The sequence below is a fragment of the Urocitellus parryii genome, chromosome 4 (assembly GCF_045843805.1).
Source record: "Urocitellus parryii isolate mUroPar1 chromosome 4, mUroPar1.hap1, whole genome shotgun sequence".
NCBI lineage: Eukaryota > Metazoa > Chordata > Mammalia > Rodentia > Sciuridae > Urocitellus > Urocitellus parryii.
The window spans coordinates 104,530,718-105,083,571 of NC_135534.1; the positions used below are offsets into that span (position 1 = coordinate 104,530,718).

Consider the following 552,854-nt stretch of genomic DNA (forward strand, 5'->3'; position numbering starts at 1 on the left):
TGACACAGAGTCTCACTAAGTTGCCTGGGGTCTTGCTAAATTTGTTGAGGCTGGCTTTGAACTTGTGATCCTCCTGCCTCACCTTCCCCAGTTGAGACTATAGGCATGTGCCACTGTGCCTGGCAAAATTTAAAGTGAAGCATTTTGATGACAATCAAAATCAACTAGATTGATTGTAAGTTCATGCGTATAGGGAACTAGAAATGGTGTTTTGAATCCTTGTTTTGTGCATGTCTGTGGTGAGTTAGTTGGTGAGCCTTAGAGGTTCTTCCCAGGCTAGTCCCTTTGGCCCCTCAGTAAGACTTTTTTTTTTTTTTTTAATATTCTTTTAGTTGTAGATGGACATGATACCTTTATTTTACTTATTTATTTTATGTGGTGCTGAGGGTTGTACCCAGTGCCTCACATGTGCCGGGCAATGCTCTGCCACTGAGCCACAACCCCAACCCCCTCAGTAAGACTTTTAAGGTGTGTGGAAAGGAAGAGAACCAATGCTTTTTCATCTGCAGTGAGGAAAAGGAAATTAAATATGAGAAATATATTCCAACTGTCTAGTTTGGGATCTATAGGAACAACTATCCAAGTTCTTTACTGTGGACTAAGTGGTGCAGGGACTAGTTTCAAGAGATAGGAGGAACCAGATACATCTCTAGAATGTCCTCATCATCTCCTCTTCACCTCATAATGTCTCTACTTTATGTTCTTGTTTTTCTATTGGAAGAATGACCAGAGCTGCTTTTGTCCCTCTTAACTTCTCTAAGATAGACTACATAGAGAGAAAGGAATATTTGCCCTCCATGTAAGTAAAACTAATTATATTAGTAGTGATTCTTCTGCCAGATAGTGAGTTTGCAGGGTCTACATATTGTGTCCCTTTTTTTCCATCTTCAGCAGACTCTTCAAAATAATTGCCACAGATATTATTATCACCATCTTGCAGATATGTAAACTGAATCCTGTCCTCCGGCAAAAAATGGATGATAGAAACTAGGTTTTTTAATTCTTGGTCAGGTACTCACTGATTTAATCAGAACACAAGGGAGCCAGTTTTTATGTTTTTTTCTTTTTTGGAGGGGCCAATGGGGTTGGGGGTTTCCATTACTTAACATTCTTATTTCTTTAGTTTATTTAAGGTCCATTCAATGGGTTGATTATTAATGATCACTGTTATTCATCTGATATTAACCACACTACTAAAAACTGATGATCAATAAACTGCCTTGGGTAATTCACGTTTCTATAAGTATTATATGACTTGTCCCCTCTGCCCTGGAAAAATTTTCCTTACCTCTAAATACAAGGCTCTCTTTTAATCCCTTTTTGGAGCCCCATCAAGTATATATATATATATTTTTTTATAGAGAGAGAGGAGAGAGAGAGAGAGAATTTTTTTTTAATATTTATTTTTTAGTTTTCGGGGGACAAAACATCTTTGTTTGTATGTGGTGCTGAGGATCTAACCCGGGCCAAACGCAAGCGAGGCGAGCGCACTACGGCTTGAGCCACATCCCCAGCCCCCATCAAGTATTTTGAACTACAACTCCCATCCTGCAACGGGAAACGGTCAGAACTCTGAGTGATCCGACAGGACCTTGAACCAATCCAGTCCCAGAGCTCTCAGTCAGGGACCTATTGGCTCTGGGTGGAGGCGGAACCTTCAGTTGCTAGGTTGGTCCCCTTCCGGAAGTGGTTGTTGGCCTCTGCAGGGCAACACCCCGGCGTCCCTGGAAGCGGGGAGCCGGGGTGGTGCTGGGCAAACCGCGCAGAGCCATCGCCCCAAGGCTCCCGGGGTGGGGGACAGGTGAGGACTCCTTCTGGGGAGAGGGTGGTGTGATCTGGTGGCGTGGCAGGAGAAGGAGGGTTGCGGGTGAATTGAGGCACTCTGGTGCATCAGCGAGCGCTAAGTGTAGAGTGTGGGCGGGAACTGAGGGAAGAATTGAAAAAGGAGCGGTTGGGCGAGTGTGCATCTGTTCAAAACCCCACCTCGCCCGCTGGCGAGTAGGCTGCAGGGGCCTGGCGGGTGAGTGAGCGGCGGCTGGTGGGGGAGTGAGGGCGCAGAGCGGCGTGAGAGCTCGTTGGGTCCCTCCTTCGCTCCTCGGGCCGGAGCCTGTGTGAGGCCCCGTCCTGTGAGCCTTGCCTGAATCCTCCTGTGAGATTCATCCCCCGCCCCGCCCCCGTATCCGAATCCCGGGCTAGCCCAACCTTATGCCATCTTTTGGCCCGCTGGGGAAGTTGGGAAGTTTTTCTTTTTTTCTTCACCGCACTGATTCAAGCATCTCCGTTTACATCTGGAACTGCTCTCTTCACTTAGCTTCCAGGACTCCCTTCCCGCTGGTTCTCTTGACTCAGCCCTTCGCAGGCTTCTCTTCTCTTCTACCACTCAGTCTCTGGGTGATTTCACCCAAAGTTTCAGTTACCATCCATTCAGCAAACCACTCTTAAGGTGAATCTCTTTCCTGAGCTTAGATCTGATTACTGATCATCTCTTTCCTGATGTCTGGGATCTGTTCCTCTGCTTATATTGTCTATCGTAGTGAAGGATTTCACCACACAGCCACGTCTACACTGGGAATTCATTCATCTAGTATGCAGTAGGACATGTCTATATTCTAGGCAGCATACCTACTATGGTCTATTGGACAAAGCCTAGAATCACTATATACTGACTGAAGTGATCTGGTTCCCTCCTTCCCCTCACTTATACATAGGTCACGTGCAGTTACCCTCTGGCCCTTCCTTCCCATTCTCACAGCCACTTAATTCATAAATATCTTGCCAGGACTTTCAGGCTAACTTCGTAGGCAATTTCTCTGTTTCTTTTCTTGCATTTCTCTAAACTATAAAACTCATCAATGTTTGTCTCCTTTGTGAAATCCTGTGATAATTCCTCATCATGTACAACATCCTTAATCCTTCCAACCTTTTATGATATAGTCCTTGCCTTCCGTTCTAGATCTCTCTCCTGCTACTCCTTCCACTCTCCCTTGCAATTTGATCATGTCAAAGCGGTTAAGGGCCCAGACTTTGGAATCAGATAAATACATGCATATTCTGTTGTGCCATTTACTAGCTGAAAAACTGGGCAAGTTTAAAAAAAAATTTTTTTAACCTTGCTTAGCCTCAATTTCCTTATTTGAAAAGCAGTGATAATAATTTCTATCTAGCTGAGAGGATGAGGTGAGATGATGTAAATAAAACACTTAGTACAGTTTTGGAACAAAGGGACTGTTAAGTAAATTTAAGCTTTTATTGTCATAATAAGTTTCTTGGCACTCTTTTTCCTGCTTCTTTGCTGTTGTGTGTGCTGTCCTTTCTGCTTTTAAGTTCCCTTACTCTTATCCTGGTGAGCTCCTATTTATCCTTCAGGAACCATCTCAGTAGCCAGATATCTGTAATGCTTTCCCACAACTTCCAGAGTAATATTAGTTACCCTTATCTTTGTGTCCTGTTGTATTTAACACATGATGTATTCATGTGTTTATATGTCTGGCTTCACATTAGGCCGAACTTGGGTTCAGGATCATGTTTAATCAGGTTTGTAGCTCTGGTATCTAGCATAATGCCTGGTGGATGTTCAATAAATGACTATTGAATTTCTGAATGACCTTATCTTCAATGATATTGGATCTGTCTTTTGGAACAGTGTAGAATAAGTCTTTAAATATGGAAGTAGTGGTAATAATAATAGTAACACTTGGCATTTGTTGAGATTTTACTATACTTTAAGCATTTTACATTTAACCACTTCTCACAACACTTTGAGATGCTTTTGTTATTTATTTATTTATTTATTGTGGTGCTGGAGATTGAACCTAGAGTCTCCCATTGGCTAAGCACATAAACTATCACTGAGCTACACTCCCAGCCCAGTATACTTTTATTTTTGGTTTGACATTTACTCTATGCCAGAAATGTGCTAGACACTTTTCAGATATTATCTTATTCCCTGCCAAATATCTTTTCGACATAGGTTATCATCACTGAATTATACAGATGAGATTACTGAGGTTTAGAAAGGATGAAGTACCTTGCCTAAAGTCATACAGCTGGCAAGTGAGAGAGCTGAGATTTGAGTCCAGGTTTTCTGTTCTCAGAGCTGGTTCTTTTACCACTATGCCATATGTCATTTAAAGTATGGAGAGGGATATTTAGCATTGGAAGGGATATTTAGCATGTGTAAGTGCTACCATGGACATTTTCGGTTCCCAAGATTCCTTGGTTCTGAGTTAGTGTGGTTTATAGCAGTAATTGAGCTCCTGCAGTTTATATAAGCTCATTTTAGGCTTGGTTGGAAAAATTAAGAGGAACAAGCATGGCCTTCACAAAAGAGGTGGAACACATGGAAAAGATAATGTTGAGTTAAATATGCCTGTGAACATGTGAAAACTGTGTCCCCAGTGCTGAGGTGCTTCTGGATTGGCAGGAGGTTGGTGATTTTGGAGGAGATGTGTGGATCACTCCTTTTCTGCTAGATTCTGGGATTGGCAGGAGATTGAAGAGTGCAGTTGAGTGACTCTCCCCAACAACTCTAAGGCTTGCAGTGGGGCTCAGGCCAGGTAGTGAGTAGATCTTATTACGTTTCATCTGATCTGTTGGTAACTGCAACACGAAGTACAGTTGAGGCTTCAGAAGCCATATCTGGAGTGCCATGATTGACTAGAATTTCGCTCATAGTCATAAGCCTGGAAGAAAATCTCAGGACATGACATTTATTTGCCATAGCAACTCTAATGGCTGCTTTCTTGGACTTCTCATTCTCTAGGTTACTAAGCTAGTCCAGGTTGTTACCATCTCCCACCTAGACCATATCATGGTTTTGTTCCTTATCTTCCCATAGCCATTCTGGTTTTTCTTCCTTCTAATCTGGTCACCATTCTAGTCCTTATTCTCAATGGTTGCCAGAGTGATTCCCCCTCCCCACCTCAATCCAAAACCTTTGCCTGGCTTCCATTTGTCTTAGGATAAAGGCCAAGTCCTCGGCATGTCCTGGCTTCTGCCCACCTCTTCAACGTCATCTCTAGCTATTCTCTTTCTTGGTAGGTGATGTATCTTACAGAAGGACCTTTGCACATGATGCTACTTCTGCTGTTAGAACACATTTCTTTGAGGAATCCCTACTCATTCTTCAGTTCTCAGCATAGGCACATCTGACCAGGTTCATTTCCTTCAGCACTTTTATCTCATTTGTATTATACATTTATCTGGGACTGCTGGATTGGTCACAGTCCACAGGGCTGTAGCTCAGGGAAGTGACAATTGAATCTGTTTTTTTTTTCCCCCATACTGGGGATTCAACTCAGGTTCTTTGCATATTTGGTAAGTGCTCTACCACTGAGTTACATCAAAAGCCCCTTTTAAAAATTTTATTTTGAGACAAGGTCTCACTAAGTTGCCTAGGCTGGCCTTGAACTCGAGATCCTCTTGCTTCAGCTTCCTGAGTAGCTGGGATTACAGGAATGTATTCCTGCATCTGGCAGAAATCTACATTTTTAGTGCCTATGAATAAGTAAATAAACTTGATAGGTGCTCAACAAACCTTTTTTGAATGGTAAATGCTCTGTAGAAGTCATTAATAAATATGATCTCCCTCTTCATACTCCTCTTCCCTGCAACTCTGTACCCCTTTGGCCCTGTCTTTGCCCACATCTTTCTGAAGCCAGGCAAGGCAAGAAAAGAAGGTGAAATATAGGCCATCCATATTTTGATTTTTTTTTCTGGCAGATTTGTTTGAAATTTGGATGTGCTTGAATTCAGATTTTCCATGTTCTTCCCAGACCTTAAATAGTTAAATGTAGATTATTATGTACATAGCCAGTTAGGGTTTTTTCTTTTCTTCTTCTTCTTTTTTTTTTTTTTTTCCCTTTTGGTACTGGGGATTGAACCCAGGGACACTTAACCTATTAGCTACATCCCCAACTCTTTTTATGTTTTATTTTGAGATAGGGTCTTGCTAAGTTGCTTAGCGCCTCACTAAGTTGCTGAGGCTGGCTTTGAACTTGTGATCCTCTTGCCTCAGCTTCCCGTGCTTTTGGAATTACAGGTATGCATCATCACACCTGGCTCAGTTAGGATTTGTGCCATGAAAACAGTTGTATGTGTCTCACGCTTTCTGGAGGTTGGAGTTATGTAGGAATAAGTAACATTTCTTAACTGCAAAATTTCTCAAATTATGTTAGTTAATACAGTGCCTTGTATGGAGCCATGCTTGATAAGTGCTTGTTCACCCTGATGTTCAGGCTACTATTGAGTCCTACCTATCTGTAGATCCTTTCCTTTTCTCTTTCCCTCTTCTCTCCAATTAAGAGTATTAAAGATCCAGGTAACTTCTTAAGTCACATAGCAGTGGGCCCCATCTGCCATTCTGGTTCCTGGTCCATTTCTGCTTTGCTGTTCGGAATTGGAAGAGTCAGGCCCCCCTTTTGTCTGATTGTGTAGAGGTGTGAGTACCCTACTGTGTATTCGGTATTACACCCGTGAGGAACAGATTTTCACTTCAGCTCAGGTCCTGCATACGTACTTCCTTTCGTTTGTCTTCCTTCTTGGGGGCAACATGATGGGAATGAGAGGGTCAGGCATGGAGTCTGGCTCCCTTAGCATCCTGTGGACTGATAAAGAGGCTAGTGTCTGTGAGTTCTAAGGCAGGACACCTCTGCTATTGTAGTCACAGAGGGTATGTAATGGTCTTTGATTGGTCTTTTGTCATTTGTCAGGGGCCCCACTACAGGAATCTGGGGTAGATTGAGAGTCACCAAGTCCAGCCATTTTCTTTTTTTAGTTGTCAATGGAACTTTATTTATTTATATATGGTGCCAAGAATCGAACCCAGTGCCTCACACATACTAGACAAGCGCTCTATCACTGAGCTACAACCCCAGCCCCTCCAGCCATTTTCTAAACACTTACTCCAGGCCTTTCTACTTAAAGGTGGCCATTTTTATGCTCACTGTTACAGGGGGAAAAGTGACAGTTTCTGAAGAAGTGGGCAACAGAACCTGCTGTGCCAGACTCCTGTTGGTCTATCACACCTGGTGTGGCTAACTCCTCCTAAGAGAGGCATGCAGCTTGTCTCTGCTTATCAGGCTTCGGCATGGAAGCTGTTCTAGGAGAAAGTTAGTGGGATCTGGGGATCCCGAGGTGGTGGTGGGACTAGTGTCGAGAAGAGAGGAGCAATTCTAGAACTGCACCAGCTTGTCAGTTGAAGAATTTGGCATTGTTCCATCGGTGAATGCTAGAAATCTTGGATTCAAGTTGGACTCCTGTGGTTGTCGGCTCACACTACTGTAACAATATCATAGACTGAGTGGTTTAAACAGTAGAAATCTATTTTCTCACAGTTCTGAAGACTGGAAGTCACAGATCAACATCTGTTTCTGGTAGCTGCCTTGTACATGGCTACCACCTTCTTGCTGTGTCTTCACTTGGTGGAGAGAGAAGTCTGCTCTCTCTTCCTCTTTTTTTTTTTTAATCTATTTTTTATTTTTAGTACATGGACTTAATAACTTTATTTTATTTATTTATTTATTTTTTATGTAGTGTAGAGGATTGAACCTAGTGCCTCACACCTGCTAGGCAAGTGCTCCACTGCTGAGCCACAACCCCAGCCCTAAGGATACTAATCCTGTTAGAGCAGGGCCCCACTCTTAAGACCTCATTTAACCCTAATCACTTCCTGAATTACTTTCTATCCCATAAAGTCACATTGCAGGCTAGTTTTTCAATGTTTGAATTTTGGAGGGACTCAATGTAGTCCATTGCAACTCCTTTCCATTCTGTCCTTCCAACAGCTTGGTCCTATTAAGCCTGATGTTGCTGTGTTCGTTGTGTCTGTCCCTTCTCCATTCTTAATGTTTCTGCCCTAGTTTAAGCTTTCATCATCTTTCACTTGGATAGTTGCCTCCTTAAGTGGTTTTCCTGATACCAGTTTCTCATTTCTTCAATCTAGCCTTGCCAGTCCTACTAGAGTTCTTGTCCTTAAAAGAAAAAAAAAAAAAAAAAAGGCCACTTCATGTCACTTTCTTTTCCCAAATCCTTAGTGTCTCTTCTACAGGGCAGAATCAAGGCCTTTTAGCATGGTCCACATGGTCCTTTTAGCTGGCTTTCCACTCTGGCCCTTGCCATGCATGCTGTTATCCCATATTCCAGAACACCTGCTGCGGCCCAGGGTGATCCCTGTCTAGAATGCCTTTTTTTATGCTTCACTGGGAATTTCTCCTTCTGCCTTCTGCTACCACTGAAGTTGTATCTCTTCCCTTCCTGGATTGTAAGCTCTCTGTAGGCATTGTTGGATGTAAATGTGTGACTGTGTAGTAGGGTATGTGGGTATATGGGTATCTGTTGAGATTTTTCTGTTTGGGGGTCTTATGCTGTAATTCTTTTTCCTCTTTGGGATGGTGGTTATGAAGTCAAATTCTTTAGAGAGTTAGGCTTGTGGATCTTTTGTGGTTTACTGAATGTTCAACAATCTTTGGGAGGTGCATCTTAGGGAATTTTCCTAGACACAGAACCCGTGAGGCTTGAGTTCTGAGCTGTTGGTCCCACCCTCTATTATCCCTGGTGCCTGCAGAGTTCTTAGCAGAGTTGGCGTGTAGGATCTGATCTGACCCAGATGCTTCATGACCCTCTTCTACCTTTCCCCTTCTAAGCTAAGTCACTGATTTTTCTCTCTGGTTGGGGGGTCTCTGGGATCTAGGTGTTTGAGCCCACATCAGTCATGGCGGGACGACCCATCCGTATAGGAGACCAGCTGGTTCTGGAGGAAGATTATGATGAGACCTATATTCCCAGTGAGCAAGGTAAGAGGCTTGAAGTATATTGTAGTAGTTCTCTGAGGGCAGGGATTATGTCTGATTTATTTTTGTTCTTGCACTGTAACATGTGGTACATGCTCAATGCTGCTTACATGCATAAGTGTTAGATCAAAGGTTGGCAAACTATAATCCATGGGCTTAACTTGGCCTTTTGCCTGTTTTTGTATAAAGTTTTATTGGAAAACAGCCATGCTTATTTGCTTCTCGGTGGCCTGCGGCTACCTTCATGCTATGGTAGCATTGTTGAATAGTTATGACAGAGACCATATGACCCACAAAGCCTATAGTATTTACTATTGGAACAGAAGAGATTTGCTGACCTGGGTTAGATCAATGATAACTTTTTTTTTTTTTTTGCTTTTGGTGCTGGCATTGGACCCATAATGATTAGTTTTATTTTTTTATTTTTTAAGAGAGAGTGAGGAGAGAGAGAGAGAGAGAGAGAGAGAGAGAGAGAGAGAATTTTAACATTTTATTTCTTAGTTTTCGGCAGACACAACATCTTTGTTGGTATGTGGTGCTGAGGATCGAACCCGGGCCGCGTGCATGCTAGACGGGCGCGCTACCGCTTGAGCCACATCCCCAGCCCCATGATTAGTTTTAAATGAAATTGTAGTAGGGGATATTATGAAATATACTATGTCCTGAAGCAAACCCAGTTTCTTTTCTTTTTTTTGTTTGTGGTACTGGGGATTAAACCCAGGGCCTTGCTCATGCTAGGCAGATGCTGTACCACCGAGTTTAATTCCTTGCTCCCCACCCCAGTTTTCTTAAAAACAAACTAAAGCTGTGTTTTTCTTTTTCATAATGATATTATTAATAACAATGATAACATTATTTTGTGCCATTGTGTGCCAGTCTATATTTTAAGAATTTGATATTTATTTTTCTTTTTTTTTAAATTTATTTTTAGTTGTAGTTGGACACAATGCCTTTATTTTATTCATTTATTTTTATGTGGTGCTGAGGATCGAACCCAGGGTCTTGCACGTGCGAGGCGAGCGCTCTACCACTGAGCCACAACCCCAGCCTGATATTTATTACCTTTTCAACCCTTGTCAATCCTCCATAAGCTAAGTACTATTATTGTTCCTATGTTATAGGTGAGGAAATCAAGGCACAGAAAGGGTAAGTAATTTTCCTGTAGTTACCCAATTCTACTAAGTGGTACAAAGGATCTACCCAGGTATTCTAAGTCTCAAACCTGTTCTTTGAAGCACTATTTTTTTTTTTGTGTGTGTGTGTGTGTGTGTATATGTGGTGCTAGGCATTAGAACCTAGGGCCATGTGCATGCAAGGCAAGCAGTCTACCAGTTGAGGTATATCCTCATCCCTGAGGCATTGTTATTTTTTGGAGTGAAAACTCCTTTTATGTTATGAAGAGTTATGGATCTGGATTCACAAATTTTGTTCACCAACTATGTGGTTAGTAGATGGGTTAGAGTGGAATGAGAACTCTTGCTCATGAGCCCACATTAAACCTTGGGCTTTTTTTAATAGTTTGTTGTATGTGTTTGTTTGATTGCCATAGAGAAGTTTTTTGTTTTATATTTTTTGGTACTGGGGATTGAACCCAGGACTTTGCTTATGCCAAGCACATGCTCTACCACTCAGCTATATCCTCAACCCAAAATTTTTTAATTTTTATGTTAAATGTATTATTAGTTCATTCTCATCTGGCCTCTGAATTAGTTATGTATCAAAGTTAGAAAAGCAAAGCCTTCCCCACTCCAAGGTGAAAATACTTTTCTCACGTTTTCTTCCTAAACCATTAATGGAATACTTCTCTTTTCTTCTCTGATTTGGATGTTGTACTGGGTGTATCTTTTCTTCCATTAGAATCCCTATTTATATGTCACTGCTGTACCCTTAATTATTGAGACTCCATCATAAATTCTAATTTCTAATTACTGGGGCCAAAATGCCTTTATTGGTCATTTTTCAAAGTTTTCTTTGCTATTTTGTCTGTTTTTATCCCCATGAACTTTAGAATCACCTTTCAAGTTCTAGGTAGAGCTGTGTATGGAGGAACTGTTAGTACTTGGGGAAAATTCTGTTAAATATTTGAATTAATTTAGGGATAACTTTCATCTTTATGAAGTAAAAATGTCAAAATGTCATATTTCTTTTTTTGTGTGCTCTTATGGAATGACTAAGTTTTCTTCATAGATGTCTTACTACTTGCTCAGGTTATTTCTTTTTTAAAAATATTTTTATTAGTTGTAGAGTGATGCACAATATCTTTATTAGTTTATTTTTTATGTGGTGCTAAGGATCAAACCAGTGCCTCACACATGCTAGGCAAGCGCTCTACCACTGAGCTACAGCCCCAGCCCCTATTTCTTAAGTGTAGATTGAGCATGCTTACTCTGGAAATCCAAAATCAAAATATTCCAAAATCTGAAACTTTTTGGAGTATTTCTGATTTTGGATTTTCAGATTAGGGATGCTCAACTAGTAAAGTCTATGCAATTATTCCAAAATCTGAAAAAAAAAATCTGAAATGTGAATCACTTCTAGATCTGAGCATTTTGAATAAGTGACACTCAACCTGACTGTTTTCTTTTTGGGTTGCTGTTGTAAATGAGGTCAAGGTTTTTCCAAGGATGTTTATGAATTCTTTTGTTCTGTCCGAGTTTAGATATTCTAATCACAAGTCATCATATTCTTTTCCTGGACTGTCTGAGTAGCTTCCTAATTAGCTCACTGTTTATACATTTGCCCTTGTCCAGTCTGTTCTACCTAGTAGCCAGAGTGATCTTATGATATGAAGCAGACCATTTCTAGTGGTCTCTGCTTTATTTGGGGGGATACCCGGGATTGAACACAGGAGTACTTAACCTCTGAGCCACATCCCCAGCCCTTTTTTATATTTTATTTAGAGACAGGGTCTTGCTGAGTTGCTTAGGGCCTTGCTGAATTACTGAGGCTGGCTTTGAACTTATAATTCTCCTGCCTTAGGCTCTCCAGTCGCTGGGATTATAGGCTGGTCTCTACTTTTAACTCTCTTCTGTATATTCAACATGACACCCTTGCTGCAGTTGTAGGACTGTACATCTGTTCATCTGGCCAGACTTTCTCTACCAGTTATATTGGCTTTCTGAAAGTCCTCTTGTGAGCTAAGCTGCATCTTGCCATAAGTCTTGTATCTGCTCTTCTACCTGACTGCTCTTTCCTTAGTACTTTACATGGCTGGTTTCTTTTGACTTCTTCAGGTTTCAATTTAGTGTCTCCATTGCTGAGAAGTTTTCCTTGGCCATCCTTGGTAAAGAAGTGCCCCTCCACCTTGACCTTCTCTTAGACATCATTTACTTCCTTCATGGCATTTATCAGAAACTTTAATTCTTTGTCTATTTGTGTACTTATTTGCTGATTTTCTCTTCAATTAGAATGTAAGCCCCATAAGAGCAGTGACTATTTTTCTCTTATTCATGGCATATAGTGACTGGCATGTGGGAGGCACTAAAAAAAAAAAAAATGATGAAAATCAATGAATAAATTAGTCCCTGGCCAACCAAGTTCTGACTGGTCTTTTGAAAAAAGTGGTTTTATTTCCTAGTCTGCAGATGTCACTCTCTAAATTCTCCACTGTGATGATTCATATTGGTGATACATCTCTGACCTGGGCTATTATCAACTAAAATATTGATGCCCCTTGTATATTTATTTCATCATTCCTTAGTCCTCCAGCGACATCTTCTATTGGTCATTTCATCTATTTTTTCCTTCCCCAGAAAGGTGAATCTACCCCTTTATTCAGTACATAAATTTCTCCTGTTCTCCAGATCTCTTGCAAAAGGATTCTAAGTGCTTGAAGCAAAAGTATTAGAGTTCAAAATATTTAGCAAAATTGAAAAAGAAATAATTCCCTTTATGGAAGAATGGGTCCAGTTGTTGGGAAGAAGGCCTCCCGAGCTTCATTCACTTTCTTAGTTTAGCTGTCTCCCTGCTCCTAGGCGGAATCATTCTTTGCCTTTTCTCTGCTCCTGTCATATCACTTGGTTCATACTCTTATTTGTGTGTTTGTAAGGTTCTTAGGGGCTTAGTTGTCTGTATTTGTTCAGAACATGTTTGTTGACTGAATGATGAGTGCTTTTGCACCAAGCTTTTGCAAATCTTGGGAAAGCTTATCTCCTTCTGGTGAGGTTGCCCTCATCCTGGATGGTTCCGGTTGTGGCTTTTGGGTTCTTTCTGAGCCTGCCACCATAATGAAGCCTTGGTTTCATTTTTTTTTTTCCACCTTTGTTAGACTTATCTTTAGATTATATTCTTGGAAATATGGAGATAACTTAATTTGATTCAGGTGTATCATTTATAAATTGTTTGAGATGTAAGGAAATAATTCTGTATGTTTATTATTTATATTTAGAGAAATAATAATTTCTCTTTGAAGAAGATTTTGAAAGTAAAGGCAAAATAGAAAACTGATTGATAATGATTTTTTCTTCTCTCCATCCACTACCCCACTTCTTGTCTCTTTTACCTTTCTGCCCTCCTGCCTCTTGCAGAAATTCTTGAATTTGCCAGAGAGATTGGTATTGATCCCATCAAGGAACCAGAACTGATGTGGCTGGCACGGGAGGGCATTGTGGCTCCACTGCCTGTGGAATGGAAACCATGGTAAGTAAGTGGGGGTGTGGGTCACAATTTAGCCTGTCAGAGGCAGAGGGATCTGGTACTGGAGGTCGGTTTTAATTGGCCATCTTTTCCAAACCTGCCCTCTATAGTTAGGGATAGCTCAGTGCCCTTTCTTTGCTAAGTTGCTTCATGTTTCAGATCTCAGTGTAGGCTGACTTGACAGTCTCTGTGATAGGCTTCAGTACTTATACCTAGCACCACAGTGCTGCTATCCTGGCTCAGGTCCTCTACACCAGCATCTGTTTTGTGTGGGCTAAGGAGGGGTTGTTGTTACTCCTTACAGACTGATAATTTTTTTTTTTTCTTTTTGGGTACTGGGGATTGAACCCAGTAAGCTACATCCTCAGCCCTTTTTTATTTTTTTAAATTTTGAGTCTGAGTCTTGCTGAGTTGCTTAGAACCTCATTAAGTTGCTGAGGCTGGTCTTGAACTTGGGATTTTTTTTGTCTCAGCCTCCTGAGTCTCTGGGATCATAGGTCTGTGCCCCTGTGCCTGGTGCCCACTGTTAATTGAACATGACAGTAGTATCTCCTTAGCATGTCCAGAATGGTTGCTGGTGCCAAAGAGTTTGTAGTGAGGCTGCCTAGACTGGCAAAGCATCTCTCTCTCTTGGCAATCCATGGCTCTGCCATCTCTGAATTTGTGTAACCTGTTAATGAATATTTCACATTTGTGGATTCACTGATCTTTTTAGAGCTCTTTGGATTATGAGGAGCACAGCTTATTCAGTTTATCTCAGGGAAACTGGCTTTGGTGAAGAAACAGTGGCTAAGGAGAGAAAGCTGCAGGGTACCATGTCACTGTTGCTCACTCTTTCTCCAGAGGACTGCACTACCACCACTCACAGTGACACTGTTTCCTGTGCTATATGTCTGCTCTGTCTTCTTTAGTTTCTTTTCCTTATTACATGCACAGAGCTCATAAGTTGTCTCCCTGAAGTGAGTGCCATAAGTTTACTTCCTACCTTAGAGTGGATTTTCCTATGATTGTCCCAAACTAGTGCTCAGATGTCTTAGGGGGCTCCCCTCTCAGCGGGTAAGGTGCAATTTGGGAGATAAGGTGTAATCATCTTGTTCTTACCCATATCATTTAATGCGTTGGCTATACTCCAAAATGGCAATTGTTGCATTACTCTTCTCGGCTGAAGGATTGTAATCCTTTTAGCTTTTCTTCACATGGCAGCCTTCTTGTTCTCTTGATCTTTTTAGCTGCCTCTCATTGGACTTTCTCCAGTTTTTCATGACATCTTTCTTTTAGGAAATCTGTCAGCACTTCACACAGTATTCCAAGTGCTGAGGACTCATGATTGTATTTATAGGATAACCTTATAGGATAGTGTTTTGTGTTGTTTCCAATACCCAGTCTGAGGGAAGGTAGGAAACTGTTACTGGTTAAGAGCCATCTGTGTGCCAGACTTTGGGCCACTTGCTTTCATGTACTTGCCAGGGTTGTCAGTTTTCATTGTGCTATAGGGGGAACATGAATTGTTTTTCATTTTTTAAAATAATTCATACATGTCATCTTCTCCCTTTCTCAAGGTCATGACTATTAACTGGTAATTCCTTCCAGACTTTTCAGTTCTCTCCACCCCCAGCTCCCCTTCCACACCTTCTAAAATCCACACACCCCACACATTTTTTTTTTAAACCTAAGTGTTATATACTCTGCTCTTCTATGTCAATTCATGTAGGTCTACTTTTTTTATTGGCTGTGTAGGTATTCTACTTTCCCAAGCCCTGTGGTGCTTGGGGTCGAACCCATGGCTTTGCATATGCTAGGCAAGCATTCTGTCACTGAGCTATATTCGCTACTCAGCTGTATCACGTTTTTTAAAAAGTCTTGATTTAGTTAATTACTTTAATATTGAAGGACATTTAGAGATTTTTTTAGAGTGACCATGTATAGGAGCATCTTTTTCTGAAATTTCTGATCTCTTCCATTGATCTATTTGTCTTGTTTTTACACAACTACTATTCTTTTTTTTTGGTGGGCCGGGAGGGGAGTACCAGGATTGAACTCAGAGGCACTTGACCACTGAGCCACGTCCTATTTTGTTTTTTATTTAGAGACAGGGTCTCACTGAGTTGTTTAGTGCCTCACTTTTGCTGAACTTTCCGATCTTCCTACCTTAGCCTCCGAGCCACTGGGATTACAGGCATGCGCCACCTTGCTCAGCACTATTCTATCTTGATTAGTATAGCTTTATAATAACTCTCAAAATCATTTAGGGTAAATCTTTCAACTTTGTTCTCCATTTTCAAAGTGATATTCTAGGTCCTTTGCATTTCCAAATGAATTTTAGAATCAGCTTGTCAGTTTCTTGGTAGGATTTTGATTGGGATTATGTATCAATCAGTTTGGGGACAACTGACATCTTGAGCAATATTGGATCTTTCAACCCATGAAATGGTCTGTTTTCCTTTATTTCGGTTTTCTTTAATATCTGTAAGAAATGTTTTGTAGATTTTTGTACATGTCTTGCCTATCTTATCAGATTTATGTCTGAGTTTATATTTTTGATGCTTCTATAAGTGGTATATTTTCAATTTCTGGTTGTTCATTGCTTTTTTATATGAATAAAATTGGTTTTTGTGTATTGATCTTGTGGTGTGCAACCTACTAAACTCAATTATGTCAAGTCTAGTCGCTTTTAGATTCCATAGGATTTTCCGAAGAGATGATCATGTCTTCTGGGAATAAAGACATTTTCCCTTCTTCCTTTCTTATCTGATTAGCCTTTATTTCTATTTTTTACCTTACTACACTGACTTGAGCCTTCTATATAATTAAATAGAAATGGTGACAGAGGACATCTTTGCCTTTTTCCTGCTCTTAAGGGGAAAGCATTCAGTCTTTCATCATTAAGTAGATGTTAGCTGTAGGCTTCTTGGAAATGCTCATTGTCAGGATGAGAAAGTTTCCCTCTATTCCTAGCATACTGAGAGCTTAAAACAGGAATGGATGAATGGTGGTAGATTTTATTAAATGATAAGATCACATAGTTTTCTTTTCTGTCTGTTCATATAGTCAATTATACTGATTTATTTTTGAATGTTTAAATAACCTTATATTCCTGGATAAACTCTACTTGGTCATGATATATTACTCTTTTTATATTTTATTGAATTTGACTTTGTAAAATTTCATTAGGTATTGTTCCATCTATGTCCATGGGGAAAATTAGTGTATAGTATCATTTTTTTCCTAATATCTGTCTTATTTTAGTATAGGTTAATACTGGGTTCTAAGAATGATTTATGAATTTCTTCCTCTTCAGTTTTCAGGACACATTTCAGTAGGATTGGTATTTTTTTCTTCTTTAATTTTTGGGAGAATTTACCAGTGAAATCATCTGGGCCTGTAGTTTTCTTTATGAGAAAATTTTAAACTAAAAATGCATATTCTTTAATAGATATAGGATTATTCAGTACATTTCTTCTTGAATGAGCTTTGGTATCTTGTGTCTTCCAAGGAATTTTTTTCTCTCATCTATTTGTTTTTTTGGTGGTACAGATCAGCCCAGGGCTTTGTGCATGCTAGGCAAGTACTCTCCTGCTGAGCTATTTCCCCAGCTCCCCTATCATTCTTGATACTGGTTATTTGTATACTTTATCTCTGATTACTCTGGATAGAGGTTTATATATCTTGTTGATTTCTCAAAGAACTAGCCTTTGGTTACATGAATTTCACAGTTTTTTTTTCTTCCTATTTCATTGATTTTTCATGGAATCTTTATTATTTCCTTTCTTTGATTTATTTTGGGTTTAATTTGCTCTTTTTCTAATTTCTTAGGGGTAACACACTGTTTTAATTGTCATGGTTATATGAGTTAATATTTTGTTAAGGCTAGTCTTTTCTATATGATCTTTAATTTTTTTTGGGGTGCTGGGAATTGAACCCCAGAGGTACTTTTTACCACTGAGCTACATCTCCAGCCTTTAATAATTTTTTTTTTTTTTAAGACAAGATCTCACTAAGTTGCTGTGGTCTTGCTAAGTTGCTCGAAGCTGCTTGGGAGGCTGAGGCAGGAAGATCGTGAGTTCAAAGCTACCCTTAGTAAGAGCGAGGTACTAAGCAACTCACTGAGACCCTGTTTCTAAATTAAATACGAAATAAGGCCAGGTGTGGTGATGCCTCCTGAGTTGCTGGGATTATAGGTATAATTATACTGCACACTGCTCCCATAATCTATTAATGTGGTGAACAACATTAGTATATTTTCTAATGTTAGAACATCTTGAAATTTCCAGAATAAATCCTAATAGGTCATAGAACGCCAGTTTTAGGTAGTGTTGGATTTAGTTTGCTAGTATTTTATTTATAATTTTTGCAGTTATGTTTATAACAGATTAACCATATATTTATTGTATTGACTCTTTCTGATTATCAAGGTGTTTTTGCCTTAAAACATGATTCAGGGAGAGTTTCCTGATTTTTCTTTATTGGAATAGTTTGTTTAGGATAGGCTTTTTTTTTTTTTTTTAATATTTGTTTTTAGTTGTAGATGGACACGACACCTTTATTTTATTTGTTTTTTTTTTTTTATGTGGTGCTCCGGATCTAACCCAGTGCCTTATGAATGCTAGGCAAACACTCTACTACTGAACTACAACCCAGGCCCCTAGGATAGGCTTATTTTTAAGTTTGTTTTTCTATTCTTTTTTGATATACACGACAGGGTGTATTTTGACATATTATACATACATGGAGTATAACTTATTCTAATTAGGATTCCATTCTTGTGGTTATATGTGAGTTTCATTGGTGATGTATTCATATGTGAACATAGGAAAGTAAAGTCAGATTCATTCTATTATCTTTTCTATTCCCATTCCCCCTTCCTTTCCCTTCATTTCCCTTTGTCTAATCCATTGAACTTCTACTCTTCCCCTCCTCCTCTTGTTGTGTGTTAGCATCCACATATCAAAGAGAACATTTGACCTTTGGTTTTTCAGGATTGGCTTGTTTCACTTAGCCTGATAGTCTCCAGATTCATGCATTTACCAGCAGAAATCATAAAGTCATTCTTTTTTATGGCTGAATAATATTTTTTTTTTTTTTTAGAGAGAGAGAGAGAATTTTTTAATATTTATTTTTTAGTTCTCGGCGGACACAACATCTTTGTTGGTATGTGGTGCTGAGGATCGAACCCGGGCCGCACGCATGCCAGGCGAGCGCGCTACTGCTTGAGCCACATCCCCAGCCCTGAATAATATTTTTTTTAACTTTTTTTTTTTTTAGTCTTAGATGCACACAATACCTTTATTTTATATTTATGTGGTGCTGAGGATCGAACCCAGTTCCTTCCACATGTGAGGCAAGCACTCTACCACTGAGCTACAACCCCACCCACTGAAGAATATTTTATTGTGTGTATATATCACACAATGTGATGATATATATATATATATTTTTTTTTTCACAAATTCTTTATCCATTCATTTGTTGAAGGGCACCTAGGTTGGTTCCATAGCTTAGCTATTGTGAATTGAGCTGCTATAATCATTGATGTGGCTGGGTCACTGTAGTATGCTGATTTTAGATCCTTTTGGTATATAACAAGGAGTGGGATCACTGGTCAAATGGTGGTTCTATTCCGAGTTTTCTGAGGAATCTCCATATTGCTTTCTAGAGCGGTTATACCAATTTGCAGTTCCACCAGCAATGTATGATTGTATCCTCCACCCCCCCACCCCCCGCAATAGGATAGGGTTATTTGTTTGAAGATTTGGTAAAACTCATTTTGGGCCTGTGTGTGTGTGTGTGTGTGTGTGTGTGTGTGTGTGTTTGTGTATGTATAAAGTTTGACAATTCAATATTTTAATGGCTATGGGCCGATTCTGGCTTTCTTGAGTCAATTTTGGTAACCTCTTTTTTATTCTGGGAAATTGTCTTTTTGGTGTAGGTTTTAAACTTTATATCATCAGTTCTTAATTTCCTGATATGGTTTTAGAATCTCTACTGACTCTGTAGTTACTTCCCCTTTCATTCCTGATTTTTGTCATCTCTTTTCTTCTTGAATTTTTTAGAAGTTTGCAAGTTGTATTAATTTTCTCAAAATCAGCTTTTTTGGGGGTTGAACCTTCATATTTTATACTCCATGTTTCTTAACTTCTCATTTTAAGAATTTCTTTATCTCCCATATTGCATTCTGGGTTTCCTTAGGTATATTTTATAATTCATTGTTTTTTTTTCTTTTGTACCAAATCTATTGTTTAACTTACTTTTTTTCTTTAGAATTCTTTTCTTTCATTATGAATTCCACCCCTTTTATCCTTGTCATAATTTTTTTTTTCAGTGCTGGGAATTAAACATAGGACCTTGTACATGCTAAGCACACACTCTACTACTAAGTTATGTCCCCAGCCCACTATAATAATTTTAAATGTTATTTTTAGTTTTCTTTTGATTGTCCTAGTTATATGATACACTGATTCTTCTTATTATTGTATCTTCTGATTTTCCCTCATGTTGAACTCTTTCCTCACATGGTTTGTAATTTTTATTGTGAATTTTGTGAATTTATTTCATATGGGAATTATTTTCTGTGAGAGTCTCCTTCCTCACTTTTGAGTGCCTTCACAATTGCTTCTCCCAGGGGTTTTTCAGTAGTTTAAGACTAAAGTTTTGTATTAATTTCCTGACTTGGCATGTTTTGGACTCTATGTTTATATGTCCTGAAGTTTCAATTTGTCATAAGATCTTCTCTGTCTGTCTAGATCCTGGAGTGAGCCCCATACTCATTTGCTACTTCCATGACCTACTGTTTTTTTTTTTTGTGGAGTTAGTGTTCTTAAGAGCCCCAGACACATGCAAGGGTCCCAGTTCTAATTACCAAATTAATCAAGACTTAAGGCCACATTTCTGTCCCTAAATTAACATTAAACTCCAATTTCCTGGGACCTATATCCAAATCAGATACCAATGTTGGCTTCTCAGTTCTATATTTATTACTTGGGCTTCTGGGTTTCTGTTTCTTGCACCTGAGAATTTTTCTTTCTGGTTGAGTTTGAAAAAAAAATTTTTGTTGTTGTATTATATATTAGTCCCATTTTTATCTTTGTTGGCAGGGAAATGTCATCTATTTCCTGCAGTTTAGCTAAGCATGTTGCTTGAAGTTTTGTATGTTTCTTTCAAAGAAATTTCTGGAGCTAGGGATGTAATTCATAGTAGAGTGCTTGTTTAGCATGTTCATATTATTAATTAAAATTTAGCAGTCCTTCCAATAACACATTTTAGTATTCATGTATAAATATTATCAATTAAAAAATTGCCAATCCAAAATCTGCCAGATAAATTAGTCTGTCATTCTTAAATTTGGCCTTTCATAAAGCTTTAGGGCATGGATGGACACATTGCATCCAAGTTTTTTTTGTATCTGTGTAACAATAATGGCCTTTACTACCATTTCCATTTGGATCATCATTTCCATCTGATGCTAGAACCATAACACTGTCTTATAGCATTCTAGGCTTTTTTTAAGCCTGTTTCTTGCCTATTACCAAGTTAAAAAAAAAAAAATCAGTTATGCAATGACCCTAACTCTCAGTGTCAATTTTCTGTTATTAGTCTGTTTCTATTACTATAATGAAATACCTGAGGCTGGGTGTCTCATACCAGCTCAGGGATCCCATGAAAACTAACTTAATGCCTTCTAAGGAAAGTTGCTCCAGTGATGTAACCCTCTTCCACTAGGCCCCATCTCTGAAAAGTTCAACCACCTCTCAGTATCACCACACTGGGGACCAAATTTCCAACTCTTGAACTTTCCAGGGACAATATACATCCAGACCATAGTACCCCTGATATTTCCCTGTCTATTTCTGGAAAATGTTCCCTTTTATTTGAATTAAAGATTCAACTTGTCAAATTCATAAGGAGCCTTATTGGGATTGTATTGGATTCATATATTAATTAGAGATAATTGGCATCTTTATAGATTTGAATCTTTTAGGGACAATTGTTTTTCCTTTTTCAGTAAAGCTTTGTAAAGATTTTACACGGTTTATACTCATTCCTGTGTATTTTATCTTTTAGATTGTTATTGGGGATGGGATTCTTTTTCCTGTTCGCTGTACTAATAGATTATTGTTAATTATTAATCTGTTTCAACATGGACAAGTCCAAAATAAACCATTCATTTTGATTTATTTTGGACTTGTCCATGTTGAAACAGATTCTCTTCCTTTATTTTCTTCTATTGGGTTCCCCGCTACCTTGGGTTATCACTTCTTGTGAGTTTAGAATCTTCTACAAAATCAGAGCTTTCACATTTTTCTTCTTCATACTCTTATTAAATATTAAACAAGGTCTACTCTATTCTTAGGTTTCATAATGTTTATATTTCTCCATCTAACTAAAACCAAGTTCATTTCTACTCCAGTCTAATATTAATTTCCTGGAACTACAGTGATTATATGTCTTCATCTAGAGAAATCCTTCAGTATTTCAGTCCATTGTTCTATATCTAAGTGAACTCCTTAATCTTAGCCAATGGTGCCCTTCGCCCTTCAATTTTGTGTTCATTCTTTTCCCTCCTATCTCCCTGCTTTCCTTCTTCTCTTCCTCCTGCCCCTTTTCTTCTTCTTCTTCTTCTTTTTTTCTTTTCTTTTTGTCCTAAGTAGCCTTGGCCCTGAGCAGGGACTAACTTCTGAATTCTGCTCATCCCCAGCCAGGACATCACAGGTGATATTTATTATTTCAACTTTGCCAATGGGCAGTCCATGTGGGACCATCCGTGTGATGAGCACTATCGGAACTTGGTGATCCAAGAGCGAGGGAAGCTGTCAACTTCTGGGGCCATTAAGAAGAAAGACAAGAAAAAGAAAAAGGAAAAGAAAGAAAAGAAGGACAAAGAGACCTCCCAAAGTCCCCTGGTGAGTCAGTGGGTGCCAGCTTCTAGAGAGGCCAGGGTTGAACTGAGGGGATAGGGGGAGCCTGTAGTTGTCTTCAGCCAAGAGGTGAAAAACAACAATAACAATACATTCTTGATGCTACATCTTCTAATTTTTTTTCAGCTTCTAGCAGTCATTACTATCTTTAAACAATTCTTTCCCTTTCCATGGGAACCTGGGTTACATAATGAGACTGATGAGAGTGCCTGCTCTGCCATATATTGTTGTCGTTTTCCGGTAGTCTAAGAGGTGATGGCATCTGCCGCTTTGGAAAGTGGGGATGGGGGACAATTGATAGAAGCCAGTGGGCCTAGACAAGTGAGTGCTTTCTCTTCATGCAGAGTCAAGCTTTTCTAGTGTGGGCTCATCATTTGTCTTCAAGTGGTGTGAGTTAAGTTATCAGAATACCAGTACCTTCAAGATTCAGAAGCAAAGCTTTGTGCTTTTTTGCATTTATGGCTTGCTTTTTTTCTTGGTGTCTTTGGTTAGTGGTGGGTAACAAATTTAATTGCAGTTTGATCACCGTGGTCTTGAGTAGCTTTTGTGCTGAGTTCAAAGTGCTCTTATCCATTGTTGTTTTATTTGTCTCTGCAGCGTGTCTGAACTTATGAGGCAGAAGTTATTACCCTTGTTTTATAGGGAGAGGAATGGAATTGGAGCTTTACAGGAGTGAGACCTGAGCCCTCCCTGTCTGCTATTGGTGCTGCCACTGGGCCTTCTTCCTTTACCCATGCCCGGAACCTGTGGGCACATTGAGGAAGGAAGGCTCATGGAAACTCAGTTCAGCCAAATGAGGAGAACCAAGAATATTTTTCCAACTTTCTCTGTGTTCCAGTTGTTTTGTCCTATTGTTTATAGTTTTTATTTTCTGCCAAAGTCTGGTGCTTACTTCTCCATGAAGATTTTCATCTTTTTTTTTTTTTTTTTTGTATGCATGCTAGGCAAGGACTCTACCACTGAGTCACACTCCCAGCCTTGTTTTCTTTCCTATGGTGTCAATTCTGGTGCTGTACAGTTGCTGATTAATTTAGCTTCTTTATCATGTTCAAGCTTTGTTGATTATCCCCTCTCCCACATATCACTCGTGGTTCTGAGAAACTAGATAACAAGTTCATTTCTCTAGATAGAAGAGGACAGTTAATTTCCAAATAGGTTGAATTTAAAAATCATATGTTTGAGAGGCAAAAAGTAGGTTTTTACTTTCGTGAAATTATTTGAAATGATAATTAGACATCCTGCAGGTGCTGACATGACTGAAGGTGGGACAGGGAATATAGTGTGGGTTCTGGGGAAGAGGCTTGGTGACAGACTGAGTCCTGGGTGTGTGTCTGAATTCCTGGAGCTCTCTGTTAAAAAGAGCTCCTACTGTGATTTCAGGAAATGAGGATGACTGGACAGCCATGAACCATCAGTCTGATTCTTAGGGCTCAGGACAGGCACCTCAAGCTTGTCTAGGGGACAGACTTGGTGGGCAACCCAGACTTAGGTGGCTTGGGCCCTCTGGATGTGTGCACTCTTAGCTGGGTGTGTTTGGTGCGAATGTTAGCAGAGAGTGGTTATTTTTCAGGGTTTTTTCTATGACTTTCTGAGTATCTCACTGGACTGAGTTTCCAGGGTTCAGGGCACTGGTTGTTTCTCCCCTTCTTTCCCACTTAGGCAATTTCTAGACGTCTTTGGCAGATTTTATAAAATTAACCAATCACAGAACTTGAGAGCTAGATTGCATCTTGGAGATAACCTGGCTGGTGATTTTCAGAGTTTTGTTAATAGTAAAGCCCTGTTTTCAAATCAGTTCTCTATAGAGGTTCAGCTTATCAAAAAAGAAGTGAAGCTGCTCTGGTTGAATTTGGGAATGTAGGTCTGGGTGATGCCTTTTCTTTGTCACATGCATACTTTATAGAGCCCTGCCTGTGCTGAGTCCCTCAGGTTCCATGGATTATGGTTTGCAGGAAGACATTGATTTAGTCCAGCCTGCTCTGTGTAAAGAAGAAAACTGGAGCCCAGAAAACAACATTTTCAGCCCAAAGGAGTTTTTAGTTTTTCTTCCCTCTTTTGATTTCTGCTTTACTTTAAATGGAGGGTGGTTTTGTGCTAAGTGCTTAGCAAGGGCTGAAGTAGCAAGTATAAATCAGAAGTGCTTTGTCTTAGTTTTCTCTGCATGTTTATATATCCATTTAGGAAATACAGCCTGATCAGGGACTTCTACCTTCTTCCTCCTTTCTTCGTGGCCCATCCCCTCTCCCAGCTCCTGGGCTTGCTGATTTGGACCTAGACCAAGAGATGCAGGCTAGAAGTGAGGGCTCCTTTAAGAAAGGGAAGAGCCCATACATGCTGGGTGACACCCCTCGGCCTCTCATGGGTGCCTTCCCCAGCAAACTGCAGCCACTCTCCAAAAATCAAGCTTCCCGAACCCACCAGATCTTTGCCGATGTGGAGAAAATCTTAGGCAGGGCTCCAGCGCAATGCAGGACAGAATTAGCTCATCAACAGGGTCTGGAGACACCCCAGAAGGCAACAGAGAAAATCTACCTGGGGTTTTCAGACCCTGAAATAGAAGAGCTGGAAATGAGGACCAGACAGCAGAAACCTGGTGCCCTGTGCCCTCAGAACACTGGACCCCTCTGGAATGGGCAGGATGTGTTAGAAAGCAGGAGCCAGACCCCTGTCCACTCTAAGCTTTCTGAAGCCATCAAGGACTCACAGCTAAAAGGGGAGCAGCACAGCCACAGCATAACCACACTGAGCTCCACTGGCCCTGCAGGGGACAAGGGTCAGAGCCCCATTCCCTTACTATCCCCTGAGGAAGAATCCTCCCTGTCCCAGTGTTCTTCTGACCATATGCTGCCTATGAGAAATAATAATCTCTTTTTATTAGATAACAGCCCAGCTAAAGACCTGAACTGGCAGGGAGTTCCTGGGGAAGGTGGGAGCCTGGGCACGGGGAGGCGAAAGAGAGAGTCCCCAGGACTGTGGATGGGACAAGTCTCCAAGCTTGTCAACAAGGATACCCCAGGGAGCTGCAAGGAAACAGAGACCAGTATTCCTGAGGCTCGAGGGTCCTCAGCCAAAACTCTACTGCAGGGACTCTTCATAATACCACCTGATACTGGGACATCAGAAGCAGCCCAGAACACCCTTATTGGGGCTCCTACCAGTGAGAAGAGATACCCTGCAGGGTCTCCAGAGCCCCCCAGTGAAGATAGGAAGGCGAGTGTATCTGGGGCTGATGTGGAGAGCATCAGTGGCTGCAGCAGCAACCTGGCCTTGCATCTTGGCTCTCAGATCCTGGGTGAGGTAAACAACTTCCCTTGGGACCTACAGAGCTCCCGTGGATCTGTGCCAGGTATGGGTCAGGGAGGCCCTGGGCTCAGAGATCAACACGCCTTCCCATACATGGTGCCCCAGTTGTCCCACATGCAGAGCTCTGCTGAAGAGCAGTCAGAGAGTGACGACTACTCTGAGGATCAGAGGTTCTACCAGCACATCCTTCAGATGGCCAAGATCTCTAGGCGACTAGAAGGCCTGGAGCTGCCTGAAAGCATGCAGGAAATGCCAAGCAAAGACATCGCCAGCATGGTCTGTTGCATGGCTGCTGAGTCTTCCAGGATGTCTAGTGAGGGTGAGCAAGAGGCCATCAGAACCATGGAGAGGGACTCAAGGTTTCTGGTTTGGGGGCCAGAGCTGCTGGAACATCCTCAGGAGTTAGCCCTTGGTCCAGCTGAGCAGGAGGCCCCTCAGCAAGCCCATTGCCAGCCAAACAGCAGCCCCTTCAGGCAAGGGCTAGTCGAGCTGAATCCCAGCAGAGGGTCTGCTGCAGAGCCAGGCAAGATGCAGCTTCTCAACCAGGTAGGCTTCTTAGAATGGCCTGAGGCCTGAGGCCTCTGTGAACTTATCAGGGAGGGAGCAGGTGGAGTCATCGCCTTACCGTATCCCTCAGGTCTGCTTTCCTGTCCCTCACTCTCCTTGGTAATTCTTGGTCCCTTAATTACCCAGATGGCTGTTTTTTGGCATCACATGCATTTCACTTTTATGCAATGTCTCATGCATGCTAGGTAAGTGCTCTATCACTGAGCCACAACCCCAGCCCTCACATTTCTTTAACCCTAACACTCCCTTGCAAAATAGGGCTGAGGGAATGTGTGACTTCCCTTCCCTGGATATAGCTGTAATTCTTGATTGTTCACATGCTGTGAAGGTGGTATGTTCTGGGGTGGGCAAGGTGGTACTGATCCTGACTCTGCACAGGATATAGGACCTCCTGTGATTTGGGAAGCCTTTCTTATCAGCTGATTCTAGAGAGGGATGCTCCCCAGTAGGCACCTCACCTCAGAGCTCTGAACTTGTGCCTTCTTGGCAGCATACAGAGCTGGAGAGTTAATATTCTCATGAAGAACTCAAGCCCATGATCTCCTACCATATGGTGAGCTGCTTCTGCTCCTTGTCTCCCAGAGTGCCCAGAATACTACTTGACTAACCTGAGTTAGGCTTGTGCAGATCCTGTTTATGACGTTACTTTCTTACCTAAGGAATTACCAAAGGGCTGGGCTTGCCCTCTCTTTCTGACCCTTTGTCCCTTTAAAGAGTCATCATATTTTTCATAAAGAGGTCCAATTGGATCAGAGACCGTGGGTATCAATCTGAATTTCCTTGGCTATTTTGCTGTGGCCCAGATGTGGCTTTACCCAGTTGTTCCCTTTGGTTCCTAATTGCTGGCATGCACTGGTTCTCTGTTAGCTCTAATAACTACTACAGCACTATAAATATCGGATAGGCTGCAGATTATCCTGAAAGTTTTAATTAGCCCGATGGCAATGAGTTTATCTGCTCTGAAGGACAATGCCATGCATGGCTCCATACTCCAGAGTTAATGGCTATCTATAGAAGATGATCAGCGAGGAGCCAGGAATGTATAATTTCCCTGCTAACCACTGATTTAGTAAAGGCCTGGGAGAACAAAGCCCTCAGCATGCCCGTCTCCCTCCCTCGAGCCCCCAGCACGTTAGCAAATTAACCATGTTAGGAGTCTGTAATTTTCCATAAATACAGTGTAGGAAGAATTTCACTTGCTGATATGCTGGAGCTGGTTGAGGGACTAATGGCAGGAGGAGCAGGTCCCGTTTGCTCATAATTCACTCAGAGAAGCTTTCCTGGGCCTCTTTTCTGCCAGAGTCAAAAGGTGGTACAAAATACTGTCTTAAAGATAACACTGGGTTCTAGTCCCATCTCTGCTCCTCTGTGGCCCTGTGACTTTGGGCAGGGTTCTTGGCCTCACCAATACCTGGTGCTCCAGCATTGTTGGCTAATTCTATGATGATCAGCTTCTTTTTTCTCTAACAAAGATCTTCTATAGCAGATCTTATGATGGGGGAGCTACAGAGGCTTAGGAGTGATTCTCACCTCATTTCGTGCTGAGTATCTGATAACCTTCCCTGTGCAGAAATAGGCCCTGCTAGGACCTGTACGGTAGCCTGGCCCCTGTGCTGAGGCTGTTGCCAAAAAGATGGTAGATCTGAACTTCCTCAGCCTGCCCGTCTCTGGGTTCTCTTTTTTCTTTCAGTCCCTGTGGGATTAGAAAGGAATGGAATTTCTGCTTTGTTTCATACACTTTAAGTTTGAGAAGTGACTCTTGAAGAGCTCTTCATAAATTGTATCCTGGTTTCTGCTTTTGCTAAGCCCAGTTGATCATATGTGAATCCCTGTAATAATAGCAATTCCCTAAAGTTCCTATAGCCCTAGACCACTCACAAAAGCCCCTTGTATTCATTATCTCATTCAAGCTGTTCAACAAATGTTCTCAGAGGCACAGCATGCACCCTCTTAATCTTGCAGATGCATAAGCTAGGAATCTGTGAGTAGCCATGGGGCTCACACATTCTTGCTCCAGCCTAGTTTACTTTCCTCAGTCCTTGTTGGCATGAACCTTCGTGAGAACAGGGAAAAGAAGGGACCTGGTTAGGCCACTGCTGCCTCTTGTCAAGGCTCCATCCAGCCACCTTCTTCATCAGTGGAGAGGGGAAAAAGTTCAACTTTTGTTGCTCATACTTAATATTTATTTTAATTAAAATAATACATGCCTATAGTAAAAGATCAAGTCAAATAGAATAAAAGATATAATGAAGTACAGCAGTTCTCCCATGTGCAGAGCCCCCTCTCAGAGGCAACCACTTTTTTCCTGTTGTCTACCTCCATCTTTGTCAATAATATGCTGAGATTGCTTTTTCTTAACTCATCAATTTCAAAGTTTATCTGTTGAGACTTCTCCTTCTGGTAGATGAGGGTTTTGTCTCTGTGCTCCCTTCCCACGTACTTCCTATACGGCTTCTGAAAGGAGAGAAGAACCCCATGCAGCATCTGCCAGATGTAAGAGGACTGTTTATGTGAGATGGCATTCGAGTTATGAGAATCAGGAAACCAGCCTGTGATTTCTCACACAGTTGGCACAATGGTAATTTCTGGATGTTGTGTTTCATTAGCAGCCTCCAAGCGGAGGCGGTTTAAATTTGAGCGGGCAGGATTTAGATGTTTTATTTTTGTATCTGTCTCCGACACTTGCAGAGCCACGTGGTTTCTTGGGTTTGTAATAAGATGTTTTCTGTTGCCCAGGCTCTGGGTTCTTCGTTAGCCCCAGTCCACATTCCTCTTGGGGGCCTGGCTCCTTTGCGAGGCCTCATGGATCCCCCGCCCTTTGCTCTTCGAGGACCTCAAAGCGCGAGCCTGGGGAGCTCAGCAGAGTCTGGTCAGCTTGGAGAACTCCCGCTGGTGAGTACTTTCCCTGGCTTGCAGAGTGTTTAGTTCCTGTGGAAGCTGTGGCCTGTCGATGGCCTGTCGTAATCTGGTAGGAAGATGAGTCATGCCTGTATGAAGCTGCACATGGCCTCTGGGACCATCAGTGCTAATTTCCCAATTCATGTAGCCAGTGCGGTAGGAGCTGGAAAGGGGAATCAGTAGTGTGAGTTAGATCAGCTTCTTGGATATGGTGGGACTTGATTTGGAGACATCTAAATAGACAGTGGGGTGGGCATTTCAGGGTCATTCTGAAGGTCTTCCTGGTGAGTTTCTTGATGTTCTTTCTCTATTTTGGAGCCTCCACAGGGTCTGAAGACTTCTGCATATACAAAGGGCCTCTTGGGCTCCATCCATGAGGACAGGAATGCTCTCAGCCTCTTGGGCTTAGGGGAGGAGACCAATGAGGAGGATGAAGAGGAAAGTGACAACCAGGTATGATCAAGCCCTGTCCCTGGCCTTGAAACCCTCTGTGCTATTCTCCCCCTTTCCCCCTTATTAGTGCTCTACCACTGAGCTACATTCCCAGGCTCTTTTTTTCAAAATTATGTTTTCAGGCAGTGTCTTGCTAAATTACTCAGGCTGGCCTCCAATTTGTGATTCTTCTGCCTTAGCCTCCGAAATGGTTGAGATCACAAGCCTGTGCTGCACACCTTGCTTGAAATCCTTTTTATTGTGGTAAACTATGTATGACATAAAATTTTGCCTTTTTAACCATTTTAAGATTACGATTCAGTGGTGTTAAATACCTTCACAATGTTGGGCAATCATTGATACAGTCTTTTCCAGAACTTGTTCATAATCCCAAATAGAAGCTCCATATCCATTAAACAATAACTCCAATTCCCCTCCCTGTAGCCCCTGGTAACCTCTAATCTTTTTTCTGTCTGAATTTGCCTGTTCTAGATATTTTGTGTAAGTGGAATTATAGAATATTTTTCCTTTCGTGTCTGGCATCTTTCACTTGGTTTGTTTTGAAGATTCATGTAGCATATATTAGAACTTCATTCCTTTTGAAGGCTGAATAATAATCTATCATATATTTATATCATGTTTTGTTTATCCACTCATCTGTTGATGAATACATGGGTTGTTTCCACATTTGGCTAATCTCTGAGCTATGGTTTTGTTTTTGACATGGGATGTCACTAAGTTGCCCAGGCTGGTCTTGGACTCTGGGCTTAAGTGATCCTCCTGATTCAGCCTCTTGAGTAGCTGGGACTATAGGCTTGTGTTGCCATGTCCAGGTAATTCTGTATTATTTTAAAAATAAATAAAAATGAATTTCCAGTCTACAGCTTTGTTTCTTGTCCAGCCTATAATCCTCTGATCTGATCTGGAAAGCACAACAACAAGGAGCTTCTTGGCCATTTGTGTGGTGCAGAGCTTTGCTTACATTGGATAAAGAGCTGCTTAGTGAGGCCTCCTTGGAGGTCCTGCTCTTGAGTCCCCTGAAGTCCTGCCTGGGCACTGTTTACCTGCTCAGCAGTATCCCACTTCTCTCTCTGTATTCCCTGTACTCTCAACTGACCAGTTACTTTAGACTTACCACCCATAATCATTTTTGTTTTCAGAGTATCCGAAGCTCCAGTGAGCTTCTTAAGAACCTGCACCTGGACCTTGGGACCCTGGGGGGAGACTTTGAGTATGAGGTAAGAGTCTAAAGCCCCTACCAGCAAATGCCTCAGCCCGGTGTGCCCCTTCTTCCTTCTGAAGCCCTTCTGTTTATGAGGTAAATGTTTGGAAAGAGAACCAGTTTTTTCACAGGCCTGTCCAGGGTTTCTGGGGTCTGGGGAGGGATGAGGGGAACAGGGAATCCATTCATTTACTCATGTACAAAACAACCATTTGTCGAATGTTCCTGCATGAGGTGCTTCACTAGCCACTATATGTCACATGCACATAAATGAGATATGTGTACTGTCCTCACAGATTGTGCAGTCTCATAGACTGTAAGGGGAAGAAATTACTTTCCTGCACATCAAAAAGCCTTGGTGGATGAGATGACATTTGAGCTGGGTTTTGAAGAGTAGCTGAGTTTTGGACGTGGAGGACATTAGGGAATAATCTAGGCAACTGAACAGCTTGAGCAAAGGTTCTAGGGCTGAAAAATACAGAGTGTGGATGGGAAGCGCACCCTCCCCAATTCTAATCCTTTTCTCTGCAGTCTGTCCCCTGCTGCCACGGAAATGTTCTTTATAAAGAACAAACAAATAGCAAAACTCCACTATGTTGTTGTAATACCTAAAAACCTCAGTGTAGATTTGTACTGGGAATATAATATTCCACACTATGTGTTCTTTGTCTAGTGTCTGATTTATTAATTTTAAAATAATTAGTATTTAAATACTCTCAAAGTATTTTTACAACCAATGAATTATGAAGTCCACAAGTTAGACTTGCCCAAACATTTAAATATGGGCTACAGACTCAGCTCAATCAGTTATAATTTTCACAAGTCTTGTATATTAGATTCTTTTAAATATCTTTTTTTTTTTTTAGAAAAAGGAAAAAAGAAGGTTTATTGTTTTGCTAGCAAAGAAGAAACACAGGCGGCCCCTGTCCTGAAGGCTGTGATTCTCTTAAATATCTTAAATCCCTTAAAATCAAACAAGCCACAGTCTATTAGAATGATCACAAAACCAATCAGTAAAACTATAGTCCTTCTAACAAAGATTTAAATTTCTTTCTCTGTTATCCCTTATTGTTTCTAAGTCTTCCCCTGACTTTGAGAGCCAGTGTACTGTCTCAAGCCAATGGAGGTTTCAGATGCTGGTGCAGGCCCCGATTTGGTGTCTAAGATCCAAGATGTGGGTGGACCTTTCAAGGTGACCCAATTCTACCTGTTGGCAGGACCCTTTTCCTCATTAGGTTTTGTCTTTTATCTCAGAAATTGCCCAGCTTTTTGATTCTGTATTATTGGATAGATTTTGATTGTGACTTTAATGAACTCTGTCAAATATGGTACCTCTGAGTGTCTTGTCTGATTCCTCAGCCTGATACACGTCTACTTTGAAATTGTTCTTTCCATCTGCTTGTTTCCTTGACATGGCAACTATGTGTTCTTCTTGTTCACCATTAAGACCTGTGCTGATTAATGGAATCCGAGGAGATGCTCAGTTTTTTGTGCAGGAGAATGACTGTGGATAGCAATAGAGGTTTTAAGAAGAATGTGCTTTTGGAGAAAAAGGATAGTTTCCTAGAGACTGAGCAAGTTGAGGGTGGAGAGTCTATCCTATTCCTATGTGTTCAGCACCTGGCCCACTGCCTGGAACATAGGAAGCACTTGGGTATATTTTGTTCAACATTTGAGAGAATGAATTCATGAATGAATGAATGAGCCACACTAGTCCAGGGCTGGGACAGATATTTTTTTCTTTCCTTGACTTTCCCAGGTTCTGAGTGGAAGAGATCATTGGTCCTTGCTATCAACTAGTAGAATGAAGATCTCAATGTGGACTGATCATGATTCATTTTGACTTGGACTACTTAACTTTTACTTCATAATAGATTACAAATGTCAGTCAAAAAAAGACATTTTCTTCTTGGACATATCCTGGATTTCTTAGAGCTTGCCTTCTGTTGAATATGTGCCTTTTGGGGGGAATGGGGAATTTTAAACATTTTTAATAACCTCTTTAATATAAATAGACACTGCAGTATAATAGGGGAAATGTGTGGAGTGGGCAGTGTTCGACATTCCTCCCATCCTTGCCTCTAACATGGCAACAGATTCAGGCCTTTTTGCCACATGGTGTGTGGGATTCCTATGTTCTAACCTCAGGCAGGAATTAGGGCTTTTTCTGTTGGGAAAATTAGCCATGAGGATAAATGGGGTTTTGGGACAGGCAGAGCTGTTTCTTCCTGGGCCTTGCCCTTTGTCCTTTGAAAATAACTCTTGTCTCAGTTATAGTTCTTGGCTCTTTGGAGCTGTCCACCTTTCCCTGCTCCTGGGCATCTCAGGCAGCTCTGATGGAACTTTCCTTTCTGTCTTAGTTCCCTATCTCACTGAGCAGTCACTTTGCTCATGATTCCATGAGAGGGCAGTAGGGTGGCAAGAATGCAGCTTTCTCTCTGTCTCCTTCTCCCTGTTCTTCTGCTTTCCAACTTAAGCCTATTTCTAGTCTATTACAGTCTCAAAAGGGAAAGGTTTGTGGAACCGGCACTGAGAACGGGTATGAGCAAGAGCAGGGAGGCAGACGGGTGGGTGAGCAGGCAGTATGTGGCCATGTGGCCATGTGGTGCTGATGAAAAGCCCATCAGCGGATCAAAGGAGCGGGAGGGAGCCTGGGCTTAGAAATAACAGGATGATGTCAGTGTGATTGGAAAGTGCTAACTATATCAGGGTGCTTTGCAAAGAATTCAATTGAGTGGGCATGAGACCTGGAAAATAAACTGGACTGATGGTTGGCTTGGCAGGGGTCTCCCCAGAACTGGGCCAATGCATGCATGTGGTGTGGAGCACCCCCCCTGCCTTATGATCTTGTGCTGTGTGGATCACAGGAGCCCCTGAATTTGTGCTCTGGGCAGGAAGAAGGGGACTGCAGCATTGGAGATCTCATGGCTTTGAGGGGGGTGTTAAATATTCATGGAATGGTTCTTATAGCACCCCCCCTCCTCTACATCCCATTCTTCATGCAGATGTCAAGATCTTGAAATGTGCTTTAAGATACTCAAGGAACTGGTGCTGTGGCAGGAGGAGACAAAGGAGTATGAGCACAGATGGGCTCAGGGCAAAGCTGTGTACTCTCAGAGCCCAGGGGAGGAAACTGCCCAGGTGCCTAGAGTTGGAGGGTTCAGGCTTTGGCCCTGGTGTCATGCCAAGGAGTAGGAATTTGATGAAAGGAAACATGGAGTCAGATGTGATACTCAACTCTCGTTCATCCATTTTTAGATAATCTGCAACTAATGTTTAATGTGTTGCTTTCCCCAATCTCAAGGTGCACCTCTGTCTTGTTGTAGTTATTCCACAAGGGTGCAGAGAATACAAGATCATTTATTTTAATATTTTAAAATTTAATCTTTAGATAGGCAGACTAAGATCAGCCCCGTCAAGTGAAAAAAATCTTCTTTTTTTTTTTCAGGGGTGGTGGTGCTCAGGATTAAACCCAGGGCCTCTTGCTTGCTAAGTACATACTGTACCACTGAGCAGTACCCCAAGCTGAGCATCTTCTTTTGAACAACTTAAGCTTGAGAGGTGGCTAGCCTGGGTAAAATATTCTTATATAGTCTGGCTGTATTCTCTAATAAAGATAAGGATGGGAATCTCTACCTGTACCTGATATCTGTATCTGATATCCCCTGATTGATTGATTGATTGATTTGGTGCTGACAATTGAACTCAAGGCCTTGTGTGTGCCTGGCAAGTGCTCTGTTACTGAGCTATGTCCCCAACTACCAGTTGAAAGGTTACTTATTTTTTCATCATTTGGACAGTTTATTAATAGTTAACATTTGTTAAGTGATTTTGCTTTTTATAAGCATTATAACAAATATAGTCTAATCCCTATATGACCTTGACAAATAAATGTAACATCTCTATTTGGCAGAGTCAGAAGAGAAGCCTAACTCCTTCATCTGTATAACATATTCATTCATAAAAACAAAAAATTTAAATCAATAGCCTTTCCTAAGCATTCATCATATACCAGAAGCTAGGTACTGAGGAAAATAAGGAGCTAATCTGGTGAAGGAAACAGAAGGAAATCAGCAATTATGATAGCTATTATGGCAGAAGATAGAGAAAACTCATGTCAGCTTCCCTAGGGAACAAGGAAGGCTTCCTGGAAGAGTTGATGACTGTGAGAACCAGTGTGAATTTGTCACACTGGGAGGGGTAAGAAAGAGAGGGTGGAGGAGAAGATAGAGAGAGTGAGTGGTAGGGAGGGAGAGAGGGAGAGAAAGAGAGAATGGTTGTATTAAAAATCTGCAGGGCAGGGTTGGGAATGTAATGCCCTAGGTCTGATCCTCAGGAGAAAAAAGATGCCCAGCAAAATAGAGACATAGTAAGATGTGTATCCATAGTCAGGATAGCTGTGTGGCTGGAGATGAATCACGAGAAGCAGGTGGGAAGGGCTGTGGGCCAAGGAAGGAGGTATGAACTCCATCTTGGAGGCCAGAGGCTGCTTCTGGTATCTGACACCTCCTCTAACTCCTAATCCAAGGTCTATTGCTAGGCAATCCTCTTGGGGCTAGGTTTCACTCCCAACTTTGAGCAGGAGAACCTTCCTTAATTGTGGACTGAGCCTGACTAGGGTGGATTGGCCCCACTTACTGAGCAAGTGGCTGACTCCTTGTCCATCCTAAGGCACTTTCTCCTTAGAGTCTGTGGAGCCCCACAGGCCAGTTATGGAGCTCCTCTGAGTGCTGGCTGCTGCTGGGGATATGTAGATAAGGCCTGGCCTTAGCTTGACGCTGTTCAGCTCAGAAACCATGGCAGATTTATTCCTTGTAAATTGGGGAGCTGGGAGGGGTGGTTCTGGGTGGTGCCTGCCTTCTCAACTTCACCCTCTGCTTTTCTTCTGGGGACAGGCTTGAGGCTTGTGACAGTGTCACCCTGGTGTCTAGCTTTTCTTTGCTTCGGGAAGTATAGGCTCATAACTAGGTCCACCTTAGGTATTTTGCTTTTCTCAGTGTGAACTCGGCTCCTTGAGGGCAGGCAGGTCTATGTCTTAGTCATATTTGGTTTCTCAAGACAGTGTTTGGCACATAGAGGGTGCTCAGTGAATGATCACGTGGATCTCTTCATATAAAATTAGTTAACATAAAGGAGATACTGACAATATGACAGGCACAGTTCTAAGTTCTTTAATGCACTTCATAAGTGCTAACTAATTTAATCTTTCTGGCAACCCTAGGAGAAAGGTACTTGTGTACTGCATCCTTGTGTTTTAGAGGAAACTGAAGCACAGTTTGCCTAAGAAGAACCACATCTGCAAGCTTGGAGCCATAATTTGAGCCTAGGCAATCTTTCTTGAAAGTTGTACTGTGAACTGCTCTATTTTTCTGCTTTCATTCATCATCCTTGGAGAGCATGCTTAGCTAGTCAGTAGGCTGCCAGACCTGATGCAATGGTCATATTTTTGAGCTTATCAGATATTTTACGAGACCATCAATAAAACTTGTACCTTTTGATTATCTACTTGAGTGAATTAGCTTTCTAGCACTGTATCAAAATACCGGAAATAATTAATTTATAAGAAAAAAAGTTTTTTTGGCTCACAGTTTTGGAGGGTTCAGTCCATGATCAGTTGGGTCTATTGTTTTGGGCCTGTGGTGAAGCAGCACATCATGGTGAGAGAGCATGTTGAAGCAAAACTGCTTATATCAAGAGCCAGACAATAAAGAGAGGAAGGGATCAGGGTATACTCCCCAAAGCCTACAGACTTCCCACTATGCCCCACCACCTAAAGGTTCTACCACATTCCAGTCGTTTACCCTGGGCACCAAGCCTCCACCAATGGGCCTTTGCAGGGACATCCCAGGTCCCAAATAGAAACTGTGGACTTTGCTCCTTTTATTTCACATGATTGTTTATTATTGTTTTAAATGAATCTTGGCTTCTAAGCCTGCAGTCGTAAGATTTGGCTAACCGGGGTGGAGAGAGACAGATTTATTACTGGAAAACATCCAGATCCAAGCACTGGTTGTCATGCTTTTTGTTTGAATCTTCAGGATAAGGGAGTCTTAAAACTCCCTGCTCAGGAGTTGTTTAGCCAGGCAGCCCAAGTATTAGCCCAGATGTATTCTGGGAGGAAAGCTTCTCAGCATGAGCCCAGGAAGGTCATTGGCTGTATTTCCAAGGTAGGGTTTTTTTTTTGTTTGTTTGTTTGTTTCTATTTTGGTCAAACCTAAAGAATTTAAGTTGTAGCAGCCATAGGTTTTCACTAGTCTTTAAAGTGAGGTTTGTGGTGAGAAAACAGGGTATGGCTGCTGTTGAGGTGTGCTGTTCTCCTTTCCAGAGACTCTGTCAAGGGGAGCTTAATAGATTGCCAGCTTCCAGATGCAGCCTCTTCCACCCACCCTGATTCATGCTGACCTGTACTTCCCCAAGCTGATGGGTTGTAACACGAGTCTCAGCGCAGGGACCTTTCTATCTAATGTGGGACTTCTAAATGGCAGCCTGCATGGGAACTCTCTCTGGGCTGGCTGACTTTCTCAGAACCATGCTGTGCTTCCTTCCCTGTCTGCGTCATGTTCTGAAAGCCCTCCCCTTCTCCTTTATCTTTCATAAACATTTCCCCTAATAAATCTCTTGCACATCTAATCCCATTTTGGCATCTGCTCCTGTGGGGACCAAATTTGACAACCCTGGATGGAGGATGCTGTCTGCAGGTTGCCGATGATCAGCTTTTATAGGGGAGGCTTTGGAGAGGGCAGGCCCCCTTCATATATATATATATATATATATATATATATATATATATATATATATTTTTCCCCCTGTTGCCTGTGAAAAATGAAGAATAGAAATTCTGGACTTTGTTCCCTTTTTCTCACATGATTGTCCATTATTATCTTAAATGAATCTTGGCTTCTAAGTCTGCAGTCTTAAGATTTGGATAACGGGGGTGGAGTGAGAACATGATAGATGATGATAGACTTGTATAGTCCACATAAGTTATTTCCAGGCTCATCAGTAGACGGGGCCCAGTTGAGTGTGTCCAAATCACCATAGAAATTCTGTTTCAGTAGACTGGGTATGGTGCCAGGAATCTATGTTTTAAAAAGTTGTTTAGGCCAGGCATAGTGGTGCATGCCTGTAATCCCAGCAGCTTGAGAGATAGAGGCAGGAGGATCACAAGTTCAAAGCCAGCTTCAGCAACTTAGCAAGGCCCTAAGCAACTGAGTGAAACCCTGTCTCTAGATAAAATACAAAATAGGGCTGGGGATGTGGCTCAGTGTTCGAGTGCCCCTGAGTTCAATCCCCAGTACCACCTCTGCTCCCCTGCCCTCTCCCCCCCAAAAAAAACCCAAGTTGTTTAGGTGTTGGATGGCCACTGGGATCAGAACTCAAGCTCTGGCTTGTAAAAGTCAAGGAATACCATCTCCATCTTGTAGCACATCTCTCAACTCCTTTTCCATATTTCTTATGTCTTTCTTTTTGACATGGTCTGTGCTCTCTAGGAGTCTCCAAGAACAAGTCATCCAGAGGAGAAGAAGGATGTTTCTCTTGATTCAGATGCTGCTGGCCCCCCTACTCCTGGCAAACTCTTCAGCCAAGGTGGAGATAGCAGTCTGAGCATTTCTGGTGGCAAAGAGCCACAGGAAAGAGGGGCGAGTCCTTGGTTTCCAGAAAAAGAAGAGAATAAGAAGAGTGATCCTGGGGCTTCCACAAATCTGATGACACCTGGGGTGGACCATGGAGGTGATGAGCCTGCCAAGTCCTCTGAAAAGGAGCCACTGGAGGACCCAGTTGATGCAGGAGAGGATTCCAGGAAGGAAGAGGCAACAAATGAGCCAAAGAAAGAGACTTCTTTCCCAAAAGAAAACAGATCAGATGCCAGTGAAGTAAGTCCCGTAGGCAGTTGCTGACTGCAGTCCTCGCTGTTCTCTCTAGCTCTGTGCAGCTTCCTATCCCCACATCTTTATTTCTGAGTCAGGAGCTTCATTTGCAGGCCCTGCTCTGGGCTGTCAACATCAGCCAGAACCCTTAATTGTGACAAATATGCCCAGACCCAGCAGGCAGTAAAATCCTGAATGAAACTGCAAATTTGGTGGCATTGGAAATCCAGAGCAGAAATGTGCTTTTCCATTGGCACCCTCTTGGTATATTCATGTTCTTCTTTTCTCTTGTTTACTCTTTCCCTTCCCTGCCTCCTGCTTCTAGTCTTGGTTTGCTGCATTAAGAGTTCCTTTGTGGGGTGGGGAGTGTGTGTGTGTGTGTGTGTGTGTGTGTGTAGGGAAGGCAAAGGTTCCATCAGTGGAAGTGTTCTGCCCCAACATATATATATATTGGATTATAAGAAGACCTTTCTCATTGGCTCTTTCTGAACCAATCCAAAAACATAGAAGTGATTGGTTTTGCAAACTAGGCCAGTGGCTAAAAGTAGGTTCAAGTGGGGCAAGCTTTTGGCGTTTTAGGTTTTCCAATCCTTCCTCCTGGTAGTTGATAAAGGAATCCATTTAAAGAGCGTTTGTCTACCTCCTTGAAAAGATACTCCAATCCTGTTTTATAGGATAGCATCAAATTTCTGTACTGCCAACTTTCTGTTTCCACTATACTTGACTCTGTTTCTACATGTGAATCCTTGATCCAGTGCAGGGCATGCTTGTCCATGCCCATCTGGATTGCAAGGAGGCTGATGTGTGTGTCTGGAGAGAATGGCAGGGTCCCTCAGGTTTCAAGAAGAGGTAGATGTTGGTTTGGGCTGAGTCCATTGTTGGCACTATGGCCTGACCAGAATTCCCTGGATAGTGACCCTGACTCTCAGTGCTTTTGGGGGGGTTTTCTATGGGTCTGTCTCCTCAGGAGTCGAAGATTAGTGAGCATGTGAAAGAACCAAACCTCTCTGATTCCGTGGCTTCTGACCCCAAGTCCTTCTTTGGCCTGGTGAGTTTGTGATGAGGGGTAGTAGTGTGGTGGGTAAGAGTATGGATTTTCATGTCCACAGGGGTAAGTAATTTGCCCAGCACCGCATGCTAATATGTAGGGGAAGTTGGGACTCAGATTTGGGTCTTGTTAGCTCCCATTTCTCAATCTGTAACTAAGACTATTCTACCTACAATATAGGTTTCCTGTGAGAAGAAAGTAAGGTAGAGAATGTAAATCATGTTTACATAACATTAAATAAGTGTTAGCTGTTATTATTCTTACTGTGTGTGGCTTGTCTACAAGATTGTGTGAGTTGCCTCCAGGCTCTAATAGGCATTTTATAGGAATCCAGGAGGTTAGACTGGTGTATTGTGTTTCTGGGCTCATGGAGCTGTGGCAAAGACCAGTCCTAGGCTCTGGCCAGGAGGGCTCCTGTGGTTTCATTTTTGAAGTTAGGGCTTTGTCCTGGAATGCCAGAATCCATGGTTCCTTTGTCCTAGACCGTCCACTCAGCCCGCTGAGTCTCTGTTCTGTGTGCCAGGTTGAATCTAATGGGAGCAGTGGGGGTGCTTTTTGGCCACACACTACCTCTACACACCACCTCCATCTGTTTGGAGGAGGCAGATCAAAGGGAGGGGATTAGTGGGAAAGAGTCAGGGATGGACAGTGATGATACGGGGCGGGGGGGGGCTGCAGAGGAATTAGGAGGCTGTGCACTTAGCTCTGGGCTTAAGAGGCAGATGGCAGCTGCATTATGTGGCATAGAATTCAAACTGAAAGGAAAATATCACCAAAAAAGATGAACCCCACAAGCCAGGAAGTGAAACAAAAAGTCACTGTTGGCAAAAACTGTCCATGAAGAATAGCCATGTCACCAAACTCATGAACCAAGGGGTCTGTCCCTTCCAAAGCAGGCACTGTGTTGGCAACATGTGCCCATCAGCATTTTTCTTTATGGCAGTGGAGGGAGGAAGCATAGACAGCAGGACCAGACCATGTCTGGGCATCCCGCCATTTATCAGGGCTGATGACAGAACTGTCCCCATTAGCATGCTGTTGGGTAGCAATCCTTCACTTAGCCCAGCAGGGATCATAGGCTCAGGGGTTCGGGTAAGGCCCTGTGGCAGCCAAAGGGCAGTGAGGAGCTGGCCCTGATGTGGGTACCTGCTGTCTGTCCCAAAGAGAAGCCTATGGAGAAGGCACCACTAATTAATCCCCATTGTCTAGAGGGGTGCCTGTTTGGGAAGGGGGAAGACATGAATTGGAAGGAGTTTATCAAGCCTCATTTATAAGCTAGTCACAGGTTTCTGGCATTTGTGGTGCCCTCGTTGAACACTGGAGAGGGAGAGACAGCTGGCAAATGACAGACATGCTTTGGACCATGTATCATGGAAAGACCTTGGGTTTTGGAGTTAGTCCCCAGGATCATCTGACCCCAACCTTCTTGCTTATCAGTCATGTGACCTTGGGCAAATTAAGTATGCTTCCCAACCTGCCTTTGCATCTGTGAAATGAGGACAGAGTTTTGGTCTCATAGGGTTTGTTTTTTTGTCCATAATTTTAGGAAAAAATTTAAGCTGGGCATGGTGGCACATGCCTGTAATCCCAGTGGCTCGGGAGGCTGAGGCAGGAGGATTGCGAGTTCATAGTCTCCGCAACTTGGCAAGGCCCTAAGCAACTCAGAAAGACCCTGTCATTAAATAAAATATTTTAAAAAGGGCTGGGGATGTGGCTCAGTGGTTAAATGCCACTAGGTTCAATCTTCCAAACAAATTTAAAAATATATATATATGGAAGAATTAAAGAATTTACAGTGAATACCCACATACATCTGCAGTGAACATTTTACCATATGCGCTTTATCATATATCTTTCTGTCTAGTCACATTTTTATTTTAAAGATTAAATTAGATGTCAAAATTTTAGCACAGTGCCTGGCACATAGCAGCCTTTTCTGAAAGGTTGGCATTAGGTTAGAATTGGGGTAGAGGAGGGGCCCCAATGAGTGCTGACTGGCATGATCACCTCCACTGTCTGTAGGACTTTGGTTTTCGCAGCCGGATCTCAGAGCGCCTGCTGGGTATTGATGTAATTTCCCCAGTTCTGGATGGAGCCTGTTGGGAGGTAAGTCTCTGTGGGTGGGTCTAGTTCTCTCTGGTGATCACTTTTTGAAATAACTTAAGAGCTGTCTCCTTCCCATCCTAGCATATGTCTCTGGAGGCTCTTTCCCTTTCCTTAAGGCATGGCCCTAACTGTGCCTTTGATGGGACTTATGACCATTCTTGCTCTGTAGTTGCTAGGAATTAAAGCATACCCGCTTCCCCCATGTATTACTCATTTATCTGTTCATTCAGTAACTGAGGGTTGACCACCTGCTCATGTGCAAAGCCCTGTGGAGATTGTGGATTTCAAAGCATTTCCTATCCTGGCCCATCCATATCTCTAGCCCACGCACCGCCTACCAGCTGGGTCTGCCACTTGTCCTTCCTGAAGCATACCCTCCACCTCCACTGTGGCTCTGCTGGCCCTTCTGTGTCCGCTTTTGCCCCAGCAAGCTCTTTCTTTGTCTTGGAGGCCCATCTCTGAGGCCACCTTCTCCAATTGGGATGGATTATTTCCTCTTTGCTCTCTTTAGAGCCTCTTGTTTTGTGGTTGTTTATGTCTTCCCTGCCAGAGGTATTCTCTGTGCCGGGCCATAACACCTGACCCAAGTAGGGTACAAAGATGAGTGAAACCCAGATCTGTCCTTAAGCAGCTTAAGTCAAGATCAGTTTTATTTATTTATTTATTTTCCTCCTTGGTGGGTTGTCTAGAAGAGGGATTCTGGCAGATGGTCTCTGCAAGTTTCAGGGAGCATTTGGTTTGAGTGAGATGGAGATTTGTTGGGTGAAACAAACAAGATGTTTAATAGGAACCTGGCCTGGGAGCCCTTAGTGAAATATGTTGGAGACCGATTAGTTTTTAGGCTGATTGCGTTTGAGCCCTTCGTATTCTGACTGATGCCTTCCTGGGCTACTGCCTAGCCACCTCCCTGCTAGGCTTTGTTACCCCATTTATAGTTCTAGAGGGATGTGAAGGCACAAATAGAGGCAGGTGGGATTAGTCAGGAAGGGTTTGGAGTAGGGGAATTGTGGGGCCTTTTTGGCAGTAGGTAAGCAGGAGAGCTACCAAGTCAGTAGGGTGTGCTAGGTTCTATGGTTCTGGCTTCAAAACCTGGCCAATATCAGAATTCTTTGAGAGCTTTAAAAAAGTTAATTTTTTGTGAGTCCTAACCTAAGACTTAATGAAGATGGCAGCCCTTTTGGGGTCATGCTACTGATATAAAGCAGCAGTCAGATTTGGCTTGAATTTGGTTCTCAGGGGACACTCGGTGGAGTGCAGCCAGCCCTGGCAGAGGAAGTCCGAATTTATACCTCATGACCAGCCTGGTAGGGTGTGGGCAATGATGGGCACTGAGCTTGGCTGACCAACTAGAGCCTTTAGTAGGGCTCAATCTCTAGTTCTCCCCCATCTTCAAGACATGGAGGGGTCAAAGAAGGAGATGGAGCTGAAGAAAGGAACAGCAGCCCCTTTGTGGGACAGACAGAAAACAAAACCTTGGAGCTGAGTTAAGGATGGGGACACAGTATCTCAAGCAGTCCCCTTTCTGAAGAAAGTTGGCATGGCTGGTTACCTCATTGGGTTCCTTCGTTTCTTTCTCTGTGGCAAAAATGTTTAGGGAGCAAGTAAAACTCTACTCAAAAGGCCCCTCGCCTAGGTTTTCCCCCGAGGTATCCCTATTTCTCTGGCAGTTTAACTAGTTCAGTTTCTTGCAGAAATGTAGAAGATGGAACAAGCAGGGGCTAGCGGCGAAGACTCGCTTGACAGCTAGCCCTGCAGTCTGCCTGCCTTTTCCCTTCTGACACTAGACTTATAGCCCCAGAGTCCTTTCTGAGGCAGGGTTCAACCCTCCAAATTTTATTATGATCACCTCACTCTGTTACTTGTCCTGTATATTTTAGTGTGTTAAATGGGGTTGGCTTTTGTGATTTTTGTTTTCTTGAAAAAGTGAGAGAGGGAAGTTTTCCATGAGCATGGTGTGGTTTGCAGGGGAACACATGTATTTTGAACACTGGAAGGAGAAGAGGTGGGGTGGGGAGGCTGCCTGCTCCTGTCGTTATCTGCAGGCTCTGCCCAGGCTGATGCAATGAGGAGTGGCAGCCCTGGCAGGGAGCCCTTCTGCTCCAGGCACTGAGAGGTATTCACAGGCTGCATTGCTATTTTTAATGTAATTTGGGGGAGCTGGGTTGTAGTTCAAGTCCTTTTCTTTCTCGCTTATCCAGATGGTAGAGTCAGCCACAGCCGCTGGGGCTCAGGCTGCCAGTAGAGAGGTGTTGGGGGTACTGGGCACAGGGCTGGGGACCCCACTGGGGAAGACGGAGTGAGCTGTCTCCTGCCCCACCTCTCCTGTTGACCCCTGTGTCCCAGAACAGACGGGGCTCCTGTTGGGGTGACAGAAGGACTGTAAATCCCAGAATGGGGACTGGCACTGGCAAAGCCTTTTCTTTTCTTTTCTTTTTTTTTTTTTTTTTTGCGTTTGGCTGGGGGAGAGGTGTGTGGGAAGAGGAGCTAGCATTTATGGCATGCCTTCTTTGGGCCAGGAGTTGGGCATTATGTACATGATCTCATTTAATCCACACCAGAAGCCCTGGGAGCTGTGGTTTACTATCCCATTTTACAATGGAAGAAGTGGGCTCCCCAGGCAGGAAACAAGGAAGGGCTAGAACAAAGGATAGACCCAGGCTGACTACACCACTGTCCACCTGTGGGAAATATTTTAAATTGTCAGGAATAGTGTCTATCTGTCTGTCTGTCTCTAACTAGCTTGCTAAATTTGTCCAGACACCCAAACTTTAAAATAAATTTTAGGGGTTATTTCTGAATGGTTGATATAATCCCTGACTGGAAAAGGAGCATCTTTATCTCCTGATCCATGTCCTTGGGCAAGCTGGAAGGGAACTGTGGAAGGAATGTTAATGCCTCCTTTCTTCTAGTATGATGATGATGCCCTTTTGGTCTGGGGTAAACCTGCTCTTATTCTACCGAGATCCCTGTTCTCCAGGAGTCTTCCTTTCTAATGAGCTTGCCTGCTGCCCTTATTTTTGCCCACTTAATTTCAGCATCCTTGTGTATCACTGGTGCTGCTACCTTGAGCTTTGGTGGTTGTGGGCTGTTTGTGGATACCTCTGTTGGTGGTGTAGGCTTCCAGCCATAGGAGGCAGGGTTTTCTTTCTTGTGTGGTCTTTTTCTACCCTTGGCTTCTGACTCTGCCATACTGGGCTTGTCTGCTTCCTCTTCCAGCTATAAGTCTAGGACTTAGCCAAAGCCAGGAAGCTTTACTGGACAGTAGACAGGCCTTCTGCTTCCAATCCTCCAGAGAGCCACCTCTCAGTGCTTTCTGTTATGTGTGGGAGTTAGCAGGAGGGGGAGACCCCTGCAATGCATACCCCACTAATAACACACTTTCCACTGCTTTTTTACTACAGGCCCAGAGGTTAGGAAGAGACGACTCAGATACCAGCCAGTGCAGCCAAGATGAACAGCAGAGCAAACAATCCAAAGGCTCCGAGAGGTATAGTATATGGGGGGCTGCTCTCAGGGACTGAGGCATGGCATGACTTCAGGATGGTGTGGACTTTGGCAGAATCCTAGCTGGTATGCCCTGCCTGAAGGCAGATGTGCACTGGCTAGATGGCCAGGCAAGGTGTGTGTGTGAATGAACCTATGATGCGGCCTCATGTAGATCCGTGAAGTGCTACTCTGCACAGAGCACTGTGGTGGAGCCAGGCTCTGTGCTCCACACTGGATTGGGCTGATTATGATGTGTGCCTGGTCTTGGGCTAGGGTTGAAGCAGCCTGTTGGAGGTCTGGGGGAGTCATGTTACAGGGTTAGTACTACAGCTCACATCTCTGAGCCAGAGCCCTGCCACATCAGAGATATCTGCAGCTGGCTCTGTGTGTGTGGATACACCTAGTGTGTATCTTACTGGGGCTCTTAGCCTCTTAGGCTGCTACTCTGAAGGGGATGGGGTGTGGTCATCCTCTTCTGGGACCTTGGCAAGCTCTCAGCATTCTTACATAGTGCCACAGTTTCATTCATTTTCTGTAATCTGACCACTGGAACCTATAGATTCAGAGCCTAGTGTCTCTTTTTCTCCCCATTTTCCACTCCGTTCTTCCTGGGCCCAGTGATGGTAAACTGTGGGAATGACACATATGCGAGTGTGTCCAGCTGTCACACCTGGACCAAACAATGCAGCCCAGGGCACTGGGAAGCCCTATGTAGTTTAGGTGAAAGGATAGCTCAGGAGAGGGTTTCTCCTTGCTGCACATCCAGCTGCTTGGCCCTGTAGCTCTCTGTGAATATGGGGGCAGGGGCTGGGATCTAGCACAAGGGACCCCCACTGCACTCCCAAATTCTTTTCCTGCTCTCCAAGTGGAGGGGCCTGACTGCTGCTCTGGCTGGCCTCACCAGGTTATCTCCTCCACTTCTGCATGGGGAGCAGCTCCAGAGTCCCCTTTACAACCAGGCCACTGAAGGAGGGCTTCCACAGATTCCCAAGGGACAATCTGAGTGGGAGGAAGTGGAGGAGCCTAGAAAGGACTCTGGAGCCAGCCCCACAACACTGGTGTCCGTCCTGAGGTAAGGATGAGAAAGAAGCACCCTGGGTGGTGGTGATCACTTTGTATGTGTGCTGGGGCTGAGAGAGATGGGGCAGGGTGAGCCTGGGGTGGGTTTGCAGCAGCAGCAGCAGCAGCAGCAGCAGCAGCACCTGGGGAATGGGGAATCTGTTACTTCCTAGTTCTTTTCTGTAACACATTGGAGTGTCCAGGCTGATTAGGAGAGCTTAAGAACTCTAGAATAAGGAGGTGCCGCTTCTGTTTACTTGCCTCCCTGCCAAGGACTGAGGCAGAGACTCTGCTGTTGCCCTGGCTGCTCCATTCTTGCCAGGGTAGCCCTGTCTCCTAGTCCCCTCCCCAACAGCACCCCTGCCCCTGCCAGGAGTCAGCCTAACTCTAGCCACCCAACTGGAGCTCTATTGTGTGCTAGGCCCAGGGAGAGGGGATGCAGGTCTCAGCCTGATCCTGAGCCTGGTGTACATTTGCTAGTGCTAGTGCCTCTGTCCTCCTGGCAAACTGGGAAGAAGCAGATTCCCCCATTCCCCAGAAAAATATGCTGGTCTTAGATTTCATTTGTTTGGAATGAGCCACCAGGGGACCTGAGCAGCAGCCATGTTTAATCAGCAACATCCATTGACTACTTGCTGTGTGCAGAGCTTCTCCTTGGGTGTTTAACTATCCTGTTTGTCATGTGAAACGGGAGTATCTGGCCTTCAATGCAAATGCTTCAGCAAGAGACCCAGAGGGGAAAGGGAGGTTGGAGAGACCCGAGGTAGGGAAACTACTGGGCTTGTCCCTCTTGTCCCTATTCACCTAAAAGGGGTGAAGATTGAACCTCTTGCCTTCCTCCTGGTTTAACACAGTTACTTCCTTCTTCCTATCAAGGGAGCAGCCCCCGAGCCCACCTGTGGTCCATGAGAGGGGCAAGGAGCAGCATTCCCAGGCTGAGGAGCCATGCCCTGGGCAAGAAAAGACTGAGGACCCTGAGGAAAAGGTGGTGGTCAGCCCCACCTCGACAGTCTCTCTAGAAGTGTAAGGGCCAGTTTTTTGTGTTTGTGTCTGTCCTCTGCTGTGTATGGATTGCTCGAATGCCCATTCCCTCTCTTGGGTGATGGGAGGAGATGCTCTGGCTTCAGCCCATGGAGTGAATATAGGAGGATATTGGAAGTGTCCTTGGTGCTGTGTGCAGCCTTGAGAGCCCTAGGCAGCCATCACTATCACTGATTCTTGCCTGGGGTTAGCTTAGGTCCTGGGGGCTCCTGGCCAGGACCCAGGGTATGGGGATGGGCAAGGGTATATCTTTGGCTCATTAGCAGAAACTGGTAGATTATATTTCCTTCTCTCCCAAGGACTGTTTTTCTTTTAAAAATATCTTATTATGATATTTATGTATAACGAAGTACACAAATCTGAATTGTACAGGTCAGTGATTGTTTTCATGTGTGTGCAACACATAATAGCCACTCAGATTGTCATAGAATATTTCCATCCCCGGAGAAAGTTTCCACCCTCAAATCTACCCTCAAAAGCTACAGTTGTGGCTTCCATCCTATAGATTCAGTTTTTCCCATTTTCTACTTTCATATAAATGGAATTATACAGTATATAGAAAATATTTTGTGTGCCTGAGTGTAAAGGTCATCATGCTTTTGCAATTCACCTGTTTTTATACCAAGTAGTTAAAAAATTTAGAAGCCACTTAGCTTTTCTCTCCCATCCTCACCTGTCCCTCTCATCTCCTATTCAGTTAAGGAAATGAAAGCTCAGAGAGGTGAAGGAATTTATCTAAGGTCCCATCACTAGTCTAGAGCTAGATCCTAGACTTCTGACTTTTGGTCTGCAGCCCCTGTGCCTCTTATGTATAGAAAGGCACTAGAATTTATGTTATTTCTCCTCTGTGATTGAGAGGTACAAAGAACTCAGGTCTGACTATTGAGCAGAGCCAGGTTCCTATCCTGATGACTCACAGGAGTGTCACTGAGAGCTGGCAGGGCACCTGAGCCCATAATCTCATGTCATCCCTATAATGTTGTAGAGGTTGTGTAGAGTAGGGGTAGTCACATTTTTCAGTTGGTGACAGGTCCTACAATGAAAGCTGTGACCTGAGGAATCACATGGCTTTCCTGTCTCCTTGGTGGCTGTGGACAGGCAGATCAGGGTGCTTTCTATGAAGGACAGAAGCCAAGTGTGGTTCAGAATGAGGAAGATCCGGGCAGAGGTCAGAGAGGCATCTTCCCAGGACCTTTGGAGGGAAGCTCCTCCCTGGACACCTTGTCTGGTTGATGCCCTAACTTGTGTTTCTTCTCCATCCCAGTGACACTGCCCCTGCTGGGGTCTCTAGATACTGTCCTTGACCCTGCAGGCTCAGGTCACACCAGCTCACAGGAAAGGCCTCTGTTCCTTTCCTGAGTCTCTTCAGACCCCACAACTTCCTTGTTATTAATCTTCACAGATGTGTTAGGAATCGATTGGTTTTCAAGGTATTGGGAGTAGCACTGTGCCTGACATCTGAATCAGAAGAGTTAGGAACAGGACAGGCTAGCAAGGGTGGAAGGGCAGGCTTGTGGCCAAGGGACTGGGTCTGGGAAGCGGATATCCTCCTTTTTGTCATGTTAGCACATTTCACAAAGATTTGCAGAGATAGTAAGTGAATCAAAACCACTGGGTATAATCCTAGCTATTCAGGAAGCTGAAGCAAGATTGTGAGTTCAAGCCCAGCCTGGACAGCATAGCAAGATCTCATCTCAAAAAGCCAATAAACAAACAAAAAAAGCCACTGGTCTAAATGTGACAGGAAACTAGATCTCCTTGCTTTCAGTCTGAGCTTTAGTGGTTTTATAATCATTTCAGAACGATCCTGGGACGTCAGTTCTCCCTCCCTCCATCCTCTTCTCCCTCCCTGCCTTCCTGCCTTGCTTTCTGTCACCTATCTCCTAGCTAGCTGGTGGCCAGCATGAAATGATTAGCTCCCACCGAGCCTTTCATTGGCCTCTTTCTGTTGGAAACTGGGTCTCATGTGGCTCATACCTGAGGGGTTGGCCTAGAAATCAGACCTGCCTCCTCTTTGGCATCTTCAACTTCCCAATTGTCTTCTAGATCTTTCAGGCATTGTTCTTTGCCTTGGACCTAAGCAAGGTGTTTAGAATATCAGGACTTTAAAACGAGGGAGGGAGAAGAAACCCACTGATATGTAACCGATGTGATTCTGCAATCTGTATTTGGGGTAAAAATGGGAGTTCATAATCCACTTGAATCTAATGTATGAAATATGATATGTCAAGAGCTTTGTAAAAAAAAGAAAAAAAAAAAAGGAACCCACTGAAAAACAGCCCCATTTGCCTGTGTGGCAGGTGTGCAAGCGGGCTCACTGGTGTGTGTAGCCTGGACACGTGCTGCCACGTGGTCTGATGCCCCATCTTCCCACAGCATCTGTCCCTTGGGCTGCACATATCTACGTAGCCCACAGGGGAGACAGACATTAAAAGGTACCATCTCAGGGAAAAAAGATGTTTTCAGCCAAGGTTGGAAATGAGTTGGAGGGTTGATGAGGCGGAGAGCTGCGGGGGGAGGCTCTTTTGGAGGGCAGCATCCTCAGAGGAGGTGGCAGCCATGACGCTTACATCTGCATCAGTCGGGCTGTGTCAGGGACTGAGAGGGAGTCAGAATTTGGAAGAAGGGAGAAAAAAGGAATTGGGAGGACAAAAAGATTTGAAGGCTTGGCTCAAGACTGTTCCTGGTCCAAGTTCTGATTTTAAGAAAGGGTGGAGAGATGGGTTTCATGGTTTTTCAGGATGTCTGTAGCCTGTTTTGTTCCCCTCTCTCTTTATTCTTGGGCTGTAGTGGGGTTCCTAAGTTCTATTTTTTTTTTTTTTTTTTACTGTCTGAGCTGTTCCCACCCTTGCCTTCCATTTGCTTTGCTGCTAAGCTCTCTTGGGGGAGAGTGGGTGTGGGGTCCTCAGCTGGGTGAACTGACTCCCCCATTTGATTCTTGCCCATTCCTCTTTGATTTGGTCTTATTCATGTGTTCCTGCTGAGGTTGACTGAGCCATTACGTCAGCTTGAGCACCAAGCAAGAAGAGTGGTGGCTGTGTGCTACAACCAGGTTCTATTGTCAGACATGGAGACCTGGGAGTACAAAAGTAAACTGGCCCTTAAGAAAATCACTCCAAGGACTGGGGCTATAGCTCAGTCAGTGGTAGAGCACTTGCCTCAAACGTGTGAGACACTGGGTTCGATCCTCAGCACCACATAAAAATAAATAAACAAATAAACAAATAAATAAAGATATTGGGTCCATCTACAATTAAAAAAAAAAAGAAAGAAAGTCACTCTGGGGGAGACATACTTTATTCTGCTTGTGCTTTCCCTGTTTAGAATGTTCTCACAGTTTCATTTTGGCTATTTCCTTGAAGAACTGGAAAATAAAGCAAAACAACCCTCCTCACTAACTCTATAGACATATTGTAAACCAATACCATTATTCCTCACCATACGTGCCACCCACCAATGCATCTGGGTTAGCTCTGAATTTTTTTCACTCATTTCAAAATACAGAACTTAATTCTAAGCAGATGAAAACATGTTACTATAGGGAAATATGGAAAATGGTATCTCTCTTACACTCTTGCTCCATTTTGGCTCAGAGAAATGTTTGCTGCCTGATTCCCTTGGTGGTGATGGAGGAAAGTTTCCTATTCCTGGACCTCAATGGACTGTCTGTCGTAGGTTTCAGGGCTGCTACTTTTCCCATGGGCTCATTTACATTGATCTCTGTTCAGTTTGGGAAGTAGACAACGGTCTCTAGGGACTGTTTCCAAATTTCTGGCATGAGACTCAGGTAGTAGGCAGAGCCCTGGTGGAGACAAGGAATAGGGCCTAAAGACCTTCTGGGAGAGAATCCACTAGGAACAGAGCTTCACTCTCTCCCTGATGTTGTCAGCTCTTGAGGCACACGTTTTGACCTTAGGCCACAATCTTCCAGGTATACTGACTGTGGGCTGCCTTTTTCCCTAGACCTTTGGACTTGTTTGACCACAGTGGGGCTTGTTCTACAGAATAGTCCCTTGTGTGACTGTGTGGGTATATGACTCCAGATCTTGGGTTGTGTATGTGATGTTCTGTTACCTATGGATCTAATGCCAAAAGGTGGGTAGATACACACCCTGTAGTGATACCCTGTTTTCCTCTTACAGGAGATATGCAGAGCCTCTGGCTCTCCCAAAAGAGCTTTCTGAGGCTGCACTAAAGGCCATGGAAGAGGCAGTGGCCCAAGAACTCAAAGAAGATCAGAGGTTACTGCTGGAATTGCAGCAAAAGAAGATGCAGCAGCTTCGGAAGAAGCTGTGGCAAGAGGAGGAGGAGGAGATTGTCCAGCTTCACCTGCAGAAGGAGAAAACCCTCAGGTCCCACTTCTCCCCTGAAGGGAGGGACACCTGCCTCCCATTTCTGACACCACTGGGAGGCCCACAGTCCCACCGAGGCTGTTCCTAGAAACTAGTAACTTTTACCAGTCACCTAGTAACTTTTGCTGCTATCTCATTGGTTAACCCCTAGTTACAAGGGAGTCAGTCTATTTATGTACTAGAATAAAATCAGGATTCTGTTAGTAAGGAAAAAAGGCCAAATGAATATCAAGAAGGTAATGAGCAGCCTGTCAGTCTGAGGGTGGGAAAGTGCTACAAAGTAATGTTAAGATATCTAAAAGTGTGGTAGAGAATTACTATTTTTGTATCATACATAGCAAGGAACTTATAAAACATTTATGCTTATTTTTTTTGGAGAAAATAAAACAAAACCCCATTTCTGTACCAGGAAGATCATTGCAAACTCTTTCATTAGCTCAACATAGGATCTGCTGACCCAGGGCTTGCCCTTTTACCACCCTTCTTGGGGCCCTGTCTGGGGAGCATCCCAAAGAACAGACCAACTCATAGCATCCTCTTTTTCCAAGGCCACTGAAAATTGGGGCCGGGGTCACCCAACCAGGGCATGACTCAGCTTACCTTAAGATGGAACACCTTAGAAAAGATCCTTGGGTGTCTCTCTGCCAGCCTACAAGGCTGTTCCCCTTTTACTGGCTACCATGGGCTTGGCTGTGCTTTCCATCTCCTGCCCTTCGACCCCAGAAGGTCAAGACCCTAGAGCACTTTCAGCTTTTGGTGAACACTAGCATGCCAGAAATATTTGATCAGGGCCTGGAACAGCAGTTACTCCATAAATGGCAGTACTTGCTTTTATTTTCAGTTGGAAATTAATACTAATTTGGACATTCTTGAGTAAGTGATTTGATTAAGTGATTTCTTTGTGGGTAGAGCTTTGTCTGGCTCTCTTTAAAATAGTTGGTCCTTAGAAAGCTGTTTATGTTTACACCAGAGCCTTTCTGTGGAGGTGGGGCATCCTCCATTTTGCTGGAAAACTTCTGGAAGTTTCTGGATAGAAATTTCTAGAAGCCACAGCTGAGTCCTTTAACCAACAATTGAATGATAAGGCAGTCAGGAAGACAGACAGGCTGACCTTAGTTTCCTCAGCTGTAAAATAAAGAGATAGGATTTAACCTCTAATGTTACTGCCAGCGCTAACATTCTTTGTAGTTCTGTGGATATTTGAGCCATGGAAAAAAAAAAAGAAAGGGTTTTTGGAGAATCTAGCAAGGAGGATTTTTACTTAACTCAAATTTCTTCTCATAATGGAAGAGAGTGGTGGTGTTGATGGTAGGAAACAATCTTAAATATTTTTTGACTTTGGAGTTTGCTTTTCAAAGAATTGTCTTCCACATCACATTGGTTATAGCCTTGAACTCCCTGAGTGTATAGCACACATCCCCTTGTGTGGGACCGTAAGAGGGGGTACACAAAAAGGATGCAATTTGTGTAAGCAGCTTATGTCTGCAGTGGTGACTGTCATTGGTATGTAGATGAGACATCTTTCATGGCTAATCAAATATTGCTTATAGTTGGGGCTGGATGAGACTGTCCAAGTCCAACACACATTTATTGAAAACCTACTTTATGTCAGTTACTATGTTCAGTGTTTGAGATACGTTATTATTATAGATGGACACAATACCTTCATTAATTTTTATGTGGTGCTTCACACATGCTAGGCAAGCGCTCTATCAATGAGCTACAACCCCAGCCCAAGATACAACAGATTTTTTTTTCCACTTTTAATAATACCCTATTTATTATTCCCAAAACACATGCAAATAATTTAACAGTATTTAAAAAAAATCATATTTTAGACACAATAGGAGTGTTTATGCTTGAAATAAAAAAAAAAAAAACAAATTAGAATCAGTTACTTATTTGAACAAGATACAACAGATTTTAAGAGAAGATTCTTATTCTGAAGAAGGTCCCAGACTACAAGGAAAACAGATTACTTAGGATGCAATATGATAACATGATGCAGAGTAGCATGGGATAAGAAAGGTTCACCATTTAATGTGTATGGAAAAGGCAAATCAGTAAACTTGGAGGGAATTGGGAAGATTTCCCAGAGAGCTGACTGGTGTTGAGCAGTAAATTTGGGCTTGACAGAAAACAACAGAATTCTAGGCAGAGGAACCAGCATGAGCAAAATCAAGAGACAAGGAAGAGTACAGTGTGGCTTAGAGATGGTGACACATCTGATGTGCCAAGAACAGTGTCTGTAGGGTGGGGAGTGGCAGAATGTGGATCCAGAGTCAGGCTAGGTGGCTGTAACCTTCCTTGAGTGAATGCCCTGCTGAGGTGAATCTAGGCAGAGGGAGCCTGCAGTCCACTTCTTGTGGTAAAGGGCATTTCAGGGAGGCAGCCTCCCAGAGGAGACTTTGTGTTTAAGATTGACATTGTTTCACAGACAGCCTGAGAGGCCCTTGGAGGTCAAGAAACAGGGGTTGTGAAAGGACCAGAAAAGACTTGTGTGGTCCCTCCCCTGAACCTGCCTTTTCTTCCTTCTCAGTTCCCTGAAGGAGCAGCTGCAGAAGGCCACTGAGGAGGAAGAGGCTCGGATGAGAGAGGAGGAAGGCCAGAGGCTGTCCCAGCTCAGAGCCTGGGTCCAATCCAGCACAGAAGCAGATGAGGAACAAATCAGGTGAGAGCACGCTGGGAGTTGCCCTGCCCTGTTGCAGTGACCTGGAACATGTAGGCCCACCCCCATCCCATTCTCTTTTCCCAGAGCTGAGCAAGAGGCTTCCCTGAAAAGGCGGAGAGAAGAATTAGAGTCCCTACAGAAAGCTGAGATGGCCAGTTTGGAACAGAAAAGCAAGTGGACATTGGACCAACTCAAGGAAGAGCTGGAGGCTTCAGAGAAGAGAGCTGAGGCCACCCTTAAGGCTGAGAAGGAGGTGGCTCTGCAGCAGCTGAAGGAGCAGCTAGAAGCGGAGAGGAGAGAAGTGAGCAAGTGCAGCGAGGGTCTCCTCCCTACATGTCTTTGCTGCCTGGAGAGGGACTGAGTGCAGAGAAAAAGAAAGGGCATGCTCTGGGTCGGTGTACAGGGTGGGGAGCCAGGCAGGCAGGTGGCCTGCACAGACAGGTTTGGGACGTAGTAATTGACTGGCTTTTTACTCTTTGTGGACCTGACTGGGCTCAGGGCAGATGCAGCCCTGATCTCCTCAGCTGAGTGGAGGATTCAGTAGTATCCAGAGGCCCCTCCAGGGTCATCTTGGCCCAGCAACTGCAGCTGGGTCTTATTAGTAGCAGGGAGTCATCAGAAGCACGAAGGGAAATGTCCTATAGGTTTGGGATGGTTTCACAACTGAAAGAACTTCAGCCAGAACAGAGGCCTTGAGACCAGGGCACCCTGTCCCTGTTCCTGAGGGGCAGCTACAAATGGCCTCTTCTCCCTGAGTTTCTCTCCTGTCTTAGAATGGGAGGCTGGTACCTTTGTCCCCACTCCCTTTCTCTCTAGCTCCATGTTCTGTTGCCAGATTAGACACTCATGAATGGCCAGTCCACTTAGAAATTTTCTTTTGTAAGGAGTGAACTTTAGTTGTTAGACACAGAAAACTGAAGCAAAGACTGGGGGGCTGTCATTGTAACGCAGATGCTCAAGAGAGTGTACCAACCCTCCAGCCCTCCCTGGTTTGGATCTTATTTACAGCATCTGTGTATCTATGGCCTGGCCCAGAGGCAGGACAGGAGCCTGAGCTGAAGCCTACTGTAGTGCCCCTCTACTCTCACCTCTAGGTTTCTGTCCATTTGCTACTTGCAGACTTTGGGGATGAGTTAATTCAGAGGAACGTTATACTCCTTGGCTCCTCATCTTGTGGGAGTAGGGTGGTCTTCCTGGCTGCACCCGTCCCATGGTCCTGGCCAGGGTCCTTGCCCTGCTTCCCTCATGGCTCTTTGCTGCTCCCCAGGCGATGGCAGGGCTAGAGAAGTCGCACAGTGCTGAACTGGAGCAACTTTGTTCCTCACTGGAGGCCAAGCACCGGGAGGTGAGTGTGGCTGGCCCAGACTGGCCCACGAGGGCAGAGCCTGGACATCCTAGGACCCTGCTTCATGTTGGGCAGCAGCAAAGCTCAACCCCATCTCTGGCCACTGGGGAGCAAGCCTCCCTCCACCTCTAGGCCCTTGAGATGCATGCTGGGGCCCTGGGAGTGAGACCCTACATGGTAGCTCTAACTGCCTCCCTGAGGGTCACACTTCGCTGTGTGTGTGGGTGACTCCTCAGGTGGTCTCTGGCCTCCAGAAGAAGATAGAGGAAGCTCATCAGAAAGAAGAGGCCCAGCTGCAGGAGAGTCTTGGGTGGGCAGAGCAGAGAGCTCACCAGAAGGCTCACCAGGTGGTGGAGTATGAGCAAGAGGTACTACTGCTCCCCGACTCCCTATGGTCTGTTCCATCATGTGGACCCTAATGTCTTCCATTTTGCTGTGAATGCTCAGCGGGGATGGCGCTTCTAGTTCTATTTCTGTGACTACGTTTCCTTAAGGCCAGGTCCTCCTCCATCCCCAGGACCCTGTACACCTGTGGGGAGATGGTGTTGGGGTGTGGCTGTCTGTGTGCCTTGGTGCCTTGTGTGTGGGTAGAGGATGTTGGGAGGCATGTGTAGGGCCCTGGGTGCTGTCCACCCTCAACTCTGTGTGCTGCCTCCCTGTTTTGTCCCCTGCAGCTCAGCAGCCTCATGCGAGAAAAGCGCCAGGAGATAGAAAGGGACCATGAAAGGAAGATGGACAAGATGAAGGAGGAGCATCGGCAAGTGATGGCAGAGGCCAGAGAGCGGTATGAAGCTGAGGTAGCTCGACCACACCGCCTGTTGCGCGCGTGCACCTGTGCACACATACTCTGTCACACACATATAGCTAGGGGTCCTTCCTAGCTGGCTTCAGGGCATGAGAGGGGACAAACTATGGTCAGGCATTGTGGAAGGCCTTCCTCCTTGGCACCTTCCAACAGTGAAGTCATTTGGTTTTTAATGAAGTATTAGAAACCTTCCCTAATGGGGGGTACTTCCTGTTAGATAGCTGTTCCTTTTTAAATTAAATGGTATAGTAGCTAACAGGTCTTGAGATGTACTACATACCAGGCCCTGCTCTAAGCTCTTGATGTATCTTAACCCACTTTAGTCCTCACAACAGCCTTGGGAGGTATGTCCTCCATTTTAAAGTCAAGGATACTGAGATATGAAGCGTTCAAGTCACTTTCCCAAGATTAAACTCAGCTAATAAGTAGAGGAGCAAGGATTCCAGTGACTCCAAATCCTTCAGTTTTAGTCACTGCAACAGCAGGCACCAAGGTTAATGAAATTTCAGGACATCAATAAGTAGACTGGGAAGAATCAAACAGTATTATATGTTATCTGCCCTCCTTCCTCTTTGACCTTCGGGTGGGAAAGTTCACTTAACCTGGTTTGGCTTGGCTTGCTTACCTTAGGGGTGAGTAATGCATGGGTGTGGGGGTGGTGACTTTAACCCACAGCTGGATCCCTATGGCTCCTGTTCTAGTAACTGGAACCCATATCCCAGATCTTCTGCAAAAACAGCAGCACTGTGATGAAATTGAGCTACATCCCAGGCCAGTTCTCACCTTGCTGAAGACTAGTGATAGTTGATCGGTGGCCTCTTTCCCCGTGAGGGAGAGCTGGACACCATACACGAGTGGGTGAAGCGGGCTGACAGGGGGCTCCTTCCTGATGCCTGGCAGCATCTGCTTCAGCTGCAGGGCAAAGTAGGCATCCTGATGCTCCCCTAGGAGTTGGCCATGGGGAGCTCTTACTGACCCAAGACTGCAGGGGTGAGGGAGTCTGATTTTGGGGGTATGGGAAGCCCCTGCAGGTTCCTACTGGTGGCCCCACCTCTTTATAGGAGAGGAAGCAGCGGGCTGACCTCCTGGGGTACCTGACTGGAGAGCTGGAGCGCCTGCGTAGAACCCACGAGCGAGAATTAGAGACCCTGAGGCAGGAGCAGGACCAGCAGCTGGAGGACCTGCGGCGTCGTCACCGAGAGCAGGTGAAGCCTGGGGGGTGAGCCCCACTAGGACACCTCTGTGCAGGGCAGGGAAGTCTTGGGGGCTGACATTGTGGCTGCAACAGGATGGAGCTCTGCAGCTTCAGGAGAGGAGGTCTCTCCCTGGCCCTCTAAGCTTAGGGGCATCTTTGTTTCTTTGACCAGGTACATGACCCAGGATTAGACAGGGAAGTCAGTCCCTATAAGCCTTTGGGGTTGCCCCCTGCACCCCAGTCTGGGAATCAGCAAGGTGTAGTACATGCACAGTAAACTGCGAGGGAATTAAGAGGAAGTAAGCCTGAGCCCAGCTCAGAGGTCAAGCTAATACCTTACCCTCTTTCTATGCTGACATTTTTCTCTTCACTACACTCTGGGCAGGAAAGGAAACTCCAAGATTTGGAGATGGAACTTGAAAGCAGAACAAAAGATATCAAGGCCAGATTGGCTCAGCTGAACATCCAGGTGAGAGAGTTGGGTGGAGAAGAGATGTGAGGTGTACTTGACCAGAGTCCACTCCTCCAGGATAGGGCAGGCCCCTGCCCCTCTGGCCTGGGGTCAGCAGTCAGCCCACAGGCCCATCTCTTCCCTTTTAGGAAGAAACCTTGCAGAAGGAGAAGCAGCAGCTGCTTGATGTGCAGAGGCAGGTGGCTCTGGAGAGAGAGGTTTGTCTGCCTCACTTGTTCCCCAAGGTTTCTGTTCACCTACTCTGCCCAGCACCCAGGGGTTCCAAACTAGGTTGGCCAATATTCCACAATATTCCACAAAAAGTGCCACTCTGTGGACTGTGGTGGGAGGCCCGGGAGCCTGCAGATCCCCTGACCCAGACACAATGGCTTCAGTGGCTCTGGCTTCCATTCCCTGTCTCATTCTTTTCTGGCTTCCCTGTCCTGACTTCTTCTTACTGTGTCTCTGGGTGCTTCTGTCTTTCCTTCCCACACTCAGGAAGTCACAGTCAACCATCAGCACCTGGAGGAGGTGAAGAAGGAGCATACCCACTTGGTGGAGTCCAAGCGACAGCTCCAAAGGGTTCTTGAAGAGCTGCAGGCCCGCAAGATAGAGCTGGAGTCCCAAGTGGATCTGCTGCAGATGCAGAGTCAGAAGCTGCAGAAGCGTGTCAGGTGTTGTGGGCTTTCGGCACCTAGTCACCCTTTCACCTTCCTCCCACCTGCCCTTGGACCTCTGCTGCTCTTGAGCCCCGTCTCATCATGGCCCAGTTAACAGGGAGAGGTGGAGGACCCAACTCAGAAGCAAGGCAGAAGGGTGTGGAGTTGCTGCTGCATTTTTTAGGGAGGCTATATTGAGGCTATGAAAAGCAGGGCATCCCTGCCTCCCCTGTTCATGCCTCAGCCCCACCCCAGGGACCTCGGTGGCAGTGAGAACCTGGATGTGGTCCTGACAGTGTGGCCTCCTTCACCCAGTGACCCTGCCTCACACCCCTATTTCCCACTTCCCTTCCCCACCACAGCAGCCTGGAGGCTGAAGCTCAGAGGAAGCAGGACATCTTGAAAGAGCTGGCAGTGGAGGAACGTAATGCTTCCCCACATTTTGAGCCAGATCTCCACATTGAGGACCTGAGGAAATCCCTTGGGACAGTGAGCTGGGGTTGGGGCCTGGGGGGGATAATTGGGGGTGGGTTCAGGGCATCAGTGGTGGGGGGGATCAAGAGGGGAGCCTGGCTGTACTGCAGACAGAACCCGGTTTCCTTTTCTTATCCCCAGCTTCCCACCATCTTCACCAAATGGTACCTAAAAGTGAAGAGTACCTGGCAACTGGCAGAGCCATTTCCTTGTCTAGGCCACTAGGAGGGGCTTCGGGGTGTCTTGACCATGCAGGGTGTCTGCTTTTGCTGCACTCACCAGGTTTTTTTCTGCCGTGTGTCCATAGAACCAGACCCAAGATGTGTCCTCTTCTCTGTCCCAGGGCAAGGAGACTAACTTGTCCTTGGAAGGGTAAGTTCCCACTGCCTGTCTTATTTCAAGGTGAGGGTATCACAGAGGGATGAGTGAGGGCTGTATCCCAGAACTGAAGTGACAGTGACCGCTAGTAGGAGAGGCCTAGAGATGGAAGATCCTCTTTACCAAGCCAAGAAACTGGCCCTGTAACCTTCAACAGGCATCTGCTGACCTCTGGTTGAGGATCAGACTGTCTGACATCTGGGGCCAGGCACAATTCCTTTCAGAATCGGGGTGGGGAGACTGTTAGTCCCATGTGCCGTATGCTATAGGTGCTTAAAACCGGTGTCCCTGCGTAGTGCCCAGCCCCAGCCCAGCAGTTCCTGTGTGCTCAGGGTGGGCATTTGCTTGGGGAGTGGCTGTGTGTCCTGAGCAGGGTTATTAAAGTCTTGCCTTTAACTTCTCTCCATTTCCTCTGCCCTGCTGGTCCTCCCAAAGTATCCGCCATTACCTCTCCGCCGAGGGGATAGCCCTCCGCAATGCCAAGGAGTTCCTGATGCGGCAGACACGCTCCATGCGGAGGCGGCAGACAGCCCTGAAAGCTGCCCAGCAGCATTGGTGCCACAAGCTGGCCAGAGTCCAGGAGGTGGCTGATGACCCTCCAGGCACTGAGGCTCTACAAAATATGCGCAAGAACCTGGAGGAGGTCAGAAGCCTGGAGGGGAACCTGCCAATTCTATGTGGTGCAGGCCTGGGGGGGCCAGTGGGACCCTTGCCTTTGGGCTCTCTTCAGTTGATAGTTCTGGGGACTCCATGAGAAAGGCCACATGGGCCCTGTGATTACTTACATTTTCATGTATACATCGTGTGCAAACAGCACTTTCTCTAATAGTAAAGTGTTTGATCCTCACGTTAACCATATAGTAGGCAAGATAGTACAGGTTGAAAAGTCCTCATTAGAAAGTCTGTTGAACCAGTGTAGTCACACAAATGTCCTAAAATCTGAAAAACTCCGCAAATCTGAAATACTTCTGGACTCAAGCATTCAAATAAAGGATACATACAGCTATCTTATTATTCCCATTGTCTAGATGAAGAGTATGACTGGGGTTTAAAAATTTTCAAATTCAGTGGTAAGCATTTCCATTCTGTCATACTAATGACTTCATTTAGAAATGAAAGTCTTTTGGACACACTAAGCATAAGATGAGTTACTTTTCTGGTCTGCTTCTCTGATGGTCTAATTTGCAATGAATAGGCAGAGATTTCATTGTTAGCAGTTGGTATCATAGATCTTTGTACTGGTTGAACGTACCTGCATCATGGGCTCTGCCCTGCCCTCTTGGACACCTCGGTTCCTAGAATTCTGATGGTGCTAGAACTCCTTATGGAGCTCAGGCCCTGTGGCCCCTGTGCCTGGCTTGGCTCAGCAGATGGTCTGGTACAAACAGAGGGCAGGCTTCCCAGGGTTATCTATCTGAAGGCTACCCTAAGGCTCTGTTATGTAACCCCTCTCAATGTCAGCAGTGGTGGTGATGATGATGATGATGATCATGATGATAGTTGGAGCAGTGATGGTAATAGCAGGAACCACTTAAGAATCTCCTCGGTGTGGGCATCATGTTGAGCATGTACCATCCTTTATCATTTAATTCTCACAATCCACTGAAAAATAGCATTTCATATTTTCAAATGAGCAGCCACACGAGAGCTATGTTCCAGACCACTCTGTCAGCAGATGGTAGAGCTGGGACTCCAGCATGTGTATGAGCATCATTTCTCTCTCCTTTCTCCCCTCTGCAGGAGACCAGGTACCTGGATGAAATGAAGTCAGCCATGAGGAAAGGCCACGGTCTGCTGAAGAAGAAAGAAGAGAAGCTGAATCAGCTGGAGTCCTCTCTTCGGGAAGAGGTGTCATCCTGTGGCCACATAACTTCCCTTTTCAGTTCCCAGGACAGGGCTGGGTTCTTTGGTTCTGGATTAAGGGTACTGGGCCTCTAGGGCTCAGTATGGGATGCTGGTTTCAGGCTTGTGGTTGGTGAAAATGGCAGTGAGTTGAACACATCTCAGGGGTGGGATGTCTGCTGAGTGTTCCCAAGTTACCCTGGAGCTTCTTGGGAAGGTGCAGGGAAAGGGGACTAACTTCTGCCCTTCCCTGCTATGTTGTGACTGCAGTGTGAGGGTGCACATGCATCGCAGGTGTCCCTACCCCCCACCCGCCCTGGTGTGTATCCCCTCATGCCTCAGATAGAGGTGTGGCAGCAGGGAAGCTCAAGGAGACTGTGGAGACAGTGCTGGGGAGGGCGTGGCATCTGTTACCTGTGTCTTAGGCAGCTGGGTTTTCTTAGCCTTCCTCCTACCCACTTGCCCAAGGGGCCTAATAATGTGCCTCTCCCAGGGGCCTTGGAGCTTTGGGTCCCAGAAGAGCAGACTCCCCGGACTCAGTCCATACTCATCACGTTGGAGGGGCAGTACTAATGGCTGGTTCTACCCATCAGGCCTCAGATGAAGACACTTTGAGAGGAACCCCCACCAAGAAGGCAGTGACCTTTGATCTCAGTGACACGGAAGACACAAGCAGTGAAAGCTCAGAATCCTTTCCCCTGCTTCACAGTGAGCCATGGCGGCAGCAGGGAGGTGAGCAGGAGAGAGGCCGTGGGAGGGGCGAATCCCAGAGTATTTGGAGATGGGGGATGTTGGGGACACAGTGCACTCCCCTTCCCTCAGCCCCACAGGGGTGTGTGTGAGCCCTTGTCTGAACTAGATACTTGGTAAGAGCTGGGTTGGTGGCATACTACGAGAGCTTTCTGAATGTTGTGGACTGTCCCTGTTAGCCTCTTCTCTTTCAGGGTCTCTTGGGAGGCTGTCTCTCCTCTCTGTTCTGGCCTGCAGGAGGGCACAGGGCCCTCTCTTCCTTCTCTCTAGGGGCTTGTACCCCTGCCCTGGGCCTGCTCTGTCTGGAACAAGGAAGCCCCAGTTATCCTCTGTCCCCTTTGTAGGGCCAAAGGGGCTATTGTCTGCAGGAGCAGGGAGGGTCAGCCAGCAGGTGCCATTGTCTGGGATGTTCCAGGGCTCTGAACCTGAGTCCCTCCCTACCATCTACCTCTTTCCTTTCAGTTCCCTCCACCTCGAGTACCATCTTCCCCAATAAGATCAATTACTTGAGCAGCTCCCTCCAGCGGATCAGCAGTGAGCTCAACAGTGTCCTCAACATTCTGGGCAGCCTCAGCACCCAGCCACCCCCTTCGCTCTCCAATTCTTGGCCATCTCAGTTCTTGCCGAGGTCTTCCAAGAGCACCCCGCTTCCCTCCTACCCCTTTATGAACAGGGTTCCATCCTCGTCTCCGGTTACACCCGTGTCCACTCAGTGGGCCTGGGACCCAGGGCTGGGCCCCCGGCTCCCCTCTGTGACTCAGACAGTGGACGACTTTCTTTTGGAGAAGTGGCGCAAGTATTTTCCCTGTAAGCCTCCCTGGGCTGCCCTTGGTTTTGGCTGTGCCTTCCTGCTTTCTTCCTCCTCCTCCATTTTATTCTACCCTCTTTGTCCTACTATTCCTTTCTTCTTCTTGCTTACCCCGTCCCTGCCCCCAATTTTGGTCCATGGCTCTGTCTCTGGATCCATGCTGAAGACCTTGCCGATGGCCCTGCAGCCGGTGGCTCTGTGGATCAGGATGGTTAACATGGAGCCTGGGCTGACTGGGGCCTTTATTATGTATTGTAGAGCTCAGCAGACCCTAGAAGGTCGTCATTGTCATTATCATAATGGCTCCCATCTTGTGCAGTACATATGAAGGCCAGGCACTTCATATCTGTCTATCTTTCCCCCTTTAATCCTTATAATAATTCTTGGCAGTAGTAATCATCCCCATTTTATAGATGAGTAAGCTGAGACTCAGGTTAAGTAATGGGCTCCAGGACACCCAGTAAGTGAGTAACAAATCAGGTTTTGACCTCATATCTCTATGACTCTAGGATTTTGCCTCTAATCCCTTAGCTGTGGCTTCCCTTTACCTGTGGCTTCCCCCTTACCTGTAGCCTCCCCTGGTCTCATAGCCCTGCAGGGAGTATGAGAGGCTATAAAAACAATCATTTGAAGGAAAATATGGGGGAAAAAATCTTCTTTCTGCCTTAACCCAAATTGAAATGTAAATTAAATTTTAGAAATAAATAGAACACTTCCCGTCTGTCACCTGTCTCTCATCTCTAGGCTCTGAAGCTCCCCCTGCTTTTGTGTGTGTGTTCTGGGGTGCTGCCTCATCTGTTTCCAGGGGGGCCAGAGGTTCTGGTGAGCAGCAAGGCATCCTGTGGGGCCTGGGTCTGGCTCCACTGGACCAGGGCCCCTGAGCTCTTCCCCTCCACTCCCTCAGCTGGCATCCCCCTGCTCAGCAACAGCCCTACCACCATGGAGAACCGCCTGGGCTATGTGTCTGCCAGGTAAGCCTCCCAGTGGGCTCTGTGGGGCAGTCAAGCAGCTGTCTCCGCTCCCTGGGCAGATGGGACCTCTGAGGGCAACAGACTCCTGGTCCTGATGGCCTAGGAGGTTAGACAGATCCCCACAGAGCTGCCACACCTTGCCTAGGACTGAGACGCCCTCCACAGTGGGGAAAATCAGATGAGGAAGCTGCCTGTGGTACCTGTGGTGGGACCCTGCACACTGCCCCGTAGGCTGGCCTTTCCACCCTGGAATCTGGCCTTTGTCTTTACCATTGAGCTCTTTGTCTACTTTCCACAGCTCCTTTCTTCTCTAAATCCTGCTAAGCAACATCTGGAATGAGAGGGACACCCCATTGGGGAGACAGACGGGCAATTCTTTAAACCTGTTATTAATTTCCCATTCATCTTCTTCCTTGCCAAGTGTGCCTCCCCCTCCCTGAGACCCCAATTGGAAGTCCCCCACCGTCTCTTTGGGCCAGCTTGGGAGCTGAGGCTAAGCAAGTATTGAGTTGATCGAGGGGAGCTCCTTATTGAAAGCATTTGTTGGAAACAGAGGTGGAAGCCCAGGAGTGGCAAGCAAGCACCTAGGAATGGGCAGAGGGTGGCTACCACCCTCCCTTTTGGGAACTCAGTTTGTCTTTCCAAAAGGGCAGCTTCAAGTTGCTAAAGAGATCTCTGAAAAGGCTATTTCTGGTACTGGTGAGAAGAAGAGCTATGGGTTGGCTTCTGGTTGGCTCTGTCATATGTCCCCTTTCATGCAACACCTTTGTTTGTACTCTTCCTCTTCTCACCCTCTCCTCCTTCCTCTTCCCAGTGAGCAGCTCCGCCTTCTGCAGCACAGCCATTCCCAAGTCCCCAAGGCAGACAGCACCAACTTTCAGAGCATGATTGATGCTAACCGCAAATGGCTAGAGCGTTTCAAGAATGAGTCCAAATCGTATCCTTTCAACTGGTCCCCAAACCACAGTGCCTTCCTGTTGTAGCAGTCAAGCTGGTCAGGCTCCGCTGGTGCTCTGGGGGCCAGAGGAGGATCCACTTCAGCCTCTGACTCTTTTTTGGCTCCATCTGGACATGCTCAGCTGCCCAGTTTTCCTTCACCTCATGGCCAGACATGTTTTTTCTTCGGTGCCCAAGCCTACAGCCACTTCCAGCATGATGTTGCAGCTGGGCCTGGATGATGACAACGTCCTGCACGTATACCACTACTGAGTGACCAGTCGGCATGGGGAGACTCCTCCCCCTCGGGACCCAGGCCCAGGGAGCCACCTGTACTTCCTGCTTCTGAGAAAGCATTTTCCTGTCTGCTCTGCTGCACCCCTTAGGACCTGAAAGAACCACAGGGCTGGGTGTGGGTGGAAAGGATGGTGTGACTCAAATAGTAAGCCATACTCTGTGACCGTGGCCCGTGTTTTGACCTGAAGTGTGTGAGCTTCTTTGAGCTCCTGCATCAACATGGCAGCACTGATGGGCATGGCTGCTGCTGGGCCTGCTCAGGGATGGAAGGCAGTTCTCTTCAGAGCCAAGGGGATCCTTCCAGAGCCACCCTGGTCCCTTGGACCTTCAGGGACCTGCTTAGAGGTTCCCAGCACACCTGTACTCTGGGACCTGGCTCCTGTGGCCTGCACCTATCTCCAGTACCTCAGCCTCGGAGAGGTCAAATCCTTTCTTTGTTCTTTTGTCTTTTTTTTTTTTGTTTTGTTTTGTTTTTAATGTCTCCTTTTTTGAACATTCTTTCCCTCCTAGTGACCATCTCAGGATTTGGTTCAGCTGTTTAGGCCCTGCCGGAGGCTGGACCTCAGAAGTTTTGCCTCTTTTCTCTCAGCCAGCACTGTGCTTTCCTCAGGGCTGTCTTCAGGAGCACCCTCCAATTCCCTGAAGCTCCTGGGAGCCCTCCAGCCAGCGTCTCAGGTCCCAAGCACACCACTTCTTCAGGAAGCCAAAAACCAAAACGAAAAACACCCGCAGGAAAAGACTGGGATGGCCTCTGGTCCTCATCTTGCTTTCTCTTTCTAGAGTACCTTCGGTGCATTCATGGACTCGGTTTCTACCTGTCTTTTCTACCTTGCCGCCCCCTGCCCCAATCCCACTGCTGCCTCTTCCCAGAGCTTAGTGTAAAGACTGGACCAGTGCCCAGCATTGTCAGGGGGGCCCTTATACCAGGTGGAGCTGCTGTTCTCAGGCATCTGTCCCATTGTTTAAACAAAGTGTCCCCATTTTTCATGTCTTGAAAGCTGTGGGGTTGCCCTTGCCAGAGAAACCAACACTCGCTGTCTCACCACTCATTTCTTTGCCATGGAATAAGACTGAGATCCAGTTGGCTTTTTTACCCCCTCACATATGTTTTAGGCATCAGCCTACCACATAGAAAATGTCCTATTTGTTATTTGGCTTATTCTGTGTGCTTTGGGAATAGCTCATGTGATACGACCAGCTCTGGTGACAATCCTGTGTTTTATGCATCAATTAAAATCTCTGCAGGTCCATTTTCTACAAGTCCCGTGTGTGAATGTGTTTTCTTTTTAGAGGCCTTTGCTTCCTTTCTCCTGAGAAGAAGGCAGGAAGGAAACACGAGTATTCATGGGACGCCTCCCTAGGCATATGATTAAGTCACCACAACAATGTACTGATGTAGATACTGTTGGCTCAGTTTTTATGGATGAGGGGAAACCAGGGCTCAAAGATGTTGGAAGTGCCTGGGGTCCCCAGTAAAGTGTAGAGCCCCAGAGTCCATCCCTGTTCCCCCAGAGCACCCTCTGCCCAGCTGCCAGTCCTTGGGAAGTGCTGATGTTCTCCACCTCTCCCATTGCCCCCTCCCTGTTCTGCCAGCTGGAGATCCATAATGCCATTTCCCAGAGGCCAGTGGGTTCCACTTTCATTCATTGAAAGATAAATCCCCACAAGGTGCTAAACTGGTAGTTAGGTGAGTCTTTTCTGTTCCATGGGTATGAGCAGCAACAAAACTGCTAGGAGAATCACCTGAGATGGCCCTGTTATACAGATTTGCACACAAACCAACGTAAAGATAAAACATATAGTAGACATTCCCGCCCTTTCTAGAAAGGAAGGAAAGACCAGAGGGAGAAGCAGGCAAGCTAACATTTGTTGAATGTCTTCTGTTGGCTAGGTGCTTTTCATATATTCTTGCTTGCAATCTTTACCTAATGAAGTTGGTATTCTTATTTTATAGATGAAGGAATTTAGGCACCGGAGAAATTAGCCCATACACCTAATGACCAGGACTTGAACCCAGGTCCACATGTCTCAGAAAGTTGAGTTCTGATGCCCCTGTTCCACTGTGTCAGCACCCTCTGTCTTCCTCCTGGGCCGCTTGGTCTAAAAACCTGGGTTCTAGGAAGGCGGTGGCTTCTAACTGAATGGGGGGCTTCCTGGGACAAGGTTTACAAAGGGACTCCAAAATCGTCTCATTCTTCCTCTTGTGGATTTTCAAATCTAGCTAGGAGACTAAAATCGTAGACCTGAAAAGAACTGTGTTAGTCTTTTAGGGCTGCTTTAAGAAAACCACAGGGTGTAGCTCAGTGGTAGTGTGCAAAAAGCCTCTCAAACGCCAGCACTCCTCTTCCTGATACCATGAACTGGATAATGGTTTTTTTTTTTTTTTTTTTTTTTTTGGTACCAGGGATTGAACTCAGGGGCACTTGACCACTAAGCCACATCCCCAGCCCTATTTTGTATTTTATTTAGAAACAGGATCTCACTGAGTTGCTTAGTGCCCGACTTTTGCTGAGGCTGGCTTGGAACTCTTGATCCTCCTGCCTCAACCTCCTGAGTAACTAGGATTACAGGCATGCGCCACTGCACTCGGCAAACTGAAGGCTGGAAGTCAAAGATAAGGCCCTGGGAAATTTGGTGTCTGGTGAGGACTGCTTTCTGGTTCATAGGTGTTACTTTCCTCACGTGGTAGGAAGGACACTAGTCCCATTTGTGAGGGCTTCATGGCCTGATCACCTCCCACAGGCCCCACCTCCTAATGCCATCATGGTAGGCACTGGGTTTCAACCTGTGCTTTGTGGAGAGTGGCATGAATGTCAAGTCCATAGCCGAAGCCTAGGAGATGCCTTGTTCCACTCCTCATGCTTTCTAGTAGAGCCGATGGCCTAGGGAGCCTGCGCGAGCTGCTCTGGTTTCAGTCAGTGTGTGGCAGAGGTGGGACCTGAGCCCAGGAGTCTTGACTTCTCAGCCTGGGGCTTCAGGAAAAAGCTATTTGTTTTAAAAGATATATTTTGATCAGTCCTTATGTTCACATGGCTCAATATTCAAATGTTGCAAAAGTCATTTGTCCATGAGCCATCTAGTGCTCCTCTTTGAAGGTAAAAAATATCACTAGTTCCTTCTAGAGATTTTATGCTAACACGGGAATAGAAGAAACCTCCTTATGGTGGGGAATAGGTCACTTCTCATACAGGGGGAGCTGATTTCCCAAAGCTCTGTTGTGAGGTGATGACTGTTCCCACACCCACACAATAACTGTGTAGGGCCTGGGGAAGTAACCCTGGCCTTAGGATGTCAGGGTTTGCTTTTGGCTCTTCCATCTGAACAAGTCCTCCGATCCCAAGTCTTCCCTGGACCATTCTCGGTTCCACATTCCAGGGACGAAGCAATGTAGCTGCCTCAGCTTCAACACCTCTGAGAGTGGGGAGCCAGAGGGGTGCAGGAAGGCTTCCTGGTTTCCCCAGCAGCGTTTTCAGGGTAGGTGGAAAATTGATGGTTGAGAGGTGGAGGACCTGTCACCAACTTGTCCTGATGAATTGGAAGTCCCCTGTTCTTGCTTTCCTTCCTAATCTCTCACACACTTGCCCTGCCTGCCTCCCCTCTGGAATTTGCAGTACATCACAGAATGCTGAGCTAAAAAAGGGAATGTGACTCAAACAAGGATTCACATTTTATTCTCTTGGTGACTTGATTTTTCACATCTGTAAAATGGGGCTAATAGTACCTGTCCTATCAAGTGACTGTGGGGATTCAGGTTCTCAGAAGAGTGCTCAACATGTAGCTGCTGCTCTCATGGCCCCTGCAGATAAGTCGGGCCCCGATTGAGGCCCTGGGACTTACAGTGCTCCCCATGCCTAATGGCAAAAGTCTCGGACACAGAGAATAAAACAGAAAGTAACAAGATTATTAGGGGATTGTGTCCCCCTTCATGGCCAGTTGGGTATGAGGACACAGACTCAGCCACTCTGTCTAGTGTCCAGACTCCCTATAGAACTACTGCTGGGGCAGCTGTGGGCACCTTGATCCAGGTTGGGCCGGGGCAAAGGTAGGAAGGGAGAATGGACTTTTTTGCTTACTATTTATGTTATCTTGGGATGAAAGTCTATCTCCGTCTCTGTGTTGTATCTCCAAAAAATCTGGGGTTTAATTCTGTCTGCCATTTACCAGTGAGGTTCCTTTGGGAAATGATTCCTCTTCAGGTCTCAGTTTGCTTATTTGTACAATGAAGCTGAAAATCCCTCACACTGAGATTATTAGTGTAAGGACCTGCATCAAGTGCACTGGAGGAGGTGCCCTGTAGACTGCAGCACACTGTAGAAATGTGAGTTGTTACCCAGCATCTACTTGAGTGCTTCCAAGGACAAGGCACTCATCACCCCAGAAGGTGCTGATTCTGCTGTTGGAGGGCTCTGAGCTGCTGCTAGGAGTCTTCTCTCGTTTCTCTCCTGGACTCACACAGCCCTGTTGCCCCATTGCTTCCTGGAGAAAGTTCCAGGTCCTGGAGCTACTTCAGCACTTGCTGGGCTGTAGCCAGGAGAGATCAGTAGGGACAGTGCCTGGGGATCCCCACTCTCAGGAACCTCCTCCCGGGGAGGGTGGAGCTGTGGGATGGGGGTTGAGTCACAGAATGGTGCTGCTGTCAGTATACCACCTCTGGGCTTTGACCAGTTAACCGTCCAGAGACTGGGCCTTGGCATCTTCATCTGAGGGTAGATTCCAGGCCCTCCTGGGAAGCTCACTGGACGGCCTGTCTCCCTTACCCTGGTGCCCGGCGAAGAGTGAAGCACACAGCAGTTGCTATAGGCAGCAGGCTTTCCTTCATCTAAGGCTGCAGCCCAATCTTCCCTGCCCCCCTGGCTCTTCGCTTCAGGCTCCCACTGCCTGCTGCCCTGGTGACCCTGCAATGCCCCAGCTCACACTGAAGCGCTGCTGGGCTCTGTAGGCTGCTCTCCCCAGGCTCCATGGCCAGGGGTTCTGAGATGAGGGGTCAGTTGTTGGAAGTCCACAAACATGGTGCTGATATCTGCTTGGCAGTGGCAATACTCCTGCTGCCAGCCAGACCCCAACCTTACCACCGATATCCACCCAGAGGGACTGCTGTCTTCCAGTCTCCATCTCCCTGAAGCGTCTCAGTCTGAGAGGTGCAGGGAAGAGGCTGTGGGAGTCGCATGTTATCCAAACACCTGGGGAGGAGAAGGCAAGAGCTTGAAGGTGGGTAGCCCTCAGGTGCCACAGTGTAATGCCCCCTCTGTGTGCTCCAGGAGGGAATGACAGCATACAGTGCCTGGTGAGCAGCTTGGGGTTGGCCTTTGTGCTGGGCATTGACTCTGAAGCAAGGTGGCCATGGCAGTGTGTGGTGGTGACTGTTCAAGTGCTGAGCCTGAATGCATAGATCAGAACCCTTCTGGAGACCACCAGACATCACCAAAGCACTGGTGGGGTCTGGGCAACCACAGACATATAAGGCCTGGCCTCGAATGGCTGGGTGGCCTCCACCTGCCAGGAAGTATGACTCTGCCATCTCTGTTCTATCTCCTTCTACCCATATTTCCCACAATCACCCTTCATCCCTCTATAGCTAATATGTGCTTAATAAGTCAGGCACTGTCATGGGTGTAACTGGGAAGAAATGGAACGGTTCTTTGCTTTTGGGAAGTTTGTCAGCTAAGAAGAGTGTTCACAGACCATGGTGGAGGATTGCCAGGTTGGGGAGGAATGAGACTTCCATGTGAGCCCTGAAAGAATGAGTGGGGGTCCAGAGTATTGTGAGTATAAGTCAGGGGGGATGCCCATGTTTGGGGAGACTTTGGGAGCAGAAGTGTCCAAAAGTGAAATGTGTGTCAGGAGGCATCTTGTTTTGTTTCCTGTTGCTATAACAAAACACCTGAGACCAGGTAATTTATAAAGAATAAATGTTTATTTGACTTGTGATTCTGGAGGGTTGGAAGTCCACAAACAAGGTGCTGACATCTGCTTGGCATCTGTCAAGGGCCTTCTTGCTGCATCACATGGCAGAGGGCATCACATGACGAGTCAGAGCAAGTGGGCTAGCGTGGCTCTCTGTTCTCTTATTTACTTTCCAAAGGGCCCACCTCCAAATACCACTAATGTATGACTTTGGGGTTTGTTTCCAAAATATGAACCTTTGGGGGATACATTCAAACCATGATGGAGGGTATGTGCGTGAAGGCAAGACAGCCCTTGCTGATTGCAGAAGAAATTTAAGATTTGGATGGAAACCTGGACCAGGTGACCTTGGAGGTCTCTTTGAGCCCCGAGAGGCTTTGATTCTGAGACAATGAAACCAAACATGGATCACCTCCAGGGTAACACACAGCTAGCAGCTGTTCCCTCTTCTGCCTGAAAGCTTTGCTGTCTCTGCCTGGGAGAAGACGTGGTCTCTAGAAGGAAGGACAAAGCCCTGACTCAATGCTCCAGCCCAGCCTGGCCCTTCGGGGCTTCTTCCTTAACAGACCACAGATTCCCTCCTCTTCCCTGAGCTTAAAAGTGACTATTCCCCATCCCTTTGACTGCGCTGGAACACAACATCTAGGGGACGGGAAGTGGCATGGGGGGAGATGCGGGGACCTGGGTTATCGGGGGAGGATTTCCATGGAGAGGCAAGTGCCCCTTCATCTTCTTCATAAATTAAGACATGCTCACTCTCCACTCAAATGTCGGTGGATTAATACATTAAATGCTGATTTATTGCTCACATAAAGTCCAGTTGGTATTGGTGGGGGCAGAAGGGCCTCTGCTCTGAACAGATGTACAGGCTGACAGAAGCTTTGCTGTCTTCAGTAAGTGGCTTTTTTTTTTTTTTTTTTTTTAGTACCAGGGATTGAACCCAGAAACCCAGAAGCACTTAACCACGCAGTCACATTCCCAGGCCTTTTTATATTTTATTTAGAGGCAGGATCTTTCTAAGTTGCTTAGTGCCTCACTAAATTGCTGAGGCTAGCTTACTTGCAGTCCTCCTGCCTCAGCCTTGCGAGCTGCTGGGATTACAGGCAAGCGGCCACCGCGCCTGCTTCAGTAAGTACGGCTTCTAAGCTCACTTTGGGTATTGACATCAGTCAGAGAGAGTGGAGGGAGACTGGGAAAATTTTCAGGATCCAGCCTGCAAGTAACACCTTTCATTTCTGCCACATCCCACTGGTCAGCACCGTCTGGTGGCCCCATCTAGTAATCATAGGGTGGGGAGAGGGGGTGGTCAGCCACTTCCCAGAAACACCGCGCACTATGAAGGGGAGCGTGAGGCTTTAGCAGACATCCTAGCCATCCTGGATGGCCTCCTACCCCAGACTTCCCTCCTTGGGCCTTTGCTAATTTGCACACCAGTGAGCCCTTGAGGGCAGGAAGAGACAGGGCCTTTTCATCTCCAGTGCTTAGCTCACGCCAGGCCATTGGAAGTGCTCAGGGGTGTTTTGTAAATGAACAAATGTTTGGATATCATTTTGCTTGTTAAAAATACAGAAGCGGTAAAAAACAGTTTGGCAATTCCTCAAAAAGTTAAAAATAGAATTACCATATGATTAAGCAAATCAAAATTCTGGGTATAAACCCCAAAGAATTAAAAGCAGGGACACAGATACATACACACCCCTGTTCACAGCAGCATTTTGTGCTTGTGAAAATGTGGAAACAAACCAAGTGTCCATCAACAGATGAATGGATAAAGAAAATGCGGTAAATACATACAATGAAATAGTATTCATCCTTAAATATTAGTTAAATTCCAATATATGCTAGAACATGGAGGAAGCTTGCAGACATTCTGCTGAGATAAACTATATGTAAAAGGACAAATGCTTTATGTCCACTTATATGTGCTCCCTAGTATAGGTAAATTCATAAATGGAAAGTAGGACAGTGGTTGCCAGGTGCTGGGGGAGTTGGTGGTGGTACAGGGTTATGGGATAGTAGAGAGTTGGGAGGGAGAGAGTTTCTGTTTGGGATGATGAAAAAGTTCTGGAAATGAATAGTGGGATGGGTGTACAAGGTAAGAGTACTTAATGCTGCTGAATTGTACATTTTTAAAATGTTTAAAGTGGTAAATTTTAGGGTATTTATCTTTTACCATGGTAAAAATGTAAATATCTGGGCTGTGTGACAACAAATTCTGATTCAGCTAAAATTGGTAAGATCTGGGCTTCTGTATTTTTTAACAAGCTCTGAATCTGAAATGCTGCGAAGTCTGAGGCCCAGTAGTTTAGCGCTGGCTTTGGCAGATGGGAAAGACAAGGGGCGGTCTTTTTATGGCCTTCTAGAAAGAAGGCTTTTTTTTTTTTTTTTTTTTAAATTTTATTACTGGGGATTGAACCTTCATCTTTGCACATGCTTAGGAAGTGATGTACCACTGAGCTATACTCCCGGCCCTCATGGCCCTCTAGAGGAGGGCTTCTTAAACTTCAATGTGCATAGGGGTCCCCATGGGACTGTTGCTAAAATGCAGCTTCTGAGTCAGTGGTCTAGGTTGAGGCCTGGGATTTTACATGTCTTGCAGACTCCTGGTGGTGCTCACACTACTGGTCCATGGATCACACTTTGAGGATTAAGTCTCTCAAGGTGGCCTTGTCTGTCGGGGACAAAAATTGAGATCTGAAAAACAGATGTTTAAGGTGATTGCTCCAGAAGGAGTTTGATGATGTTGATCTGGGGATGAGTGACAAGGAGCAAGGGTTTCATTTCTTGGTGAATTCACTTCTGAGTTTGGTTCAAACAGTCACCCTTTGGCTTAGTTAATATCAAGTTTAGGGATTATTAGCAAATAAAATGGCCTGGCTTTTTCCCAAGGCTGTCTGAATGCCAGACCTTGTACTTTATAGTAAGGGGCCCAGTTCAGTTGGATATAAGTTAAGCTGGCTCCTGTTTCTCTTTTCTCCACCCCTCTTAGTCCTTCTCTATCTCCAGACCTTCTCCAGCAGTGCCTCCAGAGTGGATCCCTCCCTTCTACCATGTCCCCTGAGTAAAGTACATCAGAGCTTCTTGTTGCATTCAGACCTGTGTATTTGCTCAGCTCCTTGAATCATTTACTAACAGTTTCGTATCACTGCTTACCTCCTGTAGGTCCTGCTTGCACCTCAGGGTCCAGGAGACTCTTCACCTGGCAACATCTTTGAGGCAGAACTGAAACTTAGACTTCGAATAGTGGAACATAAGGTAGTATGGCACAGTAGTCAAGGAAAGACTCACTTATGATTTAGGGCTTGTTCCATCTCTTCTTGCTCCTTTAACCTCAGATAAGTTACCTAACGTCTAAAAGCCCCGGCTTTCTCACATGTTAAATGGAAATCCCACCTTTCTCTCCAAATTTACAATGAGGTTACAAGAGGTAATGTGAGGAATGTGCTCTGCTCAACACCTGACATATAGTGTAGGGCTCCACAATGTATTTTCATGACAAAGTCCCCTTTGAAGCACTTAGGCTTGTCACTCCATCCTCTGTCCACTCTGGCCTCTGAGAAGTTGTTCATTGTGCTGACAGGAATTTTATCTGATTCCTGTTGGTTTCTTCAAACATGTCCAGCATGCGGGGGAGTGTTGAGGCTGGTTGGGGTGTGATGTACATTCTCAATCAACTTCGAGGCTGGACTCCTAGATTTGGTCATCGTGTTTGCAGTTCTGGAGAAGGCCTGCAGATGGCGCACACAGACCTGAGAGGCATCTGGTCCTAGTGATGAGATGAAGCTGAGCCGGCACCAGGCGCCTGAAATGTAGGGCCTTGGTTTTCAGGATGCTGTTAGCTGGTTTTCCAGGGAGGGTCCTGGGTGTGGGGTCTGATGTGGATATTTCCCCATAAGCCTAGGAATCAACACGGAATACAGGAACTCTGCTCCTCTTGCAGTGCTGACCTCTCTTACCTGGTAATATTTATTCATGCGTGGGACTCCCCTGCATCTGCACACGTGAGGTGCTCAGAGAATGTTTGTAGACTGGACTGTTTATAGGGTGCTTCTGTTAAAGGTCATGCATCCCAGGCAGGATTTCATGGTGGCCTGGGCTGGTAGATGTGACTCACCTGCCCAAATTCCTTTCTTACCCTCCAGCCTGTTAGCTTCCTTCCCAGTTCCTCTTTCAGTGACGGGGGTGGGCAGTAGGTCCCAGACTCACCTTCTTTCCAGGTTCCTGACCCAAAATTCAATCTCAACTTTGCTCAGCTCAGGAGCCCCTTTGTACTTCTTAGGTGCACTTGCTTTTTACCCAGGGGCTGGATACAGTGGAGGGGAGTTCCACTAGACCACGGATCGCATGTCCCTGAGCTTTTCCTAGTTTCCTGCTCAAGGCCTTTCCCTCTCGCTGCCTCTGCAAACCTGTGTGTCCACAGAGGCACAGCTCACAGGCCACTTTCCTGTGATGTCTTCTGGACCCTCTGGCTGGGAACAGTCCAGCGACACACCACAGGTCCCTGCTCCTCCCTGAGGATAACTTTCCTTTTACTTGACCATCTAGTCACTGACTCCAGGCCAGGGGAGGTGCCTGGTGTGCCTTCTGGCCTTTAGCTGAACTTCATTCCTACTCCCCTGGAGCCTGTTCTGTCCCTCTGACCTCCAAAGATATCTCTCCTTCTCTCTCTGGCCTCACTTTGCCCGAGACAGCCCAGAACTTCAGGTCATGCCTGATCCCCAAGGTACGCATGGCCTCTTCCTCTCTACTCCCGTCTTATAGGTAGCTCACACATAACTGCTTGCTGGTGGTTCACCTAGTTATGTCCCCTGGTGTCTCTGCATGCTCCCCCACCCCAGGCTCCCCAGAGCTCTCCCCAAGGCTGCCTTATTCCATGGGCTACAAGTTTCCCTCAATTTACACATAAGGATTGTGGTTCAGGGGTTAGGTACTTGCTCCAAGCTGGGTCTTCTTAGGGCCCAGCACAAGTCTGAGAACAATGGATGCACCTTGGCTGATTGAAGCCTTTTAAAAAGCTTCACTTGGTGAGCAGCAAAATCTTAGACCTGCCTGTTACAGGGGTCTTCCCATCCTCCCCTCTGGCCCTTGCCAGATGGGAAAAAAGCCACCACATAGAAACATAACCTTTATTGCACACGGCGCTGGGTCTTTTTTCATAGAAAAAGGTATTAACACATAAGCATCTGCAAATTGAAGCAACTCCTGGTTTTCTTGGAACAGTAAAATCGCATGCAGTGTCTCTGAGTTGGGATTTTGGTCTTTGTCAAAACCACCTAGATTGGGGCAGGGGTGAGTAGAAGGGAAAAAAAATTGCTGTCTTTGTGCCTCTGTCTCAAAAGAAGGTGAGAGAAATATATAGATATATAGCTTGTTGGTGTGTTCCTATGTCTCTATATATGTATATATCTCTCCACACGTATTTTGTGGGGTGGGGGATTTGACTTGTACGGTCAAATTCTTTGTGCCCTGGCTTCATGGAGAAGAAGAAAATAGTTTCATTTGTACAAAAAGAGTTCTATGTACAAGCGTTCATGACTTGGGGGGGCTTCTTTTTGTTGTCGGTTGTTTTTTGTCTGTCGGTTTAATATAAATAATGCAGGAAACAGCCAAGTTGGTGAGTGAGGGCTGGAGACGCAGAGGTTGGAGCATGGGGTGCTCTGCTGGCGGCGCCCCTACACCAGGGTGTAGGACTTGGAATAGGCCCCAGCCCCCTGCTTCTGTGACCGCCCTACCCCTGAGGTGCTCATCTCGAGGAGTGAGTCCCTGGAGCCCCCCATTTTGGTGTGTGGGCCCCCGGCCCGCGGAGGCTCGGTGCTGGGGGCCGGCGGGGCAGCGCTGGAGGCAGTGGGGGGCTCGGCAGGGGTGGTTCCAGGCGCTGGGGGGGCCGTGCCAGCTGGGGGGGCTGGCATGGCCAGAGTCCTCTGAGGTAAGGTGGCTGTGGTGGCAGCAGCAGGGGCCCCTGGGTGTGGGAGGCCCAAGGGCTTGCTGGCAGGGTCCAGGGTCAGGTGGCGAGCCTGCGTGTGATAGGTTCGAGCCAGGTTCCTGATGGAGGCCTCTCGGGGTGGGACCACAGGGCAAGGCTCACGCCCGTCAGCCTTTCGAAAGAAGGCCTCCGACTTGGCATACAAGGGCAGGTTGCAGTAGTCACCTGGAATCAGAGACAGAGGATGTGAGAGATGGGGTTCTTGGGGGACATGCTCATTCAAGCCCTGTCCCACCCCACCACGTGTGTAACCTCTCCAAGGCTCAGCTTCCTTATCTGTGAAATGGGGATGACCATCATTCCCTACAGGGTTACTCTGAAGAGTGAAGGAGATTCAGTACATGAACTGCTTCAAAACAGAGGCTGGCACATAGAGTAATGGCTCAATAAATTAATGTGCCCTGCCCGGTCATCACTGTAGGCTGGTCAGCTCCCAGTGAGGAGGACTCGTGGAGGAAAGGGATGTCACTCCTTGTCATTTCCCCCGTGAGCCTGACTCTGTCCTCTAAGGGAGTAAGACCTCCCCTCTTTCCCAAGGCAGGCTTCCAGATGTTTGAAGTCAGTGACGTGTCCCCACCCCTCTCCTGGTTCCTTCTTCTCTTGGTGGAATGTTCCTAATTTCTAAAACAACGTGCTCCCAGGACCTCTGCACGGGTCACGGTGCCCTGTGAGCACCTGCCTGTGAATGTGCTCTATCAATTGCTGGCTGTGCCCGGCCCTTTCCTTATGCTGTCTGGATTGGTTAATGGCGGCCTGAATTTTGCAAGTGAGGAAATTGCAATTCTAAGGGACTAAATACTCTACCGACATTTGCCCAGCCCAGAAGGAGTGGGGAATCTTTCAGGGCCACAAGTCTCCTAAGTCCTTGCACTTTTCCTGACTCTAGGCTCTTTTCTAGATGAACCTTGGCACAGCCAGGGTCAGGCAGACTCTACATTGCACATGGTGACGTCCGTGTCTGCTGCTGGACCACCCCTGGGAGTCTATACCCCACACACCATGTGGTCTGACCACTTGTGCTACACTGCCAGGCTCACTCTTTTGGATCTGGATTAACTTCAAACATTGAGACCGGACGCCACTGGGCAGCTGACCCCATAAAGGGTCTCTTTCCATATCAGTGAAGCTTTGATTCAGGGAATGATTAATGCTTAAAGAGACCCTCTATGTATCAGTCATGTACATAATTTCTAATGGCCATTATGACAAGGCAAAGTACATACTACCATTTGCATTTTTTTTAAATGAGAAAATTAGGGCCAGAGGTTAAATGACTTGCCCAAGGTCACAGAGATCTTAAGAGATTGTGCCAGGATGTGGGCTCTCAGCTTCCTGCTCCCAGGGTCTTGCTCTCTCCACAACCCTGCAATGCCAAGGAGCCATATTGGGCTAGCAGGATCCAGGTGACAGTGGGACAAGCGCTAACCAGGGTTCATGGTGCACACAGCAGGGGAGGTGATCTGAGCACTCACTCTTGTTGGCCCGGTGAGGGATGGGCACAGCCACATTTTTGCCCCGGTCAGCATCCTGGGGCTTGGGTGGGGAGGCGGTAAAGCGGCAGATGCCAGGCTCTGAGGGTGTGCTCATGGACGTCATGCTGTCTGCGTTCTCGTTAGTGCCTGTGGTCATCTGGTCAGAGGAGCTGTCGGAGATGAAGCACTCGGTGATCTCGAACTTGGCGTGCTGCAGCTGCTCCTCCAGCTTGGCGTGCTCGTAGGCCCGGGCCAGCTCCTCGTAGGTGGAGGAGGCACTCTCAGTGGACACCATGCTGTTCCGTCCTTTGTCTGGGGACAAGGGAAGTGTGCGGTGAAGAGGAGAGGAGCTGGTTAGGGAGAGAAGGGGTGAATGAAACCAGACGGGGCAACTTCCTTATCCTTAACCACGACAGGCACCTGAAAGCCAGGCCATGGAGACTGAGGGCCAAGCTAGGAGATTCTGCTCCTCTCCGTGAGGGTGGCAGAGGTGGCATAAGTGTAATCATTGGCTAATAAAGGCTGTAGGTGGACACAATACCCTTATTTTATTTTTATGTGGTGCTGAGGATTGAACCCATGCCTACCGCGTGCTAGGCGAGCGCTCTACCACTGAGCCCCAGCCCCGGCCCCTCATTCTTGAAAATCAGCAACTAGAACACTCAGCCTCTTCTCCAGCAAATATCCAGTGCACCATTTTCTCTAACAATATTTGGAGAGAGCAACATAAAATCCTTGACCCAATGTGTCTTTTTCCCAGCCACACAGGGAGTGAGTAGACAGCTGGGAGTGAAAGTGACTTGTGCTGCAGACCCCGCAAGCTGGTGGAATGGAGTTGGGAAGAACAGAAGGTGCAGACGAATGAGGGAGAACTGGAGGTCCATGGGCAGGGTGCAGGAAGGGCCAGAGGCATACCTGTGTCCTGGGACAGACTGGCGCTGTAGCTGTCACTCTCTGTGACAGTGACACCATGCTGGGAACCCACAGTGCGCCAGTCAGAGGTGAGGGTGCGGGCAGGTGTGGAGGCCTGGCACTTGGTCAAGGTCCACTGGCTGGAGTACCGGTTCCGGGTGCTGTGGGCTGACTTCACATTCTTCCTGGACACTGGATCTGCACAGAGGGAAGCAAGAGATAAGCAGTGTCCAGCTGAGGGCGCCTGGGCATGGGCAGCTGGCACTTAGTACAAAGGGCAGTGAGGAGCAAGGGCAGAGGCAGAAGCCATTACAGGAACTCCCTGGGAACACTGACCAGACCACCTTTCCTGACCCTATCTGGCTCTAGAAGAGAAGAGCAAGAGAAGAGTCAAGGCATCTGGGCAGCGGGCAACATCCTTCCCCCACCCCGTTTTTTCCTTCCACCTTGGAAAGAATGTGGTGCTCTCTCCTGCCGCCTCCTGCCTGTCCATTCCTTCCTGCCAGTCCTTGACACATTCCACCCTTGTGTCCAGAGTCACAGTGTTTGAGACAGAAGGCCCTTGAAGAGCAAGACTATCTGACCCTTGCTCCAAGTTTCTAGGTAAGGAATCTGAGGCCCCGAGAGAGGAGGTTAGTGAGGTGACATGCCCAAGATCACTGCTAGCAAGTCTGCAATCAAGGTCTCCAGACTCCAATTCCAGCACCCTTTCCGTTCTTCCATTTCATTTTCTTCTGCCTTTTTTTTTTAAAATTACCATTGCCCCTTGCTTTGCCCAAGAGCCCCTGTATGAGAAGAAGGCTCCCCCCGGGGGTACTGCATGCATACTGGTTCCTGGCCGGATGTCCGACATGTCGATGAGGGGTCCTGTGCTCTGGATGAGGGCTGGGTGGTGCAGCGAGACCCCCGTACAGAAGCTCTGTGGGTTGACAGCCTGGCTAAACTCAGCATCCGTCACGGGGATGGTGGCCTTATCGTCTCCTAGAGGAGGAAGGACAATCATGAGGAACTCTTCCCAAAATTTTCTCTGTCTTTTCCAAGGCTGGGTCCCCCAAATACGAGGAAACAAAGCCTCGAGAGGATGGACCGTGAGCTCCAGGGCTGCCGAGTTGTCGAAGGGGCCGCTGCTGCACCTCTGGGTGCTGTCATGAAGGCTGCTGGCTGTCCCCATGGTGGCTGGCCTGGAAAGCACACCTACAGTAGGACAGAAAGCTGTGGCACCTGTCACTTACCTAGCTGTTTGATGCCCTCCTTGTCCTCAATGAGCAGCTGGACCCTAGGGATGTCAATGTGTAGCCGTGGGCCCTGGGGCGGCCCTTTCACAGGGGTGTCAAAGCTTCGGTTGTTCTTGCTGTGGAAGAAGGAAAGGAGCCAAGAAAGATTGAGGGGAGGGTGCTTTGTAGGAAAGAGGGGTCTTAGAAGCCTATCTCTTTATAATTTGAGGTACTAGAGACTCATTTTTTCCAGACTGGGGTATTAAATGCTGGAAATATCCAATATTCAAAATATTGAACACCTGACATGGCATGGAAACTGCCCAGGCAGAACTGAGCGGGGTCCTAGAGATACACATTTACCAACCAACATGTGCAGAGGGAGGGTTCTGTGTCCCTTGCATGGGAAAAGGGGAGGGGAGGAGAGAGGAAGAGCTATATGATACCTACCTTATCAGCATTTCTGCCAAACTCTTTGCATCTGAAAGAGAGAGAGAGAGAGAGAGAGAGAGAGAGAGAGAGAGAGAGAGAGAGAGAGAGATATGTGAGAATGGGGTTTGAGTAGGATGACATTGGAAGAGGCATGGGGAATGAGGTGGGAGAATTCCCTAAAACAGGAATGATCTCCTAAGAAGCAGAGAGAGATAATTCAACCCCAAACATGCCAAGAGTTCCCAAGAGTTCCCAATTCCCAGTTCAGGATTTGACTCAGATCTGTTCCTTCTATCAGATATTTATCCATTAGGGAAGTCTTTCTTGAAGGACAGGAGTCAAAGTAAGTCCCCTATTGCTTTGTGAGCTAACTATAGTTAAACAAGACACTACGGCAGGCTAGAAACAGGCACCAGTGGAGGATCTATCCCCAGTTGTCTCCTGGGGAGAGGAGTGAGAGGAGGATGAAGTAGAGGTGACCAATGGGAATCCCTAGACGACTAAACTCTCATATAAACAAAGAGCCTTCACTTCTTCTAGGGCATCTGTCCCCAAAAAGTTCAAGCATGAATTTGGGAGTCCCTACTTTATCTCAGAGGGACTTTGAATACAACCTGGACTCTCAGGTTATGATATTGGAAGAGAGGCGAATCAGAGGGTTTACTTAATCTGTTAGATTCCTGACAACTGAAAATGATCTATCAGAGTGAATCCTGATAACATGAATGTATCCAACCTTCCAACCATCTATCCTCTATCCATCCATCCATCCATCCAACTATCCATACATTTACCGTCCACCTAGCCAAGCATTCATCCATCATCTACTTATTCACCCATCCATCTATCCATCCATTTACCCATTGATACAACTATCAGCCTATCCAACAATTTAATCACTCATCCAATCATTTACCTAACTATCTATGCATCCATCCAGCCATGCATTCAGCATACATACAACCATCCTTCCATTTACATACTCAGGCTTCTACCCAACTGTCTAAACCACCATCCAATCACCCATCCAATTATCCCATAATTCCAACTATTCTTTTATCCAACCATCCATCTATTCATTTACATTGCCATCCATCCATCCATCCATCCATCCATCCACCCATCCATTCTTCCTTCCTTCCTTCCACCCAATCTATTTAATCATTTATTCAAGGATCCTATGATCCATCCATCCAGCCATCTAACCACTCATCCTTCTAGTCATCTAGTCATCCATTCATCCATCCACCCAATTCCTGAACACTCTGGGAACATCAGTCATTTCCTCTTCTGTGCTACTGTTGTCCCCTGGTTTCTCACATGAGACTGAACTCTTTAAAGGCATGACCTGTCCCTTCTTCATTCATCTCTATATCCCAATATCTGGCAGTTATCAATGAGGCAGTGGACTCAATAAATGTTTCTCAAATGAGTAAGTGAACATTCATGACAAGCAATGAGTAGGTGCTAGACACAATATTAGGCCCTGATAAATTTGAGGTACTAGAGACTCATGTTTTCCAGACTGGAGTAATAAATGCTGGAAATACCCAATATTCAAAATATTGAACACCTGACATGTTATGGAAACTGCCCAGGCAGAACTGAGCGGGGTCCTAGAGATACACATTTACCAACCAACATGTAAATGTTTAAATATTTTAACAACTCCAATGACTTCACCAGTGTGTACCAATTTGTGCCCTGGTTGCTGCACTGCAGGCACAAAGTCCTGGGGTTATAGAGAATAAAGCAAAGAATAACTAAGGAGGCTTCAGAAGTTTTGAGTGTCAGTTCTTCCTTCAAGGAGACGCGGGCACTCTCTCTTGTCCAGATGGTGCTGTGAGCCACTGAAAGGTGGCCACTGTGGCCGAGCCAACACCCTCTCTGGAAAGCCCACAGGAAACTCCCCCACCTCGGAGCCGCTTCAGCCTCTTCTCCTTCCTCTTCTTGCGTACAATGAAGAGCAGGGCCACCCCCAGTGTGGCCAGGATGACTGGGCAGCCAATGGTGAACAGCTTCTTCACATCGTCCCCTTCACCTTGAGCGGACTTGATGGGTGGGATGGTGCCTGAATGGGAGTAAAGAAGAGAATCGGGCGTCCCTTATGAGCCAGGGGCTGTGCAGAGTCCCACGGATGGAAAAACCCTGTGACTTCTCTTGCTGTCCTTGATCTTGACCTCCACCTCTTGGCAGAGTTCCAATCCTCTCCTATGCTCCCCCCAATTCTGGTTCCATCAGGACAGCCCTGAGCAGCTGTGTAGTTTTTACACTGTCAGATATCAAGGGCTTCCTGGTACAGTTTTAGAATTATCCCGAAACCTCTCAGAGTTAGTTCCCTTCCCATTGGTATTTAGTGTTCAATCCTAGAGGGTGGATTGGTAGGCTGGGGGTGGGGGAAGATGTCAGGGCAGTGGGACCCTGGGTTTCTTGCCCGCATTCTCTCTCTGCCTGCCCCTTCCATGGGCAATATTCATGACATTTGGGGGCCTGTAGGGAGGCGATGATGAGCTCTACTGCCTATGTACCCCTCTGCCAAGCCCTGATCCTTGCTTCCTTTCCAAGCTTTGCTGAAGAATCATCGCCTTCATGAAGCCCATCTCCCACCATCACACTTTTTCTTTTCCTTTTTTTTTTTTTTTTTTTTTGGAGACAGGGTCTTTCTGTTGCTCAGGTTGACCCTGCACTCCTGGGCTCAAGAGATTCTCCCGTCTCAAGTCTCCCGAGTAGCTGGAACTACAGGTGCGCACCACTGGGCCTGACTTCCCATCTTCTTCCGATACTGCACTTATTCTGTTTCCCTGACACATGGGTAGAATTGTGGGACAGAGTTATGGGTAGATTTAGCTTGTAACAACGACCCCCTAAGATTCAGCCTTCTTTTACTGTGTATGTGTACATATGTGTGCAGGCATGTGAAGTATTCCTATGTGGTCGACACCAGTTAGGTCGTCACTGAAGATTCACATACTTGTCTCCATTTCCCAGACTTCCTTGCAGTTAGATTAGTAGCCAATGACTAGTTCTAACAACAAAATGTGAGTGGAAATGATGAGCACCATCTCCTGGCCAAGGCAGTTAAGAATTGAGAGTTCTTTTGTTTCTTTTTTGAGGCACCTTGAAGGTTCCATGTTCAAGATGGCATAGCTAAAAGGTTGTGGCCAACCAACCCTCACAGGCTTTAGGAGAGCAAGGGAAAAAATCTTGATTGGGTGAAGCCACCACACTTTTAGTGGTTGTTACCGCAGCAAGGCTCTCCCTTGCTGGCTAATATATCAATAAACACCAGTCTGCTCTCTCTCTGCCTGCTCCTTCACCTGCCAGCCCTTTTCTCTGACTGTATTCCTGCCTATTTTTCTACTTGTCCACCTCTGCCATTCTCCCAGCTCTCTTTGCTCAACCTTGGGGCTGCCCCCTCCGGCCCTTCCCGACTCACTGCCATCGTAGTCCAGGGTGGCAAACTGGGCTGTCTCGTTGCCGCAGCCAGCGCTGTTGCAAGCCCGCATGCGCAGCTCGTACCACGTGGCCTCCCGCAGTTCAGTCAGAAACACCTCTGTGGAGCTGTTGGCCCGGAGGCCCTGCCAGGCCCAGGTCCCTTTGGGCCGGTACTCCAGTACGATGGCCGTGATGGGGCAGCCCCCGTTGTTCCAGCCCTGCAGGTTAAGCCGAGCATGCGTGGAATTGATGTGGGTGAAGAGGTGTTGGTCTTTGCTGAAGGAGGGCTCTGAGGGGCCGGAGGGAGAGAGAGGTTAGAGAGCTGGAGAAGGGAGGGGGCGTTCATCCTGCCGGGGATAATTGCCCTGGGATGGTTGCGGCGGGATCAGTGTACGGAACAGGTGGGAATGGGGATACCCCAGGGAGCAAGAGGAGAGGGAGAGGAGGACAGAGAAGGGAAGGACCCAGAGAGGCCCCTCAGCAGTAAAGGATGAGTGATGGGGAGGAAGGAAGAGGACTGCCACCCTCTGTCACCCCCAATAGGGAAGTGAGACTCTTTTTTTCCTAGTGAAGATGATTTTGGCCTCAAGATGCTCTAGTGGTCGGAACGAGGCTGAGGTTCCACCCTTCAGTCCCCAGTGTTTGAAGGTTTGGAGGCTGGGTCCCTCCTTCCCCATGCCAGCCATCCTCCACCCCCCGTATCCTGGGCCCCTCCACTTGGCTCCGCTCCCCCACCCCAGGCCCTTCTCTCCATCCCCACGCTGGACTCCACCTCACCCCGCCCATGGGTCTTGGCCTCGATGATCTCGCTGATGCGCCCAGAGCCCACGCTGTTCTTGGCCGCCAGCTTCACCTTGTACCATGTGCCACACTTGAGGCTGTCCAGCTTAAAGGACCGCTCGCTGGAGCTGATGAACACGTCCTTCCACTCCTCGCTGTTGTCCACTGAGTACTGGAGCACGAAGCCTGCCGGGAGGGGTCTGGCTCAGGTGGGCGGGGCAGGGCAGCAGAGGCCCAGCCTGGACTCCCCAATGGGCACTGTAGGGGTGGGGCTCCAGGAGGTGGGGGCAGAGTGGGGCCTTTGGTCATTGGGAGGGGCATATGCAAATTAGACTCCAACCTGAGGGATCTTGGGTCCAGCCCCCGGGGTGCTTACTGCTCACTTTTCTTAGCTCTGATGTTAGGATCCCACAGGAAACCAAGTCGGGAGGCTTAAGAGGGAGCCTATTTATATCTTTGCTATTCCATGGTGTTGGGGGGGGCGGTTCCCTGGCCAGAAGTATCCCCATCACCTAGCAGCTGGTTGGAACTGTAAATTATCAGCCCCACTCCAGACCTATGGAATCAGAAACCGAATCTTTCTTTTTCTTTTTTTTTTTTTTTTAAAGAGAGAGTGAGAGAGGAGAGAGAGATAGAGAGAATTTTTTTTTAATATTTATTTTTTAGTTCTCGGCGGACACAACATCTTTGTTGGTATGTGGTGCTGAGGATCGAACCCGGGCCGCACGCATGCCAGGCGAGCGAGCTACCGCTTGAGCCACATCCCCAGCCCCCCGAATCTTTCTAAGATCCCTGGTTGTTCACGTGCCCATTCAAATTTCATGGATCCTGTAGGTTGATCTACTTGGACAGATTGGGAAAATAAGACCCAGAGAGGAAAACAGACCTCAGGTCCACCCAGTCTGGGAGTGCCAAGGGACTGTGAGGTTTCCCTGCACTTGAGTGCCTCCCTTGTGGTCTGAATGCCCCCAGATCATTTCCAGGGTGTTACAGGGACAAGTGGTCAGACTGAGTAAAGCCCTTCCCCTGCCCAGGGGCCCCAGGATTCCTCCCCCTCGTCCAGACCCCTTCTCACCTCGGATGGAGCTGCCCCCATTGTCACCTGGAATCCAGGTCAGAGTGATGGATGAAGCTGAGGTTTTGGAGACAGTGAGGCGGGGCTGGTCTGGGGGAACTGTGGGGGAAAGCCATCAGCCCTCAGCACAGAGATTGACCCCAGTGGTGGGTCGTGGGGGTCCCCATGGTAGGAAAGGGCTGGCTCTTCCAGGTTCTGGGTCCCTCCACTCTGTTCACTCCCTCTCCACCCCTCCTGCCTCCTTTCCATTCCCACCTGTGTTCCTCCAAAATCTGCCCTCTCCTACCTGAAGTTTGGCTTTTTCTGCCATCCACTAACCCTCTCTTCTAACATGGTGGAATTTCTATCCTTCTCCATCCTGTCCCCACCCAAGCCGCCTGCCTCTCAGGGCCTCACCTTGCACCAGAAGGTTGACGATGATGGTATCAAAGCCACCGGTGTTGGTGGCCGTGCAGGTGTAATAGCCGGAGTCCTCAGCCTTCACAGCACGTAGCAGCAGTGTGCCATTCGTGTGGATGAGCCGGTGCCCATCCATGGACACGGGGATGGCCGAGTCTTCACTGCCAGGGTGAGTGAGCAGAGGGGTTATGGCTAGCACCCCTCGTCCTGACCCCAGGTATGTGGGAGTGGAAGGAGGCTTGCTAGGGGCCTTGTACTCTTGGGGGTTTGCTCAGCATTTCCTGTGGGTATCCAGTAATCTTGGCCTCCTCAACCACATAGGCAAGGGAGGCCCTTGGCTCCAGACAGAGGGAGCCACAGAGGCCACCCAGGGAGCGCAGTGCCATGCACACTGCAGGGCCTCCACAGGGCCAGGAGGCAAGCAAATCATCTGGAAGCCAGGACACCCAGACTCTCCCTTCTCTGGGGTTACCCATCCCTTCAGGGGCCTGCCACTCACCTGTCCTTGGTCCACTTCACAGCAGGGGCTGGATCTCCCACTGAATTGCAAGGCAGCCGGACATCTCTCATCCAGGGTGTCGTCACGGTGCCCCCAAATGAGATGATCTTTGCTGGGGCTATAGGGAGGAGAGAGGATGAGGGCCACCCTATTTCTACCCTTTAATACTCCCCTGGGCCCTTTCTCGGGACTCCCTGGATTTGAAATTCAAGTCAAAGGAAATTTTGGCAACCCTTGGCTGCCCTGGTGGAGGTGGTTCTGATGGACGGACTGTGACAGGATGGGGCTATGAGCAGGCTGGAGGCCCAGGACAAGAACTGACGGGACCTGGGGGCTGACTGGTTTTGGAGGAGATGGGGGGAGGCGAGGACAAGTCCCAGGGCTCAGGCTGGGCTGACAAGGTGGAGACGGTGCCCTGGCAGTGACAAGGCACTGTGGAAGAGGGCCAGTGTGGTGAAGGGCAGCCAGAGTCCAGGGGAGTCTGCAGGTTCTGGAGCAGGAGACAGATGTCTGGACCAGAGGCTGATTTGGGAGTGATGGGCGGGGTGGGGCAACCCCCCTGGGGTCATGGACACCTAGGCACAGAGGAGAGAGCAAGGAACACCCTGAGGGGGCTGGGAGAACTGGGTGACACCACAGAAGGCACAGGCCAAAGAGCAGGATATGGGGGCGTTATCAGGCGCCACAGAGGTCACCAGGCCTGATTGGAGGGAACCAAGAGACCCCATGCCCCAGAGGGCCAGAGTGGCCGTGGACCAGGGGCCTCCTTGGCCGGGGGAAAGTGTGAAGTGGTTGGGACCAGGTGAGAGGTCGGGGTGCAGGGAGTGGAGGCTGGTCCCCCTGAGGGCAGTGCGGGATGGTGGCGGGTAGGAAAGGCCTGTGGAGCTGCTAAGAAGGAAGAGGGGGCTGCCTGGGGGCCAGAGGCAGTGGAGTAGGGCCTGCATTACCTTGGCTTTCCTGGGGCCAGAGAGATGCCTCAGAGGACAGGGGTTCATTCTCCAGAGACCTGGCTCCAGACTGGGTTCTGACACGAGCGGGGGCTGTGTGTGAGTGTGAGTTTGTTTATGAGGGCGAGTGTGTTTGAGGCGGGTAGGGGACCACAGTGCTGTCTTGCCTGCTTCCCTGGGGAGCTGTGAGGGGTGTGTGAATGTGTTCTTGGAAGTGCAGAGCCTGTAAGGATGCATTGCAGGGGGCAGGGGCCAGGCTTCTGCCAAGAGCTGGGTCCTTGGACCCCTACCTGTGGGCTAGTGCCAGCTGTCCCTGGAGGATCACAGGCTCTAGGCCCTTCCCTCCTGAAGGAGCTGAGTTCTAGAGAAGGGGTAGGAGGCACCCCTGGGAGGCCACATGGACTAGCACCCAGAAGGGTAGTCCAGCACTGTGTGGCTGTCTGGGCAGGCGGGTCACCTGTGTCTTAGACTCACAGTCACACAGGGGCATTACAGTGCCTGCTGGCCGGCAGGTGGGAGCCCTGGCCAGCCTCAGGACCTCAGCTGGATGCTTGCTGGCTCTGAGCCAATGGCAGGTAGGGCTGAAGCCTGCCTGAACCAGGGCAGCTGGGCCGAGGTACCACCCCATCCTTGTCCAGGCCCTGGGACCCCAGGGCTATGGGGCCAGGGAGTAAGTAGGGACTGGGGAGCAGACAGAGTAAGAGGAAGGGAGACCAGAGCCAAGCGGAGGACCTAGAGTCCTGGGCTCACTGGCCGACAGCTTTACCTACGTGGCAGCCTGACTTGGTCTTGGGCTCAGAAATGCCATTCCCCAGAAGCATGGGGGTGCATCTCCATGCCACACCCCTGCCCTGGGCAGGGATTCAGTGGGGCCCACCCCTAGAAGGCCTGACTTAGGCCTAGAACCTGAGCCGTGGTGGGAGCCCTCCGCCCGCGGTGTCCAGGCTGCAGCGTGGGCTCTACCCAGGCTCTCTGGGGAGCCTCGGCTGCTCTGTGGCAGCAACGCACCCTGCTGAGTCCCCTCTGGGGGAGCTGAGCATGGTGACAAAGGCTCAGTGTTGGATGAGGGTGAGGATGACTCCCCTTCTTTCTAGCAGGATTAAAATTCAACGGGAACATGCTGCACAGCTGGGAATGGGGCCCCGGCAGCCTGTTGTGTGGTTTTCCTGGAGTCAGGGGGCAGCAGAGACCCAGTCTTGGTGGAGGCAGGAGGGAGGCAAGTGGCCAGCTCCTTCCAGCCACAGGTAAGGCAGAGGGGAGACAGCCCCTAATTGGGGAGAACCGGAATTCTGGAAGGGAGCTTCTGGAAGCTTCTGCCCATCTGCCCCAGCCCCACGTTTCTCACCCTTGCCAGCAGGCTCGATGGTGACCTTCTCGCTGCTGTTTCCCCTGCCGGCGGAGGTGACAGCAGCCACCCACAGCAGGTACTGCTGCCCACGGTTCAGGTGGGCGATGCGGTAGAAGAGCTGCTCTGGGCTTGTCTCGTACTCACTGGGAGCCTGTGGGGCAGAGGTGAGGCAGTGCTAAGAGCAGAGCTCAGCCCGGGCCTCCAGCCTGCCATCTGCCTCAGTGCCCTGGAGGAGGGGATGGTGGCCAAAAGGGGCGGGGGCCAAGGCGGAATTCTGTCCAGCTTGCTCTTTCCCAGTTGTGGAGTGGCAGTGGATGGCTTTGGTGCCGTGGACGGGAGCTGGCAGGCCTGTCCTGTGGTGCTGCTGGGTCAGCCTCCGTTCCTGTCCCTGAGTGTCAGCTACGGCTTCAGGCCAGGGGAGGTGGGTGTTGAGGGTGAGATGGGGGTAGTCACAGGAGGAAGAATGGTGGACAGAGGGTCCCAGGAAAGCCCCGAGCAAGAGAGAGTCTCTGAGAAGAAGTGAAATAGTGCGTTTGCCTTATTAGGGTTGGAGAGGGCTCCCCCGGCTCAGTCAGCCCAGCCCTGCTGTCTAATTGCGCCCCTTGCTTCCTGGAGAAGGGGCGGGACAGGGAGCTATGGAGCTTTACTGGGCAGCACTTGATCAGCGATTATTAGTGGTATAGATCGCCATCTATATTTGTAGGTTACATAAATCTATAAATTTTTTTAACCAAATGACAGTTTTGACAAGTTGCCAACAAAACAATATCAGATCCCAGTGGTTTTACCAGTTGCTTTGATGAAAAGATTATGTTGCCTTGGAAACCAGAGGCTCAGATATTGAAATGAATTTGAGAAGGAGCTTTTGATAAGCGCTAGTTTGCAGACCTCCTGTCAGCCTCTTCCCTGCTACAGGCGGGATGGGGCTGACTTTCATTTTATTTTATTTTTTGGTCAGCCGCGGGGAAGGGAGAGGAGGACAGCACCAGGGCCCCTTTGAAATCAGGGCGGAAGTCCAAGGAGGGGGAGCCTCCCCCGGAACAGATGGGGGGGCCCTGAGGCCAGAGGGAGCTAGTCATTAGTTATCTCTGCAGTCATGGGACCTCGCACACACGCTCACACGCACATGGACATGTAGATGCCTGCACACACGTGCTGAGGACAGACTCAGACAGATGTGTGGTCACAGGGGGGCATTCTCCATGCCCCGAGCGAGGGATGAGGGGTCTAGTGACTTAAAACAGGAGAAAGCATCCTCTTGGGCCCTAGACCATCTGCAGGAAAATGTTAGGGAGAAGGTACAGGTGTTTTTCCCCACACAATGCTCCCTAGCACACCCCTCCTCCTGCCTCCCTCAAGAGACTCCAGCCTTTAATCCAAGACCTTGTGGAGACAGGTGCAGAGCCACCTGAGCCACAGTGGTTGGGAGGCCATTTTAAGCGACAGCACCCTTGGGTGCTGGTATATCCAGTGCACAGTTCCTGTCTGTGCTGAGGTCTGGGGTGGTGGCCTGGCTTCCTTCAGCACTTGTCTAGCTATTGACTGGACATATGACCCATCGTGCTGCCCACGCTCCCCAGGCTGTCCGTGTTCTTTTCTGCAAGCTAGGAAACAATACAGTACATCCCCTGCGTTGTAACTGTGAGGGACAATGAGGCAGAGGGTGTGCCAGGCCTCTGAGAACGGAGACGCATTCTCCTCTGGGTTTATTTTCAGTGAGGGTAGAGTGAGTGTATGTGCATGCGTGCATGTGTGGAGAAAAGCTGAGTACTTGCTTGTGTGTCAGTGTGTACTGAGTGTACCTTTCTGTCTACACAGGGAAGGAAAGTTTGGCTTCCCCTTGAAGATATTAGCATCCTTCCCAGATCCCAGGTGCCTTCCTTTTAATCTAGACTCTCTATGAATCTCTTGAAATCTCTCTCAAAAGCACTCAGTCATATCTCCAATTAAGTCCCAGTGGATCAAAGGTTTTTTTTTTTTTTTTAAAGACAAACTATGAAAGAAGAAACCATAGGCCAATATTTATCTGTCTTTCTAATCATTAAATAAAGGCAAAAATTATGAACAGAAATGAATAATAGATAAATTTAAATTCTGTAAAAAGAAATACTATGCTACATCAAAAGCAGAATCAAAAGTCAAGCAATAAATAGCAAGTACTTGCAATTTGTATGATAGAAAATTGTTATTCTCCTTAATATGTAAAGAACAAATTCAAACCAATAAGAAAAGCATGAGAAACCCAAATAGAAAAAAATGAACAAAGAATATGATTTGACAATTATCTAAAAAAGAGAAATGTAACTAATAAAAACAATTGAGATAACTAGTAACCAAGGAAAGGTAATTTCAAATAAGATACCTTTTAAAAGTAAAAATCCAACTGGCAAAAATGCAAACTGAACTAAACCAAAAGTAAACCCAAAATGAGCATAGATACACAGGACAATGGTGGTGGTCCATATCACCACAAGTACCTGTAATATTGGTGGAAACATAAAATGGGGAAGCTTTCTGAAGGACAATTTTTAAATATGTAAATAGAACCTTAAGAATATTTACTCTTGGGCTGGGGATGTGGCTCAAGCAGTAATGCGCTCGCCTGGCATGCACGGGGCGCTGGGTTCGATCCTCAGCACCATATAAAAATAAAATAAAGATATTGTGTCCACAGAAAACTGAAAAATAAATATTAAAAATTCTCTCTCTCTTCTCTCTCTATCTTAAAAAAAGAATATTTACTCTTTGTGACCCAGTAATTCTTATAGAGATTTACCCTAATATTAAAATATGGGAAGTATTTGTATAAAGGTATAAATCGGCCTGAACATACTTTATATACAGATATGAAAAACTGTACTCTATATGTGTAATAAGAATTGTAATGCTTAAAAAAATAAAGAATAAAATAAAATAAAATATGGGCATAAAGACTTTTGTGAAAAATGTTCACTGAAGCATGACTTACATGGTGAAAATTTGAAAAATACATTAAATGTAGACTAACAGGAGACTTATTAAATAGATTATGTATAAATGGCCATTCAAGATCATGTTTTGAAAGAATATTTGCTGATGTGGGAAGGTGCCTACATAAATTACATGAAGAAAGCAGATTATATAACATCATGTAAAATTTTATTTTCATTATGGAAGGAAAAAAGCAGACCCTAAGACAACTCATGATCCCTGTGTGGATCAAAGTCGAGAAGGTTCAGGGAGTGTGAGCACTTTCACTTTGACTTCATTCTTTCCCATAATTTACAGAATTTTCTAGACTCAAATCGTATTATTTTTATAATCAGAGAAAAACAATAATTGTATGAAAGTATTTGGTGAAATTTCTACCCAGACTGGCTGTCCCCGGTGCATCCCTGAGAGCCAGCTCCAGGCCCGGTTCTGTTCTGAGGACTCCAGGCACACACACTTCCACACCCCCATCATCGTGTGCAAGCGCTCGCGGTCTCAGGGGCATTTGCCATGCTCACACCCAGGGTTTTGCACTGTGGCCTGTGTGTGTGCGCCCTCACCCCTAGCACCTCCACCACGGCTGTCTTTCATAATTGACTTTGTGATGCAGTTGTCTGGAGGTTGGAATGTATCTGTGCCAAGTGATTATGTCCCATGTGATGGTCGGGCCCCTTCCCTTCCCTTCCCTTCCAGTCCCCCTATGTGGCTGAACCCGAGTTCTCATCATACTAGACCTTGTATGGCACTGGCTGATGGGAAATCTCTCCTGGACAGAGGAAGTCCCTACACGCTCAGGACACTAGGAGGACAGAGGTGGGGCCCAGCTGTAGCTGGATATTGAATGTCCCTAAAGGTCCATGTGTTGAAAGCTGGGTGCCCAGCTCGTGGTACTACTGGGAGCTGTTAGGAGGTGGGGCCAAGTGGAAGGAAGTTAGGTCACGGGGGTGTGTCCTTGGAAGACTCTGGCCCCTTCTGTCTCTTATTGCTTCCCAGCCACCATGAGGTGAGCATCTTGCTGTATCACATGTTCCCTGCCATGATGTTCTATGCCCCCCCCCCCCCCCAGGTCCAAAGGCAATGGAGCCAAGCAACCATGGACTGAAAACTATGAAACTGTGTGCCCAAATAACCTTTCCTCTTTTTAAGTTGATTCTGTCAGGTGTATGTCATAGTAATGGAAAACTAACATAGTCTCAGTGTCTCCAGTAGCATGAGGAGGGGATGGGAACCAGGAGTTCTGTGCTGGGGTCTGGGAGAGGATCGCTGGCCAGTGGACTGGAGGCTCCTGAAGCCTGAGCTAATGAGGAGGCTTCCAGACACCAATCCCTTTGAAGGGCTTCATTATCAGAGAAGAAATGACAGCAAAAACCCAAGCCAGAGAATGGCTGCCTTCTCCCATCAGTTATGAAAGTTATGAAAGTTAAGACTTTACAACTGCCAGGCTGCTACTTTTTCGCTCATCAAACATGTATTCAGTGACCATGATATTCCTGGTGTGGCGTTCCACAGCTGGAGACTGAAAATATTGATGAGAAAATAGCAGGGCCTGTGCAGATGTGGAGAAATGGGACTCTTATCCCCCACAAATGGGAGTGTGACAGACAGGAGCACCCGACAATGCAGGGTGGTATCAGCTAACATCTGCAGGCCCATGACCCGGTGACTCCTCTCTTAGGTACACACTCAACAAAGACACATGTGCACGAACATCGAGAGACACATTTGAGCCTGTCCCCAGCAGCAGCATGAGAACAGTCCCCCACCGAAAACCAACCCGAAGCCTTCCAGCCGGGGACATCCACGGATAGCACAATGCATGCAGAGAAGAAGTGAGAATGAGCTACAACCACACACAGCCACGTGGATGGAATTCACAGATTCAAAACAGCCAGACAAATGGCACAGCTCCAGTCCCACCAAGGATGGAAGAGACAGCTCTGATCTGTGCTGTTGTTGTCAAGAGGGAGGCAGGGGAAGGGGTGGCTGGGAGGGCATGAGTGGTCTTCTGGGGTGTCGTGATGTCCTGTTCCCTGCCCTGAGGGCTGCCACCTGGGTGTGTCGTACACACTACGTTGCCTATGAGGCAGTGGCCCATGAGGATGACCAGGAGGGGTCAGTGTTGGTGAACTTCCTCCCTGGTAAGAGAATTCTGGATTTAATGGTGAGAAGTTGGGCCACCTACCACTGGGAGAGTAATTCAGAAAGACCGTGGGAAAGCAGAGAGGACAGGAGAAAATTATAACGCAATTACAGAGCAATTTCGGGACAGCTTCCCTGGCGGCCAGAAGCTCATGCAGATGCTTGGGCTGATGATGAGCGGATGGAGGGAGAAGCTGGCTACCCCTTTCCATCCTCCTGATGGCACTCATGGTCCTGTGCACCCTACCCCTCCAGACTGGAAGCCTGTTGAGGGCAAGTGACTGCACCTGCACCTGCACCCAGAATAGGCATGCTGCAGAGATGACCCTCAGAAGGACTTCATGCATGTGTGGATGGAGATCACTGAAGAGGCAGAGGGAAGGATGCATATTATGGGATATGGGTACATACACCACTGCACCCACCCCTGACTTGTCTTTCCAACCCATGGGGCCCCCGAGGCACTCAGTGAGCTGGTCACCTTCCCAGCACTTCCACTTGAGGGCGCCCTCTGCTCCCAGGGGACAGCCGGGTGTTGCAGACTCTCCCCTGCTGAAGCCCAGGCCCTGGCTGGAGAGATGGCTTGCCTCTCTGGGGTGCCCCCCGTCTTTCCTATCCCTTCACCGGTTTCCATGCTGAGACAGTCACTCAGGGCAGAGCTCCAGCAGCACCTGATGCCCAGAGTGACCCTGCTGAAAGGCCATTCATTCCCAGAGGTCACCAAGCAGCCGGTCCCCAGTCATCAGCCGGGAGCCTGCTAAGAGCTTCCACAGACAGAGCAGGATGGCTGGCTGGCTTCCCTCTCACGCTGCCCACTTGATTGTGAGCCACCTGACTCCAAGCTTTGTGACAATCTTGCAACTTCAGGAACATAGGGCTGACCCAAGAGGGATGGTAGGCAGGCTTCAAGCCGCTTTGGGGGTGACCAGTGCCCATTCCTAACTAGGGTTCCAGGTAGAACAGAGACAGGCAGCCTCGGGGTTTGGTCTGAAAGCCGGATGGTCCTGTATTCCCCACAGGATCTTCCCTCTCCTGTTCCCCTGACTCCGCTTACCGGCTGACCAGACCCCGGGCTGGAGCAGAAGATGGTGTACTTTCGGATCACGCCATTGGGCTTGGTTGGAGGGAGCCAAGAAACAACCACACTGCTAGCCGATGAAGGGACAGCTTTGATGCCAGCTGGGGGACCTGGAACTGAGCAAGGAGAAGGCCTAGTCAATTTAGACAAGGAGGAACACAGCCTTTGGGAAAGAGGATGGAAGGGAGAGAGTGGGCAGATCAATCTAGGAGAGCTTCTTGGAGGGGGCATCCTTGATACTGTCTAAAGGGAGAGAGCCCACAGCACAGCAAACAGGTGGGGAAAGAAGGGTGATCGTTTGGGCCATTGGAGTGGCCTGCTTCAGAACTGGCCAGAATGGAGGACTTAAGGTAGGCCAGAGAGAAACAGCCCATGAAGAATTCGTCTTGATCCCTCTGACTTTAAACCCTGCCCCCCAATACCCTCACTAACCATTCAGGAAAACCTCACACTGGCACTGGTCATTTGTTCTTTTGAGCCAGCTACCCCTCAACACCCTGCCCCATCTCTGGGCCTGGGAGGCCAGGTGACCCCTGCTCTCAACCACACTCCAACTCTGCACTGTGCTACTGTGTTCTTGTCTTCCCTCCGAGGAGCTTTTATGAGGATAGTGATTGCAGCCTATTCTATTTATTTCACCTCTTTGAGCCTCAGCTCATGAATGTGATGGAGATAACCACTCAGAAGGGTTGTGGTGGGAGGTAGTGTTAATTAAGATAAAGCACCTAGCACAGCCTACCATATAGAAAATATTCAATAGGTTGTAAGAATTATTATTTTGCATTTCTTCCTCCAATTCTCAGCTTATGGCACCTACCTCAGTGGTTTCTCCCAAATTCCTAGTAAGTGGTCAATGATGTGGGGTTAAACAAAACAATTAGACACAGCAGCATCTTCCATACAGGGGCCTGAGTCCAGAAGCTGGGAAGCATCCCTGACCCCGCCCTTCCTCCATGCTCCAGCCCCTTCCACCCATGCAGGTAAGTCTGCAGTTGTGAGGTTCAGGAGTCTGTGATGGCCACGGGGGTAAGGTGCTAGGTAGTGTTCAGTCTTGTCTATTTCTGCGTACATTTCCCCCACCAGCTATTGAGAGAAATGTATTAAAATCAACCACAATTGTGTATTTGTCTGTTTTTCCTTGTAGTTCATCTCTGTTTTCATATTATTGAAGTTATATTATTAGGTGCATACAAATTTAAATTTGTTTTATTTGCCTCATACATGGTGTCTTTTATCATAAAAAAAGCAAACTTCTTTATCACTAACAATGATATTTTGCCTTCAAGTATAATATGTCTGATATCATCAACATTCTAGTTTTCTTTAAATGGTTTGCATGATATGATTACATTTTTTTCCCCCCATCCATTCATGTTGAATTTTTCTTTGCCTTTATGTTTCAGATACCTTCTGTAAACAGCATTTATTTGGATTTTGGGTTTTGCTAGCCAGTGTGACAGTTTTTAATCTCTTAATTGGAGAATTTAGTCAACTTATCTTTATTGCAATTGTTACATTTGGGTTTAAATATACTGTCTTACTAAATATTTTCTGTTTGTCCCATCTATTCTGGTTTTTCTCTTTCTTTCCTTTTGTGATTTCTTTTAGAGTTCTGTGTCTAGCATGCAGTAAAAAAATAATAGGGACAACTGAACAATATCCTTCGGGGCGGGGGAAGATGAAAGGAACAGACTCAGAAGGGTTCCAAACTTGAAATGATCAAATGTGGACTTTAAAACAATTATCCTTGACAAGCATGGCAGACAGGAGACGGGAGGGGAGCAGGGGATGTTCCCCTGCACAGCTGTTCCCTAGCACAGAACCTGCTCCTCTGCCTATATAGGCTTTTTTTTTTCTTTTAAAAAAAATTTTTTTTTTTTAGTTGTAGTTGGATATTTATTTATTTATTTTTTTGTGGTGCTGAGGATCAAACCCAGGGCCTCACCTGTGCTAGGCGAGCACTCCACCGCTGAGCCCCAATCCCATTCCTATACAGGTTTTAATAGGTCAAGGACACTCGTCTTTCCTCTCCCATCCTCTGCTTGTGCCCAACAAGGGTTATTCTCCTAAAACATGGGCTTAGTCATGCCCTTTCCTCAGTCAAAGCTCTTTAAAGTGTTACTTTTATTTCTTTAGTGGTGGGATTTAACGTGGGTCTTCCACATACTTGCTAAGCAAGCACTGTGCCACTGAGCTCTACCCCCAGTCCTGAAGTGGCCTCAGATTGAGCTCAGCTGTGTCCTGGGGGGCCATGTGGCTCTGTTTGGTGTTCACAGGGAAGGGGAGGAGTAGGCAAGAGGCCGTGTAGCTCAAGAACTGAGTCCACCCAAGTTAACCTGAAACCAAGGGCAGACTAAGACATTCAGATTTAATTAAAACTTGAATTCATATATTTGAACTTTATATTTCAATTCATTTTGCTTTTTTCTAAATTTCCTGACTTTTTTTTTTCCTCAGGAAAAATGTTATATCCCCAGAGTAGGGTGTGTGGGTGGGGTCACCGTGACTTCAGATTATTATTATTCAGGGTATTTGCCCAATTCAGCAGGACTTGAATGGAACAAGTCTGCTTTCCATGCCACCTGAGAACTGACGGTAACATAACTTCCACCTGAAAAAGGAAGAGCCCGGTGAGCTGGGGCAGCTGTGGTGGGCAGGCAGCAGGGACTGCCATTCCTTCCTAGTCCCATTGGCTTAGGTTTCCAAGCTCCTCCACACTTCAGACGCAGTTATCTCTAACCCCTGCGCTGTAACACCTGTAACTCTTCCAACACCTTTGCCAGGACACATGGTGCTTGGGGTGAGCTGGCCCTGATAATTCCATTTCCTTTTTGGTGACTAGCTTAGCAAGCAAGAGGTATGTGGCCCTGTCCTGGGAAATGAGGATAAATCTGAGGAGGGGGTTTCTGGGAAAGGTTTCTTTTGCTCCTATGAGAAGCATGCCTTCTGGAAGGAACTGCTGCTTCTCCCTCTGAACACTGACTGTCCTGCGTGAGGCCCAAGTGGCAGCCGTCTTGAAGTCATGAGGGGGCAGCTGCCGCACTGGAGATGGCAGAGCAGAAAGACAGAAAGACGGAACCACTGACTTACCTGACCCTGGAGCTGCCCTATGCGGGGCTTCTTGTTATGTGTGGTGACAAATGTGCATGTTGCTTTCCTCTCTTTTAGTTGGGTTTCCTATACAATGGAAGGTGCCTAACAGATCAATAGGATGGTGGGAAGTATAGAGGACATGGAGACTGGAAAGCCGGGATTTGTTACTCTTAGCTGACTGATGCTTACAGAGTAGCTTTGGCTCTCTGGGCCTCAGTTTTCTCACCTATAAAATGGAAATGACATCTTCCTCACAGGGTGGGAGTCTGTCAAATCACGTTGTGACAGCGTGTCACACAATGTTGAGTTGACTGCTGTTCTGCATGAGACCTCTTCTGACCCTGGGCTCTTTGGGGGCTGTGCTTCCCCTGGGGGATGCTAATTGCCTCACCTGTCATTTCATTGCTAGCATCTTGGTAGCCACAAAGCAACCAGCATTAGCTATTACCTGACATTTTAGGAAGGACTTTGCAGTTATCTGATTCCTTACATCTGTCCCCGTTTTATCCAGAGGAAACTGAGGTGCAGGAAGGTTAAGTGACTTGTCAATCAGCAACAGGGCTGGGCAACTCTTCTGCTGAATGTGCCAGTCCCCTTTCCATGCTGCAAAGCCATGTCCTGAAGGCAGTGCACTAACTCCCGGGTTTGGCGCCTGTTGCACGTTTCCCTGGGGCTCTGTGAGCGCTCTGGGTGCAGGCCAGGCTGCTTGCAGGGCGGGGCGAGGACCTTGGACCTTGGAACTCCCTCACGGGCCTCACCTTTGTTAGACACGTGGATACACTCAGGACTCTGGCCTTGACCAGAATAGGGGGCAAGAAGTCTAGGGACCCCAGTGGTTCATTTCTAAGGGCCAGGAAGGTTCTGTGTTACATGGAACCCAGGCCTTGATGGGATCAGGCTCTGGGCACCATCCCAGCTCAATGCCACACAAGAGCAGGTGGTTTTGCCTGGAGCTGTCCTGGGAAGCCTTGATGGGGGATTAATGACAGGAAAAGTAGGGCAGGCAGGTTGGTAAAATATCAAATTGCTCAGAGCTTAGGGGGAGGGGGTGTGGCGGGGAGGAGGGCGGAGGCAGGGCAGGGAGATTAAGCTGGGCTGGGAGCTGGTCTAGTCATCAAGCACAGGGTTGTATGTGCAATTTCTCTCACCATCACTCCCAGCCCGAGTCGCTCTGTAACACCTGTAACTCTTCCAACACCTTTGCCAGATCGTGTGGGTGGGGCCTCTACTCTGGGCTCCATATTCCTCGGAGAAACAGAGCCTGAGCGGGGAGTGCCCACGTGTGCCCATGGCTCTTCACATAGACCAACTCATCTACGATCAGAGCACTGGCTCAAAACATCCAGTTAAGAGACACCTAAGTGACCGTGGAAGGAATCAGACATAACTTTCCTGTGTTCATATACGAATACCTGACCAGTGTAACTCCACATCATGCACAACCACAAGAATGGGAGTTATACTCCGCGTATGTATAATATGTCAAAATACACTCTACTGTCATGTATAACTAAAAAGAACAAATAAAACATTTTAAAAAAAAGAGTACTAAAAAAAGAGAAACCCCTAGTGTTGTGGCCAGTGGAGTGGGGAAGAAAGCAGATGGCTGGAAGCAGGAGCCTGGGGTTTCCTGCCAGGTACAAACGTACCTCCCATTCAAACAGTGGCTCCTGGAGGGGTGCGGCTCCTGACCCTGGGTGGAGGTCTGGCCCTTCTCCCTACCCTTTCCTTTCCCCTGCCCTTACTTGGTCTCTCTACCCTGGACTTTGGCCTCCTGTCTTTGGATTTCCCTTAGTTCCACCCCATGAGGAAGGGCTGTGAGATCTCAGTTCCAGATGGAGGCACACCCTGTTCTCCTCTTTGCAGGTCCCGGGCCTGGCCCATGCTGGGGTGATGGCCAGGTCTCCAGCTCAGGGTGTGCTGGTTGGTGCTCCTGACAGCTGCACCATCCTCCACTTTATATTTAGAGGAAACCAGGCTACACCTCACAAGGGAGCAGATGCCACAAAAAGAATGTCCTTAGGGATGGGGGTATGAGGGGGAAGGTTTATCTGGAGGGTAACTCGGTGCTTCAGAGGGTGGGACGGGGGACTTGGATGTTCATGCATCGTCCATGGAGAAGACATGATCTATGGTCAGTGATGTCCTCTCAAAGCAGGACCCAAGTCCTGCAAGCCACCCTGCAATGGCTCTAAGGGACAAGAGGAAGGCTGGCGCCCTGCTCTTACCTTGCCCCTGGGGTGCAGCCTGGGTGAGCTGTGGGCAGCTCCAGGCCTGGACTCACCGTCTTCCTTGGTCTGGATGTAGAGCACGCTGCTGCGCACACCGTCCCCAGCCTGCGTGTAGGCCAGCACCTGGACGCTGTAGTTGGTGAACTTCTCCATGCCCCGTAGCTCCACCCGTTCCCGCGTCGTGGTGATGTTCTGCATCTCGCCCCACTCTGTGGGGACAAGGGGCCTCTGAGCGTGGGCAGCCCTGCCCTGCCAAGGTCCTTGCTGCAGCCCCTCTGTCAACGTGGGGCCAGAACTACCTCTGTGGGGGCCAGAACTACCTCAGAGTACCTGGGAGCATATTTGGGTCACGGCCTGCAGGTCATGTCTCTGCCTCAGTGGACAATCAGGGTGAACCACATATAATGGCCTGGCCCCACGCTCCAGATGACCTTGCCAACTTCAACTTGATTTTCACCGTTTAGAATCCCTCTATCCCTCCATCTCTTCCTGAAGTGTGTCCCTTCTTGCACCCAGAGGCCTGGCATATCTGGCCACCCCACCTCACACCCATTTCCTCTTTGTTGACCCAGACCCTCGTGGGGCTCTCAGTTCTCCCTACGCAGCGTGTCAACCTGCAGATGAAGGATGACAGCCGAGGTTGCCTCCTTGGCCTCTGATTGCTCCTGGGCCAACACTCTGGTCACTCAGAGTAAGGGGCTATGTGACCCACCTGCTTTCTCCCCACCATCGAGGACACACAGCCAGCCCTTCCCTGCAAAAAGCCTGCACAGAAAACCTGGGCGGCCTGGGGGGCTGACAGCCTCGGCCAGGAAGGGCTGGGTCATTTGTCAGGCTCAGTGAGGCCCCGTCATCCTGACTCTGCCAAGGAACTTCTCAGAGACTCTAAAGAAGGGCATAGGGACAGGGTCCCATGGGAGGGCCAGGGTCAGAGCTGAGGAAGGGAGGTGGGCTCCTGAGCCCCTCACTGCTCCTATTGGGTTTTCTTAAAGACAGGCACAGACACTGGCTAGGACAGGCCTTCAGGAGATGAGCAACTGCAAACCAACTCTCAGCACTGTCTGGCGACTGATGCAGGCAAAGCCCCGAGGCAGAAAGCCTGGGCAGGGGAGAGCAGTCATCTGCCAGGGCCCAGAGGGTGAGAATGCCATGCCCAGCATGAGGGGACCCCAGTCATTGCAGGAGGGACCTCAGAGGCTTGGTCACAGGAGGCAGAGTAGCCAGTCTTGGACTGTGGCCAGAGAAAGACTCAGGAAGTGGGCAGCGTGGCCAACAGTCCAGGTGGTCCTGGACCTTAACGAGGTCAATGCCTTAAGGGCTGTGCTGGGGAAGGCTGCCACCTTAGACAAAAGGGAGCAAGTTCTGGAAAATGAGCATCCACCCCTTACATGGCTCAGCCCAAACAGGCATGTGGTAGGGGCACATTCTGAGCAGTGCAGCCTGGCGTCTCTCAGCCCAGAACTTAGGGACCCACCCCTGGGCCAGAGGCCTCTGAGCTTTCATAGGAGACAAACGAAGGGGGAGGTCGCTTCCTACTGGTGGTATGTCTGGGCAGAGTAGCATCCAGGTGAGGAAGGGGATGGTGGTAACCCTGGACGGATGGCCATGAGCTGGATTCCCAAGTCCTCTGGAAAAGGAGAGCAGGACACAGGGAGCCAGGAGGCAGAAGGCTCAGCGCTTTCCAGGCCTCGTGCTGTCACGTGGGCAAGGCCTGTAGAACATAGTTAGGATACTGCCCTCTGGCTTGCATGGACTAGGAACTTCCTGATCCCTGAGAGGTTTTGTCTGTACCAGCAGGTAGCAGGCTGGTATGTCTGTGTGGGCTACACAAACCCGTTGGCACAGTGCACCCCGGGGGAAGGGAGCTACCTCAGTGGCTGGGCCATCCTCAGGGTTTTCCCCACCTGCCACTCCTCCCCTCGCTCCATAGTGCCTGCCATCCTGCACTTTTGGGGGCCTAGATGGCTCCCCTGCATAGGCCACACACGGGGCTGGCTGGCTGCCTGGCTCCGGCTGGGTTTGGCTGGGGGAGGCTCCCCTGGGTTCTGGTGACCCTGCTGCATCCCTCACCTCTTTGGGTCTAAGGTGGCAATGGCTTCCTACGAATGCTAGCCCCCTGCCCACTTCCTCCCCACTCCACTAAAAGGAGCCCTTCATAAAATTCTTCAGTTGCCCCATTTGAGCGTGACACTTGCTCCTTGCGGTGACCCTTGCAGATGTGGCCATAAAGGCCTAATATCAAGAAAAGCAAATTGGGCTAGGGTTGTGGCTCAGTGGTAGAGAGCTTGCCTTGCATTCATGAGGCATTGGGTTCGATTCTCAGCATCACTTAAAAATAATAATAAAAAAAGGTATTTGTCCATCTACAACTAAAAAATATTTATTTTTTTTAAAAAAGCAAATGTGCCCTTCTCATGCTCTAAACATCCCACACACCATTGTCTAGGAGTGGCAGGGTGTCTTCCCCACACAGAGGTGACCATGGGTACTACCACCCACCACCCTGCCCCTGGCTCTGGCCCCAGGATAATGTGGACATGTGCCAGTGGCCTCAAGCCTCTCTAGTACTATCTCCTGGATCCATAACCAAGATCCCCCTGTGGCCTCCACTTGTGGTACAGAGGGAGGCTGTACTTCCACTTGACATGCCGCAGCCTGGCACTTGTGCCTACTGTTCTGAGACCCAGCCTCAGTCCCATCAGACTTACCTCCATCAACATAGAGTGACCAGAAGATGACCCGATAGCCTTTGAGGACACCGTTGAGGGTGCTGCGTGGGGGCTCTGACCAGGAGATGACAGCCACATCAGAGGTGATGGACAGGGCCCGGACATTCTCCGGGGGCTGGCTGGGCACTGCACAGGGTAGGGAGAAGCAAGGGTCCAGTCAGTCAGGGCATGACATACATGTCCCAGGCCAGATCCTGCTGCCAGATCAAAGGAGAATCCAATTAGATAAGTGGAGGGACCTCCTCACTCATGAGCAGGAAGACCAGTCTGAGAACTCAGTTTTTGCTGGAGATTGGAGTAGTTAGACATCTTTATGGATGTGGCTCCTTGCTCCTAGGTCAACATGCTCCTGGCTTTGGCTAAATCCTGGTGAAGGTGCTGAATTCTGGACAGAATCCCTGGTAATTTACCAGTGGATCACCACGGCCAGGGGACAGAGTCTGGAAGACCACTGAGATGGCCCCAGAGGTATTTGTCATTTAGTCATCTGATAGCTGCTGGCCCCTCTGTGTCCACTGTCCAGCCATGGCCTGGCCTAGGGACTCTGTGTCCTTGTGCCAATTGAAGGGGAGGCAAAGAAGGGAAAGGGGTCTTAAATAACCTTGGTGCCAGGAAGAAGAGTTCCCAAAGACCTCTGGGACCTTTACCCCTTTGCCCTGACCCTGCACAAAAAAACTGCCATCATGCTTGGAAAGATGGGCACCATTCTCTGAGACCAGCTCGGGTGGCCCCCTGCCCTTAACCCTCTCCCTCTATGGGCTCCGTCTTTGTGTCACCTACATTCCCAGCCCTGGGTTGGCCTGGTGCCACTTGCCCTTTCTGGATGGCAGATGGTGGGTGCACTGGGCCTCAAGGCCCACCTTGGCCAAGGAGAACGTGGGCGGCACTTTCTGCGGGCTTCTAGGAGCCGGGGACAAAGGGAAAGACGAGGCTGCTCTGGTGTGAATGGGAGAAAGGAGGCCCAGGCTGGAGGGAAGGTAATTAGATCCCGTTGCCCCACAAGAGGCAACTCTAATTTTTATGAGCATTTAAATGATAATACATCATCCTAACGATCCTCTTTGAGAATGATTATTGTTTCATATTACTTAGGTGTAAAAATATAAGCACCATGTAATTAGGGACCCAGTGTAATAAACTAATACAGATCGCCCGTTCGAACAAAATGAAGGTAATATAATTATGGAAAAGACACTCTTGCTAAGGCAGGGGCCCTTGAATACCCCAGGAGGAGTGCTAATATTGCCAGGAAACGATCAGGATCTGACAGGCTAACGAGGGCCTTAATTAAGTATGAAAAACTGCTGAGCAAATCCTGCTGGAAACTTTCTTCCCCCCTCTCCTCTCTGTTTTGAAAAGGACTCTGCAGTCGAGCTGATCCCTCCCTGTTGGAAACTCCAGGGGTCTCTGGGGTCAGGGACGTGGTGCTGGGCTCAGAGACGGTGACCTGGCCCCGTGAGGGTTCCAGGGCTTAGTTAGGTTGGGTGGCTGGCCTGGGCTTGGGGCACGGTCCCCTGGACAAAACTTCCTGGAGCATGTTGTACCCAAATCACTTGTTTTTGCTCCCAGCCTTGCTGGGGGACAGGGTGAAGCAGAAAGAGTGCCGACTCGGGGTCAGGCCTGGATTTGAGTGGGGCTGTTGTTCATTGCCTAGGTCACCTGGGCAAAGCACTTAGACTCCGCAGGCTCTGACGGCCCTTGGTGGATAGTGACCCAGCTGTGGTTCTCACAGGTGCTGCGTGGCCCAGCAGCAGCAGAGCTCTGAGGAAACTTCATAGAAATGCCAGTTACAGGTGCCTCCTCAGACCTGCTGCAGGGGTGGGACCAGCCATCTGTTCACCAGACCTCCAGGGCATTCTGATGGAGGTGAGGCTTGGGATGCTGCTTGGATGAATGCTACTGGGACCAAGAGGTGACAAGCTAGTGTGGCCAGGCCTGGGGCAGCACCTGGAGGTGGAAGGCCTGAGGGGCTGGCCCCAGCATGACTTTCCTCCCGTGGTCTCTCTGCACTTCTCTTCTGTGTGTCTTTCCTGTTCTTTGTGGTCTCCTTTCTTCTCAGGTGCCCAGTGCCCTGGGACTGCTGAGGTTGGACAGGTCTCAAAGCCCAGCTTGTTCTCCAGAGCAACGAGATGAGACTCTCTGGGGATGAAGCCTGGGCATCAGTGTCTTGAAAGCTCCCAGATAATTCCAACTTGTAGCCCAGATAATAAATGCTGGTATGAGCCTACGCACTCTGGGTGTCTCTGACCTCGTGCTTCCTCCCGCCAAGAGGGCTGTATTTACAGAGGATGAGGTAGGAGAGGGCCCAGGAACAGCTCTCTAATGCTGGAGTGCGCCTATTCTGCTGGGCCATGGGGCAGTGGCATTGTGCTCTTCAGGAGTTGGTCTCCTCCCTGCACCAGGGGCAGATGGGCAGGCTGGGACTCCACGATGGGTTTACTCCCCACCCTAGTTTTGGTTGGGGGCATTGAGAAGAAAGCTTAGGAAAACACTCTGTTTCTTTATTCTGCTTTTTGGGGCCTGAGTTCATCGGGTCCCCTCTCTGGGGCATCAAGGCCACATCTCCTGTTTTGACCTGGTGCAGGCTTAGGGACCTGCAGGTGCCCTCTTTGTGCTTAGACAGAGGGCATGTTCTGGCTACCTCCCAATCCTCTTTCCCTGGAGCAATGAGGTCTCTTAATTTGCTAATCAGTGGATTCTGTGTAGCCATCAGAGAATTATGTTTTAAAAACTGAGCTCTAAATCCTCTGCCACGTGAACAGTAGGATTTCTTAATTCTATTGTTACATTTCCCTTGCTCAAAACAGATGAGAACAGCTGGGCGTGGTGGCACACACCTGTAATCCCAGCAGCTTGGGAGGCTGAGGCAGGAGGATGGCGAGTTCAAAGGCAGCCTCAGCAACTTAGTGAGGCCCTAAGCAACTCAATGAGACTCTGTCTCTAAATAAAATACAAAAAAGGGCTGAGGATGTGGCTCAGTGGTTAAGTACCTCTGGGTTCAATCCTCAGCAACAAAAAGTAAAATAATAAAATAAAAAAAAATCCACCAGACAAACAAAAAACAAAACGAAAAAACTACCTAAAACAATAAACAAACAAACACACCAGATGGGAACAGATTCCAGCCTAGAAGACAATGGTGACTTGGCTTTGCCCTTTCCCAAAAAAGTTATTGAGAAGGAGAAACAGGACCCAGGATGTGGAGGGAAGAACTTGGTCACAGAGAGGAGCCAGGGCACCGGAAAGAAAGAGGGAAACATGGGGATGGAAAGACAGATGCAGAGACAAGCCTCCACGGGCTGGTAGGTGCACGGGTAGGCCGAGGGCAGGCATCAGCAGGGAGGAAGAGGGGCCTGCCCACTCCCTGCTGGAAGCTGGACCGAGGCTGGTGCGCTGGAGTGTCCTTTCAGGGGCTGATGAGCCAGAGGAGATGGGGGAGCCTGTGTCACCCGCGGGTCCAAGGTGGGTCCCCTCACTGGCAGCCCTGGCTGGGCCTGGGCCGGGATCTCACCCCCCCACGCTCCTGCCCTCACCATCCTCCAGGGTGGTGGCGTTGATCTCGCTGGAGGAGGGCCCCGTGCCGGCCCGGTTGAAGGCCTGGACCACCACCCCATATTGGGCGAACTTCTTGAGGTTGTCTAGGGTGTAGACCTCGCTGTCGCCTGTGGCCTTCATCTCCACGATGCTGTACTGCCCGTTGCTGCCAGGGCTGTTCTCTCTGTAGCCGATCTGGTAGCCCCGGATGACGCCATTCTGCAGCTCCTTCTTGGGTGCCTGTGAGCATGGGCAGGGTCAGGGACGAAGACACAGCGATCTCTGAGATGACACTCGTAAGACCAGTCAGGTCATGTTCCTCTGTGTCCCACCCTTTAAGGCTCCTGTCTGTCTCAGAGTGAAAGCCCTGGTCCTACATGGCCCTCTGTGACCTGAGCCCGGGCCTCTCAGATCCTTGGTTCTATGCCGCAGCGTTCTGGCCCCTTCGCTGCTTACATCAGCCTCGCTCCCATCTCTGGAGGGAACACCCTTGAATATCTGCACCACTGGTCCCCCCCACCAGTGACTCCTCTTGCCTGAGGTGTCCTTAGGTCCTTAGCTGGAGTGCTCCCAGCCTCTGTCCAGCACGCCTGATTTTTCTTCCCTGGTTTATTTTCCTCCATGGCACACCTGACATTCTGTAGCTCTTACGTAAGTGTTTGTCTGCCCCAGTGGAACGTTACTGCCCGAGGATGAGGAGTGTGACTGCTTTGTTTACTGTTGTATCTCAGTGTTGAGGGGCCTAGCACAGAGAAGCCCCCAACGTGGATTTATTGAATGAATGAATGAATGAATAGGGATATATTTGGCATGGATCAGGGCCTGGGAGAATCAGAGCTGTAGGGGAAGGGAGGTAGCAATGAATTTGAATAGAAGAAAATGGTGATGCTTGCCAATAATCCCAGCTATTTGGGAGGCTGAGGCAGGAGGATCACAAGTCCAAGGCCAGTCTGAGCAACTGAGTGAGATCCCATGTCAAAATAAAACTAAAAAAGTTCTGGGGATGTGGCTCAGTGGTAGCACTTGCCTAGCTTGTGTAAGGTCCTGGATTCAATTTTAAGCACTACCAAAATGAAAAGAAATGAAAAAGAAAAAATAGAAAGTCCTGAGATCCCAGTTCACACCTACTAGGATGACCATTGTAAAAAAATAAAAATATTTTTTTAAAGCATTGGAGAGGAGGTGGAGACATTGGAACCTTGTAATTGCTAGTGGGGATGTCAGATGGCGTAGCCACTGTTAAGAGAGTTTGGCAGTTCCTCTAAAGTTGAAGCACAGAGCTACCATATGACTGTGCAATCCTGGTAGATTCAAAAGAACTGAAGGCAGGGGCTCCAACAAGAGCTTGCACACCCAGCTTCACAGCAGCATCATTCACAGTAGCTGAAAGGTGGGACAACCCAGGGGTCCACTGGTACAGGGATAGATGAACAAAACGTAGTGTGTCCATGCTGGGGGAAATTACCCACGAAAGGAATGGAATTCTCACCTGTTACAACAGGGGTGGAACTGGACGCCCAGGGAAATAAGACAGACACAAAGGAAGCTACAGAGATATTTAGAAGAGGCGTGTTTGTAGAGATGGAGAATAGAATAGAGGTTTCCAGAGGCTGGGAGGAGCGGACAAGGGGAGTTCATGGACACAGAGGTTCAGTGGGGTGATGAACAAGTTCTGGATGCACTGTGCTGCCTGTTGCTGAGCTGCTGTCTCCGACAGGAAGCTGTAAATTTCATATGCATTTGACTAAAAAAAAAAAAAAGCCTCCAAAGGGTGCTTGACCCAGGCCCTCTAGGGACACTAAGGCAGGACTGCCCTAGACACTCCAGCCAGGGGCTGCTGTGCAATGAGGACCACGGCCGGAGGGCAGCCCCGAGATGGAGGGGCAGAGTGGTGTGGACACGGAGCTCTGTGGGGACTGGTGGGAACGAAGGGCTGATCTGAGGGCCGGCCCCAGAGAACGCCCAGCAGCACGGCCTTCCCTAGCTCAGGTCCTTACACAGCCTCAGCTGCACACAACGCAAACACAGATACCCTGAGGGAAAACTTGACACAGGTCCTCACTGACACATGACAGTCTCACACATGGCCACCCACGCACGCACATGCCAGCGTATCTACTCGTGTCCAGAGCCAGGAACACACACCTACAGATGTGCCTGCATCCCAGTCCACACACCTAGTCACAGCTGGACGCACTGAATCCAGAACTGGATCCCTTCACAACCGAGCCTGCCCACCTATAAATTGAGACGGAACAGCCACCCCAGTACATACAAAAACAGCTTGAGTCAGGGTTTTCAAGACAATGAAGTTAATTTGAAACCCCACCTTTTTAAAAAACGTTTTTTAGTTGTTGATAGACCTTTATTTCATTTATTTATATGTGGTGCTGAGAATCAAACCCAGCGCCTCACACATGCTAGATAAGTGCTCTACTGCTGAGCTACAACTCCAGCCCCCCAAACCCTACCTTTTATTGTACTAAAAAATAGATCAAAAACAATTAAGTTAGTAAAACTGCCCTACTGTTTTTTTTTAATTTGATGAATGTTTTAAATGAACTGCATTTTTAGCCTCATTGTTAACACAATAAAATGACGTTTTTAATTTAACATAATTGTTTTGAACTCACTAAATAGGTGTGTGTGTGTGTGTGTGTGTGTGTGTGTGTGTGTGTTTAATTGACTTGACTTTCTGTTTTGCCTGAAGAAGGTTTCTCTGCACTTGGGCAATCCTGCGTGCTAGTCTGTAATTGGGTACATTTTTGCATTTGGGTCTTATAGCTGCTCAGGTTATGCCTGTGCGTGTGCACACACACATATTAGAGGCACAATCGCATCTTGAAGAGCCCTACACCCTTGTCTTCACACTAACACACTCTCATATTGCAGTATGCACATCCATACTAACACATTTGAGATTATCAACATCACTATACAATGACACAGAGGCCTACCTACCCAGGGCTATCTGTGCCACCATGTACAACTATACACACAACCTCATCAGCAAAGACCTACAGAGACCTTGGACAGGCATTCAGGCAACCCTGACGAATGTGTGCACATGGACACACACACACACACACACACACACACACACACATTATACAGATCTCTGCAGATCCTTCCTCCCTCCCTCCCCCTTATTCTCTTTCTCCTCCTTTGTCCCTCTTTCTCTTTCTTCTTCCCTATATCCCTGCCTCCTAAACATGACACTCAGGATTTAAATCAATCTTAACAATATTTCTCTGAAACATTAAGAAATCAATAGAGCTGATTGCAAATTTATGTCATAAAGCAGGGGTGATCCATCTCGTGGAAAGAGTCTTAAAATGAAGTGACTTATCTTTCAAGTGAATCTTTATTTTTCATTAATCTGTTTCTTGGTGTTAAAAAAAAATTCCCTGAGAAGTCAGTCCCAAAATTTATTGACCAGCTGGTTCATTCTGAAGTTCTAACTTTCTAATCAATTTTATTTTTCATTATGAGACTTTGGAGAAATAAATCTGATTCTAAATTTTTATCGACCTTCGGGTCAGAGCGTTATAGCCAAATGTCTCAGTGTTTTACGTAGCTATTTGTTCCCCACCTACACATCTCAGCTCTCTCAGCGCCTTCCCAAGGGGTGGGCCCAGAGCCAGGATGCAGAGGAGACTGGGGCACTGGATTCCGTGCTTCACCTCTGTTTCTAAGAAAAGCCCTGAAGCCCAGATCTGAATCTGGAGGGGAACCATGGCTCCAGGGATTTCCCGGGGTCCTCAGGAATGTCCAATGACCCAGTTCTTCCCTATGCATTGTCCTCCTGGCCACTCCTCTAGCGGGGGAGGGAACAAGCCTGTTGCTGCTGCTGCTTTGCACCCATGTATGCAAGCACCACGTGTGTATGCCTTGTCTTTTTAGGGGACAGTCACTAGGCCCTTCTGACTCTCCCACTCCCAAGCCTACCCTCCTGGAAAGAAGGACTACTATACCTGGATTTTCCTATCAGTAGTTAAAGTCAGACAGTGACCTTGGACTTCTGCCCCCTACCCCCAAGAAGATGACATTACCTCCAAGGCCCACTGTTGAGATGGGACTGCTTTAAGAAGAGCAAAGATGGGCACTAAGAAAGGCTCTCTGTTCCAGAACTCTCTGTGGTGGGCTACAGTGGGGAGATGGGGTGGGGGTTCCAAACTACGTGTGTGTATATACTATAACTGTCTCTACTAGAACAGCCACAGGCAAGTCACCTCGCATCTGAGCCCACGGCCTCCTCTGATGGATGGGGATGAAAATACTTCCTCTGGTCACCACACAGTGGCAGGCAATTCTGTGTAAGAGCAAGTGCTTGGGGACTGGAAGACACAATGGACTGGGAAGCCATGGGGTTGCTGACCTATCTGTGCACATGCAGAAATATGTGATAGGGCCAGAGTTGCCCAGGGAAGCACATTTGATTCTTCCTTTGTCCCTGCCCAGCTTTGGAGTCTCTTCTAAGGTTTCCTTGAGTGACAGATGTTTCAGCCAGCCCTAGATCTTACAGGTCTCAGCCCCTTAGAAATGGCTGCAGCACACACTGGTGTCTTCTCCCTGCCACTTCCCTAGCCACAGAGGGAGGGCAGTTATTCATCCTGTTGTTATAGAGGAGAAACTTGGTACCAAATCACATCCAATTGCTACCCCTTTTCCACACATGGGGTTTGAGGATGGGCCGGCATGGGGGAGAACTCTTTCCCCACCTCCCTGGCTTTGCTGAGTTCTTCACCCCACTCCAGGCATGGCTCTCCACCAGATAGTCAGGGGTGGTGGGAATGGGGATTGGTAGGGGGAGCTGCTCTTTACCCTCCTAGGTCCTAAAGATACCTTCCTGCGCCCCACAAATTCACTGGGTTTAGTGAAAAAAAAAAACCACAAAAAAAGGCGTGGACATTATATGAAACTAGAGACTAGCAAGCCTGCTGGGGTTTCAGTCCTGGATCAAGCAGTCAAGAGACAGATGGTGTTTCACTCACCTTCCAGGTCACTTGGATGCTCTGTGAGGTCACTGGCTGCAAGGTGACATCCATGGGGGGCCCATCAGGAGCTGGGGGTGCAGACAAAGCAAAATTATGAGTCTAGTCTTGGCAGAGGAGGGTCCTGTGCCCTTACTCGCACCCTCCTGAGCTGGAGGAGCATTGGGAGGAAGGAGATGCTCATGAGCTCCTCATGCTACTAGTACTGGTGATGCTGTCTTACTTTATGGTCATTTGTCACAGTGCACATATATGTCTTATGAGCTTTTCTGCATTATTTTGTTTCACAATCACAAATGAAAGAATATATAGCAAGAGAGATCTTGTTTAATTTTTTATTAAAACTGCATGACAAAGGCCACAGAAAATGATCTAGGGGACTAGGACCCCTGCATCCTCTGCAGGTGCAGAACATCTGTCTTTTCCACATAGACTGGGGCCAGGGTAGTGAGGACAGAACCATGGACAGCTCCCCAAAGCAGCATCTAGAGCTGCACCCGGAAAATGAAACAGATAAAACAAGACACCAATTATTCCAAGGGATAAGGCTGGGATCTCTCTCCACCATTTTTTTCTTTCTTTCTGTTACTGGGGATTGCACCCAGGACCTCGAATATGCTAGTCTACCACTAGCTCTACCATGGAGCCACAACCCCAGCCAATCCCTAGCTCTTTTTATTTTTTATTATGAGACAGGGTCTCCCTAAGTTGCCCAAGCTGTCTTTGAACTTGTGATCCTACTGCCTCAGCCTCCTGAGTAGCTGGGATTACAGGTGTATACCACCACGCCTAGCTTCTTTTTTCCCTTCTTCCTACCACATGCCCACTGCCAATGGACAAGGTTGATGGGGGCCCCTGGTGTCCCTGGTCCCCAAAGCCATGGCAGGGGAGGCAGGATAAGGTGCTCACCAGCCTCCTCGGTGCTGACGGTGAGCTCCTTGCTTGGCTCGCTGCGGCCAATCTTGTTGAAGGAGTACATGCGAATGCTGTACACGGACGCTGGGTGCAGGTCCACGATGTTGGCCTGATTGATGGTGGGGGAGATATTGCGCGTCGACTGCTTGAAGTCCCAGGAATCTGTAGAGAAGACACCCATTTCCAAGCACTGCCAGGGAAACTTCAGGACCCCACCCCAGCCTCAAGCATCAGCCCATCCCAGTCTCAACTTGGATTCTGGCTCACATGGACTGCAGAGGGGGACACAGGCCTTAACTCCCCAGGGAGTAGAAGGAAGTCTGTCCCAGGAGGCTCCATATCGGGAGAAGCCAGACTCTCTTCTGGAACTGGCCAGCTCGTGAGCTAAACCTCAGACAGGGTCTGACAAGATGTTTCTCAAGGTCCCTGCCAAGATCACCATTTGCTCTGATCCTTGAGAATCTGATTGCCCAGAGCTTTTCTTCCTGGGCCTCTCAGTTTCACCTGAGAGACATCCCATCCTCTCAACTGCCTTGTGCAGAGGAGGAAACCATGTCCCGCCCCCCTTCCTGCTTCTCTTTGTGTGCTTCCTTGTGTGTTTGTGAGGCTACAGTCTTGAGTGTTATATGTCAGGGTTGGAGGGGATAAAACAGAAATCCCCAGCCCCAACCTCACCTTCTTTCCTGTACCAGCGATAAAGGAAAGATCACTGAGTCTTTCGGATCAGGGACTAACAAAGGGATTAACATGTTCATGATTCATCCAAGGGGACTGGCAGTCCATTCCAGGGCTAATGTTTAGCAAAATTGTAGAACGTGGAAAATACCAGATAAGTGCCACTCAGGGATCCCGTGACTGTAAACATCCTGCATCTCCAGAGGAATCCCAGTCATTCATTCAATATACGCTTGCTACACACCTACCAGGGGATTCCAGGGGAAAACGAGAAGGGGCTACAGTCACCGTGATGGCTCAGCTAGGGCCTTCCCAGCTCAAAATTCTTAACCAGATGCCTCTTTTGGCACTTGATTTTCAAAAGGAAAGAAAAGAAAAGGAAAAAAAAGAATAAAAAAAATAAAGCACAAGGAAAAAAGTTGATAGTAGGGCTTAAATATGTTCCCAGGGCATGTCTGGATGTCACTATTTAGTCTAATTTTCTACACCTTTTAAATCCACAGTGCAGTACCCTGAAAAATTCTCAATAGAAAAGATTAAATTGTGTTCACTGTAGTTTAATTCCTAATCCAGTGAAGGAAGCTAGCATCTTCTAGACAGATTTTTTTTTTAAAGAGATAGAGGGAGAGAGAGAGAGGGAGAGAGAGAGAGAGAGAGAGAGAGAGAGAGAGAGAGAGAGAGAGAGAGAGAGAGAGAGATTTTTTTAAATATTTATTTTTCAGTTTTTGGTGGACACAACATCTTTATTTTATTTTTATGTGGTGCTGAGGATGGAACCCAGTGCCCTGTGCATGCCAGGTGAGTGCGTTACCGCTTGAGCCACATCCCCAGCCCTAGACAGATATTTTTTTAAAAAATTTTTTGAACGCTGATAAAATAGGAGAGTAATATCCACCCCCACCACCAATTCTGGTTAACCGAGGTCTTGATGCTTTTTGAAACACGGCTCTCAGCTGCACAGGCTTGACATCTGTGAAGGGCACAGGCCCAGCTCCCATCTGTAGTTTTGCATTTAATTCTTTGGTTGCATGAGCCAAAGGAACAAAATGGCAGGCTGCTGATGCTCGAAAACAAATTATTTTCTTCTTGTCTTTTAAAAACACCCCAGCCACCCAGAGAGTCACTCTGTGGCTGACAGGTTAAGCCAGAATTGCAAATATGCAGTCTCCTACCTGCTGCGGGCACCTCTTTGGTTCGGGACGATACGGACTAGCAATGTGGAGGCAGGTGCTCATTTCTCTCTGTGGCATCCTGGGAGCTGGTGCCAGCTCACAAATCACATTTGATTTGCCCGTGTTTAGAGGAGTGCGAGAGTGATCAGAAGTCAGTGCATTCATTTTTGATGAGTGCGGGCGGAGGGAGGAGACTCATGGGGGCTGAGGAGAAGAGGCAGTAACATTTACCAGGCAGCAGAGGGACGGGGGATGGACAATTTAAATGTTCGCCGTTTACACCTCGCACCCTCCTATGATGTCAATGCTGTATCTCCAAGGGGCATAGGTGACCTCTGTGTCACCAAACCCCACTTCCCATTTGGCCTCTCAGCTGTCACTTGTGTGTCTCCCTTTATTTTGAAACAGTCTTCCCTTGGTTTCCTAATAAAGCTCTCTGGTTTTTGACCTATTGTGGGTCAGTTTTCCTCTGTCCCTTGGCAGCTGCGCCTCCTCTGTCATGGCTGGTGAGGGTTCTTCCAGGTTCCAAGCTCACCTCTTCCCTAGTGTCTGTCACATTTCCCACCCATGCGTCTATAGCTCCCTGACCACTGTCCATCCCGGGCTTCTCCTTTGAACTCCAGCCTCTTATGGTCCACTATTTAACTTGACCCCTTAGAGGCTTCAAAGGCACCTCAAACTCAACATGTCCAGGACATAGCTCTTGACCGTATATCTGGTCAGCCCATCTCTTTCCTGGCTTGGGATGGTGCCACAGTCTGTCCTGCGTGCCAGAGGGAGGTGTTATTCTTGACTCTTCCCTCTCTCTTCCTTGCTATCATGCCCAGTGACCTTTGTGTCCCATGTAACTCTCGAACATACTCTATCCAACTCATCCCTCTTGAGATGTGGCCAAGTCACATCCTCCCTCATGTGGATCAGGGAAATGGCCTCCTTGCCAGCCTCCCAGCGTCCACTCTATGCCCCCTTCCCGTCCATCTGTTTTGGACACTGCAGCCATCATTCATTCTGCAAACATAGCGGAGCTCCACTCCCAGGGCAAGCACTCCACCCTGGTGCTGAGAGAAGTCCTCTCAAAACCCAAGCTGACAATGCCCGCCCCTCACATAAAACCCTTCAGTCCTTTCCCCTTGCTGTTAGGATGAAGCCACATTCTGTGACATTTTGGAAGCTCTGCAGCAAGTGGCTCATGCGCCCCTTCCGACCTCATCACTCTTCTTCTCTGAACTTTACAGAATTTAAACCCTCTTTGTTCACAGTATCCTCTTCCCAGGACTCACTGTTCCTGTGGCCACTGCCCAAGGACAAGCTGAGCTCCCTGAAGGCAGGAACCAGGTCTAAAATGTTGGTCCTATCCTTGCAAGTGCTAGGCACTTCACACCTGTTGTTGGTTTAAATCAGTTACATTTTTTGTCCTTTACTATATATATATATATATATATATATATAGTAGATGGACACATACCTTTATTTTGTTTATTTATTTTTATGTGGATGGACACAATACCTTTATTTTGTTTATTTATTTTTATGTGGTCCTGAGGATAGAACCCAGTGCTTCACATATGTGAGGCACGAGCTCTACTGCTGAGCCACAACCCCAGCCCCTTGTCCTTCATTTTGAACATGGAGTTCCTCTGCATGTTGTGGTCACACTGGATACCTCTTGCCTTTTGCCTCACTCAGCTGCCAATCACAGGGAGGTGGGGGGAGCTGAGGAGCGGCTCCTTTTCTCCTCTCCTGCTTTTACCAGTAGTTTGTAGGTGGAATTGCCCTTGTGGGCCCAAATCTTCTTTGATGTTGGCACAAAACAACTCTCTCCCCACAACCCTTCCAGGCTAAGCATCGGAGTCAAATCTGGAGGGCTCTTGCTGATTTTCCTTACTTGATCACTGCCATCTCCCTGACTCTGAAGAGCTGAACTGGGGGCCCTATCTTCTTCTCTTTCCTCTCCAGCTCTCTCAGGATACTGAGCTGGCTCTGGTGAATATCGTCTCTTTTAATATTCCCTTTCATATGAGCCTGGCTTTCCCAAATTAACATATTTCATTAAGGGTTCTCTCTCTCTTTCTTCATCAAAGGGTTTATGATGCAAAATATTCTTCTTAAAAACTAAGGATGTGGCTGGGGAGATGTCAGCGCCTTCTGCTCTGTGGGCTGCTTGCTGAGAGGGGACCTGGAGCCTGGATTTTCAGGAAACACATTTGCTGTAGAGGGGGAGCATCTTGGAAGAAAGCCACACCTGGAGCATTTAGCTGCCCGAGCTGAGGAAACAAATCCATTCTGCATCTCTGATTTTCTCCTTGCACCATGGTTCTGAGCCCCCTGTGGCAATCTCTCTGCAGCCCAGAGACAGGTTCCCTGGGTCACAACAGCAGCTCATAGCATCCCAGCACCGGCCACACTCCAGTTCCTACACAATGACATGCCACACCAAGCTGGCTCCCGGAACCAGGGCCAGAAGAGCCCCCAAGCCAGCCTTCTGGGTTTGGAGGGTCGTCCTCAGACAACACACCCCTGCTCCTTGCTTGGCAAATAGGGGCAAAATGTAGTGTCTGCATTTTAAATCTGCACAGCGCCATCTGATAGATTTGTGTGGACGGTGCTATTTATCATTCAGCATTCATGTATTATTACTCTGCTGCCTGGGGCCTGCAGAAGTCAGCATGAGTGGGATGGCTTAGAAAGGGCAGGCTTGGTAATTTCCCTCAGAAAATTAGCACAATGAGCAATGTAGCAGAAAACCCAGCAAAAGCGCGGGGAGGGCAGAGAGGGGGTCAGGATCCAGGATGGGTGTGGTCGGGGGGGGGGCAGGAGGCAGAGTGGGAGGGGGATGGAGGCACACAACCAGAACACAGGGAAGGTTCCGATGGGCCAGGTTCCGTGCCAGGCATTTCTACCTAGGACATCACTCTCACCCTCATCCTCACAATCATCGTGCCAATGAAGTGTCCCTGTCTCTGTTTTATAAATAAAGAGATGCCTGAAGATGTTGAGCTCTTGCGGGAGGTCACACAGCTCACTTGGTCAAGCCAAGGCTTTGGTTCTGGAGATGAGTCTCCTTCCACAGGTGCAGGGAGTCGCAGACGCGCCACACACCCGCACCCACACCCCCTCCTTCCTTTGAGTCATCCTTCTGTTCCCTTGGATACCTTCAGCAGGTTTCACGTAATATGGTTGTGGTGTGTTTGGCTTGATGGAATAGTGCTGTGTAATGGTTCTGAAAGTGTGTGCGTGTGTGTGTGCGTGTGTGTGCGCAGTGTGTGTTCTCCCTCCAACTTCATCGTGTGCTCCAAGTGCAATATTCTCTCTCCTATTTCTTTTCCTTTCCCTGCCACATGTCTGGTGCATGATTCTGCAAAAAAAAATATATTGGCACTCGGTACATGTGGCTGACTGACAGACATATATTTCAGCCTGCAAGTCCCACAGGACTCTAAATTGCCGCATGAGGTATTTGAATTAGAAGGGAGAGAAGAACTCACATTTATTAAAGGCTCACTCTTTCTCTTTAATTCCCAAGCAGCCTGGTGAGGAGGCATTCTGCTCCCACTCTGCAGATGGGGAAGCTGAGCCGTGCCCGTGGCCTCTGCCTGCATCCAACGGCAACAGGCTGCAGTTCTCACGGCCCCCTGCTCCTAAATGCCAGGATGTGACAGACGCCCATCTGGGTGGGCTGTTCTGGAGCAGACTGGGCTCCAAGGTAGAGGAAAAGACCAGCCGCCTTTGCAGAGCCTGGTATCCTGTGAGTTTTTCCTTTAATGGGAGGGGGAGTGTGCCACTGAGCTTTCCACACCTCCTCCCTGCCTGTCCCTCCTGCCACTCCTTGCTCTGGGGTGGGCGATGGCAGTTCCTCTTCCTTGGGGGGACCAGAGGGAGAGACATGTGAGAATAGGTCTTGCCCGGCTGTCTCTCCTCTGTATTTCTCCCCAGATGTGTGATGTTCTCAGTGCACCCTGCTGAGCAGAGCCCCAGGAAAGTTTCCCACACATTAGAGGGGTCAGTGGAGGGGGAGTGGGCAGCAGGGCACATGGGGGAGGAGCAGAGGGGGAGGGGTTGAGCTCAAAGCTAAGAACCAATAGATGGGTGGGAGTTGGCAGGCGGGGTGGGGGGGACAAGGGAGGATGGGCTCTACAGACTCTTCCTGTGTTCCCTTTTAAAATTATTTTGAGAAGTTAACATGGACTAGTTGTTTTGAGTTCAAAAATGTATACAAAGATCCAGAATGAGAAGGGCTTTTTTCTCCTACCTGGAAGCCACACAGGTGCCCTCTGAGGCACTGCCTTGCCTTTCCTGCCTCCCAACAGTGGGACCCACCATGGTTTCTCCAGACGAGGAATGACTGCCCCCCTGTACCCCATAGAGCCAGCTGGGCCTGACAAAGGGTTCTAGAAGAGTTCTGGGAGCAGGAAACTTAGATCCAAGCATTTCCAGAGACTTATAGATCCCCATGACCCGTTCTTAGGAAGGACCTGCTTTCTGACCTCCAATCACCCTCATCACCCCAAACCAGGAGTACCCAGGGGACCTGGCAAATCTTACGCCCCAAAGACACAGCCCACAGCCTTGGCCTAGTACTTTTAAACTGTTTTAAATTAGATCACCCTTGAGAGTGTTTCCTTGGGGACAACTTCCCCATCGCCTGGGGGTTCTGTGGTCTGTGCCTGGGGTTTCTAGACTGATAAGTGTCCTTCCCTTCACAGACCATAGGTACTTGTGCACTGGATGGTGCTGGTGTATCTGCCTTAGGTGGCCACTTGCCAGGGGCCGTCCCACCAGAGGGGCAGAGGCAGGGTGTGTGACATGGGGCCATGGTAGGCCACGCTCCCTGACTGGGCACCTACCTGATTTGTTCTTGTATTCAATGTCAAAGCCTGTAATGATGCTGTTCCCATCGAATCGCTGGGTCCATCGCAGGTTCATACTCCGGGCCTTTACCTCCCGGATCTCCAGCTCAGGGGGGTCAGGGGGCTCTGGAGTGCAGCAGGGAAGGGACAGAAGTGAGGATGGCGGCAGGAGCTTGGCCTCCATACTCCGCTTGGGGGTGATGTCATTAGTGGTCTAACCAGGGACCCTGGAGCTGGGGGAGGCCAGCAGCTGGGCTCAGAGGCTGAGAAGCCAGGTTTGGTCTCCTGCTTTGAGGCCTCTTTGCCTTGGCCCGGGAAAGGGCAGACCCCTTTTTCAGGGATTCCTCAGAGCTGAGGGCTGCTGCCCTCATCCCCCACCCCATGCAGAGCTCCCAACTTTTCTAACTTGAATTTTCCTTCCTGCACTTCCTCTAGGGGCACGTTCCCAGGAACCAGGTCCCCAACCCCTCCTGGAACCAGGAACTGATTGATTCTGTAGGGGCTGCAGCCCCTGCAAGTGGGTGCTTCTGAGGTGCCTGCAAAGGTCCTATCTCCCGACTTTGGGCTGGAGGGACGGGGCAGGAAGCTTTCCCACAAAGGCCATTTCCTGTCATCCCCCATCATGGTGCTGGAGACGCTCCCTGCTTTTCTTTTTTCCTTGGTACTGGGGATTGAACCCAGGGGGCTTAACCACTGAGCCACATCCCCGGCCCTTTCCATATTTTATTTTGAGATAGAGTCTCGCCAACTTGCTTAAGGCCTCACTAAGTTGCTGAGCTTGGCTTTTGAACTCACGATCCTCCTGTCTCAGCCTTCTGAGCTGCTGGGATTATAGGAGTGCGCCACCATGCCTGGCTGCCCCCTGCTCTTTGAGGTGGACTTGGCTGCAGGTTGCTGGCCCCTAGGGAGCAGACATGTGTCAGGAAGGTGGGCAGGGAAAGCACCTTGCACGGTGAGCTGGATCAAGCCCCTGTCCTCCCCGTACGAGTTGATGGCATGGCAACTGAAGAACACAGAGTCCCCACGGTCAGCTGGCTTGAGCTGGGAGATGGCCGGCAGGGGCAGGAGAGGGAGGAAATGGGGAGAGCCTTTTAGAGTCCAGCAACTGAAGGGGGCCACTCCAGGGGTATCAGCAAAGGATATCTTGTTCTGGGAGGGGCTTTGTCAAGTGCTTCTCTTCCCAGAATGTTCCAAGATAGGGAGTGTGGAGGGGTCCATGCAGGGAGGAAAAGGTCAAGGGTCCTAGGAGAGAAAGGGGAGCCCGTGGTTCCACAAAGGAGGGCTGAAGAACCCACATAGCTGATGGCTGAGGGATTGTTAGAGAGGGATGTGGTGAGATCGGAGGTAGAGATTCCTGGGTGGGACTAGAAATAGGCGGGAACGGCTAGGTACATTTTGGTGTAGGGAAGGGCTCCCAGACTCCCCATTTACCTCCTCTGGATACAGATTTGACATGGTGGGCTCCCCACTTTCAGAGAGTCAGGGTCCTTGGGGCCTGGGGCTGGGGCTGGGGCTGGGCACTCACCTTCAATGTGGAGACAACCTCATCGCCATTGTCCTTGGTGGCTATGGCATAGCGCATGACTCTGTCGGGGTCAATGACAGTGTCCCCTTTCTCCCAGCGGATGATGATTGGCCGCTCGCCACGCGCGGTGCAGTTCAATTCCTTGGAGTGGCCCTTGATGGCGATGGTGGTGTTGGGGTGGGAGGTGATCATGGCTGGGACTGGGGAGGGAAAGAGGTGCATGCCACGGTGAGGGTCTCAGGAGCAATCCCGGGGGAGGTGCACGTATTGCAAAAGCCCCGCCCACACTGCCCCATCCCCAGGCCCCTGGAGAAGGTCTGATAATGTGAGAGCCCTGTAGGGGAGCCTGTTTGCCTGTCCCTGGTCACTCTTGCTTCCATGTCTGGGATGCATAGCTCCCTCCTCACCAGGACTTCTTACATTCCCTGGATCCCTCTGGTGATGTCAGTTGACTTGGTTTCAAAATTATTTTACATGCACAAGATACATAGAATTAAAAGGGAAACTGGTTATTACAGAAATATGGTTATGTAAATATTAAAAATATTAAAAAGCAGACTTTAGATATTGTATATCACATATTCATGCTTCTCTATTACTCATGAAAAAAGATCTACCAGTCGGTCTTATAATTACTGTCTTATTTTACTGTGCTTTTGTGCTAGAGATGAGCACAAGTGATATTTTGAGATGTCTGCAACAAATGCGATCTGATGTGAAAATATCTGTGGATTTCTACTGGTGACAGTCACACAGACTGTACTGCTGTGGGTTGTGGCTGTTTTCAATGACAGGAAATACTAAATTTCAGTTAGAGGCTAGAGAATAGAAGATGTGCTCTCCCCACCCCCAACTCAAATTCGCCAGCCTCACCAAATCAAATTGTGGGAGGTCTCTGGACCAGGTCAGGACCCCTGCTCTGAACCTGGGGTCTCCATTTGTCTGTACAGCTAAAGCTTCTTTATTTCCATCCTGAGCTTTCCAACAAAATACCACGGTAAGCCCTTGAACGGCACCACCGCAACCGACAACCCTCAGCGACACTAACAGGGTCTCAGCTTCACCCCACCCTGTCCCATGTTCTGAGAAAGTCACCAAAAAGCCACCCAGGCTGGTCATCCACCCCTCCCAAAGCCCTGACCGGACATTTGTCAACCACTGGTCCCTCCTCTGGGCCCGAGCACCTGGCCAGCCACAGGAGGAGGGGAGGGACAGGGGAGACAGGACAGGAGCCCTCAGAGTCCTGTCCCCTTTCCTCTGTGCAACTCAACCAACACGCACTGAGCTCTTAGGCCATCGTGAGACAACTTGCAGGTCTTGGGGGTACATGTGACAATGAGTCAGGGTCCTTGCCTCCTGAAGGTAGACCCAATGCCTGGGGGCATCATGCACATTGGAGGCATGTGATGAGCGCTCACCCGGCTCAGGAGAAATTCTCTTGACTGGGGGCATCTGGGAAGGCACTATCCATCTGTCTCACAAGCATACATCGAGACCTACTATGTGCCAGGGCCTGTGCTGGGTTTGGGAGTCACTGAACAGGAGGAGGACGGCCTCTGGTGGCAGGGAGTCACCTTCCAGGGTGAGAACAGGCAAGGAACCAGTGGCCGAGTCAGGAATGGCAGTTGGCCGAAGGGCACCAGGCACGCCTGGGGACCTGAGATGAGGAGGACAGAGGCCTGGCACCCCAGGGAGGGGAACTGCCTGAGCAAAGGCTCAGAGACAGCCATCTCTAGGGCAGGCCCAGAAAGTGAGTGGTCTGATGCGACAGGGGGTGATCCTTGGGCTTCTCTTTTCCTCACCACCTTTCTGGGAAAACTTGCCGCTCAGAGTGCAGGTGCTCAGTAGCTCTTGTCCTGGGAGGGTGATCCAGAAACACGTCCTGGGCCGCAAAACCCAGGCACCTCCCACCCCCACATTCAGCAGAGGAGCCCTCCTCACACCCGGTTCTACAGAGCAGAGACCTGTCACCACAGCCCTGTCACTGGTTTGCTTGTGCAAGGAGCAAAAAGGGGCCTTGTCTTCTCTCTGCTCAGAGCTGGTGCTCTGCCCCTATTTCCTGGCACCATGTCTTGGCTCTGTCTCGGTGGCTGCCCCTTTCTTCCCAGTATTCTCAGGATTTCTCTCCTCTCCAGTTTTAAAGCCCTTCTCAGACAAAGTTCTTCCTAGCCGACTCTCCAGGGACATCTGATTTTTATGGACAAATAAGTCTTTGGAGAAAGGAAGGAAGCCGCAGGACTGGAAGGGTCTGACCTGCGACAGCAGCCAGGGGATAAGGGGGACATTTGGAACAGGTGCCGGGGGATGACCTTTCTGGCTCCCTGAAGTCATGCCATGCAGACAGCCACCCCCTCTGCTGTCTTGTCAAGCGGGATTGGATGTTGAGGCCGGGTCTTGGCCCCAGGTCCCAGCACATTCCCTAGCCCCGGCTCATCAAATAATGAAGCAGATAAATTTTATAATGCACAGCATTACACTAAGATATACAATAAAACGCGAAAGACAAATAACGAGGTGCAAGTTATAATGAAGAAAAAGCCTGCAGTCAGAGAAAGCAGTCAGAGACATCCGAGTATGAATTATTGACTAAGGTTTTACACTCTCAAGGATGTGCGGAGGAATATTTTTCCATCAAAGATTTGCATAATTCACTCGTATAAACCTGGGTGGAATATAGAGTGAGGTTTTACGTCAACAAGTCAGGCCTCGCATTGCAGATGCCTCCATTTTTACTGGAGGATGGAGATGCTGGGGCGTGGGGGGAGGCACAGGGCTGTTTCTGTTCCTCCTACAAGGAGCGATCCAAGGCTGGGATCTGACCCCTGGGTTGGTTAGGTCCTAAGGCTGTCCTGTTCTGGGGAGGAGAATCCTGTTCCTGGAATGACTGTGGAGCTGTGTGTGTGTGTGTGTGTGTGTGTGTGTGTGTGTGTGTGAGAGAGAGAGAGAGAGAGAGAGAGAGAGAGAGGAGGGTGGAGCGAGGGCCACCCTCAGCAGGGGTCAGCGTCTGAGAAAGGGCAAGAGAAGGAAGAATCTTTCCCGTTGGAGGACCTCACAGCTCTGCACCAGGGTGAGAAACTGGCACCTCTGTTCTGCTTTCCGAGCTCAGCCTGTAGCAACCTATCTAGGGCCTGTGTGGGAAGCATAAAGGTCCCTCTTGGTAGATGCAGCCTGGTGCTAGGAGACACAACTTGGCCAGTGGAACGGAAACCAGATTTCAGACCCCACTCACCGGTAGGATGTGGATCTTTGAGCAGTGCACAACTTGTGTATCCACACGTTAGTACCAATTCAGGGAACTTATCTTTCCTCTCAGGGTTATTCAGAGACAGGCATGTGGATAGAGAGAGGCAGCAGGATCCTGAGAGATCCTTTGTCCCTTAGTCCTGTATAACAACCCCACTTGGAGCCTGGGGCAGGCTCCCACCCTCTCTTTATGAGCTGCCCAGGCCATCCTTACCGCCCTGCAGCTCCGGACTAGCTCAGGGGAGCAGGCTATGTACAAGAGCTGGAAGAGCTTGGGGCCAGCAGACTTGAAAGTTCTAGCTCTGTCGGTACCAACTATGTGGCCTCTGTCACATTTAAGTCCACCTCTGCACCCCACAAGTCCACTTCTGCACCTCACAAGTTCACCTCTGAACCTCACAAAGCAGTGGTGAGGATGAAACGAGTGTATACATATAGAATGCCTGCCACTCGACCACGGGCAAGAAGCCTGGTTGCACAGCCACCCCCACAAGGCTCTCCTGCCTGCGCCTGTGCAGGAAAAGCATCAGATGTGTCTGTGGGCACCAAGCTCCTGGCTGAAGATGTCACTGGCTAGACTGTTTCACAGGGTCACAGCACCTGCACCAAGACCTGCTCTCCAGCCAAACGTGAGTTTGGGGCTCTGGAATCCTAGCTGCTCCGATTGCACTGCCCGTGTTAGACACCGGATTTTTAAAATGTAGGAAGAGAAAAAAAGAATGTAAACTGTCTCATTAATATCTTTTACATTGATTACATTTTAATATTTTAGAGAGATTGAGTTAATATTCTAGTCCCATTAATCTTACCTGTTTCTTTTTCACTGTTTTGAACATGGGACAACGGGAAGGTTTGAAATTCCGTGTATGACTTCTGCTACGGCTCTGCTGAATGGCACAGTATAGGTCATCCACTCTGACCCACCCTTCCCTTGACAAATGGAGAAACTGAGCTTGCCCAGGAAAGCGATTTGCTCAAGGTCACTTTGCTAGCAAGCATCAGTTTCTACTGTCATGTATAACTAAAACAAAACAAAAAGGAACCAGGTGTGATGGTGCACACCCTCAAGTCCCAGCTACCTGGGAAGATCACTTGAGCTCAGGAATTTGAGGCCCAACATGGGCAATGTAGTGAGACTCTATCTTATAAAAAACAATCCAACTCAGTTGGGAGGGGGTGGTACTCCACACTGGTGGCCACATTACTAATGGTGGGCGGTCAGGCCAGGCGGGCAGACCTACGTCCCATTTGTAGGACTAACAGTTATAAGCTCAGACTGCCCGTGAAATGTTCTGTCCTGTTCTAGACACTCACCTTGGCAGAAGACATTGACCACCTGGGCCTGGCCAGGAAGATGACCGGACTTCACGTGGTTCTAGAATCTGGGAATGTGGGGACTACAGGGAGTGAGGGGGTCATAGGCAAGGCAGAGGAGGGGGCCTCCTGTTAGGCCCAAGGAGGAATTTTCTAGTAGTTCCTGCTGTTTAGGGAAAGGACTGCCGTGTGGGGCAGCAGTTCTCTGTACCAGGGCTGGAAGACCAGGGAAGAGAAGAGCTGGGGCCTGGGTCTAAGCCTTTGTCTCTGGGTCCTGGGGGTGTCTGGGTCTCAGGGGAGAGGAATAATGGCCCTGGGGAAATGGCTGTTTAGGAGAGTGATCCCCATGACTCAGGGTACCCATCTCCTGGCATATGGGGGTCTTCAGTCCCTTGTCCTGGATAAGCAGCAGGGAACACTCCTCTGTTCTCCCTGCCCCACAGTCTTCCCACCAGCAAACTAGAACAGAGATCTCTCCACCATGCCCCTCCCTCCTCCAGGGTCTGTGGTCCTCTCCTGTGCTCTTGACTGGGGGCCTCAGCCCTCCTGGCTTTTGCACGGCTGAGCCCCAGGCAGCAGGTGCTGGCCCCGCTCTCCCTCTTCCCTGGCCTCGCCTCCTGCTCTGGGCCACGAGGACTCCCTGTTCCACTGAGCGGCAGTAATGAGCACCATGGGGCTTCCCTGAATGGAGACTTTCTGGGTGGAAGGAAGACCCCAAGGATTCCCTGGGAGGTGTTCATGTGCAGACACCCACCTGCTAGAGCATGGGTTCCGAGTCACAGTCCCATGTATGGACACACACACACACACACACACACACACACACACACACACATGCACATGGAGGCGGTGCACAGAACACAACCAATGAACAGTCTCCACTGCCATCCCCCTTACCATGAGCCCACATGCAGCGTCCCACAAACGACCTTGCAGGTCGATATCCCGATGTGGTGAATACCGGTTCCCACACACGAAGGCAATACCCCTGAGCACCCTTCCTCTACACGCTCATGTGTGTGCACACATACACATACACTTTTATAGTCCCTGTGTTACGGAGCGCTGGCCGTGTGCTCGCAGGGCTCTAAGCACTGTATGTGGGCGAACCCTGCTGAGGGAGGCCTGTGATTACTCCCCTGCTCCAAAGCCTGGGTCCCGGCATAGCTCTGTGGCCTCGCTGGTGTCCGTGATGCTCAGGATGGAGCGGGCAACAAGCCGGATGCCTTTGTCCCTTGGCTCATTTTCAAGGATTCCTCCCAACACCAACCATAAGGAGTAAGTGTTACTATCCCCATTTTTCACACAAGTAAACCAAGGCTTCTGAAAGGACAGGCGGTTCTTGCCCTGTAAGCTGTGGGCGCAGAGGCTGGAGGCCTGTTGCCAGCCATCTGTCTGCCCGCCTGCCCCCCACCCCCCACGATCTGGCAATGGGAAGCAGAATTTGGCTGTGGTCTCCCTGTGGCCCGGCAGCCTCAGCAGGTGATTCCAGGGTGGATAGCAGGGACTGCAGCCTTAGGGGCCCAGGTAGGGCAGCTGGGGGGTGGGAGGGGACTGTAAGCACAGGGTGAGTGTGCATGGAAAATGTTGATGACAGCCATGCGGGCAGTGCCTGCTCCCACAGGACGCAGGAGGCTTTAACCAGGCCAACTTGGTTGTCTCCTGCAATGTGACTCAATTAACAACCAGGTAACATGAATTTCTCTGTACAAAGCTGGGTGTTGGGGAGGGGGACTTCCCGTGGCCTTGGGAGCTGGAGGGGCTGGGCATAGGAGCTGGTGAGCCTCCCCTTGGGTGGGGGGTGGGACTCTCCGGGGTCCCCGGTGAGTCCCTGGGTGAGGCAGGCCCGTCTCATTTAGAGCTTTACAGCTTTTCACACAGTGTTCTGCATTGTAAGTGGCCAAACTGTGGCAGGGGGCAAAGCAGTGTCCAGGCGACTACCGGGGACACCCCACATTGCGAGCAGACACTCTCTGGAATCCCCCATGGGGCATGCCCTAAGGGCACAGTGCCTGTCTCCAGGGTGGGACTGTGAGCCTCCCAGGGCAGCTGCAGCCACAGCCTGGGAACCAGCTCCCATCCGTGGAAAGGGGGCTCCCAAGCACCAGCACCAGACACCCTGCCCAGGGCTGCTGTCCACTCACACCAGGGAGGACTGGCCAACCAGGCTCCGGCCATTGCCTTAGGTGGCAGAAATCCCTGGTCTCTTCCTCCTGGTTCTGTCCCCTCTGTCCGGTGGGGCCTTGTTGGTGGGAGCCCCAGCGAAGGCAGCAGGGCTGGGGAGGCGCCGCCCCTCCCCTCAGTCCAGGCCCTCCCAGGGCCGCAAGCAGAGGGGAGAGGAAATCAATTTCAGAAACAAGACAGTTGTCAGAATCCGATGTAACTGGTTCCCGTCTGTGAAATTACTCGCAGGCCGGCTCCTGTCACCCCCGAGGTCCTGCCCGGACCAGCTGCTATTTACATTTTAATTTGATGTGAGAGGCTGATAGATTTTTAAAAGACCATGAGACAGCTCTGCCGCCTCACTTACCCCCGGCAGCCACGCACTTTCCCACCAACCCCTAGGCCTGGAGGTGGAGTCCTGGGGTCCCCAGACACTGCCCTGGGGATGACGAACCCTGGGCCTATGTAGACCCTGGTTCCTCAGCTTCTCCCTTCCTCTGAGGTCCCACCCCCTGAGAGGGTGGAGCCTGCTCCTTGCAGTTTAAAAAGCACTTTTGCAGCAAGCTTTATTTATGTTAAGGAGGTGGCCTAGGGCCTATTATCCCTGCCATCATCAATGAAGAAATGAAAGCTCAGAGAGGTTAAGTGATTTGTCTGAGGTTACATAGCTTAGTGACAACAGCAAGAAGACAGAGTCCCATGTCCCCTGACAATTCACAAGCTCCTTTTTCTTTAGTTTTAGCTCAGCCTTCTCTTGCCTATTTTTCCCTCCCTCCTGCTGTGGATGAATCTTGGGAGAGGTACAGAGGGAGGCTGAAAACTAGAGTGGGCAGCTGGGTCTGGGGCAGGAGTAGGGTCAGGAAGCCAGGCTCCCTGGGTGCCTGTCTGCCTCCCTTTCTTCCTTGGTGATGGGAGCTCAGCTGGTGTTTCTGACAGTCCCCAAACCACCAGGGAGGGAAGCTCTGCGTTGAATACCCAGAGAAGACAGCAGTGCGAGTGGGAAGGGGACGTGGAGGGAGCAGGAGGAGGATACCATCAGCATTGGGAGGGGCTGACATCATGCATGAGAGGCCAGGAAAGTCACCTTCCACGGGGCACGTCCTTACCGGTGTGCTAACACAGCGCGAGGTTGATCTTACTGAGGACTCGCTGCGTCCACACACTGTTCTGAGTTCTCAAACATGCTCCGGTGCACTAAGCACTCACAATAACCCTATTTCTATTCCCACTTTATACTGGGGAAACTGAGGCTTAGAGAAGCAAATAGTCCAAGGTCACATGGCTGGTGAGTAGCAGAGCCAGGGCCTGACCCAGGGTGTCTGAGGTCTCACACACTGTGACACTGGTCAAAGGACAGCAGACACTGGAGCAAGTGCCAGGGAGTGGGAGCGCCGGAGCCGAGCTCACGAGAGAGCTGCAGGCTGGCTTGGGGATAAAGGCTGGGCCCCGGAGTTGGGGGTCCAGGGGTGAACTCTCTCATCTGGATGGGCTGTGTAGGGGGTGGAGGAGGTTCTCAGGCCCAGCTGTACATGAGAGCCACCTGGAAGTTTTGAGAGATACTATGGCACAGATGGCACGTGCAGAGGCTCTGGTTTAAGGGGTCCCGGGTGGGCCTGGGCACCTGCATTCCTTAGGAGCCACCTCCACCTCCACCTCTAGGAGGTTCTCACTGCTCTGGGGGAAGCGCCACAGGGCTGGGTGTTCCCTCTTCATGCCCTCTGGTCTTTCCCCTGCTCCAGCTGGGTCAGCCCCAAAGCCAACAGATTGGGAGAAGGCAGCAAAGTCCTGGGATTCTTCACTGTCCCCAGGGAAGGGTCTTTGCTTTCTCAGGAAGTTCTTCTGGAAGCCTAACTGAAATCTCTTCAGGAGTCTCATAGAGCTTTTCGTTAAAAAGTCCACTTTTGGTCTGCCGAACCTCGTTCCTGGGCCTCCTCTTCTTTGCCCTAGGAAGAGGCTTTTCCTGGAAACAACGGGTGCCCTGGAGCCTGCGAGCTCTGCCAACCCACCTTGTCAGGGGAGAAGGCAGCCCCTGGCTGGGCTTGCAACTGCTTTTGTTTCTGGAAGGATTACAGGCAGCCCTGAGAGGTGAGTGGGCCCCTCTCCCCGGCCCAGCACACTCGCCTCTCTCCCCCCAAAGGCTTGTGTCTCTGCTCCTTGTTAACAAGCTCCTGACAAGGACGGGAGCCTGTTTGGCGGTGTGAGATAAGCCGCCACAAAGGGGCCTTGTGGGCACGAGGGGTGCCGGGCCTGGGGTGGGTGGGAGAGGCTTTGCTCAGCCTGGGTGGTGGCAGCCCTGGGCTTCCCCTGGGAAAGGCTGGGGGGGGGGGAGGCGCTTCTGGTGGCTGCTTTGTTTTCCCCTTCTTAAAGAGCCAGGGCTGTGGCGTTGTTAATTTGATTGCACCCACTTCGGTGTCTTGTCTCCCCTGATTAGCCAAGCTCCACCTGAAGCATGAGATTAATTCAAATTGCATGGAAGCAATCAGCCTCATCTCTGAGAGCCAGTGGGGAGGTGCCTGGGGAGCTGGGGGCTCGGGGGACCCTGGCTGTCCACTGCCTGAGTACTCAGGGATCAGAACTAGCAGGACCACAGAGCTGTGAAGGGAACAGGGCTGGGGAGCACAGGACCTCAGAGACTTGGACCACAGACCTGTCTCTGCTGCATGGTGGGCCCAGCTGAGACCCTTGGACTTGGCTGGGCCTTACTTTGTCCAGCTATAAAATGGGGCCAGTCCCTTCCTGGAGTGGGAGGGGGGTTGTTCTCCAATGAAGGTGGGGATGGGGATTTCTGCCTGCTTCTCATCCTCTATTTCCCTGAGAATGTTGGGAAAATGATAGTAATAATAACAACTAACATTTACTGTGTGCTTATTATGTGCGTGTGCCAGGGTTAATGCTGTTCATGAAATAGCTCATTAAAACCCCTCCTTCCAAGCTCTGTAGGGCAGGAGGCTTTAGAGATAAAAGATCATCTGATCATTAGAATCCTTTCAGAAACAGAAGGAGGTGGGCCGTCTTTCTTTGATCACTTGGGGAAGGTACTTCCGGGTCATCACTGTGAATGGGGTCAGCAAACTTTTCGGTAAAGGGCCAGATAGTGAATCCTTGAGGCTTCACGGGCCTCAGGTCTCTGGCATGACTACTCAGCTCAGCTGTCACGCCTCCAAAGCAGCCGTAGAAGTGGACAGAGGATGTGAAGAGGGAGACGGCCCTGTGGTGATGGGGGCAGAGACCAGACGTGTCTGTGGTCAAGGAACGCTCAGGACTTCTGGCAGCACCAGGAGAGCCCTCCTCCGGAGCCTTCAGAAGAACACGGCCCTACAGACACCTGGATGTCAGCCTTCAGACTCCAGAACTGTGGGAGAACAGGTTCAAGTTGTAGGCCACCCAGCTTGCAGGCCTTTGTTTCTGTAGCTGGGGAAACCAAGGCAGGGATCCGGCAAGTCTCGAAGGTTCTCAGTGCTTGGTGCCCAGAGAAGGTGGCCGTGGCTCTGCTCTGTGGAGTCAGAAGGGCTTCCTAAGGTGCCAGGTGGTATGGGCTTTGCTCTCCCAGCTGTGTGGGGAATTTAATCTGCATCCACTCCCGGCCCCAAGGGCCCTGGCTGGCAGAAGGCAGGAAGCTCAGAGTGTGCAAAGACCACCCCGCCCTGCCCCTAATCCCACCTGCAGCCCTGGGTACAGGCAGAGCAGCTGCTCCATAGCTACCTGATGAATGGTACGCCAACTGGGCCACCCTGCCCCATCTCAGTTCTCTAGACCTGAGAGGCCCAGAGGGCGGGGCAGGGTGCTTTCTGGGGGAATCTGTTCCCAACTCAGGACAGGACACCTGCCAGTCACATGTGAGTGGCGAATCACCTTGGTTGGGGCCTTGGGGTCATCGGGCCAGTGCTCAGCTCTAGGGAGAGTGTCTACTTGCCTCAGGGTGTTCCCTGTCATCTCTTGGCCACAGCAATCCTGCCACCTCTCCACGCCTCCACCCTGTCTTCCTCATCTCTCAGCCTCAAGCCCTTGACTCTCCCGGCTTCCTCTGTCTACCCATCGGGGCCTGATATTTGTTCCTTCAAAATGGCTCTTAGAGTCCTGCTTCCTCTCCACCTCTCCTGCTCAGGAGCCTGTTGTCATTCCCACTACCTAGTCCGTCATGCCCAGACTTCAGTGCCGTTCTCCCATCCAGCCCCAGCCCTCATCCCTAGCTGCCACCTTCTGGTTTGGTGCTTGTTCTTCTTGCCACCTCTCATGGGAGCTTCGCACCCCAGGGCCTTTGCTCAGACTGTCCCTCTGCCTGGAGGCTTCCTTTCTTCCCCTGCCGATCCAAATCTACCTACCCTTCAGGCTCAACTCATGGTCTCCTGCCTCCAGGAAGTTCTGCCCTGTCTGTTCATTCTGGGGTTTTCCTTCTCTAACCCAATGTCAAATGCAGATAGTGCCACCACACTTAGCCCGTGGCCTTGCCTTTTGTCCTGGAGGAGAGGACAGTGGTTTAATTTTGCCTTGCTGCCTTGTGGGCTGCTTGGGTAAGGTTTGGGTGTGTGTCCTAAGGGTTCTTGTGCTTGAGTTTCATCCCCATTGTGAGGACTCAAGAGGGTGGAAACTTCATTTGACTGTGGTGTCTAGAGGGGGGCCTTTGGGGAGCGATCAGGAGTGGATAAGGTCGTCAGGCGGATCCCCCATGACTGAACTCAGGTGGCTTTATGGGAAGAGAGACCAGAGGACAAACACACAGGCACGCCCGTGTGAGCCCGTCTGCACCCACATGCACATGCTGCCCATCTCGCACCGTGTAATGCCCTGAACCACCGTGGGACCTTGCCAGTAGGAAGGTCATCATCACCAGTTCTAGCCCCTTGACCTTGGGCCTCCAGAACCATGAGCCAAAATAAATCTCTCTTTTTTAAGAGTCACGGAGACTGTGACATGTCAATAACAACAGCAAAGAGGCAAAGTAGACCTTGACACGTGCTGGACCTGTGGGCCACGCAGGAACACCATGCTCACTGCTTGGCTGACGTGACAATTTATTCTGCCACCTCCGTCAGATGGGTGTCGATCTAACTGGGGAGCAGCTCTAGGCTCCCCAGGGAGGGCAGTGTTGGGGGTTCTGTCATGCCGGCATCTTCCTACCTACTAAACCTGGCCACCCAACCATGCCCCCGGCTGTCTTGCTGGGCGTGTTGACTGGCACTGCTACCCCGAGTGACTTGCACGAGGCACACCATGCTGTTACCCTCTGATCTGCCCTGAATGATGCCTTGAAGCCCACATCCGCTTGGAAATTCCTCAGGGCTGTGGTCGGGGGCAGGGGGGATTTCAGGGGGGACAGGTGATAATGTGCTTTACACCATCAAGGTGGCCCAAAGCCTCTAGGAGGGAGAGAAGGGCCCAGATGAGGCTCCTGGGGACAGACACATGAGGTTCCTCTCATTGATCTCTTCAGTAAAGCCTCCCTTGCCTGTTGGGCCTGGTTGCTATGGAGATGAGAAGGCGTGGGCAGGATGGGGGACTGTCCCATAGGGAGACGATTCACTCTACCTTAAAGCCTCTGCACACGGTGCTCTTTGGGGCTAGTTTGGGATGTGCTGTGGAGCTCCAGTGGTACTCTGGGGGCACGAGGCCGGCGCGAGCCCGTGTTTTGTTGGTTCAGACTCATCTTCGCCTTTCCTGTGACCCCCTGAATGGCCGGAGCTGCAGCCTGAACACCCGCTCCTAGCCACCATCAGCTCAGTAGAATGTGACCCACTTGTTGAGTTCGGTCAATGCTTAGTGGGTGAGGGACAGTGACAGGAGGGTTGCGACCCCCTGAACAGAGGTGCAAACCGAGTCCAGGGAGAGGGGGTGGCGGGTCTCAGTTACCTAGGGTGCCGTGGGGGACACCAGCAGGAGAAACGGCTCCTCACTCCCTGCTCAGGCCCTTTCTGTCCCCTAAGTGAATGACATGTTTTGACCTTCCAGGGTCCCGCGGTGGCCAGGGCTGGCCTGGGCAGGCACAGGGCTGCAGATGCCCTGGCCAGGGCTCTGGAAGGTTTGCTGACTCCTCCTTTGCCTCTGAAGGAGGCGCAGTGGGGAGCCTGGCCTGCTAAGAAGCTCTGTCTGGCCTCTCTCCTCCCCTCTGTTTGATGAAGGAGATAGAGTGTTGTTCCTTACTCCATGAAGTCTGAAAATCAATAAGGCCAAAAGCCAGCTGGATAATCATCGCCATGGAAATCACAACAGTGCTCCTTCCCTCTCCCCCTCCCTCCTCCTTCAGCAGCTGGGGGGAGGCCCCTGCTGGCTGAGCAGACACCCTGGTGTGGCATAGGCCAGCACAGGGTCCTCTCGGCCACCCTGAGGCTGGGCAGGTGAGGTTGACCAATGACCATCGCCTGGGAGGAGAGGGAGGTAACAGCCCCTCAATTCCACAGCTGTGGTGGGGGCCAGCAGGCTCAACTTTCCGCCTCGGCCCCTGTGCCCTGCTCACCACTGGGCTTCCCTGCCTCCTTCCCACTGTTTGCAGACCCAGCTCCACTACTCCTCACCCAGTCAGAGCGGCTCAGAGGGCCAAGGGAAGAGCCCAGGTGGTGGATTACGGTGCCAGCTGTTACTAGGCCAGTCCTGTGGGCCAGGGGGCCAGTCAGTCGCTCAGTCCCTGGCACACAGTGCCAAGTGGGCAGAGGCCTGTGCCATGCTACGTGCCAGGGGCGGGAATTCCCACACAGACCCAAGAGGCTTCACTCTGGTGAGGAGACAGAACCTATCACACAGGAAAGCCTTGTGCCCATTTCTTGGAATCTCTGTGCCTCAATTTATCATCGGTGCTGTAAGGGGCCTTGTGTGGGCCATACCCATCCAAACGTCCTGGCTCCATCTACTTGCCTTCCCTCAGGTGGAGGGTCATCTGGTGGTGGGGCCTGTTGGGGAGGACAGACTTTGGGGGAGGTCTGAAAACCCTGGAAGCAGTTCAAGGAGGGAATTCCCTGGGTACCAGAGCACAGAAGGGATTTGTGGGCTCTGGGTGGCCATTTCCTTTATCCATAGACTCCTTGCCTTGTGGGTGGAGCAGGGACCCAGTCACCCAGGTCTAAGGAAGGTGCTACTCCGATCTGACAGAGGCGATTCCATTGGGCAAACTGGAAATCAGGACCAGCTCAGTCAGCAGCTACAGTTGTGTTTTCTAAGGCTTTGCATCCAGACCTTGGTACCTGCCCATGGTCAGCCATAGCAGGTGACCTGGTCCACTCCTGTCCAAAGGCTCCTTCCCTCTTCCACTCCCACGAGAGTTTGGCCTGTCTCCTCGCTCTTGACTTCCTGTGACTTGCAGGGGTGTGTGCTTGCTGAGGCTCTTGGATCTCATTTTAATTGGCCTGACATTTTGCTAAACAAACAAATCAAAACTCAAACCAAACAAAGAGCCCTCATGGGTTTAATTGGCCGTGGGCTTTGTCTGTGGCCCAATCACTGGAGCCTTCACAAGGGTGAAGGGGACTCTGGGGACAGTAATGAGACCTGTCTAATAAGGCAACCTGCTGGACAAGGGAGCTAGCAGGTCCCAGGAGGCACTGCCACGAGGTGGTGGCATCAAAACAGCCAGCCCCCTTCTACCCCAGATGAAGCCGCTCGGCTTTGTACCTGCCTCTCACTGAAGAATTCTCTTTGAAGATGCTTTATTTTTTTCCTCATGTGTCACTTAGAGGAGGAATTGCCTCCTCCTCCTTTTGGTCATTATCTCTCTTTTAAAATATATATTTAAAAGGGAGATAAAAGGCAACTCTGTGGATGTGGTATTTTCTTCTGTTAATTACATTTATTTTCAACCAAGTTCTGGGAGGTGGTCTGGTGCCCTGAAAAGATACACATGCTGAAGAATCAGAGCCTGTCTGAGGTGGAAGGGGCCTTGGGTCAGCTGGGACTGGATTCTAGTTCAGGTCTCTTATTGTACAGATGAGGAAACCGAGGCCCAGAGAAGGGAAGGGACAGCTTGTGAATGCACAGCCAGAGTCACAGAGCCAGGATCAGCAGCCAGTCCTTGGACTCTCAGCCTGTGCTCTTTCTTCCCAATCCTGGAGATAAGTTCTGGTCTCAGCTGGGGCTACTCTACCCAGTGACCCTGATCCAGTATCTTCAGTTCCCTGAAAAGGTGCTATTGCCGGCCAGCCTCACAGGCAGAGTGACAAGTACCGTGCACAGGGTGGGGGGACCCGCAGCATGCTCAGTACTCATGAGCTTAGTCCACACCAAGACTCTGGGGTCAGGCGGGAGTGGGGGCCAGTTGGGCCTGGTTGGTTGTCAGCAAGGATGTCCAAGGACTTGTGAAACTTCTTTCCCACTCTAACAAACCCCTAGGGCCTTAGGATGGTAATTCCAGGGGTTAACTGACTAGACTAAGGAACACCTAGGGACTGGTAGAGCATCATTTTTGAGTGTCTGTGAGGGTGTTTGCAGAGGAGATTGGCATGTGAGTTGGTGGACTGATCTGCCCTCTTTATGGGCACCATCTAATCAGCAGAGAACCCAGAGAGAACAAAAAGGCAGAGGAAAGCAGTTTCCTCTCTTTGCAGGGGGTGGAATGCTCCTCTTTGCCAGTCCTTGAGCATTAGGTCTCCTCCGGCTCTCTGGCCTTTAGACTCCAGGACTTGTCCCAGGGGTTTTCTGGTTCTTTGGCCTTTGGCCTTGGACTGACTATACCATTGGCCACACTGGTTCTGAGACCTTTCCTCTCGAACTGAGTCCTGCGGCTAGCATCCCAGGGTCTCCAGTTCTCAGACAACTAGTAGGACTTCTCATCTTCCATAATTATATAAACCAATTCCTCTAATAAATACCCTCTAATCAGTCTATCTATCTATCTATCTATCTATCTATCTATCTATCTATCTATCTATCCATCCATCTATCTAATCCATCCATCCCTCCCTCTCTCCCTTCATCCTATTTATCTACCTACATCCCATTAGTTCTGTCCTTCTGGAGAACCCTGCCTAGTTTAGGCCCTGAGGAGGTTCTGTATGGGGATAATTCTCTAAGAACCAGCTTTGGAATCTCAACCCCCACCAGACCTTTGGGTTCCTAAAACTCTGGTTTGCAGCCTGGTCTCAAAGTTTGCTCAACACAAGAAGACCCTATGTAGCTCCCAAAGCCATAGCATCTCACATTTCATTCTGCCTGTCCATCCTCCCCTTCACTCTCTGCCAGACACCCCGACCTCTTATGTTACCATATGACATTCATGGCCCTTCCTGCCGCATCACCTCACTTGTGCTATTTGTTCCTCCCTGGATTGGCATGACCTTCACCTTTATTGGCTCATCTCAGAATACTTTTTGTCCCTTGAGCCCTACTGTGAAGCTTTTCTTGACACCCTTTATACACCCCCAAAGGTAAAATTCATGATTCCATCCCTGATTATTCTTTTTCTGCTGCTGAGGAAACCCAGGGACTCTCGAATGGTGGCAAGTGTTCTAGTCCTGAGCCACACCCCAGCCCTGATTCTTTTTGAGTCTGCTCATTGGTAGTTTTTAAGGCACTTATCATTTGTGTATTATAGTTGTTTTGGGTTATATGTCTATTTCCCTCTATAATTCTAAATTCCTTGAGAAGAACAACCCTGAATTACTTTAAGCTAGGTTTCCAGCACTGAAACCAAATGATTGCTAACAATTACTCAATGTGTATTTTGTGCTAAGTACTAATTGCTGTAAGTACATGGTCTCATTTATTTATTTATTTGTTATGCTGGGGATCAAACCCAGGGCCTCACACATGCTAGGTAAGTGCTCTACCATGAATCAAGCCCCCAGTCCCTCATTTAAACCTTACCAATGAGTAAAAAGCACAAATGTTCCTCGACTTACCATGGGGTTACGTCCTGATAAACCCATGACCAGTGGAAAACATCTGAAGTTGAAAACGCACTGATTACACCTAACCTAGTGTGAATGGCAGAGAGTGAAGGGGAAGATGGGTGGGGAGAACAGAAGGGAGGTGCTGTGGGCTCTGGGAGCCAGCCGACTGAGCTTCCCACCTTCTGAAAGTTCAGAGAGGCGTAAGGCCTGGTGAGGTGGAGCTGCTTTGGGCCAAATCTTCCCTGCGTGTTGGAGGCAAGCCTTCAAATTGGCTCTGCAAATGGCTGGCTCCAGGTACCCTGTAGAATTGCTCAGGCTGCCCAGGGTCTTCCAGGACAGCGTGGACAGGAACTGGGGAGAGGGTGTGGGAAAGGGCACAGTTGGAAGGCAGCTGTGCAGGAAGGTCTGGGAGGGAGCCAGGAGCCTGGTGCAGAGAGAATGAGAGGAAGTGCTGAGAGACGCCATCACAGGGGCAGGTGGACCCGGACCTGCATGTGAAAGAGCAGATGTGGGAGGGGAAGTGCCTGGGTCTTACTGGGGAGAGAGAACTGAAGTGGGGTGGGGGGAAGGTGGGAGGGAAATGGACCAGATTCTGCCCTGACTGATTAGTGCTGCAGGAAATGCCTGCATTCCCCAAAGGGCAGAGGGTGACACGCATGTGTGCGTGTGTGTGTGTGTGTGTGTGTGTGTGTGTGTGTGTGTGTGGTGGGAGGGGCTCACCAGGAGGCCCTGGATTTATAACATTCGTGCTCTCCAAATACTTCAGCATCTCCTCGCTGCTGCCTGGTTGGGAAGATGGATGGCAGAGGCTTGTCCAGACCCCCAGGACTTCAGGGACAGCCTGACACCAAATGGGTCTCTTCACGCACAGCCCACCCGCTGACCCTGCATCCTCTGCCACCAGAGTCCCCTCATCTCTACAGAAAAACCACACGCCACAGAACAGCAGCCACACCTGCTCAGTGAAGCCTCTAACTTCAAGAAAAATAGCAAAGACAGAAAAAAAAGGAAGAATCTGCTGCGAGGAGTTGAGACTCATCCAGCTGACAGTGGGGAGATAAGGATCAAATACCCAGGACGCTCCAGAGGTGCCTGCTCTTCTCTGCTCTCAGAATCAGCCAAGCTCTCCCTGGCGGAGGGATGTAGATTGATTGCCTGGTTTTATTGAGGACAAAGTGCTTTTTGATAGTGTGAGGGAAGCGGCTCCCCAGGGCGGGGATTCCGGCTCAGCTCGGAGCTCCCTGAGCATCGATCGCCAGCGGGCTTCCCTGTGTGTGCGGAGCAGAGCGCGGGCGCTGGGAGTGATGGGGAAGCCACCGTGGTTGAAGGGGGAAACTCCGGGGAGGGCAGGCTGGACCTCGAGTGGGCACTTGGTCAGCCGTCTCCCGAGAGGCTCTGGAGGGATGGCCAGGAAGAGTGGCCACTGGTGGCTTGGTCTATGGTGCAGCTTCCACACGATACGGCTGCTTATCACATGTCACTAGACTCCTGCTCGACACAAGGCAGAACCCCACCTTATCATGACCCCGGTTTTGTAGATCAGGAAGGTGAGCTGCCATGAGACCAAGTGTGCTCATCAAAGTCACACAGTGACCAAGTCACAGCCCCCAGATCCATACATGGTGGGTGAGACGCTACGGCTCAGGTGCTGACCTCTGCCTGCCAAGGTGCACAGTCCCAGACACAGGGCCAGATGACACTCTGTTCCTGACATGATCCTACATAGACCCTGCCGTGTGTAAAGGGACAGGCTGGCTCAGTAGGAATGGCTCTGTGACTCTAACAGAATCCTAGCATATAAATGGTGGCTTTCCAACACCTTTGAGGCCAGCTCTGAGTACGGGGATTAGAAGCCATAGAAGCAGCACCAAATGGAGGTAAGTTGTACTGCTCCAATGGCTTTTTCAAAGCATCTTCCCCTTTCCATCATAAGCTCCTGTGTTATTCATAATTATTTTGGGAGGCAAGTAGGCTGGGATTGAACCTCTAGTGCCAAGTGAGGAAACTGGAGCACAGAGAGATGAAATGACTTGCCCAAGGTCACACAGCTCATTTAGTAGATATGGAATTGGAGCCCAGGGTTTTTCTCCTACGTTGTCTGCATGGTACTTTCCTTTCTAAGCCACAAAGGGTTGTATGCATGGAGGTGGTATTAAGTAACAGAAATACTTTGGCATAGGTATTCAGAGTGAATTGCCAACCTACAGGTCATAGTAAATGGGATGGCTTACGGTATTTCAGCACAGAAAATCATGAGCTTATCAGAACTGGGGGTGGGGTGTGTTGGGGCCATTCAGGCTTAGTGCTTAGTAATGCCACATGTCACTAGGCCCTTGGACAGTCCCAAGCCCACCTTGGAGGAGGCATCTTTCCTATCTCCCCTTCATAGATGGACCAGCCAGGGAGAGCGCAGAGATGGCCTTGGCCTGAGATCGGGGTGTGGGGAGGGTGTATGGGGCAGGACTCACTCTTGACAGTGAGGAACATGGACTTGCTGATGTCGGTGCCCACGCCGTTGCTGGCCTGGCAGAGGTAGTAACCGATGTCCTCTTCTAGGACGTGGCGGATCAGCAGGGAGCTGTTGGGCAGGATCTGGATGCGGCCGGTGAGGGGCACTGGGTGGTACTGCTGGGGGTTCCCACTCCCTGGAAGGAGGCAGAGGTTAGGAGGGCTGGGTCTTTGCTGGGAAGTGAGCTGGGTTGGATGGGGTGCCTTAAGAATGAACCTGATTTTCTCTTCTTTTTTTTTTTTTTGCAGTGCTGGGGATTGGGTTGTGGCTCAGCAGTACAGCACTTGCCTAGTGTGGGCAAGGGCCTGGGTCTGATCCCCAGCACCACATAAAAATAAATTAAAAAAAGGTATTGTGTCCAACTACAACTAAAAAATAAAAATATATATAAAAAAGAGTGAACCTGACACCTTTCTTTTGCTGATCTAGGGCCACATTGTAGCAAAGATGCACCATCCCCAAGTGCTAGAGCCACACAGCTCCTGGGGGGCAACAGGAAAGACCCTCAGAGAGGTTGGGTCCTGCCCCAGCTCTGCAAGCAGATGAGGTGGGGACATGGGTTCAGCAGATGCCACCTTGCCACTGAGCTTCCTTGGGGTGCATTCCTGGGAGAGGAAGATAAAGTAACCTTTGGACAACTTGGCAATAAGCAAATACAGGACTGAGTCCTCAAATGGCAATTCCTGGTTCATGGCAGTCGACCCAGGAAAAAAAGGCCAGCTGTCCTTCTATGGGGGCTTTGGGTCAGTATGGACACAGCCTAGGATGTGGGCCTTACTCAGACACTGAATGTGTTCTTGGGATGAAGTTGAGCTCTAAGAAGGACCAAAATCCCAGAATAGATAGAGTGGTGAAAAGCCAGGCGTGGAGACTCTGGGACCCTGGGGTGGACAGGGCAGGGTGGGATTAGCAGATGTACCCTGAGTTTTAGGGCTGGAGCTGGGAGAAGGGCCAAGTCTGCAGGGACTAGAGGAAATGTGGAGTCAAGTCAGCATGATGCTGTCCCTGACTGCAGACCCCTGGGGGTGGCTGAGGATTTCTAAATGGTTTATAGCTAGGGGTCCTCTAGCGCTCAGAACCCAGGACCCCCCAACCCCACCACCAGTACTGAGTTGCAGGTGGAGAACAGGCCCCAGTCCCATCTGAGCATCCTCCCTGGCCCTCCCTGCCCTTGTTGGAGATGCTGGCTGGTCAGGGGCTCACCCTTGGCATGCTTCCACATGACCTTGGGTGGTGGGTAGCCGTCCACCGAGCAGTTGAGCACACCAGCTTTGCCATAGATGCCATCCTGGTTGTTGGGCTGCACCACAAATCGAGGGGGCACTGCCAAAAGAGAGGAAGTAGGGAGAGAAAGGTCATCTTGGCTCCTGAGAGGTCCCTTAGGGCTTGGGCACCTTCATTCAATGTCAGCCCTTTCTGGACCATCATAAAGTTTCGAGCCTGCAGCTTCTGAAATCCTGGAGGCTGATGGCTTTTTTGAGTACTGGAACTGGAGCTGGGAGTTCTGAGTTCCAATCCTGCCTCAACCAAGGACTAACTGAGCAAGTATCTCCTCCACTCATTTCCTGCCTTAGAAAATAAGAGGCCTGGGGCTCTCCATCTTCAATGGCCCTGCTACAGCCAACCTCCCTTAAGCCTGTGATTCAAGCCAGCACTCTAGAGACATGGTCCTGGCGCTCCTCCAGGCTGGCCTGACCCCACTCACCACGCACGATGAGCTGGCGCTCCCTGCTCACGGTGGCTGCCGCGTTGCTGGCGATGCACGTGTAGTTGCCGTTGTGCTTGAGGGAGACACTGGAGATCTGCAGGGAGCTCATGAACTCCTTGCTCTCAATGGTCACGCCCGAGCCTGAGATGATCACCTGTCCGTCCTTCCTCCAGGTGATGCGGATGGGCATGTCCCCCGAGGACACCACACAGGGGATGTAGAGCAGCTGACCGATGGAGGCCGGTGGGAACTCGAAGGGCTGGATCAGAGGGGGCACTGGGCCGGCAAGGGGTTGCTGCCATCAGGCCTCACTTGCCCCAGCCCAGCCAGATACTCACCCGGGGGCTCTGGGCTTGGACTAGAGCTCCCCAGGCTCTGGCACCTCATTTTCCTGCCCACGCAGAGTCCCCCAGCGTGCCTGGCTGCTCTGCCGTTGTGTCCCCCTCCCACATCCCTTCTCCACCCTGGGCTCTGCCTGGACCCACAGTCTCTGCCGAGGCCTCAGACCTCTCGCTTTAACTCTGACCTTCGGGTTTGCCCTGGGATTTGACTCAGGGGCTTTTTTTAAAATATTTATTTTTTTTAGTTTTAGGTGGACACAATATCTTTATTTTTATGTGGTGCTGAGAATCGAACCCAGTGCCTCACGTATGCTAGGCGAGCACGCTACCACTTGAGCCACATCCCCAGCCTCAACTCATGGGCTTTTTGACTCCCATCTGCCTGCTGACCCACTGCTCGGCTTGTGCCTATGTTCTCTCCCCAGACAAGCCTCTGGGGCCTGGAAGGGAGAGACATAAGGTGCCCAGGTGCAGTGAGGAAGGCCAGCGCAGACCCTTCCCCATGCACCTCCCAAGGCTGCTCATTTAGAGCCAGGGTGCTAAGTTCCGGCCTCCTCCCAGAGGTCCCATCACCAACCCTGCTCCATAGTCATCAGGTGTCAGGACAGATGAGCAGAAGCTCATGCCACTGGTGGTCCAGTTGTTTCATACACATTATCTCACCAAATCCTCCTACCAATAATGTGAGGTGAGCTTACTTGATCCCATTTTACAGATGAGAACATGGAGGCTTGGAGCAGAGAAGTAACTGTGCTAGGCTACCCTGCTCTCCAGCAGTGTCAGTGGGATTTGAAACCCGATCTGTCTGCTAATTCTAACCTCTCTCCGCTATGCTGCCTGGCTGCTTCTCTGAGAAATTCCCAGACACACCACACCAGAGATCCTTTTGTCTCCTAAAGGAGCTTCCTGGTGGCTGGTGGCTGGGAAAGCATTGGGAGAGGGCCCTGTTAACCTTGCGATAGCCACTGGGTTGGACTCTGGGTAAAGGCCCACACAGCAGCCTCCCTCCATCACTGCCTGGTCTCAGCCCCTGGGGGCCCTGTCTGGAGCTGGAGTCACTGCGAGATGGATCCTCCTTTCTCAGCTCTGGCTGGAGCATCAGCCATTATCTTTATGATAACTCAATTAGGCTGCAGCGGCTTCCCCAGCAAGTGGGGGGAGAAGAGAGTGAGGGAGACAGACAATTAGCTTAACAAGGATGAGCACCCAGTAGATGAGGTCTCCTTTCTGCAGTCAAATAATTAAATTACAAGGCAGTCCACAGTCCTCTGGCCTTCTCCCAGGCTCCAGCCCCACGGCTCCTTGGAAGCCTGCGACTCTCCACCCTGGGCCCACCCAGAGTGGCCACCATGGGGGGACGAGCCTGAATGGGTGGGTGCCTGAGGAGGCCCTCCTTGTGCACACTTTCAGGGCTCCAGGGGGAGCTGCCCCTGGAAAATGGCCAGGTGTGGACATAGAAAGTCTCTTGGCAGCTCACTGGAGCATGGAGAGGTCCCGACCAAGAGCTCCAGGTCTGGAGGAAGTGCCATTTAGTAGGGAGGCTGCCTCCATGACCCCCCCGCAGGGGCCTCCCTGGGATTTCTGATGCCCTCTCCCACCTCTCCCTTCCAGCCTGGGGGCTCCAGCAGCACACTACAGCCTCCCACAGCTCCGGAGCTCAGCCCTGCCCGGGGAGACCAGGGGTTTCTGTCCCCTTCTTCCACCCTGTGTGCTTCCTGCCCCCTGGCTGGCTTTGATCCATTTTATTCCAGATACGCCTGAGCTCAGAGCAGGTCCTGAACCCCTGCCAGGTTTCCTGGGGTGCTGGTCACCGTCCAGATCAGCTCATCCCTGTCACCAGAGGCTTCTTTTCTCAGGTATAGGGCATTGCCCCAGTACCCTGGGAGGTTTCTGGGCCGGGGACAGCTCTAGGTAGATTTCTTTGAACTCAGGATTCTAGTGATGACCCAGTGACCATTACAGACTTCCAGAGATTCCTCTGTGCTCTCGTGGATCTCCTTCCTGTGCGTGAGCATGGAGGTGTATGGAGGTCAGATCTAGGCTTCTAGGTCTCCTTGGGCTTTTGGCAGAATGCTGCAGATCCAGTGCTCACCGTGACGACAGCACAGGTCACAGGGCAGAGGGCGCGACTACCTCCACCTCCCTGGGGCTCTGGGTGCTAGGACTCAAGCAACTAGGAATATTTACCTGGAAAATAGTAGGTACTCAATTTGTGCTTGTTGGGTGAGTAAATGAGTGGACATATATCTAGATATCATTTCCTGAGGTGACCTCAGTGGTGGGCTGGGGTGGTGGGGGAGGAGGGGGTGGGGGTTCATCTTCAGGCCCTGCCTTTGAATTGGCATTCTGGAACCTGGAATATGTCCCTTGGTCCTTCCTAGGCCCAGGCCCTGGCTATCACAGTGACAAACCAGCTCCTGAGGTTGAAAAGCCCATGGACCCTTGTCAGCAGTGGCAGGGGCGGGGAGTAGGACATGCGGGCACGGCAAGGTGGCTGGGGAGGAGGCCCAAGAGCTCTCAAGTCGGGAGGGCCATGCCCCTGGGCCCCGACATTTCTATCAAGGACAGGATCACAACAGAGTGAAATCAGGCAGGGAGATTTGGTTCAGGCAAGGGGAAGACTGTCTCTCTCAGTAGATAATGGAACAAGTTACAAAGGCAGGTTAATTCATTAATTAACTAATTCATCTAATATTTATGAAATGCCTGCTCTGTGAAGGCAGCGTGCTCCGTGTGGGCTGAGGAAGCAGAAACACCCTCGAACTACAGAAAAAGCCTCAGGAGCTGCTCAGTGACTGGAGAAGGGAGGGCACTCCCCACCCCCAGACATGCTGTGATCTCAGGGCGCGCACCCCCAGGATACACAGATGGCCAGTCAGAGCAGAGAGAGATGTCCAGGGGCAGACTATAGCCTCCTGGAGCATGTGGCATTTGAACTGAGAGTTAGGGGACATACATGCTTGTAAAAAATATGAGGGGTGAGGGAGAGGGAGGAGGCTGAGCCAAGGGGCAGAGGCCAGCTGGGCCAACGGAGGTACAGTTGCAGGAATGATGTGGTGGCCACTGGCGAGGCTACAGAGGAACAATAGCCAACACCCATGCTGAGGACTGAGACACGCAGCCAGCTGGCCCAGGGCTCCTAGAGCACCATTGTCCTACGGGAGGCAGATGACCAGAGGTCCAGGGCAGGCCCCTCCTCACTCACTGTTATGTGAGAGCCTGCCCATGCAGGCTGATGGGTGTCTGTGATACTGTGGCTGACATATCCCACCAAGGCTCCAGGACAGCATTCTGACCCCCCTTAAGTCCAGGAACATGCCATGGCCTGGAGGGATAAGAAAGCCTGGCGTTCCTGGCTGCTCCTGCACAGCTGGCTGAACTGAGGAGGAGTGCGGTGAACAGGGTGTGGAGGCTCTCCACTGTGTGCACATGGCGCCCTGCCCAGATGCAGGGCTCCTTTCTGACCTGTGTCTCAGCTGTGCCTTCCCCATTGCTCAGGGGACAGACAGGAGCTCCATTTCCACCTCTGGGAACTCGGTCCTTCAGGGGGTGAGGTCTCTGACCACCTCCCCCTGGGCATGACTAGGGGCCTCTGTGACACGGAGTGCAGCCCCCAGTCCTCCTGCCTGAGTCACGGCGTTTCGCCAGCACCTGGCTGGGATGCAGGTTTGCCACACAACCCAGGATTTCTCCCAGGGAGGCCTGCTTTGGCCAGTCACCTGTAGCAAAATGCTGCAATGACAGAGATCAGTGGGCACAGCGAGCAAGAAGATAGAGTGGCGGTGGCAGTCCATGTGGTGTCTGGCCACCATAAAGCCTTTATAGCCACTTGTTTGTGAGTGTCACACAGTGGTGACCACCAGCCCAGCCCATAAATACTTTATGGGGTCTCTCATCATCTGTCTTCGAGGCTGAGCCTTTTATTTACTGCACCTGCTAGCAGAGTGTGCACGGCAGGAAGTCAGGGCCTCGCTCTCCAGGCAGCACAGAAATGGGAAAGAGCCATGCCTGGGGCCAGGGTTCCTGGGTTCCAGACTCAGCTACCCATTCAAGTTACCATGCATGAGTGGCCTTCTCACCACTACCCTGCCTCTGCCTCTGAGTCTCAGTTTACTCATCTGCAAAACGGACCATACAATCTCTGAAGTCTGACACTGACCTTCCAGTTCTGACAAATCTTATATTTTAGGAATGATCATAACTTACTTCAGTTTTTACCACAACTGCCTCCTCTCAGGAAGACCTTCCCTGACTATCCTCTTTAACATCGTAAGTCCCTCTGCCTTCCCTGGGCACTCTCATCCCTGATCCCTGGTTGACACCCCATATCTTGTATGTATTTGATTCGCCTTTCTCCACTAAACTGCAAGCTCCCTGAGGGCAGGGAGCTTCATCTATCTTCAGAATAACTGTATCAGTAGAACCTAAAATAGTGCCTGGAATATAGTGAATGGGAGTGGTCATCGTCTTCATCACCACCACCATCTCTGCTAGCCCCATCTTCCCTGTGAGGAGGCTGCTTGCTCCTATGTTCCTGGCTCCCTTGGCTGGGGAAACAGGGTTGCTGGCAGCAGCTTCCTTGACTCCCCTTTGCCCCAGGTGCAAGTTTGCGATCTCCTCCTGTGGAGCCTGTCTCACCCGCCTTGCCTGTGTTTTCTAGTAGGATTCCTTCCAAGCCTCCACCTCCACCAACAGCAGGCAGGCATTCAGCCAGGTGGCTGGTCCTTAATGCCCTGTGATCACAGAATCCCCACCTCATTCATTAGGGTGGAGGAGGGTCCCTACCAAAGGCTCCCAGGCATGTGGAAGGGACTGGATGAAGCCTTAGCCGAAGCTCTTCATTGCCTAGGTAGGGGAAGAATGGCTGTGGATAGGGGTGTGGTATGTGGGTTGAGGGAGTCTGTGATGTGTGTGCCTTCTTTTGCTTGCTCTCCATGGGGGCCTGGCACTACCTCCCAGACCTGGTTCTGCTGAGCATGAGCAGAAAGTGCCTCATGCCCCGCTTTTGGCTCCCAAAGCTCTGGAAGGCTCAGATGTAGGGATGGAGATATTTCCTCCCTGAGCCAATGCCAAGGGGCCCCAGATGCAGCCCTACCTTCCTGGTTAATTAAACATTCAGCCTGTGTCCAGGGATGCTTTTATGCCACATTATTTTTCAGCTACAGGGGGCCCTGAAGTCACCAAGTCTAGGTTAGATCTGTGTGTCCTCTTTTTAGCATCCTGCTAAGGAGCTCTCCCAAAGCCCAGAGATGAGGCCTGCTTCCCCTGCGGCTCAGTGTGGCGGGTGCCAAGCCCAGGCCGTCCTTGAAGCAGCCCCTATCTCTCCCCTGCTCCTCCATCTTACTGGGCCCCAGCAGGCTCACTTGGGCAATATTTCAAATGGACCCATCTGAAGCCACCTTTTGTGGTATAGGGAGTGGCTGGGGACAGGAGGGCATCAACAGAGAAACATTTATGTAACTGCTAGCACGCATGTATTGTACGTTCAAGTGCGGACAGGCTCGCGTGTCACTCAGAAGCATGAAAGTGCACATAATGTGTTCCCGTGTGTACATGCCTGTGCACTCACACACGGGTCTCTGCACATGCATGTGCCTGCGTGTCAGTGTGTTTGGCTCTTCTCAGCTCATTGTTTGAAAAATTCATTAGAAGATGAGCAGTCCCGGGGGACGGAGACAGCACTTGTTTTCTCAGCTCACGGGGTAGCCTGGGTTTTTGTCCACCCTGCCTTCCAGCCTTTGGCCCCACAGAGAAGGGGAGCTGAGGTGGAGGGGACTTCAATTTTATCTCAAGCTTTTAGTGCCCTGTCCCGCCCTGTTTTGCCCTCCTCTGGCTCCCTGCTCTGATCCCGGGGCGCTGTACCCTTTCCAGCCGGCAGTAACAGTGGGGTTTGGTGTGTTACCCATGGGCCCATCCCTTCCTCTCTATAGTCAGGGCCCCTTGCCATGCCCAGGGGCGCCTTCTCCACCCCCCACCTTTGGTAGCTCTTGGAAGAGCACAGCCGCTAATCAAGCATCGTGATCATAATCAGCTTTGATGGGTTCTTCTGCAAAAGTGCATTCTAATGAGGTGGGGAGAGGGAGTCAGCAAGAGGGTGGGGATGGGGGCCCTGAGCTTTTGGAGTGGTGGGGGCAAGGGGTCCCAGAGCCCCTCATGTGAATGAGGCTTCTTGGTCTAGAGAGAGAACAGGTGACCTCACCCCCTCTAAGGCTGCATTTCAGAACCTGATGGTGGGGAAGGGGGAGGGTGTGTGCATAAGCCTGCACATTGTACACACACACACACACACACACACACACACACACACACACGCCTCCTCCCTGGGCTGGGGAGACGCTGTCGCTCTGCACTATCACAACAGGCCCAGCGAGTCATTGAGACGGAATGCATCAGATTCAATTCATTAGGACTGATCGTTCCCTGAATGGGCTTGAATAATTGATGAGCAGAAGCAGCTTTCAGGATGTTCTGAGTACTCAGAGGCTCGCTGGGGCCCTGTTATTATTATTTTTTTTTTATGCCAACAAACCCTGCCAAATGCTTGCTGGTGTGGTTGGGCGCAGAAGTGCAGCAAAGGTTAGATGTTTTAATATGTGCTGTTTACACTGTCCGCTCGCGCTCCACCGCCTGTAACAGAAATGGATACGGGCAGCAGGGCGCCGGGTGGGGGCCGCTGCGCTGTGCCCCACCACTACCAGGCTGAGTTTCCCAGGATGCCAGGGGAAGGATGCGGCCTGCGGGTGGTAAGGTTCTCACTGGCATGCAAGGACCCTGGGCTGGGCCGAAGCGTTAGGCAGAGAAGGGGTCCCCCGCGTGCTTCAACCTGCCTGCGGTGCCACGGTGGGGGTGGGGAGGTGGAGTTGTCAGGGTGTCCTCTCCCCTCCCCAGGCCTGAGATGGCCACAGACCAACCCCAGCTCTGGGGGCTTAAAGCACGGCTTCCCATAATTCACTCCAACCCAGACGAATGTCTCGGTTACAGTTCAACAAACACACACCGTCTGGCACTGTGACAGGTGGTGGGTACATGAGGATGCTTGTGACGGCCCCTGAGCACTGATCAGGATGAGCCCGATGACAAGGAGCACAGGGAGAAGCTGACCCAGCCTTTTTTCTGCTCCTGCTCAGTTTCCCCAGCTGTCCTGCAGGCCCTCCACCTGATGGCCCCTGGTCATCACGTGCTTGAAGGATCAAACCAAGTGCAGCATCTGTCCCCAGACTCCCGCCCCCAGACTTCCTTCTTCCTGTCCACAAGGCTTCTGTGCAATCTTGCTTCCCTTGGAGCAAACAAGACCCCAGCTCTGACCTTCCCTGTGTTGGCCCCTGCAGGTCTTGGGATCTTTCCAGCTTCTACCCCCTGCTTCCCTGGAGGAGGGAAGTCCCCAGGTGACCAGGGCTCTCAAAGGTCTCGAGGACTCTTCTCTCTTCCTTCTCCCTCCTTGGTGGTTCTGGAATCTATTTCTTTATTACTGAGGTGGAGAAGGGGACAAAGTTCCTCTGGGCCTGACCTCCCATCAGCCCTGGGTCACTCCCTGACCTCTCCTTAGTCAAGCCCGGCAGGATCCACTTTCCCTTCCTGTCCCTAGAGCAACAATGAAGGCTCCTTTCACACACTGTCCAGGCAAACTCCAGGCCCATCAATCCCAAAGAAGGGGCTTCACACAGCTGCATGGCCCCAGAGCCATGGGGACACAGGCACTGGTACATGTATTCACTTACTGGCTCATTTATAGTCATTAATTAATTCATTCACTGATCTATATAGACTTACTGAGTGGCCACCATGTACCAGAAACATAGGCCTCACCCAGGTGAGCACAGAGGCCTGGGGTGTGTGTGTGTGGGGGGGAGGGGGGCTACTCCCTTCCAGGCATCAGGTGGCACTAGCAGATAGCAGGTCCTTCCCCATTCCCCTAGTGGCAGCCTGGGACAACCACTCTGTGCCCTGGAAGGGAGCAGGGCAGCCAATGCTCCTTCCACCCGGTCTCCTGTTGCTGACCACTGGTGTGTCTCTCCTGAGTTCCTGGTGGCCCCATCCTGACTTCAGGGGACTGATATAGCCTGCCATCTGCAACCTGAGCCTTCTGTTGGTGGTGACCTGCCTCCTCTTTGTAACAGCCCCCGTGCCCCTGGGGTCAGTGCAGCCAACTGAGGAACCTGGAGGTAGAGTTCCTCACATCCTTCTAGTGTCCACCCGGATCTTCCACCTCCTTCTTTTCTTCTACACGCCAGGCTGGTCCCTCTCCCTTGTCCTTCTACTCACTCACGATTGTCTGCGGCCACCTGAGCCATGGCTTGGAAATGGCTGGGGCATCCTGGGAGGCTTGGGGTGAGGGTGGGCAGGGGCTCTGGCTGGAGGGGAGGCCTACCTTTGACGGCCACGTGGACGCTCTGGCTGATGGACAGCTGGGGCTGGATGAGGACACTGCACAGGTACTCCCCTTCGTCCATTCCCTTCTGCACGTCAGTCAGCTTGAGGGTCCCGTTCTCAAATACCACCTGGCGGTGGTTGTCGGGTAGCAGCAGGGCATCTTTGTACCACTTGATGGAGTAGTAGGGGTAACCGATGACCCTGCAGTTGATGAGGGTATCCCGCCCGGCGACGGCTGTGATGTTCTTCATTGCCCGGATGCTGGGGGGTCCTGAGGCGTGGGAGGGAGGAGGCGGAGAGGAGGGGCGAGCGGTGCCGTCAGCCAGGGACAGCCAGGCACCACCCTGTGGTACTCTTCTCAGTTGCTTGGCTCCTGAGACTTCTGGGGGTGGAAATTTGGTGGGAGCAGAGGGAACTCTTTTTCAAGACTAAAGGCAAAGGCTTGGATTGGGGTCACCCATTATCTCTCCAGGACACACTGTTGCTAGTGTCAAATAGCTGCAAACAAACTCGTGCCATACATGGCTGCAAGAAAAGTCCCAAACAGGACAGGGCGTGTGGCCGAGGCCACGGCCTCACCAAGAAGCAGCTGGGATTTGGGAGGGCAAGTCTTCAGTCATGAGAAGTCAGGATTGGGGGATTAGAGTGGACGTGGGCATCGTGTTATTTCCACTCCGCTTCTTCACACTGGTCTTGTCTTACCCAAAAGGAACTCTCTCATGCCAACTCTCTGTAGGTAATAGGACGGTCTCCACTGGGTGAACTGGTGATTTTCTTTTATCAGGTAAATGTGTATTATGGACCCCTGAGGAGGGGTGCTCAATGGGGGCTCTGTCACACTGGCTGGGGGAGAGAGTGTCTTTAGTTGGGACAGCTGGGCAGGTGGCAATATGGCCATGGAAAGGGGGGCTCAAAGGCCCTCATGCAGGGGCAGTGCTAGAGAGAGCCAAGGAACTCTCTGGGCTTCCAGTCCCCTTCCAGAATATGAGCAGCAGGACTAGGGAATCTCCCAGGGCCCTGCAGCTCTGTCCCCTTTCCAATTCAGAGAGGAGGGCAGCAGGGTGACCAAAGGGGAGGCTTACATTTCTCAGGAGGAAGTTGGCCCTGGCAAGTCTGGCATGAGCCTGTATTTCTGTGACCCTTCCCTGCTCCCAGGGTCACTAACACCCCCGGATCAGTGCCTTTTCCCTTCTCCTCCCCCGTCCTCCTCGGTACTTGGGTTGGGGGTCACTGATAGGGTCAGATAAGGACCAGTTAGACCCAAAGGGCTGCAAAGAGCATCAGAGACTGTTCTCACCATGGTGACATGGAGAACTGAGATAGGGGATGATCACCTTGAAGACCCCTACTCGCACTCGTGGGGAGGCCTCCAGCCTCTGGACACACCCACCTAGCCTCAGCCCTCTACTTTGTATATGTGTGTGTATAAATATGTATGATACTGGGGACTGAACCCAGGGCCTCCCACATGCTAGGCCAGCACTCTCCCACTGAGTTACACCCCCAGCACATTTTATTTTATTTTGAGATGGGGTTTTGCTCAATTGTCCAGGTTGACCTTGTATTTGCTATCCTCCTGTAATCCCTGCCTCTCAAGTAGCCGGGATTATGGATGTGTGACAACATGCCCAGTTTGCCTCCTTCTCTTGATGACTTGGACTTTGCAGGAGAAGCTGACACCTGGCTCCTGGCTGCTTGCCCCTCCTGGAGCTCTCAGGGACTGGCTTAGTGGGGGCAGTTGGGAGCACAGCTGAAGCATATTTAGGTCAGGCCTGGCCCCCCTGCCCCTGCTCTGTCTCTGTCCTTACAAGGCCCTGGTGGGGCTGGCAGATGGTAGCTGGTGCATAGCTTACTGGGGCCCAGAGTGATTTGATGGGGGGATCAGGGTGGAGAGGGTGGGCAGGCTGGGCAGGAGGAGGAAGAGGAGAAGGAGGAAGAGGAGGAGGAGGAGGAGGAGGAGGAGGAGGGAATGAGAATGGGTGAACTATACCAGACACACACTCACACACAAGAATGGATGGTGGGCTTGTGAGGGCAGGGCGATGGCGACAGGAGAGAGGAGAGAAACCTCTACTAAAATCAAAATGACGATTAATAATAAGTACTAATCACAAGAATAATGGTAATCACAGAGATGGCAAAGGAACTCAAAAGCCTATTCTGATATTTAAATGTAGACAGGCACCTCTTACGTTTATTCGCGCCTGATATTCAGCACTGCCCACCGAGTTCCGAGCCGTGCACCGGTACACGCCCCCGTCGCGGATCTGGGGGCCTGTGACGTTCATGTGGCTGATGGTGGTGCCATCGGACATGGTGTACTGGTTGGTGCGGTGGCTTCCATCCCGCACGATGGGCTCGTCGTCCAGGGCCCAGGTGACCGTGGGGGGCGGGGCGCCCTTAGCTGCACACATCAGTGAGAACCGCTCCCCGGGGTTGACCACCTTCTCGCTGAAGGACGAGGCGATGCGGGGTGTGCCGTCTGCAGGGAGCGAGGAGCCCCCTTCAGGGTCACTTAGTCACAGAGAGACTTCCCCCAGGCTACCCCACCCTGGCAGGGGAGGAGGCAAAGCAGTAGCCATAATGACAATAAAGGACTGTCCTGTGCATCAATTCACTTGCTATGCACAGCCCTGGGAGGTGCCATTACTACTGTTCGTGGGTTAAGACTCCTGGGTTTGCTCTCCACCACTTGCTGGTGCTGAATCTTTGGGCATAGTACTTAACCTCTCTGAGTCTTTCCATTTTTTACTGGTGTGAGATGGGGGTAACAATGACAATGACTATCCGCACCTCATTTGACACTGGGAGGAGTAAACGAATTAATGCATTAAAGGTGCTTAACTGTTAATGCCTCTCGACTTTTCCTCGTCTGCCTCTTTCTCATTCCTTTATTAATAAAGATGCTGAGGCTGGGAGGCAATTGCATGTAGAGCTATGTGTGGAGCAGGCCAGTCCCGTGGACTCTGATCCAGGGCTCTCTGCTCTTGACTGTGCCAGTGGAGGGGGTGGGGCTGCGGTAGCCCCTTTAGCAAAGGGCCTTAAGTTGGAGGCTTAGAATGCAAGTTTCCCAGAGGCGGTGGAAGTGGGGAGTCTGTGGCTAACCAAGTAAGCTTAGATGAGACAATTAACTTCCACGGCCCCATCTTCCTCCTGCAGAACTCGGGAGATGTCATTACTAACCACAGCCATCTTTCCATACAAGGTTGTCGTAAAGGATTAAAAGGTGTTAAAGTGTACCGTGCCCCATCAATATGTACAGTTATTATGTGTCAACTAAAAATAAAAAAATGTAATAAAAAATAGGCGTCAAGTACTTTAAAAAGTGAAAAAAGAAAAAAAGTAAGGCGAATGTAACACAGCATTCTTTACATCCCGTTTAAACAAAATGCTGATGTTGATCAAGACTCAGCCAGTCTGCCAGCCCCCATCCTTTTTTTTCTGGGGGAGACCCTTACCTAAAACCTGGGGATAGTCTGGTGCCTGGAAGAGCCTGGGAGTGCCCAGGGAGCCACCTGGATATTGGCTCTTCTTCTGCCTGCCCACCCCACCCCTCCTGCCCGTTCCTCACCTTCTCCACTCAGCCCTTCTGACAGCCTCTTTTTCCCATTTGCCTCCTCTCAACAGGCCACCAATGGCTTCTGCTAGGATCTCTGTCCCTCCACCCAAGGCAAACAGGTGGCCCCCTCCGAGGGAAAATGAGCTGGATAGGGTGGTTTGCTCCCTGACGGGGGATTATTTGGATAGGAGGTCTCCTGAGATGAAAGGCCCCCATTCCCAACTAACCTGTGCTGGGCGTGTTGGGGAGAGAGACCAGGGAATGGGCAGACAAGAAGAGCCAGGGCCAAGGGAGGGTGAGAGGCCAGGGCTTAGACACAGTGGGTGCTCAGCTCCCGTGTCTGAGGAGTGAGGACCCGTAAGCCTCGGCAGGGAGACCTGTGCAGGAGCCCGTTCCTTTGGACTTGCTGGAGTTTGGTATCTCTGTCACAGCACTGAAAAATCCTTGAAAGGGACAGAACTGTTGGGTGTTTTGGTTTATTTTTTGTTTTGGGTTATCATGAAAGAGAATCTGGGGAGCCATTCCACTTGTTGGTAAGACAGGGCTTCTGCCAGCCCACATTGCACCTTTGTCAGATGATCCAAAGGCGCCTCCTCCTCTGTGTGGTCACAGCCCACCGCCAGGGCCTGTGACTTGGCAAATGGAGTGCAAGCTGGATTTTAGTTTTCACCCACTTTCTTGGCCAGGCAACTTGGGCAGTAAAAAACCTAAAAAATCATACACTGAGGTGCTGGGTGAGGACCCCCTGGGTGGCAGCTTTAAAGAGAGAGAGAAACAGGTGGAAACAGAGACCCATGTGAAGAGATTTCAGATTGGGAGAAGATTCAGAAGTCCAGAGGTTCCTGGCACTCTCCTGGCCTCTGCAAGATTGAAAACCTTCAACACTCTAAAGAAGACCCCTCAGGTAGAACATTTCTAGTAATTTTGGAGGGCAAAGGCTATCTAGTAGGGTGGTGAAGAGCTTTGGATTCAAATTCCAGCTCTGACCCAGAGAGTGGGCAGGTGAAGGAAGCCTCGGTTTCCTCAACTGCAAAATAGGCCCGTGGGAGGCTGAAGAAGACAGGGGACCTGCCTGGAGCGTAGCGGGCACCGGACCAACGCCTCCTAGCAGCACAACCATCTTGGGAGGAGGAGGGGGACCTGGCAGCCCCGCCTCGCCCTGCCTGCCCTGCCCTGTCCCTCTGCCTGGCACCCAGCTCACCCTCCAGCACGATGATGGCGAAGTCCTGTGCGGTCTGGGCCTTGCGCGTGGCGAAGCACTGGTAGGCCCCGGAATGGCTCTTCTGGGCCGAGGTGATGAGCAGAGTCTCGTTATTGAGCCCGCGGATGGAGATGGCCTCGTCGGGCAGCACCAGCTCGGTGTTGCGGTACCAGCGGATGGTGAACTCCGGGGACCCCGTCAGGGCACAGGAGAGGATGACCGTGCTGCCGATGCCGGTCTTCAGCTTCTTTGGTGTCAGGGTCACGTGAAGGGGTTCTGGGCCAGGCCAGGTGGGGAGACATGAGGGGAAAGGGGGCGGGAGAGAAAGAAAAGAAAGGGGGCTTACAGTGGGTGGGGGTCAGGGGCCCCTGCTGTGGCAAGGCCTGGAAATCCCTCCTGGACACCCCTCCCAGGTCTTTCTGTCACCTTGTTTCTTGCCCTCAGTTTGGGCCCTACCAAGATCAGAGCCATGTTTATTGTCTGACCAGATGATTGGTTTCCAGTTGCAAGAAAACCTCTCTGTCTGACCTCCATGGGCTTGGGGTTCTTTAAGGGGCTCAGGCTGCAGGAGCGTGGGGACCCTGCGAGATAACCTGCTGATGAGAAGAGATGGCAGGCCATGAGGGTCAGGTGCGGCCAAAGCAGGCCTGACTGCACACGTGGCTCTCTTATCATTACCCAGAGCCTCGGCCACTGCCAGGACATGTCAGTGCACAGTGAGGCAGGTGCCTCTTCCTGTCCCAGCCATCAGTGAGAGCTCTCAGGGCTCTCTCTGCTAGCCGATTCTCTTGGAGCTGTCCCTGCACAGGTTTGGTGGCAGAATAGTGGGGTATGGGAAGCATTGCTTTTCTCTCCATGAAACTGGCATAGAGTGGCTATAGAGAGACTGGAGAATGGAGAAAAGACATGTTACTTCCCCTGGAACCTGGTTGTCCAGCAAACCCACTGGGAGGCAGGGCAGAGAGCTGAGGAAGATGGTCAAATACTATGCGTATGGCAGGGTGGCTGTGCACCCATCTGGAGGTGGTTCTTTGCTGCACATCAGTATGAACGTACTGGATATGAGTATGTTGCAGTGATGGGTACCACAGACATGTATGCATATGTATGGGGGAGCGGGCATGTGAATTTTGGATACTAATGCCTATGTCTGGGTGAGTATCTGCTTGCCTGCAGGTATTGGGGCAGGAGCTGTGAATATCACTCTTCCCTACAGTCAGGTTTGCTGGTTTTCCAAGGATTTGGGGGAAATGTCCTCCTGACCTGATTCCTGAGACTGTGTGTGTGTGTATGTGTGTGTGTGTGTGTGTGTGTGTGTGTGTGTAATAGGAGGATGGGGAAGGAACTGAAGATAATGTTTAATTAAACTTATTTAGACACCGATTAGGGCCAGAAGGGGGTTACCAACGCTGATCCTTCTCTCTGCCCACTTAGCTGTCCAGGGCTGGCTTATATGAGATGACTCCCCAGCCCCCAAAGCAGGGCTTAGAACATTTTATCATGTGTTCTTCTCCTAGAGCATTTTTTTGGGGGGCTCTTTCTGTGCTTCCAGCTTCACTGTGACGTGTGGGGGCAGGGCCTCTTCTCAGCACTGCAGATACACACGGGTCAACCCTCAAGACCCTGGTCCATGAGACAGAAGCCTGGGCTGGGGGAGTTAGACACCAGGCTTGGAAGCCAGGGAAGGTCTGCTGTGGTCCTCTGGCCCCCCGAGGGTCTGAAGCCCTGCAGTCCGTGCTGATGAGATGGGCGACGGGGTAGGGAGAGTGTTCTCAGCCAACCTTCATGGCAGAGTGAACCTCCCCACAGGATGGGGATGGGGCCATCTCTGGAGGCCTGCTCCTGTTCAGGTTGAACGACCTTCATGATGTCCTTGGATACAACATTCAGGGACTCAGGCTAGTTATTGCTGCCCCTTGAAAAGTGGGATTCCCTGAGAGTCCTCAGGGCAGCCTGGAGGGGAGGGAACTCTGGATGCCAGAGCTGGAGGGAGCTTCCTCATCTGATAGGTGGGAACCTGAGACCAGGTCACACCAGGAAGGGGCAGAGCCCAGGTCTCACGACTTGTCATCAGGTTTCTTTCCCTGGGAGTAGCCCCTCTGCCTCCTTCTCTGCCTGCTTGGGGGCTCCTAGCAGGAGGGGCTCCTGCTCTCCACAGGGTGTCCTGGAGCCCTGGGGCTCTGTGCTGGGGGGACAGGAAAGGACTAGAACTGATATCCAGCTGGCAGCTCCTGGTGCGGCTGACTTGGTTGCTTATACCCAGTGTCTTGTCTGATGGATCAGTGCCTCTATCAATTATTGTTAAATGTCACCCTAGGATGGGGACATATGTCCTGTCTAATGGATTAACATCAGCATTGCTTCCCTTAGTTCAGACACTGCCGCCTCCCAGCAAGCCAAGAAGCCCTGTCCTGGAGGAGGCTTGTCACTTCATTCCATTTGACCCCTAGGGTAGGAGGATGGTTGGGATCATTATCCCATTTTACAGAGACAGACACTGAGCTGATGGTCACAATTCTGTAATCTGCCAGAGCCTGTCCCTATCTGAAAATGCCAGAGCCGAAAGGCAGGTCTTCTGGCTTCAAACCAACTGGTTTTCCAGGACACCAGCTGCCCTTCCCGGCCAGCCAGGAATGTCCCCTGGGGCCAGCCAGAGCAGATGCAGTGCTGGTGGCAGCCCTTCCCGTTATACTGTGGTACTCTTTAAGGTCACTGGGGCTGCAGAGAGGGTTTCCTTGACTTACCGACGACTGTGAGGAGGCCTGTGGCCTCTGCTGAACCGAAGGTGTTGGTGACTTCACATATATAGGTACCGCTGTCCTCGGTCCGCAGGTCACTGATGGTCAGCCCTGTAATGCGTTTGGTCCAGCGGCTGTCGGCGGGGAGGGGCCGGCCGTCCTTGAGCCAGCGAATGGCAGGGATGGGGTAGCCAGAGGCGGTGCAGGGCAGCTCCACCGTGCGGCCAGCCCACACTTCCTGGGAGTGGAAGCCATCCAGGATGGTGGGGATAGACTCGGCAGGGTCTGGAAGACAGAGAGGGTCAGCAGCCTTGGCCAGCCTGGGTAGGGGGCAATGGGGCTGGGGGAGGAAGTACCCAGACAGGAGCTGTGTCCACCGGTGCCCACCATGAGCAGTTCCCAGTGTGGCTCCAGACAAGCCTTTCAGGGAGGATGTGTATCTCCTGTGCTCTGGCCAGGCGGAGCCCCTGAGAACCAGGCTTAGGAACAGGCGTGGGGGAGAGGAGAGAATCTGGTGGAGTTCAGGACTAGGATGACAGAGAGGCAGATGGAACAGAGGCAGGCAGAGCACGGGGTGCAGAGAGGAGCGTGTGACTGAGAGCCCTTTCACCCAAAGTCTCAAACAGTGGCCCCGGGGCCGTGAGGCTCCCGCTGTCTCCAGTTTTCAGCCCTTGGTAAGTCTATACCTGGGTCTCCAACTGGGCTTGGGGGGGGTGCCCCTCAAGAAAGGGGAGACAGCGTCCCTGCCCTTGCTCTGCCTCTTCCTACCTTCACTCTGGGCAGACTTAGTTATGCCCAGGGCATTTCTGTTGGAGCCCAGATGATTCCAGGAGTGGATCCCCCCACAAAACCCCCACCCCACCCCCACCCCCACAAGCCTCCTGTGTGTTGCAATTCCAGACCAAGAGGAATCAGTGCCCACGAGACCCGTGGTCTGAGCCTGAAGAAGAGCTAGGCCTCTGTGGATGGGACTCCGTGTGTGTGACCCTTGTTACTTCTGCGTGGGTGTCCCTTCTGCTCTCAGTCCAGCCTCACCCTAGTGACTTCCCTGCTTTGGAACCTCCTCAGGCCCCCCTTTACCTATATGTACCCCAGCTTCTTGTCCTGAACCCCACGGCCTACTCTGATCTGGCTCAGTCTGCTGCCTGGCTTGCTACACGCTTCTTTACCTTCTATCCCTAGGGTTCCCACGGTGGCATTCCAGGTCACCTGGATGCCCAGCTGTTCCCTGCACAGCCAACTCCTAGTCCTCTTTCACGGTCCAGTTTCTATGTCCTCTTCTGCATACCCCCCACCTCTGCTGCTCTCCCTGGGCTCCTCTAGAGTTTGCTTTTTCTTTCATTTTATTTTCAAATAATCCCCACTTCCCCAGCCCCTGTCCTTTTTAAAAGAAAAAGTTAAAAAGTATGTTTCGTTTTTTTTTTTTTTTTTTTTTTTTGAATAGGTAATATGTGCAGATGGCAAGCTTCAGAGGAGCAGACAGTGAACCAGAGTCGTCCACAACCCTGGCCTCCACGCTCCTCCTACCCCCAGAGGCAGCCACTGTGGTCGCCTCTTTTCCAACAGCAGCCCCAGGCCACATCCTTCTTCCAGGAAGACTGTGGCTCCCGAGGCAGTGTTGACCCACAGTCCTTTCTCCGTGCCTCAAGGAGCAGGGCCCCAGGCTGTTGAACCATCAATGTCTGGGGGAGGAAGAAGGGGAACTGGGGGCACTCAGGAGTAGAGTGGGCCAGCAATCTGATTTTTCTGGATAAAATCTCACATTGTAGAATTTTATAGACGGGAGGAATAAGACAGCTGCCTTGGGACCTTGGAGGGCAGAAAGAGATGAGGTCGCTGAGACCAGAGAGGTGAGGAACCGCCTCAGAATCATGGCAGACCCAAGATCAGAAACCAGGTCGACCCTCACCCCTGCTTGGTACATGGGGTCCAACATGGAATAATTTCACATTCTGAAGGTTGCTTAGGAGTGAAAGGTGAGCACTGCTGACCCTCCTGGTCTCCCTTCCCAAATGGGAAATGGCCTCTGTCCTCAGCTCCTGTCCCTGGATAGGGGTGGGGCCGGGATTCTCTGAGGGCCAAAAGGCTTTCCAGAAGAATGGAGGCTCTCAAGATGGGGTGCCTGGTGGGCAGGAGCCCAGGCTGGGAGTCCGGAGGTCCCGGTGTGAGTTCTGCCCGGGTGGCTGATGCGCCTTGTGACCTTGGACGGGAGCCTTCAATCTCAGAGCTAAGTGTCCTCATCTGCATGGTGGAGGTGATGGCGGGGCCTCCAGATCGCACAGGGGCTTTTGCAGGGAACGATGGCGCAATGTGTGTCCAAGTGCTTCCTGACCATGGGGAGCTGCAGAAGGGCAGGGCAATGACTATCCGGTCCCACCCTCCCTCCCTGCCAGATTCTGCGGCCTCTTCCCCCACCCCCACCCCGGTGGGAATGGTTGGGATAAACAAACCCGGTGCCAGGGAAGAATTACTCAATGTGACACTTAATTGATGCAAAATACACAAATTCCGTGGCACACGGCAGAATTTACAAGCGGAGGGGCCGCCAGGGCGGTGGAGGAAGGGGCGGGGGGAGGGAATTAATCACCGAGGCTCAGGCGTGAAATTAAATTCTGAGGGAAAGAAACCTCTTTCATTACTCTGAAGCAGAAGTAAAACGCTGCGGCGTGTGCACGGCGACAGCCTGGGGGGACAGGGCGCTGGCAGCACCGGTGCAGGGCAGGCAGGACGTGGCCCTGCCTGGAGAAATTACGGTGCGCTGAGGCGGGGCGGGGCTGGGGTCCCAGGTGTGGGGCGGGGTCTGGGACCTCCTGCCGTGGCCGGGGAGCAGGGAACCCAGCCTCTGCATCTGGCTCTGTCCTGTGTGAGCTCAGCCTGGGCTCTCAGTCTCTCTGGTCCCCATTTCCTTCTAGGATGGTAATGCTCATCCCACTGGTTGTCTTGGGGACTCATGGAGTTAGTGCACCTGAAATCAGTGGCAAACTAAAAAGGGCCTAGGTGGATGGAACGGCCATTATCAGGGTGTGTTTTGAAGAGGCTCAGACTATTACAGCTGCATCCTCTAACATGGAAATACAGAAAAATGGCAGCCCCCTACCACCCCCATCACTTTGGGGCGGCCACAGCACAGGACCACCAGGACCAGCACAAGGACCCGAGCTCCTGAGTGCTTCCTATGAGTCTACTCCATGCTAGGCATTCCTCCCGGCTCCCTCTTTCCTTCTCTCCACCTCCCAGTGCAGTGCATTTCACCACTCCCATTTTACAGATGAGGAAGCTGAGGCTGAGACCTTAAGTATTTTGTTAGGTTGCATATGTAGCTACTGGGCAGAGAGGCTGAGGTGGAAACTGTTCTGATACGTAAATGCCCTTTTAACAATACACCGCGTCGTGTCCCCCCAACATACACGAGTGAGCACCGACAGCTGAGTGCAGACAGCTCCTGCCCTGACCATCTCCAGCAAGTGGCCATCAGTCTCATTCCCACCCTTTCCTCCTGGGGGAGTGGATCTGAGGGGTGGGAGCTCCCTGTGGCTCCCTGCCACACTGCCTTGCTCCAGTATCTGTTGCATTCTTGCGGAGACAAGCAGCTTGCAGACAGGCGGCCTTGTCACACCACATCACATCACATCAGGGCCCCACGTCACTGCACGGGGCCCCTCCTCCCTTCCCCTCCGGTCCTTTCCCTTCAGCTTCCTCCTCTTCCTGTCTCCTCTACCTTCCTTTGTCTTTGTGTGTGTCTCCCTTCTGTTGTGCCTTTCCTCTGTCATCCTCTCCCCTCGGGCTTCCAGGGCACCTTCCTATCTCTACTCTGCTTCTCTGATCTGGATTTATGTGTGAGTCCTCCAGGGGTCTGGTGGTCTCTCTCCCTCCTCCTGCCCCCACCTCCCCACAGCTGGTGGTGCATGAGGAGGAGGAGAAGGCTGGGCACATCCTTCAGCTTAACAAATGTTATTTTTTGAGGGACTCTTGATTATTACCCCTAAAGCTGGAGGTCCAACCAGCCGAGTAGAGAAGGAAGGGACTCCATTATCGTGGAGGAGGACAGAGCGGGCCTGCTGGAGGGGGAATTCTCTCTCACATTGTATGAGAAGCATGCAAATGAGATTCAAAACACCATACAAACAAGTTCCAATAAATTGGAGGTGAACTACTCCGATACAAGCGGTTAGGAATTGGGCTGCGGTTTCAAAAATCAAGCCACAATGAAGGTGCCGTGTAGCATAGCCCCGTCTCCTTCCCATACAACAGCCTGGGTTCTGTTGGTATTGATTGACGCCATAAATATTTCCTTGGCACCTACTATGTGCTGGGCATAGGGCCAGGCACTGAAGACACAGGGTTGATCAGAAAGGCTAGCCATTGCCCCCCTGTTCCTGCTTTCCTAGTCTTGTCTCCAAATGACAAAGGAGAGAGTCCTGCAGAGAGCCCTTTGTGATCACAGTTGATCTCACCAAACTGCAGAATGCCAGTGGCAGACAGAATCAGAATGGTCCCCTAGTCTAGCTCCTTTTCCAGAAGCCTGGAGGGGATGATGACCTTGTGGATCTAAACCCCAAAAGCTCACTATTAGTTCATCCTCTTTCCAAAAGCCACTCCAATCTCACCTACTCAAGAGAGGGGTTTTTAGACTATAGGTTGCAAACCACTGGGGAGGTTGTGGAATCCATGTAGTGAGTTGCAACAGGCATTTAGAAAAACCAATATAGGCCGGGCACAGTGGTGCACGCCTGTAATCCCAGCGGCTGGGGAGGCTGAGGCAGGAGGATCACGAGTTCAAAGCCAGCCTCAGCAACTTAGTGAGACCCCTAAGCAACTTAGCATGACCCTGTCTCTAAATAAAATACAAAAAGGGCTGAGGATGTGGCTCAGTGGTTAAGCGCTCCTGGGTTCATTCCCTGGTACTAAAAATAAAAATAAAGCAAAAGCAAAAGCAAAATAGAATAGAATAGGATAGAAAATGCCAGGTTGCATTGCACAGTGATGACAAAAACGTCTGCCTGTGGCTGGCTCTCAGGAAGGTGTGGAGACCACTGTTCCAGAAAGCCTTCTCTGAAGGGCGCAAAATGCCTTCTTTACTCTGCTAGATGTGGGCACCCAACTGGCCCCTTTCAGGGGGACCTGCAGCTGGACAGAATATGAATTCTGGTGGTGGCTCTCCCTGGTTAAATAGCTGGGGCAAGTTGATTGTCTTTCTTTAGATTTGTTTTTCTCATCCGTAAAAATAGGGAGAACAGCATACACATCTCATAGGGCTGTGGGTCCCTAACAGACAACAAATGAGAGACGTCCTGGTGTCCTGGGGAATTCTCTCAGTGTCAGCTTCCATCCCTTCCTCAAAAGCTGCAATCACTCCAGACTTAGGATCCTTTAAAAAATAGGCTGTTTATAAATTAAATTCTGTCTGCTTTCAAATGCTGGGAGGTGGCCTCAAATAAGATACATGTGCACTCCTTGATGAAATAGACTCTTAGAAAACACTTGGAGATATGAGGAAATGCAAAAATGCCTGGAACCTAGACTAATAGTTACTATGTTTGAGTATCAGATTTTATCCATGAGCTTCCTGGCAAGGAAGGCAAAAAGAGGAAAGGGAGGGTGGGTTCATAATCCTTGTGATTAGGTAAATAGAAATATGTCAGCTCTTCAGGATAGCTAAGTGTCCTCTGATGCAGACTCCTAAAGAGAATTTGTCCCCTAGTCCTTACACTCAGAGCACACAAGCCCCAACTGGACCAGGTCTTGCTGGATGGTCTCTGCACCAGTGTTCTTTAATCTCGCTCTCTGAGTGCCCCAGTACACAGGGGACTCCCAGATCTGTGGTAGGGACGTGCGGGGTTCCAGGGATGGGCTGGTGTCCTTCTTCCCTGTCTGCTCTGCTCCACCGCCCTGTGGCTTACCTGTCACGGAGAGGCGGGCCCCGTTGCTCTGCCGCGTCTCCCCGCTGTACTTGTGCTTGGTGATGCAGCGGTAGGTGGACAGGGCGTCCTCTTTTTGCACGTCCGAGATGTACAGCCCGCCGTGGTGAGTAATAAAAAATCTGTTTTCTGGAGACACAACCAGGACAGAGTTGGTTACTCCCTGGCCTGGGCCACTGGCTGACTGGCTGACAGGTGGCCTTCCTTCTCCCAGGCGGGAAGGGAGGTGGTGGTGGTGGGGGGGGGTAGGAAAGCCCAAGGGTGAGGCCAGTACAGCCTCCAAGGCTGGGGCGGGGGCAAGGTGGGGTGCCATTGCTAATAGACGAGAATTTTCCACACACAAACAACATGATAAATAGAAATTATAGTAATTGTTTCCTTAAGTGCAGATGCCTCAGGGTTTGAGGGAAAGAAGTGGGGTTTCAGAGTCAGAGATCCGGGTCCAGATCCAGCTCTTCCTCTTATTAGTGGTGACACCTTGGGAAAGTTACTTAACCTCTTTGAGCCTTGTCTGTCTAATGAGGTGCAAACACTTCGCAGGGTGGAGGTACAGATTAAGAACCAGGTATCTGGCACATAGAAAGGGCTCCCTTGGTGAACTTTAGTCCCCATCTTTCCTATCTCTTTACAAGAGTTTGCAAAGCCTTTTCACATTCGTTTTTTTGGCTGGCTCTTAACCACTGTTTGAGATGTCTCCATTTCCCAGAGGAGGAAACTGAGACTCTCGTTGAAGTGACTGGCCCGGGTCACACGGCAGACGGTGGCCTGGAACTCCATCTTCGGCATTAACCCACATCTAAGGCCTAAATCCTCTTTGCTCAATTGAAGTCATTTATTCACTCCACAAACAATTGTTGAAACTAAGCTCTTGGAGGAGTGGGGCCATGGAGATGATAATTCAGCACACAGTATTCCAACCTCCATTTTGTGCAAGGCAAAGAAAGGGAAGGCTCTCTGCTGTACTTCCCTGTCACCAGTGCAGCCATTACTGTCAGGACTTGGTGGGGAAGTGGGAGGACAGGCAGGAGGCTGCACTAAGAGTGGAGTGGCTTTCTTTGTTCTAGGCCCTAAGGCTTAGGGTTCCTCAAGCAAGCCAAGAGGTGCCACTTCCACTGGGAGGGGCCCCTGGACTCAGGGTGTAAAGCAGCAGGAGAGAATATAATGTTGAACCTGGTTAACATGGGAATTCCTTCCACCTGGGGGCACAGCGACATCCCCTCAGTCAATGATCTGAGCTCTGGTTGTGTCTCACCCTATTAGAAATATTTGGTGGTGTCCCACCTCCAAGCACAAGTTTAAGATTTTGAGCATGTGCAGGTGGGGACCTCACCAGAGGACACTTTCTGACAGTGGAAGCTGTAGAATTTGGAGGTTGAAACGTTTAATGTGCAGACAGTATCTTTGACCAGGTTTCCCAGCCTTCGTTTGAATACCTCTGGGTCTGGGGAACTCACTACCTCCCCCCACAGTCCATTTAGAGTTAATATCTCTGACTTTGGAAGAGTTCTTCCTCAGTCACCGCTGGTGTCCTCAGAGGCGCCACAGGTCCTGCTTCTGTTCCCTGGGACTCTGTGCTCCTGATCTGCTCCTGCCCAAACAGGATGGCCCCTGTAGTGCCCTTTGGTTTTTCTTCAGGCTATGCAGGCTTAGGACTTTATTTTTTAATATTTACTTTATATGGTTTCAAGTAATTTATTTTATATGGTTTCAATTTTGAGCCTTGTCTGTCTAATGAGGTGCAAACACTTTGCAGGGTGGAGGTCCAGATTAAGAACCAGGTGTCAACCTGCTCTCTTGCTTCTGAATAAACTCTGGTTTATCTAGAAGTCTCCTAACTGTCCCCCTCCCTCTTCCCCCTCTTTCTCTCCTCTCTTCTCCCTCCTTCTCTCCTACACATCTCTATACAGCGCTAGACCCACCAGGAGCCAGACACTCTGCCAAGTGTGGGGATCTGACAATCAGACTGCACTGTGGCTGCAGAACTGAGCAGGACTGGGGATCATCAGGGGGAGCGGGGGCTGCCGAGTTCCTGTGCCTTTCTTGCACTCAACTAAAGACCAGTCTTGTCTCTGAAGCTCTGCCCTACCTCTCTCCCTCTCTTCCCCTCAGACAGTGGTTCTGTGGGCCCAAGTCTGGGCCTCAAACCCACAGGGCCCTGCTCAGCTCTATCTGCCGGGGGTCCTCCTCCACCATCTGGCAGGTCTCCAGTCCTCTGGATCGTGGAGTTTGGGGGACCCCTGCCCTGCCCCCTCTAGCACACAGACCATAGCTATGCAGACCCCCACTCAGTCAAGACGGCAGAGGGAGGGAGCTGAGCGCTGCTGCGGCAGTTGGAGAGAAACAGAGGACACAGCGAGCCTGGCTCCCCCACCGGACTCCGTGTGTGCCATTTTGTCTCCATGTTGTGACATCCCAAAGTCAAACGTGGAAGCTCTCCAGTAATTTATTATGTAATTGGGACCAGAATGCAGATCTACTGGAGGGTGTTGCTGCCAATCACAAGTGCCAGGGTAGGGCTGGGGTGGTGGTGGGTGTGGTGGTGGCGGGGTGAGGAAAAACAGGAAAGACAAAAATCAGTGCTAGCAGACCACAGGTGCCCCAGCCCGAGACAGCAGGACAGTGAGGACCCTGAGATCTTGCTCCTCCCAGCACCCCAGGACAAATGGGGCCTTTGGCCCCACTGGGATTTTAAACGGGGAGTAGGGGCTGGGGTGGGGGTGAGGCTGCGGTGATGGTGGTGGGGAGCTGGGGTTTCTATAGCAACAAGCAGCTGCCGCATCTGATGTTTCACATCCTTCATTGTCCTCATTTCCCCCTCCCTTCCCCCCTTCTTGTGCATATTTAATTGCAGTAACGTTTTCAGACACAGTGTTTTGCTCCTCCTGAAACAAAGGCAGGCTGCAGCCAGGGGGATGCACAGCATCGGGGAGAGGGGAAGGAGAAATCAGGGGTATTATGTTAATCCCCTCTGGGGGGGACTTGAGCAACATCAATTCTGCATGTTTGATGAGAATCAGATGATGGGCCCCGCTGGGGAAGGGAAGGAGCAAGAGGCCTGTGGAGTGAGCCCTTACAGTGCAGGGAGGGGAGGGTGCACAGCCAGCCGCCGGGGGGCTTGCAGGGGCCAGGGGTGGACAGCATGCTGGCCTCTAAGGCTGACGCTGGTGAGGTGTCCTGGCTGTTTGGCTGCCCATGCTCTGTACTGCCGTCCTTGGAAGGGGTAGAGCTATTCCATATCCTTGGTACTGCCTCCTGGGAGCAGGCTGGGTCCCACTGAGGAACAAGAGTGTGGAGCCAGCCCCCATTCTGAGGCCACTCGGAAATGCATGGAGGGGAGGATCATTTTTTGGGTGATACCATACCAGGGAGTGAAAGTGGCATTTAGTGGGCAGGGGCTAGGGGCCAGGGGTGCTGGGCATCTTGAGTAACAAAGAACTGTTCTGCCCCAAATGCCAACAGTGGCCCTGTGGGTTTACGCTCGTCAGTCATTTGCCCTTGGCCTTTAAGTCTAGGACACAGAACTCTGTGTAAATGTGGAAGCTGGCTTTGAGGCTGCTTGATTGTCATGTGGTATCATCAGGGAAGTGCCATATATTGTTAGTGAATCTTTACCCTTTTTATATTATTACTTTGGCATGTTTTGCTGTCCTCTTTCCTGGTGATCTGGACCAGGCTTCTACTTTAAAAAAAAAAAAAAAATATATATATATATATATATATATATATATATATATATATTTATTGAGCATCTATTACATGCTAGGCCAAGGACTTTACATGGATTTTCTCATTTAATTCCCACCACCCTTTGAAATGGATAGTATTCAGAAGCATAGAAAGGTCAAATAACCTATCCAATGTCACACAGCCAGAACCTGATAGAGCCTGATCTATTAGTCTACTTCCTATGCTCTTCCCAAAATCTGTGCCAGACTGACCCCCAAGAATAGCACCATCACTCCTAGGGACATGACCATCTGTTTGTGGTTTCTTCTGTCAGTGGGGTCCATCCAATTCAGTTGGGCTGAATTATTGTCTTTGTGGAGAGTACGCAGGTCCTGCACTGGGCTCCATAGAGAAGTCTTAGACAGGGTCTCTGTCCATTCTACAGCTGGAAGACAATGTCTTTACACCATGAAAGGTATAGCCGTCAGAGCTGGGGAGCTGGGGAAGGAGGGGAGGTGGCTGGCTGGAAGCCAGGAAGGGGGTGGTGGGCCTAAGGAGGCGTGAGCTGTCCAGTATGGTAGGGCAGGCCCAGGCTGGGTCTGGGAGATGGGGCTGGAGTCCTGGTTCTACCAATCATGTTGGGTGTACAGTGCGTTGAAAAGTATTCCCCCAAATGAACGTCCACCTGGACTTGTGACTGACCTCACTGGAAATAGGGGCCAACATGGGCTCTAAATTCAACGTAGCTAATGTCCTCTTAAGAGGAGGGAAATGTGGACACGAACACACCCCTGCAGACTGCACCATGTAAAGATGGAGGAGAGATTGGAGAGGTGTGTCCTGTAGCAAGGAAATGCCAAGGATCACCGGCAACCACCAGAAGTAAAAGAGGCAAAGGAGGCTCCTCCCCCAGAGCCTGCAGGGAGCTCAGCTCTGCAGCACTTGGACTTCCGGCCTCAGAACCTGGAGACAATGAGTCTCTGTTGTTTTCAGCCCCCCATCTTGTGGTCATTTGTCTGGCAGCCCCAGGAAACTCATATGGGTTGTCCTTAGGGAAGTTCAATCTCCAGTCCGGTCCTCGGCTTTCCCATCCATAAAGATTAAGTGACTATGTTTGTACGTTAGAATCATCTGAAGAGCTGGGGGTGTGGGCCTGGAAGGTGGTATACTAAAAACCTTTGGGGAGATTGCAGTGTGAGGGCAGAGAACCCCTGGCCAGATACACTTGTCAGGGCCCTTTCCTCTTGAGTCCCACTTCATCCGGAGAATGAAGAAAAGAAGCCAAACTTAAGTCACGTCACAGGGTTGTGGGGAGAGTTAAATGGAACATGCCCAGGACAGCCCCGGCACGCAGTGGATTCAGTCAGTACAAGCCTCTGCTTGTACATCGGGAAGATGGCGGCCTGCTTGGCTGAGGCTGGGGCCTTTGGGCCTTCAGCTCCCCACTGTGGTCAGGATTCTTGCAAATTCTGCCCCTTCCTCTTCAAGGGTGGTTGGCCAGCAGGGAGCCTGAAGGCAAAGAAGCCCCTCCTTGGCGACTCTGAGGCCCTGTGCACAGCACTAAGTGAGTTGGCAGCAGCTTTTCTGTCTTTTTCTAAAAGGTCAGAGAGCTGGGCCTTGGAGACTCCTCGGAGCTGCAGGAACCATGCAGAGATAATTGATAGAAACCTCTGGGCTCCTGGCGGCCCCAGAGCTTCTGGATGGAGAGAGGCCTCCCTGGCCTTCTGCAAAGGTGAGGCGCCCTTGCTGCTGGGCTCTCAGGGAGGTATGAGAGGGGCTTGGTGGGGAGATGATGGCAGGCAGAGAAAGTGCAGGCTGAGATTTTGGGGGAGAGTGTAAAATGGAAGGTCTCAATGCACCTTTGCACCAATAGCAAAGGAAGGGGAATTACTGACCAAAGCAGAGGGTATGCTGCTTTTGCCCCGCTCTCCTCCATCTGTCCTCAACATGCACCCGGGGTGGTGCTTTCAACCCTAAGTCGGGTCAGGTGGTTCCTTTGCTCAACCCCCTTCCATGGCTCCCACTTGACTCGGTGTGAAAGCTGTGGCTGTCACAGCATAAGCACCCAACAGACTCTCCAGGACAAACCAGTGAAGGAAACTTCCTAAAAGTCTGAGGTGGGGCTCACTGAGGAAGACCTGCCACTCAGGAGGCCTGATCCCAGCTTGATGTGACCCAGCTTCTCCAGGAAGCCTTCCCAGTTCTCCCAGTATCTCTCCATCTGGCAGACCTTTCGCCTGCCTGGTCACTGCTTCTACTCTCTCCCATTCGATTTGAATTCATTTATTGAGCATTCGAAATTCAATAAATAAACTAAGCAGTGTGGTGTTTCCTGGAAACATTAAAGTGGAATTTCCGTATCATCTAGCTATTCTATTGGTGGGTGTAGACTCCAAAGAATTGAAGGCAGGGGCTCAAAGAGATATTTATACATCCATGTTCACAGCAATGTTATCCACGGCAGCCAAGAGGTCCTGATGCATGCACAAATAAACAAAGTGTAGTCTGTACGTCCAGTGGAATATGATTCAGCCTTAAAAAGGAGAGAAATTCTGACACGTGCTCTGACATGGCTGAAGCCTGAGGATATTATGCTAAGTGAAATAAGCCAAGCACAAAAAGACAAATATGGTATGATTCTGCTCATTCAAGGTATCAGGAGCGGTCAGAGTTCCCTAAACAAAGCAGAATGGTGGTTTCCAGAGCTGGGAGGAGGGAGAAAGCGGTGTTGATGATGGGCACAGAGTTTCAGTTTTATAAAATGAATATGAACTTAAACACTACTGAATGTAAAATTAATATTAAAAATGGCTAAGATGGTGAATTTTATGTTATGAGTGTCCTATCACAATTGAAGTTTAAAAAGTGAAGACAATCACGTTGAACAAACTGGAATGAGTGTCTTTGTGAGTGAGTCTCCTGTCACCAGGGATATTCAATGCTGAAGAAACTCGGCTGAGACATTGCAGGGGAGTTTAAGTATCGAATGGAAGAAATGCCATGGGCCACCCCTAAGACCGTTTCCCTCCCAGCAATTTATGAACTCAGAGCTTAAAACCTGTCCCTGCTGTCTGTCGGTCCTGCAGATGAGCCCTGCGGTGGCTGGGTCAGATGCCTGTTTTCCTGTGCTCTCTTCCACCCCAGGCCTCCTGGGCTGTGGCTCCTTTTGTTCTTGTCATGCTCCTCCCTGGACTCACGCCCTGCTCCATCTGGGCCTCTGCCTCCTTGGGGAGGCCTTGTCCGAGCACTCTATCCTACTGGACTGGGCGCCACACCCCTACCGCACTCTGTCCCCCGTGTCACTGTCTTAGGAGCACACAGTGCTTCTCCGAGAGAGCAGGGGCCTTTCAGTTGACTCTGTAACCAGCTGCAGGTTGTCTGGGACATAGTGGGTGCTTGTGAGCATGTGCTGAATGATCAAATCCTGGCCACAGAGCAGACCCTCTACATGGGACGGAGGGCCTCCTGTCCCCTGTAACCTCTGCTGCCACACAGCAATGCTTTGGGCTGCAATTCTCCTTTTAGGTCACTTGGATCCTTTCCTTGGTTCCCTGGCTCAGGGGAGTCCAGGCTGGGACATTAAAGCAAGACTGATGGCTTGGAGCCAACAAAGAGAAGCAGGAACTTGGGTCCAGGCAACCTGGGGTGTAAGCCAGGAGAGTGGACCCACGGGAGCTGGCTCTTAGTTTTTTCCTGCTCCCTAACTGGAGACCAGGAAGACTGAGAGCGTGGCACCGGTGCCTGGCGAGGGCCTCAGGCCACGTCCGCCCAAGGCGGAAGGTGCAAGGGCAAGAGCAGAAGCGAGAACGGGCCAGATTTGCTTCTACAACAAGCCCCTCAGAGTAACTAAGCCCCTCCTGCAGTAACGCCGTCAGTCCTCCTCGAGGGCAGTGAGCCTCGTGAGCTAATCACCTCTTCCCAGGCACTGCCTCCAGCTTTGTTGTGTTGGGCAAGGAGTTTCCAACAAACAGACTTTGAGAGACTCGTTCTAACCCGAGCCCAGGGCTCAGGGAAGTCAGGGAGTGGACACGCCTTCCCTGGTGTCTCACCCCTCATCACCCTTGCCTGACCCCGGGGACGCCCCCTTTCTTAGGTGACTGGATGGAGCACCACACTCACTCAGAAGAGAGACTAAGTGCAGAAGTCTGCGGGTTCCAGGGCGGAACCACCTCAGAGGCCAGGACCCACATTCAGGGCCGAGGACACAGTCCAGAAGAGCAGGCCCAGTGAACAGAGAAACCCTAAGATCAAGCCGTTTGGGGTGGTTCTATCTCAAACCCTTAGACGTGAGAGGTTCCATCGCTGGGGCCCTTGAGGAAGAGGCCTGTATCCAGAACCTAGAGCTGGATTCTTGCCCTCCCTGGCCATTTTGGGCACCCCTCATGGGAGTAGTCTGTCTTGGGATTGGAGAGGGATGTGCCTTAGCTGGTGGAGTGTCTTTACTAGTGTCACAAACCCAGCTAGGAAGACACCCCAAGGTGCAGGAATCCTCAGGCACCTGGGTACAGAAATGCCTTATATTCCCTCTCTTAAGCATGAGCACAGGCCTAGATGGTCCCTGTTTCTCCACAGAGGAGAAAATGGTGGCTGAGACTTGCTCGAGCACACATCTAGGGCAGGGAAGGTCAGGTTCACACCTGGGGCTCCTGAACACGACCCACAGCCTGCTGCCGGAGAGTGTGCCTGTGTGGAGGGGCCTTGGCCAGCACTTCCCGTGAGATGGATGCTCTGTCCTTTGTGGGCAGAGGCAGTGTCCCTGATTGCTTGCTTCCTCTGGAAAGGCTTTGCTCTCAAGAGCCGGGGCTGGGCTGGGCAGGGCTGGGCAGAACATGAGATGAGCCCCGTTTCAAAAGACAAGAGAGGACTTGAACGTGAAGGAGACTGGTGCAGAGTGAAGGAGGAGGTCGGGGTCTCAGCAGCCATGTGTTTGGGAGCATCAGAGTGAGGCTCAGAGAGCGAAGGAGCCCTCGGTGACCTGAAGCCCTGTGTTACTGGGAAGGTGTGCACCGCGTGTGGTCGAATGCACTGGTGAAGGAAGAAAGACCTCTTCTTTCTGTTGCTTGTCCGGCTGGCCTGGACATCTGCTGGGTTCACTTGCAGGGGCCCATGGACATTGCAGGGCATGGAAAGGATAGGTTGTGCTCCAGTGGGTACTGTAGGGAGACTGTATGGAGACAGCAATGGGAGTTTTGAGACTGGCCACCTCCTAGCTGTGTGGTTTTAGGAAAATCCCTTAACCTTTCTGGATTCTATTCATGCATCCCCCCAAAAGGTTTTCCCTGCTCACAGGGCTCCTTTGTGATGTCCATGGATATTGAAAGGATATTGTGATGTATACTGCACTGTATGCTTTGTAGGGAGGACTGTTTTAAAGCCATAATACTCAGTGTGTGAAGCTCAGGGGTGTGTCTGATGCCCAGGCTGGACACAGGGACTGCGTGGTGTTGGCTGTTGCTTCTCCACTGCTGAAGACAGGTGCCTTCCTGAGGCAGGAGACTGGAGCTGAGGGAGGGGTTCCCTCCTCCCTGCGAGGAAGGTCCCTGCAGGCCACGGGGGTGGGGAGGTGCATGGAGTAGGAAAGGAGGGAAGGAATCAGAGGGAGTTTTGTACCAACATCAGTCTTTGGCCAGGGTCAGAAAAAATGATCAGTCTTTCTCGGAAAAGAAGAGATTCTTAGCTTGTCACCACCCAAACCTGTTTCTGAGGTGGCCTCAGGATGTCAGGCCCTTCAAGAGCCTCAATTGACCCTTATAAGACGGCCAATTCCAAAAGAGAAATTGCAATCAATACTGGTTAGCAGTTACTCCTCCACCTGATGTAGATTTATAAAAACAATGTGGTCAGCCTACGGCACGGAGTCTGTGGATAGTTCCCGCGACTAAAGAGATCAGTTGCCCCCCATCCCCCAGCCAAAGCTGTTCTCTCCTTCCAAGCTCTTTGCACTGTGGGGCAGGGCGGGTGAGGGTGGTCAACACTTCCTGGCTGGTGGGAGCTGGCCTCTGTCTGGTGGCCCCACCACGCAGCCTGCAGGGAGCTTTCTGCAAGACTCCTTCCTTCTTTTCCTTCCTGTTCCACAAGGGCCCTTGGGGATACTTGCCACCTGGGTTTGAAAACCTCAAGGAAAGCCAAGGTTCATTCTTCTCCTTCTCCTCTGGACTCTGGACTCTCAGGATTGTAAATGCCTCCCCCAACACCCCAGGAGAGTCCGCAGTAGGAACTTGGATTCAAGTCTCAGCTCTGGCCTGGTTGGCTCTAAGTCTTGGATCCTCCGTGTTTGAGCTGAATTTTGTACCCCGCACGCCAAATTCACGTGCAAGCCCTGACCCCCAGTGTAGTGAAGGTAGGTGAGGTCATAGGGGGGATCCTGATCCAATAGGACTGGCGTCCTTATGAGAAGAGGAAGGAACAACAGCCAGAGAAAAGGCCATGTGAGGTCACGTGAGAAGGGGCAGCGGCAAGCCCAGCGACCCCCCCTGTAGCTCCGTGGTCCTGGACTTCCAGCCTCCAGAACTGAAAGAAGGGAGATCGTTTGGGCCTCTGGTCTGTGGATTCTGTTCCGGCAGTCTGGGCAGACCAGTTCACTCCTCACTGGGACAGGCTATTCCCCGAGGACACCTGCAGCACTGACACCCAGGATCAGGCCCTGCTCAGAAGATGTGAGGACGGGGATGGGGAAGAGGGCAGAGGGGAGCAGCTCCTGAGTCCTCCATATGGGTTGAGTTCAGAGATTGGGAGTAAGAAGGGCGGGGTGAGAATGAGCCTGAGTCCCTCCAGTGGGCATCAGGGGCCAGGAGCTAAGGGGAGGTGAGGAGGGAGAGAGGCCCTGCTCAGGGGTGGGGTGTGTAGGCAACCTGTCCTGTGAATGGGTCTTTTAACCCAGGTAGGGCCTCATCTGCCTTCTCCAAGGCTCAGATCTCATCTGTGCTTCATGTTGCACTGGAGGGAAGGGAGGCACAGGATTGTATGCCTATTCTGGGCCTGAGTGTGTCCCAGAGGCCTCCTGTCTCCTGGCCTGTTGCTCTTTCCCTGTGGAAGTGGAATCAGTGGCATGCACGGCTGGAGGTGAAGGTGGGGAACTGACTAGAAGAGGGCTTTAGAACAGGTAGCAGGTTTATCTACCTGCTTTCTGGCACATGAGCTTCCAGGGACTTTGGTAGACATGGTCTCATACAACTCATGAACAAGAGGTCAGGCTGGGCTGGCTTGGCCTGTCAGACCATTGATGGGGGAGCACAAAGTACACCACATGTTCCCAAGAGGTGTCAGGGGAGCAGACCTCTCTTCTTCCTCCTCCACTGCCACCTCTGTGATAAGATGAGTGGTCGAAGAAGGCATGGGTTATGGAGAGCGCTGACATCATCCTACCCTCACGGCTCAGACTCAGACTAATTTCTCCTGCGGGACTAGGGGCTCTCACCACCCTCAAGGTGGGTCAGTGCTGTCCCCTGTTGCATCAAGCTCTCAGGCCAGGCTTAGCTCTAGACGGATCCTGCACTCCATCAGGAAGGCCACCTCCTCCCACCTGGCCAACCGTGGACTTTCAGGAAGGGCTGGCAAGCGTGCTGGGGCTGAGAAGGGTTCCGGTGGCAGCTTCTCCTCTGGAACACTTATGCAGGGGCCGGCATGCTGGAGCTGGGTGCACTGAGCCAAGAAGGGAGAAAACTGGCTTCTAATTTGCTGTGGCTTTTGATAATTCTGGGCCTCAGTTTCCCTAAATGAGGAGTGAGGGGATTGAACCTTTTGCTCTTGTGTGTACCTCCCCAGCCTCGCTCTTTTTGTGATTCTAAGATCTCCCTCCAGTTAGTTGGGCAAAGGTGGGGTCTCCTTCCCTTTAGCCCCATCTCAGCCAGGGGTCCGAGGGGGTGCAGAGCACAGGAGCCAACACTGACCCACCCACTCCCTGGGCCAGAGTCGTCCTCCCTCCTGATATCACAGCCCTCCTGATGGTCAGGACCACTGGGCGCTCACCACTGAGGCCCCCTTTCTGTCCTATCAGAGGGATTATCAAGGTCCACCTCCTTAGCTTTGCCTTTGGGCTATGTAGCAGATGGGTGTACTGGGGGGATGCGGGGGGTTCAGGGAGATCCAGGACATTGACAGCATGGTGGGGCAGAGAGAGCCTGGTTCCAGAATCAGAGGGCTGAGGTTTGAATTGTGTGTCACTTTCTTTCTGGATGATGCTGGGAATGCCATTGAACCTCTCCAAACCCACTTCCTGTTAGAACTAAAAGAGTTAACAATGTCCTCAAACAGTGCCCGGCACCTAACAGACAGTAAGTATTGGGGGGACACATGGATGTATAACTCTGGTAAGTGGCTGGCTCAGAGCTGGGCCTTGGTCTCAGTCTCCAAGTCCAAGCTCTGACAGCCAGTCCCACCATTGCTCACGGTGGGGAACCTGTGGATTTTCTGAAGGGACGTGGCTTGACTCCCCTGGTGCCCTGGAAGGCTGACCACTTTGGGCAATTCATTTCCACAGGATCCTAGCACTGTCTCTGGAGCAGGTCCCAGGAGCCAGGGGTCCTAGGGGCCATGAGGATGGAGGGTCTCAGGAGAGAGAATCGGGAGAAGCTTGGGAGGCGGACGCGCAGTGGCTATTTCCTCTTTCTCCCTGAATCCTTTTCTCTAAATACAGCTCTATCTTTCTCCACCACAGGATTAGCACACATCTCTCATTCTCCTATTGCAACAAGATTTTATTTCTAATTATGCTGTAATAAAACTGGAGCGCTCCCAGGCTTCCTTTCAAATGACTTGTACACACACTGCCGATTGGACCCTCCTCGGCCCCATTGTAATAGCATCTCCCTGACATTCATTAGACATGCATGAGAGGGCCGCTTTAAGAATAGAATTGCATTTAAATGGATTTGCTGAGAGAGGAAGATGAAAAAAAGGGGGGGGGAGAGGTTTGTTGCACAAACTATGAAAACAAGATGCCATAATAACAGGGTGCTGAGATAAGTCTCTTTATTCCCAGTCCTCGTTCGCTGCACATGGCAGAGCCCAGCCAGGGGCGGCAGCCTCCAACTCTCCCCAGAGCCCCCACCCCCGCTTTTATGTTCCCCGCCGGGGGGCTTCATGGCTCCTCGCTCCATGTCAGATGCTCATGGTGTAACAGAAATCACTGTTATTACAATCGGGAAGTCTGCCCTGCTTCCACAGAACCCCAAAGCCAGGCAGCCACAGGGAGGAACCCTCTCGTGTCCTTAGGCCTGGGGAAGAGGAATGGCGATCGCCCACCTGGCTCTCACCTCTAAGGCACACCCCCACCCTTCTGCTCCTTCTCTGAAGGACCACTCTGCACCCTGCACCCCCGTTTGCCACTGGGAATTTAGAATAACTCTTCCATGCTGGGTGGCTCTGGACCAAGGGCTAGCCCAGAAAAGTAGGGGATTCACTGTGACACAGAGCTCAGCTCCCAGGAGCCCTGGCTCCCTGCTCCACCCTCTCTCCCCAGGGTGTACCATGAAGGCCACACCTGTGGCCTTTTATCCAGGGCCTTCATATCTGCTGGGGTCTCATCTAACTCATTGTCCTTGCTGGAGCCAGATCCTCTGAAAGCACCCTGTGGCTTCCTAGGTTTTTTAGGCTAAAGACCTTAGTAGGGCAGCCAAAGCCCACCATCCACCCGCTGCCCCACCTCTGGTCCTCCATTGTACTGGGTTCCCTCTTCCTCTCCAGCTTTAGGATGACTTGGGACACTTCCCACTCCCTCTCCACAGTTCATTCTGACCCACCCCTCAGAGTTCAGCCCACACCCCTTCCTCAAGGAGATCCTCCCCTTGAAGATAATCTGTCTCTGGATGAGGTGGGGACTGAGTCACCAAGGCCTGGCATGTCCCTAGAATGTAACCCCCTGAGGATCCCCACCACTGTGTGGTGCTAGTTCCAGCCTGGTGGTGGAGGCTCCATACAAAGGAACGGTGGCAGCACTGGGCCAGCTACCTGCCATCTTATTTGGTCCCTGGTGAAAGTGTTCTCTTCCCTTCTAATAGGTGAGGAAGCTGAGACTCAGAGAGATTGAAGCAACTTGCCCCAAATGTCAAAGCTGGGGTTGTGAACTCTGAAGCCATGCTTTTGCCAAGTGCTTTTGGTTTACCGCTTCGCCACAGGACTTCCCCTTGATTCCTTCCAATTAGGGTGCCCTCCCCTCCTGCACCACAGCCGGCCACCCAAGGCCTCTCTGGGACTCCAGCTAAGGAAGGCTCCCCTCCTTTTCCACACAGTTAACAGCCCCACTGTTGGGTCACATCCTGGGATGTGGACAGTCAAGGTTCACATTTGGATGGTTTCTTAACCATTCCATGTGGGCCATTTTCAGATTCCCAGATACAGTGCAGGTGCCTTAAAGATACTACGCATCCCTCTTCTGAACCCCATCACACCTGGACAGGCCCGAGAATTCCTAAGGGCTCTGCCGACTCTGATTGGGTCACACTGCAGCGAGAGCACTAGACCAGAGCTGGGAGAGCGAGGTCTCCCAGTTCAGAACTGTGTGACCTGGAGGCCAGGCCTCAGTTTCCTGTTCCCTAAAGTGGGACAGTCTCTCTCTCTCTCTCTCTCTCTCTCTCTCTCACACACACACACACACACACACACACACACACACACACACACGGTTGCTGGGAGGAGCCGCTGTGCTGCTGTGCTGGTGTAGACTCAAGCCTCCCAGGGTCTCATCTCTGTCTCTGCTTCATTTCTTTCATCTGGTGTCTCTGGTGACAATGGCGTGCTTACAGCCAGGGAACGAGAGCTGGCCTTACACAGTGCCTGAGAAGGAGATGTGGCTCAAATGGACATGGTACAGTAACCTTTCAAAGCCATTTGATGTCTGCTGTGTGGCTCCAAAGGCACCAGGGTGGCAGGAGTGACCATGCCCCTGTCCTTCCCGCCCAGAGCCTGCCTGCTTCAGAGGCCTCCGGTGTCCACATGGTGCAAAGAGAAGCTCCATGAGAAGAGGCTGGAGCCTCCAAGGCCAAGAGTGGCTGGTAGGTTTGTGCGCCTCTGCCTCCAGTCCCTGGCCCAGCCTGTGCCTGGTGATCAGTAAAGGTCCAGTGCTTGTTGGTGAGAGAGGTTATGGCTTCCACCAGGCAGGGTGGTTGCTCTGGCCTGTTCAGTTACTACGCATTTGTGGTGGTGCTCAGAATATATTTGTGAGCCCGGTGCAGTGGCACAGGCCTATAATCCCAGTGACTTGGAGGCTGAGGCAGGAGGATTGTGAGTTCAAAGCCAGCCTCAGTGAGACCCTGTCTCTGAATAAAATATAAAATAGGGCTGACGATATGGCTCAGTGGTTGAATGCCGCTGAGTTCAATCCCCAGAACCTGCTTCCCCCCCCAAAAACATATATAAATGGACTGGGGATGTGGCTCAGTGGTTAAGTACTTCTGGGTTCAAACCCCAGTACCAAAAGAAAAAAAAAATTGTGGATGGAATGAATGGATGGACGAATGAGTGCATGAATCTTGGCCTCTTTACTTCTATGGTTAAGTCCTTGGCTCTAAAGTCAGATAGACTTGGGTTCCATGGGTGGCCTTGCAGAGGTCACCTAACCTCTCAGACTCAGTTTCCTTATCTATAATATTGTGCTAATAATAATATCAAACAGAGTTTTAGTGGGCAACCAAGTTGAGGCCCTGTCCTGGTGCCTGCACAGTAACTCATCAATAAGTGAGCCCCTTCTGGGGAGGACCAGCTTCCTGGGAAGAATTCAACCAGCGCCCATTTCAGCACCCTCCAGAATTTAGGGTGGCCACAGAGGTGGCTGATTCGAGATCACTTTTACATGCCAGTGCCCTCTTAGAACCCTTAAAATTCCGTGCAGAGGCCACTCACTGTTGGGACATCTACCTTTCTTATTTATGGGCTAATCAGTGAGGTCCTACGATCCATCGGCGGTGCCAGGTTATCAGCAAAGGCAGAGAGGTTCACAGTCCATTAATGTTTGTCTTGTCAGTTCTCAAGTGAGTGTGTCTGATGGAAAGGTTGTCGCTACACAAGCTCCTACCCTGTTCTGCAGAGCGACTCCCTGTCCTCTCGCTCTAGTGCACTCTTGGCGTCTGTTGGCTCTAAGTTACGTCTTCCTTCTCTAGGAAAAGGACCTGCCTGACCCTGTCACTGACCCTGTCATCTCCTCCCCCTGAGATGTGCCCCCTACTCAACTTTCACCATATACTTGCTTTTTATTGTGAATTTATTTATTTATTTTTGCATTGATGGATTATTTTCCTTGATGGCCGTAGATGGGAGAGAAGGAGACAGGGGTGGGGATGTTCCTCTCATAGGTCAATATCCACATAGAGTGTACAGAAGTCATCTCTTACCCTTGGGGAATATGTTCCCCCGGGGGATGTCGGGAACTGCAGAGTACCAAGTCCTCCATGTACTATGTACTATGTTTTTCCCCTATACATACACACCATGATAAAGTTTAATTTATAAGTTAATACAGTCAGAGATGAACTACAATAACACACAATAAAAATAGAACAATTATAATAATACACTACAATAAAAGTTGGGCGAATGTGAGCTCTTTTTCTTTCTTTCTCTTTTTAAAATATCCTATTGTTCTGTAGCTGCCCTTCTTGTGGTGATCTGAGACAGTACAAGGCCTACATGGTACACTGAAGTGAGGTGACATAGGCATTGTGACAGCTTAGGTTACGACGGACCTGACCCACGTCAGGAGGGGGAGCCCAGAGCCACTCAGAAGCTGGTTAAGCACAAGTAGAAAGTCACGGGGAGTGAGACCTTGCAGGAGGACACGCCACTGTACTTGACATCTCAATTTAATCCTGAGAGGCAGGCCATACTGTCCCCATGCTATGGAAAAGGACACCAGGCTCAGAAGCATGCCCAAGGCCACCACAGCTAGGGGACACCACCCCTGGGATTCAACTGGCTGGCCTCTGCAGCTCCTTTGGGAGGCAGGCCTCCCCTCCTGCAGTGGTGCCTGGTCTGGAAGCCCTGCCTCTGTTCAGTAACCTTAACTCTCAACGATGGCATCTTTCAGGGTGCTACCAACACGACCCAGTAAGTGTAGTTGAGGGCTTCTCATGGGGCTGGACGCATGGAACAGGTGTAAGTGCAGATTCTTGCTGTGCTGTTTAGGCACCTATATCCCAGTGGAGAAACTGGTCCTGTCATCTCCCTGGGTACACACTGCCTCCCCACTCCCCATCACACGGCTCCCTGGCTTCCTGAGAAATGGCACTTGGAATTCCAGGCTCATTCACCAGACAGGTGCAATTTCCCACCTCTCACTTGCCGACACTTTCTGCACAATCAATCACAAAATGGTGTCCAAATTAACCTGGATTTAGTTCTGGCCTCACCTCTTCTGACTACAGCCATTTCCTCCCTACCTCTGTTAATCCTCTGGGTGCCGCCGGCCTCCCAGCTTCTCCTCCTCTCAGTGAAAATGCCCTGCTGACCTGAGTCAGGGTTTCAGCCCTGTGAGGTCTAGGACTATTCTGGACTTGTCCTCTTTTCTTTGGCCTCACCATGCTTTGGGGGCCTTCTGTTCCTGCTACCTCTTCTCCAGGTTCACTTGGGCTAAAGGGGTCATCAAGTTTCCTTGGCATCAGTCCCTAGAGATGTGTGAAGGGAAACAGATTTGGGAGGACGAGGTTGGAGAGATTGGTGCGAGGAGAGAGTATGAGACAAGCAGCTCTCAGTAAATCCCAGGAGCTGTGTTCCCACCCTGCTCAAGGGCCAGTCTTGAAACAGCAGAGAAGGAAAAGAGCAGTGAGGAGCACCTGCTGTATGCATAGCTGCAGACAGATGGGCATTATCGTCCCTAATGCCCAGATGAGAAGACTGAGGCTCAAAGACAAGGGGTAAGTTGTTGCTTAGGTAATAGATCTAGGAAGTGAGCCCAGGCCCAGAGCTTAGCCCCCTCACCCACCTCTGCCTGCACCCTTTGCAGAGTCTCCTGAGGGCCATGTGTATGGGGTGATATAGAAAGGGAAGGAAAGGCTGGGGGCCTGTAATCCCAGCTACTCAGGAGGTGAAGGCAGGAGGATCACAAGTTTGAGGCCAGCCTGGGCAAGTGAGTCTCAAAATAAAAAATAAAAAGAGTCGGGGATGTAGGGATGTAGCTCAGTGGTCGAGTACTTGCCTAGCACGTGTGAGGCCCTGAGTTCAGTCCCCAACACCGAAACAAAACAAAAAACTGGATTGAGCATTAATGTATCATTCTTCTGCCACCTAAGTTTCTGGTTTAGACCCGCCTCCTTTGCTCCTAAGTTACAGGCCGTTGCTGCCCTCAGAACTGAAGAAATTTAGGGAGCCACTGACTTAGTGGAGAGCCTGCGAAAGCCTCATGTGATTTACCAGGAGCCTGGTGACCCAGTGGCAATGGGGGGCATCCTAGCTATTAGCAGTTCCATGATCAAAGAATAAGGAGGAATTAATATCCCGGAGGTGGTCCAGAGCCTCTGATACCAGCAGAACATGACAGGACAGGAGATGAGGAGTATTACAGAATGAGTGGGAGGGGACAAGAGACTTCCGTGGCTAATCCTGTTAACAGACAATTTCTTATCACACTCATTATGCCTTGGAAGGGAGGGAGCAGGGAGGGGAAGAGGGGTGGGGAGGGGGGGTGGGTGGGGCAGCCCTGGAGGAGGGAGGGGGCGGAGCTCTGGTGAGGGCTCCCTTCCTAGATCTATTACCTAAGCCACAACTGAAGGGAGCCTCAAGGTCACACTGAGGTCAGCCGGGGTCTGGCCCAGCCTGTTTCTGCTCTGCTCACGTTGAGACCAGGGGAAACACTTTCCCTCCAGCCACCTCCTGCTAGTGGGGCCGCTGGCTAGTGGAGTGTTCCCTTCCTTACCCCGTCACCCTCTGAACCCGCAGGTGCCAGGAGGGAAGCTGGGCCTTGGCTCTCCTTCTCTGACCCAGTCCTCAGCTGGTCCCAACTCTCATGGATCCAAAAGGATCATCCCTCATCTACACAGAGGCTGAGAAACCAAACAACACCCAAAGCTCTCTTCTCTCTGGGCCCTCATTTTATAACTACTAATAGCCAGAACATCTTCTACCTCCTCCTCCAGATGGGGAGGGAGGAGACTACATACCTGGGGAGACAAAGGGTCCTTTCTGAAACTTAGCACTGGCTGAGCAACCTTGGGAAAAATCACTTAACCTCTCTGGGTAATCATGTCCTCATCTTGAAAATAGAGATTAAATAAATTCTACTCCACAGAGTCCTTATGAGGATGAAAAAGGAGAGACACTGAAGAGGGCCTTGTCATCTGAGAAATATTTACATAAAAGGAAGTGATATTTATTATCATTTTGAAATTGAGGCAATCGGCTCAGCCAGGTTAAGTTCTTGCTGGAGGCAACAGGCCTGTCAGAAGCAGGTAGCCAGGGCTTGAATCTTTAGTTCCCCCAGACCCCTGAGTGTCCAATTATTAAGGACCCATAGTCCGGGTTGTCCCCGGCTGGCCTGGGGAAGTGAGTGGGTTCAGACCACATAAATAGCTATCCAATAGCTATTCTCCTTTCTCCCCAAATTGTTGCCTGTTCTGGGCGACAAGATCAAATTTATTGGAGGTGGGTGTGAGGTGGGGAAGAGCTTCCAGGAAAACTCTCATTTTCCCCAAACAAACAAACAAACAAACAAAAAAAGATAGGCACTCACAACAGATCAAAGACCTAAATGTAAGAGCTAAAATGATAAAACTCTTAGAAGAAACATAGAGTAAAAGCTTCATGACATTGGATTTGGCAATGATTTCTTGAATATGACACCAAAGGCACAGACAACAAAAGAAAAAATAGATGAAATGGACTCCATCAAAATCTAAAACTTCTACACATCAAAGGACGTAATCAGCAGAGCGAAGGCAACCATGAAATGTGAGAAAATATTTGCAAATCATGTATCTGATAAGGGGTTAATAGCCAGATCATCTAAAGAACACCTAACGAGAGCAAAAACAAAAATACAAAAAACCCCAACAGATTGGTTTAAAAATGGGCAGAGGACTTAAATAGACATTTTCCAAGAAGATACAGAGAGGGCCAATAAGCACAGGGAAAAGATGTTCAGCATGAGAGATGCAAATCAAAACCTCGGGGAGACCCCACTTCACACCCACCAGGAGGCCACTGTAACACAAGCAGAAACCAACCCCCAACCCAGGGAGTAACAAGTGCTGGAAAGGATGTGGAGAAGGCAGCCCCTTGTGCCCTGATGGAGGGAAAGTTTGGTGGAAGGGATGGATAAATGGAATGTTGTGTAGATGCACAGTGGAATATTATCCAGCCTTAAAAAGGAGGGAAATTGTGACCCATGACACAACATGGATGAACTCGGAGGACATTATCCTCAATGAAATAAGCCAGTCACAAAAGGATCAAACCACATGATTGCTTGCGCTCGTGTGCGGTACCTGGAGTAATCGATTCATAGAGAGCTGAATGGTGGTTGCCAGGGACTGTGGGGAGGGGGGACGGGGAGCTGCTGCTAATGGGTACAGAGTTCAAAGCAATCATAAAATTCACAGAGAATGAAGTGCTGTATTGAAATATTAATAAAGTAACGTTGCATCTTGGCTCTGTCACTTACTGACGTCAGTTTCCAATTCCTCTGTGCCCCAGTTTGCACATTTGTTAAGGGCGTTAGTCACAGCTCCGATCTCACAGGTGTGTTCTGAGAATTCTGGGAGACAAAGGGTTCTAAAGGGACAAGACTGGGGCCTGGCACACAGTGGGTGTCGGTGAACCTGGAGGGTGATGGGGGTTGGGACATCTTAGTACTGTGGGGCATGGAGGGTCCATGAACACTGTGGTGGAGCTGAGGGGTAAGTGGGGGGCCACAGGGAGGTCCCGGTGGTGGAGAATGAAGAGCTGGATGGTGGCGGCTTCAAGTGCCAGGGCAGGGAGCTGCCACCGAGGACTTCTGGGTGTCAGTGTGCTGGATGGAAGGAGGCGTGGAGGGGTGAGCCGGGCAATGTTGATGGTGGGAGCTCAGAGAAGCTGGATGCCAGGGGACCAGAGCGCATCCGAGTGAAAGCCACACCTTTCCTTTTCCAAGCTTATGGTCATCATTTAATTTCACCTTGCCAGTGGGCCCAAGAGGAGGCAGGCAGAGGCTTTAGGGGAAGAGCTGGAGACAAAGTCACAACCTTCCCTGAGATCCCACAGGACTCCAGGGCCTGAGAGTGGGGACTAGGTCTGATGCTGCAGTCGGTCACCTGTGTGGCCAGGTGAATGCTGAGAGCCAAAGAGCCAGGTGCAGCCCTGAACCTGACCTCCATGTGAAGGTCACAGGCCTTGAGAAGTCAGCTTGTCCTGTGGGGGTGTGTGTGGCCCAGGAAAGGGTTGGTAGCCTTTTGTAGACACCTGCCTAGAACTGCTCATCCATTTTCCTCCTCATCCATTTTGATGGATCACATTGGTCTGGGGAAGAGGGTGCTAGGAGAGAGGTGGTGTGTTGGCATCTCCCCAGGAAGCGGGGAGAAATGCTCCTCCTGGACAGGGCTGCAGGAGAGCCGGCTCAGACAAGACTGGGCAGGAGGGAAGCGGGACCAGACCTTTGGTAAGGGATCTTTCCAATGGACCTGAGGACTTCTGAGTTCTTGGTGATGCTGAAGGATTTAAAACACCCCTAGGTAGTGAGCATCAAGTGTCACTGGTGGGAGGCTAGGCAGGGATCGTGGCAAGCAGGTGCAGAGGTAGAGTATGGCTGAAGAAACTCTTGACTAGACCCAGAGGGGACCTCCTGGGACTAGGCAGAAAGTCTAAGCTGTTGAAATGGACAAGGGCTGCAGAACCCTAATGTCCAGGGGCAGTGACCCGCCTGCTCTCTTGAAGCCTCTGGTACTCCTGCAGGGTGCAGGACACCCTCAGCCCCACTCTTGCCCTCAGGGAGAGACCTGGCAACCGCAGAAGGGAGGAAGCCAAGCTGGAGCTCCCCAGGGTCCCTGTCCGCTTTGAGCAGACCCCAGCCCCTCTTCTTGCCTTTCACCTGAGAGGCCCCAGACGCCAGTGAAGCATCCCACTGTGCAATTTGCATGTTCTGCCTCCATCCTGAGTTTGGGCAGCGGAAGAAACAGCAGCAGCTCAGGCAGAGAGGGGCTGAGCCCAGCATGGGCTGCAGAGGGCCTGTGGTGGTGGATATGTGAGGGGGGCTGAGACCCGGAGAGGGACAGAGCGTAGGGAGAGGGGGTGGACTGGGGAGGAAGCACGAGAGCCTTAGAGGCCAGGGTTGCTGTAGCTTCAGGGCGTGGTCCTCTATCAGGGGTAATTTTGGCCCGCTGGGGACATACGGCCATGTCTGAAGGGGGACATTTTGGGTTGTCGTGATGGGGGTGGGCACAGTGGGCAGAGGCCAGGGTGCTGCTAAGCATCCTACGAGCACAGGACGGCTCCGCCACAAAGGCTGAGATGTCACCGGTGCCGGTTGCGAGACCAGAGGGATGGGGCCAGTGCAGAAGAGGAGGGTGGGCTGTCACATTCAGCCAGCGTCTCCCGGCATGCTGAAGATCGACAGACAGAAGAAGCTGTGACCATCTAGATGTGGCAGGCTGGGCGTCCGCTGTCAGCACCTTGGAGAAGGTAGTGGAAGGAGGAGGTGCTCTGAGGACCTGAAGAGAGCTGCCCATCAGAGAAAGAGGCGGCTACAAAGAGGCACTCAGTGAGACAGCAGGCCGCGAGGGGCGCTGACCAAGCACAGTGGCAGGAGGTTGGCTGGGGCCTCAGGTTGGAGGACAGAGAACACAGGGAGGCAGGGCCTCCAGCTGGGTTCAGTGGGGAGAAGCCAGGGGGATCTGCCGGGTACCCAGAGCTCCTCTGGTGGCTCCCCCAAGTGGACTTAGGCCTGGCTGTGGGGAGGGGCAGGTGCAGGATGGGGGAGTGGGAGGCACTGAGGCGTCATCTGTGTTGGAGTAAAGAAGGGATCACTGTGACAGGGACAGACAGAAGACCTCAGGGCTGGAAAGGGTGCATTTTAGTCGTGATGATGGTGATGGTGCAGCCTGGATTTGTGAGCACTGCTATGATTTGAACGTCTGCCTCCAAACTCATGTGGAAATTGAAATGCCCCTGTGACAATATGAAGAGGAGGAACCTCTGAGAGGTGGTTAGGCACCGCCCTGGTGGATGGATGAAGGCTGTTACCTTGGGAGTTGGGGAGAATTCAGCTCCTGTCTCACTTCCTGTCACTATGAGATGCCTTCTGCCAAGTTATAACAGCAAGAAGGTCCTCACCAGATGTGTCCCTCCATCTGGGACTTCCCAGCCTCCAGAATCGTGAGCCAAATAAACTTCTATTGTTTATAACTTACCCAGTCTACGGTATTCTGTTATAGCATCGGAAAACAGACAAAGACCTGTGCCTTCATCAAGCCAGCCACGATACTGACATTTTAATATAGTATATTTTAACCAGTACAACAACTCTATCAGCACACGGGGTGTGACATTCCAAGCTGTCTAGAAACCACCCTGTTGCCACCATAGTCCCTTTCTCTGCTGTCACATTCTCATTATATTTTCTACTGGCGCTTTCAAACCCATCTTCTCATTGGTTTTCGTATTGCATCGCAGTAGAAAGGGCAAATATCAAGACTCTATTTTACATGCAGGAAAACTGAGCGCAGACACTTCATCTGTGAGAAAGCCAGAATCCGAACTCAGGCTCTGGGCTCCTGGTGAACGCTCTTTCTAGAACCCTCTAGGATTTGGAGAGGGCAACCTTCCCAGCCCTGCTTCTGCTCCTGCCTCTTCACGAGGTGCCACGGAATCTAGCTCTGGCGCCACCTGCATGAGGGTCCTGGTGAGTTGGTCTAAAAGCCTGCCTGGCCCTCCCTGCTTCAGGGGTGACGATGGCTTTCATCCCCTGGGCCTCACATCCCTCTTCCCCACAGTCCCTCTGCTCCAAGGTCTTTACTTCTTCTTGTAAAATTAATCTTCAGGGTACCACATAATGAAGGGAGGCAGTGTCAGGAAGTGCTTAATGAAGCTTCAGCTCCCGCTCCCGGCTGGGCCTGGACCGAGAGCTGTCCTGAAGGCTGGGCTCCGGGCTGTCGGATGGTTTTCAGGACATAGATGGGGGTGGGTGGGAGCGGGGGTGCCTGGGCACAACCCCTATCTGGCTGGTGGGCAGGAAAGCTCAGCTGCAGGAGCAGACTCCACCAGGGTTATCAGGGATGGAGGGCCCACTGGCAGATGTGCCTCAAACACCAGATAAGCACTGTCATGTGCCAGCGAGGTGCAGGACGGGAGCACCACCACTGAGGCAGGCCTGGGCTGCCCTCTTCTCACAGGGCAGTGGAGGGCCCTGAGCCTGCTCCCTCTTGCATCTTCAGATTCCTCCCAACGGGCTGCTAGACTGAGGTCCACAGCAGTGAGCTCCTGACGATGGGTCAGGACGTCTGGGTCCTGACAGATTCTGCAGAGTGATCCTGGGCAGGCTGCCCCCCTCTCTGGACTTTGGTTTCCTTGTACAAAATAAGGGGTTGTGCCAAGTGGCCTTTCAGAGCTCTCGGGGCTTTAGCCCTGAATCTGCCACTCCTCCTCTTAAAACCCCACAGCTGCTCTGCCCGCCTCTCCAGACTCTCCGCTCACTTTTCTCCCCCAACCCAGAGCCCCCTGTCACCCTGGTCCCTTTCCCTCTCCTCCCTGCCTTTGCTCATGGGGTTCCCTCTGCCTTTGATGGTCTGGTCCGTTTCCCTCTCCACTTTCCTGGCTTGGATAATGTCTCCTCTTCTGATTCTAGCTCAGCCCTCACCTCCACTGAAAACCACTCCAGGACCATCAGGATGGGCCGGAGTCCCCTCATGCTTGTCCCTGGAGCTCCTGGGCTCGCTGGGAACCCCACACTGTGCTTGCCATCATGTGTGGCTTCCCCACTTGTGCACATGCTCCCTCAGGACAGGCCATGCCTGTTTTGACCCTGGTGGTACCCTCAGCGCCCCCCATGGTATTTGGCACAAGTAGTTCCTTGCTAGAAGGGCATGACTAGGACCGCAGTGATTCCATAGACATAGAAGACCAGGAGGACTGGGGGCGGGGGCACACGCCTGTCATCCCAGCGGCTGAGGAGGCCGAGGCACAAGGATCGTGAGTTCAAAGCCAGCCTCAGCAATTTAGTGAGCCCCTAAGCAACTCAGTGAGACCCTGTCTCTAAATAAGATATAAAAAAAGGGATGGTGATGTGGCTCAGTGATGAAGAACCCCTGTGTTCAATTCCAGGAGAAACATCAATTCAGGGGAGGTGGGGGAGGGGAGGGCATGTAGTAGCTCCGCAGCCTCTGCTGGAGAGACAGTGCTGAGAGGGAATGGAGTATTGCTGCTGATGAGGGTCCTTCAGTCTGCAGCCTGGGCTCAGAGGGGCAGGCTTTCTGGGGCTCGGGGTCTTACCTCACAGTGAGGGTCAGCTGCTGGGGAATGGAGGTGACTCTCATGCTGTCCTGCCATGTGGGGACATATAGCACAAGCTCCATTACCAATCCATGTCAGGGCCCAAGGGAACCCCCAAGCCCCACATATGCCTGCCACCTATGTCAGGTTGTTCCCTGAGTGATCCATAACACTCCCCTTTCCCCAGGCCTTGACTCCAGGGCTCCTCACCAGGGAGAGCCTGTCACCCATGCAAATGCCACCTCTTCCTTGTGCCTTCCCAGATCTCCTTGGAATCATTTTTGGCTCTGAGCTGCCAGCATGCAGCTTATGACTCTCATTAGATGTGTTTAACCCCATTCTGTGAGTTGCACTGAAATGCTGACACGTGGGCCTCCTTGGCTGGAGGGCCATTTCCCCGAGGCCCAAGGTCCAAGAGGCTGAGTTAGTGCAGAATCGCACAGGCCTGGGCTCACCCTTTAGCTCTTAGCCAGCAGCTGAGACTAGGCACCTTGGGGATGGATGGATGGAGGATGGGCGAATGAACAAGTGAATGAAGGTGGACTGCAAATTCCTTCTTTTTAAAACGGAAGGGGATAACCATGACCAAGTTATAGGGGATTTTCTTTTCTTTCTTTATTTTTGATACTGGGGATTAAACCCAGGGACACTCTATCCCTGAGCCACATCCCTAGTCCTTTTAGTTTTTTACTTTGAGACAAGGTCTCACTAAATTGCTGAGACTGCCCTTGAACTTACGATCCTCCTGTCCCAGCCTCCCAAGTTGCTGGGACTACAGATGGGCACCACTGTTTGTCACAAATGCTATATGAAAGGGTCTGATCCAGAAGATAAAAGTTATTATTCTTATTACTGACCAACGTGCCTGTGCTCACACCTTCTACCCTAGCTCACTGCTTACCGAAATGCAGGGACCTTCGAGAGCAGTGACTGAAGGGTCAGGCCACTTCCTGGTGGTGTGTCCCTCACCCCAAAGTTGGTCCTAGAGTGGAGGCTGCTTGCACCTGACTCGGGGGAAGGTTTCCTTCCTCCCCTCCCCTCCCCCTCCCTCCTTCCCTCCCTCCCTCCCTCCCTTCTTTTCTTTTCTTAGGAATTGAACCTAGTGGCAATTTGCTACTGAGATACATCCTCAGTACTTTTCATTTTTTATTTTGAACTTGTTGACCAGATTGACCTTGAACTTGAGATCTTCCTGTCTCAGTCTCCCAAGTTGCTGGGATTACAGGTGTGTGTCACCACTCCAGGTTTAGTTTATTTTTTGCAAATACTAGGCAAGTTAGGAGATTTAGGAAAAGGGAGATAAAGGCAAGAGAGAGGAAAAACACCCTAAAGAACAAGCAAGAACCAGATGAGATGAAAGATGTGGCAGCACCATGTCGCTGAGACAATTTTGCTTGCCTTCCAGTGGCCCTACTCTGGGGGCTTGTTAGCTATGGACTCCTGAGCAGAGGGCAAAAGTGAGAAAGAGCTGAGGAGGGGTCAGGGCCAAGCGCATTTTAAACACAGGCAGTAAAAGCTCCTCTACCTGTGACCATTTACTTCCACATGCTCATAGATATGAGCAAAGCTATGTGTCAGAGGGCAATTGTGCCCTGGGGGTCCACCCGTGGCTTGTCCATCATGTGTTTGTTGAGTTTGTGCTTAGTTTATGATCAGTGCACCAACTCCTTCATGTTTTGAAAATGTCAAAGCAGCAAGTGTTGTAAGTTTGGGGAAGAGCCATTATAATAGGCCCCAAAGTGTAATTACATAAAGTAATTACAAAGAGTGGAAAGTGAGAAAAAGTGACCAGAGTCGCACAGTTTCCCTGTGGGTTGCATCCTGTGACACTGAGGACCATTCTGAAGGCAGAGAGTAAATCATATGATTTGGGAAAGGCCTGGGCTAGGCAGGTGCAAGTGGCAATAAAGATTAGATGCGAAGTGACTGATGAGTCCGGCAAGTGTTTTGTGTGACCCTTGGTGGCTACACGGATGGACGACCAGTCCTGTGGGGAGATCAAAGGCTGAGGGTGGTCAAGTGATCCCCATAGAACTTTTGTAACAAGCCAAGGATTATTCTCCAGGTACAAGACCCTTCGAAATCAGCCAAACATCAAACTGAGTTGGGGCTGGTAGCGCCCGTGGTGGAGCTGCCTGGAGTTCCCAGGGGCCGCAGTGGAGCCAGTGAGGAGCAGGGTTACCTGCCTCAGCAGATTTTTCCAGGCCAACCAAATAGATCTATTTTGGGAAAAGAGGCCTTGAAATATTGCATCTGCCAGAAGGCAAAGAGCAGGTCTGGCTTTAAGGCTTCAAAAGAGTCATACTCCTGCTCCCTGGAAAGGTACCCGGGGACAGCAACTGGAGCCTGTCCCTGACACTTAGGACTGATGGGTTAATGGCCAGCTCATAGCTTCTCAGACAGAACCCAGGTCTATGTGGGAAGCTTCTCTACCCTGTACACAAACACTTTGCCCTTTGAACACTTTGGGACGGCAGTTACCAGCTCTGGGTGGAACACCCTCAATCCAAAACCCTGAAATGCTCCAAACCTGAAACTTTTTGAGCACCAGTGTAACACCCCACAAGGAAAATTCCACAACTGACCTCAATCAAAACAAGCACATTAAAAATCCAGTATAAAATTACCTTTAGACTATGTGTGTAAGGTGGATTTCATGTTTAGGCTTGGGTCCCTTCCCCAAGATATCTCATTATGGCTCTACAAATATTCCAAAATCTATCTCCCCCCCCAAAAAAAAAAATCTGATATCTAACACACTTCTGGTTCCACGCATTTTGGGCAAGAGATATTCACCCTTCTTATTGTTTTTATATATGGTTCCCAAGAGGCCAATGGGACATTTCTCTGTTTTAGAGCAATCATCCTCTGTCAATAGACGTCGCTGGCCCTAGCAAAACTCCTACTCCAGCTGCACTGGCCTCCTTACTGTCCCTTGATTGTGCCAGGCACCCTCTTGCCTCAGACCTCTGTCCCTGCTGGCCCCTCTGCCCAGGAAGCTCTGACCCAGGCCCACGGTCCTCACTTCTCATCTCTTCAAGTCTGTGATCAAACCCTACTTCTCAGTGAGGCTCTCTGACCACCGCACTCAACATAGTGTCCTGCCTTCTGCCCTCTCCTCCTCGTCCCCTCTCCCTGCTCTGCTTTCTCCTTAGCACCCATCCAGGAACACAGTATATCATCTGCTTATTCATTCTGATTGCTGATGGTCTGTCTTCCCACTGGACAGGGATCTTTGTATCCCACTCTCTATCCCAAGTTCAGTATCTTCCACATAGAAAGGGCTCGGTAGGTATGACCTAACATCATGTTCCCATCCCTGTGGTCAGACCTGTCATTTCACCTTTGTGGCCCTCAGGCATGATCCCCTCTTCCTCAGCATCAGGCTGGCTGGGGCTGTTTTTGTCCCTGGGTCCTGGTGTGCCTGGCCAGTGTCTGCCCTCTGGGTGTGACAGATCCATGACCTGGGTTGAGGCTCAGGGCTTGGCGGCCAGGGGACTGAGTTGAGGGTGTGGTCAGATCAAGGATACTGCAGACCCTCTTTCCTGCAGAAGCTGACAAACAGGCTCATTCTGTGAGGCAGGCAGACTTCTGTCCTACTGCCCCACTCTCATCTCCATGACAAGGTCAGGGCCCGAGGACTGATGGCCTGATCCAGGCTCTGAGAGCTTATGCTAATACTAGATCACATTTTTGAGCACTTGCCATGGGTTGGGCTCTTAGCTGATTTTAACCACCCAACAATCCTGCAGGATGATAAAATCATCATCATCATCGTTGTTGTTGTCATCCTTGTCATTGTCATCATCTTTATCAGGGAATGGGAAGCTAGAGAGGAGTAGCCTGTGTAAAGTCAGAGAGCTGTAAAGTCAGGAGTCAGAAGCTAGGCTCCCCCTGCCTTGCTCACCTGTCATAGAGACGGAACTGAGCGCAGGTCTGTTGATTCCCACCCTATGTCCCATCTATTATACAAGCCACCTTCCTTACTTTATTCTACACTTATTATTTATTTATTTTTTTTGGTACCAGGGATTGAACCCAGAGGCGCTTAACCACTGAGCCCCAGCCCCAGTCCTTTAAAATATTTTATTTAGAGACAGGGTAGGGCTGGCTGAGTTGCTGGGGCTGGCTTTGAACTTGAGATTACCCTGCCTCAATTTCCTGAGTTGCTGGGATTATAGGTGTGTGCCCCAGGGCCTGGCTTATTTATTTATTTTTTTAATGGGAAGGTCAGGAAGGCTTCACAGAGGTGCTGACATTTGAACTGGCCCAGGTAATTGCCCAAGTTTAATCTTCCTGGGGGTTAAGAAAGAAACTGCATTTCCCAGCCTCCCCTGCGGCCAGATGGGCCCCTGTGCCTGAAGGATGCTCCTGCCCCAGGCCTGGCTCCCAGGACCTCCTGCATGCTCCTCCACACTCACTCTCTGCTGAACTGGCTGCTCATTCAGGGGACCCAGAGGAAAATTCTAAGGCCCAGGAGAAGGAAGACACCATAAGGAATAGGGCTCTGTCCCTATGACTCTCCGGAATGGGACGTGAGTGAGAATACTTGGATGGGATTAAATCACTGAGACTCTGGGGCCGTTTGTTATAGCAGACTGCCCACTCTGTCTAATCCAGCCTTGGAGGATGAGTGAATGATTGCTGGGTAAAGAAAGCAGGGAAGGGCTTCCTGGGAAACAAGAACACTTGAGGGAAACTGTAGGAATGTGACAGGGGAATTTCAAGTGGGCTAAACTTCATGGAGGGGGTTGGAGGTGAGCTGGGCCATGGCAGGGACTGGCTGAAAGGCCTCAGAGGCTGCCCTGGAGATGATGGGCAGCTGTCAAGGGACACACTGGTACAGTAGATCTGAGAATCTGAAAGAGCTTTTCTCAAGACCTTCCTAAGGAACTGCAGTGCTGAGACTTGCTCGTGGCGCATGTTTTTCCTCCAACTTTCACGGTGCGTCTGACACGTCGTTTCCTCCCCATCCCTTTCCCAGGTCACTTTCTTCATAGATGAGTACTATTTAAAATTCTCTTATTTGCTTACAGATTTATTTCCTGTGTCCTCCTGCCCCAGAATGTAAGCTCCTCAAGAGCATTCAACTAGTCCGTTGCTATGGTTTGAATAGTTTGTCTTCTCTAAAACTCATATGGAAACTTAATCCCCATTATAAGATATTAAGGTGGGGGACCAGCTGGGACCTTCAAGAGATGATTAGGGCTTGGTCCTCATGAACGGATTAATCTACTCAAGCAATTAATGCAGCAGTGGTTTATGTGAGGAGTGAGTCTGCTAGGTCTCTTGCCATGCGATGCCCTGAGCTGTCTCAGGACATCAAGAAGCAAGATGGTCATGACCAGCTGTGGCCCTCAACCTTGGTCCCGAAATGAGAACCAAAATAGAGCCCCTTTCTTTACAATTCACCCAGTCTGTGATGTTGTGTTTTTGGCAAGTAAATGAACAAAGATATCTAATTGAACCAAGAGACTTATCTTATCCACCTCTTATTCCCAACAGATAGATAAGTACTTGTCACTGAGTAGGTGTTCAATAAATTTTGGTGGTTGAGCAATTAATGGCTCTGAGAAGTCCTGTGGTAAAGGGATTGGGTTATTGTGTGTATGAAAGACCTATTTATATCTCCCTTGATTACTGCACTTTGTAAATGCTGCTCTGGTGGCCAGTGGCAGATGGCCTGGCCCTCTGCTGATGGACTTCTGACTCCAGGCCATGACCCTTCATAAGGGTAGGAGTGTGGAGGTCCAGCTATGACACTGGCCAGAGCAGCTGAAACCTGCTGCTGAATCTGAAGCCCTGTTCCTTGGAGGAGCTCAGAGAAGGACGTGGCCTCTTGCTTCCCGCCAGCCTGGCCCCACGCCAGCTGCGAGGCCAGCTCTCCACACATGGCAGCTGAGGGTGGACGCTAAGCTTTAAGGATTAATACCAGCCTCTTGCAGGACCCAGCTCTTATATCAAATGATCTTCAGCTGGGCACCAGCCCCAGACAAATGAGGTAATGAAATCCAAGCCTCATTAGGGGGATGCAGCAGGGCCTTGTGAGCAAAGCTCTGGTGGGGAGGGTGTTGGGAGACTGGGGCTCCAGGGCTGGGCCTGGTCCTCTGTGCTTTAGAGCAAGTAGTTGTGGCCACCTGGACTGAGGCAGAGGATTTGAGAGTAGGAAGGGGCTTTGAAGCAAATGCTTATCGACACTGGGAGAGACCTCGCCACAGTCCTAGTGTAGGTGTTATTGTCTGTATGCTACAGATGAGGATACCAAAGTCCAGAGAAAAAGGGATCCCAAGATCATGGGCTGAGTGAGTGCGTGGCCAAGCTGGGAGGAGGAACCAAGGCTTTGGACTCCATGTCCGGTGCTCTTTCTTCCATTCTCTCTGGCTTCCTGGAGCACTAGCCGGATCACTGGTGCTGCTGCGACCCCAGGTATTCCCAGGGGAAGGCTTGTGAAAAATCAGTTCAATTTCCTGCTCTGCTGCTGGGACAAATTATTTGAGAGGAAGGGGCAAGGGAAGAATGGTGAGGGCCCTTGGGCCAGGTCCTCACCCGTCCTGTCCATGCTTACAGGAGGGGTCTTTGCTTCCTCTTTGGAGTGATAAACATTTCTGGCAGGGCAGAACCTCTGGAAGCTTTCACAAGGGCCCCTCAGCTGTCCCCTCTGGGTTCAGCCCAGTGCTGGGAGATGAACTCCTGCCGCCCAGCCGGCTGGTGGGGAAGCTGGGAGAAGCCAGCTTCCTGACTTCTGATCTGGTGTTTGGTTGTCATTATAATCACTGTGGATGATTCATTGTGGACTACACGGGACAAGCCGTGGGCCTCCCTTCCCCCTCCCATCCTCTACCAGGGCCTTTTAACCCTGCACCCCAGCCCCCTTAAGTCATGGGGTATGTGCTCAGGTCACACCAGCCATTTCTGGTCTGGCACCAAGGATGCTCCTCAGTAGATCCATGCAGGTGTTAGAAAGGCCATTACCTGGGGGGAGTGTGCCCTGGGAAGAGCTGGCTTGCAAAATCCAGTTGCAGGAGGGTAAACAAGGCCACTTCCCTTCATGAGATGTGTGATGTGGATCAAGTTCTTGGCTAACTCAAGTGCAGTAAAAGCAGACATCCCTTGGGCTCCTTCCTGCCCTCCTGCTCTGGAGACCTACCAGTGGACCTGAGAGTCCTGCTCTCTCAGAGTGTGGGGCCAGTCAGCAATGACCTGGGGCAAAGTGACCTGGGGATTGGTCCCCTTCAGCCTGGTGTTCACCCTGGCCACCATGGCGAGGTAACAGTGAGCCAGAACTTGCTCAGTGCTGGGAGACAACTATTGTTTCAGCTTTTCTCTTCTCCAAGGGGGAAAATGAGGTCAAGGGACTGGCTCAGGGTTACCCTACTACAAAGTGGCCCTGGCCAGCACTCACAGTTCAAACTCATCCTGTAGCACAGCCAGAAGCTGATCTGAACATGTTGAACCCAGTCTGCTGCTATCAGGGGCTCATGCCAGAGTAGACTGTGCATCCTACAGGATTGTGTCCACCTTTCTGGAACCTTCTAGGGGTCCTCATTTATGGGCAATGATGCCCAGACTCTGGGGCTTATCCACCACATTCTAGTCTGGAGGATTCTCTCAGAGCCCCTCTGGCTGGGTTGTTAGCAGCTGCAGGCAGACAGAGGAGCCTACCTCCATTCCATCCAGAGCCTTCTGCCTGCTCCCTTAGCCCCAGGCTTTGGACAGTGTGACCTCCTGCGCTGCCCCTCCAGCAGCTCCAATGTCAGCTGGTCCCCAGGGCGGGCATCCCAGAATCACAACTTGCAGAGGTGGGTGGGATTCAGCAGGGACAGCAGCTTCTGGGGGAAGCCAGCAGGCCTCTGTCCTCTGCAGCCATCATTCCAGCAGCAAGCCAGGGAAGGAAGAGGGTCTGGCACCCCTGGGAGTGATAAGTGCTGAGTTCTCCCTGAAACCTCCGGCGAGGGCCAAAAGTCAGCAACCCCAGGAGACAGGTGGAGGAGGACTCCCTGGTGACAGGGAACAGTGCTCCCTCCTACACTTGGTGGGATATTCAAAGCGCCAAGGCTGTTCTCTTCTTCCCTCCGCGCTCCCTCCAGCTCTGCATTGTGCAGTTTTCACGAGGGCCTCCACCCTCACCTCCTGGGAGGGGCACATTCTAGCGCTTGATCTCAGTTTTTCCCTTGGGGGGTCCATCTCTCCAGAAGAACAAATGGGCCCCATGTTGGGTGAGACCACCCATTTAGAGGCTGAGGGAGGAACAGCAGAGTGCTGGATCCTTGGGTGATCCCATAGGCCTGGTACTGGGACATCTACCCCTCTCTCTGGAGATGCCCTGTTCTCCTCCACTGTGGAGGGAGATGACGTAGGGGCTGCCTGGGTGGCTCAGCAGGGAGTTGCCTACAGTCTTTGCCTGGGAACTGAGCTGTCATGATCTGTGCTGTATTTCAGGCCCACGTCCTTTCTGCACATCACCTACACCTAGCTCCTAAACAGGTCTCTGCAGAGAGCTGTGGGTTGCCTTCCTCCTAGGCCCTCTTCAGCACCTGCCAGGGGACATGAACCTGGTGAGCCTATGTTGTCTCCACAGAGTTTCCTGTTATCATGTTTCTCTGAAGATAGTTCCAGGCATGTGGCCTTAACCCTCAAGGGCTGAAGTCCAGACCATGGACTAAGTGAGGACTGGACCTGGAGCCCTCCGGCTCTGCTCCTCCCTCCTACGGGGCCCATAGTAAGCCATGGAGCCTCCTTGGGCATGAACCACAGCCAGACTCCATACAAAGCAACAAACACAAGATATGGGAAAAGACTCCCTGGCCCAGGTCCTGGAAAGGGAGGCCTGGCCTAGAAGACTTGGTCACATACTAAAACTGACAGGGAGTCCTGTGCCTTTAGTCTATATCTGGAGAGCAAAGCACCCAGACGATGCAGGCTGTGAGAAATACTGAAGGCACTGGAAGAAGGAGTTGCATGGTAGAGGAAGTCTTGCAGGGACCCAACACAGTCAAGTTCACATCCGTGGTTTTAGCCTTTTGATGCCTTTTCTCAATTTAGAAGCCTAGGCTCAAGTCTTGAGGTGGATTCAGCAAGCTGGGGTGAGGTGCTGGCGTCTGAATTGCTAAATGTGTCCTGGTGATTCTGCTGGATTGAGAAGCCTGGCATGAGAGGACTCAGAGCTCGCCCTCCAGCTGAGATGCAAACCATGATCTCTAAGGTACCAGAATGTTCCTTGAAACAGGGTAGAGTGTTGTAAGGTGGCAATCAGAAAGCAAAGGTTGTGTTCCCGCACTGGTGGGACGATGCCTTCATTCACACTGCAGATTAGGGAGAAGGTGACAGTCCTGGGTCCTTGTCTGGCCTCTGAATTGGATGCCCAGAGGCCTGAATGTCCAGACCTTGGCCCAAAAGCAGGGGCTCCCTCTCTACCAGTGGTGTTCCTGGCCTATTGACCACAGAGCCTGGGTGCTGAGACCACTCCTCCCAGTTCTGGGATGGATTTGGTGTCGCTGCATCTGCCCTCCCTTGAGCCCTTTAGGATCAGCTCTGCCACTTACGACCAGGGCCTGTGAGGGAGTTGCCTTGGGAGGAGCAGTTGGCCTGACTGGCACTGGGGCCTCAGTCCTGGCTTTGCTGACTCCCCGTGAACAATGAGGGGTTCCCGCCCAGTGAGGAGGTGGACCAACCATGGTTCCCAGCTGTGAGAGGGCTGCCTCCACTGTACGCCAGGACTGACCCTCCTCATCTGGGTGGGTCCAGCCTGGCTTGTCAGCATTCCATGGGTGACAGGGTGGCTTTCCTAAGGGCAGACATTCCAAACACATGGGGGACTAATCTCTACCCCCAGTTCCCTTCATTTTGTGAACATTTTCATCATGCTCCAGGTTTCCACGTCTGTTTAGTCAATAGAGATGAGCATGAGGACTAAAATACAGGGCCTAACAACTCAGGGCATATGGCACATGCTCAGGAAATGCAAGGCTCCTCACCCCCACTTCTCCAACGCCTTGGACAGCAGAGTTGAGCCCGACTGTTCTCACAAGCTCTTTTTCTCTCTACCCGGAACCCGTTATTTCCAGCTCCTGTGTTTGCAGGGGCTGCTGGAGAGAAGCCCAGCTGTGTCCTGAGTGTCAGGCGGGCAGGCTCAACATTTTCATCAGTGAAACTGGATAAACCAAATGCAGATCATTGAGAAATGGGTTGGAGTCACAGAACTGGTGGCCTTCAAAGGCTAATTACCATTGATCTGCATATTCTGGGCATCTTATGTAAAAGCATGGCACTTTCTACAAGGCTCAGGCTTACCCTCAGTTTTGCATTCCTGTTTTAGAGTGACATTTTTTTCTACAACTTCCTTTTATATGGCAAATCTTATTCCCCACCCTAACCTAAGCCAGAGTGGCAATGTGGTGTAATGGACAGAGACCTGTTTTAAGTAACAGCGAGTCTGGTGTAACTCTGGAGGCCTCGACTACTGGTTGACCTAAAGTTACTGAGTCTCTCTGGTCTCTGGCCCAGAGCTGGCTTACATTAGTGGTTCTCAAACCTATAGCCTGGCTACACCAGAACCTCTTGGAGCATGTTTTAGAAAGTATTGATGTCCTGGGGATCCTGAGGTTGCCCTGGAGTTTCTGGCACCATGGATCAGGACTAAGGTCTGTGCATCTATACTTTTTAAAAAAAACCCAACAGTGATTTGAAGCCTGACCATGTTTGGGAACTGATGTTCTTCTCCCACTTGCTCCGCTCAGTTGATCACCCCCTCCTCTTGCAGCCCTTAACTTCTCTTGGCTTCTATGACAACATCCTGTCCCAGTTCCCCTTCTCTCTCTCTCTGCCACATCTCTTCAGTCTCCTTCCTGCTTTCTCTTTTCTGGTCCACACCTAAATGTTGGTGTGCTCCAGACCCCGAGCCCCCTGCTCCATCCAGACTGTCTCTTGGGTTTGGCTTGTATTCCTATGGCTGTAAGTCTCACACATACACTGCCATGTCTGAATCTGTAGACTTGATTTCTCCCCAGAACTACCTAACTTTTCATGGCAGCCTAATGTCTAATTGACATGGCAAAGTGAACACGTCCAGAACAGAACCCTCAAGCCCACCTTAGCCCTGCAACCTCTGTCTCCCCCGTCTTCTCATTCTCCATAAAGGGCATCCTGACCCACCCAGGTACTTCATCCAAACATACAGGAATTATCCTGACTTGTCTGGGTATTTCTACCCTAGTCCAGTTATGAGCAAGTCTGTGGGTTCCATCTCTAGAAAATCCCTGATTCATCTATTTCCCTCCAAGTGTGTTGCTATGACCTGATTCGAACCTCTCTCCTCCTCAGCCCAGCCTCCGTGGCCTGATTGCTCTCTTTGCTTCCCCTCTTGTGCCTTATAATCCATTTCCCACTTGACAGCCAAAGTGCCCCTTTTAAAAACATGTCAATTCCTCCATGTCACTTAAAATCAAATTCAAACTCTATCATGACCTAAACTCTTCCACCATCTGGCTCCTACCTACTTCTTGGACCTCACTTCTGTGGTTTTCTCATTCTAGTTAACACCACACGGGCCACTCCAACTCTCTATCCATTGCTTACATGCAAGATCCTTTCTAGCTGGATGCACATGCCTGTAATCCCAGCAACTTGGGAGGCTGAGGCAGGAGGATCACAAGTTCCAGGCCAGCAGGGGCAATTTAGGGAGGCCCTAAGCAACTCAGCAAGACCCTGTCTCAAAATAGAAATTTAAAAGGGCTGGGGATGTAGCTCAATTGTAAACTAGCCTCTGAGTTCAATCCCTAGTACCTAAATAAATGAACTAATATAAATTTGAGTGAAAGATCATTTCCACCTCGGGCCTTTGCACTGGCCACTCCTTCTTCTTGGAAGATCTTCCCCTGACCACACAGCTGGCTCTTCTCTGTCATTTAGGGCTCAGCTAAATCTCAATCATCCAGACAGGCCCTCCCCACCCGCCCAATTTAAAGTAGGCACCGAGTACTGTCTTTCACTTTATCCAATTGTCATTCTCTGTACGGCACATACCACTGTCTGATATTTCATGGTTCATAATGGTGTTTTTTCCTGCTTGTTTGCTGTCTTTCTCCTGTAGTATGTCAAATCCATGAGGTCAGTGACTTGGTTTGTGTTGTTTATCGCTATATTCCTAGTGCCGAGAACAAGGCTGGGTGCATTGTAGGTACTCAATAAATATTTATTAAATAAATGAATAAATGTAAGTTCCTGTCCAGCTCTAGAGGTACATAATATATTTATAATATTTAATAATTAATTGTGCTATTCCATGTAAAAGTTTTGTGGAGCCCAAGAATATAGTTTTGAATATAGAGCGATTGGAAAGAGTTTTGAGGCTTTTTGCAGCTCTTTAGCTGACTGGCTGTTTCAAGCGTCACAACTTTGCTTTTGGAGACAGTGAATTCCAGCAAGACAGAGGTCATGCCTTGTGCATCTTAAAGTGTCCCCAGAGCACAAGGTTGTGCTGAGCTCTGTAAATGTTTGTTAACAGAATGAACAGACAGTCATCTTATGAGCTAAGGCAGGAAACCGAGGCTGGCAGTAGAGGGGAGATATCCCCAGGGGGTTGTGATGCCATGGCTGCCTGATGGACCTATGGCTGAGCTCTGTCTCTCCTTTTTGGGACAGCTGCCTCTGTGCTCCTTATATTACTTCCTCATACATGGTGAGCACCAGGCAGGGTTGCCAGCAGCCTCAACCTAGCTGCTAGTTCCAGGAATTCTGTGCATCCCTTAGCTGATAGAGCTAAGGCCTGGGTACAGGTGAATTCTGCACTGTGTGTTGGCTGTGTGACCTTGGGCAGGTACTTAATCTTTCTGTATCTCTTTTCCTTTACCTATAAAAAACAGAATCACAGCACATAGGCACTCAGGAATCTTGTGATGATTAAATGAGAAGATGCATGAAAACTCTATGTATGTATGGTATATTGCACACAGCAATTGCTCAATAAATGTTGGTCACTAATAATTGGTCATAGTTCTGGTCTTGAACTTGGAGCTGGGACCCTGGGCTTCTCAGCCTAAGATTTCCTTCTCGCTTTCTCTCTTACCCATTGTAGCCATAGGCAAGTCACCTGGAACCTTCCCCTTCTCTGCTTTTTTGCAACCAGGATAATGATAGCTCCCCTTCCTTCTAGCACTGCTGTGTGGATTAATTAGTGTTAATTAATGGGCTTTGAAAATGAAAAGCACCTAGGTAAGTGCTGATCATGATTATTAATGGGAACCACGAGCATGGAGAAGGTGCTGAACAGGGTCCTAAAATTATACAGATTAAAGAACAATGAGGGGAGGTGAGAACGTGGCTATTAAGCCCCGAGGCTGGGGCCCAGGTCTGCCAGCCTGCCAAGGTGTTCAAACCAGAACAAAAAACTTGCAGTCATTCTTAAGCAAAAGTGCCCTGGTGAGCCAAGGAGGTGGAAATTCTGCACCAAATGTCACAGACTGGAAGGGACCTCTGCAGGTCACTGAGCCAAACCTCCTTCTTTGAGGAGAATTGCAGCCACAGCAGCCCCTTTGCAATATGTGTGTGTGTGGAGCCTCTGATCTTTGAGGCAGGAAGGGGCTTCCCATGACTGACCGTGACAATAGTCCAAGTTACCATCTATCCACTACCCACTGGAAAGCATAGTTATTTAGTAAACACCATGCATCAAGGAGTTTACATGGACTTGTTGTCTTTATTTTTGGAGGGGTCAGATTTATGGAGGTAGAATCTGCATAGAATAAACTCACCCATCTTAGAGTACAATTCTGCAAGTTCTGATGTATACCTCCGGATGGGCACCACCACCACCACAGTCAAGGTACAGAACAGTTCCTTCACCGCCAAATCCCCTTGTGTCTCTTTGTTGTTGGTCCCTCTCCCTCCCCCGGCTCCTGGCAACCACTCATCTGTTTTGTCACTACGTTTTCGCCTTTTCCAAAACATCATATAAATGGAATTGAACAGCAGTTAGCCTTTTGAGACTGGCTTCTTTGACCTAATATAATGAATGCATTGGAGCATAATTCATTGAGATAAATGCAGGTAAGATCCATGCATTCAAAATTTGATGTGCCTACACCATCTCTTCACCCTCAGGATACCTCTGAGCTAGGCATCATTATGATTCCCATTTTATAAAAGAGGCCACTGTGGCTTAGACATGTTAGTTAACATGCTTCAGGTCACACAGCTAGCAAGTCATGGAGCCAGGATTCAAACTCAGAATTTCTGACCCCCAACCCCATGGATTCAATTGCTGGTGCTCCTCAACACACCAGGCATGACCTTTCTAGAAAACCATATCAGCAAATGTTGTTAGTTGTTCACATTGATACTATCCTCTTTTCCAGAAACATTTTTGCCTCTGGGCTCATCGTATCTCCCTCAAATTCTCTTCCTCTTAAACTTGACACAGAGCACCAGGCTTGGCCCCCAGGTTACAGCTCCCTGTCAGGAGCACGCTGTGGCGCTCAGAGGCAGAAGCTCCATCAGCATGGGATGGGGGTCTGGAGTCAAGTAAGAGGAAGTGCATCGTATGGAGGTGGGGACATGTTGTGGGGAGAGGATGTCTGGGCCTGACACAAAAGAAACATTCAGTTCCATTTATGGTGAGAATCACAGCCTGGTTTCTTTTGGATTCAGGGTCTGATTTCATCTCAGCTGCTGCTTTGTTGATTTGGGGCTCCGTATCCATTTACAAGCCCAGTGGGACCTGGGGGTGTAGTGCGGTTCAAAACCACAAACCCATTTTCTATTCCTTCGGAGAAGTGCTGAGCTGGGCTTGCGAAGGCAGCATTGGGCACGGACTCAGCAATTAGTGCACCAACAAAGGCATTTTCCTTGCACTGGGTCCCCGATGACCTCGGTTGGTGCAGAGAGGGATGAGCTGGCTGCCAGGGCCCACGTGACCCTCTTCTTCCCCACTCCATATCAATAATTATTAAGATGTATATGAAAGTGCATTGACCTACTTGGAGATTTCATAAATATAAATAAATTAAACAGTCCTGCCTAAAGATATCTAGGCAAACACAAGGGGAGGAAGAAAGAGTTGTTTATGCTTGGACGGGCAGTGAGGGGGACCCTCAGGCTTGCCAAGTGACAACAGAGAGTGCCAGACTGCAAAGGAGAGGAAAAGCCCCACAGGGCCCTGCACGAGAGCTGGACCCTCATGTTGGGGTTGGCTGAATTTGAGCTTCCTGCCCTGGCACATGTGTTCTGTCTGTGGCTGGGTAGGGAGTCCCCCAGCCCTTAGGGTAGCTGAGCAGGCCTGGCTCAGGGTCGCCCAGGAAGCTGGGGCTGGTGATCTCTGGCTGCCAACAACTGGGTCAGGTGGCCCCAGTGTGCTAGGAAGAAGTATTTTCTACCTGTGTCTGCTGGGTTCAAGAAACCATGGCCTTCCTCTTATTGCATGCTTTGTGGGGCCTGGGCAGCCTTGGGGATCCTCGTCCTTCTGCTCTTCCTCCCTACCCATTTCCAGTGGTCCTCTATCATCAGGCCTCTTGTACCGGAGCCTCCTTGCCTCTAACCTTTCCCCTTCCAATAACCTCTGCACACCCCTCTGTCAGGCAGGTCTTAGACATGGCTTTTGCCTCTCCAGCTGGGTCTCTGCTCAAGGTCCCAGCCCTCTCGGCTGCCCTTCACCTAAGGAAGACTGAACTACCCAAAGTCTAAGCCTGATGGTTCAGTCTTTGAGGTTTGACCTCATCTCGCCTCATGAGAATCTCCTGCCCATATAAATCTGAATGCCTGCCGGCCTTCAAGGCTGGGCAGGACCCTACCTCTTTGGGGTGACTTCCCTGATCATCCCAGCCCAGGCTGCCCTTTCTTCTCTAATCCTTGTCAAAAGCATCATCACACTCTACCTTGCATTGCTAGTCACCTTTCCATGTCCAAATCTGTCCTCTTCCCATTAGCTCAGGAATCCTTCAAGGAGCACCTAACACAGGACCAGGTGAGGACGGCAGAGAGCCCAGCTCCATCCCTGACTCGCTGTATGACCTGGACCCTGGTGCACCCTCTCTGCAGTTTCATATACAAGAAGGGAAAGGGTTGAATCCAGAGATCTTGGAAGTCTTTTCCAACACCCATGTTCTTTGAGATTATGGACCCCATAAGAGAGTGGTATAAAAAAGACCTGATGTGATTTAACATTGTCTTTTCCCAGGAATTTGCATTTTAATAGGCATAATGCCTCTAGCCAAAGGAAAGAAGCTCTGACATTTTGGGGGTGGGGGAAGCTTACTGGTACATACCCTGCAGGGGGCCCTCTCATCATGGCCAATGCCAAGCCTGCCTTGTGGAGATTTCCTAGCCGTCCCCCCTCCTCCCCATGCAACATGAAGGGATCCTTGGGGAGATAAGAAAATAGAAACACATTTAAATTCTTCTCCGCTTTTGTCCTCTTGCATTCAGATGACTGACTCATGCTTGTCTCATCTCCCCTGTCTCTAACTTTGGGCTATAGTCCCAAGGGGCAGGGACAATGTCTTTGTTGGAGCTCTGAAACTCAGATGCTGGGATTCTTGGTCTGATTCGCCACCTGCCTCTTCCCAGCACCACCACTGTGTTAGAATCCTTGGGAGCTGGATTCTACCCCAAATGGGGACATTTAGGAAGAATAACCAATTCCAAAGTGGAACTGGAAGGCAAGCTATTTGTTGGCATTCAGAAGAGCATGAGAACAGGTTTGCCTAAATGCAGAATCCCCCACAGACATCTTGTGGAATCAGTGAGCCACACTCAGGGAAAAACTAGACCACTGTGGTGACCTTTCACGGTCTTCAGAGGAAAATTCTCAGGGCCTGTGTGGCTTCTGGCAGTTCTATTGTTTGTCCCGTGTTTTGAGTCAGGAGAAGTCCAACATGGGCCTCTCTCAAGTTTGCAGTCATTTTCGATGTTGCTTGGTCAACTTGAACAAGGGAACAAGCAGCATGTTAAACTGCAGCGTAGTGGCCAGAGCTGGGCAAGGCACCGACTCAGTCTTCTCATATGTAAAATGGCTTCATAGAAGTGCCCACCTCATAGAGTCCTTGGGGAGATTACTGGCAAGACACAACTGAACTCCTTGGAATGCTGTTGGCATGTGAAAAGGAGTCAATAAATATTAGCTCTTATTATTCCAATATGATGTAGAACCATGGCAACTACCACTGGTTGGTTAATAATGGATAGCCTGAGTGTTTGCTCCAGTTTGATTTTGATGATCTCTGTCCAGATTATTCTTACAAATATTCTATCCCAGGATTATTCAGGGCTTCCTCTCCTCATAGTTGTTCAGTCTCTGCAGGTGACACACCTCATTTTGATGCTCAGTAAAATGGAATTAGGAATTCATATTTTCTGTCCCTAAGAGTACATTTCAAGTCAAATGGAAGCATTTTGGGGTTTTTATGCTATTGCAAACAAGCAGCTTCAGCTTCTACAAATATGCTCTAAGTATGCATATGTAAGAAAGTGCTGGTATTGAAGGGAAGTTACTGATGCAATGAGAACGCAGAACGGTGCCTTCCAGGACTCTCCCTCTGCCTGCCCTCTCTGGTGGTGGCAGAAGGAGCTGGCAGAAGGGCAAGAAAACTGGTCCCTCTCTCAGGAGCTCAGAGAGGATGAGTTGCCAGAGCTGGGGATCCCATTCACTCCAGGAAGCTCTGTTAAAATGTCACTTCCTCTGTGTGACCTTCTTAGTCAATCTCCTGTCATATCTTCCCATGTTCTCAGCATTTTTCTTGATACCATGGGCTTTGCACTGATGGTCCCCAGTACCCACAGGCAGGATGGTCTCTGATTCACCCAAATACTCAGAGCCTCCCACACCAGCCTGGTGCAGATGAGGTCCTAGGTAATGTTTGCTGATAAAGGCACAAATGTCCTGGATATGACTGACCACTTCTAGAACCCTAGAAGGGATGTGAGGGCTATCTAGACCAACAGCCTCCCCTACAGATCCAGGAAATAGGCCAGAGAGGGGAAGTGACATTCCCAAGATAACATAGCCGGTAGCAGAGCTGGAGCTAGATGCAGGTATTTTGACTCTGGGCCCAGAGCTCTGTTCTCTGCACCTGCTTACCATCTAAACCCTCTCCTCCATCTGCGGGCTTTAGGGATTGTTTGTACTCTGTGGGAAGATGACTGGGGAAGCTGGAACACCACCTCCAAGGCACAGGAAGTAGCTGAGCCTCCAATGGGACCCCCCCAAGAGGCCCTCTTGATTGGGGAGGATCCCTACACCTCTGCAACATCCCAGTGCATAGACCAGCTCTGCTCCCGATCTGCCACCCCTTTGGCTTAGAGCTGTCATTCCAGCAAGGCTCTGGTACACCTGCCCCTTCTCCCAGGCCCATCCCCGCAAGAACACCTTCTTGGTTCTAGTGTTTTCTTCCCAGACATCTGATTGCCCATGCTCCAAATTAACACTCTGCTGGTCTCCTAGGGCACACCTGAGCTCGCTAGGAGACAGAAAATTCTGAATCTGATCCTTTGGGAGGCCTGGTCCTGTCACTGTTTCTGTCACTCTACCTAAAGCACACAAAGGTGTTTAAGTGGTGTTGGGGAGCGGGGTCTGGCACAGGGGACCCTGGGTTCTCCCCAGTATTCTTTTTAACAGCTTTTCCTGCTTTTCTCTTCCCCTTGGTCCTGGGGTGTCATGGCAATGACTGGGTGACTCATGGTGACACTTGTATAGTCTGGCCCTGTATCCTCCTACTTGCCTGGAGGGTTGCCCTAGAGGGGAGTGGCCCAATGTGCTCAATCAGGAGTCAAGGCCTGCTAAGTAAAATGGAATTAGGAATTCATATTTTCTGTCCCTAAGAGTACATTGGGCATAGGAAGCCAGACAGAATGTTCTAGAGCGGCTCTTGTCCTCCATCCCCCAGCCTTCCCTCTCTCCCTCTGCCCAGCCCTCCACATCTGTCCTGTGTATGTTTAGCTTTGCCATTTTCAAAGCAAGCACTGCACTATCAGGTGAGGTATACCCCCTCCCCCAATTTCTAGATGGACCAACTGAGGCTGAGTGTATGTGCACATAGCCATCTGGCCAAATTGGCTTGAATCTACTCTTTCTAGCTTGGTAACCTCGGCCAAGCTGGTTAACTTGTCTGAGCTTCACCTGCTTCTGTGACCACCTTTCTTCCCTGAGCTGAGCCATGTGACATCTCCTGCTCTGGGGACATTGCCCCTGGCAGATTCCTGCCTGAGGAACCATTTCCCCAGCCCAGGTTGACATCTCCCATCAATTCCTTTCATCCCATGTTTTAGTAATTTGCCACCTCTGGCGCCTTAACTTTGGGGGACAAAGATGGGGTCTGGCTTGCCCTGCATGGTACCAAGGCTGAGCTGGCCTTAGTGGATTGTGATGATGAGCAGCGTGGGGGCACCCAAGGACTGCATCCTGCAGTCCCTGGACTCCGGAGAGGGATTTTGACTTTTGTCAGGGGTCATCCTTATTGTTGCTGCCCTCAGGGACAGCGTCTTTGGTCAAACAAACCCTACCACCTTCACTCCTCCCAGTAGCTGTAGCAGTTAACCTGCTGGTGCTGAACAAGGCGCTAAGAAATAGCTCAAGGATTCCTCTCCCCAAAACCATGATGAGGATACTCTGGTTATTTCTTTCCTTTCCAATTTCTCTTTCTCTCTCTCCTTCCTCCATCCCTCCCTACCTGCCTCCCTTCCTTCCTTTCTTCCTTTTTTGATACCAGGGATTGAACCCAGGGGTGCCACATCCCCACTGAGCCACATCCTCAGCCCTTTTTATATTTTATTTTGAGTCAGGGTCTTGCTAAGTTGCTTAGGCCCTTGCTAAGTTGCTGAGGCCGGTCTTGAACTTATGATCTTCCTACTTCAACATCCTGAGTCACTGAGATTACAGGTGTGTACCTGCACCTGGCTACTCTAGTTATTACTATGTTGTAGTTGAAGATGACATTGAGGGTGAGAGAAGGTTAGTGATCTGGCCGAGGTCAACCAGTTAGAGGGTGGCAGAGCTGGGGGCTGCATTCTGTGTCCCTTCCTCCCTTCCCATCATACTGTCACCTCAGCCCCAGGCCCCCATGGCAGGGCTGGGGGACACCAGTGTGCACTGTCATCCTAGTCCAGGCTACGGATGGTGGTGACATCTACCCCTCCCCATCTCCTCCAGGGAGCCCAAGACTCCAGAGATGAGTCAGCCCATGTTCTCCACGTCTCCTCTGAGGGCTGGACCCCTGGCCGCCTTGCAGAGCCATCCGAAAGGAGCAAGGACAGGTTCAGAAGTACTTACTCTCGAGAAAGTAGAATGTGAGAGAGAGGAAAAAAATGTGACTTGAAAATACTAAGTCCCTCTTGGCGTTTGGGATGAGAGCTGTTCTCTGCTCCCCATGCCTCCTCTTTGTCCCCCATCCCCAGAGTCAGGGTGAGCCGGGAACCCTGTAGTGATCCTCGTGGAGGGGCTGCCTCCTGGGGCGAGAGGAGGAGCTGTGTTCTGAGCCTTTCTGTGGCCCTGAATGAATCACGGCCCCTTTCCCCTGGACACCAGGTCTAACATCCTTGGATTTGGTGAAACCCTCTACCCCTGGGGAAAACGGTACGTGATTTCTTTGACAGATTGACTTGGCATTCCACTGTCCCAGGCACCGCTCTAAGCATATGAGGATGTCAATTCCTTCGATCCTCTAACATCCTCTGGGTCATATCCCCCTGGTACCCCCAATTAGGGTTGGGGAGGCTGAGTCATCGAGGTCACACAGCTAGTAGGTGCCAGAGTCAGGAGGGATTGAAACAGTCCAGCAACCCCCACCTGGGGAGGGGGCTGCCTCTGGGCCTTCTCAGCCACCCCTCTTGGAGGGTGCCATTCATTAGGACCACTCCCTTTTCTTTCTCTCTCGGGCCCAGGGGTATGCTTGTTCCTTAAGTACTGAGCGCCCATTCTGGTCACTTTTGGTCTCCTATACAGCTTTAGGTTGTGTGCAAACTGTAGGGTGAATTAATCCTGGATAACACAGGCAGTGCTCCCAAACAAAGCCATGTTGACAAAGCTGGCCTCCCCTGCAGGCCCCGGAGCAGGCGCCATGAGGGGCATGGAGCGTTTTATAGGTTATTACACAAACATACATGCGTCTGGATGGCGGCGTGGCCAGGTCTGAGCCTTCACGGCCCAAGGCCTCACTGGGCTGCTGGACAGTGCTCTCGGGAACGCTGTCGTCAAGGGACTATCAAGCTCTAAGCATCTGAGAGGTTTGTAACCAAACAAGCAAGAGGGAGTCCATGGGGCCGATGGGGCAGGGTGGGTTTCAAACATTGACCTGTCGGCCAGGATGAGAGGCCAACGTGTGGCCGGAGATGGGCCAGGGGGCATGGAGTTCCTGCCTCTTTCTGCAGAACCAGCCCCCCGTCTCCCATCTTCCTGCCTTTCCCCCTCCTCCTCCTCCATCTCCTCCCTCTGATAAGCAGGAGCATCAGTCTGATGTTTTCAGCGCCTGAGATCAGGGACCCTGCTGCCATCTGTAGAGAGGAAAATGAGCCTCATCGACCCAAATAAATAAAATAAGCACACACAGGGGGAGGGCAGCGCTACAAAGAAAAACAATGTGATGTTTGGTTTGTGGAGACTGTTTCAGGAACAGGTGGGGTCCGGGGCAGAGACCCCCTTTTTGGCTTGTTCCAAGCCTTGGGGGGGACTGAAGAAGGAATTGGTGGCCTCATCCTCCACCGCGATCAAATGCAAGCCTGAGAGGGGGCCTGCAAATAGAGAGAAGCAGATGACAGACATCACTGTGCTTTTAAAATGCAAGCAACCGGAGCGAGCTCCTGCCGACTCCGCACCCGCCTTGGAGATGACTGTTGGACCAAGTAGGATTAGATGCACAGGGCAGCCGTCCTCCTGTCACCCAGCTATTTATTTATGCAAACCAAACACATGCTCAAAGTCTTTTTATTCTAGGTGAACAAAGCAAACACACTCCGCAGGCAGAACACCCCCTCCCACCTCCCCCAACTCAATGTGTTTTCATTAATATAAATTGTTTGCAGTAGGCAAATTAATTCTAGAAATGGTTCTTAGACACGGCAAATTGTTCTTGTAAAGCAAGGGATGCACTAGAGCCCACCGCATTTTCCTATGCACCGGGGAGCTTAGGTAAATAAAATAATGTAGATCGTGATAATCGATGCTTATTACAATGGCTAGGCTTAACGACTGCAGTACCAGGGAACCGATCAGAGCCGCTGGATTCCAGACTGTGAGTGGCGACGCCCCCAGGAATGGGAAAATGTCATGAGGTACAAAAGGCTTGGAAACTGGGGTGTTCTTAGCGTATCTTACAACTTGCCCCCATAGAGGGTTTCCCAGTCCAGAATCTGCACCTTTGAGCTTGATACCAATGAGGTGTGACAGCCACAGCAGACAGGCACAGTCCCATTGTAAGGGTGAATCTGAGGCCCCAAGAGGTGAAGTGAATAGGTCAAGGTTACCCAGCTGGCAACTGAACAGCGCTTAGACTAAAATCGACTCCTTTCCCCACAAATGGCCTCTAAACTTCAGAGTCCTGGGTCTTACTAGGGACTTTTCCCCCTTCTCTAGATGCCATCTTCATTATTGTTTATCTAGTATTTTCCTCAAAATCCACCTTAAGTTACCAAACTTTTTTGGCTGGCTTCATCTGCAGCAGTGATCTCATGAAACCAAGGGCTTGACATGCTGGCTCGACCTTTTTTTAAAACCAAAGATTCCCTGCCTATAGATTTAATGCCTGCCCATGAGCCACCCAGAACTGCCTGCTACACCACAAGGGTGCACCCACTACATTTTGGGAAGTAGCCTACACCAGAAAAGAGCACCCAGACATATCTACATCATTATTGTCTTCACGGAGTGTTCTACACCCAATACCTGCCAGAACTCATCTCCCTGAAGGCCCCAGGGAAAGTGGGTTACCCAGCTGGCAACTGTGGGTCTCCAGAGGGATCAGTTGAGCACAGTACCCTAGAATCCAATAGGCACTCTGGCTCCCCCAATTTGGTTGGGATCTGAGGATGGGGATTTAGGGTGCTGCAGGAAGGACTGTTGGTCAGGCTAGGCTGGGACTATGCCATGGGGGTGTCCCAGGGCAATGACTAGGAAGGGATCACGAGCCACAAAGACCCTCGGATGAGAAGCAGCCCTGGATGACAGGAAGGTATTGTAATTTGTGAAGTGGTAAAAAAGCTCACGCAGTTACATGGGAAATAGACACGTCTATTCACCCTGAGTTACAGAGGGGTGAGACGCAGAAGCCTAGGATTCACTTTTAAACATGACCACCCCAATGTGGGGAGAGAGGAAGCCGCATGGCAAAGCTTCAGGGCTGCCGAATCTGGGTGATGGGGTGACAGGCGCATGAGATGAGGTTTATTATTCTACACAACTTATGATGATTTGTAATAATTACGTTAAAAGTAGAAATAAATGGCCAAGAAGAGGGATGTTAAGACCTATAAGGAGGTAGCAGGGCGAGGGGGTGATGTGGGGCCTTTAGGGGAGGAGTTGGCTCCAGCACCCTGGAACCCAGTGGGCACCCTGCTCCCCCAAAGTTTGCCTGGGCTTCTTGGTCGGGTTGGGTTTCTCGCTTAGCCACCGCGTCCCGTCACGAGCACCTGCGTCTGTAATGAGGACTGATGTATAATTGATGAAAGCACAATGTGATACAGTCACAGAAACTTCGTCTGCTAGAAGACATCTGTTCAGCACATAGAATCCACTCAGCTACTGTCACAATGCATTTACGGAACTGTATCAGAGCTGCAGGAATATGTGAGCGCCCCGCGAGCGCGGTCTGTAATATTCTGTGTCTCAGGACGCAGCGAGGTGGGAGCTGGGGCCTCTGCTTTGGATATTTATGTGTCCAGGCTGCGCTCCCTGCACCTCCCTTGCTCTGCCTGCATTCCTTCAGAGTCTCCCTCATAAATTACCCCCGCTCTTTGACGGGCTTTTCGCAGACTTAGGTACTGGCATCTAACGTCCTCCTTCCAGATGCTCCTGTCACAGCCGCCTTGGGGAGCCCTGTGCTCTGCACGTTCTGGAAGGAGGGAGGGGATTCCTTCTTTCCCTGGATGCTTTGTCCTCTGGTACATCCAGGGTCCTTGCTGGGGTTCACTTCTACATCACCTAGACACTTGGCTCTTAGGTCTTTGTGCTTGGGGCCACGTGGGTTTCTGAAGGTTCTGGATGGGGTGGGGGGAGTGCAGGGAAAGGGGGCATCTCGAGGGACCTGGCAGAAAGGCTGCAGCTAGGGATTGGGTCCCAGGCATCTGACCTGAGTTGGTTGCCTGCATGGGGAAGGCTGGTGGAGGATGGGGACTGGGGTGGAGAGTGGGTGATGAGGATGGGCAGGGGCCCTTGACAGCAGCCCCTGGGGCCTGGGGGGCCTCAGACCGGGCTCTCCACAGCTCTGGTCTCCTGGATTTACTGTCTCACTCCTCTCTGCTGAGTTCCGGCCTGCTGTTTCTGTACTCCCTAACTCCTGGAAGCAGGAAGGGGAAGATGTCTTCACGGCTCTGAGGAAGCCATGACAGCACAGTCCTGTGGGTCATTTGGAGCTGACACTGTCTTCTTTCGAAGTCTCAAGTGTCCTGAAGATCTGTCAGTGTCTGTGTGCGTCCAGGATCTTCCATCTCCTGGAAGTTCCCTGAGGGGTGGCTCTGGGTCTTTTCTTTCTTTGGGATTTCCCAAGGGGTCTGGCACAGGGTTACAAAGACCCTTTGACCCCTGATACATCACTGTGAAAACCTGGGCAGTGCTGGGCTCACAACAGTCAGCAGCCCTTGTACTGAGCCAACGGTCAGGCAGCACTTGGTAGGTGCTGGACAATGTGTTGAGTGCGCCCCCCAGATTCCGGAGTGTAATCCCTTAACTAACCCCATGAGGTGGTATCGTTATTAGCCTCCTTTTCACATGGGAGAAGCCCAGGCACATGGAGGCTGATGCCTCGAGGTCACCCGGCAGTCTGGCTCCAGAGCTGAGCTCCTAGGTGCCACACTGAACTGCTCCCTAACAGGGCTCAGGAGGAAGGACTGTTAGCAACGCACACACCTGTTTGGGTCTCCTGTCCTCAGACTCCAGCGGTGGCATGTCCTCCCTCAGGCATGGGCCTTTTCTACACAATAAGGGGCTGCACTCTGGCTTTGACTCTGTGGGTCAAGATGTCCCCAGTGGGCGGTTAGACCACCTGCCTCTGACCCCCATGGACTGGGGGCGGCCCCTACTTCTTCTCTGACTGCAGTTTTTGGTCTCTCTCTCTGGCTGGAATTGCCTGGCCCTCCTGCCTTCCTCTCCTTTCAGTCCCACCTGAAGGAGGCCAGGGAAGGAGGAAGGGTGCGTCCAATCCTCCCCCTTAGAGCTGCTGTTATTCAGCTCTGCCATCATCGCCTGCCTGTTGACAGGCGGGATTTTAATTCCTCCTTGTCACCTTTGTCAAGGTGGGACCCCTTTCTACTTCACCCCTGCCTTTCTCTCAACTGTTCTGTTTTGCATTTCTATGGTGGGTTCCTCCTTCCTGATAGAATGATTTCTCTCTCTCTCTCTCTCTCTCACACACACACACACACACACACACACACACACGCGCTCTTTGATATTTCCTAAGACATTTCTTTGAAGGCGTTCAGGTGAGGGGAGGCTACCCGAGTGCTGTAATGAGGGAGGATTTCCTTGCTGTGGAAGGGAGGAGGGAGGAGACTATTAGGAGAGGGTTGAGGAAGTCAAGAGAGCCAGTCTCAAGAGGGCTTTTAAAATGTCTCCCCCCCCCATTAAAATACAATACACATTTATTGTGAGAGATTTGGAAAATTTAGCGAAGCAGAAATATAAAAACAAAGATCATCTGTAATCCCACCAGCAAGAGATAGAAACCATATTTTGGTGCTTTTGGTATATTTTCTTTCAGTAATTTTTTGGGGAATAGGGTGGGGGCCTGGATGCATGCTTAGTTTTTGTACTGGAGATTGCATCCAGGGGTGCTTAGCCACTGAACCACATCCCTAGCCCTTTCTGTGTTTTTTTTTTTTTTAATTTTGAGATAGGGCCTTGCTATGTTTCTTAGAGACTCACTAAATTGCTGAGGTTGGCTTTGAACTCACAATCCTCCTGCCTCAGCCTCCCCAGCCATAGGGATTACAGGCAGTGTGCCACCGCACCTGGCACATGTGCAGTTTTACACAATCTTTTTCCCTCTGATGTTGCAACAAGAGCTGGTTCTCTATATCCACATATTCCCTTCCACAAACAAGCTGTCCTGGGCCTTTCAGGTACCCCAGATCCTAGGGTGGGTCCTGCCCAGGATTCCCACCAATGTCTCTGGGAATGAAGGATAAGTCCTCTCCTGGGGATGTGTTTTTGCTCCCTTGCTTCATGGTCAGTGAAAGATGGTTAAAGTTGGTCCCCAGCCCCACCTCTACTCTGATGCGCTTATCCTGAGACAGATTTTCATCAGCTTCATCTACAGTAACAAAAGTGACCTTTCAAGCTCCAATTCCTTTACAACCAACATAAGACACCTTCCTCAACAACCTTCCAGAGTGCGGGGGCAGGAGGAGGCGACTGTGGAAGTATGCGGATAGAAGAGGCTAAGGAACAAAATGTCAAGTCTTCAGCTCTAAGCCAGAATCACGTGGGGGCAGAAAACTTATTAATAAATTCCTTTTTGTTCGTATTGTCCTTGATGAATGACCACACTAAGCATTGGTAGCTGCACTCATCCTGGGGGAAGAGATATATACATAAGCCCATTGCTTCTGCTAAAGGCAGTGGTTAAATTCAGTTTTGGATTTGAAGGCAAATTTCACAGCTCTAAACAAAATTAACTCAGAGAGCTGCCACCACCACACATGTAAGAAAAGTGAGACCATAGTGGCCAACGTGGGGGCTGTTTCCCCAGAGTTACAAAGGTTCACAAGGCACCAGATGGGGAAGATTGCTACCCTTAAGTCCAGGTCTCTGGAAACTACGATGCTCTGCTCTTAATGGGATCAAGAAACACAACCCACCTAGAAGTTCAGAGTGTCTTCTGATCTGTCAGAATGTACCATTCTTTGCAAGGAAAAAAAATCTCAGCAGAACATGCCAAAGATATATGAAGTGTGCATCAATTTGGGGAGGAGAGAGAGTTCTGGATTGCCCATTTCTAGCTGCAACCATATATTTATATGCTTGGGTGAAATTCAATAAGGAAGGAACTTTTGGAAACAGATGCAAGATGACTAACCAGAGTTACTTGGTTAGTTACTTTCCATAGAAGCTGCATTACAATGCACACAGGAAGTAATAGAACCATACATTCTGGAAAATGATAATAAGGCATGGAAAGCAGAAGACAGAACTCAGGGAAAAGTAGAGAAAGGAAGCAACACATGCATTTTGTACAAAAAAGTGAGTCCTTATGAACCCATATTAGCCAAGGCTGATGAATGTATATCCAATACATAAAAGGGAAACTCCAATAAAGGGCTCATTTTGAATGAGAATGCAGAAGCAACCTGGACACCCAGTACGTTACTATAAAATGTTCATAGGAAAAAAAAAAATAGGAAACCCAGTGGCTAGCTTTGGGATCCACTAGTTTGACACTTACAAGGTTTCCATGTTCGTGAATTTGTCCCTGTTGTGGGCTTTCTTTTCCCTTGGTATAGAACAGTTATTCTGATGAGCAGTCACATAAAGCACAATATAAATTTTTATTATTATTGGACGGTGCTGTGGCTGGAACAGCCCTGTTCTGCATGGAGGTTTTCAGACATATTATAATTACATTCTGTAGGTTTGCAAATAATGACATAACCCAGTCACCTTACTGTGGGTATGATTTATTACAAATAACAAAATGTTATTATATGGAAATTAGTTTCCACACAACAGCAGGCAAGAGAGGAGCTCTCCAGAGCCACTTTAATCACCAGGATGGGAACGTGTGGCATTTCAGGACCTGGGATAGCACCAGAGTGCCCTTGGTCACCTTACTTGCTTGAAGGACTGTAAGAAGCCAAATGGAGGGGCAAGCGGTGAGACGCTAAAGCAACCAGGTCAAGGCGAAAGCCCTTGTCAGCTGGGGCAGGGGGAGGAGGTACCAGAGATTGCTTTTGACTTTTCATTCAGGTCCTCCCTTGTCCTCACCTCCACCTTTTACAGCTTAATTCTCCTTCTCTCACTTGGGAAGAAAGTTGTCAAGTTCAGAATTACCCATAAAACTCACTTCCTCTTTGGCATCTTTGGGAATATTATACTTATTTTAAAAGAAAAAGCAAAACATAACAATCAAAGACACTGAGCCAAGGTACTTTGGGCTTAGTCCCATCCATAAAATCAGGCCAGGCCCCACACAGGACAATCACACAGTGAAGAAGTAAAACATCTGTTGGTCATGCAATAGTTCAACGTTCTCTCCCAACAAGTGGATGGTCCCTGTTTATAAAAGAAAGCAGAACGTGAAACTTTCAAACACCTTCTCCACTCTCCTCTCTCCCTTCTCTCAAACTGTGCGAGTTTGAGAGACCTGGAATCCCATCCTAGCAGATCTCCCCATCGTGCTCACTTCCTGAGATTCCCCAAAGGGACACCTTTTGGTATTATGCATTTTTTACCAGATAAAAATAAAAATGATAATACTTTCCATAGAACCTTAATGTTTGCCCATATTCTATGGAGTAGAACTTATTACTCCATTTACCTCCACAGTAGGAATGAGTTCAGTGACTCTCCCAAGGTTGAAGAGCAAAGGGAGAATTAAAGCGGAGTTTTCCTAATGTCCTCATCCAAGATACATCCTGCAATTTTGTGGGCATCCAGGGTGATTTAGGAGATGGCAGCTGTCCAAAGTGCAGCACTGGGAGCTTCGCTGACACAGGGCTGGGCTCCGTTTTGCTTTTCCCCTCATCCTGGGAGTTCTTGACTCTGCTGAAGTCTTCTGGCTTCTTCATCTTTGTGTCCAGAGACTAATACAAACTGATCTCCTCTCTTAATCCCCAAACACAATGTCCAGGCATTGCTTTGTCTTTGTTGATACAATTTTGGGTTGGGGACGGGTGGGGGAAAGGGGTTGGAGGAGGCGCAGGGGAGGGCAGGGAGGTGCTTTGTGTGACGAGGCTGGGCTATGCCAACTGCATTACTGTATCCAGGGGACGCAGTGAAACAGAACCTGAAGCCGGTGTGTCATGATCTCAAAATCAGGGCTGAAGTGCTTTTGTCTAAACTGATTAAGAGCCCTGAGAGTAGTGAGGGAGGCTTCTGACTATCCCGTTTTGGAGCAGGGTGTTCGATGATGTCTTTTTTCCTGACGTTGGTGCCCAAAGTTTTGAAAGGATAAGTGCATTAAGAACTTAAACACTGGGAAAGCAATCACTCAGTGACATTTAATAACATTAATGCGGTGGAATTACAGAATTATCACAGTAATACGGATCTTAACCCCAGTTTCCTTTCAGCGATTAGAGAGTTCCTGACCAATTAACATGAAACGTTTTCCTACAGCTTGGGGTAAATTTTGAGGCAGTTGCTTCAAAACCAGAAGCCCTATTCTTAGTACTTCACAGGTGCATGCCACCCCTTGTTGCCCCGTTTCCTACGATGGCTCTGACGAGGTGACATTGGAAACAGCCCTGTATCTTGTTTGCTACCAAGAGTCGGCGCCCTGCTCCTCTTCACTTGCTGCCCTTGGCCCTGGGGTGGCCATATTTAGTTCTGGCCCCTGATCTTTCTGGAAGGTGATTTCCAAATGGTTTTCCTTAATCAAAAGTCTAAAGTGGCTTCTGGTCATCTAGACTCATAGAACTATAGGATGGACCTTTAGGAATCTTCTAGTTTTGGGTACTTTGGAGTATGGGTGCTTTTTTCCCATATAAAATTTCATGTGGCATCCCAAAGTGTAAAGTGGGTGAAAGGTGACATTTTAGATGAGTTGGGGGCCCTCTCTGCTCAGCAGCACCCCCAGCCTCTCCCCACACTGTGTAAACACACTCACTCAGTTCTTTCCCGACATTCTCCTGCTCAGCTCAGGACATCTGCCATCACCCTGTGCTTTCTTGACCAAAGCAGACTCCACTCCAAGATTCAACCCTGAAGGAACCCTGGCTCTGGGGCAGAAGATGGGCATAGAAAACACACAGAGGTACAAACATCAGATCAGCCTGGACGTAGGCTCACAGACTCTAACTCCCAGCTTGGCATCCGGGCCTCATCACCCTTACCCCACCTCCAGGAGGGCCCTGGGTGTGTGGCACATTGCTTGAGGGTGGAGGAAGAACAGGGCCAGGTTCTGCGCTTGAATTTGAGCTCTGCCAAAGCATGTAACATGGAGCAAGTTTCTTAACTCCTCTATGCCTCATTCTTCTTATAGGCCAACATGGGGCTAATCGTAACGGAGCCTACGTTACAGGGACACGGGGAGGAGTGAATGAGTCTTTACACATTGTGCAAAAGCTTTCAGGAAAATGCCTGAAATGAAGGAAGCATTCAGTAAGTGTTGACCGTCTCTATTTCCGGCCACCCTCGCGTCTTCCTTGCCAGGTCTGTGTGTATTGGGGCTAGCATCCCAGGCCGGAGTCGGGAGGGCGAGCTAGGGCAGGACTTCACACGGTACCTAGGGAGCCACTTCTTGCCTGTTCTCTGCTCCCCCTCCTGTCTCTTCCAGGCCCTGCCAGCCAAGCAGGAACATCTTGCATGCACGTGACAGACAGCCTCTCGCGGCTGAGCTGCGAGGCAGAAAGGGATTTATGGTTGTAGAGCGCATCTCACTCTAGGTCACGTAGGGGAGCGAATCCCCACTCTCCACCCCCACATGTGCAGGAGCAGGCCTGGCGCCCAGAGGGCAAGTGCCAGCTTCTCTCTCCCTCTCCCTAGCACTCTGGGTCCCAGGGGCCATTTTGAGTCCCCCCCTACCCCTGCCACACCACAGGATCTCCTTTACTCCTTTCTCCGTTGTTTTCCCCCCTCAGAGGAAGGAGGAGGAGGTGGTCTGAGCCACCACACCAGGCAGTGACAATTAAGCCCATTCAGAGCCGAGTCATTTGCATGCAGCTCGTCACTAGGCGGAGAACACTCAACCTGTCATTATCTCTTGGCATAGCTGGTAACTGTGCCACGGGGCTGTGGGGATGGCAGCTTCCTTTCCCGGGGCTCTGCCAGGCAGGATTGATGAAGGGCCCGGAACCTTTCCTCCTGGGCCTACGAGGCCAGAGCCGGAGGAGGAGGAAGAGGGTGGGGATGAGGCCACAGGAGCACATGGACCTAACCGTGCGTGGACACTGGGAAGGGTCACTGGAAGACGCTGCGGGAGGCTGGGAGGGAGGGCAGGAATCATCGGAGGGTAGTTCCCACCTCCTCAGCTGGAATTTATTGAACGAGATTATCCCTTGTAAAGTATTAAAAGCCACCATTTTGCTGCACACCCACAGAGCGGGCTCCATAGCAGCTGTTCCCTGAGAGGCACCCCAGCTGTTCCCTGCCCCGAGCTGGTACCCACCACCCCTTCTCCCGCCCTCCCCCACCTCCAGCTCTAAATAAACCACCGTGAGATCCCAATGCTCCCAGGCCTTGTTGGGCTGGCCCAGCATTTCTGTTCTCAGAAACTGAGAGACAAAGAAAAGGAGGCAAAGTCTCCTGAGGATTCCTCCATCCCGGATCATGATGGATTATAGGCCTTTCACAAAACCAGGGTTCAGAGGCAAGGGGAGCTGGTGGAGAGGGAGTGGGGAAGGGGCAGAGTCTGCAGCAGAGAGAGCTACTTCAACCTTCTGAGGCCAAGAGAGGCCCGATGGAGATGTCCACCATCATCTAACCCTTAGTTCCAAGAGGTGGTTCTCCCACGGAAGATCCAGAAGCCCATCACCCCTCAAAATGCTCATCAGCATCCGCCACGATCCGAATTCCACTCTCCAGGTTTTATTCTTTTCAGTTAAATCTTTGAGTCTGGTTAAAATGCAAATACCCCTGAGAGAGGCAACACTCTGAAATGTGTCCAGTCATTTGCCTCTTAATAAGGATACATTTCTTCAGCCTTTTCTGAGAATAAGCATTGATTATAAAGGAAGGGAAAGAGAGAGACGCATGAGCATTTCATGTCCTTGAACACATAGAACAAATGGTTCCACCAGCAAGAGGAAGAATGAGAGAGGACTCTGGGCGTGGAAACCTGGTGGTCGGCCCCTGCCCTGGAGTCCCTCACCATCTAGCTGGGAGGACTTGACACACAGAGACCCCATCAAGGTTCCCTGTGAGAAGGAGCAGACACAGGGTCTACTGACCTAGCTATGGTGGGAGTCGGACCTCCAGGTCCTGCTCTGGACATCTTGGTGGGCTGCTGCAACTGAGCTACACTCAGTCCTAATTTTGCCCACCTATGGTTCTGCTTTCTTAAGTAAAAATGGTGCCCCAGAGGATTTCACACTGAAGGGAAGTCATATGAAAGCCTCATGGTGGTTAAGAGCTCTGGGCTAGGAGTATTTAAATCTTTGCTCTGTCACTTACTGTGGGACTGTGGGCAGGTGAACCTCCTCATCTGTAAATGGTGATCGAGAACTACCTATGTCAAAGTTGACTGTGAAGGTTAACCCTGATAGTGGATATAGGCACTTAGCACAGTGCCGGACCTGCAGCAAACACACACAAAGTCCTTGCTATTGAATATTATTATTTCCTACAGCACAAGGCTAATGTCAAAAAGAAAATGCAGCAGAATTCATCCTGAAGGAAGATTTTTTAAATACAAAGAGGAGAGACTGACTCTTTTCTTCCAGCAAGGTGAAATAATAGAATTATTCTGGGTAAGTAGGGTTGCTCTAAGAAATGCCAGCTCTTTGGATAAAAACAGAAAAAAAAATAGGCAATTTCCTGAGCGATTTCGAAGATCAAGATATCTGTAAGAGCCAAACACTATTGCTTACCACCAGCAGCTTCAATTTATTGAGGATCTACTCTGTGCCAGATACCTTAAGGGTCACCTTAAAGGAAGGACTTACAGTGCCCACCTATTTGATGAGGAAGTGCAGCAGGCAGGTGACTTGGCCACGCTCCATGGCTGGGCCCTGCAGACCATTCAAACTCACACCTGTCTGTCCCAAAACCCAGAGAGTAAGCTCCTGTGGATAACATGAGCTTCATGAGCCTCAGCACATACCAGGTACCTCCACCACAGCAGGTATTTAGCAGGAGCTCACCAAATTGAACATTTAGTGGCATAAATGTGCTTCATGGACCAGCAAGTCAAGAGATGCCATTTACGAGAAGTGTCCCATCATGGCTGCAGCACCTAGACCTTTGTGACAGTGAGGGGAAAATCGGCACAGAGCAGGTTTCTTGATGATGCTGTGAACTTGACCTCTTAGCACTTTGGCTGTTGTACAGAGATCTGCGTCCTCTCGCGATGCCTGCCTGTCCCGGCCTCTCTTCCAAGGCCTGTGTTAAACTGCAATGAACAGCAGAGGCGCCCACCTTGGTGGGCCCCATCATGCAGAAGGAGCCAGGCTCTCTTCTTTTGAAGGAATCCTCTCTCCACTGGCCGAGCTGTGTGGCCAGGCTCATCACGGCCGTTGTTTATTTATTCATGCTCAAAGCTGTAGGCTCACCCATTCACAGACATCTTTCCCCTCATTGAACCCTGCTCTCCACCCGCCTTGCTGACTAGTTCTGGCTTCTCTCAAGGGCTCCAGTGGCAGACGAGATGGGAGGCCAAGTAGCTTGATTGTCCCAGGGGCCTGAGATGGAGGAGCCAGAGACTAGAAATGGAAAAAAGATCTCTCCCATGCTGGTCTGCCTGCCCCTGCCTCCCTGGCAACAGGGCCTGTCTAGGATCCTGGGCTCCCTGCCATGGGAACATGTGGCCTCTGGGGATGGCCATGGCCTGGCTGGCTGTGGGTTTGGCGGGGTCTGATTAGAAGGGCTCTTCCTGACAGCAACTTTCCTGCTTCTACTCCACCTCCCCCTCCTCCCTGATTTTAGACCAGCCTATCACTTCCGGCTGCGGCCCCTACCCTTCCCCATGATGGGGCTGTTCTGAGGCTGGAAAGAGCCCATTCTCATCCACTGAACTCAGCTCAGGCTTCCCATGACCGTCCATTCCCCACTCCTCCACCATCATCCTCCATCGCAGCAAGCCCAGAGCCCTCTTGCTGTCAGAGTCACACGCAAACCCAGGATGCAAGGACGCGGCAGAATGCAGCGCTTAGGTGGAGGCCCTCAGCCAAGTTCCATTTACTCCGCCACCTGGCTTCTTTTAGTCCCGGGCTCACGGAACCTGCCTGGTTGGACTGGATTTCTCCATTTAGGTCAGGAAGGCTGCAAGGGGGGCAGGGGGCCAGAGCAAAGGGTTGGGGGAGGGACTTCTGACTGGTTCAGGCTGCCTAGGTGAGTGCCACGCCCCCAGCCCCAGGGGAGGCTGTGACACACCTGTGACAGGAGGTCTGGAGCCAGGAGACCTGCACTCAAACCTGGCTTGCCGCCTTTCTAGCTGTGTTGTTTTGAGGCAGTCACTTAATCTCCTAGAGCTTCCAAGTCCCCATCTGGCCCCTCAATTTCCTTGTGGGCTGCTGTAAAGAAGAGGGACTGTAGGTGCACGATCCTTTGCCAGGGCGAGGTAAGGGCTCAGGACACAGCCACTGTTACTCCTCAGTCCACTCCGGGCCTCAGTTTTTTGTTCTGTGTCATGGAGATGGGGGGAGCCTGCTGCTGGGCATGTGAGACATGGTTCAGTCTCACAGGAGACCCTGAGTAGCGGTGCAGACTCCCCACCCGGCTTTCAGTGTGTCAGGGGTACTTCACGCTCTCAGGCTCCTTTCCTTCTCAGGTTTCCCTGTGACCAGAAACCAGGAGTCAGGACTACTTCTCTTTCTTCCATGGCTTCTGTGGCTCTCAGTAGGGATCCACCTTCACTCCTTGTCCCCGCCCTGACCCCTCAAGGTAGACCTTGCCTACAGTGGGCAGGCCCAGTGGGACAAACTGCCGATTTCACATGTGAACAACTCTTGGTAGCACACCTGCCCAGCACCCATGAAGCTAGTTCAATCCCCAACCCTGCAAGAATAAATGAAACCAATTGTCCTTTAAAAATGAGCTAAAACCCACTTCCTCTTAAATTTCACCCACTTGTTGTAGTCATCCCCCTAAATAAATAGAATATTTTGAAGGAATGCCCTTCCCACATAATGCCCCTTCAAGTATAGAAAATAGCTAAAAAAAAAAAGTCCAGAATATTCTTTCTTTTTTTTTAAAAAAAGTGATTCTTCATTTGACATGAATTCCAACTATCCTTCCTCCCACCCACCCAGACTCGTGCTTCCCCAATAGAGGGTCAGTCAATCAGAGCTCCCTTTCTTGCTGGCGCAGGAGGTGCAAGGGGTCCTATAGTCTCCCTCACATTTTAGCTTGCAAAAGATGGCCCGTCACTGCAGCCTGCAGAGCAACATTCAAATTCTGATTCTGATGTCTATTTTTTTTTTTAAATGCTCACCAGGCTATAGCTTCTGCAACCAGGAAGGGCTTGGTATGGTCTGCTGCTGAAGGAAGGTCAGATTTGGTTAGGGAAATAGACTAGGGGAAGAGCATCAGCTCATTTAGTCAATATTTTGGAAGGTTTCCATACACCAGGCAGAGAGGGTTAAGAAATGAGAGTGCAGAGCCACCAGAACCCAGCCCTCAGGAAGCTCAGCGTCCACTGGAGCCACACAGGATTCTAGGCACTCAGCTCTGTGAGCACACCATCCACAAGAGAGGGTCTCTCTAAAGAGGCAGCAGCTGGTGGGAATGGACGGAGCCGGGCACTGACTCTTTCAGGGCCTATCCTGGCCCCCTGGGGTGGTAAGTGCCTATTCCCTTGTCTTCTGACACCAACACAGCCTCCTGGTGCTCTGGGCTGAGTCTATCCACCTTGGAAACTGGTAGGAGGAGGAGAGAGGCCTGCAGGTGGCAGCCCATGGGCCTGGAGTGGAGTCCGGTCTAGCAGCCTCAGGGACACGACACGTGTATTTGTGCAAGTGTGCTAGCCTGGGTTTCCGCGGCTCTCATCCAGAACTGAGGGCCTCCATCAGGGAACCAGAGACTGCTGGGATATCAGTAGGAAATAGAACTCAGCTCAGATGGATCAAATGCAGAGGCTTTGATGGAGGGACTAGCTACAGAGGCATGGGCAGGGATGTCAGGGCATCCAGAGACTGGAAGCCAGTGAGGTGGATCCGTAGCACCTCTGGGCTGGCTGAGGCAGCAAGCAGAGGAGGCCTGGCTCCCGGCAAGCAGCCCCACACCTTATCTGTGGTGAGAGCACAGACCTCAGTCACACCAGACCTTAGCAGCACAGGCGGTGAGGACAGCGTAGGCACTGTCGCCAACACCCCAGGTACAGTAAGTTTCCCTGTACCCAGAAGCCACTGTGGGTAGAAAGGGTAGGGTAGGGAGGAGTCCTGAAAGACTGAATCTCACAAGAACGGTATGCACGGAGTCCCAACAGTTGAACAAGAGGACACCACATTCTCTCCACATGACGGTTTAAAACTGCCCCTTCCCCCCTGCATGTGGGGGAGAACTGGAGCTCTAGAGAACCGAGGACTGTCATGGGGGCCAAAAGAAGTTTGGTCTGCTCTCCAGTATATACACTGACCTATGTATGACCTGTGACTTGAGACCTGCTGGGAAGGGCATGCAGTCAGGCACTGTGGGGAACAGGATGAAAAGGAGAACAGCTGGGGAAATCAAGGAAGGAGAAAGGCATGCAAGAAAGTAAAATTCAGCAGCAACAAACTGTGGACTTCAGCAATCTCACAGTGCAGAGATGGCCCCCGCACTCCGTGATCTGATATGGTTAACAGCCTTGCACCTAGATGGAACTCTTGTTGAATACTCTTTTCTGATCAGAAAATAAATGTACTTACATAAAAATTGAATCACATTGAAAAGTCTAAAAGAAAGAATTGAAATCCACAATCCAACTCTATTAATATTTTGGGCTATTTCCTTAATATCATTTTCTACTTTTAATATGTATGTGTGTGTATATATTCTTATATATGTGTGTGAATAAATGTGCACTTATATACACACACACACATTTTGGTACAGTTGAGACCATCTCATACATAGTAATATTTCTTGCTTATAGCACTTCTCACTAGACTGAGGACATTTTATATATATCATATAAACCAATATCATGCCCATGAGATCCACCATGTGGATGTACCAGGATGTACTTAAATAATCCTCTGCTGTTGCACATTTAGACCATTTCTGAGTTTTTACTATTATAAGTCTTTATCTGTATTTCTGATGATTTTCTTAGGATAAATTCATAGAAATAAAGTTATTAGGACTGCAGAAAATTATATTTTAAGGCTCTTAAGCACATATGGCCTATCCATGTAAATACGGTGCCAATTTTCCTGTTATCAGAAGTCCTTCTCACCCTTGCCGACCCTGAGCACTATTTATTTTAAAATATGTGCCAAATTGAAAGGGCAAAATGGTAACTTGCTTGGATTTGCATTTTTGATTACTAAAGAGGTTGTCCTCCGCACCCCCCGCCTTTTCAACCGTTTCCTATTGCAAATTCTCTGTCATGTTCTCTGCCCTTTTTTCTTATTGGACGTTATCATTTTCCTAATGATTTAGAAGAGTGCTGTATTTTAGGGATTTTTATTTTTACCCATTGCCATATTTGTTTCAAGTAACTTGCTTTGGTTGGTAGTTTGCCTTTTAACTTTAGATGCAGTATTTGCTTGTTGGTGGGCGTGGAGGCTAACCCTGAGCCGCCGACCCGGCTGTGCACTCTGCCCATCTTCTGTGGCCAGGGGTCAAAACAGAGCAGGTCTGCGGAGCTCCCAGTCTTCCGAGCTCCTCAGAACCTACAGCAATGCTTGGCAAAGACTGACGGACACCCCAGCGATGCCCCCTCTACTGAAAACCTTCCCATCCTCACCTTCCCCCCAAAGAGCAACAAACACCCCCACCAATACACCCAGCAAACAGAGGCCCCCTCAGGGATGCACCAACCTGTTCTGCATCCGGGCTTTCCAACTGTTCCTAGCCAAGGGTTTGTTGGGGAGAGAAACTGTGACCGCTTCCAAACGATTGATCCTTTCTACACCTTCTTAATGCCAGCGAGACATCAGGACCCAGCTGCTCTTGCCTGCAGAGTCAGTGGGGAATTCCAGGGACCAGTCCCTCCCAGCCCCTTTGGTTGCTACCACTATATTTTCTGGTCACACATTCTTCTGAAGTCCCCCTTCCCCCCTTTCTTCCCATACCTCCCAATCCTCCCAACAGGTGTGTGCATGGTGGGGGCGGGTGCAGATGCTTCCTGGACTTCTGACTGAAGGGTTGCTAAGTCAACAGACCTCGCCAACAGGCCTCTGTCAAGCAGATTCTAGATAGTTTCCAGGGGCAGCCTCACCCCAAGAATAGCAAGGGGTCCTGGAGGCCATGGGTACAGAAACCCCCAGGGTGAGGAGGTAGCAGTAGCATTAGGACTTTGACTACGGGCCTCCATAGCAGTACACCCAACACATTCTGGTTTTGTTTTTCTACTTTAAAAAATCTTGCGGACAATTCCTTGTTGGGATGACACCCTGTGATATTCATTTTATTTAACCACGTCTCTATTTCTGAGCACTTAATTTGCTCCTAGGTTTCAGGTATTACAAGTCACACTGGAAAAAAAAATCCCTACACCTGGGTTTCTTCATGAAGAGATCCCTATATGTCTGCACTGTGGACTCCCAGGAGCAGTGCTGTCCAGTCAAAGGGCACACGTGCGGATCCCAACGTTTCTATCTCCTGCCAGATGACCCCGTGTGGAGGCCTGTGGGGGACGCCCCTGCTCACACCCCCCACCAGTGCACCGGGCGCTTCTTCCTGCATCGTGGCCGTCGCAGTTAGAAAAAGTCAAAACTCCCAACACCACCCGTAAAGCTGTGTGGTGGGCCTGGCAGCCTCCTCAGCCTCCTCAGAGAGCTCGTTCCTGCCTCCTGGCCAGCTCTCTCGCCTGGAATGTTCTTCTTTACCTTCTTGTACTTATCATCCCAGACTCTCAGCCTGCAGAAGCCCCAGCCCAGCTCCAGCCCCGTGGCCAAGGTCTACAGTGGTTTGTGGATATCCCATAATCCCGTGTCCCTCCCCTGGGCCCTGCACTCCACGGGGGCAGGGACAGGTCTGTTCTCCATGGCTGTGGTCGCCTGTGAGCAGGTCACAGCGCCTGGCCTACAGTGGGCAGCCGCCATCTGTACCGAGCCAAAGTTAAACAGGCTTGTCCTTTCCCGCCCCCTTTCCCTTCCTTCTCTGCTCATTTTCTTGGTGAGGGACATCCACGCCCTCCTAGTCCCCCAGCAAGAGACGCCCTCACGCCTCCCTCCTCGTCTCCCTCCACAGCCAGGCCTGCCCTGCAGTGACCAGGCTTCTCCCCTCTCCAGGCCTCAGGGTCCTTCTCTTCCCTGCGGGGCCCACTGCCCCTCTGCCTGCCTCACTCTCCCCTGCTCATCCTTTAGGATGAGCATCTTCTCTAGGAAACTTCCTGATCTCTCCGTGGATCTAGCCTCCCCCGGTGTTCCACGCCTCCCAAGAGCTTTCACCTGGGCTGAGGACTGCAGTTGCCTTGGATTTTTCTGCCCCACCCCTCACAGGTATGCATGCTGGACCCCAGTTCCTGCAGAGGAGGGAGCTGCCCATACCACCCCTGCATGCCCTGCGCCCTGAGCACAGGACTCTGCGTACAGCAGGTGTTCAGGAGACTCTGGATGGACTCAAACCAAATGGTGCTCAGGCAGAAAGGCCACCCCAGGGCTGTCAGCTCTGGGAGACACTCTGCAGACAGTCCCAGGGTGCAGTCAGGGCCGAGGGCCCGCCTCCCTCCCCGCCTCCCTCCCGGAGCTTGCTGACTTTCACACTGCGCCATCTCCACCCCAGCACTCAGGTGCTGTCACCAGACAAGTCAGATGTTTCCCATCAGTCTGGAAGGTTGCTATTTTCATTTTCCACAATCAGCATCATGTCATCAATTTCTCCTCCAGCCGGCTCCCTTTCCTGCCTCCCCTCCCACGCCCCCAGCCCAGCACCAGCCCCTGGGGGGATCAGGCCCTGGGCTGCCAATGTGAAGGTGGTGCCTCTGGACAAGTGAAGCTGCCCTTCTAGACGGTAATAAGAGATCAGCATCAAGGGGACATCCCTGCACCCCAGGACCACACTCCGGAGCCCTCCTTATCCCATGTGGCCCTGCTCCCCTCCTTCCACACCTGGGGCATGAGACCTGGCATGACCAGGACCAACTGGCCTGTTTGTCCTTGTGGAGAAGTCACTCGTCACCATTCAGGGTGTGTGGCCTCTGGGTGCTGAGCACCCTGCCCTGAGGAGGATGGGTGAGCCTACAAGGAGAGGGGCCTGGGTGTGTGGAGGGGACAGAGTCCAAGCCAGAGGGCCAGTCCCAGTTCTGCCACTCCCTGGCCCTGTGACCTTGGCAAGTCACTTTCCCTCTCTGTGGGGACCACTGATTCTGTAAGTTGGGGTCCACAGGTGAGCATCTGATACTCCACATGCTTCTGAAATTGTATTCTAATTTTGCACATGTGTGTACATTTTTTTCTGGTTATAGGACCCAGGTCTCCCCAACTTCCTTCATACTGGATTTTTTTTTTCTTTTGTACTGGGGATTGAACTCAGGGGCAGTTAACCACTGAGCCATATTCCCAGAGAATATTTAGATAGGCCCTAAGTAACTTAGGGCCTCACCAAATTGCTGAAGCTGGCTTTGAACTCACAATCCTCCTGCCTCAGCCTCCCTAGCCGCTGGGATCACAGACCTGCGCCACTGTACCTGGACCATATTGGATTCTTAAAGGAATCCTTGGCCCCAGATGGCCAACTCAGCCCTGGAAATCTGTGACTACAAACAGAAGACAGGTGACCTTGTAGTGCTGCTGGTGCTAGCAGGCACCCTAGAAAACAATTAGGGCACTTTCAATGTAATAGTAATGGGCTAGTCAGAGGCAGGTGGATACATCTGGGAAGACTTCCTGGAGGAGGTGGATTTCAACAAGAAAGCAACATTCTTAGGTAAAGCAGAAGCTTAAAGAAGAAAGAGGAAGGGGGCACTGAGGAATGATGGGGAGCTCTCTGCTCTTCTCCATACTCAAAAAATGGGATGCTTTGTGAGGAGGGACTCCTAATTAGCTGAGGCAGCTCACAGTCCTCCACCAAGAACAAGAAATCAAAAAGTCAACACCAGCTCATTAAATACTGGGGCTGGCTAGCTATTAAAAGAATTTCCATTTCAGAACAGGATGCCTACCAGGGAATGCCAGACCTAAATAGAAGCCAGCCCCTCCCCGCCAGGAGACTTCACTGAGCTAGGCAGGCTGGAGGGAGGACTTCGTGGAGATGTGTCATTACTTTTAACATCCAAATATAACCCGCCCCAGGGGGTCAGAGACTAAGGCTGCTCTTCCAGCTGCCTCCTGCCAGAGCCAGAGGAGGGTGTGGGAGTGGGGAGCAGACCCCTGCCGAGCTCAGAGGTCTGGGCTGCAAGCAGCCCCCAGCCCCGGCCCCTTTGTCCAAATGCTGGGTCTAGGGGCCACACCCTGATGTGGGTGCTGTGGTGGGGCTGGGGTTTGGGGATGTCTGAGGGTTTTCTGGGTGCAGGAGGGGTTGCTTTTGGATATTTATGATGAATCTTTATTACCAGGAAGCATCCTTCCCTGGAATAGGGACAGGAAAGGGGCCACAGGGAGGCAAAACCCTGCAGAGATGAACATGGGCGCATGTGTGTGTGCGCACACACACACACACACATTTATATCTCTGTGCCATATGATGGCTTTTCTTTTTCTTTCTTTTTTTTTGGGGGGGGGTACCTGAGATTGAAGCCAGGGGCACTTAACTACTAAGCCACATCCCCACCCCCCTTTTTAAAATATTCTATTTTGAGACAGGGTCTCACTAAGTTGCCCAGAGCCTTGCTAAGTTGCTGAGGCTGGCCTTGAACTTGCCATCCTCCTGCCTCAGCCTCCTGAGCTTCTGGGATGACACGTGTGTGCCACCACGTCCGGCCACAAAATGACCTTTTTAAATCAGTGCCAAACTGCATTTGCAACAATGGTCCTCTAAGACATTGCCTGGTGATGTGGAAGCCATCTTAGTTTGCAAGCACACTCCCAAACTGCCTAGTGACACATTTATCAGAATGCATCTCATCATTAAGCGAGGCGTGACTCATTCTCTGCCTTTCTTTCCTTCAGAGCTCGATCTCCATTAAAGGGTGGTTCTTTTTCCCCATGGACTGAAAGGTCCTTGGGAGCACGGGCCTGTCCCTGCTCACATTTCTATCCCCAGCTGCAGCCTAGTGTCCTGGGTAACTGAACTAGTAGTTGAAACGACAATCAAGCAATACCCGCCGTCACGGGGGCCCAGCTCAGCCATCTACTGGGGCCCTTCACATGCCCGAATTCTGGGGGGCAGTGTGGCCATCAGATTTTAAAACCTCCCCAGGTGATGTGAACATGAAGCCCCATCGTCTAGTCAAAGAGCCTTCTCACCTCTCAATGACTCCCTTCTCCCTCCCCACCCCCCTTCTTGTCCTCCTTTAATCCTTCCTTGTTGATTCTTAAAACAGCCTCCTGGGGTAGGCAGGGATCCTTAGTTCTGTGGGACTTAAAGGGCTTACGGAGGCTAGGTGACCTGCTCAATGTCACACAGCTAATCACCAGTGGAGCTGGGACAAGGCCCAGATCTTCCCAGTTCCCAGCCTCCAGTGGATACCCCAGGGCAGGGCCTCCCATTGGGGGAGGGTTTGAACTGCATCCGAATGTGGCTCACTTCATGGAGACCAGGACGAAACCACTGTCACCATGCAAGTCCCAGCATTGTCCTCCTCACAGTGTGGCCTGTATTGACCCTGCAGGGAGCCGGGCCAGCCCCATCTGGCTGGAAGCAAACTCAGGTCAGGGTGGGTTCAGAGGCGGATGGACAAACAGCTGCCAGGGTTTGCCATCAATAATTATGCACAGAAAAAAGTTGGCGAAGAACCTACTGCAGAATCCAGCCTCCCAGGCTGCTCTGACTCGCAGTCCTTTCAGTATTCGTGCACTTGGAATCCATGTGTTCATACTGGGAGGGTCACGTAAGTCTCCAGCGGTGGGGCTTGGTTCCCCTGCCTGATTCAGGGGACAGTACCACCTCACTGGCTGCTGTGTTGGTAAAAGGAGGACACCAAGGTGGCAATGGTGCCCAAGATGGAGAGAAGCCACTGCTCGAGCGCCCTTCAGTCTGGGGAAGGGCTGTTGGCCTCCGCAGCCTTTGAGTCTCGGCTCCAGCCTCTAGCCTCCCCGACACCCCGAAATCAGAGGAGCTGGCTTTTGGCAACAAATTCTACTTCTGACCCTCAGGGCCTGAAATTCTGACCAGAATGAGTTTGTTCTCTTAGAGTTGGGAATGATCTCATGGAAGTGGATTTGTGTTTACGGGACCAGGGGCAGGGAATTCCAATGGTTAGTTCAACGTGGCAGTCCCGTGACAGAATCACAGGAAGGAAGGGATCTGGGGGCCATCATCAGTACAGTTAGTCATTTGGCGCCTGGATCTCCCGTGTCTGCTAGTGACGCCTCTGGTGACAGGGTTCTCACTACCTTCCAAGATCTCCACGCAAATTCACCCTCCACTGTCCCTTTAGGCTGGGGCACCGCTCAGCTCTGAGCAGTCGGAGCTGGGGGACGGATGCTGCTCTTGGGGTTGACAGGGGCTTGGGAGGTGTCCGTGCAGCCACAGGAGTCCAGAATTACAGAGGTTGGGAAAGGGGGGCAGGGAGGCCGGGTAACGGGTACAGCAGCTCAGTTGGCTAGGAGGAATGACTTCTGTTCGGCAGCACAGTAGGACAACTGTGGTTGACAGCGATTAATAGCTTATTTCCAAATAGCTTGTGGGGTCCTGGTGATGCCCCCGTGGCCCAGAACAGTCCCCTCCCCGTAGTAGAGAGGATTTTGAATGTTTCCAACACAAAGAAATGAAATACGTCAGTTACTCTGGTCTGATCATTAAGCTACACACGTATTGAAATGTCAACTGTCCCCCACAAATAGGGATAGTTACTGTGTGTCCCTCCCGCTCCAAACCAACTGGTTCCAGTAACCTTTGGCCTAAGTTGGGCCAGCAGCCCTGACATGCTCCGGGGAAGGACGTGCTGCCACTGATGCGTGTGGTTTGTTCCTTTCCTTTGTTGTGTAGTGTTTCACCTCTCAGGATAGCGCAGTTGGTTTTCGACTGCTGATGGACATTTGAGTTTGTTCTAGTTTTGAGTGAACGAGTCTCACATGAATGAATCCCACAAACAGAAGGTGGAGCCAAAGAAACCAGACTCCAAAAAGAGCACACAGCACATAATTAGATCTTAGGCTTTTCTCGGGTGGGGGAGGGCAGGTCAGGACTGGAAGGGGAATCAGAGAGGCTTGTGGGATCCTGGTGATGCCCCATTTCTTGAGTGATGCAATGATTATGCAAGTATATTTACTTCTGGGAAAATCATTAGGCTATACATCTATCATCTGTGTCCTTTGAAACACGTGTTATACCTTAAAACAGTTATTTGAAAAATCATGACCCAACCGTAATTAATCTTAAAAAAAATAATACTATAATGACTCGCATTACCGGACTTCATAATTTTTTATGGAGGTGCATCTGATGATGGAAATTTGAAGGGAAATACTGACATTTTCACAGTTATAGCTAAAAGTCTAGCAATAATAAAGACATTATTATTCATGAAAATTTATTGACTATCCACTACATGTTGGATACTGTTCCAAATATTTTCCATGTATTAATTTATGGAATCCTCACGATAACACTAGGAGGTTAATATTCTGATTTGCAGGAAACCCAGAAAGGTTAGGAAGGCCCTAAAAGGTCACACAGCTCATCAGAGGTGAAGCTGGGGACACCTTCTGAGTTGCAGGGAATCTCAACTCATGGCAGGCTTGGATCTGTTCTGGGGGACCCTGGGCTGGGGGCAGAGCTCTCCAAGAGAAGCCTCTGGCTCAAGTCTTTCTGGACAACGGGGAGAGGAAACCCACCCCCTTAGTGTGGATGTTGTGATATTTTTAAAAAGAAGTAAATAAGCCTCATCATTTGCATGATATTTCACGCTGACTCTGCCTCTCAAACTGTTATTCCATCTACACATGGCACTGTGGGATGCCTGCGATATTTTATAAAGTTAATAACTTTCTCTTAATTGGATGAGTTTATAGAATAGTCTGCGCAATTAACAATAATTACGCCAAAGACACTTTGATTCCAAGGGTGCTCCACAAACATTGGCGTATTAAGCCATTTAGGGGAAAAAAACAACAATCCACAGCACACTGGTGCGACTCGAGGGCACACAGCTCGCTCGCCACCGAACTCCCTGGCGCCCCGTGACCCGGATCAGTCCCCTCCCTGTTTCCAGGCCGTGGGAAGGTGGGGCTTCTCCAAAGTGCTAGAAAAGAAAAGGCTCAGGTCACCCTCCAGCACACTCCCCCAGGAGGGAGGGGGCCTGGCAGGCCAGGTCCTGCGGCCACCTGTTGAAGGACACACTGTCTGTGCCCAGGTAACCATGTAGGACGATGTCCCCAAGCGAGGTGAGGACTCCTACCCAGCGAGGCCTGGGAGTGCCTGGCCCCCTCTCCTTCTCTCAATTGCGCTACCTTTGATCTCAAGGATACCTTTTCAGGATGACTTCTCATTCAGAAAGGACAATTGCCTGGGGACCTGGAATTCAGAGTCACTTGAGTCAAATTTGTGAGCTATTCAATGCAGTTCCCTTCACAAAGCTGTAGACACACACGGTTGGAAAGGACCTCACTGGGTCCTTGGATGGCTTCTCCAACATCCTACCAGGTGGCCGTTGAGTTTGGCTGGAACACCTCCACTGACGGGACCCTCTCTACCCACTAATGACATCCGTCCGTTTTAAGATAGCTTTAATTATGAGAAAAGCCTTCCATAGAATAGAGCTAAAATTTACCTCCCGGGAACTTCCGCCTGCTGGCTCTCCTCTGGAAAATTAAGTGGATTCCCACTTTTACACGACAGCTCTTCAGGAATTCGGCACCTGCTGCCCCCCACGGCCCCAAGTCCTCTCTGCTGCACGTTGATGAGGCCATTCCAAGCCAATTTCAGAAACCCAACCATCTAAACAGCACTGCGGATAAACTGTGGCCCTCTAACAAAATGGATCCCTTGGTTGAAAGTGGCCACACACAGCCTGCATCATTTCTTTGTAAAGTCTTTAGGTTTGGTTTGAAAAAAAAAAAAAAGCAGAACAAAACAGCATCACTGCAGGGAAATAGATGCTTGTACTTGAAATTGGGGAAAGAAGCAGGGAAGGGGCAGGCGTACCCGTGGATCAGGGAGAGGACCCCCGAGTTGGCCTTACCCTACCCAACACCAGCACCTGTGGGCTGGTCCTTTGGCCTCCACTGGGAGAGCCTTCGGTGCTACTTCTGCTCATGGGGATGGGTGTCCTGGGAGAGACCTTCCGCATACACGCTGCTGGATAATTCAGAAGCTGTGCTCTTTGTCTCTCGGATTTCAGTATCCAGCCTGCCCCAAAGCACCCACCCAGAGGAGCTCCTGCAGCCAATTCCTGACCCATCTTCTGTGCGTCCTCTCCATTTCCTCCCCGTCTCTGCTCTTGTCTTTATGGTTCTAGCTCGGGGCGCCTGTGCCTGGCCCATCTGTTCAGTCCCATATGCTTCCCGCAAGGACTGCCAAGTCAGGCCTGGTGCTCAGTGACTCTGCTCCAGCCCCAGGCGGCTGGTCTCAGGCTTTCTCGGTCCAACCTGGTCGCTAGGAAACAGCCTCGCTGCTGCGCCAGGCCAGGCCTTGGACTCAGGTCCTCATGTAGCAGGGCCATGGCTGTTGACCTAGGGCCCTGATGGGCACCCAGGCCAGCCTTCCTCTGGAAGGAGGTTCACCCCAAGGGCACAGATCCTTGGAGAGGGGAGTCTGAATAAGATCTCCACGACTGGAGAGTTGGCTCATGGGAAATCTACAGACCATGAGATGGAGAAATAGTTTGGGGGAAAAAAATTAAAATTTGGAAGAAAATGGAAAATATGTGTAATCTCTTTCGGTGCCCTTTGCAAATCTGTAGTTCCTTTTTAGCTAAAGAACTTGAAACTGGATTACAGATAACATGGTTTGATTCCAAAGTACTCATGTCGATAGATGTAAAGGGGTCTAAATGAAGATATGGGGGAAAAAAAGATGGCTACATTTTAGAAAAGCCAGGTTCGTCTGTTTTATGGTATCTTTCTGGTTGGTGGAGCTGAGGGCTACAGGTAGATCTTATGAGCCTGGATTTACACCTGCCCAGCAGGTCACAGGCCACCCTCACTTGGCAAGTTCTTATGGCAGGTCATTAAAAATCATGATTCAGGGGAAAATGTGGACTTAGGGGAAAAATATCAGAGTTCAAATTCTGACTCTTCAATAGTATTAGCTTTGTGACCTTGGGTAACTTCTTTGAGCCTCAGTTTCCCTGTAAAACGGGGATGATAATTTCAATCCCATGTATCTAGTGAGAAAATGCGTGAAGACGAACTTGGTAAAACATTCAGCACAGAGCTTGGCACACAGTGGTATTCAATCATCGCTGGGCCAAGAGTGGCCTGGGGAATGACAGCCTTGCAACTTTGAGGTCCCAAATGGCAATAGTCCCAGAACAGAGCCCCAGCTTCCCCAGAATTCCCTGAGAATATATCTGGGTAAAGCTCTTGAAGTAGAGGAAGCAGCTCGGATCAGCCTTCGTGGGGAAGTGGTCCAGCCAAAGCAGCGAGAGGTCTGAATCTCACAAGCCACCAACAGTGAAGAGCTGGAAAAATCGCTCTCTCTGCCCAACCAGTACCTGTACACGCTGCCAGCTTCCTCTCCCTCCTCCCTCCCCCTCTCCTCTCTCTCTCCCCTGACACCCCTTCCCGTAAGATTAGATTGGATTCCAGTTTTATAAGGCCATTCTGACACCTACAGCCAACCAACTGCTCCGCTTAATAGGAAAGACACTGTGACCAAAATTAACTCCAGCGGGGAGATTTCCAAGCCATTGCTCAGACAGGCTCATCTGCTTGCTACCGGTGTGGACGAGGCCCCCACTTTGCCACAACTCCACAAGCCTTCTTCTCCGCCCATATCTAGGAGGAACCCCCCAGCTCCCAGAAACCCATTTCAGGCCTAGGTAGGCAGGATGGTGTGAGCACTTCCTGGGGACAAGTAAAGACCAAATACACAAGATGAAGAGTCGGTACGGAGAGCTAGAGAGAATGGATTTGGAGTCAGACAGATGAATTCCAGTTCCATTTTCACTGCTTATGAGCTGGGTGACCTTGGACAAATCACTAAACCTCTATGGGTCTCAGTTTCCCCAACTGCAAAATGGGAGCAATAATAACCATTAGGTAGAGTGATTGTTAATAATAAGAAGATAATGCATGTGAAAATGCTTTCTGTAGTACCAGGCACACATAGTAGGTATTTAAGAGATAATAGTAGACATTCCCTTGGTGCTAAATTTCAGCTTTGAGTCTGAGATAGTAAAATCTCCCAGGATGTGAGAATTTCATACTTTCAGCTGAGCAGTTGACTGTGTTTGGACATGGCATTGGAAGCTGAAGCTGGAAAAATACTTGTGCTGCATTCAAAGCCCAGCTCAAAATTCCCCTCCATTGATTAAACCACTTGAGTTTTATTGTTCTTTTTGTTGGTTGCTCTTTAGCACTTATGAGCACAACTGAGACCACAGAGAACACTCAATTATGAGTAAACATGACAGGTGGACGCCTAACCCCCACACACCATTAGGAACAATTGTATTCGCTGCCATTGGAAACCCTAAGGTTAAGCAATTTTAGGTGACTCAGTGCTGACACCTATCTGTGAGGTCTGGTGCAGCAGACCAGCTCTATTAGACACACAGGAACCCAGTGAGAACAGGCTTCAAGGGTGAAGTCAGGGGATTCAGAGTCTCAGGAAAAGAATCTATCTGTATGTTGGCAAGTTCGTTTTCTTAAAAATTGTTAACATACTTGCATCTTGTTGTTCAACCAGAGTCTAGGATTCCAAGAACCCAGCTGTATTTCTTTGGGGGAAAATAACTTGGCTATGGTATTAGAAGCTTGAAGGTCATGTAGTTTGGGCAAGTTGTTCAACACAACTAAATTTCTTTTCCTTATCTATACAATGGAGATAATATTCACCCAGAGGATTAATTAATTTTGGTACTGCTGAGGATTGAACCCAGGGCCTTGTGCAGCCTAGACAAGCATTCTGTCTCCTACCTCGCAGGATTATTTTAAAGATGAAATGAGGTAACGTGTGAAAGGACTTGTTACTTAACTAGCTGGGTGTTCATGGGCAAAGTATGTAGTTGCTTTGAACCTCAGTTTTCCAAAGGAGTCCTCACAAGGTCACCACAAAGGTCAAATGAAAGAATATGTTTTTTAAAAAGTGTCCTGTAAGTCGAAGTGTTGTTTTAATATTTAGTTATTATCATAGCAAGGATTCCAGAAGGCCTGAGACTTAGGCCACCTGCATTCTGTGTTTGCTGAATGAATGGCATGATAAGACACTGTCTAGTGAAGGTTCTGACATCTGCCAAAATGAGGAGCCCCCTCCCTGCAAGCTAAAAGGAGAAGTCTGGTGAGACTACTACCAGGCTGATTCCCCCCATCAAATCCATCCCAAGGGGCCAACAGCCGGGACGCCCTGCAGATATGAAGGAGGCATGCTTCTCTTCCCATGGAGATACACACCCTCTTTGGTGTGAGACGACGAAGCTGAGAAGCTACCATCTGTAAGATGTACATTTTGATTTGTCTTCCAGGAGCAGGGACAGGTTGTACAAAGTTGCCCTCCCTCCTTTCCCCCTGTGACTGATGGTGTCGAGTTAGGAGGGAGCTGGCTGGCGATGGCAGTGAGCTGACAGCCCATATGTGGATCCCATACCCGTGCAGCCTGGGCCTGAGAACACTGTCCTAACCAACCGAGCCTGGCTGTTCCCCCATGCTTGTATGGAGGAGTTTTCTGCATTCTGGGGCTCCCACTCCTCTGCAAGGTCCTGGATGAAAGAGATCACAGTTCCTGTTTCATGTCTGGTTGTTCCTAGTGTATTCAGTTCAGGTGACCAGGGCCCTAATCCAGTGGGAATGAGTGGAGCCCAGGACCCAGGCCCTGCAGCAACACTGCAAAGGAAGTCAAATTCACCTCAAGGTCCCAGGTTTCGGTGCTCCTCATTCTCCCAGCCAAGGTACCCAGCACGCCAGACGTTCCCTGTGTTGTGCTTCTACAGGAGCCTAGAGGTAACAGGTTCAGTAAGTGACGCAGATTATATATAACGTCTCATATTGCTGAGTTCATACTATGGATCAAATGCTGCCAGGTGATACACAGGTAAGTTCTACTGGGTAGAAATTCTTCGGTTGGGTCAGCCACTGTGAGTGCAGACCTCAGATGAGGCTAGGTTGAGCTCAAATGCTGATTCTACCACTTACTAGCTGTGTGGCCTTGGGCATGTCATTTAATATCTCAAAGCCCTCTCCCTACCACTCCTCGCTCTTACAGAACACGAGAGGACTGGCTTTTCATCAGCGGAGACCCCACCTGTGAGGATGGAGTGCATCTACTTGTCTAGAACAGGATCTGGGCTCAGCCTCAGCTCCAGCACTCACCGGTTCAGAACCTTGGGTGAGGTCATGAGGCTCAGTTTTCTCACTTGCAGAGTGGGGACAATGTTAATTCTTATTTCTTGGTATGGATGTAAGGTTAGACGAGACACTGCCTCTAAAACACACAGCCCAGTACCTGGAACATGGAAAATGTTCAGTGAATTTGTCTCTTACTATTTTACCAAACCTCCCAACAGACAAGGCAACAGAAGTTCCAGAAGCTCTGGGCCTTGAACCCAGGCCTTCTGGCATGGCAGCCTGGTGGACACTTCCATTGAAGGATGCTGACCCATCTGCATAATGTGTGTTAAGACACTACAGGAGTATGATGGCTCTATGTCCCCCTGCATAAAAACACAGTGACAATGGAACCCCCATCTGACCCAGCTATCCCATTTCTCAGTCTATACCCAAAGGACTTAAAGCATACTATAGTAACGCAGCCTCATCAATGTTTATAGCAGCTCAATTCACAATAGCTAAATGGAGGAACCAACCTAGGTGCCCTTCAACAGATGAATGGATAAAGAGCTGTGGTGTATATACACAATGGAATATTACTCAGCATTAAAAGAGAATAAAATCATGGCATTTGCAGGTAAATGGATAGAATTGGAGAATATCATGCTAAACAAAGTAAGCCAATTCCCCCAAACCAAAGGCCAAATGTTTAAGTGGATGCTGATCCATAGGAAAAATGGAGAAACTTTAATTGATCAAAGGGAGGAGAAGGGAGGGGACATGGGGGCAGGAAAGATGGAGGAACGAGATGGACATCGTTACCCTAGGTACATGTATGACTGCACGTATGGTGGGATGCTACATAGCGTACAACTAGCGAAAAGTTGTGCTGGCATTGTGTACAAGGACTCAAAATGCATTCTGCTGTCTTTTATACCTAATTAGAATAAATAAATAAATTTTTAAAAAACACAGCGACAATTCCCACAAGAGCTGTCAGGACTTAGTCCAAAGAGAGTGACGCTGGGTGTCCAGGTAAAGGACAGGTGGGAGAAACAGAACAGCTTAGCTTCATTAAATGACTAACTTTCTCTTTACCATTTGTTGGTTTCAAATTAAAATAAGCCTCGCTGACTGGCAAAGCCACCCACCAGCTTCAGCTTGGCACGATCAGGTGAACCGGAGGGACAGCATCACAGGGCACTCACAGAGCAAGGTGAGAAGGGCACAGAGCCAGGAGGACAGCCGCTGCAGGCCTGCAAAGGGGACGGGCCTATTCAGTAGCCCCCAAATAATGTCCACCATCTGTTCTTGACCTTGTGGCTCTTGACAGAGTCATGAATGGAAAGGCCACAGTCACTGCAAAGAGAAGCAGATCGGGCTGTTCAAAACCCATCTGTAAACGAGTGAGGGACAGAGGGGACGGTGAGCCCAGCACACGTTGAAAAGAAACCACCAGAAGCTTTTGGGTTTGACCCTTTGGGTTCTCTGATTTGGTTTTTCATTTATGCCTTGAGTATGGATAAGATAGTCCTGTATGCACTCTGGTGGCCCCAGCTCACAGCCTTGAAGTGATCATGTGGCCCTTTAACTCATCCATAGTGGCCTGGTCATGGAAGCACCCACCTGAATCCACCCTCCTTGGAGAGAGTGCTCGAGCCCTGGGTTCCAATGCAGCCCTACCTAGAGTCCCGGCCTTGGGGGCAGTCAGCCTGTGGGGAACACAGGCCATCTAGCAAGGATTCCTCTGGCAGGGGCAGAGGAGAAGGAAGGGAGAGCAAGCGTGAGGGTAGGACTGGCATTTGGGGTCCAGCAGTTCCTAAATTTACGTGTACATGGGAGTCACCCAGGGAACTTCGAAACCTGCCTGTGCTGGTCTCCGCCCTACCCAGGGTCATTTAATTGGTCTGGGATGTGGCCTGGGTGCAGGATGTTTTAAGTGGCCTCTAGGTGATTCTGAGGTTGCCTCCACCCCCAACAACACATTCTCTGGGAGGTGGGGGGGGCGCACAGAATGCTGGGGCAGGGAGTCTAGTCCAGTGTAACCTTAGAATAAAGGGATTTCAGGTCCTGGGGAAGTACTCATCTGCTTTCAAAATGGCCACTTCTCCCTCCTTCCTAGCACCTGCCACTCCTTCACTAGGACAAAGCTCTTTATTCCACAGTGAGAGATAAGGCTTAAAACAGCAATGCCCTTGGGAGAAGAACAGAGTGACTCAAATTCACACTAAGCTATAAATGACTGATGACGAGGGAGAGAGGCTTAGCCATCTCCACAGCCCGCTCTGGAGCGAGTGTGGAAATAATAAAGTCAGAGAGGCCCCTGGTTTCAGAAAAGAGGAAACCAGGGCCCAGAGGTGAGACGCAGTGTGGTCAAGACCATCTGCTCAGCAGGTTACAGTAAAGTCTGGGGTGGAGAGGAAACTTCACCTTGGCCTTGACTGTCAGCAACAAATGTTCTGTGGTTATCTGAGAGGTCTTTGGATCAGAAGTTTTTCTGCCCCAAAATGGCATTCAGACACATGTTGGGCATTTTTGATCAGCAATGCTTGAGCTGCTAATATTGGCATCTAGAGAGCAGAGTCCAGGAACACCAAGTAGCCTGGACCTTATGGTATAAGGTCCATCACTAAATGCCATTCATGCATTTAAGAAACACTGTCCATCTGGGGCTGCAGCAGCTGACGAGGCCCACCTTTCTCCAAGGCCCGCTATAGGAGCAGTGTCCCAGGTTTGCTAGCCTGGCCTTCACCTCGGCAGGGGAAGTTAACTAGCCCCAGGTAAGTCCTTCAGGCACAGCGGGGCCAGCAACTGGGAGGCTGTGTTTCCCACAGTGCTCTGGGACGTTGCCCCATCTCTGGGCTAAACCCTGGATCCCCAGGAGCTAGAGATCTCCTTACCAGCTTCAGGTTGGAGGGTAAGAGCACCTCTTGGGTCAGCATGGCCCACTTGTGCTGGGACCTTCCCCTCTTCGGGCGTGAGGCTTGCTCAGAGAACCAGCCCACATCCCGCCCGCCTCTGCTCAGCCTTGGCTTCTGTGGGCCACACAGTGAGGCTTTACAGGGTGGGCTGCTCTTTCCTGAGCAGACAGGCCCCCGCCTCATGTTGCCAGGGCCCTGAGCAGGAAATGTAGGCATTCATGCTGCACCTGAGTTGCTCAGGGGGCCCCTCTCCTTTAATCTCAGCTTATCTATCCTTTCTTGCTTTGATAGTGGGGCGAGGGTAGATAGATAGGCCATCACTAGGTAGTGAGAATCTGGGTTTTTTTTTTTTTTTTTGGTACTAAGGATTGAACTCATGGGCACTTGACCACTGAGCCCCAGCCCCAGCCCTTTTTAAAATTTCATTTTGAGACAGGGTCTCACTGAGTTGCTTAGGGCCTCACTAAGTTACTGAGGCTGGCTTTGAACTCGCCATCTCCTGTCTCAGCCTCCCAAGCCACTGGGATGACAGGTGTGTGCCACTGCACCTGGCTGAGTCTGGGGCTTTTGATTCACTGGGCCACAGTCTTCTCTGAGCCTGTGTTTCCTCATCTATAAGCAGTGCTGGCAAAGCAGCTTGCCTTAGGACAGTGACGACAGACGAGGTAAAGGATGTCGGGGTGTAGGGCAGGCTCTCTGGCCGGGCACAACAGGCCCTTCCTACGGGGGGGTGGTGGTGCTTATGCTCTCATCTTTCCAAGCACGGGGAGCCCCTCCACCTCCAGGGTCCAGCTCCCCTGGACCGCTGCTCTGGGGCACCTTCTTTACATCTTGCCCACCTGGGACAAGATTCAGGGTGCTTGGTACCAGCCGCGGGCACACAGTAGGGCAGATCTCATAATGTGCTCTATGGGACCTGTTAGCGGCCCACTTCAAGAAGGAGCCGGAGAAAAATCTACAAATGAAGTCAGCCAGGCCCTGAGGCAGTGGCTCCTAAGAGAGTTTACATTCAGGAGGCTGAGCTGACATTTATGGTGGGAAGTTTTATCTCTGTGGTAAATAACCTCTAATGGTGTAGGTCATTACACTAATTACAGCAGATAATTAATTTTCTAATTCTTTTTTTTTTTTTTAGGTGGCCACCTATTACTAGAGAAGCGTAATTTATTCCTTTTCTTCCTGGGTGAACGTGGCCGGGCTCAACCCCATATCCTGCCTTGCCAGCACCTGAGGTGGGGGTTTCCTCCTTACCCCTCGGCCCACTAAGATGCCAGTAGAGGAGACAAAGAACTCCCCACCCCTCTTCTCCCTCTTAGGTGGCTTCATTCAAAAGTTCATCCCTTGTCCCTCCTGAGAACTGGAACCTCCAAAGCCATGAACCAAAACAAACCTTTTCTTTTTTAAAGCTAATTTCCTCATGTATTTTGTTACAGTATTACAAAACTGACTAATACAACCATCTTCATGCCCCCTTCTGAATGCCTGCATTCGTGGTTCTCCTCCATTTCAATGCCAGGCACTGCATCCTAAGTACATTCCGTCAGTGGTCTGCAGCCTGGCTCAGCTTTCAGCTCAATAACCACAGCCTTTCACATGAGTTTATCTTTATAGTCTCCAGGAGGAAACTTTGGGAACTGCCATGCCAAGCACTCGGCATATCTTGTCTCATTTAATTTTTGCAGGGGATTTCAACACCCTTATTTTGGAGCTGAGGAAACTGAGACTCAAAGAGGTTAAGTACCTTGTCCCAGATCACCCCCCTAGGAATGTGGACAAGTTGGGCTGGGCATCTACTCAAAGCCCAAGCACTTCCCCTTGCCCTTCATGCCCCATTGCCCATTATCCTCTGTTGTTATCCATCACTGGGATCCTCACGCCCGCTGTGACCGCGTAGACTTCATGAGTGTTCTCTTTTCCAAACTCCTGCAGCTCTGATCAAGTGGCTCCTCTTCCCTGTGGGTCATAGACACCTCTGCCCCTTCCACAGCTTCCCAGAGAGACCATCCTGGGCATGAGCACCTGGGGCTTCCCAATAGTTAGCCCTGTATTTTAGAGGGTTAATGTTGGATAAAACCCCTTTTCACACTTAATGCATTGGCCCTTGCAATGGCTCCGTGAGGGATACACTGTGTGTCATTATTCCAATTTCTTTTCTTTTTCTGACTTTATTTTTTTGGTGGTGGTGCTGGGGAAGTCCTGGGGATTGAACCCAGGGCTTCCACACTTTAGGGAAGCACTCTACCCACGAGCCACAACCCCAGCCCCTCATGACTCCAATTTCAAAGTCAGGAGACTGAGGTTCCCACGGCGACAGAGCTGAGTAGATGTAAAGACAGAACTGGAACCAGACCTCTTGCCCTCGCCAGGGGCTTCCCTACCACAGCATCCGCTTAGGGAACTGGGTAAAGGGTGGGTCCGATCTCCAGCTCCCACCCTCCAGCCCAGCAGAGCAGCCTCTGTGGAGTGGGCACTCCCAGGCTTGGGTGCGGCCCATCCTTGGGGACACTGGGTGAGGAGGGAACGGCTCGACCCTGCCTCTCACCTTCCCTGGTGCAGTCAGAGGCACTAGCATCAGGTGTCCTGTCTGTAAAATGTCAAGATCTTTATTAGACCTAAAATTTGTAACCTTGAAGGTGACTTCCAACCAGGTCTACTCTGATTCTCTGGTTCCTTCCAGGATTTCTGTTCACTCCTGGGGACCCTCCTCCATGGCAGCTCTTTGGTGACACATTCCCCCTCTGACCTGCCCTCCTGGGCTCACAGCACTTGCTTTTCCTAAATGGTGATCCCTCCTGGCTTTGCTGGGCTACACTCCTCTTGGATGGAGGTGCCTTGGGGAGGGACAGTGATATGTGGATTTATGTCCTCTTACTCTCTTCTCCAGAACCAGGAGCTGTTTCTCTTGGAAGCCAACTGGCCCAACCCACCCATTTGACAGGGGAAGGAAGAGAGGCCTAGCGAAAGCACCTGCCCCAGGTCAGATTCAGACCTAGACTTGAGGCTGCCGGGCTCCTCCTCCAGCGCTCCTTCTACTCCAGCCAGCTACTGGCCCGACAGGGTCTACCCCCAGCGGCCCTGCCTCTCTTGTGGGGAGCCTAGGATGTAGTGGTCAGGACGGGCATCAGAGACAGCAGGCCCCGAGCAGGGCCTACCCAGGTGGAACATGAACTTGCCAAATTTGGGTGGAAATTAAACACGGCAGATTGATCAATGCTAATAAGGCTTTTTGAAAAAAAACAAAAATAGCCACAAATCTAGGGATTAAAATAAAAGATAATGAAGAAACATCAGCTCTACTTCAAGCGTAAATCTGCTCAACAGAGAGCAGACACAGTTATTTTCTCTATTGCACTTTGCTATCTGGAGCATGGGGTGGGTATGCCTGTGCAGGGTGTGTCGGAGTGAGGTCTGGTTTGGGAGGCTCAGCCATGTGGACGGGAGGTGCCCTTGGCAAGGCAGAAGCATCCCTGGTGCGGAGACCTGAGCACCCCCAGTTGTCCCCAGCCCTTCTCTAATAGGCCACATTAATGCTGGCTGACTGGGAGGCTACAGAAGGTGACAGCTGCCCTGGCCTGGGACTGCTGGGCCGGGAGACCCGGGGATTGTCTGGAGATAGTACCATCTCATCCCGGGAGGCAGCAGATGGGGCGCTGCCCAGACTGGGCAAGGGTGTTGCGAAACTATGATTAAGACCGTCAGGCGAGAGAGCAATAGAAACTGCAAGTGACAGTCAATGGGACAGAGGGACAGAGACAGGGAGACAGATGTGACAGAGAAACTTCCAGAAAGCTTGAAAATGTGGGGGAGGGGAAGAAGGAAGAGGGGTTTAGAAAAGAAAGAAGAGTCCCACAAAGCCCCCACAGAAACCCTAGAGATGGCCAGCTGTATCCAGGTCCACAGACACGCTGTGAAGTAGGAACGGTGCAGCTGCCACTTTACAGATTTGGAAACTGAGGCACAGAGGAGCCCCAAAGCCAGAGTAGCAGACAGGGCCTGGTGTGACTTCCCAGTGACTCCAGAGGGCAGGGGGGGGAATGTGTCCAGACAGAGCATCTTTCTTGGAATATTTTGGTGTGGTGACAGAGCACAGCAGAGAGAGTGGCCAGGTTCCATTCCCAGCTCTGACCTTGGGCCCCTCCAGTGTGGCCTTGGGCCCCTCCCCTGAACTCTCTGCACCTCCATTTCCTCATCTATAAAACATCATTTAGGTCAAAGCTTGGTGAAGACTGAATGAAAGAGGGTACTGAAGCGCTCAGTGTGAAGCCTGTCACACAGTAGGCACTCAGTAAATGTGAGCATTGACATTTTACAGAAGGAGAGCAGCTGTGACCCCAGTGGGGGGGGGTGGAGGGAAGGAAGGGACCCTCGGGAAGGTACAGGGCCTCTGGACCGCCTTCCTGGTGCTGTGGCTGGAGGTTCTGCCTGTGGGGTCCTGCGAGTTCATGGAAAGCCCCAGATCTTAGCCTCTGGAGTCCTCTGCTACTTCTGGATCCCGCAGGGGCCTTCTGGTGGTTGGACAGCCTGGGCTGCAGGCCCTGGGCAGAGGGCGAGAGGGAGGCCTGCCAGGGTTTCTGGGGCCGCAGCCTCACCTCTTCCTCTATTCCTATACTCAGGGCTCCCAAGGAAGCCCTAGAGGAGAGCCGTGGCTGCAGGCCCAGGCCACCTGGCATGCCCCAAATCATCCTTTTAGTATCCTCCCCGACACTGGATCCCAGAACTGGCTGCTGTCTGGGTCTTACAGGAGATCAGAGAAATGAGTTCGGTTCCGCTTAAACAGCAGTCCCTTCTGGGACATCTGCATTCCGAAAGAAGCCCAAAGGGAGAGAGTGATGCTTATCACGAAAGAATACATTAGAATATCAGACACGGGGGCAGCAGAAATCTCAGGGGGCTCACGTGTGTGCGTGCATGTGTGTGAGCCTGCCTCGGTGTGCACGCGCTCCAGCCTCCCATCACTCCTCCAATCAATCATCTGCCATCCAACCATCCAACCACTCCCACTTTCCCTGGAGCAGGCCTTGAGCTAAGCTCTGGGGAGACAGAAGCCAAGGATCTGGTCCTTGTCCCTGGGGAGAAGCCCAAGCAAAGGAGAGAGGGTCTACACACAGGAGCCCCCTGGCCCAGCCCAGGCTCCTACTAGGCCAGAGCAGGAGGGGTGCTTAGAGGCGCAGCAAATTTTCCTGCTTTCAGGTGACTGTTAGAGTTAGGAGGGACAGTGGCAATAAATTGTTACACCCTCTAGTCTGTAAGGAAAGGTCCTCCACAGCATCTTCATCAGAGGCTATCCATGTGCTGTCTTACATGCTCCTGTGGCTGGGAAGCTCACTACCTCTCCCGACAGGCTGCTTCATTTCCAGCAGTGCTTGCTATTGGTTATGTCAACCAGGCATCCGCTCTCTCCCAGCCTCCCCGTTCCACTCTCCTGCTTTCCCCAGGCCTTTGGGGAATGGAGACTTTGTTTTCTCCAGGAGTTCTAAATTTTGCTCCTATGACAAGTTCTTAGGCTCCACCAGTCTGGCCTCTCGTCCTAGGGTAGAGCAGGCCATCAAAAGGTTTGCTTTTAGGAACTAAAGCCCAGCAGCTGATCTGGTGGAAAACACAGCATTACAAGTAGCTCAGGGCTGGGGATGTGGCTCAGCGGTAGCGCGCTCGCCTGGCATGCGTGCGGCCCGGGTTCGATCCTCAGCACCACATACCAACAAAGATGTTGTGTCCGCCGAGAACTAAAAAATAAATATTAAAAATTCTCTCTCTCTCTCTCTCTCCTCTCTCACTCTCTCTTTAAAAAAAAAAAAAAAAACAAGTAGCTCAGGAGGATGGCTAAGACTTGCACCAAGTTTGAAGGCACAGACCCGACATTTGCTCTGATCTGGGGCCTTGCAAAGGGGAGTGAGCCCAGCAATTTTCCCTCCTAAACAAATTCAGATTTGTGTGGGTCACTTTGTGAGATGCTCTCATTTCTCCACGCCTAACAATATTGCTTATTCGTGCCTAATAATTGGCGCTGCTCTTTATTAAGCATTTATTGAGAGCTAGTCACCTTGAAAAGGCTCTGCAGGTATCATCTCATTTAATTCTTCAACGGAACTTGGAGGTGGACACTATTTATTAAAGAAAAGGAAACAGGCTTACAGGAGTTAACTTGGGTGTAGGTTTACACAGAGTAACTTCAAAGCAAGAGTTCCTGGGGCTGGGGTTCGGTGGTAGAGCGCTCACCTAGCATGCGTGAGGCACTGGGTTCGATCCTCAATAAAGGTATTGTGACCCCCATAACTAAAAATATATATGCTAGAAATAAAAGTTGTGTTTAAAAAAAAGAAAAAAAAAAAAGCAAGAGTTCCTAACCATTGGGAAACACGGCTGCCAGGAGACCCTGGGGTCAGGTGGAATCTATGTACCTTTCAACCTTAGGACAGCACTTCAGCCTTCTGGTCAGGATAAACAGCACACGGGTCTCTGTCTACCATCTGGAATTCAGGGGGTGAATTGGAAGAGTGGGCATCTGGGTGCAGGGTGGGAATCCCATCATCCTTTGCCTGAGAGGTCACGCCCTCCCACCTGGTCACACCTGGGCCAGCCAGGGCCCTGGCCACCCTACAGTGGAGGAGATATTTCCTCTCCCTGTGGAGCATGCTGAAGGGGGCGGGAGGCGACATCTCGGCTAAATCCAGCCCTCGTGCCTGTCAATGCAGAAGGAGGCCTCCGAGTGCTGTAAAAACTGGGTTAAAAATGGCTTGGCTGTACCTATCTTATCTGCTTTGCACTGAAAGCCTTCAGCGCGTGGCAGGTTTTCACGCAGAATTCTCCTCGCTAATCCCCCTTTGTTAGCTCTGATACCGACATTGCAATACCAACCTCGTCCGGGCGATTTGAGAGGGATTACAGACCCTCAATCCTTCAGCATGTGGGAGAAGAATGTTTTCTCAAATCAAATTTTTCACAAATCTGTTTTCAAAAATAATCAAAGTGCAAATCCCCCTCAGGATTGAGGGGCGGGGGTAGGGGGGGACATGGTGGCTCTTCCACGCGCATCACGGCAGACGAGCACTGTCCTCCAGGAGGGGAGGAAGGCGCAGGCCACCTGGATGATGAGGCGCCCACCCTCCTGCCCTCTGGGCTTTTGTGCCTGCTAAGTGGGGCTCTGTGAGGGGAGGGGAGACAGATGCCTTTGCACCGGCTGACGCTGGCCACGAGTGGCACCAAGTGTATAAATGAGGTTGGGGGGGGCAGGGAGCAATGGTGCCAAGATTCAAGTTCAATTTCAACAGATGTGTCTTAATAACCTCTCCTGTACCCTGCACTGTGCTAGGCATCTGGGGGACAGGATGATGAATAAAATTTTCCTCTTGCCTTGAGGAAATCACAGAAGGAGCCTCCTGCTCAGAGCACCCCGATACACAAGGCACTTCTGGGCTGGACCGTCCCTGGCCGTGGGACCTCTGGTCATGCCTGCATTGCTTCTCTGCCCCTGTGGCATCAAACTGCAGCTGTACCCCCTTCAGCTGGTCACCGTGGCACAGCAAGATAGGCCCCCTTCAAGGTCCTTACAGTTTCTGGAGGAGCTTTGGAAGGTCAGGAAAAGTTAACCTGGGTGCAAGATGGGTTGGGACTATGAATTTTGTTCAAGTTGCTCAGGGATCTGGAGTAAACCTGGAGTCTGTGCTTTCTGGAATTTGTATTAGTGATTCCTCCTTCATGCTCTGATACTAACCGATGATCAGCAGGGCCCCAAAGCCGTGTCTACTTGCAAATGCTCTTCCCTCCAGCCCACCCCTCACCAATACACCTGTGAATCAGGGCTCCCAGTTGCAAGGTGGCCCCCTGACCCATAAGATTGCCTTCTGGAGGCAGGTCACAGATGGGAGCTTGGGCTTCTTGATCCTCGTCTGGTTTTAGGAGGTTTCTGGGACCTCATCTGAAGTCTGGCACCTCCCAAGATCGAAGGCCTCTGGGAATAAATGGGCCTTGAAGTCTGATCTTGTTTCTGACCCTGGACTGTGGCTAGGCACCGAAGAGAGTATGGCCAGGCCATAAGCCCTCTCCTTCCTCACCATGCTGGCCGCCCACCGAGCCCCCGACCGTCTGCTCAACAGTAAGCCAATTGTCCTTTGGGGGCTGATTAAAGATAGACGCGCAGCCCTGGAGGTGACTTGAAGCTCAGTCTGCTCTCAAATGCATAACCCCAATATTTTCTTCTTAAGCAATTCTTCTGCTCTTTGATGTTCTGCAGCGGCACACAATCACATTCGGTTTGGTGCACAGAAGGGGAGGAGGAGCGGAACAGGAGGCGACAGGAGGGGGACATGGAGGGAGAGAGAAAGCCCCAGCTCTGCCCGCCCATTCTTTCCAGGCAAATTCACTTTGACCATTTCATCCCTGGCTGGTCAGGAATTTAGCGAGCTGTGGGTTGTCCATCCACCGTGCCAGGGTCACCGACATCCAAGGATGTGAAGCCACTGGTTGGGTTTTATGGCTTTAAGTGCAGGACTGGTGTGTGTGTGTGTGTGTGTGTGTGTGTGTGTGTGTGTGTTTTAAATTCTGCGACTCACTGGTGAATTCTCCATTTCCCAGGGTGCACCAGGGACTCAAGGAGAAGGAAGGCAGGGGAGCCTCGGAGTTATTTTTGTGGGGAGGAGAGAAAAGCTAAGAAACGGGAAGAAGAGGAATTCACCTTGTGTGACATGGGAGAAGGCCACGGTGTGGCAAGGTCACCGGGCTGGCTGAGAAATGAGGCTTTTGCCAAAGGTGGGTCACAGTCATGGAAATGTATGGCTGGGGTCCAGGGAGGGTCACTGAGGCCCAGGTCACAGAAATGACGTGTCTGAGGGTGTAAACCCATTCACAGAGCCCCTCAGTCCACCTCCTTCCATCCCCCAGAGCACGCAGCTGAATGTGGATGTATCTACATCCAGGTGCGTGGATTTTGGTAATTTCTCTTCGGTGCCCACCCAAATCATAAGCTGAGCTTTGGCTCTGTTCCCGGAATCCAAAAAGCCTTGTCCCGGAAGGTCAGAGGGGGTCAGGAGCAGGGAGACCCCAAGTGACAAATGATGGGAGTTCTGTATTTGAATGAAGAAAACTGAGCCCTTCCATGTGGCGTGACAAGCCACATGGAACAGAATCACATCCGTATTTCTCCTGGCCAGGACTTTGGGGGAATAGGTGAGTATTTTCAAGCATTCCTTTTTAAGAGCCAAGCCGTAGATTTCATTATCATATTTTAATTAAAAGGAAAAAATCCTATTAAACAATTCCCAATGCATCGGGATTAGCAGAAGCCAGCACCTGGGACCCAGGCACTCAGCATGTAGGAACACACGGACAAGAATCCTCTTCCTCAGAAATGCTGCTGCAGCTGCCCCTCGGCTCCAGCTAAGCAGGCTGGAGGGGGAGGCCCAGGCTGGCAGGCACCACCTCCACACCCCCTGAGGAGAGGGAGGGAGGGTAGGAAGTCCCCCTGCTGGGTGGGAACCTGCAGACCCCTTGCTCAAAGCAGTTCTGGCCAAGCTTGGCTTTAGAGTCAGGTACTCCTGGGCCTAAAACCCAGTCACTCCAGGTGCTAACTGGGTGACCCTCCTCCTGAGCTGCAATTTCCTGATTTGTGAAAGGTGATGTTTCCACCTGCTTTGTAGAGTCCTTGTAAGGATTAGATCTCATACGTGAAAGGAACCTGGTACAGAGTCCAGGTGGCAGTCAGTGAGTGATCTGAATATCAAAGGGGGCTGTTATTAACTGTTAGGATCATTTGTACACAAGGCAGAGGGACCAGCCCCAGAAGCTCCAGATGAAGCGTGCCCTGCTCCTGAGCGCTGGTCTGCAGTGCCACGCCTCTTGCTTCCTGGCCTCCGCACATGCTGTTCCTGGACTAGGAAGGCACTTTCCACCCCCTCATCCCGCCCCGCCCTGCAGTGCACTCCGCTCATGCCTCAGGTCTCGGTTTGATACCATGTCCTCCCGGACGCACGGCCTGGACTGGAAGGCTGCTCCTGTGCTCACCTGATGCCAGCATCTCAGAGAATCCCAGTGGCCTGAGCCAGGGCCTGCAATTCTCCCTGAGACTGCGAGCAAGACCAGGGAGCAGGCCCTGATGCTGGGTATCCTCTCTCTCTCTAGCTACAGGGGTGCTCCATAAATTGTCTTCAAAAGAAATAAGTGCATCTGAGAGAAAATGAGATGTAGCTGGATGCCAGTGGAAAAGTTGCTGTGGAGGTGACAGGTTCGCACACCCGCAGACAAGGGTCCCGTGGGGACTGGGTTGAGGTGTGTCTTGGCCCTAAAGCTGACACAATATGGTTGCTTTAATGGAGAAGAAATCCCCAGTCCAAAGGAGCTGGCTCTTCTCCTCAGGGTGGGTTATCAGAGCCCAGGGGCTGGATTCACTTCTGGGTCCTCTTTCAAATGTCCATCTACAGAGCAGAGGCCATTCGGCGAGGCCACTCAAGATGGTGAGGAGACTTATGCTTTTTTTCCAGCCAAGTAATATTCCATTGCATGGACATACAGTGTCACATTGTGTATCTATTTATTTGGTTTGTTGATGGACATTTGTGTCCCCACCCCCACACTTTTTGGTGATTATGAATAGTGCACCTATGAACATTCACAAAAAGCCACCCTTCAGAGTCTATAGGAGTTCACTTTCACACAGAGGGGGCAGAGCAGGTGTGCTCAGCAGAGGGGGAGATAGGCCTTGCCCATGGGCTCTCTTGGCGTTGGGCTATGCCGGGGCAGGGGCGGGGCCTGAATGTGTTCTGGGCGACTCTAGAAGGAGATCCTAAACCAGCCAGGAAACACCAGGGAGAGGCAGGTTTGGGCTCCACAAGGACTGCCAGCTGTCCCTGCTCAACCAGGACTATCTCTGTCTCAGCACGTAAAGTCCCAGGCCTGGGAACCCCTTGGTCTGGGTAAACCAGGACAGCTGGTCATGCTAGTCCCACAGAAGGCAGCAGGAGATCACGTGCACACACGTGTGTCTGTCACAGCTCTGTTGAGAGGCGATTCCCATAACACACTACTCACCCACTGAGAGTGTACAATTCGCCAATTTTTAGTGTATTTATGGAGTCATATAGCCATCATCACAGGCAATATTAGCACATTTTTCATGAACCCCAAAAGAAATTCCATTCCTTTTTCCAACCCCACTCTACCCCCAGCATTGCTACCTTCTTCCCTGATGGATTTGCCTATTCTGGACATTTTAGGGACATGGACTCATACACTATGTGGTCTTTTGCTCTTTCACTTAGCATGCTTTTAAGATTCATCCGTGTTACAGCAGGAATCAGTACTTAGGCTTTTTTCCAGCCAAATAATATTCCATTGCATGGACATACAGTATCACATTGTGTATCTATTCATTTGGTTTGTTGATGGACATTTGTGTCCCCCCCACCACTTTTTGGTGATTATGAATAGTGCACCTATGAACATTCACAAAAAGCCACCCTTCAGTGTCTATGGGAGTTCACTTTCAGAGCCCTCTGTAGATACCAAGATCTGTGTGTGCTCAAGTCCCTGATATAAAATAATATAATATTTGCACATGACTACATAGGTCCTTCCATATCTTAAAATTTTCTCTAGATTGCTTATAATACAAATATATTGCAAATGCTCTGTAAATAGTTGTTACAGGGACTGGGGCTGGGGCTCAGTGGTAGTGTGCCCGCCTGGCACGTGTGGGGTGCCGGGTTTGATCCTCTGCACATGTAAAAATAAAATAAAGGTATTGTGTGCAACTACAACTAATATATATATATAGTTGTTATAGTGTATTTATTGTTTAGGGAGTAATAACAAGGAGAAAAGCTGTACGTGTTTGGTATAGATATGATTTTTTTGTGTAATATTTTCCATCTTTGGTTGTTGGAACCGTGGATGTGGAACCCATGGATTTGGGCGACCGACCTGAGACATTTGGAAGTGGATGTACGTTTTCCTTTCTCTTGGGTGGACATCTACCAGTGGAACTGCCAGGCCGTGCGGGGATTCTGCCTGATCTTTTGAGGAGCTGCCGGTCTGTTTTCCAAAGTGGCCACACCATTTCCCCTTCCTACCAGCAGTGTGAGATTTCTCTCCATCTCAACACTTGTTGGGGTCTGTCTTTTTAATTATAACCGTCCTGGTGAGTGCGGAGCGTGCTACAGCCATCAGGGCCCCCAGGAAACGGGAAAGCCTGGCTGCCTGGTGCAGCAGGGCTCCTGCGCCATCTGGGCGGCTGGCAGAGAGCAGATCTCAAAGTCTTTGGTTTTGTCCATCTTGGGGCTGGGGGCTTGGAGGAAGGCGCAGGAACGGGGACAGTGGTGAAAGGCACCTGAGGGGAAGAGGGAAGGGGGTGCAGCCACAGAGGCTCGTCTCGTGCTGATTCTGTCTTGGGCTTGTGCAAGGGGAATGGCTCAGAGGCTGTGGCTGGGTCCATGCTGCTGCCGGGTGCAGGGCCGATGGGGCAGCTGCCGGGACCCTGGAAACTGCAGCCACCACGCTGCCCTTGCTGCCACCGCTGCGGCTGGCCTCTGTCCTCTTTTCGTGGGGCTTGGCCACCCCTCTGTTCATCCTCCTTTGACACCTGGCCTTTCCCCTTCTGACTTTTGAGCCAAGCCAAAGTCTCCCAGGAAGCTCCCCCTGGAGGGGAGTGAGCAGACTTCTGTGGGTGCTGACGTGGGCGGGTGGGCGTGGAATGGCCCTCGAGGGCTCCGGGCTGCCCAGGAAGCCTCGGAGGCCACAGCCACCGCTCACTCCTCCTCCCCCAGCCCCGTCCCACTCACTCAGCGCGTACAGCCCCCCGCAGCCCACGGTGGACGAGGAGCTCCTTCCCTGCCACAGCGGCCCGTTCAATTGAACTAGCGCCATGTTGGTAGAGACCCCACCCCAGGTGACCTGGTTTAATCCTTAAGGAAATCTGTGGAAGTAGGTGAACGGGGTTAGCTCTTTCCTTCGAGAGGGGTGAAGTTCACTGGCATGACCTGTTCTACATCACACAGGGGCACGTGTCCCTGTCGGGACTCAAAGCCAGCCTTGGCTTCTGGGCTAGTCACACACTGTGCAGCTGCTCAGGCCCCAAACAACAGGGTCATCCACGACTCCTCCCTCTCGCAGCAGCTCCACCTGAACCATCAGAACATCCTACTGGTTCCACCTCTAAAAAAAAAAAATACACTTGATCTCATCATGTCTCCCCCCACCCTTGTGACCCAAGCCACCATCTTCTCTAACACGGATGACAGCGAAGGCCTCTCCCGTGGGCACCCTCCACGGTGGCCTTTGATAGGGCCTTTTTGGCGTCAGTGTTTCAGGCCCCTTCTCGCCCTCATTTTCCCCCAGCACAGAGCAGGGGATAGGGCTGCGACTCACCCAGATGTGTCACCACGGAACTCAGATGACTTGCTTTCTGTTTTGGGGGTGTGAGCACATGTCACCAGCACGCACATACATGTTCTGACTCCAACCACAATAATACAAAAACCAGGCACATAGCTGGGACTCTCGTGAGAAGCTTATTTATTCCCCCTCTACATTTTTTATTTAATAGAGGGGGATACACACACTGTATTTTGGAGCGAATCAGGATAAGAACCACTCCAGCTGGCAAGAGGAGACTGCATGCTTCCAGGAGGGGCAAGGCCACGTCTCGACTCCCTGTCATCCTGCCAAGCATGCTGGGTCTGATCAGATGCCACAACTGAGGACTAGTTGACCCAAGGGTTCTGGACAGGGATCACTTGAGACACAGATGGCCAGATGCCACCTCCCCCATCCCCCACCATGGGGCCTGCTCCCTCGGAAGGCGGCTCAGGCTGCTGGGAGTGGGCAGCCCTGGTCTTAGCTCTTTATCTTGCAGGCCTGACTTCGGCATCCTCTGTGATCACATTAGTGTGAGAATGTCTCTTATCGTTAGTTGTCTGCATCCAAGATGAGGCTATAATGACTTCCCTAGTGTCTTGCATGCGGCATACACGCTCCGCCTCTACAGAGCTGCATGTACCCATCCCTGGGCATGGCTGCGGGGGCCCAGAGCGGGATCTGCGGTTCCTGCTTCCTTCCCAGGCCTGTGGGTCGCTGCGATTCCGGCTCTTGTTTGCTGCTCAGATGACGATATAAGATCGGGGGGGGGGGGGGCTCAGAAACACCCCTGTGAGGCCCATCTCGCTCTCAGATTCCTTCATCCTCTTTCCACCTCTGACTCTGCCTGAGATACCCTTCCTGACGCAGGCTATGAAGCTGTCTCGGGTTCACACAGCTTGGGAAATGCTGCCTCCCCCAGGAAGCCCTCCAGGGGTAAGAGAAGGAGAAGAGGTCTCCAGAAACCCCACACTCCTGTGATGTGCAGGCCCTGTGATCACCATGGAAACCGTAGCCCCTCCCCCTGCAGGGATGGCAGGCTCCGCCTCTGTGTACTTGTTACCTAGTTCTGAGTTGATCCACCCTGTGTTCTCTTTATGTCTCCTTGTTTCCATGTCACTCCCTTTGAAGCTTTTATGGGGCTCATTTAAGATCCAGAGAAAGAAGTGAGACTTCATACGGAGGCTTGTAAACTTACAGAACAACTAACCCCAAGAGTTGGGACAGACTGAAAATCTAAATCGCTTCTGAAAGGGTTTAGTTCGACTCCTGGATGGATGATTGAAGAGAACCAAAGCGACTGTGTGTGTGTGTGACCACGTGTGCATGTGGTCAGGGGAGTTACGCGCAGTTCATCAGCACATGTCCCCATGTCTTCTGTTCCCAGTCTCTTCCCTTTGAGGTTGGTATTGGAAAACTCAGCCCTCCCCTAGGCAGCTGACCCTGAGAAGAATTCTGCAAATGGACCTTTCATTTTAATTCTCTGGAGAGGGAGGCTTTCCTTAGATGCCTTCCACTCCGTCCCCCAGCCACTCAGGGAGAGCTGCCCCATCACTTTAAAAGCCCGACCCCGCCCAGTTTAGGCCTATATAGTTTTGGTGAGCTGAGCCCCTTGGCCCAGGCTTCAGACACTGGCCCAGACCTTCATTTGCTGCAGGACAGGGCTCCATGGCGTCCCCATTCCCTAGAAAGGACAGTTGGGTGATCAGCCACACATCCCTGACAAGACTTAGGTTTGTCACCCTCTGCCAGGTGACAGCATGCCCTTGCACACCTCCTCACAGGATCCTCACCATCATCCTGTGGCATGGTCAGGTTGCTTTGATACTACACAAGCACCATCTGCCTTCCACAGGTGGGGAAAGGAGTTCAGAAAAACAGTGAGCCCCTCCCCAGGGAGCAGGCCTGCAGGCAGCGGAGCTGGAAAGTTCTGCACACGTCGGGGTGGGGCCTGGAAAGGCCCGTGACGCTCACACTGGGGTAGAGGGTGCCTGGTTCTCCTAGCTGCTACCCAGGAGCCCTCCTCTCTGGGGGCACAGCCCTTTGCAGGAAGGGCTCTCTAGCACACTGTGGTGAGGTCCTGGGCTCGGGGTCCCCGGCCTCTGACCCCTCAACTCCTTCAACTTCCTCTCTCCCGAGGGAAACACACTTCACAGCCACTCCCAAGTCTTGTAAGTTCCAGAGACAAGACCCAGAGGTCCCCAGAGGCAATGGAGTATTTTAGAATCCCCAAACACCAGAGGTCACCTAGTGAGGGTCGTCTCCTCTCATTCTGAAGCTGAGGGACCCGAAGGCCACGAGCAGAGGCACTGGGGCTGGCAAGCCGGTTTCCACCCCGTGCCCGCCATTCCCCAGGGCTGAGTGAGACTGGGCCTTGGGTCCACCCGCTCCCAGGTGTTGCCAGCTCAAGTGAGGCCTGGAGAGGACTGGGCGCCCATGGGCATTCAGGATGAGCATGGCACCCGGGAGCCCTCTCCACAGCACTCTCCCTCCCGGGTGCGGCCCATGTAGAAAGTTCCCGCTCCTCTCTCCATGAGGTTTATTAAGTACTTTCAAGAGCCTGTTTGTAGCTGTCAGGGAGATGCCGCCGGGGAGCCTGGGAGTCCTCTCTGTTGTGCAGCTGCCCTTGCAGTCTCTGGGGCTGGGGACCCCTGAATGCTGCTGTGTACCAGGGCGGGCGGAGCGGCCACCTCAGGCCTAAGGTGCTCAGACAGCCGAGGGGCTAGCCAGAGACGGCTCACGGAGGCAGGCCACACACCTCACACGCACGGGCCACCTCAGCTCAGCCAAGAGCAAGCACACCCGTTGTCTGTCCCAGATGCCAGGGGGCCACCTCAGAGTCACAGATGGACTTGAGTGGGAAGTTTGGAGGCTCAGGCTGTGGGGACCAGGTTATCCACTTGGCATGACCCAGCTCAGTCAGGCCTTGGGCTCGTGGACAGGGCCTCAGCTGGACAGAGCCCTCCACAAGGATGGCTCCAATGTGAGTCTGGAAGGAAAGTGTCTCCCTGAGGCCTGCAGGGTTCACCTGGCCAGGGAAGGACCTCCAAGGCTCCAGAATCTCCCCTGCTATTTGATGGATGAGAATGACGAGTCCCTGAGAGAGAAAGGGGTTCTTGGGGTCTCTACCCCGGGGCCCCCTCAGTGGCTCTCTACCTGAGGACCAGAACAACTGAGGCTGATTTTCTCCACTCCTGGAAGTAAAAGGAGGATTGGACGGAAACCAGAAGAATAAAGCGTCCTAATTTCTTGGGTTGTTTCTTTTTCTTTTGGCTTTTATTTTGAAATTGTCTAAATGTACAAAAGAAAGAATTATAAAACCGTAATTTGTGTATACCCACTACCCAGTATTAACACATCCTAATAACTGGAGCGGTTTCTATTTTCAAACATGGCATTAACTGCTATATGGTTAGCTGAATTTTTATAGCTCTTTTCAAATGTAAAATAATGTCATTATTACCAGTAAGAGCATTTCATTAATGTATAACTGGGATTTAATTTTTAGACCTGGGGAGACTTCATTTAAATACAAAGAAAAAAAATCCTACGTTGAAACCACAGGTTCTGATTATTTTGGTTGCAAAAATATGTTCTCTGTGGCCAAAGTGGGAGAGAGCAAAGTGGCTACGGAGTCCCTGGACTCTCCGTAGAGGCTGGAGCCTCAGGGAGAGGTTTTCAGTCATGTTTTCAAGATGGACCTTCATCCAGAACATCTGGGTCTGAGGGGGAAGGAGGCACATGTGGGAAGTCTGACCTTGAGCCAGCTCTGTAGGGGTCCCCCCACCCTATACTCCAGTCTTGCCTAGAGTCCCTTGATCTTCCCCTCTTATCACCTTCCCCTAGTTCCTTCCTTTGTTTTCCTATGCTGCCAGCTATTTCTTTTCATCCAGATTTTACTTAGCACCTACTATGTACACCTCCCAAGGTGTTCAAGTCACACAGTGTGCTGGAGCCACTCAGACCAGCTCAGAGAGCCCATTGTGCATCTCTCCCCAACTCCACATTTAGTGGCCTCATGTTGGTAGCTTGCCATTGGCTGTGGTGAGAGAATTTATGCCATGGAAACCAATCTGCCAATGTTACCAACGAGATCTTCCCACTCCCTGAGAGCTGGTTGTTAGACATTTGCCAGCACACCACTGGGAGTCATGTCTCAATAATAGTCGGATTCCAGAGAGGTTTCTTAGAGAAGGAAAAAACACTGGGGGTGGGGGCAAGGGATAAATCACAAAGGGTCAGACTTCAGGAAGGACTAAGGGTGACGCCTTCACCTCCACAGAGCAGCCCCTGCTTGGCGTTCTGTGGCGGACAAGTCCCTGGAAGTGACCTTGTTTCATCCTCTAATGTGGGACAGCAGAACAAAGTCCAGGGAGGGGGCAGAGCTCACCGAGGACACAGATGGCCTTACAATTCACAGCTCCCTCTCCTAGTGCTTTTCACACGATGTCACAGTCCGAGCCCTACTCCTGAGCCTGCTTACCAGGGGCTGAAGGTGGAGAGGTGGCCTCACCTGAGGGCAAGCTCAGGTGACTTCAAGCAAGGCCCAGAGATGGGAGTGAAGGTGCCCTGAGCATTCCTGTGCCTTTGTCCTTAGGCTGCTTCCCCAGGAAAGGGCTGGGCATCTTGCAGGTGCTTAGCCAACTCTGAGTCAGGGTAAGGAGCCAGGGATGATGTGGCATGATGGGGCGGGGGTTGCTCCTCGGGGACCTGAGGGTGGCGAACTCACTCAACTCTCATGGCCCTTGGCAGCCAGATCCTCTGGACCAGGCCACAGCGACAGACTGCTTGGGCTGCCACCTCCAGAGACCTAGCTGTGGGCCCCAGTTCAAGGGACATGAAGAAGCAAGCACACTGGAGCCCCTCCAGGCTCTTAGGTCATGGGGGACACTGAGAAAGACAGAGAAAGGACACTTATGTGAAGAGGAGAGGAAGCAGGACATCTTGGGGAGTGGGGAGAACAAGGGAGAGCCAGGACCCACGGCGGTGTCGGGGAGTGAGGAGAGAAGGTCCCTTCTGATTAGCAGAAAGAAGAAGGAAGCAGATTGTGGAAAGAGAACAACTCAAAAAACCAAGTGGAGTGAGTCCAGGAGTGAGGAAGAGGGGGACAGGGGGAACTGTCCCCAAGGAGATTTTTTGTCCTGGCCTCTGCTCACACCTTGTCCCCTTCACAGTCCTCCCTTAGAGCAGCACCCATGACCTTGTGCCCACGGGGTCCCTGCAGCACGTCCTGCCTGCAGATCAGGGCTTCCGGTGCAGCAGGATAAGTGCAAACTCAGAGACCTGTCCTGCAACCTGCTCTGCGCCCCAGAAGCAGCCCAGAGCCCAGGCAGCCCTGCACAGGGACTCTGCCCCGTCACACAAGTGACCAGCCACTGCCCCATCCCCAACCCCCCTGACCGCGCTCTCTCCTCCAGCACCCTCTGCCCCTCTGCACACTCCCCCCGGTCAGAGGGGGCCGCAGTGACCTGGAAAGCAGGCCTGGCTTTTCTGCCCAGCTGTGTGTCCCTGGGGTGAATTACTTCCACTCTGGGAACACAGGGGGAAGGGTGGGGGCAGGGCCCACGGGTGCTCCTGGGCTTCCCCAGAGGGGGCAGGCTGAAGGGGGAGCTGGCAACCACGTCCTGACACCCAAGCCCTTTCCAAGGGGACTCAGCAAACCGGGCCTGACTCTCTGCAGTTTACCTCCACCTGCCTCACTCACTCAGGGGCAGAAGAAAGCAAATGTGGGCAAAGAGGGGAAACAGGGCTCTGAAGGGCAGGGGCCGTGGGCCTGCAGGGTTCTGGGGTCAGACAGACTTGAGTTTGGGCTGGCTCAGCCTCTTCATTCCAGGTCATGGAGTGACTCACCTCTGCAAGACAGGGGCAGTGTCACCTCGCCCCTTGGCTGTGTGGTTAAGGGCAGTCACACTTATGGAGCTATTGTACCTGGTGCAGACTGCTCCTGGTAGCTGCTCAATAAATGTGTACTCCCTTCCTCTCCTTCACCTGCCCCCAGCCTGCCAGCCTTCCTGGGAGGTCCAAAGGACCTCCGGAGACAGGAGGTGAACTCTTTGCAAAGCCAAGTGCTTAATGGGTCTGGGAAGACGTGTGCCTGCCTCAGAGAATCAGACCAAGGGTGCAGAAGGTGAGATTCTCATGAGCTCAGTCTGAGCCCAGGTGGGGAACAAGTGACAGACTCATTCTTGAGCACTTCCGTAGGCCAGGCGTTGTGCTGTACTTATGTTAGCTCTGTTGCAGACCCAAAGGATAAATCTTTCCCTGAAAGTCGGTCTCCCCAGCCCCGACCGGTCCTCAGCTCCACAGTCCTGCTCCTGGTCTTGCGGGCACTGAGGCTCAGAATGTTAGCGTCTCTGACTCTCCTGTCCCTGGCTTCCTGTGGCTCCCTGGGCCCAGCTCTGCATCTCTGCTCTCCTCCAAGCCCCACGGTGATCTCCACACCACCCCGGGCAGAAGTGTGCTCACTCCTCAAGGGCTCTTTCCCACTGATGTCCCTGCTCTCGGCTGGCCCCTTGAACTGAACCCTCCCTTCATTTAATACATCATCTCAAAAAACCATTGGCTGAAAAAACCTGGTCCCGGGCCTGCTGTATAATGTATGAATTTCTTGGTCTCAAATTTGTCCTCAACCTGACTTTCTGGACCTGTCTTCCAGTTCCCACTGCCCACACTTGGAGACGTTTTCTCCCCACCCCCCACCCCCACCCTCAAAGTCCCCCGCCTTCCCTGCGGGGAGCTGCCTCGGAGCCTTAATGGAACTCCTGGCTGGCTCAAGCTGTCTCCCCATTGGTTGGCAGGATGTTCTGGAAAGGATGCTGAAGAGGCCCTGGTCACCACCTGGGCACGTTCTTAAACCTTCTCAGGGTCTTGGTTATCTCATTTGTGGAATCGGGGATTGGACCTGAGCTGTGGTCGCCAGGTGTGGCTCCTCACTGGCCCCATCCAAGAATTCTGAAAATGTGCTGATTCCCGGGCTCCACCTCGGGCCTTCTGAATCTGCATCTTTTGAAGGGGTGTCCGAGACTCTGTTTGGTAACACTCCCCAGGTGATTCTGAGGTGCTGCCAGATTTGGTATCACCTAGACTACAGAGTCCATGCATATGGACTGGCCTAGAATTGATGGTTTTTATAGATCACAGGGCTGAAGATATGGTGCCATGTCTGTTCTGCGTGGTTCTGGGAACCAGCCACGGCATTAAGATGCTCAGTAGATGTCAGTAGAATGAGTGAATGAATGAGAAGAGAACCAACTGCCCCTTTTAAACATCCTCCTCTCCAGCTCTTTTTTAAAAAATACATTTATTTTTTAGATGTAGTTGGACACAATACCTTTATTTTATTTGTTTTTATGTGGTGCTGAGGATTGAACCCAGCTCCTCACACGTGCTAGGGGAGTGCTCTACTGCTGAGCCACAACCCCAGCCCCTCTCCAGCTCTTTCAGGATAGGTAGGAAGCCAGAAGGGATCTCAAACAGCTTCTTGCAAAGGGACCGTTGGAGTCTGACCGTTTTGAGCACACACTTGAAGAAAGGTCACAGGACTTCAGGAATCAGAGGCTTTGGGAGTCCTTCTGTTTAAGGTGTGCGCACGTGTGTGCGTGTGTGCAGTGGGTGTTGGGCTTTGGGTAGGTTCAGGGTCATCAAGCTTTGTCCACCAGGTGGTGAGGGTTCTCCAGGTTACCTTCAGAGAGAGGGCAGGGATGTCACCTGAGTGTCCTGGGGTGTCTTTCATGCCTTCCCAGCCAGAAAAGCAACCCTGGGGAGCTTAGAGATCGGCCTGTGACCAGGAGGCATCTGGACATGGCCTGGTGTGTGGGCCCAGACGCAGGTCACATTCTGACTAAAATGTGACCAGGTCTTTGGTCTTAGGTCTTACAGTCCACCATAACAGCTGCCTCGGTCCACAGCTTCTGGGCCAGTGTCCCATCACCCCAATCTCAGTCTAGAGTTGGAATGATGTAGAAAAACACATGATAAGACCACAGAAAAGCCCCTCCTGGCAGGGGTCACAGCAGCCGCCCTTCTGTCCCATGTCCCCAACCTCCCCGATCTAACAGGCTGTGATCTCTCTCTCACTGATGGATGCTCCCCTGGCTACACCACTAGCAAAAGACTATCTAGATCCCTCTGCACCTGTCTTTCCAGTGATCGGGTCCAGTGTTCTGCTTGCAATGCTGCGACAGTCCCTGTGGGGACCAGTGCTCATCTGTGGTCAGGACTGATGTCAGGAGGACTTCTGGGTGGCTGGACTGATGGTCCCAGGGGGATTTCCACCTCCACCCCACGGTGCCCGTCCATCACTTGGCCCGTCTCATTTCACCCTCGCCTTCTCATAGAGCCTCTCACTGCTTCCGCTAGGGAAGGGCTTAGGAGAGCACCCGCCTGGGAGATGGGGAGAAACTGAGCCCTCCTACGCTGCTGGTGGGAACGTCAAATGGGCAGTCGGTGTGAAGAACAGTCTGGAAGTTCCTCCAAGAATTAAACACAGTCATCTCATGACCTGGCAATTCCACTCCCAGGCATATGCACAAGAGAAACGAAAACACATAACCAAACACGCGTACGTGAGGGTTTACCAACGTTTTTTCAGAAGGTGGGAAAAATCAAAATGTCCACCAACTGAGGAAGGGATACACAAAAGGTGGTGTATCTATCCAGCAGAACATTAGTGGGCCATAAGAAGGAATAGAGTACTCATACAGAGGAAGCTTGGAAATACGATGCTCAATGAAAGAAGCTGGGCTCGAAAGGCCACTTATAATAGGCCACATATTTCATTGATATGAAATATCCAAAATAGGCCAATTGAAAGTGGCAGATTGGAACAGGGGGACGTAAGTGTGTGTGTGTGTGTGGGGGGTTATTTCTGAGTTGTGGACTGAGGTGATGCCCGCACACATCTGTGAATATCCTAAAAACCATTGAGTTGACCTTTAAAATGGGTGGATTGTATAACATCTCAATAAAGCTCTTGTGCAAAATGAAGAGGAGAGAGAACATGGAGCTGGGATTGGAGCTGGCATGGGAATTGTAGATACACCCCACCAGTTTCCCCCATTTTCTTCTCGAGCCCCTACTGGTCTATCCATGAGACAGGGAGCAATTAATTCCAGCCTCTGAGGAGTGATGTGAGAAATCGAGAAGGAAAGTCTGTTAGCAAGTGCAACAGGAACAGAGGCATCGTTTAAACGGGCAAGATTTATTGTTGAGATGTCATTGTTCTGGGGAGCAGCAGCCTCCTTGAGTTATGGGCTTAGAGTCCTGCGGAATGTTAAGTCGGAAGGGACCTCAGAGATCAATCCCGAATACAGCGAGGACAGTCCTGTTCTCATGCAGGTTCACGCACACCCCCTCCCCTAGACAGCACGCATTCATCTGCGTATTGAGGCCATGGAGATGACGGAAGAAAGAGCGGCTAGGAATGGCAGCGCTTCACGTCGGGGGCCCTGCTGGGGCCACCTGGAATGACATGCCTTCTCCTCCCTACCCCAGGATGTAAAGTACAGAATCAGACATCACATCTCCCCAAAGAGAACTCCCTCTGCCCATGCCTGCCTCTCAGCCCCAAAGCCAGGTGTCGGGGTGTCGGGGTAGCTGCCAGCACATTCCTCTGTGCAAATCCTAAGTGCACAGCCCAAGGCTGAGCTGCAGCCGCCGTTGGGCCTGGCTCCAGCCACACACAGGCCTGCAGTCCCAGCTACCATCTCCACCTCCGGCCACTGGGGTCTGGCTGCAAGGTAAGGTCTCCCCAGCAAGAATAGGAACCTGTGTGTGCCCAAGTTCAGGTCGGGGGAGGTTCAATGTGCAGGTGGAAGGGGGCTGGTTATTTGGGGACTTTGAATTCTGAGGCAGAAGACAGAGTAATGATAATGATCACGCTACTAATAAATAGCCTCCACTCTGCTATGCACTTGGCATAAGACTTTGCAGATAGCATTATTCATACTTCCAACAACCCTATGAGGTCATACTATTATCTTCATTTTATAAACAGGGAAAGTGAAGTTCAGAGAGGTTAAGTATCTTGCCTAAAGGCACACAGCTAGTAAACAGTAGAGGTAGGATTTAAAATGAAATCTGTCTGGTGAAAAGTCAGTGGAAAAGTGCAACCTTTATCCCCACCTTCCCCCTATCTTCAGGCCTTCCAGTGGAGCCCCCGTGCCACGAAACTCTGGGGAGACCCAGGCTTCCTGAACACCACTGTGAAGGGCCTGCAATCTTGGGCAAGTGCTCTGGCCCCGCAGGAGTTGGGCTTTGTTTAATGTCCAGATGGAGATGCCAGGGAAAGGAGGAGTCTTTTGCTGGACTCCAGCTGGAGGGCAAACCTGGGTGCAGAAGCCTGGTCACAGGCCCCAGTTCCCTCTGCAGAAACCAGTTCATCTTCTACCCATTCTACAAAAGCCACTTGGGTCCTTGCGGCTAGTGCAGAGCTGGAAGCCAGCAGTGTGACCGTCTCAGAAGGTGAGACCAGGGGAAGTGGCTGCTTCCTCTTCAGAACAGAGCAAGGCTGCAAGACATCAGAAATGTAGCCCAGGAGAAAGGCAGACCCATCCAGATCCCTCCGCGCCACTTAATCCTGGGGTTGCTTTTGACAGGAACTTAGCTCCTGGGAGCCACCGAGCCACCCCTGTAAAATGGGGATGACGTACCAGCACCACCGAGACTTTCTGAAGATAGGGACCCTAGAGGAAAGGCTTCCGTGACATCTGTGCAACAGAATCAAGGATGACGGTTCCAACACTCACCTAAACATCTCTGGATCTATTACTTAAGTTTGATCTACCTCTATCTATCCAGTCAGGTAGAGATCGCTATTGTTCTTTTATAGTGTAAAATAAAAAACAAAAAACTGAAGCTCAGAAGACTTAAAAAATTTGCCCCAGGACACAAAACCAAGTTAGTGGGGTGCTGAGATGGAGACTCGGTCCTGCAGTCTGCGGTCTTCATCGCCACCCACCTAGTCCCAGAAGAACACACTCAAGGTTTAGGAACAGTGTCCAGACCTGGCAGGTGGCAGGGACATAGGCAAGGTAGCTGTGGTTCTCCTGTGTCCCAGGGCGATTGAGAAACTGGGCACTCACTAGGAGGTGCCAATGTGGTGCCATCTGTGTCCAGCCATGGACCAATGAAAGGGAGACCAGAAATGCACTGAGTGTTCTAAGAAAAAATAAAATAAAATAAAATAAAGAATAGGTCTCTGTGCAGAATCACATAAGGGGTCTGCACCGGGCTGCCCCCTGGAGGCTGGTAAGACCCACCCACTTATAGGTGGCTGTATGCTTGCCACTCAGCCCTCCCACGTGCCCAGGCCTCAGGGCAGCCGGTGCTTAAAGGTGACACTCCTGCCCTCCACACATCCATGTCCCAGTGTTTTCCTTCCTGATCCTAAAGGCCCTTGGAGGTTTTCATAGGGGACAGTTCTCCCTAGGACTTCAGGCCACCAGAACCCAATGGGCTTCTCAAAGAAGAAACAGGAAAATGGCCATCCAGGCAAAGCCTCGAAGGGTCTTCCAGATTCTTGGAACTTAAGGGAATCAGAGTCGGAAAAGGGAAACAGAAATGAAGCCACCACCTCCAGGGTCACCTTCCCGAGCCAGCAAATGAATGCACTTGTTTTAAAATTTAGTAGCAGGGGAAGTCGCGTCCCTCCCGCCGCGAGGCCTCCTGTCAGACACCTGTATAACAATCATATTTCCATTTTTGCCTTTGCTGCCAAAAAAGCTCAGGGTTGAATTTAATGCTCAATGTCAGAGACCAAGTAATCCTAGGTCGCTGGCAAAACAACCACCTCCTCGTGCTGTCCCTTCATCTAGAAGGGACCTACTTTTCGGACTTAATTTGCAACTGTCAATGGTTCCAGTTCTCCTTATAGCAAGTTGGTAAGATGAAAGAAAGAAAGGAAGGAAGGAAGGAAGGAAGGAAGGAAGGAAGGAAGGAAGGAAGGAAGGGAGGGAGGGAGGGAGGGAGGGAGGGAGGGAGGGAGGGAGGAAGGAAGGAAGGAAGAAAAGAAAGCTTGCAGGACACATGCAGGGCCACTGGGTCACAAAGGGAGATTTTAGCATTAAGGGGAACTAAGACTGGTGACCTTTTGAGGCCCTCCCTTAACCCCGAGATCCCGGGGCTGCGGAGGTACCTAGTCTGCTGTACTATTGTTCCTCACAAAAGCAGAGCTCCTCGGTGCCTGCTGGACAAAGTGCTCTTCTCCTGGAATGTCAAGGAGTGATTGACTCCGGTGCGTGAGCTGGCACCGCACAATGAGCGCCGGCCGCTGCTGCTTGCTGGTGTCGCCTCACGGTGCTGGAGCCGGGCTCGGTCACAGGATGCCAGCTGGCATGGAGGCACCATGAGCTGCCTACTCGAGAACAATGGCCTTGCCACCATGCCACTGCCTGCTCATTGACCACAGAGCCTGCGCCGTGACCGCAGACTCATGAGACTGACTGGGGGGTGTGGGGGGGAACGCAAGCTTCTTTTTAGGCTCATTTTGAAGCATGCACAGGACCCACCCTGGGGGCCTCCTGCAGCCCTCGAGTCGCTGGAGCTTAGGCCACACGTTCAGTGTCCAATGGCCTGAGCTTGCACGGTTTGCTGGTGGAGTGCCCAAGCTATGGGGTGTCTCCTGTCACTCTTGCTGATGTCCAGGGGATCTCCCAGTCCACCTCGACAGGGTGAAGAAGGCTGACTCCCTCATTTATAAAGGCTATAGACTGAGAAGCTGAATCCCAGAAGAGCAAGACCTTGTCCAAGGTCATGCAGGGCCACTGGATCACAAAGGGAGACTTTAGCATTAAGAGGAACAAGGTGATGTCACCCATCACTGGCCAACCAAGATCTAAGCCTCCTGTCTTCAGAGTGAGATCTAAGATTGGCTGGGTTGTCACTGTGAAGAGGGCACGGGCCATCAGAGTGCTCTGGAAAGGCTGGCTCCATCCAAGAGCCCATGTCAACAGCTGTCCCGGATCAAAGAAGACTTCAAGTCTCGGCAGAGAGCCGGGTGTGGTGGTGCACACTTGTAATCCCAGCTGCTCAGGAGGCTGAGTCAGGAGGATTGTGAGTTCAAAGCCAGCCTCAGAAAAAATGAGGCCCTAAGCAACTCAGAGAGACTCTGTTTCTAATAAAATACAAAGTAGGGCTGGGGATGTGGCTCAGTGGTTGAGTGCCCCTGAGTTCAATCCCCTATGCCCTCTCTCTGCCCAAATGTCAGAAGAGAACAACAAAAATTAGAAGCCCCAGACAATATATTCTGGTTGAGAAAAGAGGCGATAAATAGCTCAGGATTAGCATAAATACATTTTCAAGTGGCCAGGACCCTCCTTAGGTAGAGTAGTTGCTCAGCCATGAACTAACCTATAAACAGAAGTGTCGATGAAATACCTACCCTGCACCTTCACCACAGCATTCCAATGTCCAGATACGTTGCCTGTGTCATTGCAGCAAAAATTGGTTAAAGAGGTGCCCCCGGGTCACTGGGTAAAGATTAGGCCCTCGCTTCTATTCAGCCCATCTGGCCCTCCCTTTTGTCTAGGTACAGATCTGATCTCCAGACTCACCAGCCTATAAGTGGAGCAGTAGACAGAGATGCTCCCTGTCCGCTGACCACCATCCTTCCTGACTCTGGGTACCTGTCTCCCGGCCTGTGGAAGCACTGTGGGTATCCCAGGGTCCTGGAGGGCTAAGTGGTTGGGCCAAATCCAGTGCAGTTCTGCAGTAACAGGAGCCAGTTTGGGAAGACTGTTCTTTTGTGCTTCGTTGATGCTCCCCTTGCCCCCAGAGGTAGAGGAAGAGGTTCCCCAGCTGCGATGACCACACGGGGAGCTTGGATGTCGTCACAGTGCCGTCCAGGTGAAGGAGCACTTTCACGTGGATCTGACACCAACCTGACCACACGGTGTGAAGCTACTGACAGCGACCTCATGTAACAACGGGACACTGAGGCAAAAAGAGGGTCAGTGCTTCCATCATGGCCACCTAGTGAATGGAGGAGTCAGTCTGAGGTCCTGCCCATCCAGGGAGATGAGACTGTCTTCCAAAACAGCTCGACTGGTCTAGACCTTCAGAACATTTTTATTGTTCGAGTGAAGCCCAAAGAGCACCAGTTTTCAGAATGAACTGGATTCCCTAAGTTGCTCCTGAGGGAGGCCAAGAGGCCACGGGGCTGGCTCTGTGGCATGATTGGGGACTCACCCTGTGGCCAGCACATTTTAGCAACGCAGCCCCCTGATTTGCCTGGCGTGGGTCATCTGCCCCATACCCTGTCCCAAACTCATTAAGAATCACTTCTTTTCACGGCATCCTTCCCTGTTTTTCTGTCTCACAGACTGAAACCACCATGGGCCAGGGGCCCTGCCCAGCTCCTCTGAAATTGTGTCTAATGTTTAAAATACAGACAAGGAGCCCAGGGTCAGCTGAGAGCCCGGTTCCGCCACAGCCCATGTGTGTGCAAATGGCTTTCTCCCTCTGGGCATCAGTTTCCTCATCTGAAAAATGATGGGTTGGATTCTCTGGTTCTCCAAGAGGACTGATGACCAGCAAGAGCGAAGGCTTAGTACAGTCCCCATCCTCTGAAATAACTTTTCCATAACGAAGGAGGCTGGAGAGGGACTAATAGATTCATGGAAACTCTGGAGAGTCCAAAAAAGGATTTTAATTAAAATGTAAATGTTGTAAACATTCAAACTCGCTCCACTCGGGGAGCCAGGGCCCAGCTGCCAACAGGGTCAGAGCACCATTCGCCGTCATTAGCATTAACAGGGGCCGTGCGTATGCTGCCGGGACACAATTCGATTAAGGGATGTCATTCACATGGAACACCCATGCAGGAGGGGTGGGGACTCTGGCTTAGCTGAGATATAGGGCCAGCGTTTCTGGAAGTGATTTTGCATCCTGAGTTGGAGAAGGACCTCTTACCCCTGGATATCTCTTCCTGTACCATTATATTCAATGTCAATACCTAAAATCCTCATTAGGGGTCCCTTTGAATTAGGGATTGAGCTCCTATTAGTGGAAAAGAGAGAATGTATTTTGTCACTAGCCACTTTCTGGTTAGGCAATCTTGGAGACCGGTATTTTCTTAGGAATAGTGAAGTGCCCAGGTCACTTCCAGGGATGATGTGTGCTGCCATGGCCCGGTCCTAGGACTTCTAGGACCCCAGAATCCTAGGGTCTTGCTCAATCTTTTCAGAGCTGATGATCCAGGGACTCAAATTTGGAGGATGGAAATGGCAGAAGGAAACTCAAGGCCTGGGAACAAGAGGGAGGCACCTTGGAGGACCACAGACCCTGGCCAAGTCACAGCAGAGCAGCCTGGAGGTAGCCGCGGCCATGGTAGGCCTTCCCCAGAGCTTTCGCCACAGGGAAGAGGGGGCCGGCAGCTGAGCAGGTGCAGGCAACAGGGACTACACAGGGCCCTGTTGCGAGCTGGGTTTTGCATGCATTCTACTCTCGGCAACTTTTGGTGATTGTCTAATTATGGCTCATTACAAACATCGAGTTACATTTGCAAGGTCGTAACTACAGGGGAAGGATACAATTATTATAATGAAGCCTCCCCGGCCCCAGACTGTCTCCCCTGCAATCAGTCCCAAATGCCACAGCTCAAATCATCCTCCTCGCCTGCCACCTGGTCCTCTCTTACATCCCTCCCTAAGGCCAGTGTACAAAGCACCATTCAGGGCTTAGTCCCCTCTGTGGATCGTCTCTGTCAAAGGGCACTTTTCTCCATTTTCTTTCCCTGCTAAAGAGAAACTTTTTTTGCTGCCTTCATGGAGAAGAGTTGAGAGAGTCAGAAGGTGACACTTGGTCATGGGACTTGAACTATGGTGAAGGGGGCAGGATGTGAAGCTGAGAGTTGGCATCCCCTAGCACGGTCCAGGGCTGGGCCACCTGTGGGCTGAATCCCTGGCCTGCGAGACTCAGCACCAAAGCTTGCAGTGGCCCCAAGGCAACTTACTTCTTGGGTCTCTTGCAAGGGCTTCTGCCACCAAAAGCTGTTGGGGAACCAGTCTCCAAACACCACTTGCCAGGGCAGAAGCTGGTCTGTCTCCAGATAAGGGGGAAGAGGGGGTTTGCCTAGGGTTTTTGTTTCTGCGGTCACCCCATCCTAGGAGCAAAATGTCATTTTTTATGAAGGACGGCCACTAACCCCAGCATCCAGAGAAGGGAAGGCTGTTGCAGGTGAGGATTCAAGGCAAATTCTTCCTTTCCTGCAAATGGTAGTTTTTCACTCTGTAAAAAAGCCTTCAAGGGAACGTGACAGCTGAAAGGCTGGCATGTGTGGGAGGGAGCAGGTGTGGCCTGTGTGCCTGGAGGCAGAGTCAGGACCTGCAATCCAGCCACCCAGGACGTGGCTGCCTCTCAACGTAGCGAGCTCAAGGATGACCACGTGTCAAGGCTGCCACAGGATATGTTCTCACGGGGTGGCAAATGCTCTCTGAGGTCCCTTCCACCTAAAGACTGTGTCTATGGATCTAGGCAACAGCCTAGAGCAATCTTGCACATAGTAGGTGCTCAATCCATGCTTGTAGGTTGTCAAGTGACCAGTGTTAAATGACATAGGGTTATTGGCTTTCAGGAAGATGGGAGAGGCCTTCTCCAGCAGACCCTTTCAAACCAGATACTGTTGAATGTAGCTCCCAACAGGTGTTATCAAAATTCATGTCAAGAAGTCACCAACGTGCTTGTTTAAAATGCAGATTCCTGGGCCCACTCAAAATTTGAATTTGGTAGGGCTGGAACGGGGACAAGAAATCTGCATATTTAAAAACAAGCTCCCCAGATGAGTCCCGTACTTGAAGAAATGTAGTCCCAGAGGAAAGGCCAACGGGTCCTCTGGTGCCCTGGTATCAGCCCACTGGAGTGGCTGTTGCCTTCGACGTCCCACATCTGCTTGCCCCCCGACTGGGGAAGGTCCCCATCTCATTCTGGCTGAACCACAGAAGGACAGGAAGAGGAAGGCATCTTTCAGCAAAAGACTCGTTCTCAGACCCTTGCCATTTCCTGCCACCACGGCCTGGCCTCTGACCTTCCATCTCACCTTCCCATCAGTGACCGCTGGGCTCTCTTAATGGGGTTCATTCAGCCCTTGGCTCCCACCTTGACCGTGAATTGGGTTCTGCTTGTACCTCTGCTCTGCCCTTGGTTTCCCAGCCTGGTTCCCAGAACCCCACACCTTGGGGTCGCACTCCATCCGTGACCCCCCATCCTGAAAGCAGAACCCAGCCAGCTCCCTCTGGGAGCTCATCCGTGTGGAGGGCTGAGAAAGTGGAAGGGCTAGAGTCCACCCCAACCCTCTTCCAGAGAGGCCTCCTGCTCAGGGCGCTGCCTGCTCCTCTCCCACCCCTGCCAGGACGAGACCCCGCCTCTTCCAGAAGGTTCCCTCTCTTAAGGTCCCCAAATCAATGCCCAGTGCAGGCCAGGCCAGGCCAGGCGCTCTCCTCCTACTGGGATTGATTTGTTTAGTTTTAACAGTTTAATCTTCTCCTTTCCTTGGAGCGGAGCTGTCTTCCTCTGATCCCTGGTGGGAAGCATTTTGTATTGGACTGAATCAAGAGGGGCTGGGGAAGGAAGGTAAAAGGAAAAAAAAAAGAGAGAGAAAGAAGGAAAACATACCTCCTGGCAAAACCCAGAGCACCGCTTACACAACATCCTTCGCACTACATTATTTATAGTGCGACTGAAACATTGATTCCTCCCCTGCTCTTCCAAAGAGCGCGGGTGTTTCCACCGAGCTGTAACAAGTACAGAGGGCCGGCTGCCGTGCGTGTCGCTCAGCGCCAACACTGAGCATTTGATACACAACAGTGCACCCGGGAAATGCTGCGGCTCACAGCGGCAGGGGGAGGGGCAGGGCCTGGGAAGAGAGAGGGTGCTCCAGGATGGGGTCAGGGAGGGGACCAAGACTCAGGGTGCCCAGAGGAACGACAATAGGTGGCCCACTTTTAGCCCAGCTTGCAAAGAACTGAAGGCCCAGGCCCACCAGGGACTATGGTAGGCCAGTTGCCAAATCTATAACCGTGACACTTTGAGAAGCATCGGCTGATGATAGGCTTTCTGAGCAGATATTTTTATTTGTCCATCAATTTATAGAAATAAGTACCTTTATGAATTGCAATGCCATAGAAAGGATAAGACTTTGGATTCACATAGATCTACCCTCTGGTGTCCCTCTGCTACCTCTCTGCCAGGTGGCCTGGGACAAGTTGTGTGAGCTCTAGAGGCTCAGTTTCCCTTTCTGCAAAAATAGGGATAAACACACCTACTCTACATTGCTGTTCTGGAGTGTAAGGGTCACGAATAAAACGCATCCAGCATTTTATGTGAATTTCATCGCAATTTAAAAAAAAAAAAAAAAAGGACCTCGCACTATGCTGAGCCCCTAATGGATATTGCACAGAGTAGTTCAGTACATTTTTGGTTGATGAGCGTTACGGGTGCTCATGGGTTTCACGGGAATGTTTCCCAATGGCCCGGTTTACATGCTAATGAGAATACAGAGTGCAGTAAGGGAGGCCTGATGTTCTCAAAGGCCTTGAGCCCTCTGTCCCTTCCCAGCTAGGGCCTTCAGAGCTCTGTCCGTCAATGCTGCTGTGGTTTGTCCACCGCCCCGGGCACCCCCGTGCAGCAGCTCTTTCTCCCTTTCCTTACTATTCTCTCACTTGCAGAGCCCGGGGATAGCTAGCCCAAGCACTCCCCTTCTCAGAGTCCCATTTCCCCTGTGGGGTCTTTGGTGACAACTTCTTGCAACACTTCCTTTCTGAGCCCCTCCCAGGTTGGCGTCGAGTCGTGTGGTTTTCACGGCCTCTGATGCACGCTTCCCGTCAGTAAGTCCTCCCGGACCAGAGCACCAGCCCCTGAAGCTAAGAGTGTGGCTGGCTTTTGTCTCGGGTGTCCCAAAGCAGACTGTGGCCTGCGCCACCATCCTAACTGTCTCCATTATTGAGGGATGCCACGGGGTGAGGCCAAGGGGCGAGGCCATGCCATGCAACCCTAAGTTACTGCCCATGTGTAGACTGGCCGAACGCTAGGGAATAGGAAACCAGTACTAGGGTCATTCCAGCCTCTGTGTGTCACAGATGAGGAGCCCATGGCTCTGGGAAGTTAGGGCCTTTTGCAAAAATTTATGTCATAGCAAGGTCAGGGCAGAGCCTGTTGACCAGGCTGCCCTTGGGGGGAGGGGGGACTGAGGAAGGACCTGTCAGTCACCAGTGGCTGATTCACTGCAGTTAGAGCCTTGGGCTGCTCCTGAGACCCCTGTGTGTGACACCATGAGTGACTCTTTTCCTGCAACCACACACCTCCCTAGGTCCCCATAATAGGTTACAAACCTGCCCCCAAAGTTTCAGCCTTTCTGAGTCACAGGAAAGGAACATTAAAAAATATTTCTGTACCCACAACCCCAGCATCCAGCTGGCCCTCTCCTTAACCCGGGGTCCCTGGAAGCTGTGGGGGAACGGCATGGACTCCAGAAGGCCTGAGGTCAAGTCCAGTCTCTGGGGCTTCCAAACTGTGGGACCTGCAGCCAGCCCCTGGGCCTCCATGAGCTCATCTGTAAGTTGGGGTGTTAATACCACTGTAAAGGATGACGAGGATCAAACAAGATCACAAAAGCGAGGAACCAGAGCCGTGCTCCGCGGTTTCCATGGTGAGTATGAGGAGGTGCAGGATCAATATGAGTCCCCTGGCCTCTACTGATTGGACTTCTGTGTCGTACACTGTCCCCTTGGTCCCTGCTGTATCTCGTGTTTGGAGTTCCTGCCTCTTTCCTGGTCTGTCATCCCCCAGCTGTAGCAGAAGCCCCTGATGACAAAGTTGTGCTGTTTACCCAGGAATCTGCCCACTGCTGCTGCCGGGCCTCCCTGACACCCCTCACCCATGTCTCCAGGCCCTTTCCCAACTTTCAACTCCCAACTCCCACCTCCCACCCCTACCCCCTGAGCCTGTGTCCCATCCGCAGAGATCATCTTCGCCTCAGGTGGTGGGGAACGTGAGACCTGAGCTGTGGGCACAAGACTTCTCTAAAGTCTGGCCCTGCAGGAGATCAGGTCCAAAGAGAGGTGGCAACTTCTGACTGGCTTTCAATGTGGCTCCTCTGGGGTCTTTCAGCCTTGACCTCCTCTCTGTAGAGCAGGGATAGCAACGTCTCTGCCTCTGCCAGGCGTCTGGAAGGATCCAACATAGTGATGGGCATGACCTGAGGGCCTCACATGGTGCCTGGTAAGTGCCCTGTCATGCACACCAACATCACCCCCGGTGTTTTTGCCACCGTGTGTTTTCTTTTTATTTTTCAGTTTTCGGTGGACACAACTGTTAGGTCGGTGGCAGTGTCTTGGTGGCGACTTAGTGGCGACTTAGAACAAAGCAGCCCGCGCTGCTTTGAACATCAATCAGATGCCGTTGGAAACGCCTGTCAATCAGCCAGATCTCCTGACTAACGTCTGTCCATCAGCAGGACCCCCTGGCCAATCCTGGAGTTCAGCCAACTCCCCTGACCAACTCCAAGGGGGCAAGGGACCCTAGAGACACCTTTTCCTGTCCCAAGCCCTTCCCTTCCTGCTGTAAGCCCCATAAAAGTCCAGTCCGTCGAGCTTCCACGCGGTTTCTCCCCAGACCCTTCCTCTGTCCCCTCTGTGGGTCTGATGGAGTTCCGCCCGGGGGTGATATCCCAATAAAGCCTGTTCAGCGGCCCTTTTAAATCTGCCTTCTTTGGCCATTGCCTGCCCAGCCTGATCTGACAACAACATCTTTATTTTATGTGGTGCTGAGGATGGAACCCAGTGCCCCGCGCATGCCAGGCGAGCGTGCTACCGCTTGAGCCACATCCCCAGCCCCCCACCATGTGTTTTCGATGGTGAGGCTGTCACGTCAGGTGGGCAGTCGGCAGGTGTTAAGGGTCTGGCCAACGTGGTGAGTTCACCCAGGGCAGGGGTCAGGACAGCAGTGGGGGTCCAAGGAACAACACCTAGCTTCCTGGAGGGGCTAGCTGGCAAGAGCAGGGAGGGACCAGCAGCCTCCAGCAGCCAGCATTGGGAAAGGGTCCTGGCCTCCACTGGGCTGCACTTCCCAGGGCCTCACCTGCCCAGACAGCAAGGTCCCAGGTGGGTGCCCCAGCCCTCCCCGCCCGAGTCTCGGCTCTCTCTTCCTCTTTACACACAGGACTGCTTCCCACTTGGCTCCCTCCTCTGCTTTGACTGCTCTCTGAAGCCACCTCCTGCCCTGACACAGAATCTAGCCCGCAAGGTTAACTAGGACACGCAGAAGAAGGTGGGTCCAGGCTTGGCCGCAGCCTCACCGCAGAAAGGGACCCACCTGTCATCTGGTGCTTCCCCCTGTCCCATGAGCCAGCCTGTAACCGAACACATTAAAGTCATGCTGGGTCCCGTGATCCCTTTCCTGGAGGAGAAAGGATATGGGATCTAGTGCCAGAGCTGCCAGCCCCTAGGTGCCTGACACTGGAGCAAGGACCACTCTGAGAACAATATCACAGTCAACGCCGCCGTTAGCATTTGGAATGCATGAGGGTTGTACAGACATGATTTCTTTCATTCGTATACCACCTTAGGACAGGGACATTATTCTCTCCATCTCTTTTGTCTTTCATTTATTCATTCCTTTAAAAATACTTTAAATCCTCAGCAGTAAACAAACAAACTAACAGACAAAAAAAAAAACAACAAAAAACCCTGAAGGTCTGCTACATGCCAGGGAGGGAGGTAGGAAAAGAGCAATATGGTCCCTGTCCTTGTGGGAGATGGAGATCCGGATGAGGAAACCCATGCCCAGAGAGGCCACACTCCTTCCCTGGGTGATGACGTCATGCCCTCCTTCTCCTGGCAGGGTGCTTGGGTCTACAGATTCTCAGGGACAAGTTCACTCTAGAGCAGCTCCAGCCAGCAGCCGGTGTCTCGGGAGCCTGGTCCAGCTCTCAGCAAACTCTGGCGTATGCAGGAGGATATGTCAAGGCACCTGGTCAAGAGCAGGCCTCGCTGGGTGTTTGCCTCATTATGCTATAGCTCAGTGGGTACCTGGGAGGCTGGCCAGGTCCCTTTCTAATTGTAGGACACCAGCAGGCAGGTGAGCCCAGGAGGGCACCCGTGCCCGTCCCTGAGCAGCGCTGGGTTCCAGGCGGAGAGCCTCCGCCTCCGTCCCCCCCAGGCAGCTCCAGTCTCCATCCGTCTGCGGGGTGATCTGGTCTCACAGCAGCCACTTCTGCTGTTCAATGCCATCTCCTTCTGGCTGTTCCTGCTGCTTCAAAGCGTGGGGAGTGGAGAGGAGAGGAGCGTGGCTCGAACAATAGCCAACTTGCCTAAAACCCGGGTGCCGGAGTTAATAAAAAGAAATGAACCCATTCAGGCTAGCACCGAAATTACAGTCTTGGTTTCACTGTAGTGATCGAAGGCGGGGTCTCTGGCAGGAGCTCCGAGTCGGTCTGGGGGGGCGGCGGGGGAGGGGCGGCGGCTCTGGGCGCAGGCAGGCGAGCCTGGCACTGGGATGTGTTCCTTCCCTTCCTCTCCGGCTGCCCCTCCTGTGCATATATTTGTTTGTTTGTTCCTATTGATTTCCAAAGGCCTAGGTGCCCCCCGGGGCCTCTTGCTGCAGGTGTACCAAATGCAAATTCCACAATTACAGTCAATCCAGCAGCAAAGAGGCCCCATGAAAGGAGAAAGGCAGAGGGCTTCCCACGGGGAATGCAGCCTCAAAGACAAGGCCTCCATTGAAGGCCGCTTCAAGGGGTTTGGCAGCCTTGGCACGGGTGGGCACCAGAGTGGGCAGATGGTGTGGGGACAGGCCCTGGGGCTGCTCTGCCTCGCTGCCGGCTGTGGCACCTTGCCCTGGGAGACCTTCAAGGTCCATCTGCCTGGGCTGAGGAGTGTGAGGTCCCCAGCAGAACTTCCTCCAGCCCAAGCCGTCTGCGTTGGGTTGTCCATCTATTCAATAGTGATTTAGGGGTCATCCTTAGTGCTAAGCCCTGCCCAAGGCCCTGGAGACAGGCCAGTGGCCAAGACAGTCAGTCCTGGTGCTAAGAGGCTGGCCTAGCCGGGGATCATGTTAAAAACAACTGCAACAAAAGTGCAGTGGCAGTGTGGAAGCCAGGCAGGGAGTGAGACGGACAAGAACGGACAAGAATGACTTGAGGCTCATCAGAAAAGAGATGTTCACTGAGAAAATTTACACTGAGACCCAAGAACAAGATAGATCCAAATATGAAGCATAGGGGCAGTGTGGGGAGGACTTTCCAGGCCAAAGGAACACGGGAAAAGGGCCCTGGTTTATTTGAGACACCAAGAGATTGGTGTAGCTATAGCTCCCTGGGTGAGGGGACGGCGCCATGAAGTACCATTGGAACATGGCCCGGCCAGGTCTGTGATGCTGGGTCCTCTTTAAAGGAGAGAAGCTTTCCATCTCCTAGGTCTTCAGGGATCTGGGTTTGCCTCTCAGGAAAGGAAAGAAACCAAGAGAATGGTTCTGAGGCTTTGGCCGCTTGTTCCTAACTTTAAGCGCAAAGAATGAACCTCAACTTCCCTTGTCATTCAAAACCAAGCCCACCCATTCACCCACCGCTTCCTCCTGTCCAGGCCAGGAGGGGAGAGGCAGGTCTGGCTGGATCCAGATGGGCCTGGTCTGTCCTGACCAGGGTTTGGACCTGCTTCTAGAATGTGGGGGGCTCCTGAAGGTTCTGAGACGCGGGAGTGGCGGGCTCACAAGGGTCCAGGTGTGTCCCGTCATCGGATGCCATGAGGGTCCAGGGAGGGGACGCCTCTGTGCTCGGGGGTCGTTTGGTTCCCACTTCTGTCATAGTTCAGTTACTTGTGTGTCCAAACGGACCTTCCAAACCAGTAGGTTTTTCAAAGATTCTTTCCTCTTCACTTCAGAGTCCATGGGGGGTTTGGGCAGTGGTACGGGGTAGGAGTGGGCAGACCCACGTGGACCGTGAGGTGAGTTCACCTTTCTGGGCAGGCCATGCCTCCACAGAAGGGAAGGAGCACAGAGGGCTGGGGTGGCAGAGGAGGTCCAGGCAAATTCCTTTCTCCACGCGCCCCCCTACCCCACCCCACCCCCGCCCGGCGGATGACTGGGACGTGGCTGCACCTTGAAAGGGGTGCACGTTTGGAAACCTCAGGCCAATTCCCTCTGGCCTGTGCCTGGCATAAGGAATGCGCTCAGTGTTCACACTTCAAAGCATCACCCGGTCCATCCACATCTCCCCAAGAGGGATGCAGCCTGGGCGACTGACCTGCAGCGGTGTTTGATATGTAAATTTCCTGTCTCTTTAAGCTAGACTGTTTGTGAAAAAGAGAGTTAAACTCAGAGTTAAGGGAATTTGAACCCTTAGAGATCCTGGAGCCCCAAACCTTGGCTTTACAGGGAAGCTACCAGAGGTACCATGAGGCAAAATGAGTTATCCTAGGACCCTCTGTTAAGGGGCCTGGGACCCTCAGTTAAGGGGCCTGGGACCCTCCGTTAAAGGGCCAGAATGGCTTGCGCTGTATATCATCGGCAGCCATGTGAATTCCATGTTTACATCTCAGGTCTTTACCTGCTAAACCCAGAACACACAGAAAATGTCTCCCAATAGCAGTCCTGAGATCTGAGAAATAAATACTTAGATAAAAAGCCATTTACCAAGACCCAAATGCCTTTTAACAAAAGCCTCTGCGCCCGGCAGGATAAGCCAATTACCAAAGGATTGTGTTCCAAATGCAGCCTAACTGTCTCGGAGCCATGTCAGGGGGAATCAATAAGTAGTTAATCAATGGATTGATTGATCGTTTACTGCTAGTAATTAAATTTTGAGAAAGTACAAATTCTATTACACCTACAGTCAGTCAAAAGTGATGCTCAGATCCTGCAACATGGAAGGAAATAAAATAGAAGCCCCGTGGCCACAGTAATAGGAAGTCAGAGAGAGAGAGAGAGAGAGAGAGTTGGGAGAGGGGAGACCATCTCCAGCATTACAGATCTTTAGAATCAAGGAAACCCTGGGGCCCATCCAGTCTGACCCCCTCGTTTTGAGGATGAAGAAATTGGGTATCAAGGAGATTAGACTCGTGCAAAGGAACCAGCAGGGTTAGTGTCAAAGCAAGAATTGTCTCTAGCCTCCCACCTCCTGGCCTAGCGCCCACGGACAGAGGAGATGGCGGTGACATCATTGGTGCTTAGAGGCCCCCACTGATTTCCAAGTGACCATTCCCACCCTGCCCCCCCCCCCACACACACAGGGATTATCCATTAACTAAGATTCCCGGAGACACCTGAGGCTTCAGCACCTTTCTGAAAAATCAGAAGGGAAGGTGCTCCAAGGACAAGGACTTGCCACCTCTCTAGGAATTCCACGTGAGCACACTGCAGGCAACAGTTCCGGGAGAATCAATGGAAGCAATCTCAAGAGTTAGCCAGGGGCATCCAGGGGATCCCGTGGTGGCAACTCCCAGAAACGCCAGTCTCCTGCTGTTTGTCAGGTGTCATCATCCTGGGTTCTGTCTGCTCTTCTCCTGTGGCCCTCAGATGGGGTGTCACCGTGGGCCTGGCAGACTGCAAACTTCCCGACCATCATCCATGCAGGACGAGTGGCCTTTACATTAGGTGAGGGGCAGGGGCCTTCTGGTTGACCTCTATCTGGAGGTGGCAAGTGAAGGGAAGCCATTCCTGTGGGCTAAATGTTTCTGTCCCCAGGGTCCCGTGCCAACTCCTCTAGGAAGCCGCTGCAGACAGCTGCCTGGATCTAGTCTCTCTAGAACATTCCAGCTCTCCCTTGCTTCCCCACCTCTCTGGGCAAGCAGTTTCCGTGGCCTATTTTTGTGGCTCTCTCTGGGCAAGTTGTAAACTCCCAGAGCCTTCCTGCTGCCAGCCTCCTAGCTCGAGTCTGAGAGTCCTGGCCCCTTACTGCTGGTGCAGATGTGACCGAAAGGGGCCAACACAGTTTTATCACGCAAGCCAGGGGGACTTGGGTAAATCTTCTGGGAGCAAAATTAACACACTCCAAAGCCAGAGAGCCATGGATTCTGAATTATCCTCCACCTTCCTAAGATCTGCTTACGATAAAGCCCCTTCCCGAGCCAGCTCCTGGGGGGACTTCCCCAAGGCGGGAATCCTGCCTCGGTGTCTTCCCGTTCCACCTGGGCTGGTCCCAGCGCTCAGGGCTGCTGTTCTGCTCCCCTCCCCATTCCGTCCACCACCTGCTCCCTCTGCCCCCACCAAACTCCTGACCCAGGGAAGCAAATCAGGGAGATTAAGGATTACTTGACATGTCTTGTGCAGTCATCGTAGCACCCCAGACTCCCGCGCCCCCTCTAATTGGATCCACTGCCTGGAAGCCTGATTTAATCAGCCTGCGATCAGCACCGGGTGGGGGAGGGGCGTGCCGAGCGGGAGGCGCCCCCCCCCTTCCCCGGGCCGCTCCTCTGTTTGCTGGCCCCAGCTGTGTGTGTGCACAGTCAGCCTTTATTAACTATTACACTTCATCCTGGACAGCTGCTTGGGGAGAGCATCGATTCCTTCCCCAACCTTCCAGGCTGCCCCGGAACTCAGCGTCTCCATTTATTTATCTCCTGATTTCTGTGCACACGTGCAGGTTAGAGGTGGCCTGGGAGAGCGGTGCCCAGACATGGATTCAATTAGAAGCGAATCTTTCCACCTTCTTCCTACAAACTCCCACCTTCTCCCCCAGGCTTGCTCACGCAGCGGGCTACCCTGGATGCCCCCACCTTGTGAGCTTTAAATAGGAACCTGTCCATGGGAGGAAGCCAAGACCGCGCTGACCTCCGGAGAAGCTTCCTTTGCCTGGGCCGGCGAGGATGCAGGTTAACGTACCTTTGTGTGGAGGCTGGTCTGTCCCAACCACTCCTGACTCAAGCCCAGGGACCTGCTGGGCCAGCCCCATGGCAGTACATGGGTAGTCTATACTCACACTCGGTCAAATACAAATGTGGAAATACAGGCTCAGAGAGGTCATCAGACTTGTCCAAAGTCACAGAGCAGGCAGCAACAGAAAGCCTTAGAGTGGCCAGGGATGGGAGAGCTCAGGCACCATTTCCCCGAGGGCTTTCTGAGGGTGCTCTTTCTCTGTAACCACTCAGCTCTCTGTCCAGGGGTCGCCTCTCTTCAGGCCATACAGAAGAAAAGCATGCCTGGCTGGGGCCTCATGGCGGACTCCTGCATCTGCCTGGGACATCCAGAGAGGGGCAGCACACAGGGACACTGCCTCAGTAATGGGGCATTGATATCCCACTCCTCGGTCAACACCAGGGTGCAGTCACTCCTGGAGACAGGAACTTCAGCCTTCTTTGGGGGAGAGTGCTGAGGCGGTGACCCCACTTTGATAAGATAGGGGTGCCAGGTGGAGGGGTCGCTGATGGGCCCTGAGTTGGAAAGCTGGGCTGTGATGCTCGTAGCTCGTGGGGACCCCGTGATGGCATGGGCCCCCTAGCCTCATGCTTTGTGGCCTCCATTCCAGGGGCCGAGCCCTCTCTTGGGATATTAATGCCAGTGCTGCCTGCTCGGTGACTTTGGACAAGTCGGAGGATCTCGTTGAGCCTGTATTTCCATGTTTGTAAAATGGGGCAAATCAGCTGTGGCTGCTAGTCCCCTAGGGACACTCAGGGTCACATGGGATGATATAGGCATAGATTTGGGGAATGTAAAGTGTCTCATCAGGCAGACAACGGAAAGGTTAGGGGAACAGATGCCAGAGCCGGCTGCCTGGCTCAGTCCTTGCTTTGTGACCTTGGGCAAGTTATCACCCATTCTGTTTCCCATTTGTAAAATGAGGACCGCAATAGCATCTTCCTCACAAGGTTGTCATGAAGATTTAATGAGTTAATATGCCAAAAGGACTTAGTATCCGCATGTTAGCTTTTATCATCATACACGTGGATAGTCTATCTCTACCAATCTGATCTCAAAGCCTGCACACAGACATTGCCAAGGCTCAGAGCACCACAAAATACCCAAGTTATACTTCCTACCCTGCCAGCTGTGCCGGGGCCCAGGTCCCAGCTTGCAGCTGGTCCCAGGGGAAGAAACCTGCCCTTACCCTGAGGGTCTGCTGCCCCTGTGTCCCGCCAGCTCTCCAGCAGAGGCTGGAGCGGCAGCACCAGGGCGTCATTTCCGCTTAGGCGTAAAGGTCAGCTGTGGACGTCCAGGTCATCCCGTCCACCACAGCCCCAGGGTACACCACCGAAGCTCAGCTCTTGATGGCAGCCTGGGCCTCATCAATGCTTCCTCCTGGTTAAATGTAAACAGCACAAACGGTCCTCGACCCTAGTTATGCTCCTCCCTCCCAACGGGGTGGCCTCACTCTGGGAAGGGGTCAGGGAGGCAGGGAGGGGTCAGGGTCATCAAGCTGCCATTCTGCCAGCAGGTTCCAAACCCACCAGATTCTCACCAAAAGTTCATTAGGATGGAGGCAGAAACAAACAGAGAGCCAACTAAAGGTTGGACAATATTGTCACATCGGCCAAAAAAAAAAAGGCATTGCTAGTTTTGATTATATATATATATTAAAGCAATCCTAAGGGAAGAAGGGAAAAGAAGGCAAAGCTTTGGAAAGTGGAGATTCCACCAACGCAAGGTGCGAGGTGGGAAGACGCGGGGTGGGGATGTGGTCCCGGGTTCCAGGCTGCGCCACACCTCACAGGGGGAGGGCTGGGAACAGTGTCTGCACTCGCCTCTGCACGCCTGTGGGGCTCTGGGCTGAGCTCTGGCCCCGTTTCTGCCTCTCACAGCCCACGATGCCTTCCCCAAAGGGTTTCTGTTCCACAGCTGCACAGACGGAGGTGTCCCAGAGCCTCCGCCAGAGGTGGCCAGAGGTGACCAGAAGCTGTCTGACCAGTGGCTGCTCAGCTGACCCCCTCCCCAGTGACCCCGTGGTCGGAGCCTCACTTCACAGGGCCGATGCCAGGGCAGGACCAGCTCCCGGGGGTGGGGGGGGGGCAGCACCTCTCGCCCAGGCCTCCAGCAGGCCCAGGTGGCTGTCACAGGCCCAGGCTCCTTTCAGTGCCCCCAGGTGTTCATGCTGGAGGGCACGACCTCCCCCACATCAAGGACAGTCACAAAGGACAGGAGAAGCAGCAGGAGAGCCCCAGTGGGGACCTGCAGCCTGGCGGGGGGGGACGGGGACATGACACTCTTGGTGTCACCGTTCCATCATCCTGGCCTTGGTTTCCTGGAGGGGCCTGGGTCTTTTCTGTTCTAACCCGCACTGAGTCTGTGTGGCAGAAGTGAATCCTGGCTTCCCACTGCGTCTGGTTTCTTCTGAAGCCCTCAACCCAGACTCCCAGGAGACGAGGCTGTTCTAGGAAGAGGCCCGGCCTGTTGAAGGCCGGCTGTGGGTGGGGTGGGACCCGGTGGGACCTGTTTCCCGAGCCCCTGGGCCCACATCAGCCCCCGCCTGGGGAGAGGCGCACGACCGTCTCTTGAGAGGGCAGAGAGAGGGTGACATCACCTTTGAAGACAGTGGGGCTCTGCGGTCCCCACACATGCCCGAAGGATGAGTCCCATCCCTGGTCCAGTACAGGCCCAGAGCAGCAAGGTGTGGCCTCTGGCTGCAGGGCAGGGGCTGCTGGCCAACCTGGGCAGAGGCAGCAAGGAAGGTTCTGGAGGCCTCGGGAGGGAATATGGGGGCCTCTGTCAGTAGAGGGGTGAAGAGACACCACGGAGGGACAAGGGTGGAACCCCGGCTGACCGCTGCTGAGCACCCTGAGAGCCAGGCTCTGCTTTAGGAGCCTTACGCTTGTCATGTCATTTAAATGCCACCTAGTAAAACACTGCACCAACCAGGTTGTAGAAGAGCACCCGAGCACAGAAAGAAAGGGACTCGCTCAAGGTCACCAAGCTCCTGAGCACTGGACGCAGCACTGGAGTCCAGGGCCTTGCTCCAGAGCCCCGTCCCACGCACACTGCCTCGTCCCTCTGACAGAGCCGCCCCAGAGGACACTGCCCCCAAGGACTACCTACTGTGGCCGAGGAGGGGAACTGTGTGGGTGGTCTAGAGCTGGCACTAACGTGGCCGGAGGACACCAAATAGAAAGGTCACCGGGGAGTGGTGCAGGGTTAGAGGGCCCAGAGGAAATCACAGTGGGGTGGGGGGGCGGCTGGTGACAATTGAGCAAGGGGCCCTTTAGCCCTTTCCTGGCTCCTGGCTCCTGGCTCCTGGGCCGGGGGCAGGTGAAGCCACGCATATGCAACACAGTTCACCCCTTTTTCTCCTTGCAGGTCACCCAGCCTGGGTGAGTCCCCGACGGGCAGGTGGATGGTGGGGCAGGAAAGAGGAGACTGATATTTGAAGAATTAAAGTTTTGATTGAGATTTCATGAACAATATTTCTTGTGCATCACTATGACATTAAAACTGTCCCAGACCCTGAGGACACAGCAATGAGTGGACAAAATCCCTGCCCTCCTGGAGCCTGCAGCGAGGTGGGGATAATAGGAAGGAATCAGTAAGTCCTTGTATGTGGATGGTGTTAAGTCCTGGGGAAGGGGTGAGTGGTAAGCAGAGAGACTGTGTGCAGGGAGGGGTTATATTGTTAGAGGCTCAGAGAAAGGCTTTCTAAAAGATGACCTCCTGAAGGCAGTGGGAGCCATGTAGGTTTCCGGGGGAAGAGCATTCCAGGAAGTAGGACAGGGAACAGTAAGTAGGAAGGCCAGAAGTTGGTGCAAGTGGCACCTTGGAGGGAAAGTGGAACATTCTAGGTGCACTGTGCCCAGAAGGGGATGGATGAGGGAAGTGACAGGAGATGAAGCCACAGAGAGGTAGGAGCAGGCTCTTGCAGGGTCTCGTGGGCAAGAACTTTGTCTTTTACTTGGAATGAGATGGAAGTCAAGAGAAGGTTTTGAGCTGAGGGGAAACTAGTCTTTCAGACTCAGTAGTAAGAGCAGAAATGCTACGGGGTTGTGTGCGGTGGGGTGCAGGGCAGGGAAGGAAACCCCGACAGAGACGCTGGGAACGGCCGAGGCAGGGAAAGAAACTGTGTCCTGCTCACACTCCCCGAGTTCAGCTGCTCAATAAAGGGGTGCGGCAGTCCTGCCGTGGGTCTGGGTGACTCTTTGGCACATCTTCGCGGAGCGCTCTGCAGGGCGGGTGCTGGACTAAGTACTCCAGCTCCGGGTCTCACTGGGTCCTCACAGCACCCTGAGGAGGGAGAGCCCCCACTTCACGAGACTCAGAGAAGGTCACTCTGCAAACAGGTCCAGGGCAGGTCCAGGGAGGACATCTGTGGCCACAGCTATGTGGGCACGTGTCAGGGCCCAGGCCCGGCCCCACCGCCCTGTGGCCTTCTGTGGGTCAGAGGCCACCTGGGGTCTAGATGGGCCCCAGGCCGGTACCATGGGAGACGGGCTCACTGCCTCCAGGAGGCCTGCTTTGGGCCCGTCACCCTGCGGTGATGGGTTCTGGGCCCAGGGCAGGGGAGAGCTGCAGGCCATCTGTCCCCTACCCCCATGTGCTGGGCCCCACAGGCTTGGGGCTCACCCCAGACCCACCCTGCCCCAGGGGGTCCTGGCAGATGCAGGACTTGTGAGGCGGTCCTGGCCCTGCTTTGTCCCCAGGCAGCAGAAGGTCAGACTGGTAGGACTAGAATCAGCCACCTTTCCTCCCCCAGAGGGTCAGGGGGACCAGCAGGAGGAAGGGCGTTGGGGAGGCCTTGAAGATGGAGTGGGGTCACAGTACAGGGTGCTCTGCTCGGGCTGCTTTGAAATCCGGCTGCTGTTGGTGAGGCAGGGGCTTTTGCAGCCTGTGGTGAGTGGCCACGTCCCTCGTCCAGCATGGCCTGCTCCCATCCCACGGTCACCAGGTGCCCCTCCTTTCAGGACAGTTTCTGAGTCTCCCAGCACCCTCACCTCTCCCTGCAGTCTGAACCCAAAGCCGGGGCTGCTGGGGAGCCAGGGCACCAGCAGAGGCCCGCGGAGCCCCTTCCCCTCCAGAGGCCCAAGCCGAGTCTGGCACACCCTTCCCTCTAGAACACATGCCAAGCTGGGCACCATGGCGCACACCGGTAACCCCAGCGGCTTGGGAGGCTGAGGCAGGAGGATGGTGAGTTCAAAGCCAGCCTCAGCAACTTAGAGAGACCCTAAGCAACTCAGCGAGACCCTGTCTCTAAAGAGAATATAAAAAAGGGCTGGGATGTGGCTCAGTGGTTGAGTGCCCTGGGTTCAATCCCTGGTACCAACACACACACACACACACACACACACACACCCTATCCTAGTTCGACCCCCACATCTGGTATCCTACTGTGGCTCCCTGATGCTTCGGTGAGCCCAGAGCCTCCATGGCCCCGAGGGACTCTGCGCAGGGAGTCCCACCTGCCTGCATGAGGCCCCTCCGATCCAGCCAGGCCAGTGAGTGGAAAGTTCAAGGCCTTCCCTGATCAGGGCTTCTCATGGATCTAGAAAGCTCTCCACCAAGGTACGGAGGAGCAGGTCCAGGGCCGCGGGGGCGGGGGACTGATTCAGGCCAGTCTGTAATCAGGCAGCCTTTCCATCGTCCCTGTAGCATGGTGGCACGGATCCCATTCCACAGCAGGTCACCAGGTCACCAGGACTCTTAAGTACCCCTGGGCTGGCCTTCCTGAATCCTCCCACTTTCCCCGTCAAGGTTAAACAGGGACTTTGAGAGGGTCGGACAGCTCCAGCTGCCTCGCACCCTGTCAGGTAGGGTCCTCTGTGGTCACCTCCCCTGAAAAGGGTCTGGACTTGCTGCAGTGACAGCTGAGGACAACCCAGAGAAGAGGTATCAGGAGACGCCAGCCTCTGGAAGCTCAGGGCCTGCGGGGGATGAAGCCCCACACATAGCTTCAAAGAGTCCAAGAGAAGAGGGACTCTCCCAGCGCTGACCACTGAAGAGGCCGCTCTGCTCCTCTCTCTCGCTTTCTTCTTCTGCCCCTGGTTTCTCATCTTGCATTTTGCAAACTGAATATCCCACAGCTCACTGGCCCCAGGGCGGACACGTGGAGCAGCCCCACTCTCTTCTCTGCTTCCCACACCCAGCACGCTCCCTGGAAAGTGAGTGAAGCCCACACACTGCAACAAGGCTCCTGGGCCACTCAGTGTGGTCCCCGAGGCCAGGGCCAGTGGCATCAGCGTCACCAGCAAGCTCTTTAGAAATGCAGAGTCTCTGGCCCTGGAAACCAGAATCTGTATTTCAACAAGTGCCTTGGGGACCTGAACACTGGGGATCACTGTCTTGGGGCCACAGGCCACCCCACTCCTGGAAGGCTCCCTGGCTTGGCCACAACCGGGAAAGCCAGCCACCTCCACCCTCCAGGCTGTTCCAAGACACCCCCCTCGGCCATGGGAGTTCAGGATGGAAAGAGGTCTCTTGACCTGCCAGGCCTTTACTGAATTTCCATTTTTAATTTGCAGAGCCCCATGGCTGCTCAGAGGCCGCCTCTCCTCCCTGCCGCCCGCCCCTCCCAGGCCTAGCATCCTGCCCTGGCTCCATTTAAAGAGATGACAGAGAACCACGTGAGGACGTCCTTCGTGGAGACTGTTCCTTTAATTAATTTAATAAATTGGTCCTTGGGCTTTCTCCTCGCTGCCTCCTTGGGAGTCCCTCCTGGGGCACTGGGTGGGCCACAAATCCCCCACGAAGCCCCCCAGCCCGCAGATCCTCTCCATCTAACAACACCACAAAGGAATGTCTGTCTAAGCTCCCGTCTGTCCGTCCGTCTGTCCGTCTGTGGGCTGCCCTGCCTGGCCCCAGCCTTCCTGTCCAGACTCTGCAAGAACTTTCTAAAGCTGCGTCTGATCTTGACTTGTTGCTTTGGCCTTCGGTGGTCCCTCACCACCTTCAGGGTGGTCCTCCCTGCAGGGGGACCCCCTCCCCTCCCCTGAGGTGGTGTGAGAAAGTCGGGGGATGGTGGTTGGGTTGTCCCAAAGATGGGGTGCCTGGGTACCCGGGATCCTCAACGCACTGTCACGGACCAGACAGCCCAGGACAAAGCACCGCTCCGCTCAGGGGCTGGGGGCCCCCGTTGGGAAAGCCCTGGCTGGGTGGCCTATGAGGACACCTTCCACCCTCCTCCTCCTCCAGGCCGACCCCCAGACACTTCCCACCGCCTGCCGCCCTGCCGCCCTCCTGCACCAGCCACGACCTGAACCCACAGATTTCCTGGCGGGAACCCGCCCTCCCTGTTCCTGGGGCGCTGTGGGTACCCCCCAGCCTCCGCCCACAGGTCCTGCCCGTCCTTCTTTGGGAAGGGCACAGTGTCCCACACTAGGTGGAGGAGGTGGCGCTTCTCCACGTGTCCTGCCTTCTCCCTTGACAGCAGCCCGGGAAGGACTCTGCCTTCTACAGAAAGGGGACGCGTCCTGTTTCCACTGAAAGGTAGCCTGACACCACGCCAGCTCACCTGTCACACTGCCTGCCTGCCGAGGACGCTTCCCAGAGAGTGACAGCTGCCAGAGATGGCATCTGGGTTTTCCCTCCCACCAGGGACAAGCAGAAGGTGCCCTTCCCCCAGGAGCTCTGTGGCTCTTGGGACCCAAATCGGCAGGCAGCTCCGAGTTTAGAGAATGTGACCCGTGTCTCTGAGTCCAGAAGGGACAGAGCAGGAGTGTGGCCCTCCCAGGGGAAGGTGCGAAGGCCAGAGGCTGGCTGGAGCAGCTGGGAGGGGGAGGGTGGGAAGAGAGCCTCCGTGGCTTAGCCCTCTTCCTCCCGCTGAGACCCAGAGTCCCGAGGAGACGGGGGCTGTCAGGGACCACAGGGCACCTGGAGCAGGACTCAGACCTAGATCCCGCCACTCCCCACCGTGCCACAGCGCCCCTGAACCTCTGCAGAGGACGTGGCCTCTCCTGGCCAGCTTGGCCACCCGCTCCCTCCCGTCCCTCGGTTCCACCGTCAGGAAGTACTTCTGAACACCCTGTGATTTTTTGGGTCAGTTTGCATCTTACCCTGCCCCCGTTGGAATTTCTGGCAGCTTCTAAAGACTCCGGTGTGCAATATGACAGGAGAAAGGAGGGGAGGACGCGAGGGACTGCCCACTCCTGAGCAACCAGGAAAATGGCCAGAGGCCAAGCACGGCTGGTCACCAGGACCCCCCTGTGAGGGCTGTGTCCTTCCCAGAGGTCAGTGGCAAGCTGGACTGGGGGCTTCTCAGTGGAAAGGTGAAGAAGGGCCAGTGGACGTCAAGCACTCCGCTTCTCCCAGGGAACAGGGAGAGGGGGACCGGAGCTACGTCATCCAGGAGTTTACTACCATCGCCTCAAAGTTTGCAAAGTGCATTGACAATCACCTTGGTATTAGAGTACCCTAATAACCCTATAAAAAATGGAAGCTCAGAGAGGCTGGTTATCAGCCTGAGGTCACCCAGCCAACAGCTACAAAAAGCCTTCTCGTTATGGCACTGGGGTTAAGCATGGAGTCTCCAGAGCCAGACTGCCTGGGTTTGTATTCTGAGTCCACCACTTAAAAGCTGTGTGACTTTGAACAAGTTGCTTGATCTTTCTGATCTCATCTTCCTCAGATATAATGTGGGAGGAACATTCTACATATCTGCAGAACTAAAACTCCTGGCTTTTAGGAGGTCTCAAATAAATGTTAGATGCCATTATTTTATCACAGACCTGGCTGTCTCTGTCTACCCACAGCCAAGTCCCCAGTACCAGCTTTAAAGGACACAGAAGGGTGTCTTTTTCTCATCCGTATCTTGGCCTTCTTTCCCTCCCTGGGGATGGATAATAGGGAATAGACCCAAAGGAGGGTTTTATCTCCTTTAAGGCCATCCCAAGTGTCAATCTCTCTCTCTTGACCCATAGATGTACTGCTTCACTTGTAAAAGGGCCAGGGCCTCCCCAAGTCCCTGTGCCCATGCTCCAATCAAAAGGCCCACAGCGGGGTTTGCACACAGGAGAATGAAAGAGAAACAGATCACACACCAAGTTTCACACTGATCTTTCCATTTCCTTCTTCCTCCCCATTTCACCTCCCGCCGGCAGCCTGCCCCTCTGCCAGCCCTGCCGCCTCAGAACCTGTCTCCCTCCTGCACAGGAAGGTACCAAACTCGCCAGCCCCTGTGTTTAGCTGGGAACAGACTGTTCACACATTTCATTAACAAAAAAAAAAAAAAAAAAAGGAAGAGTTGTGCTGGGTGAAGATGCCGGTACACAAAACCACACAGCCGGGCACGGTGGCACAACTGTCACCCTAGCAGCTCGGGAGGCTGAGGCAGGAGGATCTCGAGTTCAAAGCCAGCCTCAGCAACCTAGTGAGGCTCTAAGCAACTCAGTGAGACCCTGTCTCTAAATAAAATATTAGAAAGGGCTGGGGAGGTGGCTCAGTGGTCAAGTGCCCCAGGTTTAATTCCTGGTACCAAAACCCAACATATGCAGGGCCTCAGAGTTAACCAGGGGGTGAGGAGCTTCATTACGGAGAGGGAAGAGCAGGTCTGGAGGGAGGAGACCCCATGGCTGGTTCCAGCTTGTGCTGATGTGACTGTCGGTCCCTGAAAGTTAGCGCCTCCACGTCACAGTGTAAGAATGAAGGCTGTGTGTGCTCCAGAACCAGGTGCTGCATGGAGTCTAACCCTCTTTGCATGTTGCCGGGGCCTGTGGAGTGCTCAGATCCTTAGTCAAAGGATGGGACTTGAGTCGGCTGCCAAATCCCTCTTAGGGGCTGCGGTGGGAAGACAGCTCCAAAGTTGCCCTTGAAGAACCCGGGGAGAGGCCAGGCCCTGTGGGGCCAGAGCTTTGAGCCCTGTGGGAGAAAACTTGGTAATCGAGGAGGTTCCCCTTCCAGTTCTCTCAAGGGCAGAGCCAGGCCAGGCCTGAAGACTGACCCAGGGTGTGGAGGTCCGAGGGATCTCCCTCCCAACTTTTTGGGATGAACTGGCACAGGATCAGATGTGGGGGGAATAGGAGGAGTCAAGATTTTGGAACTGCATGAAATCTTAGAGATCATCCTATTAGGTCCCTTTCTTTCATCAATGAGGTAAGTGAGGCTCAGAGAGGTTGTGTGATTTATCCAAAGTCACACAGAAAACTAATAGAGATACAACCAGGCCTCCTGATTCCCTGGCAGGGCCTATTTTTTTCATTCCACCTACCCCTCCTCTCTCGTCCTTTCTCCCTACCTTTTATGATTAGGTTAATAGTAAACAGGGTGGAGGCCCACCCAGGGTCAGGACCGGGCATGAAATGTTGGTCTAGGCAGAGTGATGGGGCACAGGCACCCCCAGAGGCAGCCCAGAGGTTCCATGTCCCCAGCTGACGTGGCTGGTGGTGGAGGCCAGGACTGAGGGTGTGGGGCTTCAGGACGGGGACCCACAAATGTTCCCGAAGAGCCAACACTTGCCTTCTACCCCTCCAGCTGCTGTGAGCCCTGGGCCCCCCCAGAGCAGGCAGGAGCACGTTGACCTCTGGTCGGCTCTGGGCAGCAGCTCGGCCCCCGCGAGCCTTTCCTTCTCTGCAGACTTGCCCTGTCTGGTCCCCACAGTGTGGCCAGGTGAGCTACAGGTGAATAACGTCCTGAAAGTCGCCCCGTCTTGTTATTTCTGAGGAAGGAGATGGCGAGTCCTAGCAGAAGCTGGGTCTCCCTTAGGTGATGAGAGTGGACGCTGAGGGCCCCTCGTCTGGGGTTACTTTTAGGAACAGGGACGGGGAAGAGCCTGGGCCCCTGGAGGAGTGCAGAGAAGGGACCAGGCGGGGTGGGGAGGGAGAGTGCGCTGGTCTCACTCCTCGAAGTTGGGGGATGACTGCAGGTAGACCCCGTGGGTGACGGTGACGGCAGAGGGCCACAGGGGGAGGAGCTGGGGCCCAGAGTGAGGTCCCAGGCTCCCTCCCGATATGGGAGCCCCAGGTTCTGCACTGAGCCAGAAGGTCCAGCAGCGCTGAGCCCCTTGACCAGGGGCCTGGAGAAGGGCCAGTGGGAAGGGCTGCTGGGCCGGGGGAGCCGCCCTTGGTTCAGAGCTCAGGAGGCCCTACCCCCAGCAAAAGCCCCTGCCGCCCTCTGAAGGGATCAGGTGTGAGGAGCTCACGGAGCGAGCGACACAGGGTGGGGCTGGCCCTCCTTTGTGTCCAAGAGGTAACGGGGTCCCCCCACACCAGTGGCCGAGCCCGGGAGGAACTGGCTCTTCCACGTGGTCTGCAGCGGCCATTGTCCCGTCTCCCTCCCCACCTGGGCCCCTACTCTGCACAGGCCCCATGGTGTGCCCCGGGCATCTGGGGCCTCCTTCCCACTGGTTGCGACAAATTCAGTCACACTCGGGTGCAGGTGGCCAGAGTGCCTTCAAGGACCCTTTCCTGGGGACGCCCGGATGTAAAGGGGACCAGTTTAAGAAGGAGACAGGCACTCGCCTGGGGGTGAGAGAGAGGAGCAGAGTGGCCTCAGGATCCCAGGGCCTCCAAAATCCAACGCGGAGGCAGGACCCCCCTGGTCACTGGGAGGAGGCTTGTCCAGCAGAGCGTCTGGAAACCTGATGGGGGTGGAGTGCGCGAAGATGTGAGCGAGACCACACCTATTGGCGCTGTCTTCTCATTGGTCCCAAGAGTGGGTGAGTGACACATTGAATTTGATTTCTGTTCTCTGAGTTTGTGATGGAGAGGTCTGCGGCTGGGCACGGGTCTCACTGGTCCCGTCTCTCCAGGGCGGTAGGCATGTGGGCTTGGAGCCTCGCAGAGAAGGAGGTCAAGGGTGGGATGTGGAGGGAGAGAGAGAGAGAGAAGGCGAAGGAGGTGAGGCCAGAGAGGTAGCAGGAAACCAAAGCTGCCACAGTTATGGAAATTCAGAGAGGAAGAGGGAGAAGTCAAGGGCGAGCCGGACCAGGTTTGGGTCTGTCTTTAAATCCCTAATTCTTGTACAATGTTTTGTTCTGACAATCATTCATTGAGCATCTACTATGTACTGTGGTGACTAATACACTGAACACGCCTCTAAACCCCAGGAGGTTAATATTAGCATCCCATTGGAAAAAAAATGCAGAAATCAAAGCTCAGAACAGAATAGAGTCTCTGGGCTTCGGCAGAAGAAATGGAGACTCAGAATAATTAACAAAAATGATAAGGGCACATGAATGATGGCAGGAGAAGAGAGGCCAGATGGCTTGGACCTTGGATCTGACCACAGCTGGACAGGCCTTGAGGGCCAAATTACGAGGGGGTCTCCAGGCAGCCCTGAGAGGAGCCAGCTGGCCCTGAGACCCAGGCAGGCCCAGAGTGAGCGCAGGGCCGCCCGCCCCCTTCCCTGCGACAGCTGTGGAGGAAGGAGGGCTCCCTGTGGGGGAGAGCCAGGGCTGGGGGAGAGGGGGGAGCCATTCCAGCAGCCGAGGCCACGGGGGGGGGGGAGTGGGGGAGTGGAGTGGAGCCTGGGACGATAAGGACTCGGGGAATCGGGGAATCTGGAGTGGATAGCCGCGGCATTGGTGCCCACCTCATGGGCAGCACAGGCGAGGCCCGGCTGGCCCACGTCACGGATGGTGCCTGGGGGTGCAGCAGCCCACAGCTCCCCTCTCATCTCCACGCAGGGGCCCCGTGAAGGCTCTGCTCTGTGGGCTGGGCCCGGACCAGGCTCACCCTTCCCTGACAGGGGCGCTGGAGTCAGAGTGGCCTCCTCTCCACCTTCTTCTCAGCCCAACATCATCCAGGCAGAGAAAAGAGCCTCCCGCTCCTTACCTCCTCCTCATGTTTAAGGGCAGCAGGAAGAACACAGGAGCAGGGAGGCAGGGGATGGTTTCTGCCGGTTTCTGCCCAAGCCTGTGTGACCTTGGGCCAGCTCCTGACCCTCTCTGAACCATGCATCTACAGCATAAAGGTGACGCAATCTGCCTTTCCTGCCCCACAGAGCTGTGAGAGAGGCCACGGGAACAGGCTCTGAAGGGGATGAAAGCTCTGGATGAGTATCCAATCCAATCCCCAGAACCTTCTTCAAAATGCTTCGTAAAGCCCCTAGTTATACAAACAGCCTTATTTTTCTTATAATCCCAGGTCAGCCTAAGCAGGTGGTGGATGGCTCTCCCCTGCTGACAACCCCTGGACTCGTCCATGGAGGCTGAGCCTCCAAACTGAGTACCCTCCAAACCGTGGCTCCAGGTACCAGGAAGCACACTGGCCCTGGGAGGGAGAGGTGCCCGTGCAGCACAGACCCCTTCCCTGCCTCCCAGCCCCAGGGACCGGGAAGACCACCGTGGTCCTCCCTTCCTCCTTCCTGGGGCTTCCGTCTCCAGCATGTACCCTCAGGACGATCCCACGCTGAGATCTCGTCATCCTGGTTGTACCCACGAGGAAGGGAGGTGGTGTGCAGACAGAGTCTCAGCAGAGATCAAGCCTCTAGACAGACACTTCTAAGGGACTCAGGCAAAGAAATAAGCAGGGCTGTTTGCCTTTTGTTTCTCTGTTCCTTCCACCCTCTCTGAATTCTCGCTGCTGGATGTGTGCACCCGGGAACAGTATCACCTGGGAGCCGGTGAGAGGGGCAGGATCTCAGGCCCTGCCCAGACCAAGGAACCACCGTCTGTTTTATAGATGACTCGTGGGCACTCTGGAGTTTGAAAAGTATGGATCGAAAGGATAGTAGCACTTAGCCAGAAATAAGAAATATGGGGTTAGCTATAAAGGAGGCCTTCCTGCCTCCCGGGGGAGGGAGGCCACGACAGAGATCCTTAACTTCTGGGGTGCTGATGAGACCCCAGGTAGGGGGAGGATGGAGGGAGGCCTGCTCAAGACCCTCCATTTGGGACCCATGTCCTGGGGAGGAGCTGGGGGGCTCCCTGCCGTCCTGGAGCTTCCCGGCTGCCAGCGACCTGGACTTGCACGCGCAGCCTCGGCCGGGCTGAGACCAGCAGGCCTCATTCACACCCTCCTGGAGGACAGGTATTTGCATCAGAAATTACCCTGGAACTTAATTCTGCATAATGTTGCTCAGACAAACGACACCTCTGAAACTCTTTGCCAAGGCCAATAATAACATAACTGCAGAGAGAAATAATGAATAGGAGCAGGGGGAGAGGGAGAGCGGGAGGCGGGCTGGGGAAGGGGGGGAGAGACGGGCTGCCAGCCAGAGGCGGCCTCGCCTTTACATAAAGTCACCAGTGCCGTGCCAGCACCTAGTAGGGGCTCCACAGACAGGTCTGGACAGCCACAGGCCACGCCAGGAAAATAAATAAATAAATAAACAAAACAAAGTACAGCTGAAGACAGCTGCTTCGGCTCATTAACTAAACGCTTAAGTAATTAATATGACTATTAATAGGACTCTTTGTCCGACAGACTCTCCTGAGTACCTACTATGAGTTGGACACCATGCTGGGCTCCGTGGGTCAGTTCAAGTTCAGGGCTCTGAGCTCATACGTGCAAACCCAGTAGCAGGCAGGTCCCTCCCTGCCCAGGAGACCCAAATTCCGAGGACAGAACACAGAATGGCGAGTGACCACAGGCACTGAAAGGTCTCCAGGCTGCTCCTTCTGGGTTTTTCCACATCAGCCTCATTGGACAGCACAGGGAGCCTTGGGATTCCCTTAAGGACTGTTCACCTCCTAGAATTCAGAGGTGGAAGGGGAGTCAGAGACCACCTCGTCGTCTCCATTCCCTTTTCAGATGGGGAGATGGGTTCAGAGAGGCCGTGGGATTTCTCCAAGACCACCAGCCTGTTAATGGCAGCAGAAGACGACGCCTCAGCCCCTGACCACGTGGAGCAGTCCCTTCCAGGCAGGCCCTGGGGTCTCGTCCCTGGGTCAGGCAAGTCACCCCTCATCTCTGGATCGCAGTTGCATCATCTGGAAACAGAAGGGGACCCTTGAGTGGTTCTCGCCCCGTGAGGTGAGGGGCCAGAGGGGCCGCGGGGGGCCCTAGGAGGGAAGAGGATCTGGAAGAAGAGGGGCTCTGGCCCCGACCCTGCTTTGATGTGAGCAGTTCTTGCTCCCTGGGTTTCCAGGAAACGGTCGGTTTCAAGTGAGGTCTGAAGAGTCCAAAGCTCCAATGAAAACAACCAAGAAAACCTCTCGAAGGGCCTCTGGACACACTTGGTGACTGCTAAGGGCACAGAGACAGGCCTCTGTCCTGCAGGTGAGTAGACTTCATTTTAAGAGGGAAGGAACCCACACACAAAAGGACTTGAAAGTCCCCCAGGAGGCACCGCTGAGGCCAATAGTTATCTGTCTCCCGAGTGGGTCTAAAGTGACCCAGTGCCAAGGTGGAAACCTCCCAGCCCTCTGGCTGCCCACAGGGGTCCTGGAGAGATGGGCCACCCTGAAACGCAAGGGGCAGGAAAAGAGGACTAAGATGCTTCTGGGCTCCTGAGGTTCTCTCGTGGGGATCCACCCAGTGCCACAACGGCCACCCTGGGCCATAGCCACGGCCTCCCCGCTCCCACCACGTCAGCCCAATTATGCATGTTTACATTATGGCTACGTATAATCCTGCCATTTACATTCAGTTGCAGGCTTCTCTGTGTGCTCATAAAATATTAACATTGGAGGGCCGCTTGTTGCAGAAATGTTTGTAATTTCTCTTCTCCATTATGGGCTTATTAATGATAATAATGCCGTTTCCCTGCTTAGGAGCTGGGGCTACCGAAATGCAATCACTCAACACAGCTGAACTATGACAGTGGGAAGTCGGATTCGTTCCCTGCTCGGCATTTAATCTTAATAACATTTTATCTTGGACGACAAGTGTGTGTAATGTTGTTTAAAAGCCATGACTACATCGACGCTGCGCGTTCAGGAAGGGGAAGCGGGGAGAGGGTGGGAAGGCCTCCCCTCCACCTCCTTTCCTGGGGTGCCTTGCTGGCCACTGTCACGTCACCCCTCCTGAGCTGGGGTGGGATGCACCCTGGGTGGGACCCCCCGGGTGGGACCCCTGCTTAGATGAATAAGGCTGGCCAGGCTGCTGGGACCCTCTCCACCCAGCATTCCCATTCCAAAAGGGATGTTTTTTAAACCTGCAAGAATAAAAAAAGGACTCGGGAGTACATCAGCCTTTGAAAACACAACTAGCTCAAATGGGCTCTTTAAAAATAAATAAGTCCATTTCAGCTAGAGAGCTGGGCCTGAGGGGCACGAAGACTTTAAGGCCAGTTGCAAAGAGACCAGCGCTGCACTGCGTCCTTGTCCTAAGGCGAGGATCCTCATGATATGGTCCCCTGGCAGGCCAGCTCCCTCCCCAGACGAGCCCCCTTCCTCCCGCCTGCGCCCCTCCACCCCTCCGCGCCCCTCCCAGCCCTCTTCCCACTTTGCTATGTCAGCCCCTTTTGTCTGGTGCTTGCTCACTGTGCCGGAGAGAGGCGACACCCCCTTCTGCCTGTCAGGTCCTCCGCCCCCACGTCTCGCTTGGCGTCCGCCAAGGTGGGTTTTGTCTGAGATCCAGGAGAGGCAGGGCCCTGTCTGTTGTGTTTCCCTCTTTCCTGCTCCTCCCCAGACGCACCTGGGCCAGGACTCTGTGTCCTGGGTGCTCTACCCCTAGGTGTGGGGTGGGATCTAAACCACGGCTCCCGCTTGGCTTGAGTAACGAACGTCAGGGGGCTGAGCAAGGGGGGGACTTGTCTTTGCAAGGTCTGGTTTTGTGGGTGTATTCAGGGCACGATCCCACAATTGGAATAATAGCAGGAACAATCAAAATCAGAGCTGGTAGCCAGCATGGACCCCAGGATCACCCACACTCCCAGGGGAACCCCTTGGCTGCCCAGACTGAGGGTCTTCTGGGCCTTGTGCACCCTTGATGCTTGTGACTTGCACAGACTACTGGGTGCCGAGACCCCATGGCCGCATCCCCCCACCTGCACAGACCATAATGTGCCACCTACAGCCCTCAGGTTTTGGCTCCTGGAGTCCCGGCGGGCAGTGACTTCCCTGCTACACGCCGACCATCTTTAGCCCTTTCTCTCTTTCTTTCTTTCGCTGGTGAGATTGAGATTTTTTTACTTAATTTTTTACATTTGTTCTTTGTAGTTTACATGGCAGCAGAGTGTATCTTGACATATCATACATGCATGGAGTAGAACGTCCCATTCCCGTGGCTGTAGGTGACGCGGAGCCACACTGGTCGTGTAGTCGTACATGAACATAGGAAAGTGATGTCCCATTCATTCTACTGTCTTTCACCTCTAGCACTTTCCCAGCCCAAGGGCTCGCTCGCATTTTCCTGAGCACTCCTTGATTGACAGCACTCCCGGCTCTTGGGCATCCTGAGTGAGGCCTCCAAGGTGTTCAGCGTGTCAAATCCCTCCGAAAGTGTGACGGGCAGCACAGAGGACAGGAAGTGTCCTCTCCTCTGTTTTGGAAATGTCCTCTATTAATTCAGCCCAAGAATGATCCTCAGCGCCTTGCTGGGGGGATCTGAACAGCTGGGATGCCTTCGGCTCCTCTTGTCACCGACACACACACTGACCCTGCGAGCCCACCGCCAGTCAAGGTCCCCTCGCCTGTGCTTATGGAATCGAGTTTTGGGAAACCTCAGTGGAAGAGTTTCCATTTATTCCTGCTAAGCTCCACCTCCTTCCCTTTGGCCCGTTGTTCCAGCCCGAAAGACCTTTCAGGTCCTGATTCTGGAGTCCCATGCATAGCCATCTCTTCTGCGTTCAGTGCTATTCACTTATTTGAAAAGCGGGCTTTCTGGTTTTACTCTGGAGCTTGATAAAGGACGACACGGGCAGGGTCAAGGATCAAGGCGTGCAGACACCACCTGACCTCTCCCTCCAGGTCCACGTCAGCCTGTTCAACAACACCCTCTGGGATGCTCGGTTCATAGGCTAAAGACCAACGGATCCAGGAAGAGCCTTGTGCAGCCAGTGCTCCAAAGTCAGGAAAAACAGACCCTGGGTGCCGTATTGTTTCTAATAAGCTGCATTTCTTTAGGAAAACGAGCTTTTGAGGTCTCAGTTTCCTCATCTGCAATGTGAAGGGTTCAGATTAGACGGCCCTGAAGACCATTCTAGCTTCACATCTTAGTGGATGCACGAGCATCCTCCAGGTGTCCCCAGCCTACCCACAAGGACAGGGGGAAGACCCGCCAGAGCCTTATCCAAATCAAAACACCCTCGGCTGCCATGTCTCCTCCAGTCCTGTGTCCTTATGCAAACAAGGGATGCATATTTCGACCTGAGTGGTTCTGATTTCTTTCCTAAATTCCGCGTGGCTCAGTGTTCCCCTGCCACAACTGCCATTTTTAGGCTGTATGTTTTTACACACTTTTATAGACTAGGATATGTGTCCATCTACAGTCTCCTGGCACCTATCGTGTTTGTCTCAAAATAAAGGGACACTAACATTTACAGAGTCCATGCCATCCACTTTTACTTGAATGCCGGGTTCGGGGGATCCACAAGGCCCTGCCCACCGCCAGGGAGGCACATGCTGAAGCGACCCACGTGCTGTGCAAGGGCCGCGCTGTGGCTGGAACCAGGTGTGATGAGGACTGAGGAGGGAACCAGCCGTTCCGCGGGGGTCTGAGGAAGGAGAGCCCTGGACTGCCTGCTGTGGAGCACAGTGCAAGGTGTCCCAGGAGCTCCTGAAGCTTCATGGCTCATATGAAGCCTGGCGCAGGTGGGGTGTGGGGGGAGGGTGTCACAGAAGTGGCCAGAACACCCTGCAGCCAGCTCCTGACGGCCTTGAACCCCTGCCCAGGGCCTGAATTTCAGCCTCTAGGTGTCGGGAAGACAGGGAATATGTAAGGCACCCTGGGAGACCAGGCTCTAGAGAGACACCTGGTCACCGTGTGGAGGACGGATTGGAGGGAAGGTCCCCAAGGAAGACAGGAAGGGCTCCGGGAGACATCCCAGGTCCTAAGTGAGAGCGGTGAGGTCAGGAATAAAGAGTCAGAGCTACGACAGGCAGGCTCAGGGGACCCGTGAGCCCTTAGGGTTAGACACATCTCGGTTGGTGTTCTCGGGATTTCCAGTTAAATGACGGGGCAGGTGCCGGTTTTGTGAACCCATCTAAGGAACAGAGGAGCTAAAACAGGTGTGAAATGTGGGGGTCACGGGCTTGGCTGGAGACATGTTGGGCTTGCTAGGGACCGCAGGTGTGCTCATGGGCCACCATAGTACAGGGGAGGGTTCAAACCAGGGTGGGCAAATGCCAGGCACGGTGGCACACGCCTGTCATCCCAGTGGCTTGGGAGGCTGAGGCAGGAGGATCGTGAGTTCAAAGCCAGCAACTTAGCGAGGTCCTAGAAGCAACTCAGGGAGACTCTCTAAATAAAATATTTTTTAAAAGGTGGGGACATGGCTCAGTGGGTTCAATCCCTGGTACAAAAAGAAAGAATGGACAAAGTCAGTCAGAGAGCCCCCAGAGAACAAGGTGAGGGGCTGAGGACCAGCCAGGGCGAAGCCATCACATAGCGGGTGAACAGAGTTAGAGGAGCTGATAAAAGCAACCTCACTAGGAGTGTGGGGGACAGCCAGGAGAGGCTGGGATCATGAAACCCAAAGGAACACATCCCAAATGCTGCAGCACTGAGGGGTACAAAGAGATCCAGCAATGAAGACCACAGAGGCGGCCCTGGGTGTCACAGGGGACAACGGACGTTTCTAGTGGTTGGGGGACTAGGTAGCTGCAATGGGCCTGGATTCGAATCCTGGTTCTACCAGTCACAGCTTTGTGATGCTGGGTGAGTCATTCCTTCCCTGAGCCTCAGTTTCTTCAACTATAAAATGGGCATAACAACGAGACCTTTCTTTCAGGTGTTGTTAGGTTTAAATATGACACTATGAGCAAAGCACGGAAATCATGAAACAGACGCTCCGTGAAGGTTAGCAGACTCCAGAAGCATGGAGGTGTACTGAGAGGGATCATTGGAGAATAGCTTGGAAACTCAAAAAATAACGTTAGGAGAGGATTGGAACGTGGCAGAAGTTGAGAGAAGGAAGCAGGTAAGGAAGGGGAGGTTGGAGAGGCCTCCCTCGTGGTGCTCCCATGTCCTGGGCGGTACGGGGAGGTGGAGGCAGGAAGTGGAGCCCAGGCCACATAGATTTCTCAGACACACAGAAGGTGACCTGGGAGACGCCACACAGGAGGGGGAGCTGTCCTCGCTGGTGGCCCTTCTTCTCCGGGGTGTGTGGTAGGTGCAGGCACCTGCCCAGAGGCGGCCATGGGGTGTTGAGAGGGAAAAGTCTGGAATAGCTGCTGCGGAGTGTGCGGTGGGGACTGAGGACGAGAGCCTCCAAGGAGCATGTGAGTGTGGCTCAGGTGGGGACCGAGTCAGAGTCTCCCTGCGTTGGGCCAGTGGTCCCCACGAGCCCTCTTCCTGGGGAGGCTGCTTCTCTCCTCCCTGCCGACCCCAGGGTGGCGTGGGAGCTGCCCGTGGGCCCTTGTCTCTGCTCCCCCCTGTGCCTGGCCAGAGTCAGGGTGGCCACGCACCTGCTTGGTCACTCCCCAGGGGTGTTCGCATTCACGTGGGGGCTGGAAATGCTGGTCCCCCGCAGTGAGAGCCAAAGGCTCAGTACTCTACTCTGCTCACTCCAGCATGTTAAATCCCTGCCCGACACCTTGAAAAAGGACATCGCACATGCTCACCCATTAATAGTACAACCTCCCCTGTCATCTGAGGCAGCCGCTGGCATTTAAACAGACCCAGAACCCCACCTCCTCCACAGACTCCTCAGGGACTAACAGGGGAGCTCACATTGAACAAGAGCTTTCTGTTTGTTAGGAGCCTCCTGATGCACAGCACAGGTGGCCTTTAGTTTCACAATAACTCTGGTATTGTATTGTCAGTATTGTCTCCTCATTTTATCAAGAAGGAAACAATGGCTCAGATAGGTGAGAACATTTGCCAAAGTCACACAGCACTGAGCCAGCCCTCACGGAGATCAAACCAAATTTGGCCAACTCTTGCTTCTGAGCTCAGCTTCCTCTGGTGCCCAGCTGCCTGCCCTGAGCTCCTGTTCTCTGAGGACCCCTTTGGCGGTGACTCCTGGTTCCTAGCCCCTGTGTTCACACTTTGCACACCAGCCCTGTGCTTACCCTCATTGGAAGATGCAAAGTAAAGATTCTCAGAGAAACCAGGTTCTCTCTATTTTCTCATGGAAAATGTGCCTTTGAAAAAAATTTTTTTTATCATGTTCAAATAAACACAGCACGTAATGTACCATCTTAACTCTTTTTAAGTGCACTGTTCAGTGGTGTTAAAGTCCATTCGGATTACTGAGCCACCATGACCACCATCCATCTCAGAACGCTTCCTCTTGCAAATGGAAATTGTCCCCCGTTAAACACGAACTCCCTGCTGAACCTCTGACCATCTTCATCCTGCTGCCTCCGTGACCCAAACCACCCGAGCATCAGGCAGCAGCTTCTGGGGAAGTAGAAGATACCCAGTGTCCCCACCCTGCTGCACTTCCCCCCAGCCCTCTGGAAGCCTCACCCTCCTGGAGGCGGAATCCCAGGGGTTTATCTTTTTGGGCTCTTTACTTATTTCTCTTAACATAATGTCTTCGGGGGTCGTCTATAAACTCTAGCACGTGCCAGAACGTCCTTCCTTTTTGAGGCTGAATAACATTCCGTTGTGTGTGCGTCACACTTGGCTCATCCACGTATACGTCGCCCAACCCTTGAGTTGTTCCCACCTTTTGCCATTTAGTGAGTGACATGGCTGTGAACCTGAGTTTACAAACACCTCTTAGAGACTTTGCTTTCAGTTCCTGGGGGTCCATGCCCTGAGTGGAATTGCTGGATCGTGTGGTGATCTCTGTTTTTTTGAGGATGCGTCTTCTGTGGAGGCTGCACAATTTCACCTTCCCGCCAACAGTACGTGGGGTTCCTGCTTCTTCTACATCACTGCCAACATTTGTCATTTTCCGTTCAGTTGACAGCGGCCACTCTCATGGGTGGGAGGTGGTGTCCCCTGTGGCTTTGATTGGCATTTCCCTGATGACCCAGCCTCTCTCCATGTGCTTATTAGCCATTTTGGTCTCTTCTTCGAAGAACCGCCTATTCAACCCACTTTTGAATCGGGTTGTTTTAAACTACTTTTTTTGTTTTAAATCCCGACCCTGTGCCCTCTCCAACACAGCTCCACGCATCTTCCCGGCAGCCATGTGGTGACGTGCTCTGAGGGCGGGAGTTCCCTTGTCCCACACACCACACACCAGCTTTGTCAAGCACGGAGCATTATTCACACCGCTGGCTTCCTGGTCCCCTCTAGGGCCAAGGCCTGGACAGGCTCTGTTGACCCGGAAATGACACCGGGGTGGGGATGTGTCAAGTCACCATGACTCACCCTTGGCCCTGAATTCTTTAATCTGTGTAGCTACCCAGATGGCCTCTTGGAAAGGGGCACAGGACGGCAGGTTCCGAGGAGGGAGAGGCAGGCCCTGGTGCAATCCAGCAGTGAGAGGGACAGGGGACAGGGGACCAGCAGCTGGCATCTGGCTTTGGCCAACAGGGCGGGGCATCCCAAGGTGGCAGTGATGGTAGCAGCACCTCTCGGGGAGGAGGCCATACAAGGAAGGCTCTAGCAGCACACAGCTCGGCTTCCCCTGGGAAGAGGAGTGAGGTCCAGGTAGGTGGCTCGGGATGAGGGCTCCGGCCACCCCAGAGCACAGGGTTGGGCAAGGCAAGGGAAAGAGACGCCTGACACCTTGGGGAGGGGACACTGGAAAACAGGACCAGGGAGCCACAGGAGTGGGCTGCTCCGACCTCTGTCCACGAGACCAACTGTGAGATGGGCAGACAGCCTCCTGCAGGGGCACCTCCCCTCCACCACAGCTGCCCGCAACACGCAGCTCCCAGCCAGCGGGGACGCAGAGGCTCAGGGAAGGGCTCCTGAAGCCAGCCTGCCCTGGGACCTGTCCTCTGAGGCTCCTCCTGTCCAGCCCTGCATCCCTCCCTTCTCCCTGCCCACAGCTCAGAAGCCTCTCCCATTGGCTTCTGCCCCTTTCCTACTTTGTCTTCCATAGAACTTTCTCCCATTCAATGGGCTGCACGTCTAGCTGCAGCAGTCAGCGGCTTCTAGGGGGACTCGAACTGAAGGAGAAGCAGTCCGAACATGACCCCCGCCTGCCGCGCACCCTCACCCCAGCCCTCCAGTACAGTCCCCTCCCTCTGCGCTTTGACCTGCCTCCTTCTAGAGACTGACTGACAAGGCACATAGGGCACGAGGATCCACCCTGAGCAGCATGCTGGGTTTGGGGTAGGAGGACACTTGGTGAGACCTTTTGCATCCTTGGGAAGCTCCTGAGTTGGGCGGGGCTGGTTCCTGAGCCTGGCCACATTTGTCTCAATCCACAGGGCCCAGAAGAGTGCCTGGCATCTGCTCAGTATATATTTGAAGAATGAATAAGTTTATTCACTGTCACAGTGCTCTAAAATGTCCCCAAATCTTTTCAAGTCTTCCAGCAGCCCTATGGAGTCAGGCAGACACAGACCGTCTCAAAATCGTTAAACTGAGACCCAGAGAGGCTGAGGGCATCCATGGCCGGCTAGGGACCCTCGCCATCCGATTAGACCACGCTGCTATACAGTACAGCCGGGCCCACGCCCCAACCCCCTTGTGACCACTGGGACATTGTGGGCAGCCAGTCTGAGTGAATTCACACACTCTTTCCTGTGATCCGAGAGGCTCTGTCGGTCACTTTCATAGCGACCTGGATATTGCCCCGATCCTCGAGGTAGCAGAATGTGTTTTCAGACACAGGCGTGCCTTCCTGCAGCCCCATGGGTGGAGCTAAGCTCACCTGTTCCTTTATGACATTACCCCTTTGCCCTGTTTGGGATAGAATGTTCCATGGAAACGCCCTTTGTGTGTCCCCTTCTCTTGCTCTGCCCTTGGGTGTGGCCTTCCTAGATGTCAGTCAACCTGCTGACAGCAGACGTCATGAAGCTGGACTCAGCCCCTTGAAACCTGACCCTTTGCCTCATTTGAATGGCTTCTCCTCAATCAAAGGGTCTCTCTCTCTCTCTCTTTCCCGGACCCTTAGGGTTAGAGGAGCCGTCACAGGACTCCAAACAAAAGGTATCTCTGTCTCTTGTGTGGTTATTTCGTGCAGCCCAGTTCACCTGGAGTGACCCTGAGTGTTTTAGTCGTGAGGAATGCGACAGGCCATCCCAGTCAATTCTGACCCAAGCCCAGAAAAGCAGGAGCTCTCTGCACAGGGACAGTCAGGTCCAGGAAAGGATACAGGGGACAGGCTAGGAATGGACTGACCTACTTTGCACTATCAATAATAATACCTCACTCACGGCAAACCAGGTTCCTGGAGTGTAAGGAACACGGAGGAGAGTGCAGAAGGAAGGGACACGCCCCTTCCCCAGGAGGCCCAGAGCAGCCCCTTTCTACAGTACTCACTCCTGGGGGGGGGGGGGACCTTAGACAAGTTTTTTTCTCAGGGGGCTACAGGGGCACTCAACCACTGAGCCACATCCCCAACCCTATTTTGTATTTTATCTAGAGACAGGGTCTCCCTGAGTCGCTTAGAGCCTAGATTTTGATGAGGCTCGATTTGAACTCACAATCCTCCTGCCTCAGGCTTCTGAGTTGCTGGGATTATAGGCGTGTGCCACCGTGCCCAGCCCTTAGTAAGGGAGCCAGGAAGGGTTTGCTGCCCGGCCTCACTGCGGCAGGTCCTGCCTCCCAAGCCACACCACTCTCCTTTGCTTGCTCTTATTTTTAAATGAGGCAAAACTTAAAAAAGGAGCCGGGGGAGCTGGGCGGGCGGTCAGGGAATGCGTGCTGCTGAACAAGGACGCCACCCTGGGCGGGATTGTCCCCTGGAGAATAAACAACTGCTGGAGACCAAGAGCCTTTGATAACTTGCTTATGGTCAATTAAAATTCCCAATTAACACATCTGAAAAATACTTCCATATTTGTCACTGAATGCAGGATGAGATGCATCTGGCGGCTGCTGGGGGAGAAGGTGGCCCACTGGGGGGAGGGCTGTGGAAAGACCCCCCTCGGCAAAGCCAGTGGTGGGGACGGGGACTTCAACCCAAAAGCCACCTTAGGAGCTGTTTGTGTTGGTGCCTGCTGGCCCCCTTGTCTGTCACCATGAATCCCTGATGGCACTGCTTCAGTGAGTGGCTGTAATCTTCACCTTCAACCCTGGTGACTTAAATGTCCTGGGGATGCCACTGGAGTGTGACCCTGGGAGCCTCACTGCCCCCGACAATTCCATGCCACATGTATGCAAGGCACACAGCAGGACAGGCCAAGCAGACCCTGTGTCCTGAGCACGGCTTTGTACTGCATCGGCCCTTGCCCAGCGGCTCAGCCCTGCTGATTCCACCACCATATCTGGTCCCGCAGCCTGACGCTCCACCCTTCCTCCAGCACGGGGACAGGCTCTGCCACTCCTTGTCAGGCTGGTGGCTTTCCTGCCTGGCTCCTGGTGACTGTCCTCACTGCTGCCAGAAGGATCTTTCTAAAATGCAAATAGGATCAAGTCGGTCCTCCTGTGTGACACAGTTCAGTGGCCTGCATTGCCTTCAGGAAAAGTTCAGACTCCCGGTGAGGCTCAGAAAGCCCTTGGGGACCTTGGCTGGCCTCTGCCCTCCTTAACCTGGTTGCCCTATGCTCTGCAGCTCCCTACACTGAGTCCCCCAGGACATGACGTCTTCCATGGCTGGGATTACCCTTCCCCCTCCTCTTCTGCTAGCAAATACCTATTCTTCCTTCAGAACCTAGCTTAAGTTTTGCCTCCTCCAGGAGGCCTTCCCTGACTGCTCCTCCTCCAGTTTGACTTAGACCTTCCTCTGTGATTCTACTGTTCATTTGCTGCTTCTAATCCCACTCTACACCATCAATGATGATTTATTATTTCTGGAACAGCTAAAAACAAGGCCTCAGTCTTATGTCCCATGTCCTCGTGCCTCCTAGGTGTGCAATGTGTTTGATGCATATGTGAATGGAAGAATATTCAATACACCTTTTAAAAAATCATGAAATTATTAAGTTTTGGTGAACCAGAGGGTGCTTCCCATTGAACTTCATTGTTCTATCAGAGATGTCTTATCTTATCTCCATTTCTTACTGTGGGGACATTGCCAGTGGTTCCAGTCTCTTAGCTTTATGGGTCCTCCCCTAGAACCTCTGTCAGATATAAACGAAGCCCCCAAAGGACCTCGAAGAAGCCAGTCTTTAAAGGATTCTTGTGGCTCACCCCTATTGTAAAACAGAAGACTTCATGGAATGCAAATAACCCTCTCCTAATTTGTCTACTTGGTAAGTTTGAATTTGGAGGTTTCTTAAATTAGCAGCGCAAACTTGCAGTTTTTCTGAAAATGTGACTGCAGTTGTGGCTCATGCCACCAAGATGCAAATAAAGGGGCTTGGGGCTGGGGCGGTGGCAGGGTGGACCTGTGACAGTAGGAGCAGAAGCCAGGCCTGCAGAGGACGCCATGGCCACCCACAACTCCGTTTTGCAGGCCAGTGATCTTGGAGACGTGCTGCTGGGAGCCCAGCCTCCCAGTCACCCCAGGGCTACTGCATCTCCAGATTACCCATGCTGCCTACCACCCACCCAGCGCTCTCAGGGGAAGGGACGATTTTTTGTTCTTCCTTCTACTGGAATTCTTTTGTCTGCTATTCAGAGAGCTGCTTGGGCTACACTCTGGGCCCCTGACCTGCACCGCTCCCCTGCCCAGACAGCTGGATTCCGACCGGGAAGGCTTTGTTTACTCACCATGTAGCAAATATTGACACTGAAACCAACTGTGCTTCTGCTGGTTGCTAGTTTCCTGGTCCCAGGAAACCTCTGTTCCCAAGTGACAAATGAATTTTAGGCCTATGAGCCCATCGTGTCATCAAAAGGCAAAAAAGGGAGAAGAGAAACCTCTGCCCACTCCTGACCTCTTCCAATACCTGGAAAGCAGGGGCTCCCTCTTAGCCAGTCTGGCCCCACCCTAATCTCAGGTCCTTAAAAGCCCCAGAGTGAAGGGCAGACTATTAACTGACCAGACTATGGGATCCCTGAGGGCAGGGATAGTTATAGGAATGTCTGTCCCCGGAGTCTGGCCCAGATGCCTGGAGGTAGCCCAAGGAATGCTGGGAGGAAGGGGAATAATGACACTGATGATCAGAATAATAACTACTACCACCCGGCCCCAGAGTAGAGTCGGGCTGTGTGCCAGACCCAGGCCCAGTTCTGGGCTTGCATCACTTAGTTTAATGCTCACAAGTAATATTATCCCATTTTGCAGATGAAGAAATTGAGGATTTGGAGATTAGGTAATCATGTAGGATCACACAAAAGACTCCAAAACCCATGCTCCTAACTCCTTTGAAGAAAGGGAAGGGCTAGGCAACCCTGAAGCAAGAGACTCAGGAGGCTGAGGCAGGAGGATTGCAGGTTTGAGGCCTGCTTCAGCAACTTAGTGAGGCCCTGAAGGAAAAAAGGGAGTGAGGGCATTAAGGAAGAAAGGAGGTCAGAAGAATGTGAAAGTAGGCAAGACAGTGATCACGGAGCTCACCCAGTAAACAAGTCAAGATAAAAGCTTCATCATTCCCCAGACCTATTTCCTGTCAAGCTCCAAATGCCCTCCCATCTGTTCCTTTTCCTCCTACAACTCAACAGGTGGGCCAGGGTATCTGCTGGTCTCTTGGTGCCTCCCACTCCCTGCTAACACGGCCCCTTCCTGAAATAGACACTTTAAACATCTTATTTATTTATTTATTTATGATAGATGGCAGAATTGAAGTCTTGGAAAGATCTACATTTGAAACTCGTTCATCCAGGTCTCCCACCCAGACCCTTATGGGCCAGGCCCCGCAGACCGATGGGGAGGGTCGCCAACTGCCCGGGGAGGGCTGGGGGTCCCAAGCTGCCAGGGGAGGGCTGAGGTGGCCCCCCACAGAGCGCTCCCTTCCTCCTCCGGGTGAGGCAGGCTGGGCGCCCCAGCCATGAAAACATATGTTCCCTTCCTTCACTCCAGCCGAAGGGAAAAGGTAGATGTCACGCACACCCACACCCCGGGACAATGCGCGTATTAATAACCGCTTTAATTGTGTGCGAGTCTCAGCATATTTCCCCGCGGAGCCTCAAAAGCCATTTATTTTGGTACCACGTAGCGGGGATGGTACTCTCCGCCGGGGGCCCAGCCAGGCTGCTGGTGACTAATAGAGAACTCTTCATTGAGAGGAGCCCTGGAAAAGCGTTTCCATTTCCCGGGTGCGCCTTGGGTGGGTGGCGAAAGCAGCGAGCTAAGTGGAGCACAGTCAAGGTTGGTGCGCGCCCCGGATGTGTGTGCGCAGCACCTCTCGGTACCCACGCCTGGGAGGGAAGTCTGGGGGCCCGGGAGGGCGGGATGCAGATAACCCCCTGCAACGGCAGACTCTAAAAATATCGTGCGCTTGCCTTTGACTTGAAATATACGATTTTCTTCCCCAGCAGATTCACCTTTCTAATTTTATTTTGCTTGGGCTGCTATTAAAATGAGCTTGCATTCTCAGAGAATACTCCGATGGCTATAAAGGACAGGGAAGTGCTGGGTGGCCAATAAATCCAGCCCAGGAGTCTAGATTTACCGTGGACAACCCTAACCCAAGGCAGTTAACTCTAGGGATGAATGTTGTTTTTCTTTTAGGGTAATATTATATATTTTTTCCTTTTGTTCGAAATAAGGCACTTGCTGCTCCCCAGAAACAGGAGATTTTATTTCCTGATAAAAATTCCTCCTCTTCTCAGCCTCACCATCAACCATCATGAACACATGTTCTCTATGGTAGATGTTCTCTGTGATGGACAAGGAGACTTCTCAGACTCAAAACCACTGTAGGAATGGCCAGGAATGATCTCCAGGAAGACAGACTCACCAGGGTCCAAATCAATTTGCCTGAGTATCTTGCCTCCAAGCAGAACTGCACCTAAATAATCTCAAATGGGTGCAGGTCTTCTTCACTACCTCCCAGCATCTCATCTCTTTAAGTACCAAGGTTTGGAATTCTAAATTCTCAAGTGTTCAATAGTGGGAGGGCAGGCGTGTGGGAACTGTGACATTGGCCAGTGCTTAACCTCTCTGACCCTCAATATTTTTATTTGTAAAATGGAGATAAAAATCTGTATCTTGCAGGGTGGTGATTTGGACAGTGTCCTGTGAAAATAGTGGGATTCATCCTCAACATCTGTTAATGAACCTGGGTCGGCAGAGTGACTTCCAAACGAATGCTCATTCCTCCAAGCCATGCCCTCTCTGATGCAGTGGAGAAAGCGATGGTGTCTCTGCCCAGTAAGCTTGATTTGGGGATACCACAGTGTAAGAAGGGCCCTTAATTATCCACTGGGCAGCCTCTCTTCTCCTACCAGTCTAAACATCTCCCTGACACCCAATTTCCCCTCAGAATGCCCCCTCCTCTCTGGCAGGCTATCTCCTTCCAGTTTGCATGAGGTGCCTCTGTTGGTGTGAGGTCTTCCCTAGTTTAGTTTTTGTTTTCTCAAGGTTTTAATTTTGTTGGTAGATTGGTTCAATTATTTCTGATCAGCCTCTCCTATCCGTATGAGGAGAAATGGCAGCCTCTGGGCAGGTGGAGACCACAGTCTAGATCACTTACAAACTCCCCGTGTCTCCAGGCTGGCCTGTTCCTGGGGAGGAAAGCAATCAGAATGCAGTGTTTAGTTTAGGTAATCCAGCAGGATTAAGGGCTGAGAAGGAAGGGGTGTACATGGGAAGGCCCTCTGGACAATGAATCCCTTTATCACATGCACTGTGGGTCCCCCTGAAGCCTGGAGGCAGAAGCCACCCATGAGAGCAGACACATCTGTGCAAATGCCCCTGTGTCCCCGGCATGCCATATACAGGGGTGAAACCTGTGGGGAGGAAGGAGGGTTGGCCTGTAGCTCCACTCCTTCCACTGATACCTTGGGCAAGTCCCTCGATTCATTTTTCCTTGAGTTTATCCAATTTTCAAAGCCACCTGGGACTTTATTCTAAGTTGCAGATTCTTGGAGTCTTTACAAACTACTAACCCAGATGGTCAACTCATAGGTAAACTTGGGGAGGATACCGACCACAGGTCAACAGCCCTACATTTAGACCTTTGCTTACTCCTCTGCAAAATGAGTAGGGTGGACCAAATGCCTTTGAAAACCACATCATGTGGCCAGTGACACAGCTCCGAAGTCATGTGTCTCTGTGACCAACTCACTTGGGAAAACAAAGCACTGCATATGGGCCTGGCTTCACATGTGCACACAGGAACAAAGGGCCTCTAGTTCACTCTTGCTCTGGGACACAGCTTTGCTTGACTTTGGTGGAGTTTTTGGTGGCAAAAGTTACCTATGAAGCCTGTGCTTTGTGGGGGGCCAGTGCTCTAAGACCCTGACACCAATGCCCTTGGCCCAGAATGTGGATGGTGTCTGGCAAGTAGACACCTGCAATGGAGCACCATCTAGGGACAGCCACTCCCTTGCCAGGTGATCAAATAAATACCAGAGCCAGAAAAATGGTGGCAACAAATGAAATCAGTTTCCTGGCTGCAAAAGAAGAGGAAAAAGAGGACAGAGTGAATGGTCTTAGAGGTCCTTTTGGCCACCTCTCCCCTCTGCTTCTCCAGCCCTTCTGCAGGAGCTGCCTTGGGCAGTCTGAATGGTTCCCCAAGTCAGCCCACTTCGCTCACTTTCAGGTATGCCAAAGTGCTGTGGAGGCAACTCCACTTAACCCCAGAAGACCTTTTGACAATCCGCTGCCTGAAGGCAGGTAGACCAGATGTCTTCTAAAGCAATACCCTCAGGTTCTTGTTCTAATTTGGAATATTTTCTCCAACCATCAGAGGTTCCAGCAGAAACTGGATGCCCAGGGGAGACACAGTAAGGGTGAGGACACAGACTGCATTTGAGAATGTTTTTCTGCTCAGGCAGAATCATGTCTTGAAGATCTTCAGCCTGCTTTTCTGTGCCCTGTGCCTCCTGGTGTGGGTCTCTGTGTTTTCTCACTTAATACCAAGGAGACTCAGGTTGGAAGGAAGTTCAGACCTGTCTAGTTTAACCCCAACTTCCAAAGCTACAGCTCTGTGACATCATGTTCATCCTCATCTCTGCTGGCCATCTGCAGTGACAGGGAACTCATGTCCTCCAAGGGTCCCATGTCTGTTTTGAATACAGCCCTGCCATAAAGTGTTCCCTGATGGCTCTTCCTAAGGTCCTTCTGCTCTTCTCTAAAAAAGTATATGCTGTTTGACCTGCTTGGGCAGGTTTCTTAACCTCTCTAAGCCATAATAATCCTACCCAACTCAAAACACTGTTTTAAAGGCCAGATGAAATGGTAAATACATAGTATTTCATACACATAGAGGACCCTCAGGAAATGTTAGGGCTTTTGCTTTTGGAGGAACTGATAACTTCCTTTGCATCGGGGATGTTCCTGGTATTTTCATTTTCAGAAGGGATACATGCTGCCTGAAAGAGGGGTTCTCAGGAGCTCTGGAGACATGGGCATGGGTCCCTGACAGTGTTGGCACATGTCCATGAGTTCAGGGTGGGTCATTGCATCTGGGACCAAAGCAGCTTGGGCACTGCTGGACAATGGGAGAGAAGGGGAGAGGAGGCTCCTAAGGACCACAGTCTCTATACCTGTTGCCAAGATGTCACTCCCTTCCCACTTTGTTGCACCACACACATGGAAGAACGTGAGGCAGGGGTGGTGGGATTTTTGATGAGGTCTCCCATTGAATGCCACCTAGTAAATCTTCCCAAGTTCATCCAAGGCTGAGTTCTGGCCCACAACTAGAGCCTGCCTGAGCTGGAGAACCTGCCTTCTCGTGCACTCCCTGGCTCTGACTTGGGCAAGAAATGGAGACTCTCTGAGTTCCAGTTTTCTCATCTGCAAAGGGGGATATTTGATAATAGCCAACTTGGGGAACTCCTGCGTCTCTTCCTGTAAGGACACTAACCCTATCAGATCAGGGCCTCACCCTTATGACCTTATTTAACCTTAATTCCTTCCTGATAGTCTCCATCTCTGAGGAGGAGTTAGGACTCCAACATATGAATTGGGGGTAAAGGGGAGGATGAGAGATGGGGACACAACATTCAGCCCGTAACAGCAGACAGAAAGGTATGGACAGTTGCTGCTTATTTCAGTAAATTTCATGGGGAGGTAGATGGCTCTGTAGCATCAGTCTTACCTCACCCCAGCCTCCAGGATCTGCTTTCCTGTGCCCTTGGCTTTGGAATGAGGCTTCATCAGACAAAGGCCAAAAAAGCAGCAGGAAAATGCCCTGATCCATCAGCTCAGGAGACAGATGAGACCCCAGGGAGCTTGTCGAGGCCAGGCCTTGAGAGGGTAATGAAGCCTGGCAGGGGACAGACCCAGTCAGTAGCAGCAGGGCTGGCTCCAAGGCCCTGCCTGGATGGACCTTCTCAAAAACAAATCCCCAGACCTGACACAATCTCAGTGCAGTTCTGCCATTAGTTTGAGGGTGGTGGTCCCCTCCACAGGGACAGTCTGGGACATTGGGAGAGCTTGTCCTGCTGACAGATTACTGTTTGCGTAGCCTGGGATTTTATTTTACTTTGCTCCCTCTAATGCCATCTTGTTTATTGGATGGATATTTCATCTCCCCATTTCATCTCGGGATCGCATTAAAAGTTCCTTCCCAGCTCACTGAGATGTCCCTGCTCATCATAAAAATCTGCGTTGTAATTTCAGATTAATTAAAGCCGTCAATTGGGGAAGCTGGTAACTGTAACTCATATTCTCCACTTCTCTGCACCCTCTCAAAATCATATTACTTTATAATACTTCATATTATTCTTCAGAATACTTTTACCCCTTAAAGACTTCCTTGGGGCATCAGGCAGCCTTTCTTGGCAGGGCTGGGCCTCAGGCATGGCATACTGGCCTCCCCATACGTGTACCTGTATGATCATTAGGGACTGGAATTGGGGAGGCAGACTACTGGTTTCAAGTCCAGCTCTAATGCTTACAACCTGTTTCTATGTGTCCTTACCAATCTGTGACTCAGTTTCCCAAGTTATAAAATAGGGATGATTATGGTGCCCACCTGATAGGTTGTTCATGTGAAATGAAATGAGTGAGGTAAAGTACTTACAAAAGAGCCTGCTCATGGTAAGAGCTTGGTTCATGGTAGCTACGAGGCAACCATTGTCTGGTGAGCCCAGCACCTGGATGTGTCTCTGTGGACAATACTAGAGCTACAGAAATGTCTCTGCCCCCTGCAAGCTGACAATCTGAATGGAATGTACTCAAAAGGAACATGCCAAGCCCTAAGCCTCCTGGTGCCTATTATCAATACAAATGGACTGGATCACTTCAGAGTTACATGGCTGTGCCCAGTGAGGGCTGCTCCCCTTCTGTGCCCATCCCTGCTCCCAGCATGGGCAGATTCTTGGAGAAGCACCGCCGGGAGCTCACACTTTTCTGCTCCTGTCTTTACTAAAGAAAAACCAAGAAAATGGAGCCTATTCCTGAATGACCCTGGAAGAGCTCTCCAGGATGGCATTTTGCAACAGGCTTTTTCCTTTGTGCATCAAAATTATAGCTAAGATTTCTGCTTCATGGGGCAGGCTGAGCTCAGCCAAGGGCAAAGAAAAACGAGGCTGAGAGAAGCAACGGCTGCTCATCTCTGTACCACCCTTGTTCTCTTGAGGAGTTAAGACATGAGCTCCACCACCCTCAAAAATGTGCTTATCACTGCTCCCATCTTCCAGAAAGGAAAACTCAGGGTCAGAAAAACTTGTGAAAGTCCCCGGATGGAACATGTTATGGAGCTTGAAGGAATAATTCCGGGTCCCATGGAGCAACCTGGCTTAGGTTAAAGTTCAGGGCCAGTCCCTCTGTCTGGACTCTGTTCAAATACCAGCTGCTCCCAGAACCAGAGTAGGAGACACCCCTCTGCCTGGCAATCTCTGGTTCAGATAACTCCAGAGACAACACCTCGACCTGCTGAGGCCTCTTTCCTCAAACATCTATAATTCCAAGCTCAAGAAAGAAGATTTGATTTTTGTAGCTCTCTCTCTCTTTTTTTTTTTCAATTTTTCCCCCATCACCTTAATTATTGCATCTCTGGATTGTTTAATTCCACACTCAAGCCACTTCTGCTCACAACTGGCCTATCACCAGCTAGGATTAAGATTCATTTCAAATAAGAGGGCTTCCCCCCACTCCCCCTTCTTTTATTCCCAAACTGAATTTGCATTACAAAAAAAATTAAACAAAAGCAGCTTTTCGAATCTCCACTCATTACTCCCATCACATTTGTTAACATCATTATCCTCGGCTGAAGATGGCAACTATTATCAAATGTCGCAGCGCTTTTGTGGACCTCTTGCTATATTAGTTTAGAAAATTGCTTTAATGCATATGCTTTTAGAGGTTTAAAATCTACCATGGCATTATGAGCTATATAATGCTGTACATTTTTAAATCTAATAGTGCATTTATTTTATTTTTTTAAAAAACACATTGCATTGAAATAAAAATGCATGCCTCTGGTAAGGAAGAATACAAAGGCAATTGGGAAGATGCAGAACTCGGCTCCTGACTGGCAGGCCCCCCTCCACTCCCTTCATCCCCTGGAGAAGAAATTGCTCTTCCTGAAATCCAATCCTGGAGGCTCTAAATGGGTCTAAGGGGTGTGGACATGCGGGGTGGGGAAGGGGCAGGTTCTCACTGACACAGTGGTGGAGAAGGAATCTGAACTATTCGGGGCTGTAAGCAAAAGCAACTCCAGCTATTCATTAACACGGAAAAGCACAGTTTCAGGGGCAATTACCAAATTTCTATATTCATAGAAACCCAGTTTCCCTGGAGAGAAAGGCTCAGGTTGGAAATTTATGAAGTGCTGGTTTCTTATGGAAATAAGAATTTTTGGTAATTACACAGGAGCTGCTCTTTATCTGCTTCTGCATTTTAATGATGGGGAGTGTATTTTATTAGTTTCTTTTTCTACTATTATTAAAGCACGCGCGCTGGCCACATCCTCGCTCTGTCCCAGGATCCATTCATCCTGAGAGCTGAGAACCAGCTGCGCGACCCTGTTCCACCACTCGGCTCACCAAACCAGAGAGCAGAGACTCCCGAGGAGTCTCAGAGAGGAAGAGACTCCCGAGGTCCCCTGTTCCGTGCTCTGGGATGGTGGCTCTGCACCTCCTGTCCCTCCTCTGACCTGGAATCTTCTCCCTCTCCCCTCCCCGTGCCCTGCTCCCTTTTCCTTCCCCAGGAAGCCATTTTTAGGGCAAAGAGGACAAGTTACGAGAGATTCTGCTCTTTTCTCCCTCCGACTCCCTTTTTGTAGGACTAATACAACATGAAAAGGAAGGGTCACTAGAGCGGGAGTCACAGAGCCAGGCTCCCCTTCCCTCTCCCCATGTCCCTCTCCCCAAGTCCCTTTCCCCCTCCTTCTCATTAGTAGCTTCCAGTCCCACCCCTAATCTGTCCCCAGGGGACACATGCTCATCCCACCCTTTACCCTGTTTCTAAGACTTTATGAAATGACCACTGTCACCCAGGGAGGGCTGCAAAGGACACCAATACCCCCCCCAGAGCCATTTGAGCTGATTTATAATGGTTATAAAAGAGGTCAGAGCTTGATTGAGCTTAATAGATTCATTAATTACACCAAACAAAACAAACATAATGAACATGAAAATTTACGACCTCTATCACCAGGTTCAGATGTGGCCCCTTGTCGGGCCTTGACAGGTTCTGTCAGGCCCATCCATCTTGACACCTTGTAGGACGAACGGCCTGTGGCGGTACGGAGGTGGTGGGGTAGAGGGCCCTGGGTGGTGGAATGTCCAGCGCCTGGCACTGCTGTGGAGGGAGGTCCCTGGAGCCACCCATCAGCCTGCTCATCTTTGCCAGATCTCCCTGCAGAGTCGCCTCTGGGCCCTCAAGGTCTGGTCCAAATCCTGGTGTGAGCCCTTGGGAACTGTGTGGTATTGGGCGAGTTGGTCCATCTTCTTGCATCCCCATTTCTGCCTCTGTGAGACAGGGATGACAAATAGCTCAGCCCGACACTAGGGTGGCGGATGGGTGGCCTGAGCAAATGCACCACATCCAAGTGCAGGACTGCTGCCTCACTAAGTTGCTGAGGCTGGCTTTGAACTCATGATCCTTCTGCCTCAACCTCCTGAGCTGCTGGGATTACAGGCGTGTGCCACTGCCAAGTGCCTAATTTTTGTTCAAGGAAGGAAAAGCGTTTCAGCTCCAGCAGGTGGTGCCGGCCTGCAAATTATTTAAAGCATCAACAAGAGCCCTGAAGGAATTGAGGACTCGAATGGACCTAGAGGTCACATAATTGACCACTGCCCACCTTGTCATTTTCCCCAGGAGGAAAAGAGCAAGCAATGTTCAAAGGTCCAGCCTGAGGCCGCAGAGCTGCGCAACAGTGCAGTGGGGACAGAACCCCGGCCCCTGACCACAAGTGTCTATTAGGTGCTCTGCATGTGATTGTGGCCCCAGGGAAACCAGGACCTGGAAGAAGAGAAAGCTGAGGCCCCGAAAATAGAAGCTGTGGTTTCAGAACATCACATACGTGATAAATGCATACGATTGTATTTTTCAAGTAAAAGTAAATAAATTAATTTTAAAAGAGGTCTTTGCCTGGGCCGTCCCTGCCAGTTCCCCTCACCAACTCTACCCCCTCTGCAGACTCAGCCCAGGTTTCACCTCCTCTACAGCTTCCCTTAACCCTCCCGAGATGTCCCAGGAAAACCTGGAGGTCCTCGATGTTTCCCTCTGCCCTCTGGCCCCTGCCACAGTCCAGTCTTTAGATGTCGATGCTCTTCAATGTGACTTTGTGGTTGTTGTTTGGCATTCCTTTCTTCAAGCAAAAAAAAAAAAAAAAAAAAAATAGTGAGCACCTCCATCACCAGGTTCAGATGTGGCCACCATGCCAGGCACAGTGCTAGGCACCCAGAGACATGGTGAACTGGAAGGCCAGAATCCTTGCCCGCATGGACTTGTGGTCTGGAGATGCTAATTCTGCCTTGTGCCTTTTCGAGTGTTCTGTGCCCTGCACGGGGCCTGGCAGGGATAGTTCCTCTGTGAAGCATGATGAGTAAGTGGCTGGGTGCCTGGAGGAGGGCAGAGGCTCTCCGTGGGTGGGCTGGCTGGGGAGACAGGTTATGGGGGCCTCTTTCCAGAACAGGGGCAGGAGTTATGTTCTGCCCGGAGCTCACCCTTAGGGCTGCGACAAGCCCGGGGGAGTACAGATCTCCACTTGGTGCCGTTTAACCATCTATCACCCTCTCCTAGCCATTATTCCATCCTCGGATATCAATTCCTGGTCGGTCACTCAGCCCACAAGACCCTGAAAATAGATTTAAATTATTGCTTTATTTCCCATCCAGCTCAGGGTGTTGATTTATGCTGCCCAAACAATCAAGCCTTTATCTCAGTCACCCAGCAGCATTAGCAGCAATTTATCATGTTTTCCCTCCCTCTGAACTAACTCCCCGGATGCTAAGGCCTGATGGTGTGTCCTCAGAGAGGTGCAGCCGCCAGTGGGCACGAGCAGTAATGGTAGCAAAGGCCGGGGGCGCTTTCTGTCAGCCTGGAGCAAGGGGACAAAAAGGGGGACCCTTTTCCTCATGGTAGCATGGAGGAAAGACTGTCATCTTATGGTCTGGTCTGGTCCCCACCTTGCTGCTAACCACATGAGCCACCCTGAGCAAGGCCCTCTCTGGGCCTCAGAGTCCTCATCTTTGACTTTGTGGAACCACCAATTGCTGAGAGGTCTGCAGGACGCAGCCCAGACAGCCTGTGCTCCTGTCCCCCTGTGAGAGCCTGGGGGTTTGCTCTTTGAAAGCTTAACTGACCCTTCCCCTCACCCACCGCTCTGGTTGTGAGCCACAGGCTGTGGCCGCATCGTGACCATGAGCAGAAGCAGCCCACCCCGTCAGAACTAGTAAGCACCCTGTCTAGGGTGGGCAGGGCAGGCCAGGGAGCAGGGAGCAGCCCAATGCCATTCCACAGCTTAGGAGCCCTGGTCGGCCCAGTGTCTGTCTGATGCAGCCCAAGAGCTAAGCATGGCGTTTACTCAGGTGAAATGAGGTGTTTTTTTTTTTTTTTTTTTAAATAATATTAGTTGGTGACACATCAAAATCACAGGAATTCAAATATCAGCGCCACAAATAGTGTCTCAAAGCCAGTCTCCCCCCCACCCCATTCACAGATTGTTCACAGCTGCTGGGGCTACGGTGGCTGAGGGGTTATGAGAAAGACCCCCAGGCCCCTTGGTCTAAAATATTTACTTTCTGATCCTTTTCAGAAAAAAAACCCATCGATCTTTGGGCCAGGTGACGGTGATGCCAAACACCATCCCAGCTTTGTCCCACGCCGGGTGTGTCATTTGGTTTGTTTAGTTCAGGAGGACACAAGCCTTTCTAGAGATTTCTAGAAGGAGAAAAGTTCTGAGATTTTTTTTGTGTGTGGGTTGCGGGGGGAGGGATACCAGGGATTGAACTCAGGGAAACTCAACCACCGAGCCACATCCCCAGCTCTATTTTGCATTTTCTTTAGAGTCATGGTCTCACTGAGTTGCTTAGTGCCTCACCATGGCTGAGGCTGGCTTTGAAGTTGCGATCCTCCTGCCTCAGCCTCCCGAGCCACTCTCCTGAGATTTTTTTATCAGCTGAAGAGAGAGTTGAGAGTTGGCCCTGGGTCACCAGCATGGGATGGGATCACTATTGTTCCTGCGCCTGCCTCTCAGCCCTGCTCATGGCCCTCTCCTTGCCATCCCCCTACCTTAAAGGCCACCACCTCCAGGAAGCCAGGCCTCCCCACCCTGAAGGGAGCAGCCGGCTGCCGAGCCCCTAGGCGGTACCAGCGCTCCCTTCAATCTCTAACCTCTCCTCTACCAGGGACAACAAATTGGTTTCATCTCAGGCTGGTTCCGATTGACTGGAGGTGGCTTCCTGTGTTGATAAGGAACGGAAGGCTGCTTGGGAACTCAGAAAAAAAAAAAAAAAAAGGCCCACGATCGGATCGACCGGCCACGGCTGCTGTGGATGTGGGGGGTGCCGCCCTCGCTGCCCACCTTGCCTTCCCTGCTCTGGGCCATAATCTAGGCAGTGGTGACCAGGGTGGACCCCCTTGGGTATTGCAAGCTTCTGGTGGGCAGTGGCCATGTCTACTGGCCTTCCCTGCACAGTGCCCAGTCCAGTACCTGGCACAGAGCTGGCCTCTGGCATGTCCAGGGCTGCTTTTCTGGATGATGTCCTAAAACCAGCTCTTTCAAATGCCTTTGGCAACTGGAACTCGAACCCACCCATGTGGCCTCAGGGAGGCACCACGGGGACAGGGAAGGAACCCGCTGGACCCACCTGGGCACAGGAGGAACTGAGCGGCAAGGAGAGCAGAGCCGGCTCCCAGCTCGGGGAGGAATCCTTGGCATTTACACAGCAAACAACACCCAGGTGAGGCGGCGTGTCAACAAGGCCGGGCTCAGCAGTCCCCAAGTCCCAGCATACTTTAAATGTTTGCCACATGCCAGACATTAATATTTTAACGGCTGCCCGTCCATAGCAGGCAGAGCCGCGTCTGGAACGCAGCGTAAAAATGGAGTGACAACAGCCTGCCTTGCGCCAGGTCGGCAGGGCATCGTGTCCGTTCCGGGCTCCTGCAGCCTGCGCAGACCTGGGCCTCCCCTCGCCCCATCCTGCTGGCCTGGCACCGCAGTGCAGCCGAGGACTCCCCTGGCTGAAGGGCTCTCGGGCAGTTCCCAGGACCCTGCATAAGCCCCCATGTTGGGGTGGGGGCAACTGTGTGCCAGGGACCCCGAATTCCATTGCAGCGTAGCTGAGGGCCTTCACCTCCTGACTGGGCCAGCTCTGGGTGTCTGAAATCCAGCCAGGGCTTCTGGGAGCAGGGGCAAGGCAAGCCTCCTTGCTGGTAGAATTAATCAATGAACAGAGAGGGGGCAGTCCCAATTCCTGATATCCCTTGAGACGGGAAATGTGGCTGGGGGAAGGTGTGTGATCCTGTGGAATATCACTCCTACTTTTCCTTTCTAAAAATACACACAAACAAGATGAATGTTCGCAAATCTCCCCCATTCCCTGCTGTCATCACCTTTTGGAAAAAAAATCTCTCTGGTTAGAAAGTCTTAGAAGCCACCTGCTCCGGCAAGCTTGGCCTCAAACTCCTCGGTAAGGCAGAGTGGGAATTACAAGGACAGCTACTTGTTAACAGCAACTAGTGTTTAATGAGCACATACTGTCTTCTAGGCCTGGGTTTGGCAAACTTCTTCCATAAAGGGCCACACAGTAAATATTTTCAACTCTGAGCAGTACTCCACACTGAGGTGTGGCCAGAAAGAAGCACAGACGCTACTTAAAGGAAAGAGAGTGGCTGTGTTCAAATAAAACTTTATTTATCAAAACAGGTTGCAATGGTTTGAACAAGTGACCCCCAAAAGCCTATGTGTTAAAGTCGTGGTGCTCAGCGTGTGACACTTTTGGAAGATGGAAAAACCTTTAAAAGACAGGGCCTACTGGGAGGTTTTAGGCCATGGGGGTGTGCCTTTGGAGGAGACTATGGGACATGGGTCTCTCCCTGTTTCTCTTTCACTGCTGGCCATGAGTCGAACAGGTGCTCTCTGCCATGTTTCCATCACGATGTACTGTTGGACCACACGTCCAAAAGCAACAGGGCCAAGGGATCACGTACTAAAACCACAAAACCAAAATCAGCCTTTCCTCTTTTTAAGTAGATTATCTCAGGTATTTTGGTATAGTCCTGGAAAGCTGGCTAGCAGCTGGGTTCTCGTTTGCTAACCTGTGTCCTAGGTGGTATGCTAAGTGTTGTTTTATACACATAATCTCATTTAATCTCCGTAGGTTTAACCCTAGGGAAGGATACTGTTATTATACTTATTTTTAGAAATAAAGGACTTTAGGGTTAGGTACTTATCCAATATTACAGGTGAATATATAACTGGAATTCAAACTGTGTAACAGTAATGCGCTAGTTAAGAGTCTTATAAAAACAATACCCACAGCTGACTGTGTAGAGTGTTCTCAGATATCAGGCACTGTTCTGAAAGTTTTGTTTAATCCTTACAACTTGATAATGGTGCCCATTTTACAGATGACAAAAGTAAGCCCAGAGATGTGAAATGACTAGCACAGGGCACATAGCTTCCCAGCAGCACAGCAGAGGTTCCACTGTCTTGTGTCCTAACTGCTTAGCTTCAGAGGTAGGTCAGTGAGCTCAGGCCTGTGCTACACCACTCCCTTGCCATTGGAAAAACATACGGTCCAACCCCCTCCTCCCACAGTTCCCTGCAATAGGTCACTTGAAAGACAGCCCCCTTTGTTTTGCAGTCTTCTAACGGGAACATGTGTGGGGTTTCAAAGGCAGAGAGGATCTTTCTGAAAGGCAGATGTGGAAGTCCCAGTGTTCTGCACCCTGCAGCCTCAGCCGGCTGCCCCATCAAGTCTCAATTAGTCCTTCTGGGTCCAGGCACTGGAGCTCTGGGTGATCCCTGGAGGGACAGGCCCCCCCCCCCCCCACCAGCTGCCTGCTCTGGCCGAGTCAGCAGAGCTCGACCAGCCTGGGAGCCATCAGCCAAGGGCCTGCTGCACACGCCGCTCATCATGACACCCGACTGCAGGTAGGGAGCAGATAGCAATTTTCCTTTTTACTTATTGGTGCAAGGCCAGTCAGAGAGCCTGACAGGGCCCCAAACAAGCTGTCAGGAACTTCTAATTAGGGCTGAACAGCTTAAGGAGTGCACACGCCCTCCCAGCCTCGGAATTAGCAGGACAAAGTACCCAGATGGAGTCAGACAGGCTGAAAGACTGGAGCCTGCGGTGGGCTGGGAGGGGAGGCCTCAGGCAGCCGGCCTGAAGCAGAGGTAAGCAGGGACACAGGCCTGGGGAGCAGGCTGAGATGCCCACTCGCCCTCCACCCCAGGGCTCAGGAACGCTCGAATGAAGGGCCAGATCCTTTGCCCCTGTGGACTCCATGTTCTTTCTTCCTTCTCACTTCCCAAAGAACTGGCTGTCCTTAAGCAGAAGGTCTTTAAGTCCTGGATTTGAATGAGCCAGAACTGGACTCCATCCCTGGCCCTGCTGCCATCTGAATTCCAGCGTCCTCACCTGTGAGATGGCGAACGGCAGGCACAAGGATGGCACTTCCCTGGGCAGGGTGCTGTGAGGATCACGAGGATCATGAGAACCCGGAGGACTGAGGCCTACAAGGTGCTGAGCTTAGGCCCAACACATTAGCATGTGACAAATAAGTGGCAGCCTTTATTACTGCTTACAATTACCAGCAGGAGGCTCATGCCAACCCTGCACAGCCTTTGTCCTCTAAGGAACTTCCCAAGAAAATGCTAACTTCCTCTCAGAGAGAGACAATTTCTAAAAATTTTCATCCTCAACATCTGTCTAGGGTAGGCGTCATAATCCCCATTGTACAGACGAAGAAACTGAGACTTGGGGAGATAAAATGACTTGCTCAGAGTCATATATTTCAATAAATGGAAGGTTCTGGATTCCAATGTTGAAGCTAATTACAAGCACAATTATAGCTACCAGGTTTTGCACATTTTGGATACACCAGACACTGTGCTAATCAAGCTTCATGTTATTTCCACCAACACGGCTTTAGGCACCAGCCCAGTTTAAGCAGTCTGAGCCTGACTGGGTGCTCCTCCTCACTGGGCCAGAGGGTGCTGTCATGTCTGCCCGCGGGTCCCAGGTCTTTCCTTTGGAGATCCATGGCCAGTCCTGCCCTGCTCTGATGCCAGGGATTACCACTGCCCTTCCCCACCAGTCTCCAGTGGTTCATTCGGCCTTCCACAGTTGACGTACTGGTTGGTTGGTGAGTTATCACAGGAGGAGATTCTGACTCCCCCCTCCTGACCTTCTCTGGCCTGCTCCATTTTGTCAATGTGTTTAAAAACGTGGAGCCTGAAGTCCCAGCTCCCTGGCCTGGCAGCCCTGGGGCCCACTCTGGGAGCCTCGTTGCCCTGTTGGTTTAGGTCAAGCCACAGCCAGCCAAACCCCCCGAGTTTCTCAGATATGGCACTGACAAGCCCCACGCCCTGCCCTGTCTCACTGCCCTGGTTCTAGAAACTGTAGTTCCCTTGTGTTCCTATTGGACTTCTCTCGTGGTCTGCCATCGCAGCAGTCACCGAAAACACTTTGAATCAGGTTTCTTTTGTGGTAAGGGGGTCAAGAGCACAGGCTCTCCGATGGCCGGCCAAATCCTGGTTCTATAGCCCATTTCCGTAAGCTGTCCATCTTCAGTTTCCTCATCTGTAAAACGGGAACAGTCAATTACCCACCTCATTGGGCTGCTCCAAAAATCAAGTGTGAACACAGGCTGATGCTCAAGAACAGTGTCCGGCAGGTGGGGAGTGCTGAGGGTTGTTGGACATCAGCTCTTACTTTCCCAATTATTACTATTATGCATGGTATTTATTACCCTTTGTAGGTTGAGATCAGTCACAGATTTCACTAGTATGTCCTCTACATCAGCACCAAGGTCACTGATGACATCTCATAAAAAAATGGGGATTCCCCCATATCCTCAGAGATTTTCCTCCAGTTTGATTTCAATCCATCAGGCATCCAGTCCCCTGGGCCTGCCCCAAATGCTCCTCGCTGGACTCCATCCAGGTTACAAATTTTCAGCTTGTCCACAAGGATTGCCATGAATGATTATGTCAAATGCCAGGCTGGAAACCTCATCTTATATCTAGAACATTCTTTTGACCTACCAGTGTTTTACAGAGAGGTTTTGTCTGACATGATGAGTTTATAGTGAACCCATCCTGATTTCCGGTGATCCGCTGCTTACTTCTGTTTGTGTCCAAATTATTCACTGCACGGCTGGGCGCAGCCTGCCTGGGGCCGGCACATCCAGGGATCTTTCGCAGCTTTCACTGCGCTTCCCCTTTGGAAAGCAAAACCACATTTGCCTTTCCCCCACCTACGGCCCACTCTCCAGTTCTGTGCAGTTCCCAGAGAGGCGGAGGGTGAGGGAGCAACCTCATCTGCCGAGAGGGAAGAAGCGAATGGGGCCAGAAGGCACCGCTGTCCCCTCCCCACTCTGCACCACCTTGGGTCCCTCTACCCAGGATGGCTCAAACTTTCAAGGTCCAACCACTCTTCTCCTGGGCAGAGGGGAGAGGCGCACACCAGAGCTTGGCTTTCCCTTTACCTCCCGTTGCTGTTACACCCGCTGCATATTCTTATTCTTGCTACAAAAGCAACTTTCAAAGCCCCTTCTTAAGGCCATAATGTCATTTTCCCCTCGCGTCTCACCTCATCTGGGCTCAGCTTTCCTGACCCTGGCGTTCTAGAGACCCAAAGGCTGGCTCTTTCCAGTGTGTTGAGAAGGTGACTTCCTCAGGGGCTGGACACACATGGCTGAGGTCAGAGGGCAAGTCACCTGGGGCCCCTGTTCTGTCTGGGTCCTCTGCCACCCTGGCAGGAGACAGGCCATGGGGCTCTGAACCACAGCAGAAGGTGGGGAGCCCCGCCAGGAAAAGGAGCGGGGGCTGTGGAGGCAGGAGCTGACGCTGCCTGGCGCCATCTCTCCTCTGGGATGAGTGGCTGCTCCCCGCTCCCCAGGCCTTCCTGCTACTCTTTATTCATTAAAATGCTCAGATGCTGACTAACTTTATTTGCTCAATATTTATTTCGCCAGCCTTGAAGCGGGAACAAGAGGCAGCTTGATGGAAAGGATGTCTGGTTTCATTGTGGCTCCTGTAAGTAATTCTACGGGCTCGATGGAAACGGTGTTTTATAACTTGCCAGAGCAGATATCCCTTAGTGGGTGGGAATAGATAGTCCCATGTCCCCTACACTGTCCTCTCCCTAATGCTCAGGCCTCCCGGGGGCACTGGCCTTCTCCCACCCCCATGGCACTCTCTGCACTGGACCCCAGCTCAGGGGACAAAGAGCCTCTCTCTTCTTGGGATGTGTGGACCAGCACCCACCTCCCAAGAGCAGGCATGAGGAGTGGCCTAGAAACACCAGGAAGGTCCAGGTGACCTGCATGCACTGAGAGGGGCAAGGCCCTGGGTTCAGCAGGAGGGAGCTGTGACCTCTCCTCTGGACATTCCCAAAGGCCAGGCTGGCCGATGGGCCGCGTCCTGCCTGGGAAAAAAGGGAAGGCACAGATGCTTCTGGAGAGCACTACAAACAGGAGGGCTCAGTGGCCAGGCCCCTGCCTGCTTCACCTCCCAGCTGTCTGCTGCTGAGAAACTTGAGAGGCAGAGCCCCTCCCACGCTCAGTGGGCAGGTCTCCATGGACACTGTGTTTCCTCCATCCGGTGCCCTCAGAGGGTACTGGCTTCTTGGGCTGCACAGGCCTCTGTGCCTCACGACTCCCAGCAAACTCAGAGTGACCCGCAGTGGCCTGCGCCCCATCCCTCACCCAACAGCATCTCCACCTGCAGGGGCTGGAGCAGGTTGGTGAGGGGCCCAGGAGGCATCATCTGCTACCTCCAGTCACTGGTCAAGGCCCCGATCACGGCTCGCCGATCCCCCTCTCCTTACTGTTATGACTAAATCAAGTTGGGTGATTTATTTCCCACTTATCTTTCCCGTTTCCTCTCCCTGTCCGATCTGCACTGTTGAACACAGCAGAGTGAAAACATATCATCCGTTCTGATCAGCTGCTGCTGAGCCCCAAAGCACCCCACCCCCTGCCTTGTGGGCAGAAGGGGCTGCAGAAGGAGTGAGACCTTCCCTGGCCCTGGACACAGGGTTGGCCTAGGCCCTGGCTTCTAGATAGCTGGAGTGTCAGGAGGCTCTGGGGACCTCTGCAGAGGGAAGCAGCCATGGGTGGCTAAAAAATGAAACGAGGTAAGAAGGTAGCTGGGCCCAGGCAGCCCACATCTGCAGCCCAGATCCCAGCTCAGGTGGTCCAGGCCACAGCACTGTGCCTCCTCACTGCCGCTGGGCCACGGCAGCCTTCCCAGTGGGGCCTGGCCTGTCAGACCCACCCCATTCTGTTCTACCCTTGAGATCATAATGAGGTGACAGAAGAGACCTGTCTGACATCCTTAGCCCAGGTCAGGCAGCAAACTGACTGCCCTCTCGGGGAACTACAGGCCAAGGACAACACACCTGAGGGGCAGGAGAATGTAGGAGGTACAGAGCATTAGCTCTGGGACCAAAAAGCCTGGGCAAGTTGCCCGGTTTCTTTGAGCCTCAATTTCCTCATATGCTAAAGGGGCAATGATACCCAATGTTGCAAAGGTTAAATGAGGTCGTGTGTGAGTGAGTGCCACTGAGTAGTTTAGAAGGTGGCATTTGAAGCACTGAACCAGATTCTTCTCTGTGGAGTGAGAAGTATCACCTTGGAGCAATGTGTTATTGTTCATACAGGAAAAATCACCTGACTTATTTATATTTGTTTGATATATTTTAAATTTTATTTATATAAATACAAGGCCAGTGGGTATCTCTGGATCCAAGCCAAGGCATGCCAGGATGTTTCCCTGGGTTAGAAATGTTGCCTGCTCACTTCACAGAATTCGACCAATGGTCAATAAATATATGAAAAAAAATGTTAAAAATCTCGAGCAATTAGAGAAATGTAAATTAAAACTACGCTGAGATTCCATCTCACTCCAGTCAGAATGGCAATTATCAAGAACACAAATAACAATAAATGCTGGAGAGGATGTGGGGAGGAAGGTTCACTCATACATTGCTGGTGGCACTTTGGTGCAATCACTCTGGAAAGCAGTATGGAGATTCCTCAGAAAACTTGGAATGGAACCACCATTTGACCCAGTTATCTCACTCACTGGCATATACCCAAAGGATTTTAAATCAGCCTACTGCAGGGACACAGCCACAACAATGTTTATAGCAGCTCAATTCACAATAGCTAAGCTATGGAATCAACCTACGTGCCCTTCAATAGATGAATGGATAAAGAAAAGGTGGTAAATGTACACAATGGAATATTACTAAGGAATGAAATCATGGCATTTGAGAGTAAATGGATGAAATTAGAGATCATCATGGTAAGTGAAATAAGCCAATCCCCAAAAATCAAAGGCAGAATGTTCTCTCTGATATGCGGATGCTAACACACAATAAGGAGGCCGGGAGGAAAGAATAGCAGTTCATTGGATTAGACAAAGGGAAATGAAGGCAACGGAAGGGGATGGTAATAGGAAAGACAGTGGAATAAATTGGAAATAACTTTCTTATGCTCATATAGGAATAATTGACCAGTGAAACTCCACATCGTATACAACCACAAAAATGTCATCTTAATTAGAATGTTATACTCCATGTATGTAGATAATATATCAAAATACACTCTAGTGTCATGTATATCTAAAAAGAACAAAAAGAAATGCTGGAGGAAGGTGGAGCCGTGTACCCAGGCACTCAAAGGTCTTCTGAGAGGGAGGAGACCAGGACCTCAAAAGGTCATCTGTCAAGTAAGCCAGGGGCCCTGCTGAAGGTTTGGTGCCAGGAAAGGACACCAAGGGCCCAAAGTGAGGCAAGTGGGCAGTGGGACCCACCAGCATTGTGATGGACTTCAGGAATGACCCAGGAACCGTGACCTTGGATCCCAGGTGTGGGGGCCCCTGGGGCCTGCAGGGGAGCTGGACCAGCAGGAGAAGCCCTGTTATACAGGCCCTAGGGTAGCAGCCAAGGCAAGCATGACATGTTGAAGCCCGGGAGGTAGCAGCCTGAGATTAGGCCACAGCACTCAGCAAGTGCTGGCTGTTAGTAATGATGGTGGCTGACATTCTTTGAATGTGTACTGTAGTTGCTGTATGTGCCAGAAAGTTCTGCACCTTTTACCTTCATTGACTCAGAAAATTAATTCTAGCAAAACCCTATTAAGTAGGTACGACTCTTACCTCAGCTTTATAAATATAGGATAGAGGTGCAGAAAGGTTAAGTCGTTTTCCCAAGGTTACATGGTTGGTCAGTAGAAGAGCTAGGATTTGAACCCTGGTTCACCATGATCATGGTTGATGGAACATTTTCTACCTCCTCCAGTTGCAACCACCAAGACCATGTTAGCCTTTTGCAATGTTGTGTGATTATAGACAAACCTCAAGAAAACAGTAGGTACTGCACAAGGGGGTCTGACAATGACCTGAGAACCTTCCCCCTCTCCATCCATTCTGAGAGCCCACACTCTCCACCTTCCCCAAGAAGAAACTCCTCTCCAGGAAGGATGGTTTCACTTGCTTACCCTAAAGTGGGTGTGAGTGCTGGGCTTAGCATGTTATATCTGATGCATAGGCCTTTTAACTTGGAGCAAATTCTTAAATCAAAGGAATGAACCTCTAATTTACACTCTCAGGGAGGGATGGCAGCCAGTCAGGTGTTGGCAGGGGTTGAGAGTGCCAACATTCACAGACACTCAGCCCTTGTCGGGCACAGCACCTGATCTGCTCGGAGGAGTTGATTTCTGCCTCTCTGGCCATACTGGAGCGAGCTGGTTTATTTCTCTGCTTGCACATTATCCCAGACTCTGTGAAGATGCTGGTTTGGAACAGGAAGTTATCTATGAATAATACAAAGGCCTCAACAAGGCTAGATGGGCAAGGAATGCTTCCAGCAAGGGGGACAGAGCAATAGGGTCACCCACCCTTAAGACCCTATTGCCCCACACCTTCTGGAAGTGGCCTGTCCCTTAGCTGCCCTCTTCATCTCTTGGTTTAGGATCCCAGGAAAAGTACAGGAGTAAGATAAATCTTAGAGTTAGCCATGACTGCAACCCCACCTACCTTTGCTAAGCGGAACAAGACTGTGCCCGTTTAAATTGCATCAGGTAGGGCTGGGACAGGCCTCAAGGGTCACTTCATCTTGGGGTGGTGAATGGCTGCTCCTCAGGCTCCACTGAGGCTCCTGAAGCTCTGTGTGGGTTCTGGATTCAGCAGAACAGAGCTCCCAGATCAGCTGGGATGCAAGAGAGTCAGGAGTTACGTCCTACCACCTTACACCCATTCTGACGGGGTACAGCTTCCCCTTTAAGGAGAAGAAACCAGGTCCATGAAGGGGAGACCAAATGCCCAAGATCACTGAGATGGAGACCCTTGCAGGGCTCTTCTCACAGCACGGTGGTTTCCAAACTCTGTCCTGTGAAGTCACGGGGCCTCTGGTGGGCTCCCTAAGGTTCCATGAAGCAGGCAATGGAAGCAAGACATGGCCCAGTGGGCCCAGGCTCCTAGCCCTGCCTCAACTCAGCAGCCCCTCTGTGTGTTTAGACATCAGGGGTTTATGTAGGATTCCATTTGAAATAAGGATTTTGCTTCTTTAAAAAATGTTTCAAAGCTGTTTACAGTAGATCAAGATACTGAATGACCTCTACAGATCCCCAAATGCTTGCTTCCTAGAAGCAAGAAACCTTGTTGGGCAGGTAGACACAAGTCATTTAACAAACACTGAGAATGTTGCCAGGCACATAGGACAATGACCCCAGGCTTTCCGAGCTGGCATTCCAGCAAGGTAGACAGTTAGACAGGTAACCATGGGGAAGGCAGCTAGCCAGCAACAAGTCCTAGGCCAAGGACCAGGAGAGCATTGTGCAGTAGAAGGGGGTGCTAGGAAGGCTTCATGCCCTGGAGGGCATCTGAGCCAAGCCCAAAGGCAAGAGGCTCAGGCTGATCACTCCTACTGCCATCAGCTAACAGTTCGTGAGCGATATTGGCAGGACAGAGCCAAGTGAAGTAAGGATGATTCCAGAAAATGAATCTGTAGGATGGTTTAGGAGCAAGGAAGAGTAATTTTCTGGGAATTACTGACATCAGAATGGTTGCTTAAAGCTAGCAAATCAAATCCAGAACTATATAAAAAGATTGTATACTATGAACAAGGGGGATTTATCTCAGGAATGCAAGGTTGGTTTAACATCAGAAAGTTGATTAATCTAATATACCATCACATCAAGAGAATAAAAGATAAAAACCACATGATCTTGACAGAGACATCAAAAACACATTTGATAAAAATCCAACACTACTTTCTGACAAGAACATTAAACAGACTAAGATAGAAGGAAATTTCCTCAAACTCATAGAATCTATGAAAAACATCTAGCTAACATTATAGTCATGGTGAAAGAGTGACTGAATTCCCCTTCAGACAGGGAACAACAAGGGAGTCCCTTTTTAGCACTTCTGTCAACACTGTACTAGAGGTTCTAGCCAGGGTAATTAGGCAAGACAATGAAAGGAAAAGCATCCAATTTGGAAAGGAAGAAGTAAAATCATTTGCAGATGAGATGATCCTGTATATAGAAAACCCTAAGGAACCCACTGAAAAATTATTATAACTAATAAATAAATTCAGTAAGTTTGCAGAGTACAATATCAATATGCAAAATTCTACTACATTTCTATGAACTAATGACAAATAATACAAAAGTGAAAACAAGAAATAACTCCATTTATAATAGCATCAAAAAGAATAAAATAGCCCAGCATGGTGGCACAGCAATTTGAGAGGCTGAGACAGGAGGTCTGCAAGTTTGAGGTCAGCCTCAGCATCTTAGTAAAACCCTAAGCAACTAAGTAAGACCCTGTCTCAAAATAAAAAATAAAATAAAAAGGGATAGGGATGTATAGGGATGTAGGTCAGTGACACAGTGCCCCTGGGTTCAATCTCCAGTAAAAAAATAAATAAATAAGTAAAATATTTAGGGGTGATTTTAACTTAAAAAAGTCAAAAACACTATTAAAAGAAATTAAGTAATCTAAATATATGGAAGGACATCCCATGTTCACAGACTGCAGATTTAATATTAAAATGGCAATACTCCCCAAATTGATGTACAGATTCAACAACAAAGTCCCTACCAGAATTCCAGCTGGCTTCTTTGGAGAAATTAACCAGATGCTCCTAAAATTCATATAAACTTGCAATGGGCTGAAAGTAGCCAAAACAATCTTGAGGGGCAGAGGAGCAGAACAAAGCTGGAGGATTCACATTTCCTGATTTCAAAACTTGCAACAAAGCTATGGTAGCCAAGAGAGTGGGTACTGGCAGAAGAATAGATATTTAGAGTAACAGAGCAGAAATGAGAGTTCAGAAATAAACCCTCACAATTAGGGTCAATGGATTTTGACAAAGGTGCCTAGACCATTCAATGGATAAAGAATATAATCATTTCAACAAACAATGCTGTCACCACCGGATATTCATAGGCAAAAGAATGGCACTGCAGCCCTACCTCACACCATGAAAAAATTAACTCAAATGTTCAAAGACCTAATGTTACAGCTAAAAATATGAAACTCTTAGAGAGCATGAAGGGATGAGTCTTCATGGGCTTGCATTAGACAGTGGGTTCTCAGCTCAAAGCAGGAGAAAAAAAAAACATTAATTGGATTTCATCAAAATTAAAACATCTTGTGCTTCAAAGGATACCATCAAGAAAGACAGCCCATAAAGTGGGGGAAAACACACACCATTTTCACAACTCAACAATAAAAGGATGACCCAATTTAAAAATGGGCAAAGGAGCGGAATAGACTTTCTTCAAAAAAAATGTATAAGTGTCTAATAATTACATGAAAAGATGCTCAAAGTCATTAGCCATCAGGGAAATAAAAATGAAAACCACTAGATACCACTTCATACATGACAGTGGCTATTGTGTAGATTGAGTAACGATGGCCCTCCCAAGTGGTCCACCATCCTGACCCTCTGCAACTTCACCTGGCAGGAGGAAGTTCATAGGTATGATTACCTGAAAGATGTCAAGATAGGGAGATGATCCTGGGTTTCCAAGTGGGCCCAATATGATCACGGCAGTTGGGGGGTCCTTCTAAGTAAGAGAGGGAGAAGGGGAGAAAAGGAGAGCTGGCCATGAAAACAGAGGCCAGAGAGATGCAATGGCTGCTTCTGAAGTTGGAGGGGCCGTGAACCAAGGAATGCTGGCTTCTAGCAGCTGGAGAGAGCAAAGAAACAGAATCAACCCTCGAGTCTCCAGAGAGCACAGCCTGCTAACCCCCTGATCTTAGCCCCAGGAGACCCTTTCCAGACTTCTGCCCTCCAGAACTGTTAAGACAATACATTTCTGTAAAGCCACTAAATTTGTGGTAGTTTGTCACGGCAACAATAGGAAACTGACACAGTAACAAGAGTTGGAGGTGACAGGGAGAAATTGGAACTTCCTACCCTGCTGATGGGACTGTCTAATGGTGTAGTCACTTTGGAAAATAGCCTGGTGGTCCCTCATGAGGTTAAGTATAGAATTCCCACCTGCCCGGCCATCTGCCAAGAGCATCTACCAACAGAAATGAAAACACATTTTATATACAAACACATATAGCAGAAATTTTTTCTTGCAATGCTGGCAATGGAACCCAGGGCTTCATACATGCTAGGCAAGCGCTCTACCACTGAGCCACCGTAGCATTCAAAGAGCAGTTTTATTGAGATAAAATTTACATACCACACAATTCACCCATTTCGAGTGTACAATAAAATGTACCAACACAGATAATTTTAGAAGATCCCAGTGGCATTTTTCATAATCACCAAAAAGTGGAAACAAACTAAATGACCATCAGCAAATGAATGGATAAATGAAATGTGGGTTCATGCTAAAACATAGACGAACCTCAAAAACGATATGCTAAGTGAAAAAGTCAGAGACAAATTGCTGCATATTGTGATTTAATTTATATGAAATGTCCAGAAGAATCTATATCTACAGGAGTCAGTTTGCCTAGGTCAGGGTGTGGGGGGCTGGAGGGACAGGAATGACTACTAATAGTGGGGCTGATTTTTAGAGCGATGAAGATGTTTTAAAATTTTGTTAATGATTCACAAATCTCTGCAAATACTAAAATAAATGAATTGTATGTGAACTGTATCACAATAAAAGTGCGTTTGCTTTTCCGTTTGGTACTGGGGATTGAACTCAGGGACACTTTACTACTGAATTATATTCCTAAACCTTTTTATATTTTAATTTTGAGAAAGAGTCTTACCAAGCTGCTGAGGCTGTCCTTGAACTTGTGATCCTCCTGCCTCAGCCACCTGAATCATGGAAATTATAGGCATGTACTGCCCCATGCCTGGTAAAAGTGTTATTTTTTTTAAAAAAACAGGCTGGTCTGGCATGTATAAGGCTCTGAGTTCCATAAAAAGGAAGAGAAGGAGGGTGGGGGAGCGCCTGCCGTGTTCTACCCAGAGGGGATTGATCACCATGAATGGGGCTCTTAGATCTTCCTGGGAACAAAGCCCAGTAGAAAAAGTACAGCCCTCTGGTTTACCCAGGAAGTTCTGATTCCAGAGTAGACAGGGTAGGTGTTGCCTGCTCATGGCCCAAAGCCCTCACATGGGCATTGGAAAGTCATCCACAGAGATCCCTGCCACCTCTCCAGTCTTACCTCCTACTGCTCCTAACAATGTGGGGGCCCTGATTCCAAACCACTGAGGCCTGGGTCAGCACACCTAGCTGCTGCCTTCCAGCCTTGGGTCCCACGGCACCTTCTCTCCCGTGAACTCCTTTTGCCCAACTCTTACACATCCTTTAAGGCCCCACTCTGCTGGCTTCCCTGGGTGGTCTCCCTGAGCTCCAGAAGCAGGCAATTTGCTACCTCAGGCTTTCTCAGGCTCTCATAGCTCCTTGCAAGTAGCTCTGCCTGTCACTTAATATCACAATAAATGCTTCTTTCACCACAGTATTTATGTTCCTTAAGGACAGAAGCCACTTCTCTCTTGTCTTTGTAGCTTCAATATCTAACACTTTCTGGCATATAGTAGGTACTCAGGAAATGTGAATTAAACAACCCAATAGGCCATTTTCCAGCCTGAATCTGGGCAGACCCAGCTGGGCATACTGCAGTGAGAAGGAACTGTACCAAGGAATGGGGGAGAAGAGGGGGCAGGCCACCCAAGGCCAGCTGGGGAGCAGGGCCAGGTAGGTTGTCTTCCTCCTCCTCCTCCTCCTCCTCCTCCTCCTCCTCCTCCTCCTCCTCCTCCTCCACATAGGTACCCTCCAAGCTTAAGAGCCTTGCTGTCTTCCAGAAGTCCTCTGGCACTAGAGTCAAAGGTACTGCCCCTCCCAGGGACATTTGCAAATAAGCAGCAGACGCTTGCAGGCTGAAGAGCTTTGCAAACAAGAAAAGGCTAACGTTGACTGAGCACCTACTGCATATAGGTGCTGTGCTGAAAGCTTTTGCATATATTACATTCTTTATTCCTCACAATAAACAAGTGCCATTATTACTAATTGTTTCCAAAATAAGAAACAGGCACTAAAAACTGAGAAACGTGACGAGGTTTGCCAAGAGTGATGTGGCAGGAGACATGAGACCCAGGACTTCCTGGTCCCCAGCACTCTGCTCTCCTAGTTCTGGTTCTGTCATTAACCAGCCTTGTGATCTGGGAAAAGATCACTTCTTGGGACCCAGCTGCCTCCATTACATAAAGGAGAGCCTGAACTAAAGGATGGCAAGGCTCCATCCAGCTCCATGGCTCTGGATGCAGGATGGGGTTCTAGACAGATGAGTGGTACCAGGGAGCTAGTGGAATGGTCAGTGCTTCTCAGCCCACATACAGGAGGTCTGCTCTGCCCACTTCAAACCCCACACCAGCCGGGCTCAGGGGTGCATGCTGATAATCCCATTGGCTCAGAAGGCTGAGGTAGGAGGATCACAAGTTCAAAGCCAGCCTCTGCAAAAGCGAGGCACTAAGCAATTCAGTGAGACCCTGTCTCTAAATAAAATACAGAATAGGGCTGGGGATGTGGCTCAGTGGTCAAGTGCCCCTGAGTTCAATCCTGGCTACCTCCCCGACAAAAACCCCCAAACCAAAAAACCCAACCAAACAAAAACCCTGTACTGGGACAGGACTGATGGCAGGACGGCAGCAGGGGCTGCTCCCACCTCTTTCCTTCTAGAAAGTGCCTGGTAACTGCCCAGCATCCCTGGGAGCCATGTGTAAAACCCAGAAATGGCCAGGAATTATTATCGTCACCATTATTATTGTTATTATTGCATGTAAACCATGCATGGCTGACCCGGCAGGAGGGGTGCGCTTTCTTTTTCCAGATCCTACAAACATTGGTATGATAATAATAAAAAAAAAATTATGTGCTTGAAAACATGCACCCACACTGCCCTATGTTTTCTTCTAATTGTTCCCAGAGCTTCCAAGAGCCACATTTAAATAAAATGGAGCAATTATTTAGTCTGCAATTAAAGATCGCAGCGATTTATTTTTAAATAGAATATCATCATCGGGGGTGAACTGGCAAGAGAGGACAGAGGGGGGCCTGTGGCGCGTGGTGGAGGCAAGGAAGGTCAGAGGGCACGCAGGATGGCAGGCCTGAGCGGCGGCCGCAATGGACTACGTGAGGTCGGAGGGTAGCCGAGTAGCCCAGGTCCCTGGGAAACTCAAAATGACAGTGGCGGGGGAAGGGACAGAAGGGGTCCCTGGCCCTGCACCGTTGGCAAGACTAGAGCAGCCAGCCATTGTCTGGTTCCGCAACTCCTGCAGAAAGTGCCCAAAGGCTCCCACGTGGGCCCAGGCAGCGGTGGGCATTAGGCTCTCTGCAAACACAAACAATGCCAAAGGAGGCAGCCCGGCCCTGCAGGGCCTCAGGGAGAAACCCTGGCACAGGTGAGGCCTCTGCAAAGATGGCGAGGGACATGGCTCAGTCCTGTGGGCCTCCGCTCCCTGTGACTGGCTGCTTTGCAAGGATGGTCCTCAAAGTCATAAGCTCAAGGAGGTGGCAGCCTGTTCATGAATTAATAAAGGAGTATGCATGAAACCTGCCCCTGAAACCTTCCCCAAGCCCACAGTCACACTGCCCTGCAGGGGACGGCAGTCTGGCATGTGGTCAGGGATGGAAGCAATAGTTGGGGGTGGGGATGGGTCGAGGGAATTATTGGAAGGGAGCCCTTCTGGGCCTCCAGTGCCAGGGACCACTTGCATATGAGTCTTGTCTTTTAGGGGACCATCTGAAGAAGTCCTCTCTTAGTCACTCTTCTTCTCACACCTCTCTAAGTCACTGCTCAGTGCTCTCACTGTCAGGACATCCCAAAGGCACGGCTGTCACCCTGATTGACTGAGCTCTGGTGAGGTCTTTTCCTGGGAAGTGAAACCCCTTATGGGGTGGAGGAACCCAACGGTGGGAAAAGTGGAGCAAGAGAACAGGCCCAGATGGAACCATCCTTATTCTCTGAAAATCCCCAGAAGCCCCTGCTCGCCTCTCCCACCACATCCTGGCCCTTCCCCGCCCCACTCTCCTTCCACGTGGTTTGCCCATGGCTGGCAAGCAACCAAGCTCTGGGTGGACTTGGGCCACCTTGGGCTCTTCCCCCAGCCTTGCCTCCACAACTTCTCCTATTTGAAGCATCTGCGTAACTGTCAGAGCCTGAGCAAAGCCTTCTCAGACCTCACCCCTCACTCTTGTTCCCTCTCCATGATCTCTTCCTTCAAAGCATTTGTGTTTGTTCGGTGTCATTTCCTGTTCTCTTCCAAAGTTTGGCGGGACAGGGACTATGCTAGTGTTATCCCCCACTACATCTCCAGGGCCTGCCACATAACTGGGGCTTTACAAATATTTGTGGAGTGAGTGATTGGTGGTAGATGGACAGGGAAGTGAGCTTGGGCTTTGGAGGACACACCCTCAGACACGTGACAGTCCATAAAATCGGAAGCCCAGGAAAACCCAGAGGCAGACCTGCTATTGCTGCCCCTGGCTTCTGGGTGGTCAAGGCTGTGGGTAACTGGAGTCACCTTCCTGGGGCTTGGAGTCACAGTTCAGACTGTGAAGAGGTCCTCATCAACCTCCCTGAGGTCACTCTGCAGCCTCCTCTAGACAATATCACTTGGCCCTACAGCTCACCTGGGGCAGGGAGGTGGGCTGTCCAGCCCCACTGTGTTCCCCTTCCCGGGGCTCACTGCCACCATCCCCACCAGGAGGTCTGAAGGGGTCTCCTTTCATCAGAGGAATGAAAGGAGCAGATAGAACTCAAAGCCCAGAGAGGCAAAGCAGTGTGTCCAAGGTCCCATAGAACTCAGTGACAGAACCATGTGTTACAAAAGGCTCTCATGTTCCTGATCTTATTCTGAATCTCATGGGCCATCCACCTATTACTGTCCCCATTTTGAAGATACAAAGTCTAAAGCTCTGAGAAGATAACAGCATTGGTTCAAGGTCACCCAGGCTAAAAAGGGCAGATTCAAGACACTTGGCCCTGCAGAGAGCAGAGGCTGTGTGTGGGGGTGGGGTGTCCACAGGAGGAGGACAATCGTCCCTTTAAAAAGCACATGAAAAAATAAAGCAAGAAGGAGTCTGGCCCTCCATAGAAAGAGGGGAACACAAAATATCTTTCTCTCCTCCCAGAACGGCAGCCTGTGTGAGCAGGCGAGGCCCTCGCATCTGTCCGCTCATACAAAATGAAAGAGGATTTGAAAACCAAGAAGGGCTGTAATAAAGCACAGCCTGTGCGGGCCGGAGCTGTGCCCAGCGGGTCCTGTCACTGTCACAGTCACAAACCAGGAGACAGCGGCCAGGCTGTTCCCACAGCTGGGCTTCCCCTCAGCCCTGGGCTCCTGGAGAGGTGCAGACAGACACAGGGCCACCGAGGGGACTGAAGGCTCAGAGCCACCCTCCCAGGGCAGTGAGCAGGGCCTTGCTCTCCCGTGTGACCTCTGCCTCTCAGGACCAGCTCCACCCCCAGGGCTCCTCAGAATCAGACTGCAGGGTGGGGGGGGGGTCTCCTAATGGGCTGGATTAGTTCTCCACTGCCACATAGCAAATCACCCCAGGACTGGGCAGCTTAAAATGATGATCATTTAACCTCACACAGCTTCTGAGGGTCAGGAACCTGGGAATGGCTGAGCTGGGTGATTCTGGCTCAGGGTCTCTCATGAGATGACAGAGCTGCCCACCACGGACACAGTCAGAGCCAAGCTGGCCTGGGGTGGGAGGGTGCGTATCCAGCTCGCTCATGCCGCTGCATCAGGCCTGGATTCTTCTGGCTGTGGGCTGGAGGCTTCAGTTCCTCACCACATGGGCATCTCCATATGGCTGCCCACAACTCAGTGGCTCTCCCCAAGCCAGTGACCCAAGGAAGACAACCCAAGACAGAAGCTATATTCTTTAATGACCAAATCTCAGAAGTAACATCGCCACTTTTGTAACACATCATCGGTCACAGAGACAGCGTGATAGAATACTGCACGAGGAATGGATACATGAGGGGAGGGTCCTTGGGGCCACTGCAGAGGCTGGCCAAGTGAGAGAAGGCCGGGTGTCACCTATCCTGGGGGGCACACTTTGTAGCTCAGAGATCAGCCACACCCAGAGCAGGTCAAAATCCAATGCTCTGTGTGACTAAAATCACAAGCTATGGCCTACAGAGAAACAACCCATTGTCCACTTGGCCATGTTTTGGAATTTGATGGAATATATTGGATCACTAAAGGAGGACCAATTTAAAGTGGTGTTTACTATTATGAAACACCACTTAAACGTCCACAAACGTCTTAAATCTGTGGTCCAGCTCAGAATCAACAGCATCCTACAGTCCAGCACCTGTGAATGGGCCCACTGGCTGGACTCTGAGAAGGCTCACTGAGGCTCACATCTGAAGAGGGGTTTAGGAAGGATGGCTTGGGCTTCCTAGATCAGCAAGGGCAATGCACACAATGCGGACATTCACAGGGAAGCCGGAGGAACAAGAGAGCACGCAGGCTCCAGGGGCTGGGAGAAGTCCAGTGGAAGGTGACAGCAAGCGTGGATATTTATTACATACACGAGTCATGAAAGGTTTAAAGTCAGGCAGTGATACGATCAGATCTCTATTTTAGATAGAGGTGGAAAGAAATTGGAGGCACCAAAACCAGTTTGGAAGCAATTGCAGGCTGCATAGGTGGAAGATGATGTTCCTAGCAGAATGTAGGTTATTCTAGAAATGCTCATCGCCCAGTGACTACCTGAGTGCACCTCTATATGCAGATGCATATCACGCATCGTTCTAGAACAGGACAGTTTCAAATGGAATCTACTCATTCCTTCTCCACCCCCATACTCTGAACTCCTTCCTCACCTTCAGCTAGCACCCCAGCAACTCCCACTTTGGGTATCTTTCTTGCTATAATTCTCCCAGTTTTCCATACAAAATGAAACCTATTTTGCATTCTAGGTCATTCCCTCCCTAGAAAGAATTTTGTGGGTCTAGCAGTAATTAGCTCACTGTTTCTCAAGTCTTCCTGTAGATGCTTACATCAGCTAGACCCCTCTGGCTGACTTCAGCATTAGTCACACAATGTCAATGTCAACCACACTTCATCCTCACCTGCTATCACGTGTCTGTGCCCACAGGTGTCCAGGCACATCTGCTCCCCTGGAGACTCAGACCTCCATATGAAGTGTGCCTACAATGTATTCATAAAAATATGGATGCCTGCGCCCCCACCCCAACTCACTCCATTAGATCCCCAGGACCAAAGCCTTAAGTTGTCCAGGGATGTTTGTCCCTTGCTCTAAAAGAATTTCCAAGAATCCCTTTCCTAGACTATTTTCCGTGATCTGCTGGGAGGCAGGCTCAGGTAAGCATCAGTATGACCATATTTGTTTGAGGAGCCACTGGTTTGTAGCACCAGGTCTCTCCACAAGAGTCCCTGTCCCTGCATCCTGGTACTTTTTATATAAAAAGTACAGTGGCGTATTGTCACATCCTAAAAGGTGGTCAGAACAGTCCACCAGAAAACAGAGGGAAAATGACCAGCCACAAACCAAATTATGCAGTTATCGAACAACGTGTAACACCTGAACATGCGTCCAATCTGATCCTCCAACATCCAGGTACCAAAAGCAGCTATTGCCATTTCCAATTAAAGAAAGGAAACTGAGGCTTGGGGGTAAGGTGACGTGCCTAAACTGATGCCATTAGCAAGAGGCAGAGAAGACACCTGCAAACTGGTCACCTGGCTCTGTTGCACAGGATGCCATGAAGAACCACCCAAGACAGTGGTTCTCAAAGACTCCCGTGGACCAGTGGCATTACCTAAGAACCTGTCAGAAATATACATTCTTGGGCTCCATCCCAAGGAAAGGAGGGCTTCATAGGACCACATATACAATGGCAGTCCTGTAAGACAACATTGCTTAGTGGGGTCATAGGCCCTAAGTGTGAGTAAGTGCACTCTGTGATATCTGCATGACACAGAAATCCCTGTCACTAAATGATGCATGAATGTATTATTTTACCTAATCATGGAATGAACAGATGCCATTTGAAACCATTCTGTTCTAACTCTGTGCATTCATTAATGAAAAAATGGAGAACTCTTCCAAACACAGACTATCTCATGTTGCCAGGAATTTGGACTTGGGCCTGTCTGACTTCAAAGTTCACACTCTTTCCCCTGTATTGTCCTATATCTAATGCCAGAGTAACCAACTGCCCTAGTATGCATGGGACTGGGATGGAAGAAAGTTCTCTGGAGATGGGACTTTCAGAGCTAAAATCAGATGGTCCTGGGCAAACCAGGATGTAACACTGATCCTTTCTCTTTAGGATTTCCAGAACTCCACTGCCAGCCCCTTCCAATTCTCCAACCCCAGCCCCAGCCAACAGATCTCAGGGAATCCTGAGGAAAGCTCCCTCTGCCACAGCTCCTCCCTGACCTTGCTGCTTCACCCTCTCTTGATCCCAGCAACTCAAAAGGTGGAGAAGAAACAAGCCTAGACTTTGTAAATGCCAGCTCTGGCCATGGCCACCTGACTCCAGGTTGCAAATTCATCATTCAAGAAATGAGGACTGCCAATCATTACGGCCATGGAATTGCTCTGGCACACGTGCATCTCCTGAAGAGTGTGCTAATGAGGAGCCACAGCTGGGCTCAGCCAGGAGGAACTGCCCAGCTGGGTTTGGCTGAGCCAGACCAAGGCCGAGCACACACCTGCAACAAGTGTACAGGCAGCAGCAGGCTCCAAGCAGCCGGGCCTTCTGATCCAAATGGAGATGTTAAGCAAACTGGAAGGGGCGGGCGGTTCCTTGCTTGAGAAGAACATGGAGAAATAGATCTTTATTGAGCACCTATGAATGCCAGGCCCATTTCTTTGTTCTCTTATTTATAAATGTTCCTAATGACCCTGGAGTAGATGCTTTGGCACGGATGACTAGCTGCCCCCCCAGAGATGGGTGACTTCTTTTCCATGGTGTGGAGTTTTTGCTTGGAAGAAGCTGCCAGGGACCCTGTTATCCTGGGCTTCCTCACATCTAAGTGGAGCGTGTGGCTGATTCCTGGCCCATGGGATGGGAGTGGAAGTTGTTGAACTTCCCACTTCCTCCTCCACATTCTCTCCCTTCCACCATCTACCTTCTACTTCTCAGTGTTGACACCATACAATCTTGAGAGCCAGACTTAAAGGACAGCGCACTCTTAGTCTGAATCCCTGGATGACCACATGGAGCAGACCCCCACTGCTTACTGGCTTCTATATGAACAAGAAATAAATATACTGGGTCAGGGTTTTTCTGTTACAAAAACCTGTATCGCTTATATTGCAATATGATGTATTTCCATCAATGGATGAAGAAACAATCAAAGCTATTCTGGAATCTCCTTAATAACACAAAGTAAGTAACTGCTTATTTTGGAAGGTGGCTGCTACCCCACAGTGCCGCCCGCTCTGTGTTTGAGCATGCCCACCTCCCCTCCTCCCTGAAGCTGTGTTAAGCACCTCCTGCATCTTGAGGGATGCTGGATGTCACTCCACACCATTCCCATATCACAGGCAAAGCCTGGGCTGGGTTGGGTGCCACCATGATGGTATCTTCCTGGTGGGACAGCAGGACAAGAGAGGGAAGGCAAATTGAACCCTGAGGTCCATCAGGGTTTTGCCCCTGCTGGATGACCATGACCCCTGAGAGGGGTTCCCTGGGCAAAAGCTCTAGGGAGGAAACAAAAGGGGGAATCACTACTCCTTGGCTCCAGCTCCCTGACCTTGGGCCTTGGAGGATGACCAGTCCATTGTCAGATGGTCCACAGAGCCCCATCTAGGACCGGCCTCACCACTGGAAACGCTGGATCTAGGAAAATCTCAGAGATGCGTGGGTTAGGAATTAGAAAACCTAATCTTGAAGAAGGAGAGTGTCCCATAGAGAAGTTCAGCCCCATATTCCACAGACTGAGCCACTGAGGAGGCCCAGAGCAACAAAATGACTTAATCCAAGATCATATACCACATTAGGAAAGCACAGAGTCAAGCGCACAACTCCTGCCTACCAAGCCAGTGATGGCAGGACACACATGGAGCTGGACAATGGACAGAGCAAAGTCCCTAGGTTATTGGGACACTGGTGGTGCTGGGGCTGTCCTGGGGCCCCACCCCAAGCTTGGTTGTGGGACCCTCCTGTGCACTAACCCAGGAATCACAAGTGATCTGAAAAATATTAGGAACCAGTCTCTCCAGTGATACCCTGAGCTTGGAGGGAGGAGAGGTGGCTGGGTGGTGAAGAGTGTACCAAGGGGGGGGGGGACAAAGTTGGGCAACTTCATGCAGGAAGCCAAGTGGGGACAAGGAGTGCAGGGTCCGTGCACACCCAGAGTTCTCAGTTAGGCTGAGCACTTGGGCCAGTTTATGCCCCTCAGATGCAATTCTGCCTGTAGAGTCAATGTATTTGGGTAAGAGAAAAATATTTGAAGGAGGTGGTCACTAGGATGGAGGAAACATGTTGTCCTCTTGCAAACAGGCTTTCTAGGATCCAGCTTGACACACCAAGAGACCCATGTCTGAAAACAGTGATAAACACGGGGGTAGCTGGGTGACTTGAGATGTGGTGGCCTTTCCCCACCTCCTGTGTTCCCTTCCAGGATACAGATCTGTGACAATGCACACTCTACTTTCTTTCTTCCATCTATTCATCCATCCATCCATCCCTCCTTTCAACCACCTGTCCATCCACCCCTTCACCCACCTATCCATCCACCATCCATCTTGCAGGTATGAAGAACCTGGTTTATGCCAGAGTTGCACTAGGTTCAGAAACACAGAGGAAAACAAGACCCAATTTCTTGTGCCCCACGGTACTCACAGTCCACAGCAGAGACAGTTCCTACAGGGCCTTACCTGGCACCGATAAGGGGCACAGGCAGGGAAAAGTGGTGTGAGAGCAGCAGGCAGCCCAGCAGGGAGGGGAGCCCAGGCAAGAGGGCAGCCGGTGGTCAGGCAGGAGGCAAGGCTCCTGGGTCAGGTGGGCCCTGAGGGCCTCGGCAACCACAAGCTGCACACACGCCAGTGAGAGTGGACCCAGGGCCCAGCTGTCCCCCACTTAGGCCACGCCTCTCTGACGCCCATCATGCTGGACCTGCTGTCCACATCTGTGTGCAGCTGGGGCCCTCTGTCCTCCCTAGCTTCCCAGGGACCCAGCTGCTCGGCGTCCCACTGGCCTTCAGTCCCCGGAGATGCTGAGCTGAATCCCACCTCTCAGGCACTCAGCTCCCGCTGCCTGGATGAGCGCTGGGTCCCGCTGGCTCTGGGCGGAGGGTCTTCCCTGTGAGTGCCCCTGTGAGTGCTTGTGACACCCTCCCACAGGCTCAGCCTCCACGGCCCCTCCCTGCTTGTCTACAATTAGAGTTAACTAGGAGTCAGACCAACGCTTTGTGTTTATGCTTAACAATTAATTCTTAGCGATTAACATCATAGACTCCCCAGCAGCCTGACGGTAGCCTGCAGGTACCCCAACCTCCATGAGGACGGTGGCACCCTCTCACCCCGTGACGAAAGAGAGCTCTCCTATCAAACTTTGCCTTTCAGAACACACTGGCCGCCCAGCCTCAGTCTCCTCAGTTGACAAATGAGTTCCCTGTTCTGGAAAATGGGCCTAACGATACTTCTTACCTCAGGCGAGTTGGGTGAGATGATGTGGGAACAGCACCTTGCCCACAGCCTGGCACTGAGGAATAGATTATGTTTATTGCTTACCAGGTGCCAGGTATTGCTCAAAGGATTTCTGCTGGGTTATCTCATTTAAATCTCACAACATCCCTTGAGGTAAGTAGTGTTATTATCCTCATATTATAGTTGAAGCTCAGAGAGGTTAAGTACCTTGCCTGAGCTCACACAGTAAGTGGCTGAACTGGGATCCAAACCTAGTTGGGCCTAACAGTGCAGCTCTTTGACCATCTCAAGGGTATTGCCTAAAGCAGGTGCTTCTGTGACTTGGCAGTGTATCTTCCCAAATGCAGCTTCCAATCCTGCAGGACCTGCGATTCTGCATTTCTAACAATCCCCCGCAGATGCTAGGTGAGGCCTTAAGGATCCTGATTAGCACCTCTCCCTTTCCTTTCCTGCAGCCACAGATCCTTTATAAGAAACCCACACTCCGGGACTTCCCAGCTGGAGGGGCCTTAGCAGCCCCCAGCCTCCTCCTCAGCGGCCTGCCAGGACAGTGCTGATGGTTGTCCCTCCACTCTCCCACTAGTCCAGTCACTGGTCACACCTGCCATACCTTCTACTTGAGCCCACGCACCCTCCTCAGGCCTGAGCCCCAGGATGAAAAAGGGGGTCTCCACCCAGCAGGCCTGGACTCCGAGACCAGCGCGGGTAAGAGAAAGTCCTCAGCACTGCAGGGGAAGGGGAAGGAAATCACCAAGACCAGGTGTCCGCTCTGCGGCGTCCAGGGGTCCACCATGCGGGACCTGCCCCCGCCACCATGCGGGGCCCCAACCCAGAAGCAGCACCGCCAGCAGGCAGATGGCCGGGACAAGCCGTGACAGCAGAGATGATGAAGAGCCAGGGTGACCACCACGACCCCCTGAGGGCACTGCGCAGACGCCAGGCGTGGGACGTGCGTCCAGGCCACCCACTGGGTGCCAGGCTCGGGTGGCCATGTTGGGGGCTGGCCGGCGGCCACACAGCTACGTTCCCTTTGTAAAAGCGCTGAAGTGTGCGCTGCGTGTTTTTCTGCACGTGTGTTACACTTTTTATTTTTTTTTAAGTCAATTAAACCAAACAAAACAAAATACCTGGCTGCAAAACAAAAACAGAGCCATGGCAGGCTACCAAGGGAGCTCCCCTCTGGGGAGCTCTCCTCCCCTTCAGGCCAGGGCTGCGGGGCAAGGGACAGGGATGACAAACACCTGGCCCTTGGCTCTTGCCCAAGGGGGGTTGGCACTCCAGGAAGCCATCCCTGGCCCTCCGGCCCCCACTGGCCATGGCACCCCCTGCTCACATCAGCCCCCAGAGAGGCTCACAGGACCTCGTGGAGGTTAGGGTCCCAGAGTGTCCCTGGAAAGGGCCCCACCTTCACAGGCTGGTTCTTGAGCTCTCTGTCGGCCTCAGGCTGTGCCAGCTCAGCCTGGGGACTCTGCCCTGGACCCCATCCCAGGCGCCAGCTGCTAGTGTGTGACGCTGGGCAAGCCCTTAACCTCCGGGAGCCTCAGGCTGTGCCTGGGTGAGATGCGGGCCACAAGGGAGCCTTGGAATGAACTGAATCAATGTGTGTGAAGCAGGTACAGGGCCTGCCCTCAGGGAGACTGTGGGTGTGTATTTTTAAAAAATATTTTTATTAGTTATTGATGGACCTGTATTTATTTAATTGCTTATATGTGGTGCTGAGGATCGAACCCAGTGCCTCACACAGGCCAGGCATAGCTCTGCCACTGAGCCCCAGCCCCAGCCCTGTGGGTGTGTATTTTAATGTTATGACCCAGCATATGGCAAATGCATTAGGTGTCTGGGTGGTGGACATTGGGAGCTGGCCAGAGGTCAGGAGACGGAACCTGGGCCGGGCTGGGCGGGGCTGGGGCTGTCCCCAGTTGGGGCCACACCTGGGCACAGTCCTCAGCACAGTGTTTGCAGCTCTTTCTGGCTCTGGCCCCATCACAGGGGTTGGGGGAGGGGCTGGAGGAAGTGCCCTTGTTCCTAGAAGCTCCTGGAACCTCAGGAGAAAGAGTCAGCCTCCTCAGATCCAACCGGCCCTCCACGCTGCTGTCAGGGACTCCTGCTGGACTACACTCCTGACTGTGTGGCCTCCTCGTCCTCCCCTGGCGGCTGGCAGCGCTCCTAGCTGGGAGGGTGCTATTGGGAACCTGGTGACTCCTGGTCACTCCCTGCCCTGGGGGCTACAGAGCTCCCCAAACCCAGGGCCTCTGTTCCTCCTCCAGGCCTCTGTAACTCGCTGTCCCCACAGTCTAGAGCAGTCCCATCCCTCAGGCCTCAGGGCTCTGCTGAAATCTCAGGTCCTCCCTGGAAACTCCTGGGGCCACCTGGTCTCCTAGGCCAGGGCTCCTGTTGCTCTTCAGACACACCTCCAGAGAGGCCCGGGAAGGCCATGCTAGAACGCGTGCTTCTGCCAGGGCCTCCTGAGAGCACCGTAAGTGGCAGATGAGTGACTGAGTGAAACCCACCCGCATAAACCCACGGGCGGCCATCCTCACGCCATGACCCAGGCCAGCAGCCAGCCCTGGCTGTCCATGCACTCCCTTGCCTTGCCAGGTCTGCACTGACCTGCCACTTGAACTTTGTGATGCGTCCCTCAAGCCCTCCCCTCCCCAGCCCTCCCCAGCCCTCCCCCCTCTTCTCCATTCCAAATCCAGGCGCTCGGATTTTCTTTTCTTTTCCTTTTAGTATCCCCAGCCCTTAACCCTGCAGAGGGGGTCCTTCAAGTCCTGTGTGAGCCTGGGTGGGGGCTGCTGGAGGACCCCAGGCCAGGCAGCCTCCTGAGTTCCAGGGCCTGGGTGACCGTCAGCCAGTCAGTCCCACTGTCCTTGTTCCTTTCCTCCTCAGACCATCACGATGCTAAAGGCAGGGCTGTGAGTTTCAGATGACTCCATGGAAACATGTCCTGTTTAAGAGCAAATACAGGGCTGGGCACAGTGGCTCACGCCTGTGATCCCAGCAGCTTGGGAGGCTGAGGCAGGAGGATCGTGAGTTCAAAGCCAGCCTCCGCAAAAGCAAGACACTAAGCAACTCAGTGAGACCCTATCTCTAAATAAAATACAAAATAAGGCTGGGGATATGGCTCAGTGGCCAAGTGCTCCTGAGTTCAATCCCTGGTACAAAAAAAAAAAAAAAAAAAAGAAAAGGTAAGTACCAGGATAAATGGCAATGGCTGCCCTGCTGAGTTGTAGGGAAGGAGGGTCTGTTGCACAAGGCAGCCAGACCTCAGAAGGGGCATCTGCTTCTCCACTGGACAGACCACCTACGCCCTCTATCCCAGGTCCCTCAGGTCACAAGGAGAAGCCCGACTCCTGCAACTACGGTGTGTGGGGGATGCAGGACTTTGGAGAACAGAGTTTTATAAGCTGTTGTAGCCTGCGGGGGGGGGGGGGCAGCTGACCCTGAGTGCTGAGGTCACGCTGAAATGTAAGGTGATCAGCGAGGATGACTGGTTTCCCTCCACAAGCCCCATCCATGCTGGATATCACCCAGGATTTCACAGGAACACAGACATGCCACACTGTTCCTAAACTGTGTGACCCCAGGCAGATTACTTAACCTCTCTGAGTTTATTGCCATCTATACAGTATAGGAACAATGACAACTAAATTGCAGGTTGTTATGAGAAAGCAGAGCACCTAGCACACTAAGTAGGCACTTGGAAAATGGCAACTTCTTATTATATCTTCCTACTTTGGACACACTTAATAATGGCGAGCTCACCACCTCATGAGAGAATTCAAGGCCACTGCTTTGACCACCTTAATTATTACAAAAGTCACACTGACATTAGGCCACCTCTGACTTCCTCATAACTTTCACCCTCTAGTCCTCATTCTGCCTCTTGGAGTCTCATGAAATAAAACCCGCCCCTGCTTCCCTCCCACAGGACTTGGGAGGAGGAGGGGGTTACGTCTTCCCTGGGTCCTCTCGCCTCCAGCCACACGGCCTGGTTCCCTCGGCCAGGACTGCAGGCTGGGAGCGTTGCTCACTACCTGTGTGCAGAAACCTTGCGCCTGCAAGGCCTCTGATGTCCTCCAGCCATGGAGGGAGGCAGCACAGGGCCTCTTCCTGAGCCACCCTTCCCTGCCTGCTCAGTTGGGACTGGCACTCCCAAGGGGACAGGAAGCAAGGGAATTGTGGGGGTGCTACAAGCCGTGAGATCTTGGGGCCCCATTGCATACCCCAGCACAGGTCTGCACTGGCTGTTCTGTGGTCCAGTCAGTGGTCCAGCACACCCGCAAGCTTTGTCTGGCCTGCAGTGCTCCCAGGGAGGGCTCCAGGTGGAACACCCTGTTCCCAGGGAGGAGCCTCAGCAACCAGATGCCAACAGGGAGGGATTAGGCCCAGAAAACCAGCTCTCCCTCCAGCCCCTGCGCCCCGGTTCCCTGGTCTCATCTGGGACAGATGGGGCGTGAGCCCGGCCGAGAGTTTGGGAACATGCTGGAGGCCAGATGCTGCCGCAGAGCTGTGCCTTCCCAGGTAAATAAATTACACACCAAACACAAACAATCTGCTGCCTGCCTCTCCCCCTCAGAGGGCGGCGTGTTCCGGGAAGCAGCTCTATTTCCTTGTGGACAGTGGAGGCAGGGCCAGGGTACAGCGAGGGACAGGATCTCCCAGACATCTCTAACACTCCCCACCTTAGCACCTGAAATCTAAGTCAATGAGGAAACTTTATCAGCTCTCTGCGGAAAGGGCACAGAACTGTGCAACCAGCAGACCCGAGCCTTCGGCATAGGCCCATCTTTTGGGGAGGAGGGGGTGGGTGGCCTGAATACCCGGCAACACACTGAGGCCAGACAGGGATGAGCCCCGCCTGGCAGCTGGGGTTCCTAATGGGCTGGAACCTGGCACAGGGTGCCTAAGTTGAATCTTGGGCAGAGCAGGTGAGCTGGGAGCCCTGCCTGGGCACAGAGTGGAGGGGTCTCCTGAGCAGCAAGAACTGGCATTAAATCCCCAGAAAGATTGACAAGTAGGAGGCTCCGAAATAGACAACCCTGTAAACTTGACTACTCATGGTCCTGAATAATGGAGCTGCCTGGCCCAGTGGGGACCCTGAGCAGAGAATGTGAAACCAAAGGGTGACGAACCTTTGTGCAGGCACGAGTGGGTATACTGGGATTTGATCTGGTTGACAAGAGGCGCTGAGGAGAGACAGCCAGGGCTGGAGGCTGCATCCTTGTTCTCGAGTCACCCGGACAAGCCTTGTGACTTTCTGGGCTAGGGTTCTCATTCAGGAAACACTGGTGAAGGGGGCCTCTGTGGTGCATGGAAGAATAATGGGAGCTTCATTTCCTCCAGCAAGGAGCAGGGAAGCTCTGAGGGGATCCCGCACTTAGGGGCTTAGGCTCCCCTGCCCTCATGCTGCAACCTCTGGCATTGACCTTACTGCTCATGGGGGGTGGGGGGCGGGTAAAGACATCTGTGTTTGTTGGCCCAAGGAGGAAGCAGGTTAGGGGGACTGTTGCCCCTTCTGCCATATGAGAAGAAGCCTCTCAGCATCTACCTGGGACAGTCCATTTGGAAGGTGATGGCTTTAGGAGAACTTGCAAAGGCTTCAGTCTGAGAGACCTGGAGAAGCTGTCAGCTCCTGCAAGGTGGCACCTGCAGGCACATGTGTCAGGCAGAGCCGAGGTGGACAGTGCCCAATAAACATGGATCCAGTGTCCTCAGGGTGTGTCCACTCTGCCAAGCACATGAGCTGCTGAATGCATGCCAGTCTTCTTGGGGGTGGGGGCAAGGAAGGGAAGAAAGAACCCCAGGAAGCCTCAGTGCTTATTCTCATCCCCAAGGGAGGCTTCTCAAAGAGAAATCGCAGGCCTGGGAGTCAGAAGACGAGATCCCACGATGGGATGGCTACGTGACCTTGAACAATGAGTGGAATCCTGAGATTTAGGAATATATCAAAAGCAACCAGCCAGCAGGAGGGAGTCTGGGGTAGGTGGCCAGCTGCAGGCCCTGCCTTCTGAGCGCTTCTGCTCTAGGAACGTCACTGCATTCCCAGGGGCAGCCACAGAGGGAGGAAGGTCACGTCACCCTGTACCAGCATGACGTCTGAGCTGTCCCCGCCTTGCCCTTCAGTCACAGCCTTCGCAGTCCCCTCACCCAGGCCACATGCTTTTTGGGGACTTTCTGAGGTTTCTGTTCGGGCATCCAGAAGCAGAGGGGCAGGGGCTGGGGCTGCCTATGCATGCGTGTTTGTGTGTGTTTGTGTGTGCGCAGGCGTGTTGTTGGCACGGACGTGACTCTGCATTCTCTAGGCCCGTAATGAGTCCTCATTGCAATGGGTTTGATGGAATAATTATATTCTGGAAAAACTGCAGGAAACTGCGTTCCACTTCTTAAAGGGCAGGATCATCAAACATTTGTGCTACATTATTTGCAGGCACACCTTCTGCTGCATCTGCTCCCTTAAAAAAAAAAATCTCCAACTCCAATCTGATCTGAATATATAAATCTGAATTATCACAGCAAAGGCGATATGCTCACACCTTTTTTCTTTTTTTTTTTTTATCTGTTGCCATGGTGATTAGATAAAATTCACGCCAAGTCTCCAGGGAAGGATGGAATTATTTCAGACAGTTTCTCACCCCTCTCAAGCTACTTCTCTCTGTAACAAGCCTGGGCACCATCTCTGAGCTTGGGCAGAGAGACAGGCAAGAGAAGGCACAAGCTGCCTGGGAGGCCTTGGCCAAGCACAGGAAAGCCCTCTTTTTTCCCAGATGCTCCTGGTGCCCAGCTAGGCCCTAAGCCACAGAGCAGCCACTGGTCCTCAAACCCACAGCTCCCTCAGTGACCCCAGCAGCCACCTGGAAAGAAAAGCAGACGCTCAGGGGGCGAAAGGCAGTGCCCTTGTTCAAGGTCAAGGCAACAGCATGTGCAGACGGACCCAGGGCCTTGGCTCTGCTGTCTCCCTAGTGGAAGTGAGCAAGGAACCAGGTTTTCCTCAGAAGGTGAGACTCAGCTCCCAGCTCCGGCCCCACTGCAGTGTCCTCAGGCTGATTCTCAGAGGAGCTCATTATCAATGGGTGTAATTTGTTAGCAGATTTTTCGGTAAAGGGCATTATTGACCTAATTGTTATTTAACACCACCAATTCATGAACCCCTGTGGTCCATGTGTGCACGCGCGTGCGCGTGCCGGTGTACATACACGTGTGTGCTTCACTGGAATGATTCAGGATGTGACAGAAGTGAGCCCCGCTCCCTAGCTCTCAGTTCCTCCAAGAGTCCATGTTCCAAGGTGTGGGCAATCGTCCCTCAGTAAGTGGGGGGGCTTCATTTTTAGCATATCTCACAGCATATTTTACATAATGGTGAATAAAGACAGAGAGAGAGAAAGAGAGAGGAGAGAAGAGAGAACGTTGGATCCCTGAGGGGTCTTGAAGGCCGTGAGCAGGTTGGTGGGACAAAGATGACTTCTTTGAGGTAGTCCTGGCCAGAGTGTCTTTGCTGGGTTGTTCCTGGACCTGGGCCTACCAATGCGGTGATCTGGGGGAAACAGTGAAGTCTAGTGAGCAGGCCAGTTGCTGGGGACCTGGGATTTCTCTGAGATTTTTTTCTTTCTGGACCTCAGTTTCCTGCTTGGAAAACGAGGGAGAAGGAGAAGACACCTATTTCTGTCATCACTGGGAAATGTAGCAAATTCAGCACTCGGGCCCTGTGGTGAGGCCAGGAGACTCAGGGTGACCGAGCAGGCCTCTCCCAGGCCCAACCTGGAGCTGGGACAAGGAGGTGCCTTGTGACCCAGTGAGAATGAATATCTAAACCTCGCCTGTCTCTTGGCCCACAACTGTCCCAAGGCAGCTGTGACCCCAGGATGGTGGCAGAGGTGGGGGCACCGTCACTGCATAGACTTGGGTATCAGGCAAATCTGGGTGCTGATCTTGCCTGAGCTCTTGACCTTGGGCAACTAACCTCTCGAAGCTTCTGTAATATACAATGGGAGTAAATTTAAAACCTACCTCACAGGGTGTTGTAAGAATTAAATGATAGGAAGTCTCTAGAGTACTTAGCACCATATAAAGGTACACAGGAAAGATTCAATACGTGGTACCTGGGCGGAGGCCAGGTGGGGGATGGAGGATAGGGGTAGCATCATTTCAGGCCAAGGTGATGCAGAAAAACAAAAGCACAGACCTCTGAGTGAGAAGACCTGCATTCTGATTCTCCTTTGCCATTTGTCACCACTGTGTTTTTAGGCCTGTCACTTAATCTCAGAGCCTTAGTCTTCATTTGTAAAACGAGAGTCTACTCTGTTATTAACTTGTGTGATAAGTGTTATTATTCTCGATTTTCAAATGAGAAAAGGAGGCTTTGAGAATTAAGCACTAGAAGTTGCACAAGGTCATGTCTTAGTGGCTGAGCTAGGATTCAAACCCAAGGGCAATCACACTTCCCCGGCCTTCAACACACTGGGTTTGGCATGAGATCAGATGGGGACACCTGTTGATGGCCGAGAGTGGTAGCTGGCTGAGTTGCCACCATCACCTACGATTTTGAGAATCACCTTGAATTGACAGCTGAGACCTGTGACTTTGGGGGGGCCCGCCCCTGGTTTGCAGCGGTTTTTCCCTCTGTGCACTGCCAGAACAGCAAGAGGAGGCCAGAGAGATTGTTCTAGAGACCCAGGTTCTAGTCACTACCTATGCGACTCTGGACAAGGTCATCTCTAAGGTTCCCTCTCAGCTCTCCCCCTCTGTGATTCTGGGGTACAGCCAGTGGGGCCAAGATTAAACAGACATTGTTTGTAAGAGAGAGACCTAGGCCTCACCTCAGGGCTAACAAGGGAGAAGGCAGCAAACAGGGCCACGAGGGACGTCCACGGGCAGGTACAGACAGACCCTGGGCTGTTCCCTTTAAGAGGAGCAGAGTTCCCCGACTCCTGGATCAGGGCTGTGGGAGCGTGGAAGGAGGAGGGGGCAGAAAAGCCCCCAGAGTCTAGAGATTCAAAGACACCCTGCCCCTGTGAGATGCAGAAGCTCCTAATTGGAGCCGTGCACGCACCCAGCACCGATCACTCCATGATGTGCTTTCTGAGGCAGCGCGGGAAGGCAGGCCTTCATTAAATCCGACACTAGGGAATTAATTCAACTCACTGCCGTCACTCTGTCTCCATCACCCTTTCCCCTCGACAGCCATTGCTCCTTGATCTCCCACACCTTCATGTCGAAAGTTCTCCTTGAGGAAGGAAGCTTCCCCTGACTGTCACCCGAGCTACGACTATATCACAGGCCAGGACGCAGGGCCCAGATCGGCAGCGGAATCGGCAGGCTGCAGGCAGGAGGGTGGGGCGGGAGGCAGGGATCACACTGGCACACTGTCATAGAAAGAAGGGGAAGAAGGACCAGGGGCCCGGAGAGATCCTTCTCTACACCAGCAGGAGAAGGAAGGATTTGAGAGCTGATGGTGACAGCCAACTGGCTCTCCCTACTTCAACTGTTCTTGAAACAGCGACTTTATAATTAAAATCCCTTGGGGAGAGAGTCATGCAGAGGAGGAGGGCAGAGAAAAAGACAAGGGGTGGCCAGGAAGCCACCTGAGCCAGTCTTCAGCATCATGGCGCCTGCCTCCTTGCCCGCTGAAAATCACAGCTACTGAGTGGAGCCCGTCCCCTACCTATAGGTACCTCCCTACTGGGTGAACCTCAGTCTCCTCCTGATTTCACCCGTGGCCAGGATCCCTTAGCCTGAGAGGAGTCAGGGCAGAACCTGGGGCTGGTAGACCCACCAACCCATGGGGAACTGGCTGCTTCAGCCAGAGCCTGCCACCTCTTTTTGTCCCAGTGTGCAAATCAATAGTGCCTTTGCTCTGTTTGCACCAAAGTGGCGCGTTAGGAAAGCAATGTCCGAGGGCACTGAGCCCTGGGATCCGGGTCTGAGGATGTGCTGGGATTTCTGTCCAAAGTTACTGGGTTTAATTTCTTCCCCTTCCTCTCTCTCTCCTCTCTCTCTCTGTCTCTGTCTCTCTCGCTCCCCTCAAAAGATCTGTCCAGGACTTGTAAGGAAATGTACAGCCCTCATCAGACCAGGGATAGGGAAAATGGGTTATGTGAATACTAACTTGTGAGAGAAGAGAGGGTTTCAGGAAGAACTTTCCTGATGGAATGAGGCGGATCCCTCCTGGTTGAGGTGATACAGAGAAACAACACTAGCAAAAACAACCACCACCACCACCAACAACAACGTATCTCATTTTATAGTGGAGGGAGTTATGAGGTAAGTAACCTGCCTGATGTGAGACCTGGGGGAGACTACGTCCCCCCTGCATCCTGGACCTTGTCCACTCTCCTCCACACCAGAGCTCCCTGCCCTGAAGATTCCCCTCTGCTCAGAAATTCCACGCAGACAACATCTTCTCTTGATTGTAATCAAATGGCAAAGTCAAGTCCGAAATGCAAAGTGAGCTATTTTAAAGGGTTCCTGGTTAAAACAGGAAATTCTCACCTTTCCTTTGAATGGAGTCACAAAATCAGACCACCAATTGTCCACACCCACGGGAGACCTCTGGGGGCTGGGGTTGGCACCGTGGAAACAAAGGAGCACCTGGCCCGAGAGTGGGGACTGTATCCCCTGCCCCATCCATCCTGGAGAGGAAACTTTGCACCTGCTCCCAGCTCAAGGTGACCACAGCCACCAGCTTGTCTGGTGTTCCTGCCACACCCCCTTCTACCCAGAGCAAACGTCCTTGGTCCTGGAAGAGGAAAGCCCTGCTCAGGTAAAGCCATCCCAGGAGAGGAGGAGATGGAAGCTTGGAATCGTGAGTTTTCTCACTACTAAATGTGTTAGTCCACGTCGGCAGACTCACGAGGTTGTGCGGAAGACTGGAAGACCCTCGACTACCCCCACCTGCTGCAGGAGGGTTAATCTGGGAAAAGAAAAAAATGGTGGAAGACCCTTTACTGGAGGCACAGAGGTGGGGCTGGCTGTCCCCGTTCAGAGTTGGGGACAGGGATGCCTTTCTGTGATCCATGTCTTGTGGTCTCCCGAAAACCTTTCAGGAAGCTCTGCAGGAGGCAGGTCTATGTGGGACTTATGTGAAAATCAGGAAGGACACTGAGTCCACCTCTGGTCAGCATTAGGGCAGAGATGGGGAAGCATCCCCCAAACACAGATAAAGGACAAAATCCGGCAGTGGTGGGAAGTTTGAGCATCTCATCACTCTGAGACCATCCTGGGGACGTACTGACGTCTTGGGAAAGACATGGATGTTTCCAAGGATGTGCATTTAAGATTAGAGTCAATGTTTGTGGCCCTTAGGGGCAGAGCCCATCTTTATGCCAGCTGGGTTATCGAGGGCTGGTATCCTTCTTAAGTCATGAATGGGAAAGTGGAGAAATTTAGGGCAAGGGCCTGAGCCTGAAGAGCCAGGGCTCCGAGGAACCAACAGCGTGAGGTGTAGCTGGTGAAAAGCCTGAGCCCAGGTGGAGCTGGGCGGAACAGCATGGTCAGGAAGGGCTGAGCATCTTGCGTACCAGCTACGGTTTGGGCCTGGGTTTTGAGAAACACCTGAACAAACTGGGCCATTGTGGAGGTGGCACCAGGAAAAGATAAGATCGTGTGAAATCAAAGAAGAGGTCATTCCAGAGACAGGCTTGCCTTCCCCAGGAGGATGGGACACGGACAGAGGGTACAAGAGAGAGTGAGCACTGTCCTCCTGCATCTGTTGGGTGCAAAGGGAAGGAAGGAAACTTCTATACACGTCCAGGGGCAGGGAGCAGGGAGCAGGCTGGAGGAGGGCCAAAGGGGGGAATTTCACAAAAGTGGATTTGAGTCCCACAGAAGGAAGAACTTCATAAAAAGGGGGCTTCCTAAAAGGCAGAAGTGGCCCCTACCTCGCGAGGTACCTATGGTTAAATACTACTTGGTGGTTTTCAAAGCCACGGCGTACCAATTCTTCTCAAACGACATGACAACTTTTTAAAAAGAAACCAGAAATCATCCTTAATTCCACTCCCTAGAAACAACCATGATAATCACTAATAGCTTGCAAGTACTTCTTTCTAGATATCCATCTATGAGATATATATAAACATTTATATATATCAACCAATTGGAATCCTACTATATATATATAAAATGCATTTTTCCACTTAGCATCATGTTATGGTATTTTTCTCAAGTAGTAATATATTGAAAATATTTCATTGTATTGTGCCATTAGTTATTTAGGAGTTTATTTTTTTTTTCACTATTGAAAAGAGCATGAGGTTGTTTCTTATGGATCCAACCCTAAGGAAATAGGTATTCAAGGCTTCAGATCCCTACTGTCCAGTCGCTCTCCGAGAGGTCATACCAGAGTCTCCTTGGAGCAGCAGTGTGTCACCCAGCAAGACACATGCTTGCCAACATCACTCCAAGGTTTTCCCAAAAAGAAGTCTCCTCCATTTAAGATGATCTTTGATGTGCCACTTTTCAGAAACATGTCTGTTATATGCCTACATGTGATAAATGAGGTGCATGATAAACACGACAAAATTGTGTGTGTGTGTGTGCATATATACACACATACACTGATCTGCACACTAATTTTGTCCCCTTCATAAACTCTGACAATCCACCCAGACCCTAGAGGCTCTCAATACAAATCCACCCTGTTGAGAGATGGGCTCCCTCCTCCAGAGTAGGCTGCTTCTGGAGAGCTGGATCCCAGGTCCAGCGTGGTCACAAAAGGCCTCTGTATAGAATCTCCAGGGGGTTGGGCTCCCTGATTTCCAAGTCCCCTTCTGGACCTGGCAAACTAATTCCACCATCTGCATGTGCCACCTGGGAACTTAGGTATGTACGAGGGTGGGGGGGAAATAAAGGAAGACTGGGGACAGGGGAGATCATTGTTTCAGGATAAATTGGAATAAAACTAGGTGCTTTTAAAGAGCCACAGCAAGAAGGCAGCAGGTGGTGATCCCTGCCTGCCTGGCCTCTGACAGGGAGACCCTCAATTCCACAGGCCCAGGACAGGCTCTCCAGGGAGCTGGGGGTGGGGCAGGGGATCAGCTTTCTCTCTGAGGTTTCCCTGTGTGCTGACCTGGGCTCCCAGCTTTCTCTTGTAATTTGAACTGAAACTAGGAGTTCTCAATGGGGGCAATTATGGGGCCTCTCCCGGTCACTCAACCCCCATCATCACCTTTTCCTACCCAGCTGGCCATTCCTGTAAATGGCTGACCCGCTGACCAATATCCCTCGGGTCAGAAGGACAGAGGGCAGCCAAGAATCTCCTGAGCTCTTCCAGGGAGAGCAGCAGAATGAGAAGGCCACACAGCCCCATAAATACTCCTGGTATTCTTAATTTTCGGTGGCCTCATGCTGGGTCTCCAGACTCTCATTAAACCAGGAAACAGATTACAGTGGGTCCCGAGGCAGATGCATTTCTTTTCCTCTCATATTTATACCACTTTTAATTGTTGTTATTTAACAACTATTGAACACCAACCCTGTTCTAGGTGGCCCAGAAGAGGGGGCAGGAAGTAGGTCCCCAGGAGGGTACAGCGGGGATGCCAGATGTGCACCGGCCCCTCCCCAGCTCCACCAAGGCACGCTCCCCAGGATCCACCCCCATCTCACTCCCCTCCCTGCGCTCCCATCCCCCAAGTCTGGCATCCCGCAGTGGGACCCAAAGCCCCCCTCTGCACACTGTGTTGAAATGGCTTCTTTTTCTTATGAAATATATCATGCATGTAGAAAAGCATAAAAATAATGTGAAAAGGGCTATGTTTCTTTTGGCTGTATTTTCTTCGGATCTTTTTTTAGGAGAAACAGTTTAAAAAATAAGACATTCTGAAAACAGTTGTATTTCCCTCCAGAGCCCATCACCTCCTCCTCAGAGGTAAGCACTACCCCGAATATGGTGTTTATCATTGCCCCGCGTGTTGTTGTTCTTCTGCCACATATGTATGTACCAGAAACAATACAGGGGACCGGTTTGCATGTTTTCAAACTTTATACAAATGGTGCCATAATGCACGCCTCCTTCTGCAATTTGCTTTTTCCATTTCACGTTTTCCTCATAACGTGTCCAGGCTGATTTGTAAAGCTCCGGTTCAGGCATTTCCCCTGCAGTGTAATATTTCACAGTATGAACAGAGCAGATTTAATTTATCCATCTTGGTTTCCAATTTCTTTTGCCATCCTAAATGTGACGGTGGTGAGTATTCCTGTCCACATCTCTTTGTGCACACGTGTGAGAGTTTCTTAAGGAATATACGTATGGGAGCTCTTTCCTTCATTTGTCTGTCTCCCCTGAAGGGCACAGACCTGTCACCATGACCCCAGTTCCCAGGATGATGTAGGCACATGGCTCATGGCTTAGTCAAGTTTGTTAAAATGCACCGAGCACCCAAGGGACCTAAGGGCTCATCTGCTCTGGCCCCTTCACTTGCAGATGAGGAAACTGATGTCCAGAGAGACACGAGAACATTACTTGGTGACAGAGCTGGACTTAGAGAGCCCCTGCCCGCTTCCGACCTTCCCGGTGCATACTCAGGAAAGCTAGTGACTATTAAGGAAATGATCCAAAGAGAGAGGAAAGAGGCAGAGAGAGGCATAAGGAGGTCACACCTGAACACCTGGCCTCATACCTGGACACTCATCCAATAGGCAGAAACCACACACCTGGACCCAGGCCTCAGGCTTCCCACCCAAGACTGGACCCCAGCCTCCAGATGAGGACTCATAGACCAAGGCCTGAGAGGGGACACCCAGCCCCCAGATTGAGGCCTGCAGGACTGAGGCTTCTCTCAGGTCTGACATCTGCCTTTCATGGTTTTCCTTCCTCCTCCTGCAGACAGTCCAGGCCAGCAGAAGATCCTGGAGCCAAGGCCCCAGCCACCCAGATAGTAGAGCCTAGTGTGACGAGTGGCTCTGAGGCCAGATGGTTTGGGACTGAATGCCAACTCTACTTGTTGTTAGTGGTGTGACCTTGGGTAAGTGACTTCACCTTTGTGCTTCTTTTGTTTCATCTTTGAGATGAGGATGATGATAATTTCACCTACCTCATGATACTGAGAATTATTTGTATAAAGCCATTCATGCAGTGCCTGGCACGACCAGGTTTTTAATTACTCCCCGCCCATTCCATATGACAGCTCCACGCAGCACCACCTCGTCTCCCACCCTGACACTACTGCCTGGCCTTGGGCAAGGCTTCTCTCTGAGTCTCCGTCTCCTGATCTGAAATGACAATGACAGTATGTTACCTTGAGCATAAAATGTGACCAAACAACCCAAAAGGGCTTTGACAGGTGCTCTCATCAAATCGACATGGAATAGTAGGACTATTGTTTTGTTTAGCCAGTTCTGACCTGCTGGTAGCCAAGTGTTTTCCTGTTTATTGGGGGCTCCGAACCACAAGGAAGCAAATAATATACTCCCTCTTGAAAACGTGAGGCTACATTTGTGACAGGCCTGGCATAGTGCCAGGCTCCCAGAGGCTAAAGAAACGCTTCCCCTGGAGCCTGCACCTGCCTTCAGGAAGACTGTATTCCTGTGAGTCTAGAAGGAATTGGAGAGGTAGCAGAGTCAAGTCCCCAGGCCTCTGTGTGCTCATCTGTAAATGGGGACAATTGTTTCCATGCTACGCTGAATCACTACAAGAATCAAACCGAACGCACATGAAACTGCTGTTGACTGGAAAGTCATAATACAAATTTAACTCACTATTAAAGGTTAAGGGTCCCTTCTCTGAAATGCTTGGGACTAGAAGTATCTCTCAGATCTTTTTTTTTTTTTTTTCAGATTTTGGGATATTTACATATATATAAAGAGATACGTTGGGCTAGGACCCAAGTCTAAACATGAATTTCATTTATGTTCATCTACACTTTACACACATAGCCGGAAAGTCATTTTATACAATATTTTCAGCCTAGCTGCATTTTGACGGCAACCTGGCATCAGAAGTTAGGTGTGAAATTTCCTACTAGTGGCATCACGGCCATGCCCAACAAGTTTTGGATTCTGGAACAGTTTAGAGTTTGGGATTAGGGATGCTCAACCTGAATGTGAAAGGTAAGAGGCTATTCCGTTCGCCCTAGATCTTCACATTGCTTCAACTCTGGGTAGGACCTGGTGGAAGACTTCCCTCCACCGGCCTCTGTCAGCCACTCCCACATTCACCAGCAATACCCTGTGTTGTGGAACAGCAGCCCTGGGAAGGGGACAGGAGGACAATGGGCGTGTGGGGTGTATGGCAGAGGTTGTTCTCTGGCCCACCTGCATGGAGGATGACCAGTGATCATCCCTGGGAAGTTCAAGGGTAGACATGGACTCCAGCAGGTGAGGTCCTGGTCCTGGATGATCTCTACTTTCCTGGAAACATCCCTGGCCATTGAAGGCTACCCCCTAAAATTCCCTGCAGACCATTCCAATGGCTCCGCATTGCCCTTTAATCACCCACGGCTCCTGCGGCAGGTTATACCCCACTCTAAATGTATCCACAGTTCCAGTCAAATCAGGCTGCTTCCCCCCAGAGTGAGCCATTGCTCTTGGCTCTCCGCGAGTTCACTCCCATGGTCTCCTTTACCTGGACCACAGATGCTTGCTGGACATGCAGGGGCCTTTAACAAGGGCAGAGGCTGGGTCTCACCCTAGGGGTCCTCATTTGATGGTTCCAGGAATGGGCCTGGACAATGCTATTCTTCAAAGTTCCCCAAGTAATTCTAAATTTGAGAATTGTCTGTTCTCGAACACTCTGCCCTGCAGGAGCTCAGCCACCCAATGCACCCATTCTCTAAGACCCATGGGAGATGATGCTTCCTACAAGGCACTTCTGCAAAGCACTCAAGAGGGGCCCTAGTCCTGAGAACACCTTTCCAGCCTCCTCCTCACACTCTGGCTCATGTTGAGGTCAGGTGAATCTGAAGCTCCTCTTGCCTGTGAGGCTGCAATCCCCTCAAAAGGAGGCACGGTGTCCCCTGCTTATTTCCACGCCACCTTTTCTATGCTTAATAGGCCTCATTAAAGAGTTGATTCAAGGTTGTCCATAAAATTCAAAGCACCTAATCCCCCCTCAATCTTGCCCAGAAGATAAAATGGGCAACGGGGAGCTGCCCTCCTTGACCAGGAGAAAAGGCCAAGACCTGACACAGCCCTAGGCTCACCACACACACACCCTGAGCCAGATGCTCCACAGAACTCTTGCCCCTAGACACAGAGCTGAGTGTGCTGGGGTCTACACAGGGGAGGCTCCCTCGCTCACCACAAGTAGAAAAGCCTGAGTGTAGGTGTGAGCGTAAATGCATGTGTGTACGTATTCAATGTGTATCATTTACATCATGCAGACTATTTATACACGAGCACGCATATCTATTTTAATTTAAATGAGTTTCTTTGGTGTGTAGGAAGAGGAATTTCTCCAAATCCCTCGAGGTCCTCAAGCAAAGACCCTTGGGAATCACTGTCTATATAACAGAGCATCTTGCGCACAGTAAATGCTTAAAAACATTTGTTAATTTAAATAATGAAGTAAAAAATCCAATCAACTGATGGTTGCCTATGCCAACACAGCCATTTAGATAGATTTAGGGGATGAAGTCAATGCAAGCTGTGGCACGGCTTGGCTACCGCCTGGTGTAGACCAGTAGATGTCAGTTTGTGCCCCACTCCTGGGGGTACAACAGCATCCCCAGCCATGCCTATGAAAAACAGCTTTCCTGTGCCTGGGTCAATAATGTGGGCTCTGGAACATTCTAGAGGCAAATCCTTTCCCTTTTTGCATCCCATCTTGGGGGCAGAGAAGAAAGTCCCTAGCCATGGTGTTCTCAGAAAGAAAATCTGTACTTCACAAAGTCCCAGAGAGCCCACCAGTCCACCAGGGGATGAAGCTCCCCCTCACCTGGCCGGCACCACTGCCTGAGCAGAAGCTAAACTGGGGGCCCCAGACTGTGCCCCTGCTCCACGCCAGCCCCACCACTACCCCTGCCGCCATTCACTTTGTTTCAACCATTTGTCTTCTTAGCTGACTCTCCAGGGTTCTGGCAGATGCTATGCTCTAAGACAGGGGTATTCAGAATACTCTGAGCCCCAATTTGCTCTGCTGCTGCAGTGAAGGGAGGAGTCTCGGAGAGGAAACATCTCCAGCTCATCATCCAAGCCCACGGCCTGCCTGCCCTCACACTGGCAGGCAGGAGGACGGTGCCTGGCTCCAGCCGGCTTGGCCTTCCATCCCAAAGGTGGGCCTGGATAGCTAGGCACAGCAGATCTCAGGACACAGCAGACACCAGGGGGACCACTGACGCGGAGCCTCATGCCAGAGGTCAAGCCTTGACCGTGCACAGTGACCCAAAGTGCTTCCTGCCTGTGCCTCACTACAAGGTCCAGTCTCACCTCCTACCCTATGTCTACAGCTCTGAAGCTCATGTGACCCTTGTGTAGGGACAGCAGCATTCCTCCTCCTAAATGCTCACACCTGTACGTTCACACCTCTACGCTCACTGTTCAGGAGACTGTCCAGGCCACCAGGAGATGACTAACCCTGGGTAAGTGGTGGGTGTGTGTCCACCAGGCACCAGCAAGAACTGAAAGCTACATACAGAGAATCTGTATGTAGAAAAACAGATCCACATAGAAAAATGTGTACTATTCATGGAAACTGTGTTTTACCTACATAGAAGAAAGTCCATAATTTCTACTCCTCACAGCTGAGGACAGCAAGGCTCTATGAGGTTCAAGTACTTGTCCAGGTGCTATGGCCACTAAGAATCACGGTGAAGATTTGAGCTGAGTGCAGTGGCACATGCCTGTAATCCCAGCGGCTCGGGAGGCTGAGGCAGGAGGATCCTGAGTTCAAAGCCAGCCTCAGCAATTTAGCAAGGCCCGAAGCAACTCAGCAAGATCCTGTCTCGAAATAAAATAAAATAAAAATAATAAAATAAAATAAAAAAGGGCTGGGGATGTGGCCCAGTGGTTAAGCGCCCCTGGGCTCAATCCTTGGTGCTAAAAACAGACCACAAACAAAGATTTGAACCCAAGCCTCCAAGAACCCAAAGTCCACATTCTTTGTCCTACAACTTCACTCCATCATAGAAGAGGCTGCAAGCAAGCCTCACTGACATGGGCCCCGACAGGAGCATACGGTGGCTTGGTTCCTGCAGCCAGAGAACCAGGCATAATCCATTCTCCCCTTCCTTTTCATTCATCCTGTTACCACCTAATCTAAAGGATCAGTCACCATCCTACCTAAGCCTTCCTCTGGGCATTTGGCAAACGTTGTCTGCATGCCTACTGTGCGCTGGCACACAGTGAGGCTCGCAGTATTATGGACCCAGACCACCCAATCCACTGCACCACAGCTCAGGCCTCCGTGCTGAACCTCAGCCCATCTCCACGAGGCTGCAGCTCTGGCTCTGGCATCTCATTGATACGCCACAGAGTTCAAAATCACAGGCTTGGCAGGAAGTGCCATCTATACATAGCTCTACCATTCTGTAAGCACCGTTGGCTTCTTCTGAATAAATGCTACCCTACATTAAATGCCAGAATTCGGCAAGCCATGCTGCATGTTTGCAACGAGATTGAGAACTAAAGGCAAGATTGATTCTGATGTGAACACCAGCAAAGCAAATGGGTTTTTGAAAACCCTATAATTTCCCTGCAACCCTTGACTTCACTAAACACACATTTTTAGACTACAGCACAGTTAGGTAGACATTAAACAAAAATGAGGTAGTCTAATGATGATTTATGTGTAGGATAACCTTCTATAAAGAATTCCACTCTGATTTCAGGGTAACTTACAGAGGTGCCAACTTAACCAAACAATGCCGCTTGCTCCGTGTCCACTGTCGCGGCGTGATCCCGGGGCAGAGCGTTTGCCTGCAATTGTCTTAAATCTGCTGAAATTCACCCAGTGGGTGCTCTGGAAATGCAGCGCCTGCCATGAACTAAATGGAAAAGCAAAACATGACACATGCACACGCCGCCAGAGGCACCTGCGAACACGAGGCGTTTCTGCTTGACTGAGGAGCCTGGCGGATGGTTCTGGAACCAAGCGACTGGCGTGCAACTGCAGAGCAGCCCACCCGCTGGGATACTGAAGAGGGTCCTGGGAACTGCGGGCGGGCACGCCAGGCCGGGCCTCGAGAGCTCCTGGGGTGCAGGCATCCAAACCGCAGTTCTGTGCACCCCTGCCCAGCTGCAGGACTCTGCAGGCCCCTCCATCCCCCAAGCCTTGGGTTCTCTGTTAAGAGACTGTGAATCCGAGTCTCCCATGGGTACAACTGGGGGGAGTCAATAAGATGAGGCCCAAGACCAGAGAGTAGCTTACAGACAAAAGGTGACCTAGGGCCAGCTTGGGTGACCTGGGAGCTGAAGTCAAACCTCCCTGGTCGTGGACTGTGGCTTTGGGCAGGTGGTGACCTCTCTGAACGATAGGCCTCTCATCTTCAAAATGGGGGTAATAATAGCACCTGCCATAGAGCACATGTGTGAAGATTTAACAGAACGACCCAGAAAAAGCACTTATCACACGAGACCTCAATAACTGATCATTTCTTTTCTTCCTAAGTGTTACTATCACTAAGACTTTCTTTTCGGTGTGGGCCATCCAACCAGAGGGAGAATTCCCTTGCTGCTGCCAAGCGTGTCCTTTGAATCTTTAACCTGGAGAGTGCATTTAAAGGCAGGATTCTTTCTCTGCCCTTGGAGGAAGAAGACAAGACCGCGATGGTCCCATGCCCCTTTCCCCAGCAAAGCAAACAAAGAACCACAGCAGCATTGAGAGCCAGCTGCCTTTGTGAGGGAAACAGCGATCACTGGGAGTCCCCAGGACCTCAGCCTGAAGTCACTGTCACAGGGAAAGAGCTTGGGAATTGGGGACAAAAGCTCTGGCTACAATCCAGGTCTTGCCTCTTGGAAGTTGTGTGACCTGAAGCAAACCTCTTGGCCTCTCTGATCCCATTTTCTTTATGCCTCTGGCTTACCCATGCTCTTCCTCCAGCCCAGCACCCAGGAAGAGAAGCATAGGTGAGAGAAGATGTCTCTGGAAAGACAGGGCTATGTGGGTGGGGCCTGAGATTGGACAGCCCCTTTATGCTGGGTGGATAATTTTCTTGAGGCATTTTGTCTATTCCTTCTGCATCTGAGAATTTAAGTCTCCCAGAGGCCTAGTTTTTAACTCAAGGATCCCGTATTCAATAGGTTTCACTATCCCATTTTATAGATGGACAGACTGAGGTTTTGGAACTAGCTTTCTTAAGATCAGCAATTAAGATTAGCAAACTTCACAGCCCGTCATCTTCCCACCATATCCCACTACATCATTTGTGAACTGTCTGCTCATAACTGTTACCCAATTTTCTGTCCAGTTGTTCATTTTCTTCTTGTTAATTTTCTTTTTATTCCATATTCTGGATGTCAGTTCTCTGTGCAGCAACATAGTCTTCGAGAGCACAGAACAATGGAGTCCGAATGCAAAAGTTTAAATTGTGGCTCTGCTACTTACTAACTGTAAGCTATTTACTGAGCTTCTCTGTGCCTCAGTTTGTGTATCTGTAAAACGGGAACATAACAGTCCTCTTGTCTTCAGATTGCTGTCAAGATTAAATGAGCTGAATGTGATTAAATGCTTAGAACAGCCTGGAAACCAGTAGATGTTCCATAAATATGAGCTATTATCATGTTGTCTTCCCCTCACTCCTGCCCAAATTAGACAGGACCTTCACGAGCCAAATGGCCTGGTCTTCTTTCCAGGTTTCTCTCTCCCCACTCAGTCCAGCACGCCCCAGGCCCACCCTACTCTCCTGGCCTGCAGACCTTTGTCTGCACCATTGCCTCCGCCCCCAGTGCTCTCTCTGCTCTCTGGGCCTAGGGATGCATCCTAGGGCCTGGTGTCCTGCCCTCAGAGAGAATCCTGGCCTCTGTGTATCATCCTCCTCCTGGGGAGGCACTATGGCCCCTGAGGGAAGGAGTAGGAAGCAGAGAGGTTACCTGGGGTCCACTGCAGGGCCCGATGCTGTAGCTGGCACCCCGCAGGGCCCAGACTCTGTCTGCCCCATCAATTTCATATTGCCCAGGCTGACCATCCCAGCCCCTTTCCTCCATGCCCCCAAAGAGCTGAGAATTGACACCCCCAATTAGGTACATAAATCAGGGAGTATCCCAAGAGGAACTCACAGCAGCTCAGCCTAATGGAGATGAAGGAGGCGAAGGACCACCAGGCTTAAGTCCCCGTGATGCCACCCTTTGCTCCCCGCCTCCTCCCTCCATACCACAGCGCAGCTGAGGAGACTCGGCTTCGCCATCTCCTGCGAGCGCTGGAGGGGAGAGGGCCCCGAGAGAAATGTTCATCCTGCCCTGATGATGAGGGGCTCCTGTCTGGGGGTATCACAGGGTTTAACTTATTACAGGACAAAATACGATTAGTGTCTTGAGCCAGAACTGATAAAGTCGGGAGTGAGTTTAGAAAGGATCCCCTAGGAGGAGGTTAATCTGGGTGATTTTTAAATCCATTCTTAGCAGAAATCAGGGAAGACATCATAGAAATAGTGGTATTTGAATGAGACTTTGAAAGAGGGGTAGGGTTTAGACAGACAAAGAAGAGGAAAAGCTGTTAGTAGTAAAAAAAATAAAATAAAATAAAGTCCCTTGTGAGTGGTTAAAATCCTGTGTACTGAGACTGCATGGGGGAGGTGCTGCAGGACAGTGTGGGTCTGGGCCTGGGTCATTTACCAGGCACAGAAGGGACTGGGCTGCGTCACCTCCAGGATGCTCTCTGTCTCTGACTGTCCCTGAGTCCATACCCTCACTCATAGTCTATCCGTGCTCCAAACTGGGCACCACCTCATCCCTTGTCCCTGTCCCCCATTCCTCCACCCCCACCCAAGTTGGTGAAGGTAGACACACGGGATCCAAAGTGACCTTTGGATCAGCCCGAGCCAAATGGAATTAGCAAGTTGAACTTGCATTCCAAAGCCAAAGCAGTATCCTAGTTGCCTGCTGCATTGGGATCAGCCATCCCTGACCATCAGAGCTGACGACACAGGCTGAATCCTCCATGTCCCATCAGGACGTTCTCTGTCTCCTGCTGAACCAAAATGGAGCCAGTGTCTGCTGCTGCCTTCCTATTACAAAGGTTGTTTTGTCCACTGATGTTTTTAAAATATCTTTTTAGTTGTTGATGGACCTTATTTTATTTATTTATATGTGGTACTGAGATTCGATCCCAGGGCCTCACACATGCTAGACAAGCGCTCTACCACTGAGCCACCACCCCAGCTCATGTCCACTGATTCTTTAAGCTGGAGATCTGTGGTCATTCAGAAAAGCTAAAGCCTCTGGTCACCACCCATGACCAGAGGTCAGCGCAAGGGCTAGGACACATTTTTGTCTCCAGGTAAGGAGAGGCCATTCTCCTGGGTGGAAACCTATGGATAAACCGCCTCTGGAAAGGTACAGGAAATAGAGGAAGCCAGAGAACCCCAGCTCAAATCCAGGCCACATCCCTATTAGCTGTGTGGCCTTGGGTAAGATGCTTAACTTCCCTGGGCCTCAATATCCTCATTTATAAATTGGAAAACAAAATACAACAAAAAAAATTATCTCTCTTAAAGGGTGATTTTGAGGATTAGAGATAATATATGTAAAATGCCTAACCCCAAAGAGAGCTCTATACATGATAGGCATTATCATTAATCTCGTTTTTTATTATTACTCTGTGACAGTGCTGTGCTGGTCCTAGGGATAAAATAATGAGAAAGGCATAATCATACACCCTTCTGCACACACAAACAGAAATAATGGCCTGTGACGCCAGACAGAAGGAAATAAATGCTCCAGGAATAGAACCACAGGAGCAGTAATGTCAGGAGTCACACTGGAGGAGGCTCAGGTCAGACACATGTGCACCACATTCATGGGACAAAGGAGGGGTGGGGTGTCAATAAGGAGAGAAGGGATCAGAGTGGAACAGGCAGAAGAAATGGTGGGGACCAATGCAAACTGGTATGGAAACCCATGGAAAGCCCTGGGCTCCTGTTACTGTGGGGACAGTCACTAGAGAGGTGCAGAAATTCTAGCGGGCTCATGAGACTCTCCTTCACCTCCTGAGGTGGGCTGTGGGGCGTGACGGAGAAGCACTGCCTGATGGGAATCCTTGAAGTGGGGATCTTTCCAGAAAGTCCCCCCTGCTTGCCCCTGCTTCTCCCCCATCTAAGACTCCTATGCTTCCAGAGCAGCAGTGGACACATCTGGCCTGCATCTGAGCGGTGTCCAAAACTCCCCACTGGGGCCAAGAGAGCCAGTCAGGATGCTGGGGAAGAGCATGCTGGGAAACTCCCACAAGGAGCCCGCATCGATATAATCAGGTCTGGTGGAAATTAAAAGCTATTAGGAACAGGGCCGGATTTATCTTTATATCCAATAACATGCATTGTAATGGTGATCATGCAGATGGGAAATTAAACCACATCTCGGCTTCACTGGAGGCCTTAATTTTAATTTATGTTTGTGCACAGCCCTCAGCCCTCTCCTGCCCACCCCACCCGCTCTGCAAGCAGGCTCACCTCAAGACCAAGTCCTTCAGGAGAGACTTTGGTTGGAGTATGGGGGTCAAAGGTGAGAGGCGGTGCTTTCCACACACCTTTTAACTAGTCAAGGGAGGGGAAGGAGGAGGAGGTGGGTGGAGGGTGTGTAATAGGTGGCCCCTGGAAAGACAGGACCTTGGGCTGTCTCTTCAGCCTCTGGAGGCCCTGGGAAAACAGCCAAAAAGCCAGTGAGCCCGGCTCCAGGGCAGCCGTGGACAGGCGGGAAGGCCAACTGGTGAACAGAGACTTAACTCACAGCGCTTGTTTAGATCCCACACACCCTCAGAAAGAGATCCCGGGGGGCCTGGCTCCCACCCCCAGGGTCCTGCAGCAGCCTAGGCCTCACCTCCCAGGGCACCTGCTCCCCCCTAGGGGTTGCTTCCTGGTGCCCTGATTGGCCCACATCAGCCTCCCCAGTTTCTCCTCCTGCTTTCCAGCTCCTGCTCCTTTTGGACCTCACGTCTGTGGAGCAGCCCAGCTCAGCCCCGCAGATCCAGAAGTCAAAGTCAGTCCAGGTGCCTGCTCCAGGAGCCGACCCTGAAGCTCAGAGGGGAGTAGCTCGGGCTCCTCCATCCCCTAGGGCAACTAATCATCAATGTCTCCCCACCCCCCACCATGAGCAGCTGCCGTGCAGCCTCTACACACACACACACACACACACACACACACACACACAATGCACATATACTAGGTATAGTGTGAATATGGATAGCAGAAAAATTCTATTTTTATATAAAAAAAATCATACTATTTGCATTTTTCCAAAATCGAAGCATACGGTGTGTGGGCCTGAGTTCTGGTTCCTCACCTACAATGCCCAGGGGAAACACAACCCCATTCTCTCTGGTTTTCATGGATTCCTCTAGGACCAAGTTAGTTAGGATTTACATGCTTTGGGAAGACTGTCCCTGGATCTAATGCATAGCTGTAGAAGGATCTAGAATAATTATGGATGGGGCTGGAGAGCTGGGCAGGGGAGAAAGACTCTCCAAGACCAAAGGGAAGAAAGGGGTTCTATGGAACCAAAGTTTAACACAGTCCTGCAGATTAGCATCAAGGCCACTTCCCTGGTAATTATGCCCTTCGGGGCCACCAGTCCAGTCTTGACATCAAAGACCGCTCTGAAGCACCAACTACAAGGGCTGCCTGGGGGAGCCCCCGCCTCCAGCTCCTGGCAGCCAGCCTTCCTTCTCCCTCCCTGCTCTGGCCTTCTCACTACCCCATGCCGACCACTCCCATCCTCATTTCCATGCTTCAATCTAGGCAGCTTCCAGAATCCTTCAGAATTCTCCCAACCACCTGGTTATCCACCCACGGGTCACAGAGTGAGCATCCGCCCTGAGCATCCACCCTGAGCATGGATGGCAGAGCGTGAAGACCCAGGCTACGTGGGTAAGACCCACCCTCTTCCCGCTCTTGGGAAACGCAGAGTTGTGGGGGACACGGACTCCGCTACATGGTAGGAACACACATCACAACAGGAGCCAGCGAGAACAGGAGAATGCCACCTGCTACCTAATAATCATAGCCACCACCCGGCACATCCTGAGGACATGCCAGGCAGCGTTCCGAACGCTGTACCTGTATTAGCTCATCTCATTCTTACATCGACCCTGTGACACCATTTACAATCAGGGATGAGTCCCCCAGGCCTTAAGTGAGTTGCCCAGCCAGCAAGCAATGGAGTGAGTTTCAATCCCAGACACTGGCCTTCGATTCTAGGCTTTTCATCACGACCCTGGACTCGATTCTCCAACCCTTCCCTGAAAAATCCACATTTTTTTTCCCCTTCCTGACTCAAAGCCCTCACAGTGAACTCCTCTGTGGTACCCAAGTAGCACTTTACTGGATACCTCTGTGTGGGTGCAGGGAGGCACTTCTCTCTGGGGTAAGTGTATAGGCCGAAAAAACAGACCTGGGTTTAACGCACCCTCTGTTTACCAGACACGTGACCAGAAGAAGCTGCTTTACTTCTTCGAGACTCAGTTTCCTCTCCTGTAAGGTGGACAAGGCTAAAATACAGATCAAATATGAAAGTTTCTTACCTGGTGCCTGGCAGATAATAAGCACTCAAATTTTTTTTAATATAATATAATAACAGTTATATTTTTGTTGTGTATAATATTAGTCCGTAAATTCAAGTATCTGATACCACATCTCTTTACATTCTTTAAAAAACTGAAACATGGAGAGATGTCCTGAGATTCAAGTTCCCTCTGGTCCCCACCAGCCCACTGTCACTACCCCCACGGTCCCTTTGGGTCTTCTGCTATGCACCTCATGCCTCACTGAAATGCAAGAATGTTGGCCTCGGTCCCAGACCCAGAAGAACCCTGCACAACCACCCCATGGGGTCCACCTGCTTCTTCCATCTACATCCTGAGCAGCCACAATACCACCCTGACCCTGGCATTCCCAACTCCTGTTTGTCCCTTGCCTTCAAAAGCTCTTCCCCCAACAGAACACTTATCCTAGATTTTCTTAATAGCTTATGGTTTTGCAAAAGGTAGGAAGAGCAGCTGTGTTCAAGTGGTTTTGGACCCCTGTCTTGCGACCGCCAGCTCTGACAGGATATAATGGCAGGGCCATCTGCTTGGAACTGAGGGAAAGAAAAAGTACTGAGAGCGAAACACAAATCCATGCTTCAAAAAAATCATCCTTCCACGTTTTTGCAAACACACCTCAGCATTGTGCCATTCTAACCATGAAAAGGACCCTCCAGGAGCCACCAGGCAATGCTGAGGCCCAGGACACACTCCTGAGGTGGCCATTCAGTAGATGTGGGTTGGGTTGAGCGCTGGTGCTCCTAAAGAGCCCTGCAGGGATTCGAACGCAGCAGAATGAAGCAGCGCTGCTTTAAAGGGCTCATGCAGAGAAGGCTCCTCTTCCAGACTAACCTTGAAGAAGAGGAATCATGTCATACAAATGGCTGGGGGAAACTTAGTGTGGATGGGGCACCCAGAACCCATTTTGTAGGAAGGAAGACAAAGGTCCCTGGTAGAGAAAGGAGAAGCCCTGCCGTGTGCAAGGACGAGTGAGTGCTGGGAAAGTCCCACAGTCCTGTAACTGGAGACTTGAAGGTAGATTAAGGACTTGAGGTATTTCCTGTTGAAGGGACAATCATGCCAAGTGGGAAGAGGAGCAGATTTGACAAGGGGCTTGCAACCACAGCAGCGCAATGAGATGAGCACAACAGTCTCTACCGGGTCTCCCAGTAGCAGCCAGCAGAGGGGCCAGCCAGGATTCTGATGGCGTCTTAGCCCATTCATGGGTGGAAAAAGGTCCTGTGGGCGTGCTTCCTCTGCCCTGGCCATTCCATGCAGGAACACAGACCACACACCAGCCTCCAACCCTGCCGCTCCTGCCTTCTTTTGCAGATAAGCCTGCCAGCTGCCTCCCATCCCTCAGGGCAAGGTCAGCAGAGCCCCAGTGGCCAGGAAGATGGAGGCCCCACTCCTGTGAGCGAGTAGGACCTGCCCAGTGTCTGCTGGAACCGTCACATACACAGCAGAGGCCCCTGGCACCTGAGTCTCCGCATAGAGAAGGACCAGACGCTTGCTTGCTGACGCGCTATCAGAACAAAACCAAATCACTCACCACGTCAAGGGTTAGCTCAACGACCAGCTGAGACACTGCCCCCGACCAGGCAGCCACAGGGCGGCCCCACCACCCACGATCGCTTCTTACCTGGGATGATGGAAACTGTGTCTTTCTCCCAAGACACAACGCTAACGTATTCCTGCACTGAAGAGGGGATGAGGCACTTGAAGACGGCCACGTTTCCACGCATTGACCTTTGATCCTCCACCCTGACGGTGTAGGGTTCCCTGAAAACTGCAGTGAGATGGGAGCAGGGGGGAGAAGAGTGTCACTGGGATGTGTCACCTCCCTGGGCTTCCCCAGCCTTCCCCTCTCCTCCTCCTTCCCGCCTCCTGCTTATCTAGCCCAGAAGTTCCTGCCATGACCTTGTTCCTGCCTGAGCAGCACCTTGGTCCACTTCCTCTCCGCCCCACAGGGCAGCTGTTCTTGCTCATTTGGAAATAGCCACCTCCCTCTGCAGGACCACATCTCCAGATTTTGACCTTTCCCCTTGTGAGTTTTAGCAAACCCTACTGGATGGCAGAGGCCTTGAGGTTAGCATCTCAGTCTGCACTGATGTTGCAGTCAACAGGGGCAGGTGTGGGTCATAGGAAAACAAGGGAGAATTCCCCTTGGCATGACATACCAGCTTGCCGACATTATTCCTGGACCCAAGGTGGCATTTGTTTTGGGCAAAGTGACCAGTATTTGCCAAAATAAAACCATGATCTAAAATAAAATAAAGCCAAAACAGATGATCTAACGACAGCATGAGACCACTCTAGAGTGAAAGGCATCCTTGGAAATGTAACCCAGATACAGAACATTCTGGAAGGGTTTGGTGGTGTGTAATTCACAGTGGGAGAGACTATCTGAAACTGGAATTCTGTTTGAGAATGCAGAGCCCCGAAGATGGGCTCACTGTCTCCAAGATTCTTGGCAATGAAGCCTCCCTGTGGCTTCTCCACCTCCTGCCACTACCTGCACCCTCCAGCACACCCCTGCGTCCAGCCTTGGCCTTGCCTTCAGAACCATCCCTTGTCCATTCCTGCCTTGCTCCTAGGGCTGCTTCCTGGCCACTGTCACCTGCAGTCACTCACGTGTCCGGTTCTGCAGGTGGACTGACCTGGCCTTACAGATGGGACTGAGGATCCAGCCTCTGCCCTGTCCTCTGTGGGGCCTCTCCCAGGCACTCACTTGATCCTTCTGCCCTCTTCTCTGCCAAGCAGAGCTGGAACGTCCAGAGCCCCACTGCCTACCGACCTTGTCCCTCAGCAGGCACCTGGGCAGCGTGCCCTTCTCCTCTCCTTGTCATGGTTGCCAGGCGACACTAAAGGCCCTGGCAGCCCCCCGGCTGTGCACCTGCAGCCTCTGTGGCGTCATCAGGAGCCTCTTAATTGGTTATATTTCCAGAGGGTCCAGCCCTCCTTGGCCTTCCCCGGCGTCCATTCTTCCCTTCCTCCCTGCTATGGCTGTGATGGGGAAGGGATGGGGGTGGAGGCGAGGAGGGAGGAGAGGTACTGCTGGCTGAGGTACTGCCAGCTGCCTGGGGCTGCGGTCCAGCCCTTCTGTGGGGTTGGCAGCACTGCCTCCATTTCTGGGACACACATCTTGAATAAAGGAGCCTGAAGGAGCTCACTCTGGAGGGGAGCGGAGCGGTGGAGGCAAGAGGACAGGCTGAGGCGCGCTCCACCCTCAGGGGAGCAGGGGAGCTGGAAAAGTTGACGGTAAGAGCATGCAACAATCAGGCCCTGCTTCGTCATCGGGCCAGTGCGAGATCCTGGACAGGAAGGGTTCACCTTTGGAGCCTCAATTTCCTCGTTTGTACAATAGCTCGCACGAGTCCCAGCATGTGGAACGTGCTTCAGGAATGCTGCCTTTCATGACAGTGGCACCTCTTCAATGAAGTGGCGGCATGCCTTTGGGAAAGTCACCTAATCTCTCTTTGTCATAGTTTTCTCATTTGTAAGAAACGCTTTATAGACGTACTATGAAAACAGCATGTAACCCAACTACAGTCTATTACAGGAAATAGGATGTCCTTGTCCCTTAGCCTAGTCCTCTAGGCTGCAGAGGCCAGCACTGGAGAATCCAGGCCTCCCAGCCCAGCATTCAGTGTTGCATTAGGGGATGAACAATACAAAGGACCTGCTCCCAAGAGCAGATTCCCTGGGGAGCCTGGGAGAGAAACCTTGGGCATGGCTCAATCCTGAGAGTTCAGATTGACCCCAGACAAACCCATGGCAAGAAGCAGAGCTTTCAATTCACCCTCTCCACACCCCTGTTCTTAGAGCCTTGGAACCCTATCCTTGTGAAAGGGATTCCTAAAGCAGAAGGACCCAGGAGGTTGGACAAGCTCATCTTGCAGGGTCTGCCACCAAGCAGGCAGGCCCCAAGGCCTCCCCGGAACTCTCTCCTGGGCCTGCTCAATGCATCAGCAAGAAAGAGGGTGCATCAGGCCTGGGGTCACTGCAGCAGGCTGGCAAGAGCACTACCTGCCCTGTTGCACCCAAAACCCTTCTAAGCAAACCCTTCCCCATCCTCCAGTGCCATATGCTGTTGGAGGTGACCAGGGCACAGCAGAGCATCATGATGCCCTAGTTAGGAACAGCTGGTCTGAGCCATTTGCTCTCTTCCAGCCCTGATCCAGGGAAATCAGACTTTGTCTTTTCTCTAAAGGGACTAATGGAGAAAGGCTCACTTCCTTGCCTACATCAACTCTTCCAAAGACCTGAATCCTTCACTGCTCCAAGTTTTCCACAATGAACTTCATCTAAGTGCCGGTTCTCATGAGCTGTGCTAGAGTCAAACGTCCATGGACAGCAGGATGAACAAAGAGCATGTAGCCTGGGACACAATGGAGTACTAGACAGCAACGGGAATGGGAGACTTCCCACTCTGCACAAGAGCCAGCGTCAATCCCACCATCACAGGAATGAGCCAGAGATTCCACAAAACGCATCCTGCAGGACTCCCTTATGTGAAGCACAAACGCAAGCAAGACTTCTAAATTGTTAGAAGGCAGGAGAGCCATTCCTGATAGGGGAACAGAGACCAAAATACAGGAGGGAGGCCTCTAGGGTGCTGGTGTTGTATTTCTGCATCTGAAGCACTAGTTGAGCCTTGTGAAAATTCACCCAGCTACTATTACAACATGTTCACTTTTTTTATATATATTTCAATAAAAGGTTTTAGACAAATAAACTCATCCAGTATTTTCTATGAGTCCAGGACTGAAGTGAGCGTGGTACTTAGTTTTAAGTACTTAAAGTTAAATGAACACTATTTCATTTAACTTCACACTCAGTGATGCACGAGGTAGGTGCTTGTGTTGACTGCAGATGAAGAAACCGAGGCTCAGATGGTAGCTTACTTGACTGCACACCCAGGAGGTGACTGAGCTAAGAGTCAGGAGAACAAGGAAGCTGTCCCAGGCGAATGGCTTCTCCAGCCTGTGCATGTCACACATATATCCTCCCAGTGATGGCCTGCTGAGCCCAGCCCTAGCCTTGCCTAGCACACCCAGCTCCACAAGTGGGGGGCAGGCATCTCCTCCCTTACCTGCTTTGACGCGGATGTTGGGGCTCCGGATCTTGCCGGCGGCATTCTCCGCGGTGCAGAAGTAGTCATTGTCGTGGATAAAGCTATTGAAGGCGGAGGGGGAGAAGGGGTAGAGCTGCAGCGTCCCGTTGGCATGCACGTGCCGGATGTGTGGCACGTCGTAGATGTCGTCCCCTGTGGCCAGGTACCATCGAAGGGCCGCACTGGGGGAGCCCGCGGCCGGGCAGGGCACCACCACCCCCACGGAGCTGGAGAAGGTCACCTGCTGCAAGGAATCATTTACAAAGTAGAGACTGGTGCCGACATCTTCAGGGCGGGCTGCAGGGGAGGCAGAAGGAGAGATGTGGTGAGGACTGCCCTCATAACACCCACACGGCCTCCCAGGCCGGCATGCCTCAGGCCTGCAAGCACCAGTACCTGCATCTGACTTTCAAGCATCAGCCAATCACCAGGACTGCTATATACTAGGTACTGACCATAAAGAGACAGTTTCTACACCATAGAAACTTTCAGGCTAGCTCAGGAATGGCAAAAGCTGAAAATTCTCACCCTCCATGAGAAGAGGCTGCCCATACCCTGCTATGGTGAAGGGTTTAAAGTTACCACCCACTATGACATCCACATATTAAGAGAGACACTGAACCTGGCACATCTGTAATCCTAGCAGCTCAGGAGGCTGAGGCAGGAGATTGTGAGTTCAATGTCAGCAACTTAGGGAGACTCTATCTCTAAATAAAATATAATAAAAGGGCTAGAGATGTGGCTCAATGGTAAAGTGCCCCTGGGTTCAATTCCTAGTGCCAAGAGAGAGAGAGAGAGAGAGAGAGAGAGAGAGAGAGAGAGAGAGACTGAAATGCTTAAATAAATATTTACTAAGCACCTACTCTATGCAGGCCAGTTCTGATCATTGTCTCAGCTCATCCGCACAGCCCTGAGAGAAGACGCATCTCCCCTTTTGGACACTGCCATCCTATCGACTGAGGGTAGTAGCTGTGATTTGTCCAGGAGCAAGCAACTGAAATTTGATGCCCTTGCTCCTGATGAGGATTTTAGTGCCCTTCATACCATACTACAAATGAGAAGACAAGGACTCAAAACTGTGGCCTAAGAGGAGTGGCTGGAGGAAGGGGACACTCGCCTGGAACATGAGGACTACTAGAGGCCCTGAAAGCCATCCTGGCCCCAAATGTCCTTGGAAAATGCACTGCCACACAGGGCAGAATCAGGACCAGTTGTCAGTGGGTAGGGAAGATCCAAGCTCAGGGAGCGAGAGACCCAGGCCTGACACGGCCCCCTGTGGAGGTGCCCTCCCTCCTCTCTGATCCGCTGCTCCTTCATTTGCAAAATGGGCCGTGGGGAGGATGGACAAGGCGGCAAAGACAACTTCATCTCTCACATGTTGCCCGTCAGGCCCTCCCTCCACCACACAGAATGCTCTCAGGGCTGCCTGGCGGGAAGGATGAGCTGTCTGCTTCGCTCCTCCAGCATAGGGCCTTGGTACTTCCTCCTCCTATCCCAGCAGCCCTGATTGTTGGATTTAGGGGCCCTCCCTCCCACCACGGAGCCTGTCCCTTTAAAAAGGCCACCTCCAGGCAAGTGGGAGCAAACCCAGAGGAAGAGAAGACCTGGTCCCAGGTCTCCAGCTGGAAGCCATTCTCTTTTCACCAGGAAGATCAAGGAGCCAACAAACCACTGCTGCTTGTTTAAAGAACGTTGCAGGGGACCCAACTTGACCTCAATTTCCACAACTTTATGGGGAGGGGGAGGGCCCACATCCGGCCTGTATTAATATTCTTGGCTTAACTCTGAGCTGAGCCTCCAGGGAGAATATAGCAGGCAGGTCGTTGAGGAAGGCCATTAAGCCTCATTGGCCAGAGCAATTCACATCATCTCATAAAAAGCTGTGATGAAGCCATTAGCAGCCGTGCTGGAAAAAACATCCGTGGGCTCCTTGCTGCGGTGTCAGGGGCGTCCTCTTAGCAGCAAATGCATTTGCTGTCCCCATCAGGCACTGCACCCTTAGCCGCTGAAAGCCACTTGGAGAAGGGGGGCTGCATGGCTTGCCATCCTCCCCCTCGGCACACTACCTTTCCCATGACGGTCACAGGGTTGGTGGTTGAGCGAGTCTGCTAGTGGGTACCTGGGTCCGGAAGCTCCTGTAACATTCCCATCTCAGTGGCCAGAGTTCTCCATGATCATGAAATCATCCCATTGCATGCGCTAGCAAACTGAGAAGCCAAGAAAGGGAGCTTTCTCTGGTTCCACACATATCCGGCCTCATGTCCAAGAACCTGGTTATCTTCCAAAAGGCTTCCCTATCAAGATCCATTTACTCAATACTTATTGAGCATCACCCACGTACCAGTCCCTAATGCCAGGACCTTGCTTAACCGACTTCATTTAATCTCCTTAACAACCCTATGAGATAGGTCCCATTATTATCCCCACTTAAAGATGAGGGAGACAAGACACTAAGAGAGCATCTTACCCAAGACCGCCCAACCAGCTAAGTGAGGGCTCTGAGATGCAGACCCAGGTGACTGATCCCAGAGCTGCTTTCTTAGGCAGTAGGTGATGTGTGGCTATCATGTGACCAGTGCAATAATAAAGAGGGAAACCTTGCCTTCCTCAAACACATCTTGGCCACCAAATCCATTTTCAGCAGGCCAAGAACACACACACATACACTGGAGAGTGGCCCCTTTTAGAGTCTGGACATTTCAGACATTCCTTAGCTTCTAGAAGCAGGGGAATCACTCTGGAGTTCTGGGCGCTTCTTCTAGGAGACAACCTAGTTCATCAGACACTCTCACTGTGGCAGCTTCTTAGAAGCCAAAAATCCATCAAGGTACAAAAGGAGTCTACATTGTACCTGAGAAACAGACTTAGAAAATACAGAAAAATATGGGCACAGCGGTGCACATCCGTAAGCCCAGTGACTCAGGAGGCTGAAGCAAGAGAATTATAAATTGGAGGGCAGCCTCAGCAACTTAGCGAGAACGTGTCTCAAAATAAAAAAATAAAAATAAAAAGGACTGATGATGTGGCTTAGTGGTAAAGCACCCCTGGGGTTCAATTTCCAGTACTAAAGGAAAAAAAAAGCTGAGAGAGAGTTCAAAGAGGAAGGGATTCAGGAATCGTCCTATTCATGGGAGAGGGTAAGTAGACACCTGAGGGTAAGTCTGATAGGGCCCTCTGTCATGACAATACGTTGGGCAAAAATAATCGTCACCACCGATCGCACTGTCAACTCTAGGCCAGACTTGGTGCCAGGCCTGTTCAGGACATTCTATTTCTGTTAGACATCTATTATACTGAATCTTCATCACTCTCTAGGAGGTGTCATTATTATTATCATTATTTCCATTTTACGGATACGTAATTGTGGATTCTGAGAAGTTAACGGACTAACCCAAAGTAACCCAACATGCCCGGGAGCCCAACTCTCTTACACCAGAGCCAGAAGATGGCTGCACTAGCTCAATTGAATAACCAAGCCAAAGACACATCAAACCACAAAATCTGGTTTTCCAGCCTGGATACCCACCCCTTCCTTCATCCCAACCCACTCCAAACTTCTAGTCTCTTCTCCTGGCTGGAAGTCTGTTCCATTCTCCTGGCCTCCCAGGAGAGCCCTGTGCCCAGGGCCTCTCTGCTCCCATCGGCAGCATCAACCACGATGACAGAAGCCTTCCTGCACTCTGGGCCTCGGATCTTGCCATAACCAAGGACACGAGGCTCCCAGCAACTACGAATGGGTAGATTTAATTGATGAATTGACTGGGATTGTCCAGCCACCTGTCAGGGCTGATGAAACAGCAGATTTATAGCAAAAGACAAGTAGCCTCATATTTCTCCTACCCCAGGATGTGAGCTGCTGCCTTCAGAGTCTGGGGGAACTGGGGGGGATTAGACACACCATTCATTTCTGCTTACCTACTCTGACAGTGCACTGCCATTATGAAACATCACCCTCAGGTGTAAAACAATAGCATTTTGCACTTACATTGGGTTCATATTTTACTATCACAAGGCACCTGTCAGCTCAGAATGCAGAAGTCCTTAAATAAACATTAATTTAGCTTCACCCTACCTTCCAAGAGAAAGTAGTGGGCAAAGCTATAAAGGGGAAACTGAGGCACTGGTCAACAAAAAAAGGGAACTCTCTGCTAGGTGCCAAGTTGAAGGCTGGGTGCAGGGCAGCTAAGTGGCTGCAGAAGCAATGGGTGGGCTCAGTCACTGGAGGATGGAGGGTGAGTAGCAAGGGCCTGTGGTCCTCATTCTGACCTGATGGAGACTGTTAAGGCCTCAATATGGGGGCTTCCCCTCTTTATCAGACTCCTACTGGGATCTGCAGTGGCAAAACCTCAGCAAACTTGGAAAGGAGCTGGGGATAGGGCATGCCCTAGAAAGAGTGACAGACCCATCTTTGTGGTGTGGCCTCAGGCAAGCTATGTAGGCTTTCTAAACCTCAGTGTCCTTGTTTGCAAAAGGGGTGGGTGAAGGGGGTAACTGCACCATCTTACCTACCTCACAGGACTGCTGAGCTGGCAAAGGCAATGTGGAAGAGTTGGGTTCCCTTAACGAGGATGTATGCATAGCGGGAACTAGTCCCAGTTCTCCCTGAGAGGTCAAGAGCTCTCCCTCAGGTTACTTTGAAATATAACCAGGAGCCAGGGTGGCACTCGCCTCTAATCCCAGCGGCTCAGGAGGCTGAGGCAGGAGGATTGCATGTTCAAAGCCAGCTTCAGCAACTTAGCAAGGCCCTAAGCAACTCACTGAGACTCTGTTTCTTAAAAGAAGAAAGAAAGATAACTAGGGCACAGCTCCACCCTGCAGCCTTGCAAAATTCAAACCCCCTGCATCTTCTTTCCCTTAGTGACTCCCTGCCCCTGCCCCTTCGCCATTCCTCCCTGATCCATGGGCCAGGAAAGACTCATTCTTCAGGGAATAGATCCCAAACACCAGTCACATGCTCCACAGGGTTCCAGGTAGGGTGGGAGACATGGAAGATAGGGGAGAAGGGTCCCCCATCCAGAATCTCTTAAAGAAGATGGTGAACAGGAAAGGTGAACATCACAAGGACTGGGTTTAAGGACAGGTGGAAGCCTCAATTCAGGCAACAAGAGCCACAGGGTGGAGGGGAGGTAGGTTCCACAGCAGCCAGAGAAAAAGCTTTGGGCTAGGAGTCCTGAGCTGAACTGGAAGGAAGGTCTGAACAGGAGGGTGGGCAGGGGGAGGCAATTCCTGAACAGGATGGTCTGCATCATGGTGCTACAGCCACCTGGGTGGGGCATGTGTGGAGGACCCTGGGGGGAAAAGAGGCAAAATTGGCTGATTGGGGTGCTGGGCCCTTGATGTGGAAGGCACGGGGCACAGGTGGAGGACTGCAAGCCTGGACAGGCAGGGTGCTGGAGGGTGCTCGGACTCCAGTTCCTACTGTCCTCATGCCTGACTTCACTTTGGCTTCACACCTGCTTCCCTGAAGGCATATTGGCCTGGCTCATGGCTCCAAGTCCTCAAAAGAAAGGAGACTAACATGTATTGAGCACCTACTCTGTGCCAGGCACCGGGCTTAGATGCTTCAGAGGCATTTCCTCACTTAATCCTCACATAGAAGTATGTAGTGGGGGGTCCTGTTGGTCTCATTTCTGAGGGAGTCAATGAGTCCTTTAGATCATACAGTTAGAAAGAGGTGAAGCTACCCAGGTGCGATGGAGCATCTATAATCTCAGCTTTTAGGAGGCTGAAGTGAGAGGATCACTTGAGCCCAGGAGTTCAAGGCCAGCCTGGGAGACATAGCAAGACCCCCATTTCAGAAAAGAAAGAAAAGCAGCTGTAATTGGAGCAGCTCAGGAGGCGGAGGCAGGAGGAAAGCGAGTTAAAAACCAGCCTCAGCAAAAAGCAAGGCGCTAGCAACTCAGTGAGCCCCTGTCTCTAAAATGAAATACAAAACAGTCTGGGGATGTGGCTCAGGGATCGAGTGCCCCTGAGTTCAATCCCTGGTACCTGCTCCCCCCTAAAAAACAAAAAAGAGAAAGAAAAGAAATAAAGAAGACATGGAGGCAGACTACAACAGAGGTCTGTCTGTCTCTAAAGCTGAGTTTTTCCCACCACGGCGCTGAAGAGTTCCAAGTCTGGGCCTTCCTGAGGTTTCTCTGTCACCTTGCTCTCCAAGCCTGTCCCACTTTGGCAAGCAGATCCCCTGACAGCAGACCCCAAGTGTCCCCCTTAAATCCTTGTCATTCCCTCCGGATCTCTCCTCCCTCTGCAGACAGAACCAGGCAAATTTACAGGGAGAAAGAAGACGAGGGGGAAACACTTCATAAATAAAGACAGAGACATTCATATCAACAGCAAAGCTTCTTCTGGTCAAAGGGGGAAATGGATTTTTAATAGAAAATGGAAGTTATGGGCTTGGCTGTCATGTGACAGACGCCCAGACTTAAACCCATTTAATCTTCTCCGCCATTTAACATGGAGCACCACCCGACACTGTGTTTCATAAAACAGGCTCCAAATCGCTAGGAGATTAGAGGTGTAGAAATAGCACTGCAATATTTTTAAACCAGATATCGCCCCCAGGCATTTGGGCTGCCCCCAGGGTCACCGCTGAGACCTAAATATCCATCATATCAACTCACTCGCTGGCCCTCCGCTGTCTAGGCATCGGGATTAGTGTAGTGTAAGCGACGTCCCCGGGCTCCCACCCTACCTGCCCGAATGGGGATGGGGGCATCTGGCGGCACTGCCAGGAGCTGGCCCACTCAGGCTTCCTCCCGAGTGCACGTCGAATCACCCCGTGTTATCATCTCCAATCATTGTAAATGACAAGTGGAGGGAACTGAAATATTAACACCTCGCCACCTCCACAGGGAGAATGAGTCATTTTGTTCTCTTCCCTTACAATATTTACTCCTTTCATTCACTGGACTCTTCAACCAGGAGTGCCTACCAGGGCTGGGGACGCTGCAACGCCCCCTCTGAGCCGGAGGAGAGCCTCCGAGGGGCAACCTTGCCCCAGTTCAGCAGTGCAGGGAGAGGGACAGGCGGTAGGTCTTCAGAGGAGCAGGGGGCAAGGGGAGTGGGCAGGACCAAGCAGCAGAAGGCACCATCTCTCATGCAGAAAAGTGAGCTCCCTGAGGACAGTGACCACATTTGTAACCATTCTCCCCTCTGGGCAGAGCACTTAGCACAGTGGGTGAAAGCCAGGACTCTGGTACCACACTCCCTGGGTTCAAATCCCTACTCTGTCACTTACAAACAATGTGTGCAACTTGACAAAAATGACCTTGCTTCTCTGTACCTTAGTTTCTCCATCAATAAAACAACAGGACAGATAATACCTCAAAGACAGTTTCTGGTGGATATAAATGTCTGGCACCATCCAAAGATTTTTGGCTATTGTTGTGAGCATTATCCTTATATCAGGTATACGGCAGCACTTATGGCATAAATGGGTCCTTATGCAATAAACATTTATCACTCACCTAGGATAATAATAATGATAACTCGGACAGCAGTGCTCCAACATTAATATGCACAAGAACCACTTGGACAGCCTTAGATTACGAGATTCTCTAAATCTGTCATGGGGACAGAAAGGCTATTTCTGAAGCAGGTGCCCTCAGTCCACAGAAAAAGTGGACCTGCTATCCTGGACTTCTAGGTCACCCTTTGTGACAACAGACAGTTCTCATCAGCCTAGCTGACAAGATCTTCCTACCACATTAATTAACTGAATTTGGTGATCAAGTCAATAAAATAATAGTGGTGTGATCAATGACCACAGAGCATTTAAACAGCCACTATGCTGCTGCCCCCAGGTCTCACCTGGAGTTCTTCTCCCAGGTGTGGGCTGGTGAGGTTTCTTAGATGGACTTGCAAGGTTGATTACTGCACAGCATTTGCACACAAAGGTTTTCATGGGAGACGTGTTATGTGCCTCCACTCTAATTGTTCTCATCTCCCAGTTGGAAAATTTGGGTCCAGGGAGGATCCATTAGTGGTGTCTCAGCCCAAATACCAAATCCACCAAAACCCAACTAAGGATCTGCTAGAAACGAGAAAGCCCCCTATGATACATCTGCACCTGGGAGACAGTGCGAATCCAGACCCCTGGGAGAAGGTGAGTCATGCATCAGAGCATTTCCCAGGCAAGCCAAGTTGGGCCTGTCCTTAGATAAGAAGTGACCGTGGGTCCAAGTCCCATGCCTTCTGACTGTGGCTTCCCCCAAACTAGGCACACCACCTTCACCATCACCATTGCCATGATTTCTTCTGAGCATTTATTCTGTACCAGGCACCATGAGAAGCCCTTCACTTGCATGATCACAACCCTTTCATGTAGATAACTGCTTAAGACTCCATAAAAATAAAAGCCCATTTTATAGATAAGAAGACAGGTTCTTCTCTGGTATTGCCCAGCTGGTAGGACACAGTCAAGTGCCAAACTTGGCCTCCCTCATCCAGGCTGCATTTCTGAACAGCCACACTACAGGCTACACTCAGGCCTCTCGGAGCAAGGAGCACACTACAGGGGCCGGGGGTGGGGGTGGGGGTATGATGCAGGAGAGCTATTTGGGGTATGACAATTCAAAATTATTTAGGACTATCCCAGGCGTTAGACGTTTCATCTTCCCCCTCAACTAAATGCCAGCAGCCCCCTATCCTAGTCATCAAAATGATCCAGCAGCCTCTTCCCCACTTTCAATCCCAATGAGAAACACTGTGGAAGCACCTCCCACCCTGGGCCTATCACAAATAGGGATGGGTTTTTTTTTTGTTTGTTTTTTTTTTTTTTTTTTTGCTTTTGTTTTTAAGATTCTTAGCACAAACATAGGTCCTATAACCAGCAACCAGAAATCTCTGCCATCCAACAAGACGCAGCTAGCCTTCAACCTGCAAGGCCCCTGTGCCATCAGCTCCAGGAGAAGTTATGAGCAACAGCTGACAGTCGGACAGACTCTTTAATCTTCCAGCCCTTTCTAGACAGGCCCTGTCAAAGGAAGGCCCCTTATGGCCAGAAAGTTCTTTCTAGGGAGTCAACTCAGACAGCACAGTTGTCCCTAGAGAATCCTAGATTTAGACTGTTGTTAACACTTGAGGGACTTAAGTGATTATTTTGTCCAATCTCCTCCATTCACAAAGAGGTGGAGTCACTTACCCCAGGGACACAGCGAGCCAGTGCCCAGGTTGAGACCTGAGTGCTGTTACCACTGCTCTGTCCCTTCTGTTCACCTCCCTGTCCAAAAATGAGCCACCCAGAGCACTGTGAAGCACTAAGACCATGTCATGTGAGACAGCATCAGAGAGGCTAGGGATGCTGTGCACCTACAGAAGGGACCGCAGGTGGGAAGGACATCCATCTATAAGTGGCTGAGGGTGGCAAGTGATCCAAAGCTAAAGCCAGGCCCAGAGAGCAGAAGGTACAAAATAATGACAGTCTAACTCATTTTAAGCACAGGACCACGAAAGGGCTGCCTTGTGAGGAAAGAGTTCCCTGGAGCTGGAAGTGCAGGAGTAGAGGAAGGGAACCTAGTGGGGGAGCTGCAGAGGGTGTCCCTGTCCTTCGAGGTGCCTTTCCTCCCTGGAAGAGAATCACTCATTCCAGTCCCCTGGAGCTCCCTCCCGCCCCGGAGGAGGCTCCCCATCCAAAGTAGGATGACCCAGCAGGGTTCTCAAGGATGCCAGCAAGTGCTATGGCTTTACATGAGGTCACCCATGGAGGGACTCTGCCCACTTCTTTTCCCATAAAAGACTGTGGATTCCCTGCAGCAGAATCACCCCTAGGGGAGTTAGTCTAAGGACTTGGGAGGAAGAAGCAAGGGGTAAGCTCCTTCCCATTCCCACCAGCACCGGGGCCGCAGAAAGCCTATTGCCAGCCTGGCTGTGCCTTATCAGCTGTTCCCCATGACGATGAAAAGCAAATCTAGGAAAATTCTCCATATGTGGGGGGGGGTCCGCAGGGGGAGACAGCCACAAACAGCTGTGAGACCTTCATCGTTCCCGTATGATGAGATGACAGTAATTATACCTTACATTTCAGTGGAGCATTTATAAGGCTAAAACCGATTTGCTGTGGTTTTACATGTGTGTGTTTCTATGTCGTTGCCTCATTCAGTGTACAGAGTATTGTCACGTGGAATATAATTGTATGCCCCTCCTTCTTCTTGCACACATACAATAACAATCTCCCGTGGGACAGCTGGGACAGTGGTTATTTTGCCCATTATACAGATTCAGAAATAGAGGTGCAAAACGATTAGGCAACTTGCCTAACTTAGACAGTCTGAGCCGTCCGTGGAAAATGCTCTTTCCAACACACACACAGACACACACACACACACACACACACACACACACACATCTCTTCAGAATCAGTGTAATGAATATGCAACTAGCATTTGAATAACTGTTCTTAATGAACACGGTGACCTTGGAAACTGTCAGTGCAAGCGTCATGTGGAGCAAGGGCACAGGGAGGGGGGCAGGGGTGCTGAATGGAGGGGAGTAGCAGCTGGAGTAGCAAGGGTGGTACCCAAGGCTAATGCTGCTCACGCCGCAGCAGCACTGGACAAACATCTGTTCAATAGGGTACACAGGCTGATGTGCCCACAGCCTTCTCACACTTGTAGAGCTCACAGACCATATCCAGCCATGGGCAGCTCTTGGCCTCTGGGTCATATGCTGCTGCCCTGTGGCAGACCAGGTCATGGATGAAGTTAGGGACCCCCAAGGTCATGGGCTGCCAAGGGTGTTCTCTATACACAGAGCTACCTGGAAAACAGAGAGACTCTTCCCAGCACACAGAGACGCATCCAGTGACAATGGGCCCACCCTGTGAGGAGCACTGACATACAGTTTGCATGGCATTAACTCCAGGATTGTTCTTTTTTTTGGGGGGGGCGGTTTACTGGAGTTTGAACTCAGGGGCAAGGGGCACTCGACCACTTAGCCCCATCCTCAGCCTTTTTTTGTATTTTATTTAGAGACAGGGTCTCACTGAGTTGCTTAGGGCCTCTCTCAGTAGCTGAGGCTGGCTTTGAACTCGTGATCCTCTAGCCTCAGCCACCAGAGCCGCTGGGATTATGAATTGCACCACTGTGCCTGGGCCCAGGATTGTTCTTGCTCTGATTCTGTCCAACCGTGGTAGAAATGTGCCAACCTTTGTTGGCAGATATGAGACCAGCCTTTGTCTCACCCTCAAATCCAAATCTGGAGCCAACCCTGAGGTCCTCCCCATTTCCACTGTGGCCATGACAAGGGGAAGGGAGAGTACTGGGCTCCTCAGGGACACTAAGTGCCTACATGGCCTCCCCTGACTCATTGAAGAGGAGCTGGGCAGGTCATACGGTAGGTGATAGAAGGAATGAGAGAATTCCCCTGTACTGGCCTGGTCTTTCTTGTTACAAAGTCCAAGCCAGTTGGCCTGGCCAAAAAATATGGCTTGTTAACACAACTGCTCAGGGTGGGTGGATCTACTGATCTATTTGGGGGTCGGGGGAGGTGGAGCCCATGCAGAAAAAGAAAGAGGTCGAATGTTTATTGGCTACCAACTCTGTTCTGGCTACATTATATGCATTCTCTCCTTTAATCCCACTTCATAGCTGGAGAAAGGGAGGCTCAGGGAATCTCCAAGTCACTTGCCCAGGAAATGTAGCAGGACTAAAAGTCTCCTTTTGACTTCAAATTCTCATCATACCAGCAGGTTTCCATCTTCTCTAATTTTTTTTTTTTTTTACACTCCAACATATAAGATGAATAGAAGCCCTGGTTGAAAGCATTGGGGGAGGGGGTCCTTAAGGCCTGAGGCCCTGCTCATTGGCCCTTTACCGCTACCTCCACCCATCATCCCCCCTTAAGTCCCACCCTTACGCCTCCACAGGACATCCTTGGGAATGGATGCTCTGTGAGTTCTGATGGACCAGGGCCCTCATGGATCAGCAGAAGTGCAGAAAAACACTCTAGAAGTCCTTAGAGCTGTACCTGTGAGGGTGGGACTGGCCCAGGGACTGAGAAATACAGATAAGATCATCCTGAGGCCACGCTCCCACCGCAGGCATCCCACTTCCCTGGAGTGCCTGCCCTTTGAGCATCACTCCCAACTCTGCACACCCTTGCCCAGTTACCACAGTGCCTGTCTTCCCACTGCCCCTGCCAGAACCACCCCACATGCCCCAGCTGCCCTAATGATGGTGGAAGCAGGGCTCTTCCTCAATCTCCTGAGGGCCATGACCCCTCCCAAGATGAATATTGAAAATATTCATCTTGAATACTGAAAAACTGGAGAGTGAGAGAGCATCTCATCTCGCATCATACTTCCATCCCACCCGCCAACATGTCTCTACCTCCTGACTGCAGCGCTAGCACCCAGCTCTCTGCATCCTGGGTGTATGCTCACCAGAAGACAAATGTTGGCCTTGGATTCCCATAAGTGGAATCATGCAGAACAAAAAGAACAACCATACCCCAAGTTTGCTCTGCCTTAAGGTGTCTCTGCCCATGGCCACCCATCTTACCCCAATGACCACAGGGCCACTGTGTGCCCCTGGGCATGAGAGGTGGCATTGCAGGAAAGTGAACTAAGTGCTGAGCCCTTCCCTGTAGGCCTAAAACTCAGAAGCAAGATAGAAGCACTACCAAAGATACCAGTCCTTCTCCCACACTTGCCTACCCCAGTTCTTTGCAAGGAGAAAGCCACTGCCTAGATGCTACTGTTGCTGAGATCAGGATGCCCCTCACAGAAGGCTAGGCTCTTGGCCTACCTAGGTGAGCATGCAAACCACTATGCAAATTATATGCAAATCGAGAGTCTGCCCTTGGGTTCCTAACACCTGCCATCTCTTTTGCCTATGGTTCACCCTCTTCGGTCACATGAGTACTGGCTAGAATCTACCAAACTAGAGGCTAAGAAAATACTTCAGGGAACTGGGGCGGGGAGGGGGGGCGGGTCCTTCTTGCAACTACTTTGAACATCCCAAGAAAAACCTCATCCAAGATCACGAGAGAAGAGAGAATCTCTCAGCCTGGATCCTATTGCCCTGATAAAAAGCTCTCTGAACATCCACCTTCCCCTCTCCTTATCCATAAATAAAATTATCCTTCACCAGCCAGAGCAGGGAACCAAGCAAGTCACAGGATGGATTTCCTAAAGAAGGTAAGGGGAGCTTGAGGTCTGCACCCCTCTGTCAAAGGCTCCCAGTCTATCAGATGCTCTGAGTAGAACCTTCCCTTGTGCCTAGGTTCTCCCAGGCTGTCTGCTTCTTTAGCAAGCCGTCACTGGGCCAAACCTCCTGTTCATGTGCCCACCTCCACCCTGATGCTAAGAAAACTGAGCCTCTCCAGCCAGTCCTCCACATCTGCTCAACTTCAGTACTGCCTTTGGGTCAACTGCTTACTTGCTTTTTGTTTCTAATTGAGCTCCTCATTCTGCTGCAGAAATATATTAAAGGCAGCTGGCTTTGATGCCCAGAAAAAAAATGATCAGCATCAGAAAGGTTTGTCGGGCATGATGGCAATTCCATTCTTCTTCATGTTATTCTAGCAGCCAAGCCCCTCTGCCAACCCACCCCTGGCGGACATTCACTGGTCCTTCGCCTGCCTCCCCTAAGTTGTGTTTGCCACTTCGGGTTTTTTAAAAACACATTCTCCCAATCCCCCCCCCCCTTTAATTAGAGACTGAACAGAATGTTAGAGATTTTCTTAATGGCTTGACAAAGGCTTTTAATTTGGTCTTCTCCAGAGAGAAGAACCATGAGTCCCCATCTGAGAGGTTGGGGTGGGAAATGAAAAAAATCAATGCAACCCATTATTTTGGCTTTTAGAAAACAGGAATTTTAGTGCCGGGGAAGCTTGTTCTTTTACACAGTAAAAATGCAAATGCAGGCAACACAGATGCTGGCACGCTGGATGTAACAACGGAGAGAGCCTCGCTGGGGTTCATCTGGCTGCCCAAACCTGGGTTTGTTTTGGCAACAATAAGGCAGTTATTGGAGACTCGATAACCGATTATTAAAAAAAAACAAAAAAAAAAAAACAAAAAAAAAAACACCTTCCTGGTTTAGTTCTGGGAAATCAGACTGAGCTCAGGCTTCATTTAAAAAAAAAAAAAAAGGTATTTTGAGAGGAATGGAAATAACAGAAGCTTAAAACACATTCAATAACTGCTTAATTCCATCCAGAGGACGCTCCATCTCATCCTGTTTTCTTCTCTCTCTCTCTCCCTGCCTCCTCCCTCTCCTCACAGATGGACGTACAAATTATTGCAAGAGGATATTGTTTTCTGTAACAGGCTCGAACATTCACATTTACATTTTCCTTGGTGCCGCAGGGGGTGACTGGCAACGGGAGAGAAAATACACCAAACCCCATCTTTCTTGCTTTCCCCACATCACATATTCCCCAAGCCTCCTCTACCACCCACCTACCATGCCAGCCCATGCGGAACAGGCCCTGGGGACCAGCCTGGCACCTAAGACCCAATTAAGGCACCAAGAAAAAGAAAGGCCTGTCTGGCGAGGCGCCCTGGCACCCAACACAGACGCTGGAGCCTCTGAATCTCAGGGGCACCAGGGTTCTCCAGACCCAAAGGCCACCCAGGACCACCTGCCTTCCCACATGCCCACCTCCAGTGGCAACTTCCTTCTCTAGTGCAAAAGGATTCTGCCCCATGGCTGGCTGTCCTGTGGCCTTCTGGGCCTTTCTCCACCCCACCTCTATCTGTTCCATCCCTATCAAATAACTTGAGCTTCATTTATTAATGATGGGCTCCGGGATGGAGGACAGCACCCTTCAGGTATTTGTTGAATGAAGGGACTCTACTGCTGAGGAGCCGCTGTGCTGGAAGAAGTGGGGGTGGGGATTGGGGGCAAGATTGTGGCAACAGCTCTGGCTTGTGCTTTCTCCCTGACAAAATGGGAAAGGGGGAGGGGGAGGGAGAGAGCTATGGAGAGAGAAAGCCGCTCCTCACCTTATGTATTTTTAATATTAATGTAATTAAAGCTGTGAGCCGAACCAGCCTGTGGGGGCGGAGGGAGGCAGGAAGAGCCTGAGGAGAGGGAAACTGGGGTGCGGGGGGGAGGGGCCTGAACAGAAGGCAGTTTCTTGCTCTGCTAAGGTGGGATGAAGGGGTGAGATGTGGGGGGCAAGGGGTTAAATAACCTAGAGCAGCCTTGGTGTGTTATCCAGTAACCCCCATTAGGTCTGAGAAACTCCACTACTTCACCCACCATCAGAGGCTACCCACTGCCCCACGCAATTGGGATCTCCCTGCAAACCCCAGCAGTCTTTACCATAAGGCTGGCTTTGACCCTGCGGTATCTACAATTACGGGTTAGCCTCCTCCCCCAACCCCCTAGACATTGCAGTTGGCTCTGGCAGGTTGCAGACTCCACTGGGGTTTCAGCAGAGAAGGACCTGTCCCCTCCCGGGGTGCTAACCCTCTGCTAGATTGCCCTTCCCCATTGCATAGGGGTCAAGAGTTGCCTCTGGGCCGGGACGACCGCCAGGGCAAAGGGGGCGGGGGCAGAAGCCGCCCCCAGGGCGCGAAGGAGAAAAGTTAGAGGGTTGAACAGGTAAAGATGAGCTTCTCCGTGCGTGTGTGCTCTGTAGCGCAAGGGCGCCGAGTTCGGCCGCCTCATCTCCCGCCATCTGCGCGCCTGGGGCACGTCCTCTGTTGTAGACTGGAAGCCGGACCGCCAGTGCTGGCCAGGTCCGGACTCGGTGCCCAGGTGGCTTGGGTTGGTAATGTCTACCTCTTGCCAACTCCTCAGTCCGGCTACCTCGCGGATCAGGTATGCAGCGCTCCAGGAACAGGTCTGGACAAGCCGGACACCTGGACTCACCCCTAGCAACCCTTTCTCTCCGGGGAGAGGACACGCCCCCCAGCCCGGACACTTGTCCCCAGGTCCAGCAGGCCAGGAGCTGCGGAAGAGGAGAATCTCGCACCTAGGGGTGCGTTGCCTGAGGTGGCCACGGCGGCAGCGCCGCGAAGCCAGGGCTAGCGCCTGGGGCAAGGGGGTCTGGGGGAGGGTTAGGGCAGGGCGACCCCTGGGCTTGGAGAACAAACTTGCTGTCCAAGGGACCCCAGCTCTCGGGACCCCCAGTTATCACCACGTTGCATACAGCTAAAGCGCGGATACCCGCCACGCGCTGCGCCCGCATTCGCGCCAGGGCGGGGGTCGGGGCAGCGGAGGGGCGCACCGAGGTACAGAAGGAGTAAGCCGCCCGAGTCCGAGGCTCGAATAAGCGAGGAGTACTGGATAAGAGTCGTGGCCTGAAGATCCCGACTGGGAGGGTACCCTGGGGTCCCTGGGCCAGCAAGCTACAGGAAGCGGGCGAGGGGCTGGGGGAGGGGTCCAGGGTAGAACTGCGGCCCCGCGAGGAAATGAGGGGCTTCGTGGCTACCAACCCACCGACGCGCCCCAAAACAGCAGGCTCCAGTGGCTGGCAGAGCAGTCCCAGGCTGAGCCTCACCCGGATCTTCACTGGGCGCTTGCCCCACCCCAATACACCCTTCCCGGGCTGTACACCCGGGTCGGCCCTCGGGCACCTGGAGCCCGCGGAGCACCCCTGCCTTGTGGCGAGCCGCGCGCACCCCGGCTCCGCTGCCTCCGCCGCCCAGCTGCCCGCGCGGGTCTCACCTTTGTGTAAAGAGTCCAGGAGCAGGAGGAAAGTTACCAGCCACATGCCATAAAGAGGCCCTATTCTCCGGGGAGGTGGTCCTGTGGCCGGCCGTGCGGCAGCGCCTCTCCCCCGCTCAGCGCGCTCCCAGCCGCCCGCACTCCGCGCCCCGCTCTCTCTGCTCCTCAGCCCAGCGCTCGGCGGCGGCGGCTCCTCCCTCCTCGGCTCCCCGGCTCCTGTCATCCGCGGGGCTGGGCTAGGCGGCCGCTCTCCCCGCCCCCCCGCGGCACCCCGGGTAGTGAGCGCCTCGAGAGCCCGGAGCCCAGACGGCCCCCATCCCACAAGCCCAGGGGCGGGGGAGTGAGGGCCAGAACCAGATGGCTTCCGACCGGTGTCCACTGTTAGAGAGGCAAGGGGTCCCTGTCACCCACCGGCTCTGAGCCTGTGGTCGCACAGAAGCATGTGTCATACATGTGCCAAGAGCCCACCATGGGCGGGCCAAGGACGCCCCATTTCTCCTGGCCAGTCACATGGCGTCAATGCTTCTAGCCCCCTTTGGACTCAGTTTATCCCTTGGATAGGGGAGCATGACTGCTCAGAGTAAAATCTAGAGTCTTTGGAACCTCTAGGTGCTACTCCCCTCCCCAAAGCTCAAAGCCACAAGCCCTTCCAACCTTGGTTACTTCTGCAAGTCCGCCTCCTGGAGAGACTCTGCTCAGTCAAGCCCCGCCCCAACGCTCTGTCCAAATTTGCCTCAGTACTTGGCACACTACGACTATTTAAACAATCGTTTGCAATAACAGCTTAACGTCTGCTCTGCTTGTGCATTTTCCTCTGTTATCGTCACCTGCCCACTCCTCCATAGCTTTCTCACCCTGCAGAAATTGGCTTATTCCTTGCATTGATCTTCATAAAGTTGGCATGGGATAGGAAGGACTTGAGTGAGGACACCTTTCAGTTACCCATGAATACTCAATATCTGCTGTCTGCAGGCACTGGGTTAGGCACTGGGAACACAGGAACTGAATGTTGGGGTTGGCAGAGTAAAAGGTTGATGTTGAAAAGCCTTCTTTTGTCTTAACCCCAAAGGTCTGATCTGGATCCAGAAAAGGAGTTCAAGTAGCCCTGACCATGGTCTATATGCCAAGACAGGACTGCACCTGCCGCCATGTCAGGCAGGTCACTCTGAATTGTCCCTGCCACTTGGCTCTACCTGGACCTGCTCTTGACCCTGTTCTCTGAGGGAAGGAGTGGGAAGAATGGAAGGAGGTAGAGGCTGCTGTTCTGTTCCATTTGACAGAAGAAGACAATTTACTCCCCCAAAATTTCCTAAATTCAAGCAGGAGAACAAGGATTGCTTATTCCCAGGTTTTGCCAAAATACTTCTAGACATTTGAACTAAATTTTTGAAAAGTGTGCATTAACTTTTTACATATTTACATATGTATATATGTATATATACACATATACTCACCCACATACACACACACACACACACACACACACACACATAAATAGCTTATAAAATTTACCACTTAGCCATTTTTAAGTGTATCTTCAGTGGCACTACGTGTATCCCCAACATTGCCAGGCCAATATCACTTGCCATTTTCAGAAAGAAACTACACTCATGAAAGAGTAACTCCAGCTTCCCTCCTCCCTGAGTTGCTGGAAACCATCATCTATTCCCTGCCTCTGTGAATTTGCCTGTTCTGTTCTAGTACCTAAGAATAAATGGAATCATACACTGGCTTATTTCAGTTGGCATATTGTTTTCAAGGTTTATCCATGTTCTAGCATGTGTCAGAATTCCATTCCTTTTTATGGTTGAATAATATTCTATTGTGTATGTATACCGCATTTGTTTAGCCATTCATCCATCAAATGAACACTTGGGTTGCTTCCACCTTTTGGCTATTGTGAATAATGCCGCTATGAACATGAATATATAAATATTTCTCTGGTCCCTGCTTTCAATTCTTTGGGGTATGCACCTGAAGTGCAATGGTCAGATCATATGAGAATTTTATGTTTAATTTTTTGAGGAACTACCAGGCACATTTACTTTTTTAATATAGCATTTTAAGAGCTTAAGGGGCTCTCACCTGCAATTGCTCTGTGTAAGTCACAATATCTTTTGAAGCTTTATTAGCCCCTTTTAAACAGGTAAGAAAATGGAGGCATCGTTCCTTTAAGCATGAGTTTGTATCAAAAGTGAGACTTAAACCTATGTCTCCCGACTCCAGAGTAGAGATGCCTACTCCACAAGGTGGGGCCTCTCCGGCAGCTCGGCTCCATGATGCCAAATCACCACTTTGAAAGGAATGCTTTTCACTAGGTCACTTATCACTTATCAACACAGTCATAAAACAGAGACAAAGGGGCCTGTACCAGTCGTTTGAGATGACTCAGCCCAATCCTCTGCTTTACAGACGAGGACACTGAGTCCCAAAGTAAGACACCATAGACCTACGTGAAGTCATGCAAGGGGAGGCAGAGCCCCTCATCTCCCATTTTCTGACTCTGCCCCTTTCCTTTGCCACCTTAGCCTGCTGCCCCATGCCCCTTCCTTTCCAAAGGAGACGGTCATTGAGAGGAATCCAGTTATTTAAAACTAAGCCTATTGACCCAGAGCACCTGGTCATGCCATGCCTAAAATAAACCGCTAAATCAGACAGGAGGAAAGGGCTGCTGTCTACTGGGAAAGGAGGGGCCTGAGAGAGCCTGGGGGTATCAATCCAGCTGCTCTGGCTCTAGGCTCTCACAACAGAGGTGGAGAGGGTGACTCTCTTTTCTCCAGTCACCTGAAGTGCCTCCTGTAACCTAAATGTCCCTTTATGCTGGTTACAGTCCACCTGTGTGTTACCTGAAGGATGAGATCATTCACTGTATCAGTGACGACAGTCTGGCTGTCCCCTGAGGAGGAGGCACGTATTTTGAAGGAGAGGGGAAGACAGGTGAAAGGGCAGACTCAGTGCCTTCTACAGCAGAAGGAATCTTCAGAGCACTGTGGTCAAGAGCGTGGCCCTGGAATTGGAGCTGAGTTCTCACACCAACTGTGCCACTTACGATCAGTTTACCTTGGGAAATTTAGGTGTGCCGAGCCATGTTTCCCTCACCTGTAAAGCTGGGACAGCCCCAGCATCTGCCGCAGAAAAGTGAGGATCACACAGGACAAGCCCAGTGGCCGGCACACGTCGTGAGCCCAGGTAAATATCACAGATGTTACTGGCTTTTCTCCCAAGGACCTTGACATGTGTGAGCCGCAGGGAGGGGACAGCTCTTCTGGGGGCATATTGGGATGTCATCCTGTACTCCAGGCTGTGGCAAAACCAGAGCCAAGGAGTTGGGGATCCAGACAAGAGGCTGCAGGAACACGCAAGGTGCTCTTGGAGGCTGGAAGAGCCCGGAGGAGATGATCCACACAGGAAGGGCCTGGTAGCAGACGAGCCTTATGATTTTTTTGTTTTGTTTTGTTTTTTGTATTTTCCATTTCCTAGATTTGGTCCCTCCTTAATATTTAGGAAAATTTTGAAAACGAACAGCTGGGCTCAGATGTGTTCGGAAGCCTCTTCTTGTCCCCCAGGTACAGGGAGAGGAAGGGGTGCCAGCTAGTATCCCTGGCAGGGAAGTCAAGGAGAAAGTGAAACTCAGGAGAGCAGGGCGGCTCCTGTCCCCGCCCAGCCCTGACGTCTCCTCCACAGCTGACACTTCACAAGAGCTGTGTTTTATTTTGATCAAAGGGACAGTTCCTTCACAATCCCAAATTGGATGGAAACCCTCACACCCACACACAAATATATGCACACCAGAGTGAGAACAAACACAGCCGCCGAGGCAAACGTTCCTGTGTACAGGTAAACACAAACACTTAATGGCAGGCACACCTGCGCTGAAATGCGATTTGAATACAATCCAAAAATTCTGCATCGGCCTCTGCGTATGCCTTGATTTTTTTTTTTCCTTTAAAGCCTCAACTTTGTGGAATTCATTTCTAGGAGGGACACGCCATCCGTTTAAAAGGAGTGATTGGTTTTGTGGTATCAGAATGCCGGATGATGGTCGGGCTTTTTTTTTTTTTTTCTTTTCTGCTTTTGTTTTGTTTTTCGCCAATGCCAGTTGAAGCAGCTACGAGAAGGCCCTGGGAGGTGCGCCCTCTCCAATTCAGGTTAATCACGGATATTTAGGGGGTATTATTTTGCCATGTTACATTAAGACTAGAGCCGTCATGAGAAACAACAGATGTTTTTATTGTTTAACTCAAACAATGAGCTTATATATTTTGGATATTTTTCTTCAAAAAACAAAGGCATGTAACAATTTTAACAAAGTCTTCATATGTGCTTTGAAATTTCTTGACAATTTTTGGTATAAATACGGTTTTCTTTTCTTTTTCTTTTTTTCAGTACTGGGGATTGAGCCCAGGGGCACTTTACCACTGAGCTACATCCCCAGCCCCTTTTAATTTTAATTTTATTTTTATATGGTTATTTATTTGCTTATATTCTGTCTTCTCCCATTAAAATTGCATGTGACATTAAAGCAGATATTTTCTGTTCACTGTTAAAACTCTAGCACCTAGAACATGCCCCATAGGTAATGGTACTTCATTAAATTAACAAATAATTACAAGTCTGTAAAGGTAACACAACATTAATTTTTTATTTTGAAACTGGGTGTTGCTAAATTGTTGAGATTCTCACTAATTTGCTAAGGCTGACCTTGAATTTGTGGCCCTCCTACTTCTAAATATGGTTTTCATAAAAGGAATCAATACTAACTAGGTTTATCTTAAAAACTTGACATTTGGGGTTATAGAGCTAATTTGAGATTGACCTTCTTTGTATTTATTCATTGATGGATTGGGGAAGAACAAAACCCACAGATTTCCCTGCTTTCTTTGCTTTTTGTAATCAACTTTAATGCTATAGAAAGAGTCCTGGACTATGAATCCAAAATCCTACAACTAGTGTCCTTTGTCATTGTGGCCAGTTGTGTGATCTTAGACAAGTAACTGTACCTTTCTGAACCTCAGTTTCCTCACCAATGAAGTGAGAGGGTTGGGGTCGAATGAGCACCAAATTCCCTTCCTAAAGGATGAGGTGGACACAAATACACATATATCTAGGGCCTAGACACATACGTGAGTGTCTGTGTACATCCCTGGAGGTGTATGCTTGCTCACTAATGCAGTCAAAGAAACAGTTACAAATTTGCAAGCATGAGTTCTCAGAAATAATCAAGCACACACACACAAATTCATACAATCAATTTCTGCTTCGAATGCATACACATGCACTAAAATTCTTCCGTCTTCTTGAGATGGGATGAACCATGGCAGTTGATAGGCTCTGATGCCTATATTAGCAAGGTAGTGCGTGTCATTCGATTACCTGGGTGCTCCTCCAACCAAAATCCAATCGACCAGCTCAGAAGATGGCTAGGTACATTGTGCCACTGACCCTGTCAATGTCTTGAACCTCAAGTTGGCCTCCTGTCTCAGCAGCGATCCCAGGAAGGCTGGCCCCGGGGAGGCCCGAGTCCCCTGAATACTGTGGCCTCTCCCCACGGTTGCCCCTCAGCTGACAACATTGAAGCTGGCTGAGAAAACAACCCCGTGGGCTTCTGTGAAGTCCCAATAGAGAGAGGGGAAGAGGAAAGGAGGGGAGGGGAGGGGAGAGGACGGAAGAAAGGAAAATCTAGTGAATGGAGTCATTCCACTGGCTTCCCACGTTGTCCTGGGGGTGTCTGACTCATGAAATGCTCATGAATGTCTTCATCCTGCTTTATTTAAGTACCTTCTAACCTAAAAACTCTCTGTGCTTTCTTCTCCTGCCTCTCTTCTCAAATCCCCAGCGTCCTCTTCTCCACTTGTTCCAGGCTTCTCCTTTGGCAAGGCCTGGTCAGGCAGCCCCCGTTCCTGCCAGCCCTCCTCTGGACTCTGACTGCCCCGATGCCCGACTGGCCTGTGGCTCTCATCTCAGGAAGATGTGCAGTGTGTGGAGCCAGAAGCTGGTCTGCGTAAAGTTGGCCGTGGAAGTGACATTTAAAAAGTTAGTTAATGCAACTATTACGTTACCTTCCATATTTTGTGGCAATTGCGGTGTCTGTTCGTTTTTTCACAATTTGTAATTTGTTAGAATTTTTTTATCATTCTATATTAATGATTTCCCTTGTATCAGAATTTGTATCTGTAAGTCTGTGCTGTTTTCCTCAAAGGGTCCCCCCTAAAACAGCCCAGGCTTCGGGCTCTACGTGGGAACTTTCCTTAGGTCACACTGGGGTATAGAGCTGCCCCAGGACCAGGTGCTTGGGTCCTGCCCAGGGTTCCCTTCCTGCCTTTGAGGGCTTCAGTGTGTATGTAAACAATGAACTTGTCCATTGCTGCGCACACAGGAGGTACTTAAAAGTGCCATACTCTCTAGAAGAGATCTTCCCCCATAATGAAAAGGAAACCGAGGCCCCATTTCACCAGGGCTTGACCTGTGAGTCCACACACTGGAGGGTCTCAGGATGGAAGGCAACTTAGTGCTGCCCTAATCCCCCTCACGGCATCTCTGCAGATGACACCCCTCCTGTTGCTGTGACAGGACACCAGCGTAGAGGACCGAGGCCCTTCAAAATCCAAGAGTCGTTTGAAGACACAATATGTCCCTTCAGCCACTCGGAGCAGGAAGAAGGTGCAGCCCAGAAATCCCACCAGCTGGAGGTCAAAGTCACAGAGCCAGGGTGCTGTAGTGGCTGGTGGCATGCAGTTTGGGACAGTGAAGATGACCCTTCTCTTCCCTTGGTCTCTCTCTATACAGCCCAGACAGATGCCAGCTCAGTCTCCAACTAAATGCCTTCAGGAACAAGGGGCCCCTCCCACCCAGAAATTGATCTAATTCTTTATTTATGTCCAGGGACACGCTGTGTTCTTCATTGGACCCAGATCTGCCTCAGCCCTCTGGAGTGCCTGGGGGCGCCCAAGTTCTGTCAGGTGATAGCTTTGCACATAGTGGAGAACAGCTACCACAGGGCACCCCAAGCCTTCATTTTACTGGGCTAATTTTTGCATTTTGTTAGCTTCTACTTTTCTGACCCTTTGCTATGCGGCTTTCCCCTTTCCATACACTTAACTTTAACAACATCTCTTAAAACAAAACGGGCCCAACCCCACGGAGGAGGTCTGAGCAGCTGGAGTACAGGAACTGCCCCCCATCGGGATCTGACCTGCTTTTGCTGTTGCCCAAGAGTCTCTCATTTTGGGGGTGAAGCGGTGGCTGACATGCCAATGAAGCAGAGCCCCTCTCTCGTGAGCTGCCGCTCCCCGGGCCTCTGCAGGCCTGTGATCATCTTGTGGGTTATTTGGGAGGGAAACGTGAGGACGAGCATCGTTTGCTGAACGTTGGGAGAGGAAGTGTTACCCAGATCTGGTGGCGCCCCCCACACACATGGGAGGAGACGGTGGATGACATCTGAAGTCCAAGCTCAGCCCCAGTGGAGTGACAGAACTCAGCAAAGAGGAGCAAGAAGGCCCAATTTCAGGCCACCGTGGCATTGCATGCCAAGTATCTGTAGCAAAGTTGTCCTTATTTTTAACAAATCCATCTGAAAGTGCAACAAGAATCTAAGAAGGATGGCATTCACAAGTGTTTCGTGAGAAACTCGTAGGTGATAGGCCAAAACTAATTTATGATCAAGGAGGTTTGGAAAACCCTGGAATAACTGAAGGTAAGTAGCTTTCTTTTACCAAAGGATCCCTCAGAGCCTTGAGCACGCTGGTGGGTGACACACGTCTCCCAGTGGGGGGTGCAGTGTGAGATTTTTGAGGATGATCCACTTCCACTTGTCCTAGTCTGAAAGATCTGTCCTATTGCTGTTTCTGCCCCCCTTGACCCTCTGAGTTCACTCACTCCTTTAGCAGTTGGTGCTCCCATTCCTCGTGCAAGGAGCTCACAGATCCCGGGAAGGTCTGCCATGGAGCTCCGGCCCGGCCCGCCCTGCAGTAGGCACGGGAAGCTGCTCAGGGGAGAGGCTCAAGAGCCCCATCAAAGGTCAGAGCTGGAGGGGAGCCAAGGACACCTCCTTGGAGCACCTAGAGCCACAGGAGGCAAGGTGGCCAGCTGGCAGCTGAAGGACACGGCAGGTCACACAGCCCAAGAGTGGCCGAGCCTGTGCTCAGGGCTCCTACCCACCTTGCCCATGCTCTGTCTGGCCATGCTCCGGAGTTTATGTGCCAGCTCTGAGCTCAACCTCTTGTCCACCTGCTGTGCCCATCCTGCTCACCCCTCCATGCTCAGTAGCCAGCAGGGCGTCAGGGAGGTGTTTGTGGAGTGAAGCTGTGATGGCTTTTACAGTCTCATCTAGGGCGGAGGCTTGCTGTGGAGTTTGAGCGAGCTGCTAAAACTCGGAGCAAAACCAAGGCAGGATGTAAGCTGGGCTTGTGTGACGGGGAAGGCCCAGAATCAGCAGAGCAGTGGAGGAAAGGACACAGCTGGCCCAGGGAGGGCCCCTCCCGTGGGGTTTCAGGAAAGCCTGGCTGAGTCATGTCTCCTGTGGGAGATACCCTCACGCAAGGACATGTGGTGCTTCAGGGCTGTCTTCAAGGACTCACCTGTCAGACCCTGGAGCTCACCTGAATCAACCAATGGTTTGTCTGCATTGGCTGAAGTTGCTTTTTCTTTAGGCAAATTTTATCCACAGCCTAACAATAAGGATGGTCATCACTGAGCATTTGCTGTGGCCCACACGGTGCTAACTGTACCTCCATAATCTCGGTTAATCTTCAAAACAACCCTATAAAACCAGTCTAGCTATTATCATTCCCATTTGCAATTAATGAAACTGAGGCACAGAGATATCAATTAACATGCCCCACTCACACAGCTAGTGAGTGTCAGATACCCAAGCTTCCAGCCTGGTGGACTGAATTCAGTGTCTTTGTTTTTGCATGGCTATTGGTGGTGGTGGTAGTGTGTCCACTGTCACCTTTCCAAAGACTGAACATGGAAAAGTTCAAATGTAAACAAAAGTTGGGAGAACTGCCCAGAGAACCTTACACTCCCATTTCTCAGCAGCGATGGCTGTTGACTCGAGGTCAGTCTGGTTTGATCTAAGCCTCCCACCTCCCCTTCCCAATCACCGTGGATTTTTTAAAAATAAATACCATATATTATATAATTCCATCCATAGATCTTTAAGTGTGCATCTCTAAAATATAAGGCTGAATCCTCACTCTCAACAACAATTTATACTCTCCTGACTGAGAAGTACCCTGGACAGGTTACCCACGTTGTCCCGCAAAAGATGGATCTCAGGCTAGCCACTGGCCCAAACACCTGAGCCTGGGAACACAGAGGCAACTGGCTCACGGGGCCGCCTGTCCCCAGGCGTCACCTCACAGCCTAGCCAAATGACCTCTCTGACCCTTCTTGGAATAGCTTCCTGTGAGCCGAAGCCCCTGCCATCAGTCTGGATTCTCTGGAGATGGGGACAACTGGTGGGGGTGGTCTTTTGCGTGGTGGGGTTGTTGCCACGAGGACGAGCCTTCTTAGGCCAGTCTGTCCTGGATTCCCTGCCTGGCCACGCCCCGAATCCCAGTTCCTGCTTCAGGAAGATTTAGTATCTCCTTTGCATTCTCGCCCAGTCTGAGAGCAAGAAGTACAGAGAAGATGGAGACAAAGCACTGGAATCAGAGATTCACTGTGACTCTCTTAATACAGGACGATCGTTTTACCTTTCTCATCTGCAGAAGTGGGAACGTGCACCTACATCCCAACGTGCTTGTGAATGTCCGAGGAGATGGGCAAGTTTTCTTAAATTGTTGGGCTAGAAGAGGACGCAGTACCGCAATGGCCAGCAGGTGTCGCCCAAAGACTGAGTATCAGAAACCTCTGGGCCAGGAGGGGGCTACTCCTTGGAGATTATCTTCTAATATTAAATCCAGGTGGACTTGGAAGAAACAGAAAGAAAAAAAAAAAAACAGCCTATAGTGTTTCTCCTTAGAAAAGTTGGGCCGTGTCAGCCTAAACACGGAGGTAAAAGTGGAGTTGTACAGCCTTCCCAGCATGCCTACCCGAAGACACCCCAGCAAGAGGGCCAGTCTGGCTTCTTCTATGGCTTCTCACCTCCCACTTCATCACCATGGATTTTTTTTTTCAAAGAAAATACCATGTATTATATAATTCCATCCATAATCTAAAAGATAAGGCTGAACCCTCATTCTCAACCACAATACTTTATGCCCCCCTGTCTAAGAAGTACCCTGGGCCAGGGGCACCCTGTCCTACCCCCACACAATCCGCTTTTACAGATGAGGACATTGACGCTTTGGAAAGCAAGTGACTTGCTAAATATGCAGTCACTGCAGGACGGAGCTGGGATTCCAGTCAACTCTTCTGATTCCATATTCTGGGCCGGTGCTGAGACGCATCCCTCCAGGCCAGACCTTGGGGAGGAACCCAAGACTGCAGCTGTCCTTGCTCTTCAGGGAAAGCAGAAAAGTCACAGGTGCACGGAAGGCCTGGCCCGTGATATGCTGGCTTCTGCAAACAACACTCTCTGGGTCTCAGATTCTGCTGTTCATTGATGAGGTTGAACTAGATCAACGGCTCTCGAACCCAGCTGCACACACACAGGAGCTCAGAGCAGAGGAGAGCCAGCCTTCCCAGGCTGCAGAGTTAGGGGCCCATATTTTACATCTCCCAGGTATTTGGGTGTGAACTGCTTTGCATGGTCTTGGGCCCTGGGACCCCCCCCCCCCCGTGCATTTGCACTAGAGGCTCCTCTATGGATTTTGAGTCTGTAGTTTCACAAACAATTTTCACCTTATCTTGTGGGAACACCCAACACAGCACCTGGCACATATTCTATATGCGCAAATGTTTGATTAAAATTTGTAGAATGGATGACTAAAAAACATGCCAACCCAGGGAAAATCTAGCCTTCGCCTCTCAATGAAATCACTCTACCTTTTCGTAGCACTTTCTGGCTTGCACAACTCGTTTACACACTTGATCTCAGTCAAGCTCCCAATGATGGCTGTTATCATCCCCATCTTACAGATGAGCAAACTGAGCCTCAGAGACCCAGTGCTGCCCAGCTGGATGGAGAGCAGCACCTCACACCCTGTCTGCGACCCCCGTACACTGTTCCTGCTTCATGTTGATGGCACTGAGAGATCTAAAAGGAGGAAAATGTGGAATCTAGAAGAAAACAAGTCTTCCAGAACTATCTGGCAGTGCCTCAGATTTGGGAGAGGTGATTTCATGAGTTTGTCCAAAGATTAGGATCAGGGGGAGTCTGCCTTGTTTGGTGAAGGGCTCCATACAGAGATGCAGGGTGGGGTGGACAGGTCCCCCACAGGTAACCCAGAACCCCCTGTCACACCTATTCCCCCCAGAAGGGCAGTTTGGGAGGGACTGGAGCGTGCCTCCCTCAGCTCTCCCTGGTCCCTCGGGGTGGCTCTGCTCTCTGAAGTGTCTGGTCACCTTGGACCCTGCTGGTGTGTCTCTGCAGCCCTGGGCTACAGCCCTGTGCTGGGAATCTGGTTGCAGCCTCCCCAGTGCCCAGGGTGGGTGGTGGAGCTGCAGGTGGCTGCACAGCACCATGGGGGGGCCAGGTAGAGATCTCAGCCACACAGCCCCGCCTTCCACCCCAAGTTGGGTCTCACCGGCAAGGCTGGAATCTGGGCTCACTTCCCGCCCCAGTCTGTGTCTAGTAGGCCTCGGCTAGAAGGGACACACAGTGTCCTCCAGTCTGGGTCCCTTGTTCTCCACTGAGGGGCCCCAGGTCCAAGGAGGGGCCTAGGAGGGGACCGTGGGCCAGACCATGACCCACCCTCTGAGTCTATGTGGTGGCTTCAGTGGGGCTGAGGAGTGTGTGGGGCTGGGACCTGTGGTTGCATCCGTCTCTCCCTAGGGACTGGACAGCTGAAGGTGGACTTAGGGGCCTTACCTCTTTGCCCTCCCTGAACACTATGTCCTGAGAAAAAAGTACGGGACAGAATTTCCCCAAACATGAAAACACTGAGAAGAAGGGGCTTCGGTGCTTGGCAGGGTCCAGGAAAGCTAGTGTCATCGAGAGTCAGCACTGTGGAGTCCCAGAGACAACGCTCCTAACAGTGCTGCCCACGGGGGACTGGCGTCCAGCAAGGAACCTCCACAAGATAGAGATTATTTCTCCATGAGGGAAACTGAGCTCAGGGGCCTTGCCCATCGTTGTATAGTGGACTGGGGTCCAGGTCTGCTGATTCCCAAGGCTGTGATCACATCTGTGTTGCCAAAAAGATGAAATGGTGGCTGTCACCAGGACGGGTCTCAAGGATCCCCCACCTCAGGTAAGCACACACACCCACTGCCAACTCTACCCAACAGTTCTCCTGGGTTCCACGACAGTTGCTAACCACCCATCATTCATTCATTCCTGCAGCCTGTCAATAGCAGGTTCATGCCACATGCTTTTATTGAGCATAAACTGTATCAATCCCCTGGGGGTTGATGGGTGAACCCTCAGATGCAGCCCCAACCTTCAAGTCGCTGTAGGCAGTGGGGCTCAGACACAAGGGGATGGACAGAGCGGGGAGACGGGGATCCCTGGTAGGTCCCCAGGATGCTGAGGAGAGGTTTCAGGAAGGGTCCTGGAGCAGCCAGCCTCAGCTTGGCCCTCCCACTCCTGCCCATGGGGGCTGTCTAGGGGCTCAGGCCTCTCCTGATTGATCTTATGAACCTGTCGAGACCATTTGTTCTGCAGACACAGACCTGAAATACTATTTGCTGTAGAGAGAGGATACTGGGTTCCATCGGGCGGCGCTGGGCTCACATTCAGTTACTGATTGATCTGTGTTGCAGGAAACCAGGACCAGAGAAGGCAACGTGCCCCTGGCTGCCAGCCAAGCCGGCCTGGGCGCCTCTGCTTTGCCAGGTGTGTCCTGTCCTTCTTCACTGGCCAAGCCCCTCTGCTCTTGCGACAGGAGGAAGCGAGTGTACACTTGTGGGTATGTGTGGTATGTTCCTTTTCTCTGAGGAAAGCTACCCTGGGGCAAGGGGATTAGCTACAACTCGGCCACTGCTTCCCCTCAGAAATCACAGCCTCTTGACTTTCAAGATGAAGCTTAGAAACTTGTCTTGTGTTCGTTTTTCCAAAACCAAGCCCAGAGATAGACAGGGACCTGCCCAGGGTCATACAGCAGGCCCAGGACAAAGCTTCTAGTGAAGCTAGTTTCACCTTCCACAGTGGCCTGTGTGGAGCCATAGCACTAACTGCTGCCCCAGCTTGGAACTTCTCCTCCTCTGCCTCCCTCCTGCTGCACGCACCTGGGGGATTCCTTTGGGTGACAGTACATGAGCTCTTTGAGGAAGAACAGTGAGAATTTCTTAAAAAGAGAACCAGGTTTAGGGATCTAGAGACAAATAGCCTCCACAAGAGACAGAAGGCCTCCTGGGGCCGAGGGGACTATGGGATGTCACTCACAACAGAGAAGACAGCCCAGCAAGTTCTGGAAACTCTGCAAACCAGGGTTTGAGGAGCAGCAACTTCGGAATGTGACTCACCCCAGTGCCTTCCAGGCACGAGACCCGCCCCGAGCCATCTCCCCTGGCCTCCTTGGGCTTCTAGGGGCAGGTGGAAGCCCTGGACACTAAGGTTCAAAGTTCTCAACTTTTTCCAAGCCCTCAAAGTCTACTGCAAACACACAAAGTGGCCCGTCTGGGAGGCTCCTTGGGCAGCCAGAGCCTGGGAGGGGACACCAACACCGAGCCATGGGCTTCTTCCTGGGCTGGGACACTTGGCTGCTCCTGTTTCTCCCAGCTCAGCTACTGTCCTCCTAATGTCCCTGACTGGGGCTGCAGTGGCCCAGTCTCTGAAGCCCAGGTCGGACACATCTTCCCAGCTGCGATGGAAGCGTCACGTGGACACCGTATTTGTCTCTGATCTCCCCTGACCTGGCCAGGTGGCTGAAGAATGGGTCCCCAGGGAGAAGCGGGTTACCGCCCCCAAGAGGCCACATCAGTACTGCAGTTCAGAGCTCAGCCTCCTGGGGCGGAGGAAGGACAGGGAGGAGACATGTCTCCTGGTAGCAGCCCCATTCCCCAGGAGCAAAGAGGAGAAAGGAGGAGTGTGGACCTCAGGAAGATTCAACCCCCACTACGTGGGTACCCCCCCCCAACTGTCCAGGGTGCCCTCTCCTTTAACTAAAGTAGCCAGGGAGCTACTCAAGGCCAGTTCTTTGGGGCACCCTTCCTCGACCTGGGAGAGCTCAAGATTGCTGGGCAGGGGAAGGTCTCCTTCAAGGTCCCAAGGCCTTTAGAAAAGTTAGAGGCTCATGCCGGTAGCACCTCACTCTGGACAGAATACCAGCCCCAGCTCCAGCCTCTGCCTGGCTCCTCTGATGAGCAAACCCAGTCCAGGAAAGAGAGGGCTCTGCCCAGGCCTCCCAGCCAAGGATGTCATCCCAGTGCGGGCGTTTTGTCCTCACTGCGAGTCCCCCCGTCTGTGGGATGGACAGAGGCTGGGTGAGAGTGGGCTGTGGATTATTTTTAAATCACTTCAATGTTTTATGAATTTAAAAAGCAAAAGCATCCTTCTGAGTGAATAGATGGAAGGGCCAATAACACTTCTGGAAATTTCAGCTACTATGAATTGGATCCAAAATTTTTCATTCATTCGCGGTTTGTGGTTTGAGCCTGGGACAGGGCTAATCCTTTGCCCACCCAGGACTTTGTGTCCAGTTTTTGCTGAGAGTGTTGTAAGGAAGGCAGGCCAGGCAAAGGCCCTGTGGCCCCACTGGCCAAGGCCAGCATTTTTGGACCTTTGCTGTCCTGAGAAGCACTCTCTTGGGGGAGCTGGGATGACACAGATGGGGCAAGGCTGAGCTTTGTGCCCCTCAACAGAAAGCTCCCCTCCCCCACCCAGCCTGCCCACCTTGGCTTTCACCTTGATTGGCCTTGACTTTCAACTCCACATTGACGTCACCTGGGAAGGTTTGAAAACCATGCTGCCCCGTGGATCCCATCAGAATCCACAGCTGGGGCTGCACCCGGCAACCCACCTCCTCTCCCCCCACCTCACAAGTGTCCCTGTTTGGTGTGTCCCTACCAGGGTCCTGATCAAGATGTTGACTCAAACTATGGGGTTCGAAGTTTCATGGCTGCCCTAGGCTTTGAGGAAATTGTAGATCATATATGGCTTCTGCTCTGGAAGGAGTGGGGCTCAAGACCCCGCAGCCAAGAATGACTATACAGCAGGGCAAGTACTGTCCCTGGGACGGGAAGTAGGCATGGGGTATACAGACCGAATGAAAAGAGCTCAGGGCTTTTCCAGGAAACCGGGGTGCATGGCAGACCATTCGGGTGCCCCCTCCTCCCTGGCAAAGACCCTTGGAGAGACTGTTTTGCAAAAAAGCCATTGGAGGGGATTCGGAGTAGGGCACTGGTCCCCTCTGGTGGTGATAGTGGGAATTGCACCCCAGACAGGGGCTGTGTCCCAGCTGTTTGATGGACAGTAATTCATTCTTGCTTCCTGACTTGGTTGTTCTTGTGACTCACTACAGGTTTGAATTGTGGAAAGTTCCAAAATAAAGTGAAAGTTCAGTGACTACAGATCATGTGACCTTCATGGAGAGGGAAGGGAAATGTTCCCAAGAGTCCTGGCCAGAGAGCAGGTCACAGACTCAGAATGTCCCCTGGGGCAGTGGTTGTCAGCCCTGGCTTCTCCTCAGGGCCACTAGGGAGCTTGCTAGGCCTCAGACTACGGGCCCACCCCAGGCTTCATATCCAGCAGGCCTCGAGGGGATCCTGGGCATCTGGTGGTTCAAAGGAGAGGGAGGGAGGCCTCAAGTCAGGCTGATCAGGAAGTGACCACCCAGGACCATTTCCCTCCAGAGTGGCTGGGATTCCTTTTCAGTGTTAAAGGCTTACATAGAATGTTCTAGAAATGACTCCTCTCCATGGCTCTGCTCTCTGGGTGGGTCCAGGCCTGGAATACCTTCTCTTTCCACTTGCCTTTGGCTATATGTGGGAGCTTTGGGAGCCCACTTCCTCCTGAAAGCCTTCTTAACTGGACCTGCTGCATCTCCTACCCTCACACAGGTGCTTATGTGTGGCCCTGTCTCCTGCATGGTAATACCGTATTTTATTTAATGATGTGACTGTCACATTTTGTCATCAGTAAGCCAACATCAGAGACCTTGGTGCTGAGATGAGTGGCCAGGCTCTTCCCTTCATGGCTCCTGTTCCCCTCTGGAGACCCCCCACTCACCATCCAGGCCTCTCCCCCCCCATAGCTCTTCAAGTGCACAGGTGGGTGGTGGGGAGCCTTCCAAACCTGGGTGTCAGTGTGGCCGGAAGAGTCATTCTGGACAAAGTCACCGTCTCTCCTGGGGCCTCAGTGTCCTGTCCTGTAAATGAGGGTGTGTACATTTCGCTCTCTAAGGAGCAAGCCTTCTATGATTCCAGGAGGGCTGGTGGTCTTCAGGGCCTGGGAGCACTGGATTAGGACAAAGTTTAATTCCCAAGTTCAGTAGTGGTCACCCTGCCCCTGGTCCCAAGAATAGCTTGTTCCATTTGGAGCCCACCATGTTGCTGTCCTTGGTGCTGCTGGTTCTGCCCATGCCCCCACCCTGGGCCCCCTAGGATGCTGGCAGATCCAGATGATGAATCAGACACCAAGGTGCCCTGATCTCACCATCCTTCCTGTATGTGGAGGGAGGGAGGGAGGGAGGGAGGGGGAGCTGGGCTCTGTCCTGAATGCAGACTCCCAGAAGGGGGCACCCTGAACAGCCTGGGTGCAGCTCTGGGGATGTGGGCACAGGTAGGTGAGGTTGTCTGACACCTTACAGGCTGAGTCTGCCCTGAGTGGGTCCCTGAACCAACAGGGGCTGGAGCAAGCAGTTGCAATGGGCTTACCCTGGCTGTCCACCCAGCCCCGGGCCCTGGATTGACTGAGCCAGCACCCACACAGCTGGTGGGAGTGGGTGCAGCTGGGGTCTCCTGGCCCCACGAGCACCAGGGTTGGTGGGGGGAGAAGGGAGAGTGCTGATGCCCAAGGTCAGGGGGAGCAGAGCTGCCTGCCTGGCACAGTGGTGCACTTGGGGGAAGGGCAGAGCACATGAATGTGGCACAAACAGCCCCAGCCTGGGCAGCCTGGGGCATCTCCATAGTAACTCCCACGCAGAAGCTTCCAGGCTTCCAAGAGCAGCACCCCGTGTCGGGCAGAGGCCTTAGCAGAACCCAGCAGACCCAGAGACTTTGAACCTATGGACTTTCTGACTTCATCAGGCATTCAGGAGCTAGACTGAGGCTTCTGTCCCTAGGGATCCTGCTGGTCAGGGGCCAGCGGAGAGACGCCTGTGGAGGACAACACTCAACTTGCTTTTGCAGGCAGGTGGGTGGCGGCAAGAGTCATTGAAAACCAAACCAAGACCAGGCTGAATTTGTACTCCATCTGGGAACAGGGGGCTATGGTAGTTATGGGATGGAGGGGCGGGGGGAGGTGAGGGAAGAGGCGTGGGGGCAGCAGGAGGCAGGAGGCGGTGACACAGTCATCCATGCAGGAATCACACTGAGCCTGGCGCTTCCTCCAGCCTGTGAGCCAGCAGTGCAGGGACAAAGGTCAACAGCCCAGGGAAGATGGGGCATCCTTGGCCTCCTAGCCAGCCCCCTGGCCGTGATGGGCACAGCAGACCCTGCAAGGACACAGCAGCATTCAGGCAGGGAGGACGGTGGCGGAGGTCGGGAGTCTTGTTTCCTCCTTGTCTGACTCAATGCTCTGTGGGGCCCCTCTGCAGTCTCTGCTTGTCACCTACTTCACGCCAGGCGGGTGGCGATCAAAAACAGGTGATGGAGGCAGCCCACCTGGCTGCTCGGATGACCCCGAGATTCTTCCTGGGTTGTTGCGCCTGGCCCTGCCCTCCTCCCTCTGACCCCTCCCTGGCCACACCCTGCCTGCCCCTCCTGACCCTTGCAGACAGACGTACAGACATACCTCTCGCTACAGCATGTCCTCACTGACTTGCCTGGGGTGGGAGGAACAAAGACTCGGTCAGTGGGAGGTCGCTGAGCTCCAGACCCCCTCTCAAGACCTCAGAGACGGTTGTCCCTTCTTCCCTGGCTCGCCCCCCTCTGGGTTTCCCCAGGCATCACTCACCGAGGCTTCCTGTTGCCCCCACAGCGGAATCTTTTGCCTTGAAAAGAGAAAGGAGGATCTGTATTCGTTGACCTCTCCCTTCCCAAGGAGACCCTGGAAGACTTGGTTCTTCCAGTCCCTCCTCTCCCCATCCTGCCAGCATGTCCACAGTGTGGGGCTGGAAGGCCACATTTGACTGTCTCTCTTTACAGGGGGCTGGACAATAAGCATTCAAGAGCCCCAGCCAGCCAGCCAATCAACAAATATTCAGGCAGCCCATCTGTACTGGACTGTGAGCCGTCGAGCATGGCCCCTGAGACTGGGCCTTGTGGTGCTCCCAGCTCAATGCTGGGCACATAGTAGCTGCTCAGTACGTGCTTGGAGAAGGATGCCTGTAAACCCAAAGCTGAGGTCCCTGCACAGGTCCATCGACCTCCGGCACCTGTGTGCTCAGCCACTACACAGTGCCACCCTGGAGGAGCTCCCATGGGGCACAGTGGGAAGACCAGCTATTCCTGCAGACTAAGTCCTGTAGATGCAGTGACAGTGAGTGTGACTGTGCCAGAATTCTAGAACACAGAGGTGTGTCTGCTACACAAGGGGTCTCCTTTTCACTGATTATGCGACTGATGTTTTTCTTTTGGTTGCAAAACAGGTCAACAAGCATTTATTAAGCACCTGCTGGGGATGGGAGAAATCCAGGCCTTTCTCACCTAGAATGCTCCATGTCCACACTGGACCCTTCTTGATGCCATGTCTTTAGTGTCAGCCCTAATCTAGAGGCAGTGGGAGGGATCATCCCTATTTAACAGATGAACAAACTGAGGCCCAGGGACTGGGGTCTGTGGTAAGTTAACAGCAGTGCCCAGGGGTCTGGCTCCCAGCCATGCTTGCTTTCCAGTGGAGGAGGGGTCAGACAAGAGACACCCCTGGGTTTGGTTGAATCCAGCTCTGCTCCTCATGAACAGCTAGCTGTACTTCTCTGGGTGGCCTGATTTTTCACGTGTCACATGCTGACAGTGATGGCCTCCCTCAGTGGGGCTCAGATGATTAAATGGGCTGATATTCAGTCCACATCTAAGAGTGAGCGCAAATCAGGGCAGGTGCGGGGCTCCCCTTGCCTGGCCCTCTCATTTCCGCTCCCCACCCCCCATCCCCGCCCCGCTGCAAGTTCCCTGCAGCTCCTCCAGGGCCCACTAGAGGGTGCACTTCCTTCCCAGTCCTGCAGGGCCAGCGGGCGGGGCTGGAGATTCGCTCCGCCCTTGGGGACTAGGCAAGTCACTGTGCCCTAACCAGCACCCCGCTTCCAACACAAGGCCACCCGCACTTACTGAGTAGGATGATCAGTCCCACGACGAAGGCCAGGCCAGCGAAGATCAGGCCCCCGTTCCGGACAGTCTCATAGTCTCAAGAAAGAGAGGGAGTGAGAGGCGACATGGGGGATGGGTCATCTCCCCGCGCCCCCCCCCCCCCAGCAGCAGCCCCGTGGTGACTGGGGGCCGTCAGGAGGGGGATATGACAGAGTCAGAGCTGGGGCCAGCTGCTGGGCCAGGAGGTGGGGGAGGGCAAGGCTCCAGAAGGGCCGGGAGGTGGGGTGGGTGGCCAGGCTTACCATAGTAGAATGGGTCCACGTCCCCCTTGGGGCTGCCACCTGAGGAGAGAGCCAGAGGTGGAATGAGGGGAAGGGAAGTCACAGGTGGTGATTGCAGCCCTCCGCCTCCCAGCCAGCCCCCAGGGTCCAGGGAAACTGGGCAATAGGCCCTGGAAGGAGGAGGCCAGAGGGGGCACCTGCCCTAGGCTGCCTGGGGACCCCAAGAGGGTCCATCCCGGGGGCCTTTCTGCCTCACACCCCAGTAAGGGAAGGCCAAGGAGCTGTTCCCTTGAGAGTCTCCAGCAGGATCTCTTCCCACCAATTGTCCACCACGTGCCCTTAGCAGACCTCTGTGCAATGAACCAATGAATAAAATACAGCCTCCGAGTTCACAGAATAGAAGGAGGAAACTGCGGCCTGGTGGGAGGCTTATGTGAAGTTCCAGGGAAGCTGGAGGCCCAACTGGGGCTTGACTCCTTTCTAGATTCTGCTTTCCTACATTACCATCCTCAGGGGTGTGCAAATTTATTTAAAAGACATTAATATAAAGAACTTACAGGTACCAGGCTAAAGTTAGCAGAACATTAACTTATTTACCCTGAGCCACTGATATTTCCCAGTATGATCCACAAGAAGATGCATGCACAGAAAGGGTAAGTAAGCTACTCAGTCACACAGCAAGTAAGGGGCAGAGCTGGGATTTGAACCCAGGAAGGAGGTGGCTGTATCAAGATGCTATGCTTCTTCTCAGAGAACTTTCCAGTCAAAGTTGTCTGGCCTGCCTCTGCCTCCTGTGGATTCCCCAGTCCTGTAACCAGCAGATGTCACAGCTCTGCCCGCCATCCCCCTGAGCTGAGTTCACTTGCCCTTGGACAGCTACAAGGTGGCCAGCCATCCCTGGAGCTGCCCCCTTTCCTGCCCTGTGCCCTGGGCAGAGGTAGCCTGGAGGCCTCCATGAGCCCTGATGTCCCCCGTGGCCAGTCCCTCGGTCAGGAGGGTTCAGGCCAGGAGGGGTTGGTGCCTGGTTGCTCAAGAGGGTCAGAGGTCAAGGTAAGTCTTTGAGCAACCAGGCCCTCAACCCCAGGCAGAAAGCCTTCAAGGTCATCTCCCCAGATTCAGTCCAGGTCTTGTTCAAGGTCACACAGGGAGGTAGTGTCAGAGCCAGCTAGACCCACACTAGGAGTCCCCTTCCCCACTCAGGAAACCGCCTCCTCTACCCATGAATGAGCCCCTCCCCCTCCTCTAGGTCTGGCCCAGAACCCGCCTTGGTCAGTAGCTGCCTCTGTTGGGCTCCAGGCCCGAGTCCCCCATCACCTGATGCCTCTGGAGAGTGTGTGCTGAACTTGGGTGACTCTTACCCTAGGAAGGCTGACCCCCAGGTCTGCTTCTTCCCAGAGTACCCTGAGCTCAGACGGCCTAGGAAGATGCACTGGCCAGGATGGCGCTTTCAGAGAGCCAAAGATGGGGACTCATCCCCCTCCAGCTCCACCTACTGCCCCCAGTCCTGCCCTTTGAACCAGTCTTCTTTGGCGTGAAGGCAGGGTCCTCTTTCAAAATGCAAATTTTCTTAGCAAAAAGGCTGGCCCATGGAGGAGGGGGCTACCCTGAGAGGCAGGAGAGGGAAGAGCGGGGTCACCCCTCCAGCGGTGGCCCAAGCAGGGTCACCCGGCTTCACACCCACACAGAAACACTCACCATCGTCCGCCGTTGCCAACACTGCCATTTCCCCAGCCAGCGGGGGCCTGTCCCCACTACCCTTTTCCTGCTGCCTCTGCTTTGGGGAGAACGTCTGCCGTGTGGTGGCCGGGGACGAGGTGGGGGCATTAAACATTAACAGTACCAGGTAATATTTACCCTGGTCACAAGAAAGCTGCAGTGTGGATGGAGGGCTCCCGCTGAGGCTCTGAGGCTCGAGGGGGAGGCTGGGGAGGCTGGCTCAGCTTCCAGCCCTCCCAGAGGAAGTTTCCAGAGAAGGGCCAGGCCAGGCCAGCCTTGGTGTTCTTCCACAGCAGGAGGAGCCACAGCTGGGGCGTGGGGGGGAAGGGGAAGTTTCAGACTGCTCAGCTTGCACTGTCCTTGGAGCCCCCCAGCAGTGGCCACCTTCCCAGCCCAAGGACGCCACTGTAGTGGCTGCTGTTTCTCTTTTTTTTTCTTTCTTTTTTTTTTTTTTTTTTTTTTTTGGTACAAGGGATTAAACCCCGGGGCACTTGACCACGGAGCCACATCTCCACCCCCTTTTTACATTTTATTTTGAGACAGGGTCTCACTGAGTTCTTAGAGCCTCCCTGTTGATGAGGCTGGCTTTGAACTCACAATCCTCCTGCCTCAGCCTCCTGAGCCACTGGGATTACAGTCATGCACCATGGTGCCCAGCAAGAAGGCCCCTATTTCTTAGCATCAGGGGTTTCCCGAGAGGGTCCCGGTGCCGCACTCTCCCCTTCCCCTCTAGCCCTCAAGGACTCCCCTGAGCCAACCAGCAGCCCCAGCCTTGGACAGCTACAAGGTGGCCAGCCATCGACTGCCGTGGAAGGCCCTGCCCCGTGATATCTTTTCCATCCATTGAGGTTCCTCCGGATGGCGTGCCTCAGTTGGAAAGGCTCCAGCTGTCCCTGACTGATCGTTCTTTCTCTGCTACGCTGATGCTTCCTTCCTCCACCAAGAAACTCCTGCTCTCAAGCTGTCCCCATGCCACTTGTCCAGCATGCACTGTCTCCTCCTTCAGGCAGGGCCCTGGCTTATCCCAGAGGCAACACTTTGCTTTATGGTTCACAGAGCGATCTCCTGGCAGGCAGCTCCTTGAGCTCTGCATGCGCCCAATTTTACAGATGAACATGAACCGCGAGGTTGGAGCCTCGCCCAAGGTCACACAGCCCGCAAGGGGAATGGGGAGACGGATGGTCAGTCTTTGGTTTCAGGGGTCAGACGCTTTCCCCACCCCTCCCAGGCTGTCCCCCCATGGCACATGACCTTCTCCCGGGGGGGCTCGGGGGCTGGGTTCTCCACTCCTGTGAGTTCTGACTGACTGAATCTGCCTCCAAAGAGGCTAATGCACAATGGAAGCCAAAGGGCCGAGGCAGGGGCCAGGGGCCTCCAGGGCCAGTAGAGTCCTTCTGAGGGCATGTCCTCCTGGAACAGTGGCCAGGTTCACACCCGGGTCCTCCCTTGGCTCATTGTGGGGCTCCTGTCCACTTGCTTGGCTCTCTGTGACTCGGCTCCTCATCCACACAGTGGGCATGGGCCCCACCACCTAGGGTGGCTTCCAGGCCCAGGTGAGAGCCTGAGGAGTAGAGGACCTGTCTCCCAACAAGTGTCACTGCGGTCACTGCTGTGTTTGCATTGGGTGAGAAATGACAGGCTTTAACCTACCGCTTAACATTTGCTGTTGGACACAGAAAAGCCAACACCCTCCACTGCAAATGAGCATGAGCCAGTGAGATGGGGAGAAGGTCATGATCCCGCAGACCCCACTCAGCGCCCTTCTGCTTGCAGAGCCAAGTGACAAGTTCTCATGAGACTATGACCAGAGCTTAGCGAGGGCAGACCACGGGCCAACCTCTTCCCAGGCACTGTCCCCATCGAATGCAAGTTAGCTCTGGTTGTACAGAGAAAGAATCCTTGGTCCCTGTGCCATCCCTGGAGGTGGCCAGGGCAGTGCTGTGACCCCCACTTGGCAGACCAGTTACCTCAGTGGATTTTGTTTATTTTTGTAAGCCATTGTGGATTTATTCTGGAATAATAAGGGATGAAAAAAAATAGGTAGAAATTTTAACAGATGATTGACAGACAGACAGGCAGACAGAGTCGCGGAGCAGGCTGGTTGACAGATGCATTTCGGAACTCCTCCAGGCACTGTTCCAAACGCTTTATGGAAATTTACTCCTTAATCGGGGCTCTGCTGTCTAAGGTAGAGAAGGCCTTGCTATCGCCCTGTTTTCTGGAGGCAGACCCTGAGACAGGAGTTCAGTGACTCTCTGGAGGGCAGGAAGCTGGGACGGGGGGTGGGGGGTGGGGAGACCAAGATCTGAAGTCAGCCATCTGGCTTCTGGGTTCCTGCACGGGTGGATGGACAGACAGACAGCCTGAGGAGGAGGCAGCTGGACCAGACATTTTCCCAGCTCCGTGGCTCAGAGACGCTCTGTCCACACCACAGCAGACCCAGGACTCTGCACCCAGGTGCCTCTGTTTGGATATTGTCTCTCTCCTCACCTCTGCATTTCTTGTGCCTCCGGGGAGCTGCCTGGGGCACTTGAGTGATGGGGTGGCCTCCAAGTCAGAGCCTGAGGCCACAGGGAGGGACAGGGCTTGGGGCACTCACCTGGGTACCACCTGTCCATGGCAGGAGCGGCGGGCTGTGGTCAAGGATGCAGGAGAGCCGTGAAGTGCTGCGTCCTGGGGTCTGGATGGGAGGAGTGGCCTCCTCCCTCCCCTGCGTCACCTGAGCCCACAGACAGGAAGAAAGGAGGCAGGAGGAGGGGCTGCCAAGGGAGCGCTCACCTTGTGCTCACCTGTCTGGGCAGGTTGGGGCACGGGATCCACGTGGGCTGGGGGAGATTCTCTGATTTCCACCTGGCGTGAGGAGGGTCAGCTGTGAGCGCCAGCAACGCCCACCTCAGCCCCACACTGCTCCTTTGTCCCGGGATCGTGATGGCACAGCTCTCCAGGAGGACACTGGCCAGTGCTGCTCTGGCCCTGGTCCTCAAGGGCATGTGTGGGTCCCCTGAGCCTTTCTGGGGTGGGCAGGATGAGCGGCATCTTTATCCTCTGACCCTATTGGCCTTTGCCCTGATATCTCTCGCCTCCAGGTCTCATTTTGTTGCTAAGAAGCTCCTGAGACTGGATGGATTGGCAGCAGGCCCCGGGAAGTGCCCCTGATGAGGCCGGGATGGTTTGCACTTGGTCCTGGGGGTGGAGGCAGTGCCGCCTCCTGGGCCGTTAGTTGGGCAGAGAGTGGGAAACAGCTGGGGCCAGAGCTGCCCTTCCTCCACTGGGCTCCTCGCCCAGCCCCAGGGCCTGGCGATGTGGTGTCAGGTTGGGGTCTCAGACCTGCCACCACACCTCAGAGGACTCCTCCAGAGGGGACTGCGCTTACTGAGGCCTCTTGGGCTCCCCTGGGTGCCAGAGGGGCACAGCCAGAAGGCAGCGCTTCTTGGGTGCTCAGGGCGGATGGAGCTGGGAGCCCACAGGGGAGACGCAGGCTGCCCACTCCCTGGCCACCGTGCCGGGCCCAAGGCGAGCTGCCACAAGGAGCCTCTGTGCAGGCAGACCACAGGTCTCCCTCTGGCCCCTGCGGTCACCCTGGCGTGGCCGTCTTAGCACGGACACAGAGCAGCAGAGTCTAGGAGGTGCCAGGTCTGGTCACTCACAGCTGGCCTCTGTGTCCCTCCTTAGCAGCACTTCCTGCCCTGATGGGGGACTAGTGACCCCACAGGAAGCTGCCTGGGCTGGAAACCGCTCTGAAGCGGAGAGCGGGCTGCCTTGAGGGGGCCCCCTGGGGGGGCGAAGTTCGCAGGGGCAGCCGGCTCCAGGTCCTCCCACCCTTCCTGGTCTCCGCACCCCTGCCCAGTGGCCCTGTCATGTGTTCCCAGATGGAAACCGCACACTCGGAGAGCCCAGAGCTGTGAGTGGAAATTCCCCAAGCTGGGCCCCTGGAGAAGTGTCTAGGCCTCGGGCTGGATGGGACGTTCGAGGTGGCCAGGTTACACACTTCATCACTGGTCTAGAAAAGTGTTGATCTGAGCTGTGCCCCTCTGCTCCCCGGAGTTCCCTCCCCAACCCAGATGCCGTGAACAAAGGCTTTGTGTCCCACAGAGGAGGGCTTCAAGGCCATCCCACCCAATCCCCTCACTTGAAAAAAATGGTTTGCTCTCCTGCTCAAAATCTGAGGGCTCAGAATATACCCTGAAGTCCTTTGGTGTCCTAAGAGGCCCTTCTTGCTGTCACTCCAGTGAGCCCTCTGAACATTCTCTCATCTCTCTGCCCATCTCTCTATTCCAGCTTACTGGTCCCCTGGATGGTCCTTTGACCATCCAGAGCTCCATTCTGTCTCAGGACCTTTGCACAGGCTGTTTTCTTCCCGAGTACTGGGCCTCCAGTGAGCTTCCTGGCTAAACTCATGCTATCCTCAGGCCTTTCCTCCTGTACTGGACTCAGACCACCCTTCTTGGCATCGCTGTCTAAAGTTCCCACACCCCTCTCTGCAAAATGCTACAAACCCCCTCCCAGCTGGCTTTTTTTGTGGGCAGCACTTATTTCTGACAAGTTAAACATTGTCCTTATCTGCTCTTTCTCCCAACTAGAATGTAAACCCCTGTGTGTGTGTGTGCTCATTCCTGGATCCCCAGTGCCTGGCACGGCACACAGTGGACCCTGAGTTTTTTAAATGAATGAGTCAGCCGCAGAGAGGGGAAGGGCATCCTGTGGGTGGTGCAGGGCGCCCAGGGCTGACCTAGGCAGCCTCCTCCCATCAGCCCGGTCTCTGCACTCTCCCCGACAGGCAGCTGTGGGCAAGGTCAGCACCCCAACCTTGCCGGCAGCTCCTCTGGGGCTTCGCTGTCACTCTTCTTGCCTCCTCTCCTGCCACACCCCCCCCACCATGGGCTCCTCCCAGAGCCTGGGAACCCGGATGATGTTGGCTGAGAGTGGCAGGCTCCCACCCTCTCTCCTCACTCCAAGGCTTCTTCCTTGTCCTCCCCCAGCTGGCCAAGGTCATCCGCAGGGCCTACTTTGCACTGGGGACAAGGAGCCTTCTCTGAGACATCCTACTGTCCTGCAGAGAGGGCCTGGCCCCTCCACCCCTGGACCATGTTACCTGAGGGCAGCTCAGGAACATCTCCTCCCGCGTGTCTCTGCTTACAGAGGTGCCCAGACCCTCAGGGACTTAAATCCCTTTGCATCCTGACCCTGCTCTTTGGACTGTGTGACACTGGGGAAGGACATCTCTCTGATGTCCTTCTTGTCCCCTGCCATCTGTAAAATGGGGAACCACCTACCTTGCAGGGTCGCTGTAGGAAGCGGTGATGTAGATAGAGCGCTTGGCCAAAGAAGGTCGTGAGCCCCAGGTGGCCCCAGGGGACAAGGACACTCCAGTCCCTTCGCCTGGCTCAGTCCAAGTGGTGACCTCTGCAGCAGCCTTCCTGGGAGCATCCTCCCCTCGCTGACCCCCCAGCAGGACCCCTGCCAGCCCCCATCACTGTCCCAACCTTCCTTGCCTCCCAGACAAACCAAGGTGACAGTTGTCCCCCGCTGGCTCTGGCCTCCGTTCTTGCTCTTGCAGGTTTCCCTGGGGCGTTGGGGCCAGCTGGGGTGGAGACACTCCTGTGCTGCAGTCCCAGTCAGGCTCCAGGGCAGGCAGAGACCTCCCCTGTCATTCTTTGCTTGTTTCAAGCTGGAGCCACAGAGGGGCAATCCAGCTGTGCTCACCTGTCCCTCCAAGATCCAGGACCTGGGAGTCTTTTGGAGGTGGAGGGGTGGTCTCACCCCTGGATCCCTCTTTCAGCACTGTCATGCCAAATGGGACACTGACCTCAGCTATGAGCCTCAGTCTCCTCTGTCTCCCCCAAGCAGCACCCCCACCCCCATTCCCTGACTCTGAAGTCTCAGCAGCAGCCTGGGGTGGGAGTAACAGCTGGGACGTCCAGCTGACTTTGGTCTCCCTGATGCTCAAGTGAACCACCAGCGCAGAGGCCTTCCCAAAGACAGGACTCGCCAGTCCCACCTGCCCTGGGCTTTGCAGGATCTGCATGTCAGAGTCCCCAGCCTTGAAGTCTAGGCTCCCAGATCAATCCCTCTTGGTTTTGGCTCACAGCTGAATGGGGCTTTGAGGGGACTGGAGCCAGAAACCCCTACAAAGCTCCGACCCCTGGCTCCCATTCATCCTCAGGTGCATGGCGCGCGTGCCTACTGTGCAGGGATGGTGGTGGCTCTTCTAGGCAACATTTGTGACATGCTGGCTCCTGTCACCTGCTTTGCCTACAAATGCCAGCTCACTGGGGTCTTATATGGTAGGGCTGGGAGGAAGGAGGTGGGCCCCAAAGGGTCCGTTCCTTAAGTGTTGGCTTCAAGATGGCCCCAACTATGGGGCACAGAGGTCCTGGGAGCTGCCAAAGGGCAATGTACTCTAGAGTCAAAGTCACTAGCTGGTGACAAGGTCAAACCCATTCCACCCGCCTCCCCCACAGCGAATACCCTGGAGAGAAATGCATTCTTGACTTTCCTCAGAACTCATGCCTGGCGTTCACCTGGAACCAAGGCCATTGCTCGGCAGTGGCCCTTCCCTCTAGAAGCCCTCCTTCCCCTCACCGCCTTCCCTGACTCCCCCGCCTCTGGAACCCGCAGACGGACTCCAAGGGCTCGCCTGTGGCTTTGCGGTCACTCTTTTCACTGATTGCACAAATCTCAGAGTCTCTCCGGCCTCTGGGAGGGCTGGATCGTGGTTATCGGTTCATCCTTCCTGTCTTTACAGAACCCAGCTTTCCTGACATAGCAACAATCCCAGCCTTGTCCTGGCTCCAGAGAATTCCAAAGATCTGCTTTGCTCTTCCCGACAACTCACCTAGGCAACCTTTGTGGCTGCTATTAACAGGGGGTGGGAACTGCAGGGGAGATGGGCCAAGGATGACGCTGAACCCACATCTAACAGACAGGAGGCCCTGCTGGCCGGGAGAGAGGAGATAAGGAGCCGATGGCGATGTTGGATTGATAACATGATACCCGCAGGTGGGATTTTTCAAGTGTTTTTATGTCACAGACTCATTTGACCCAGGGAGGAACAAGAAGCAGATGAATCTACTTTGCTGTTGAGAACACTGAGGCTCCATGACCTTCCAGAGCCACACAGCTAGCAGGAGGCCCTGCCTAGCCTGTGGAGGAAGATCTGCCCACTGCAGGAAGGAACTGACAGGCGAAGCTCCCGGGGCTCCAGGAGAGAGGGGCAGGCGAGCCCAGGGGCAGGAGCCCACCCTCCAGCCCCGCCACACCGAGCCCTTCAAGACATCTGGTCCCAGCATCCCCTGCCTGCTGTCCCTGCCTTGGCAGCTGCCCACGGGGCTGGGGCCGGCTCCATAAAATCAATAGTTGGTTGGCTTGAGCTGGCTGAGTCTGCCCCCCGGAGCTCAGGTGTGACAGCAATGAATCACGCTAATGGCAGGAGGTGACCGTTCCTTCTCTTTGTGGCCTGGAGACAGGTATTTCCAAAGCTCCTGCCCTGGCTCAGGCAAACACACATGACCTCTCTTTTCTTTCCTGGGCCCTGGGTAAAGCAGAGTAGTCAGGGACAAAGTGGGGTGAACCAGACAGAGCTGGAGAGCTCCCCCCCGCCTCGTCCTGCCAGTGCCCCTGCCAGCCTGGGATCCTGGCCGGCACAGCCCTCCCTCCCTGGAGGAGAGGACAAGTGTGTGGTGACCTTGGGGTATGTGTCAGCCTGGCATCCCCTTCCCCACCTGCCCTCCCTGCTGCTGGCACACTGCCTCAGCCTCTTCCGAGAACAATCTGGCAAGTTCTAAAATCTACAAACTGCAAAAAAACCAGAGAGATGGGAGGGCCCCAGCCCCTGGAGGCCCACGAGGCAAACTGACCTGTTTTAATAGTGGTGTTAAATACCTCCACAGGGAACAGCTGGAAGGAGTCACTGAGATGAGGGGACTTGGCGTCCATTTCTGGGAAGTGGCACCTCATGGTATGGCAACTCTCCCATTCAGCCAAGTTACCTTTGCCACATCAAACCAAGTCTCAAGTAGAAGCCAACTTTTGTGCTTGGAGGCTGGGAGAATGCAGGTTGGGTCCTTCCCAGAGGGTGAGTTACAGTGCAGATGTGAGTACTTTTCTTTTTTTTTTTGCAGTTCACATAGCAGAAAAAAAAAATTTTTTTATTTGTTCTTTTTAGTTATACTGACATATCACACATACAGAGTATAACTTCCCATTCTTGTGGTTGCACGTGATGTGGAGTTACACTGGCTGTGTCTTCATATGTGAACATGGCAAAGTTATCTCTGACTCATTCTACTGTCCTTCCCAATCCCATCCCCTCCCTTCCCACCACTATCCCCTTTCCAATCCGGTGAACTTCCACTTCTTCTTCCCCCCTGCCTATTGTGAGTCAGCATGCACATATCAGAGAGAACATCTGGCCTTTGATTCTTTGGTATTGGCTTATTTCACTTAGCATAATATTCTCCAGTTCCATCCCTTTACCGGCAAATGCCATAATTTCATTCTTCTTTATGTGTGAGCAATATTCCATTGTATATACATACCACATTTTCTTTATCCATTCATCTATTGAAGGGCACCTTGGTTGGTTCCATAGCTTAGCTATTGTGAATTGAGCTAGTATAAACATTGATGTGGCCGTGTCACTATAGTATGCTGATTTTAAGTCCTTTGGGTATATGCTGAGGAATGGGATAGCCGGGTCAAATGGTGGTCCCATTCCAAGTTTTCTGAGGAATCTCCATACTGCTTTCCAGAGTGGTTGCACCAATTTGCAGTCCCACCAGCAGTGTATGAGTGCACCTTTTTTTCAACATCCTCACCAACATTTATTGTGGTTTGTATTCTTGATAATTGCCATTCTAACTGGAGTGAGATGGAATCTCAGTGTAGTTTTAATTTGAATTTCTCTAATTGCTAGAGACGTTGAATATTTTTACATATTTGTTGATGAGTGTATTTTTTTCTTCGGTGAAGTGTCTCTTCAGTTCCTTTGCCCATTTATTGATTGGGTTATTTGGGGTTTTGTTTGTTTGTTTAAAGTTTTTTGAGTGCTTTATATATCTGGGATTAATGCTGTATCTGAGGTGCATGTGGTAAAGATTTTCTCCCATTCTGTAGGCTCTTTCTTCATGTTATTTTTGTTTTGCTATAAAGAAGCTTTTTAGTTTGATATAATCCCATTTATTGATTCTTGATTTTACTCCTTGTGCTTTTGGAGTCTTATTGAAGAATTCAGTCCTTAAGCCAACATGATATAGATTTGGGCCTACTTTTTCCATTAGACACAGGGTCTCTGGTCTAATTCCACTTAGAGTTGAGTTTTGTGCATGGTGAGAGATAGGGGTTAAATTTAATTTTGCTACATGTGGATCCCCAGATCTCCAGTTTCCCCAGCACCATTTGCTGAAGAGGAAGCCATCTTTTCTCCAATGTATGTTTTGGCACCTTTGTCTAGTAAGAGATAACTGTATTTATGTGGTTTTGTCTCTGTGTCTTCTGTACCACTGGTCTTCATTTCTGTTTTGGTGCCAATTCCATGCTGTTTTTGTTACTAAAGCTCTGTAGTATGGTTTGAGGTCTGTATCGTGATGCTTCCTGCTTCACTTTTCTCGCTGAGAATTGCTTTGGCTATTCTGGGCCTCTTGTTTTTCCAAATAAATTTCACGACTGCTTTTTCTATTTGTGTGAGCAATAGAAGAATGAAGAGTGTCATCAGAACCTTAATAGGAATTCCATTAAGTCTGCATAGCACTTTTGGTAGCATGGCCATCTTGACAATATTAATTCTGCTTATCCAAGAACATGGGAGATCTTTCCATCTTCTAAGTTCTTCTTCAATGTCTTTCCTTAGAGTGCTGTAGTTTTCATTGTAGAAGTCTTTGACCTCTTTTTGTTAGACTGATTCCCAAATATTTTATTTTGTTCGAATGGGATAGTTTTCCTAATTTCTCTTTCAGTTGATTCGTCACTGATAGATAGGAATACCATTGATTTATGGGTGTTAATTTTATATCCTGCTACTTTGCTGAATTCGAGTTATTGAAGTTTTTTGATGGAGTCTTTTGGGTCCTCTAAATATAGAACCATGTCATCAGCAAATAGGCATAGTTTGAGTTCTTCTTTTCCTATTTGTATCCCTTTAAAATTTCTTTCTTCTGACTAATTGCTCTGGCTAGGGTTTCCAGAACTATGTTGAACAGAAGTGGTGAAAGAGGGTATTCCTGTCTTGTTCTAGGTTTTAAGAGGGAATGCTTTAATTTTTCTCCATTTAGAACAATATTGGCCTTGGGTTTGGCATATATAGATTTTATGATGTTGAGGTATGTTCCTACTATCTCTAATTCTTCTAGTGTTTTGAGCATGAAAGTATGCAATGAACTTTCCAAGTGCTTTTTCCGTGTCTATTGAAATAATCATGTGATTCTTGTCTTTAAGTCTATTGATATGACTATTGATTTATGTATGTTGGACCAGCCTTGCATCCCTGGTATGAACCCAACTTGATCATGGTGCACTATCTTTTTACTGTTTTTTTTAAATGTGATTTGCCAGTCTTTTGTTAAGAATTTTTGCATCTATGTTCATCAGGGATATTGGTCTGAGATTTTCTTTCCTTGATGTATCTTTGTTTGGTTTTGCTATCAGGTTGATACTAGCTTCATAGAATGAGTTGGAAGGGTTCCCTCCTTTTATATCTCATGGAATAATTTGAGGAGGGTAAGTGTTAGTTCTTCTTTGAAGGTCTGGTACAACTTGGCTGAGAATCTTTCTGGTCCTGGGCTTTTCTTTCTTGGTCGACTTTTGATGATGTCTTCAGTTTCATTGAAATTGATCTGTTTAAATTTTCTATGTCCTCCTGATTCAATTTGGGCAGGTCAAATGTCTTTACAAATTTGTCAATATCCTCAAGATTTTCTACTTTATTAGAGTATAAATTTTCAAAATAGATTCTGATTATCATCTGTGTCCATTGTGACATTTTCTTTTTCATCAGGAATTTTAGTAATCTGAGTTTTCTATCTCTTTGTTCCATTGGCTAAGAGCCTATCAGTTTGATTTAGTTTTTCAAAGAAACAACTTTTTGTTTTATTGATTTTTTTTGATTGTTTCTTTTGTTTCAATTTCATTGATTTCAGGTCTGATTTTAATTATTTCCTGTTGTCTACCACTTTTGGTGTTGATTTGTTCTTTTTATCTAGGTCTTTGAGACGTAATGTTAGGTTATTTATTTGTTGACTTTCTATTATTTTAGAATGATCTCAATGCAATGAACTCTCCTCTTGGCACTACCTTCACCGTGTCCCAGAGATTTTGATGTGTTATATCACTATTCTTATTTACCTCTAAGTATTTTTTAATTCCATCCCTGATTTCTTCTGCTAGCCATTTGTCATTCAAGAGCATATTATTTTGTCTCCAGGTGTTAAAGTAGCTTCTATTTTTTTAATTCTGAATTTTTTCTTTAGATGTAGAAATGCCTTTATTTTATTTCTTTATTTTTATGTGGTGCTAAGGATCAAACCCAGTGCCTCACATGTGCTAGGCAAGTGCTCTACCACTGAGCAACAGCCCCAGTCCAGTAGCTTCTATTTTTTATCACTGATTTCTAATTTCATTACATTATGATCTGATCGAATGCAAGGTATTATCTCTATTTGTTTGTATTTGCTAAGAGTTGCTTTGTGGCCTATTTTAGAGAATGATTGATGTGCTGATGAGAAGAAAGTATATTTAATCATTGATATATTTGTATTTTTGGAGTCCTGTAAACCTCCTATATTTGATTTTCCATTTCATTCTTTAGGTAAATTTTCTGGTATTATTTCATTGAAAAGGCTGTGCATTCCTTCTGTTTGTATCTCCAAGTCTTCATCTGTCCCAATGAATCTTAAACTTGGTCATTTCAGGTTATCCCATGTTTCTTGGAAGTTCTGTTCATGGTCTCTTAACATCTTTTCTCCACGGTCAACTTTGTTTTCAAGATTATGTATTTTGTCTTCATTGCCTGAGCCTCAGTCTTCCAAGTGGTCTAGCCTGTTGGTGATGCTTCCCAGTGAATTCTTTTTTTTTTTTTTTTTTTTAAAGAGAGAGTGAGAGAGGAGAGAGAGAGAGAGAATTTTTTAATATTTATTTTTTTAGTTCTCGGCGGACACAACATCTTTGTTGGTATGTGGTGCTGAGGATCGAACCCGGGCCGCACGCATGCCAGGCGAGTGCGCTACCGCTTGAGCCACATCCCCAGCCCCCCAGTGAATTCTTAATTTGGCTGATTCCTTCATTTTCAGGATTCCTGCTTGATTTTTTTAGAATCTCTCTCTTTATTGAAGTGATCTTTGACTTTCTCTAATTGCTCTCTGATTTCACTTCTTATATCGTCTCTTATCTCTCAGATCAGTTTAACTATATAAATTGTAAATTCCTTCTCTGACATTTCTTCCACTGAGGTGTCAATGGATTCTATTATTGAAGTATTTTTGGTTGATTTGGGGTGATTTGTTCCCTTGCTTTTTCATGTTATTAGTGTGTCTACCCATCTAACAGTATGGATCTGAGGCAGAAGAGTTTCTACCCTGTGGACTTACAGTGTCCCTGAAGGTTTCCAGTACCTCACTGTTTAGGGGGAGACAGATAATAACAACAACCAACGCAAACAATATACAGCATTAAACCAAATAGTTCCTAATATGAAGTCTACAATGTTAATTATCACAATAAACAGAAATGATAGATCAGTTATTGTCTATAATAAAAACAGCAAGTTTGCAAAAGGGTTTACAGTTTCGAATGGTGGACAGGGAAAGAAAGGAATGATACAGAATGTGATGATTATGAGGGAGGAGAGAAAGTAGATGTAAAAAATTAAAGAAACGGTGAAAGAACAATAGAGATTAGCTGTTAGCAGAAGAAAAGAAAGAAAGAGAATTAAGGAAAACAGGTGAGAGAAGAAATATATCAATGTAAAGTTAAAGAATTCTTTCAGATGGACCAGGGAAAGGAAAAATTGTGCTCTATATGTGTACTAGAAATTGAAATGCATTCTGCTGTCATGTATAACAAATTAGAATAAATAAATAAATATTTAAATAAAATTTTGAAAAAAAAGAATTCTTTCAGTTGGATTTCAAAAGAGTCTCAGCTTCTCAGCAATGTTCAGAGGGGTTGTCTGGAGCCAGATGCTCCACCCTCTGGATTGCTGGAGTGGGAGAGGTCATCCTGGAGGTGGAATTCCTGGAGGCAGGGGTTAGGCCTAAGTGGGCTCCAGGCTCTTTGCAGAATGCCAATTGGTCTGGAGATTTTAAATCAGCGTACCTCCAGGGCCCAGCAATTGCTGGTCCACACTGGAAGACTATACCCCAGGGATCTCTCCTGGTTTCCACTTGTGTGGTGAAGCCAATTCTTAGTCCAGTAGGGCACCTGTGGACCCCCCATTTCCTGGTCTCAGGTTCAGCCTCCAAACTCAATCTCTCCTGCCCCACTCCCTTTCAAATTCAGGCCAGACACGTCTCTCCCAGCGGTCCTGCCAGCAGGGAGAAGGAGAGCTGGGGGTTTCCATGACCAGTTGTCCCCTGTGTAAACCTCTCTCCACGTCTGATTTTCTCCCGGTCACTTAAGCACACTCTATGTAGTGCAGTATGCATTTGCCGGGGCCTGTATTTCAGGCCAAACTTTGGTTTGCCAAGAATTGGCCCCCTCCGCTGCTGGCTCCTGTGCCATGGCTGCAAAATGGTTCCTTCCTCTGTTCTCCACATGCCACCTGGAGAGATGGGGGCTTCTTTCTCACTCAAGAATATCGAAGTGTGTCTTTCAGTTCTGCCGGGCAGTGTCTGTGATCTCCCAAACTCTTGGTACCCAGACACACCTGTGGCTTCCTAAAACATGCAGGTCCCTTTGATTCCCTTTCCATCTACTTTGCTGGCCCAGGGACTGCTCTGGCCTGTGCCTCTGGCCCCAGCAGTGGCTGTGGTGCTGGAGATTTCTCCCTGAGCCCTAAATCTGCTTTGAATGTCCAGTTTTAAATTCCAGTAAAGCCCCACCCCCTTTTTTTTGGTTCACCCACCTTGCAAGACGCTGCCTGTCTGCTTTCTTGGTTTCATGTCATGGAGCAGCTAGGAAAGCAACCCTCTCTATTCAGCCACCTTCAAAGTCTCCAGATGTGAGTTCTAAGTGAGTTGGTTCACGTGAAATCTCTAGCCCAGCATGTGATAAGTGCTCAGTAAATGTCAGTTTACTGTTATGATTTTATTATTATCATTTTGATTTGTGTTTTTGTTCTTTATGTGTCTTATGTCACCACATGGACCTCCACAGAACAGTCCAGCTCGTTCATGCCCTGAAGGGACAGCCATGCTGCAGATGGGGGCCACATGAACCCTCAGATCATCTCTCCCTTCACCCAAATGCCAGTTCCTCCTGAAGGAGCCGGTGTCACACAGCCCTATGGACACAGCCTGGGCTCTACCCTAGTTCCTCTATCTGCCAGCTGCACAGCCTGGACCAGTCTCAAATATGTACATCAGAGAGAATCTGCAATATCAGCAGAAAATCACCAGGGACTGTCCTGCTGTCAGAATAAGGCTGGGTTCCCAGGAGAACTAACTGGCCAAGTGTGAACAAGTCGTCACACATCTGCTAGTCACAACCCCCACTGAACTTCCTTAAACTCATTTTGTAAATGTTTTGTTTTCCATAATGCCCGAGGGAGGCTTCTGAAATCTGTTGAGCAAAGGGCCTGTGAGGGTCTCGGGGGCTGTGCTCTGAAATGCTGCAGACCCAGGAACTCCTATCCCCAGGATTTCATGAGGTGCAGTCCTTAGCTTGTTGACCAAGTCTACCTGGGACCAGGGATATTTTTCACTGCCATGATCACTGGGCTGACAAACTTAACTTTGATCTCAACTATAAGCCTCAGTCTCTTCAGCAACCTGAGGGGTGAATGGATATAAAATCAGGACAGGGAAAGGCCCCAAGCAGGTTCAGGGGAGGCCAGGGAGTAGCTGGGCCTGGCCAAGTCCCTCACAACCCTTCCTTGAGGTTCTGTGGTTCTAAACAGCTCACGGAATTCAGACAGAGGCTATGAGGGCCAGCGAGCACCTGGTCAATGCACTGTGACACCTTTCTCCTCCGAGGCTGTGCGTAACACAGGTCCTGCCGTGAGGTGCAGCCTGAGCCCAGCGACCTGGGAGCAGGTGGGGAGGCAGAGGAAGAGAGAGGCAGAGACTGGAGAGGGACCACCTGTCAAAGCAGCTGAAGTAGCCCCCCTCTCCCTGGCTGGCTCTCCAGCCTTGGCTTCCTCCCCTGAGCAGGGTCAGTCTCCCTGTGGCCCTTGAAGTTCCACAGCCCTACATACACTCCAGTTCTTTCTCAGAAAGGGAAGCGCCTCAGAGCCACTAGGAAACAACGATGTGTTTTATTTATTTCTTTCTGTTGAGAGGACAGATCACAAGACAGAACAGCAGTCCTGGTCACGCATCAAGGTTTGGTTAGTTTCCACAAACGCCATGGACGGGTGGGGCAGGGTCTGGCTGAGTTCCACTCTTATGACCTTCAACTTCTTGCCATTGCTCTCCAGCAGGGCCTCGTGGAGCCCTGCTGCGTCTCCAACCTGCAACACAGCTGTGGCCTCACACATCACTCCAACACTCACACTCCAGTCAACAGGCAGAGGAAGGACAAAGGAGCTGCCCCTGCTCCCCGGACAAGGGGACCTGGGCAGAGAAGCAAAGACCTCCCACTCTCCCTGTCGCCCATCCCATCTCCACAAGCTGGCCCCAGCAGAACAGGACTCCCTCAGCTGTCACCTGCCAGTGACCCAACTCCAGGATGAGAGTCTGAGCCCAGACTGATATCTGAGAAGCAGGTTAGATGGGACAGAGTGAGAGGGTTCCAGAGCCCCTGGGTTATTGCTGAGAAGATATGCAAGGGGCACATTCCCCAGGGGTGGAATAGAAGCCCTGGGCCTGGAAACCCTGGGTACTCTGCCAAGGGGCAGGCAGATGGGGGCTCCATGGTGCAGGACCCAAGAGGAAAGAAGCCATGGAAGGGCGGAGGCCACCTGACAGCAACCTTGGCTCAACAGCAACTTCTTCCCACCTCCAATAGCTAAGAGGCCTTCCAGGCACTCGGGTCAGGGTGGAATATGGGAGTGAGGGTCTCTCGAAAGGAGTGAGGAGCAATGATAGAAAACTTCCCCAGGATAGTTCGGAGCTGGGCACCTACTCTACCCTCATCCCTAAATCAGGAGGAGGGATTGGGCTCTCAGGGGAAAAGTGAACTCCAGGAAGCAGGAAAGGATGGAGAGCCTCGGGGAGGCAGGGAGGAGCCGATGGCAATGGCTCAGCCCCTACCCAGGAAAGCGAGTCTACAGGTCACGAATATGATACCAGCCACCAACAAGTGGCCACGAAGACCAAGTCGACAAGGCACGTGCACACACACACACACACTAGGTGGGGCCCACAGGCTGCAGGTGGGGAAGCCAGGTTAGTTGCATCATGATGTAGAGGACCGGGATTAGCGGGCACAGGAAGGGCACAAGGGACACACACAAGTCTTGGCTTCTCCTGGGAAAGGGTCTGTTGTGGGGGTGGCTGCTTTCTGAAGCATCGCCATCTGCATCTGAAGGTTGGAGCAGCTGCCTTCAGGTTCTGGAGGCTGAGAAGGGACAGAATTTAAATGAAAACAGAGCTCGGCTCCTTCACCTGCCTTGTTTGTACGGGGAGGGGAGGGCACTAGTGAACTGGCAGAAGACGGGCTTTTTTTTTTGCCCTGGGATATTCCAGGGTCCGCCAGGAAGGGACACAGACGGGACAGAGGGTGCGGCGGGATGGCCTTAACCTACAGTCACAGAGACCCATGTAAAGGTCCAGCCCGTCCCCTTCTATCCAAATGGGTATTTTCTGTGATCTCAGTTTTTCATCCACAAAATGGGGTCGGCCCCACGTGTCCTGTCCACTTCTGGTGGCTCCAGGGAGCCCTTGTGTGTGGCTGGCCCTGAAGACTGGAAAGCAGTTGCCAGTCACGACCTTCCCTCAGGTGCCTCCCCGAGGAGCAACAGAAATGGCTGCTGAAGCCATGCAGGAAAACGGTGTCCCTCAATGTGGAGAAGTGACAATGCCAGCCTGGGGGCTGTGGTCACATACCATCAGACCTACTTTTGAAGAGGGCTGGAAAATCTCATAATAAAATGTTTTCTATTTTTGGCTTTTTTTCCTCTGTTCTTTTTAGATACATACGAGTATCTAAATACATACATATCATACACACATACAGAGAGTGCACTCCGACATCTGATGACGTGCACGGAGCACAGCTTAATCTAACCAGGACCCCATTCTTGACGTTGGACATCACAGTAAACTGTTTGGTTTTTGACTCATCATTGGAGGCCATTATTTCGAAGCTACTGTGATATGGGAGTGTTTCCAAGTTGTGCCTGGGTGGCAGCCGCGACGGTGCCCTAGGAGGCCAGGCGCGGGCAGGGTGGAAGCACGACTCCCCACGCTCACTGAGTGCAGGTGGGGACACCTCGGAGTGTCACGGATTGGACTGTCCTGTTGTCCTTTTCATACCTCTGGAAGAGCTCCTCGGAGCAGGAACTGTCCACTGGAAAAGCTAGCCCAGTACTCCTGCCTCGTGGCCCTGCCCAGCTCAGTGAGGACAGGGATGGGTACAGGGATGGGGACAGTGGAGGACCCGGGCACAGAGCAGCTCACCTTCCCTCGGGAAGCTGCTCCTCAGTTCTCTGCTTTCTGGGGCTCCGCTGCTGGAAAGAAAGACAGACAGATGGGGTGAAGGACCCCCTCCGGAGGGCAACCCCCTGCAGAAGGGGCGCCTGTGTCCCACACGTGGGAGTCCCAGTCACACAGAGTGGGTGTGATTTCCTGCTCTGCTACTTGCTGGTGAGGGGAACCTGGGCCCCTGAGACCTGGGCCGTAAGACGTGGTAGTGGGGCCTACCTCCTGGGGCTACGTGCATGTTACATGAGATGACTCTCTGCCCGACAAGAACCAGGTGCTCTGTAAATAGCAACTGTCACTAATAGTGGCCTGTTTGGTGCAGGTTAAGGAGCCATGTCACAGAGTCCTCTCCTGGCATTGTGGGAGCTTGTCTGGAGGGCCCTCAGGCCAGGGGTCCTGGCAATAGTCCCTCCTGGGCCATACAACAACCCTCTCCTGTCCCCTCTGTTCCACTGGGCAGGTGGTCATGGGCAGTTACCGTTTGCAGTGATGAGGTTCTCCACCTGGGCTTCCTCGTCCCCTGGAGCCCTGTGGAAAAGAGACACAGAGCCCCATCAGAGGTCTCCAGGCAAACCCAGGAGCATCACCACGCTCCTTGCTGGAGCAGAGCCACCTGGGACCTGTCCCTCCAAGTCCTCTGAGCACTCTCTACGGGGTGGAGGGAAGATGGGGACTGAAAAGCACAGAGTCAGAAAGAACTTACAGGCACCCTTCAGCCTCAGTCCCCAAGAGAAGTAAGTACTAGGAGGGGTGGCCCAGGGCCAGGGGGGCTTAGATGTGCCCTGCCACAGAATCTGGGCTTCTGAGATCCAGAGCCGCCCTTGGCCAGGGTGGGAGTTTTATGGGAAGACAGGAAGGCCCCGTGTCGATGCAGCTCACGGAGCCTTACAGAGAGGTGAGAAGCAGGGACAGAGTCGGGTCCTATAGAAAGGACCTGGGCCTCAAGAGAGACCACGAGGCCCTCTTCTTCCCTTCTCCCAAGCCCAGCTGTTCCAGAGGGCAATAGTCAATAGTTTCCAGCACCTTCTATCCCACCCCCGCTCCCCCATATACATCACTGGCTGAGCGTCAAGGTTTTGGCCTCTCTTTTGCCCCTAAGTCAACTGTAATTATCAAATTGATATCCGTACACCCCCCTACCCACACACTCTCCTTCCAGACAAGAGTCCAGGAGAATACCCGTTGAGGTCATACACCAGGGACCCCTCCCTGTCCCTCCTAGTGTCATCCCAGATGGCCACGGGCGTGGCATCCTTACCGGGGCTTCTGATTGAAACTGCACTTGCACCTGCGACCTGAAAGGCAAAGAAATCATCCAAGGTCACAGTCCTGGCCTGGCCACAGTGAGCTGCCCTGAGGCCACACAGAATGCAGGACTACGTTCATGGTCCCTAGACTTGGGCAGTGCACCTTGAACAGCTATATGCTGCAACCCTAGACTGGAGCAGGGTTCCTCGGAGGCCACGGTTGTACGTTCCACAGCTGGAACGTGGCCACACCACCACCATGCACTTGACTGTGGACCTGCAAGGGCACTGTGTGGCCTTTTTTTCCACACAAGACCAGGCTTGTGTGGAAAAAAACAAACACAGGGCCATGTCTCTTGGAGCCCACTGGGGACAGCACCTGTCTCCTTTCTCCTGTGACTGTCCTGCTCATGCCCGATGGATATAGGACTGGGAGAGCCACCTTGCCCATTCTTATCTATGCTTATATTCACCTACATAGTCTTTGTTCATGCTTAACTATTTTACTGAGCACTTACTATGTGCCCAGACCCATGCCCAGCTCTGTATTAGGTCCTGGAGATGATGTGGAGGGCAGAGTCAGAAAGGCCAGGCCTTATGCTGTTCCCACCTGCTTAGCAGCCACAGAAAACAAGAAATGAACTTACTTAGGATAAGAAGGATCCCAACCGAGAAGAGGACCACAGCAAACACCAATCCTCCGATCCTCAGGGTCTGGTAGTCTGCCAAAGGAACCAGGGGTGAGAGAGGGAGAAGAGGCAGGGCACGAGAGCATGCCTGTCCCTCCCTGGATGGGACTGCGCCTCGCTCCCCCTCCCTACGCCCAGGGTTGCTGAGGCTGCTCACCATAATGAAAAGGGTCCTTTTCTTTCTCCTGCTCAGCTGCTGCAAAAGTAAACAGACATGGTCAAGACAGCCGCACACGCTGGACTGCCTTGTCTTAACTCACAGATCTCAGTCCCCACAGAGATTCCTGGGAATGACATACTGGGGATGCGTGAGTGGGAGGGCCTGCTGGGGTCAGGGCCAACCTGAGGGTCAAGGCCAGGTACAGCTCAGAGCCGGTGAGCCCTGCATTTAGACTTCTTCTTTTCCTTCTTCTTCTTCTTCCCCCATTTGCATCATTCCCCAAAGGCAGGGTCGGTCATCCTTTTGTGACAGAGGGGGAAACTGAGACCAAGGAAGGACTCATGATTTGCATAAGGCCAGAACTGGTTAGTTATGGTCCAGATCCTTCAGGCATGTTTTTAAGGTTCAGCCCAAAAGTCCTGAGGTGGCTCTGAGGGCTTAAAAGAAAGCAGGTTCAGCTGGACCTGTGAGGGGAAGAGGTGGACAAGGCGATGACAGTCTGTGAGAATCTGTCTTTCCCAGACTTTCTCTGCTGACTGAAAAGACGGGCCTCTGATTAAACATGAGGGATCTGAGAGCCCTCCTACCCTCAGGTCCCAAATGACCAGAATCTTCCATGAGAAGGAGCTACGGCTGCCATCTTAGCAGGACCAACCCCTAGATGGTACTTACCACTGGCCAGGACTGTGGGAGCCAGCAGGCTGCACAGAAAGATCAGCACTACCTCCATGGCGTCTGGGGACAGAGGGAGGAAGATATTATTCCCTGGACTGGAGAAGACCCTCCAACCGTCAACCTGATCCAGGGTGAGTCAAATCCACAGTTGTCCTCTGAGCTCTCAGGACCTGGGAGAGTTCAAACCACCTAGGCTGAAGCAGTTGATACGTATCTGACTCTCACAGAATGCTGGCATGCACTGATTCAATTAATAGAACTGAATTAGAACAATCAGCAGCTACTGCGACTAACCCATGCTCCAGGCCAAGCACCTGAGGCTCACAGAGGTTAAGTGACACTCTGTCAGGGCCCAGAGGTGAGGGAACTCAGTAACTCCTCCGCTGCCCCCAGGGCCAATGCGGTAACATCACCAGGACCGTGAAGAGGAGCTCATCAGTGTGCTCCTCTCAGGCCACCCTTCTGTGGCTGTCCCTCGTTCATTAAGATGTGGGCCTCCCTGGTCTGGTTCCCACACCCAACAACCCCGTTCAGAAATTCTTGTTTATAACAGAATAGAGGGGGGGGTACATCAATGTTCCTCTTGCCCAGCCAGCAGGTAGGGCAGGAGACTCACTGTTCCCTGGACCCTCTGGTCAGCCCTGCCAAGTGGACAGTCCTCCTGACCCTTCCTGCCTCTCCTCTGATAAGTCCGAGTCAACTCTTACCAAAGGCTTTAGTCCAAAATCTTCCCCAAGGTGGCTTGATTGTCAAAGGGGATTTGGAGACTGGCCTCTCCCTCACCAGGAGGTTCAGAAAGCTCTGCTCAGGGGCTCATTGAGGACAGGCCACCTGGGCAGAGGCAGAGAGAGGGCCAGTTGGTCCCACCCAGGTACAGATTTCAGTCGTCACACTCCTCAATTAAATGATGGTGGTGCAGAGCCAGAGAAAAGGGGAAGGAACCCGACCCGGGAAGGCCTAAGGTTGTTTGCTCTTTTCCACGTGGGGCGAGACTGGCGGTGGGCTGGATCCCTGGCTTCTGTTTGCTCTGAGTGTAGTCACCCATGACTTTCCCCAGGTCCCCTCATGCAGCCCTACCTGCCCTTCACTTCTCAGCCACCAGGGGTCAGCACAGCTACATCCAGAGCCCTGTCAAGGCCAAGGCCCTAGACTTGGAGAAGGTGACTCAAAGTGCATTTATCAAAAAGTGATCATTTGCTTGTAAAGCTATCTCACTTCATGTTTATATTTCTTTTAAAGTTTACATTATATGTTACATGTATAAAAATATCTGTAGCACACTTATACAATGAAACATAGTATTAAGGTAAACACCCATAAACAAGTAAGTTCGGAACAAGAACATTGCAAATTCTGCTCTATTTACCTATATTTTCCCCCAACCCATCCCCCTGTCTCCCTCTCAGAGGTAATCAGTACCCTGAATTTCACATATATTTGTTGTTTTTAATTTTGTCCTTGCTCTTCTTTTTTAAAAAGCTGCTAATCAGCAAGATTTCAGTTCTGCATGATGAATATGTTCCAGAGATCTGCTTTACATTTTTAATACAGTATTGTACACCTAGAAATGTTAAGTGTTCTTACTCCAATAAAAATACATAATTGGCATACTATGAAATTCACACTTAGTACAACCCAGTGTTTTTTAATATAGTCACAGGGTTGTGTACCCACCACCACCATTTAGTTACATCCCCACAGAAACACTATACTCCATTAACAGTCACTCCCATTCCTCTTTCCCCAAGATCCTGACCCCATTAGTCTAAAACAATGGTAGACAACATGCACACACAAATGCGTGCATACACGTGCGTGTGCCTTACTATTGATTTCAAATGGAGTTCTTCAAAATATTTTGAAAATTCCCCTCTAATCTTTCCAGGATGTTTCTGATTTATATTAATTATAACTGCGGGTTCTATACATATGGTTTTTCTCTTTAATCTATCCCAAACTGTGAGCTAAATAAACCTTCATATTTTTTTAATATTTATTTTTTAGTTATAGGTGAACACATATCTTTATTTTATTTTCATGTGGTGCTGAGGATCGAACCCAGGATTTCATACGTGCTAGGTGAGCACTCTACTGCTGAGCCACAATTCCAACCCCTAAGCGTTCATTCTTTATAAATTACCGGGTGTCAAGTAGTTTGTCATGGAAACAAAAGAGCCTAAGACAAGACAGTATGGTGGTACTGGTCTCATGAACAAGTATTAGCTCTCTTTTCAATCCCTGGAAGTCTGCAGAAGATTGGAATAATCTAGGTTTAGTATTTTCTTTGTAGGAAGATTTAAATGCCTAATCAATTAATTCACAGTTGTGAATATACCTTTGGATATTTATCTTTTCTTGAATACATTTACTATCCAGATACATTTAGTATGAATTTGCCCTTTTTGCTCTAAAACTTATTGTTACAAAGTTGTTCATGGTATTTTCTTGTGGCTATTTTAATTTCTGTTGGATCTGTGGCCATTTCCTTTTTTTTCATTCTTAATATTTCTTATGACAATTCCTTTTTTTGTACATCAGTCTCACCAGAAGTTTAATATTAATCTTTTCAAAGAAATTAATCTTTATTGTATGTTTAAATTTTTTCTTAATTCTGCCCTCCTATATTCTTTGGTTTTATTCTATTTTGTTGTTGTTCCTATTGTTATCGTCTTAGTGGGACATCCAGTTCGCCATTACTTAGCTTTTCTCATTTTCTAATTTAAGCATTAAGATGATAAATTTTCCTCCAAGTGACACTTTCACTCTACCATATAAGCTTGAAAATAGGGTGTTTTTTAAAATGACTGTTCAATTTTTTGTACTTTAACTTTCCATTATAATTTTTCACTATAATTTCTTATTTGACCCATGCATTATTAAGAAGTATTTTTTTTAATGTCCACATGGAAAGTCATTTTTAATTTGCTTTTATTACTGACTTCTAACTTCAGGGCACCATAGTCAAAGAATGTGGTCTGTATGACAGATGCCTTCAACTGTGGTCACTTACTAAAAATACACATTCCATGGATTCTTAGGAGATTGTGAATATCTTCACTGTTGGGAAGGAAGTTCTATATGCTCATTAAATTAAGTTCCTGGGCTGGATTGTAGCTCAGTGGTAGAAAGCAGTTGCCTAACCTATGTTAGCCCTGTAGTTTGATCCACACAAATCTCTCTCTCTCTCTCTCTCTCTCTCTCTCTCTCTCTCTCTCTCTCACACACACACACACACACACACACACACTCACACACACAATTAAGACCATTAACTGCTTATTTAAATTTCTATTTTTTCATGATTTTGACTGTTCAATATCCAAAACTGAAATAGGTGCCTTAAAATCTACCACAATGAGAAAGGATTTAAATTTATCCCTGTGCTTCTTAACAGAATTCTAACAGTTTAAAGTTGTTTTATTATCTTGAGATTGGGTTTTTTAGGATTATGCAGCAATTCTATCTTAAAATCTACTTTGTTTTCTACCTTTCTAGGGACTTATGTGTTGTGTTAAAAAAAAAAAAAAAGCTGCTCCTTTTCTTTCTTGTAAATAGAACCACTACATCTTCCCCTTCCCTCTCCCACGTCCCTGATTGCTCGTTCTGGGGAAAGCCGGCTGCCATCTTATGGGCACTCAGACAACCCTGTGGAGGGGCCCAAGTAGCAAAGAATCAAGGGTCTCCGTCCAAAAACTTGCTAGAAAACTAGGCCCACCATGAACCACGAAGTGAGCTTGGAAGCAGATTCTCCGGGCTTCAGGCAACTGCCTTGCTGGCTGACAGGTGACTGCAACCTCTTTAACCTGAGCCAGAACCGCCCAGCTCAGTTTCTCTGATCCCCAGAAACAGTGTGAAATAATGAATGTTTATTATCCAAAGTGGCTGAGTTTGGGGGTAATTTGTTATGGAGCAGTAGATAATCAATGTAACATATTTACTAAATGATTTGTTGGCCATTCTTTCTGAATCTCAACCATCTTCCAAACTATTTTCCTTATTTCTAAAGATCATCTTTTAGAATCTTCTTTTAAAAAGACTATTTGCTGAAAAAGCCTCTTTTTTTCTGTATCTAGAAATGTTTTCATTTCACCTCTGGGGTGGACAGACCTTAAGGAGATCCCAACCTACTAACATCCAACTGTTGTGTGAACTACCCCTCTTGAATGCACGCAGGAGAGGCAACTTGCTTCTTGCAACAGGATATGGCAAAGGGGATGGGAAACCGCTCAAATGGTGGCATTGTGTTCCACAAGACTGGACCTTAGCAATTGGAGCCAGAGAATGTTCTCCCTTGTTAGTTTGAAAAAGTAAGCTGTCATGTGTGAGGGGCCTCTGGAGAGGAGCACACTGCAAGGAATTGTGGGTGTCCCTAGCAGCTGTGAGCAGCCCTGGGCCAACAGTCAGCAAGAAAAGAGGGACCTCTGTCCTCTGCCGCAGAGAGATGAATTCAGTCAGCCACCTGAAAGCATAGCTTTCCCCAGTCAGTCCCTGCATTGGGCAACCCCAGCCAACACCAAGACTGCAGCTCAGTGGACTTTGGAGCAGAGAAGCCGGCTAAGCTGTCCTGAACTTCCAAACAAAGAAACCATGTGATAATAAATGTGATGTTTTAAGCTTCTAAATGTGGAGCAATTTGTTATGCAGCAACAGAAAACAAATGCACTTCTAGCCCCGAAAGGCAGTTTGGCCATGTACTTGATTCCAAAAAAAAAATATATATATATCTTTTTTGCTCTGCACTTTGCAGATGATATTCCATTGCTTCCTGGTTTTCATTATCACTATTGAGAAGTCTGCTGTTCATTCTCATTCCTTTATAATCATTCTATCTTTGTTCTGCCTCATTTTAATTTTTTGTCGTATTTGTGATGTTCTGGGTTTCACTAAAGTCTAAATGTTGACTCATTTCTATATTGTCTGTGTGTTCCCTATTCCTGTAGTCATCCTTTTCACCAACTAGTTAAAAAACAAAACAAAACACCTCTCAACTCTCAATCATTGTCCCTTGAGCTACTACCTCTCCTCCGTTCTATTTTCTGACATAATATTTAGGACTATGGGAGTGCAGAGCGGCTTGGTGGTTGGCTGGAGTAGCATCGTTCTTCTGCTGGGGGGCTATGATCTTCACTGGGCAGCAGCTCACCACACTGGGCAGAGGAACAGCTTAAGATTTTGGCAGTGGGTAAGAGAAAATGGCCTGAACCAAGGAGACCACTGGTAAGTCCCCTGGTGGTAAACCCACCTCCTACACACTTACACTGCAAATAGCTGGCCCCCAAGGCTGCCAGGAAAAGCACTTCCTCTACCTGAGGGTGAAGAAACCTCAAGGCTGCAGGCCCAGGACCATGTCATTGTTTCCAGAAATGAACCGATTTTCTCATCCATGTTGCCTTTCCAGAGGCTGGTAAGAGGGGTCCTCCATGATTTCAAAACCAACTGGAAACTTCAGAGTGCAGCTACTGGTGCCCTTTGGGAGGCTACCAAAGCAGACCTGGTGGGCCTATTTGAAGATACTAATGTGCGTGCCATCCACACTGAAAGTACCACCATGCCCAAAGTCATGCTCACCAGATAACAGGAGAGAGAACTTAGGTGAAGGCCTTAAGTCATCCATCTTTCCATCTTTCACTCAGGATGAACACAAAAAGTAACTTTTCACAGACCTCAGTGACGTGAGCTCTGCTGCTCCTGGAGTGACAAGTTGCTAACGGGCAGAATGTGGTCTTTCTTCTTCTCATGACACATGCTTTTGTATGTTAATGACTTGTTGGGTAGCTATTAAGGTACTAGAATTGATAAATGTATACAGGGTCCTTCAGCAATAAATAACTTGGAAAAAACGTAAATGTGCTTACACATTCTCGTTCTATTTTCTATATCACTTAACAGGGCTTTCAGTTTCCGCTTCTTGGCTTCTCTGTTACGTGCTGAGTAGCTGTTTCAGGTCTGTTTTCCATTTTTGTTTCTCCTTTTAACTGTTGAATCTGCTGTTCAATTTATCCATCTCATTTTCTGTTTCGGTGATCACATTCTTTATGTCTAAATGTCCTATTTGGTTCTTTTAAAGTTGTTTGGTCATTTGGTTAGTCTTTGTGGCCTATACATTTTTAAAATTTCTTTCAACATTTCCTACATATTTTATATCCTATATCTGATAATTCCAAAATCTTAAATCCTCGGGTGTCTAAATCACTGTTATTTCTCTGCCTTTCAAACAGTGACGTCTTGTTGTTTCTTTTTGTGCTCAGTAATCTTTGATTTTGAACTCATGGTTGCTAGATTTTAATCTATGGGAAACCAATAGCTTTAAAATGAGATGTTTTCCTCCAGCAAGTTTGTTTTGCTTTTTTGTGAACACTAATAGTGGCAGATACCAACCTGAGACCATTTATCCCCTCTCAAAGGTCCTGACCTTAATGTAGCAATCTCAGGTGTGGCTTCCCAACCTTGCTGGGCCCAGTGACTATTAGTCTCCAGAGAGCAATTGTGTCAATTAGCATTCATTCTAACAGCAAAAGTGCTTCAATTCTGTTTGCACTTCACATACTTTAGTGTTAGTTTTATAACACAGGTTTTTAGTTTTTTGGTTTTGGTTTAGTTTTTGACCTTTCAGATAGTTTAGTCCATGGAGAGGTGACTGACGACTGGATATTTCCCTTCCTTCTCGTTCTGTAGTAACAAATTTGAGATCGATTGTTTTATAGTGGAAAGTTCCTTCAATGATTCAGGCAATCTTTGTCCTAAATACATTTTTCAAAGTATGACATAAAATAAGTTTTGTGCATCTGTTATGAATAAAAAAATTGATGTCTATTTCTATTTCTTTCCTTCAAAAAATTTATTTTTGGTTCAGTTACTGCTACTTCCCAGACCAAATCCCATCTTAAATTACAAATTTAAATTACATCAGTTCTATGTTCAGTCAGCCGGGAGAATGGACTCTGGACCTAGAGAATGGAACTACACAGTAGAATCCCTCCAATCCCAGGGGGCTTGGCATGGCTGTTGCATTTGAAGTACCAGCGGGAAGGACACATGGGCTGGGCCTCCCAGCTCTAGCTGGCACAGGGATCATCAGTCAGGTAGGACCAATCCTCCTCCTGGAGTAGGAAAGGCACATGTCAAGGAGTCCAGGCAACTTGGCAGCTCAGGCCACTGCTGTGCCTCCCCTCAGCCCCCCAAATTCACCTCCACAGATGCTCAGGTCCAAGTTAATCCCACAGTCACTAAATTCCCGGAAGGGGGTACATAGGTGAAGAATATTCAGCCTTAGCTTCCAAAGAAAGGCAGCGTTTGGCAGCCAGGGGCTCTCTGACCCATCAGCAAACGTGAGGAGAGTTTCCTGAAAGACTGAAGCCACTTGCAGTTAAAGTCAGGGGGACAGGGGGAAGGGAAGCAGGGAGTATAACTAGGAACCTGGGAGGCTTCCGTGGGGAGCTGACATTTCCATTTAATCTTGAGAGCAGCCTAGGATTTTGATAGAGGCAGAGAGGGGAAGTGGAAAGAAGTGATGACAAATAGTACTCAGGTCAAGTTGAGTTCAAGTTGAACCTCAAGGCGCGTCACTGCCTAAAGGGGCTTCCCCAGAGGGCTCTTCAGCAGGAGAGGGCTTCGCCCCTGGTAAGGTCTACATGGCACAGGAGAGGGCTGTGGCAGCAGCCCACCAAGTGTTTGCCATTTCTAGTAAAAGACACCTTCCAAGTCAGTGACCCGGCTTGAGTAAAGCATGGCAGATGGTTTGGAGAGACTCCTGATAAGATGGCTGGAATCAGACAGTGGAGAATCACCCAGGCCAGGCTAAAGAGTGAAGACCTGTCTTTGTGCTCGGAAGAAAACATTTCTGATGAAGTCACAGTGTGCTGAAAGAAACAGTCACAGATCTGAACGGTGACCGATGCTCTACTCCAAGCTGCTGCGGGGGCTGGGGCTACACCAGCCACCCCCCAGCACAGGTCTCCTTTGGGTGCCTCTTGGCCCCAAACCCATTCTGAAAAATCTCATCAGTGATACAGCTGGCACTGGCCCAGAGTGGCATGGCCAAGTACATCCACAGAGCCTCTGAGGGAACACAGAGTGCCTTTGTCTCATTGCTGAACCAAGAAACTCTATCTCAGCTTCCCTTCCCTCCCTCCCCAGCAGGGCCCCCAGCCCCTCCGCACCCACCCCAGCTCCCACACATTCCTTTCTCCCTTCTTCCAGGGAGGAAGCTGGGCAGTGGGTGGGGAGGTTAAGAGGTGATGGAAGTGACATCATTTCCAGGCCACAGAGTTCAAGGATATGGAAGAGGGGGGTGGAAAAGCAAGGCAGAATTGGGTGGAGCTGGGAGAGGGGGTTCAGGAACATTCCATGAGTTTCCATGGGCATGTTAGGGCAAGGGCCTCCTTCTTTTAAGGCCCTGGGCCCTGCCTAGGGCCCTAAGGACCCGACCGGCTGGGAAAGGAGAGCTGAGAAGCCGCCACTGCGGGAGCAGGGGACTTCCGGCCTATCACTCTCCTTCAACTCCTAGACCATGGGGACCATGCTCTTGTTTGGAAAACGGACTGGTTTCCTCTGCAGCATACTGTGAGAAAGGATTTGGCCTGCACTCATGTCTCTTCCTCCACGTCCTCATGCATCTGCTCTGGGAAACAGCTGACACCTCGGTGGCAGCAACGCTTCCACGTTAATTCCCCTCTCCCAGCGTCCTGCTGTTTGCAGGGTCGCCTGCTGCACGTGTGGGAGACGGCAATCAGAAGAGCTTCTCCGGCGATTATCTTTCCATACTGAGTCACGTAATTTCACTTAATTGCTGGGTAAACGTGGCTCGGAAAGAGAAGCCCGTGGTGGATGATATATCAACATGCTTTATTATTTCTAGTTCCACGCAGCAGCGAGGTAGATCAGAATACCCGATTCTATTGTGAAAATAACTCAGAAACAACCTCCCTGTAAAAGGCAAAGGTCCAAATTACAGTGAAACTTCATTATCCCACCCTCACGGCTCCCCCCACCTGGCTCCCCTAGGTCCCAAAGCCTCACTTGCACTCCCTTCCTTCTGGCCTGCTTGGCCTCCTGCAGCTCAGCCATGGACAACAGGTTCCTGGGATCACTGTGGCCTGGGTCCTTGTGGGAGGCCCCAAAGAGAGATGGGAGGGCCCACTTCAGATAGTGCGCACCCAAAGGGACCCTTTTATGGTCACAGAATGCCTGGGCCCCCATAGCTTAGGCTAGCTGGGGACATGGCTTGTCCTGTGATGTCTCTGCATCTTTGCAACAAAGACACTGTTAAAAGAAGATCTGACTGTGTATAAATAGAATAGAACCAAGATGTGAGGTTTACAGAGAGAGAGAGAGAAGGCACTTGATTTATCCAGCCAGTTAGGGGCACGGCCTGGCTCAGAGCACTCGTCCCCAGTCCTGTCTGCTGCTTTGATGTGTTGAGGTCTGGAGGCGGCAGACCAGGGCTGGAGAGCAGCAGGGGAAGGCCCAGCAACGCCAGAGGTTACCCAGGAACCAGGTTAGAAGACAAGGCCCTGCAGGAATGAGTGTGGCCAGGGCAAAGAGTGACAGGAAAGAAACAACCCACAGGCTCCTTTGACTGGAAGGTGACCTTGGATTAGAGACCCAGGGGGGCAGAGTGGCCTTGGGGCAGGGAGAGATGGCATCGTCTAGAAGGCAGGGCCCCAGCTCCTCCACTCCCTCACCCAGGAAGCAAGGCTGGGGAGGCTTAAAAGCCCCTGGGTCACTCCCTTGTCTCGGAAAAATCTTGCTTAACACAAAAGAATGAAATGAGCCTCCCCCTGACCTTCCCAAACAGTGAGACTTCCTAATGTCTTAGGAACAGACTCCGCCTCCCTGCCAGTACATCTGGCCAGTCCCTCTGCCACAGCTCTTAGTCCTGGGCTGCTCTGTTGGCATCACACTGGCCTCATGCTGCTCCCATCCACGCTACAGAACAGTCACCTGCAGAGAGCTCACCCACGCCCTTTGGCTGGGATTACAGCAAAGGCCTCTTCCCATCATCCATTCGCTCCCCTGTGTGACAGACTTACCATCACTGAACCCACTTTCCAGGGAAAGAAACTGAGGCAGCGAAAGCAAGTGAGTGCTGAGTTCCAGACTTTAACCTTGCTCTGCCTGCCTCCCTGTCGGAGGAGGGAGGGTGGTCTGCAATCATAAGCATGCAGCCAGCCTGCCAGTCCCCAGATCAATAGGGGAGGGCTCCCACCCGTTCAGTGGTGAAGCATCACCATGGGCCACCTGCACTATGGCTCTTTCAAGGACCCACTTCCCCCCAGTAGTTTCCACGCGGCCCTTGCTCCTACCCTGGTCCAGCAGGAGGAGGGCGCACGACTCAGGGCCGGAGGGAATCAGAGAGCTCTGTAAAGTCAGCCACAGGAAAGGGCTCCTGTCTCTGGGTGAATGCCCACCAGCCAAGCCCATAGCCTCTCCAGACTCTGAGCTCGGGCTTACGTCCCCTCCTGGATGGGCAGCTTTTACTCAGGAGGGTGAGTTTTCTGAACAGACCACACTGTGCGGCTGAGTCAGCTGGTCCATTCTCTCATCCACTTCCCAAGGCCATTATGAAGGTCAAGTGAGCTGACCCAAGTGAAGGTTCTTTGTAAACTGTAAAGCACTGTGACCACAATACCCATTTATGAGGGTTCTCATCGTGCCAAGTGCTGTTCTAAGTGGTCTGCTTATATCCACTCCTACAGTCCTTACAGTAGCCCCAGATCACTATCATGATTATTCCCACTGGACAGATGGGCAAACTGACTCCAGTAAGGGTCAGTCACTTTCCTAAAGTCCTAGAGCTGGAAAGTAGCAGAACCCAGATTCCAACTCAAGAGCCCTGGCCCTGGAGTCCCTGCTCTGAATCACTCCTGCCTCTTTGCTGCGCAGTGGTTTTGTGGCCTCAGCAAGTTGGTTGACCTTTCTGAGCCTCTGCTTCTGCAAATGTGAGCGATACTAATGTGCTTCTCATGGCCTGTGAGGGTCACGTGGGGAAGCCTTTGTGGGTGCAGTTATTGCCTGTCCATCACCCCTGTCTGGTGACCAGCATCTCCTGCTGGAAGGGAGCCTGCTCCCGCCCTCCACCCCAAACCCAGGTCTGCTGCAGGCTGACACCTGCATGCCTTCCCGGTAGCTAAAAGGAGTGGGTGAGAGACTTCAGTGTCCCCATCTGGGGCTGTCACACTGGAACCTAGGAAGGAAGGGTCAAAGCAGCCAACCTAAGAAATGCCACTGCCGAGGGTCTATGCGTGGACCAGCCTCCAGCAGCAGCAGGTGAGAGCTGCCCAGGAGGGACAGGGAGAGGGTCCGCTGGCACCTGCCCTTCCTGCAGAGTGGCTCTGTGAACTGCTAGCCTCTGCCTTGCCTCAATGAGTTCGTCACTGCCACTTGTAACAAAGAGAAACAAGGGGTGGAAAGAACCGAGTTCAGAGGCCAGGGAAAGGCCCAGTTCCCTCCTGGCTCTCCTTGCCTTCCCTGTAACCATGGGGAGGTTCCAGTGTCCTGAACCAACTCAGGGGACAGAGCGGGCCTCAGCCCATGGCCCATGCAGGCTCCCGTGACCACTGCCTTCTCCTGCTGCAAGATCAACAGCCCACATGATCCGGGGCCACACACAGGTGGCATCGGGAGAGTGGTGCGACTGACTGGGAGAGCCAGGGAACAGTGACACTGGCCAAGAACTAGGGGAGTCGCCTCAAGGACACACAGAAGCAAAACAGCAAAACAAAACAAAACGGAGAGGGTGCGATATACAGCAAAGTAGGAAATCCCAGAGGAAGAGAAACTGAAAGGCGGAGAGGCCAGAGAGAAGTGGGAGAGGGACAGGCAGAGGGGACAGAGGCTGGAGGCGGAACAGAGGCTGAAACGGAGCCAGAGAGCGGGAAGGACACTGGGGAGGAGCAGGAGGACGGACACCATGGGGACAAAAGAACATCTGCTTGAGAGGCTGTGCTGTGTCCTCCTTGCTGGGCCTCCACACTCTCAGCTGCCCGCATGCTTCCACGGAGCCCCTAAGCTCGCTAGTCACACTGACAACTCAAAGAGCAGGAAAAGGTAAACGCACCAAGGTGGAGTTTGCAAAGGAGAGTCAATGGACCACTGCTGTTCCCGGGAGAAAACACCCCACCCTGTTCCCCGGCTATGGGGAAGCTGCCCAGTAGAAGGCACAGTGTCTCCACTGGACACTGGCCAGCAGCTCACTGTGCCCCAGCCTGAGGCTCTGCCCTTGAGGTCCTCCAGCACCCCTCTGGCCAGCATGTTGAGTTTCCTTCCTTCCCTTCAAGGAGAGGCCAGTGCTTCCCACAAGGGGCCCTGCAGTATGTCCAGGAGGGCTGTGGCCCTGAGGTGGGGCAAGACCAAGTATGCTTCTATAAAATCACAGGTTGCTCCTAAGATGGCCCAGGTCCTCCTTCCTCCTGGAGTCCAGGAGGTCAGGGCAAGATGGATCAGGAAAGGGACTCTTGTCCCTCACTCCTGGACCAGCCAGTATACCTATGGCTGTCAGGAAAAAGGGAGCAACCGCGGTTTGCATGATTCCTACTCTACCCAGCTCCTGGCACGCCCTACCTTGGCTGAAGATGATGGTGGTGGTGATGGTGGTGGTGGTGATGGTGGTGGTGGTGATGGTGGTGGTGGTGATGGTGGTGGTGGTGGTGGTGGTGATGGTGGTGGTGGTGATGGTAGTGGTGGTGGTGATGGTGGTGGTGGTGATGGTGGTGGTGGTGATGGTGGTGGTGGTGGTGGTGATAGTGGTGATCATGGTGATTGTGGTGATGGTGGTAGTGGTGGTGGTGGTGATGGTGGTGGTAGTATGAAACACCAAACATACAATTAACATTCTATCTGCCAAAGAACTCCACAGCATTAGCTCAAAGAAACACCACAACTTTGTGTGATGTTGGTTATCATGGCCATTTTACAGGCTAGAAAAATGAAAGACTCTGGTTTGCTTTTGCCCAAGGCCCTAGAACATAGCTGGAATTGTCATCTACTTGTTTTGATTCCAAATGCTGTGTACTTTCTGCTCTTCCTTGTGGCCTCCCTGGTAAGTGTGACAATGCACAGGATTAAAGAAAATGAAATGGTGGTCCTAATTTATTCCTAGAATGCAAGGATGGTTCAACACACAAAATCAATAGCATCAAAAAGAATAAAATACTTAGAAATTAACTAAGAAGGTGAAAACTTGCACAATGAAAACTATAAAATATTTCTACAAGAAATGAAAATACAACAAATGAATGCAAAGATATGCCATGTTCATGGACTAGAAGACTTAGCATTGTTAAGATGCAATACTACCCCAAATGATCTGTAGATTTAATATAACATCAATCAAAATCCCAATATCCGCACATGAAACTCAAGTGTTAGCAAAAATGTAGAGAAACTGGAGCCACTGTGCACTACTGATAGCAACATAAAATGGCACAGCCACTATAGAAAACAGTACGATGGTTCCTCAAGATATTTGTTTTTAAATAAACTTTTAAATTTCCACATCTAAGCACATACTGAAAAGGACTGAAAACAAAGTCTCAAAGAGCTATCTGTACATTCAGGTTCATAGCAGCATTATTAATTAAAGCATAGAACAACCCAAGGGTCCAACCAAGGATGAATGATGTGGTAACAAAATGTAGTATTTACATAAAAGGAATATTATTCAGCCTTAAGAAGGGGAGGAAATTCTGACATATGTTAAAATATGGATGAACTTGGAGGAAATTATGCTTAGTAAAATAAGCCAGTCACAATAAACATCACATGATTCCACTTATATGACACATTTAGAGTAGTCAGAATTATAGAAATAGAAAGCAGCATGGTGCTTCTCAGGGCCTTGGGGAAGGGAGGACAGGGAGTTGTTCTTCATGGATCTGTACAAGGAGAGTTCTGGAGATGGATGGTGGTGACGTTTGCAGAGCAATATGAGTGTACTTAATGCCACCAAAATGTATACTTAAAAATGGGTAAGACAGCACATTTTATGTTGTGTATTTTACCACAATAAAAAAAATTGGAGGGCTGGGGTTGTGGCTCAATGGTAGAGCGCTTGCCTCGCACGTGTGGGACACTGGGTTCAATCCTCAGCACCATATAAATAAATAAAATAATAATAATAAAAAAGAGGTTTCATGTCCATCTACAACTAAATTACTGAGAAAACAAAGTGACTGTAACTGATGAGGAGGGGAGATGCTGAGCCTGACTCACGACCAAGCTGGGCTCATTTGATGGGAATGTTCTTGCTGGGGCCAGGGTAGAAGAGCCTGGGGTAAGAATGACCCAAACATAGTTTTTTAAAAATCTTCAGCATGCACAATGCCTTTTTAAATGCTCGTTTCTCATTTTCTTGCCCAGTTCTGCTCTGCTAACTGTGGCTGATGTTGGACTAAGGCTGAGGTGCTGGAGCCTCCGAGGAGGGGGGAGGCCTGCCTATCTGCCAGCCTTGCTGGATCCCAGCTGTTCAGTTCTGCCCCGTCACTCCCAGCACAGGCTTTCTCCCTCCTCAGCTCTGCCTGTCTCACAGCAGCTGCTGGGCGCCCTGTTGCTCTCTGCCCAGCTGGTATGAGTGCAACCATGCTGGAGCTGGACGATGGCCCAGGCCAGTTGTAGGTGATCCTGTCCACAGGGCTCGGCTCCCAGAGAATGCCAACAACTCGGAGCCCAGTAACCAGCAGCCTTTCTCCAGTGGGCCAGCTAGAATGTGAGCATGGAGAACTGAAATAAAGGCCCCCCCTTACTCCAAAATGCCTCTTCCCCCAGGACGGCCTCCAAAGAAAGCCTTCTTTAAAAGAGAAGAACTCCCAATATCTTAGCCAGAGTTATTTAATCAGATTGATTTCCATGCACCTGAGATTTGCCTATATTTAAATGGAAATTTTTGTGTAGAAAGGGAGAGAGAATTGAAACAAGGTGTGAGTTTGGAAAGAATGGAAGTCTTCTCTTTCCCTGATGGCCTTCTGTTTTCCAGGCACTCTGCTTTTCACTGAGGCTACGATGTAGACAGCAAGACAGGCACAGTCCCTGCCTGGTAGAGCTTCAGGTCTGACCAGGGGCTCAGGGCCTGCCTTTCCCTTGGGGCTCCATGCTGAGCCCCTGCCTCCTGCAACATCTCCAGTGTGGCCCTGGTCTTCTGTGGCTGCCCTCTGCTGGACAGGAGCTTGCCTCCCACTGCAGTAGCTGGGAGCATCTTTAACTCCTCCCTCCTCTCTGTCCTGGACGCTGATCACTGCGGGACCAATCTTCCAATCACTTGCAAACTCAAAAGCACTTAGTGGTACCTTCAGTGTTTTATTTACTTTTTAAAACTCCAGGCCTTTCTTTATTGGCATGCAAAAAACCCCTGAGTCTGTTCCTTTTCTACCGTCCAGTAATTTCTCTCAGTTACTTTCAGCTAAGGGCAGCTACTTCCCATGCTCTGCCCTGACTGCATCTATTTTCATGCCTTTGTACATTTTGTTCCCTCTACTCAGAAGGCCCTTCCCTTTCCTGTTGACTCTAGTTCTCAACTCTGGCTACACCTTAGGATCACATGGAGAGCTTTAAGAAATAAAAGAAAAGAAAAGGAAAAACAAAAACAAAGGAAAGATATCTGGGAATCAACTAAGCTCCGTTAAATTCTAAATTCAGGGACAGGTGACCAAGGCATCAGTAACTTTTAAGAATCTCCCTCGCTAATTCTAACATGCAGCCAAAATTGAGAAATGCTCCCTCCATCCAACCACCACGACAGCCTGGAGACTCTTCTTCAGAGCACCTGCGACCTGTCGGTTACCCTGACCTGGCACACAGCACACTCTGGTTTCATGCTCTCTTTAACAAGGTTCTAGCTGGAAGGTCTCTGTGCTACTCCATGACTTGCAAGACCTGGGACAGTGAGGACAGCCAGAGAGAGCTGATGGACAGGCCGATGTGTCTGTCTTAGGAGCAGAAAGAGCCCAGCTCCAATTGCCAGGTACAGGAAGCATGCTACCTGAGGGCCGTGGAAGGATGGAAACCATGTGACTGATCTCAACATCAACAGTGACAAATGGCACCGACAGTGTTTACTCTTGACATGACATGATGACAACAGCTCTTTACTCTGTGATCTTCCCTTCCCAAACCCACACTTTGTCTAATCATGAGGAAAACATCAGATGAGTCTCAATAGAGAAACATCCCATAATACGCCTGACTGTTGCTCCTGAGAATTGTCAGTTAGCTGGGCATGATGGTGCACACCTGTAAACCTAGCAACGTGGTAGGCTGAGGCACGAGAATGGCAAGTTCAAGGCCAGCCTTGGCAACTTAGTGAGGTCCTGTCTCAATGTAAAAAACAAAGGGCTCAAGGGTAGAGCATCCCTAGGTTCAATTCCCAGTACCCACCCCCTCAAAAGAAAGAATTACCACAGTCATCAAAAACTAGGAAGGTCTTAGGGTGCTGCACATTTGTAATCGCAGTGGCTCTGGAGGCTGAGACAGGAGGATCACAAGTTCAAAGTCAGCCCAGCAACGGCGAAGTGCTAAGCGACTCAGTGAGACCCTGTCTCTAAATAAAATACAAAATGGGCTGGGGATGTGGCTCAGGGATCAACTGCCCTTGAATTCAATCCCTGGTACTTCCCTACCACCACCACTGCTCCTGCAAAAACAAAACAAACAAACAAAAAAAAACTAGGAAGGTCTTAAGAAACCATCACAGCCAAAAGGAGTCTAAAACGACCTGAAGATTAAATGTAACACGGTGACCTGGGTGGAATCCTAGAACAGAAAGGGCACATTCAGGTAAAAACTAAGGAAATTAGAAGAAAGTGTCAACTTTAGTTAATAATCATGTATCAGTGGTGGCTCACTAATTGTAGTAACAGTAAGGTAAGCAGAACTGTATCTGGGGGAGAATATCGAACTCTGCACCATCTGCCCAAGCTTTCTGTAAATCTGAAACCGTTCTAAAAAAAATAAAGGCTGTTCACAGAACAATAATGAAATTTTTATTCAGTTAGAAAACAAAAACAGATCTCCATTTGCATCCCTTCCTTCCCACACCAGCTCATCTTCCTGGCACGGTGTCCAGGGCTTCTGTAAGAGGCTGGGCGTCTCCAGTTCACAGCCAGAGTCAAGAGCCAGCCAAGGCTTTTAAAGCTGCCTCTTAAAACAAGTGCTTTGGGTCTGGACCAGAGGCCACGGATGGATCTGCGGCCTCCAGAGGAAAATGCAACCTGTTTCCTCAACCTGATTTAAAAGGCCCATCAGATAAACAATTAAACATCAATTATTCTATTTAATAGCTTAGCTTGAAATGATCATCTCCCCCCCACACACACACACAAAGTTCCAGGGAGGAGCTGAGAAAGAGAGAATTCAACAAGAGAACTCAACGTATGGGGAGGGGAGAGGAGAGCAAGGGGCAGGGATAATCCAAGAGGCCTGGGGTACTCCGTGGCTGCAGACACTAGGCCCCAAATTCCCCGTGCTACCCACAGGCAGCTGGACACAGCCTGGGCACAGGGCATGGTACCCCCACCACAAAGCATTGCTGCTGGCACCACCCTGGGGCCCTTCCACCTATTCACAGGGCCTTCAGGCCTGGCAGGGCCCCTGAGCAGCCCGGTGGCTGAGATTCTGCCCTACCTTCCCTCATTCATGGAAGAGAGGTGCCCATAATGCAGGGGGACTAGAGCTGTGACCTCAGGTTCCCAAGGCTCCAAGCTGTTGCTCTCCAGCTGGACCTAATCCTATCTGAACCCAGACAAAAGCCCGGCAGGCTGTAGAGAGTGAGGGGCAGAGGAGACTTGGGCTGCTTTTGGTTTCTTTGTTTGTTTTTGCTGTACCGGGTATTGAACCCAGGGGTGCCCCACCACTGAGCTACATCCCCAGCCTTTTTTATTTTGAGATAGGGTCTCAGTTGCCCAGGCTGGCCTCAAATTTGCCATCGTCCTATCTCAGCCTCACTAGTCACCGGAGACTTGTTAACTTTAACCCAGAGGCACCTTTAACAGGGAAGAAAACTTGGTCGGAAGAAGGGAATTAAAAGGAAGCAAAGAACTGACCTTGAAGAGAAATAAGACTTCTTCCTAAAAAAGGAAACAATTCATAAATGCCAAACCCAGGCCTGATATCCAGAAGTCTCCCCGGGAAGACCCTGAGCTGACCCACCAGGAGGGGGCATGGTATCTTGTTGTCACCTCACTGTGGCTGTGGACCATGACAATCTTCACAGTGCCATCCCAGCCATTACCTGTGGACCTCTCGTATCAGCCCTGGGAAGCTGAACACGGAACAGAACTATGCTGCCAACTCAGGCTCAGGCCAACGACCAAGTGCCTAGAGTAAACCAGCCAGTTGGGCACAGGCTTTCCTCTCCCAGCACAAGGTCAAGTACCCATCCTAAGGGGACGTCAGTACAGTCCCAGAAAGCCTCCACTGTAGGAGGTAGTGAACAGCAGTAGTAGGTCCTCTGGTGAACAGGTGTGACCCAGGCAGGTCAGGAATAGGATCATGTCCTCCACACACCTGATGACCAGGGTCCATTCTAGAGAGGCCAGAAGGGCAGTCCTGGCTGCAGCAATAAAAATCCGGAGCAGCAGCTCAGGCCGGGGTCCTGGAGTAGGCCCACACTACTTGCCCACAGCCACACCTCAGCACCTAGGGGCTCATCCAGTAGCCTCCACTCTCTCTGTCCACCCCTTTGGGAGCCCAGCTCTCTGTCCACCCCTTTGGGAGCCCAGCTCAGGTCCGCATATTTCCGCCTACTGAGCCCTTTGCATACATTCCACATTATCTCTCGGGGATGGGAGTGGTAGGAAAATGATCCAATGGGATACCTGGAAATTTGCCATATCTCTGGGTAGGGGAGGGGGATGTCAATCTGTTTCAGAAAACACATTGTCCCTTCTCTTCCCACCTGGGCCCCTCATTCCCCTGATTTCCACAAAGCCAACACCTACACCTCTTCCAGGTACTGCCATTGCTTGTGTGTGTGTGTGTGTGTGTGTGTGTGTGTGTGTGTGTGTGTGTGTGTCCTCATCAAAGTATAAACTCCTTGGGACCAGAAACACATTCCAGGCATTCCCGGATGCCCAGCACTTGAGCATAATGGCTGCTCAATAAATGTTGATGAATGAGAAATACATGGATGCTTCAGCTCATTATCTCTTAAAATCATAATCCAATCTGAGGTCAGAACAACCTAGGCATCTATGGCATTTTCATGCATTCATGGCACTTTGAGCTTTAAGCAACACCCCAATCCAACCTCATATCATCATTTCTGCCATCTGGGCCTCTGTCAGATCCCAAAATCAATGATAAATCAGTTTTCCTCTGTTGACCTCAGCCCTTAAGTATCTCCCAGAATCTAAATGGGGTCAAATCTTAGTTTTTGGACTCTACTAAAGGAACCGGGCATTCTGGGACAATGACTAGGAAGACAGAAATGAATGGCTTAGGAACAGGTTCTGTGCTCCAAGGTAACAAAGCAAGGGAGACAGTCCAGAGGGGCAACTGGGTGCCACACCTAGAGAACAAGGACTCTTCCTACTTATGCTCAATTCACGTGGGCTCCCTGGGCTTTCTCCATGGCTGCATGGGGAGAACAAACAGACCTCGCCTCTGAAGAGGCGAGTGGAATGGAGGGAGGGGTGTGTCGGGGTTTTTCTTTTTTTTCTTTTTTGGTACCAGGGATTGAACCCAGGGATGCTTAACCACTGAGCCATGTCCAGTCCCTGACCCTTTTTCAAATTTCATTTACAGACAGGGTCTCACTGAGTTGCTTTAGGGCCCCCACTATGTTGCTGAGGCTGGCTCTGAACTCCTGATCCTCCTGCCTCAGCCTCCAGAATAGCTGGGATTATAGATGTGCATGACCACACCCCGAAAGGGGTGTGTCTTTAAGTGTCTGGCAAGTAGCAGACACCATGGGCCTCAGGAGTAGAGCCTTAGGGACATGTGTTTTTATTGGGAATTAGAGTTACCTGACCAAATGGACACTTGGAAGGAGCCTTGAAGGATGATATAACAATAATGATGTCATTCTAATTATAATACGATAGTCTCTATCATTCCCGTTTTTGTTTAAAGTAATATTTACTGCTTGTTTACCATGTGCTAACACTTTACAGAGCTCACCCCACTCAATCCTCACACTCATTTGACAGGTATGGAAATGGGACTTAGAAAAGTTAAGAAAACTAGATAGCATCAGAATCTGGATCAGAACCCAAGATTGTGCATCCACCAAGGCTGCCACCCTGCTCCACAGGCAGGAGTGAGGGCACGTTCCAGCAGGGCTTCAGATGAGTACCCAGAAAAGGCACCTGGAGAGGTGGCTGTAGCCAGGTTACAGAAGCCTGAGTGCAGTGTCAGCACGTGTCCTAATTAACTGCAGGGGAGCGCCCCTGGGAGGTTGGACACAACTGGACCTGTGCTGCAGGATCGGCAGCTAAAATGGACTGGATTCGGCTGAGAGGGTGGAAGATGGCATTTCAAGAGCCCGGTGAGAGACTGCAGCTGCAGAGGTGAGAAGATGCATGACCTGCCTACTGCACCTGCCTCTCAGGTGTGGACGATGATGTATGTGTGAGGAAGGGACAGGCCCACAAGTGTGAGTGCAGAGTGAGCAAGCTGAGGGCCTCTCCTGGGGAGGAAGAGGGCTGTGGGGGCCCTTCTGGGCAGGCAGGGGGTGGAGGGAGGTAAGGGGATCCGACCTGAGCAGGATGACTCTGGTGAATGAGAAGCCATCATTCCACATCTTCACTGGGTCCTGAGATGCCCAGGGGCCTGGCACATCCGTGAAGTCAATGAACATTTGTTGAAAGTGAATTGAGACCTTGGCCTCTGGTCTCTCAATCGAGGCCTGGCTTTGCCCTTTAGCAGTGTAGAGGTCACCATCACTCCATCTAGACTCCCCCCACCTTATCTGTGGTTCTCTCCAGCAGGTATTCTAAGTCTGGGCGGCAGCATTCCTACAGCCCCAGCCTGATCCTCGGGGGCCCCAGCCTCATTCCTGGGCCTCCTTCTCCCCCGCATATTTTAACAAAAGTGTTTCTGTGTGGCCTCCAAGCTGGCTGCATATTTCCCAGGTCAGAGACTCCCCCACCTCCATTTCAGAGCACAGCAGATTCTGCCAAATGAGTTCCATGGTTGTCTCAGCCTGAGACATCCTGCTTCTCATCAGGGACAGAGAGCCAGCATCGTGTCCCTGACCAGGACCTCCTGTAGCAAACTCTCCAGCCCACCAAAATCTCATCCTACAAAGGACTTTACAGACCTACAAACTGATGGCCCTTGGTCTGGTGCAGACCTACCAAATGATGGCCCTGGGTCTGGTCCTGTCCAGAGGACAGCCTCTAAAGACTCTCCCCAATTCCATGTGCATCCTGGCAGAACAGACCAGGCAGACCCTGGTCCAGGAGAGGCCAGCTCCCACCACCCAAGAGAGGAAAAACTGGTTTCAGCTCCTGGATTGCCTGCCCACTGGATGAAAAAGGATCTATTTCCAGAGTAGCCAGAGCCCAACCCCCTTTCAGGCACAACCTTGTATTGCAAAGTAATGAGTACAATTTAGTGAGAAAAGAGATCACTTTCAAGATTGTAAAATCCACATAAATTTAGAGGAAGGCTGGCTTGAAAATCATGACTCTAAACTCCCTATTGGCAGATGTGGAAACAGAGGTATAAAATCTTGGAAGCATTCAGTTGCTTGAGAGCAGTTTAAATCATTTTTTAGATTTCACCAGAAGCCCAGTTTGCATATGAGGACATTTGTGGGATAAATGCATTGGCCCCTGGGAAGCCCAGTTACTATGGAGCAGGGCTAGAACCAGGCCTTCCAGATGGAGGCTCTCTACCTGCAGGGTGCTGTGCTTTCCTGGAGGTTTGCTTCCTCCAGGGCACTGCTGCAGAAGCCCACCCGTGATCTGTCAGACAGTGAGTCAGGAGGACTGGCCTAGGGGCTACCCGGCACTGCCTGCCATGCAGATGGCAGCCACTAAGTCCAATGGGAAGTCATGGGGATCTAGGTGGACTGACTCTCCTAAAGCTGTGGGGAAATCCCAGGGACTAACAAACAGCTCCTTCTTCCCTCTCTTTGCCTCACCCTCCAGCTTCACCTTCCAAGAAAACATACTGGAACAGGCTTCTCTATTGTCCTCTGCCTACTAAAGGACCTCACTTCTGAAGGATCATTCCAATCTCCAAAAGATTGATGGTAGCTGAGAAAAGAAGGCAAGAGATTCAAGTCAGGCGGTGTGGGATCCAAAATCTTGGCTGAGAAGTCAGAAAGCCGTAGGTCCTAGTGGCCATGTGCTCTCTGAGCCTCAGTTTCCCTAACTATGCCCTGAGTGGATGCTCTCTCAAGGCTCCTTCTGGCTCTGAGAAATCAGATTCTGAGGCCATAAACTGTGTCTCTCTCCTTGCCATGTCCCCAGCAGTTAACCCATAGTAGACACTTAAAATAATCCATCAAATGATTGAATGCAATGGGTTCCCCATCAGTCAAGGAAGGAAATCCTTCCTTCAGGCATCTACCATCTGATGACCATAGAAGTGTAAGTGTTGAAAGAGCCCTGGCCGTCTAGGAGACTTTGCAAATCCACCTCCTCTCCTAGATGCACAGATGGGGCTGAAGGAGCCAAGCAGGAAGCAGGAAAATGTTACTGGGGAGGGAGCAGAGAGTGGCCTGCACACCAGCAGGAGCCAGCAAGGACCCTCACTTCTGCTCTCTAGGCTCCTCTCCCTCCTCCGTCTGTGACATCCCTCTCTTCCTGGCCTCTTCTTCCTTCCGGTCCCCTCCTGCCCTCCAGCATCATAACAGCCTTCCCCTCCCTCACAGAGGCTCCTCCAGCCAGGGAGACGCCTGAGCCTCAGCTTTCTCAGGATTAGTGCAGGGAGAACACAACATGGAGTGATTTAAATTCTGGTCTGTGCTCAGCCTCTAGAGTCTGGCACCTAGAAGAGGGGCCCCTCTTCTGAAGGAACCTAGAAGTGCCTTTCTTCCACCTTCTTCTGTAGAGTCCCAGGGAGATGTTAGGGTTTCTCTTCTGGGGTGTCACATCTTCCCCCTCAAACCACCCTGTCTTCTCTTCCTTACCTCAGCCCAGCCTGGGACCTATTTTAAAGAATGAGTGTATGAGTGTATGGGTGTGTGCATGTGTGTATGTGTGCTGGGGAAGCAATGGTGTGTGTTACTGTTGGGATGTGCGTGTTAATACAAGTGGGAAGGTAGGGGGGGGAGTAAGTGGTGTGCATGGAGCGTATCTGGTGTGTAGGTGGTGCACACATAGTATGATACAGGTGCATGTAGCCTGAGTATGAGAATGTGAATGGCATGTGTGTTGTGTGTGTGAGTGGTGATAGTATGTGTGTAGTGTGGTGTGTATGTACATGTGTAAAGATGTTTGCAATGGGTATTGTGTGTGAGGGGGGTAGGGTGGGTAAGGGGGCATGCCAGTTTGGAGTGGGAGCCATATAACCAGGAGACCCTCTCTACAGAAGCCAAGGATAACCAGTATCTAGGCAACGGTGAGGGGGGGGAGGGGAGGCAATGTGGAGGTGAGGAATGGGCAGGAAAAGGAGGGAGGCTGAGAATTGGAGTTTCCATGGCAACTGCCAGGCAGGTCACGTGCAAAAGGCCAAGTTGCAAAACAGACATACACATCCACACATACACAATATGAGGGCAGCTGGCCCGCGGACTGGGGGTCCTTTCATAGAGGGCCTGGGATGCCCACTGATCCATCTGCAAACCTGGAAATCCGGGCCTAGCCAGGGCACAAAGCCAAGGAAACAAAGGAAGTGGAGAAAGAGGCCACATTGGTGCCAACAAGCTTTCAGCACCCACATCCCCCCAGGTCTTGAGGTTGGCGGGCACCTGGACAGGCCCGGTTCCAATCAGGCTGCTCTGCCACTTGTAAGAGCCTGAGCAGGCAGGAAGACCCAGGCTGCCCGTCCAACTCTACATGAAAGCCCAGGGCGACACAAAGAGGGCGGCTCTGCCAGGGCCAGCCTTGCTGGGGAAAGGTGGGGATGGGGGGGGGGTCTGGGCCCCCTGGAAAAGAAAACAGAATTGCGTAGAACAGAATAAGAAAAAAAGTGATGCAACCATTCTCGTGAATTCCCGCGCCCTGGAACCCCAACACCTTCTTCTCTACCAGCGCAACCTCCCAGCCCACATCCCACCCCTGGGCACCAAACCAGCAAGTTCCATTTTGTATCACTGAGTGTCACACTCACATCCTGCCACACGGCCCGTCCTCATCCCCATGCTCCACGCAAGGGTCCAGGGCTTCCAGTCACAAAGGAAAAGTCCCCCTGAATAGAGGGTGGGAGCAGTTCTGGCCCCCAGCACTGGGCAGCCACGACCCAGCCTCCAGCATCGCCCCACCGCCACAGCCGGCCTCCTCCCAGGGGCCCTGCGTCTTTCGACGCCCACCTCCTTGTTTACCTCCCCGAAGCCCTTTCGGCTGCCCAGGCGGGGACGCGGGGGGACGCACACACCCACGGAAACAAACAAGACCCCGCACCCGCGGCGCTCGGGCTCCGTCCCACCCGCGCCTCTTCCTCCCCCCCCCCCCCGCAAGCAGGAGCCGACTTCGCCCACTCCCCAGCCGCTCACCTGCACAGCCGCTCCCCTCCAGCAGATCCCGGGAGGACGTGCGGAGTCCCGAGGAGCTGGGAGTGGCGGCTGGGGGCAGGGCGGTGGGCGCGGCCTGCGCTGCTTTCCCGCCTCCCGGCTCCGGAGAGTTGGGGCGGGCGGCGGGGCGCGGCGGGCGCGGGGGTGATGGGCGGGGGCTCGCTCGGCCCGGCTCCCGGGGGCCGCAGTCCGGTGGCTTCTGGGTAGTGTCCACGCGCCGACCCCTCTCCCCGTGGCCGGGGGAGATTTCTTCCCCAGGGCCGTCAAGCTCGGAGAAGCAACAGGAGCGCCGCCGCCGAGGAGGCTCGCCAAGGCCAGGGCGGATTTGCCGTCAGCTGTTGCATTCCGCTTTTCCTCTGGTGAATGTGGGAAGGGAGCCAGACAAACACAATGACAGAGTTGGTGTGTCTCTGAAATAGTAAACTCAGGGGGACAGAGACATAAGAGAGAATAGCCCAGCATCAGACACAGCAACCCACGTTAATTGAGTGCTTTGGCAATTAAGGGGAGCAGGCGCCAACGGCATGAATGACTGCCGCGTAGGCACACAGACCGTCGTGGCTGATAGTCATTTTCAGGTAGGGCCCTGGGAGCGGGGTCCTCATCTCATCTAGAGATTTGCTTCCCAGAACCCCCTTTTTCAAGTTCCCCCAACCCTGAACCTGCCGGGAGGTGATACAAATTACCCCTCCCAACCCCAATCCCAAGACCATCTTTGAATATGAAGATTTGCCTCCTAGCTCTGGAGCCTTACTTGGAACATGACCTTGAGCATGCTCTGCACTAACCTCTGGAGTCCCCGTTTCCTCACATGGGAAAACAGCCATAAGAATACTGAACCCTTGGGGAGTGGGTTAATTTGTACTCCCCATAACCCTGACCCTGCTGTTTCTGCCTTGTCCTCTATACACTGAGGACTTTGTTACAATTGTCCTTTTCCCTTGCTTTAGGTGGGAAAGATGCAACTGCATCACTTTCTAGGCCCACGGCCCACGAACCCAGAGACCCATTCTTTCATATACCCTTGAATTCTGCCTTTTGCAAACCTCTCTATTGTTTTTTGGAGCAGCTGCTGGCCAGCCCACATCAAGCCCAGGTTTCACAAACCTGTTGGGAAAGGAAAGGCCAATGGGTTAGAACTCCAGAGCTGAGCCACCTTTTGGTTCAGCACTTTTCTTACCAGAGAATTCCAAAGTGTTCAGCCAAGTTCCTTCCCAGATCCCCCTGCCTGACACTGCGGACAGCCTAGACTACAGAGGGACAGCAAGAGTTAAAATCTTCACGAGGAATGGAGATGGCTAGACTCTTTTTTTTTTTTTAAGAGAGAGTGAGAGAGGAGAGAGAGAGAGAGAGAGAATTTTTAATATTTTATTTTTTAGTTCTCGGCGGACACAACATCTTTGTTGGTATGTGGTGCTGAGGATCGAACCGGGCCGCACGCATGCCAGAGGAGCGCGCTACCGCCTGAGCCACATCCCCAGCCCATGGCTAGACTCTTAAAGAGTGTTTCCATGCAGGTGTTCCAGCCAGGTGTACTGCTGGGAGAACATGGGATACTGCCGTAAGAAACAATATGCAGACTTATCCTTGATGGCAGGGGAGAGGGAGTCCTGTCTTCTTCTAGGGAAAAGAAACACATCTATCCTACCCCCACCTCCCAGAAGGACATGGGCAAGGGTTAAAAGAGGTCCCCAGCTGCTCTATTCTTTCAACACATTTGTGGATGGGAGACTCAATCCTCACTGAGCCCTGGATCAAACTATGGGGATGACACTGGGATAGGAAAGGAAGGGAAGGGAGAGGAAGGGGAGGGGAAGGGAGGGAAGATCCCTTATAGCAAGGGCAAAATAGATGTTTACCAAAGTGGACAATTAGTACATGGTTTGGGCCTTGAAATTTGGAGCTTTTGAGAAGCAGGCTGAAGGACAGGAGGCGTTAAAGGTGAAAGGATCAGGAATTGAAGTACCAGATAGGGTTGGGAAATAATTCCCATAGTAGAATAAAACAACATTTGCAAAGGCCCTGAGGCAGGAGGAATATACTGTGACCAGACCCTTCAAAGTAGTAAGGAAACAGGCTGGGGTAGGAAGCAGATGCCAGGCTGTGCAGTTCCTGGTGGTGCCAGCTTTTAACACTGGGACAATGGGAAGCCACTGAGGGCATCAAGAAAATTATTAGGAGAAAGAATTGAGAAGAGACTTTCTCAAGATGCTCCTGGGAGACCCTGCAGTGAAAGTTCAGGAGTCCATGGTAAGAACGCTGCTAACACGAATCTGAGAAGTGGGCTCGATCCTAACTGAGGAACCCTACTTGTCTAGATGCCCAAGGAACAGCGAGAGAGCTGCAGTAAAGCTGCACAGCCATGATGGAAATTGGGTGAGAAGGAACGGAAACCATTCCTGAACACTCTGCGCCCTCCCAGCTGCAGTATGGGAGCCATGGGAAAGACAGCATGGGCTGGGGAGGACAGCACAGCTGCAGAATGGGTGAGGGACTGCCCATGCTTGAAAGCTTGTGCTGAGCTCCAGGACTTGTGGCCCAGCAGCTAACCCTCATCTGGAGAGCACTTGCCCCGGTTCCTTGTACTGTGGCAGAAATAACCCCTCCGCAGTCAGTGCCCAGGTCACGTAGCCTTGGACAGGGAGTGGAGGGCTTGCAGGAGACACTCAAGGGGAGCCATCAGGAGTCTCACCCTTGCTAGCAGGGTAAACACAGGAAGCTATCAGGGCGCGGTTTCATCCTGGGGTGAAAGTTGCATCACGGAAACAGATTCTGTCCACCATCTGCTGCTTTGTGGCCATTCACAGCGCCATGATTGCTGAGGCTGGAATGCATGGTGGCCCCCCAGGCCAGGCAGCTCAGTGCTGAGATGTCACCCCCTACGACAGAGCTGTTTTCTGTTCCTTGGATGGAAGAGCTCTGCTCACTCCACACCACTCCTGAATCCCAGAGCCCTTCCTCCCTCCTGGCCTTTCTTTCTCAAACTCCTCCAACTTCTCCCTCAAGCAGCTGTGTACGGCCCTTTGTCCCTTTACACAGTTTCTGGGCAATATGATCCACAGGCTTGATGATCTCCCAGCATCCAGCCGGGTCCTTTCACCCCACGCAGGATCTATAATCCTGTGTGTGCCAGGCAGCTTTCCATCACTGGAACACATACCTTGAAGCACATGAAATTATAAACAGAAAAAGGTTATTTGGGCTCAAGGTTTTGGAGGTTTCAGTCCATGGTCTGAAGTTCATTGCTTTGGGCCTTGCAGCACATAATGGGGAGAATGAGGTGGAGGAAAGCTGCTTGCCTCGTGGCAACCAAAAATCAAAAGAGAGGAAGAGGGAGGTCTGGGTTCCTACTGTCCCCTTAGAGGGCACACCCTCAGTGACCCCCAGTACTTCCCACAAGGACCCATCTCTCAAAGCTTCTACCAGCTCCCAACAGTGCCATAGGATGGACTGGGGACACCTTGGCCTTTGAGAGACATACCAGACTAAACCATAGCACCACGCCTGTGGGTGCTCCCCTCCCGGGTCTTCCTTGACTTCATAAATAGCTCTGCCCCAATCCTGTTCCTCCTCTAGAAAAATGCATGCCATCTCCATGCCTCTGCCCCGTGCTTTCTCTTGGCTGCTTGCTCCTCCTTCTCCACTGTTCCTATTGCAGGTCAGACATCCATGCCACCAGCTTCCTGCCGAGGGCTCTGCTTCAACTCCGCCTCTGTCAACTCCTATTTGGTCATTCTGCTCCACACAGTGCGAACATGATTCAAACCGTCTGGTTCCTGTTTCTTGCAAGTTTAAAGTGCAAATTCTGAACATGACATCAGTCTTTAAAACGCAACATGCACCTGCCTTTCCTGCTTCACTTGCCAACCCTATCTGTGCCCTACTTCCCCCTCCGTCACCCTGTGACCCCAGTCCTTGTAATTGCTGTGCCCTGCACAAGAGAACCGCACATCATTATCCAAACGCCCGGCTTGCCTTCCCACTTCCAACCTTTGCTCATATTGTTTTCTCTGCTTGAAACATCCTCTTCCTTCGTGTCTGCTTGAAAAATGCTTCCTAACCTACAGAGGTGAATTCACATTTTACCGTGTTGAAATTAAAGCCACCTTGTCCCTGCTCTCATTAACAGCACTGCATTTCTATAACTATACCAGCACATATCATGACCTGAACTCTCCCATGCTAGATGGTGTTTGCAGCTCGTTAGAACTGGAACCTCTTGATCAATCCTGGCATCTTACTCCATTATAGGCCCAGGGTCTCCTGATCCCTGCACAACTTGTCAAATTTAAGTGAATCGTGGCTCTTGACCTAAAAGTCCCTGCATAATCAGGTTTCTGCCAACCTCTCCACATTCATTTTAGATAACTTCTTCCTGGCTTTCTCTCCAGCCAGAAGCCTCCCAGCTTAACCATTGATCATAACCGAAGGCTGTCAGGGGGACTTCAGAACTGGCTCCCTGAGCACCGTACCATGGGCGTGGGCCATGCCTGTGAGATGTGCTAGCTTTGTTTCACAGGCAGAGGAGAGATGGGTAATGACTCTCACGGGCTCTGATCATTCCCAAATGAAGGCCTTCTCCTGGGTGGTGAGTCCTGGAGATCTCCCAGGCCAGAAGCCTGCAGAGGAGAACAGGCAACTCTGACAAGGACGGGACCTCTCTGTGAGTAGAGCTGCAGGAACTGGAGACAGGTGCTGCTGGTTCTCCAGCCTGTTCCCTGCTCTTCTTTTCCCCATCAGAGCTTTTTCTAACCAAGCAGCGATGTGTTCAGTGTAAACTGCCCACTTCCCCAGACTCCTTTGCAACTACTGGTGTCCATATGACTCAGTTCCAGCCAAGGAGATGGAAACAGAATTACACTGGTAACAATTCCAAAAAAGACAGTGTGGTATGTATGCCTTATGCCTTTGCCCTTGTTCTTTCTCCTCCTCCTCCTCCTCCTCCTCTTCCTCTTCCTATTATGATTAAGGTGTACAGTTGGGGTTCAAGTCCCTGGTGTCCCCAACAAAGAATTGAGCAAGACATACAGAAATAACAGGCAAAGTACAGATTGGTTGAAGGTGAAGGTGGAAGTAAGGTAGAGGGGAGTAGTGGGCCAAGCAAGAGAGGGGCTCAAGTTCCCAAAGTTAAAAATTAGCGGCTTATACACTGAGCTGTGCGGTGTTCTCTCCCCTCTATGGACCAGATGGACGACCTTACCCCATTTGCTCTTCCTGGTTACCTTGTGATACCTGGTTAGAGTAGTGTCCAATTCTACCCCGTTGGTTACTTTAGAACACCTAATTAGATACTGTCCACTTTACCGCCCTTGGTTATTTTACCATACCTAACCTGTGCGGGAGTTATCATGGGTGGTAAGTTCTCACTGGCGGGAGTTGTCATGGTAATGAGACCTTTCGTAAGCAGGGACATGGTGATTCATCTTTCTGTCTTGTTCTTGTACCCTGCCTTCGCCGTCATGGAGTCCTGAACTCCTACCTAATAGTCCTTCTCCTTTTTTTTTTTTTTTCCCAGAAACATCCCTGGAGGTTGCGCAGCCATTTTGTAAACATGAAGAAAAGAAATCATCAAGCAAAGTTGTCAGGGCAAGAATCATGAAAGAGCCACAAGGGACACATGAATAGCTTCCCCCCAGTCTTGTGTGAGGAATCTCAACTCCTCATATGTAAAGCTACTGGGGCTGGTTTTCTGCCCCATGCCACCAACACAGTCCTTACTGACACAGTGGAGCAGGGCCACTGGCAGGACTGCCTTTCATTGCAAGGAAGCCGAAATTCAGCACAAGTCTCTCCTAGCAGACCTCTACCTGTCACCTCAAGTCCCACACACCTGACACACTGCACATTGGAAACACAACTCAACACGGGATTTCCCTGCCTAGAAGGTCCTGCACAGCCCCTTTCTTAGGCTACCTTTACATCAGGGAATTGATTTGGGGGAGTCTGCCAAAGCAGTCAGAGTGGGAGGAGTCTGAAACCTGCAGCCTCCTCATGGGGAACCTGGAACATGTAGGAAAACAGCATCATTTAAGACTTGTCAAAGCTTGGACAAGATCTGTTTGTGAATGAAACCCCCCACCCCCAACTCCACTGGTTTAGGAAACCAACTGCTGCCTGATTAACTTAAACTTGTCTTGTAAGTGTGAAATGTCACCTTGAGGTGCCGATCTCTAATTACGAACATGCATCTTTCAGAGCAACTGGTTATTCAAACAGTGCATGAACACTCCTCCCCCAAGCCTTTCTCATTTGCAGATCTGCACCCATTTGTCTTTTCCTGTTGAATGCAAACGAGAAGAAACTTGAGCAATGTTGCCCTTTGGAGATAATGACGTTGGAAATTCATGACATAATGGCTCCCTAGACGAGACCAGAATACTTCTTGTTTCTGCTTTCCCAAGCGCAGAGAAACTGACAGCCTGTTAGCAAACGCAGGTGCCTGGATTTCACCCCCCTCCCCTTTCCCTGAATGCCCGCAGCCAGTGATCATGGGGAGAGGCACCTGTTTATCATCGTATACCTTCTTCCAACCCACCGGATGCAGGCTCAGAATAGAGGCAGAGCTGAGTGCCTGAGCCAGGAGGAATTGTAGGGACCAGCAGGCACCTCCATTCAGCTTGTACAACAGCTTCGAAACCAAACAATAACCCTCTGGCCCAGTCATGTGTGTTGGGCAAAGAAGACTGATTTGAATCCACCTGTTCTTTTTTGCATCTCCCACTTCTACCTTCACCCCAAAGCCTGAGCTGCAGTTTTGGAAAACAATAAAAATCATTTGAGCACAGTCTGGTGGAGCCTGTTGACTAACAAACAGCTCTGAAGGCAGAGAGGACTGTCCCTGTAAGGCAATCTCAGTGCTGTCGACAAACCTGCATTTTTCCCTGGGGAAAAGTACAGCAGTGGCCAAAGAACTCCAAGCTGGCCTGTCTTGGGAAAAGGGCTCACCTTTAATGACATTGAAGAACACTGGGCAGGTCAGCAAACCATTGCAGCCAGAGAGGCCTCGCTTCTCTTGTCAGTTTATAACTGACTCTGGGCCCGTTGACATCTCCACCCTCCACACCCTCCTAAAATTCAGTTATCTCTTTGACGATGCTGTTGAGATCATTGTTTCTCAGACCAAAGGCATGTTTTGATGTCCACCACTTAAAGCATTATTGATTTTCATTTTCCAGACCTCGTGAGGATCTTGGATATGGTTGATAGGAGGCGATGGGTTTCCAACACTGACCACTCTGGCTATTCATTCTATTAAAGATTTACACAGCACTCAGAACCCATCTCCTTCCCAGCACACTGTCAAAAAGAGGATCCACAGTTACCTTCCTAAGTGTAACTCGGGATTTCGAACTCAGAATCGGAAAAGGACACAGTGACTCAGCCCAGGGAGAACAAGAAGACTGTCTGGTTTATGTCTTTAGCCTTCTCCTTCCACTCCTCCTCTGTCAATATCATGGTGCATGATGATTCTTTGCTAAATGCAAAGGTAGAAATGATATTGACAGAGAGTAACGAGAGGACACATCAATCATCAGCCCTCCATCAGAGCTGAAGTCAGGCAGACACTGCACCCTGTTTGGCAGGAAGAAGGAGAGAGATGGAAAGCAGGTACCTGAGGCGTGGCTCACAGACCTTGAGAACATCTGTCTCATCTGGAGTATGTTTTAAAAACTGTGGTTAAATTAGGTGTCCAAAGCTGACCTCAGCCATGTCCTTCATCCCTCCTGCTCATCTGTAGCAAGACTCTGCCACTTCTCCCACTGAGAGGTGGGTGGGTCCTCTGCTGGCTCTGATTTATTTTGAGCAATGAAAACAGGTAGAACTATCATGGCCCCTTAAGAAGTCTGCAACTTCTGCCTTCCATGTTTGGAATGCTGCCTCTTGGAGGTCAGGTCAGATGGCCCTGCTGGAGAGAGACCTGAAGCTAAGTAGGGTGTTGCCATCCCATCCTGGCTTCCAGCCCAAGCAACCCCCAAATGACCTGAACCTGGAACCATTCAGCGAGGCCTTGCCCAAATTCCTAATCCACAGATCCGGAGCAAATAAAATGACTATTGTTTAAGAGGAAAACATTTTGTTTTGCAGCAGGCAGACTGAAATGGGTAAATTGGATTCTCCGGGGGTGAGACTGGCCTCACCCACTGGCTGCTTCGTGCATGACTCACAAGCAACACGGTGGGTCTGAAGTCTTAGACCACACCATGAGTCTGAGCTACAGCAGCCTGGGCCAGGGACACATGTGGTCCGAGATCAAGCAGCTTCACAAAGGTAGTCTTAGAAGGCACAGGACATAAGAGATTTCTGAGTCTGGAGCCCTAAACTAGGCATGAGGAGGATAATTAAAGGAAATAGTGCCATAGCTTTGGACTTAATAGTGCCATGGAATGTTTGAGCTGGGTAAGATCTTAGAAAACAAACAGTGGGAGACCAAGGCCCAGAGAAGGCAAGCGACTTGCTCAAAGTCACACAGCTTGTAAGTGGGGACCAGAATGAGATCTCCCGGGTACTGGTCCAGTACTTCTTCCTTCTTCCCTATCTGTCTCTTTTTAGATTTCCGTGTCCTAACTAGAAGTGAGGGAACATACACTTTCCTAAATGCATGAAAAATATTTGAAAATGCTAACAAAGCTTTGGACTTAAGAGTGCTAAGTATAAATGTCCCAATTAAGACAAACGTACCCAAAGCATCCAAGGTAAGAGAAGGATGCTCATCAGGTGTTGGATGACTAATCAGGACACCTTCCTGGAGGAGGTGACCTTTGAAGGAGGAGGATGGGGGTTTGGTGCGGGGACTGAGCAAGCCGAGGCCTGGAGGTAGGAGATACGTGGGAGGTGCAGGCGAATTACTTGGCAGGTTCAGAAGGTCCTGTTGGGAAGGAACAGGGCTCTGCTTGTTTCCATCTGGGCCCTTTGTCTTATCTGGTTCCTCCAACAGCAGCAGCGGGCAGCAAGGACTGGCTGCTGGCACGAGGGAGGGACACAACAGGCTCCCCCCCACTGCCCCCGGGGCCACTGTGCTGATAGGAACCCTGCCAGAGCCTGGGAAGCAGACCAGCCCCGGGGCACAGTCGGCAGGCCCAGGGCTCCTATACTGGGGGTCCCACTCTCTGACTCTCTCTCCCCTCAAAGCCCAGTCCCCCTTTATTGTGGGACCACCTGGCCAAGTTTATTTTCAGTGTCCCATTCCCCTAAGGACCTCTGGGTATGGAGCAAGCTGCTTGAATGTGCCCAGCTGCCCTTTGCAGCAAGAAGGGATTTTTACCTCTATTAGGAGAGGTCAAGGTCAAGGTCAGGTAGCAGGAAGGACTCTCCCAGTGGGCAGAACGGGCAAGATGAGCCAGGCTGGTAAAAATGTCCTTGCTCAACAGAAAGATCAGTCATACCATGTGCAGTTTCTATACCAAAGAACCAGGCTCTTTAGGAAGGCAATAGAAGGCTAGTAGAACTTGCATGCATAATCATTAATTGGAATTCATTAATTACGTTTGGCCTTGAACACGTTCCTCAACTTCTCTGGGCAGCCGTTCCCTCCACACCATCATGGGTGTGACTAGGCCTATCCCTGGGCCTGCTACTCAGATTGAATGGTATCCTGTATATAAAGTAGCTGCTACTGTGCCTGGCAATGCTAACCGCTCAATGGCTATTCATTTCTTACCTTTCCTGTATTAACTTTGACCAGCCCCAAGATAAAATTTCATCTTTCACCAACACTCATGGTGTACTATGTGCCAGGCATGAACCGAGCACGTCACACACATTCACACTCACAAGAACCTGGCAGGTTGGGTGTCTCTCAGCACCATCCAACCTGGGACTCTCTTTGTGGTGAACTCCATCCTGGAGCCAACCATGATAGCAGTTCACGGTGGATGCAGAGATGCAAGATGGCGGGCACCGAGGTGTCAGGGGAAAGTGCCCCCTGCTTCCGATCTTCCCAGGCTGCCTGGAAACGGAGGGATCCAGGAGGGAAGAGTGAGCCGTTGACCCTGGCTCCCCATTAGGGGCCCTGAGCAGCCCCCTTTGACGGGGAACAGGAGAACTGAAGGGAATCCTCTGCTGGGGAGGAGGTCTGGAGAAGTACAACAGCCAGCTGTGAGCACTTCTCCTAATTGAAGCATGACTCTTCATTGAAGTTTGTCACCTCATTTCTGTACAACAGCCCTGACATATGGATTCTATGGCGATCCCCACTTCAGACACAAGGAGACAGAGCCTGAAAGAGTAGATCTATCTTACCGGAAGTCCTCAGTTGGCAAAAGTAGAACCAGGACTAGAATCTGGATCCAAAGCAGGTATTTGCTCTGGGTCTCCTTTGGAGAAGAAGTGACCTTGGTTCATGGCTTTTGGAAGTTTTCTACTCCTGGTCCCTGCTTCCCGCGAGGGGATCCTGCTCCACAGGGGACCTAGACACATGGTCCTGTAACACAGGGCCCCCTCCCCCACCAACAGCCATCCCTGGCCCTGTCCCTGGTGAGGTCCTGGCACTGGCTCCTGCCCTGTCTCCACACACCCAGAGCCATTTAGCCAAGGGTGGGAAGAAACTGTTTCCCATGTCCAGGCTATCTGTCTAAGGAAGGAGCAGCATGTTTTTCTGCTCTGAATAGGCATTTTTCTTGCTCTCCTACTGTGAACTTCCTGCTTTCTGCCCTCTCCGATTAGATTTCTGTCCACGATTAAAAAGAAAAAAAAAGTGCACCTGGCTGCTCGACCCGGGGACTGTAAGGAAGCGGGGCTCAGCTGCTGGAGATGGAGCTGGAACCATCACTATTATCATCGTTTAGTCTTGGTTAAGTACCCCAGAGTACCTGTCCTCGACTCCAGAGTGCCCAGGAGGACAAGGTCGAGTGAGATGGAGTAGGCTTCCCGCCACAAGGATGCTCAGGTGCAAATCTCCACCTGCAAGTCAAATATCCCCCAGCCTCACCCACACAAGTGCATTCAAACAAACGCGTGCTCCAGGCCGGGTTCTCACACAGAGAGGCCATCGCTGAGGCCTTGTTAAAGCGCCCATAGACCCCTGGCCCTCCCCATGTGTTGCTGATGCTGATGCTTCCGGCCAAGGAACAGCACTTTGAGAACCAGTGTGTGCTCATGCCCCTACCAAAGGCCCTCAGATCTTCACACACGCACTCAAATGCAGGTCCACATCCGGGATGCATGGTCAGCCACAGGCCTCTGCCCACCTGTCTTCATCCTGTGGCCACAAGTTCCCAGCACGTGGGAATTCTTTCCATTCTCAAAGACATAGTGTCCAACCTCCAGAGGAGAAAGACAGCCAACCAAGGCAGGCCAGCAGGGCCGCTCACATATGGAACAGCAGTACAGTTCCTGGAAAGATGGTCCCCACTGAGGGCGGAGCAAGGGATCTCTCCTGCCCTCGGTCAAGTGAATGCCACCGCACCATTAACTCTTAGCTGTACTGTCCTCTTTGCAAGAACGCCTTCTCTGACCTCCCCATACCACCCCAACCACCACCCCAGACCAGGGCAAATCCTTACTATAGGTGATCATGTCTTTTTATGGTTTGTCTTGTATACTGAGGGCAGGTTTTTTGTTTGTTTGTTTTTGTTTTTTTGTATCAGAGATTGAACCCAGGGGCACTTAACCATTGAGCCAAACACTCAACCTCTGAGCCACAACCCCAGCCACCCCCAGCTCCTTTTTTATATATTTTATTTAGAGAAAGTGTCTTGCTAAGTTGCTTTAGAGCCTCACTAAGTTGCTGAGGCTAACTTTGAATTTGCAATCCTTCTGCCTCAGCCTCCCGAGCCTCTGGGAGTTTCTTGTTGTTGTTGTTGTTTTGTTTTTTTAATTGTACGCAGCATTCTTTCTTTTTTTTTTTTTTCTGGTGGGGCTGGGAATAGAACTCAGTACCTTGCACATGCTAGACAAGCATTCTACCACGGAACTACATCCCCAGCAGTTTTTTGGTTTTTTAAATATATGTTTGACTCCACGTAGCTGGGATCATATTCAGTGACCTACATGGATAGGTGGCTGCTTCATCATAGATGCTCAAAAATATTTCATAAATAAATAAATGAACCCTGACACAAGTGGAAAGCTCACATGTGCACCTAGGTATTCATACAAGAACACATTCACAGTACCTGTACATCAGCCTTTAGCATTTTTTGAAGCATGGAGTAGCAGACTTGGATGCTGTTGGAGGAATAGCAATTAGTTCAACTCTTCTGAAAAACAGATTAGTATTTTGGGTTAAAAATGTAAACAATCCTTCTTATAAGAATTGATCCTTTGGAGATTATTGCTTCAAGATGAAGATGTGCACACACAAAGAAATTAATTGCAGCAGTGTTTATATTAAACACTATTGAAGCTGCAGCTGGGCATGGTGGTTCAGGCCTGTAATCCCAGGGACTAGGGAGGCTGAGGCAGGAGGATCGCAAGTTCAAGACCAGCCACAGCAACTTAGCAAGACCCTAAGCAACTCAGTGAGACCCAGTTTCAAAATAAAAAAAATAAAAAGGGCTGGGGATGTAGTCCAGTGGTAAAGTGTCACTGGGTTCGATCTCCAGTACCATTTAAAACAAAATTGGAAACTACCCGAATTAGATACCCACTTAAATGAATGAACTGATACATCCATGTAACAGGAGAGTCTAAAACCATTAGAAATGAACATCTAACCCTACAAGAAAGGTGTTCACCTCATAATGATGAGAGAAAGAAACCAAGATAGAAAACAGCCTGTATAATATGATCTCACTGGTTTAAAATCATAGACCTCTGTTATGGTTCAGATATCAGGTGTCCCCCCAGATCTCATGTGTGAGACAATGCAAGAGAGTTTCGAGGTGAAACGATTGGGTTCTGGGAGCCTTAACCTAATCACTGCATTAGTCCTCTGATGGGGTTAAGCGGGAGGTAACTGTAGGCAGGTAGGGTGTGGCTGCAGGAGGTGGGTTTCAGAGTATGTGCCTTGGGGTTTGTATTTTGTGCCTGGTGAGTGCAGTCTCTGCTTCCTGTTGTCTGTCCTGAGCTGCCTTCCTCCACTGCTTTGATGTTCTGCCTCACCTTTGGCCCAGAGTAATGGAGCCGGCCATTTATGGCTGAGACCTCTGAAACCATGGGCACCCCATAAACTGTTCCTCCTTTAAAATTGTTCTTGTCAGGTCTTTTGGTCATAGTGATAAAGAAGCTGACTAAAACATTCCCTGACTATGAACATGTAGAAAGATTTCCAGAAAGAGTTCACCAAAATGTTAACAACCTTTTCCTCTGCGTGGTGGGACTTTAAATGATTTTTACTTTCTTCCTTGTAATCGTACTTACTTCATAATGTTGTTGAGAGATTAAATGAGATAAAGTATGTGACGATGTTAAGAGTTTAATACAAATAAATGGTATCTTTTTATTATTTTTATAGTTTTCAGGATTTTTTTTGGATTTTTAAAGAGTAATAAGAGCTAAATTGCAAAATTTTAAAAACAATCAAGCCTTTAAAAGAAAAAAAAGGAAAAGAGCAGTAGAAAGAGCCAACAATGTGATATTGTGATAAATTGCCTGTAGAAGTGCATCCCCTACCCCAAACTCAAATCCCTGCTCCCAGCATCTAATACTCTGTCAGCCCTAGTAAGCACCTGTGACAACTCACTGAATTCAATTGAGCCTGGGTCATCAATTATACAGTTAGGGGGATTTTCAGAGAAGGACTGGTGGATTCCTGATCTCTAGTCCCAAACACAGAGCAGATCCCACCTAGACACACTGATATTAAGGACATCAGTCCTGCTTCTCCAAACCTGGGGAGATGATTGAAGTATTTCTAGTGAGAATCAGAGCACTCACATGGAGTGCATCAAGCCCAGGAAATTAAGAACATGCAAATCCCCAATCACTCTTCTTCTCCCACCCACGGGGCTCTTCATTAAACTGCAATTAGATTATCATCCCTCTTCTCTAATGAGACCCAGAGTCACAGCATGAAGCTGTCTAACCTTAGACCTCTTCAGATGATAGACCTTGGCTCCCCCCCCCCCCCCCGCAAGAGCAGGAAGTGAAGCCATGGTTCCAATAGAATTTTCAGCAAGTATCTATTCAAAATCAGTATCAGCAGATTTCCCTTTCTGGTTTCATATGGTCTCAGGCAGCAGTACTCAAAGTTTGATCTGAGGACACACTGCAGGGATGGGGGTCAGAGAGACAAATTCAGGTATCAACAGGGTCAATTATTTTCATAATTGGAGTATAATATCATTTGCCTTTTTCATTGTGTTGACATTAACACCAATGGCACAAAAGCAGTGATGAGTAAAACCACTTGCTCTTTAACATGAATCAAAGCACAGGCACCCTCTGTACTTGTCACTATGTCCTTTGCCTCCACACACTTGTTAGTTTTACTGAAGAACATTCTTGACGAAGCAGTAAAATTATTAATTATTACAATTAAATTTTAACATTGAGCAAACATTTTTATAATTTGCTGTGACATAATAGGGAGTTTGCACAAAGCACTTCTGCAGCACACCAAAGTACTATTTTTCTGGAGGCATTCTGAGCTGCTGCCCCAGCCATTTGTGTGTATGTGTGTGTGAAACTGTTTTTACTTAAATGAAGCTTAATGGACAAACTGTGATTATTTAGACTGGGTAGTTGGAATCCTTGGCTCAGAAATGAACAAAATAAGCTTGTCATCTCACGGAAAACAGGTGACAAGATTTGTTGCTAATGGTAGAAATTAAGTTCTGTTGAAAATTAGAATTTTAGAGAAAACACATCCTTCACCATGAGTTTGACAGCTTTCCAACCATTAAAGGCTTTTCTGATGAGATCAGTGGTGATATTAATAACTGTAATTTTTGACATTGTATAATAAAATAGATCAGCATTGGAAGACATTCAGAAATGATATTTTCCGAATGACTGCTGAATAATGCTACAAAATTAGTTATGAGTAAAATACCCAATAGACCAAATATTTTAATTTAACCCATTAGAAAAAGATCATGGATATGGTTTCTTACTCCACATTGTCAAATTTGAGTGTAGTATCAAAGAAAAGTATCCACAAGGATCTGAAAAGTCTACTAATACTTTTCCACTTCCAAACTTTTTATCTTTGTGAAATCATTTTTTTCCATATTTCAACCAAACATTTCACAACAGGTTGAATATAATAAGTCTAACGAACTAGGTACAGGATTTATAAGCTGAAAATTATAGGATCTAGAAGAGAGAAAACAAAGAAGATCTAAAGAAATGCAGCAACATACCATGTTCATGGATTGGATGATTCATTAATCTATAGATTTAACATAATCCCAATAAAAATCCCAACATGATTCGTTATAAACAAGCTGGTTCTAAAATGTATGGAAATGTAAAGGAACTATAATAGCTAAAAAATTTGGGACAAGGAAAAATGTGGAGGATCCATTCAACTTGATTTTAAGACATCATATTACAAAACAAGAATAATTAACACAGGATGTTATTGGTGAAAGAATAAAACATAGATTAACAGAACACAGTTGAATTTTTTGACAAAATGCAAAGGCAATCGGATGGAAAAAATATAATATTTTCAACAAATGCTGATAGAATAAGTGGACATCCATTTCCAATCAAACAAATAAAAATGAACCTCAATGTATACTTTACCAGTGTTCAAAATTAATTCAGAGTGGGTCATTGACCAATCGTAAAGCATAAGCAATAAAATTCTTAAGAGAAAACATCAGAGAAAATCTTCATAAATTTGGATATGGCAAAGAGTTCGCAGCTATAACATCAAAACACAACCTGAAAAGAAAACATTAATAAATTGAACTTTACAAAATTACAGGGTTTTTTTGTTCTTGTCAAGGACACACTTAAATGAATAAAAAGACAAGCCACACAGGGAGAAAATACTTGCAAATCACATATCCAACAAAGACTTGTATCCTGAATATATAAAGAACTCTTAAAAATTCAACAATGAGAAAAAAGCAATGCAACAAAGAAATGGCAAAATTGTAAAGCAGACACTTCACCCAAGAGGATATACAGATGTAAATATATTAAAAGATTCTTAACATCATTGGTCATCAGGAAAATACAACTTAAAACCACAATGAGATGCCATTAGATATCTTATTTGAATGGTTGCCATAAAAAATACTGACAAGCCAAGTACTGGTGAGGATGTGAGGCAAATGGAACTCTTATATCACAGATGAAAATGGAAAAAACCACAGCCATTTTCACCAGATAATTTCATCTATAGTAATTTATCCTAAAGGAATGAACATTTTATGTTCACATGAAAACCCATACACAGTTATTGAAACCTATACTTATCTTGAGTTCTGTTTTGATCTAATCTGGAAGGAATGACTCTGACTCCAAAGAGAATTTATAAGACTTTGTGCAATGTTCTTAAGAGAGATGAGCCAGAACTGTCCACTAAGAGAAGGGGACTTGGGGGCTGAGAGAGAGGAGTAGCCTGAGTCTGACACAGGGAGGGGGATTTCTGCAGACACCAGCAGCTTTGGAGGCTTCTCCCTGTTATCTGGACATTATTCTGGGGGGGTCTGGGAAGGCACAGAGCCTGGAGAGCAGTGGGCAAGCTCTCTTGGGAAAAAGGATTTTATTCAGCCAGACTTTAGTAGTTCAAAGTCAGGTTAATCTGGTTTCAAGAAGAAAGGTGAGATTTCTTGCACCTTAGTGACATGGAGCAAATTCCTGCTGCTCCTTAGAGGTTAGTTGGAAACCCAGGAAATGGACGTGATGACCCAGGATTTACCAAGCACCACGAGAAGAGAGCTGTGGGTGATCTCCTGGCAACACCACCACAGGACTTGTAGAAGACTGAGAAAGAGCAGCCAGAGGGCCAGAAGGGGAACTGGAGAGCTCAGGATGGTCCCTGAGGCGTTAAAGGCTATGGAGAATTCCAGGAAGATGAGAACTCAGGAGGGCTACCATATATGGCAACACAAGGCTCACTGGTGTCATGGCAGCCCCATGCTGTGGTGTGAGGAGTGGTGAGGGGCCAGCTGAGGATGTGTGCCCCTACCTGCTCTGAACTGCCTGACTCCATTGGTGAAGCAGAGGTCACCAGGCAGGGTACTAACTTCTCCTAGAAGAGAATTCTTCCAGGGATAGGCAGCTGCCCTGGTCCCAGTGATGACAAGAAAGAGCAGGGTGACTTCAACTCAGAGGAGATCCATGAGTTAAAGAAACCACCCGCTGGAAGATCCATCTGCCCTTGATGGTAGTATCAACTCCTAGAAGGTCACCCCATTGCTACAAAAAAACTAAGAGGAAAGTTGCTGCAGAGAAAGAGCTAATATTCTAGGACCTGAAGATTTATCCACATTTCCTTCTCACCTCATTTTTTTGGTGAAAGAATATAGTGATAAAAGATTGGCTCTTTATTTATTTAGTTAGTTAGTTGTAAACCACAATACCTTTATTTTATTTATATATTTTTATGTGGTCCTGGGATCGAACCCAGGGCCTCATACTTGTGAGGCAAGTGCTCTGCCACTGAGCCACAATCCCAGCTCCTCTTTTTTATTTATTTATCTATTTATTTCTGCAAATTCAACATTTGTTCAAAGGTCACAACATACTAATCACTTTGCCCGGCATGTTTACATGTATTATTCCATTTAATTTTGCAACAACATGTGGGATTGATATACCCATTTTAATTATGAAGAAACAAAGATGTTGACTTGCCCAAGATCACATGGCTAAAATCATGGAGTCCAAGATCACATACCTGAGTAAGCGGTGGAGCTGGAATTTGTACCTCCAGGTACTTGATTCCAACCCCAGTGCTCATTCCTCTACAATGGTGTAATTAATAGGAATTATTCAAAGCAGATTCCCACGTCCTTCCTTGCTTGAGAAATGAAGAACCACTTGTAAGACTCAGGGCTTGGACAGAGAAGGCATCCTATTGTGTCCACATCCCCTGCCCTGCTAAAAGGAGCTGAGTTGTAGAGGATCAAAAACCAGGCTGTGCCCTTACCTTTCTAAGAGGTGTCGTCTAACAAAGCCTCCTTCTTGAGTGGTCCAGATCTGTTTATCTCCAGAGCATGGTCCACCCCCCCCACACACACCACACCCCCAGTTCTGTGGACAGACCCATTGTAAGGCCACCAAGGAGCTTACTTCTTGCACTGGGCAACATCATTTTCAAGCAACAGGAAGCCTGCACCAATGAAGAGGAGGTTAGGGCATGAAAGGTATGTGCCTTTCAGAGCCACCCACCCACACTGAGGAGACATGGAGGTGTCCTGGTGACAGCCTGTAATGGCTCAGGAGGGTGACCTGGAAACCAACTTCTTAAGTTGAAGTTGGGGGAGGGGCCTCCTCCCACTCAGGATGCCCTGGTCCAAGCTTCCAGACACTACCTAGACTAAGCTCTGGTCATGTGACACTCTGAGGAGCGTGCCCAGCCTTCTCTGGGGAGTTGCCCCTGCCCCTGGAAAGATCCAGAGCCAGATGGTGAGCCTAGGAGGTCATAGCCAGGAGGCCTCTGCCTGACACTGGAAAGCAGTGTGTGTGGAGCGCAGAAAAGCAGCTCTTCCAACCAGACAGGCTGGTTCAAAGTCCAACTCTGCCACTTGGTTGTTGCGTCGTTCGGGGAGGTTTATTTCAGTTCTCGTGGCCTTTGTGTTCTCATCTGTAAAATCAGGAGCTCAACACTGCCTACTTCACGGGGTCACTCTGCTTAGAGGAGAGAGAGCACATCAGGTGTTCAGCCTGGCGTCTGGCACCAAGCAAACGTTCAGCAAGTGCTGGCTCTTATCATCATTATCCTCGAAACCCACCACATGCAACACCCCAAAACAACAGCTAAGCCATTGTGGGAAACAATAGCCCTTGGGAATTTAACCAAACCCCAGAGGCAGCTGGATCTCCAGTTAGGCTGTAAGTGACTCCTTTGCCCAAGAGCCATCATCTGCCCTACACCCAACACACTCATTTGGCTTCCCTCTCCTTCCCCAGGGAAATTTCATGGAAATTCAGCGTTCAATAGAGTTGGCAAAGCCAGAGGCTCTGACTGGTACTTGGCAATGCCTGGAATCAGGGACATAAGACAGTGTCCCTGTACCCCATCACCACCATAGACCTCCCTGAAGATTCTGGACCACTCAGGGAAGTCCATCACCCTTCTTCTGTGAGGTTTGAAGACTTTATAGATGTCCTGGGCCAAAGGAATGTGTTTTTCTATCTAGAGGTAGCTTTTTCTCTATTCTATTTTTCTGCTCACTCCCCCATACACACCTGTCAATCAACTTATGCCCCAGAAAGCCTGAGAGCCATGGGAAAGGGCCTGATTTCTGAGGAGAAAGGAGTAGAAATAGCCCAAGTCCCAACCTTCTGCCCAAGGCCTGGCTTCTGAGGTGATCACCAGCTGCCTCTGGTGGGCAGAGATGTCTGGTTGTCCTCCAAAATAAGTGTTGGTTGCATCGGCCAATGAGGACAGTTCCCAGTATGACCTCATCTCCTTGGTGTCATGCGACATGCTTGCACATATGAAATGGGAATGGAAATGGCATGCACCACTCTGGGCCAGAGCATTTCAAAAGTGAATATGCCTTCTTCATGTTTCTTTTTTTTTTTTTTTTCCTGGTGAGAAGCAGACAGTAATGGAAATGATAACCTCCCAAGATGGGAAGCCAAAGTCCTTGGAAAACCATGTGCAAGAAAGCCTACTACTAATCAGAACGGCTTTACCAGACTAGCGGGTGAGAAACAAGCTTTGATTGGGTTAAACCACGGCAACTGTGGGAATCGGTAGAGTAGGTACGTGTTACTCCACCTAGGCCACCATCTCCTTCCCACACCTTCTTGTGCAGATGGAGCAAGAAAAGAATCAGAGGAAGGATTTGCCCTGGCATTGATAGAAGAGACTAGAACAAACAAAACTGAGGCATCCAAAGGCCTCACACATGGGAGCAGGCCTGCAGAATTCTGTGGCGTGGCTAGAAGCATGAATGTTGTGTGCATTGGCGACATGGGTGCTGGGAATTCACCAGTGGGATCGAAATCACTGAGGTCTTTATATTAATTGCAGGGAACGTGACTGCAGAACATGAAGAGGTGGACCTTTCAGATGGGAGCACCCATCCGATATTCTTGAAAATGGCTGAGTAAGCATGGGAGCCTCCTTGTAAACATGCCTCTTGCTGAGCTGGCCAAGGCAGAAGTAGAGGAAAAGGAAGAGGGAAAAGGACAGACCGTGGAGCACCCTTCTCTCTCTCCCTTCCACCTGTTGTCTACTTTGTGAAGCTGCATCTACTCATTTGGAACCTCACCTCCTCTGCAAGCCTCCCTGACCTCTCTAGGTGTGCCCAAAAGACTCCTTGTTCATGTTCCAAGCATGGTATCCACACTCCACCAGGGCTGCCATCACCCTGGGTCATGACCCAGGTCCTGGAGGAGTCTGTTGTCTCTGTACCTCCTGGGCCCAGCACAAGGACCTAGTGGAGTAGACGCTGATACAACCTATGAACAGGTACATGAATGGATGTGTGACTAAGTGAGCAGAACCCAAAGATAAGGAACCCAAACTAAGATCTGTGACTGAGATGTCTGGACAGTGGTGGGCAACCCTGATGTTCTACCTAGGTGGCCAGTAAAACACACAACCGCTTCTGCAGGTCACACAACTTTTATTGCTGGGCGCTGCCCTTCACCCCAGTCTTGATAACAGTCCCCGACGTACCCAGCCTCATCAGATTCTGGCCACTGCCAGCCTGTCCTTCCAGGGTTGTCTCTTCCCTGGGTGGCTGCCTGCCTGGACTGGGCTGGGCTGATCTGCTTGACCTGCCTCTGAAGATCACAGCACCACAGGGGCCTCAGATGGCCCCAGGAGGGAAGTGCCCCAGAGAAAAGCTTGGGGAAGCCCCAGGCCTTCAGTTGGAAGGAGGCTAGCTGCACTGATGGCCTGCAGGAGCAGGGCCTGCTCAGATCCCCCAGGGACGCTGTTTGGAAGGCCTGGGGGCCATGTTCCCTTTCTCTCCATGGCCATTTTCAAGTAAGTCCTATGTTTCTGGAACAACAAGGAACTGAAAGATTGAGAAAGCTGAGAACAAATCCTCACAGTTCCAGGATAGTCCTGGTCAGGAGGGATGTTGTCCACATGAACTTCCCTGGGGCTCCTGGGGCTGAATAGGAGCAACACCCACGTCTTCATTTCTTCATGCCTTGGCTGTAGCCCCGGAGGCAGGAACAGTTTGTGGTTCTCTTTGTGTTGGATTTTCCTGCCAGCCCAAATGAGGATTTGCTTCCCTGAGTATCTCAAAGGGGCTCCAGTCACTGTAGCCTTGGAGATGTCCAGCAGGGTCCTTCACCCAGTTCCTTGAAGCCAGAACATATAGTAGTGGTACAACTCCCATGAGTCCCCTGGAGTTATAACCCCCAAGGCCCCAGGAACTTCTGGAGAATCTTTAAAAATACATCTATTTCTATTTCTTAAATATAAAAATAAAATAAAATCTGCCCCAATAGCTTGTGACCAAACAAATACGGTGTGCCCGAGCCACAGTCATCAGCCTGGACAGCGTAGTTCAACTCCGGGAATCCACAGTGCAGGAGTCTGAGCGAGAGTGCCATGCTTGTGATGCCAATGGAACTGGCTTTCTGCTGAGGATGGTCCAGGCATGGAAAGGCTGGCACTTCCAACAAAATCATTTTCTGTCCCAGGACAGCAATAGTGTCACTTGGGATGCTGGGTATCTGCCCACTCTGGGCTAGTTTCCCAGTCAGGGTTAGAGAAGCAAGAATTCCTGATGTCACTTTCCAGGCCCTTCCCCAGGCTCTGTGCTGGCTTCGCCTCCTCTGTCCATCTATGGACTCCCCATAGGAACATCCACAGAGCCCAAATTCACATCTCCAGAAGACTTCCAGCCTGAGATTCCAAGAAGAGTGGACAGCTCTCCTGGTTTCTGAAGAACTTGGAAGAACAGCCACACACACACACACACACACACACACACACACACACACACTCTCAAAGAGGCAGCAGACAGTGGAGGTGGGATTAACGAAGGTGCCTGGTGACCATTAGCCCAGATATTGACATGGCACAGTGCCTTTGGCCAGAGTCTTCAAAGCAGCTCATGCCGTCAGGTGGAGCTGGTTAGGACTTGCGGAAGCGCACCTCACTCTGAGGAAGAGAGGAGAACAGAAACCCAAAGTGAGCCCAGTGGTCACCTGGCACTGCCATCAGAGAAGAGAGGCAGCGAAGGAAGACAGAAGCATCCTGAGAGCCCCATGCACTGGTTTCTGGCCGCTCTGAGCTCTCCACTACTCTGCCCTTGCCCAGAGCCACGGCTAGTCTCCCGGCTACAGACAGGGGGCCTGGGGTTGAGCTGGGTCAGCAGAGTTGGGGGCAGATCCTGCTTCCTGATGCTCAATATCCTGCCATGGAGGGAGTCCTCCTAACCCACTCCAGGGGTCACTTCACGGCCTGTGAGAACTCACACTTTGGCCATCCCTGGGAGAGAAGAGGGGTACTGAGGCTGGGACCGAGCCCAGGTGGACCCTTTTACTCCCTCTGGGATCTGTTGAGGGAAGGAAAGGAGGGAAAGAAACCGGGACAGCTGGAGCTGGCCCCCCGGGCCTGACATCTGACTCTGCCTTGAACAAATGCAAAGGGCCCAGGGGACTTCTGTTTACACCCCGGGAAAAGCCTGGGCCCTCTGCCAGGCTCCCACTTTGGGGAGTTCTCAGCCTGCCTCCATAGTGTCCCTGGGCAGGGCTCTCACCTCCATCTTGCTGTAAATCCAGGGGAGGACTTCCGTCACTTTCGTGTACACACCCGGTTTGTTTCTCTGGCCACAGCCCGTGCCCCAGCTGGTGACACCTGCCAGATACCAGCGGTTGTTCTGCTCACAGACAAGAGGCCCCCCGCTGTCTCCCTACAAGGGAGAGTCAGCATGTCAGCCAGGTGGGGAGGCCCTCCCAAGCAGGAAAGGGTGGGGCCCCGATTCCCATACCAATCCCAACACCCCAGCCTTCCCCTAGCACGGGGTCCTGGGTCCTGAGCCTCACCTGGCAAGAGTCTCTGCCTCCGCGAAGGTCCCCAGCACACATCATCCGTGGGGTAAGGTAGCTGTCGTACACGGAGTAGTCATTGCATTTCTTAAAGTCAATAAGGCTCACTTGCACCTCCCTGAGGAACGGGGATGTCTTCTCTTCAGTGAAGTGAGAATAGAAGGAGAGAAGATGGGAAGCCATTGAGACTGGACGGCTTCATGGCCCTCTAACCACACACCACAGGATGCAGACTCAGTCTCCTGGGAGCACAGGGTGCCACCCAAGCCTGGACCCAGGCCAAGGGAGGCTCTCTGTGGTGGGACACCCAAGACAAATGGGTACACACACCTTCTCACAAAACACAGCTCACTGCATATAGGACAGGGTCCTACGTATGCACAAACTCACCAGCCTGTGTGGCCACCTGACACATTGTAACACTCTGGTGCATGTGTAAAGCACCATCAGTGATGTCACTTCATTTGTTTTCATAAACTGTGTGCCCTAAAGAGGGCAGGCCTTACCGACCCACTTACAGGGGGACAACCTAGGGCTGAAGTCACAGCCACATGGCTGGTCAGTGTTTGGCTGAGCCCAAACCAAACACTGCTTCATCTCACGAGTCAGGGAAAAGTGGCCCTGATTTCATGGAGCTGGCCTGAGTCCAAGAGCCAGGCTGGCTGGACTGTGCTGTCCTTCTGAGGGACATGAACAATCTTATAGAACTGACATCAGGTAAGGCACTCTGTGACTAGGACACAGTAACACAGAACAACAAGACTCCTTCTCTGTCCTGTTTAAGGTCAGGCCAATAAAAGGCCACTGTGTGAACCACAAAAACACAAGACACCCCCCCTCTCAGCCACATGAGGGACCGCTGCTCCTCCACCACCATAGCTATAGACTCTCCCTTCCTTCTGGATAAGATTATTAAGTTCCCCAATTATAGAGTTTCCCCTGCTGCCCGACTACATCCAATCTAGAGAAAAGTCCTACTTCTTTGAACACTCCCATGCCACCCACCTGCTGTGCTGAGCCCTTCCCAATGTCCTCTGGTTGAAATGCCCCACAGTTCTCCACCAGGTGAGTTCTCCCTCATTGCCATGAGCACCGAACCCAACTTGTTCAACTGCAGGGCCTTCCCTGGTGGTCTTGCCGGAGGGCATTGTCACATTGACTGGCTGATACATATGCAGGTGTCTGTACAACACATTCACACGCAAGTTGGGGAATGATCTCCAAACCTCATCTGGATAGACCCTCATCTGTATACCCAGACATGCCCCCACCACGTGTGCACTCACACATGTCCAAACGCATGCACACACAGCCTGGCATCTCTGCCTCTCACCATCTGTCTCTTTGGTCTTGCCAAAGCCCGTAATCCAGCAGGTCTCGTTGAGGCTGAAGGTCTGTCCATACATGGGGAGGCAGGCAGGGTGGATATGACCTGCAACAAGACCTCAGGTGTCAGTGAAGGAACAGGCTGGAGGTTTCAGGAGTACCAATGTTCTAAGACCCATCCTTGCTCCCAGAATAGCTCTGAATCCTCCAGGCCTTAGACTGACCAGGCAAGAAACTCAACCACTTTATGGTTTTTGTCTGTTTGTTTGGGTCCTGGGGATTGAACCTAGAGGTGCTTTACCACGGAGCCACATCCCCCATCCATTTTTATTTTTGTATTTTGAGTCAGGGTCTTGCTAAGTTGCTTAGGGCCTCACTAAGTTGCTGAAGCTGGTCTTGAACTTGTGATCCTCCTGCCTCAGCCTCCTGAGTGGCTGGGATTATAGGCGTGCACCACTGCATCTGGCTCAATCACTTTATCTCAAACCTGCAGTCCTCAGGTTTCTGCCAGAGTCTTCGAGGTCATTCTGATGTCAGTGGTTGCCATATATGGAGATTCATAGCCTTAGAAACTGCACTGGGCCAAGCTGATACCAATGGAGGGTCTCCCCTCTTCCATGCTTTTTACTCAGAGCAAGGGACAGCTGCAGGCTAAGCTGCAAATGTTAGGGCCATGGCACTTCATGGTGTGTGCAGCCTGATGTGGGAGGGCACCTGCTGGTTGGCCAGGGCCCACTTCACTCTCTCCAAATTTTTACCAGCTTGGGTAAAACAAACAAACAAACAACAACAAAAACAAAAACACACCACAAGCAGGAGGAGCACATCCCTAGAGAGGCACAACACAGCCACTGCCCCCTTGCTCCCCACACAGCAATATTTTGAAGGCGCTGTTGAGTATCACTTCATAAATACCCTCTGCAGACTGTGCCCCTAGGTGGTCTAGAGCATTAGTCACCAAACTCCAACTTGCAGGAGGAAAATATTGCTTGAAAAATAGACTTTTGCAATGCTCTCCAAGGTCTGTTGTGTTCATGGCAGCATCCTGCACTTAGAATAGCACCTGGCACATATTAAATGCTCCATGAACAGAGAGGATGAGAGGAAGAAAGGGAAGCTCTTCTCTCATAAATAGGGCTTTGAATATCAGTGTCTCCCACATTTTATCTCTGTAAACACACACACACACACACACACACACACACACACACGAAGAGAGAGCATCAATTATTAACAAAAAAATGATTTCTTTTCAATGTCTGCAGTAGGATAGAGGAAATAGGACTAGGTAGAAAGGAGACCACCAGGGAAGGGAGAAGAAACTAACTTTAAACCTAAGAAGCTCCAAGAACACCCTCACCCTCACTTCCCAGGCTTGTTTTCCTCCAGACCTAAATTCCTGAAAGGCCCAAGAATTTTAGAGTATTGTGAATCTGGTTAATTAATGCCTACACGCGCGTTGCTAGTTTACACAACTTATTTTCTTTAGAGTAAATAAAGCCAAAGGAAACTATAGTTAGAAACCTCTATAATGAGGACATTCCAAACCTAAAGATCCAGAAAAGAACCAGATCACGGGACCTGTGCTCTGTGCTGCCACCGCCCCCAGCCCCCATACCTCTATGTTCGCTATTTACAAAGTTTCCTTTAAAAGAAGAACCTGAGACCCCAAAATGCATCTCACTCTCGAGGAACACACATTTTCTGTCCCTTTGAGTGTGTACTTCTTGCATTCCTAAATATATCTCGTGCCTCTTTCTGATGCATCCTGATTTTTTTTTTTTTTTTATCCTGGGGATTGAACCCAGGGGCACTTTACCACTGAGCTATATCCCAATCCTTCTTATTTTATTATTATTTTTTTTTTAGAGAGAGAGAGAATTTTTTAATATTTATTTATTTATTTTTTTTTAGTTTTCGGTGGGCACAACATCTTTATTTTATTTTTATGTGGTGCTGAGGATCGAATCCAGCGACCCGCGCATGCTAGGCGAGCACGCTACCGCTTGAGCCACATCCCCAGCCCCCTTTTTATTTTTTGAGACAGGCTCTCACTAAGTTGCTGAGGCTGGCCTTGCACTTGTAATCCTCCTGCCTCGGCCTTCCAAGTTGCTGGGATTATAGATGTTAGTCACTGGTGACTCTGGCTGCATCCTGAAATTCTTTTGGGCAATGTATATCAATAGTCTACAAGGGCCAAGTTGAGGGCCACTTCTCTCTTCTGGGGAATCTCTTCAGACCTCTGTTTGGTGATGGGCCCATTTTTGAGATGCAAACTCTTAAAAACATGTAATACTGTTCTGTGTTCTGTTATTATATATTCTACTTGTTATTATATATTCTGCTTGTTTTAAGGGAGAATTAAATTCATCAGTGAATTTTCACAATTTTCTCATAAAGTACTGTAATTCAAGGTGGTTGGCCTTCCAAACCAGTTAAAAAAAAAAAAAAAAAAAAAAACAGCCCTAATCTATAAACTAAAAGTCAGGGCACATAGTCTGACCACAGGGCTATATAAATCTGAATTGCAATTTTCAAATGAAGGCTCTTCTTCCAGCTCAGGGGCCCATCAAACCCTGGAAAGGGAATGCCACTTTCTGAGAAGGCTGTGCAATATTTCATAGCTTTCATTGGCTTTAGAAACTACTTAATTTGTTTTGGAATTCCTAATAATATCAAGAAGATGGGTAAGAAGTAAGATCTGGATGTTTAGCCAAATGAAGCCCAGGTCTTACAAGATTGAAAAGACCCATTCTGGTCCTGAAGACCGACAGACCCTTGTGTATGTACCCCCACCTCAGCCCCAGTCTCTGCAGGCAGGACTGGAAGGGGGAGGGTTGAGGGTGTGGCTCTGGTGGGCGTGGCCTGAGTGGGCGTGGTTCCGGTCTGGCCCTGGCGTAGGAGCTGGCCCGAGATCCTCCTCCTCACCCCACTCTGAGGAGCTAAGCAGTCTGACTCATGTCAGCACTCCCTCCATAATGAATGTGCCAGGAAACACGGGCTCACATGCTCAGAGCACCAGAATGGCTGGACTAACCAGAACCCTCCAAGGCTTCCAGAAATCCCAGTCCTCCAGAAGAGGCCCTCCAGCTTTTGCCACCAGTGAGACTTGCTTGTGCTAGAGGATTCTGACCCCATTCTTGAGGCCCCCTTCACCAGGCCTTTGAGAATCTACCTTGGATCTCTCAGCCTGTCAAGATTGATTAGCTGCCCCCATCTGTGTCACCACAGCTTCCCTGGCCCCCAACATCACACTGGTGGCCCCTTCTGGTTGTCTGGGTGTGTCACCTGTTTCGTTCTGTTTGCTTTGCAATGGCAGAGCTGGCCTAGAGTAGGTGCACAGTGAGTATCTGGTAAGTGAGCCCATGAGTGAACGAGAGATGAAGCCTCGTTTGGCATCCCTTGTTCGCAGTGACCTGAGAACTTCTGCAGCATTTCCGTGGTGCAGCCCCCTCCGGTCCTTAGCTCCAACTTCATGGCAGCTAGCTGTCCAACGTGCACTGGCTCACGCTCACGCGCTCTGCTGCAGTGTGTACAATCTGCCAGCCCAGAGCCGAGTGGCAGGAGCGTTGCTTGGGTGTCAGATCAACCTGGATCCCACAAGCTGCCACCTATTACTTGTGGCCTTAGGTAATTATCTTTCTCTAGAGCGCCACTTCCTCATGTGTCAGAGGAAGCTAATAATAGGCCCTGCTCCACAGGGTTGTGAGGAGTAAATGCAATAATACATGTCACATGCTTGCCACAGTGGCTGGCCTCTGCTCAGTCACTACCAGTGCAACAATTCAACCTATTTATATTGACTAAGACCAGTATCGAAGCCCTGACTCTGGTAGCAATTTGCAATGCGAGATGTGTCATTTGGAACAAACATTTCTAATCCTTGGTCTCAATTTCCTTGATTATAAAATAAAAGTGTTTCATTTGTAAGGGGACAGATAGATGAGGATGGTGGGAACCCAAGGTTAAGAGAATAATTCTACAAAATGAGCCCACTGTACTGACTCCCCACATGCTTTGTTTGCCAAAAAGCAATCTGCCTGCAGCCCTGCCTGGCCTGAGGGGACAGGAAATATATTTCTCAACAAACTGAGGCAAGGGACAGGGGATGAAGGCCTAGCAGTCAGCGTAGATAATGAATAATGGGGGTGGAGAGGATGAGGGCTAGTTATCACCAGGTTGCTAACAGCTAACCTCTGGGATCACACTTCCCAGCTCAACAGGTTGCTAACACCTCCAGGACTGCACTGCCCAACACAAGTGATTACCCCCTGTGCTGCTCCTTTCTGCCCTGAGGCATGTACACAGAGAAGGAGAAGGTGGGGGATTCTGGGGGTTTATAAAAGAGCAAGACACCCCCAGTTCTGGGCCCCTTCTCTCAGCAGAAGTCTATCTCTGTCCCTCTCTTAAATAAAACTTGCTTTCTACCCTTGCTTCGGCATTTCTCTGGTGTTTAATCTTCAATACTGGGGCAACAAGGACCTGTCCCTGATCCCCAGGAGCAGTATCCCATCTAATAATGTCTAGGAGTCTTTGACTTTTGCTATGCTGAGGGTCCAGGGCCCCCAGATGAGTCCACAGGCACTGCCAATTCCAAGGGCTGCCAAGGGTGCTGGGGAAGAGAGAAGGGGGCACAGATTCACTCACTGGACAGGGTCAGGGGCTTGGAGAGCCGCACGAGTGCAATGTCGTAGTCATCCTGCTCATCCGTGTAGTTGCCATTGATGATGATCTGGGAGATGGAGGCTGCCTCAGGCAGCTGGTGCAGGTTGTGAGTCCCTGCATACACCTTCCAGCCATCCAGGATCTTCTCCCGGGTCCTGCCACAAGAAAGCACCCTCCAGTTACCCACCTGGCAGAGTTCACTGGCAGCCCCTGCTGCATACAGGGAACTGCAGCAGGATAGATGAATTGACCTCTGGAGGGGACCACTATTGTCTGAGATCCAAAGCAATCCCCCACATTCCCATATTCTGAATGAGTCATTCTGCACCTTACAATGTGATAAAGGAAAAAGGATGTGGCATTTACGCTCCACTATCTTATCAGCAGGCCACCAAGGATAGAAAGCAGTGGATGGGACAGATCACAGTCATAGTAGTACCCTTAGCAGCCTTGGAGATTTAGATGGGACAGAGTGACCTGCTGAAGACTCACTTATGGGAATCCAGAGCCCCTGAGGTCTGGGCTGTGTGGGCCCCTGAGGAGACAAGACTGACCAGACACTGTCAGAGCTGACTGCACTGCTCTCTCTTCATCCTCATCCCTCAATTCCTGGGACCGTGTTCCTGACTTCTCAGGCTCCTCTGCAGGAGATGGCATAAGCCCAAAGCCTGTTTTTCCACCCTGCTCTTCAGGGGAAGGGTTCAAAGTTCCTCTTCCTTCCTGCCTCACTTTCCTGGGAGAAATCATGGCATTTTCTCATTCTTGGACCTGCCTCAACACAAGTGCTCTAAATCACTCTCCAGGACCAAACAACCACTGCAGATCCTGACCAGCAGCACCAGCCTCTGGCCCAGGGGCTCTGGGCTCACACCACGCCCTCCTCCACCGAGAGGTCAGTCTGCAATCCACCCTTCCCGGTGGTCCCCCATCCCTAGCAGCACCGAATCACAGGGTCCCTCAGGCACTTACACAAAGAAGCAGTGGGCAGCGGTGAGCACCCACTGGGCGTCGATGAGTGTGCCTCCGCAGATGTGGGTGATGCCGTAGTGAAGACTGACTTGCCAAGGCCACTTGTTCTCTGAGGTCAGCGTCCCTCCCACAATCCTCCCGGTTATGGCTCTTAGACCGCAGTCTGGGGAAGTGAAGAGACAAACCATAAACCTGCTCCTCTCAAAGCCCCTGCCTCACTCCCTGGGTCTCCTGTAGGCTCAGGCATCCCATCCTGAAAGGTGCCCACCCAGCACCCTCCCACCCACCTGAGATGCCTCTCTCCCTCACCTAGTCTAATGTGGTACAGCTGCTTCCTGCTCAAGCAGGAAGACCACATGGTGGGCCAGCATTTTGGATCACCTGGTAGGAAGTTTGATCCCAGACAGCTTCCCCTTTCCTTCTATTCATTCGTTCAATCTTTCATTAATTTGATCAGTGCTGACTAAGTGCCCAATGTTTGGCACTGAGCCAGGCATTAGGGTTTCAGGGTACATTTGGGGGCTGCTGCCAGGGGCTCAGAAAAACAGACAGATTCTAACACGACCCTGAATTGATAAGCATTGTGACGGGCATCTCTGTCATTCAAGATGATGGAGAAATAAACTTCCTGTGGTACACACGTGGGCTTGTGCCCACACGATGGGTCGTTGAGTGCTGTTGGTGGCCCTCCATCTCAGGGAACATCTCCAAGCATGGAACGAGAGTCACCCTTGCAATCATGGACCAGGAGGCAGCCCCCAGAGTGTGCTTAGACCAGTGTCTTTTCTCCTTGCAGGGGAGAGAGTGAGGCCCTAGGGGGGTGGTCACTCCATCCCAGTCCTGTGTCCTCCCTGCCCCTAACTGTCACTGAGAACACAGTCATTCTGGGATGGGTCACAGCCTGGGCTTTGGGTCAGACCCAAGGTCAGATACCAGCTTCTCATCTGCCAGTGGCCTGTCTGACCTCCGGCAATGTAAACATTTCAGCCTTACTTAAAAGGTAGGTGGACAGCATTAGCATCTGCCTCAAAGGGAAGCTGTGGGCTCTCACTGCAGCCTTGTTTGTAAAGCCACCACGCAGTGTCCACGTGCAATGTGCTCATAGCTGTTGGCTCCAGATCCTCCTCTCCATCTAGGGCCCTGTCTATGGATACAGAGCCCTTAGCTTCCCACAGGCTACACTCCTGCCCTGTCCTTGGCCTTGGCCTAGAGTGCAGAAGACTTGTGTGGCTTCCTTGGAAAGAGAGAAGTTGCTGACTGACCCTTACCAGAATTAGGAGAGAGAAAATGTGATTCTAGGATGGTCCTTATGGGATTCTGGTCCCGAAGCAGGACTCCTGGCTGAGACCCGGGCCATTCATCACCTCCTGCCCCCTGACTCCCAACCCACACACACCACAATACAAAAAAAGAGCATCTTACGGGAACACTGGAGAGAGACGTACCGCTGGGAAGGGCATTCAGACCTGCAAGAGGACACACAGAAGGTGAGAAGAGGGCCCAGTAGCCACCTCCTCCAGGAAGACTTCCCAGCTGACTCCTGCTCAGATCCGATCCCATTTCCAGGAAGCTACCCTTGTCACAAGAAGTGGAGACTTTGACTTTCTCTCTCCCAGTGGGAAATTCTTCCTTCCAGCACTTTCTCCAGGAATAGGGATGGTTCAAAGCAAATTATCTCCATTCTCACCTCCCTCCCAGTTCTTTGAACCCAAGTCTTCACTGTTCTAGCATCTTCTACAACTAAACATGTGATTGAAGGCTCCTCTGACAGTTCCTCAGAGTAACAAGCAAATCCAGCTAACCTAGAGCAGGCATCCAGATGCACCACGCCATCTCTCAGACCCTTGCTTCTTCTCTCCCTTCCACAAAGTAAACAATGCCAGCAGGTGGAACACTTCCCCCCTCCCAGTGGATTATGTTACAATTTGGATATGTGGTATCCCTCAAAAATTCATATGTGAGACGATAGAAGAACATTCAGAGGTGAGATGATTAGATTATGAGAGTGGTAGCAATCAATGGATTAGTCCACTGATAAGGATTCGCTGAGTGGTAACTGCAGACAGGTGGGAGTGGTTGGAGGATGTGTGTCACTGGGGCTTTGCCTCACAGGCTGGTATTTTGTCCTTGGTGACCAGTGTTCTCTCTGCTTCCTCATTGCCACATCCTGAGCTGCTTTCTTTGCTACACTCTACCACCATGATGTTGTGCCTCACCTGTGGTCCAGAGCTATGGAGTTGGTTGATCATGGACTGAAGCTCTGAAACAATGAGCCAGAATATATTTTCCCTACACTAACTATTCTTGTCGGGTCTTTTGAGGAAGGGCTGCAATGACAAGGATGACAGAGAACCAGGAGGTCCCAATGGAGGCTGGTGCTTCCTAGATGGGCCTCCTGGTCCCTGGCCACTTGCACCTGCAGTGCCCTTGCTCTTGATCTCCAACCCCATCCCAGCTATGCTTTTTACTGCTGTCCCAACTCCAGTCTCTGCAGAAGCTTTCAGTTCAAACACCTGGCTGATGGGTGGCCCCAAGATTTATTTGTCAGGAGCAGCAACTGAATTATGGCTCTCAAACTGTCCTGTGACACAGGGGACACCTCTCTTGGGAACCTTGTTCAAAGGCCTCGATTTGAGACTGCCCCATTGCTATGGTGAAGCCCTTTTCAATAGGAGGTTCTGTGCCAACCACAGAGCTATTCAGTTCTTGGCCTTGAGATTCAGACACCAGGTGCCCGGGGGTGGAAAGTTATGGGCACAAGTTGACAGTCATAATCGGGCTGCTCATACTCATGACCTTGGCTCTGCTTACTTGGAAGCAACTTTCTCACAATAAATCCTTTTGATGTTTGTATCTATGTAATAAACGTGCTGAGCTTGTTGCGTGTCACCACCTCCTAACAGGGTTGTAGTCAACCACCGAGACCCAGTTTTTTTCTCTGTTTGTGTATCTGTCTTTTCTCCATCCCCTCACTTCCTGGCTCAGAAAACTGAATTAAGAGCCGTGCAGGGGACGCGGCATTTATTAATTATCACTGACAACCAGGCAAACTCTCAGCCCTAAGGCTTGAATAAGAACTTTTAAGCAGGTAGGCGGGGTGGTGAAAATGGAACATAACTGAGATACCCTTGAAGGTTCATGATGGATTCCTGGGGCCTGGGTCCATGAAAGGCAAGGGAGAGGGGGTCCCTGACTCAAAGACCCCTCCCAGCCCCTCATTCCACGGCTCACAGGCAGGCAGCCTGGTTCACCCCACCACACCTGCGGAGGCTCTCCTGGATGGTGGAGTTGTACTCAAAGATTGAGAAACTGCTGGCAAAATCCCTGTGGGCCACCTCGGTTGTCCGGTAAGCACTGTGAAGGAGGAAGGAGAAGAAGAATGAGCCCATTGGAGATAGAGTGCCCCAAGTTCTCCAGATGCTTGAGAGCCCTCACCCCAACAGCCCTGCAGACAGAGGCTGGACCGCAGTGGTCTGAATGGTGGCCATTCTTCCATGCAGCAGTCAAGGTCCCATATAGTTGGACCCCACCTGCATATTCTGCCCCAACCCACTAGCCCCGTGTACCAGCCCAGTACTTCTCAAAGTGTGGTTCCAGACAGGGAGGTCTTTAGAAATGCACATTCCCAGGTTCTACCCCAGACCTATTGAATTGGAAGCTCTGGGGATGCTCCCAGCAATCTTTATTTTAACAGGACCTCGAGGCAGTTCTGATGCAAGTTTGAGAAGCACCAATCTCACCCTTTTCTGTCTAAACTGTGGTCCATGACCAGCAGCATCAGCATCATCCCAGACCTACTGAGTCTGAATCTGCATTGCAAAGATCCCCAGGTTGATGATTTGCAGTTTTTAAGTTTGAGGACCCTAGACAAGTACACTGGTGACTCTCGGGGCACAGCATGCCAGGAATCCCCTTGGGTGTGTGCTAAGCAGGTTCTAAATCCTAATCACAGAGATGTGGGTTCTGGGGCACATCTTCACAAGCACCTCAGGTGATTCTGGTGTGTTTCCACTCTCTGCGTGGAAATTGTGTACATTTCTAGAATGTGGTGTGTCCTTGCCCAAAGCTGGGACTTCACACATCCTAGAGGGAGGTCCCATCCTTCCATCCTCTGCTCTTTCTTCCAAATGCAGCTAGGCACCTTCGTGGTCCTGTCCCCACAGAGCCCCCACGCATGTCCTTAAGTGGGATTGTTGGTGTAAGCCTCTCTTACTAGAGCATCTTCAAGCGCAGGATCACCTCTTACTCCATTGTGTCCAGGTGCCACATAGTCACTAGCATCTCATAAAAGCTCAGTGAATGCTCTTTGAATAAACCATATTTAAAGAACTGAATATCCCCGGGGTTCAGGCTTGAATGTGGTCACACAATTCATGAATAACAAATGTCAATGGTTTCCATTGGATTACTCAGCATCTCCCTGCCCTCCACCAGGACTCTGAGGCTGAGGAGAGGGACGAGAACTAGTTTTAAGTCCTAGCCCCCAACCATGGTTTTCCAGGTGATTCTTTTACAGAGAACCCACAGGGAGATCCTAAACCTTTCCCTACAACCTCACACACAAAACCACTCAGCTTAATGACTCAGACCAAGAGGGAGGTTGCCGACTGGAGGCTCCTTCCGTAGGAAGATCAGGATCCACCCTGCTCCCTGTTCCACCCATCATCATTGGCTCCTTGATTTAAAATCTTTAGAGTTAAAGCTTCTTATGACTTGACCTGGCCACACCTGCCCCACCTGATTTCCCATTTCATGAGTTCTAGTCCAAACAAAAACTACTACTGCTCAGAGTCCACCAAAGGGCTTTGCATAGCCTGAGTTTCTGGTTCCCAGTTGTCAGAAGATGAGACCTGACCAAACATCCAGCCACCTCGTGGGGCCTGAAACCATTCAGTGTGGCAACGACACAGGGTGCTCTGCTGCAGAGCTGTAGAGGGGACTGATTACAGCAAATAATTATCACGGGGCCTCAGGGAAACTGCTTGCCCCACACTCATAGGATCCCAGGGCCACTGCCTTTTTGAAAGATATACCCTGAGCTACTAGGATCAGCCCTGGTGGCCTATGGCCCTTTAACAAGGGGTTCCTATGATGCGCCTGCGACACCCCTGCAAAGAGCCTGCTGCACCCCTGGGGCCCTCGGGAGGTTTACCTTTCAAACCCCAGCTGCCGGCAGGTCTTCTCTGAGTCGGAGTCATTCCAGCTGCTGCTGCAGACGGGAAGCCACTCATGAGAGGACTCAGAGTAGACTTTTAGCAGAGACTGGTCCCAGTCAAACCTCACTGCAGGGCAGAAAAGGGCAGAGCAGATTCTCAGCACCCAGGAGGCTTCGTGCTCTTGGGGAGGTGTGCAGGGAATCTCCAAGAGGCTCCTGTCCTGGGGCCACTCCCCCAGGCCTCAGAGACATTCGGGAGATTGGCTCTGGCAGCAGCAGCAGCAGGCCAGTCCTCAGAAACCCAAGATGCTGGGCAAGGGCACAGGACTCAGAGCCACTGCTGGGAGAAGGGATGCACATTGCCAAGAACCATCACCCCGAGAGGACAGTGGCATGCCCAAAGGAGAAGGTAACAAGAGAAATAAGGTCTGTGATCTGACACGACAGACTGTCACAGATGATTGTAGTTGTGGACAAGTGGACATGTCTATGCACAGGTGAAATGGACGGGTCACATGTACATACAGGCACCCTCACATACACACCTCAGCAGGGCTGTATGCAGACCACACACACTCACAAACCACACACATTCACGAACCACAACAAGAGCACAAACAGATTTCTCTCTAGAACTTCAAGAAACCACAGGAGTGGCAAAGTGGAGGTCACCCATTGGACAGAGAGGAGGGGCACAGGGATGGTGCTCTGGACCCCTTACTCATCTCTAGTCAGAGCTGCTCTGCTTAGAGCAGTCTGATATTTGAGAGTTGTCAGATTTTATTGGAGACTCACTCATCTTGTCCAATTCACTCACTTTATAAATTAAGAAACTGCAGCCCTGAGAAGGTAAGTGGCTTATGCAGGTCACACAGCACTGAAGTCAAGCTTTAAACCCAAGTCTACTGTAACTAGGACCCAGATTTTCTGATTCTCTGTCCATTTCCTCCTGTTTGAGCTCTTACAGTTTGCACCACAGTTAGAAGTCACCAAAGCGTGCATGCACACACACACACACACACACACACGTGTGCACACGCACACACACACGTGTGCACATGCACACACACACACACGTGTGCACATGCACACACACACACACACACACACTCCCGTGTCCAGCCTCCTTACCACAGCCCAGCTCGTCACTCTTCAGCTTGCAGTCCACCACCCCATCACAGCGAACTGCGTGCTTGGGGCAGCTCTCCACGGGCTCCTTGTACTTGATCCCCGTGTGGCCCCGCCAGAAGTAGACTGGAAAAACAGAAGCAAACAGCTGGGTCACAGCCGACTCCAGAGAGGCGAGACACTGAGAAGCCCAAGGCCCTGGGGGTTCTGAGACACCGACCTGCAATCCCTCTTGGACTCTGGGGCTCTCGTCCCCCATCTGTATGGAGAGAAAGGCTGCTCAGGAATGCTCCGGAATGCTCCAGAAAGCTCCTGCAAGCAGGGCAGCCCCAGGCAGACTCGAGCAGCCAGCCACCCAGAGAGAGGAGGGGGAGAGAGAGAGAGATGGGGTGCTGAGGTGGGCAGCTCTTGGGGGTCCCCCTGCCCTGCGTGCTGGCTGAGGCAGGGGCTGGAGAAACCACCCGCTCCAGTGTCCCGAGGCCCCTCAGGACCCTTGGCATCCCCTCTTCTCTGTGCTCCCCAGGGTCAGAGCAGACATTTTTATCCCTACAGTCACACACATGCAGCCACCACGGTTCTGTCCTCTCAAGGGCGACTGTCCTTCCAGCCTAGGGAGTTCCTAGGTGGGCTTCCTCTCCCTCTCCCCTAAGTGAGGGTGTCTCCTGTGCTGTCCTTGCCTCACTACTTCCCTTTATGCCTTCAAATGTCTTCTCACTCAACTCTTCTCACTCAAGTGTATGAGAAAACCTCTTCAAGAACCTTATAGACATCAGTTTCTTGACCTCCTGTTTCTAACAGCAATCCCTTTCCAAGCCGGGAACTGTTGCCCTACTGCCTGGAGACACTCCCCGCCCCCCCACACCCAAGATGCCCCAGACAGAGTCCTCATTCCTCACCCAGCCTCCTGGCCTAGCTGACTCCCCAGCCCCAACCCCACATTCTCCCACTGGCCCCACGACTTGCTCTTGGTCACCAAGGTAAAGGCCCCTTTTGTGACTGCTCCTTCCAGTGCAGACACAAGTCCCTCCTCATCTCTTGGTCTTGCCCCTCCTCTCCATGTCATGGTCCTCCTGTCCTCCTAATCCCTGACCTCTGCAGGGAGGTTCAGCTGAACACGGGGCAGTTCATCTCTCAGAATGTTCGTGAAGTGGCCACCTCAATGTGGATGGGAGCTGGGAGGCTGGGCTCCAGTCCTGACCCCACCATGTAGCTGCACAGTGACCTTCACAAGTCACACCACCTCCCTGGCCCTGGTCTCCAGACCTCCCTGAAGGAGCCACTGGGGACTTCAGGAAATGCTCCAAAACCAGGACAGGAGCTTAACTCTACTCAGTGAGCCCAACTTTGGGTGCCATATGCTCCCTCCGTGGGTCATTTTCCACTCTCATGGGGCAGGATGCAGGAGAGGAGCAGTGCGGGAGCACCCACAGGAGGTGCCCCATGGCCCCGCGAGGCCTTTACACATATCATGACAGACTCCACTACATGGTCATCAGGTGGGGAAACTGAGGCTCAGAATGGTAACAACTTGTTGAAGCCGTGCAGTTGGTAGGAAGCAGGAGCAGGGTGTGAGGGCAGGAACTTGAAGGGACAGCACACGGCCCCCACCCACACAGCCCTCTTCCTCAGCCACCCTGCCCTTTGCCCCACCGTCTCTGCAGAAGTATCCTTACGCCTCTGCTGCGTGGCCTGGCCTTACTGAGCCAAACAGATGGCTCCAGGCCCCCAAGTATGTACTCTCCCCTGTGGCTAGGCAGGTCCCCTCCCTCTCCTCATTCCGGCCTTGACCAACAGGCCCCCACACTTCCAGCAGCTGCTTATCTGCTCTCAGGCCCAGTCCAGGTCAGAACTGCTCTCCCATCTTCCACGTCTCCAACTGGCCCCTGAACCCTGACCCATATAGGTATCACCTCTTTCTCACAGTCATGCTCAGACACATTTGGCCTGAGTTATTTCCAACCACCGCCACTCCCAGGAGTCAGAGTGTGATGCACGCTCACTTTTGTTTCCTACTGAGTTCCCCCCTGTGCTGGGTCTCCCAGTTAACTGCTGAGCAGAGAGCCTGGGGTGCACCCTGGGTATCTTTTCCAAAGAGGGAGAAATTGAAGGGTCCTGAAACCCTGAACTTAGAACTGGCCAGATATCCATGAGATACTTTTTCTAATCAATGTTTTCATGCTTTTTTTTTCTTTTATCTTTTTAGTAGCTAGCATTAGGAGAGTGAGTATTTGTGCCAGGAATTATGCCATCATCTCATTTTGGTCCTCATACCTGATGAAGTTGGAATGAGAGCTGATGGGCACATGGAAACGGGTTCTGTCCCATCTGAAGACGCAGAGACTGAGCTCAGCGTGGTTAGCTCACTCGCCTGGGTAAACTGCACAGGAAATAGAGGGACCCAAGCCCAGGCTCCTCTGCATCCCACACTCTTAACCCAGCTGCCTCAAAGGTTCCTGGCTGCACCATGGTCCAAGGCCATCTGCAGGAGTGTCCCTGCGTGAATGTGGTAGCAGAGTGAGCATGGGTGCCCTGTCCCTGATGTGTGCCCGCATCCCAGGGCCCTGTGCCACCTGGCAACCACCAGAACCCACCCCTGCTCCCTCCATTCAACTCACAGAGAAGGATGAGCGCGACCACGAGGGCGATGAGGAGGAGGACACACCCGATGAGCGGCAGCTGCTTCTGGCTCTCCTGCCAGGAGAACTTGGGCAAGCCGAGACCTAGGAGCAGGGCAGCAAGGGAGGTAAGGCTGCTGGGGAGGAGTCTGGCAGGAGGAGAAGGAGGAGGAGGCAAGGCTGGCCTGGGAGGGCCCATTAGGACCTCTGTACCCAGAATATGCCTCCACCCTCCTGATACTAACCCTTTTATGCACTCCTCTGGGCCAGCCAGGCACTTTGCATGTGTCCTCTGACTTCATTCTCATAGTATCCTTGTGAGCTGAGGCCCATTTTAAAGATGGGGTAACTGAGGCTCATGGAAATGAAATAACTTGCCCAAGGTTGCTTGGATAGGGAGTGACAGGGCAGAGGATCACATGCAGTGTGTCTGATTCCAAAGCCCACCAAAGTGTCTCACCACTCAGAAGAAAGACTGGGAAGGTCCCCCAAACCTCTTTGGCTAGGAAAAACCTAGCACAGGGGGGAACCTCAGTAGGGTGCAAAAGGAGCACATATCACAGAGCCCTGTCCTCAGGGAGCTTAGACACCTAGGGGCAGGGGCTAGAAATACCTGAGGCCAAATGTGTCTGAGTGGGACTGTGAGGAAGAGGTTTGGAGACCATGGCGGTCAGTCACAGTCAGATAGCAACCAGGCCTGCCTGTCTTGGGTCTTCATGTGACACTTCCTCTCTGCCTTTGCCTCCCCAGGTCCCTCAAAGCCCACCCTGGCCATGCCCAATGTCATTATCCCAGAGGCCTGAGGAGCAGAGAGCGCCAGCTGAGATCTCCTGTCACCCACAGACTGCTTCCCTGTTCCTCCTGCCATCCCTGCCCCTCCTGCCCTCCCTGCCATGTCCCACTTACCTGGGCTCTCCCCGCTGGCCCTGGTGGCTGGCGCTGTCCTGGCAGGAGATGCCCGGACTGGGACAGCCCCCACTGGTGTCGCTCTAACAAGACACACTCTTGTTGGAGAGGACGTCGTGGAGGCTGACCTGGCCGATGATGACCCTCCCGATGACGACCTGGATGGGGAGGCCCGCGCCGGAGACGTCCTTGCTGGAGAAGCCCGGGCTGGGGGCGTCCTTGCCGGGGAAGCATTCTATAACAGAACAGAGGGCGTCCCTCAGGGGGGGCCAGGGGATAAATGGACAAGGGCTGGGGGTGGACAAGGAAGCACCTGAGAAGACATGAGCAAGGGGAGAGAGTGCTGGCCCCGGCTCCCCGACGGGGACCCGCAGAGGTGGGCGGAGGGCAGGGGGCCATGTGCTATGGGCTGGGGCACCTCCTCAGGCTGTGTGTGTAGAGAGGGTCAAAGAAGGGGCTGCCGGGATGCACACTCTCTCTGAGATGTGGGATGGAGGAATCCTGTCCCCTGTGGGAAAGTCACCACCCCCTCACTTCCTCCTACACCCCCATCCTTTTCTTTCATGTATGTGTTAAATTATAAAATACTGTCTCACTATAAGCTTTTGTGAAAAAGTAAAACACCCTGCTTAAGGAAAGCCCTCAGCTGCCCTGACTAGCCCCCATTCTCCGTCCCACTGGATCTGGCACGCATACGCGCATGCGCACGAATCCGCCAGGAGCCTCAAGAGGCGAGAGGCAAGGGAAGAAGGCACAGGCTGGGGTGCGGCTCCCCCATGCTTGGACAAGGATCTTACTTGGAGTGGTTCTTAATTTATATTTACTGTGTTAATTTATATGTACAGAAGACTTAATGTGTTCTAAGCCCTTTATATATATATATATATATATATATATATATATATATATATATATATATATATATATATTTCCTCATTTAATCCTCTTAACAATCCTATGAGGCAGGAACCATTATTATTCCCATTTTGCACAGGGAGGAACAGAGGTGGAGAGATGAAGCAGCTTGATCAAGTTCTCAGAGCTAGAAAGTAGCAGAGTCAGGACTTGACCCAGAAAGTTGGAGTCCAGGGCTCCTGGCGGACGGCTATACCAAGGAAGGCAGCAGCTGGAACTTCAAGGGCAGTCAAAGAACAGCCAGTGCTGCTCCTCTCTGGAAAGCCCTGGGAGAGGGAGCTGGTGGGCAGAAGTCCCTCTGACCTCCCTCCTGCATCTCTGCCTCTTCAGTCCCCTTCTGAGCCCCCAGAGCAGGAACTGACCTGGCTCCCGGGCTACATCTGACCATCATTGTAACATCTGCTGAGAATTGGTTGGCTGCTCAGGAGGGCAGCTGTCCTGGGGAGTGGAGGAACAGTGGAGGAAGCCCACCTAGGCTTGGGGACCCAGGGCTGGGGAGGGCACTGGCTCTCTTGGGCCTCCATTTCCATCCCTCGCCAACCACACATTGAACATCCTTCCTAAGCAGACCAGACCCCAGTCTTCCTCATGGGCACATCTGGCCCGAGTGCACCCCTCATCCTATTTGGTTTTACTTTTTATATATCTTTGAAAAACTTTTTTAAAATTTGTTTTATTTAGTTATACATGACAGCAGAATGCATTTCAATTCATTGCACACAAATGGAGCACAACTTTTCTTTCTCTGGTTGCACACGATGTAGAGCTGCATCGTATGTGCATCATTATATGTACCTACGGTAATGATGTCCATCTCATTCCACCTTATTTCCTGTCCCCATGTCCCTGCCCATCTTTTCCCTCCCCTTTGTCCAATCAAAATTTGTCCATTCTTCCCACTCCCCCACCATTATGGATCAGCATCCACTAATCAGACAGAAATTTGGCCTTCAGTTTTTGGGAATTGTCTTACTTCACTTAGCACTATATTCTCCAACTCCATCCATTTACCTGCAAATGCCATTATTTTATTCTCTTTTAAGGCTTAGTAATATGCCACTGTGTATATATACCACAATTTCTTTATCCATTCATCTGTTGAAGAACATCTAAATTGCTCCCATAGTTTAGCTATTGTGAATGGAGCTGCTATAAAATGTTTATTGATGTGGCTATGTCACTATAGTAGGCTGATTTTAAGTCCTTTGGGTATAGACTAAGGAGTGGGATAGCTTGGTCAAAAGGTGATTCCATTCCACATTTCCTGAGGAATCTCCATACTGCTTTCCAGAGTGGTTGCATCAATTTACAGTCCCACCAGCGATGTATGAGTGTACCTTTTCCCCCACATCCTCACCAATACTTATTATTGCTTATATTCTTGATAATTGTCATTCTGACTGGAGTGAGATGAAATCTTAGAGTAGTTTTGATTTGCATTTCTCTAATTACTAGAGAAGTTGAACATTTTTTCATATATTTGATAATCAATTGTATATCTTCTTCTGAGAAGTGTCTGTCCAGTTCCTTGGCCCATTTATCTTGGAAATTAATGTTCTATCTGACGTTTGTGTAGTAAAGCTGTTCTCCCACTCTGTGGGTGCTGAAAACATACATTGGTGAAAAGATAGCCTTGTCAACAAATGGTGCTGGGAAAACTGGAAATCCATATGCAGCAAAATGAAATTAAATCACTATCTCTCACCATGCACAAAACTCAAGTCAAGTGGATCAAGGACTAGGAATTAGACTAGAGACCCTGCGTCTAACAGAGGAAAAAGTAGGCCCAGATCTCCATCACGTCGGATGAGGTCCTGCCTTCCTTAACCAGACTCCTAAAGTGCAAGAAATAAAATCAAAAATTAATAAATGGGTTGTATTCAAACTAAAAAGCTTCTTCTCAGCAAGGGAAACCATCAATAATGTGAAGAGAGAGCCCACAGAGTGGTTTTACTTTATAAATTCTCTCTTCTGCAAGTCAGAAGTAATCATTTGGGGGTATGTCCTCATTTTTCTGGGGGGTGAGGGATGAATGCAAGGAAGAATCCCCGGTTCCTGACCACAAGTGACTTTGCAGAGACCCTGAGCGCTGCTGCCTGGCAGGCCGGCCTGGGCGAGCAGGGGTGGGCTCGGGTGCATCTGGGGACCTGAAGGCAGCTGAGCCAGAGCTGAGGCCACCTCTCATGGCCATTGTCTAGAGCCAGGTTTCCATGAGACAAAGGTTAGACTCTGGCCACTCTAAGCAGAACAGGACTGGGGTCGGGACAAAGGTGGAAATGGGGACAGTTGGTAGCACTGGTGTGGGTCAGGCAGACCTGGGTCTCAACCCTGGGTCTATTACTCAGTAGCAATGTGACTTTGGGCCAGTGCTTTAATTCTCTAAGCCTTTTTTTTTCTTCACCTATAAAATACCCCTTAGGAGCATCGTTGCTGGCATCTGGCACACAGAAAGTACTAGAAAATGGCTATTCCTCTCCCCCTTTCCCTGAAGCACACAGCATCAACCATGCCTAGATCAACAGCCACGGACATGATGAGTGGCAGGTATGGGCTGAGTGGTGGGTGAGTTCATCTTAGGGAGGAAAAGCAGGGTGCTGGGCAAAGCCAGGGTCAGCTCCCCCCCAGGTAAGACCCTGAGCTTCCCACCTGCTAGGGACCCTGGCATGACAGGGCCTCCGATGACCCGCCTGGTCTCTCTCCTAAGTTCACACTCTACTTTTTCCCAACTTCAAGGGTATTTCCCATCGTTCAGATAATAAAATACTAATCACTCATAAGTAGACGGCACTTTAGAGTTTACAATTGACATTCATATCTGTGGCCTCACAAGGTCCTCATCTCATCCTGAAAAGCTGATCATTCTGGAAGCCCATTTTGCAGATAAGTAAGTCAAGGCTCAGAGCTAGATTACCAGAATCACCCAGGACTCCCCTCTGGCTTACTTGCATGAGTTCCTGCCCTTCTTGAATCAGGAGAGCCTCCTGGTGCAGTCTGCTTATGCTTAAGGTGCACATTTCGCATTTGACACACAGCCAAAGAACTGGGACCACCAAAGAACTGGGACCTGGGGCCTGGTAGGGCCAGCAGCTCCACTGGGAACCCAGAGGTTCCCACAGGGAAGTCAGTCTAGTGGAACCTTCTGGCATGAACCATGGTTGGGCCCTGTGACCTGCCAGGAATGGGCAGAACATAGTGACCTAGGGCAGTGCCATCACAGTTAGTGACTGTGCTGGAATCCAGCTGTGTGACATTGGACAGTGACTTCACCTGTCACGACTCAGCTTCCTTATCTGTGGGATCCAGTTCACCCTGCTCCACAGCACGGTCGTCATAGGTGATATACGCAAAGCACTTGCTGAAAAGCACTAGGGGCCTGGGTGACTTGACTGTGCTGGGGTTGCTCGCTGTGGTTTGGGAGTGCTGGCCTTGGAACAGGTCTGCCTGAAAACGCCCGGGTCGTTTCTAACTGGGTTTCCTTGGGCAAGTAACCTGGAGCCCATCAGAGCCTGGCTCCATATCTGTAAAGTGGGCTTAATCTCACCCCCTTCCCAGGTACATGGGGAATGTACAGGAAAGATCCTGGTCTATAAATGTGTGTTCAACTGTAATAAAGTTAACAGCCCACTAGGGACTTTGCTGCATCCTATTTCAATCCTCTGACAGCTCTTTGTGGTTGGTATCATGAGCCCCATTTTACAGATATCAAAACCAAGGTCCAGGGAGGTTAAGGATACGCCAGATTCACATACCAGGGAAGTGACACGGCTTGGATTCTAATCAGGTCTGCCAGGAGCAAGTAGAGTCTTGACCAACAGTATCACAGGTACCCAGGGGAATTTCCTTCCTCTCTTCAGGTTAGTATTTGTGAAGCTTCACCTCCACCGTTTCCTTTGATTCTCACAAGGCTCCTAGTGAGCAAGCTGGGCAGTATGATTGTCCCCAGTTTCTACAAGAGGAACTGGAGCTCAGGGGGACTGAGGAGTAGGCCTAGCCCACCCCCAACCTCTAACATAATCTTTGCAATCCCAGGGAAGAGCCCAGGCTGTCTCCACCTGAATGTGACTATGACCCTGGGACCCTGGGACCCTGGGACCTCATTTTGAGGGGTACAACAAAGGGCTGGGCTGGAGAAGAAGGGGTTGAGAGGGTCTCAGGGGGCGAGACACTGAGGAAGATGGCGGGAGGATGGGGGTGCATTCATGATGCTGGAGCAGCCTGGGGTTAGACCAGGGAGGAGGGTGTCGGCGGGCATGCTGGGAAGCCGGGAGCAGCCAGCATGAGCAAAAGTGCAGCCACCCTGAGTTGGGGTGTTCAGCCCTGGTTTTGGCAGAGCGAGCCCTCTGCTGTCAGAGCTGGTGGGAGGCAGGCAGGTGGACCAAGGCAAGACAAGTAGCATCCTCAGTGAGACCCTCTGTCCACTCCCTGACTCTGAACCTGGACCCAACCATCGCAGGACATTAGGAAGCATCTTCATCTTCAGGGGCCATCAGTATAAGAGATCCCACAACCATCCCTCTTCAGATATATTATGGCTGGCCACTCCACCCTGCTAGAAGTTCTTCCTGATGTCTAACCTGCTACAGCACTAACTCATTTCCTTCCCTCAATTCTTGGAAAGCAAGTACTAAGATTCCATCCTCCTACCTACCCAGAGGCTTGATGAGCTTGAGGGCAGATGCTTTTAGGAGGTGGGGAGCAGGAAAGGGAGGAGACCTTGATCTAAGGTCCTGAGATAAAAGGGGCAGAGCTGGAATCAGAACTCAGGCCTCCCAAATCCTTGCCTTTGTCAGTAAGCACAAGACGGGGAATAGGACTCAGATGCCAAGTCTCTGCTGTGCCCTGACCTCTCCACCATGTCCCTGCAGACCAGAGGCTCAGCCACCCACATGGGGGCATGTGGACTAGGCAGAGCAGCAGCTCCCAGGGGGCTCTGCACCTTTGCCTGCCCATCATTCTCTCCTGGCCCTGCCTCTCCTCCTCACCTACCCCGGGGGCCTCTGGGGTCAGCCCTGGGGGTAACATGGCTGCGAGCCCTTCCCCACCATGAAAGGCCTGCACTCCAGGGTGCCCCTGCTGTGCCTCTGCTGCTCCCAGGGCTCTGTTCAAAGACTATCTGGACCCTCCAAATATCCTGGGACAGGAGGCAGCAAGGGAGGCCTTGGGGCAAGGAAAGTGAGGGCCACCAGGAAGAGAGCTGGGGACAGTTCCTGGCTCCAGGTTCTTTTCAGGCATTTCCCTGGACAGGAGTCTGTAAGGATTATGATTCTCATCTCAAAGACTAGGAAGCAGAGGCCTTAAACATCTGCTCCTCTTGTTCAGGACTGGGGAGGGATTGAACCCAAGACCCCTTCACCACTGAGCTACATGCCCAGCCCTTTTAATCTTTTATTTTGAGACAGAGTCTCGTTAAGTTGCATAGGATCTTACTAAATTGCTGAGGCTAGCCTCAAACTTGTGATCCTCCTGCCTCAGTCTCCTAAACTGCTGGGATGACAGGCACATGCCACCGCGCCTAGCTAGACAGGAAACATTTGTGTGTTTTGCCTGCAGTTGTTGAGGTCTGTCTCACGGCAGACCAGGGATTTAAAAACAACGAAATCCAAGGCCCCTTTCTTTCAGTCTGGTGCTCTCTATTCTGAGTTCCCAGGGCTGGGGTCCGTACCTCCAGGTGAGTGGGGAATTTTCCTGGTTTCTTGTAGGGACTCCTCCCCCGGGACTGCTAACCTAGTGGGGGATGGGAGTGAGTTAACCAGCCCCTGAGAGTGTCCTGCCTTTGGCCTCCCCTGTGTCTCCTGTGGGCTCAGCCAGTGATGTCATGGAGGAGAGGGGCTCTCTGTCGGTGCTGAGTGACACCACAGCCAGCTCATGGGTGCTCCCCCCCGGCTAGGTGGCTGTGCTGTGGACTGAGCCCCAGGCTCTGCGAAGAGGCAGCAGCATGGACTCTTACAGACGTGGTCAGTCTTAGCCCCACGCAGACAGTGAGGAGGACGCTATCTAAAGCTCCCCTGGTAGACCTGAAGAAGATCCAGTGACCTTGGTGGCAACATACCCAGCCTGGGGCAGGCCCAGTGGGTCCCTCCAGGTCCAGTAGAAGCTCCATCCTTGGGGACATCCTTTCATTAAGCCTGGTGTGGGGGGCTGGGCACTTCAGACTGTCAGAGCTGGGAGGAATTTGAAACCCCTTCAGTCCAAGCCCTTTATCATATGGATAAGGCAATGAAGGACCAGAGAGGCTTGGTGGCTTGCTGAAGATCACACAGCCTGTTAGGGACAGTGGCAGGACTGGAAGCTCAAACCTCTAGCCACATCCTTGAGCTGCCCCATGACACTGTACTCTCCCACAGCCTGCCCCTCACCATCCTCCAGAGAGGAAAGACCCTTCCCCAGACCTAGGCCTCAGATACGTATCCTCTTCCCCAGAAACTCTGAGTATCAAGGACTTTCAAAGGGTGGGCACAGGCAGGACCATAGGCTGGAACCCCAACACTCTGGACTAGACAGGAAAAGCTGCCCCCAGCTCCCAATAGGACCAAGAGGGGAAGGAAGGAGCTCCCCTTGTTGGAGCCTAAAATGCTTCCCTGGGGGCCACTAAGGACCCCATGGGCTACAGTGGGGTGGCCCTGACCCTATCCAGTGTGACAACTGCACGGGGCTGGGCTCTGGTGGATAAGGGCTTCTTCCCCTCCTCGCCACCTGGCCCAGGCCTTACTGCGCCTTCAGGGCCACAGGGCTCTCTCCCACTCTCTGGTTCCCTGAACCTGGAGTTCCCGGAATGTAGGCAGACTCACCACCGCCCCCTGGCGCCGGCTCCCTGCCCACCTGCTCAGTTCACCCCTGTTGTTGCTAGGCCAAGAGGAAGCTGTTTGGCCAAAACAAGACACTTAAGAGGCCATTGTTCTATCAACTAGTCTTCCCACCCAGCACCCAGCCTGGAGCCTGGCACACACTCCCACACACCTGTGCTCCCATTGCCAAGTCACAGAGGACAACTCAGGGAAGACAGGCAGGTGTAACAGGCAGAAGGCTGCTCAGGACCAACGACAGCGAGAAGCGGGTCTCAGGTGAGGGCTATGTCCCTACAGGGGCGAAGGGCACACAGAGCTTCAGAGGTGCCTGCATTTTGGGGCTGAGGTTGGCAAGGTGAACTGAGTCCATGGGCCTGCCACCTTGGGAGCCTGCCCAGCCCGTCCTGGGGAAGCTGCCTTGTCCTAGAGGGTCCTGGATCTCACCAATCCAGAGCATGTGTGGTCTTGGGTGATTTGGAACCAGCATAAGAAATAGGAATTCCCAGCATAAGAAAATCTGTCCCACAAAGGATGGTTGCTCTATCAATGGGTGTACTTCAGTCTTTCTCTAATAAGCACTGCAGGTCTAATATGCACCATTGGGAAGAACGATGCATGTATCCAGTGTGGCACCCGGCAATCCCACTGTTAGGGAACCAGAAAGGGAGTCAGGGGGAAGTTTGTCCAACCCTCTTCTTTGGAAGGTGGAGGAAAACTAGATGTAGAGAGAAGATATTTGTTCAAATTTAGAGGAGCCAGGATTAGACCCCAGAGGGCGACAATTCCTAACACTGTGGTTATATCTGCATCTCTATCAATGTTGGAATATTGGATGTTGTTCTAGAAGAGGCTTACTAGGTGAAAGACCAACCTTCCTTCCTTCCTTCCTTCCTTCCTTCCTTCCTTCCTTCCTTCCTTCCTTCCTTCCTTCCTTCCTTCTCTTCTCTTCTCCTTTCTCCTCCTCCCTCTCCTTCTTTTTCTTTGTTGTGTTGGACTCCAGTCTATTTTTCTACACTTTTTATTGGTGCATGATAGTTGTACATAATGGTGGCACTTGCTGTTACATATTCTTACATGCACACAATATAACAGTATCTATTCTATTGGTGCTGTTATTATTCCATTTTATAAAGGAAAAAAAAACTAAAGTACAGGGAGGTTTAGAACTTGCCCACAGCCTGGAACTTGGTCAGTTCTCTGTCCACCACAGCATGAAACTTTTGATGGGTTTTGGGTTTTTGTTGGTGTTTTGTTCATTTGTTTGGTTAGTTGGTTGTTTTTGAGATGGGGTCTCACTAAACTGTTCAGGCTGGCCTCCAACTTGGATTCTCCTGCTTCATTCTCCCAAGTTGCTGTGATTCTAGGTCTGCAAACTGCACCTGTCTCACCTTTGCTTTTGAATATGGAGAAGCTGAGTGCCTTGTCCATCCCTTTCTCAAGATCCTTCTGAAGACTTAGTTTCTCCCACAGGAGCATCAGCAGGCTCATGCCCATTGACCACCATCTTCCTTACTAGTGTTTAGAGCTGAGACAGAAACTGCAAAGCATCTCTCTGCAGTAAAGCCCTCGGGGAGAAGGCTTGGCCTTATTGACCAGCATCTCCCAGCCCATTCCCATCTCATCAATCTCAACAAATACCTTCAAACACGATTAGCAGCCCCCTCTCTAGCTTGCCCTGTCCTTACCCCAGGGAATCCACCTAAGAGCAAAGGAAAAATTTAAAGACCTTAAATAAGGAAAGAATGGTTCATTTCTTTCATTTTGAAGTAAGTGCTGACAATCTCCCTTCCAAGATGATCATGGCCTACCATACCTTTGACATTTAACTATTAATTCGAAGTCTTTATTTTTTCATTAAACATAAAAGGTTGTTCTCCATCCTTTGTTCCTCCAGTGACCTGTCACATGGGTTCCTGACTCTGGGGACATGGACCTCCTGGGACCATGGGCCTCCTGGGTGGACACCACCCCATCACCCTGCCCCAGGGACCAGGCCCATCCATTCACCTCCACTGTGAGCTCAGCCCCGCTCTAGATAGCTCAGCCCTTCGCTTTGGGTGTAGGGACCATCAAATTTAGACTCCCACCAAGCCACCCAGGAGGACACCATTGTTGTGACTGCAGTTTCACGTTCTCCAGGCTTCCAACAAAACTCCATTCCATCCTATATGCCATTCTTTCTGATCACCAGCGACCCCATTGAGTCTCAGAGGCCTGAGGCCAAAAGACCTTGGTGAGGTGGAGAGATGAGCCAAGGAGACCAGAAGGCAGGGGAGGTGGCCTGGGGAAAGAAGAGTCAAGAGGGCACTAAAAGGTTGGTAGGAAAAATAATGGTAAAGCTTCCAGAAACACATCTGGAGTTCAAAATGGACCACAAGCCAACTCCAGGCTGGAACACAGAATGAATTGATCTTTCTCAAATCCAGGCTGGCCCGTCTCCCTTGAGTCCCAGATTCTACCATATCAAGAAACTACAAAGAACATGGAAAGGAGCAGAAAACAAGACCTGAGCACTCAGTGAAGTTAGAAAGCAGAGGCATAGTTGAAGCCTTGGGAAGGCTTTACACGTCTGTAACCAGCTTTTCCGCCCACGGAAAACAGCTCAGCTGCTCTCTACTACCCCAAGAGCAGCAAAGGAAAAGAACCATGTTGTAGCAAGGAATTGTGGTTAGACACAAGGAAGCCCTTCCCAAGATGAGGATTATTGAGCAAAAATCAGTGACTAAGCATGGTTGAAAAATCCCTTAAAAATCTTTAAATGTACACAGTCATATTTTTCTGGGAAGGTTTTGGAATCTACTAGGGGATCAAACAAGGTAGACTTGAAGATCGGGTAAGATGCTCTTGACTCTCAAACCAGCAAAAATCAGGTTAGGTTAGATTAGATTAGCAACCAGCAAAACTGACCACTTAACAGCACAGATGTCCTGGCCAGACTGCTCACAGCTCACAAAGAAGGGCTCAGCCACTCAGTCCTGGGACCTGAACCCAAATTCCACCAGCTTCTCCCCGAAGGAGCAGCTTCCAGGGATCATGATGCAGAGGAGGCCCAGAGATCCCAGTCCCCAGGAACTTCCGACCCGAGGAGGCATTCTTCCCCCCCCCCCCCCAAACCAGAGGCACCAGGCGGCTGTGCCTCACCTGTCTCCCAGCCACCCCGTCCCTCAGCACCGGGAAGATCAGCCAGCCGAGAGCCACACGCACACTTACCCTGCCGCTGTCCCTCTCCATGGCCTCCCAGGGATGAGTCTTCAGGCTCAGCTGATGTCAAGAGGAAGGTCCATGTTGTCCCCCAGCTTCCCAGGCATGTGGGGAAAAGGAGGTTGAGGGCCGAGGGCCGGCCCTGCGAATGGGGCGGGGAGGCTGGTTGGCTGTGAGGTAATCCTGAGTATAAACAAGGCAGAACTTGCCAGACCTGTCCCTCCGCCCTCCCTGGACATCCCAGTTACTCAGCGAATACCGGGAGCGTGTGCTGCCTCTGCTCCTGAAACTGCCCCCACAGAGGCAGCTGGAGGGCGCTGGCCTGCCTCCTTCAGGGGACCAAGGGGGCCCCATGAGGATGGCTGAGCCCGACCCACCTGAGCCCCCCTCACAGAGGCACCGGATCCGGGATGATCCTGTCCCCACAGGGGACATCCATGGCCAGGGACAGGGCCCCACCCAGGGCAGGACAGTGTGGAGCTCCATGCCAAGGGTCACACGTCCAAACCCCACATCAGGGCAAGTGGTCTGGTAAATATTTTTTTCTGAATCCAAGGAAGTTATTTCTGTGAAAACTCTTGATAAAGAAATTAAAATCAAATGGCATTAATTGTGCACATAATGAATTGCCTCTATTGAAAACAATAAAATTGATGAAACAGTGCAACCAAGTCAATTAAATTGAAACACATAAATATCTGAATGGAAACTGTTCCAGGAATTATTGGGCTGACTCATGATCCCACACCTGCGCCCCATTCTGATCCTCAGAGTCAAAAGGAAGAGCTTCACGCACCAAGCCTGGCCGAGCTCCGCTGACGAATGCCAGGGGAAGGGGCTGGGAATTAGCTGGATCAGGGGAGGTTTCATATTAGGAGCATCTGGGACACTAAGATTTTTAGAGTGAAAGGGAAGCTCAGAGATCATCTGGTGGCCAGAGGGACTGAGGGATCACAAGTCACCTGTAGCAAACAATAGTAGCAATTATAATAAGGAGCTGGATGTCCTGTGAGACACTTTACATAGGTCTTTCATGCATTCTTTCAACAAATATTTATTGTCTGGCCCTGTTTTAGGGATACCATAAAAATCAACATGGCTACAGAATGGTCTTTTCTAAGCATTAGAGATTTTTCTGGCAGGGGTAAATTGCCACACAGGCATCTTGTCAGGAACTGGATCTGACAGAGGGAACAATTTTCTGAAATCTAACAATACTTTTCAAAGTTTGAGAAATATTAGATTGGCCAGTTCGCCTATTGACACAGACATTGTAATGTATTTTAAAAATTTTATTCCAAACATGGTGGTGCACACCTGTGATCCCAGCAACTCAAGGAGGCTGAGGCAGGAGGATTGCAAGTTCAAAGTCAGCCTCAACAACTTAGTGAGACCCTCAGCAACTCAAAGAGACCCTGTCTCAAAAAAAAAAAAAAAAAAAGATAAAGAGGGCCTTGGATGTGACTCAGTGGTTAAGCACTCTGGGTTCAATTCCCAGTGCCAACATACATACATAAATTTATGAACACCCTACTTTGAGCCAGTTTCCAATTGCTGAGCTTATCTCAAGCCTATTTATATTCCCCCAAAGAATGCTCCCAACCAGGGACCCTGGTTTCTGCACATTTATTCTGCACCTGAATGAAACTGTCTTTGCTTTTATTTCAGTCTGTGATTTCTTGGTTTACAATAGGTTCTGGGAACACAATAGCTAAGACTCAGGTCTGATGGTACTGGCATCGGGATCGGGGGGAGGCAGACGAAAATCAACAAACCAATTAAACAGTACATTAGACAGTGAGATGTGCAATAGAGGAATAGAGAAGGGATGGGATTAAGGAGGTGGAGGACACAGTCACAATTTGAAATATGTCCAGGGGTGGCCTCTCAGGTGAGCTTTGAGTGAAGACTTAAAGGAAATGATGATTCCCCTCCCCCATTTACATTTATGAAAATACAAGCTTCCAGCTCAGGGTGAAACCATCGGCTCCACCTTAGGGTAGCTGATGGGTATCTAATGCAGAAGCAGGGGCTGGAGGAAAGAAGTTCTGGAAGCCCCTAGGGGCTCTAATTCTGTGGTGCCAGTTCCCTGGCTTTCCAAGAAAGCAGAACTCAGTCACAGGCCACATCCCCTTCCAGCCTCCCCCAGCCTTCCATGCCCCAGAAGAGGGACACCTCCCACCTGTCGTCCAGTCCTGAAGACAGGCCTGCATATATCCTCCTCTCTTCCTCTTCCCTCTTTAGCCACCATGGAGCCACAGGCTGCCCCTGAGCCTGAGCATCCATAGGCCAGGCCTGAGGGTAACCATTTGTCCCTAAGCAGGCCACTTGCCTCTGAGGGTCAGCCTCAGCCTCTTTCCGTGAAGGTCTCACTGACCTCTGGAAAGAGCTCCGCCTTGGGGTTTTGGGTGACGGTTCTGGAAAGACTCAAGGTCCAGGTCAAGTTTGTGACCCTGGAGGTCTGCTGCTCCACCATCCAGACAACAGGTCTAACATGTCCGACTGGAGAGCGTGCCTGGCATTGGGCACTGGCTGGGCTCTAACGAAGATGAGTTTATTTTACATTTTTTTTCCTTATTTTCCATCAGAAACACGAGTCAGCCTGTCCTGGAGACCTTGTTGACGGAGCCACCATCCCCCTGCAGAATCCCTCCGAGGGCCTTGGCTGCTCTGTCCCAGGCCTACAGGGCTGCTGGGAGCTGTGTGGTGTCCAGGGGAGTAGAGGATGACAAGGAACAAAAGGCAGGGACCTGCCTGGGGGCACACGGTGGCATCAGATTCTTTGTGGTGGTTTTCCTGTTTCCAGAGTGGAAAGTACAGGGGCTGGGCTTGAAGACCTGGACTCGACCCCAACAAGGCTGTCTTGGAGGCCTGGCCCTGCCCTTGGCTGCTGCACCTGACCTTGGCTTGGCTCTGCCCTTTCCTGGTTCCCTTCTTCGGGTCTCTTTGGCCCCCTGCCTGACTGCACGACCCTGGTCTTCTTCTGACTGACCCTTTCCTTGACTTTGCTCCCCTCCTGCCTTGATGGCTGCCTCCCTCCCTCCAGCTCCCTAAGGAAGGCTTATGGGGGACGCTGCCGGTGAGGCAGCTCTAAAATTCAAGCAGATATGGGGCCTGTCAACCAGGTAGTGGGACAGGGAGGAAGAAAGGACAGGTGCACCAGGAGGGGAAGCCAGGAAATAAGCATGGCCAGAGGACTCCCAGTGGTTCCACCAGTGATTCTAGAGTCCTAAACCCAGGAGGCATGAGGCTGTTCCTGGCCATGGAGTTGGCTGCTCTGTGTTTTGTTGAGAACATGAGGGACAAAAAGGGACAAGGACCCATTCTTTCCCCCTCAATTGGCATTGTTCTCATTGCATCATCAAAAACCTGCTGTTGTGGGGATAAACCAGGGAAGAAGGCCCTGGCGGGACTCCTGGCAGCCTCTGCACACACAGCCCCACTTTTCGGAGGCAGGCAGAGCCAGCGGCTGGGCCGGCCTTCCAGGACCTCCCTGGCCAGAGCAGCTGACAGAACCCCTGCGATGCTGCTGCTGGTAGCCCCCGGCCTGTGCCCAGGTGGCTCCAGGCAGTGGAAAATCCCATTCCCTGAGCGCGTGGGTTTCGTTCTGTGTGGAGCGGCCGCCTCTTTCCAAAGAAGGAGCTGATGCAGCTGCCCTTCCTTGTGATTCACCCGAGTGTCTTTGGCTCCTCACTCCCCTCTATGGGGACATGTGGCAGAAGTCAAATCACACTTCCTCATAACAGCCATTCTCACACTTGAGGGCAATAGTTTGGTGACCCTTTGAGTAGGTGGCTTTTCACATTGAACACACCCAGTTCCTTCCCTTGCTCCTGGGGTGAGGGAGACGCAGGTTTCCTCACCTTGTGAGTTTCTCCATGGACACCATAAGTCTCCTGAAGTGGGGGCCTCGTGGTCATATTTACACAGGCTCCCCCACTCCATAGATAGACCCCACCAGATGGTCACTGGAAATACTCAGAGCATTGCTGCTAATTTTCCACAAAATGAAGCAGCTGCAGACAGATCAGAGATGCTGATGGACAGGCAGGGCACGAGCCCAGCAGCGCAAACCCGAGTTCCCCTGCGTGCAGCACCATGTATAGTCACAGTGTGTGGAGGGCGAGCGAGCAGCTTCCTACCGTGACCAGGAGAATCACAGCCAGACAGGAGTGCCTTCAACTCCTGCTGATCCAGTGGAGAAGGATTTCTGGGGGAAGAGGTGAGATTCCAAAAGCTGTCACACACACAGTGACACAGGCTGAAACCCTAGGGCTGTCATTCAGACATTCACAACAGACTTGGAGGCCAGATGGCCTTGGAATCAAGCCCTTCCATGCACTGCAGGTTGTTTCCCTTGTCTGAAGTGTTGGAACCAAAAGCATTTTGGGATGTAGATTTTTTTCTGATTTTGGAATATTTGCATATACCTAGTAAGATATATTGGGGTTGGGACCCACGTCAAAACATGAAATTCACTGATGTTTCACATACACCTTGTGCATGTGACCCAGAAGTCATTTTATACATTGTTTTTAATGTACCTGCATTTTGACTGTGACCCATCAGGTGAGGTCAGGTATGAAACTCCAAGTGTGACCTCCTGTCAGCATTTAAAAAGCTCCAAGTTTTAGAACATTTTAGATTTTGGAATCTTGGATTAGGGATGCTCTATCTATACCTCCATATCTTTGGGAAAGTTACTTAATCTGTAAAATGAGAATAAATATTCCTCTCAAGAATATATATATCCATTCAATGAAATCATTTGTATAATATGTTTGACACAAGACTTGCCACATAGGGTCCACTAATAAATAGCGTGTGTGTGTGTGTGTGTGTGTGTGTAATTTGTGTGTGTAAAAATTTGAGCCACAAATAGTAGCTTGCACAGAAAAGAGATGGTGAAGTTGTGTGCTTTGTGTTAAAGTCCAAGGAGAAGGGTTCTTTGCTGGAGATTTGGTAGAAAAAAACCTGGGCTGAAGGACTGGACTTTTGCTGGGGCTCTTAATTCTAAACAGTGTGGTGCCCAGATATGAGCTTTATCATCCTAAAAAGTGAGGCTCCTTTTCCCTTTGGCGAGGGACTCTAGGAGAGGAGCGTCAAAGGTAATCGGAGGCCTGGAGCTGGGAAGCAGAGGATCGAAAAGAGAAAACAGTCACAGTTTGAGAAAGAAGCAATTGCCCCTGATGATTGTCTGTAAGACAGGAATGGAAGGATGGTCAGAAACCAGAGAAAAACCAAAACAAGGTGTCCTTATAATATATGATTTCCCAAGGTAAAAACAAAAAGAAGCCAAGAAACGATAAGCCATATTTGTCAATCACTGGCACACAGATTACTTAATTCTGTCCCTAGGATGTCTTTGCATGTGTTACCACTACTCTCCCCACTTTAAACAAGGAAGCAAAGACTCAAAGAAATAGACTTTCCAATGATCAACCGCTTATAAATTCAAAGCTTAATTTCAATTCACATTTTCTGCCTCTTCCTCTATGTTCTTAGCAGGACAGTGTCATTTGTAACAGAGAAGTGTAATGGGTCATTACATTTCTAAATCTTCTTAAATGTCACTCTACTGTTTTGATATCAAATTTTAAAATGTCAAGTTTGGACATTCTTGATAGAACCTTTATCTATACTCTTTGCAACTGAGAAGGAATACTTTATCTTGAAGCAATTCTTTTCGTAGGTTCCTTTCTCAGCTGCTTCAGATGTGTTTTTATCAGTGGTGGTAAGGGCACAGTCATTGAAGGTGAACTCCTGCAGGTCCCCAGATTAATCATGTTGTGTTTTGCCAACTGTCACCCAAAGACCAACATATCATTTGCTCCGTGAAAGGAAAATGTTATGTATTTTTTTTTTGGTTTGTTTTTGAATGTAAATGATTTAAAAAGATACAGCTAAGTACAGTGATGCACACCTGTAATCCCAGCTATTCTTGAGGCTGGAAGATCAAAAGTGTGGGGACAACCTGAGCAACTTAGTGAGACCTTGTCTCAAAATAAAAAATAAAAAGGGCTGGGGATGTAGAGCATGCCTGGATTTAAACCTTAGTACTTCAACCAATAAGTAAAAAGTAAAATTGAGATGAGAAAGATACAAAGTTGCCCAGACTTTAAACCTGGCTCATGAGAAACTTTGGGTATTTGAGCATGCAGCTATGTTATTCCATTTCTCTTCTAGGATATTTAGAGGTTGGAAAAAAAAAAAAACTCATGAGTCTGCTCTTTCCACTCTCAAAAGACTTCTCCTTTAGAACAAATTCATCTTAAGGACTATGATTTATTTCTCTATGTACATAGAGAAGTTGAATGAACTATGAGGTCATTTCTTAACCCAAGCACCTATTTCCTGCTCCGATTCTCTGTGCAATCAGCATCCTTTGACTCAGCTTAATCCAACTCAGACTGGGTAGAAAAGTTGGTATATGCTGAGCCAAGCACACAAGCAAACAGGGCAAAGAGGCTGATTCCTGTAGAAGTGCCTTCAGACACTTGACATTGAGTAGAAGCTGTTAAGACTCAGAATATCACATTTGCAAAGCACTTTCTCTTCCTTATCTCATCTGGCCCTTAGGAAAACCCTCCAAGGTAGACAGGACAGGTAACACTCTCTCTAATACCCAGAGAAGCTTGATGACTTGCTCCAGGCCCCAGGGCTGCTGGCTTGGCTTAGCCTGGCTGTAGCCACATTATCTCTGACGCTGTGCACTGAAAACATCAGTGGTACATTCCACCAAGCCTCAGAAGCCTTCATAAGTAGGATCGATAGAAATTGTATGAAGATATGAACACTTACTTTGAACCTGATTCTGTTTCCAACCTATGGCACTGCATAGGAAGAATGTATCATGACCTTGGCCCAGCCCTGGCTTGGCTCCTTCCCAGAAGTAGACCTGAAACAACCCCTTCACTTGAGTTCTCTCAACTATGATCTGGCAAAGATGAATCTGCTCTGCTCTGTCTGCCCCTTAGAGATTAAACAATGGGTAAGATGGCTTTTTGGAAGCTCTCAAGTATTTAGAGGACATTGGACATTATTACTCTAAGTTTAAAACTCTGCAAGTGGATCTTTACAAACTGTCTTCACTCGATGCTTCTGATGTTCCCTCTTGTATAGTGTCAGAATTCAGTTCGTCTTTTGAGGCGTATAGATTCACATTGTTTTTCTTCTCTAGCCAGGTGCAACGGCACATATCTTTAATCCCTCAGGAGGCTGAAGTAGGAGGATCATGAGTTCAAAACCAACCTCAGCAATATAGTGAAGCCTTAAGCAGGTAAGCCAGATCATCTCTAAACAAAATATTTAAAAAGGGCTGGGAATGTGGCTCAGTAGTTGAGAACCCCTGGGTTCAATCCCCAGTACAAAGAAGCAAACAAAATTGTTTTCCTCCTCTGCCATAGTTTTCCCACACAAAGGAATGGCGATCTTCCTAGTAGCTCCTGATGCAGACCCTGGAATCATGGAAGCATCAACTGAGGAGCATTACTCAAGAGGAGGACAAGGTTTCCAGTGGAATTCCAAACTTCTCCCTGAAAACATTCAGATTCCATTGGTCTTTGGGGCAGCGGCTGCCTTTGGACTACCCATGGGTATACTGCCCCAAAACCACCTGTCAGAACTCTAAGATCCTGACCTTGAGTCAAAATAAAAGGTCAGAGCCATAGCCTTACAAAAGAGCATGGATCACCTGCTCCCTGCCACTTTAGCAAATCAAAGCTCACCCACTCAGCATCTGCACCTTGCTTAATTTTTAATACATTCCATAAACAATTGTACCGTGTGCCTGCCATTATTGCAGGCACACCTTGGGCCTCTAAAAAAGAGCAAGGAAGGCTCAGCTGGTCTGTGCCTGTTCTCATGGACTCGGTTTTGAGTGCAGAGTTTCTTTCTCCTTTGTCCCTGCCCTCCTCACCTGGGAATTTTGCTATCAGAAAAATAACAGCTAATGGTTATCAGACCCTCCTCATGTGAATGTCTTCGTTGTCACATCGACCTTGTGAGTAGAAATTATTTTTATTCCCTTTACATTACAAGGGAGGCTCAGACAGGGTAGTTTGCCCAAGACCTCATAGTCGGTAAGCACAGGACACGGGGTTTGAATCCAAATCTGTTTGACTTCTGAAGCTGCTTTTAATGTTATTCTGTGTCTGTATACAGTCTCCCAGTGCGATGTCAACTTCAGAGGTTGACATTGAAATGTTATCAGTTGTTCTGTTTTTGAGCAAATTCACAATGCTTTCAGTCAGGCCTATCCAGACAGGTTCTTGGAGAGCATTACTTGACAGCCGTCTGATACACAGGAGATTCTAATTTTCTCTGTGGTTTGTTTTCTGTTCTAAACAAGCTCCTAATCTGTAAGGTAATATAACATAGTGATTAAGAACATAAATTAGGTTAAAAAAAATTAAAAAGCCATCTTACATTGGAATTCTGGTTATATTACTTACTATTGGAATCTTAGTTTCTTCATCCATGAAATAGGGAGAATAATATCTATCCCATGGGGTTGTAAGGATTAAATGAGATAACACCAGGGGAAAAAAGTTATTATACAGCTTTTTTTCTTAATCACAATTTTTTCAATACCTTTCGTTATTGAATCTTTTCAACTTATTTAGAAAGTCTAAAACAAAGATGGCAAACTGCTATCCAACTGGATTAATAGATGCAGTTCATTCAATTTGGACAGTGCTCATTTGTCTCAATTAATTTCCAATGTTTAAAAATTCAATTATTAAAAATCCAAGGAAGCTGAGTGTGGTAGCACGTGCCTATAATCCCAGCAACTTGGGCAGCTGAAGCAGGAGGGTAGCAAGTTTGGGGCCAGCCTGGATAACTTAGTGAGACTCTGTCTCAAAATTTTAAAAAAGGGTTGGAGATATAGCAAAGTGGTAAAATGCCCCAATACCAAAAAAAAAAAAAAAAAAAAAATCCAAGGAAGTATGTATGATCTTCATATTGACATTAAGCATAATACACACTCAATACTCACTAATAAATTCATAACAATTCTTTTGCATCCCCTCACAATGTTTATCACAAATCTAAGCAATCAGTTAGTCAATCAACAAGCCTTTATTGAATCTCTACTATGTGCCAAACAGGAGTTGCTTCATACTAAATTGCTCCCACCAATCTCCCCATCACAAAGAAAACTTGCTATGCCCTCCTACAAAATAACCTCGATTGAGTGAGTCATGGCTCTTCCCTCTGGAGATAATTCTTAAGCCACACATATGTTCTTCAAAGTAACCAGAAAGAGCCTGGATTTCTAGACTTACAGAATGAAGGCAGCTGGGCCATGGCCGACTGAGGCCTCCATGTCTGAGTCAGGCAGACCTGAATTTGAATACAGGCTCCACCATATGGAAGGTTTGGGACGTGGAGCAAATAATTGATCTGACTTCTCTGACCCTCAGGTCCTCCTCCATAACCCAGGTAGAGTAGGAAACACCCCCTAGGGTCACGTGAGCATGAAATGAGGTGGTGTGGATAGGGCTGTCCCACAGACCCATGGGTATTAGCAAACAAACATGCAGAATGCAGGATTTGGAAGGAACTCCAGAGGCCCTCTTTTCTGACTAACCCATCACTCGCTTCATCTTCTTCTTATTCTGGAGAAACCCTCTAATGCCATGTGGAAGAGGGTTTGAGAGGCCAGGATTGTAAAGACCCGCTTCCTGTACTTACTATCTCCTCTCAGGCCTCAGCCCACGCCCTGGGGCTTGAAGCCTGCTCTGTTCTCCTTAGTTCAGCACCAAACCTCCCACCCAGAGTTCAAAGCCTCCAGGCTAATCGCAGGGTTAACCAGTCGCAGGCCTCAGCCCAGCCTGGAACCATGCAGACCCCACCCACTCTGGGTTCCACTTTTGGGGTGAGGAGTAAGGAAGACCAGGGAGCGCTTCTGTGCACCACCCCCCGCCCCCCACCGCCTGCGCCCAGCACTGGTGAGCGGGCTTTCTATTCACACCAGTGCCTGGATGAGCCAGTTCTCCCAGTCTGCACTGGGCCAGGGCTGGTGTGATGCCATGTGCCCGAGTCATCAGCCAGATTCAATTTAATTACCCACATGTGTAGATGACACATCCAGAGGGGCCAACGGCAGTAATTACCCCCGGGTGGGGTGACAGCCCAGTTGACTAAGAAAGTGGTTTGTTCTGACCACAGAGAACTGGGGAGAAATTGCTAGGATCCCATCCTGGTCCCAGACCTGCAGAACCCCCTTTCCATGAAATCCCCAGTGCATGCAAAGCCCCAGGGGCCGGGGCTGCCGAGCTGGGGGGTTCACACACACAGATTGCAGGAGCTGTCTGCTCTCAATTGTGCACTTCCAGGCCCAGTGACCAGCTCATAGGACACGTCCTGCCTGATTCATCTCCTGCAAGAGCCAGGACAGGATCAGAGGGGCAAATTTCTTTATTCACTCCACAAAAATTTGCTAACAGCTTTATTGAGATAGAATTCATGTACCATAAAATTTATCTATCGAAAGTGCTCACAATGGTTTTTTGAGGACTCACAGAGTTGGGCAACCATGGCCATGATCAATTTTAGAACTTTCCCATCACCCTCAGAAGAAACACTCTATTCATTAGCAAAAGAAAGAAAATAAACACAAAAGACCACACACTATCAGATTCTATAAGAAAGGTCCAGGGCTGGGGATGTGGCTCAAGTGGTAGCGCTCTCGCCTGGCATGCGTGCGGCCGGGGTTCGATCCTCAGCACCATATACCAACAAAGATGTTGTGTCCGCCGAGAACTAAAAAATAAATATTAAAAAAAAATTCTCTCTCTCTCATCTCTCTCTAAAAAAAAAAAAGGTCCAGAACAGGCAAATTTATTGACACAGAAGGGTAGGTTAAAGGTTGCCTGTGGCTGGCAGAAGGATATTGGGGGTAAGTGGGAAGTGACTTAATGAGTTCTGTGTCATTTGAGTACAATGAAATTTGCCTTTTTAAAGTATGCAGTTTGATGAGCTTTGATAAACACTTCCAGTTACGTAGCTACTGTGTGTCAAGCACAAGATATATTATTTCCATCGCCCTAAGAAGTTCCTCACCTGTCTTCTCAGTCAGCCCTCTGTGCACACTCTCAGGCCCTGGCATGGATCCTTCCCACCCTCCATTTGTAGAATGTTACATGACACATTTATAATCATAAAGATGTATTCCTTGGCGTGCGGCCTCTTTCAGAGAGCACAATGCTTTTGAGATTAATTCATGTTGGTGTATTCCATGATGTTTTTCATTGCTAATGGTATTTCATTTTATGGATATGTCATCCTCTGTTATGCTCATGTTAGCTGATTGTTTGGAGGGTTTATTTCCAGCTTAGGACTATTAGGAATAAAACTTTTATGAATATTCACATACATCTTTGTATGGACATATATTTTCATTTCTCCTTGGGCATACATTCTAGGAGTGAAATTAGTGGGCCATATGGTAAGTGTTTGTTTAACTTTATAAGAAATACTGAATTGTATTCTAGGGTAATTGGACTATTTGCATACCCACCAGCAGTGTAGGAAAGTTCTGGTAGCTCTGTCTTCACCAGTACTGAGATTATCATTCTTTTTAATGTTACCTGTTCTAGTGGATGTTTTTAATGTGCATTTCTCTGATACTTAATGATGTGGAACATCTCTTTCTGTAGGTACGTCATTTCCATATCTCCAGTGATGTGCTAGTTCAAACTTTGCCCTTTTCTTCTTCTCTTTTTTTTAAATTGAGATCTCTCTTTATTTTTGAGATGTAGAATTCTTTATATATTCTGAATACTCTTTGCACATTCCAAATGTATGTTTGCAAATATTTTTCCAATTTATGGGTGTTTTTAAAAATTTTCTTAACAATGTCTTTTAAGGATTTTTTTTCTTTTTGATGAAATCCAAATTATCAAAAATTTCCTTTATGATATATTGAACTTACCTAAAAATATTTGCCTAACTAAAGGAATTTTCCTTGTTTTATCACCTGGAATTTTTATAGTTCTAGTTTTTCTTTCTTTCTTTCTTTCTTTCTTTTTCTTTTTTTTTTTTTTTAGTACTGGGGATTGAATCTAGAGCCTTATGAATGCCAGGCAATCACTCCAATGCTGAGCTACACCTCCAACCCTTTTTCATTTTATTTTGAAACAGGGTCTCAGTTGCCCATGGCCACTGGCCTTGAAGTCACTCACCCTCAATAGCTGGCATTACAGGAGTGTGCACCACTAACATTAGCTTGTACTCTTAGATCTATGATCCATTTCAAGTTGATGTTTATATATGGTGTGAGGTAAGGCTCAATGTCTATGTTTTCATTGTGGACTTCCTAATTATTCTAGTATCATTTACTGAAGAATGCCTTTTTCCATTGAACCTTACTATCTTTGTCAAACATTAGTTGACTGTATACATGTGGGTCTATTTCTGTATTCCCTATTCTGTTCCATTGATCTATACATCTGTCTGTATGCTATCATCACACTAACATGATTATTGTAGGTTCCCCCCACCCCGGTACTGGGGATTGAAAATAGGGTGCTCTATCACCAGATACATCCCCACCCTTTTAAAAATTTTCTTAAAATTGCAAGATCAGATCTCACTGAGTTGCCCATGCTAGCCCCAAACTTGTGCTTCAGCTTTAGCTTCCCAAGTAGCTGGGATGACAGGTGTGTGCCCCCACACCAGACCATTGAATAGTATATTTTAATTTCTATTTTCAATTATTAATTTCTAGAAATACAGTTATACCCAAACTTTGTACATTAACTTTGAGTACTGCAAACTTGCTAAAATCACACATTGGATTTTTTTTCAATTCCTTGTAGTTTTTTTTTATGTAGATGATCATGTTGGTTGTTAATAATAATCGTTTTATGTGTCCTTTCCCATATGCATGCCTTTTTTCTTCATTGTTGCAGTATAATGCTGAATAAAAATGGTGCAAGTAGACATCTTTGCCTTGTTCCTGAGCTTTAAGAGAAAGAATTCAGTCTCTTCATTAACACATCAGTTCTAGATTTATTCTAGAAGTCCCTTATTAAGTTAAGGATATTCTTAGTTTTCTAAGAGTTTTTAATCATAAATAGAAGTTATAATACATCAAATGTTTTTTCTGTACCTATTGAGATAATCATGGTTTTTTTTGTTGTTGTTGTTTTTACTTTTTAGTATGTTGATATGATGAATTACATGGGCAGCATGATCTAATTTATGTTGTTAAATATCACTTTTAGGGGTGAATCAGAGAAGAGCAGCGAGACCAGTTTGCAAATTCCTGTCATTGTCTAGGTAAAGGACGAGGCAGTTTGGGCCAAGCTGGTACTGGTGGGTATGTTTTAGAAGGAGCACTGGCTTGACAAAAGATTGCATGTGTGGAGTGAAGTTAATGTTTCTCCACAAAGTGTTCCCTGGATAATTGACTGAATGAAGGTGCCATTTTTGGTCTCATGTAAAGGAGGTCATCAGCCAGGTATGGAAGCTTGGGGGAGGGGGCCCTGAAGCACTGGGAACATTCTTTCTCACACGGAGCCCCTTTGCCACTAGCACAGAGGTGGTTTACAGACTGTATCCCGGAATGTTGGGTAGAGCGGGAGCTGGCGTGGGTTGGGCCAACCCCCAGGAGTGAGTGAAGCAGGAAGCCAGGTACCAGATCCCAGTGCAGCAATGAAAGCCGGGCCTCCAAGCAGCCACATGGCCCTGGAGTCTGTGTTATCCCAGAACCTACATGGGAGGAGCACATACTGGAAATGAGAAGAGGGACAGGGAGGGACTCCTGGGCACAGCACCTGGCTCTGTCCCCAGAGAGCTGTTTCACCTCCTTTAAATGAGGAGTCAGAGAAGCTGGGGAAGGGGAAACCCAGACGGAGGCGGAGGCGGAGGTGGGACAGAGGAGGAGATGACATGGATTGATCCAAGACTAGGAAGCACAGCAGGGGGGAATCAGTGTTAGGCACTTAGGCAGTCACAGGTAGAAAGAACAAGGGAGTGGCAAAGGAGAGAAAGAGGGAGAGAGGAGAAAACTATGCAGTGTTGCCAGTAGGAATAACAGTGTCAAGAAGGGTCAGCTCTGGGAGATTGGGGATAAATGAATTAGTGGGTTTATAAAAAATCCTAGATGAGCATAAAGAGATCAACTAGAACAATGGTTCTCAGCCTCATGTAGCACCATCTGGGAAGCTTTTAAAATTCACTGACACCTGCCCCAACTAAATCTCTGGGGAGGGAACCTGGGCCTTGGTGCTTTTTAAGAGCCTCCTCAGTGGTTCTCATTTGCAGCCAGGCCTGGGAACCCTGTTCTGGTCCAACTTCATCTTACAGAGGAGGAAGCTGAGGAAGTTGGACAGTCACTAGAACAAGGGTGGCTGACTACCCTGGCTTGCTCTGGACTCAGGGGCTTCCCAGGAGGTGAAACTTTCAGTTTTAAAACAAGGACAGCCCCAGAGGATGGGACTTTCAGTGATAAAACTGGGAAAGTCCTGGGAAAATGGGGCCAGTCAGTCACCCTCTTTGCCTCTCTCATCGCCGTGTGTTTATCGGCTCTTGCCACTCAGAATGATGAGAGACTGGGTGACTGGTGAGTCCTGCACAGCCAACTGGGTATCTTCCTACTTCATCAAACCCATCGTGTGGTAGAGCTCTCTTGTGCAGCTGCCACTCAGGTCACGACAGCCCCCAGATTCAGCTACCAGCAGTTGGCCAATTAGCTTCTCAGGGGGCAGAAGTCAGGTGACCTCAGAAGAGGCCACATCTGGCCTGGCTTGGATATGTTTCCAGTCTCTATGGGGTAGAGAAGGGACTTTTTTTTCTGGCTAAATCCTCCTATGACATGCTCTCATGTCACCATGTACCTCTCTTGTGGAACACATGTTGCAGTGGTAATTTTATATTTGTGTGATCATTTGTTGCCAAGATTTCAAACTCAGCAAGAACAGGGGCTGTGTCTGTTTCAGCTCTTCACTGCATTACCTAGAACACTAAGGGACACATAGGAGGTGCTCAATAAATGAATGAATGTGTGCTTGTGCCAACGAATGAGAAATGAATATCATTATCCATTATTGTGCCCAGGGGATAATATTGCCTTGTATCCTTCTATCACCAGATTTCAAGCGAGTATGAGATGAGTGTCAAGTCTTTGTTCAGTGGGGCCCTCACTGTTATGATGAAGTTAGTCTTTTTCACAAAAAAATATAAAAGCCCAGGAATGGTAATGAAGGTAATAATGGCCTTGCTGCGGGGCCTCTCTCAGGTGCCGCCTGCTATCTGGAGCATGGCTGCTTCTGGCAAGAGAGCTGCTGACTACTTCATGCCCAGCCCAGGCACCTCCCTGCCTCGGTGACCTCTGACATTGTTATTAACCTCTGTGATGCTCGGGGCCTGCCAGGCTGGGCCGGCAGCCTCACGGCAGATGGCCTCTGGATTTATCAAGCTCTACTGAACATGCCTGTGTTGGGGTACCGTCCTGAATGCTGGGGAGCAGGGGCTGGGTGGAAAGCTGGTGAGATAACAGTATGAATCAGATATGACCAGCATGTGCCACGGTGCAGCAGTTGGGGAGATAAGATGCATACTTAGAAAAAGCTTATCAGACTCTAGGGCAGTTTGTAATAAATGCCACAGACCTGGTACAGAAACGGTATCTCATTTCAGAGGAGGCAGAGAATGAGAAAGAACTGTGTTCTGGGCCGGGCTGGCTTGGGGTGTTCTCCACGGCGTCATCCATATGGCCCATTTTCTGTGTCCAGATGTCATTCCTTGGCCCTCATTCCCATCCTCCCACTTCACTGGCCAAACAAAAGGAACAAGGCGGCAGTCTCTGAGGAAATGCTTGCAACATCTCTCTGGACCTGCTGCAGGGCCTTACACTCCGAGGTCAACTCCTTAGAAAGTTGATCCAAGTAGCAGAGTGAGTGAGTAAATCAATGAGTCAAGAAGACCACCCCAACTCTACCCACCACCCTGAGAACAGCACAGCTAGAAAGGGGTGATACAGCACCCTGGGTCTCTGCCACTGATCCTAAAGAAGAACACCCAACTGATGACGTCAACCCGCTGAGTCATTTCCTGAGAAGTGCGGTGAGAAACAGCTCCTTCCCTCTTTGCACACCCAGCCTTCCAGGGCTTGGCTTAGGGCGCCACCTGGGGACACCTCTAGGAAAGGCTGTCCTGTTCATGCCACCTCCTTCCCCAGGCTGGGTAGCCTCAGATCCCTTCCTACTGGGAACCACCGGTAATCACAGTTCCAAGGCACAGGACAGTGGCACCAACCCTCTTCCAAGTTCCCCTCCCCGTGACTATAATCCCACTATGTGGCCTCAGCCATAAACATCCTCTTGAGGAAAAATGTCACTCATATGTCAGCTGCTTAGATGTCCCTGAGGCATCCAGGTGGTTACCCACTGGCTTACCCAGGGGTTCGCAGCCCAGGTATGGCAGAAGCAGGGTCACTCTCCAATCTCCAAGGACTCTGGAGGGCAGTTGGTGCTCCCCAGGGTTGTCTCTAGATCTGCTCCTATTCATGCTGTTCCTTCTCTGGACCATGCACCCCACTGAACCATGCTCCTGACCTTTTACTTCCCAAAGGGCCACCAGCCAAAGGCTGTACCTATGGAACACTTTATTGTAGGTCTGGAGTCAGATGGGAGGGATCAAATGGTGGTGGTGGTGGGTGGGATTTGCTGGCAACACTGTCAGGAAGAGGAGCTTAGGTGAACACGATGCCATCTGCCTACCTGACGTTTTGGTGGGGAGACTGGCTCCCCCGCAGCTCAGGTCTGTTTAGGGTACAGAGTGCTGGGGTGTGCAGGTGGACAAGAGCCCTGCTCTCAAGAAGTTTGTATTCTGGGGAGGCAATAGGCAACTGGCTGCTTTCCTTAGTAATGAGTATTATAAAGACAAGAAAATGAAGTTAAGTGATAGTAAGTGGCCAGTAGGAAAGGAGGGAGATGCCTCAAAAATGACATCAGCGATCAAGAAGGTGACTTACACCAGCACCCGAAGGGTGTCAAAAGATTCAGAGAGATGCAGGAGAGCACTGAGGGAGGAAGGAAGAGAGGGCAAAGGAGCCAGGAAATGGCTCTTTATTTGTGCAGCAAAGCATCAGCAAGAGACCCCCAAAAGCAAAGTGACCAACATGACTTTAAAGTTATAAGTATCACTGTGCACAGCCAATTGTGTGTCCAACAAGGGGGCACAGCGTGGCCCCTCCTCTGAGCTCTGCGTGAATTGATCATATGCCTGGGCATTTCACACATGGGAGTTTTCACTTTTTAGTTTTTGGTTTCTGTCTTGGTTTTGGTGGAAATCAAAGGAAGAACCGAGATTGTCACCCATGGAGCACAGTAGAAAACACATGTTGAAAAACAGAAGCTGGAGGGAAAGGCAGCATGAGCTCACATGGTATCCTGGAAATTCCTTCTGAGCAGGGCTCAGACCATACCAGGTCTGGGGCTTGAGCTCCACTCATCTTATCCAGATCTCAGGGAGCAGAGAGCACACGATTCCTAGGAAGAATCCTCATCTGCATCGGATATTTCCAAGGGTTTGCTTTATGAGGCCTCATTTCATTCTCGCCCATAGATACTGCTGTTATTCCCACTTAGAGGAGCAGACTAAGACCAGGAGAAGTTAAGAAACTTGCAAAGATCAGGTCTGACCTGAAGTCAGGTCTGATCACATCTAAATCACACTCTATGTGAAATATATGGATGAATTTAAAGATGGTTGCTTCCCCTGTCCCCTTGCACCAACATTCAGGTGTGCAAGGAAAAAAGCATTTTCTCACTCCTTCAATTTGCCTTAGTGGTTGTTCTGTGCTGAAACCGAGAAGCTTTGACTACATAAAATGGAGGTTCTCAAGCAGGGCACATTTTGCAGTGCCTAGGGACATATTGGGTTGTCATAACTGGTGATGGGGAATGCTGCCAAAATGCTGCTATAGCCACAGTGCACGAGACAGTCACCTGCAGCCAAGAATTACCCAGACCAGAGTGTCACGAGTGCTGAGGCTGAGAACCCTGATGTACAGGATGTCACCAGGAAGGTCCCTGGCAGGATGGCCTGATATTATCTTGATGATTTAAGCTCGATCTTGGGTCTGTTTCTCAGTTTTTCAAACTCTAAAATTTGATTTTGTGAATTCTTTGAGATGATAAAATCCTCAAGAAATGATTCACATCAAACGAGGTGGGGGAGGGAGAAACTGACTTAATTTGTTTATTTTCTCTCTTTTTTTTTTTTTTTTTTTTGGTGCTGGGGGTTGAACCAGGGCCTCACATGTGTTAAGCAAGTGTTCTACCACTAAACTATATCCCTAGCCCTTTTATTTTATCTTGAAACGGTTTTGCTAAGTTGTCCAGGCTGACCTCTAACTTGTGATCCTTTGCCCATAGAAGAAAGGACGGTTGTGTGGTGAGGTGGAGTCAGGGGCCTGGTTGCCAACCTTATGAGCTGTTCCACCCAGCAGGTGACTTAACCACTCGGTTTCCTCATCTGTGAAGTGGGGTGGATAGCAACACCTACCTTCTATGCCAGCACCACTCAATGGGAGCGCCACACGAGCCGCAAATGCAAGCCACATATGGGATTTTTAAGAATTCAGTTATACACATTGCAAGGAGTTTTTAAAAATGAAATTAATTTTAATAATATATTTTATTGCAATGATAATATCATTTTGACATGACATCAACTTAAAAAACAAACAAAATGTGTGTGTGTGTGTATATATATATATATATATATTTTTTTTTTTTTTTTTTAAAGTACAGTCTTTGAAATACAGCATGTTTGATACATACTGTGCATTTGCATTCAAACTAGCCACTTGTCAGGTACTAGCAGCCACATGTAAAGTAGCTACCATATTGGACTATGCAGTACAACTGGGTTGTCAAAATTAAGTGAACTAATAGAGGTAAACTAGTAGTCCCAATAGGTATGTGGCAAATGTGGGCATTATGAACATAATGCAGGCCAGACTGAATAGAAAGTGACAATACCTTTTTAAATACTTGTGTTTTCACATTAGGGACATAATATGTAGTATGGTATGGAAGCTAAGCACCAGCCTCTGAAAGCAACCTGCCGTGGCTGGGTCCTCCCTCTGCCACCTGCTAGCCATGTAGCCTGGGCTAATGACTCAACATCTCTGTGCCTCAGTTTACTGATCTGTAAAATGGGTTTAAACAGTGTTTACATCATAGGGAGTTGTGAGGATGAAGTGAGTTAATTCATTAAAGTGTTTAGTGCCTGGTACATAGTAAGCACACAAGAAACGTCAGGTATTATCGTTCTGTGTTGTTAAAGAAAGTACAGAATAGTTGGAGGAAATATTGATCTACCAACCCGGGTCTTTTACATCCAAAAAAACCACAGATGACATTTTTCTTTAGTGGTTACTTGGGCCCCACCTATTTCCTCTCTCGATAACTTATAAAGTACAAGTCCCTCCTTCCTTTACTCCTCCCCCACTCTCTCTTCTGCCCTTTCAATCTCTGGCCACAGAACATGACCCAGAAGCCTGGTGAGGTCCAAGAACATTCCTATGAACCAGAAGAACAAGCGAATCAGTGGGCTTGAACTTGGAACCAGCAGCACTCTCTGGCCTGGTGTCCAGTGGTCACGTCGCTGGTGATAAGCATGGGAGGTCTTGCTTCTGATGGATGTCCACGGGCCCAGGGTATTGCACCATCACATGTAATTGGCCCAGGACCCTCTCTCAGTCACACTGGATCGTCTCCACATGCCTTGGTGACCCAAATGAGAGCAGGGAATTCCTGGCCCTCATTACAAGCCTGAGTCTGCTGCTCTGACCATTGCCCTTCCTTCTAAGACAACGGTGCTCAAACTTGAGGATGTCCTTATGAGAATCGCTTGGTGGAATTGTTCAAGTGCAGTTTCTGGTTTCAATTCTTAGAAAATATTATTTAATAGTCCTCGAGATACCCAGGAATGCCCATTTTTATACAGGCTACAGGGAATCCTGGTTCATGTCTCAAGCCTATTCTTTGAGAATCTGTTAATAGAGGGGCTGTAATTCTCTTTTAGCCTCATTGGCACCTACAATTACAAGTGCTGAGAAATAGATATAGATAGTGATAATAATTGCACCAGAGCAAGAAAGAAGGAGAGAGGGCTGAATCAGCTCCCTGGGTGTTTGACCCACAGTTCTTAGATGTGAAGCTCAAAGTCTGTTTCCAACTCTAGCACAGATAGCACCAGTCACTATTTTTGAAAATGGTGTGACTTCCATGTCAAAGGATACTATGGTATTGGACATCTCAATGTAATGGGAAGAAATACTGGATCTGGAGTCCAATGAGGACGTTGTGGCTTCAAGTAAGTTTCTTTCCCCTTGGTTCTCGATTTACTCATCAGTGAAAACAGAGATAATGAAGCCAATTTCTCATGATTGCTATGGCTATTAAATAAGATAATGGATATAAACAAATGTAGAGCAGGGAATGCCTGTCCCTCATTGCAAAGTGGACGATAGATACTCATTTTATTTATTCATCAATTATGTGCTAAATTCCATATTAGTTTTGGGGGTGCAAAGATGAACTGGAGGTGCTGCCTATCTGCAAGATGTTCTCCATGGGCTGAAGGAGGCAGCCACAAGTCTCCACCTTGAGATAAAAGAAAAACAGGGAGGCTGATGACTCCCAGAAATATGGCTTCTTTTTTTCCCCCAGAGGATACCCATTACCCATCTAGGATTTGGGGAGTGGCTGGCTGAAAGCCATTTGTCTTCTCCTTGGGGTTGGCCAGGAAAAGGACAGGGTCATATCCCTCAGTTGGATATCTCAAGTAAAGCTGGTCTTCAGCAAAATTTAAACTCATATGAGGTATGGAGTGAGGAGCTGGTCAGAGTGTAAAATCCTTGCCTTCGTGTACATCAAAGCCTTTCAGTATACTTGTGACCCATGATAATGTAATTCAGCCTCTGGAAATTTTCTCTAAGAAAATGATCTTTAAAAGAGGAGAATCTCACATGCAAAAATGGTATGTTAAAAGCTGTTTAAATAAAATGCATGCCCTTTAACCCAGGTATTCCAAGCTAAAAGCCTACGCTAAGGAAATAATCACAGAGCCACCAAAGGTTATGTTACACAAGGATGTTCATTATAGTGTTTGAAGAATTTCTAGTCTAATGCCAAACAAGAGAGAATTTTGCTAGGTAGATTATGGTATTTTCAAACATTGAACAACACATACAAATAAAGGTTCTGAAGACCCCTCTTGCACCAGGCATTAATCTTTTGGGTACCAGATTGTAGAAGGGTTGGGGAGGAGTGTTCAGGGCACCCTGGAGTGAAAGGCAGATCAGGTGGTCATGCTCTTAGTAACCGAGCTAAAAACTCAACTAAGGACTTAGACGAAAATCATGCTGACATTAAAAGTGCTTGGAGTGTAAATGCATTTATCAAGACTCATCAAACTATACACTTAGGATCCACAGTTTTTATTCTATGTTAGTATAACATATTTTTAAAAATTACTGTGGTATACAGTAATAGTCAAAAGCCTATATTCTGAATGCAGATGGATCTGGCCTGGAAATACCAACTACACCCATTCCTAGAAGGGTTATTCAACCTGTGTAAGCCTCAACTTCCCATCTATAAAGTGAGAATAATGAGAATATCTACCTCATAGGATTGTTGTGAGGATTAAGTAAGATAATAAAAACTACATTAACATAATGCTCAACACTTAGTTTTAATAAATGTTAGCCACCACTTGATAAGATAGAAAAACACATATGATAAAACATGAAATATAAAATGCAAATATTAAATTATATCCATGGTATGATTAAAACCACATTTTTAAAAGCTGTTTAGTCTACATATAAAACAAAGATGGGGAGAAAATACACAAATGTAGTAACTGCAGTAGTTATTTTGTGGGACCATGGGAGATTGATTTTTCTTTCTTTACAAACTTTCTGCAACTTCAAATATTCTGTAATAACATGCACTGCTTTGTAATGAAGAAAAACTTTTTAAAATTTTAAATGTAAGAGATCATTGCAAAATCCCATTTTGGGGACATTAGAGTATTTTGGAGTGCTAGGGTAGATTCCATCTTTCCTTGGAATACTTGGAAGGGCATTGCTATGGTTCAGATGTGGTTGAGTTTGTCCCCAAAGTTCACGTGTCGAGAGTTTGATCCTAGTGTAGCAACATTGGGAGGTGGTGGACCTCTAAGAGGTGAGGCCTAGCAGGGAGTTGCTACTGGTCCCTCAGCACCCTCTGACTTCCTGCTTCGCAATGTGATTTCTCTTTCACATACATTCCTGCCACGATCCATCTGTCATTGGGTGATGCAGCCATGGGGCCCTCACCAGAGCTGTTGCTCCACTCTTTGGATGCGTTATACAGAGGGGAAGGATTAGGATAAAGATGACCGAAGATCTCCCATCAGAAACAATGCCAGGAAGAAGACTGTGGAGCAGCACCTTTAAAGCACTGAAAGGAAAACACAGAAAACCTAGAATCCTCTAAGCAGCCAATATTGCTGAAAAATACAGGTAAAATAAAGACATCTTCAAACGCATAAAAGCTAAAAGAATTTTCACAAACAGCACCACACTGCAAGAAATGTTGAAGGAAATTCTTCAGGCAGGAGGAAAATGATACCAGATAGAAATCTGGATCTACATGAAGGAGAATACTTGGGAGAATCATGACTACACTGTAAATATATGGGTTCTTAAAAATCACTCAAATTTCTTTAAAAGATAATGGACTATTAAAGAAAATTACAATATATTGTGTAATAAAGTTTGTGTGTAAAATGTGTGATAAAAAACAGCATCAAGACTAGGAGAGGAGGAATGCACGTGTGCTTTGGTGAAGTTCTTGTACTGTGGATACAGTGGCATACTATCACTTGATGGTAAGCTGTGTTAAAGATACATACCACAAACCCACAAGCAACCACTAACAAACACCACCACAACAAAGGGCTATAGTAATAAACCAACAAAAACATTTAAAAATACTCAATTCATCCAAAGAAGGCCCCCACAAAAAGTGGCAGGAGAACACAGAAGAGACAAAAACAAACAAAAAAATGATAGAGTCCAACCTAAACATATCAATTATCATTTTTAAATGCAAAGTATCCAAATATCCCAATTAAAAGACTGTGGTTGCAAGCCTGGATAAAAAAGCAAGATTCAACTATTCGCTGACAAGAAACACACTTTAAATATAAAGATACTTATTGGTAAAAAGTAAAAGGACAGGGGCTGGGGTTGTAGCTCAGTGGTAGAGTACTTGCCTAGCATGCTTGAGACACTGGGTTTGATCCCCAACACCACATAAAAATAAATAAATAAATAAAGATTGTGTCCATCTACAACTAAAAATAATTTTTAAAAAAGTAAAAGGGCAGGAAAAGATAGAGCACACTAACACTAGCCAAAGTAAAACCAGAGCAGCTATGTTAATATTAGGCCATGGAGTTTCAGAGCAAAATATATCATAGGTAGAGGCCATCTTATAATGATAAAGTGATCAATTAATCAAGTGGATATAATAATTCTTAATATTTACCTACCTTCCAAATACAGAAATTAAAAGCTGATAGAACTTCTAGGAGAAATAGAGATATATACCATTATAGTCAGAGATTTCAACACCCTTCTTTCAGAAAGTGAAAGTATAAATATGTGGAAAATCAACAAGAATATAGTACATTTGAATAGCACTGTCAATCAACTTTACCTGATTGACATTCATAGAACATTCTATCTAATCACAATCACATATACCCTCTTTTCAAGCATACAGAGAATTTGCCAATATATATCATTTTCTAGGCTAGAGTGCAATTAAATTAGAAATCAATATCAAAAAGATATCTGGAAAATCCCCAAATGTCTAAAAACTGAATCCTATACTTCTAGATAACCCATTGTCAAATAAGAAACTACAGGGCAATTACAAAGTGTTTGAACTGAATGAATACAAAACAAAACAAAAAGTGTGGCATATACCTGTAATCCCAGCAGCTCAGGAGGCTGAGGCAGGAGGATCGAGAGTTCAAAGTCAGTCTCAGCAAAAATGATGCACTAAGTAACTCAGTGAGATCCTGTCTTTAAATAAATATACAATATAGGGCTGGGGAAGTGGCTCTGTGGGTTGAATGCCCCTGAGTTCAATCCCTAGTACAGAAGAAGAAGAAGAAGAAGGAGAAGGAGAAGGAGGAGGAGGAGGAGGAGGAGGAGGAGGAGGAGGAGGAGGAGGAGGAGGAGGAGAAGGAGGAGAAGGAGAAGGAGAAGGAGAAGGAGAAGGAGAAGGAGAAGGAGAAGGAGAAGGAGAAGGAGAAGGAGAAGAGGAGGAGGAGAAAAGAAAATGAAAAAAATATATGAAGGTGTAGAATGCTGCTAAGCAGTACTTAAGGGAAAATTCACAATACTAAGTGCCTACACTAGAGAAGATGTATCCATTCATAAGCTCATCTTCTACCTTAATAAGTTAGAAAACAATACAAACATTAAACCTCAAATAAGCAGCAGAAGAAAACAATAAAAATCAAAGTAGGAACTAATGAAATAGAAAATTCACATTATGATTGATGTATGTACATTCCATGTATGTATTATATGTCAAAATACATTCTGCTGTCATGTATGACTAAAAAAATAAATAAAAAAGAAAAAATAAATAAAATAATAATTAAAAAAAGAAAAGAAAATTCAACAACAACAAAAAATAAATGACACCAAAAGTTGATTCTGTGAAAAGATTAATAAAATTGATAAGCTCTCACTAGACTGATTAGGATAAAAAGAGAGAAGATACAGATTTTTTTCAGTGTCAGGAATGAGTGAGGTGACATCAATCCACAGATATTAAAAGGATAGTAAAGCAATGCCATGAATAACTGTATATCAAAAAATTTAAAACTTGGATGAAACAAATTAATTCTTGAAAAACAAAAATTACTATGGCTCATTCAAAAAAAAAAAAGAAAAACCAAAAACAACAACTACAAAACACAGACAACTTGAACAGCCCTACATCTGCTCAGTAATTTGGAACTGTACCTAAAACCTTCCTACAAAGAAAACTTCAGGCTCAGTTAGCTTCACTGGTGAATGTTACCAAACATTTAATGAAGAAATAATGCTAACTCAAACAAATTCTTTTCAACAATTAGAGAAAATCTTTTTATGAGGTCAGAATTACCCTAAGACTAAAACCAGATAGAGACATTAGCAGGGAAAGAAAATTAAAGACTAAAGAATAAAACCAAGACTTCTGGGGGCTGAGGTTGTGGCTCAGCAGTAGAGCGCTAGCCTAGCCTGTGTGAAGCCCTGGGTTCGATCCTCAGCACCACATAAAAATACATTTTGAAAAAGGTACAATACCTTTGTGTCCAACTACAACTAAAAAATAAATATTTTGTTTTAAAAAAAGATTAAAACTTCTGATAAACACAGATGCATCCTATAGTTACACAAGTAGAAGCCAACAATATATCAAAAGAAAAATACATCATGATCAAATACATTATGAGGTTTATCCCAGGGATTCGGGTTTGAATTAACATTTGAAAAATCCTTCAATGCCATTCAATTCACCACATTAACAAACTAAAAAGAGAAAAATCATAGGATTCTCTCAATAGATATACAAAAAAAACCCTGACAAAATTTAACATCCTTTCCTGATTAAAAAATTCTCAGCAATCTGAAAATAGAAGAGAATTTCTTAAATCTTATTTTATTTTTTAAAATCCACAAAACCCTGACAACTATCCTCAGACTTCTTGGCAAGAGACTAAATGTTCCCCCCATGTAAGATCAGGAATAGGGCAAGGCTCACCAATCCTATTCAACATTTTACTGGAGACTCTAGCCAGGATAAACAGTCCAGAAAAAGAAATAAAGAGCATCTAGATTGGTTGGAAGACGTAAAACTGATTTCATTTTCAGGTAACATGATCACATATGTGGAAAACTAAAACAAACATACAAACAAACAAAACCCCAAAATACTAGTAGAACTAGTGAGTGGTAACAGGCAAAGTAACAAGTTGCAAGATTCATATACAAAAACCCAGTATAAATCATCAGAAATTGAAATTTATAAAACAAATACATCAAAATGAGCCATATTCTGAGTCATAAATCAAGCCTCAATGGCTTTCAAAAACTTAAGCCATTTAAGGGTGTTCCACAAATCAATAAACAATGAGAAAGTTAGAAAACCCTCAACTGCCTAGGAAGCAAACAGTGTACTCCCAAATAATCCAAGAAATCATAATGAACATTTAAAGTATTTTTACCAAGGTGATAGACATAACAAAAACCATGGCACAAAGGGAAACTTGTAATCTTAAATATATAAATTAGAAATGAAGGAAAACTGAAAATCAATCATCTAAGTTACCATCACAAGATGATAAAAAAGGCCAGGTGAGGTGGTCCATGCCTATAGTCCCAGCTACTGGGGAGACTGAGGCAGGAGGATTGCAAGTTCAAGGCCAGACTGGGCAATATAGCAAAACCATAAAAAGAGAGAGAGAGAGAGAGAGAGAGAGAGAGAGAGAGAGAGAGAGAGAGAGAGAGAGAGAGAGAGAAAACTGAACTCTCAATATCATCATCATAAAAAAGCAAATCTTAATTCTTAAGAAAGTAGAAGGGAAGATGTAATAAAAGATAAGAACAAAAGGTTAGGAATTGAAAATGTAGAATTAAAAGCTCCAAAAACTCATTCTCAATACATTTGATTTAAAAATCTAGCAAGACTGATTTTTATTTTTTGGCACAAAGCAATCAGGGTTTTTCTTTTATAGTTACACATAGTAGTTGGGTTCATTTTCACATAATCAGAATCAAGGAATCAGTTTCATCCCCTTTCCCTCCTTTTTAACCTCACCCCCATTCTCTCTCATCTACTTATCTTCCTCTTACTCCTTTATTTATTATCTAATTTTTTTTAGTTGTAGATGGCACAATACCTTTATATTATTTATTTCTTTTTATGCGGTGCTAAGGATGGAACCCAGTGCCTCACACATGCTAGGCAAGCATTCTACCGCTGAGCCACAACCCCAGCCCTTATTTATTTTTGATTGGTACTTTCTACATACACCAAGGTGAAATTCCTTTTGGAACATTTATATAGGACCATAACATAATCTTATTAAATTAATTCCATATTCCCTTCCCTCTCCTATCCACCCCCTCTTGCACTCCACCTCCTACTTCACTGACCTTCCCTGTATTTAGGATATCGGATGCCACCCTCCTTGATCTTTTCTCCCTTATTTTGCTTTAGCTTCCTAATATAAGAGAAGACATTTGACGCTTGACTTTCTGAGTCTGGCTTATTTCGTTTAGCATGATGTTCTCCATTTCCATCCATTTGCCAGCAAATGCCATTATTTCATTCTTCTTTACGGCTAAGTAAAACTCCATTATGGACAAATACACATTTATGCACATTTTCTTGACCTACTCATTTGTTGATGGGCAGCTGTGTTAATTCTACAATTTGGCTATCGTGAATTGTGCTGCTACAAACATTGAAGAGGCCATATTGTTATAGTTGGCTGATTTTAGTTCTTTTGGATAAATACCAAGGAGTAGGATGGCTAGGTCATATGGTGGTTCCATTTCTAGCTTTTGGAGGAATCTACATATTGCTTTCCAGAAATCATTTACTAATATTCAGTCCCACCAATAATGTATGAGTGCACTTTTTCTCTGCATCCTCTTCAGAGCTTATTATTATTTGTGTTCTGGATAATTGCCATTCTGACTGAAGCGAGATGAAATCTTAGTGTAGTTTTGATTTGTGTTTTTCTGATTGTTAGAGATGTTGGACTTTTTTCCATACATTTGTTGGCCATTTATGTTTCCTCCTTTTGAGAAATATCTGTTTAGTTCTTGTGCTCATTTATTGACTGGGTTATTGTTATTATATATTTTTTTTTAGCATTGAGCTTTTTGAGCTCTACTAATTCCCTGTCAGAGGAGCAGCTGGCAAAGATTTTCTGCCATTCCAGCGGCTCTCTCTTCATGTTCTTGTTTCCTTTCCTGTTCAGAAGATTTTTAACTTGACAAACTGGATGGAATGGAAAAATTCTTCAAAAATGCTATTTAACAAAAATATGAGAAGAAACGGAAAATTGGAATATTCTAATGTCCATCAAAGACATTGAATCTCTGCCTCCCAGTTCCCTGCCAGACTCCTCAGGGTTTTGCTGTACACATGTGCAGAATTCGAGTTAAAAGATTAAAGAAGAAACTGTATGATATTTGGGGCTCCAATTCTATGGCTCCCTCATTCCTGAGATCATTCCTTCTCAACTTCTAGCGGTCTGGCAGCTCTGAACCCCACCTCTGGCCCAGTTCTGAGCTTGTCAGGACACACTCTTCTGTGGACCATAGTTCTGTGAGCCCTCCCCCAGCTTTGCTTGTTCTCTAGTTACTTCAAAATAGCTGGGTTCGTTCATTTTGTAGGTTACATAACTTTTGGGGAAATGATTTCAAATGTACAGACTTCTGAAAGCGTTGCAAGAATAATACAAAGAACTCCTGAGTAGACACAGCCTCATCAATTGCCAGCATATTTCCCTGATTGGTTTCCTTTGTTGATAGTAGATAGGTGACATACGTCTTTGTGTGTGTGTGTGTGTGTTGTGTGTGTGTGTGTGTGTGTTTAAATAAACTCAGATTTTCTAGAACATTTTCAGATTGATTTTTAAAATGAGGAACATAGCACATAGAGTTCCCCTATTCCCTGCAGGCCGTTTCCTCTATTATTGACATTTTAGGTTAATGTTGTTCACTTCTTATAATTAATGAGTTGATTATCATTAACCATAGACCATACTTTCATCACATTTCCTTAGCTTTTACCTGATGTCTTTTTTTCTGCCCGAGGCTCTCACCCAGGCTATCATATTAGGTAAGTTGTCACATCCTCCTTAGGCTCCCCTTGGCTGTGACGGTTTCTCAGACTTTCCCTGTTTTTGATGAGCTTGACAGTTTGAGACTTACTGTTCTGGTATTTTCTAGGGTGCTCCCTCTTGGAATTTGGTGGATGCCTTTCTCATGGCTGTGTGGGATTGTGTGTTTGGGGGAAGAGGAACTCAGAGGTGAAATGGCATTCAAATCTCACCACACAAGGGTACATATTGTCAACTTAGGAGTGAGGAATTTTTCCCCCATCAACCACTAACGGAATATGGACTTCTTTATAATTAATTGAATTAATATGGAATTCAATATGATTGATTCTTTACAGTTAATTAATTCCATATTATAATAACTTATTTATTTATTATTTTTGCAGTACTGGGGATTGAACCCAGAGGTGGTTTGCCAATAGGCGACATCCTCAGTCCTTTCTTAAATTTTTATTTGGAGACAGGGTCTTGCTAAGTTGCTGAGGCTGACCTTGAACTTCTGATCTTACTGCCTCACTCTCCAGAGTCACTGGGATTACAAGCATGAACCACAGCTCTGGGCTTTTATGGAATTCTTGTACCTAGGAGATTTGTCACCTCTGAGTCAAAGTGTTATCCAGTAATTGCTTGTATTGAAATAAACTTTTGGCTGATAACAGGTATGAACTCTGAGCTGTATCTCCCCATGTCTAACACTGATCAGACACTCACAGGGTACCATACTCTGTGCTAAACACTTTCATGTATTTATTTCCTTCAGTCCTTGTGCAGTGAGTATTATTGTGCCCATTTCATGAATAAAGAAACTAAGACTCAGAGTCATTCTACTTGTGAGCCCCACTGTATTCCTGTGTGCCTTGCATACATAACCTAAAATTTGGAGTGCCTTTCCTGACCCTCTTTGTCCACCAAGCTAGGTGCAGCTGGGTGGGCCCTGTCTTGACTCCTCCACACATTTCTCAGTCTATTCCTTTCTTTCAAACGTTTTTTCTTGCTGCAGATGGACAGAATGCTTTTATTTTATTTGTTTATTTGTATGTGGTGCTGAGGATGGAACCCAGTGCCTCACACATGCTGGGCAAGTGCTCTACCACTGAGCCGCAACTCCAGCCCCTCTGCTCGAGGGTCTCACCCAGGCTGTCATATTAGGTAAGTTGTGGCTATTTCTGAGGTTACCCATTCCCCTCTTCCCTGCTGGACCAGATTGTACAGTAACTGGGCATCCCATTTGCTCCAGAGCCCATGCAGAATCCAGTTCCAGAATTTTCCATGGGTGCCTGGACACTCAGACAGACGACAAGACACCAGTCACCATGACAGACCCAGAGAGCAGCAGCCCCACACCTCCAGGCTCATCAAGTGCCTCTGCCACCCAAGGGCAAGAATAGTGCCTCACACTTATGAGGGCCAGAGAGATCTAGAAGCCTGTTTCACACTTTGAACAAAATCCCCCACCTAAACAATAAAGGTGAGAGGACAGGGAGGGAGCTGAATATTCAAAAGCTGTTATGGTTGGAAAAGAAAAGCAAACCTGATCACCCAGGGCGGTTACCCCTCCAGCCCCCACAACTGCCAGCAGAGGAGGGAGCATGGGTAAGGAAGGCTCAGCCACCTTAGAGACGAGCACTCACTAAGACCTCCCCTCCTCAGCACCTCCCCTGGACCTCGAGCTGGGCACCACAATGGAGTGAAAGCTGGGCTTGGCTACAGAATCTTGCTGGATTTTCTCAAAAGCCCCAGGAAGATTAAGGGAAGGGATTGAGACCCTCACTTTCCTCTGGACACTGAGGCCTAGAGAGGCAGTGGCTTGTCAAACACAGTCCAGCAAATTGGCATGCTGTCTGACTCCTTGGGCTTTTCACATGGGATAATCTGATGAGAAACACTGGAGCCACCCCATTAAAAAAAAAAAAAAAAGTCAAGCAGAGGCATGTAATAGCGGTGGTCAATAACAAAGGTGTAGATGGGAACTGTTGGCCAGAATAGTACTTCCCAAACCTGGAGCACCCTGGGTTAGAATGGCTCATGTTCATCAAGGGAGGTTCTCTGGACAGTACTGAGTATTTGCAGGAGGGAAGAGAAGGTGGGACGGGTCCCACTCCCAGGACATGCATCTCCTCTGAATGAAGGCCATCTCCTGGAGAGTTGTGCCTGAGGTGGGGTCCCCATAGGGGACCAGTGCCACGTACCCTGGGAACCCAATCTAGATTAAGCCCTGCAGGCCATGAAGCTGGTGAGGTCCAGGGGAAGAAACAGTCAACCTTAGCATTCTGTTCCCATTCTGATGAAAAAGACTGGCCTACTGTGCCACACAGTGTGTCCACAATAAATGTTTCGTGACTGGAGTTAGGTCCTCCTGGAAAGAGATAGGGGCATGAAGAGTTGAAGTCATTCTCACAAGATTACAAAGAAAGTAAGTAGCAGATGTGAGTCTGAACCCTTAAGCCTCATGTGCCCCTCTACCTGCTGCCCTTGCCTCCAGACCCAGAATCTCCAATACCAGGTCTGCCATGCTTTAGGCTTTTATTAGAAACTCTTGTTGACTGGAGTTTAGATAGAGGTCTGGTCCCAACCCAGAGCTAGGAGAGTTTCGTTGCTAAACCACATGCCACACTGGGCAGGAAGTGGAAAGATGGGCCTCTGTTAGGAGCAGGGAGGAAGGGCCCCTGGATGCAGCATGGTGGCCAAGTGTGAAGACTGGGATGGGGGTGCAGAACAGGCACTCATACTGATCCCCTCAGGGTCTCGGAAGCCCTACTTCCACCTCTGGGCCACCCCAAGCCCTGTACAACCTGGCAGGGCCATTCTGTTCAGAGTCTGTCACCTGTCTCGGCTTCCTGTAACTTTCTTCCCTCCTTCTTTATCTGGTGACTCCAACTCATTCCTCAGATTTCAACTCAAAAACACCTCCTCGGGCCTTTCTCACCAGGGAAAGCCCCCATTGCAGCTCTCCTGGCACTGAACCTGGTTGTGACTTGCATTTCCTCCCGGTGACTATTTGATTCACATCCATCTCCTCTTCTAGAATGTAAGTTGCATGAGGGCCCTGCTTTGCTCAGAGTGTATTCTCAGCATCCCCCACACTGCTGGTACTGAGTAAAATGTTCAAAGAATGTGTGTTGAATAAATGCATGAATGAATGAGTACAGACATGACTGTTGAAACTTGACCAGCCTCGTTTGTTGGATAAAAAATGATTCCCAGAGATATTCACATCTGAACCCCTTGAACCTACCTTATATAGAAACAGGGTCTTTTCAGATGTGATTAAATTAAGGATATTGAGATGGGGAGATTTTCTGGATCCTCGGGGATAGGCAGGTTCTGACCTACCTCCACAGAGAAGACAAGGAAACTGGCAGCCATCAGAAGCTGGAAGATACAAGGAATGGATTCTTCCCTACAGCCCACAGAGGGAGTGCAGCTCTGCCAGTACCTTAATTTTGGCCTAGTGAAACTGATTTCGGACTTCTAACCTCCAGAACTGTGAGATAAGAAGTTACTATCATTTTTGGATCACCCATTTTGTAATTTTTGTTATAGCAGCCACAGAAAACTAATACGCCTTGACCTCCCTCCTCAATCTAACCCCAATCCTCTTCCTATCAACCTTCTCCATGACCACACTCTTTGAGAGAAAGAAAAGAAACTAAAATGGGAAGAAGAAAAGGGGAATCAAGGATAAAGAAAGGGAAGGGTGAGGGTAAAAGGGGCTAGATTATGAGTGTGTCAGGGTTGTGGGATTTATTCAGATGCCAGAGGCTAGGCCCAAGCTGCAGGAAGGAGCCCTGTGCCCATGCTTCCCCCATCCCCCTCCCAAAGAATACTCCTGAGGGGAAGTGGGAGGGACTGAGAGTTCTCCAATCCTCTGTCTGCCTGTCTGTCAGTCACTGTCTGTCAGCCACTAGTTATGATCCCCATGAAGGAGCCAGGTGAGTGTCTCTCACCTGTGAGTGGAAGGTGTAGCCATTGTGGACTTCGTAATCAAATTGGGACTTCAAAGAACTGTTATTAACTTACACTTTAATATGCGGTGACTTGATCAGAATTGGCCTGGGGAGAAAAAAAATGAAGTCCTAAGCTCAGGAACACAGGGCAATAGAAAGAGGCTGGGACAAAGAACCGAAAGAAGTACATCATTTGTGGGTGGACAAGGAGCATGTTCCAGGCCCAGCAGATGAGCAAGCACCTAGTAATCACATGGTAACCTTCTGTAATTTATAAAGCTTGCACAAGAAGTGACCACTCATAAGAATTTCATAAATCTCAGAGCATTTGTTGGTTTTAGTTTTTCAAATCGTGGCTTAGAATTATTATAATTTAAAAAAAAGAAAGAAAAGAAAAAAGAAAAAAAACCCCATGAATTTGTAGAAACATGGAGTATCTTAAACATGAATTATTTCTTGCAAACTTTATACCACACATCAAAATTCTAGATTTCTGAGCATTTATTTACTTAGCAAAGAATTTTTATGGGTTTTGAACACTTGCTTATCTGTAAAAGTTGAACATTTTTTAAGAAGTGTAAAAATGACCACATCATATACAAGAACACTAAAAATTTGCCAAAGAAATTTCCAATTTTCAACTTGGGAGGCTGAGGCAGGAGGATTGCAAGTTCCAAGCCAGTCTCAGCAACTTAGTGAGGCCCTAAACAACTTGCACAGACCCTGCCTCAAAACAAAACAAAACAAACAACAACCAAAAACAAAAATCATAAAAAGGGCTGGGGATGTGTCTCAGTGGTTAGGCACCCCGGGTTCAATCCCTGATACCAAAAACAGAAAAAGAAAGAAATTCTAATTTTTCTAATCTTTTCATGGGTCCTGGTGATTTTTTCCTTTGAGTTCCTTGGGTGTCCTGAGAAGAGGGGACTGGGATAGAACCCAAAGATCAGGTTAGTACAGATAGAAAGGGGATTGGCTACTGGCTACCAGAGGCACCACTGGGGGCTCCCCCATCAAAATCACCCAGATGTTGGCTTGTTTAAGAATTTGGAAAAAGAAGGTGAGAACAACATGGGCTGACTTGTTCTTATGTCCCCAAAGGTCAGATTGCCACAGAGTGAATCTGGGGGTGAGGTGTGAACCTGCCATTGTCTTGAGACAGCTCTTCCTCTCTTTCATTTTCTTATAAATTGTAAGAAGTTCAACTCCACCCTGGGACTGTAGCGCTTCCCTCTTCTACGTCCCCTTCCCACGCAACCATCTACTGGGCACAAGTGCAAGTACCCCGTCCGCCATCCCTGGCTGGCTTCCAGTTACTATTTCTTGTATTGGTCATTAATTCTGTGAAAAAGGAAAGATGGCACTTTTTAAATGTCCTGGAAAGAGTGCTGGAACAGTGTGGGGAGACAGATCAGCTGGCCTCCCGGGGAGGATGCCAGGACTCCAAGGGTGCAGTGAGACCTCATGGAACCAGGGCACAGGGAGGAGAAAGCTCCGCTGTGAGCTGCTCAAGACATGCTTGGTTGCAGTGAACTCAAAGAAGACACAATCTATAGGGCAAATGACAACAGTAGTACTGACACCTTCCAGGTGTATAACACCTTCTATCCTGGCTGGCCCTTCTCATATCATGTTAAAGTTATATACTGCAGGTCTAAAGCCCCCCAAAGTACATGAACCTGATAATGCCGGCATCTGACTTATTTTTGAACCCCACTGTACCGGCGCAATGGTACTTAGCAAATATTTGCTCATGTTAATCATCTCTGCAACCCAACAGGTTGGAAGAAGCAGTATCATGCTCATTTTATAGCTAACAAATCTGAAATCTTGGAAATTCATGATGGAATGATGGTGGCCTCTGGGTGATTGTGACGAGATACAAATCTTGCCCATGAACAAGAGAACTGGGGCTTGAACCTCGGTCTTAGGTCTTGCCATTGAGCACTCTCACTACTACAGGAGGTGTTCGAGAACACAGAACTTTATATCTTTGGAGCTAAGACACTGTAATTCAAGTGTTTACCAACAATTTCTGCATTACAGACTGGAGACTAGCTTCCCACTGTCCTAGGTGAACCTTCTCAGTCATGTCCATATAAACAGATGGTTGCCCCTTGGTTTGGAAGAGGTCTTGGGCATCTACCATGGGTCCTGGGCAGATGCCTCAGACTGCAGTGTTACAGGTTTAGTTAAGCAATGCCAATTGTCTCCTTGGAAGAATCATGTCCCTAGAAATCAGAGAAATGGTTTTCTAAGTCTGAGTTTAGGCTGTTCCATGCCTAAAAACCATTGTTCTTAGTCCAGGTAGGGTTCACAGAGGACCAGAGAACCAGACACAGGCAGAAGGAGCAGACTGACTTGTTCTTTTCCCTTCTGTGCAGGAACCACTGAGGGGAAAGACAGGATTGGGCCTCACATGCCACTGAACTGGGCCACACAGCTCCTGTCTCACTGGCATTGTGGTTTAAGGTTGAAAACAGACTAAGGCAACCAACGTGCATGGACCACTGGAGCCAGACTACAGCTTCATGGTGCAGCTGGGAATTTCTCTTAAAGGATGGTAGTACTCCTCTCCTGAATCACCTCAAGTGCAACAGAAAAGAAGGAAGAGGAGGAGGGTGGGGGCGGGGGGGGCGGCTTTTGTCCAGTGAAGAAAGGCTCCTTCTCTCTGTGAGCTAAAAGGTATTCAGAAAGGCCTGGAGATGTCCAAAAGCAGGGTGTTAGCTGGCCTCTCCCACCACAGAGACCACCAGGCCCTCAGGAAGGTTTGCAGACTGGGGTGAAACAATGGATGCTCTGAGAGTCTACTTCTGGAAGCAGTTGTAAATGATAAACTGGTAGGTACAAGCCCACCAGCACAGCTCTGGGACGGAAACCCGAGAACAGATGGACTTCTTGCATTTGTGGGAGGGAGCTCAGACTGTTATTATTTTAGAAGCAAGAGGAAATGACACCCTTAACAACTGGGAAGTCAAGACCATCTGGGCCACAGAAGGAAGACACTGCTCTCTGTTTAAATGACCCAGGATATTTCTACCTTGTGTCGGTCATCTCTGGCCTCTCAAGTTTATAAAAGCAAGTTTATAAAGCAATGATAGTGGGCTAGGTCCAACTCCTTCCTGCCAAGATGATTTTCTTAAAAATTGCTCTGGTAGAAGGAGTTGTCCCAAGAACAGTCAAAGGCCCCCTTTGCTCTAGGCTGGTGCCGTGGAGCTCAGCTCATCACACAGCCTGGAGAGACACCAAACAAATCCTGGCAATGGGAGAAAGGAACTGGCTCTTCTGGTCAGCACGATGCTCTTCCTCCTGGAACTTCTCCTGACTAACTCCCTCACTGCAGAAGCCTTTATCAGTTGTCAGAACACATTTGCCTCTGGCCTTCCAAGAGCCCAGCAAGGTTATAAAGGTTCCAACCTTGCCAGTGACTGATAAAAGACAATGGCCTAAGGACACACACACACAGCTGGCAGTGGCCAAGCTGGAGCTAGAACTAGGTTTCCTGTTTCCAAGGCTCATGGCTCCTCCACCTTGGGCACTGGCCAAGAGCAGTAGCCTGGGCAGACTGCTGGGGGGAAAAGGTTCTCAGGTCCCCTCTCTACTGGATCAGAGTGTGAGCACAGGGGGTCAGTCTTCGTTTCCCTTTCCTCTAAGCTGATGGGCAAAACAACCCCACACCCTCTTCGTAGCTCCACAAACTAAGCTGCCGTGGCGTGGCAGGGAGGGCTGAGCCTCCATCTGGAGACTAGGGTTTTAGTTCTGCCACTAACTAGGTGAGTCATCTTGGCAACTTATCCCCAGGCTCTGAGGATGCAAATCTGTGGGGTCCCTCTCCTGGTCAGAACCCCCCTACAAGTGTCTGTCACCCACCCAACTGAAGTGCAAGCCACTGTCACTTCTGAGCTCTTTTAGACTCAGGGAGTCAGGTAGAGGATGAGAGGATGCGGACATCAATTGGGTTCTATAGATGGCCACCAGAAGTCCCATGGGGCCGGGCTGGAGTGGGCTCAGCAGTCCCAGCAGGCCCTTCCATTCACACTCGAAATTCTCCTCCATGCAACATAAGGACCACCAAGCTTCCCCAGGCAGCTTCCTTCTTTCTGTCTCCTTCTCAGGGTCAGTTCCCTCTGGGTTTCTCTTCACTATATGTAGCTCCGACACAGTGATCACAGGCCGGGAACTTCCCTAATCGCTAGTCCAGGGACAGAAAACTGAAAGTTGTGCTTGTTACCACATTTGATCACAATTTCCTACCCACTCAGAGGCCCACTTTACCCTCCAGCGATGCCTGTTTAGGAGCATCATCCGAAGTCCTGGTTGGAGTGGACTGAAAGGAAAACAACGGCGCCTCCAGAGCTCCAAATCTGCTCTAAGAATTTCCCAGGAGGTCACAAGAGCAGGCTGTCCACCCAGCTCTGCCCACAGGTTTCTGGGCTTGCCACATCCCTCTGCCCTCTACAGCACTCTCTCAGGCTTAAGCTGCTCCTTCTTCTCTTTCTTTCCTTCTCTCTCTCTCTCTCTCTCTCTCTCTCTCTCTCTCTCTCTCTCTCTCGTCTTTTTAAATTAGTCTCTCACAAAGAACTCTTCAGAGATTGAAAAGGAGACTGTACCAACATGGTAGAAATATGGGCTCTGAAATAAAACAGACCCAAACTGATCTCTTAGTCCTACCATTTAGTCCTGAGAGATCAGGGCAAGTGACTTGATCTCACTTGACCTCACTTCCCCATCTACAAAACTCCATTCCACTGGGTGGTTATAAGGAGTAAATGAGACCATGTTTGCAGATTAATCAGGATAGTCAACGGTAACTGCTATAAGGAAAATCTCAAAAGCCCAGTGGCTTGATACAACAAGGGTTAATTCCCCACTTGTTTAACAAATTGATGAGGATTAGGTGTCTTTCTTGCACAGCTCTCCTCCAAATGGTGGTTCAGGGACCCAAGACCTTCCATTCCCTTGGGGTCCTCTACTGGAGACCTTCCACGTAGCTGACAGACTTGCACAGAGTTAAAAGACAGGCTGGACTTGACACCCACCAGTTCAATTTCACATTGGCTAAAACTCAGCCACATATTCCACCGAACTTCAAGGGAGACAGGGAATTCTAGTTGCCCCACATGTACCCAGGAAGAGGAAATGAGATTGCTAGCTAGACCTCTGGCCAGGCTCTGCTACAGTAAGTATTTAGCATAGTGCTTGATACACTGTTAAGAACTCAATAAATTCAAGATACTGTTATAATTACTTTCTATCATCTGTCCTAATACTGTTTTGGATACCAGAAATCCCAGAACCTCAAGATAGACTTGTCCAAACACTGAGAATGAGTAAGTGAATACAAAACAAAACAAACTAGTAAGCTTTATTTTAAAAAATTAAGATATAGAAATCATGCTTGATATAACTCTTACTCTGGGTGCTTTCTATGAGGCGGAAGATATGTTGAAATATCCTGCATTCAGAGGCTGGCTCTGCACTCAGGAAGGTGTTAACCTATGTCAGCCACTGTAGTTTTCACATTCCAAAACATAAATGCCAACTTACCCATTTTATAGGGCTCTCCAAAAATGTCATATTCTCTCATCTCCAATACCTATCCTCATACACTTACCTGTCTGAAGCACCCTTCCTATCACCCGACACTCCACTGGGTCACTCTGCTAGTGTGATTGAGTCTCTGCCCTGTGTCCCAAGTTAGTCTATACTTCCCTTCCCAGAACACTTGCAACAGATTATCAAAATCTCTACTGTTTCTCACTCTAACTAGATCACTCCCTGGGTAAGAGACTTGGTTTTGATCACCTGTTAATTCCCAGCATCAGCAAATATCTGGGTTATAAGTGTGCACATGACCATGTGAATGAATGAAGAATCCTGATCAGAAGAGTAACAGAGTAAAACTTTCAAATTCTCACACTCAACAAAAACTAAAGGCAATAAGGCAAGATAAGAAAGAAATATCACAGCATTCTCTTCCTTAAAAAGGTTAACAGGAACTAAGAAGTCATTTCAGAAGGTAGCCACACCTCCTGCATCACGCCTGGGTACTCCTGGGCAATCTGTCATCTAAAGTTCTCAGCTGAGCACCAGTAAGTACAAAAACCATTCTTACACTTTAAAATAAACCTGGAGCTCTCCTTCCTGGCTGATCTGAGGGTGTGGTAACAGGAGCTGTACCCGAAGAGAGGGCTTAACTGATCGTATGTCCTGGTGGGCCAAGCGGATACCACTTTCTATTACCCAGATAGCTGGGGCACCCTGGCCACTGCCGACCAAGAATAAAATATTTCTAGTCCCAATGTATACCCACAGGCACAGATGGGACCCCCAACTCTTACCCTCAGCCAACTTAGAATACTCTCGGTCCAGACCACTGGGTAACAGAGCTGATCAAAACTGTAATTGGGGGAAAAATAAAAAAAAAATTAAGAAAAAGCTGTAATGGGGCAAGACTTTCAAATTCTTTCACTCCCACAACAGGGTATCTCCACAAGCCATTCTTACTAACTCGGGTGCCATGCACACCTATCCAAGTTGGGTCCGCTTTCTCAAGATAGGCCTTCAGTGTGGGCTCTGGATACTACCAAGGAAACATCCCAGGAACAGAGAGAGCCTGGTGACCCCAGGCTGAGCCTGGAAATGTCAAGTCCCCCTTCTTTTGTTCCCATGTCCTGAGAATAAGAACAGGGCTCCCAGGTCAGCCAGTATAGACACTGGCAAGAAGACCCACAAGTACATGCTCAACATCACAAATGAATCCAAATCTAGACAGATTGACTACTGCATATGTGAGTGCAAGCACATATGCACACTGCAAGCGTATGCATGTATGTAGCAAGTTTCACCCTCCAATAAAAAGTGATGTGACAGTTTTCCTCCCACACCCTTACATCTTTAGCACACCCGGAGGGCAGTCTCAGCTGAGTCATGTGACACAAAAGTGTTGGCTCCAATGTTACTGGGTACCCCAGCAGTGAAACTCCAGTGAAACCAAAAGGGGCTGGGAGATGTCGTGGATACCCCTCTAAAAGTATAAGTCAGGTAGGCAACACCTACTCTAGAGTCAGTTTAGCTGAGAAGATTGCACAGAGGTCCTAGGGCAACACTGAGAATCACACACGTGTCCTCAGACATCTGCATTCAGCACCTGGAATAGTCTGCTTCCCCATTTCAGGGCCATCTTGGCCACAGGAACAATTCTGAGCCTGGTAGCCTCATATAATTAGCTGATCTGAACCCAGGTGCTGCCCTTTAGGGCAAAGCTGTCTTAGGCCATCTGCACTCCAACACACACACACACACACACACACACACACACACACACACACAGTTTCAATGGCGCTGGAAGACCAATGGGGAGAAGGGCAGAGTTGGTTGCAGCCTTCT

At 50.1% G+C, this 552,854-nt stretch overlaps 5 protein-coding genes across 8 annotated transcripts; 1 reads left to right on the forward strand and 4 right to left on the reverse strand.

The window, feature by feature from the left end:
- The first annotated feature begins 1,721 nt into the window (after positions 1 to 1,721).
- Positions 1,722 to 66,517, forward strand: Cep164 (centrosomal protein 164). Its single transcript, XM_026396335.2, has 32 exons — positions 1,722 to 1,801; positions 8,690 to 8,792; positions 13,316 to 13,427; positions 22,117 to 22,321; positions 28,943 to 29,098; positions 29,423 to 29,557; positions 30,697 to 30,774; positions 38,249 to 38,632; positions 39,594 to 39,674; positions 41,697 to 41,780; positions 45,182 to 45,267; positions 46,171 to 46,338; positions 47,202 to 47,348; positions 51,509 to 51,718; positions 54,258 to 54,389; positions 54,474 to 54,690; positions 55,657 to 55,734; positions 55,971 to 56,102; positions 56,409 to 56,531; positions 57,601 to 57,744; positions 58,120 to 58,203; positions 58,335 to 58,403; positions 58,684 to 58,859; positions 59,207 to 59,333; positions 59,626 to 59,690; positions 60,132 to 60,339; positions 61,437 to 61,544; positions 62,132 to 62,270; positions 62,751 to 63,095; positions 64,001 to 64,067; positions 64,882 to 65,004; positions 65,177 to 66,517. Exons 2-32 carry the CDS (start codon positions 8,711 to 8,713, stop codon positions 65,274 to 65,276), a joined length of 4,365 nt encoding a protein of 1,454 aa, XP_026252120.2. The 5' UTR covers positions 1,722 to 1,801; positions 8,690 to 8,710; the 3' UTR covers positions 65,277 to 66,517.
- Positions 66,518 to 76,876: 10,359 nt separating this feature from the next.
- On the reverse strand, positions 76,877 to 395,608 carry Dscaml1 (DS cell adhesion molecule like 1). The gene is made up of 33 exons (XM_026396351.2): positions 395,386 to 395,608; positions 378,743 to 379,060; positions 375,290 to 375,436; positions 164,461 to 164,607; positions 158,567 to 158,845; positions 155,823 to 156,098; positions 153,248 to 153,544; positions 151,061 to 151,333; positions 142,349 to 142,627; positions 141,847 to 141,966; positions 140,603 to 140,779; positions 121,603 to 121,802; positions 121,022 to 121,118; positions 120,075 to 120,203; positions 113,378 to 113,545; positions 112,469 to 112,539; positions 107,474 to 107,714; positions 103,920 to 104,066; positions 101,265 to 101,420; positions 95,864 to 96,003; positions 89,698 to 89,851; positions 87,406 to 87,523; positions 86,904 to 87,067; positions 86,508 to 86,606; positions 85,430 to 85,618; positions 84,654 to 84,941; positions 83,133 to 83,288; positions 81,236 to 81,266; positions 80,804 to 80,922; positions 80,400 to 80,552; positions 79,575 to 79,769; positions 78,660 to 78,971; positions 76,877 to 77,352 (listed from the first exon to the last, which is right to left on the reverse strand). Exons 1-33 carry the CDS (start codon positions 395,606 to 395,608, stop codon positions 76,877 to 76,879), a joined length of 6,339 nt encoding a protein of 2,112 aa, XP_026252136.2.
- A 17,165-nt stretch (positions 395,609 to 412,773) lies between these two features.
- Fxyd2 (FXYD domain containing ion transport regulator 2) lies at positions 412,774 to 417,006 on the reverse strand. The gene is made up of 6 exons (XM_077797734.1): positions 416,754 to 417,006; positions 415,080 to 415,118; positions 414,799 to 414,873; positions 413,489 to 413,525; positions 413,327 to 413,357; positions 412,774 to 413,027 (listed from the first exon to the last, which is right to left on the reverse strand). Exons 1-5 carry the CDS (start codon positions 416,887 to 416,889, stop codon positions 413,333 to 413,335), a joined length of 312 nt encoding a protein of 103 aa, XP_077653860.1. The 5' UTR covers positions 416,890 to 417,006; the 3' UTR covers positions 412,774 to 413,027; positions 413,327 to 413,332.
- A 15,155-nt stretch (positions 417,007 to 432,161) lies between these two features.
- Fxyd6 (FXYD domain containing ion transport regulator 6) lies at positions 432,162 to 461,977 on the reverse strand. 4 transcript variants are annotated; one of them, XM_077797733.1, is made up of 8 exons: positions 461,873 to 461,977; positions 437,275 to 437,337; positions 436,600 to 436,638; positions 436,401 to 436,475; positions 435,765 to 435,801; positions 434,985 to 435,034; positions 434,483 to 434,532; positions 432,162 to 433,421 (listed from the first exon to the last, which is right to left on the reverse strand). In XM_077797733.1, the coding sequence occupies exons 2-7, from the start codon at positions 437,330 to 437,332 to the stop codon at positions 434,504 to 434,506; spliced, it is 288 nt and encodes a 95-aa protein (XP_077653859.1). In that variant the 5' UTR covers positions 437,333 to 437,337; positions 461,873 to 461,977; the 3' UTR covers positions 432,162 to 433,421; positions 434,483 to 434,503. The 4 variants fall into 4 exon arrangements, with proteins under 4 accessions (XP_077653859.1, XP_077653857.1, XP_077653856.1 ...); XM_077797731.1 differs by lacking the exon at positions 461,873 to 461,977 and adding an exon at positions 461,491 to 461,627 and having other exon boundaries at positions 434,483 to 434,529; XM_077797730.1 differs by lacking the exon at positions 461,873 to 461,977 and adding an exon at positions 461,491 to 461,623.
- Positions 461,978 to 483,974: 21,997 nt separating this feature from the next.
- Tmprss13 (transmembrane serine protease 13) lies at positions 483,975 to 512,665 on the reverse strand. Its single transcript, XM_026396371.2, has 13 exons — positions 512,593 to 512,665; positions 501,683 to 501,917; positions 500,777 to 500,881; positions 498,165 to 498,287; positions 497,031 to 497,160; positions 495,140 to 495,232; positions 493,301 to 493,344; positions 491,879 to 492,041; positions 490,892 to 491,064; positions 486,252 to 486,350; positions 484,916 to 485,058; positions 484,630 to 484,782; positions 483,975 to 484,028 (listed from the first exon to the last, which is right to left on the reverse strand). The coding sequence occupies exons 1-13, from the start codon at positions 512,611 to 512,613 to the stop codon at positions 484,002 to 484,004; spliced, it is 1,509 nt and encodes a 502-aa protein (XP_026252156.1). The 5' UTR covers positions 512,614 to 512,665; the 3' UTR covers positions 483,975 to 484,001.
- Positions 512,666 to 552,854: the final 40,189 nt, after the last annotated feature.

What these genes read in the sequence shown, in the direction of transcription:
- Cep164 (XM_026396335.2), top strand. Translation starts at nt 8,711, where the DNA reads ATGGCGGGACGACCCATCCGTATAGGAGACCAGCTGGTTCTGGAGGAA. An exon ending in TGGTGGAGTATGAGCAAGAG is followed by an intron (nt 56,103 to 56,408) that starts GTACTACTGCTC and finishes TGTCCCCTGCAG; the next exon opens with CTCAGCAGCCTCATGCGAGA. An exon ending in GTGGCGCAAGTATTTTCCCT is followed by an intron (nt 63,096 to 64,000) that starts GTAAGCCTCCCT and finishes CCACTCCCTCAG; the next exon opens with CTGGCATCCCCCTGCTCAGC.
- Fxyd2 (XM_077797734.1), bottom strand. Translation starts at nt 416,889, where the DNA reads ATGTTTAATGCCCCCACCTCGTCCCCGGCCACCACACGGCAGACGTTC. An exon ending in CGTGGACCCATTCTACTATG is followed by an intron (nt 414,874 to 415,079) that starts GTAAGCCTGGCC and finishes CTCTTTCTTGAG; the next exon opens with ACTATGAGACTGTCCGGAAC. An exon ending in GGGGGCAACAGGAAGCCTCG is followed by an intron (nt 413,358 to 413,488) that starts GTGAGTGATGCC and finishes CTCCCACCCCAG; the next exon opens with GCAAGTCAGTGAGGACATGC.
- Dscaml1 (XM_026396351.2), bottom strand. Translation starts at nt 395,608, where the DNA reads ATGACAGGAGCCGGGGAGCCGAGGAGGGAGGAGCCGCCGCCGCCGAGC. An exon ending in CGCCATCATCGTGCTGGAGG is followed by an intron (nt 153,545 to 155,822) that starts GTGAGCTGGGTG and finishes CGCTCCCTGCAG; the next exon opens with ACGGCACACCCCGCATCGCC. An exon ending in CAGTCTGTCCCAGGACACAG is followed by an intron (nt 78,972 to 79,574) that starts GTATGCCTCTGG and finishes CCTTGTCCCCAG; the next exon opens with ACAAAGGACGGAACAGCATG.
- Fxyd6 (XM_077797730.1), bottom strand. Translation starts at nt 461,521, where the DNA reads ATGGGGATGAGGACGGGCCGTGTGGCAGGAT. An exon ending in TGGGATCCTTCTTATCCTAA is followed by an intron (nt 435,802 to 436,400) that starts GTAAGTTCATTT and finishes TTTGCCTTTCAG; the next exon opens with GTCGCAGGTGCAAGTGCAGT. An exon ending in GAACCTCATCACTGCAAACG is followed by an intron (nt 434,533 to 434,984) that starts GTAACTGCCCAT and finishes CTTTCTTTCCAG; the next exon opens with CAGCGGAGCCCCAGAAAGCA.
- Tmprss13 (XM_026396371.2), bottom strand. Translation starts at nt 512,613, where the DNA reads ATGGAGAGGGACAGCGGCAGG. An exon ending in CGTCTCTCTCCAGTGTTCCC is followed by an intron (nt 492,042 to 493,300) that starts GTAAGATGCTCT and finishes TCACTTCCCCAG; the next exon opens with ACTGCGGTCTAAGAGCCATA. An exon ending in CAAGACCAAAGAGACAGATG is followed by an intron (nt 485,059 to 486,251) that starts GTGAGAGGCAGA and finishes ACTTCACTGAAG; the next exon opens with AGAAGACATCCCCGTTCCTC.